The 474,794-nt window shown below is 43.0% G+C and overlaps 2 protein-coding genes and 2 non-coding genes across 13 annotated transcripts; 3 read left to right on the top strand and 1 right to left on the bottom strand.

The window, feature by feature from the left end:
* Positions 1-26,261: 26,261 nt before the first annotated feature.
* Positions 26,262-88,096, top strand: TLR5 (toll like receptor 5). Of its 5 annotated transcripts, none has more exons than XM_033938351.1 (4): positions 35,544-35,547; positions 47,855-47,860; positions 57,579-57,639; positions 64,889-67,985. In XM_033938351.1, exons 3-4 carry the CDS (start codon positions 57,629-57,631, stop codon positions 67,461-67,463), a joined length of 2,586 nt encoding a protein of 861 aa, XP_033794242.1. In that variant the 5' UTR covers positions 35,544-35,547; positions 47,855-47,860; positions 57,579-57,628; the 3' UTR covers positions 67,464-67,985. The 5 variants fall into 5 exon arrangements, with proteins under 5 accessions (XP_033794240.1, XP_033794239.1, XP_033794242.1 ...); XM_033938352.1 differs by lacking the exons at positions 35,544-35,547; positions 47,855-47,860 and adding exons at positions 50,243-50,336; positions 87,781-88,096 and having other exon boundaries at positions 64,889-67,215; XM_033938349.1 differs by lacking the exons at positions 35,544-35,547; positions 47,855-47,860 and adding an exon at positions 26,262-26,360.
* A 15,964-nt stretch (positions 88,097-104,060) lies between these two features.
* DISP1 (dispatched RND transporter family member 1) lies at positions 104,061-439,586 on the bottom strand. Of its 6 annotated transcripts, XM_033936939.1 has the most exons (12): positions 439,046-439,181; positions 405,847-405,982; positions 390,784-390,829; positions 351,528-351,616; positions 345,876-345,935; positions 250,841-251,369; positions 173,229-173,258; positions 159,620-159,743; positions 151,590-151,717; positions 148,709-148,806; positions 126,621-126,718; positions 104,061-107,704 (listed from the first exon to the last, which is right to left on the bottom strand). In XM_033936939.1, the coding sequence occupies exons 6-12, from the start codon at positions 251,338-251,340 to the stop codon at positions 104,081-104,083; spliced, it is 4,602 nt and encodes a 1,533-aa protein (XP_033792830.1). In that variant the 5' UTR covers positions 251,341-251,369; positions 345,876-345,935; positions 351,528-351,616; positions 390,784-390,829; positions 405,847-405,982; positions 439,046-439,181; the 3' UTR covers positions 104,061-104,080. The 6 variants fall into 6 exon arrangements, with proteins under 6 accessions (XP_033792830.1, XP_033792828.1, XP_033792827.1 ...); XM_033936937.1 differs by lacking the exons at positions 345,876-345,935; positions 439,046-439,181 and adding an exon at positions 439,318-439,586; XM_033936936.1 differs by lacking the exon at positions 345,876-345,935.
* A 24,103-nt stretch (positions 439,587-463,689) lies between these two features.
* TRNAS-GCU lies at positions 463,690-463,771 on the top strand. The gene has a single exon. It is a non-coding gene; the product is annotated as a tRNA-Ser (tRNA).
* Positions 463,772-469,404: 5,633 nt separating this feature from the next.
* TRNAS-GCU lies at positions 469,405-469,486 on the top strand. The gene has a single exon. It is a non-coding gene; the product is annotated as a tRNA-Ser (tRNA).
* The last annotated feature ends 5,308 nt before the right edge of the window (positions 469,487-474,794 follow it).

Here is a 474,794-nt window from a genome sequence, read left to right as displayed (position 1 = left end):
TCTGACCCACCCAGTTTGGGATCAGGCCTGCCCACCCAGCGGCTGCACACTACCAGTGGCTGACCTGGAAGCCATCCTACTGACACGTTTGTGTTTTGTGTCAAAGGGAAGGCTTCCAGGTCAGACACCTGCAGCATGTAGGATCTCTGCTAGTGACCTGAAGAGAAACAGAAATGCTGCAGACTGGGGGAGGTGGGAAGGGAAGGAAAGAGATTGCTGCACAGGCTGAAGGGGAGTGTGAAGGGAGGGAAAGAGAGAGATGCCCACTCACTTTGGGCTCAGGCCCACCAAAAATTGGCTGGCTACGCCACTAGTCTGTCAACTGAAGACTTCCTCCTAAGGCAGCCAGAACTCTTTTGCCATGCTAAGCAGGCAGCAGCAATATCATTCAGCCACCAATACCGGCACCTCATGCATGCTTAGCTGTTGGTGGCTCAAGAATGCTGCTGCTGACTTGAGAGCTTGGTAGACGAGAGCTCTGGACATCTTTGGATGAAGTTCTGAGCTGGTGGTGCTTGGGGATCCCAATGAGCTGCAGCAAGGGTTAGGGCTGGTGTTAGATATAAGAACATAAGAACATAAGAAATGCCTCTGCTGGGTCAGACCCGAGGTCCATCGTGCCCAGCAGTCCGCTCACGCGGCGGCCCAACAGGTCCAGGACCTGTGCAGTAATCTTCTATCTATACCCCTCTATCCCCATTTCCAGTAGGAATTTGTCCAATCCTTTCTTGAACCCCAGTACCGTACTCTGCCTTATAACGGCCTAGGTGAGAAAATAAGGGAGAGGTCTCCCAATATCCTCTCTTCCCTGCCTCCCCCCTAATGTCCCAATTGCCAATACTATCATACTGACAGACTCTCACTAAATACAGCACAACAGATCACAAATTAGAAATAAAAATATGTAGACAAAAATTGAACTGGGAACCCCAAGAAGTTAAACTCAGCATGTTCTTCAGCACCTGCAAAAGAGAAACATTTTTTTTTCTAGTGAATACAATACAAAGACATCCCAAAGCTGCAGGGGAAGGCAAGGAGAGTCAGGGTAGAAGCAGGGCGGCGATCGTGGCTGAGAGCAGGAAAGTCGGGGCAAAGAACAGGAGACTCAGGGCAGAAGTGGGGTGGCGATCAGGGCTAAGAGCAGGAGAATCAGGGCAGAGAACAGGAGACTTGGGGCTGAAGCAGGGCAGCAATTGGGGCAGAGAAGCAGGATCGGGGCAGAGAGCAGAGAAGTAGGGCAGAGAGCAGGACAGCAGAAGGCAGGGCAGTTGGAAAGGACCTGAGCGATTGGTCCTCAGCAGTCGCTTATTTTTGGATCCCAGTCGGTGTCCCTCTTTTCTTTTTTAGTGAATCGCTGCCTGCCTACATTTAAATGCCGTCCCCCCTCATTTGCATGATCGAATCGGAGGATGATCGGGACAGAGGTTACTGAATCGAGTTGGAGGGAAATCGGGTCATAAAGGGGTCACTAAGTGGTCAGGACTTGATCGGTGGGCTTAGTGAATCTAGCCCTAACAGACCAGCAATTAGAAATCCAAATTGAATGGCTATATTCGAATGATGCACAGGAGAAAAATGAAGTCAGGCTATGCCCCACAATAGGACACTATGGTATGAAAATTGTCAACAGGACAGACATGTTGGAGAGACCAAATAAAACGAGAGCCGATTTTAAAAAATTGGAAATACACTCTTACACCATGAAAATTTGTACATCCAAGATTCAGGGACCTTTTGGAAGCTGAAGCAATGACTGTCATCAAAACAGGAAAGAGATTTAGGGTCATAATTAATTTTGATTACCTCAAAGTAATCAGTAATATGTTTGTGTGTGTGTGTGTATCTGTACGTCTATCTGTGTTACCCCTATGAATGTGTCTCTGGTTTTGTTTCTGACTTAAGAAGAGAGGAGTAATTCTAAAACATTCCATTGGTTTGAAAAGAATAATAAAATGAAATCAATTGTGATAATATATTTAACCACTAGGGGGTATCTTGTAAAGAATTTTTTCATATGTAAAGATCTTTTATAAGGTTACATAAAAGTATGTGTGGCAATAAATAGGCATGTACTTTTTGTGCCCTGAGTTTAGGCATAATCAGAGGCAAGTTTTGGGCAGAGCCATTATTAACAAATGCAATTTAAACAATACACATGTTCATACCTGAGCAGGCATAAATGCCCACAACTTAAATTTAGGCATGATTTCTGCCATTTGCCCCTCATATTTTATAAGACACATAGGCATATATATGTCTTTATATAGGTGCCTACTCAACATGCTTATATGTATAATTACTCTCCACATGTTCCTGTCAACAGATTTCAAAGGATGTAATTTACAGTTTAGCCAAGGGTGGCACTATCCCAAAGCAACAGGTGTTGTACTTCTCTACTGCTAGGAAGTAGAACTGCTACTACTATTTATTATTTCTAAAGCGCTGAAAGGCATACACAGCGCTGTACATTTTAACATACAATAGATGGTCCCTGCTCAAAAGAGCTTACAATCTAATTTAGACAGAACATTTCAGGGTTGTGGAGATTATGGTAGAGGAAATAATACAATGGGTTGACAGCAGTGAGTGGGAGTTAGGCTTTGAAAACAGATTCAAAAAAGTGGGCTTTTAGCTTGGATTTGAATACTGCTAGGGAGGGAGCACGACGTATTGATTCAAGCAGCCTGTTCGAGGCAAGAAAGAAGGGACAGAGTCTGGAGTTGGCAGTGGAAGAGAAGGGTACAGATAAGAGGGGCTAGCCCAATGAATGGAGATCATGGGGAGGAGCATAGGGGGAGATAAGTGAAGAGAGATATTGGGGGGCTTCAGAGCGAATGCACTTGTAAGTCAGCAAGATGAGTTTTAATTGTATTTGGAGATGGACAGGGAGCCAATGAAGCGACTTGAGGAGAGGGGTAATGTGAGAATAGCGGCTCTCACAGAATATGAGTCGCGCAGCAGAATTCTGAACTGATTGAAGAGGCGAGAGATGTGCCCACTGGAGGCCTGAGAGAAGTGCGTTGCAGTAGTCTAAGCGCAAGGTGATGAGAGCATGGACAAGGGTTTTGGTTGTGTGCTCAGAGTAAAGAGGAAGGATTTTGGTAATATTATAGAGGAGGAAGCGACAGGATTTGGCGGTTTGTTGGATCTAAGCAGAGAAGGAGAGAGGATTCAAAGATCATCCCAAGGTTGCAAGCCAACGAGACAGGGAGGAGGATAGTGTTAGCCACTGAAATAGAGAATGCCGGATAACACAAGATAAACGGTAGTAAACTGCACAGTTCAATCTCTAGCCTCCTAATCCTATAATGCTGGACACCCAACTTTACGCTTACCACTCAAAGTGACATATGCAATTTCGAGACAATCTCTACCTCATAGCATCACTGAATGTACCTTCTTTAGCATCCATATATAACACTAATCTGTATCTCTTTAGAAATTGCACTGTAGGGAAATCTCTACCTCGTAGTGTCCCTTTCAAACAGTACTAACTCTCCTGTTGTATTATTAACCCCTCAAAACTGTATTGTCACGTGCCACTAGGAGCTTCCTGTGCTGTACTAAACTGCAGTTTGCTGATTCCTACTAACATCCTCAATTAGTAATACCTAGAAAACAGCATGCAGAAAGTTATCAGGTGGCTGGTTTTTCACATTTAGAGCTCCCTTCACTAAGGTGCGCTAGGGCTTTAACGCACGGAATAGCGTGTGCTACATTGCCATGCGCGCTAGACCTTAACGCCAGCATTGAGCTGGCGTTAGTTCTAGAAGCGCAGCCCGCGGTAATTTCCTGCGTGCGCTAAAAACGCCAGCGCACTTTAGTAAAAGGAGCCCTTAGTCCCAAACACAAAAACCTATTTTTAACACTGCAGATTGAACATTATGCCTTACGTAGGTCTGGTAATGCATCTTCAGTAGTTGGCAGAGGGTAGCGACCTCCTTTGGGTCCCTGTTCAGAAGTTTGGATCTCTACAGATTGTGTTTTCTAGAAACTTTCCTTGCTACTACGGTTAGTAATCCAATCGGGCTTGTTTCAACAGGTGGGATGGTGTTATTTTGCTGGAGGGTTCCGAGGCTTTTTAATGAGGGCTTGTAAAATTCTGTGTTTAGCCAGTCATACCAGTTGTGCCTGTGGATCCAGTTCCAAGGACAGAGTGCCATAGAACACATCTCTGTAATCTGATAGAATGGAAGCTATACTCTGATTAATTTTATGGCCCGTGCAGCCCAGATACCTGGCAGTGGGTGAGTAACTGCTGCCAATTACTATTCTAACCAGTACTATTACATGGGTTTCTTGCAGACCGGCTGCACTTCCCACATGAGCTCACAGCTCTCTTGCATTATCAGAAACTTATGACACTATTTGAAGGTGATGTAACTTGGACGTTTCATCAGAATGATACTGCAGGTGGCGTCACAATGGACCTGGTGTTTTATTAGTCTGCTTTCGAGCATCATTGCTATGAGTACATTTGAATCATCATTTTCCTTCTTCTGTAATGTATGTATTTCCCGATGCCAAACAAAAACTTGAAAAAGAGGAAATGGGGGGGTATAATCAGTCTAAATACCATTTGCACAGTCTCCCCAAAAGAGAATTGAACAACCAGCAACAAGCACTGAACTCTGATACCATATGAAAACCAACGAAAGAAAAAGTCTGTTATACAGGAGGGGGAACAAACCACCCAACCTTCCATCCATCATAGGCAGAAAAAACTTTCTTGGCTACTATATATATCTAGAGAAGTGCAAAAACGAAAAACATGAGAATCGATCATATTTCTATTTCCACTGTGCAAAACTGTGCTAACAGCAACTACAAACAAACTGCAAGTTTAGGAAAAACTGTGTACAGCCAGCCTACAATCTTTTTGTGGCTGACATGCCACTTCTTCAGGGCTGCATAGGCTCACATAGCAGGCATTTCAGGCATTAAAGAAAATACTTGAAAATTACCTCAATAATTAAAAAAAAAAAAAAAACAACCCACACAAAAAACAAGATACATAATGACTAGAATATCATGTACCACAAGCTGTTTTGGAGAGATTTTGCAAACAGTATTTAGATCAGAGGTGTCCAACCTTTTGGCTTCCCTGTGCCAAAAAAATTTTTCCTGGTGCTGCGCAAACACTGCAGCAAGACAGAGGAGGAAGCCGGCAAGACGATAAACACCCGAGGACTGCAGAGGAAAACACTACATCGACCTCGACCGGGGCCGCACAAAATACTTCACAGGGCCACAGGTTAGACACCCCTGATTTAGATTGTATTCCCTGATGTGCATTTCTCAACTGTACCTACAAGGTTTCCTCCTCATGATTCAAATGTGTTTGTACAGTATATTACTAAATCAATTTCAAAATCTGAGTGGTTTCTGGTGATTCCTCTTTTTTGCAGTTCTTGAATCCTTCCTGTCAGCTGGGCATTTCTTCTTTCTCTGGAGCTGATACATTACTATGCTGTTTTAATATGGGAAGGCTCGGTATATACTAAAGCTCACAGACAGTATGACTCCTAAGGCAGGCGGGGTGCTGTCGAAACATGGCTCCGCGTTGCATCTTTTATTTGAGCTTCCCACGAATAAATATTGTGATTGCAATTTACCTCTGGAACTCAGTTTCTCCTTTTTTGGACGTCCATTGTTTCATCTCTACTTTCTGTGATTAATGTACAAAGCCTAACGGTGCAATTACCACAGGGGATAAGAACATAAGAATTGCTGCTGCTGTTGGCACTCATTTTTGTACGGGGCATGTGTACGTTATTGCTATTACCTCCCGTCTGTCTTTTAAAGTTGCAGATACTTAAGGACATATGATTTGCCCCTGCTGGGTCAGACCAGTGGTCCATCGTGCCCAGCAGTCCGCTCACGCGGCGGCCCCCCCGGTCAAAGACCCCAGCTGCACAATGGAGGGAGGAGTTGAGTGCAGCAGTTGACCTGCGCAAAAGACGTAGCTGCACACTGCATTAAAATGAACGATAATGAGGCCCTAAAAGTATTCTTTCACAATGAACAGAAGGAAAATGTAGATTTTGGTGCATGCACATCATGAGAATTTTTTTTTTTTTTGCCAGGTCCAGGGCAGTATAGAAGGGTTGTTTGCACTATTTAATAAGAGGTGCAAACAACCCTTCTCCCCTGCCCTGGACCTGGGAAAAATCTGTTTTCTTCCTTTAATTTTCCTTTGAAATAGATTTCTGTTATTAAATAGTGTACCTCTTCTTTTAATGAGGGCTAGATGGAATTTCAAATTTTGTAATGATAATAATTATGTAAAATGATTTGTTATGTTTCCATATCCTGTTATGTTTCTTTGTAAACATTATTTGAAATTTCAAAATTAAAAAAAAAAAGAAGGGTTGTTTGAGAGGATTTCATGCCCTTTTTTTGTGATTATGTCTTTTTACTGCAGCCAGAACCAGGCTGTTATAGGGGAAAGCACCCTTCAGGGATTCAAGACAAGGTTGGATAAGTTCCTACTGGAACAGAACATACGCAAGTAAGGCTAGATTCAAATAGGGCACTGGTCTTTGACCTAAGGGCCGCCACGTGAGCGGACTGCTGGGCACGATGGTCCACTGGTCTGACCCAGCAGGGGCAAATCTTATGTCCTTATGTATCTGCAACTTTAAAAGACAGACGGGAGGTAATAGCAATAACGTGCACATACCCCGTACAAAAATGAGTGCCAACACATGTCTGTGGCTGTTCTAAACATAAATAGTAGTCTAGCAAAAAAAATGACATTTTATGTAGAGAACAAGAACTGCAGATGTGTGTGGACACTCTCGAGACTACAACGGGAGCTCACAGCATCCATTTCCTACGAGTGATCTGCACGGGGCAGGAGCGTAGGAAGATCGCTCCTGCCCCGAAAGCCCCCTAGACTACCAGGTACAGCTCCAAGGAGTCTCAGAGGGCTTAAGGTAAGGTCTGGGAGTCGCGTTTTTTTAATATTCGCAGGCTGGCTCTGTCCCTAACTCCCACGAATATTGAGGGAGAAGTGTAGTACTATGTCCTTTTTCATGTACGGCGACCAGTGTTGGACGCAGTACTCCAGGTGAGGGCACACTATGGCCTGGTACAGTGGCATGATAACCTTCTCTGATCTGTTTGTGATCCCCTTCTTAATCATTCCTAGCATTCTGTTCGTCCTTCTCACCGCCACTGCGCATTGACATTTGTTTGTTCACTTTCCAAAAATACTAGGACTAGGGGGCATGCAATGAAGCTACTAAGAAGTAGATTTAAAACAAACCAGAAAAAATATTATTATTTATTGACTTGATATACTGCCCTGCACCATTTAAGGATCTAGGAGGTGAACATATTGAAACAATCAGAAAAGAAAAGAACACCAAAATGTATGAAGGAAAGAGATGCCATGCACACAAGCACATGCATGCTATTAAAATAAAAAACTATAATTTATCTGCTCATTGTCCTCTGGGTCACTTGCCCACCTGTACCATCACCCAATACTGCTGAGCCAGCATGAAAAAAATGGGTCTTGAGTAGGGTTACCATATTGCTTTCAGCAGAAGTAAACCCCAGATGTCTCAATCCGTCCTCCTTTTTCTCGAGTCATAGAAACATAGAAATAGACAGCAGATAAGGGCCACGGCCCATCTAGTCTGCCCACCCCAATGACCCTCCCCTACCTTTCTCTGTGAATAGATCCCACGTGTCTATCCCATTTGGCCTTAAAACCAGGCACGCTGCTGGCCTCAATAACCTGAAGTGGAAGACTATTCCAGCGATCAACCACCCTTTCAGTGAAAAATAATTTCCTGGTGTCCCCATGCAGTTTCCCGCCCCTGATTTTCCACGGATGCCCCCTTGTTGCCGCGGGACCCTTGAAAAAGAAGATATCTTCTTCCACCTCGATGCGGCCCGTGAGATACTTGAATGTCTTTATCATGTCACCCCTCTCTCTGCGTTCCTCGAGTGAGTACAGCTGCAACTTATCCAGCCGTTCCTCGTATGGGAGATCCTTGAGTCCCGAGACCATCCGGGTGGCCATTCTCTGGACCGACTCCAGTCTCAGCACATCCTTACGGTAATGCAGCCTCCAGAATTGCACACAGTATTCCAGGTGGGGCCTCACCATGGATCTATACAATGGCATAATGACTTCAGGCTTACGGCTGACAAAATTCCTGCGTATGCAACCTATGATTTGCCTTGCCTTGGATGAAGCTTGCTCCACTTGATTGGCAGTCTTCATGTTCTCACTGACGATCACCCCTAAGTCTCGTTCTGCTTCAGTTCTTGTTAGGATCTCGCCATTAAGGGTGTAAATCTTGCATGGATTTTGGCTGCCCAGGTGCATGACTTTGCATTTTTTGGCACTGAAGCTGAGTTGCCAGGACCTAGACCAGCGCTCCAGTAGGAGTAGGTCGTGCATCATGTTGTCGGACATTGAATTTATGTCTGTTGTGCTTTTGCCCACTACATTGCTTAGTTTGGCGTCATTGGCGAATAATGTTATTTTACCTCGCAGCCCTTCTGCCAAGTCTCTTATAAAGATGTTGAATAGGATCGGGCCCAGGACCGAGCCCTGCGGCACTCCACTGATTACCTCCGTCATTTTGGAGGGGGTGCCGTTCACCACTACCCTCTGAAGCCTACCTCCAAGCCAGTTCCCAACCCATTTCGTCAATGTTCCGCCCAATCCTATAGAACTCATCTTGCTCAGCAACCTGCGGTGTGGTACACTATCGAATGCTTTACTGAAGTCCAGGTATACGATGTCCAGGGACTCCCCAACATCCAGATTCCTCGTCACCCAGTCAAAGAAGCTGATCAGGTTGGATTGGCAGGATCTCCCCTTAGTAAATCCATGTTGACGGGGATCCCGTAGATTCTCCTAGTTCTTGAATAATGACTTGAAACAAGGGAAGAATTCTTCTGATCGTTATGAAATCAGGGAGAGAGTTTCAGAGGGAAGGTGCCAGAAAACAAAAAGATATATTTCTACTTGATTCAATTGTGGACCTGGTAAAAAAACATTCTGTTTGGGTTTAACAATCGTAAGGCGCAAGATGAAGTATAGGAAATATTGGAAGATGAAAGATAAGGAGTACCTGTGTGCAAAGCTTTGTGTACATATATAAGAATTTTGAATTTAATTTGGAACATGCGCAGATAACCAATGTAAGCAATGTAAAAGTGGAGAGACATGAAAGAGCAAACGTGCTGTGTAAATTTGTAATGTTTGAAGTCATTTGAATTGGCAAAATAGTAAAATGGAATATTCGTAGTTAGCCAGCTAAACACTATCTTACCCAGCCAGGAGCTGTTCCTGGCTGGTTGAATAGTGCTGAATATAGGGTGGAATCTGTATAAGAAAAGATGGACACATTCTGCAGAGAACAGGGACAGCGGAATCATAACGAGACTGGGAAGTGGCTCCCCTAACAGAATGAAATGACACATGGCGTCAGCAAGAAATCTTTGAGAAAACCCTAGATGAGACAGAGAGAACAAGAAATAAAAACAAGAGAAAAAGAAAACCGAAATGGTTCTCTAAACGTGTTGCGGAGAAAATAAAGGCAAAAGAGCTGGCGTTCGAGAAATATAAAAATACCCAAGAAGAGGAGTACTGAAAAGACTACCAGGTGACATTGAAAGAAGCCAAGAAAGAGAGACATCTGGCGAAAGCGCAAGCTGAAGAGCAAGTGGCTAGGAATGTAAAAAAGGGAGACAACATTTTTTCAGATATATTAGTGAAAGGAAGAAGATGAAAAATAGAATTGCGAGACTAAAAGATGATATGTATCAATATGTGGAGTAATGAGGAAAAAGCAAACGTGTTAAGCAAATACTTCTGGGTTCATAGACAACGGCACGAAAGACAAAAGCACGCGCCGACAACTGAGCGCAGCGCGCACCGCCGCGCCGCTCTAAATTACAGTTTTTAGGGGCTCCGACGGGGGGTTTTGTTGGGGAACCCCCCCAGTTTAATTAATAGAGATCGCACCGACGTTATGGGGGGTTTGGGGGGTTGTAACCCTCCACATTTTACTGTAAACTGAACTTTTTCCCTAAAAACAGGGAAAAAGTGAAGTTTTCAGTAAAATGTGGGGGGTTACGGCCCCCCACACCCCCCACAACGCCCCCACAACACGGCGCGATGTCTATTAAGTAAAGTGGGGTGGGTTCCCCCCCACGCCCCCCCGTTGGAGCCCTAAAAACAGTAATTTAGAGCGGCGCAGCAGCGCGCACTACGCTCAATTGTCTGGGCGCGCCTTTGTCCTGGCGCCTTTTGACCTGACACCATACTTCTGTGTTCACGGAAGAAGATCCTGGAGAAGGACTGGGATTGTCTGGCAAAGTTACACATGAGAATGGAGTAGATACCGTGCCGTTCACGGAAGAAAGTTTATGAGCAACTTGAAAAATTGAAGGTGGACAAAATGATGGGACCGGACGGGATCCATCCCAGGAGCTCAGAGAGGTTCTGGCGGGTCCTATTAAAGATTTGTTCAACAAATCTTTGGAGATGGGAGTGGTTCCTGGGGACTGGAGAAGAGCGGATGTGGTCCCTATTGATAAAAGTGGTCACAGAGATGAAGTGGGAAACTACAGGCCGGTTAGCCTCATTTTGGTTATTGGAAAAATAATGGAAGCATTGCTGAAAGAAAGGATAGTGAAATTCCTAGAATCAAATGGGTTACAGGATCCGAGGCAATATGGTTTTACTAAAGGTAAATTGTGCCAAACGAATCTGATTGAATTTTTTGATTGGGTGACCGGAGAACTGAATCAAGGGCATATGCTAGATGTAATTTATTTAGATTTCAGCAAAGCCTTTAACACGGTTCCTCATAGAAGGCTCTTCAACAAACCTGACGGGCTGGAGTTAGGACCCAAAGTGGTGACCTGGATTAGAAACTGGTTGACGGACAGACGCCAGAGGGTGGTGGTTAATGGGATTCGCTCGGAGGAGGGAAAGGTGAGTAGTGGAGTCCCTCAGGGATCGGTGCTGGCACCGATCCTGTTCAATATGTTTGTGAGCGACATTGCCGAAGGGTTAGAAGGAAAAGTTTATCTTTTTGCGGATGATACCAAGATTTGTAACAGAGTAGACACCGAGGAAGGAGTGGAAAACATGAAAAAGGATCTGCAAAAGTTAGAGGAATGGTCTAATATCTGGCAACTAAAATTCAATGCAAAGAAGTGCAGAGTAATGCAATTGGGGATTAGAAATCAGAAAGAGCCATATGTGCTGGGAGGTGAGAGGCTGATAATCACGGATGGGGAGAGGGACCTTGGGGTGATAGTGTCTGAAGATCTAAAGGCAAAGAAACAGTGTGACAAGGCAGTGGCTGTTACCAGAAGGATGCTAGGCTGTATAGAGAGATGCGTGACAGGTAGAAGAAAGGTCGATGGTGAGGCCCCACTTGGAGTATTGTGTTCAATTTTGGAGACCGTATCTAGCAAAGGACATAAAAAGACTTGAAGTGGTCCAGAGGAAGGTGACAAAAATGGTAGGAGGTTTGCGCCAGAAGACGTATGAGGAGAGACTGGAAGCCCTGAATATGTATACCCTAGAGCAGGGGTAGGCAGTTCCGGTCCTTGAGAGCCGGAGCCAGGTCAGGTTTTCAGGATATCCATAATAAATATGCATGAGATAGATTTGCATCTCAAGGAGGCAGTGCATGCAAATCCATCTCATACATATTCATTGTGGATATCCTGAAAACCTGACCTGCCTCTGGCTCTCGAGGACCAGAATTGCCTACCCCTGCCCTAGAGGAAAGGAGGGACAGGGGAGATATGTATGTATGTATGTCTCAAACCGTCAGATTTGTAGATGTGCGGTATACTGTATAAGAAATTTTGAAGTAAATAAATTTTTACTTCCCTGTGGGCAGTAGATATTATGAAATCATTGCAATGCTGATACCAAGGAACACTAAAGCAGCTTCTGGAAGCTTTCAATAGCAGTTGTGACCTATAATAAAATGAGACGGTACAGAGATATCAGTTTTTAATTTGTATTCAAAAGAGAGGGGAAAGCATAGATGCCTGTATTGGTGCACTAAAACCCCTGGCATAGACATGCAGTTTTGGAAACCTAAAGGACCCCTAATTTGGCGCACTGAACTCTGACTTGTGGGAGTGACTGCTGAGAGAAGTAGATCCCATCCTAGGGTTGTGCTACTAAATTGTCCTTTATTATGACTTCTGCCTCTGCCTTGAAACCTCAAAACTGGGAAAATGTCTTGTGGGGAGAGAATTGCTACATAGCAAAGAGACAAAGATGTTTTCAGGAACTAAAAGAACATTGCTCAACAGACAAGTTTCAGTTTAGATATTTTGATGCTTTGCACAATAGTATTTCAGTAAATTTTGAGGGTAAAGCAAGGATTGGGTGGTGAGGTTTTTGGGGGGAACAAGTTCCCCTTTTTCCTCCATGTCTCTGAGCATAACCCTCTAATTAGACAATTGTTATAGTTGAATTGTTGATTGACTTCTATTCCAATAACAAAGTGCTTTTGAAAAACGTGTTTATGTAATGCATGCATTCATCTTTGTCAACAATATTCAGGGAAAAAGGTATAAAAAAAATACCTCAATTATAAAAATGAAAAAATAGGGAGTGAAAAAATTTGTGTAATCCAAAAAACACGTCCCTGGATATGCAATAGTAATGATTTGACAATGCTATACATATGTAAAAATCAGCTCAGAGATATGGAGGGGCTTTTACAGAAGGCAACCCCCCCCTTATACCACCTCACCACCCAATCACTGCTGTATCTTCCATACTTTGAAGCATAAATAGTGCCACTTTCTGGCAAATTAATATCAAATCAGTGTGCACAAATCAAAAAATTAAAGTTGCTTAACTTAAAGCTTGGTTTCTTGGTTTCAACGTGCACATGTGTCGTGCTCCTGCTTCAGGAAACCAAACAGCTTAGAATTCAGCCGCACTCATCAGAATGGCAAATCTAAATGTGAAACAACAATATATTACTTCTAAGTCAATATAAGCAAAAACCTTACATAATAGTACTTATGTTGTAAACACTTCCTTTTTTTAAAATTTTTTTTATTGTTTTACAAACAAAAACAGTGTATTATATTTAGTTGAATACAAAAATATTAGAGTACACTATTTTTATACAATTAGTATATAGTACCATAATTTCACCACCCCCACCCTTCTATCAATTATTAATAATGGTTCATAGACATAATTGCGGAAGACAAAGGCGCGCGCCGACAACTGAGTGCAAGACGGAGGCGCACGCCGAAGAAAATGACTGTTTCAGGGGCTCCGACGGGGGGTTTTGTTGGGGAGCCCCCCCACTTTACTTAATACAGATCATGGCGGCGTTGTGGGGGGTTTGGGGGGTTGTAACCCCCTACATTTTACTGGAAACTTTACTTTTTCCCTAAAAACAGGGAAAAAGTGAAGTTTTCAGTAAAATGTGGGGGGTTACAACCCCCCAAACCCCCCACAACGTGGCGCGATCTGTATTAAGTAAAGTGGGGGGTTCCCCCCACGCCCCCCCATCGGAGCCCCTAAAAACAGTAATTTTCTTCGGCGTGCGCCTCCGTGCTGCGCTCAATTGTGTGCGCGCGCCTTTGTCCCGGCGCGCTTTTGACCTGACACCTTAATAATATAAGGCAACTTTAGTGATCACATTATTATGAAGAATTAGTATCAATTTCCTAAGGATAACTTAGAAGAAGGATATGTAAACCATTAATGCGAAGCAGCAAAGTCAATGGAGCCCACACTTTGTTAAATTAAACACTGGACCCCAAACATTCTGCGTTCATTCTCTCATATTTGTATGTGGTACAAACATTCGTCCACCAAAATGTATAGTTTAACCTACCATGGCTTTTCCAATTTTGTGTAATCAATTGAACAGCTATTCTGGTCAAAACCAGGAAAAGACGGCTTTTATATTTGTCAATGTTGTAAACACTTCCAATTAAAAAGGCATTTCAAAACCCTGGTTACCTTCAATGCAGCTTGAATGTTCAAAAAGACACTCCCACAGGTTTCTTAACAGCATATCCAAGGAAGTGTTTTTTTAATTATACATTCATCTTTAACATTAACTTTTAACATTCAACTTTCTTCCATTTTTCTGCTTTCTTCTCAAAACCTATCTACTTTTCCATATCTTCCCTTTCCATTTGTGCATGTGTACCATCTCCTCCCTCTTTCTTCTCCCCTATTCCCATCTATCCATAAAAAGCATTTCTTCTTATCTCTTCCCTGCCACACCCATTGCTGTGCACCATCTCCTCCATTCCTGACCACCATCTCATCCCTCTCCCATGGTCAGACAACTCTATCTTCCCCCTTCCCCCCTCATATGGTCTGGCATTTCTCTCTCCTTCCCTCCCTCTTCCAGAGGTCTAATATCTCTCTCCTTTTCTCCTCTCCTTTCTGCAGTCTGGCATCTCTCTCTCCCCTCTTTCCCTTCCATTCTGTGGTCTGACATTGCTCTCTCTCTCCTTCCCATTCCAGTGGTCTGACATCTCTTTCTTCCCTCCTTCCATCAGCATTCTCCAGAATCTGACATCTCTCCTCCCTCAGAGTCTAACATTTTTCACGCCCTCCTCTCCACCACTATCATATCCAACAATTCTCCCTCTTCCCCATGTATACCATCTCTCTTTCCCTCCCACTCCACATACCTCTGTCTAAGAATTTTCTTTTTCTTTTCTCTCACCCACCGGCAGCATCTTTCCCATCCTAACCCCCAGCCTTTGCAGCATTTGTCCTTCTTGCTTTCCCAACCCCCCTCCCCCCACAGCCCATGCAGCATGCCCTTCCCTCATTCCCAACCCCAGCCCTCCACTCTCAGCTGGATCCTATGGTACGACAGTCCTCAGTTCCCAACTCCCCCACCTACCACCTCTCCACCGCTGAAATGTAAAATCAACGGGCAGCCGATGCAAAGCCAGCCTCCCACCGTTGGCCTGTCCCAGAAGTGTTCTCTCTGCAGCACTTCTCGCATAGGCAGGACACTGCAGAAAGAATACTTCCAGGGCAGGCCGACAGAGGGAGGCTGGCTTCGCGTCGGCTGCCTGAAGATTTTAAATTTCAGCAGCGGCGAGGTGGTAGGTGGGAGAGTCGGGACTCAAGGAGGTTCCTGGAGAGTGTACTGTCAGGCGCAGAGTCACTGCGGGCCGCATAAAATGGCCAGGCGGACCGGATTCGGCACGCGGGCCTTGTGTTTGACACATGTGTCTTAAAGAGAGGAAGGGATAATGGTTACTGTGGATGGGCAGACTGGATGGGTCAGTTGGCCTTTACCTGCCATCATGTTTCTATGCAAATATCCATGCTGGGTTAGATCATCTAGTCCTGTATCCTTTTTCCAACAATGGTCAATCTAGGTCACGAGTACCTGGCAGAAACCCAGATAGTAATAACATTCCGAGGGCAAGGAGTGTCTTTCCCCATGTCTGTCTCAGTGCTATTCACATAGGGGTAGATTCAATAAATGGCTCTCAAAGATAGACACTGGGAGGATCCACCCCAAGCTAGTATTCTGTAAAGGATGTTCTGTGCAAAATATGTAGCAGAATTAGAAAAGGTTCAAAGAAGAGCAGCCAAATGGTGAAGGAGATAGACCTCTCGTAGCATGTTCACTGTCTCTGCCACCTGCTTCTCATTACACCTAAAACCTCTACATAGATAAGAAGATTGCTACTTATCTATATTGCATGGTGTCAAAAATTCAGCTCAGCAACTGCTCCGGGTACATTCTTAAATTCTAAACTGCTGTCATACTCTCTCTTCTTATCTATGCAGAGTTTGTAGGTGTAATGGGAAGCAGGTGGCAGAGACAGTGAACATGCTATGATGGTCTCATTTGCAACTGGCTCTGTGAAAAATCACTAGAGTTCAGGTTGTGGGTCTGAGCGTTCACTTAATAGCACTTTTTGAAGCCAGTTTGATAGTGTAATTTTACTATATATGTTATATTTATTATTATCTATTTAAGGTGATCGGTGATAGTGCTATACAGTTATGAAATGTAAATAAAAAAGAGGTAATTTCTGAATCTGACGGTGAGTCTGGAGGATAAGCGCTGGTTTCAAAGCCAGTATCCATTTTGCTGGGCAGCTAAAGACATTAAGTACCTGGGGATCCGCCTTTCTGCTAATTTTGATAAGTTGTATCACTTAAATTATCCTCCAGTACTGAGGGAACTGTGGCAAACTCTAGATAACTGGGAACACCAACAAATATCCTGGCTGGCTATTGCCCAAGCTTTTATATCTTTTTACTGCATTGTCTCTTTCCCTATCTAGTGGTTTCTTTGATACATTGCACAAGTTTCAAGTTTCAAGTTCAAGTTTCAAGTTTATTGATTTTTGATATCCCGATCATAAAACAAATATCTGACCGGTTAACAATTTAAAAAAAAGAATTTCAAATAAGAGAGTAAGAACTAGTTATTGGAGTGTTGGAAAAATTAACGAAAACATATTAGACATATACTGACAAACATGACCGTGAGGAAAATTTGGAAGGAGGGAAAAAGTTACATAATATTAGAGGAAATGAGATAGAGGGAAGGGATAGAACATGAAGGACAAGGGTGCAAGGTATAAATGATATGCGCTGAAATGAAAGAGATCTTTTGTGAAAAGGATGAGTAAGTGAGTGGATATAAAAGATTAGGATTTGTTAAAGGCATCCTTGAATAGAAAAGTTTTAAGATTAGTTTTAAATTTAGGTAAATGAATTTCATCCCGAAGAAATTGGGGGAGAGAATTCCATAATGTAGGGGCTGTTATAGCAAAATTTGTTTTCCTTGTATAGTAAGATTCTTTTAAGGAGGGAATGAAAAGGAGTTTTTGGTCAGTAGATCGTAAGGTACGTGAAGAACTTTGGGGTATTAGTAATTTGTCCAAAAATAGGGGCAGATGTGAAAGTTTGATTTTAAAAGAGAGCAGTATAATTTTATAAGTTATACGGTGTGTAACCGGGAGCCAATGAGCCTCCTTAAGGAGCGGGGTAACGTGTTCGAATTTACCTGATTGGTAAATGAGTTTAATTGCGGTATTTTGTATAATCTGCAAACGGCGAATTTCTTTTTGGGGTAGTCCATTTAATAATGAATTGCAGTAGTCTAGATGAGAGATAACTAAAGAATGAATGAGAATAGTGATCGAATCGGTATTTAGGGTGGAAGTAAGTGAACGAATGATACGAAGTTTAAAGAAACAAGTTTTTACAACTGTACTTATGTGATCATGGAAAGTGAGATCTCTATCTAGAGTAACCCCCAGTAATTTTATTTTAGTGTCCATAAGTAAGGGTGTGGATTTGATGTAGATTGTTCCTGGTAATGTTTCGGATTTTTTAATGGGAAGGAGTAAGCCACAAGATTTGGCTATATTAAGTGAAAGTTTATTGGAAAACAACCAATCACTTAGGATATCTAATTTAGTGTTAAGATCATTAATATCCGAAGAGTTTGAAGTATTGATGGGATAAAGAAGCTGAATATCATCGGCGTAGGCGAAAATTGAAAATCCTAGCGATTGTGCCAAAGACAGAAGAGGGGATAGGAAAATGTTAAATAGAAGTGGGGATAGGATAGAGCCCCGAGGAACTCCGAAAGTTTGAGTTACTGGAGTAGAAGTTTGGTTATTTATATGGACTTTAAAGTAGCGTTGATGAAAGTAAGATATAAACCAGTTAAGAGCGGGACCTGTGATGTTGCAGTCAGTTAATCTAGATAGGAGTAAAGAGTGGTCAATGGTGTCAAAAGCTGCAGATAGGTCAAGGGAGATTAGTATAACCGATTTTAGATGGTCGTGAAAGTATTGAATAGTAGAAATGAGACCTAGTAATGATAATTCAGTAGAATGAGAAGTTCGAAAGCCAGTCTGATAAGGATGTAAGGCATGAGTTTGATCAAAGAAATCTGATAGTTGAGAGTGAATCACTTTTTCGATAAGTTTAGAAATAAAAGGCAGATTGGCAATGGGACGATAATTGTTAGGTAAAGAAGGATCAGTGTTGTATTGTTTTAGTTTTGGAAAAACTAGAGCTGATTTCCATGCGGTAGGGACACAACAGTCAGAAAAGGATTTGGAAATCAATTCCCTTATATACGGTCCAAAGAAAGAGAAAAATCTTTTGATAAGATGAGGAGGGAAACTTTCATTAATGTTATTAGGTAATTTTATGGATTGTAAAATAGTAGTTAGTTGAGTTAGTGATGGTACTTTGAAATTAGAGAAAGAACTGAGAGGTAGAAAAGTTAGATCATTATTAGTAGGAACGGTAAAAGCAGGAGGGGAAGGTCCAAGATTGGTACGAATAGTGGTGACTTTGTTGTTAAAGAATAAGGAAAGTTCGTTAGCAGATGGTATATTTGAAGCAGGGGGAGGAAGTTTTTTTTAGAATACTTTGATAGAGATTGGGCAATACTGAAAAGAGTGGATGAATTGCTAGAGGTAGAGATAAGTTTTGAGTAGTAGTCCTTTTTAGTCTGTTGAATAGTATTTTTATAGTGAGAAGCTTTTTCTTTATAGGAAAGAAGGTGACTGTTAGAACGAGATTTACGCCATTTGTTTTCTGCAGTCCGGACCTGTCGACAAGAGGATCTTTCATTATATGTGGAAGGGTAAGCCCCCAAGAGTGAAGAGGGTGGTGATGATTCAACCACTTGAGCGGGGAGGCATGGGTGTCCCCAACTTTCGTCTGCATTATATGGTGGCCCAGCTTCGCATTCTGCTCGCCTGACGTGGCATTGAACATGTCATGGGTGGATATGGAAATTTGGTATATGGGGAATATCTCTCTTACTCTACTCTATTGTTGAAAAGGATTAAAACCATAGAGATGGTGAATAACAATCTATCTGCAACGGTAGCAGGTGGAGAAAAAAGCCTCAGAATAAAGCAACAGTCATAAATATAGTTAATATAGTGCTGTTATACAGGTTGGAGGTTTTTTTTTTATGCCAATGACTGATTTTATGACAGCACTATATTACCTATGTTTATGACTTTTGCTTTATTCTGAGGCTTTTTTCTCCACCTGCTGCTGTTGCAGATAGATTATTTACCATCTCTGTGGTTTTAATCCTTTTCAACAGTAAAGCAGAGTTAGTACGGATATCCCTCTTCGCCATCTCCCTTGGCTTCCTATGAAGGATCTCTGGGTAGCGGAGGGACGGACTCATCCATTCATTCCGCAGGCACTGCAGCTATGGGTTAGAATTAGATTTCTGGTATGTAAGCACCACTCTTACTTTAAGCAAATTCCCTCGGTGGTGGTGGAAAGCTTTACTCCAGGTGGGGCTGATGAGAGATATAAGAAATGGGCAAAGGGAGGGCTAATCACTTTGGGGCAATTCCTAGTGGAGAGCGGGGTTCTCCCCTTGTCAGAGCTCATGAGAACCTATGACTTCACACAGATGGACCAGTTCCAATACTGTCAGGTCTACGTCTTTATCTACAAACGGGCATCTTCAGACCTGTGGTGTGAGGACCCCATGTGGGACAGGGCATAGGAGAACCCCTCTGAAAGGGGTAGTATCTCTCACATTTATGAGGCACTAATGTGCCAAGAGGACCCCCCTGACATGTATATGAATAAGTGGGAGTCCTTATTGAGTCACCATCTAGACCAGTGGTCTCAAACTCACGGCCCGGGGGGCCACATGCAGCCCGCCTGGTACTATTTGCGGCCCGCGGTCTTTACTAGTACTGCCCACTCTTTGCAGTGTCCTCCGGTTCCCCCCTGGTCTCCTGCTCTTACCTTCAGATAATTACCGCAGCCTGCAGAGAGGATCACTGGTGCTGTAGCATTCCTTGCAGGCTGCCGTCGTCCTCAGCAGCATATTCCCTCTGCCGCGATCCTGCCCCTGACGTCAGAGGAGGGGCAGAACCACGGAAGACGGAACATGCTGTGGAGGCCGATGGCAGCCTGCAAGGAATGCTACAGCACCAGTGATCCTCTCTACAGGCTGTAGTAATTAGTTGAAACTAAGACCGGGAGGCCAGGGAGGAAGCTGGAGGATGCTGCAAAGAAGGGGGGGACATGCAGGCCTTCGGTGGGGGGAAGATTTATAAACTATAAAGAGTTTCACCTCATGCAAAATTGTCATTTCTTTAATAAGACATTAACTTTTTTTTTTTTTGCGGCCCTCTAAGTACCTACAAATTCAAAATGTGGCCCTGCAAAGGGTTTGAATTTGAGACCACTGATCTAGACCAAGCCCAAAAGTGACGGATTTTCCGCTTGCTTCTTAGAGTATTCATACCGAGTAATTTGGTAGAGAATGGATTTAAACAATTATATCAGTGGTATTTAACCCCAGTGAGACTTCATCACATCAAAGCAGATATTTCAGAGCTTCGCTGGCGGGGCTGTGGGGAGCGAGGGACCTTTCATCATATTTGGTGGCAATGCCCTAAGTCTAGAACGTACTGGACTATGATTTTCGCCTGGTTGACTGAAATATGTAGGGTCTCGATTATGAAAGATTTGGGATGTGGCCTCTTGAACTGTACTATAGGGCAAGAGAACAGATTAACCACTATTAACAAGATCCCCAAAAGGTTAATCTACCGAAAACTATAGACCATTGAATATAATGGTAGTTTTATAAATGAAGGAAAGATCTCAGAGTTGCCACTCCCAGGATAATATTGTTATTGTCCAGAAGGGAATTGTGGCTTGTGGTATCTTTCATTGATCAACCTTCATTGTTAATTTGTAGTAATATAATTATTCTTTAAATCTACTTTTAAAATTATTAAATGTTACCACTCTAAACTATTTTCTTTAGGGAGTATTTATCCTATATATTTTTTCTTAGTTCTTTTCTTATTTTTTGTGCAAAAATGCAAATATTTCCTAAAGTGACTAGTGCAAATCTAGCTTATTTATCTAATTATGCTGTGCAAAATAGCAAAATAGCAAAGATAAAGCATCATGAGAGAGGCCTAAAACTGGCACTTATCTGTTAAACATGATGTATCAGAAAAACAGCACATTCATCTGGCCGTAAGAAACCCGTGTATCCCAACCTAGGTTTATAAACCTACCATTATATTCAATGGTCTATAGTTTTCGGTAGATTAACCTCTTGAACTGTACACCAGTGGGCGTTCTGGCTTGTCGCTCTTATTGTAACGGCGGCCATACTATCTTTGGCAGCCACCTGGAATGCCCACTAGACAGAAAATGAGGCTTAAAGTGGACTATGTAGAATGTCAAGACTTACTACGCTGCGCTCTAACAGACTTCAGCACTTCTTAAGGACCTGGAATCCTTATATACAATGGTACACCCATTTGGGTTGAGACTTCAGAATCCTATATAATAAAAGGTTAGTGGCGCATGCGCTTTTAAAAAAGCGTGATTACTGCGGCCGTGGTGTGTGATCCATGGCCGTGTTCCATTTCAGAACCCGGCCAATGATCACTCTGGCCACTCCTTTCCTCCCGCCCTCACCAACCCGAAGAAAGCTCAACAGACCTCCCGCCCTCACCTCACCAACCCGAAGCAAGCTGGACCATACCTCCCGCCCTCGCTCACCGCTGCTGTCGCTGCCGCTGATCCTCCTCTTCGGGGCAGCCTGCGATCGTGGCCGGCTTTGGCGGGCCTCGCGGGCCACTATCCGGCCTCGGTGGCACGTTCCCTCTGACGCACGGGATCGCGTTGGGAGGGAGCGTGCTTCCGGGTTGGGCCTGCAAAGTTCGCTGGGGCCGGCCACCACGATCGCGGCCTGCTTTGAAGAGGAGCAGGCCAGAAGACACCGGGATGGAGGGAGGGTAAGCAGGGGGATTAATTCAGGGGGCCAGAGGGAAAGGGGCCATGGAGAGATAGGGAGAGGGAAAGGGGGCTGCTTTGGGGAGGAGGTGTGCTGGGGACAGTTTTACTCTGGGGGGAAGACAGAAGGGGCCATGGAGAGACAGGGAGAAGGAAAGGGGGCTGCTTTGGGGGAGGGGTGTGCTGGGGGAGACCGAAGGGGCCATGGAGAGATAGGGAGAGGGAAAAGGGACTGCTTTGGGGGGGAGGTGTGCTGGGGACAGACAGTTTTACTCTGGGGGGAAGACAGAAGGAGCCATGAAGAGACAGGGAGAAGGAAAGGGGGCTGCTTTGGGGGAGGGGTGTCTGGGGGGAGACAGAAGGGGCCATGGAGAGATAGGGAGAGGGAAAAAGGGCTGCTTTGGGGGGGCGGTGTGCTGGGAACAGATAGTTTTACTCTGGGGGGAAGACAGAAGGGGCCATGGAGAGACAGGGAGAAGGAAAGAGGGCTGCTTTGGGGGAGGGGTGTGCTGGGGGGAGAGCTTTGCTCGGGGGGGGGGGAGACAGAAGGACACAGACAGCGGCCAACGAGAGAGAGATAAAGAAACACAGACAGACAGACACTCTATTCTAGCACCCGTTAATGTAACGGGCTTAAAGACTAGTGCAACTATAAGAGGATATCCTGTTCATTGTTCTCCATGTTTGGGAAGGGAAGTACTGTAGTTGTCTCTGTTGCTTTGTAGAGCAGGCTCCTACAATTATAGAATTGCCTCCTTAGCACTTTGATGCTGTTTGGCACATGTGCAATACTGTTTTTATTTTCTTGCCCTCCCCTTCTAGCCCAAATATTTCAAAGGAGATGAGCCTGTGTTCTCGCTGTTGGTGCTGTGTGACTCACAAAGTAAACAGGGAGACAGTGCTAACTTACTAGCAATAGGAGCAACAGAAAGCACCAAAAAAATAAACTAGACCAAATTGAATTCTAAGGTTTATTAAGTGGTGTCAGTCCACTCTTAAAGGTAATAAACAGAAATAAAACAAAACTTTGAAAGAAAATACACTTATTAAATAGCTTTCAAATGCAATACCTTCTTTTCAGAAATAAGCAAATGTCGACAAATATCAGAATATTTAAGTGAGACATAAAAGCATGGAAGGGATAAACACAAATTACTGTAAATACTCAAATATAAACCTAAATTTTTGCATAAAAAATGGCCCAAAATGGGGGTCTCGGTTTATATTCAAGTCTTACTACTTAGAATTTCTATAGTGCTGCTAGACATACACAGCACTGTACATTAAACATGTAAAAGACTTTCCCTGCTTAATAGAGCTTATAATCTAATTAAGACAGACAAACAGAACAAATAGAAGTTAGGGAAATTCTCACAGAGGGAATGATAAAACAGACATGAACTCATCTCAGTCCTCTCCCCAGGCCTACCTTAAACTCTGCTGGTCCAATGGTGAGCAGGGCAAGAGCAATCCTCCTATGCTCCTGCTCCGTGCAGTCTCACTACTCAAAATGGCTGCCACAAGTTTCCACAGTAACCTTGTGAGACTACCCTGAGTTTGGTTTATATCAGAGTCAACCTTTTTTCCCCTCTTTTGGGGGGGGGAAGCTTACCTCGGTTTATATTCAGATAGGTTTATATTTGAGTATGTACTGTAGTTTACTCTTCCCAAAAATATAAAAGCTAAGGGATATAAGAACATGCCTTACTGGCCTAGACCAATGGTCCATCAGCCCAGTAGCCCGTTCCCACAGTGGCCAATCCAGGTCCCTAGTTCCTGGCCAAAACCCAAGGAGTAGTAACGTTCCATGCTACCGATCCAGGGAGAGAGACAAACAGAAAGAATGACAGACAGGGGTTCAGAGAGACAGACAGCTAGCGGCCAAGGAGAGAGAGAGAGACAAAGAAAAAAAAACAGGCAGACAGCGACCAAGGAGAGAGAGACAAAGAAAAAAAACAAACCAGACAGACAGACAGCAGCAAAGGAAAGAGAGAAAAAAAAGACAAGACAGCTCACACGGTAAGTTTTCATTAAATTTTGTGATCTGTTAAGTCTACACATCTATTCTAGCACCTGTTAATCTAATGGGCTTAAACACTAGTTTAAAATAATTCATAAACTGGGGGGGAAAAAAATAATCAAATAAGTCTGACAGATGTCCAATTTCCTGAATCAGCTCTGTTGCCTCATCATATTTTAAATAATCCCAACGATCAAAGTCCAGACGGGACAGATATCAGCTCGGGCTTTCCAGCTGCTGCAGCCCTGACTCATTGCTTCCAGGCAGAAGATGCACAGAGAAAGAACAATCCAGTGCCGGGCCGCACTGCTCTCGCGGATGCTCATGGGCAGCTCCTGAAGAATACAGCACTCTGCCTCCATCAGTGAACAACCGGGAGGAGAAGTCCACGGCACGGCCCCGCTCCACAGATCCAGAGACAGCACCAGCTCCTCCCCAACGAGAGATCAGATGTCGCCCCATCCTAGGCAACAACCAGCAGCGATCATCCATGCCTCCACTGGTCCCGCCTCCATCAACGATCTTCCTGCAGCGATCTCCAATCACCACACGCAGGTAGGAAGGGCCTATGCTGAAAATTAACTGTTCCAGGCCTTTAGGTTAGTAGACAGTTAGACTGTGATTCTATAACTGTCAAACTCCTCCTATCCAAGATGTTTTCTGACTCGCCCAAGTGAAAAATGTTTTTTTAAAAAAGTACAGAACCCTGTAAAACTATGAATAAGGTAGATGAAAGGAACAAAATAAAGTAGAAACCAACAAAATAAAACTAAATATAACTAACAACTTAAAAATATAAGAGAGAGAGACACTGAAACCCAGGAGTGGGTGAAAGATATGTAGAAACAGCTTTATAAAATTACCCCTAAACAGGAATTTTTCACTCATAAGAACATAAGAAGCGCCATCTCCAGATCAGACCTTCAGTCCATCAAGTCCGGTGATCCGCACACGCGGAGGCCCTGCCCGGTGTATACCTGGCGTAATTTTAGTCACCCATATCCCTCTATGCCTCTCGTAAGGAGATGTGCATCTAGTTTGCTTCTGAATCCTAGGACGGTCGATTCCGCAATAACCTCCTCTGGGAGGGCATTCCAGGTGTCAACCACTCTCTACGTGAAGCAGAATTTCCTGATATTTGTCCTGAACCTGTCCCCCCTTAGCTTCATTCCGTGTCCTCTTGTCCTTGTCAAGTTGGACAATGTAAATAATTTTTTCTGCTCTATTTTGTCGATTCCTTTCAATATTTTTGAAGGTCTCGATCATATCCCCTCGTAGTCTCCTTTTCTCAAGGGAGAACAATCCCAGTCTCTTCAGTCGCTCCTCGTATTCCAGTTTCTCCATACCCTTTACTATCTTCGTTGCTCGTCTCTGCACCCTCTCCAGCAGTTTTATATCCTTCTTTAGGTTGGGAGACCAATGTTGGACGCAGCATTCCAAGTGGGGTCTGACCATTGCTCTATAAAGCGGCATTATGACCCTCTCTGATCTACTCGTGATTCCCTTCTTTATCATGCCCAACATTCTATTTGCTTTCTTTGCCGCCACCACCGCACATTGTGCTGACGGTTTCAGGAAAAATAAATTCATGTAACTGGGTTTGAAAAAAAGGTCTGGACAAATTCCTGGAGGAAACATCCATAGTCTACTATTAACCAGCTAGATTTCACCAGAGGGGGAAGTAGCATACAACCTATCTACTTTAGCCTTTGGGATACTGGCCAGTTCTTGTGACCTGGATTAGCTACTTTTTGAAGAGGATATTAGGTTTAATGGACCTTTAGTCTGACCCTATATGGATTTCCACTCCAGGGGCAGCAGAATATGTTTTTGGTTGGACTGTAGTTGCTGATGATGAACTGAACAAAATTGGTGGACCTATGGACCCTGTAGCCTACCCCTTTCCACTGCGTTATGTCAGGCTCACGTGCTCAGCGCTACCTCAAGTTCTGGGTGGTGGGAGAGAAGGTCGACTGGGGGGGGGGGGGGGCACATGCAAGACAGAGCCTGCAAGAAAGAAATTCCTCCACTGTGTGACTGAACACCGCTGGGACAGTGGCTATGAAAGGTCACTTGGACACACAAACTAATACATGCAAAAACTACTTCTCATTTGTTACTTCTATAACTTTTCTACAATTATTATTGGTCCTAAGCCAGCACTTATGATAGGTTCAGGGCTACAACTTATAGTCCTATAGGAAACTAGCTCATTTCTCTGCTTATCTAAATCTTACAGGTCTAAATGTTACATGTACAGGAGGGTAGGGTACATCATGGCTCAAACTCTTATCTATTTAGCTTGAAATGTGGGACACACGTTTTAGGCAGATGAGGTCAGCAGATTGTACACTGTTTTCAGCTATGTAGGCCAGAGCAATATTTTAAACAACAGTTAACCATTTCATGACCCTACAGCTAGAGACAGGAAAAGAATTGTGTACTACTACTCACGCCACTGTTTGCAAGAAGGGAAGGAGGAGGAGGAGCAGCTGCAGAGTGCACGCCGGCTGAGGGCAGCTGGTACCTGTGATTGGGCGCGTGGTAGGTTGTGGTAAAGTACTGTATACGGGTTTTGCAGCCCAGAAAGCTAAACTTGTCGGTCAGTGAGCGGCGCTCGCGCCCACCTCTGGCGGATTCCCCGAGCGCGGGTAGCAGCTGGAGAAACGTGTCTCGCGCACACTGGCCCGGGGGAAACTCCGCCGAGGGGAACGTTGTGTGCGTCCTTCTGTCGCCGGCCAAAATGAATAAATCAGAGGAAGGGTAGGTTTCTGCCTCCGATAAATTGCGGAGTGCGGCCATCAGCAATAGCTCGCGAAAATATTGCGGCGCGGTGGTTTTGATTGACCATATATAATGGTACATGCCCACTCGGGTCAGTCTGAGGGAATGTAACTTCCACTGCCTGGTCTGAAGCAACAATGCCTCCTAGTCAGTCGCCTACAGTACCCAGACCGTTCTGTGCCTGTTCACTTGTAGCTATGGGAACCAGCTCAGTGGGTGCTGCGCAAGCTCCTTTGTAGGGTCCAGGGAAGATTTGTGTGGCACCTTCATGGCTTGTGGAAAGTTTTAAAAAAAACAACCTAGAAACAGGGAGCATGTACCCCATTACTGGAGTAAATACTTTTCTGACTTGCCTCAGGTATTTATTTACCTCCCTTTATTGAGTCTGTGCAGGAAATTCCTGGAAAGCGAAACTAATTAACAAGACTATCGCCTGTCTTACATAAAGGTAACGTAGCTGTAAGGCAGAGGAAGATTTAGAAGGTGGATTAATTTTTGAAGCACATCTGACAAGTGTAAAAGGAAAAAAAAACCCCCAAACAATCATGCATTTTGCTTCCACGGACTTAAATTGGCCTAGGAGAATCTGCCCCAAAAGGGTGGGGACAGCACGTCTGGAGAAGTAATTTCCCAGTTGTTCCCAATGAAGGAAATGCTTAAATTTCCTCTTAGATTGAAGGCTACTCTTATTAGCTCTGTAGAGGCTGTGTTTACCATTTCTTACTTCTAATCTAATGTAATGGTTTTATGCCTATCATGGCAACTTACAAATCAAAGTTTACTTTACATTTAGGCGTTACAACAATGAAATATAAAGTAAGCAGTACACTATTGTAAATCTACTGGAATAGCCCAGTCATCTTTTCTGCATCCTATTCACTAAATTGTAATTCTCCAATCTTCTTGTAATTCTCCTGGAAATGTCCAGCTGTTTCTTTTGTAATCCGCCCAGAACTGCAAGGTACAGGCGGAATAGAAGCCAGTAATGTAATGTAACTATGAGGTAGTTCCAGAGCTTGGAGATGCAGTACTGGTAATCATTCAACAGAGGGAAACCTTGAGCTATTATTAAAATTACAGCACAGCAGTTGAATTACATACAAGTAGATTTATTTATTTAGGTTTCTATACTGTTCTCCTAGGGGAACTCAGAACGGTTTACATGAAGTTGTTCAGGTACTTAAGCAATTTTCCCTGTTTGTCCCAGTGGGCTCGCAGTCTAATATACCTGAGGCAATGGGGGAACCAAGTGACCTGCCCAAGGTCACAAGGAGCAGCCGTGGGCCTGAACCCACAACCCCAGGGTGCTGAGGCTGCAGCTATAACCCCTGCGCCATATTCTCAGTGTGGTAGGAGATAGCCTGGCAGATATTGTCTAATGGAGATGGATTTGGGGAGGTTTTTGGAAGGGTGAAATTCTATGTAGGCTGCTTTGGAAGAGCATACTTGTTAAGTAGTAACGGAGTATATGTTCTCAAAAAGAAAAGTCTTCTATTTCTTTCAAAATTTGTGGCTCACTGGTAGAGCTGCTGCCTCTGCACCCAGAGGTGGTGAGATCAAATCCCAGTGTTGCTCCTTGTGATCCCGGGCAAGTTACTTAATCCTTCAGTGCCCTCCGCTTTGAATGTCAGCTTTTGAAATGCCAAAGCCACAAAAAGGCAGTATACAAGTCCCTTTTCCCTTTCAGTTTCTTTCAAAATCTGGGGTAGTTAAGGGTCTGTCTTGATAATTATTGGAAGATTGTTCCATGTCTTGGTGCTGAGGTAGGCGAGTATTTCTGGGGTTAAGCACAAGGGAAAGGATTTTCCAAGCATGCTCTTATTTTAATTTTCAGCAAGCAAGAGACGGGTATGAGTTTAAAAGGAGCCCTTTGTCATACTCTCCCTTCCATCAGTGGTCTGTGCTTCTCCTGGCATCTTCCTGTTAATTTTTAAAGCTGGCTGGAGGGAGTAGGCATCCTGCTGGCCATCCATCTGAAAATAAGGTAAGGGGGAGAGGGTGGGGGTTGTCGTAGATACAGGGGATAGGGTTGTGTGGTGGCTGGAGAGCATGGGCAACTCTCCCACTGCTGGGGGGAGTATTGGTTGGTGGCGGGAGAGATTGGTCATCTCTCCCACTGCGAGGGAGGGGGTGTTGGGCAGGAGAGATTGGGCATCTCCCCTGTTGGGGGATCCCTGTCAGTTGGGTGGGAGAGATTGGGCATCTTTTCCACTGCAGAGGGGAGTGTTGGTTGGCGGCAGGAGATGTTGAGCATTTCTCCCGCTACCGGGGAGGGGAGGGTGTTGGTTGGCAACGGGAGAGATTGGACATCTCTCCCGCTGTTGTGGGGTGTGTTTTTTTTGTTTTTGTTTTTTTCATTTATTTTGCGCATGTGCCCATCACCATAAACAGCGATGGACACATGCAAATTTAGTGAGTCTTTGCTACTCTCCGCCAACCTAATTTAATGAGCGTTTTTTGAAGAATAACTTGCTTTTTTAAAATCGCTACTATAATGGCTGCGATAGCAGACCGTCGGTTTTTAAACGTTTTTGTGTTGTTGTTTTTTTAGAAAATCTAGCCCTCGGTCCCTATTTCTTAGGGAGCGGAGGAGATTGTGGAAGTGCAGATGGGCCATTTGGCCTTTATCTGCTGCAAAGTTTCTATGTTTTGGTGCTCCGTTTGATAGCTAAAACTCCGTCCCCCTTCAGAGGCTGTGACCACTAACTCTGTAGAATTCCTGGCCAGGCCCAGGAATTGAATCCAGGTTTTTTTCTCTCAGTTCTTGAAGGACTATGTCTCTGCACAGTGACATCAGGGTTTTGAGTTTGCAGCCTTCCTCTTTTGGCTACCCAGACTGGATTTTAGAATTGTTTTCTTAAAGGATTTATAAGTGTATGTTTAAGATCTGCTTGAGATTATTGCATTCTTTTGCTGATAAGACGCTGGGATTTTTTTCTGTGCACTTATGGCTCAGGGTACTTCAGTTCTAGCATTTTGTTTTCTTGTTTGTTTACCTGCTACAGCTGCCAGCAGTGTCTCCTGTACCCCCTGCACAAGCTTCCTTAGTTTGTCACAACCTTAAAAAGAAAATCTTTTTAAACTAATTTTCTTTTTTCAACCAGCTGTGCTGGTGGAAAGAGTCTTTCTAGATAGAAGGCTTTGTTGTGTTTAATTTTTGCAAGCATCATACCCACACTTCCTGGTTGAAATGTTATGATAAGCCTGTTGTTAGTCTAAGCAAAGCCTAAAAGTTCTCATATGCCAGGAGAAAATGTGCTCCCTAAGCATTTTTAGTGCTCAAATTCACTTTAAGAGTTCCAGTATATTAATTTATTTTCTTGAAAATTGCTATAAAAGCGATTTGGACATTGTAGAATTTAAGCTCTAGAGACCACTCAAACTTTTTTTTTCCAGATGTTTTGAAGAAGGGATCTAGTGTCTTAAATTCATGCACAAAATATTTTATTCTTGTTTAAAATATGCAACCTGTTTAATTCCGGAACTGGGTCTTCTGTACCTTCGGTTGTCTGGATTCCGCTGTGGAATTAAAATTCAGTTCACAGCCTCTGGGCAGGAGAGAGTTGTAATCTAAACTAAACCTTGGATTTATAGACCATAAGAACATAAGAATTTCCACTGCTGGGTCAGACCTGTGGTCCGTCGTGCCCAAGAGTCTGCTCACATGGCGGCGGCCCCTAGGTCAAAGACCAGTGCTCTAAATGAGCCCAGCCTCACCTGTGTACTTTCCAGTTGAGCAGGAACTTGTCCAACTTTGTCTTGAATCTCTGAAGGGAGTTTTCCCCTATGACAGACTCCAGAAGAGCGTTCCAGTTTTCTACCACTCTCTGGGTGAAGAAGAACTTCCTTACGTTCGTACGGAATCTATCCCCTTTCTATCCCCGTCTCGTTCTCCCTTCCTTAGAGAGGGTGAACAACCTGACTTTATCTACTAAGTCTATTCCCTTCAGTATCTTGAATGTTTCGATCATGTCCTCTCTCAATCTCCTCTTTTCGAGGGAGAAGAGGCCCAGTTTCTCTAATCTCTTGCTGTATGGCAATTCCTCCAGCCCCTTAACCATTTTAGTCGCTCTTCTCTGGACCCTTTCGAGTAGTACTGTGACCTTCTTCATGTACAGTAACCAGTGCTGGACACAGTATTCTGTTCGCCCTTTTTGCTGCCGCCGCGCATTGCATGGATGGCTTCATCGACTTGTCGATCAAAACTCCCAAGTCTCTTTCCTGGGAGGTGTCTCCAAGTACTATTCTGGACATCCTGTATTCTTGCATTAAATTTTTGTTACCGACATGCATCACTTTACACTTATCCACGTTGAACCTCATCTGCCATGTCGATGCCTATTTCTCGAGTTTGATTATGTCACATTGCAGATCTTCACGATCCCCCTGTGTCTTCACTACTCTGAATAACTTCGTATCATCCGCAAATTTAATCACCTCACTTGTTGTACCAATGTCCAGATCGTTTATAAAGATGTTGAAGCGTACAGGTCCAAGCACTGAGCCCTGCGGCACCCCACTGGTGATGCTCTTCCAATCCGAGTATTGTCCATTTACCCCCACTCTCTGTTTCCTATGCTCCAGCCAGTTTTTAATCCACATGAGTATTTCACCCTTGATTCCATGGCTCGCAATTTTCTGAAGTAGTCGTTCATGTGGAACCTTGTCGAACGTCTTCTGAAAATCCAGATATACAATGTTGACCGGGTCGCCCTTGTCCATCTGCCTGTTTACTCCCTCAAAGAAGTGCAGCAAGTTCGTCAAACAAGATCTGCCTTTGCTGAAACCGTGCTTGCTGGTCCTCATCAGCACGTGTCCATCAAGGTGATCAATGATGCAGTCCTTTATCAGTGCCTCTACCATCTTTCCCAGTACTGAGGTCAGACTCGACGGTCTGTAGTTTCCCGGGTCCCCCCTCGAACCTTTTTTGAAGATCAGCGTAACATTCGCCACCTTCCAGTCCTCCGGAATTTTTACCAATTTGATCGACAGTTTGGCTACTAGCTGAAGCAGTTCAGTTTTATAGTCTCTTTCAATTCTTTGATGACCCTCGGATGAATGCCACCTGGTCCCGGAGATTTATCGCTCTTAAGCCTATCTATCTGCCTGCATACCTCTTCTAGACTGACCATCAATCCTGTCAGTTTCCAGTCTTCGTTTCAAGCATATAGCCTGATGGGTTCTGGTATGCTGTGTATATCCTCTTCGGTAAATACAGACACAAAAAATGTGTTCAGTTTGTTGGTAATTGCTTTGTCCTCCTTTAGCACTCCCTTCATTCTACGGTCTAATCTAATCTAAGGCTTGGCTTTATATACTGAGACATCAGTCCAAGAAAGCTCGACTCGGTTTACAATAGTTAACTTAACAAATAAAAACCATGAGGAATGAGACTAAGTTTCGGGAGATTAATTTTCAAAGTGTTTAGCAAATAAAATGGTTTTTACAGATTTACAAAAAAGTTGAAGTAAACCGGAACTCCTTAAAAGGAGTGGGAGATCATTCCAAAGTTGAGAAAACTTAAAAATCAAAGATTGAGTGAAAATCAATGGTCCCACCGCTTCCTTTGCGGGTCATTTCCTCTTAATATATCGAAAGAACGGCTTGAAGTTTTTCGGCTCCTTGGCTGTTTTTTTTCCTCGTAGTCTCTTTTGGCCCCTTTTACCGCCTTATGGCACCTGCATTGATATTGTTTGTTATTATTCCAGTTTTCGTCCGTTTTTGACCTTTTCCATTCCTCTACAGTGAGCCACGCCGGTTCTTTGTTCTTTTTCCTCTTGGATCCCTTGTTGATACGCGGTATATATAGATTTTGCGCCTCAGTGACCGTGTCCTTAAAAATGGACCAAGCTTGCTCTAGCGTTTTTACCAGGTCATCACCACAAACAGGAGCTCAACTCAGTTTACAATAAATAAAAATACATTAAAAAAGAATAAGAAGAAAGCGACACTATACAAGTAAAAGGGTCCTAGGAAGCTTAATGAGAATGATTTCCAAAAAAATTTGCAAACAAAGATGTTTTCAGATTTTGCGAAATAATTGAAGAGAGCCAGGACCCCTAATAATAGACAGCATGCCAATCCAAATTTCAGTCAATTTAAAGGAGAGAGATTGGTTCAATTTACCGACAGATTTAATTCCCTTAAAAGAGGGAAATGAAAATTTAAATCTTTGGGTACTTCTCGCAAGACAAGATCTCTGAACGTTCCAAAATAAATCAATAGTGACAGCTGGTGGCCAGATTTAAAGCAGATGATACTGTACTGGGTTCACAAAAGAGCCATGGATATTATCAACAAGCACAATGCTACAATGACAATATTAGGAGCAGTAGGAGGATAGGCCTATTTAAAAAGGAAAGAGAATGGGACTTTATAAAAAGGGAAGAATTCCAGGGTAGTTATGAATGACAGCTCATGGTACCAGAAGCCCAGTGCAAGTTTTGATTAAGCTGGCAGAAAAAGCTGAAGGGAGGAACTTGGAGGCCAAAAATAGAATATCCAACATGAGTATAGGATTATATGCTGTGATATATTATGTATCTAGAGATGCAATTTTAAAGAATTGCTCATTTGATATATCGGTAGATCTTGATGCAGTAAAAAATCGATCCACTTGTACCCGTTCTATACCACTCAGGATTTTGTAGACTTCAGTCATATCTTCCCTCAACCGTCTCTTTTCCAAGCTGAAGAGCCCTAACCTCTTTAGTCTTTCCTCATATAAGAGGAGTTCCATCTCCTTATCTTGGTCACTCTTCTTTGTTTTTTACTGGATCAAGATTTACAAAGACTAGAGGACACTCGATGAAGTTACAGAGTAATACATTTAAAACTAATAGAAGTATTCTTTTGACTCGGAGAATAGTTAAGCTCTGGAATACATTGCCAGAAAATATGGTGAGAGCTGTTAATGTAGCTAGTTTTAAAAAAAGGTTTGGACAAGTTCCTGGAGGAAAAGTCCTTAGTCTGCTGTTGAGACAAACATGGGGGAAGCTACTGCTTGCCCTGGATCTGTGGCATGGAATGCTGCTACTATTTGGTTTTTTTGCCAGGTACTTGTGACTTGGATTGGCCTCCGTGAAGTCGGGATTCTGGTCTAGATGGACCATTGGTCTGATCCAGTAAGTCTATTCTTATGTTCTTATGTAGAAACACATACAGCACATTGCAGATTGAGTTGTCATTCCCAGAACAAGTTTTGGGGAGAAGTTTGCACTTATTGAAAATTCAAAACATTATTTGTGTGTGCTTATTTTACACACAAAATCTAGCTACATGCTTCTTACTTAATGTCCACCAACTGAATCTTTTTTGTTTGTTTGTTTGTTTTACTGAAAACATGTAACTTGATCAATTGTGGAACATGATCAATTGTGGAACATGGCTGACAAACATGAGTGCCCTTATTACCACCCATTATGTAGGGGGTAAGGGCTCATGTGCTAATCATGCACTAATGACAATGTGGCTGCATTAACCAATTAGTGCCGAACATGCCCACTTTCTGTCCCCCTCCAGATATGCTTATTGTATGGGTAGCATGCACTCATGGCAGTAGGTGCCCTACCACGCCTAACTTAATTGGTTTAATGGGCAATAAATGATGTGGTAATTGACTGGGTGGTTTAAAACCAATTAAAACTAATAAAAAAATATGTAGGCACCTGCAGATGCCTACAGAACAGGCTGCTGATGTCTCGTCCACAGAGGAGCTTATGGTCATAGGGCTAGATTCACTAAGCAAACCGATCGTGTACTGATCGGTTTGCGAGCCCTTAGCGACCAGATTTCCCTCCTGCAGTATTCACTAACCTGTGTAGCGATCCTTTTCCTGTGCGCACATGCAAATGAGAGGAACTGCATGCAAATAATATAATAATAATAATAATAACTTTATTCTTATATACCGCCAACAATCTTGCGACTTCTAGGCGGTTTACAATGAAGAGAAACTGTACAGACAGCGAATTACAGAGTATAGCATTGAACATCAAGTGATAGTAACAGGAGAGTTACAGGGCTGTGTATTACATGGTTTCACAATGAGTACCATTATACAGTCGACGATATTCAGAGCATAAGTAGGAGAAGAGAAAGGAGATTGCGCTTTGAGTTACAAAGGTGCAAGGCTGCGAAGGTGAAAAAAATAACATAAGATGTTGATGAGAAGTAAGTTGTTAACTTGGTACATTTGAATGAAGGACGGGCACCAGTGGGAAAAACTGGTAACTGAAAAGGATTTAGGTCCCAATTCCTGCCCCATACTTTCTCTGTCTCTGTCATTTGGAAGTCAGGTACCTGGGGACACATCTTAAAGACCAGAAATCGTCTTCCAAAACATGTCCAAAGTTTATTATGAGTTTCACATCTTTTATATGAATCAGGTTTGCCAGCATGTGTCAGCATGTGACGTAAATGCAAACCATATATGGACACATGTCACATGAAACTTCAAACACATCAGCATTTTTCCTATCTGGAGATTGAAGTCCACAGAGGGTCAGAAAAAGCCTTAACCAGCAGAGACCCTAATCTAAATCTGTCTGTAAATACGGCTTAACAAAACAATTGAATTCACTTCACAACATCTCTGTTTAAACATTCCTGTCCTTGTAGTATTCTCTTCAAGGAAGGAAAGACAAACAGGGCCTGGTTTTCTTACAACTTTAAACAACAAATGCCTAAGGAAAATTACTAAAGTTCTGATACGTGTCCCTTCAAATCCCCTCTTACGTCATGAAAATGACGTCATAAATACACAGCATGAGCTGGAAGGGAGTGATACTCTAGATATGTCTCTCAAGGAGGGGTTTTTTAGGAGCTGTAATACGAATAACACAGTACATGAGCAGTCAAGACAAGAGTGCAAATAATAAGAGATTATAACAATTACCCAACCCTGCATTCAACTAAAGTGCTGATCCCAAGAATTAGATAAATCAGAGTTACATTTGAACTCAGCAAAGAGGTCTGCTAATTTCTGAATGTCCATAGTAGGACCTATATTGTCAGAAAGAACAGTACAACAGCATAAAATACTGAGGAGAATTTAACAGAATTCTCAGCTAGAATCATATCTAGGGCCATATGATTTTGAGAACCATCTGACAAGTGGAGCCTAATTGATCAGTAATACCTTGCAAGGCGTCCCTAGAATAGTTCACAAAGCGTTGCTGATTATAATAATTTTTAACTAATCCGATCAACATTCTTATTAATAGTAATAAAGGGAATAAGGAACTCAAACCCAGCCTTAACCTGAGCTCGGGCCTTAAATTCATCTGGGACCCCTCTTGGGACCCCTATAGCATCTATGTATACATGTGATCAGATTTATATCAAGACAAATAAAAGGAAAAACCATGTGAATAGGAAGGATGCCTTTCAGAAAAAATATGCAGAAGCATAGTAACCTTAACTAAAGTGCACTGGCCTATCCACTGGCTGGGTAGCTTAACAGGGAGCCAAAAGTCTCCATAAAGCCAGTAAATATCAAATCTGATGCAGCAACAATGGGGCATACCTATGAGCCAAGACAGAACAATAACCTGGGGGTAAATTACCTACAAAACTACCCTGTGTCAGATTAGAAACATGACATGTGAAATTGCCCTTATAGATGGTAACGGCAATATCAAGCTTTTGCTGTCCTGGCAACAAAGGGTATTTAGAACACTACAGTGCACAAAGGGGATAGGTAAAATTAGAGGAGATATTGGTAAATAACCCAAAAAAGCATGGTTGGATACCAGGAGGGAGGTCCAGAGGTACGGTTCCTAGATGGGGTCTAGCTTGAGCACATATGTAACAATTACTCTTATTATGTTGATCAGCAGTGAATTTCATCCATTCTAACCAAAGGTTACGTTCTGAAAACCCTACCTCAACAGCCACAATATCTTCAAAAGTGGGATTGGCAATAGCCATCATGTCAGTAAGTTTATTGAATGTAGGGGCCAGTGGGTTAGTATTTTTTGGGGCCCCCACAAAATGGCGGGAGAAGATGAGTGGAGGTAGATAGATCCCGTAAGAAAACTGATGGGTCGGATAGCTAGACCCACCCTTAAACCTCATGTCCATAATGTACATACCATCATCAGTAGGTCTAGGGTTGTCAATAGTAAGAGAAAGCTTAATAATTTGTGCAGGAACACTTTTCCTATAACAGTGTCCAACCTTATGAAGGGTCATACAAGTAAGCAGTGATTTACCATTTTGGTCCACTGTTTTTCAGAGTATTTTCTAGTTTATAAGCCCAGTCAGTATCAATATTCCACCCTACCACTCCCCAGAATGCACACTTAACCCCCCAACGTGAGTCAGTAACATATATATATATATGTCTTTAGTTTTAGGAATCTCTGAGGACCAATGGCACAGCCTTGGGATATCAATTGATGAACAGTCCACAATGTCACAATACTCAAAGGAGAAGGTGGCAATTTGCACACTGCTGGAAATGTACCAAAGGGTAGCATACTATCAGTCTTTTCTGGATTCCAATTGAAGGACAGCTTTTGCGAGGGAGTAGTCCAGCTTGACGTCGTGTTCGCAAAGAGGTGTTGGGGGTGCTGTTTACAGCAGGAGTGTCATTTACAAATGGGTATGGGCAGAAAGTGTCGTGGACCCAGAACACATCATCCCTGTAGACCCAGTTAGAAATGATCCATACAGGGAGAAAAACTAGCAGCAGCGGTGCCAGTAAGAGAATGATAAAGTTGGTAGAATGCTGCAATGAAATCATCATGTTGTTACACTGGAGGAGGTGAAATCTGCGCAGGGAAGACTTGCTTCTGGGGTTTTAGGTTAACCCTCTTCAAGCGACTTGTGTGGATAAACTCCTCAGTGAGTGCAGCGGGCCTGGTCACAGCGATCACAGTAGTGGGAAGGCCAAAGGGGAAATCCGTCTGCTTCCGAACCTTGGAAAGCTGCTGGATAATCACCAGGCTGGAAAAAATGGGTAGGAATCTGTGGAGAGAAAGGATAAGTGCAAGACACGTTTCTTTGAACAAGCCCTAATATTTCAATTAGCTTTTAGACGTATTCCTCCTGTATCAAGGGAAAATCTACCCATGGGGCGGGGAAAGGTCATCCCGTGAGAATCTCAAAGGGAGAGCAGCCAGATGTCTGTGCATACAGAAAGAGATACTTGAAAAGAGATGCTTGGAAAGCATTCCAAATATCATTCAGCAGCTGTACTCCAATGTGATCCAAATAAGAGATAGAAAACAAGAGAAACCATGTTGCCTGTACTGAATGTGGCAACATGTAACAATACCAATTCATGTACTTGATATAGCTATGGCAAAAGAGAGACAATACTCACTTACTTAAGGTTCTTAATTGAACAATCCAAAAAGATATGTTTTTTCGTGCTGCATATAACTATTATGCACCTCAGAGAGACCATACTGATGTACTGAATGTATTCAGAAATGTATACTGAATGGATCATATGTAGGGAACACCACGAAATAAACGCTGTATAAAGTAAAACTTTTTCTTAAACATATAACCCTTAACTAAACTATATTCAGAATATAAAAGCTATAAGTAAAAGAACATTGCGCAGTTAGGCTAGTAAGAAGTGGGAAAAGAGCTCTAGAAGTGGCCAATAATATGTATCCTGGGGTACCCACTAAACTAAAACAAGTAGACATGACACAGACAAAACATAAAGTTTTAAGCGTGGAGCTATTTCTCCATCTGTCAAGTGTGCAGGGCTGAATTTAACTCTGCAAATAAACACATTGATATAAAAAAACCAAACTACAAATAATGTATATCATAACCATCTCATATTTGGAAAAAGGCATAAAGCTAATGTCTCTTTGGAGCGTCTCTATCTCTGCAGTGATAAAGAGGACCCATGGAAAACATTAGAAATATCTGTGCCAAAACTGATCTGGGATGGTTATCGAACTATATATCTCTGTATCAAGGAGCAAAAGGTCAAGAATGAAAATATCACTAGCAAGAAGTTAAAATGTCGAGCGAGCACTACGATAACCAATACCATGATATTGGGCAATGAATAAGGGAGAGCTAGCAGCTGGTATCCAGGGTTTCCCCTCTTTGCACCAAAGTCCGTCTAAAAGGGCGGCTTTGGGCACCTGCCAAACGCCAGGCATCAAATTCAGAGGAAGCTGTGAAAAAAGAGAGGAAGAGAATCCTGTTCACCCGTGAGACCCAAAAGCCCATTTAAAAGAAGGGCTTGTACATCATGAAAAGTATGAAGGGTAATGGGGTGACCTAGGGTCAGAGAAGTAACCATCTCTACCACCATAGCACAAGCAGCCCGGGCTTTCTTGAACAGGAGTGACTATAAAAAAAGGCAACAGAGCGTAACTTACCGCCATGTTCTCCCTTCATGGTGTTACAATAGTCCCAAACAAAGAGATAAAACATGTGGGCATAAGCAGGAAAACCCAAACTTGAGCTAGAAACCAAAGCACATCTTAAATGTCCAACATTTCATAAGTCCATCTGATAAGAGCAGTCATTTCAGAAACCAGGGTCTGTCTCAAAATCTGGTCATAGAAGGAACAAGCAGAGATCCATTGGCGGCAGTGACCAATCATAGCAAGAAAAGTAAGCATGTCTTTCTTGGTAGCTGGGCGGGGCAGACCCAGAACAACAGCAATGCAGAAAGTGCAGATTTTCCTCTGACCATGAGACAGGACAAAACCCAGGTATTTCACTTCAGATGTACACCAGTGCAGTTTATTTCATGACACCTTGTGACCACACACAGACAACCATTATAAAAGGTGCAAACTATCAGCCTGACAGGTCTCCTGAATTATGGAACACAAAAAGTTGTACAAAATGAGAATAGGACCATGAGGGGCAGTGCATGACTTGTAGAATAGCCCCAAGGACATTCCACACTAGGTATACTGTTGCTTAAAGGTGAAGGCAAAAAAAGAGCTGAAAAGTCTCACCAACAGGGACTAAAATAAAACATTCTTTAGGACAATGACAGAAAAAAAATAATTGGCTGCCGGTGGAATGGTGGAAGAAACATAAGTGCAATGAGAATTACCAAAACACTAACAGCCCTAAAATCTAGGACGAAACGAGGAATGCCATCAGCTTTGACAACAAGAGCGATGGGCGTATTATAAGAAGAGATGGTGGTTTTGATAATGCCGGAGAAAAGTCAAGAGACAAGCAGTGGAATCTCACCTTACTGCTTGATAAAACCAAGAATGAATAACTTCAAAGAAGCACTATAGGGGGTCAGTGGAAGCCCAAACAGAGAAGTCTGGGGGAAGGGACAAAAACATTCATGCACAGACCCTGATAATGAAAGCAAAGAACAGATTAGCTTTGCTCTGCACAAGAAAGAAAACCTTTAAAACGGAATTTTTTCTTTTTCTTGTTTCTTTTTTTTTATGATCCAGCACAGAACACAAAGGAAGCAGCCGTAGAAGAAACGCACAAAATTAGTCAGGATCAAAAGGAAGACAAGAAATAGTGCTTGTGTACAAACTACAAGGGAAAGATCTTAGACTGATTCAAACAGCGCTTTCAATTCATTCCACATAACAGCATGTCCTACCTCAGTATTAAACATTGTTAATGTGAGCTGAAGGAAAAATGTCATACATACACACAGCCGTACAAGTCTCATTTGTCTAGGAGTAACCTAAGTGCCTTATGACTCATTACAAAGCCCAATATAACAATGCAAAAATATTCGCTTATCTTACCTTATAAGCGAGGTACAGTAATAAGAGACAATAAAATCTTATACTCTATAAAAGTTTTAACCTTACAAATGACAGAGTGGGCAGGGGGGTTCTATAAATAATTTCATTCTTCCCGAAAGAATGGCAGCTGCTTATATATACGAGGGGCGCTTACCGAAAGTACCCCGAGATTTTTCCCAAAAAAACTCCATAATAGAACCCAAAGCTTGAACTTAAAATAAAGGGATGGGTACAGGTCACCACTACCCAGTGAGTATTAAAGAACAGAAAAAAGTCAGAAATACTCACAAAATATTGGTGATATCATCTGCCCATCGCGGACGTGCCCCCAACTGAAAAGGATTTAGGTCCCAATTCCTGCCCCATACTTTCTCTGTCTCTGTCATTTGGAAGTCAGGTACCTGGGGACACATCTTAAAGACCAGAAATCGTCTTCCAAAACATGTCCAAAGTTTATTATGAGTTTCACATCTTTTATATGAATCAGGTTTGCCAGCATGTGTCAGCATGTGACGTAAATGCAAACCATATATGGACACAGGTCACATGAAACTTCAAACACATCAGCATTTTTCCTATCTGGAGATTGAAGTCCACAGAGGGTCAGAAAAAGCCTTAACCAGCAGAGACCCTAATCTAAATCTGTCTGTAAATACGGCTTAACAAAACAATTGAATTCACTTCACAACATCTCTGTTTAAACATTCCTGTCCTTGTAGTATTCTCTTCAAGGAAGGAAAGACAAACAGGGCCTGGTTTTCTTACAACTTTAAACAACAAATGCCTAAGGAAAATTACTAAAGTTCTGATACGTGTCCCTTCAGTAACAATTAAAGATAGAAATTTTGGCAGAAGAGGGTAGACGGACTCCTTGGGATGTGAGGAGGCTCCGATTTTAGGGGAGAAGTTTGGTTAGATTATAAATTTCTTAAACAATGTGGTTTTTAGTTCTTTCCTAAAGATACTATATGATTCTCTGGCGACATAAGTGAAGTAGCCTGTCCAAGTTTGCAGTCTACCTGCTTGGAATTTGAATGTTCTATCAAAGAAGGTGCGATATCTACAGCCTATGATATTTGGGTAGGTAAAGAGGTTACGGTTTCTGGTAGGCCTAATAGAGGAGTGGAATTCGAAGTGAGGTAGTAAGTAGCTGGGGACCAGTCCCCAGATTAGTTTATAGCAGAGGCAGGAGAATTTGAATAGAATTCGTGCTTCAATTGGTAACCAATGAAGGAGTTTGTAGAATGGACTAACATGATCGCTCTTCTTTAGTCCGAATATTAGACGGATGGCCGTATTTTGAACTATTCTCAGTTTTCTCACATTTTTTTTAGATATTCCCAAGTAGACAATGTTACAGTAGTCCAGGGTGGATAAAATCAGTGATTGTACCAATATTCTGAAGGATAGCGGGTCGAAGTATTTTTTTTATGGTTTTCAGTTTCCAAAGGATGAAGAAGCATTTTTTAGTCACCGAGTTTATGTGCTCAGTCAGGGACAGGTGGGTATCCAGGGTGACTCCCAGTATTTTTATGGTTTTTAGTATTGGGTGATCATGGCCGTTTACATATATTGTAGTTGCGGAGATTTTCTCGTTTGGGCTAGCAAGGAAAATCTTTGTCTTTTCTGAGTTTAATTTCAGTTTGAAGTTTAAAGTCCATTTTTCTATTTCGAGCATGATGGAGGAGATATGTTTTGAGTTGGTTGAGGTCACATTTGTTATTGGTATTAATATGGAGATGTCGTCTGCGTATATATAATAAGTTAGGTTAAGCTTTTGTAAAAGGTGGCCTAGAGAAGAGATGTATATATTGAACAAGGTGGGAGATAGGGGGGATCCTTGTGGGACTCCCGAGGGGCTTTTCCAGGGTTCAGAGTAATTTCCTTCATGGACCACTTGATAAGATCGTTTGGTTAGGAAACCTTGGAACCAGGTCCACACTCTTCCTGATATTCCCATTTCGTCGAGGCACCTAAGCATAGTTTCGTGGTCCACGAGATCGAAGGCACTGCTGAAGTCTAACTGTAGGATCAAGGCGCTGGAACCTTGATTGAAAAGGTCGTATAGGTGGTTAAGGAGAGAGCCTAGGACTGTCTCGGTGCTGAATCCTTTTCTGAATCCAGATTGGTGGTCATTTAGGAGAGAGTACTTATCTAAGTGATTTACTAATTCCAAATTGACCAGCCCTTCCAGCATTTTGGTGAAAAAGGGGGTGCTCGCTATGGGTCTGTAGTTGGACGCCAGTGTGAGCGAGATCTTCTGGTCTTTGGGTATGGGTGTGATTAGGATGTGTCCCATATTTTCCAGGTAGGTTCCATTTTTGAGAGAGTAAGTTGCCCAGTTAAATAGGTCCCTCTTAAATTCTGGTATTGCATCTTGCATGATCTTAGATGGACATTCATCTAGTAGACAATTTGATTTGGAGTATTTGTTGAAAAGTGCAAGGAAGTTATTCCAATCTGGGGGCTCGAAGTGGTTCCAGCTCATATCGCCTTTGGATTCACTACTCTGCGTTTTGAGGTTGAATTCAAGATTGGGTGGAGGAGGGGGTATTGAGGCTCTGAGGTCGGTGATTTTTTTCCTAAAGTGGTTGGCTAGGGTGGAGACCTCTGGGATTTGATCGTGATAGTTCTGTAGTATCTGTGTGGTGTCTGTTATTTTGCTTACTAGTTTGAATAGTTCTCTACTGTTTGTATTGGCTGTTCCTATTTTCTGTGCATAACAGTTATAACGCTTTTCTTTGATCCGATTCTTGTAATTTTTCATTTTTTGTTTCCATTTAATTTTATCTTCCACTTTGTCTGTTTTTTGCCATACTCTTTCCAGTTTTCTGAGATCTTGTTTGAGGGCTAATAATTCGGCGTCATACCATTCTTTTGATGCCCTTGTGTTCTTTTTGTATGATTGAACAGGAGCTATTTGATTTAGTGTGTCTTTTGTGAATTTGTCCCATCTAGTGGGGAAGTCTTGCTCTTCCTCTATTTTGGGGTGTAGTTCATAATGGGTCCAGAATTCTGTTGGATTGGTGATGTTTCTGCAGGTGACTGGTTTTTTTTTTTCAAACTGGTTTTGTTTATATGTTTTGCTGTTGAGTGTTTCTTTTCCCAACATAATTCAAAATTGAAAGTATAGTGATCTGACCATATGTTCCTGCATGGTATTGTATTTTTTTTGTGTCGGGGTCTTTGTGGGAAAAAGTGACGATGTCCAGTTGGTGTCCCTTTTCATGTGTTTCCTCTTTGTCAGGAATTTCAAAGCCCAGGGTATTTAGGAACAAGTCGATTTCTGTCACTTCCGGTTTTTCCTTTTTCTCTAGGTGAACATTTATGTCTCCCAGAAGTAAGTTGTATGGGCCTTTTATGGTATTGGATGAAAGGTATTCAAATAATTCTTCTTTTGCACTTGACCATTTATTGGGGGGGATGTAGAATAGTGTGGCTATTAGAGATTCTTCCAGTTCGGGGTTGGTGATCTTGCAGGTGATGATTTCCAGATCTTCTGTGATTTTTGAGTCCATTCTGGTGACGTCAAAGTAGCATTTAAGGATTATCGCTAGGCCCCCTCCTCTTTTCCAGCTTCTAGTTATTGGGACGATTTTATAGCCCTGCGGTAACATTTCCTTCATAATGACATCTGTGTCTGAGATCATCCATGTTTCGGTTAGGAATATAATGTCCGGGTTTTTGTGTTCTATCCAGTCATGTATGATGTGTGCCTTATTTCTCACCGACCGGGCGTTGAGATAGTATCCTTTGAAGTTCCTGTATTGTTTGGGGGTGGGGGTTTCAATATGTTTCAGTTGTTTTAAGTTTTTTTTTGTTTTTGGTCTTGTTTCTGTGTTGTTTGGATGCTTTATATTTAGGGTTTACTGCGGGTATTTGAAAAGGACCGAGTTCTGAGCAGTTAAAAAGGGTTTGAGGAGAGGGAGTTGGTTTTGTCTGTTTGAGTGGCCTTTGCCAGGAGATGTGGATTGGGATTTGTTCAGGGGGTCTTTCGTCGTTACACTGGCATCTATAGTAAGTTAGGTAGATGATGCATAATACTATCTGTGTGGTATTTGATGCCCTCATTTTGGCTGTGGGTGAAACAGATATGGCCTTGGTGATAGTAGAGACGCAGTACAAATATGAATATGAGGCTGATTATAAAACTTTACAATAATAATAATGATAAAACTTCACAATATTCATGCAACTTCACGGTATTCATGCAGTGACAAGCAGGATCGCAATATCGTGTATGTTCGTGTAGTCTTGTGCTCTCACCTAGTCAGGCAGTGCAGTTATAGACTTCACAGTATTTAGGCAATTATTAAACTTCACAATATTCAGGCAAAAATCATGCAGGTTCGTAGTAGCATGGAGGTTTGTGTAGTCATGCAGTTAAACCTAGCCAAGCAATGTCATGTATGGTCATGTTAAGTCAGTATAAATTATTGAGGTTAATAGTTATTTAGTTATACTTATCGCTAGGAGACTTTTGAGGCTGTTGGGAGTCCTGCTGAGACTGGTTACTGTGGTGGAGATTCACTAGTCACCCTGTGCAGCGTTGGGGCGCTTCCCGTGTCGGCGCTTCACGAAGGCGCACACGCCGAACGGCTGCACGCCGTTAGGGAGTCCTTTTTCAAGGCTCCCGAAGACTGGTTTTGGTCCGGGGGAGGGGCGGAGCAAGGGCTCCCAAGCTCCTCTCCTGGGAGCTGGGCAGCTGAAAAAGGCTGCACTTCGTTGGGGAGTCCTTTTTCAAGGCTCCCGAAGACTGGTTTCGGTCCGGGGGAGGGGCGGAGCAAGGGCTCCCACTCTCCTCTCCTGGGTGCTGGGCAGCTGAAAAAGGCTGTACTTCGTTGGGGAGTCCTTTTTCAAGGCTCCCGAAGACTGGTTTCGGTCCGGGGGAGGGGCGGAGCAAGGGCTCCCACGCTCCTCTCCTGGGTGCTGGGCAGCTGAAAAAAAAAAGTAGGCAGGGATGCGATTCACTTAATTTTTTTTTCGCTCTGACTGGGTTTGCAAAAAGCGACTGCTCGGGACCAGTCGCTGAAGCCCTTTGCGACTGCCCTGCCTTCTGCTGCCCTGCTTTCTAACCTGTTGCACCCATCTCCTGCCTGCCCCGAACAAGCCTGCCTGCCTGCCCCAATCTCTCCTGCCTGCTTGCCCCGACTCTCCTGCTCTCTGCCGCCCTTCCCCACAGTGCAAGCCCATGGTTTTAAAGCGGAGCTGCACGCCGTAGTGCAGCACCAGCTTTAAACCTGCAGGCTCGCACTGAAGGGAAGGAGGGAAGAGGCTGCTGCCGCCGCATAGGAACAGGAGAGTTGGGCCCCAAACATGCTTGCCCCGACTGCCTGTGCAAGTCCGTGGTTTTAACCCAAAGCGGGTTAAGAGCTCGCAAAAGTTTAAAGTTTTTAAAAAAAAAAGTCGTGGCTAGGACTGGTCTGCGCATGTGCAATCGGTGCAGATAGATGGGGGTGTTCCTCCGATCGCCCCCATCTGCATATTTTAGGTTAGTGAATTCGTCGGACCTGCCTGAATCGGAAACGGATTGTTCCGATTCGGGCAGGTTAGTGAATCTAGCCCAAAGTTAGCTTGGCTTGTGCTGGAAGCGAGCAAACAACAAAACAAAAACTGCAGACAAATATGTACAAGATGCAGGCAATGTTTATTATACCAATAATTAAATGCAGTAAAAATACCACCTTATTACCAACCAAGGGACCCGACACAGGCCGGGTTGGGTCCATGTGCCTAAGGCCCCGCCCATGGGAGGGGCCTAAGGCTCCTGGGCCTATTCTGGTTGGCCCAGGTGCCTCAGGCCTCACCTGTGGGCGGAGTTTGTGCCGCCTGGGCCAATACGGCCCCATTCCTGGGATGGCTGGCTTGTCACCCGTCCGTCCGGCCAACGATTTCAAGGTACGGGGGGTGGGATTGGGAGTGGGGGGGTTGTGGGGTTGGCAGGGGGGCCGATCGGGGGTTTGGGGGCGGTCGTGGGGGGGGGTTGCGTCGAGGGCAGGAGGGCCTGGGATCCCTCCTGCCCATATTTTAGTGGGGGATAGGGGTTAGAGGGTGTCCCCGGGCCAGGAGGGCTTGGGCTCCCTCCTGGCCGGATCGTGTGGGGGGAGGGGAGTTGGGGGATCGTGGGGCAAGAGGGCTTGGGCTCCCTCTTGCCCTGATGTCGTCGGGGGGGGGGGTTGGGGATCGCGGGGCAAGAGGGCTTGGGCTCCCTCTTGCCCCGATATCATCGGGGGGGTCGCGGTTCGACAGGGCAGGAGGGCTTGGGCTCCCTCTTGCCTGGATCGTTGGGGGGGGTGGATTCTGTAACCGGTGTTGTTTTTTGACAGACACCGATTACAGAATCCAGCTTTTAGGCGAAAGACTGGCTCCTCCTTCGCCTAAAAGCCCTTGTTTTGGACGTTTGGGGCTTAAGCTTTTTTTAGGTTGATTATATGGTATAAGTTTAGACGTAGTGGTGATCTGGGTGTTTAAACAGCTGAACGTAGAGGCAGGCCATTATCAAAAAATCCTCCTTTTGGATGTTTTTTTAAATAATGGACGTTTTCCCTGCTTCTACTTTCAACGTTTAAGACCTTAGGCCAAAAGGGGACTTAGATGGGGTTTTTTTTATTATGCCCCTCTATTTGTTTTCACCAAAGTATCAGCTAGACCAGTGTTTTTCAACCGCTGTTCCGCGGCACACTAGTGTGCCGCGAGATGTTGCCTGGTGTGCCGTACGGTGCAGACACTGATTAGGCCTCAGGCCGGGTCCCGCACGTGCTCCCATGAGACTCCCCTGGTCCCCGCTGCTGTTCAGTTTCGATCTTCTGCTCTGACGCAACCGGAAACAGGAAGTTGCAGCAGAGCAGAAGATTGAACACTGTGCAGCCGCGCGTGCATGTCGCCGAAAAACAAAACCTACAAACTAAGGTGAGGCGAAGGGAGAGAGCTGGCTAAACAGTAGGATCAATTGGGCAGGCGAGTGGTGGCTGCGGGGACCGTGCGATCGCTTGTGTTCCCGGCTCAAATTGGAAGGAGGGAGTGAAAGGGAAAAGGATTCTGGGCCAAGGGGATGAAGACGGAAAGAAAAACCCACAGCAGGAAAGAAAGGGAAGGACAGGCAGGTGAGCCAGATGCTAGAAGCAGGGAGGGGAAGAAAGAGGGAAAAAAGCTAGATGGGGTTGAAAAGAAGAGACACACTGGTATGGAAGAGGAAGATAGGGGAAATCTGGACACAGGAAGGTAACAGAAAGAGGGGAAATTATGTGCATGGGGCATAGGGACAGAGACATAAAGGGGACATGCCATGGGGATGGTATATGGACACAGGGGGGGGCAATGACAGATACATAGGGGAGATATTAGAAATGGAGAAAATAGGAGCACAGAAGCGAGATGGTTTGTGGGGATGGGACAGGGACTGAGCTCGCAGGCTCCAGTGGCTTGCACAAATTACATTGTAACGTGCCATGAAAATAAGAGGGAGGAAGGTAGATAGATAAGCCACGTGAGAGGAGCTGAAGGGTAGTAGAAAGGAACAGATGGTAAAGGAGGGAGGGAAGGGTGGTGGTGGAAAGGAATAGGACAGACATTGAAGGAGGGTGGAGAGGAACAGACCCTGAAGGGAAATGTGGAAGACAGAGTGGGAAGAAGACAGATGCCAGACTATGGGGGAGTGGAGGGAAGAAAATGGGTGCTAGATCAATTGGGGGGGGGGGTGAAGGGAGAGGCACAGTAACAGCAAATGGAAGACGTAGAGAGAAGACACACAGTGGATGGCAGGAATTGAATGAGAAGATGTGGAAAGCAGAAACCAGACAACAAAGGTAGAAAAAAAAATTATATTTATTTATTTATTTTTTGCTTTAGGATAAAGTAGTATATTAGTTGTGTTGATAAAAATTTATAAACAAAGCCCTGCCAGCTGAACATCTCTTTCTCTAGTTCAGCAGCAGGAACTTTGATTTATAAGAAAGGAATAAGCTAAATATTACAGTACTAAGGCTTATATGGATGCAGCGGGGACGGTGACGGGGCAGTGAATGGGATGGCAGTGGCGGTGACGGGGCGGTGAAGGGAACTGCTGTTGACGAAGAGCTACGTGTGTGTCTTTCTTCGATTCCAGCCAGAATATCAGCTTTGTGTTCAGCCAAACAGGCCCAGGTTTCGCACTGAATAAAGTATTTTATAATTTTTCACTATTCTGTTTACTTAATATTTCATAATAAAGTAATTATAAAATACTTTCTTTGTGTTTATTTGATTCCTATTCAAGAAAATTACTTTATATATAGTCAATATAGGCACAGAGTTAAATTTTTTAACATTTTCTAATGGTGGTGTGCCTCGTGATTTTTTTCATGAAACAAGTGTGCCTTTGCCCAAAAAAGGTTGATAAACACTGAGCTAGACAGATATTCCCTCCTGCCTTTATCACAGTATTGATTCTTACACTACAGGAAAAAAAATAAAACAGCCACGCCAATTTGCTTGTCAGAGGAGATTTCATTATGTAGGACTTAAACTGCTATCAGTAATCTTAACAGATTCAGAGAAGTTGTACCAGAGATAATAATTGTTAAGAATCAGGTAAAATTTAATGATTATAACTGGAAGCCAAAACAGCTTTTGATAAAATCTCACAGAGCTATAGGTTATAAATGTATATGGAACAGAAGGAAATATGACTTGATTGTACTTAAAGGAATAATCATTCCTTTATGGGGAACCTGCTCAGTTGGTGGGCTATATATTTTAAAATACTCTTAAATGTATGTGGTGGTGTCCCTTGTCTCCATTATCGTTCATTTAGACCTTGGACTCTGTTGTTTAGCAGGTTAAGAAAATATTTGTGGAATGAGAACAATTTTAACAGAAACCAAGTCTGTTTGCAGAAAATGTATTAGTAAGAGGAGCCGATACACAGGATTCTTATAAGAGGGAATTATGTGAAGCCTTTGAAACTTTGGCACAATGTCATGTTTTTAAACATTAGAAAATAAACCCAAATAAGTCAGAAGCATTGCAGAAATCTGATTGCTTTTTAAAACAATTTATTAAATTTGAACAACCCAAGACAAATATTATAATGACAGTACTCGTACAGTGCACGATACTAAACATAAGGCACCATATACAGAATTTGGGGGTACAGTTTATGGGGGTATACTGTCATGTCATACTAGGTTAGCCACGCTACATTTGCATATATAATACTATGGGGTCTTTTTACAAAGGCGCGGTAGCGGTTTAACGCGCGGAATATCACGTGTTAAACCGCCTGCCGCGCTAGTACCTAACGCCTCCATTGACGAGGCGTGAGGATTTTAGGCTGCTGCGGGGGTTAGCGTGTGATGAAATGTCCAACGCGCTAACCCCCGAAGCGCGCCTTGATAAAAGGAGCCCTATGTTTACCATGCTTTGTCATGCTAGGACTATATTATATAATACTAGTCTTATAGCTCATTACATTAAAGGGCTATAAGACTAGCATGTGTGTGTCTGTCTTTATTTCTTTCTCTCTCTCCTTAGCCACTTTCTGTATTTCTGTTTTTCTTTCTGTCTTTCTTTTTCCTTGGCAGTCCATCCATTCTCCCTTCCTTTTACCTTCCCTGTGTCCACCACCACCACTTCACTGCTCCCCTTATCCAGCAGCAGCCCTTCTCTCTTTTTTTTATCTCCCCCCTGTCCAGCAGCACCTCTTTCCTGCTCCCCCGTCCAGCAATAGGCCTCCCTTCCTTTTTCTTCCCCCCAGCACCTCTTTCCTGCTCCCCCATCCAGCAGTAGGCCTCCCTTCCTTTTTCTCCCCACCATCTCTTCCCCTGTCCAGCAGCACCCCTTACCTCGCGTCTGTCCTCCACCGACAGCCGCCTCAAGCCGCCGCGGCCTGCAGCCGCCAAGAGCTGCCGCAGCCGACACCCTCCGCGCCGCCTGAAGCCGACATCCGCCTTGGGAGAGAGAGAGAGAGAGATGCGTGGAAGCGCGCATGCGCACTCCTACCTGTGGGGACCTACAGCGAACGGAAAACGGGAACACGCTGGTAAGAGTGCACATGCGCGCTTAGGCTTTTATTATATTAGATACTATTATATTAGATGTCTACAAACAAAAGCAGGATACCCAAATATGTTCGGGAATAATTAATTACCCCGGGTGCATTGAACTCGAAACAGATATGTGAATATGTACACACAGGTATAATTAGTGACACAAACTTAGTGACACTACTTAGTGCTCAGAGAACCGTTATTTGCTTACGAGACCGATGGGTAAGCACAATTTAGCCCACTACTCACACGGCTCAAAATCTCAATCATTGCACTACGGTCTATATGCTAAACCTTTTGATAAATTTCAGACTTTAAATTAATTCACTTACTTTATATAACATTAAATCTTCAAATAGTTAAGTAAACAGACTTAGCTTTTAAATGAAGGGGTTCAACGGGTTCTGACACGTTTTGCCATGCTGCCTCAGAGAACCCGCATTAACACAGGCATAACTCTGCCCCCACCATGTCTGTTTTTACTTGGCTGCTAATGGTGCGCCCTCACCTGGAGTACTTCGTCCAGCACTGGTCGCCATACATAAAGATGGACACGGTATTACTCGAAAGGGTCCAGAGAAGAGCGACTAAAATGGTAAAGGGGCTGGAGGAGTTGCTGTACAGTGAGAGATTAGAGAAACTGGGCCTCTTTTCCCTTGAAAAGAAGAGACTGAGAGGGGACATGATCAAAACATTCAAGGTACTGAAGGGGATAGACTTAGTAGATAAGGACAGGTTGTTCACCCTCTCTAATGTAGAGAGAATGAGAGGGCACTCTCTAAAGTTAAAAGGGGATAGATTCCGTACAAACCTAAGGAAGTTCTTCTTCACCCAGCGAGTGGTAGAAAACTGGAACGCTTTTCCGGAGTCTGTTATAGGGGAAAACACCCTCCAGGGATTCAAGACAAAGTTGGAGAAGTTCCTGCTAAACTGGAACGTACGCAGGTGAGACTGGACTCATTTAGAGCACTGGACTTTGACCTAAGGGCCGCCGAGTGAGTAGACTGCTGGGCAAGATGGACCACTGGTCTGACCCAGTAGCGGCAATTCTTATGATGATTTAAAAGCCAAGTCTGTTTACTTAACTATTTGAAGATTTAATGTTATTTAAAGTAGGTGAATTAATTTAAAATCTAAAATTTATCAAAAGGTTTAGCATATAGACGACTGTAGTGCAATGATTGAGATTTTGAGCCGTGTGAGTAGTGGGCTAAATTGTGCTTACCCATCGGTCTCGTAAGCAAATAACGGTTCTCTGAGCACTAAGTAGTGTCACTAAGTTTGTGGCACTAATTATACCCGTGTGTGCATAGTCACATATCCGGTACAGACAAAAACAGCCAGCCAACCAATCCACAGTAAGATAATGCAAGCAGAAAACCAAAGAAAAGAAGTTACTGCGGAGTAGATGTTCGTGATGCCGGATCTGTTGAATTGCACAACAATTTGTAGTGCTCTGTACTGTACACTATATCCACATGGTTTGAAGAGTTTAAAGGGGAACAGACCCAAATACAATGTCTGCCATGCTATGTTTGCCATGCTTGTAATACGATGCTTATTATGATGCTGAATATGTATACCCTAGAGGAAAGGAGAGACAGGGGAGATATGATTCAGACGTTCAAATACTTAAAGGGTATTAACATAGAACAAAATCTTTTCCAGAGAAAGGAAAATGGTAAAACCAGAGGACATAATTTGAGGTTGAGGGGTGGTAGATTCAGGGGCAATGTTAGGAAATTCTACTTTACGGAGAGGGTGGTGGATGCCTGGAATGCGCTCCCGAGAGAGGTGGTGGAGAGTAAAACTGTGACTGAGTTCAAAGAAGCGTGGGATGAACACAGAAGATTTAGAATCAGAAAATAATATTAAAGATTGAACTAGGCCAGTTACTGGGCAGACTTGCACGGTCTGTGTCTGTGTATGGCCGTTTGGAGGAGGATGGGCATGGGAGGGCTTCAATGGCTGGGAGGGTGTAGATGGGCTGGAGTAAGTCTTAACAGAGATTTCGGCAGTTGGAACCCAAGCACAGTACCGGGTAAAGCTTTGGATTCTCGCCCAGAAATAGCTAAGAAGAAAAAAAAAAAAAATTTTAATTGAATCAGGTTGGGCAGACTGGATGGACCATTCGGGTCTTTATCTGCCGTCATCTACTATGTTACTATGCAGTGCTATGCTTGTATATATGACTATGTTTGCCATGCTAATTTGCCATGCAATGCTGCTTGTCAGACTGTCACATTGTGCCACGTTGTATTGTACCAGGCTTTATTATGTATGTAAACTTGTAACCCGGTCTGAGTTCTCCTGTGAGGATTTTATTTTTTTATTTATTCAATTTTCTACACCGTTCTCCCAAGGGAGCTCAGAACGGTTTACATTAATTTATTCAGGTACTCAAGCATTTTTCCCCTCTCTGTCCCAGTGGACTCACAATCTATCAAATGTACCTGGGGCAATGGGGGGATTAAGTGACTTGCCCAGGGTCACAAGGAGCAGCGTGGGTTTGAACCCACAACCCCACGGTACTGAGGCTGTAGCTTTAACCACTGCACCACAGGATGGGATATAAAACCAGCCAAATAAATATATGGTACTTAAACATTTATGTATACCAAATGGAGGATTTAGTCATTATGATTTATAGATATCGATGAGTAATTCATTTATTTATATTAGTTCTTAGCTTTTAAAACTACATTTGTTCTTTTTGTGTGTTCATTGGGAGTCCTTTTATGTGCCGATGCAGCTCTTACAAGGGCAAAATATGACCGAGCCAGGCTTTTAGTATTATATGTTGTGCTGAATAAATCTTGGTGATGGATGTTCTACATTTGGTCTGCTATTTATTGCTACAATGGAAGTAGAGCATGCAAATTTATCTCGTGCATATTCATTGTGGGTCAGCTGACTGGCTAAGTGTGTCCTGAGGACTGGGGGTTATTTTGTGGTGAAATGATTCACTTCAGAACCTGTAAATCGTTCTGAGCTCTTGGGAAGAACGGGATAGAAAATGAATTAAATAAATAAATAAATAGTGCATTACTGTGTTCCCTGAAAATAAGACCTACCCCAAAAATAAGTCCTACCCTCAAAAATAAGCCCTAATCGCCGGCTGCTTCGCTTCACCCGCTGACCCTTCCATCTCTCTCTCCCTCCCATCGAAACCCTTACCACGAGACCGAAATACCTGGTACCAAATGGCAGCGTCGGCAGCACAGGCTGCATCGGGGCCTGCCCTTCTCACGCCCGGTCATTCCATGCCGCATTGCTGATGACATCATCAGTGATGCGGCAGAGGAACGCCCGGACGTGGGAAGGGCAGGCCGCGATGCAGCCTGTGCTGCCGACACTGCTGTTTGTTGCCAGGTATTTCAGCTCGCGGTTAGGGTTCATATGGGAGGGAGAGATGAAAGGGTCAGCGGCGGGGGGGGGGGGGGCAGGGTGCGCAGCAGCGGCGGTAGCAGGGGGTGATGGGAAGAAGGGAGGGATAGAAGCTTCAAGGGTTCTGCTGCACAAGGGGAGGGATAGAAGCTGCACAGAGGGAAGGGAAGGATAGAAAGATGCTGCACAAGGGGATGAGTGAGAGGGGAGGAAAGATGCTGCACATGTGGGGAAGAGGAAGGAAATAGGAAGAATTGGGGTGGAGGAGAGGAAGGGAGAGATGATCATTGTACATGAAAAAAAATAAAGCCCTACCCGAAAATAAAACCTAGTGCTTTTTTGGGGCCCAAAATTAATATAAGACAGTGTTTTATTTTCGGGGAAACACGGTAGGTATGTATCCTCCACTGACACAGAAGGATGGTGGCAATTCCTGCTCTGCTTGTTTGTCTGGTAGTGTCTAGTTAATAATGAACTAAACAGTTTCTCTCTGTATTAGCTAAGACTATGAGTTTTGAGTCCATAGCCCAAATAAACATTGGTGCAAGTCTTCATGCTGCTTGCAAAAAAAAAAAAAAAAAAAAAGAGAGAGAGAAAGGGAACTTGGCATGCATGCAGCATTATTGCCTTGACTTTCTATATACAAATAAGCTTGGGACTTGATGCCCTTTCTCGTCCTCTTCCTCTCTAGTGATTAATATAAACCAGGGCATGTGACACCTGGGGCTGATCATTTTTTAACTCCCCCTCCCCCCAAATATAAAAAAATATTTTTAGTAATTTTATTTATTTATTTTTATAGCCTATCCTCCCCAGAGAGCTCAGAATGGGTTACAGTTTAACATTCTCAGTGTTGCACTATAACATTGCATAGGGTTACAAGTAACCTCTCCATCCTCACGCCGGTGCCATGATGTAAACAGAAAATACTTTTCCTCTCTCTGTTAGGTCCTAGTTCACGCTTGCTGTCGGGTCTGGCAGAATATGCATTTCAAATTTGACATATTGTAATCACAAAATAGAAAATAAAATTTTTTTTTACCGTTTGTTGTCTGGTTATTTTATTATTCAAATCACGTTGGTCCCAGGCTCTGGTTTCTGTTTGTCTTCTGTTAACTTACCAGAGTCTCCTGCCCATTTGACATTTTCTTCTTTCTCTTCCATCTTCCATATTTGTACTTTCCCTTACACTTCCATATCCAACATTTCTGTTTCTTTTCTACTGTCTACCATCTCTCTCTTTTCCAGTGTCAGGTCAAAAACGCGCCGGGACAAAGGCGCGCGCAGACAATTGAGCGCAAAATGGAGGTGCGCACCGAAGAAAATTACTGTTTTTAGGGGCTCCGATGGGTGTGTGTGTGGGGGAACCCCCCCCCACTTTACTTAATACAGATCGCGCCGCGTTGTGGGGGGTTTGGGGGGTTGTAACCCCCCACATTTTACTGAAAACTTCACTTTTTTCCTGTTTTTAGGGAAAAAGTTAAGTTTCCAGTAAAATGTGGGGGGTTATAACACCCCAAACCCCCCACAACGCCGCCGCGATCTGTATTAAGTAAAGTGGAGGGGCTCCCCAACAAAAACCCCCGTCGGAGCCCCTAAAAACTAATTTTCTTCGGCGCGCGCCTCCGTCTTGCACTCAGTTGTCGGCGCGCGCCTTTGTCTTCCGCGATTATGTCTATGAACCCTCTTTTCCTGTCTTGTGCCCTGGGTCAAACCTCTCTATTCCCCTCCATGCAGCATCTCTCCCTTCCTCCCCTCCATTATCATGTGCAACATTTCTTTCTCTTTCCCCATGCACCATCCTCCCTGCCCTCAACCCTATGTCCAACATTTCTCTCTCTTTCTCTCTCTCTTCTCCATGCATGTATCCCTCCCCTCCACCATATGCAGAATATCTCCCTCTCGCCCCTTTCTTCCTCTTTGTTGCATCTTCTTTCCTCTTCTCCAACCCATGTCCAACAATTTTTCCTTGCTCTCCCCATGTGCAGCAGCTTTCCATTCCTTCCTCCCTATCCCCCTTTGTACTAGTTTTCCATCCCTTCCATCCCCCTATACAGCACCTCTGGACCTGACTGACACTCCTCCCCACACGTGACCTTTGACATTCCTTTGAGCCTCCAAGTGCAGCAGCAGCTGTGGCGGTGGCCGACCATTAGAAGCAGCGCCAAATGGGCTGTTTGCAGCCTGCTCCACTAGGACTTCTTTCTGCTGCGTCATCAGTGACATGACAGAAGGAAGGCCACAAGAAGCCTGTACAGAGCACTGCTGCCAACAGCCAGCCACCACTGCTACTGCTTTAGAAGGCAGTCTGGAGGTATACGAGTTCTCTCTTTGTCGGCAGCATTAACTCGCTGCTCTGTCAGTGTCAGGCTTTCCTCCTCTTTCTGTGAAGGCAGGACCCGGCAGAGAGGAAGTGCCGACACTGGCAGAGCAGCGAAGTTCCCGGACCATGAAGCTAACCCCGGTTGCACCCCATCATTGCCTGCACCTGGGGCAGACCTCCCCCCCCACCTTGGTATGCCACTGCTATAAACTAAGTGCTGAATAGGGTAAACGGAAGCAGTTAACTGAGAAATGGAACTATAAAATCGGTAATTTGTCCTGTTTGTCTATTTTAATTAGATTGTAAGCTCTATTGAGCAGGGATTGTCTCTTACATGTTTAATGTACAGCACTGCGTATGTCTAGCAGCATTATAGAAATGATTAGTAGTAGTAGTAATTTATGATCAAGAAAAAAACAGTAAAAGGTGACAGAGTGGGATTTCACACACAAGATTAGCACAAAGTGTGTGTGGGGGGAACAGTAGGGATATGTGTAGAAGATGGGTAAGGGTAATAGGAGGGTGAAAAACAATTGAGAATGATGGTGGATATGTACAGCAGAGAGATTACAGTAGACTTTATTATCTAACACTTGTGGGGATCGGTAGATCTAATCTAATCCTTAGGTTTGTATACCGCATCATCTCCACGTTCGTAGAGCTCGACGCGGTTTACAGTAGGAGAAATAGGAAGGAACTACAACGGAGGGTTAGAGGTAGAAGTGTGAAGAAAATTTAGAGGACTTGGGATGCCAAGATATAAGAGTTTCCTTGATTCCTAAGTTGGAGGGAGACTTACATTTTTTGAGAAAAGCCAGGTTTTCAGATTTTTGCGGAAAACTTGGAGAGAGCTCAAGTTCCGAAGAGGGGAGGTAAGGTTGTTCCAGAGCTCAGTGATTTTGAAGTGAAGGGAGGTCCCTAGCTTTCCTGTGTTGAAATATTGAAATTGCATCATTATTGCCTCATTTGGGTGGGTGGGAGCAATGGGCAAGATGTCATATTGGGAGCAGGAAGAGAAACAACTAATTCAGCATTTGCAACATGGAGGGGGGAGGAAATGGGGGTTGCTGCTGCATTACAAAAGAAAACAAAGGTTTTAACAGGAGAAGCAGAAATTAAAGGCAAGCACAGCATATTTTTCAGCACAATTGCACAAAAACTTATGCAATTAAATTTTTATCTGTAGTTTTTGTTCTTACTGTAGCCAGTTTTTGGTGACGGTATAAGTTCACAATCATACTTTCATGTTTTGGTACTTTTAAACTAAATAAAACCTTGCTTTTAATTTTAAATACGTTCACAGACTATAGCAACGAGTTGCATTTAATTTGTTTTTCACGACTAGCAGAAAGTATTGCTGAAAAGTTCTTGAATTTTGGCAGCAAATCAGCTTATGAAATCGCACCAAGGGCACTCATGCATGTTTCAAGATTGTTTGGATAGTAACTGATGGCTTGTGAAATTCAGGACTGTGTTAAGTTTTTATGGTTGATCATGTTCCAACTTTTATGTATTATTTCTGCAGGAGGTTCTACGGTGATCCATGTTTTATTTAACATTGAAAACCAAGATGAAATGAAAATGAGGTAAAACGTCACCCTCTTGTACTTTGTGCTTTTTCTTCATTACTTTTTCAAAATACCATAATGTTACTGTCCAAACCTTTAGTACTGGAAAAAGTAAGCGATACTTTGGAAAGTAGAAACAGTAAAGTGTATTAAAAAAAAATAAAAAATGAATAACACATTTATTAATCGAGCTGAAGTCAAATTTATACTGGAATGCTTATCAAAATATAGATTTATTTTTAAAAAAAGTTATAGTCCACCAATCCAAAACAGTTTTTTGACGCAGTACAGGTTATTACACTTGATCTTACCAGTGGCGTAGCAAGGGTGAGAGGTGCCTGGGGTGAAGGCACACCCCCCCTTTGCCCTCTTCTATGCCCCTTTCCCACACCTTCTTGCCACACATGCTCCCCTTCCCCCGTACCTGTTTAACGTCCTCGGCACAAGCAGCATTTCTAATGCGCTGCTATCATCTGCTTTCCTAGTTGCGGGACCCGGAAGTAATATCGGAGGGGAGTGCTGAGGCCAGTGTGAGCAGCAGGTTGGAGCTAGAGATATGGTGATGGGAAATTGAGGACACTATTGAAGAGGAGAGGGAAAGAGCAGGGGTGGGTGGGTGGAGAGGCGGAGAGGTGCTGGTGCCCTCACCAAGATGGCACCCAGGGCAGACTTCCTCCCCCCCACTTACTATACCACTGAGTCAGGCCTGCTATTTGTCCCCAGACTCTTGGAGACCTGAGAGCCTTAGAGAACACCTGGGTGCTGAGGAAAGCAAGTGCTAGAAGATGCTCTTTTCTCTGTACAAAACCCAGTAATTCCAGCATGATGCTGGAGACTGCATGCCACTGAGATGCTGAAAGCACAGGTCTATCATATTCCCATGGCCGCTGAAATAGCAGAGGGCTAGCAAATTTTTTTGAAAAATTTAAATGAGTGGCAGCTCGGTCAGATTAAGATTCTCCTTTTTCACATTTTAGGTTAATTTCATTCCCGAGGCCATACTTTATAGCTTTATTAAGCCTTTCAAAGCTCCTGCTTTATATCTGCTTTCATAATTTTATTTGGCCACAGAGCTCTGAAGAATTGACCCAGGAGAGGATAGACCTCGCCAAAATATCTACACAGATGTGATTTATTAAGGATGAGAAGACATATAAAAAAAAAGAAAGTGTAACAATGGTAGGTCAGCTCTGATCCCCAAGTACCCCAAATCAGTGTTTCCTCTAGCTGAGTGGGAATCTTCCACCTACAGTCCAGCCAATAGGGGGTGCTGTTTGACTATCAAATTTTCAATAGTGAGGGACAGGCAAGTTCTGCAAGATGCCAGGGAACCTGCCTATAACTAGTGATTTGAAAATACAATTGAAGCACCACTACTTACTGGCAGCAATTTAAAGGGAACAGTGCCTAACCCACCCCCAAGACGGCTTAAGCCGCCTCTGTGCTGGACGACTAGGCTTTCCTATGCCAGGCTGCCAGGTGATGATGGTCTGGAGGCTGAATTTTAAAGGTGTGATTATGATTTTTATGGGGCGGGGTTGGTGATCACTGGGGTAGTGTGTGTGGGTCTGTATTATGTGTTTGCAGTGCTTATTTGGTGACTTTAGGTAGGCTTTTGTGATTTAGACCATATTTTAAATGGTCTAAGTCACAACGTCCAAGTTCTGTCAATCCTGGGCTGTATAACTTTCAGTTATACATGCTGTATGACTAAGTCTAAGCTGGCCCACATCCCGCTCAACTCCCGCCCTCGACACTCCTCCTGAACCATCCCATTTAGCGAAGGTCATTCAGCGGCACTATGGAGGCCTAGGTCATTTAGAAATACGTCCAAAACCTATTTTTATTATCGGCACTTGGACGTCTTCGTTTATGATCGTCCAGGTACCAACTTAGGCCGGTTTTGGGATGTTTTTCTCTTTCGATTATGAGCCCCAAGCATTTACAAGGATATCATAACTTAGAAAAATCAGAGAATATAGAAATCTTACTGTCTCCCCCCCCCAAAAAAAATTTGTTTCTTTCATTTAAAAAAAAAAAAAAAGTCTCATAAGTGCGTAATTTATCTTGTTGAAATATAGCAATGTAGATCTGAGTATAACTCCATCTGCAGAGGACTCCAAGATTTTAGTAAGGTTCAAACTGCCAGCTGTTACATCCACCACAGAGTCATCAACCTTGGGACTAGAACATTTAATAGGGTTTGGTAGGGAAATATACCTTCTGAAGAGGTAGAAGACCCTTTTCTGAATATTTAAACACCTCTTTCAAAAATCTATAAAATAAGTCCTGAGGAGAAGAGGTGAGAAGTTTGGGAAAATGTAAAAGTCTGAGATTCAATTGTCGAGTAAAGCTCTCAAAAATCTCACTGCCCCGGGTGCCTCCCACTCTCGCTACGCCACTGTGTCCCATCAAAGGTGCCATCAAAGGTGTCCCATCAAAGGTGCCACCTAGTGGCGCCTAAATCAACTTACCTTAGGTGCCAGAGTATTAAACCAGGATTTTCTTGGCCTAATTTACTGGCACCTACCGCTGCTTAACTCAATCCATGCCCAAAACTTTACCCCTAACCGTGCCTACTTTCTGTTTAAGCACCTCGGTGTAGGCACCCTACCGCAAGGTGGCAGGTGTCTATCAGCTAAATAAACTTTCAATTATTGGCGCCAATTTTAAAAATTAAAGTTAGGAGCCTTGATCGGTAGGCTCCCTTTATAGAATCAGGGTCTAAGTGCTTCTGTGTTGATATGATTGTTAACACATGACCAACAATAAAAATTTGTGTGAATGCTCCTTCTTCATGCAGCCTTAGGGCTCCTTTTACTAAGGTGCACTAGCGTTTTTAGCATGCACTAAAGATTAGCATGCACAAACCATGCGCTAAACAAAAAATACTAATGCAAGCTCTATGGAGGCATTAGCATCTAGCGCGCGGGGCATTGTAGCGTGCGCTAAAACCGCTAGCACACCTTAGTAAAAGGAGCCCTTAGGGCTCCTTTTACAAAGCGCTAGGGCTTTTAACACACGGAATAGCGCGCGCTAATTTGCTGCGTGCGCTAGCCGCTACCGCCTCCTTTTGAACAGGCGGTAGATTTTCGGCTAGCGCGCACTAATCCAGTGCATGCGTTAAATTCGCTGACTTTGACTGTAACCTCTTCGCTGATTGTCCAGCGCTTCTTGCTGTGAACCACCTCGAACTTCTATGGCTTTGGCAGTATATAAGAATAAAATTATTATTATTATTAGTGCGGCTTAGTAAAAGGAGCCCTTAGTTTTTGGCTTTTGACTCATTAAAATTCTGTGTTGGAGCATGTTAAGGTCAAAAGTTGACACATTTTAATAGAAGGTCCCCTTTGTATATTTGTACAGAAGAACAAATGTGGAACCAGATCCTGGACTTGCAAGAGTTTAAAACTGTAAAGTTTATTGGTGTATAAAACAAACAAAATATCACAATATACTGAAAGTCAAACTCATTCCACCAGTATAAAAACAATGATTGCACTGGTCATCATTTGTTCTTCTGTACAACCTGGTTTCTGTGGTACCTAGGTACATTCCTGTGGTTGGTTGGACCATCCTGGTGACGTAGACCACCCCACAGTGTTTTTCTGTATTTGGAGGGCCCTTCGTATATTTGCCATGTTTTCATGTGCAATTTAAATGTTTTTAACAAGCACAGGACTATGGGCTACTTTTACTAAGGTGCGCTAGCGCATGCAGCAGATTAGCTTGCGCTAACCCTGCGCTACGCAGCTAGAACTAACGTCAACTCGCGCTATTCCGTGCGTTAATGCCCTAACGCAGCTTAGTAAAAGGAGCCCTATATGTATGCAACATTAATTATGTAACATAGGTAATATAGTACAAAATTATGCAAAGCAACTCACCTTATTTCAGATAGATAAATTTCAAGTGAAGAAATGCATAAAATCACATTCTTTTTGTGAAAGCTGACAGCTGAACATGCCTTAAAGAGGTATAATCAAAGATAAAAATCCACAATTTTGCATATCTTTTATTGTACAAAAACTCTCTGCAAATCTTATTTCCATGCTATTTGAATGTGGTGCATTCATGAGAAAAAATCGTCGGGAGGGTCTGCAGGAGGGGTTGGGCACCCTCATGCCAGTGATCTTAGGGGGGAGCCGTTAGGGGGGTCGGCAGGAGGGGTTGGGCCCCCTCCTGCCGCGATCGCTGGGGGGAGGGGAGACTTTTGTGGCCTTAGCCGCGGTCGTTATACTAATCACGGCAGGGAGATCCTTGCCGCGATTAGGTACAGCGACCGCGTCTACTTACCATGTAGGTCAGCATTTTGCTAGCCTACATTGTAAGCGTCTCCCGTTCTGCTAGGGAGACGCGTAGGGCCGCCTAGGTTCTCTTAAGGCTACCGCCTAGCCTTAGGCAAGCTTAGGCGGATTGCGGGCCTCTCTAGGCTCCCTGGAGGCGCCTTCAATATAGGCGGCCTGCCTGGGGAGCATTTTTTTTTTTTTTTAGAAAAAGTGCCTCCTGAATGGCTGATTAGACAGCTGTAGGATGCCTACCGCTGCCTACAATCAGAGCACTTTGCAGAATCAGGGCCAGAATGTCTTATAGGAGTGGCCTAGTGGTTAGAGCTACCTCCTCGTCATCCTCAGGTTGTGTGTTTGATCTCAGCCTGCTCCCTGTAGCTATAGGCAAGTCTGTTGCCCCAGGTACCACAACTATTTATTTAGGGCTCCTTTTACAAAGCCGTGCTAGGGCCTTAACGTGTGGAATAGCGCGCGCTAGCCACTACTGCCTCGTTTTGAGCAGGCGTTTGATTTTCGGCTAGCACACACTAATCTGGTGCATGCGCTAAAACCGCTAGTGCACCTTTGTAAAAGGAGCTCTTAATGTTTATTTATTTCTAGTCTGCCTTTATCCAAAGTGGATCATGAAACGAACGTACATAATAAAAACATTTAGGGCTCCTTTTACAAAGGTGTGTTAGGGTCTCAACGCGCGGAATAGCGCGTGCTAGACCTTAACGCCAGCATTGAGCTGGTGTTATTCTAGAAGCTTACTGTGCGGTAATTTTGTGCGTGCGCTAAAAACGCTAGCACAGCTTAGTAAAAGGAGCCCTTGAAATACATACTAGATAATACTAAACAATTAAACAAAAAAAAAATCTGCTGATCCACACGACTCAACACAATCCCAGATAGTAGAGCTGTTTTCTATCCCACCCCAAAGTGCTCAGAACGGGTTACAGGCTAACATACATAATATACAGTTAACAGGTTATAATTTCCCATAGTTATAATACAAGCGTTTTTGGGAGGGGTTGGGGGGGTAGATTACTATTCAATGCATTGTAAACCACTTTGGGTGAATCTCTTCATCAAAAAGGCAGTTAATAAATCCAAATAAAGGGTAATTTTGTTATCTTTGCCAGTAGGCTTGGTCTGTGTAAGGTAGTTGTTATCTCACCATGCTGGAAAGTGAGGAGGTAATTCTCTAACCGGGCGCCTTGAATTAGGCAGCACAATGGGGAACGATGAGCACCAGTTCTATAATTATAGAATGCTAGCATAAACCTGCTTTGTTGTGCCAAAAATATAGGTGTGATCAATTGTGCCAGGTTAGTAGCAGATGTACAATAAGTGCACAACTGTTAGAATTTTCTAAGTTGTATATGTTGCTTGGTGCCATACCCATGGACTGCCCATGCTTGCCCCCTTGCAGTCATATGCCATAGCACTTACACACTACCTTTACAGAATAGTGCAGTACTTCTCAACCCAGTCTTTGAGGCATACCTAGCCTCATCAGGTTTTCAGGATGTCCACAAAGAATATGCACGAGAGAGATTTGCCTCCTTGGTATGTAAATCTAACTCGTGCATGTTCGTTATGGACATCCTGAAAACCTGACGGGGTGAGCGTGTGCCTCAAGGAATGGATTGAGAAGCACCGGGAAAGCACACAACTGCACACATTCATTATCTAATAGCCTCCCGAGTACTTAAGACAGTAAGATAGGAGGTTGCTGACCTGACTTCAGCTCCATGCCTTGTACTTAACAAAATCCCTGAGCTGTGCAAACAGCAAATAGACCAGGAATCTCAAAGTCCCTCCTTGAGGGCCGCAATCCAGTCGGGTTTTCAGGATTTCCCCAATGAATACGCATGAGATCTATGTGCATGCACTGTTTTCAATGCATATTCATTGGGGAAATCCTGAAAACCCGACTGGATTGCGGCCCTCAAGGAGGGACTTTGAGATCCCTGAAATAGACAGATATGTGGAGACAGAGCTTTAAGAGCTGCCAAATTAAGCCAGCAGCAAGAAGATTTCTGTTGATTCCATCCTGATGAATTATGAAACCTATAACATTGATTTGAATGAGTATGATTAGCAAATAGAAAAAGAATTATTGCTTTGGGATCAAGGTTCAGTACTAGGAGATGCCAAAAGTCTTTCTTCATGAACTGGATAACTTGGCTTGTACTATTTTTCAGGGTAATAAAAAGTGCAGTCAACTCCATCTTGAGATTTATTTTTCCCCCTATGCATAATTTTAGCATACTTCCAGTAGTTGTAATCTAAGAACAGTACCAGGCAGAGCTTTGGATTCTTGCCCAGAAATAGCTAAGAAGAAGAATGAAAAAAAACCCAACAAATTTTTAGATTGAACCAGATTGGGCAGACTAGATGGACCATTTGGGTCTTTATTTGCCGTCATCTACTATGTTGCTTTGTTTTACGCAATTTAGAGCATCGTGATCAAACTCTAAAAGCGTAAATTTGCTGTTGGTCCATTTCTGTATGAATTCTTTTTATAAGTTCTCTACTCTTAGCCATCAAAAATGTTTTAGTCTGGCATTAATATTAGGGGTGTGCACAGTCTGTTTTTTTCATTTTGTGTTTGATTTCATTTGTTTTCATGTGTTTCAAATTAAAAAGAATGAAAAACAAGAACAAAATATGAGCCACACTGCTTTTCCTCTCAATAGACCCTCGCCACTGTGAAAACATGTAAAATAAATGTTTCCAGGCCCTCTCCTCCTTGCTTTACAAAACTCTCCAGGGCTATCTTACCGAGTCTATTGTGTAAAAATGGACACAGTGATTCCCAGTTGTTCCCATCCCTCTGGTGCCCATTCCAAAATTAACACTGGTTGACCCGAGGCTAGAAATATGCTGTACTACTGTACAAGTTCATTGAAATGTCCTGTATTGCTTTAATTGAAACTAGATCCCTATTCAATATTTTCTTTTTTTTTCTTTCTCTCTCTCCTGTCTTTTAGGACCACAGTGTTACATTATCTCGCATTTCTCCTAGAAGGATGTCTTCTAATTGCCAGTGCAAGAAACTGCAGAACAGAATACAGATTTGCAAATTTTGACTTCTGTAACCTTACACAAATCCCTCCTGTGCCTGGTGACACGTTTAAATTCATATTAAATTTCAACTACATCAGGGAAGTGAACGCCACCTCCTTTACCCGACTGGAGGCCCTGGTCGAGCTGCAACTTGGTTCTCAGTTCACTAAGTATTTAATCATACGGAAAGATGCTTTTGTGAACCTGCCAGAACTTATTAATTTAGACCTGGCTAAGAATGAAATGCTGGTTCTGGATCCCCAGGCCTTTGCAGGTTTGTCAAATTTAAGAAACCTCTGGCTGTATTACAACAGCCTCAATGAGTCAGTACTGGAACAAGACTATTTTCAACATTTTTTGTCCTTGGAGTTTGTAGACCTGTCATTCAATCACATAAGTCGCCTTAGACCTCATTCATTATTTTATGGTCTTCACTCCCTGAACACTTTAATCCTGAAGATGAATAGAATTGTTGTCATCTGTGAAGGTGACCTTCATAGTCTCCAAGGAAAAAGCAATATGTTTCTTGATCTCTCCAATAACCTGTTCTATAAATCTGAAATTCACTACTGTGGTAATCCTTTTAGAGGCATTACCTTTGACACCCTGAAGTTTCAAGGTAATGGAATTAGCAGTGATAAAATGCTACACTTTTGCAATTCTGTGATGGGGACCAGCTTTTTACAGCTGAATTTTGGTTCACATATCATGGGTCCAGGCTTTGGGTTTAATAACACCAGAGACCCAGTCAGAGAAACATTTGCAGGCCTTGCAGAGAGTTCTCTCAAAATTCTAGATTTGTCGGTAGGTGGCATTTTTTCTCTCAATCCACATTTATTTGCAAATCTTTCAGACTTGGTGATACTGCAGCTCAGTAGGAATAAGATAAATCAAATACAGAAAGAGGCATTTGCTGGTCTTCAGAGCCTTACAAACCTCAACCTGTCGAACAACATTTTGGGTGAAATTTATGTTTATACTTTTGAAGAACTTTCAAACATTATAGTAATTGACCTGCAACAAAATAATATTGGGTCTATTCAGAACAATGCCTTCAGTGGCCTAGAAAAATTAGAACAATTGTATCTCCAAGACAACGCCATTAAAACGGTTTATTTTTTCCAAACTCTGCCATTCACATTCTTTATTAATTTAAGTGAAAATAAACTGGATTACCTAAACACCCCAATAAAGGCTACTTACCTTGATTTTACAGAAAATAGATTGAAAGATTTAGGTAGCCTCCATAAAATTTTGCAGGTTCAATCAGTCCAGTTTGTCATCTTGAGGAAAAATCGTTTGTCTACATGCATAGCTTCGGGCAACATTTCAGAAGACAACCAACTGCTATACCTTGACCTTGCGGAGAATATGTTGCAGATTATTTGGGAATCTGAATTTTGTTTGGATATATTCAGCAAGCTCTCCAAGCTTCAGGTTCTCCATTTAGATCAGAACCACCTTAAGTTTCTTCCAAAACATGTTTTTCATGGTCTAATATCATTAAGAAAACTGAACCTATCCTCAAATCTGCTGAGCTATCTTTTCCCTGGAGTTTTTCCTAGCAACCTCACAACACTTGACTTGTCAAAAAACCAGCTTCTGTCTCCTAGCCCTGAGATCTTTACCTCATTGAGTCAACTGGACATAACACACAACATGTTCATCTGTGGTTGTGAACTGAGTAGCCTAATATTATGGTTAATCCAAACCAATGTGACATTGATTGGGTCACAACATGACATCTACTGTGTATTTCCAGATGCCTTCTTTGGGGTACCACTCAGTAATATTACAGTTGATGATTGTGATGAAGAAACCACCCTGAAGTCTCTAAGAGTTTACCTTTTTATTTTTAGCTCAGTGACTATCGTGCTTTTCATAATTTTAGTTGTGATTTATACACGTTTTCGAGGATTCTGTTTTACCTTGTACAAGAGGATCATACGCATTACAATTGATGACCAGATGCTAGCGATGGATGCCAGTGCATGTAAATATGATGCCTATATATGCTACAGTGGCAAGGACTTTGAATGGGTTCAGAATGCATTACTAAGCCAGTTGGACTCTCAGTATTGCACTAAGAACAGATTTAATTTGTGCATTGAAGAAAGAGACTTTATTCCAGGTGAGGACCACATTAATAATGTTTGTGAAGCAATTAAAAACAGCAAGAAGACCATCTGTATTGTGACAGAGCAGTTCCTGAAGGACGGATGGTGCATAGAAGCTTTTAATTTTGCCCAAAGTAGGTACTTTACTGAACTCAAAAATGTCCTCATTATGGTGGTGGTGGGGTCACTTTCACAGTATCAGCTAATGAGGTACAGTCACATAAGGACATTTGTGCAAAGGCGACAATATTTTAGATGGCCAGAAGACCTTCAAGATGTTGACTGGTTTCTTAGTAGACTTTCTCACAAAATACTGAAAGAGGAAAAGGTAGAAAGAAAAAGCAATTCTCTCCAATTACAAACCATTGCTACTGTATCATGAATTGAAGAGGATTGCTCCAGTTTTATATTTTATACCTTGGCTTTTCCACTTTGGTGTAGTTTATCACTAAAAAGGAAGGAAGAAGCCGATTATATATTGTCATGAGCTAGGCCTCTGATACGGGCAGTGGGCAACCCTGGCTGCGATGAACATTGGTCTAGGTGTGTTTTCCTATGACCAGAAAAAACCTTCAGGTAGGTTAACCCTAGGCAACTGCCCAGGATGCGTGTGAACAAGGTTCAGTGTCCCTGATCCAAAGAGGAACACAAATAGAACGAAAGTTTCCAAGTTTATTCTGACCTCAGGACGACCAGTAGTCAGGATACCGAATTCCATAAGGCACAAGCACCAAAAGAGAAGGAAAAAACCAACAAAAACACATTGTCCTTTAATGACCACCTTCAATCCTTGGTAAAAAAATGCTTTTTCAGCCTTCACAATCCTTGGTAAAAAAAAATGCTTTTTCAGCCTTCACATGATGAGGAAAGTTAGATCCTGCTTCCATCAAAACATTTTACTCTCCTTGTCCAATCCATCATCCTTTCCAGATTGGACTATTGCAACTCTATCTACTGAAGCCTAACTAAGAAAAACCTCCACAGACTCCAACAGATTCAGAATGCCGCGGCCAAGCTCATCTTCGCTAAAAATAAATTTGACCATGTCTCCCCACTCCTGGCCAAGCTCCACTGGCTTCCGATAATCGCCAGGGTCCACTATAAATGCGCCTGTTTAGCTTTCAAAATCCTACACGGTATCCTCCCTCCCTTTATCCCTCTTTCTTGGAATTCCTCAAACCCTAATACCACCAGATCCTCCCACAAATTAAAACTATCCTTCCCCTCGCTAAAAGGCATTTCCCACACAGGAAAGCTAGGGACCTCCATCCACTTCAAAATCACTGAGCTCTGGAACAACCTTACCTCCCCTTTTCGGAACTTGAGCTCTCTCCAAGTTTTCCGCAAGCATCTGAAAACCTGGCTTTTCTCAAAAATGTAAGTCTCCCTCCAAATTAGGAATCAAGGAAACTCTTTTATCTTGGCATCCTAAGTCTTCTAAATTTTCTTCACACTTCTACCTCTAACCCTCTGTTGTAGTTCCTTCCTATTTCTTCTCTGTAAACCGCGCCGAGCTCTACAAACGTGGAGATGATGCGGTATACAAACCTAAGAATTAGATTAGATTAGATTAGATTAGATTAGACTTTCTTCCTAACAATTCCAGTAATACTCAGTGTCCTGATAAATGCTGCTGGACTTTAGGCTATAACAAATGAGTCCTCTTCACCAGAGAATGTTAATTCTTGCCCCCCTTTCAGTCCATGTTTTGTACTCTTCACAAAAAAAAAAAAACAGAGAACAAAAAAAAATACCATCCAACAAGTAGTAGCTTCCACCTCTGCAATCATAAGTAAAGCGCTGCCTATTCTGCTGGTGGCACTGAGCATATTCATTGGGGAAATTCTGAAAACGTGACTAGGCGAAGGCCAAGGTTGGATACCCCTGAAAGATTTTTCCTGTTTTCCCAATCTCTTGAACTTCCTGAACTGGTGATAGTAATTTGTTATCAGTTCCTTTTACTATATCGTAGTGTTATTCAATACAAGTCCTGCAGGACAATGGTGGCCCTCTGGGATCTCTTTGGCAGCCCCCACCTTCATTTTTGGGTTGTTTTTTTTCCTTTTGTGGCTGGATGTGGAATGTCCAGATGTATTGAAGAACATTGCATTATGCCTTTAAAGTTCTCTCCTTCCATTGTTAAGGCATGGTGCTGGAGCTGTAGGCCTGGCTCCTCCTCTGCTTTGCCTGTATAAAATAAATGAATAAGCTCAAGAGGATGCACATGTGCTGCATAGCTGCAGCTGCCTTTTTCCTTGGAGCACTTGAACTGTATAGAAAGTGAGCCCAGGTTGGAACTATGCTGCCTGATTGTTGCTGCCCTGCCCAGAGTCATATTGTTCTTTCCTACTGGAGTTTTGGGCTTCCCTTTTCCTCAGTTTTGTTAGAGGTTGAACATAAGAAATGCCTCTGCTGGGTCAGACCCTAGGTCCATCGTGCCCAGCAGTCCGCTCACGCGGTGGCCCAGCAGGTCCAGGGCCTGTGCAGTAATCTATCTATACCCCTCTATCCTCTTTTCCAGTAGGAATTTGTCTAATCCTTTCTTGAACCCCAGTACCGTACTCTGCCCAATCACGTCCTCTGGAAGCGCATTCCAGGTGTCCACCACACGTTGGGTAAAAAAGAACTTCCTAGTATTTGTTTTGAATCTGTCTCCTATCAACTTTTCCGAGTGCCCTCTTGTTCTTTTATTATTCGAAAGTTTGAAGAATCTGTCCCTCTCTACTCTCTCTATGCCCTTCATGATCTTATAAGTCTCTATCATATCCCCTCTAAGTCTCCTCTTCTCCAGGGAAAAGAGACCCAGCTTCTCCAATCTCTCAGCATATGACAGGTTTTCCATCCCTTTTATCAGACGCGTCGCTCTCCTCTGAACCCTCTCGACTAACGCCATATCCTTCTTAAGGTACGGCGACCAATATTGGACGCAGTACTCCAAATGCGGGCGCACCATTGCCCGATACAACGGCAGGATAACCTCTTTCGTTCTGGCTGTAATACCCTTTTTGATTATACCAAGCATTCTATTCGCTCTCTTAGCGGCCGCTGCACACTGTGCCGTCGGCTTCATTGTCATGTCCACCAATACCCCCAAGTCCCTTTCCTGGGTACTCTTATTCAATAATATCCCTCCCATTGTATAGTTGTACCTTGAGTTTCTGCTCCCCACATGTAATACCTTACATTTATCAACGTTGAACTTCATCTGCCATCTCGTCGCCCAATCTTCTAGTTTGTTCAAGTCCCTTTGCAATTCTTCATGTTATGTATGTTAATATTTTTCTTTTGCAAGACATTTGCTCGCTGCATCCACTCCCCTGTATTTTTACTCCATTTATAAAATTATCCTTCAATCTGCATATTGCTGCTATATCATGGGTATGAGCTGATTGATTGTCTGTTGGAACCCTATTACAGGGCTTCAAAGCAGATTTGGATAGGTTCCTAGAGGATAAGGGGATTGAGGGGTACAGATAGGAGTTGAGGTAGGTTATAGGAATAGTCAGGGACCATTGCACAGGTGACGGGCCTGGAGGGCCGCCGCGGGAGCGGACCGCTGGGCGGGATGGACCTCTGGTCTGACCCAGCGGAGGCTAATTCTTATGTTCTTAAAGTGTTAAAAGTATTAAAATATTGGAATTCTGTTTGCAGAACAAGATATATATATATTCAAATTATGTTATTAACTTGTTGTTTTGTTGCTATGATTCATAAATGTCTCTTAATTTGTCTTGTATATCAGTGTATATGTTTTAAAACTTGTGTTATCGCATCCATATTGAAGAAAACTATGTATTTTTCCCCTCCTGCTTACAAAATTAACAGTATTAATAGATTTATCAGTTTTCTCCAAGTCTGTAGGAGCAGAAATTGAGAGGTCCAGGTTTAGCGCATTCATGCTAATTGTAACCAGGTTTACATGCACTAGTGCAGTTTCAGCATATTTACAGCAGACATCCAGGCACGCTCTGAATAATTGCCACACAGCTTATTGCAATGTTATTTTTGCTGGTAGGTATGCTAAGTCTGAAAATTTAGCTTACTGTAGTTAAAGGACTCCTTAGATAAGTATTTCTCAGCTCTGTAAAATTTTAATTTAAATGTGCAAGGAATATGTACATCTAAATGCATTCTGATAGGGAAGCAATTTTCAAAGCCATTTCTGTTGGTAAGAGTCCCTTATCAATGGAAATAGGCATTTAAAAATTGTCTACCCTATATATTTTTAACATTATATACATAGCCCCACCACTTGTAAGCTTACCTGGGGGAAGAGAATGTCTGGTTCTAGATGCTGAAAATAAAGATGATTTTTTTTTTTTTTTCAGAAGTCTAGACATTTTATTGAAAATAATATAACAATAAACTTTATTCTTGTATAACACCATACCATTTAGTTCTAGGCGGTTCACATTCAAAAGAGACTGAACAGTTCAGTGACAATACATTCTAGAGAATAGAGTATAATTGATGTTTAATTTACACATTTTTCAAAAAGATATGTTTTCATAGATTTTAGAAAGGTGTAATAGGACTGAGTCTGGGAAATTATTGTACCTAACCAATTGTTCAATTTGCCTGCCCAAAATGCAAACGTTTTATCAATAAATCTTTTATAACGGCAATGTTTTAGTGTAGGATAGGCAAAGAAATTGGTTCTTTGAGCAGACTTTTTTTTTTTTTTATCCCATATAGTTCAAACCGTGAAGATAGATAAGCTGGAGCCAATCCGAACAATGTTTTGAAGCAAATACAAGCAAATTTTAAAATAAGCCAGATGTCTATGGATCTGCTTACAGTTGTCTGACATTTTGAACACTAGAGACTACTGTTAAGGGGTCGGGGTGCCAAGATAGGAGCAGCTGGGGATCTCTCCTGTCTCTCATTAGACATCCAGGAGAACCCCAGTAAAAGCCAAAGGGGTAAGGGGCATAAGAGGTTTAAGGTTTATTGCATTTTATATATGGTACTGCCCTTTCTGCAAACATTAAAAGGGCAGTTTACAAGCAATCAATAATAATGAGAAAAAGGGAGAAAAGAACACCAATTAAATAGGTTAAAAGGATAGCGTAAATGACAGTTAAGGATGCCCGTCTACTCTGTGCTGTCCACTTCAGTCCCATCTAATCACCGTAAGCCATGTGCAATAAATAGATATTTAACACTTTTTAAATTTTGGAAAAGATGTTATCCCAGGACAAGCAGGCAGCCTATTCTCACATGTGGGTGATGTCATCCACGGAGCCCCGATGCGGACAGCCTCGCAAGCAGACTTACTTGTAGAAACTCAGAAGTTTTGAGCCTGCTGCACCACGCATGCGCGAGTGCCTTCCCCCACCCCCAGCACAGGGCGCATCTCTTCAGTTCTCAGTTTTCCGTGGAGCTTTAGTTGCTGATCCACCTTTCACAGTTTTCCATCATGACAAGGTGGTCCTCCATACTCATCCTAAATTCTTACCTAAGTGGTTTCAGAATTTCATCTCAACCAATCTATTGTACTTCCAGTGTTTTTTCCAAAGCCTCATTCTCATCCTGGGGCATCAGCTCTTCATACTCTGGACTGTAAACGTGCTTTGGCCTACAACCCTCACAGATCTGCTCCTCAACTTTTTGTTTCCTTCGATTCGAACAAGTTGGGCCATCCAATTTCTAATCATACCATCTCCAACTGGATGGCGGCTTGTATCTTTCTGCTATGCCCAGGTTGGACTGCATCTACAGAGTCGAGTCACAGCCCACAAAGTCAGAGCCATGGCGGCTTCAGTAGCTTTCCTCAGATCCACTCCTATTGAGGAAATTTGTAAAGCTGCCATCTGGCTCTCAGTTCCTACTTTCACCTCTTATTATTGTCTAGATGTTTTCTCCAGACGGAATGGCCATTTTGGCCAGAGAGTGTTACAAAATTTATTCTCCTAAGTTGCCAACACTCCCACCATTCCATTATGGTTAGCTTGTCCTGGGATAAAGCACGGTTATTTACCGTAATAGTTGTTATCCAGGGACATCAGGCAGTTATTCTCACAACCCACACACCTCCCCTGGTTGGCTTCTCTGCTAGCTATCTGAACTGAGGAGACGTGCCGTGTGCTGGGCAGGAAGGCACTTGTGCATGCGTGCTGCGGCAGACTCGAAACTTCTGAGTTTCTACAAGCAGGTCTGCTTGTGAGTCTGTCCGCATCAGGGCTCTGTGGATGACATCACCCACATATGAGAATAGCTGCCTGCTGTCCCTGGATAACAACTGTTACGGTAAGTAACTGTGCTTTCTGTACACAAAAATGAAAGCAGAGTTCCATAGAAGAGGGGCAAACCCCTGCCTAACCCTCCCCTAAAAAAAAGTTTTATGACAAGTGGAATTTAGATACACAGCATAAGGATAAGATAAATGTAGTCAGTCATCATTTAAAGAATGTAAAGCCCAAAGGTGCCGCGGCAGAATGAATTCACAGGCGGACAAGGCCGAAGCAGCCTGTTTAGCATGCTGCCAGCCCGACGCTATTTAAGGAGGTAAGTAGAGCTCGCAGCTGGGTTCTGATGAGAGGGAGGGAAAGATGGGGATTCGGCTTCGGGTGCTGGGGGGGGTGGTGGTGCTGCTCAATGGTTCTGCTGCACAAGGGATGGGAGGGGAGGGAAGCTGGGCAAGGGTCTTGCTGCATGAGGGAACATAGGATAGAAGCTGGGCAAGGGTCCTGCTGCACAAGGGATGGGAGGGAGGGAAGGGAAGCTGGGCAAGGGCCCTGCTGCACGAGGGAGGGGAGGAAAGATGCTGCACATGTGGGGGAGAGAAAGGAAAGAGGAAGAATTGGGGTGAAGGAGAGAAAGGGAGAGATGATCATGTACATACCCCGAAAATAAAACCTAGTGCCTTTTTTGGGCCCCAAGTAAATATAAGACACTGTCTTATTTTGGGGGGAAACATGGTAGTAAATGCTTAATGAAGTATTAGAGAAGTCCAATGTAGATGGAGTTAAACAAATCTCGACATGAGGCTAATAAGGCATATAAAGTGCAGCATGTGAGGATTCATCAAAATAACCATGGACACTAAAAAAAAACCCAATCCCCCTGAAGCAGTTCTTAACTAACCTCAATACCTGGGTCTTGGAACTCAGATGTTGATCGATTATACCTGCCAACACTCATTTTGTTGCCTCAAATGTTAGACCTGTGTCTGGGTATATTTGACTTGCTGATTCCAAAAATGACACCAGTTTTCTATCAGCTCTAGTTTTTGAGATACAGAACATGTATAATATACCACTCTTCACTCTGCTCGCCCTTTAAAAAATCTGGATATTTTAATGTAGTGTTTAAATTAATATCTTTTAAGCATGAAGGAAACATATTAAAAGAAAAGTGTACAACATGAAAATCTATTCATTTCATACCTAAAGCACTAGTTTATGATACAAACTTTCCAGTTATTCGACACACAAGAAGCTCCTTTTGTAAGACTTCCCACATAAAATTCCAACAATAGTCTGCCATCATGTGTGCATCGTATCTTCCTTGGTATCTGGCTTCTATTGTTTTTATGTCTTGGTGAAATCTTTCACCTTGCTCTTCGCTTAAGTCACCAAGGTTCTCTGTAAAGTAATCTAAGTAACTGTGCCGATAATGGACTTTAACACTCATGTTACATCCAAGCCTGTTGAAGTGAAAGAGCATATCCTCTACTAATTGTGTGTAGTTGTCTGCCTTCTTGTTGTCAAGAACGTTTTTCACAACAAAAACAAATGAAGACCAGGCACTTGATTTGATTTCATTCATTGATACTATGAAATGTGGGTCTTTTATAAGTTGTCTGATCTGTGGACCATCGAAAATTCCTGCCTTCAGGTAACATTTGCGCTATGTATTCAATGCACGAACTGTCTTTATTCAAAGCCTTTACAAATTGTTTCATCAGGCCTAACTTTATAGGTATTGGTGGCAGTATGATTCTATCTTGTGCTACCAAAGGTTCATTGATTACATTTTGTCATCCAACCACTATATATTCCCTTGGAGTAGAGAATGACACGGTGACAAAATTCATCACCGTTCCCGTCCCCGCGGATAACCGCGGGAAATAATCCCATGTCATTTTCTAGTGTCTATTTCAACCTCAGTCCTTCTATACCAGCATTCTTCAAAGCAAAGCTTGAGGGTCAGTGGTTGTGGCCATTCATACTCTGATTCTTCCCTCTCTCCTTAAAGAATGACATGAAGATGGTTTACTGCGGTTATCCGCAGGGACGGGAACGGTGATGAATTTTGTCACCGTGTCATTCTCTACCTTGGAGGCCAATCTTTTTTATTTGCCCAATGTTCATGTTTGGCTCTACTATCCCAAAGGCATAAATTCAACCTTATCTAAGAAACTAGGGCTGATGTGGTCTATCCAATGCAATTTTCTGAATTAGTGCCCCAAATAACCACAGGAACAGGTAAAAAAAAACAAAAACCAAGGCACCAAGAACATTTTTTTTTTCAATACGGTGACAAGGGAAATTTTTGTATTGGCTTTAGTTGGAAACAAGGAAGAAGAGAAAAATTGGCCAGTTACCCAAAGAGCCACACTTTTATCAGAACTAAGAATCAAATGATTAGAAAATAATCAATTTGTTGTCATGTCCAAACATTGTTGAATCCAAGTAAGACTTTGTGCAAAAGGTCTAAATCAATTAGCAAGATCTCATTAGTGTAAAAGAAAACCTTAATACTATCACCCTCTTCTTTAAAACTGCGCTAGTAGGAACTCAATGATCATTGGAAGCAGCAAGGGCCCTTCAGCACGGCTCTCTCTGCACTAAAAACCGCTAGCGCGGTTTCGTAGAAGAGGGAAGTATATGTTCAGGAAAATACTAAATAGCAGTAGGGCCCAAAAAAAAAAAACCAACCCCTGTGGAATGCCAAACGAGAGAGAATGGGAGTTGGAGACCAATAATGAATTGGAAAATAAATGTCCTTAACTAGATTGTATGCTCTGTAGAACAGGGACTGGCTTAAGACAAGTGGCACTTTCCTTTGTGCCAGTAGCAGAAAACTTTGGTCAAGATGTAACTGCCAACTTCCTCTGGAGCAGGGGTAGGGAACTCCGGTCCTCCAGAGCCGTATTCCAGTTGGGTTTTCAGGATTTCCCCAATGAAAATGCATGAGATCTATTTGCATGCACTGCTTTCAATGCATATTCATTGGGGAAATCCTAAAAATCCGACTTGGAATACGGCTCTCGAGGACCGGAGTTCACTATCCCTGCTCTGGAGAAATTCTGCTTTGCTTAGTAACACTTAACCTCCTCTGCACTCGTATGGCCATCTGCTAGAAATATAGCTCACCTCCCAAAGTAAGCGAATGCATATCGATGGCAGTAGCAGTCCAGCTTTCACATCGTACAAATACTGAATACTATGTCATATAGCTCCTTTCAAACCACCTCTCTTCTCCCAGTGACAGACAGACACAGAGTCAACACATATACAATCCCCCTCCTCATACATACACACATAAAATTGACATAGGCAGAGGAATTGGGAAATAGAGCAATTCTATGAGACTTGTTCCACATGCCTTATCCACCACAATCCTTTACCTCTTGGGCTGGTTCTCAGTGATTCAGATATGTTTTTAATTTTCTATGTTGTAAATTCTACGGTGAAAAATAGCAACTGCACGGTGTAGCTTTCTTATTGATTGCAATGTACCGTGATATTTAGTAACCAAACCATGTAGTTTGCTATTGGTTGTTATGTGTATGGTGTGATCAATATATTACCACACTCTGTTTCATTTTATTATTCTTTTCAGACTAATGCAAATTTTGGTGGCAGACCCATTCAAATCCCCCCACTCCTCTCCCAGATCATAGACGAGACACACACAGAGTGGCTAGAAAGAATTATGTGAGCTACGTTACATGTGGTGCAAATGCAGCAACTTCAAGAGTCATAGTAAAAAAAAAAAAATCCTCTTGGAAACAGCACCAGTGAGACAATAATTTTATTTTTGAAACTAAGAATGCACCTAGGTCCACCCCCCCCCCCTCATTTCCAGAGGACTTTATGATATAGTCTCCAGAGGGAGCACAAAGTGTAGGAATTTATGTTGAGTGTGCTAGGCACTGAGTATTTCTTATGAGAAATACTACCGCGCTGTATAGGAACACAATGTTCTGATTTAGATCTAAGTGTTTGATTAATGATAGTCAAAAGCTGTAGACTTGGGGCTATATGAGTACAGTGTCCATGGCAACTAACAAAACATCATCTGGGACAAGAGAGCAATTTTCTATGTTGTTCAGCCAATGAACAGAGTTCCTGGCAAATGATGCTACTACCAGTACAAATAGTTTTTTTTAAAAACCCAAAAAACCCTTCCAAGAAAATAGGACAGAGAGTGGCTCAAGGACATAAGACTTCCCTGACATGGCTAAGAAGCTAGGGAAGAATCTGTGAATTTTGAGATGGATATAACTGACCTCTAAAAAAAAAAAAAAAAAAAAAGGCCAGTAGAAAAAAGGAGGTATTGATGCCCCTGTATAAAATTCTGGTGAGACCTCATGTAGAATATTGTGTAGAATTCTGGAGGCTGCACCTTCAAAAAGATATAAAAAGGATGGAGTCGGTCCGGAGGAAGGCGACTAAAATGATGTATATACTTTGGAGGAAATGATGATGAGGGTTGATATGATAGAGTCATTTAAATACCTACATAATGTAAATGCGCATGAGTCAAGTCTCTTTCATTTGAAAGGAAACTCTGCAATGGGAGGCCATAGGATGAAGTTAAGAGGTGAGAGGCTCCGGAGTAATCTGAGGAAATACTTTTTTACGGAAAGGGTGGTAGATGCGTGGAAGAAGTCTCCCAGAAGAGGTGGTGGAAACAGAGACTGTGTCTGAATTCAAAAGGGCCTGGGATAGGCACGTGGGATCTCTCGGAAAGAGAAAGAGATAATGGTTACTGCGAATAGGTAGACTGGATGGGCCATTTGGACTTTATCTGCCATGTTGTTTCTATGTTTTGATTGAAAAATGGATGCTATTCTGGATTCTTTAACTGGGATCAGTTGATAGTAACTTATAAGCAGAAATATCTGCCTGTTGATGTTGTATAAATCTTTTTTTTTTTGTTTCATGTCTGTTATTCTTTTATATTCTGTGAAACATTTGATCATGGCAGATCACAATCAATCATAATTAAGTATACATATGTACATACCTGAAGACTTCAAGGCCCTGGGGGAGAAGCTGAGGAGGATGGATGCGCAGGTGGTCTTCTCCTCGATTCTCCCAGTGAGGGGCAAGGGCAGAGCCTGAGAGGATCGAATACAGAGGGCGAACGACTGGCTGCGAGGATGGTGCAAGGAGATGAACTTTGGGTTTCTGCACCATGGAGAAGCTTTGCAAGGCCTACAGGGACACGACGGACTACACCTGACCAGAAGAGGGAAGAATGTCCTTGGACACCGTCTAGCCCGCCTACTCCACAGGGCTTTAAACTAGGTAAGTCGGGGGAGGGTACATGCACAAACAACATACCTGGCGAACTAAACTGCCAAAACTTTTTTGAGGCTAAGGTAAGTAGTCACCGAAAATCTGGGTCAGGGGCGAGTACACACACTTTTGAGTCGGGGGGTGGTTCACATCATATTTATGGGTCACATTGTAATTCCGGGTCTAGGGGAAGTACACATTGTAATTCTGGGTATATGGGGAGTGCACATTGTAGTTCTGGGTCTAAGGAGAGCACAAATAATGCTAAAGGTGTTCAAGTAGCTCAAGCAGGAATATCCCCATTGAGACGTAACAAAAATACAACATGGAGGGCCATGTACGTCAACGCACACAGTTTAGGAAACAAGATCCTGGAATTGGAAATAGAAATAAGGAATGCCGACCTGGATGTGGTCGCGATAACTGAGACCTGGCTCACAGACTCCCACGGGTGGGACATGGTCATACCGGGTTACAACTTGCTTTGTCGAGACAGGGAAGGCAGAATGGGAGGAGGTATAGCATTATATACTAAAGATGACATTAAGGTCACAAGAATCTCAGATGTCCAGTACACTGGGGAATCCCTTTGGGTTAATTTGGCCAGAGGGAAGGACAAATGCTTGTATCTTGGCGTAATCTATAGACCCCCAAGACAACAGGATGACCTGGATATGGAAATAATCGGAGATATAGAAAATATCACCTTGCGTGGGGACACAGTATTGCTAGGAGACTTCAACATGCCTGATGTGGATTGGGATACACTTACCTCTGCTTCCGGCAGCAGCAGGAGGCTCTTAAACTCTATGAAGGGAGCTGGTCTCAAGCAACTGGTATTAGTCCCAACAAGGGATCAGGCAATACTGGACCTACTACTTACCAATGGAGAAAGTGTCACAGAGGTCTCGGTGGGCGAGACATTGGCCTCCAGTGACCACAACATGGTATGGTTCAATCTTGGGAAAGGTTTTACTAAATCTACCACACTGACCAGGGTCCTCAAATTCAAGGACACAAACTTCCAAGACATGGGTTCCTTTGTTCACCAGGCGCTACAAAGCCAAGCAGAAACCAATAGCGTGGAAGGAATTGGTCGTCTCTGAAAGCCACCATATAGGAAGCAACAAACCGCTATGTTAAATCAGTAAGTAAAAGGCGAAGGATCAACAAGCCGCAGTGGTTTACTGAGGAGATCTCGGACCTCATCAAGGAGAAAAAAAAAGCATTCATCTTTTACAAACAATCGGGGAAACAGGACTCTAGAGCAGACTACCTGACCAAGTCAAAAGCCGTCAAAACAGCAGTCAGGGAGGCTAAATTCCACATGGAGGAGTCTCTAGCAAAGAACATCCAGAAGGGAGATAAATCCTTCTTCAGGCATATCAGTGACAGAAGTAAAAACTCAGGCGGGATAGTACGTCTCAGGAATCCACTAGGATGTGGAAAAGGATTCGGAAAAAGCCCAACTATTAAATGAATACTTCTGCTCAGTATTTACCCGAGAAGCGCCGGGACTTGGTCCTCAGCTACAGATAAGGGTTGGCTCAGTTGACCCGTTTAGAAACTTTGAGTTTACGCCCAGCAATGTCTATGATGAGCTGTCAAGGCTTAAGGTTAACAAAGCAATGGGGCCTGGGTGCTTAGGGAGCTGAGTGATGTCTTGGCAGAGCCACTGTCTGAGCTCTTCAAACTCTCCCTTAGTACAGGCACCGTCCCGTTAGACTGGAGGACGGCTAACGTCATTCCACTCCACAAGAAAGGCTCAAAGCTGGAGACAGCAAACTACAGACCAGTGAGTCTAACATCGATAGTGAGCAAACTGATGGAAACCCTAATCAAACGCCAATTGGATAAGATCCTGGATGAGGAGAATCTACGGGATCCCCGTAAACATGGATTTACTAAGGGGAGATCATGCCAATCCAACCTGATCAGCTTCTTTGACTGGGTGACGGGGAAGCTGGATATTGGGGAGTCCCTGGACATCGTGTACCTGGACTTTAGCAAAGCATTTGATAGTGTACCACACCGCAGGTTGCTGAACAAGATGAGTTCTATAGGATTAGGTGACACATTGACGAAATGGGTTGGGAACTGGCTTGGAGGTAGGCTTCAAAGGGTGGTGGTAAACGGCACCTCCTCCGAAATGACGGAGGTGATCAGTGGAGTGCCATAGGGCTCAGTCTTGGGCTCGATCCTGTTCAATATGTATGTAAGTGACATTGCTGAAGGGTTAGAAGGAAAAGTGTGCCTTTTTGCAGATGATACCAAGATTTGTAACAGAGTAGACACCGAAGAGGGAGTGGAAAATATGAAAAAGGATCTGCAAAAGTTAGAGGAATGGTCTAATGCCTGGCAACTAAAATTCAATGCAAAGAAATGCAGAGTAATGCATTTGGGGATTAATAATAGGAAGGAACCGTATATGCTGGGAGGAGAGAAGCTGATATGCACGGACGGGGAGAGGGACCTTGGGGTGATAGTGTCCGAAGATCTAAAGGCGAAAAAACAGTGTGACAAGGCAGTGGCTGCTGCCAGAAGGATTCTGGGCTGTATAAAGAGAGGCGTAGTCAGTAGAAGGAAGAAGGTGTTGATGCCCCTGTATAGGTCATTGGTGAGGCCCCACTTGGAGTATTGTGTTCAGTTTTGGAGACCGTATCTGGCGAAAGACGTAAGAAGACTTGAGGCGGTCCAGAGGAGGGCGACGAAAATGATAGGAGGCTTGCGCCAGAAGACGTATGAGGAGAGACTGGAAGCCCTGAATATGTATACCCTAGAGGAAAGGAGAGACAGGGGAGATATGATTCAGACGTTCAAATACTTAAAGGGTATTAACGTAGAACAAAATCTTTTCCAGAGAAAGGAAAATGGTAAAACCAGAGGACATAATTTGAGGTTGAGGGGTGGTAGATTCAGGGGCAATGTTAGGAAATTCTACTTTATGGAGAGGGTGGTGGATGCCTGGAATGCGCTCCCGAGAGAGGTGGTGGAGAGTAAAACTGTGACTGAGTTCAAAGAAGCGTGGGATGAACACAGAAGATTTAGAATCAGAAAATAATATTAAAGATTGAACTAGGCCAGTTACTGGGCAGACTTGTACGGTCTGTGTCTGTGCATGGCCGTTTGGAGGAGGATGGGCAGGGGAGGACTTCAATGGCTGGGAGGGTGTAGATGGGCTGGAGTAAGTCTTAACAGAGATTTCGGCAGTTGGAACCCAAGCACAGTACCGGGTAAAGCTTTGGATTCTCGCCCAGAAATAGCTAAGAAAAAAAAAAAAAAAAAAAAAATTATAATTTAAATTGAATCAGTTTGGGCAGACTGGATGGACCATTCGGGTCTTTATCTGCCGTCATCTACTATGTTACTATGTAACATCTTTATAAGGGACCTGGCAGAAGGGCTTTGAGGTAAGATAACATTATTCGCCGATGACGCCAAACTAAGTAATGTAGTGGGCAAATGCACAACGGACGAAGATTCAATGCCCGACAACATGATGCACGACCTACTCCTACTGGAGCGCTGGTCTAGGACCTGGCAACTCAACTTCAATGCCAAAAAATGCAAAGTTATGCACCTGGGCAGCCAAAATCCATGCAAGTCCTATACCCTTAATGGCGAGATCCTAGCAAAAACGGTAGCAGAACGAGACTTGGGAGTAATCGTCAGTGGGGACATAAAGTCTGCCAATCAAGTGGAGCAAGCTTCATCCAAGGCAAGACAAATCATGGGTTGCATACGAAGGGGTTTTGTCAGCCGTAAGGCAGAAGTCATTATGCCATTGTATAGATCCATGGTGAGGCCCCACCTGGAATACTGTGTGCAATTCTGGAGGCCGCATTATCGAAAGGATGTGCTGAGGTTGGAGTCAGTGAAGAGAATGGTCACCCGGATGGTCTCGGGACTCAAGGATCTCCCATACGAAGAAAGGCTTGACAAATTGCAGCTTTACTCGCTCGAGGAGCGCAGGAAGAAGGGGGACATGATCGAGACGTTCAAGTATCTTACGGGCCGTATCGAGGCGGAGGAAGATATCTTCTTTTTCAGGGGCCCCACGACAACAAGAGGGCATCCGTGGAAAATCAGGGGCGGGAAGCTACGAGGTGACACCAGGAAATTCTTTTTCACTGAAAGGGTGGTTGATCGCTGGAATAGTCTTCCACTGCAGGTGATTGAGGCCAGCAGCGTGCCTGATTTTAAGGCCAAATGGGATCGGCACATGGTAGGGGCAAAGGTAGGGGAGGGACATTAGGGTGGGCAGACTGGATGGGCCGTGGCCCTTATCTGCCGTCTATTTCTATGTTTCTATGTTACACTGTAATCCAAAGAAGAGAAACAATATATTTATTTATTTTATAGATGTATCACTCACTTTCTAATCATTGTAAACCACATAGAACTTCACGGTCCTGCGGTATAGAAACTGTTGTTATTATTATTATTAAAACCTAAGCGAATTACATAAAAAACATGCATAAAATCAATGCCAAACACAAGACATCACATTCTAAAAGAGGAAATATAGAACTAATCTACATATCATTTCTTGTTTCCTCATATTCATACATTCCTCCTCAGTGTCAGCAATAAATTGACACACAAACGCCTGCACAAATAAATGTTTTAAAGTGACTTACGAAACTGGTCATAATTCTTATGTAACTGCATGTTGCCTGGCAGTTTATTCCACATTTATGCTGCTGCAATTGAAAAAGCAGATTGTGCTGTTTGACACGTATGTAGCATCTTCAACCGCTAACTGCATTGATGACTCAGATCTTACATTTCTTCTAGGAATAAACACAGCCAAAACCTGCTTCAAATACCAATGTGCTTGATCATAAAGAACATGATGCATAGTCGTCAACACCTTAAACTGAACTCTCCAAACAACTGGCAGCCAGTGCCGTTGTTTCCATACTGGTGCCATCGAAACATACTGATTTACTCCCATTACTATTTATTTGCAATGCTTGCATTTTACATTTTGATAATCCCAAATGTAATACCTTGCAATAATTGATCTTACAGAGTACCAAGCTTTGCAAAAACATCTGGAGAATTCAAATGTATTTATGTGATTTTAAAAATTTTGTATGGGATTTTCTCCCCTTTAATTCCTGTCCTTTTCAATTCTTGTTTGCCATCTTATTCAAAAATATACTCAGAAATATAAATTTGGCTTTCCATCAGTTAAGAGGATAAAAACTATATCCAATTTTCGCAAATCTTTTACTTTTCTATCTGCAAAAATGTGGAATGAGCTTCCTTCGGGCAGAGGGGAGAGTGTGACGCAGTGGTTAAAGCTACAGCCTCAGCACCCTGGGGTTGTGGGTTCAAACCCACGCTGCACCTTCTGACCCTGGGCAAGTCACTTAATCCCCTCATGGCCCCAGGTACATTAGATAGATTGTGAGCCCATCGGGACCGACAGGGAAAAATGCTTGAGTACCTGAATAAACCCATGTAAACCGTTCTGAGCTCTCCTGGGAGAACGGTATAGAAAATTGAATGAATAAATCGGGTTACTTCCTCACTTAACAACTTTTCGGAAAATGTTAAAAACTTATCTATTTCAAAAATCTCTGGTTGATTCTTCTGTTCTAAGATCGTTTGGAGTAGAATTATCTCATTCCATAACTAAACTTAGGAAATTCTGTTAACCAAGTCGAGCCCTTTTTGTAAGGGATGAATCAGTATATAAAGCCAAGGATTGGATAGGATTGGAAAATCCTTCATCGTTAACAATGGTTTTAATCTCTTTGGTAAATGCAACTGGAAAAAAAAAAAGCTGCCTGCACAGCTTGCACTATTTGCTCTTTCATTGATAATTGCCAATCCACTATCACTCCCAATAAATGCATTTTTACAGGAATCATATGATTTTTAATTGTAAGTCCCTAGGCCAGTCTATCCCTTATTCCTTTCTATAACCACAGGCTCTGTTTTTGCTATATTTAACACTATGCTGTTTTCTTTCATCTGTATTTCAGTGGCATCCATGTATGAGCCAAGCTAAAGCCCTGACCCCATGATGTTACTGGGGAGAAGAACTGCACATCGATAATGCACTTTTAGTTCCTCAAAAACTTTCTAGAGGGGCCATAAAAATATTAAAAACTGTGTTAGCATTTTTAGCGCTGGTTGCCATGGTAACAGCTCCAATGTCATGCTGAGAGGGTAGAACCTTGTGGTACCCCATTCCTTATATCAACCTTTGTAGACCCTTTTCCTCCACTCATAACTTGCAAAGACCTTTTTGTCAAATAAGACTGAAAGCAATTGTAAACTGTTTCTTTTAATCCCAAGGATCTTAATCTGTACAATAGAATGCTAAAATCAATTGAATCAAACGCGCTCGACACATCTAGTGAGACTCAGCAAAAATCCTGTTTATTATCCAAACCCCGTCTGGTCTGATCAACTGTTGATAACAAAATTTCAACCCCATGTGCAACTCTAAAGCCAAAGTGAAAATTAACCAACCCATTTACTTGATTGACATATTTTTCCAATTGTCTCAGTGCCGCCTTTTCAATCACTTTTCCAACTGTGGGCAACACAGAAATCAGGTGATAATTATTCATTACCTTATGATCAAGTTTTTTATTCTTCAACACTGGCCTCACAGTTGCACATTTTGCCATATCTGGAAAAATCCCAGATGTTGAGGAGTTATTCACTAGAGATGTTAAAGAAGGTGCAAGTTATTCACTTACGTTCCCCCCCCCCCCCTTTTAGAAAACTGTAGCATGGTTTTTAGCACTCACTGTGGCAGTAACAGCTCCGACTCATAGGAATTCTATGAACATTGGAACTGTTACCATGGCAACCAGCATGACATTGGAGCTGTTACCATGGCAACCAGCGCTAAACATGCTAACACAGTTTTGTAAAAGGGGGAGAGGGAGCTAATATTCTGAGTACAATCAGTAGTGTAGCAAGGGCGAGAGGTGCCCCTCCCCCACCCTTTTCTCCGGCCCCTCCTCCGCCCCTTCCTGCCCCTTTCCGTACCTTGTACCTCTTTAATGCTCCTGGTATGAGCAGCATCACCACTAACTTGCTGCCTGTGTCAGCTCTCCCTCTGATGTCACTTCCTAGGAGTAGGTCCAGGAAGTGATGTCAGTGGAAGAGCCAACAATTGCGCAACAGTAGGTTGGAGGTTGCTGCTCATGCCAGGAACGTTACAAAGATACAGGGGAAGGGAAGCAATGCTTACGGCAGTAGGGGATGATGAAGGAGTGGGGGGGGGGCAGAGAGGAGGATGAGTGTTGGTGCCCCCACCAAGACAGTGCCCAGGGTGAACCGCCCCCTCCCCTTACTGTGTCCATACTCCATACCTCCTCTGTCCTATAATTACTGGAATAAATCCCATCAACCAAATTGTGCTCTACACAAAACTAAAATAACTGCCTTACAACTTCCACCTTCACTTACCAGTATCTCAACCATCTCTGGAACAGCTACCAAGTCAGGTTTTCAAGGTTACTGCAAGGAAATAGAATATATGCCATTGTATCACATGAATATTCATTGTGATAATGAAAACTCAACTAGCTATGTGTGCCTCCTGCAGAGAGTTGAGAAGTTCTGCCTTAACAATATAAAAAAGAGATTGAGTTATTTCAAAGCCCATCCCCCCCAACCTCCAGACAGAATACTCATGCTGGTCACATCCAGCAGCTTTTACCTAGTAGCAAAAATGGGAGGAAAATCATGGGAGGGAAATCATACCTTATGCTTTTAATCTGAAAGGTCTACATGTACATACTATAAGTATGATTGCAAATATGCTAAGGTACATTATACCAGTTATCTGCAACCCCCCAAGATTATCAAAGGAAGCAAATCAAAACATTGGCATAGTGAGGGGGGGGGGCAGACCACCCTGTGCACCATTTTGGTGGGGGCACTGGCACCTCTCCTGCTCTCTGCCCACCTACCTATTTCTTCAGATGATCACTGGCAGCCAGCAGTATCTCAAACTTTCTGCTCATGCTGGCCTTGGCCCTCCTCTGACATCACTTCCTGGTTGCAGGACCAGGAAGTGATGTCAGAAAGAGTGCTAAAGCTGGCATAAGCAAGTTAGGGATTTTGCTTGTTGCTGGCAATCAACTGAAGAGGTGCACTAGGAGGGGTAGCCATGGTAGGAAAGAGTGCTGGGGGCTACCGCCCTTGCCGCCTCCTTCCCTTGCTACGCTGCTGAACCATAATAAAGTTAGGCTGATCTGGTCATTAAAGTATTGTTTGCTATTCCTATATTGTGGATTCAGCTTCCTAATGGACATCAAGTTACTGGCAGATATTGAGCTGTTTAAGAGGTATATAAACATGGTTATTTGATCTAAATTATATTGCTGAAATAATAGAGTTACCAGGCGTCTGGATTTCCCCAGACATTTCCTCCTTTTGATGGCTTTTCAAAACCCGGCACTTTGTCTGAGTTTTGAAAAGTTTTGAAGAAATCAGTGTTGGGCAGGAGGGCATCCGCGCATGCGTGGATGTCCTCCTGCCCAACAAGAACAGGCAGCTGGGAGCGGGGCTAGGGTGGGGTTGGGGGGCAGGTTTGGGGCATTACAGGGTAGGGATGGGTGGAACTAGGTGGGCCTGGGGGAGGGTCTTTGGGGGTCTGGATTTTCTGATTGGAACATCTGGCAACCCTATGAAATAAGATAGTGGCATTTATAAGTTTTTGATGCTTTAGGGATTGATTTATGTTTAGTAGGGAAAAAACCTTTTAAACTGAGAATTTAGTATTATCATTTTCTTTCAGGCATGTTTTGTTGTTGCATTAGTGGGAGATTATGTATTTATTCTGCTTTCAATTGTCAATTATGTTGTTGAAATGTCCTATTTGAATACTTGTGCAAACAATTCTTAAGAACTATTTGCAAACTCTAGAAGCAAAGTTCTGTTTGTAGCTCACACAAGTCAAGTCATCTGGCACTCAAAAATCTCCATGCTTTCCTAGACCTCCACCAATTTATACAGAATTCCAGATGTCTCTTGTATCAGCATTTCTGAGATGCTGATACAGGGGAGAGACTTAGCAGATATGAATTATTGGGGTGGTGCTGAAGCACTCACAGCATCTACAGAGCTGGCATTTGCACAGCTGATCTGGAACTTGTACAGGCAGTCACTCTTTCTAAAGACTGATGTATTGTAGTCATGCTCCCCCACCCATTCTGATCTAAATCATTATGTTCTCTGGCTTTTCAGGATGCTGCAACAGTGGGCAGCACTGCACAGAGTGGTGAAAGGGAGAGCTGCCTCATCCTGGGTGCCATGTAAAGCCATACATCTCAAACAGCCTAGGGCTAGCCCCAAGAGCCACAGTCTGCCATTCATCCTGAATTTCCTCATCAGGCTCATTCAATTAAAAAAAAAAAAGAATCCAGTCTGAGCTATGAAGACTGGGACGCTTTGACATTTGGACACAAGAGGGCAGGACATCCTTGTTTATCTGCCTGACATTTATCCTGGATTACTGGTAAAATCATCCCCTCCCCCTCCACCCCCCCCCCCCCCCCCCCCCCCCCCCGTCTCTTTCCTGGTCTTCTACTTTCTCTTGACTTTCTTCCTTTCTAATTCGCCCTGCTGTGTTTTGTGCTTATGAAAGGGAATAAATCCTGAGAAATTCCAAAAATTTTGACTGCCCTTTTCTTTCTAGGCTCCTTGTTAACTGCTTTCTCTGTTGATGCCCTTCTGCCTGCAACTTCAAAGTTTCTACATTGTAATAATGAGCCAATACAGCAAAGTGTGCTAGACTTGGCACACCAGCTGTCTTGGGGGACTAGGTAAAATGAGGATCCCGTGAACTCCATGGACCTTGTGGATCCCTACCACATATCCTTACAAATCTACTTACTTCAGGGGTGACTGAGATTTGTAGGGTCCGCGGGTGTTAAAACGAGGGGACCTGTAGGCCCCACACCACAACTGCTTTCTGTGTAAGGCTGTGTGCTTTAGCTCTGCAGAATCTGTGGGGCCCTCAGGTAGAAGGCATTTGGGGCAATGGGGAGCTGACAGACATGAGCCTATTTAAATCTATGCTAATAAAGCTATTACCTGTGCAGTTGCAGAGACGCGTGCAGAGGACAAGAAGGGCTGAGCGCAATGCTGGGGTTTTAACACGAGATCTGAGGAGAAAAAAGTTATCTTCTTTTGGGAACATGGTAAAAACCAGGATTTCCAGGGTCTCCAGGATCCTCATTGACTTGTATTAAGATCCTGGTAAAAAAGCAGGATTTGCAGGATTTTCCAGGCCCCTTTTGGGAACATGGTAAAACCAGAATCTCCAGGATCCTCATTGATTTGTATTAAGATCCTGGTAAAAAAGCAGGATTTGCAGGATTTTCCAGGATCCTGGACCACCTTAACAGCAGACCTCTTCTTTTTTTATGTGGAAATATATTTAAATGAGCTCATCATGAAAGCATAGCAAACATACAAAATGAGAAGCACACAAGCTCAAATTTTGAAAATGCAACCCCCCCCCACACTCCCCCTCCAAGGAACCCCCCCACCCCCCAAACAATCCCCCCCCCAGGTCCTCCTTCCAAGTACAACAACAAAGGCAAAGAGATAAAACAAAAGGAAACAAGCAAGCATACCAACTGGAACATAGTGATACAGAAAAACATGGAATCAACAGTTAAGCAAACGGCTGCGAGCCAAGGGAGTCATAGTAGTCCAAAAGGGTTCCCAAGTGCGTTGGAAGACGCGTCCTGGGAGAGAGGAAAAGTCCGTCTCATCCCTCCGTTCCCACATCAGGAGGGTAATCATCTTACATCGCCAAATAGAGTATTCCGTCGCTTCACCCTCAAGCCATTTCAGCAAGATACAAGGCAATAAGGACAGTCCACTTAAGGAAAGCAGCAGCCCCCTTTTGACGAGGGTAATAATGGGGAACAGCTCCAAATAAGAACAAAGGGGAACGTTGAATTTTAATGTTCCATAAGCACTCTACAAAAAGAAAAATTGCATTCCAAAAATGTTGAATATTAGGACAAGTCTAGAACATATGTACTAATCCTGCTTCAGGGGCCTGGCATCTAAGACAGGCAGCTGTTTCACAGAACCCAGAAAGGTGAGCCCTCCTAGGAGAAATGTACAAACAGAAGACTAATTTATAATGTTGCTCCCAATAGGTGGTATATTTGCTAAGGACAGGCTCTTCTTTTTTTTTATTGCCACAGCTGCTGCTATGCATTTACTGGAGTCCCCTGCAACTTGTCTTCTCCTCCTCTGCCAGTTCCGCCCCTTATGATGTCCTCTTCTCTTCCTGTGTGGGTGGACCAGCAGAGAAGGAGAAGATGTCAGCGCGAGGACTCCCGGCAGAATGACAGAGGGGCAGTAAAAATAGGCTATAGCTTATCACGCAGAGGAAAAAAAAACCCAGCAATACTTTGGATTTAGAATTTTAGTAACCTGGTCAATCTTATTGAAACTAATTATTCAGATTTATTTATTCAGTTTTTTTATACTGTTCACCCTGGGGAGCTCTGAATGGTTTACATGAATTTATTCAGGTACTCAAGCATTTTTTCCTGCATGTTCTAGTGGGGCTCACAATCAATCTAATGTACCTGTGGCAATGGGGGGGGGTGTTAAGAGACTAGCCCAGGGTCACAAGCAGCAGCCTGGGTTTGTACCCACAACCTCAGCGTGCTGAGGCTCTAATTTTATGTTCAAATGATTTTATTATTTCAACAATAACAAGCAAATACAATGAGCATAGTCATCCAGGAAATAACATTGCAAGCACACACCCTCCCCCCCTCCCTTTCCCATCCCTTCCCACCCCAAGAGTCCAATGCCACAGTTGAGGGTAAACCTATTGATTCAAGAGTCTACTGCGAGCATACGGTGTGAGGTCCTGCCAGAAACATTCCCAGGTCTGACAAAATCTACGACCCGTCCCGTGATCCAAGTCTCCCACCAGTCTCCGCTCCAGCATAGCATGAATTATCATCAAGGCTCTCCATTGAGCATAGGAAGGGGGATCTCGGGACAACCAGTTAGTGAGAATTGCTTTCTTCCCCATCAAGAGCACTCTAGTGACAAAAGCTGTCATTCCCTTGGGTTTAGGCGTGGCTATATTATAATATCCAAATAATGCTCTCGGTTGCGGGAGCCAACGCCTCCCCCAAAGCATCGAAATATAATGCCCGAGATGGCTCCAAAACTGTTTAATTTTGGGACAAGTCCAAAGCATATGCCCCAAGGAAGCGTGAGCTTTAGCGCATTTCGGGCAAGAATGAGATGCAGTAATCCCCATCTGGGCTGCACGTTCCGGTGGAATATAGAGTCTTAGAACAATTTTCAACTGCATTTCCCAATGGGTAATATTAGGAGACACCTTCTGAATATTCTTCACTACCCGCTGGAACTGCTGGGCCGTTAGCGTACATTGCAAGTCCTCAGCCCATGTTGTCGCTAAAATGTCCAATTTGGGGCCAGAGTGACCGTCCCGGATCCCCACTATATGAAACCGGAGAGGAATCTGAGGCTGTAGCTTTAACCACAGTGCCACAGTCTCCCCTAGGCAAGTTAATGTTACTGTCTTTTAAACAGTGCAGCAGGATGTAGCTGCTCCTCCTTCCATTAATATTTCTAAATCTGTAGTAGGAGATCAACACCTTCTGGATGGACTAATGCAGGGATCTCAAAGTCCCTCCTTGAGGGCTGCAATCCAGTCGGGTTTTCAGGATTTCCCCAATGAATATGCATTGAAAGCAGTGCATGCACATAGATCTCATGCATATTCATTGGGGAAATCCTGAAAACTCGACTGGATTGCAGCCCTCAAGGAGGGAATGTGAGACCCCTGGCCTAATGTGTGAGACTGTTGAAAAGGAGGAATCTGTCTTCTACCAGAAAATGTTTGTGTTCAAAAGTTACATGACTCCAAGGTGCACTATAGATTATTGCCCTCTCCTCATGTTTCTTGGACATGAGTTTTTCAACTTTAACCCAGAGTGTAAATTAACTTTAGACATCCTGTAAAAGAAGTGCAAAACGCTTCTGCCTGCAGTTACACCAGCTGTTTTGCTTTTTGTGTGGCTTTGAGGGATACCTGAGTGTAGGGTTACCAGACGTCCGGATTCCCCCAGAAATGTCCTCCTTTTGAGGACATGTCTGGAGATACGGACGGCTTTCGAAAATCCGGCAGGCAGCAGGGGGCAGGATTAGGGCGGGATTGGCGGCGGGACTGGGGCATGATGGGGCGGGGATGGGTGGAACTGGGCGGGTCTAGGTGTCCGGATTTCCAAACGGGTAATTTGGTAACCCTACCTGAGTACACCCCAGCCCCCTCATTCTGGCTCTAGCAGTGCCACTTGGCCTCCTTTATATAGCTTCAAGAATTGGTTGACAGAACTCCCTGTGAATAAGGGCAGACATAGAGGGCTAGGGCAGGGAGCACAATACTCCGTACCAGCATCCTGCAATTCTGACCCCAGGAAGGGCTGTATCTATCTGGATTCAATACCCTATAAGGCAGGAAACATCCATTCCCTACACTCCTTCCCCATCAAAAGCACAGGATTTACCAGGATCCTGCAAATCTGACACCAGGAAGGGCTGTATCTATCTGGATAAAGCACCCTTCACCACCTAAAAGGCTTCTGATGGGGAAGGAGTGCAGGGAATGGATGTTTCTTGCCTTAAAGGTGGTGAAGGGTCCTGAATCCAGGGGGATACAGCCCTTCCCGGGGTCAGAATTGCAGGATCCTGGTATCTAAAGAAGGATATGGCGATACTCAAGAGGGTTCAGAAAAGAGCGACACGCTTGATAAAAGGTATGGAAAACCTTTCATACGCTGAAAGATTGGAGAAACTGGGGCTCTTTTCCCTGGAGAAGCGGAGACTTAGAGGGGACATGATAGAGACTTACAAGATCATGAAGGGCATAGAGAAAGTGGAGAGGGACAGATTCGTCAAACTTTCGAAAACTACTAGAACGAGACGGCATTCGGAAAAATTAAAAGAGGACAGATTCAGAACCAATGCTAGGAAGTTCTTCTTCACCCAGAGGGTGGTGGACACCTGGAATGCGCTTCCAGAGGGTGTGATTGGACAGAGTACGGTTTTGGGGTTCAAAGAGGATAGAAGGGTATAGGTAAAGGATTACTATACAGGTCCTGGACCTGATGGGCCGCCGCGTGAGTGGGCTGCTGGGCATGATGGACCTCTGGTCTGACCCAGCAGAGGCATTACTTATGTTCTTATGATTCTGCACATCCTTCAGGATCCTGGCAGGTCCTCTGCTTTTGATAGGGAAGGAGTGCACGGATTGGATGTTTCCTCACTTATAGATTGTGAAAGATGCAGAATTCAGGTGTATACAGCCCTTTTTGAGGTCAGAATTGCAGGATCCTGGGAAATCCTGCTGGATACGGGCAGATCCAGTGCTTTTGATGGGGAAGGAGTACAGAATATGGATATTTCCTGCCACTGTCCCTCCCTCACCCCTTCACTTTGTCTACTATTTATTTTGTTTCTCTCTGGAACATATTGATTGTATTTTATGCCTCTTTCAGTCCCCCAAAATCACTCCCTGCAGCTTCCACTATCTTGCCTACCATTTAGGTCTATTACTTGCACCAACTGTTTTGACTCATTTTCTGTCATTCTGCAGGAAGTCCCCTCCCCTTATGCTGACATTATTGGTCCTTCTCTGCCAATACCATAGGGGGCGGGACTTTAGAGAAGTAAAAGAGCATGAGGATTCCCTACTGAGAGACAGCCTGCTGCTGTCATAAAAGAGCATTCCATTCTTAAGGTGGTCTGCCCTAGATCCTGGAGATCCTGAGAATCCTGGAAATCCTGGTTTTACCTCGACCCCATATTAGCATGTGCACACATACAAACCTACTTGTGCATACATGCAGTACAAACAAACACACAGACATACCTGCCCACAGGGATAAATATAATTCTGGTGCACAGGGCATACGAGTGGGTTAACTCCTTTAATCGGGAGCTGTGTAGAAGGCATCACCTACAATTTCTTCAGTTCCGCCTCCTTCCTTGGTGGGCTGTACTGACTCTTCAATTTTTCCTTCTGTAAGTTAAGGTGTCTTTCTGATCTGCTTAATGTATTTTATTATTTTCAGGGTTTTTAATCCGAATTTGGAGGCTATTGGTGCTCAAGAGGACCCCAGTAGCCTAGGGCATCTTTGCCTGGGGAAAAAACACAGACTCAGCAGCAGTCTGCAGCTAACAGGTCATCCCTTCAGGGAACCTAGCCTGCATTTCCATTTGTGGAGCTTGGGTTCCATTCCCCTGGAAGCTAGGCTTGTCCCTGATTGATCAGGCGCTAGAGCACAAACTATTTGGCTCATGGCTGTCTGGGACGGGCTTTAGCATGTGCTGGCTGTGTTCCCTTCCTCGTTGCAACAAGTGGATCTGTGGAGGTCTGAGGTCTCAGTCTGACTTTGGTCCAACTGGCAGCCCACAGATCGCAGTGTTGTGGACCCTTTTATATGCTTGTTTGAGGCTGTGGTTTTCTCCAGATTCTAGCTGCAGTGTGAGCTGAAGTAGGCAATAAGCACCAGAACAGCACAGTGAGCACTGTATTTTCCCATATATAGTCCACGGCCTATATATGGGTTTTGCAAGCCGGCACAGTGGGTGTGTCATGCAAAACTGGGGCAACCTATATAGTTTTTAAAAATCATCTCCCCATCTTACCTCCTTCACTGGCTGAACTGGAATCGCTGCTCTTCAAATCGCATCCAGTGGTGCAGGGCAAGAAAGATCTTTTCAATCTCCAGACCAGCCCCGTGCTGCTTCCTGCATGCCTTTACCATCAGTTCTCATGGGACTCGTGAGTCTCACGAGTCCCGATGGCAAAGACATGCAGGAAGCAGTGCTGGGCTGGCAATCGAAAATATCTCTCCTGCCCTGCACCGCTTGCCACGATTTGAGGAGCAGCGATTCCAGTTCATCCAGAGAGGGAGGTGAAGGGGGGGCTTTAAAAACTGTATAGGCCACCCTAGTTACTGGTAGATAAGCCACGGCTAATACAATGGGGCGGCTTATCTACCAGTTTTAAAACTTATATAGGCATTTTTTGCGGTCTATATGTGGAGAAATAAAGTACAGGTTTTTTTTAGCCTATGAGAGAATTGGGGGGGAGGGGAAGGGGGTGTTCTCAAAACCAATATTTTGGTGAATTCTGGGGCTTTGAGAGCACATTCCACAAGAAGAAAGGCTTCTTCATGGGCGGAGGCCCTGGCAATCCCGCCCAAGGAGATTTGTAGGGCAGCTTCATGATCCACACTTCATACATTTACAAGGTTTTATAGAGTTGATGTAGCAGCGCAAAAGGACACTGCTTTTTCAGGTCCTTAGGATTAAGGGCAGGTTCATCTGATTCAAGGAACTGCTTTAATATCTCCCACTAATCAAGACTCGTATGCCCTGTGCATGAGAAGGGAAGATTAGGTTCTTACCTCAATAATCTTTCTGGTAACAGGGCATACAAATCCTGACACCCCTCCCTGTCACCTTACTGTCTATAAGTTACACATGTATGTCTATAAGCCTATAAGTTACACATGTAACTTACATGTGCAAGTTACACCTAAGCCTATAAGTTACACATGTAACATATATGTGCAAGTTATATGTGCAAGTTACATGTGTAACTTATAGGCTTATAGACATGTGTAACTTATAGACAGTAAGGTGACAGGGAGGGGTGTCAGGATTTGTATGTCTTGTTACCAGAAAGATTTGTATCTGTGGTATTTAGGTGCTAACACACTGGCTCTGGGTCTGACGCCTAACATTTAAGCACATATTTAAGCTGTTACGCTAGTATCCTGTAAAAGTAGGTGCCTACCTTCCTTTACAGAATAGACTCCAATCAGGTGCCCAGTTATAGAATTGCCTTTCATGTGTCTTAGTTATTTTTTGCTCTCTGATAATAGTTATTTTGAGTCTCAAGGCAACTTTTTTTATAAAGTAATATTTTAGTTCAGAACCCCATTTCTGTCCTGGACTGAGTTATTAAGTACTGAAGTGTGGATTCATTTATCAAGTTCCCCCTGTGCAATTATACTAGTCCTGACTGGCATGAAAAGATTTCAAGTTCTGAACAGACATACTTGTCTGAGACAGTAAGGTGAGTAATTACATTGACAGGGAGGGGTGTCAGGATTTGTATGTCCTGTTACCAGAAAGATTATTGAGGTAAGAACCTAATCTTCCCTTCTGATGCACAGGGCATACGAGTCCTAATGAGTGGGAGGCATCAAAGCAGTTCCTTGAATCTAGGGTGATACAGATGAACCTGCCCTTAATACTAAGGACATGAAAAGCAGTGTTCTTTTGCACTGCTACATCCACTCTATAAAACCTTGTAAATGTATCAAGTTTTCAAGTTTTATTAGGATTTTATATACCGCCTATCAAGGTTATGTAAGCGGTTTTTACAATCAGGTACTCAAGCATTTATCCCTCTCTATCCCGGTGGGCTCACAATCTATCTAACGTACCTGGGGCTATGGAGGATTAAGTGACTTGCCCAGGGTCACAAAGAGCAGCGCGGGGTTTGAACCCACAACCCCAGGATGCTGAGGCTGTAGATCCAACCACTGCGCCACACACTCCTCCTCCATGTATGAAGCGTGGACCCTGAAGCCGCCCTACAAATCTCCTTGGGAGGGATTGCCAGGGCCTCTGCCCATGAAGAAGCCTTTCTTCTTGTGGAATATGCTCTCAAAGCCCCAGAATCCATGCTGGCTCGATTTTAGTTGTCCATTTTTTTCTATGTGCTCATAGATGCTGTCTTTTATCAGTGCCTCTACCATCTTGCCTGGAACTGAGGTCAAGCTTACCGGCCTGTAGTTCCCCGGTTCACCCCTTGATCCCTTCTTAAATATAGGTGTGACATTTGCTATTTTCCAGTCCTCCGGGATCACCCCAGTTTTCAAAGAGAGGTTACAAATTTGTCGGAGTGCTTCTGCTATTTCGTTTCTTAGTTCTTTTAGTACTCTTGGGTGGATTCCGTCCAGGCCTGGTGATTTGTCGCTTTTGAAGCTATCTATCTGTTGGAGGACATCCTCGTGGCTTACCTCTATGTGCGACAGCTTTTCTTCTTGATCTCCACTTATGATCTCTTCGGGTTCTGGTACATTGGATGTGTCGTTTGTGAAGACTGACGAGAACTTGTTTAACCTGTCAGCTACCTCTTTTTCCTCCTTTACCGTCTCCATCATCCAACGGTCCTACTTCCTCCCTCGCCGATTGCTTCCCTTTAACATATCTGAAGAACGTTTTGCAGTTTCTTGCTTCCCCAGCCAGCCTCTCTTCGTATTCTCTTTTTGCTTTCCTAACCACTTGGTGACATTCTTTTTGGTGTTTTTTGTGTTCCTTCCAGTTCTCCCCGGTTTGGTCCTTTTTCCATTTTCGGAACGACTTTCTCTTGTCACCTATCGCTTTCTTCACTTCATTTGTTATCCATCCTGGGTGTTTTGTTCGATTCTTTTTGCACCCTTTGCTAAACCTGGGGATGTACAGGTTTTGTGCTTCCTGCACCGTGTCCTTGAATAGGGCCCAGGCTTTCTCTACGGTCTCCATCCTTTTTGAGCTGTTTTTGAGTTTCTTTCTCACCATTGCTCTCATAGCATCGTAGTGGGGACTTAAGTTGCTAATGCATAATTATTCTGTCTTATACACATCTGGAAAGAAAATAACTTATTCTCTCCCATCCTAAATACAAATGAACTCAATGAGGCTGCCTTTAAACAATATAATATACATTATTGATTTTCATATTATCATGTAGTTATAATGTACTTTTAATCTTTTTATCTATACTTATTTTAGCTTATATTATGGTTTTTTTTATTCATTAGTTCTAATGCTTGTATTAGTTACTTAGAATTTTATTATGTATGATATTATTATCTTGTATGCTGAGTACCTATTGTGTAAACCGCTATGAACTGCTGGTTAGGCGGTATATAAAAATAAATTATTATTATTATTAATCAATTATTGCTCTAGCACAGTTCTAGGCTTATATATCTGAAGTCACAAGGGACTGACCGAATGCAGGAAAAAAATTACTAAAGAACAGGCAAAGAACTGGAAATGATACAAAAATAGAGATAGTGACTGGAAATGGCAGGCAAGGCCATGATTTCCAACCCAGCACTGGACCACAAACTTTGTAGTTTAGAAATAAAGCATCTTAAAGCTGAAGGACCAAAGAGTTTATCACCAATGCAGGAGAGTCTGGGGGTTTTAGCACATCTAAAGGAATCCAAATCCGAGTCACCATGCCAGAGTCACTGTGATAACTGATAACAGCACTGATATTCTGCTAGAGAGAACTGTTACTCCTATCTACATTCTGCTAAGGAGAACCATGTTTAACCCTGGCTACCCCAGGGGTAGTACAGTGGAGTTTATAGCAGCACAACACTACCTAAATTTACAAGTGAATTTCTGGAGAGATGTTGATGCCTTACCTCAGCTGAAGTTAATTGACTCTAAAGATATTAGTAAAATTCTGCTTCAGAACAAGCTTGCTAAGTTGACTGAGCTATTGAGTGTGGAGAGTTATAAAAGCCTGAATTTATTTGACCTACTGGCCTAAACCAGTCCGCCTAGGTCCTACTAGATCAGGGGTCAGCAACCATTGTAAAGCAAAGAGCAATTTTATCCTAAATGTCAAGTACTTACAGAAAATAAAGAAAAAGAATTTTATGAGACTTTTGACACTGTATTTTCACACACAGTTGTTTCATGTTTGGTGAGTAGTTGGAAGTCTACAATTTTAAACAGGATTCCAAACTTACATCATTAAGTTGACTTCTTAGCTTGCTTTTGATATCATTTATGTTGGAGAACATCTGCTCACAATAATAAGTGGACCTAAAAATCATCAGATTTCCAAACACTACTATTTTGGATCAACAATAATAGTCTGAAAGGTTGTTCCATATTTTGAAAATGAGTTGGCTCTCCTTTCGACAGTTGGGAAAGTTTTGTCCATTTGTGATTCATGGCTAAAATCACCTTTTTCCTTTCTAGATTTTCTAATTCCACTTTTAAAGGCATGTCCATTTCTCCCTCTCTCAGCACTCTCATCCCTCCTGCAACATATTTCCTTCCCCCCAACCTCACTCACAAATATCATGCTCTTTCTTGCTTCATCGGGTCAGCGGCAATTCCTACAACAGCCTGCCGCTAATCCAGAAGCCTCTCCTCTGTCGTGTCCTGTCCAGGCAGAAACAGGAAGTTCTGACAAAGAGCAGCATGTGGCAGAGGCTTCCAGGTTAGTGGCAGGCAGCTATAGGAGTCACTGCTGCTAACCCACTGAAGCATGAGAAGTGCGGGAGATACAGCAACCATGGCAGCTCAATGCAGTAGATAAAATAATTGGCAGGGGCAACGGCGATGGTGGCTCTATGAATGAGTTGAATGCATCTATCATTCTGCAAAGAGCCGCAGCCACATGGTCAGAGTTGCATGTTGCTGACCCTTGCACTAGATCAATAATGTTGGCTGTGTACTTAGTTCCCACTCAATAGGGCAAATATTAGGCAGCTGTCTAAGAAGGACACAAACCTGGGATTACACAAGAAAACTAAATGAAGCAATTGCAAGAGTCAGCAATTTGCATGAGGTTCTCCCTTGTTTCAGGTTGAGTCTAGGGTGATTCAACTTTTAGGGGATAGTTATCAAGATGCATTATGGCCAAAATCCATGCTATTTGCTCCTTAACACATGTTAAATGGCATTAACATGCATTATGTTACCATAATGCATGTTATGTTGCTGTGGGTTACACACAGCAACGAGATGCAAAGCATGCAAATATATACATAACAGCTCATTGCTATGTAAATTTAACATGGTTTGTCCATGTTTATCCTGGAAACCTGCAGCCATCAAAAGCTAGTAATATTTTCCTGAGCTGTAGGCTGCAAAGCCACGGTCTGATGTCTCTTAGGCAGCACCTTAAACTAGTTGGATGTACACCTCAAGTGGTCACACCTCTCCAACTATACCCCTTTATGACCCCCACTACTCCATGTAGGCCCCCCAGGACCTACTTAAATGGTTCTCGAGACTACAACGGGAACTCACAGCAGCCATTTTGATGATGGCTCTGCACGGGGCAGGAGCATAGGACGATTGATCTTGCCCCGCGTCGTTGCTAGACCACCAGGTAAGGTCCGGGATGCAGCATTTCTTTAAAAAAAAAAAATAAAAAATCATGAATAACCGAATACGTGGGTACTGAAACCATGGATTCGGAGGGGGTACTGTACTACAAAATGGTAACCAACATTATATATCAAATGTACACTATTAGATCAGGGATTGTATTGGAAAACTTGAAACTGAAATTAAATACAAATACTGTGAACCATGAGATCCTACTATCTAAATTGTCTGAAGTTGATTTAGCTGGTTCAGTACTGACTTGGCTTTACTTTTTCTTGAAGGATAGGCAATATTTGGTCTTGAAGGATGTCTCTTACTCTCCATACTGGGTACCCCCTGTGAAATTCCACAGGGTTCCCCCACCTCTCCTCTTCTTTATAATCCTTATATGAGCTTATTAGTTCAACTTACACTAAGTGTTGGGGGAGAAGCTTTTCTCTTACACCGATATTTTTTTTTGTTAGTACCGGTCCTGATTTTGAAAACACTAGAAGGATCATTACTAATGGAATCCTAAAAATTAAAAACTGGTCTACTTTGGTCTGTTTAGAACATAATACTGCTAAAACTAAGATCTTATGGTTTGGTGTGAATTCCAGCAATATTCCTAGCTCATTTTTGAGTGTGAATGGTATCCATTTTAAAACTAAGAAGACATCTAAAGTACTGGGAATGCTCCTTGACTCATCTTTGTCAATGGAGCCTCAGGTAAATGATCTGGTTCGCAGAACATTTTTTCAAGCTGAAACAATTGCACTTATTGCGCTCTTAGTTTCTTTCTGATTATTACAGGGTAATAGTTTGGCTTTCTATTAATGAAACATTCTGTATCTAGGAATAGCTTCTAAAATAGACAAGATTCAGCTGCTTCCAAGTACAGCTGCCAGATTGATATTTTTGCAAATCTCGCTTTGATTCAGTCACTCCTTTATTGGCTACTTTACACTGGCTTCCAGTAAGATCGCATATAAAATTTAAAACAGCCTGTTTGATATTTAAGACTATTAGTGGCTTTTATCCAGAGAGTCTGGTTTCTCTGGTAAGCTTATTGAGGTCATATTTTGTTTCTAGACGTATTTATTTGCTTTTGGAATTACCTTCATCTAGGAATATTAGGTTCAAAGCTTATACGTTTCTTGTTGCACAACCATGGAACAGCTTACCTGTGGCAATACGTGCTTTAAGTTACTTTGAGGTAGATGCACTAAACTCTCCAATCATTAATAAACCGGTTTGACTGGTTTAGCGACCAACTAATTTGCCGATCCCCATGTTCAGAAAACGTTTGAAGATTTAATTTAAAATTGTTGATGTGGTGAAATATTTTGAACCAATTTTTGTTATTTCTTCTTTATAGTTCTATATATTCAACCTTGAACCTAATTTAGGGAGTTGGCAGATTATAAATCCTATATAACATGCCCTAGTACTAGTTACCCACCTAGGATGGCACAACTTCAGGGGAGAGGGGTAGCATTGGTGCAGCTGAACACAACACTAATAGCCAGGACTGGAGTACAGTGCTGAATCCTGCTCTACACCCCCATGGCTGCGGTTCAGAGCGTTGCTAGTTCCTTTCACTTTTGCATCTAGTATTCACAACTGAGCGTCAGCCGCAAAGGAGCGTTTACGGATTTATTTCAACATCGTTGTATTCCATACGGTTCTCAACTAGTGAAGCATAGGACAACTCGGACCCCTGACGAAGGAGTGTTTCTCCGAAACATGGACAGTGTTGGGTCCAATCCCCTTGCATACAAGAGCCAACTTTTAATAAAGTTCCTGCAACTTGTACATTCCTCTCTGCAGCTAGTACCAGCATCACCTCTGCTGAGCTCCCCTCTGCCCCTGTTTAGGAAATATTTTTACATGCAGCCGCCATGCTAATAGAAAGCAACAGCTAGTAAGTGTCAGCCTGGGAACAGAACTACAGCATTGTGGTCTTCAAATAATTCTGCTCCCAGCCGTATACCATTCCCAGAAGAGAAAGGCAGATGACAGTGCAGGTAGAGAAAAGGCACAACGCCTACTACAACCCACCACCTCCAAGTCCGAGAAGCACAGTTAAGACTGAATAGGTGGAAAAATTAAAACAGGACCCCTTTAACACCATTCCTCCTGAATAAAGCAAACATATCCCAGACCTACACAGAAAACCTCTTACAATAAAAGAAACAAACTGAAATTCATATTTCCCAAAGTTCACTTACAATTTATGTGCCTCTGTCCCCATCTCCCCTCCAAGTCCTTACCTTTCCACTATATTCAACAGCTCTCTCCTCTATATCCCTTTCTTATTCAGCATCTTCTCTCCCTATCCCTATGCTCTCCCCATGCCCAGCATCTGTTCTCTGTGTTCCTGTCCCATCTCATGTCCAGCTTCTCCTGTCTCTTCCCTTCCTCCTACATCCCTACCCTGGGGCACAACATCTCTCCCTCCAGCCCCTCCCCTCACCCCAGGGCTAGCATGTGTCTTTTTCTCACTCTGGTTTTCCTCCCACTGTGGTCTGGAATCTCTTCCTCCTTCCATTGGCCCAGCCATCTGTTCCCCTCTTTTCCCCTCATCCAGTCTCTCTTTCTCTTCCCTCTGCTCCACCCCCCAGGTCCAGAATCTCTCCTTCTCTTTTCTAGCCCAGGCCATATCTCTTCTGAGGGCTGGGGTTCCATGAGCTGGGGCTAGATAACCAACTATTAAAGGCAATTGCTGAGCTCAGTTGAGCCCAGTCCACAACGATCCAAGAGAAAGCCATCCTACTGGCCCTGAAAAGAAAGGACCTATTGGCCCGAGCTAGGCCTGGTTCTAAAAAGACTGCTGCATACATTCTTCCCTACCCTCCAGAAAGCTTGTGTGGTGCAGTGGTTACAGTCATAGCCTCAGTACCTTGAGGTTATGGGTTCAACTCCCACACTGCTCCTTGTGACCCTGGGCAAGTCATTAAATCCCCTGTTGCCCCAGGTACATTAGATGGAGTGTGAGCCTGCTAGGACAAATAGGGAAAATGCTTGAGTACCTGAATGTACACCACTTAGGTTATAAGTGGTATATAAAAACCAAAACAAATAAATAAATCTCTTCATCTCCCCCCCTTCTATAATGGATCTGGTATCTCTCCCTCCCTCCAGAACAGCCCAGAGACTCTCTCTAGCCCCCACCCCGCAGTCTTTCCAATGTGCTGGCGGCAGCAGCAGCAGCAATGTGAACAGGTAGCTTCCAGAACCCCCACCAGCTCCTTTTCTCTGCTATGTCCCAGAGACTTAACCCGATGAGAATAAAAATAAAAGCAGGCACTCTCAATTGCTCGGAAGGAAGGTTCTTTAACCATCTGTGGCAGATTCAGAATATGCTAGATGTTTAAAGGAGAAGGAAGACCAGGCAACCCTCCCTCCCCAAAAGCCCTAATACTAATTGACAGTTTGGACACAAAGTAGCAGATGAGAAATCTATATTTCCTCTGAGGGATGATAAACATTTGACGTTACTTTTGGTTTACATAAGGCACTTCTGGCGTTTAATTCCTCTTATTCATTAAGGCTATTCACATGAAAATAAAACTAATATGAAATCTGGTTAAAAGAACAAAGGCCCAGCGTATTCCTTTTTATAGAAATTATTCCTGCTAAAATATTTATGTTCCAAAGTACTTATAATTCATAAGCTAAATCTAAATTTAAAATATGCTAGTGCCATTCTTATAAGACAAATCTGTCACCTAGGACAAAAGATTGCAGAGGGCAAAGGTTATTGCAGGACCATCAGAAGCTGATTCCAAGACACAGGATCTTGTTTCTTACAAAAGCTGGACTCAATAAAGAAGATTAAAAGCAAACAGCACACGTATACCAAACTGAATTGCGCTAAAATATATCGTCTTGAGGTTTTCCTACAGTTTTTTTTATCGCCAATTAAAGTTTAGAAGTTGAGGTCTGGCCTAGTGGTTAGGGCAGCAGTCTCGTCACCCTGAGGTTGCAGGTTTAAGCCCAGAGCTGCTCCTTGTGACCCTGGGCAAGTCACTTAACACTCCATCGCTTCAGGTACATTAGTCCGATTGTGAGCCCACCGGGACAGATACTTGAATTCTTGAATGTAAACCACTTGGGCTTTAAGAGGTATATAAATACTAAAAATAAATAAATACATTTACAAAGGAATAGCACATGCATGAGTCAGGTATATGTCATAAAGTAATATTACTGTAAGTTGAAAACATTTGACTACTTGGCAACAATGTTTTGAAAACACAGATTAAAAACCAAGAAAATTATAGTAACAGCATAATTAAGCTGAGACAAAATCTTTAAACATAAGATTGATTATACAGTGTTTTTATTAACATAAACTTTCAGTGGAAAGCTCTGATTGGGTTAATACAGCAGGCACAATGGCTTCAATGTTTGGCATTGGACAGTCAACAGAATTACATTTAACCATTACAGTTCTGTCACAACATTTTGAATTTTCTGGGCATAGCCCCTGCTCAGTCTTTCTGACCATATTGTTCATTATTAATTTCAGATCATTTTGGTTTACATAAGGGGCGTTCATGGCAAGATCAGTCTGTGATGTGCACTGGTCTATCTTGTCACCATTTTCCTTTTGTGTCAACATGGAAGTATTGTTTGTTTCATTTCCATTAATTCCCTTATTACCCATACCATTTTTTTCTCTATTTATACAAAGTCCCCTTTGGTTTGGTGGCTGTACAATATTCTCAGAACCAATTACAAAAGAACATGGTTTCATTAAACAACCAGCACTTTTGGTTGCATTTGGGAAAGTTCTCACATTCTCTTCTATGCTATGAGGCCTGTGTGCATCAGTCTTACTCATTCTTTCATGAGTCTGAATTTGATGCATTGAATGGAGAAAAAAGTCTCTAGGCAAAGAATTCTGCATGATGGGTTTTTTCATTCTTCCTGGTGGACAGCTACAGTGTTGAATGTGTTGGGCTGGATGCAAGATGCTTTCAGTGGCTTGTTGTAAAACATTTATGGGACTTATTGAGTTTTGCATCTGTACCATGTTTCCAGGTGAAGGAGTACACTTGTAGCATAAAGTTTCACTCAGTTGTTGACATGAGTGAGGGCTCCATTTCAAGCCCCCCTGTTTGCATGTACCTGAATAGAGGCAACATCTGTTTGGCGACAACAGCTGGCATGTATTAGACTGATCCACAGATGCCTGCAACACTGGTGAACTTATGTCATTCTTGAGGCTTTCATTGAGTTCTACTTTGTTGTATTGTGAATGTAGGGGTATACACGCATTCTGGGCTGTGCCGTTAAAGCACTCTGAACAGATGTGCGTTTCTTCATAGCCCGTATTTTCTGATGCATTGCAGTTACGTGATGCAAGAGGTTCTAACTCATAATGTTCATGCTCTATTTCCAGTTTCTGTCCACGGGGCTCTAACTGATATTTATTGGTAGGGTGCATTTTGTTCTGGCTTCTGTCTCCATTGTTTGCAGATAAAGCCTGGGAGAAGGCTTTAAACTGCAGTTTCTTTGGCAGAGGTATCTGGCCGCAGGTGCCCTGGGGGCCAAGGCAGCGACACATGCACTGGAAAAAGAAAGTTGCAAAAGCCCAGCTGATGCACATTATAAGCATCATGAAGGTACCAAGTTGAGTATAAGCTAAAACAGTGGAAGGCATCATCATTGCTCCAGCAACAAATGTGGTCAGTGCAGCCATTGCAATTGCGGAGCCCATGCGACTTAGAGAAAAGACAACTTTACCCTCTCTATCAGGATCTGGAGCTAAGCGGTACGCAACTCCATAATGGACAGCAAAATCAACAGATAAGCCAACGGCTACAGAAATCGTGACGGATTCTAAGACATTCAGCTCCCACCCAAGAAGAACCAGAGAACCCACGGTAACAAATATAGTGCCAGCTATTGAGACTATTGCATAAAGACTTATGATAATGTTCCAAGTAGTAAGTAACATGACACTAAATGCAACAGCCACTGACAGTCCCATAGCAATTAGAGTACCATCTGATAAGCTATCCTGAAGGTCATAGAATTCCAAGTTGCTCACAAACCAGCCATTACTAAGACCCCCAGGGGCGGATGCAAGCTCCTCAGAAATCCACGAGTCAACCACTTTATAGAAACGATGCATTTTTTCATAAGCCAATGTGAAGAGGTAGGTACTTTGGAACTCTAGTACCACAGCTCTGATAGTATCATTTATGTCAAACCTTGGCCCTGGAGTTTTGCTGTCTAAATGGTATCCAGTGCTTCTTTCCAGTTCCATGATTGCTCGTTTGATACACAACTCAAAAACCTCTTGCTTATATGGAAAGCTTGACTGGCTGCAACAGGGGGAAAGAGTTGGCTCATCACAATCTCGATTTTCCATCCACTGTTTGAATGTTTCAATGAAGCAACTGGTGAAGTCTTGCTCATCAGTTTGGTAATAAAACGTTTGGTTTTTCAACTTTTGGCAGAAATGTAAAATCCAACTTTGTGAAGCAGGGCTTGCAATATTAAAACTGTTATCTAATTTCAACTTTCCTTTACTTTTGGGGTTTAAGGGATCCCCATTGTCTTCTGGGGAGACACCCCAGATTATGGTGATGGGCATATGAAGCTCTTCCCCATGGTGGACTCGTTCAAACATGAAAAGCTTTTTGTATTCTGCATCATAACGTTCAAAAGGATGAGAAGACCTAAATACTTGAAACTCAGAAAGTTCTAGTGAGGGTAGTTTCATCTTTGGATTAATGCACACTATATATGCCCCACCAATAGTCAAGGCAAGGAACCAGAACAACCAAATATACCGAAACCTGATAACAATGCAAGGCAACACTTTCTCAAAAAATATTCGAGATACTTCTGAAATTGCAAATAGAAGCTTGTCAAGTTTTTGCCACATAAGTGTCCAAAAATGTTTGTTGTTATATACTTGCTGAGATTTCTTGAAGCAACTAAATATGTTGAGAAGATATCGTTCATGTAATACAACTACGGCGGGCAACCAAGTTACCATTAGAATATAGTTCACCAGTATGGCGGTGCCAGCATAGACACCAAAACATCTGATTGCAGTGATATTGCTGACGTAGTTGGCATAAAAGGCAGCTGCGGTGGTAAAGCTGGTGACAAACATGGAAAGAGCAGCATGTTGCAAAGTGATACTTATGGTTTCTGATGTTTCAGCATGAGGTTTGTCAAACTTTGTATAGTTCCAGACATCACATAGGACAAACGCATCATCTGCTCCAATTCCAACAAGAATAATTAATGCGGTGAGGTTCATGAAAGGAAAGAACTCAAAGTTGAATACTACTCGATAGAGAAAGTAAGAGACAATTAGAGAACTAATTATTGCAAACATGGTCATCAGCGTGATAAAGATTGACTTAGTATATATGCACATGACCAGCAGGACAAGGACAATAGCTATGGCTGGATACACAGTATCCATTAAAAGGTAATCCTGGAACAAACTATGTTTGATTCCAAACTCAATTCCAGTAATAGTAGTTATTCCATCAGAACAATTCCATTTCTCAAAATTGTCCAGGTAAATATTCATCATGGTCTCCCCTTTCTCAGTTGGAGAGAAAAGCATGCTATACTTTAAAGCTGGTATTACATAATCAACAGTCTTTGAGCTTAAAAAGTCCTTATCCACCAAGTAATGAAGGATCTGGTAAACAGCGTTGTACTTTGTACATTTCCGAGGCACATTTGTACACTTCAACTGGTCCTTTCTCCTGGCTGCCATATCCCAGCAGTCTGGTCCTAAGGTTCCATTGTAGTAATATTTGGCACACGTGCGAAGCAGCTTCAGGGTATGAGAAATATCTCTTTCTACTATTTTTTGACAAGATGATCTATTATTAAGAATGGCAATGTAGTTGCCCAATGTCCAGCTGGGACAGCAGGAATCAGCAGTAGTCCGCTGGCAGAGTTCACCAAATTGTGGATGAGATCTTATCTGTAGAGACAAAAAAAAAGATTATAACATCAGATTTTGGGAAGAATGTATTTAGAAAAAAACCCTTGCATATTAAAGAAAGAAAAATAATTTTTTTTTAATCAAACTCTACTTTAGAATGGAAGTACCAAAGGCTATGATTTTTTTTCTTCTGGAATTGTGCCTTGTTTTCCCCTCTTTGTTGAGGACTTGAGAGAGATTTGTATAAGTAATTTCTATTTTCTTTCTCTAATTTGAAGGATAAATACTTTTTCCATTATATTCATTTCATTTTAAACATGTAATTAACTCCTTCAAGAAATCTATTGTTCATTTCAACCTTTGCTATTCAACAGTTGTCTTGTAAAATATATTAATATTCCTTAAAAAAAAAAGAGAAAGAAAGACAAATGAAACTAATTTTCATTCATTCAAATGTTATTTTATGTTATGACTATTTCAAGTAACATTTTGATCACAGGAAATGCATCGCCAAACTTGCTATAAAATTTTCAGGAATTTACTCTTTCCAACTTGTCTTAGGAGTAAAGGTGATAACTTCAAATACTGTAGTCTATTTTATACTTATTCAAAGCCTGATATTGCGCCATATCTAGACTAGAATGCGATAAGAGGGTAAACCTCAAATGCAGTTCATCTTAGAGATTTACTATAATTTAGAATTGTATCCATTCTGGATATTTTAGAATAACCAGAATGGATAAAATATTCATCAAAGATGTAGATTTAAGAGAAGTATTATGTTGTCTACATTTAGGGCTCCTTTTACAAAGGTGCGCTAGCATTTTTAGCATACGCACAGGATTAGCGAAAAATTACCGCCTGCTTAAAAGGAAGTGGTAGCGGCTAGCACGCGCTATTCCGTGCGTTAAGGCCCTAACGCACCTTTGTAAAAGGAGCCCTTAATGATCTCCATTGTTTCAATACTGCTGTTATATCTGATAAATGTGCTTTGAGTTTTATGATCAAGAAGAAATATAAAATTTACAATTAAAGTTTTTATAAATCAAACAAATTAAAAATCTAGTTAGAAAATTAAGTTGGGTTAAGTAGCATGGTATCTAGCTATTTTTTTTTTTTGGATCCCGGCAGGTGCTTATGACCTGGATTGGATATTGGACAGGTGAACCTTTGGTTCGACCCGGTATGGAAATTCTTATGTTGAAATGGCGGTACCTCAGCTGGCCTGAGTAAAATTGATCCTCTTTCAGTTTCAAGTACAGAAGTGAAAGAAAACGTTTGTCTAGCAGGAAATATTCCAAATATAGATTTGCAGCAGTCACACCACCAAAGCATTAGCTCTTGGTTCTCATTTTACTGCTTAAACAACTGGTTTCAAAAGTAAAAATAAGATTGAGACTGTATCCAAAACAATCTTGTAATATGGATTTCACATTTTTGTAAAGTCTTTAAGTAATAAGTTAACATTCCATGAAAACAGGGTAATTCATATTTGATTGTTTCCAGAGAAAAACACTCACAGATGCGACTCAGGAAAAACTGAGCAACATAATAAATGAGAGGAAGCCTTGGAAGAGAGGATTTGTATTTGTCATGGCAGATCTCCAGAGCCATCGAAGGGGAATTTATGAGGGGCCGGTCTGATGGTTCTATGGAAATATTGTGCAGGGGATTGGGGGTCTGATTTCTCAGTCTGACTTCTGCTACTTGGGCTGCCTGAAGATGGCAGCAATTCACAGGCAAGCTGGAAGTGGGAGTGCATATATACTGGAATCCAGAGGGCACTTTGATCTATGACCCCTGGATGAGGGATTGTCACACCAAGGAATTAATACATTGTTTTTTTATTCTGTGACACTTGGAGCATTTGATTATATAGGCAAAACAGAAATGTAATCAATGAAATAAGAGAGTATTACCAGATCGAAAGGGGGGGGGGGGTGTTACAATAAGAAGAAAAATACAAAGTCTTTTAATGGGCTAATGGAGAGCTCTTGGTGCCTCAACCCCAGTAGAGCATGCAAGAAACATATGGGCTCAAACAAAAGATAAGAATCCAAGACATACTCTTGAGTCAGAAGGGTCTCCTGGAAGGCGCACCCTGCACTGCCAGCTGAAGAATTCAGAGGTTCACTCCAGCAGTCTAGCCAGATATCAGATTTTGGGTGAGTGTACAGAAAAAGTGGATAGGCAATGCAGATAGTGTAATAACAATACACAATAGCACCCAATAGCATGCAGTCAAAATTTGGTGCAAACCCAACACGGGATGTGTTTCGGCTATAATCGTCTTCCTCGGAGCTCCAAACTGAAAGCACCAAAGTCTTGATTATACATAGGATGTATCTGAATATGTGATAATTGGGCCAGAATGCACTGACCACGCAATTTTCTTGCAAATCCTTTCCATTCTCTGACCCTTATCCTAGTGTCCATCCCATCCCACCTCCAGTCAACTTAAAAAATACATAGCTTACGGGGTAAAGACCTCCCCTTGATGGTACCCAGAACTCGGCAGTCCAGCTTGGCAGTACTTCCATGAGTCAGTAATGCCGGCATTGGCATATGCTCAAGCTTTTGGCACCATGTTGTTGCCAACTGCCAAGCTGGGCTGATGAGTTATTGGTCCCACTGGGAAAGGTATTCAGCTGTGGGGCTTGGGAATCCCACCTGCTACTGCAAGGATGTGCCGCTGCTGGGTGGGGGTGGGTCTGTGCGCAAAGGGGGTGGCCTCTCCCCATCAGGCCCACCTTGGGCTATTCCACTCTTCTAAACAATCAATGGTCTCATGTCAGCTATGCAACAGTACTGCCAAGTCTATGTCTGTGCACATCAACACTGTGTAGTAGATAAAACAGAGGCATGCATGCAAAAATCTTCAAGGAGAAATGCCTTCAAGGCATTTGGAGGGGGATTTCAAAAGGAGATTACAGGCTGCCACTAGAGCCCAAGAAGGAAGCTTCCTTTAACATGAGGAAGCAGGCTTGTCAGGATGGGGGAAGGTAGGGGGCCCACCATATCATCAGAGATTTTTGTGTTGATGGGGGCTAGGAGGAAGGGTTCAATAGAAGACTACCAGGTATTTTTAAGCTACCAGGTATTTTTTTAAGCTTTACTGTGGGGGAATGTGGGGTTACAATCTGGTTGGGTCAGGAAGAGGGAGGGAGGCTGCTAGACTACCAAGGATTGGGGGGCCCTGCAGTTAGATTTTTTTATTCAATAACACTCTTCCTGTCAGTGCTTAGACCAATCAATTATCATTCAGACATCAACAGGAAAAGTGATATTTAGCAATGAGCAGTGGATTACTGCCATGTTTTTACGTGGCAGCGATTTGCAAGCTCATTGATTATTGCAAGCTGCGGTATATTTTTGTTTGGCAATTTTGCAGTAGAGAGCGCCATTAAAAACCAATTAAAAATAATAATTTGCCAGTAGGTGCCTACCACTTCGATGCAGGCATCTACACAGAGGCGCCTACCGGCAAGTAGGCTTTATTAGGGGCAGATTCAGGTCAGATTTTGGGTGTGGATTGACTTAGGCACTGGTAGTTTAGACCAAGAAAATCCAGAGCCTAAGGTGCTTAAGTCAATTTAATGCCACTAGGTATGAGTCTACAAATGGCGCCTAACTTTGATTGACATGCGGTAGGTGATGCTTTTCTAGGCACCTTCCGAGTTATAAGAACATAAGAATTGCCGCTGCTGGGTCAGACCAGTGGTCCATCGTGCCCAGCAGTCTGCTGTGACCAACCCAGCAACAGTGCTGGCTTACTCCCAAGAAAAGGCAGCATTAGAAACTTACGATCCCTTACCAAAAGAGCTGACCAGGTCAGTAGCCATAGTCAGGAGGTAGCTGGCTACTCCCCAGGCAGTGAAGCTGAGCAAGTCAGGGACTGGTTACCTAGCCACACACAAAGGAGACCTCAGGAAAGGTTTATTTCTGAGCCAAGAAGGTTTACTGTTTTTAAAGAGAAGCCTGTTATTTTGAGACAGTCCCTTAAAAAGCAGTATGGAGGAAGCCAAGCTCCTCAGCTTAGAGAATCGATTCCCCTCCTCCGCTCCAGGTGCAGCAGGCGTGGCTCTTTCAAGCACAAAATGCAGGGCTTTGAACAGCTAGAGGAGGAGCTGTTGGACCTGCTTGAGGAGGGACTGGCTTCACCCCAAACCTCCAGGGAACAACCAGGTTGGCAAGCTATGGATACCACCTGCGGGCCAGAGGAGGACAGCTACCTTCCTGAAGTTATGGAGGTGGGTCCCTGAAAGTTTAACCTCTGAACTGTTTGGATTGGTTTTTTTTTCCTTCTTTGCCTGTTTTGTTTAAACTGGGGCTGGGAAGCAGAAGCTTCTATAGGATGAAGCAGGAAGCTGACTTTGGGGAGTTTTGTTTCTTTTCCTGCATTTCTTTTTGGCTGTGAAGTTTTTTTTTCCTTACTGCTCAGTTTGACAGGAATTGCAGCCAGATGTGGACTATTGGGAATGTGTACCTGGGGAGAAGGCTCAAGAACCCTAGAAGTCAGACCAAGAGGATTGGCATTTATTTTGAGGTTTTTAAAAAATATATAAATGCTAATATGTAAACTTTTTCTCATTTGTGCAAGCCAGACCACACTTACCACTCCAACCAGGAAGAAAAGGAACAACCTTCCTTTCTTTGAAGCATTTACCAACATAAAGCCATTACAGGACCTGATTAAACCTGTGAGAGCCGCTGCAGTTTATGTTGTATCATCTGTCTGTTTGGCATTGCATGTTTCTCTGTAAAATTTTCTTTTTGATTTTCATGAAAACTGTGGTGTGGATTGCCTTTGTGATTTACAATTGCCAGCCTGACTATTTTGCTTTAAGCCCAGTGAAAGGGCTAAATAAAGACTACTTTTCCTTTTCACTTCTTGTTTTGTATGGTGGTGATTTTGGCTACTACAGCCAGCATACTGGCTGGTCCTGGGCAAGCCCCTAGGCCAGTGCTGACTCCTAAAGGTTATCCTAGTTCCAGGGGAACACGCCAGGGATCCGAATCTAGTCCCCACCAGCGCCCTCTACTGTCCTGACTAGAGGCCTGGTGGGCGACACTGCTCACGTGGCGGCCCTCTGGTCAAAGACCAGCGCCCTAACTGAGACTAGCCCTACCTGCGTATGTTCTGGCTCAGCAGGAACTTGTCTAACTTTGTCTTGAATCCCTGGAGGTGTCATTTATAGAATCTGGCCCAAAGTGTCCTACTCCAACCTTGACACCTTCACAAAGTCTTTGACGCCACTGAGCTGTTATCTCAATGAATTCTGAGGCTTCATTAATTAAGAGAGAACCTATTTTGCGAGCTCCATGCACTGGAGTTCCATCCTGTTGAAAAGTAAAATACTGAGAAATGTCTCAAATTTCAGGCAGAAGTTTCTACTGCAGTAGGATGTTTTTGAGCTATTTAAAAAAATGTTGGGAGGTCCCCTTTTTTTCCTGGACACTGTGGGGGAAATAATAAAAAATAAAAAAAAAGTCTAAAAATTGTCCTAAATGACTACTTGGACGATCAAAAAGCTTGATCGTCCAAGTACCCATAACCAAAGCTGGTTTTTAGACGTATCTAAAAATAGCTTAGGCCTTTCCCCTGCCTCTAGACGCACAGAGAGAAAAGAGGCGTGTTTAGAGGAGGGGTAAAGGCGGGCAGTGGGCGGGAGGTGGGCCGACCTACACCTAGGCGTACAACAGGTATAACCAAAACATTTACAGGTTGCCTAGTCGGCACTTAGACCTTTTTGACTTAGACGTAGTCAAACCAGGTCTAAGTGCCGAAAAAGGGGCCGCTGAGCTGATGGCCGCTGGCGCCATCAGTTCAGCGGCCCGACAACCTACCCACCGCAAGCATCACGGCAGGAGAGATGCGATGCCATCACTCCTCTACCCGAACTGCTGCGACCCGCGGCAGGAGAGATGCCCTATCTCTCCTGCCGCAGGTCGAGGGAGTTCCGGTAGAGGAGTGATGGCATCGCGGTAGGGGAGATGAGACATCTCTCCTGCCGCGATCCATCACCCCCCTTCGCAATTAACATCGGGCCAGGAGAGAGCCCAAGTTATCCTGGCCCCGGCGACCCCCCACCCCCGCTACTCGTTCGGGCCAGGAGGGAGCCCAAACCCTCCTGGCCCCGGCGACTCCCCCGCCGCTACTCGTTCGGGCCAGGAGGGAGCCCAAACCCTCCTGGCCCCGGCGACCCACTACCCCCACCCCGCACTACATTACGGGCAGGAGGGATCCCAGGCCCTCCTGCCCTCGACGCAACCCCCCTCCCCCCAACGACTGGCCCCCCCAGAACCCCCGATCGCACCCCCGGCCGACCCCCACCCCCCTTCGCAGTACCTTGTTTCAAGTTGGCTGGACAGACGGGTGCCAAACCCGTCTGTCCGGCAGGCAGTCAACAGCAGAATGGGTCCGAATTGGCCCAGCCATCCCAAAGCCCCGCCCACAGGCGGGGCCTAAGGCGCCTGGGCCAATCAGAATAGGTCCGGGAGCCTTAGGCCCCTCCTGGGGGAGGGGCCTGAGGCACATGGGCGGGGCTTTGGGACAGCTGGGCCAATCTGGCCCCATTCTGCCGTTGGCTGCCTGCCGGACAGGCGGGTTTGGCACCCGTCTGTCCGGCCAACTTGAAACAAGGTACGGGGAAGGGGGGTGGGGATGGGGGGGGTTGGCCGGGGGGGTCGCGGGTCAGCTGGGGGGGCGATCGGGGATTCTGGGGGAGGCGATTGTTGGGGGAGGGGGGTTGCGTCGAGGGCAGAAGGGCCTGGGATCCCTCCTGCCCGTAATGTAGTGTGGGGTGGGGGTAGGGGGTCACCGGGGCCAGGAGGGTTTGGGCTCCCTCCTGGCCCGAACGAGTAGCGGCGGGGGGGGTCGCCGGGGCCAGGAGGGTTTGGGCTCTCTCCTGGCCCGAACGAGTAGCGGCGGGGGGGTCGCCGGGGCCAGGAGAGCTTGGGCTCTTTCCTGGCACAATGTTAATCGGCGGGGCAAGAGGGCTTGGGCTTCCTCTTGCCCCGATATGTCGGGGGTGCCGCGATTGGCCGGGACAAGAGGGCTTGAGCTCCCTCTTGCCCCGATGTTGTCGGGGGGGGAGGGGTGTGGTCGCGGTTCGACATGGCAGGAGGGCTTGGGCCCCCCTCTGCCTGGATCGTTGTATGTGTGGTGGGGTTTTTGTAACCGGTGTTGTTTTTGACAGACACCGGTTACAGAATCCAGCTTTTAGGTGAAGGACTGGCTCCTCCTTCGCCTAAAAGCCCTTTTGTTGGACGTTTGTGGCTTAGGCGTTTTTTGTTTCATTATGGCTGAAAAGTGTAGACGTGGTGTGGGTGTATTTTTAGACGTAGTGGTGATTGGACGTTTAGGCAGAGGAAGGCCATAATCAAAACAAGGACGTTTGGTTTGGTTATGGACACTTTCTCTGCTTCTGCGTTGAACGTTTAAGGACTTAGGCCAAAAGGGGACTTAGACGCTTTTTTTGATTATGCCCCTCCACGTATTTTTCTCTCAGCAGTCATTCTATTTTCCATTTTGATTTGTAAAGAGCAAAACAGGCAAATGATATTTATATAAGTCTGCTGTGGCCCCGAAAATACTCATATCATCCATTAAATAGAGTTGAAGCAACCTTGGGCCCAGGAGTAGGATTCATATTCTTTACTCGGTCCATTAACAAAATAGCATACTGTTTTAATGATTAAGCAGTTGAGTGCTTTCTGCTCTGCCAATATTTTTATTGAGATGAATTCCTCACTATAAGACAACTAATATAGTTGGCTAAATAACTGAATCAATTCTATCTTGAGTGTAAACCAAAGGAAGCCAGAAACCTAACAATGATCAATATGCGCTTCTGCTGCCTGGGTCCTGCAAGCACACTTTATAATATCAGCACTTCAGAGGCTGTCATGCAGTGTGCAAGGCTATGCATCACTGAGGTGTTTGCGTATGTTATTAAGCTGAGAAGAAAGAAAGAATAATATTATTCTTACTGCTCCATTACATTTGAATACACTGAAGCAAAGTAATTTATCTAAGCTCCTGGAGGCAGGACTGGAGGCTGGACGTCCCCAGGAGCTCTCCTGACTCCAGCACAGACTTTTAACCACTAATCTACTCTCCATGCTGCCCAAGGGTATAGTTTAGGCCATGTCAATTGTGGCTGATGGAGTTCATTGAATTGAATTAAATTAAAAAAAAAAAAAAATCTAAGGAATCAGCATGAACTGGGATACAGAACATGTCTTAAGTTCATTCCCACAGTTCAACCTCCACCCTCTCCCCCTCCTCACATATCCGGAGTCTGAATCACTAGCCAAAAATAAAGATATGCAGTTGACTAATCTCTGTTGTGCACAGTTCAAGTCACAGGCTCTGCTGGGCTCCTCTTTGTTGGTTGCTCATCCCTAGGTCAAAGCTTCCTCCTGTCTTTCCAGTGAAGCTCTGACTGATGACACAACGACTTAAGAAATCATTTTTAATGAGTCCCCTTTGCCCTTACCCCAACGGAATAAGGGAGGAGGAGAAAGACCAAGACTCCGGCTGGAAGATCAGTAGCTGAAGGATTAAAGGAGGCTGGGCACAAGAAGAAAATTAAGCAGGACAGCGTTTACATCTCCTGTGGGAAGCAAAGCCCAGTCACCATGCCACAGTGACCCCTAAATGTTGAGATTTAACACCCTTGATTCCAAGACTCTGGGAGGAGCTTGGTTGTGCGGCTCCCAGCAATGACTGAGCTAGGAGAGTTGGGTGAAAAGATTCCCTTGCTTGTGGTGCCAGATCCCTGCGCCAGTTCCACAGGAGGAGGAGAAAACTACCAGGCACTCTTCAATCATAATTAAACAAAACCTCAATATCAATAGTCTTTCATCTAAACTGGGCTGTATGCACTCTGCCTTTGAAATTGTCTTGGATTCTGAACTTTTGGGGAAACAGAAAGGAATTGGTTGAGGGCTTTGCTGGAGGATGAATTCAGATCTTTATTTAAATCATTCCTTGCCCATTTAATTAATAATCGTTTGGCTCTCACTGAAGTCTAAAAGCCCTGTCTTGTTGCTAGTAGATGCAGCTGTGCTGAGCCCCTAGAAGTGAGTGAAGAGCTGCTCGAGCTCAGACAGTGACTACATTCATCTTTCAGCACTTTCTTGGCTCCAGCTCGCTCTACACACACTGACCCCTTGTTCCATTTTTAGGAAAAGGTTAACCAAACAGGACTTCTTCCTGCTCTACACGCATCCTCTTTCCTTGTCAGAAGAATCAACAATATTACCCAACAGCACACGTACTAGTTCATTTTTAACCCAAAGAATACAGGAGTGTAAGACCACAGGGTGAGGCAGACAGGGGAGTAGGAAAAAGCTACTTTACTAGGAAAATCATAAAAAATATAGTTTGTGGTGTTTTTAACCTGGTAGTAGGATATGTTTACTGCACATACAATGCAACGTTTACAGCTGCTGAAACTATGACAGATGAAATAAAAGAAAATTTCCTTTACTTTTGATAATATATTAAGAAACATTAAAATAGGGGTAATATTAAATCTGCAGCAGTCAGCGTTTTTTGAATGCTGCCTGCTGCAGGTTTTTCCACACCCAGATATGAAGTGACAGGCCCGTACCTGGATACTGGCATTGGATATCCCAGTATTTAGGGGCTTAAGAAGATATATCCAGTTTTAAGCAATGGTACCCAAATGGCTAGTTAGGACTGCTAGTTCTCTGATTTAATTTGCCTGGATAATTATCTGGTACTGAATATTGGCGATGGCACCTGCTCAGCCTTACCTCTGCCCTAGAACTACTGGCAAATAGACTGCAACGATAAGTCCCTCACTTGGCGAAAGTTGATCAGGCTGGATTTATAAGAGGGAGCCGTACCATTGATAATATTAGTAGAGTATGTCATTTATTATGGAAAGTTCAACATTCAGGTGAGTCAGCCCTAAACTTAGGAATAGATGCCGAAAAGGCTTTTGACAGGGTCTATTGGCCTTGTCTATTTAAACTACTCAAAAAAAAATGGGCTTTATGGAGACCTTTATGATATGGGTTTAAGCACTTTACTTATCTCCCCTTCCTTGTTTAAGGATAAATGGAACATACATACTCAGATAGTTTTCAACTAGGACGAGGAACCCGCCAAGGCTGTGCTTTATCTCCTATACTCTTTGTTTTAGCCATGGAATCATTGGCTCAATTGATTTGTCATCATCCAGATATACATGGTATAAATTATGGTAAGGTAGAACAAAAATATTATTATTTGCAGATGATATAGTCTTTACTTTGACCAATCCTATTAAGTCTCTCTCAGTAGTACTGCAGTTGCTGGAACAATTCTGTCAGGTTTCAGGATTTAAAATTAACGCAAATAAATCTGAGATACTGGATCTCTCTTTAAATGAGAAGGAAAGAATCTATATAAAAGTTCCCATTTAAATGGGCAAAACAATATTTGCGATATCTGGGGGTGAATGTAACTAGAACAATATCTGAACTATATTTAGCTAACTATCCAGATTTACTTAATAAAATCATGCATGATCTGAATAGATGGAAACATTTAAATATATCATGGTTGGAAAGAGTAATCATTCCATCAAAATGATTGTACTCCCCAAGCTTTTGTATTTGTTCTCTGCAATTCCTGTACCAATACCATCTTTCTTTTTTAAAGGATTGGAGAAAACTCTTTACCTATATTTGGAATAATAGACAGCCAAGGGTGCAACGTAATATGCTATACCAGCCAAAAAAACTAGGTGGAATGGCAGTTCCACATTTTCGGTTATACTACCAGGCAGCACAGTTGCAATATCTGATCAGTTGGAAATGTGAACCTCAAAAGAGCTGGGCAATCATGGAACAAAACTTAATTGAGAGAACTCCTTTATGAGTGATTCCATGGCTACCTAATGAGAATCTGAGAAAATTAGCTCTTAATACTAATCCTATTATACAACATATTCTGACATTATGGATTAAGATACAAACTAAATTGATGGATTCTCAAAAAAATTTTTATGAATCAGCAATAAGATATGCACCATTCTTTGCCCCTGGGAAAATTGATAAGGCTTTTTATTATTGGGAAAAACAAGGTTTAAGATCTTTAGGCCAACTAATAAAGGATGGAAAACTAATTTAATTTGATTGTCTGAAATCAGAATATGGACTGGAGGATCGAGAACTGTTTTATTATAGGCAAATAAATGATTTCTACCACAAATGAGTATTGCAAGAACTAACTCAACCACCTACATTAGTTGAGAAGGCATTTTTATATGGAATAAGTAGGGGGAGCATTTTGCGACTGTATAATGCTATTATTCAAATTATATCATCACCTTCTAGATTTACGTTAGCTTGGGAAGAGATACAGTGGTACCTTGGATTACAAGCATAATCCGTTCCAGGAGCATGCTCGTAATCCAAAATGCTCGTTTATCAAAGCGAGTTTCCCCATAGGAAATAATGGAAACTCACTTTGATACGTTCCCCCCCATCCCCCCTCCATGAGAACCGGCATTGCTCCCCCCGAAGGCCCCCCCTGCGATCCAGCACCCCCCCCCCCCCCGCGATTAGGAGATCTCGGAGAGAACGTGAACTCGCAGGCCTTGAGCATGCGCAGATGCTCAAGGCCCAGCAAGAAGAGGAGGCCGATCTTCGGGTACCGGCACCAACGCATAGGACATGCCGATGCCGGTGCCCAGATGACAGTAAGAAGTGGCAGGGGGGTGCCCAATCGCAGTGGGAGGGGTGCCCAATCACGGCGAGGGGTGCCCAATCGCGGGGGGGGGGGGGGGGGCGGATCGCAAATCGAGGCACGCTCGGTTTCCAAGGCGCCGATTTTGCGAATGTTTTGTTCGTCTTGCAAAACACTTGCAAACCGGTGCACTCGTAAACCGAGGTACCACTGTACTTGGAAAAACCTATGAACAAAATATTTGGAATAAACACTTAGGTTCTTTGTTATGTATATCTATCTCGAGTAATATGGTGGAGAGTGGATATAAAATGCTATATCAATGGTATTATACTCCTGTACATTTAAAAGCTATGTTTGGTAAAGGTTCGGATGATTGTTGGAGAATGTGTGGAGCTCAAGGCTCTTTTATCCATATTTGGTGGAATTGCCCCAAGGTGCAAATTTTAAAGGATCAGGTAATGAGTTTTATATCAGTGGTGTTGGGCTACCAGGTGTATAAAACTAAAGAATGTTGTCTTTTAAATATGGTGTCTTTGGAAATATTCGATCATCATAGGAAATGGATTGGGTTAGCTATGACATCAGCACAAATGGTATTAGCTGCATATTGGGAAAAAAGTGTGTGGCGCAGTGGTTAGAGCTACAGCCTTAGTATCCTGAGGTTGTGGGTTCAAATCCCTCACTACTCCTTGTGACCCTGGTAAAGTCACTTAATCCCCTCGTTGCCCCAGGTACACTAGATAAGAGTTTGAGCCCACCGGGACAGATAGGGAAATATGATAAAGTACCTGAATGTAAACCACGTGGGATATAAGTGGCATATAAATAATTAAATAAAAAAATAAAATTAATTAATATATTACAATGCAAGCTAAAAATTGTCTATATGTCTAGATTAACTGCAATGAGAATCAGATATCTTCTTTTCAAAAAGTATGGTCAAAATATAAAACCTGGGAAAATTCTGTTATACTAGAATAAACCACAAGGGCTTGAAGCTATAATAGCTGTGTTGTCTTCTGGCCTCGTGGGTGGGGGTGGGGGGGGTGGTCTGGGGGTTAGGGGGAGAGGGATGGGAAGCTTGGATAATTATGCTAGGAATGAATGTGAATTTCATTAGCTATATTCTTGGGGGGGGGGGTTTCCATTTCATTATCTTTATTGCTTGATATTATAATAGTGTATTTGCTGAAAGGCTTGGAAGAAAGGAAATTGTTAATTATTAGTATTATAATAATGTATATAATGGTTTTGAAACAGGATTTTAAAGTTTTATATTTTGAAATACTTCAATAAAGAAATTAAAAAAAAGACATGATGATGTCATGCACATGTGTGTGACATCACCAGCCGACATCCGCACATGCTCAGAGGCCCCAAAGACGCAGCCCCGAGTTTAGCGTGCCACGGCGATAAAAGTTTGTGAGACACTGTTCTAGAGACTATATAAGTAACTTAAAATGGATCATTGCCTTAACTGGTACCCAATGAAGTTCTACCAGCAGAGGACTGGCCCGATTGCAACAACTGCCTCATAGCAGAACATCTGCCCCTCCAAACTTCAAGTTGTACAAGCAACAAATCAATATTATACAGCAGAGATAAGACAATAGTAATGTAGACTCCCACTTGCTACTGTTCTTTTAAATTATATTTGTCACCTTTTATGTACTAATCCAAAGCCAGTGGTTTTCAGACATCTGGATCTCATCAAAGTATAGCATAGCAGTTACTTCTAACGTGTAAAAGCAGCAACTGCACTCCCTTGAAATTTAGCACTACTGTTGCCTTCATTCTCACTGAGGGTTTTCAGAAGATTAGGCCGGAGAGGAAATGTCTTCTTTCATCCCCTTGTGCTTCTAGGACCAGATTTAGATCTCAGCCTGATGAAATCTGGATTGGATTACTTTTCCCATCTATGCCAACACTGTATTTATGGCCTTTGATGTTCTTGCTCCCAGTCTCTTTCTTCTCCAGATTTTCTTCATGGGTCACTGACCTTAATGACCTTATTGACTGTAGGGGGTGTAGAGGGGCGCAGGCCTATAGACAGAGCAGAAACGAGATGCTGACATACTGCCTTGAGGGGAAAAATTAGGAGACAACAAGAGAGGAAAATTTCTCTCTTTCAAATAAAGAAGAATGCGTGCTATAAGCTGGTTATAGAAAAGGACATGGTTTTTTGTGAACATCAAGAAAACCTGAACGTAATACCTTTGCTTACGAGGATTAAAGCAGCTAGAAATATAGCATGGCACAGGGTTTCTCAAACCCAGCACAATCTTACATATATCCTCCTCCATCACCACAATCTCTAACTGTTCTGTCTCTGCCTCTACCTTACTGACTACCTATATTCCAATTCCAACTATAAAAATTATCCGAGCTGATATTTCCAGGGACATAATTCTGTAAATCTGATGTTGACCCTTGAAAGAAACATCTTCAACTCATACACTAGGCCAGAAGCTAGGTGATAAAACAAAGGGAAGCCCAATTAAGCAAACTGAACCATTTGGGGTATTTTTTTTTTTTTATAGGAGAGTGACAATGTAAAAGGTACAAAAAAAAAAAAAAAGCCCTATTTGCAAATACAACATAGGTGTTTCTCTGTCTTTATAAGCCAGAACCATTCCCAAAACACACAAATTCATACCTGCTGTGAAAGTGGTGTAAATATATGTATTTTATCAAAACGCAAGGACAAAATACATTTGTAACTGTGAGCAATTGAACATCTCTCTTTTCCACACAGTCCCCATGCAAGACGACACATTTGTTGAATCCTGCAGTCCTGCAGAGAAGTTTCTTGGCTGCTCCCTTTACTTCATCATGCTTTCTCTTTTACTCGCTGAGTCGTAGTGATGCACCCATGTCTCGTCACCAGTGACAATTCTCTCCAGAATACTCGGATCTTCTTCATACCATCTCAGGAACTGGGTTGCAGCCTCCACACGCTGTTGCTTGTGCAGATCAGTAAACTCTGAGAACCCATCGTGCGCAGACTTTCCTGTATCCCAAGTCATCATGCATTTCGACAAATGCAAATCCATGGCCGATATCTAAATCTGCAGCCATTGAGACACCGTTATCCGACAGCCTTCTCTAATCAAGGCATCCGCCCTGTCAATGTGCTCTTGTATGCGCAGTGTTGATGGGTGACAAGAACAACCTTCGTAAGTTACACCTGTTCTTCCCACTTTAAACCTTTTTACCCACTCATAAACCTTTTGTTGATTCATGATGCTATGTCTATACCGAGCCAATATCCAATGGTGAATGTCCACAGGTTTCACGTCCTCGGCCCAAAGAAAACACAATACTGCACATTGTTCTTTGATGGTGCAATCTTGCAATAGAGTGTCCATGTTTCTGACCTTCTGACAGTCACACAACAAAAGTCCGACTGCTGCACTAAGCGTGGATGAACTATCCAACAGGCAATGTATGAGTGCATATTTCGCTAGCTCTGTTCCGGTTATCGCATAATTTAACAATTGCTTTAATTTTTGATTCATCCTCATATATTGTAACTCTGCTCCTGGTAATGTCTACAAGTAGGCACGCTCTTTCCTTGCACTTATACCTGAAAATCTTACTTATGCTTTTAAAATATGCTCTAGATATGGAAAATCCTTTATAAAATTATCCCCCCAAATCATAAAGCAACATCCACACATAGAAAGCCAGAAGGCATTATTCTTACAGGCACAATTGCCTTCCCTTCCCTTATTTTTTTTTAAAAATTCTTTATTCATTTTCAAACTTACAATAAGTGTGATAAAATGTCCAAACAAATTAACAATATCTATATCATTTAATAATCATCAATGGTAACAGTGATAAATACTTAACTCCCACCCTTTCCCCCCATTACCTATCAAATAATCAATACTTATACAATACATAACTATAAAATTCCCCCCCCTTCCCTCACAATTGAACTTGTAAATTTAAGGGAAAAGAAAATTTCATCTAATCAGTGCAACACTTTGTTAATGGCTCCCAAACATCTTGAAATTTCTTGAAACTACCCCGCTGTATTGCCAGAAATCTCTCCATTTTATATATATGACATAAGGAATTCCACCAAAAATTATAATTTAATCTACTCCAGTTTTTCCAATTATACGTAATTTGTTGAATGGCAACACCAGTCATTATGAGTAATAATTTGTTATTGTATGTAGAAATCTGACTTTTTGCTCTCATTGCCATAGCACAGTATCATATGGTAATGCCACTGGGTTATCTAATAAACAATTAATTTGGTCCCAAATTGATTTCCAGAAATTCATAATAAATGGACAATAGAATAATAAATGATCTAAAGTCCCTGCTTCGAGATGACAGTGCAAACATCTATTAGACTTAGAGCTATCCAATTTTTGTAACCGAACAGGGGTCCATAATGCTCTATGTAACAGAAAAAACCAAGTTTGTCTCATAGATGCCGACACTGTACATCTCATCCTCCAAGACCAAATTCGTAGCCATTGAGACGCAGTAATTTGATGCTTGATCTCAATGCTCCAAATGTCTCTTAGACCAGTGTTTAATTTCTTTTTAATAAGTCCATTTAATAATTTATACCACTGGGCAGCCTGGTGACCCAAGAAGTCTGCCTGAAAACATAGGAACTCCATACTATAATGATTATTAAGGTTTTTCCAGTCAGGGAACCCCACCTTCCCTTCTACCAAAATTTTCTCCTCCTGAATCTGCATGTTGTTTAATTATAATGCATTGCAACCTAGTTATTGTAAAGCTCTTTAGACACAGATCTCTTTGAAACACAATAAAATTGTAAGCTTCACAGCATCCACAATGTTGGTAGGATAGCACTCCTCCTGATTTATCACTAGACTTGTCCTCCATTTCTGATCTGCTGGCCCAGTGGCGTATTAAAGGGAGGGGGGGTGTTTGTCCCAGGCACCGTTTTGATTTGGGGTGCCAGCAACCATCCTCCTCTCCGCCCTCGCCACTCCTTCCCCGTACCCCACTACTGCTTCCCTTCCCCGTACTCTTTAAAATTCACAGCGTGAGCAGCTACCCCAACCTGTTGCTTGCGCCAGCATTGGCTCATCCTCTGACATCACTTCCTGACATCAGCGCCTAGGAAGTGATGTCAGAGGAAGAGGGTTGCTGCTTGCACTGTGAACGTTAAAGAAGTATGGGAGAAAGGAAGCAGTACGTGCGGCTGGAGGGGGCGGAGAAGGAGCGGACGGGGATTGGGGAGCAGAGAAGAGGGAAGAGAGGCGTGGGGGCGCCACTAACTTAGGTGCCTCGCATCCTTGCTACACCACTGTGCTGGTCCATAAACTTTTGTTTGTTAGGCTAAAGAAAATTAGACCTAGTTTCAAGTTTTTATTGATATTTGATGAATCGCTTATTCAATTTGCTAAGCGATGTACAATTTTCTAAAAAACATGGTTGTAAAAACCAACAAAATAACGTCAGACTTACAAGTAAAACAAACATGAGTAAGGGAGGAGAGGAGGGAAAAGTTACAATTCTTTCAAAGAGAGAATAAACAAAAAGGGGAAGGATGAAAGGGAGGGTAAAGAGTTAAAGATCTAAAGTAATTAGTCGTATGACTAAAATTTAACTGTTGAAAGCGTCTTTGAAAAGATAGGTGTACCGTTGATCGTCTTATATTTTGTCTAACCATTTTTTCTCTTGGACTCCTCTTTTTCTGACCAGATCCAGTTGTCCCATGGGGTGCTGCTGTACTCGGGGCTGGTCCATCTCCTTATAATTTTAGTGCAGGATCTTGGTGTTGGTGCTTTCTTCTCTGAGGTAATGGGGATAGGGTGGGTGCGGGGAAATGGGATTTGACATACTGCCTTGCCATGGTTACAGTTAAAGTGGTTTACATACTATATGCAGGTACTTATTTTGGTCCTGGGGCAATGAAGAGTTAAGTGACTTGCCCAGGAGCTGCAGTGGGCATCTCAACCCATCCTGACCCTCAGTCACTCTGTAGCTGTGAAGATCCCTATTGCTGTAATTGACTCTTAAACATCTTGGGGTTATAATCCTTTAACCTATAGGTCTCAGCTCTTGGGAAGCATAATTTCTGGGCCCTGCACCAGTTTTGTTCAGTGAACTCCTTCCTTGATAAAGATGATTTTGTAATCTCGAATCTTGCCTACCGCAATCTGATCAATACGGGAAATCACCGGTCCTTAGCTAAACCTCTGCAAGCCATTGAAAAGATCAGGATTCCTGTGCTGTACAAGGAGGTAATGATCGCACTGAACTCCTATTTGGGGCTTACGAGTATTAGCGATCCATAAGAATTGATGTAAGCTAATGTAACCTATGTTATTATACCTCTTCTTTTTTTTTTAACTACCACTGGTTCCCAGTTCACTACAGAATACAGTTTAAGATACTGACCCTGGCCTATAGGGCTTTATACTTAGATATTCTGCTCTATCTTGCTTCTTTTATCACATCTTACACCCTGTTCACACTTTCCTTTCTATAAAGGATTATAGGTTAGCTATTCCCCCAGTTTTGTGAGCATGCCTTGAGTCAGAGACATTCCATCATGTTGGAATGCACTTCCCAAATAATAGAACCATTCGGACCCTGTTGCCAATAGTGTCCAAGCTATAATCCAAATAGGAATTGGCCAACGCTCTTGTTCTCCTGGGGGAAATGTTTGAAATAAAAAGGCTTTAAATAATGGACATCAGTATGAGCCCTTCAGATTGCACACGAGGGATTATTGGCTCAGGCAGTAACTCATTGGTGACCAGCACCAGACCCAAAGTCTAAATAAGAACGGCTTCATATATCACTTTGTCCTATTTTGTGTAAAATCAAAAAAGAATGTATACTTTGAATCACTTCCTACAGCTCTGTAGGTGCAGCCTTGAAAACTCACCATTTTACTCAAGCGTAAGGAGCCTGGGAAGGGAGAGGTTTTGAATCATTTACTATTTTACATGTAATTGCAGTCTGTTGACTGCTTTTTTTGTGATGCTATTTTTGCCTTTTCTTGTTCTTTTGCGTGCATTACTTATCTTCATAACCCCTATTCTAGCTGTTTTGTCACCTCATTATTCTGTCGAAACAGTGGAGCTCCCTCCCACTTTCTCCTTTTTTTAGTCTACAAGCTGCCTTAATTTGCCTGGCTTGAAAAGCAGTATAATATGCAGGAATAAATGTATGTAAACATACAATAATTGTCATCTAAATAGTCAAAAATGGATCACTTTATTTTCTTGTACGTACCATTAAGCTATCCATATTGCACATTGACTTAATTGCTTGCAGATTCCACAAACTCTCTCCTTCTGTGGAAGTAAACACTACTCGGGAATAGTGGTCACCTAAGGATCAGAGGGGGATAAATTAAAGATTCATTCATTCTTGAGATGCACTTTTCCTACATATTATAGTGCGGTGTTTCTCCACCGTCTTCTGGAGGCACACCTAGTCAGGTTTTCAGGGATACCAAAATGAATATATGCCAGTTTATCTCAAGCCTATTAACCGTGGTATTCTTGAAACTGATTGGCCAGGTATGCCTAGGAGAGGTTTGAGAAGCTCTTTTAATGTGTATTACAGTGTCTCTCAAACTGGTGTGCCCCAAAGAGATTCCAGAATTTGACTTTATTTTTTAAAATTCCCTTCATAAGTATATACTAGAATAGATGACATATACATCACGTACACAAGAGTGTGTCAGTGTTATGAGCATCAGTGTGTGTAAGGATATAACTGCCTAGACAAGTGCATTCAAAAACAAGCACATCCATTGCATTGATTAGCAATTCTATTCTACCTACTTTAATTTCACCATTGTTACAATTACCCAAACATAGCTTAAAGAACTTTAAATAAATAACTCTTTTTTGTTGGTTTTGCAATTTTATAATTTCAATTATAACGTGCCATGAAAAACATTTGCTCTGTTTAGTGTGCCAGAGCTAAAAAAGTTTGAGAGACACTGGTGTATTAGAAACATAAGAAAAAACACAACGAAAGGGAAATTTTTAAAACAGGCCACTTAGGGGCCTTTTTATTAAGGGCGTTAAACCTTTAATGTGCGGTTAGGGTGCGCAAACAGGCTACTACAGAAACATGTTAAAGCATTTTGCAGTAAACAAATATAGGCACCTTTGTGTCTTTATAAAATAGTCTCAGAAAACCTGTTCAAATCATGGCTAAAATGCAGCCACGTATTTTTACACTAGCTTGGGAGCAGGTTGAAGTACATGGGTAGGTGGGTGTTTTACCACCCGTGCACGTACTTTATGACGGTGCCTGCATTCTGCCTAAACATACTACGTGTCTTGTTGGCATCACCTCCCCTCATCCCACCCACCCCTAGTCTCACATTACATATATAGATTCACCCACCAATCACCCTGCCAAATCCAACCTACACAGATAACAAAATTAACAATGTAATTCAACAACCCAAATGCTATACCTTAAACTTATAATAATCTTACCCATCATGTGCTTTCCTATCCCAGTCATCATCAACCAGGGCAGATATGCTGACTCAAAAAACACAACCCCCACAACTTAAGAGAAATCCCTATTTTCTCATACACCCTCATAAATGCCAGATCAGTAAATAACAAAGGCATCATACTAAATGACCCCACAGTTAAAAACTAGGTCATATTCCTAATTACTAAAACCTGGCTTAAAGTCAATCCGTTTCCGATTCAGGCAGGTCCGATGAATTCACTAACCTAAAATACACAGATGGGGGCGATCGGAGGAACCCCCCCCATCTGCCTGCACGGATCGCGCATGCGCAAACCCGTCTGAGCCGTGACTTTTTTTTTAACTTATAAACTTTTGTGAGCCCGTGGGTTTAACCCACTTTGGGTTAAAACCACAGGCTTGCACAGGCAGTCGGGGCAAGCATGTTCGGCGACTCTCCTGCTTCTATGCAGCGGTGGCGACAGCCTCTTTCCTCCTTCCTTTCAGTGTGAGCCCGCGGGTTTAAAGCTGGTGCTGCACTGCGGCGTGCAGCCCCGCTTTAAACCCAAGGGCTTGCACTGCGGGAAAGGGCGGCAGAGAGCTGGAGAGTTGGGGTGAGCAGACAGGAGAGATCAGGGCAGGCGGGCGTGTTCGGGGCTGCAGGAGATGGGGCTGACAGGTTAGAAAGCAGGGCGGCAGGAGGCAGGGCAGTCGCAAAGGGCTTCAGCGACTGGTCTTCGGCAGTCACTTTTTGTGAGCCCAGTCGGATTGAAAAAAAGTTTAGTGAATTGCGTCCCTGCCTACTTTGCATGCGGTTTACCTCATTTGCATGCGCATCGGAATCGGATCGCTACACAGGTTAGTGAATACTGCAGGAGGGAAATCTGGTCGCAATGGGCTCACAAACCGATCGGTTTGCTTAGTGAATCTAGCCCAATGATGGAGTTACACTAGGTATATGACCCTTAGGCTATCAAGCTTTAGCAGGCTCCCGTACACACAAAAGAGGAGAAGTAACAGCCATTACCTACCCATGACCAATCAATTACAGAGAAATGTATATTGGTACTAGATCCCAATGTGTCACATTAGGATAAAAACTTGGTTTGAAAAAACATGCACTGTTAAGGATAACTATGGCAAATTGTATCCAGGAAACTCTATATTTGTCAGTATTAGATCCCTAGTTTGTATCAAGCTAAGATACAACCTTGTATTGTAAACTTGTTCTGTAATTATGTCAAATTGTAATCTGTTAACTATATAATATGTAAGTTTAAACTGTAACCTGTTCTGAGCTCTTTGGGGGCAACAGGAGAAAAACGAAATAAATAAGTTTTATAAGATGCCCCCAGGGCATTTAACCTGACAGAAATGTTCCTCTCAGCCTTGGAAAGCCATGTGGATATATGGCGAGTTTACTGCCTGTTACAAAGTGCAACAACAATTTCTCGCTGAGAAGCTCTTCGAGAATGTAATAAACTTTTTCTATCCACCATGGAATTTTATTTAGCTAGGAATGTCTGGGAACTCCTGACTTATGTGAAAATAGCCAAAATGAGGTTTCCTGCCTGGCCTTTCTTAAAGATGACCCCAAGCAGGAGGTCGTGGCGCTGCACTCTATTATCAGAGGCCCTTCTGTACAGTCTCACAGCAGCACCGGGCTCTTCCACAACAAAGCGCTAACTCTCTGTAATTGCTTTGTTGTGGCAAACAGTGCTGGGGCCTTAGACAAGACAGAAGCTTTTAAAATGCTGCTTCTTTGAACAGGGGCTAAAGGTCTGAAGAGAACTTTGGTTTGCAAAAACAGTTCCTGGCTGCAGATCAGCATGTTCTTTCCTTCACCAGTGAAAACAAGTGGCTAAATACAGATTTCGGATACTTGTACCTCACTTTTACATGTATTAAGCAATACATTATGCGGTTGATATTCAAAAGGGTTTAATAGGGCAGAAGAGGCTCCTCCCTGGTTAACTCCCTTCTCCCCAGAGCAAGCCGACACCCAGCATCCAGTGGCAATTAACCAGTCAGTGGAGTGGAGGAGTGGCCTAATGGTTAGAGTAGCTTGTGACTTAAATTCCCACTGCAGCTCTTTGTGACTCTGGGGAAGTCATTTAACACTTCATTGTCTCAGGTACAAAATAAGTACCTGTCTAAAATATGTAAACTGCTTTGATTGCATAAACCCCCCTGAAAAATGCCTCTACTATGGTGTTGGATTTTTCAGGAGGTCATAGAGTTTCAGGAGGTCATAGTGTGTGGTTAGAGAGAATAGTGGGAGGAGTAGGAGGTGCCTTTTCCTAAGGGGAGGGGGAGGTCTTAAAAGAAGATTGTGAGCTAAATTCTAGGCTTTTGGTTGTCCTGTTTCTCCCGCCAAGGCCATGGTACAGAGGGAGACTCCTAAATGGTTCCTGGGAGAGGACAGAGAATAATAGATCAAGAGAGTCTGACTGAAAATACAGGCTTTAGTTTCTCCTGCCAAGGTTATGGCGAGAGGACAAAGTAGAGGATTTGAAAAATAGAACAAAAGAGAAGGAATGACTGTCTAGTAACTTTCAGTGTTTGAACCTGTTGACTGCCAGAACTAAAGGGAATTGTAAATAGTTGAATAAAACGTTCCAGTTTGTTTCAGTTACACATTGGCCTCTGCTTGCTTCTTGTCAAACCAGTTGTCTATGTTTATTAAAAACTTTATATACCACATAACAGCCTAAAAAGGATCCAAGTGGTTTACAATGTATAGTTCACATTCAGTTGTGGATGAGGCTGAGTGCTGTGAGTGAGACCCTAGAATTTGAAACCCTCCGGCCTACCGGATTGATCCAGCCCCGGCCTACGACCAAGATTGTCACCTGTAAGATTTGTTCATCTCATTTGTTTGTGAGCCGTGGTTGTGGGTCTCCAACCTGATGAACTGGTCGGAGCCCAGGGAGTGGCCTTGTACCCTTTGCTGCTGAATATCATCACTAACTCACCATTCCCTAGCTGAATAGGTAGGGGTGGGCCACGGTGTAATGGCAAAATAGCTGGATAGTGGCAATTTTCAGTCTACTAATCCACTAAGTAACAGTGTAAAGTTGGACATTGAAAAAGTTGTCCTAACTTTATGCAGCAAGTTGACCGGGCACTGGTATGAATGTTGGTTAGTGTTTGGTTAACTTCCTGCTTGGTGATATAACCAGATGTTCAATACCAGGAGCTGCACATGGCCCGGCATTGAATATTGGGGTTAGTTCAGCCTATGGCAAGTAGCAGCTTACCACTTACTGCCACAAGCTAAATATTGACCCACAGAAATTAAATAAAAAAGCTGACAGAAGGGGAATATTTATATAACAACACTAAAATAAAATTATACTGCACAGAGAAGCCAATGAACGAGGACAACTTCCAGATTTTGGTGCTGGTCCGTAGTGTTCCTGGTCAGGTTATATTTCTTACTTTGTGGCAGGATAGATACAATCATATTTTGCTGCTATGATGTTTCTCTTCCTTCGTCCACCCTCTCCCCTCTTGGGTTATACTGAGTTTTCCTGCTTTGAATATATATTCCCAACTATTCATATGATTTATACATTTTATACAGCACTGCCTGCCAGATATCTAATGGATTTCATTTAAATATTAATGATTACATAGAGAGTCTTTTATACTCACATTTTTCCTTACTAGCTTATTAATTCCATATGCTTCCATTCGCTTACTATGATCATTACAAAAAAACTTGTTCATGGTGCCCTCTCAAACCACAGTGCAATTGAACACAACTACAGCTACAGCTACAGCCTCAGCACCCTGGGGTTGTGGGTTCAAACCCACGCTGCTCCTTGTGACCCTGGGCAAGTCACTTAATTCCCCCATTTCCCCAGGTACATTAGGTAGATTGTTAGCCCACCGGGACAGGCAGGGAAAAATGCTTGAGTACCTGAATAAATTCATGTAAACCGTTGAACTCCCCGGGGAGAACGGTATAGAAAAATTGAATAAATTAAAAAAAAACAACTATACAACTAGGGATTCCACATTTGGGGCATAGCTCCATGTCTCTCGAATAATCTACCCATTGGTCTATGATTGGAATGTTCCCTACACAAAAGGTTAAAACTGGTCTGAAAACTTATTACTCTGGCTAAGTGATTGAGACATAATGCTTCAATTATGTTGCCAAATAAAAACAAAAAAGTGTTGATGCCTTTTTGTTAGATTAACTTGGTACAGTATGGGGCTCATAATCGAAACAGAAAAACGTCTAAAAACTGCCGCACAGTTTGGTAAAATTTGCAGACGATACCAAACTGTGCGGCAGAGTTAGGAGGAGTGTGAGGACCTGCAAAAGGACCTGGACAAGCTGGAAGACTGGGCAAACAAATGGCAAATGCGCTTTAACGTGGAAAAATGCAAGGTCATGCATATAGGGAAAAATAACCCGTTGTTCAACTACAAATTGGGGGGGGGGGGGCATTGTTGGGAGACAGCAGACTTGAGAGACTTGGGTGTGCTGGTGGATGCATCACTGAAGCCATCTGCACAGTGCGCAGCAGCCTCGAAAAAAGCCAACAGGATGCTGGGCATCATAAAGAGGGGCATAACAACCAGGACGCGGGAAGTCATCATGCCATTGTATCGAGCGATGGTGCGTCCACATCTGGAATACTGCGTTCAGTATTGGTCGCCGCACCTCAAGAAGGACATGGCGGTACTTGAGAGAGTCCAAAGGAGAGCAACGAAACTGGTAAAAGGGCTGGAACACTGTCCATACGCCGAGAGGTTGGATAGACTGGGGCTCTTCTCTCTGGAAAAGAGGAGGCTCAGGGGAGATATGATAGAGACCTTCAAGATCATGAGGGGCATAGAGAGGGTGGATAGGGACAGATTCTTCAGACTGAAGGGGACAACAGGTACGAGGGGGCATTCGGAGAAACTGAAGGGAGATAGGTTCAAAACAAATGCAAGGAAGTTTTTTTTCACCCAAAGGGTCGTGGACACTTGGAATGCGCTACCGGAGGAAGTGATCAGGCAGAGTACAGTACAGGGATTCAAACAGGGATTGGACGGTTTCCTGAGGGATAAAGGGATCGTGGGATACTGAGGGAGGAGCTGGGATGTAACACAAGTATAGAAAGCTAACCAGGTAATAAGTATAGAAACCCAACAGGTCGTGCATGTGCAAGACCGGAGGGTTAGGACTACGATGGGAAGATAGGACTTCAATGAGAAACCAAGGTGGCAAGGGAGCCCCTTCTGGTGATTCAGACAGGTCGTGACCTGTTTGGGCCGCCGCGGGAGCGGACTGCCGGGCAGGATGGACCTATGGTCTGACCCGGCGGAGGCACTGCTTATGTTCTTAACTGGCCTAAATTGGCACTTAGACGATCAGTAACAAAAAATGTCCAAGTGCCGATAATCGAACAGGGTTTTAGACGTATTTAAAAATGACTTAGGCCTTCACAGTGCTGCTGAACGACCAGAGTTAAAAGGGGCGTTTTAGGAGGAGTGGTGAGGGCGGGATTTGGGCGGGATGTGAGCCATCCTAGACTTAGTCGTACTGCATGTATAACTGAAGGTTTTACAACACTGCCTAGACGGAACTTGGCCGTTGTGACTTAGGCCATCTAAAATCAGGTCTAAGTCCACAAAAGGTATCCAAAGCACTGCAGACACAAAGTACAGACCCCCACACACAGCCCCAGTGATCACTGACCCCCCCTCCCAGCCCCATAAAAAACATAACAACAATTTTACATATCTGCTCCAGAACATCAGCACCTGGCAGCCTGGCATAGGAAAGCCTAGTAGAGTTGCACAGAGGTGGCTTAAGTGGTCTTTGGGGGTGGGTTAGTGAACCATGGAGAGGAGGACCCAGGCCCATAAGCCACTCTAATCACTGCATTCATGGTAAAACATGTGCATCCCCCAAAAAAACCCCAAACCCTTTTGTACTGCCATAGAAGTGGCTCCTGCAGCCATAAGGGCTATTGGGGTGGTAGATAGGTGGGTCTAGTAGATTCTGGGGATGTTTTGGGGGGGTTCACCATGACCTATAAGGGAGCTGTTGTGAAATGTTTATGTGGCACCCTTTTTGTGAAGTTCACAGCAGTGCCCTGTAAGGTGCCCCAGTACTCTGTTGCCATGCCTGGGTGCCCAGTCCCTTACTTTTCTGGCCCCTCCCACATTCAAAAGGTCTTTTTCTAGACGTTTTTGACTTGGACAAATTTTTGGACGAAAATGGGGTATAAAGATGGACGACTTAGTGGTCTGGACGATCCGACGGCTGGACGTACAGTTGGACAATTTTCAAAAAAAAAAAAAAAATATGCTGGATGTATTTTTTGAAAATGGATCTTTTCTCGTGTCCGACTTTGGACGACTTGTGAATTAGGCCAAAACGGGCTTAGACGTTTCTTTTGATTATGCCCCTCCATATGTATTTTTGATTATGTTTCAGAGGTGCAAGCCTTCTTTCTCAGGTCAAGACAGGAAGGTGGTTTTGGCCTTCAAAAATTATTAGCCTGGGCTACTATCACGACGGGCTATTTTAGCATAGGGTCCCATTTTATGCAATAGCATGACTTGTAGTAAAATAACCCATCTTAATGGTAGCCCAGGTTGATAGTTTTCACCAAATCCACTAAAAACCCTTTCTATTTTTTTGTTTTTGGTTATTAACCTTTAAAATGAATTAACATGACTACCACACTGCTTTAATTATGTTGGGAACTGTTTTTCCCTTTTTATGCTGAAGTATTACTGACAGGAAACAAGAAGAGAGTGAGACGGGACAATGGACCTTCAACCAGTGGATCAAAGCCAACGGACCAGACAGAGCCACCACGATGCAGTAAAATGTTTAATGACGTCCAAGTTAAACTTAACTTGGACAAACTTGGGCGTCAATAAACAACTTTACTGCATCTTGGTGGCTCTGTCTGGTCCGTTGGCTTTGATCCACTGATTGAAGATTCATTGTCCTGTCCCACTCTCTTCTTGTTTCCTGTTTTGCCTATGTGGGTTGGCACTCTGCTAGACTCTTGGTGGTTCTTTGAAGTATTACTGACCCCAGGAGCTTGGACTGAATTAGGAACCAATTTTTTTAAGCCAGTGTTATATTATAGTACAGTATTATATATTACTATTATGTATCATGTTTGATTTTAATTTAAATGCTAATTAAACTTGGTTTATACATAACTAACTTTTTGTTATGTTTTCAACTTTTATGTAGTTTTATTTTTTGCGTTTTTGTAACTATTGTTAGCTTATACTAGGTCTCTATTATTTATATGCTAAATTATGTTTTATGTTGCATTGATCTTGTATTAGGTTTGCTATTATTTTGTGTTAATTTCTATGTTTACAATACAAATATTTTATTTAGTTGAATTTATATACTTTGTAAAGCATCCTACATCAAAATGGAAATTTGAAATGTGATTGTTTACTCTTTGGGCCTCCATTTACTAAAAAAAGAAAAGAGGAGAAGACAAATATACGTTCATAAAGTTTTAGTGATCCAGTGGGAGATACACGGGACGCGTCGAGGTGGAAGATGATATCTTTCTTCTCAAAGGACCCTCAACCACAAGAGGGCAACCGCTCAAACTCAGGGGAGGGAAGTTTCGTGGAGACGCCAGGAAGTATTTCTTCACGGAAAGAGTGATTGAGCATTGGAACAAGCTTCCATTGCAGGTGATCGAGGCCAGCAGCATCCCAGACTTTAAGAATAAATGGGATACCTATGTGGGATCCCTATGAGGGCCAAGTCAAGGAATAGGGTCACTAGGGTATAGACTTGAAGGAGCGGGTCAGTAGAGTGGCAGTATAATTAAGGGGGTCAGTAGACTTAAAGGGGAGGGTCAACAGAGTGGGCAGACTTGATGGGCTATAGCCCTTATCTGCCGTCATCTTTCTATGTTTCTACATGTGGTAAACAATGGATGAAGATGTTCATTGTTATTGAAAATTCAATAAAAATACTCATAATTGTGCAGGCATGAGTAGAATGTCTGCAGAAGTCTTTTGTTGTTTCTGTTTAATTAATAGTTTTGTTTGTTTGGCTACCAATAAAATCTAGATTAAAAATTTGTACTAAGTTGTGCAATAGCTAAGTCAGTTGGCCAATGACACTGCTGCACAATGCCTTATGAAGAAACTGGCTTTGATTCCTGGCCTACGGCCTTCCTCCCCAGGCAAGCCAAAACTGAGGATGCTTTGGCATCAGAAAGAGGGGAGCGAAGCAGTCAAGAGAGGGAAGGAGGGGGGGGGGGGTCACTTACATTAATGATAATACTTAGTACCACAAAAATACTTCAAAAATGCTACAAGACTGTTGCTTAAAGGGACACAGGTTGTGAGCAGAAGAAACTCACAAAATCACCATAATGTAAATAATATATTTTTAATTTTATAATTTATAATGTGGGGTCCTCAGTGTGAGGTATTAAGATTACAAAGCACCTGCTCGACTGCTTAAAGCCAAAGGCAGAAACCCTCTGGGTTCCTGCCGCACACCATCACAGGCACCCCAAATGTGTGCTAATATAGTGACTTAAAACGTGCAGTGAGTGATTAAATAAACTGAACACGACAAAAGCAATGAAAAAGAGTTTCTCTGCCCCCAACCTGTGAGCCAACGGAAAAAACACAAATGGCGAGATGAATTTGTTCAGCAAGCAGTAAATTATTACTTAACTGAAAACACTGGAACCGCTGCCCAATTAGTAGCCAGACAGAGGTCATGTTAAGCATTCCCTCAGCCAAACATTATCTCTCCAAGCCTGTGTGGGCCTTCTTATCTTCTTCCTATGCCATCCCATTGAATTCATTCTTTGCATCACCTAATCCAGGATCCACTCTCTCCCTCCATCCAATAATTAGTCCTTTTATCTCTCCGCTCATCCTTGTATTTTCTCCCTCAGAGGGAGATGCAATAAGTTTTGCATTGGAGCTGTAGCTCTACTGCAAAATACCACAGCATGCAAATCATCACTGCATTAAAGTCATGGCAGCAACGCACAGCTCATTGATTAATGTCTTTCCTGTCATTGTCCAAGCAATGTCAGGTACTGACAGGAAGGGTGACATTTAAAAACAAACAAACTCCCAAACATACCAGCATCTCCATCTCTCTCTCCTTCCCAAACACACTTGTGGCTAGTGGCCACCCCTTCCTTTCCCCCACTGCACCCAAATCTCTTTCATTAAATATAAAACCTCCCCACTAACTCACCCCACCATACCATAGAGGAGAGGAAGGATGCACCATGCAGGGCAGGGCATCAACATTTTTTAAGATAGTGGTGCTAGAGACAGTTATAACTATAATGGGGTGGGCTGGGGGAAGAGCTGGGAGTGTGGACTAGACAAAAATGAATTACGTTTTGTTTTATTTAGGGAAAGTAGTTAGGTGTGTGGGGGGGGGGGTTTGAGGAGGAAGGCATGGACCGCTAGACTAGGGCTGCCCAAGTCCGGTCCTCGAGATCTACTGGCAGGCCAGGTTTTCAGGATATCCACAATGAATATGCATGAGAGAGATTTGCATGCCAAGAAGGCAGTGTAGGCAAATCTTTTGCATGCATATTCATTGTGGATATCCTGAAAACCTGGCCTGCCAGTAGATCTCGAGGACCGGACTTGAGCAGCCCTGCACTAAACTATCAAGGAAAATTTTTAAATTGTGGGTGAGAGGGGGCAGGCCAAAAGACTACTAGGAATTGTTCAGGGGACACGAGTGAGGAGGGGGGGAGGGGGCGTACCAACTTCCTTAGCTATACCACTGGTAGCTTGGTTGGGGGGGAGGAGAGAGAGGGTGCCAATAGACACCCACTCCTATCCTGACAGTCTCACCCCTGTAATTGCTGCTTCCACCAAGTACTGACTCGGGCGGATAGTTATCCAATTGTTGTACCACAGTTTTGACATTTAAATATAATGCTTTGTTTCATAGTTGTTGTTGTAACTCTTTATTTAACCACTGCGTTACAATCACTACTGGTACACCTGTACATCAAAACCATACATTCATGAATACAGTGTATACATTAGATTCCCCTTGTCCCATTCCCAACCCACCCCTCCCCTTCCCCCCCCAACCCCCCCCTGACCCTCTAAATTACCCATCTCCCGATAACATCTAGTTCCCCCCCCCCCCCCCATGAAACATCCAAAAGGAAGAAGTAACATAACATAATCCTAATATGTAAGAGATGCAATGGTGGTCCCCCTTCAGGGATGCACCATCTAAGCATGTACTACAAATTACTCAGAGTTTCCCTCCATCTCTAGGAACCTTCCCCATAGGTCCTCAAACTGTCGCCTTTGGCGGGTAAGTAGAGCCGACAGCCTAAATTTCTCACATACCCATCCTAATTTCACTCGCATCATCGCTACCGTAGGTATCGTGGGGCTCTTCCATAGTGATGCCAGCACCAGTCTAGCAGCTGTAAAAGCCAATCTAACTAACTTGTCCTGCGTAGCCTCCACTGTCCCTGGGAGTACCCCCAGCAAAGCCGCCTCCGCTCCAAATGGCAATCGACATTGCAAGAGGCACCCCACATAGCGGAACACCTGAGTCCAATAATCCACAAGACGGGGACACTCCCACCACATATGAATGAATGTACCCCTCAGGCCACACCCTCTCCAGCACTCCCCTGCACATGAGGTACCCATCTTTGCAAGCACCACAGGAGTAACATACCATCTCACAAGGAGTTTAAGAGCGTTTTCTACCAATTGTGGAGCCACCGCCACATGATGTATTCTTAATGCTATTTGTTCCCATTCCTCAATCGTATAGGTGTGCCCTAAGTCTACCTCCCACGCCCTCATATATGTGGTCTTCCGATCAGGGTCGGCAAGCAGTAAGCGATATAATTGTGAGATGCAACCCCGACGCACTGTGTCCCCCAACATTAACTCAAACCTCGAGCACTTATATGCTGTAGGGTCCCCCGCTTTAATGCGCATAATATAATCCTTCACCTGTAGATAGGGGAATATATCACGCTGCTCCAAATGGAAAGAGGCTTGGACTTCAGGAAACCCACGAATTCGCTCCCCCTCCAACAGTTGGCCAAACCATCTCAGCCCACCTCGCTCCCATCTACAAAAGACTCCACCCTCCCTACCCGGAACAAAATCCTCTGCATACCTAATAGGCAAAAAATGTAGACCCTGCATCCTACCCACCAGTTTTCTACCCGCCCCCTTCCAGACCCGTAGCGTCCATCTTATAAAAGGATTAGCAATAGAAGCAATATCCGTCTCCCTCAGGCCCACCCACGGTAGATAAGACAGAGCCGGTATGCCCCTAGGATCTCCCAAGAGACCCTGTTCCACCCGAACCCACAATTTAGCTGGATCCGCATGCCAATCCACAACCGCCCTAAGCTGCGCCGCCCTGTAGTATATTTCCAGATTGGGTAACCCCAGTCCTCCCTCCTCCTTAAATTTGAACATGGCATATCTCGCCACCCGAGGACGCCTACCCTTCCATATAAATTGCAAAAGGGACCTATGCCAGCGCGTAAAGTAAGCTTTAGGGACCTCAACCGGAAGCACTTGAAAGAGATAAAGAAATCTGGGCAGGACCATCATACGTACCACCTCCATTCTGCCCATCCAGGAAAGGTACAGAGGGTCCCATCTACCAAGATCCCTTCGCATTGTCTCTCCCAAAGGGAGATAATTAAGGCGGAACAGGGTATCCCACTCCACCCCAAGCCATATCCCCAGGTATTTAATAGGGCCCGTCACCCAACGGAAGGGTACCCCCTTTTGCAGTTCCAGGGCCTCCGCCGCTGGTACCGAAATATTCAAGATCTCCGTCTTAGACAAATTAGCTGTAAAGCCCGAAATCCGCCCATAATCCCGCATCAAATCCCGCAAAGCCAACAGTGACCTCTCCGACCCCTCCACAATGGCCAAGATATCATCCGCAAAAAGGGACAGTTTATGTTCACCCCCCTGCACCTGCACCCCCTTCACAAGCCGAGACAGACGGATGCTTTGAGCCAAAGGCTCAATCACCAAAGCAAACAGCAGGGGAGAGAGCGGGCACCCCTGTCTCGTCCCTCGATGTAGTTCAAAGGGCTTGGAATAGACCCCATTAACTTTGACACAAGCCATCGGGTTATGGTATAGCGTAAGGATCCAAGAAATGAATCGCGACCCATATCCCATCTGGTGTAGCACCGCCTCCATAAACGTCCAATCCACCCGGTCGAACGCCTTTTCGGCATCCACCGCAACCGCCACCCAAGGGGACCCTGATCTACGGGCCTCCCACACCAAGTTCAACACCCGCCTAATACCATCCGCCGCCTGCCGCCCCCCAATGAACCCCACCTGATCCGGGTGGATCAGGTCCGGCATATGGGTCGCCATCCTATCGGCCAGAATACGGGCCAGGATTTTGGTATCAATTCCTAAGAGAGAGATAGGTCGATAGCTACCACACACAGACAGATCTTTCCCTGGCTTAGGGAGTATCGTAATCCCTGCCAAGCGCATATAGAATGGCAAGCGCTCTCCCTCTTTCAGGGAATTAAATAGTCTAGTCAATAAAGGTGCAACCAAGGGAGAAAGTTTCTTATAAAACAGCCCAGTAAACCCGTCGAGTCCGGGTGACTTACCCGGCTTCAAATGTCTAATAACGTGCAACACCTCCTCCACCGTGATATCCCCCTCCAGCCCCAGTGCATCCGAGCTAGATAGGGAAGGCAACCCTAAATCCCTCAAATAGGCTTGGCTCTCCACCTCCGAGCCCTTAAGCTCTGGTGTATAAAGCTCCTGGTAAAATTCCCGAAACCGCCTTTGTATTCCTACCTCGTCCGTAAGTACCGTGCCATCTCGCTCCTTAATAGCCAAAATATTACTTCTAGACTGCTGCAATTTGACCCTATGAGCCAAAAGCTTACTAGCCCGATTTCCCGATTCAAAATATTTAAGCTTCAACTTCTCAAGATTAAACTTAATCACCTCATCTTCCAACTTCCCAAGGGCCATTCGGGTTTCCTGAAGCCGAAGCCTCACCTGCGGGCCTCCCTGTCCCCTCTTATGTTGATCCACCAGAGTGCGGAGCGTCTCCCGGAGCTGCAGTTCCTCCTGCTGCCGGGACTTTTTCTTATAGGCTGCTATAGAGATCAATTCCCCCCTTAACACCCCTTTTAAACTTTCCCAGATCGTCATGGGGGAGAACTGATCCACCTTATTAAACTCTAGGAAATCATAAATCCCCGTTTCCAGCTTTTGTACTATTTTCGGATCTCCCAGCAGGGTATCGTTCAATCTCCAATACGTATCTCCCCCCCTAGGTCCTCCCCATTTCAGATCCACCCAGAGCGGGGCATGGTCTGACCATCCAATGGTATCAATCTCGGTATCTATCACTTTACCCCCCCACCCTTTATCCACACATACCATATCAATGCGAGTGTATACCTCATGTACAGGGGAATAGAAAGTGTAGTCCCGACCCATCCAATGTTGAACCCGCCACCCATCCTCCACATTAAGGACTTCCAGAAATCTCTCCAAACATTTTCTATCCTTCTTAAGTCTATCACCCCCCTTGCCCGTGGAATCCCATTCTGGATTAAGAACCAAATTAAAATCCCCCCCCACCACCACCGGCCCCACCTTAACCGACAAGATCTTAGACAGGAGGAGGTCAAAAAAGGGACCCTGTTGAGAGTTAGGTGCATACAAATTAACCAACGTTACCCGAGTCCCATCAACAGTACCAGTCCAGATAAGCCACATCCCTCCTTCATCCCTCCATTCCTTATCTGGGACCACCCGCAACTTGTGGGAGAACAAAATCCCCACCCCCGCCTTTTTCCGCTCCACCCTATTAGAAGCCCAAACCCTCACGGGATACTCCCGAAACTGTACAAGCTTTTCCCCAGCTTTTACAAAATGAGTTTCTTGAACAAAACAGATATCAAAACGTAGGCGCTTAACTTCTTTCAACAATAGTTGCCGCTTACGTGGCATGTTAAGCCCCTTAACATTCAAACTGCCCAATCTGAGTACATTATCCCCCCCCATCCCCGGCTATAGACATCACCCCCATCACCTCTGCACCTCCCCCCACCTTCTCCCTTCGTAACCTAGTCCCCCCCCCCTCCCCGTCCCTCCCTCCCTCCCTCCTCCCCTCTCCTCCCTCCCCCCCCCCCCTCCCCACCTAACCCACACTCCCATTCTCCCCACTCCCTCCAAGACTTCAAGTGACTTCACCACCCCCCCATGTCACCTTTGTGATACCTCCCGTCCCCACATCCACACCTCATATGCACCATGACCCCCCATCAATCATTCCCCAGACCCTCACCCATACATGCCCAGTCACACTCCCAAAGTCAACACTAGATCAGCATCAAGGTCCAGGACCCAGCAGCGGGTAGTCTCGACCGCCCACAGCCAGCCACTCAAGTGTCCGGGGCCGCAGCTGCACTCAGCTCGGCTGCCTCTCCGTCCTGTCGAGCGCTCTGCCGTCCTCTCCGTCTCTGGGGCACCGCTTTCCACTGATACCGCTCCAACTTCTGCGCCGTCACTTTGCTCAGAACAGAATCTCCCATTTTCACCAGACCCTCCTTCAGAAGTACCGCCTGCAGCTCCGCCACGGTCGTCACCCGCTTATGCACTCCATTAAAAGTAACCAGTAGACCAAACGGGAACAGCCAGCGATATCTCAAGTTGTTCTGCTTCAACACCTCCAGCAATGGGCGAAACTCCCTCCTCTTCTGCAAAGTGATGCTCGAGAGATCTTGAAATATCTCCACTTTCAAATTCTTCCAATTGATAACGCCCAGGTCTCTAGCCTTCTTCACCAGACGATCCTTATCAGGAAAATGGTGAATGCAAGCAATAATATCTCTCGGGTAATCCCCATTCTTCGGACCCAGGGTTCGGTGCGCCCTATCCACTCTCAGGCCCCCAGAAGTGTTATCAGGGGCTCCCCCATCAGCCAGCAGGAACCGGCTGAGCTCTTGCACCACAGCCACAGCGTCCCCATACTCAGCTGTTTCCGGAACTCCCCGGATCCGAACATTGTTCCGTCGGGACCTATTTTCCAGGTCCTCCACCTGGGCACAGCAATCCAGAAGATCTTTCTGGACTGCCTTCACCTGAGTTGTGAGTCCCTGAACCGACTCTTCTTGCTCTCCCAAGCGCTTTTCAGTGTCCTCCACTCTGCCCAGCAAGTCTGCAAAGTCCTGCCTTATCTCTTTTACGGCCTCTTTTATTTTGCCTTTCACAGCCGCCACCTCCTCTTTTATTTCCGTAGCCCACAGTTTCAGGTCGGCTTTCGTAACTGCCGCCGCCGCCCCTGCTCGCCGTAGCCTCGGGGAAGCACCGCGCTCCGATTCTTCTTCCGACGCGCTGTCTCCCGACTCGCGCGCGGACAAGCCCGAGGTCCCGCGCACGTGGCGGAGGCCTCCCTGCTCACCTCCACGCTCCGACAATCTGCCGGGCTCCACTCGTTTTTTTGATGGCATCCCGCAAGCGCCCCGAGCTTCCCCCACACTCTTCCGACCTCGGGCACTCTGAATTCGGCGTCCCGCAACGGGAAAGTAATGCGCTCTGGAGGGGAGAGTCAGAGCAAAGTCTCTAACCCTCCATCTTGGATCGTGACGTCCGCTTTGTTTCATAGTAAAGCATTTTTTCCGCTGAAAGATCTAATCTGTAGTGTGTACAGCAGGAACAAAAAGTCATAATTTAAATGCATGCTACTCTGACACAATAAATGTGAAAAAACATTCAAGGGGGTACAGATTTTCTAGATAGCCACTGTACATATGTCTATTTATAGATACATACAAGAGCAATGATTACTGTATTATTCTGATATGTGTATAACTTAAAATTATTTATGGTTTCAAGTTATAATCCTCTAGGTGCCAAAGCCCTGGAAACAAAACCAACGTAATAATATATAAACACACATCTCTGGCACATCCTCTCACTAGGACATGTTAGGAAAGCTAAGGCTGCTTTTTAAATCCCCCCCCCCCCAAACTGACGTGGACTATTATTAATGGATTTCTACCTCCTATTCCTGATTTTCTTTTTGTTTAGTAAACTAGAAGTTCGTTAATTTCCTTTTTTCAAAGTTGTTTCTTCTGAATATAACTAACAGTTAAACTAAAAATTAAACAAAAACCTCCAAGTAGTTCACTGTATAAAAAGTATTCAGCACAAGGGGCCTTTATTACAATGGATTCCCTTTTCTTGTGCATTGATTACCTGTTGCCAAAGTGAATTTGGATTTTAGATTAAAGTACTCATTATTTCTGAAACCAAGCTTATGAGCTAAGTGCATATGTGAGGCAAGGGGAGGGTGATGTGACTGTGAGAGAAGCAGGATTTGAACCTTGATTTCCCCGATTCTCAACCTGCTGCTACAACGTTTAGACTACGCCTCTAGTTTACAAAAATCTGCATCTGTCATATTTATCTACTATGATTTTGAAAACAATTTTACACCGAATACAGTGGCATCGCCAAAGGTGGGCCTGAGTCTGGGCCCAAGTCCATCCAGCAGTTTTACACATGACTACTGTACATGGCATTGATCAACATGCCAGCCAGCTGAAGAGTCCTCTCTCTGAAGGCCCCCCCGCTGAGCAGTGGCATAGCGAAGAAGGTTGGTGCCCGGGGCAGTGGTGAGAATGACATGGTGACAAAATTCATCACCGTTCCTGTCCCCGCGGATAACCGCGGGAAGAATCAGAGTATGAATGGCCACAACCACTGACCCGCAAGCTTTGCTTTGAAGAATGCTGGTGTAGAAGGACTGAGGTTGAAACAGACACTACAGAATGACAGTCTCTGGTATCCAGAGCAGATATTGTGATGTCATAATGCCTCATTCCACCAGTGCCAAGAGCCAATCACATCAGTGATGTCACAATGGCTTCATTATCCTTGGCTCACATAAGAATCAGAGTATGAATGGCCACAACCACTGACCCGCAAGCTTTGCTTTGAAGAATGCTGGTGTAGAAGGACCGAGGTTGAAATAGACACTAGAAAATGACATGGGATTATTTCCCGCGGTTATCCGCGGGGACGGGAACGGTGATGAATTTTATCACCGTGTCATTCTCTGGTGCCTAGCATTGCCATGATTTGCACCTCCCTCCTTCTCTGCTGCTTGAGCATCCTCCTCACCCCACGCACCTCTTGAAATGTTTACCAGCACAAGCAGCCAAAGCAGGCATGAGCAGTACGTGGAAGATTCTGCTCACACCGGCAAACATTTAAAGAGGTACACGGAGAGGCGCTGGCGTCCCCTGCAAAGATGGTGCCTGGGGTGGTCTGCCCCCCCCCCCCCTTACTATGCCCGAGGTGACTCAACTCTGGGGCAGTCAGAACCATTTTGATCTTAGACTATGCTTCTCTGAAAGGGAGCAGTAATTTTTGGACCCGGGCCTCTGCTTTTCGAGTGAGGGAATCATTTTTGACCTGAGATGCTACAGTGCTGGTTCAAGCACTGGATGAAGTTAAAGGAAATGCTAAAGAAAGTGAACATTAACGATGTTCTGAGCTGAGACTTTGCTTTTATAGCATGGCAGAGCCTGCTTTTCCTGCCAGGCATTTTTTGATCTGAGACCGTGCTTCTGCAGCAAGGGAATCATGGTAAGATTCTTGTGCACAATAAGTTTGATGTACACCAGTTCCTATTCAGCTGCATTAAAGCGCTTTCTTTATTCTTTCTCTCATTCTTAAATCTGTTTTGCCTGTGAACTTGGAGTGCGGAGGGTTTCCAGTTTCATTTCTGCTGTCTTGATGTCTGCTTCACTCTGTTATTGACTGGAGAAGACAAAGCAGCTTGAGAAACGGGGCTCCAATCATGCTCTGTGCAATTACGGTTTTACATTTTGGAATGTCCTGCTCAGATCTGCTGTACAGTAGAATCTCAGTTAACCAGTATTCAACCAACTGGCACTCTCATCCAACCAGCCCAAAAATTGCTGGGGAAAAAAAGAGTTTCCCAAAGCACCAGTGTCAGTGGTCCTGAGCCGTGAACCCACCTTCCTCAAGTCCCGAAGCAATGACAGTCCTGAGCTGCAAACCCAGCCCCCTTTCTGCCCCAAAGCACCAGCACGGTGGTCTTCTTGAGCCGTAACCACCCTCCCTCTCTCCAGCCCCAAAGCAGCAGAAGCAGGCAGCAGTCCTGAGTTGAGAACTCCCTCCCCTCCCTTACCTAAAGCAGCAGCCAGTCAACAGGAGGCAACTCATGGCCAGGGACACATCAGAGGAAAGGCCCTGCTGGGGCTGGCCATGAGTAGCCTGTTTTGAGTGCCGCTTCGGGTAAGTAAGGAAGGAAGGGAGGAAGAGAGGGGGTTCGTAGAGCAGGATCGCCGCTTGCTTCTGCTGCTTCGAGACTGGAGGGAGTGAGGGAGGGGGGTTTGTGGCTCAGGACCACTGCCAAGATGGTGCTTTGGGGCGAGGGGGAGAACTGAGATCTGGGTTAGACAAGGTTTCTAATACAGTACTCTCAAGCAACCAGAAAAACAGTTATCCAGCACCCACCAATCCCAATAACTGTATATTTCTGTTCACATTGCCTGCTGTAGAACACAACTCAAGTGGGCTGATCACAATTCCGTTGCTTGATCCTGTATTTCTGTTCACAATGTTGCTGATTAGCGTTAATAGACAATATTTTAAATACAGATACTCCATGCATGTTCTATATGCATAAAGTATGTTTTTTGTGCATTTTTAACCCTTTATCTGGCATGCTGCGTCTATGGCTCTAATGGGAGATCTGCATCTCCAAATGCCTGTTACCTTGGCACTGTTGCTCTCGTTCAACATCATGCTATATAAAGTAGGCATTTCACCATCTGCCTATTAAAGGGTTATGGGGCTACCATTGTTTTCTGTATTATCCAACTTTTCACTCATCGAACAACAGGTCAGTCCCATTTACTTGGGATAATTGAGACTGTACTGTATAGATGATTCAAATCACAAACATACTAATCTTTATTCCCAATAAGTAAATAAATGTATAGTGTCCAGTCTCATCTCATGTACTAGTATTTTTCTCAATCCAATGTGTTTTGGTGTCTTGCCTGTATCAGGGGCTAGCTTCATAAACATTGTAAAGTGCCACTGGTAATCTGGTCATGCTTAAAACATAAATCCAAAAGGTTCATAAAAGGGATCACAACTTATCTTCCTTTCTAAATAATTCAGCAGCATAAAATGTTCACTGCCAGCATCTGAAGCAAAATGAGAAAGAGCTACAAGACTTCAGACAGGACATCATCATTTTATTTAACACTGTTCTGGGAGTTCAGATTATGTGTATTACAGTGAAATGCATTCTAATATACAGTGGTGCCTCGCATAACGGACGCCTCGCACAGCGAACGCTGCGCACAACGAACTTTATGTCGTGATTCGTACAACGGACTTCGTTTCACACAACGAAGTCGCCCGAGCTGCATCCTTCCGGGGTTCCTTCTCCTTACCTGCCCTGTCGCAGCACACAGCCGAACGGAAATCTTCCCGATGTCAGCGCTGACGTCGGAGGGAGGGCTTAAGCAAAGCCCTCCCTTCCTCCGACGTCAGCGCTGACATCAGGAAGACTTCATCTCTCGAGGAACCTACAGTTAGAGCGAAACGGAGACGCTCCGTTGAGCGTTTAATCATCAGTTGCCCTGGGCCCCGGATAAAAGCTAAGTACTAATAGCCAAATACTTTTTTGCTTTATAAGAATTGAGAAGTGTCTACGAGTAGGAAGAAGGCAATGGCGAACGAAAGAGGGGGGAGGGGGCGGTCCGCCTCGAAGAATGTGCACAGCTGGTCAGGTCCCCCGATCGACCGACAACAGGCCCGGCCGACAAACCTCCCTGCCCTGTAGCCGCGAATCTAAATTACCTCTTACAGCAGCTTCAATAATCCAGCTGCTGTAAGAAGGTAATTTAGATTCGCGGCTACAGGACAGGGAGATTTGTCCGACCGGGCCTGTTCTGTTGTCGGTCGGGTGCAAAAGCGCCACAAAGGTGGAGGCAGGGAGGGAGGAAAGGTGGAGTGGAGAAGAAAAGACGCTTAAGGGGGGAGAAGGCCGCTGAAAGCACATGTTGGAGCAGGGGATGAGAGGGAGGGAGAGAAGGGGAAATATTGGACAAGGGCAGAAGGGATGCTAAATCATAGGGTGACAGGCAGAGAGAACAACAGGAAAAAGAGTGGAAGCAATCTTGAACCCTGAGGGTGAGGGCAGAGAGAGGTGGTGAGATGATTGATCATGGGGAGAGGGACAAAAGGGAATAGAGATGGGATAGGAAGATAGTGGAAGTAAAAGGACAGGGAGATGTATGTTTTTAGATGTATCTAAATAAAAATAATAACAAAAAATTTATCTTTTTTATGTCATCTTAGCATATTTTATGCTGCAGAACGAATTATTTTTTTTTACATGTATTCCTATGGGAAAACGCGTTTCACATAACGAACGTTTCACATAACAAACTTGCTCCTGGAACCAATTAAGTTCGTTGTGTGAGGCACCACTGTAGTTTAGGTCAGGGGTAGGCAATTCCGGTCCTCGAGAGCTGGAGCCAGGTCAGGTTTTCAGGATATCCACAATAAAGATGCATGAGATAGATTTGCATCTCAAGGAGGCAGTGCGTGCAAATCCATCTCTTACATATTCATGGTGAAGATCCTGAAAACCTGACCTGGCTCTGGCTCTCAAGGGCTGGAATTGCCTACCCCTGGCTTAGGTAATGCCTGAACCTAAAGTACAAATGGATTAATGCCAAAGGAATATTTAAAAGGGGGTTATGATAAAAAGGAGCCTTAGTGAAACATGGTGGCAGCATACAATGGAAAAAATTGGAAACCTCGATAACACGACTTACTTGGAATGTCACAGAAGAAACTGTCCTTATGGAAATTCCAATCTGCTTCTCTCTTCTCTCGTTCATAGTGGTCATCAGACCATCTGTCATCTCGGTGGCTAAAATTAAGAAAGAACATTTTAATACAGCATAATTGGTTTTCTCTGATGACAGCAACACATTGAACCAAAGCAGGTGGGAATTTTTTTTTTTTTTTTTAACTCTATCTCAAAGTTAGGCTCCCCTATATCAAGCCACGTTAGGTTTTTTTTTCACCAGCTGCTGTGGTAAAAGCTCCGATGCTCATAGGAATTCTATGAGCGTCGGAGCTTTTACTGCAGCGCCGGCGATAATAAAACCATAACATGGCTTGATAAAAGAGGGCCTTAGGGCTCCTTTTACATAGGTGCACTAGCGTTTTTAGCGCACGCACCGGTGAGACCTCATTTGGAGTATTGTGTTCAATTCTGGAGACCACACTACCAGAAAGATGTGCTGAGAGTTGAGTCGGTCCAGCGAATGGCCACCAGGATGGTCTTGGGGCTCAAGGATCTCACATATGAGGAGCGGCTAAATAATTTGCAGCTGTACTCACTTGAGGAACGAAGAGAGAGGGGAGACATGATTGAGACGTTTAAGTATATCACGGGCCGTATCGAGGTAGAAGATGATGTTTTCAGTCTTATGGGACCCTCGACCACCAGAGGGCATCCGCTGAAAATCAGGGGAGGGAAGTTTCATGGTGATTCCAGAAAGTACTTCTTCACTGAAAGAGTGGTCGATCATTGGAACGAACTTCCTTTGCAGGCGATTGGGGCCAACAGCGTGTTAGACTTTAAAAGAAAATGGGACATTCACGTGGGATCTCTAGGGGAGTAAAGTCAGGGGGGTGGGTCATTAGAGTGGGCAGACTTGATGGGCCATGGCCCTTTTCTGCCGTCATTTTCTATGTTTCTATGTTACCTGAAAAACTACTGCCTGCTCAAGAGGAGGCGGTAGAGGCTAGCACGCGGGGCAATTTAGCACTCGTTATTCCACACGTTAAGGCCCTAACGCACCTTTGTAAAAGGAGCCTCTAGTTTTGAAAATATTTTATGTATGTAAAATGTGTGCCATAACATCTGATCTGATGGTTATTAAGCTTTTTACAAAGATGTATTTTAAAGAATGAGGAATACCTATTATTCTAGTTATATGAGTGGGAATTTAGCCGGCAAAGTCAGTCTATTTAAATTTTTATTAGGTTTATTTTGTAACTACATACTGAATTGTTCTTTTAAAAATTTGCTTTGTATTGTATTTGCATGAATTCAAGTCGTTGTAGGCAATTGTTTGGAAATGAAAAAGCAGAATATAAGTTTAAAACAGAAAAAAATAAAAATGATAAATAATAATTCAAAGAAAAGAGGCATTGAAATTCTCTATAGCTTGCAGTGAATGCTGGTCATCATAGCCATGACTAAATCCAAATACACTCCCCCCTCCGTATTTGCAGTGGTTAGGGGCAGAGCCGGCCTGTGAATATTGATAATTTGCAAATAACTTTTGGGCCGGCTCTGACCACCCCCACATCCCTCCTGGACCTTACCTGGTGGTCTAGCGGTGACGTGGGGCAGGAGCGATCTTCCTACACTCCTGCCCCATGCAGACCCATCTTCAAAAATGGCTGCTGTGAGTTCCCGCTGTAGTCTCATGAGACCACAGGAACTCGCAGGAGCCATTTTTGATGATGGTTCTGTACAAGGCAGGAGTGTAGGAAGATCGCTCCCGCCCTGCGACACCGCTAGACCACCAGGTAAAGTTGATTCACTGGGGGTGGGGGTGTCCCGGCACAAAAAACCACGAATAGGTGACACCACAGGTCCTGAAACTGTGAATAAGCAGGGAGGAGTGTAGATCAATATCAATGCACATCCTTCTGCTGGAAATGGATAGAAAAACCAGCAGATACCTGCTCATTTAAGAGACACCTCTTAACGAGATCTTTAACACTCTGGAACTATGGTGCCACATCATCAGTGAATAGGGTGGACCTGAGCCCTGAATAGGCAGGCACAGAATTTGTGTCTCCCCTGTTACTGGTCCTGCTCCGTTCTCTACCCCCTGCCTTACCCACAGCTTCATTCTACCTCTCCTCCCCCGTCTGCCTGTCCACAAATTTGTTTTGAGCTAACACCACCGCTTGCAGGCTACATATGCTCAGTGCTTGTGCATGTGCAAAAACTGAGCATGTGCAGAGGGGTTGGCATTAGCCCAAGGCCAATGCTGTCAGATGCCATTTGGAAGTGTGCTAGCTGCCTGAGAATAAAGTCTTAAGCTGGTGGGGTTTAGGGATCCCTTCCAGCCACAGAAAGAGTACCACAATTTTCCATGGCCTGGGTCCAAATTGGATGGGTCCCGGCCTACCTGTGGTTACACCACTAGTATGGACCTTCACAGTGACTTACGCTTAGTCAGCAGGGAATCTATGGTTCAGTGAATGTTCACAGGCCCTGAGCCTGTAAGACTGGAATTCTGTAGAAAGTACTGGGGTCTGTGAGCTGACTCCTGCACACTTATTGACACTAATGGGAATACTACCTTCATCCTTTAAATAGTGGGGGAAGGAGCGGAGAGGGGATATTTGCTATTTTGTTTTAATCATCATCTAGGGCAGGGGTAGGGAATTCCAGTCGGGTTTTCAGGATTTCCCCAATGAATATGCATTGAATGCAGTGCATGCAAATAGATCTCATGCATATTCATTGGGGAAATCCTGAAAACCAGACTGGAATACGGCTCTCAAGGACCGGAGTTCCCTACCCCTGATCTAGGGTCATGATAATTTTTGTGTGTTTGAAATAGGATCATATAGGATAAATGTTTGGGATGCCCAATAAATACTATACAAAGAATCCATTACCTTTTTGCCTGCTCATCGGCATACTTAAATGGATAGTTTGCTAAAGTTGCTTTGTAGCCAGTATTTTTCACCATATTACTCCACGTAACCAGTCTCTGACCTATGGCTGTCCCTCTTGGTTCAAAACCCTGTAGAAGAGCATAAGAGGAGGCTATTAATCTCATTTCTCATTGTGGCACTTTAATAAAGAACAGAGACAAGCTGAATGACAAGGTGATGCACAGCCCTTATTAAGTGGCAGGCTAATTTTAGCTGTGCATCTTAAAGATGAAGTGATTCTTACCAGGGGCACAGAATAATGATGGGCCATGCAAAGATGTCAGGGCTATTATGGGTTCCTGGATATTTCATGTCTCAAGTCGAAAACTCTAATCAAAGACAATTGCTTCCGATCTTGCAAGGCAAAAAAGTAGGCTAAACTGGCTGCAATTATCCCAGGAGACTTAGGACACAAAACTGCTGTCAAAATATGGGATCAATTACTAGTGTTAGGTCTCCCTTTTGTTCTCCGTTTACCCATGATAAGTTTATTGGAAGCTTTCCAACCAACTCTTTTGATACTGTTTCTACAAACACTGCAGTGCATCACCAGAGTCATTAAAAAAGACAGCATGGCTTCTTATTAAAAGTTTTACTGCTCTTTGGAGTTCACCCCTAGGCTCCAAATAAAATCACACATCTAGTATTGCTATCAGAAAACAAAACAACAACATTATGCCCACCCCCATTTTACGAAGTCGTTAGGCTTTCTTATCACCGGCCGCGGCAGTATTAGCTCCGATGCTCCTAGAATTCCTATGAGCATCAAAGCTAATACTGCCATGGCCAGTGATATAAAAGCCTAATGTGGCTTCGTAAAAGAGGAGTGGGTGTGTTTATCAATTAATATTTGACACCCTCTTGAGCAGGGATCTCAAAGTCCCTCCTTGAGAGCCGCAATCCAGTCGGGTTTTCAGGATTTCCCCAATGAATATACATGAGATCTATGTGCATGCACTGCTTTCAATGCATATTCATTGGGGAAATCCTGAAAACCCGATTGGATTGCGGCCCTCAAGGAGGGGCTTTGAGATCCCTGCTCTTGAGGGTTTCTTTAGATAAATTAACAGCAGTGTGGTGTTATAAATTGGGCTGCAGAGTAGGAGGAGCTCTTGGCGAGTAGTTACTGAAGAAAATATATTTTAATTAGGCAGATCCAGTAAAGCTTTGAGGCCCTACTGTGACTACAGTTTTTACAGAGCTTTGCTTATTCCTTTCTGGTTCATCTTTAAATCACTCAGTTCCAATTTAAAAAGAATGGCCATTCTCCTTGATGCTCATGTTGTTGCTTAACCACGTGGAGGGTCATTTTATAACAAGTGTTATAATGTGTATATGTACTCTAATATAAGAGGCTTCCAGAATAAACCCAAGAAACTCACAAAGGGCCTCTTTAGGATGCCGATCGTGCCAATTACACATCAGTGTCCTAAAGAGCATCGCGTCTGCATCACTGAACAGACGACTTAAATGTACCTACAGAGACATGTAAGGTCGCTTAAGCATGCCCAAGGTCACTTTGAGTGAAATCACACCCATGCCCCTCCTTAGGCGTGTTTAAGTGTCCCTACATGTCTCAGTAGACACGCAACACATGCCTACAGTGTAGGCGTCCTTCCCCCCTTTAAAAAAAACCCCAAAACCAAAAGGTGCGTCCCGATTAGCTGAGATGGCAGTAGGACGCCTACCGCTGCCTATCATCGGGATGTGCGTTGGCAGAATCAGGCCCAAAAGGTCTTGCACAAAGTTCCACTTACTCCAAGGCAGGTGCAACTTTCTGCATGTATTCTGTGCACATACCCATGTACCCTACAGTCCTATCTCTGCTCTATCAAAACACCTCTACTCACCATCATGTACTGTATTTATATTGTTTCTGTATCTGTACAGCTTTAACCTATGTGTAAATAAATCAATAGTTGGCTAACCTAAATAAATTCTTGAAGGGACTGTTTAATCTTGTAAGAGCCAATGTAAGAAAAATAGATATCTAAACTTACTATCAAAGGGCCTCAGTATGAGCTCTTAAGGAATAAACGAGGGGTAGTGACTTATGGATGACCAGCATCAGACAAAGTCTAAATAAGCACTACCTCATACATCATTTGGTCCATTATTGTGTCAATCACACTGAAAAGAAAAATGTTAAACGGGTCACCTTAAACAGTCCCTTTAAGAAATAAATATAATAATAATTGAAAGGTTTAATGAAAATTCCCAAGATACTGCCTAGTGTCTGAAATAAAGTGCTGGTGCTAAATAACTATAATAGACTAAACAAGTGAGTATATAAAGTGAAAAAATATATAAGCAATGTAGAATATAAATTCACAACGAGCCCCCTCAGCTGATGGTTATACTCCAATGAATAAATAAATAAATTAGATAAATACTATGGTCTAAAGTGCAATAGTGAATATATGAAAAAATATCTAAGTATCTAAACGTGTTAAATAGCAAAAAGCTAAAAAATATTAACATGCATCGCTAACAAATAAACAGGTCATAAAATCGTTGCATAGAATCTAAATAAGTTCATAGAGTCACTTCATCAAATCAAATATGTTCAAAAACATCCCAAAAATTCAAAAATGCACTGTTAGAGAAACCAAACCATGAAATTCTCGAGGGGTACTTGATAATCCGAATGATGCAGAAAGTACTGACGCTATCCACTCCTGATGAAGAGAACGAAACGGAGCTCTGTCGAGTGGTAGTACTTTCTGCATCATTCGGATTATCAAGTACCCCTCGAGAATTTCATGGTTTGGTTTCTCTAAAAGAGAAAGAAAGGAACAAGAGACAGGAAAGTCAGGGAAAAGGAGTTGAACAGATGTGGGGAAGAGGAGACAGGAGAAAATGCAGAATTGTGAACATCAAATGTTAGCAGAATTTAAAAGATTTGAAGACTGTCAGAAGTGGAAGAACATAAAGGTACACAGAGGAAAAAGCATTAAGAGAAGGGCAAAAGAATAGAACAAAGTGCAAAATGGGGAGGGCAAAGACTTTTTCATGGATTAAACTGTATGTGACTACGGTTGATTAATTGATTGAAAATATTTATTATCGGCCCTATTCATGGATCTAGGCAGGGTACAATCAAAAATATACATAAAAATTAGTAAAAAAAAAAAACCCCAACAAAAAAACAAAACATAAATTAAAAACATACACTTAGGGCTCCTTTTACTAAGCTGCGTTAGGGCATTAACGCGTGGAATAGCGCGCGCAGAATTGCTAGAAGTGCTAGACCTTAACGCCAGCATTGAGCTGGTGTTAGTTCTAGCCGTGTAGCGCGCGGTAATATCCTACGTGCACTAAAAATGCTAGCGCACCTTAGTAAAAGGAGCCCTTAATAAAGTGCAAACATAATTTAATGAAACATTTAGAATGGATTTGGTACTAACTCAAAAGGACAATCCACCATGCCAGCCTCCTAAAATAAACACCTTGATATAACTCTCTAAGAGAGGATCTGCCTGGGAATATCAGAAAGAGAAAAAAGGGAAAGGGATTGGAACTTGTATACCGTCTTTTTGTACTTCTACAACCACACTCAAAGAGATTTACATACAGGTACTTCAAGCATTTTCCCTATCTGTTCTGGTAGGCTCACAATCTATCCAATGCACTTGGGGCAGTAGAGAATTAAGTGACTTGCCCAGGGTCACAAGGAGAAGTGTGGAGTTCGAGCCCACTTTTCAGGGTGCTAAGGCTGTAGCTCTAACCACTACGCCACACCTTCCTCCACCAACTTTTTAATTAGAATGATGTACTTTGCTGCTGCACTTCTAGACCCAACAGAATTAAAAGAAACAAAAAGCTGACAGGCTTGTCTCTGTCTTGAGTCCATTTCAGATAGGGCTGTCCTTATAGGGGCAAATCAGCTCTCCAGCACTATAATTTCTTGCTGCCACAAGGATACAGCCTTACATATCAACATTCCAAGATTCCAGAAGCTGATCTGCCCTGAGCCCTGTACACCTCAAAGGTCAGCCCTTATTCCTAGTTGAAAATAACAGCTCACTTGCAATTTCAGGAATGAAGGACCTTTTCACCTCTACAGAGATGTAGCCTTAGGAAAACTGTTAGAAGAGTGCTTGACTGATTAAGGTAGGAATCTGACACCTAGGCAGGACTTTGGAATGAATGTAAAGCAGCTTCCCATTAGGCTGAAATCTGGTATACTGTACGGTGGATAAGGAAACAGAAACTAACAAAACCAATGAAAGAGGGTCGAGGAGGTAGGAACATGGAACTACTAGAACATAGGTTCCCAACCTTTTTTGAATCAGAGCCCACTTTTTCAATGAATGATTCGATAGTGCCCCCCTTGGGTAAACCTTATTGTACATACTTCCCTCTCTCTCCCCTCCACACTTCCCTTCAGTGTCTGTTACCCTTCCCCCCTTCCCTCCACTTCCCCCACTCAACCTTTTCCCCTCATCGGGCCACCTATCTCCCTTCCCCTCACCTTTGCGGGCACTCTTCATAGTTTTCTATTTCTGAGGTGTCCAGATGCAGCAACGTTCTCACCAAATCCCGTGTGACTGCCCTAAAGCTTCTCTTCTGACGCACTTCCTGTTTCCGCCTGGGCGACTTGCATCAGAGGAGAAGCTTTGGGGCAGTGCTGCCATCAGTGGCCATTGGATTTGCCAATTGCTCAAGGGGGCAGCGGCTGGTCCTCAATGTCCCCTTAATATGACTTGGACACAAAATGCCTCCCTTAGACTTCTCATTGCCCACTGGTGGGCGGTAGCGCCCCTGTTGGGAACCACTGTACTAGAAGAATCACCCATACAGTCTCATAGGAAAAGGATCCTTATTGTGGAAGTGCTTCTCATAAGAACATAAGAATTGCCACTGATGGGTCAGACCAATGGTCCATCCTGCCCAGCAGTCCGCTCACACGGCAGCCCCAAGGTCAAGACCAGTGCTCCAAATGAGTCCAGTCTCACCAGTTTAGCATGAACTTGTCCAACTTTGTCTTGAAACCCTGAAGGGTGTTTTCCCCTAAAACAGACTCCGGAAGAGCATTCCAGTTTTCTACCACTCTCTGGGTGAAGAAGAATTTTTTTATATTTGTATGAAGTCTATCCCCTTTCAAATTTAGAGAGTGCCCTCTCGTTCTCCCTCCCTTGGAGAGGGTGAACAGTCTGTCTTTCTCTACTAAGTCTATTCCCTTCAGTATTTTGAATGTTTCGATCATGTCCCCTCGCAGTCTCCTCTTTTCAAGGGAGAGGAGGCCCAGCTTCTCCAATCTCTCATTGTACGGCAACTCCTCCATTCCCTTAACCATTTTAATGGCTCTTCTCTGGACCCTTTCGAGTAGTACCGTGTCCTTCTTCATGTACGGCGACCAGTGCTGGTGAGGGTGCACCATGGCCCGGTACAGTGGCATGATAACCTTCTCTGATCTGTTCGTGATTCCCTTCTTGATCATTCCTAGCATTCTGTTCGCCCTTTTCGCCGCCACAGCACATTGTGCAGATGGCTTCATCGACTTGTCGATCAGGAAACTTTGACCCTGAGCAGATTCTGAGCTTTACAAGCAGTGAGAGATTTCTCTTGACCACTGATGCTCTCTCACAAGAAAAGAAAAGGTCAAGGGTCTCTTGTGCCTCTTTGTATGCTCCACAAACCTTGGGCTGAGCTTTCAACAGTATCTTTGAAGAGCTGGACGTTAGTTCTCGATCAAAGAAGCTGAAAGCCCATCCTTCCAGAATTACTCTGGATGGTATCTTTGCACAAATGTCCCAGCCAGAGGCCTTGTGACCATGTCCCAGCCACTTGTAGTAAAATACGGGCTACATTACTAAATTATTTTACCAAGTTGGCACATGTTAATGCTGTTATCACACAATGTTAATGCATAAAATGAGACCTGCTCTAAATAACATGCACCTGTGTTCACATGCAATACCACTATGGCACTTTTTAGTAAATCTACCCCTATGTGATAATTAGCAATGGACATCTTATGTGCACCAACTCTTCATGCAGGAACACAGAAGAAAGATCCTTTCCAAGACCTGACAGAAAAAGATAAACTGAGGGGGCCTGAGAGGTCATTGCAACACAGGGTAACTACTGCACAGGGCAGTGAAAGACTTCTACCGTTTCCAGCAAACTCTGGAAAAATCCATCCATTAATCATCGAGGTTACATGAGAAATGTGTGTGACTCAGTAACCTGCTGGTCTTCTAGAAATAGTCTGGCTGTAGGAAGCCATCAACAGTATTTGTTGATTAATGTATGTTGCATTGACATGGTAAGTAGCACACTGTTATAAAGTATATAAAATTTTTTTTTTACTGGTTTAATTGTTTATTATCTATGCCTGAGTTATACTTGCTTCAAAGAAGTAACAAATAAATCCAAATAAAACAAGCATTTTCCAAGTTAGGTAACTTTGGTGCTCATTTTCAAAGCACATAAACATCTCAAAATGCCTGAAAAACCATCTGCTAAAAGTATCCAAACAGAAATTTTGGAATGAAAGAAAAAAAAAGAAAAACACTGTAGTTCGTCTAAATAGTGAGGGGCCATGTTGGGGTGAATTAGACTACTGTAATTCTCTTTTAATTAACATAACCCAGAAAGAAAGGAGACGACTTCAAATTATCCAAAACACCGCAATTAAATTAATTCACAAAGCAAAAAAATACGACCATGTTACCCCTTTATTTATCAAATCTCACTGGCTTCCAATCTCGCACCGAATCACTTTCAAAACCTTATTTTTAGTTTATAAAACATTAATCTCTAATGAACCCCAATTTATATCAAAAATGATTGTCCCATACAACCCTTCTCGATCTCTAAGATCATCCTCATCTAATCAGCTTTCAGTCCCTTCATTAAGAATAATCGGCACTAGACGTAATGATATGTTCTCAGTGGTGGCCCCTTCACTGTGGAACTCTCTTCCAAATTTTATTAAAAATGAAAAAGATCTTATCTCTTTTAAAAAATTGCTAAAAACTTATTTATTTCAAGATGCATTTGATTTATGATATGACCTACTTTAGATTTTTATATTTTTCTAATATTTTCTTCTTGGCTCATCCCATTTATACCTATTGTATTTTCCATTTTATGTAAATTATAACAAACAAGGCAATTGTAACTTTCCCCTTCCTTCCTACCTATTCATGTTTGTCCAAATTGTTTTGTCAATTGTATAACTTAGATAAACTATATGTATTACCACAATCTGCTGGTTTTTAAATTGTACATCGCTTAGATATTGTAATAAGCGATACATCAAATGTAAATAAACTTGTAAACTTGTTATATGTATTTTGGGCAGGACTAGGGAGAGCCCAAAAACAGGATGTCCAACAGGAAAAAAATGTCCAAGTCATAGATTTAGGATGTTCTAAATTAGACCTATTTTAATCTGACTGAGTAGCCGACGACTTCAGGGATTAAGGCATGACCCCTCCATAATTCCCTGATGGTTACTTTTCCCCCTTTCCTCTCTGTCACCCGTGAAAGTGAAACCAGAAAGAAATACCTGGCTCTATAACAAACCTCAGATACTACATGCATTCTTTGCTGTTCATAAGTTGGACATTACAGAATGACACAAAAACAAAATTTTCCCCGTCCCCGCGAGTTCTTTTCGGATCCATGTCCCACTCCGGCAAGCTCTGTCCACAACTGTACAAGACTCAAACACTTTCAAATCACAAGTGTTTGAGGCTTGTATGGTTAAGGCAGAGCTTGTAGGAATGGGACAGGGGCAGCGACAAAACCTGCGGGGACGGCGATAAATTTGACCCCCGCGTCATTCTCTATTGGACATTTCATTTTGGATGTTCTCAGCAGAAAAACATCCAACTCACAGCCACTTTCAAACAGAAAAACTGGACGTTTCTCTTGTTTGAAATGAGATGTGGGGCTTTATTGGACATTATGAGCAGGATGTCGTAATTCTGACCGAGATGACTTTTCAAAAATGCCCCTCATGGGTTGCAGCCACTTACCAGTAGTGGATTGGAGAAGTCCGGAAGCTCTGGCACTAAAATTCCCACCAGGGCACAGATGACTATTAACACTGTGCACATGCCCAGAACCACCACAGGCCAGTCAGCTATCAGCGCTGCATAGCTACAAAGAGAAGGGGAAAAAAAGTGATGTTTTGGAAACAAACCCATTATTCACTTAACAGAAGCTAAATTAACCAAAAGACGCCAGGAAACACAGCCTTTTGTTTCCGCTTGTGTTTGGCTAGTACATGTGATCTTCCCCGTCCCTCCCCCACGTAAGACTTTGGACACAACACCCTGCAGCCCTGTTCTCTAAATTAAATCTTTATTGTTTTTGGAATAGCTGCCAAATTCTGCAACAAGTCATCCTTCTTTTAGCAAATTAATTGTATCCTAACCTGCCAAATGTGCCAGTGGAAAACTAAAGACTTATTGTCTTTGCGGGTGTTTATTTGGATTTTGGATTTCTTCGCAGTGAAAGGCCTTCTCATGCTGAAATTTTTTCTTCTGTGCTACATTTTTTTTCCCTAAGGCTTTCACCTGTCAAGTTTCAATACCTGTAGCTCAAAAGCCAAGATAAATGAGTTACTTTACAGGAAAATTAGTGGGCATAAAGTAAATTAGTTGCTCTTATCAAGAGGGAATATATTCATGGAGTAGTTTCTGGAATTGCCCTGTATTCTCTGACCCCTCTCCCTCTCACCAGTTTTTGCTATCCTCCCTCACAAAGTGAATTCTCACCATTTTGCCATTTTGTTCCATCTGTTCGTCTCCACTGCCTCTTTCCCTCAGCTGAATTCACTGTCCAAAATGCAATTTCTTGATTTCAAGGGGACTAGGACTGACAACTTTTTGAAACAGCATAACCCACTTGTTGCTGTCTGTGCACCATTCCTTTCCCCTCTCCCCCCCCCCAAAAAAAAAGTCCAGTGACAGCAGCGCTACAGGCCATATCAGGGGAGGAGAGTACAAGACGACTACACTTTTCAGCCCCCATTGAACCAGTCCCCTCCCTCAGTCCCTCAACATGCTGTACACATGCTCCCTTTGCCCAGTCTCTCTCCCAAAAATGAGCTCGGACATTTCCCCATAGATCTTACTATATCAAAAACGATTCAGTAACATAGTAAATGACAGCAGGAAAGAAGTTATAGCAACATAAATCCCCTCAGTACCAGATATTTTGTGAAATAACACAAAACTCTACAAAAAAAGTCACTCAGGGGCAGGACTAGAATAAATTTATCATGTCAACATTTAACTTCCAGATCTCACACAACAAGGGCCTATGAAAAGGCAGCACCCTAAATACTACAGTGGGCCCTAGAATATTAACACACCCATTGGGAAAACCAAACAAGCCAGATTACTACAGATTGCTGCATAGGAAATTCATGCTAACAAAATGCCTGGCCTCAGGTAAAACACACAGATGAAAGACAGATCCTTATCAAGTACAGAATAAGCGATATATATCAAAAATAGTAATACTGTTTGTAGATAAAAATTAAGCTGAAACCCCAACAAGACAGATGCCACATGCAATGCAGCACCAGAGAAATAGAAATAGATGAATTTTCCCCTGTAGAGTGCAAATTATAAGATAGCAGATGGCAGGACTGGCATGGGGGTGTGAAACCAGGACAATTGCACCCTGGGCTTTCAGGCCAGAGAGAAATTCCAAATCTGCCTAAAGCTGTAAAAGGCCTGATAGTGGGCTTTGGGGTTCCCTCCCAAATTTCTGCCCTAGGACACAGCCATGTTTAACACCAGCCCTGACAGATATACATTCCAAAAACTGCCACAGTCCAGTCACTAAATTGAAAATATATATTTTTTAATCTCTTAGTTGCCTGAAATTCTAGTTTTCTAATTCTGTTTATTCCAGGCTCTGGTTTCTGTTTTCTTCTGTCTTTTCTTAACTCTGTTTCCATACTTGCTTGCCAATTCTTTCTCCTCCTGGCTCCACTTTCTCAATCTCTAATGCACTGAGCTATTCTGTTCAGCTTTAATTCCATATATTTATCTGCTTTTCTATTCAAATTTCATACCTCCTTCATACCAGCCAGTCCTTAATCTCTCTCTTCTTACTCCATTTATCTATAGTTTTTCCCCTTCACCCCAGCCATTACATTCCCCATCATTCTCCTCTCTTCTCTAACTCCTCTAGTCCAGCATCCCTCTCTCCCTCCAACATCCTCTATCTCCCTAGTCTCGCAACTCCACCATCTGTATTCCTATTACTCCTTCCATTGCTCTATTATGTTCAGCATGTTCCCTCCAACTTCTTCACCTCCTCACTCTGTACCCTCTCCACCATTTCCATTTTCTTCACTTGAAGCAGTGTAAGTCCACACCTGCAAATACAAGAGCCGGGACAGAAGTAAGATATGCCTTCTGCACAAGCATGTGTGGAGGGATGCTGGTGCTGCCCCCACAGATACAAACAACCTATGTCAAAGGAGGAAGAGAGGGAGGGGTCTCGAATCTCTTCAGTGGACTTGTGTAGAAAGCAAATACTTCTATCTTGGATCTCCAATGGACAGGAAAGAAAGATTAAAAGAGCAACTGCAGCAGAGTTTGGTGGTGGTCATCATAAACCAGCCCCAGTGTTTGGTGGTGGTCATCATAAACCAGTCCTTACATTAGGCAGTTTTCTGTCTTGTCAACCACAGGCTTCTCATTTTGAAAAACACGTGGGCTGGTCAAATACCAGCTAGTTGGGGATCAGAAAGGGGAGGAAAAGGAGAACAATAGTGTTGGTAGAGGGACAAAATAGGAAACTGGCAGGGTTATCAGGAACAGGATGAGCCAGTTTTGGCTTTAATTCCACTGCATTCAACTGGAGTAAAACCAGGACTGGGCTCAATCTATTCCCTAAGACCTTGTCATCTGGATAGCTGTTTTGGCTCCTGCATCAGATACACCCTAGATACAGAATCAGCCCTTCCTACTTTCTGACATTTCCCTTTTTTTAGTTCCCTCCCCTCCCTCTCCAGGTCCAGCATCTTCCTTTTCTCATCCTTCCCCTCCATACCACTCACCTGTCCAGCATCACCCCCTCTCTTCCCATCCAGCATCACCATGCCTTTCACTCTTCTCCCTCCCCTGTTCTAGTGTTCTAGTAGCACCCTTTCTCTCACTCCACCTTCTACCCACTCATTCAGAATCGACCCCTCTCTTTCGCCTTCCCCCCAGTCCAGCATTGCCCATTTTGTCTTTCCTTCCCTCTCACCCCCTAACATTTCAGACATTGCCTCCTTAATCCAGCATTTTCCCTTAAACTTCTCCTTTCTGTTGTATCTCTGGGCAGTAGCAGCAATCAATCAAAGAAGCAGCTGTAATAAGCACTGGGAGACATTAAGTCCACACTTGTTTGTGAAGGTCTTGTCGGTCCTGTCCCTTATGACCTATATAGAATGCACCAAAGGGAGTGGGGTCTGTTTGTCTCCCTGTGCTTATTACTGCTGCCACTTTTTGGAGGCAAAGCAGTGGCAGCAAGGAAGTCCTAGAACGAAGGGTAACAGAATTAAGAGTGAAAGAGGGTAGACATTGGAATAATCTAAAGAAATGTTTCTTTATGAAAAAAGGTGGCAGATAAATGGAATGGTTTTCCGGTGCAGGTGGCAGGGATGAGGACTATATCTGAGTTCAAGAAAGCATGGGAAAAGCAAAGAAGATCTCTGAGGGAAAAGAAGGCATTGCAGGGCTTAGTAGCTGGTATAGATGGGCAGGTAGGATAGGTAGAAAAGAATAGCCTTACTGGGTCAGACCAATGGTCCATCAAACCCAGTAGCCCGTTCTCACGGTGGCCAATCCAGGTCACTAGTACCTGGCCAAAACCCAAAGAGTAGCAACATTCTATGCTACTGATCCAGGGCAAGCAGAGGTTTCCCCCATGTCTTAATAATTTCTCCAGGAATTTGTCCACACCTTTATTTAAACCAGCTACACTATCTGTTTTTACCACAACCTCTGGCAATGCGTTCCAGAGCTTAACTATTGTCTGAGTGAAAAAAAATATTTCCTCCTATTGGTTTTAAAAGTATTTCCCTGCAGTACAGTCTTTTTCTGCCATCTTGTTCTTCATTTAAAGCATCTCCTTCTCCAATAATTACCTTTATTGTGACAAACAAGAGACATGCAGCAAAATTGATGTTTCATATTTTTAAAGCAAACCTGTGGTGAAAGACAACAATAACTTAACCAACATATGTCCTGTTTTCAGACTGATATGCAAAATTTAGTACCCAAATTAGCCAACGTTTACAAGTGATGCGACTGATGACACCCACTGGATCTCACCTCAGTGTAAGAGCACACAAATAAGCATCTTTTCATGTGCATCACTGCCCCATATTTACTGTGTAAAGGAACAGGCAGAAATGCATTTACAGTGCTTTAGACATTTGTGAGACATCATGCATTTTACCGATGACAATGCTAGTGAGCTACATAACATTGTAAAGTGTTGAATAAAATTCTGAAAAGGGATTATTTAAAATTGATTGAAGAGTTCAGTTGCCATTTTGAAAGCCAAACTAACAGCATTCTTTAAAATAGTGTATCGGAAACTGTGTGCCGCCCGAGATTCCAGGTGTGCCACAAGACAACGGGGAGGAGGAGAGGAACCAGCGCCAGCTGACTGCCTGCTGCCTCAAAGCTACAGGGAAATACTTTTAAAACCAATAGGAGGAAATATTTTTTCACTCAGAGAAGAGTTAAGCTTTGGGACGCGTTGCCAGAGGATGTGGTAAGAGCAGATAGCGTAGCTGGTTTTAAGAAAGGTTTGGACAAATTCCTGGAGGAAAAGTCCATAGTCTGTTATTGAAAAAGACATGGGTGAAGCTTGCCCTGGATCGGTAGCATGCAATGTTGCGACACTTTGGGGGTTTTGCCAGCTACTGGTGACCTGGATTGGCCACCAAGAGAACGGGCTATCGGGCTTGATGGACCATTGGTCTGACCCAGTAAGGTTATTCTTATGTTCTTATAAGCCATTTTCTCCTCCTTGTGAGAGATGGTCAGTTCCACAGCAAATGAACTCTTTTTCACTACGCACAGCATGTGGGTTGATCGCAGAGTAATGCTAGCTATGTGTGCTGGAAAACTGAGATCCCTCTTTTAAGCCATTGCAATTGCAAGAATTTCCTGTGGGACATCTGACTTCCTCCTTGCCTGATCCCCTTTCCGCTTGTTATGAACCTCTTTCCCCTCTACTCCACATCATCTTCGTGGTGGAACTGATCCAACAGCAATCGCACAGGCCCTTGTAGTTTCTATAACTTGCTGTCAGGAGATGGAGCTATCAAACCCATTCGCGTCTCTTCCACATTCCAGTCACAGTCTTTTAACAATATTTGGTCAGCAGCTCATCGCGTGCACATGACACCACTGCCTGTCCATGCTAGAACGTGAATTCCTAGTCTGTCTTTCTTGCTTGTAGCTTGTTTTACTATCCCAGTGATTCCTATGCTTTCTCTGCCACTTAAATTTGACCAGTTACTTTCAACAGCTTCTATAACACATTTAACACTGTATTTCAATACAGCCAGCCATAAGATTATGCATGTTAAAATGCTAGCAGTGCAGGTATACTATTATAATATAGAAAAGAACCCCCCCCAAACAAGCTATTGTCTCGGATTTATTTGCTACAATGCACAAAAGTTGTTCCCTAACTTTCTGCTGAGCTCTATAATTCTCTATAATAGGGGTGGGAGGTGTCTCCGATCAGCTTGCATGAAAGAATTTTGAACACAAGAAAAATACACAAAGGACGCAATTCTAAGAATGAGCAAATACTTTAACCCTTTATTTGGCATTGTTGCTTAGAAGCAACAAGTGTTTCTCTAATGGGAGATCTGCATTTCCAAACGCCTGTTACTTGGCACCGGTGCTCTTGTTCAACATCAAGTTACATACAGAAGTCGTTTTCACCATCTCCCAATTAAAGGGTTAAAGGACACAGCCTTCTGGGGTATTTTAATCATGATGTGTGGATGTGATAACAGGTGTGGGTAAATAGAAATAGAGAAAAAAACGACCCATCCAATCTGCCCATCCATATCATCTGCAATCTCTTCCATCCTCTGAGCCATCCCAAATTCCTGCCTCATGCTTTCTTGAATTCAGATACAGTCTTTGTCTCTACCACCTCTACTGGGAGGTTGTTCCACCAACCTTTCCATAAAGAAGTATTTCTTTAGATCACTTTGAGTCTATCCCCCTTGAACTTCATCATATGTCCTTTCGTTCCTCAGGTGAGAGAGACCTGTCACCTGTGCATATGCATATATGCCATGGAGATATTTTAATGACCCCCTTACAGAATACCAACTAGTTGAAAACCACATGCCAAGGCATGATGAGGTAGAGTCTGGGAGGATCATGAGTGAATTGCACACTAGATATGTAAGATTATAAAATACTGTACTATAATTTATATATATCTACATGACAAAAGCAGGTGCGGACATTTACACCTGCCTTATGCGATTGCAACTTATAATAGCACGTCTATAAAGAAAAAGAGACGCTAAGTCGGTACCTTCTTACCCTCTTATCTTAAGCTCCCTGTTACAAAACATGCCTCAAAATACATAAAATATTGCAAAGGCTATTCGCTCCAAATTGCTTGTAATTCTACGACAGCAGACGTAAGTAGCAGCTGATGCCTTTTATAATTCTCTAATTTTCCTTTGTCAGTATGTATTTTCAAATAATGTGTGAAAAAGCAGATAGTACAGTGGAACCTTGGTTTACGAGCATAATTCGTTCCAGAAGTATGCTCGTAAACCAAATTGCTTGTATATCAAAACAAGTTTCCTCATAGGAAGTAAGGGAAACTCGCTTGATACGGTCCACCTCCTCCTCCCCCCCCCCGAGGCTACCGGCGCTGCTCCATTCCCCTCCCTTGAGGCCACCGGCCCTGCTCCATACCCCCCCCCCCGCGATCTGGCATCCCCCCCTGCGAACCGGCATCCTCAAGGCCCAGTCCAGCCCAGCACAGGCAAGAGGGAGGATCTTCAGGCACCGGCACTGGCATGTCCTGTGTGTTGGTGCTGGTGCCGGTGCCAAATCGAGGTAAGGGATGTTATTTCAGTGCTCGGGGGGGGATGTAGGATCACGGGGGGGGGGGGAGGGGACAATGACGTGAGCGGGGGGGGGGGGGGGTGGAGATGCCGGATCGCTGGGGGAGGGATGCCGGATCGCTGGAGGTGGCACTCGTAAATTGAGTCAAACTCGGTTTCCGAGGCACCGATTTTGCGAATGTTTTGCTCGTCTTACAAAACACTCGCAAACCGGTGCACTCGTAAACCAAGGTTTGACTGTATTAGTAATTCCTCAGAAGAGAGAAGAAATATTGCTTAGAGTAGGACTGGCCTCCCACTTTTCCATTCATGGCCTAGGGTAAGATACTTCGCCCTTCATTGTCTCAGGTACAATGTCAACAGTAAGCCCTCTTGGCAGGGAAATAACTACAGTACCTAAATTGTAACGCTTTGTACCTGGGATTTGGAAAAGAGGGCATAATTACATCTCAGTTAGGTATGATACATCCTTGCTCAAGAGGTTACAATCCAAGGTCCTGATTCTATAAATGGTGCCTAGCAGCACTGTTTGGTGCAGTTGTCAATCAACAGCTAAGCATCTTTTATAGAATCACACCTAGATGCACTTAACTTAGGTGCCAGTTGGTGTCACAGTGTTAGGCCAAGGACGATTGAAGGAATGAGGTGAAGAGGGCTACCTGAAATCAGATGGGTGGACATGTTGAAAACAAACTATGGGGATGATGCTGGAGGACCTCTCCGGACTAACACAAAACCTATTTCTTTTTAGATCTGTAATTCATCAAGTCGCTAGAACTCAAACATAAGTCAATAGCACCTAACACAGACGCCTACCGATATCTATGTAATTCCCCGCCCCCTAACCATTTCTTGCAAATTTTTTCAGGAAGTTGCCAGTAGGCACCTCACCAAGTTCTGCATGGAACTTTATCATTTAAATTGGCTTTTAATGGCATTTTCAATTACCACGTCAATTAAGCCAATTAAAAATTTTTTAATTCCACATGGAACTCGGCTAGACACTGTTTGTAGAATCAGGGCCTAAGTGGGTACATAAGGCAGTGATAGATTAAGATACTCATTTTCAAAGTATATGGATGTCTCAAAAAGCTGAAATGGATGTCCATGTGCTTGGAATTTTCAAATCTCAATTTTGCAAAGGAAGAATAGGGACGTTTAACACTATAGTATGTCCAAATAGCAAAAAAAAAAAAAAAAAAAAAAAGGGGGGGGGGGGTTCTGTGCATGTTTTGGATGTCCTAAAGCGATCACTGAAGGGGAAGAAACATCCATGTCTAAAAAGAAGGCCATCTTTATTTAGATCTGTTTCACGAATATCCAGGTTACAGAAAATTGCTCTGACTGAACAGCTGTCCACTGGAGGAATTAAGGCATAACACCTCCTTAATCCCCCAGTGGTTGCTGTCTCCCTTCCTCTCCCCTGAAAGTGAAACTAGAAGGGGATACCAGGCTCTGACTTCTTCAGGCATTCTTAACAGAACACGAAGCAGATCTGAAGAGTAGCCTAGTGGTTAGTGCGGTGGACTATAAACCAAGGTATGCAGGCTAAAATCCCTCTTCAACTTTTTTTTTTTAATTATTGCGAACCCTCCAGGAAAAGAAAAATACCTATGGTACCTAAATATATGACACCTGCAAACCTAAAGGCTATGTGAGTACATTCAGATACCATAGGTATTTTCAGCTCCTGGAGGGCTCACATTTTCTAAGACTGCTGCTGTTTAGACATTCAGCACATGGATATTCCTCTCTTCAGCTTGGAAAAGAGACAGTTGAGAGGAAATATGATTGAAGTCTACAAAATCCTGAGTGGTATAGAATGGGTACAAGTGGATTGATTGTTTTTACTCCGTCAAAAATTACAAAGAGAAGGGGACACTCAAAGTTACAGGGAAATACCTTTAAAACCAATAGGAGAAAATATTTTTCACTCGGAGAATAGATAAGCTCTGAAACACATTGCCAGAGGATGTGGTAAGAGTAGTTAACATAGCTGGTTTTAAGAAAGGTTTGGACAATTTCCTGGAGGAAAAGTCCATAGTCGCTTGCTATGAGTTTATCTTGGGCAGATTGGATGGTCTGTACAGGTCTTTATCTGCCATCATCTAATATGTTAATTCATCAGTCAGTTGGGTTCTAACCAATTGACATTAATTGGAGTTAATTTGGATTTCTATGTACATTTGGACAATTTCCTAGAGGAAAAGCCCATAGTTATTGAGACAGATCTGGGATAAGCCACTGTTTGCCCTGGATCGGTAGCATGGAATGTTGCTACTATTTGGGTTTTTGCCAGATTTATTTATTTGTTAAAAAATTTATATACCACATACAACTATGCGGTCTCCATACCATAGCACATACATAAAATCTTGTTTCTCTATGATTACCACATATAACATAGACATGTCTAAACAACATCATGATCGTCCCTGTTGTGAACAGAGATAGAATGCAAAGTCAATCCATTCAGAAATATAAGCAAGCTTTACATCATACATTGCTGTCAAAAAAATTCTAAAAGGCGATTGTCAACTGAAATATACCTTAGCATAGGAAGGCATTGGCAAATAATTGAGTTTTCAACATTTTTTTTTTAAATTCACCCTCCTCATACAGAACCACAAGATACCAGGCAAGGCATTCCATAATTCTACTACATATATCATTGATGCTCCAATCCTAGCATGGATAGTCGACATTCTACCCTCCAAACTTAATTTCATCCCATTTACATCTCTAAGCTCTGTTCTCGGTCTATAGATCTCAAAGAATTCTTGTAAGAGCTTTGGGGAAGCATGATACAGTGTCTGATGTATAATCGCAAAAGTCTTAAACTGCACTCTTTGTTGCAAAGGCAACCAGTGCAGTTTCTTCAACACAGGAGTTATATGAGTACTCCTTGGAACCCACTGAGAAGAAGGACTACTGGGCTAGAGGGACCTTTGGTCTGACCCAGTAAAGCATGTTTTTACGAGATGGGCATTCTTTCAGAATGCGCCCCCACACAAGTTGCACAAGATCACAAGTATTGTCAAGTGAGGGGGCTGGAAGGGGGAATTTGAACACTGGTTCTCATCTCATTGCTCTAACCACTAGGCCATTCCTCCTTTTGGAAGACAACAGTGCTGTGAAACTTTAAGGAAATATCTTCCAAATCATTTTATCATTCATAAACTGCCACACAAATTGATTTTGTAGCTTTTTTTCCTCTCCCATTTCATGTTTGCTGGAAACATAACCATCGTTTCAGTCCTAACCCCTTTCCCTCTATTCTCAGAGTAGACTAACTGGAGAAAAATAAACCAGCCGGCAACAACCTCGCTTTGTAAAACCTCACAAAATGTCTTCCTTAACATTACTTACTACCGTATTTTCGCGGATATAACGCACACCCGTGTAAAACGCGCACACGGGTATAGCGCGCAGAAATCACGATGATATGTACAAAAACTTTTGTATACCGCGCTCACGGGTATACCGCGCATGATGCCCGACGCTCCTTTCACCCGCCCTGACTTTCCGTGCGCTGTCCCGACTCTCCGTTCACCCCCCCTGACTTCCGTGCACTGCCCTGACTTTCCGTGCACTGTCCCGACTCTCCGTTCACCCCCCCTGACTTCCGTGCACTGCCCTGACTTTCCGTGCGCTGTCCCGACTCTCCGTTCACCCCCCCTGACTTTCCGTGCACTGTCCCCCCTTGAAGTCCTGTCCCCCCTTGAAGGTCTGTCCCCATCCTGAAAGCCTGATGCCCCCCCCCCCGACGTCCGATACATCCCCCCCCCCGGCAGGACCACTCGCACCCCCACCCCGAAGGACCGCCGACTCCCCAACAATATCGGGCCAGGAGGGAGCCCAAACCCTCCTGGACACGGCGACCCCCTAACCCCACCCCGCACTACATTACGGGCAGGAGGGATCCCAGGCCCTCCTGCCCTCGACGCAAACCCCCCCCCCCCCCCAACGACCGCCCCCCCCAAGAACCTCCGACCGCCCCCCCAGCCGACCCGCGACCCCCACGACCCCCCCACCCCCCTTCCCCGTACCTTTGGTAGTTGGCCGGACAGACGGGAGCCAAACCCGCCTGTCCGGCAGGCAGCCAACGAAGGAATGAGGCCGGATTGGCCCATCCGTCCTAAAGCTCCGCCTACTGGTGGGGCCTAAGGCGCGTGGGCCAATCAGAATAGGCCCTGGAGCCTTAGGTCCCACCTGGGGGCGCGGCCTGAGGCACATGGTCGGGTTGGGCCCATGTGCCTCAGGCCGCGCCCCCAGGTGGGACCTAAGGCTCCAGGGCCTATTCTGATTGGCCCACGCGCCTTAGGCCCCACCAGTAGGCGGAGCTTTAGGACGGATGGGCCAATCCGGCCTCATTCCTTCGTTGGCTGCCTGCCGGACAGGCGGGTTTGGCTCCCGTCTGTCCGGCCAACTACCAAAGGTACGGGGAAGGGGGGTGGGGGGGTCGTGGGGGTCGGCCAGGGGGGTCGCGGGTCGGCTGGGGGGGCGGTCGGAGGTTCTTGGGGGGGGCGGTCGTTGGGGGAGGGGGGTTTGCGTCGAGGGCAGGAGGGCCTGGGATCCCTCCTGCCCGTAATGTAGTGCGGGGTGGGGTTAGGGGGTCGCCGTGGCCAGGAGGGTTTGGGCTCCCTTCTGGCCCGATATTGTCGGGAAGTCGGCGGTCCTTCGGGGTGGGGGTGCGAGTGGTCCTGCCGGGGGGGGGATGTATCGGACGTCGGGGAGTCGGCCGGGCAAGAGGGCTTGGGCTCCCTCTTGCTCCGATCGTGGATGCGGGTGCGGGTGGGAGCGCGTGCGAGCGGTCGTTCGGGGTGGGGGTGCGAGCGGTCCTGCTGGGGGGGTGAATCGGGCGTCGGGCGGGGTGGGAACTATGTTTAAAAACTTTTGTATACCGCGCTCAGGCATATAACGCGCGAGGGGTATGCGCGGTAGGTAAAAACGCGTATAACGCGCGCGTTATATCCGCGAAAATACGGTAACTACTGTATAAACCACACACACATGTCAATATCATTTCAATAAAGGAAACTCATGTATGTTCCATAAAAATGTTTTGTTCAAGTCCGGGGTATGATTAAATTCAACACATTCTTCAAAGTGAACAGCAAGTTGATTTGCAGATCCCAGCAACATTTTTGGGATGTAACAACTTTTCACCAGATTTATTTGGACACTACTAGACAGTCCTGCTTCAGTGTGTCAGCATCAACTCTCTGGAACAGTCTTCCGTTATAAGTAAGATCTAAATCCTTCCAAAACAAATTTATATCTTCACTTAAAGCATTCTTTTTTCAATGGCGTTTTCAGAATCCCTTTAAATTCGCTCCTCCTTTTCTCCTGCCTTCTTGTTTTTAGCATGTGGCCCAGGAAAATTTCATTAATTAATTAATTTTCTTAGATACTGCCTGAAAGTCCAAAGCTATTGAGGCAATGTACATTCAGGTACTATAAGATATTTTGCTGTCTCTGGAAAGCTTACAGTCTAAATGTACCTGAGGTAATGCAGGGTTAAAGTGACTTGTCCAAGATCACGGGGAGCTGAAGTAGGAGTTGAACTGGGCCCATGGTTCTCAACTCAGTACTCTAACCCAGTGTATTGCAAACTGTGTGCTGGTGCCACAAGACGCTGGGGAGGAAGAAAAGCACCAGTGCCGGCTGACAGATGAGAGGCACATCCTGTAGGCAGTCAGCTGCTACCAGTGCCTCTCATAAGAACATAAGCAGTGCCTCTGCTGTGTCAGACCAGAGGTCCATCATGCCCAACAGTCCGCTCACGAGGTGGCCCATCAAGTCCAGGACCTGTATAGTAATCCTCTATCTATACCCTTCTATCCTCTTTTCCTTCAGGAAATCATCCAATCCCTTCTTGAACCCCCAATACCGTACTCTGTCCTATCACACCCTCTGGAAGCGCATTCCAGATGTCTACCACCCTTTGGGTGAAGAAGAACTTCCTTCTCCTCCTCCCTGCGCTTCTTTTTCAGCATCCCCCCACTGGCAGTTCAGGGCCCCTGCGCATGGGTGGATGTGATGTCATGCATGCACATGACACCATCACGGGGATGTACGAAAACTTCCGGGTGCCCTCAAGCCATAGCCACCAGTTTAGTGTGCCGTGGCTCGTAAAATTTGCAAGACACTGCTCTAACCTTCAGGCTACTCCTCCATTCACGGATGGAGCCTGGACTTCTATGCTCCTATTGTGTTTTCTTCCCTTTTGTAATGCTGTATCAGTTTTTCTTGAACTTCCCTTAATCACTGACCCTGTATTGGATACGAATGTCCTGTATATAATCCCCTTTAGCTTCTCCATTTTTAATGATATTTACTTTATTTATAGGCAGTATATCAAATAAAACGTGAAAAAAATCAGAATCATACTGCTGCAAAGAGGCTAAAAATGTGAGCTTTGTATATTTCTTGTTTCAGGCGGAAAGCAGATTTTAAGCAGCGGCATTTACAACAGGATTCAGTGGGATTAAGTGATACACAGCCCTTACCTTTTGGGCAACTTGAAAGGTCTTGCTGGTCTGGGGAAAAATAAAAATGCAGATTAATACTACAGAAATATGAGACATATCTTCCAAGGCATATATTTTCTCATGAATAAATATAATGGTAAAGATTAATGATAAACATTTTCTTGTGAAATCTTCCAATCAATCCAGTGTTACTTTTCTAAATATCCTGTAGACCTCATATCAAACGTGGTCATGAGCACATTACATATATTGTGTATATGAATTAATTAAAAAAGAAAAAGAAAAGGGGGTGCAATCTTTGATGGCATTATATCAAATCAGATGCTTTAAAACAGTGGTTCTTAACCTGGGTTCGACCGAACCCCAGGGGTTCGGTGAGTCAGTCTCGCGGGTTTGGCAGAGGTCAAAACACACCTCCGACTCATATAGCGCTTCGGTCACGTTCAATCATCTATCAGTTATTCAGTGATTTTGATCAAGACTGATCGTGTACTCGGTTTCTTGATCTATCAATCTGTAACTAACGCCTTATATACATCAATCAATTCCTGATCAAAATTTGTGATTTAACTGATAGATGATTGAACGTGACCGAAGCGCTTATGATTCATGATGATACGCCTCGCAACAACAGAAGTCACACTGATCTGCAGTAAATTTCATTATTATGTTATTATTATTTGAAATATAGGAGAACTTTTTTGTTTTCAAAATTGATATTATTTTTTCCCTCACTGTATACCTATGTTTTGAATTTGTAAAAATCATATTTTATTTTTCCAATAAAGAAGGGTTCGGTGAACACGCATATGAAACTGGTGGGGTTCAGTACCTCCAACAAGGTTAAGAACCACTGCTTTAAAAGATGTCACCCAGCTTTCACGATCGAACTGTTGTATGGGATCTAGTTTACCTTAAAGCAGTGATCCTAACTAGAGTCTTCAAAGTATCAATTTGGAGAATCCTAGCTCTCGCACTTCCACTTTTGGATTTCTTTCTAAATTTCGTAACAGGTCTTAAAATATTTCTGTCTCTTTAATTTATTTACTTGCAAAAATGTACATGCCTTCACTTTGTTTCTTCATCTTATTCTTTAAGCTCCGCTTCATCCTTTTATGCTACATTCGTGCCTTACATTTATCCGTGTGATGTTTGCATAGCATTCTGATCAGGATCAGCATGACCGTAACTTCTTTACTCTTATAAAATAAAGTCAAACTGATGGCAAATGATGATCTCGGAAGTCCATCCACTGTCCTATTTCCCTTAACTTTTGATCTTTGGCTTTGCTCTTCTCTGTCCTTTCCAAGCCCATATAAATTCTAATTCCATCTTTGCTTCTACCATTGAGTGATTTTTCCATATATCTACCATGAAACATAACAAGAACAGCTGTTTAATATGAGCTTTCATTTTATGACGATAAAAAGTTTGATTGACCACACCTGCTATGCGAATCTTGCACAACACTGGCATGGTATTTATTCACGCTAAAATCTTTTTCAGCAGACAGCAACAATGGCTCGTTTCCAAGATTTCAAACTTCTCTCTGTTGAGTACTACATGTTTCAAACTTCCAAAATTTTAGTATTATTTAACATACTACCTATTAGAGGACTAGGCGGTGTACATCAAGACATTAGGCCCTAATTCTATAAAAGACGCTTAAAGTTAGGTGCCTAGATTGGTAAGCCTAACCAATCTAATGCCTAATTTCAGTGGCATAACGAGGGTATGTGGCACCCCTGTGCCCTCATGCCCCCACACTCATACCCCTCCCTTATCCCCATACTTCTTTACATCTCTGCCAGCACAAGCAGCTTCTCTGGCCTGCTGCTTATGCCAGCATTGGCTTTCCCTCCGACATCACTTCCTGGCCCTGTGACCGAATTTTTGCCCCTGCCATATCCACCGTTTTCTTATAGACCTACATGCGCTATGAGTTGTTTCTTTTCTTACTTTTAGGAATTATTTCCCACTCTTCCTTGCAGAACTCTTTTAGTTCAGAAATGTTAATAGGTCTCCTTGCATACCTTGTATGCTTCAGATCTCGGCACGGATTTTCAATATATAAATCTGGGAGCTATGAAGACAATTTCAAAGCATTCATCTTTCTTGAAAGAATTTTATGGTCGATTTGGGGGCACTTTTCAGATCATTGTCTTACTGAAATAGCCAACCTTTTATCAGCTTCAGGTTCTTTACTACTATTAGCTTCTAGGACATATTGATATTTAATTCACTCTTTTTTATTTTTTTACCTAGTGTTTCCTAATCTAAAGCACAACAGATCTATCTTTCCACTTAACAGTTGGTATTCTTTTCCTCTGTTTCAGCCTTTTCCTTCCAAAGGTTTTTTGTGTGCTTCTAGCCAAACAGTTCCATTTTCATTATTCCTAAATGTTTGGGGTTTATTACAATTTCTTATGCATAATTTTGAAAATATGACCAGTTTTCAGGCAGTTCTATCAGGTTTTTTCCTGGATTTCCAAATCTTACTCTGACTTCAACTGTTCCATGTAACTTCTATTTCTTTCTAATGTTTCTGACAGCTGAAACGGTTAGCTGGAGAAATTTAGAAATTTCTTTTTAATAGTCTTTTACTTTTATAAGTGAATTATCTTCATTTTCAAGAGCTCTGACAGCTGCTTAGAGAAGGCAGTGGTTTTTTTTGAAAGTAGATGAAACAATCACAACCGATAGGTTAGAAGGGTAAGAGTTACTTGTTCTAATTCTAATGTAGAATTGTCTTCATCTCAGTGTCTCTCAAACTTTTTTACCTCTAGCACACTAACCCCCCTTTTAACAAAACCATAATGTGCTTTTTAGCGCCAGCTGTGGCAGTAACAGCTCCGACACTCACAGGAATTCTATGGGCGTTGGAGCTGTTACCGCTGCGGTCGGTGCTAAAAATCATGCTACGGTTTTGTAAAAGGGGGGGGGGGGGTAAATGGAGCAAATGTTTTAATACAATGGATGTGCTTGTTTTTGAGTGCTAATCAACTCAAGACGCGGCTCCAAGTTGACAAAAACACATTTCATCATCCACCATCTGCAGTCATTCTCTTTTGATTTAATTTCTGTGAGCGCTGAAAATCCAAGTTTGCAAAGATAAGAAGATCCAAATGGTAACAAAACCTTGATTGCTTTGTGGCTCAAGTTAGAATAACTACTGCATAAAAAATAAAATTAGAACTAAAATTACTTGCCGTTAGTTTTCAAGGACCAATCACATCAAAGAATGATGTTTGTCTGGGTGGATCCTTACACACACAGACGCTCATAAAAATGGCGGATTCTTATGTACCTGTTATCGATTCTAGTGTTTCCCAGCAAAGCCTTGTCCATGTAATTAGCACCCTAACCTGTAATTTTCATGGAAATGTCCAGTTATCCACTTTTTGTAATCCGCCTTGAACTGCAAGGTATGGGCAGAATAGAAGTCAGTAATGTAATGTAATGTATACTTATGAAGGGAATTTTAAAAAATAAAGTAAAATTCTGGGATTTCTTGTGGCACACCACTGTGCTGGGACACAGTTTGAGAGACACTGATCCAACTGAAGGCTTAATGAGTCAGTCAACTTTTTAGACCTTATTTGTTTTTTGTTCATTAGTGTGATAGAATAAAAACTTAAAATAATATAAAATATTTTTATTTAAATTGTGTATGTATATGATGAGATCCCCTTGATCTAAGTAGAATGCAAATTAATAGACCTGTTTATCCAATATTCTGTCTTCTTACAATGCTCAGACAATTCAGGAAAGAGAGGCCATGTTCCATATTCACACATCAACACTATCCAGATGCCAACATCTAAGACTGGAACCTCTTTAGTCTCCTTGAGATGATGTGGGAAAAAGAAAGCAGCTTTGTTTTTCTTGGTTGCCTTTGGGCAATCAAGATTAGTAGAACCATACTTTCACTAATGCACTGAGCAAACATGATGTCAGGATCAATGTGGGAAATATTAATGTGAAACAGCTTTGCTTTAAAGACATTCTAACATTCTGAAGCTATAAAATTCAGAAAATACAACCCAGAAATTATTTGGCTTCAATAATGCTCTCTTCATGAATCAATACAGCAGTACAGATTAGCTGTGCACATTGCTTGCTGTGATAACTTAAACTGGTATATAGGCTACTGAATAAAGTGTCATCTGATAAACTGCGATCCCACCCTATAGAACTTCAAAATTCTATAAAGTATTTAGGAGTCAATTTAGACTTTTCATTCTCAGTTGGTCTCAGTTGTTAGATCTTGTTTCTATTCTCTGTGTATGAGACATTCTCTACGACTGTATATACCAGTAGATACTTCCTGCTGCAAATCTCTCATTTATGCGCTGGTTACATCAAAATTGGACTATTGTAATACTATTTATATGGGACTTCCACAGGCTTCTCTTAAGAAATTACAGACAGTTCAAAACACTGCCATTAGAGTTATAACAAACGCTAAGAGGTATGACCATGTCACTCCGTTGTTTAGGGAATATCATTAGCTTCTGATAAAATTTAGGCTGATGCATAAAGCACTAACTTTGGCTTTCGAGGTAATGACCGGGCAGCCTGATTATCTCGCAAAATTACTTATTCCATATAAACCACCTTATTCATGTTGGTCGTCAACATTAAATAGATTGACACTTCCATCTACACATTTGGTTAGGTTGAAATCTACTCAAAACTCTACTTTTTTTGCATTGGTGCCATATTTATGGAATTCTTTTCCTCATGAACTTCGCTATGAGCCTACCTATACTAAATGTAAGCTTCTATTTATTTGCATGGGCATTTCCTTCCTAGCTTTATTTTTTGTTATATAGTTTCAATTTTTAGTTGGGCATTGGACCATACAGCAACTAAATGATTTATTTTTTTTAAATATATTTTCCTATATACTTATACTATATTGGCGTTCTTTTCCTTTTAATTGATTACACCGCACTGATGCTGTAACAAAGAGCGGTATATAAATATTAATAAACATAGATGAGATGAATGCCTCATTAAAGCACCCTAAGGGAATAACTGTTCATTGATCAATATACAATGGTTTTTGCTCATTAATATGAAATTTGGAATTTTAATATTTACTGATCATATTGTTCTATGATCTATATTAAGTTTAATAAACAGATTTAAACATAAAGCATCTTAAGGATTGTTTTCGGCAGTGACATCTCTGTGGGCGTAGGCTTATCTTCTGTGGTTGAGCAGGAGTAGAAACTATAAAAGATGCTTATACATTCTCTGGCAACAAGTTCCAGTACTTGACTATTCTTTCAGTAAAAAATATTTCATCCTATTTTTTTTTTTTTTTTTTAGATATTTCCATTTAATTTCATTGAGTGTCCCCTGGTTTTTGCACTTTTTGAAAGGGAGGAAAATCAATTAACTCTTACCCATTCTATAGAAATATAGAAACAGAGAAACATGATGGCAGATAAAGGCCAAATGGCCCATCCAGTCTGCCCATCCGCAGTAACTATTACCTCATCCTCTTTCTAAGAGATCCCATTTGCCTATCCCAGGCTTTCTTGAATTCAGACACAGTCTTTGTCTCCACCACTTCTTCCAGGAAACAGTTCCACACATCTACCTCCCTTTCTGTAAAAGAGTATTTCCTTAAGATTAGTCTGGAGCCTATCACCTCTTAACTTCTTCATATGCCCTCTCATAGAAACATAGAAAAATGACGGCAGATAAGGGCCATAGCCCATCAACTCTGCCCACTCCACAGACCCACCCCCTAAGTCTGCTCTAGAGACCCCGCTCCAAATGACCCATTCTTAACTCCACCCTCTCAGAGATCCCACATGGGCATCCCATTTACCCTCATTTACTCTCATTCCAGAGCTTCCTTTCAAATGAAAGAGACTCAACTCATGTGCATTTACGCCACATAGGTATTTAAACTGCTTTCCAGACATTGCCCCCTTTTCCCATCCATGTAGAGGTATTCAGTGATTTACTTACCTGAGGGCTTATACTCATCCAGGGACATTGATTACCCTGCCCCACCACTTCTAGTTTAAAGCCCTCTTCAGTAAATTAGCCAGCCTGCCACCGAGGAGGTATGATAGAGATGTTTAAATAGCTACTTGGCATACATGCATATGAGGCAAGTCTCTTTCATTTGAAAGGAAGTTCTGGAATGAGAGGGCATGGGATGAGGTTAAGAGCTGATAGGCTCAGGAATAATCTAAGGAAATACTTTTTTTATAGAAAGGGTGGTAGATATGTGGAAGTCTCTCGGTAGAGATGGTGGAGACAAACTGTCTGAATTCAAGAAAGCGTGGGACAAGCACGTGGGATTTCTTAGGAAGAGGAGGAGATAATGGATGCTGCAGATGGGCAAACTGGATGAGTCATTTTGTGTTTATGTGCCATCATATTTTTCTATTTCTAGGGAGGAGAAGCACAGAGTACAGTGCAAAACTGTGTTGTGTGAAGGCGGAAAGTTAGAAGAAAAAGCAAGGGAGTGATGCATTGGAGGAGGGGGCACAGAGATGATGAACAAGGAGATTGTTCACGTCTGAGAATTTCATAGGGGGGGAGGGGTAAAGAAAGGGAAAATATGTGCAGACCAGAACCTTCCACTCCCACTCTAGCCTCCTCAAACATGTGAGTCACCAGCATCCATGAAGATCATTTGCTGGGAAAAGGAGAATATAATAGCAAAGATCAAACAGAGTCTATGATACTCCTGCAGGAAGAAAAAAGCTGATCAGATGGGCCTTGCTGTCTTTATCTGCCCTCACATTCCAGTTTTCTCTGAGCATTACATACAGTCTGAAAGAGTGCTTGGTGTTCTTTTCAGCTTTGCCAGTGCCATGAATTTAAGACAGAGTAACTTATCTAGTTCTTTCTTTTTTCCCACCTAACCAGGAAAATAAGTTAGATTTCTTCCATTGGTAAACATTGTTTAAAATATTCCCTCATCGCCACACTTATTTCTAAAACGACATTGTAAAATGCAGCCGATCGATGTTAAGCCACAATCCTCTCTTGTAACCCAAACGGGACTGCAGGCAAGGCAGACAAACAAGCAGCAATTCTGATATATCATCAATGTGGCAAGCCTGTAATGCAACCAGAGTGACTGCTTAATTTACTAGTGCAATGTTAAAAGCAATCAAAAAAATTATAGGGTTGATTAAGAGACTGAATTTTACTGTTAAACAACAAAGACAAAGTCAAGGTTTGTGCTATTCTTCCAGGGTTTTAATCATTATGCAATTATGTTCAAATAATTTTTATTGATGTCAACATAACAAAGGCAATACAAATGCTTAGAAATTTCAAAATAGAATACAATTCTACCCCACCAAAGAAAGCCGCCCCGAAGCCCTACCCCCCTCCCCTCCCGAAGTTGTTCTCTCCACAGCAAAACAAGAAACTAACAATTTGGATATAGCCAAACACAAACAGCAGAAAATATCAAGAATTCAAAAGACGACTCTGCGCCAAAGGAGTCATAGTATTCCAAAAAGGTTCCCAAGCCTGTTGAAATAAGCGCTCTCGAGGGGAGGAGATCTGCCCAATGTCTCTGCGTTCCCATATCAGAAAAGTAATCACTCGAGTCCTCCAATGGGAAAGATCAGGCGCCTCCACATCTAACCACTTCAGAAGAATGCACTTCAGAGCTATCGCTATTGTCCATTTAAGAAAGGTGGACATTCTTTGCTGTTGGGGATGGTAGCTGGGAAAAACACCAAAAAGTAGTAAGGGAGAATGGCTTATCTTTATTTTCCAGATGGTTTCAATAAAAGAGAAGACCCGGTCCCAAAAGGCTGCAACCATGTGGCCCAAATTCGCCTCTGGGCAAGAGCATCAAGAGCACTGAGCAGAGGCCCGAAAGCGAGCCAAATATACTCTCTTAGGAGAAATATATAGACGCAACACTAATTTATAATGCTCCCAAAAAGTCATATATTTCCGATAAACACTCAACCTCTTAAAAGCCGTTGAGACCATGCCTTCAGGCAATACAATTTGTAAATCCTTGGCCTAAGCATCCCGGAGTTTATGATGGTCAGCAAAGGGGATTCATCCTTCAGGTAGCAGTAGTGAAATTTAAGTGGAACCAACTGCTGAGATTCAATAGTATAGGCCTCAGGCAACAATTCGTGGCGACAAGCAGCTAAGTCTCCCGAAGGTAGAGATTGTATATAATGTCGAATTTGGAAATATGCAAACCCATCAGTAGAGGGGAGTCATTATGCAATTAAAAAACAGTAAAAATATTTTAAGATGATGCCAAATCATCTACCTTAGCAATTTAAAAACAGAATTGGGTACAAAGCAGACACTTGTGCAGAGAATGCTGCATGTGTTAACAGATAAGTGCAGCATGCAATGAGACTCTTTGTGCAATATTAATCTGGGCCTAAACAGAGGTCAATTAATAAATCAATCTGCATGCAGAAAAATGTAGCCTTTGGAAATTTTCTCAGGCTGAAGAGCCGCACAATAAATAGAAATCTTCAACTAGTTAAACATTTTGGGTTTAAATTGCAATTACTTCTAAGAAGAACACAGACAGTGTTAAATTAAAGCCCAGAATATTGAAAATAAATATAAACCACAATATATTACATATTTCATACTTAATGGCCATAGCAATGAGAGGGAATGCAGGTCTTCATTATTAAAAAAAAGCCTAAGATGCTTCTTGGGACAGCTATAAATTCCTAAAAGAACTGAACAGACACTGACACGTCAAACAGATGTTCCACAGCCTCTGGCTTTAGATAACTATAGGGCTAGATTCACAAACCGGACCGATCCGGGCAGGTCCGATGTATTATATAACCTCTAATATGCAGATGAGGGTGATTGGAGGAATGCCCCCATCTGCCGGCACAGATCGCTAGTGTGCGATCCCGATGCATGCACGGACCATCTGTAGATGGTCTGCGCATGCGTCTAACCCGTCCGAGCTGCTTTTTAAAAAAAACTTTTTAGCCCAGCAAGCCTGTGGTTTTAACCCGCTTTAAACCCTTGGGTTAAAACCACAGGCTCGCAGTGTGGGGAAGGGCAGGAGAGAGCCGGGGACGAGCAGGGCGGCGATTCGGAGCAGACAGGCAGGAGAGATCGGGGAAGAGCAGGCAGGAGAGAGATCCGGGGAAGAGTATCGGGGCGGCAGGCAGGAGAGATTCGGGGCAGCAGAGAGCGAGGCATGCAGAGAGCAGGGAAGAGAGCAGGGCTTCAATGGAGCTGGAGAGTCAGAAAGATGATGTTTTTGACTAGTCCCCAGCAGTCGCTTCTTGGGTTGATTGGCCAGCCCAGTCGGTTTCAAAATTTTTGTTGGTGAATCGCGTCTCTGTCTACTTTGCATGCATTGCCCCTCATTTGCATGCACTGATTAGAAGCAGATCATAGGAGAGGTTAGTGAATCGGGCTGAAGAGAAATCTGGTCGCAAAGCAAATGGTACACGATCGGTTTGCTTTGTGAATCTAGTCCTATGAGCAGTGAGTGCTGCATTAAACTACGCCTTTTACCTTTACATAACTGCTCAATTTTGCACCTGGGAGTACAAATAAAACACCACCCACAAAACCAGTCCTTATGTGTATTTTAAGAAGTTCACTAGTGCCTCTAAATCAGTGGTCTCAAACTTGCGGCCCGCCAGGTACTATTTTGAGGCCCTCTGTATGTTTATCATAATCACAAAAGTAAAATAAAGCAGTTTCTTGATCCTATTCTCTTTAGCTATAAATTACAATATTATTATTAAGACTTATCCAAAAAGAAAGATTTATAAACTATAAAGAGTTTTTACCTCATGCCAATTATCATTTCTTTAATGAGACATTAACTATTTTTTTCTGAGGCCCTCCCAAGTACCTACAAATACAAAATGTGGCCCTGCAAAGCGTTTGAGTTTGAGACCACTGCTCTAAAGGTTACATAGTGTGAAGAGCTGTTTCCCAGCTGGTACTACATTTAACAACTTTTCCAACTAACTCTTATGGAACCTAAGAGCACTTCTGAGAAGACCATGAAACTCATGCTAAATCAGTGACGGATTTGTTTCAGTCTACTGAACAGCATGGAGTACTTCTGTGAAAAAAACACCTAAATCTAATTCAATTCAATCTAAAGGGATGTCAACTCAACCAATTAGTCAAAAGGAGGTCCTCATCCATACATGGGCAATTTAAAGCAGTTTCAGATTTGTAGCTGTAGTTTTCAAGATCTGGTGCAGTGTAAAATTTCTGTATCATATTTTTTACAAAACATGATTGTTCTTCTGTTAAGTTTAATGCTTAAATAAGAAAAGTGGAGACAATAATTCCAGTACAGTATTCTTCAACCTTTTTACACCTATGGACCAGCGGAAAAACAAAAAAATTATTTTGTGCACAGGCAAACTACTAGGACTGAAATTTAAAAACCCCGTTTCTGCCCCGTCTCCAATGAGCTCGGTCCTCGCAAACCATCTGATCCCATCCGCACAAGCCTCAGTTATGATTTTATACTGAATGTATTTTATTAAAGTATACAAAGAAACAATATTCTATACAATTGTCATTTTATAAATACAAATAATACAGAGCAAGGATCAACAAACCCCTGTCTCCCCTCCCCTTCACATATATCCCCTATACTATCAAGAAAACTGAATAAGCCAAATTATTACAGAATGCTACACAGAAATATCATGCTAACAGACTACCGCAGTCACACATAGCAGGAATAGGGTTAGGGGAGTGCAACTAAGGGCAACTGCCCCCCTGGTCAGAGAGAGCCCTAAGCCACTGCCTGGACTTTGCAGTCCCCAGTTATGTCTAACAGCTTTAGCAGGATATATATTTCAAATCTGATATATTCTAATCACAAAATAGAAATAAAATTATTTGTTTCTACCTTTTGTTGTCTCTGGTTTCTGCTTTCATCTTCTTTTCACTCTCTTCCTTCCAGCGTCTGCCCTCTCTGTCTCTTCAATCCAGCATATACCACTTCCATCCACTGTCTGCCCTCTCCCCCTTCCATACAGTATCTGTCTTCTTTCTATGCCCCTCTCCCCTTTCCATCCAGCCTATGCCCCTCTCTCCTTTTCACATGATTCATTCCAGCTTCACTGCTCTCTTCATTTTTATCTCTCCTACACCAGATCTAGCATCTTTGTCCCTCTCAATTTCTCTGCTGACCCCCTTCCCATCTCATTTCTGTCTCTCCCCTTCCCCTCCTATAATCTCCCTGCCAGCTGTTTCCTTCCTTTTTTCTTCTCCCTTCATTCCTCCCCCTGTCCAGCAGTAACTCTCTTCCCTTCCCTTTCCCTCCTTCTCTCTCAGCAGCATCTCTCCTTCTCCCTCCCTCCAGGTCCAGTAGCAGCTGTCCCTTTTTCCCCTTGCCCAGCAGCTTCCCAGACTCCTTTCCCTCCTCCCCTCCCAGCAGCATCTCTCCTTATCCTTCTCTAGGTCCAGTAGCAGCTGTCCCTTTTTTTTTTTTACCATGCCCAGCAGCTTCCCAGCCTCTAACAATGGCTTTCTCCCCTCCCAGCAACTTCTGACGTAGGAAAACAAGGCATTTCTCCTCATTCCATCCAGCCTGAGCCCCATCTCTCCTTGATCCAGCATTTCCCTTCTGTGTCTGTCAGAATTACCATTCCACCTATTTTCCAGCATCACCCTTCTTTGTGTCCATCTCACCACTTTTTCAGAATCTTCATTTGTCTCTGTCCTTGTCTTTACCCCATGTTCACCATTTGCCCTTTCAATGTCTTTATCTCCCCCCCCACACACTTTTTCAGCATTACTTCTATGTCTCTATTTCACCTCCTCTTCATGTCCCCTCTGTATCTCTATCCTTATTCAGTAGGTCCTGCTTACCCTTTCTCTTCTTTGTGTCACTATCTCCATTTTCAGCTTCCCCCCCTTTTCCTTTGTTACTGCACCTTGTAGCCAGAATCTTTCCACCCTCCCTCCACTCCGGCCCAGCCCAGTATGAAATATTTCCTTTTGTTTCCCTCCCCTCTCTCTTTCTTCTCCTCCCTCACCCACAAGTCCTGCATCTGGCCCTCTCCCTTCTACCTGCACCTGGCAACACCCACCTTCTCCGCAGCTCTCTTCAGCAACTCGTCAGCAGCGGTGATCAAGACAAGCTGCCGACATCGAGGCCTTCCCTAGAGTCCTGCCTTTGTGGAAAAAGGAAGTTGAAACAAGCGGGACTCGCAGAGGTTAGGCCCCGACGTCAGAAGCTTGTGTCGATCGCTGCTGCTGAGTTGCCGAAGAGAGCCGCGGAGCAGGGGGTGTGGCCGGAAGCAGGTAGAAGGGAGAGGGAGATAGGAAGGCTGTAGAAGCTCCGGAGCATGACACCGACCCCAGCCAGGATGATTTCTTTTTCAGGCTGCTGCTGCTGCTGCCACGCTCCCCCCCCCCCCCTGAAATGACAAAAAACAGCCTAATGCCCGGCGTCGGCGTCTTTGACGTCGGGGAGAGGAAGGCTGATAGGCCCAGTAGATCAGGACGGCAACACGAGTCTATCACGGAGCCCGGGATGGGCTCTGCGATCAACTCACGTTGCCTTCCTGAGCTACCGGTCGATCGCGATCGACGTGTTGGGCACCCCTGCTCTATATCATATCTCCCCTCTCCCGCCTTTCCTCCAAAGTATACAGATTGAGATCTTTAAGACTGTCCCCATATGCCTTATGACGAAGACCACACACCATTTTAGTAGCCTTCCTTACATATGGTCATTTTATCATTGTTTTGCTGTTAATGAGAGTTGTTTATGTCAAACTATACCTGTTGCACACTACCTTGGGTGCATCTCTAAATAGAGGTAGTTAACAAATCCCAGTAAAGGCATAAAGGACAACACCTGTCTTCATGTCTATTTTCCTTTCACCTGATCTCAGAGTTCTGCCATTAATTCTCTTCATTTTGAAGCTTTAACCACTGTAGGGGGTAAAACTCTTATAAAGTAGATGCCAATATTTACATGTGTGTAAATGTTTAGAATACTAGCACATGTGGTGAGAATTTGGAATGGACTTCAAGATTCTCTAAGACTGGTAGATCAATTATTTCAATTTTGAAAAAGTTTAAAAACCTGGTTGTTTTCACAATAGTTAATTTGATTTTAGCTGTCGTATAGTAATTTTAAGCAACTCAACATACTTTTTCTAACTTTTTTCACCTAATCTAACCAATTTCTGTTTTTATCCCACAGTTTTTACTTGATATGTTTCATTTTTTAATGAACTGTAAACCGAGTCATGCTCCTTAGGGAGTAGATTCAGTATATGAAATGAAGATTAGATTAGATGTGTACATCCATGCTGGATATACACCTAAGCACTAATTCTATAATTATGCATATATCTCTCATAGTGCACAGTTTGCAGGTGGGCATTTACGTGGGCAGAAGGTGGGCAGGGTATGAAGCTATGCAACTCACATGCTAGATTTCATACCGCGAATAGAAATTGTCCCACTAATGTAAAAAGTCTGTGCCATATTGTTAAAAGTGCCTTACCAATCATCTTGTTGCTGAAACAAGTCCAACACATATGTTTGACTTTCATACTATGTACAGAAATTGTCTTATTATTATTTGAAGAATGTGCTCATATAGTTAAAATTGTCTCATCTTTAATTAAAACCCTTACTCCAACTATCTTGTTGCTAATTTATATTATGTATGTAAACTTGTAACCCGTTCTGGGCTCTTTTGGGAGGATGAAAATGTGCTGTCCTAACTCGTTATTTTCCTGTTGACTACTGTAGTAATGTTGGAAATAGGCCGATTACTGTGACTGAAAGGGAAGCTGAAGCAGGACATTAGATACTCCCTGTTCATTTTAACCAGTACTGGGCTCCATCATCAGCACGTCTCCCCAAAGCTGCAACGATGAATGAAACTCTGATGCAGAGCAGACAAGCTAAGTCTGGCTTCTGATCCATCTTCCATAGATCATGTTCATATGTTTATATCTTTTGTCAGCTTTTACAGAGAATAAACGATTAACTTATAACTACTGCTACTATAAACCTTTTTTTTCTTGAAGAAAGTACACAGTCAGCAAAGTGCCAGTCATTCCTGCACTGAGAGCAAGCAAAGACATGGGAATATCCTTTTAACTTTTCACCTTTTGTGTCACTTGGAAATTAATCATTTTAGAGCCTGAGGAGTATGCTAACATTAGGGGTCAATGACGTTTTTGTTACCAATAATATTCTATCAGAGTTTATTATATAAACTGTTAATTACCGTAAGCCCCTCAGTCACCAAGTGCACATGGAACATTTTACTTAAAATAAAACTTGTAATTTGTAAAAAATTGTAATTAAAAAACAACAAAACAAAGACTATAAAACGGATTTGATTGTATCAATTCTGAAAATAATCAATCATAGTTCGTGACTTGTAAATTCTTCACTTGCTTTTATACAGTTGTTGTTATTAAGAGAAGATACACAGTCTGAGCTCTTATTGTCAGGTTTCTAGCCTGTAGGCCTCTTCCAGAGTGTGGAGGATTAAAGATAGTTTTGAGCCTCTCACAATTCAAAGCCAGCTAAAGGCTAGTGTGAGTAGTATGATGCAGCACACAAATTTGGAAAAAAAACCAATCCAGATGAAAGTATAGAGCAGGGGTCTGCAACCTTTAAGACATAAAGAGCCACTTGGACCCGTTTTCGAAAAGAAAAAAAAACTTGGAGCCGCAAAACCATTATAAAACAAATCTAACACTGCATATATTGTTTCTTATCTTAATGCTATATACAGGATCACTAAATTGAAAATAAAATCATTTTTCCTACCTTTGCTATTTGGTGATTTCATGAGTCTCTGGTTGCACTTTCTTCTTCTGACTGTGCATCCAATCTTTCTTCCTTTCTTTCAGCCTCCTGTATGTTTCCTCTCCTCCAGACCTCATTCTCTCCCCCAACTTTTTCTTTCTGTCTCCCTGTTCCCCCTTCTTTCTGTCTCCGTGCCGTCCCCCAAGCCACTCGGTTTGCTGCCACCGCAATCGGGGAACAGCCCCCAAGCCACCGCCATCCCAAGCTTTCCCTGCAGAAGTGTTGCGCTGACCAGCATTCCGCTCCCTGACGTCAATTCTGACGTAGGAGAGGAAGTTCCGGGCCAACAAGGCATTTCTCCTCATTCCATCCAGCCTGAGCCCCATCTCTCCTTGATCCAGCATTTCCCTTCTGTGTCTGTCAGAATTACCATTCCACCTATTTTCCAGCATCACCCTTCTTTGTGTCCATCTCACCTATATCCCTATCTCACCACTTTTTCAGAATCTTCATTTGTCTCTGTCCTTGTCTTTACCCCATGTTCACCATTTGCCCTTTCAATGTCTTTATCCCCCCCCCACACTTTTTCAGCATTACTTCTATGTCTCTATTTCACCTCCTCTTCATGTCCCCTCTGTATCTCTATCCTTATTCAGTAGGTCCTGCTTACTCTTTCTCTTCTTTGTGTCACTATCTCCATTTTCAGCTTTCCCCCCTTTTCCTTTGTTAATGCATCCTGTAGCCAGAATCTTTCCATCCTCCCTCCACTCCGGCCCAGCATGAAATATTTCCCTCCCCTCTCTCTTTCTCTCTCTCTTCTGCTCCCTCACCCACGAGTCCTGCATCTGGCCCTCTCCCTTCTACCTGCACCTGGCAAAACCCCCCTGCTCTGCGGCTCTCTTCAGCAACTTGTCAGCAGCGGTGATCAAGACAAGCTACCGACATCGAGGCCTTCCCTCTACGAGTCCCGCCTTTGTGGAAAAAGGAAGTTGAAACAAGCGGGACTCGCAGAGGGTAGGCCCCGACGTCAGAAGCTTGTGTCGATCGCTGCTGCTGAGTTGCCGAAGAGAGCCGCGGAGCAGGGGATGTGGCCGGAAGCAGGTAGAAGGGAGAGGGAGATAGGAAGGCTGTAGATCTCCAGAGCATGACACCGACCCCGGCCAGGATGATTTCTTTTTCAGGCGTGCACCTTACAAGTCCAGCGTCGTGGCGGGAAATAGCCATGCTGAGCAGTGAGCTCAGCACTACACAGATGAAAGCCTTGCTTGCTGATTGGTCCGGCGGCACGGCGGGGCGGGGCCGCCGGACCAATCAGCAAGCAAGGCTTTCATCTGTGTATGTGCTGAGCTCACTGCTCAGCATGGCTATTTCCCGCCGCGACGCCGGACTTGTAAGCTGCATGCCTGCGTGACACACTACCGGAGCCGCAGCAAAGGTGGAAAAGAGCCGCATGTGGCTCTGGAGCCGCAGGTTGCCGACCCCCGGTATAGAGAAACAAAAGTGTCACTTCAGTTTCTAAAAAGATGACCACCTCTAGATCAAGGTAAGGGTGGGGTTCCAAGCTTAGGCACAGATGGCCTTCAAACTGCCATGAAAAGCTTCCCGTCTCCCAGAAAATCTTGTTCAAAGTCAAAGGCTTAATCATGTTCCTTGGAGGATATGGCCATTGGCATGAAGCTCATTCTCTTAACTATTTTGTTTTTCCCCAAGTTAAAGTTTTAGCCTGGTGGACAGAGAACTGGTATGCTTCTCGTAGCAATTCCTGGTTCAAACCTATCTGTTGCCAATCCTGACACCTACTGCTGTACACCTAAAACCCAACAACTGTGTATAACAAAAAAAGTATATGGCATATCTAGGAATTATCTAAGCCAAATGTAGAGACTCAGGGAGGTTTCAATAAAAGCTCCAGGTTTCTAGAAACACTTGGGAAATTTTTGTGTATTTGCCTTTCCCTTGAGTTCTTAGCAAAGAAGGTGGAGAAACAAAAGAAGGCATGAGCCTGGATGTGAGAGAACAGCTCTTCCTTATCCTGCTATGGTCAAGTACACATTCCATCCCTTCTCCCTCACTTCCTAGTTCTTTACATGGTAGGAGAGTGCAAAGGCTGGATTAAGGAGCAGAGTAACTTTTCCTTGCTCTGTATGCTCCAGCCTGTCTCATATTTTCACCCTTTGAACTTCCTTAGCGGAGTAGGGATGGAGCTGGAAACGGAGATCTGTTCTCTGCTGAATGAGAATGGTTGCCCTAACCTTGTGCGCCTATGCTTACAGAGGATATGGGGAGTTGGGGGTCAGAGAAGAGGCAAATGCTGAGATCAAGCTTGAGGATAAGGGGGGGAGGGAGAGAATGTTGAAACACTGCTCTCTATTTCTGCTAATACAAACCAAACATTATTGAAATCATAGCGTAACAGTTCTCAGGCATGGTCAGTGGTGGCTTCTTGCTGAGCATGCCTGCAGGAGGTAAAGGGTAAAGCGGTGGCATACAGAAAGGCATGAAGGTGAAATGGGAGAAACAGAGCAGAGAGGTTGATGCGAGGGAGAGGGGCAAAGATCAATGTTTCCTATAGGGTGCATGACCACTTTTTCTATACCACTTGTGCTCTAGCCATTCCACAGATTCAAGGGAGAGATGCTCTCATCTGTATTGATTGGATACTCATCTTACAACCTACATACTTCCCAGATGATTCTGTTCTTATCATTACCTAGCAGGAGATGAACTATATCGGCATAGTTGACATCGGTTTACAGTTTTTAAAAGTTAATGGAGTTAAGAATGAGCAGCCAAACACCTTTCCTTTTATTTTGCAGATTCTTAAATTACAAATTAACACCCCCCCCCCCCGCCCTTTTCCAAAACCATAGCATGGTTTTTAGCATCAGCCATAGCATCAGCCGGTAATAGCTCAGACACTCATAGGTGAGCGTCAGAGCAGTTATTCAGATATGTAGCACTGATATCTGGATGATCAGCCAGCACTGAATATTCGTACATAGTGGTGAACACCGTTGTTATCAAGTTAGCGGCGATATTCAGTCCACATATCAGCCAGTTCAATGATTAAAGTTAGGACTATCTTAGGGCTAAAAGTAGCCTTAACGCGACCTTGAGTGGGTTGATCCTGTGCGCTGAGGCAATTTTTGAAACAGCCATAAAATGGCCAATTTTCCTCTTTTTGTATTAATGTCTATGCACTAATGCAGATATCAAAACTCCTGTTGCATGTTTGAAAGGAAATGTGCAACAGGAGTTTTGATATTATTTTTGAGTTTGCTCTTGAGGGGATTTTTTTCTCTTATGTGCTAATGTTACCGTTAGCATGCGACCATTAATTAGTGCATCAGCACTTAACTGACCCCCATTTTGTAGGCGGTAACAGCTCATGGGTAACCCTGTGCTAGCCAGTTTGCATACAGAAATGCCCCGATACTCCCCCTCCCAAAAAGAATAGAAAAAATGGCATTTACTGCAGGATGCTCGAGTATCCCATGGTATGCCATTTTAAGCTGTATCAGGTGCACCTTAGCTTATTAAAAGGCCCATTAACTGGTTAGCTATCCAGGTATCGGACTGAATATCATACCATACTACCCAAAGAGTGTCATGTGCTCTGAATCTAGGCATCTGTTTGAGTTACCAAATTGGGATGAAATGATTTTTTAGAAGGTTGGATCCTCTCTCTCAAGACCGGAGACACTACAACATTGCTGTTTTAATACCGGGGTTATATGTTAATATCGAGATATCCCAGACATATGGTGGTGTGTAGGATAAACTATTCATGCCTCTTGGAATTTAGAATAATCCTAAGTACAAATAAGCTTAACAAGTAGGTTGTTTTTTTTAAAGCTATCATTGTGTCATTTTAATTTTATGAATGTTTGCTGCTTGGAAACCACTTAGAGTTTAGGTGGTATACAAATTTTTTAAATAAATAAGTCAGTTTCCTGCTCACTTTTTCTCTGTAAGTTGGTAACTGAAGGATGTCGATGATTAAGTCCTCCACTTTGAGAAGGTTAAAGGTCGCACCTGTTATTGTTACTTTTTTTTTTTTGCTTCAAAAAGCGTTCATAATAAATTGGTGTACAAAAGGAATTCCAACAGTGTAACCAATATCTTGCAGCTGTTATTATGATGACTTCATTATAAACGGACATTAAGGAATGCTATCCCATGAAAACATCTACTGAAAATTCTTTAGTTATGCTCTTGGATAAAGAAATGCATAGCAAAAATGATCTTTTCCGCTCAATTCAATCAAAAAGTTGTCGTTCCTCACTTTTAAAACATTTTGTATGCCTTTTAAGTGTATTTGCATTACCTCAATGCTCAACTTTGAAGGTCTGATGTAGGAAAAAATACCAATCAATTTTCTTGAAATTAAACTATAATTTTAGTATTAACGCCTCCCTACATTCATTTTCTCAGCTGCACAGATATTCTTCGGGCATATGGAACTCCAGATTTCTCAAAAACCAAATCATCTGCATTACACAGAATAAAAATTAGATGAATTTAAAGCTCAGGAAGGCCTACACAACAATTCTGCTGCTCCTTAAGAGTTTGGCTATTTTGGATTGAAAGTATTGCTAATGCATCTTTAGTTCCTTGGTTTTGATTCAGTATTTCAACTGTTGCAACAGATTTCCTGTTCTGTGCACTACATGGTAGGATCATATTAGGGTGTAAGGAAGTGCCAGGAAGTACACCTTGCAATTAACATCCATTACTGACACCTGCGCTAACTGCTAATCAGGCAGAACATAAAGAACAGTTAAACTATGTTTCCAGAAGTGTAAACTGCATTCTGCTTTAGCTGCCATGCCATCAGCACTCATTTAAAAGGGCAATTCATTAAACTGGGTGCTTGCATTTGTGTGCACATTTTACATGTAAATGTTAAGAATATTATCACTTAAAACCTGGATTCTGTAATTGGAGCCATTGTTGGCGGCCACGATCATATATCAATCATGTGACGGCGCCGGATACAGAATCACACCTCTGGCAAAGGTAGTCCCTGGAAATGTAGGCCAAGGTTTTCTTGGCCTACATTTCCGGTACCTACCTATGATGTGAATTACGTCTCCGTAGGCACTTTAGGCCGCCTAATGTCACTTCCGTCATTAGCCACACCCACACTGGCGTTAGGCAGCCTAAAGTACCTACGGAGGCGCAATTCTGGTACCGATTTTTTAGGCGCCTTGAAACTCAGTTAAAAACATTGTTTCAATGGCTTTTGGGTTTTGTTTTGGTTTTTTTTTACTGAGTTTGAGCACCTATTAGCATCTAAAAAAATCGGCGCCAGATAGAGAATCCAAGCCTACGTGCATATGTGTACACATGCCTGTTTTAACTTCTGCCCTATTCTGCAAATACCTGCTTAAACTTTCCCAGCATGCATTTGCAAGGGGGTATACGCAGGGGTGGAGTATAAGACAAAGATGGGGGTTCCCACTTATGTGGGTAACTTAAAGAATACTGTAACGTATGCACATACTTGCTGAATTAAGGTACCTGCACTTACACCAGTTTTATGGCTGGCGTTAATTCCAGACGCATGCTAAGCGTGGCGATACTGGGTTATGCTAGTGTTCTGTAACAGATCCTAGGTTTCACTATAGAATAAGCTTCTACCTAAATGGAGGCACCTATTTATAGCACTGCCCCATTAATGACCAGTAACCTATATTAGTGGCACAGCTGACTTCCCCCCCAAGAGAAAAGAATGCCACATTAACTGTAAATAAATTTTTATGTTTAATGTATATTAACTGTGGAATCTTAACATACTTTATTAAATAGGGGTCTACATATATATTTGCATTAACACAGGTTAGCCAATGAGATTCTAACTTTATACCTACAGCAATAAAGGGTTAAGTGACTTGCCCAAGGTCATAAGAAACATGACTGGGATTTGAGCCCTAGGTTTTCTCAGCATGCTGCTTTTAATACTAGGCTATTTCGCTCTCCAGGACATACTTAGTGGTGGAAACACCCTAAACACTTCTTTCACCTTTTTTTTAATTATTATAAGCTCTGAGTTACTCTGGTATAAACCAGAAATTTATTATGTTTATTAAACATCTCTGTTTGCTGACTGACAAAAAAGGTCCTAGTGTTCTTTCCCTAGCATCTGCCAAATTATATCAAACAGCAGCTAACTACAAGAATAAAACAGAGCAGAACAAATGACAGGTGTGATGTGTAATTAAAGGCCTCAAATATGTTACAATCCTTGTGCCTTAAAGTATCAGTGATTTAATAAGTTAATAATTTATACTAGAATGAATAAAAATCAATGATATAAAAAATATTTTAAAAATTTAAAAACTAAATTTTTAAAATTTAAATTGGACCTTTTGGGTTTTGTTTTTAAAAGAAAATGCTTTTTTGAGGAAAAATCTACCTAAAGATCCTATTATATAAAGAGAACACGCTCTGACTGATCTTGAAAACAGCTCTAAGGATTTTGATGAAATTGGGTCAATCTACAGTTTTTCAGTGCGAGAAAGTAATTTAGCTAGATCTGGAATTCAGCAAAACTCATTTAGGGAGGTAAAACAGGGGATTTTTCAGATGTTCCCACCTCCCCCTGCAGCCCATTAGTCAGACAAGGAAGCTTAGCCAGCCAATAGGCTGCAGGGAAAAACAAGACTGAAGGTTGCTAAGGCACAGTCTTGTACAGTGGTCTCAAACGCAAACCCTTTCCAGGGCCACATTTTAGATTTGTAAGTACTTGGAGGGCCTCAGAAAAAATAGTTAATGTCTTATTAAAGAAATGACAATTTTGCATGAGGTAAAACTCTTTATAGTTTATAAATCTTTCCTTTTGGCTAAGTCTTAATAATAATTTATAGCTAAAGAGACATATGATCAAGAAACTGTTTTGTTTTACTTTTGTGATTATCATAAACAAACCGAGGGCCTCAAAACAGTACCTGGCGGGCCACATGTGGCCCCCAAGCCGCGAGTTTGAGACCACTGGTCTTGTACGTACTGTTCTCGCCTCCTTCTGCAGCCCGTTGGTCAGACATTCCTAAGGAAGCTTAGTCAGCCAATAGGCCATACAGAAAACCAGGACTGAAGGATGATATATCAAAACCTATTGGTCCTGTCTCCTCTGCATCTTATTGACTGGCTAAGGAAGAAAACCTGAAGTATAGCTAAGATGTTCCGAGGGAAAGATAGGCTGAGGCATGATATGGAATGTAAAAGGGAGAAAACAGCTGAAGTTAATGCAAGCTGGGAGAGGCTTGAAAAGTGAAACAAAGATAACTGCAGCACATTGGATAGACATTCCTAAGGAAGCTTAGCCAGCCAATAGGATGCACAGAAAAAACAGATTTTCAAAGCAAGTTGTTGAGGCACTCTCTCTGTAGCTACTGCTCCTGCCTCTCCCTACAGCCCACTGGTCAGACATTCCTAAGGAAGCTTACTCAGCCAATAGGCTGCAGGGAAAAACAAGACTGAAGGTTGCTAAGCAGACTGCTAAGCCACTGTCTCTGTAGGTACTGCTCCTGCCTTCCCCCTGTAGCCCACTGGTCACCCATTTCTAATGAAGCTTAGCCAGCCAACAGGCTGCAGGCAAAAGCAGAACTGAAGGATGATGTATCATAACCTATTGGTCATGTCTCCTCTGTAGCTGATTGGCTGGCTAAGGAAGAAAACCTGCAATGTAGCTAAGGGGCTAAGCGTCCTGAGGGAAACAGAGGCCAAGGGAACAGATATGGAATGTAAAAGGGAAAACACAAGCTGACGTTAATGCAAGCTGGGAGAGGAATGGAAACTGATACGAAGATAATTGTAGCACATGGGTCAGACATTCCTAAGGAAGCTTAGCCAGCCAATAGGCTGCAGGAAACCCCCCCCCCAAAAAAAAAAACAACAAGTCAAAGTTACTAAGGCACCCTCTCTGTAGCTACTGCTCCCACCTCTCCCTCCCCTGCAGCCCATTGATCAGACATTCCTAAGGAAGTTTAGCCAATAGGCTACAGGGAAAACTGGGACTAAAGATTGATGTCTCATAACTCAAACAACCACTCCATCATAATCATACAGCCAACTTTCCTGAATGTTTTCTATTTAAGTCCATAAGTTATTCATCATGAAATAAGGATTAGTTTTTAATTATGTAGCAAGAGGCTGTATATCACACATGTCAAACACAAGGTCTGCCTGGTCGTTTTATGTGGCCCGCGGTGACTGTGCACAGCATAGGGCCAGCATTAGGGGGAGCAAACAGGGCAGCTACCCTGAGCCCCAAGGGGCCCTTAGTGGGTCAGCATGTCCACCCCCTTCTATCCATGCCAGTCTGATGTCTTCCCCTCCTGGTCTTGCAGACACATCCATTTTTGTTTCAGGAGACTGCTGTGATTGTCCCTGGAATCGATTCTCAATCGCTACTTGCGGCCCCTCTCTGTGCTTTCCTTTTGCCATGGTTCATCCAGGTGAAAACAGGAAGTTGTGTAATTGGGGCCTGACCGCAGCAGAAGGATAGCACAGAAAGGGGCCGCATTGCTGCCAAGGCTGGCGGTTCCCTGCAAAAAAAATTGACATTGGAACAGCACAGATAGAAAGGTGAGGAAATAATAATAACTTTATTCTTGTATACCGCTACACCACATAGTTCTAGGCGGTTCACATCAAAGAAGACTGTACAATTAGTGAACATAGAGATATCAGAGAAATACAGCAAAAGACTATAATCAGGTTACAAATTTATTGAACAAGTAGGTTTTCAACAACTTTCTAAAAGAATAGTAAGACTGAGTTTGAGGAATAAAAGTACTCAACCAGGAATTCATTTTTCCTGCCTGAAATGCAAATGTTTTTTCCAAAAATCTCTTATAACAACAAGCTTTTGGTGCCAGGAACATAAACAAGTTAGTTTTTTGTGTGATCATATTAGATTTATACAATTAAAAATGAGAGGAAAGGTAAGCTGGAGCCAAACCAAACAATGTTTTAAAGCAAATACAACCAAATTTAAACAAAACTCTTGCCTCGAACAGCAACCAGTGAAGCTATTGATAGTAAGGGCTAACATTTTTTCTCAAACCGAAAAACAAACCAACCACTGTGTTTTGTATTATTCTTAATCTATTAGAGATTTTTTTTGTGAGATCCTAAGAAAACTATATTATAGTAGTCAAGGGCAGACAGGATTGAAGACTATACCTAGCCTAATGCCAGGAAGCCCCCTGGACCAGCTTCTTAAGTAGAATGGGGGAGGCTGGGGTGGGAGAGAGGGGAAGGGGAAGAACTTATGACACTGGCAACAGAAGGGAGAGAAAGAAAGATATGGGCAACGGTGCAGAGCAGGGATGGAAGGGGAGGAGGCGAGAGAGATAGCAGACCACATGATGGGGGGAAGGGAAGGAGGGACATGCACCACGGGAAGGGGAGAGGAGGGAAGGGAAGAATGTGAGAGATGCCAGACTGCGGGAAGGAGAAGAGAGTGATACCAGATCAAGGGAAAGGGGGATGGTAGGAAAGAGATGTCAGACCACAAGAAGAGGGAGGGAAGGAGAGAGAGATGACAGACCACGAGGTAAAAGAAGGAAGGGATAAAGATGCCAAACTGTGTGAAGGAGAGAAAAAATATGCCAGACCATAGGAAGGGGGAAAACAGAGATATCAGAACACAGGAGGGGGAGAGAGAGGGAGGAGATGGTGAGATAGTGCACAGGGATGGGAGGAGTGGGGAAGGGAAAAGAGATGAAAGAAAAGCTGTTTAGGATTGATGGGAATAGGGGAAAAGGAGGGAGGAGATGGTGCACATGTATGGAGAGGAGGGGAAGACATGGAAAAATAGATTGAGAAGGAAGCAGAAAAATGGAAGAAAGTTGAATGTTAAAGGTTAATGCCAAAGATGGATGTAGGGCTGAAAGTGAAGGAGAGAAAATAAGCAAATTGATAAGAAGATCTTGGAAACAGAGTTAAGAACACAGACAAAAGGAAGTGCAGCCAGAGACTGGGAAAAGATGATTAAAAAATAAAATCACCAGACAGCAAAGGTAGGAAAATGATTTTATTTTCAATTCAGTGATTAGTTTTGAAAATTTACATCTGCTGTCTATATTTTGCATTGTTTAGGAAGAAACTCATTTGTTTCTATTTCTCTGATGTTGTACTGCATGCACTAGATGTGGTGTATTTAGATTTTAGCAAAGCCTTTGACAGTTTTCCACACAGACATCTAATAAATAAACCGAATGCCCTTGGGAGGGGCCCCAAAGTGACAGACTGTGTTAGGAACTGGTTGAGTGGAAGATGACAGAGGGTCAATGGAGATTGCTCTGAGGAATATGAGAATGTAAGAAGAGCCATACTGGGTCAGACCAATGGTCCATCTAACCCAGAATCCTGCTAAGACTAAGTACCTTAATAAAATAATTTGGCCTGCGACTTAGCCTATGTTTTAGATTTTGGCCCCTTATGCGATTGCTGTATAGTCATGCAATACTTAAATTTAAAGGAATTGCTCAAAATGAAATCAAACATTTACAGATTATTCAGAATGCCTCTATTAAACTTATATCAAAAGCCAGGAAGTTTGATCACGTAATACCTCTCCTTAAGAAAGCACACTGGCTTCCGGTAGCTTACCGGATAACATATAAATTATGTTTGCTTACATTCAAATCCTTACTTTATAAAACTCCTGCTTTCATTTAAAACTATTAATTCCCTATACTTTAAATAGAACACTGAGATCGAATGAACGGCACTTACTGACGATTCCTTCTCTTAAAATTATTAATACAAGACGGCAATTTATTTTTTCTATCACAGCCCCTCAAACATGGAATTTGCTCCCTAGCTACTTGAGGGAAGAAAGCAACTTGGAAAAATTTAAGAGCAAATTAAAAAGCTTCCTTTTTAAGGATGCCTTTGATAATTAGCAAGCCAGTCCCTGGCCTGATTTTAACTTTACTGTATAGCTTCACTTAAGTATACAGACTTCTCCTTTCCTCATGTATTTCCCTTGAATGTCTTACTAATTATCAAATAACTTGTAGTTATTTTCCCTTCCTTTCCCTGTGTTTATGGGTTTGTTAAGTTTGTCATTAGTCATGCAAAACTCAGTTCTTGTTATGTGTTGTATTGTTCCCTAAAGCTCAGTTGTGGTGATGTGATGTGTGTATACTGTATGTATTTGTATTGCAAGACATTGCTTGTATATCAAGTTAAAATTTAATAGAATGTTTTGCTTGTCTTGCAAAACACTTGCAAACCAAGTTACTTGCAATCCAAGGTTTTACTGTATTGTTTTCAACATAGGGATATTTAGAATATATACTCCTACATTTATATTGTAAATGTGTAATCCATTCTGAGCTCTTCTGGAAGGACGGGATATAAATCCAAATAAATAAATAAATAAAGCAATAGTGAATTCCAAAAGTAAAGACCGGCACATCAAAAAACCTTACTTGTAGAAGTTAAAAACAAAATGTAACGAAGGAAGCTGAATCAAATGTTTTGGAGAGGAACATAAGGCAAATTAATATTTTGGAGTCACCATATAAAAAACTTTGTAAACAAGACAAGGCAATGTAGATGAGATTTATTCTGTGACTAGTAGCTAATGCAATTCCATTAAAACAGGTATAATATGATCGTATGTTTTCTTTCCTATTACCAGTCTGGCTGCTGTATTCTGAACTGAAGTTTTTTCAGATTAGGTTTGTTTTTTTTTTTTGGGGGGGGGGTTGTCCCTGGTATAGTGAATTATAATAGTCCAGAGAACTTGTAACTAAAGCATGAACTATTTTTGCCAGATTGGATTTAGTAAGAAAAGGACTCAGTTAGCAAATTAATCTCTGAACCCCCCCCCCCCCCCAAAGATTTTACAACAGCACTTATCTGTACAACACAAAAAAAGATGCCGCGGTCATCTTTGGTAGAAAGAAAACTACTGGGGGAATGAACCGGAGCGACATGATTAGGCAAACAAGAAGCAGCAATGTTTGTTGAAGCTTTAACTGTGGTTTATTTCAGATATTATTAGAAGACTAAATATTGATTTTGGTTACAGGGGACATCCTTGATACAGCCAATAAAGGCAAAACATGTCAGATTAACTACTCCCCAGCCGACAATCAAGCTCACACTCAGATAAGTGCAGTGCAAGATTCCAGTTGGTATAATAATTAACCACCTGGAAAGCACATTCTGAAGATATAGCTTAAAAATTTAATATACAGCTTCAAATTTGTAATTAGAGGGTACATCAACACATATGTGGATTGGTTTGTGGATAATAACCCAAGAATTTAGCCATTATATTAGCAGTGAAAGGAAAGGTGAAACCATATCTCCATTGTGACAAGATAGCAATAGGAAATTTGACCAAGGAACTGGTAGAACAAAGATGTTTGCCAATCTCAAAACTGGAAACCATTTGAAAATTTTTCTAAGAATTATCAAAGAGCCTTCATTAACTAGCCTAATTTCTGACTGGTTTCTATTACAGCTGACTGAAGACTTGATGGGTTCAGAATTAGATTTTACCAAAGATCCTTCTGAGGAGAATAATGAAAATGGCGAGTTGAGGAAAGCTTAATTTTCTTTTAGCGGTTGCATGAATGATCTCAGATTTATACTGTTTGCTACTTTACCCCCCCCCACCCCCCTCTTTATCAAGCTGCGTTAGAGGTTTTTATTGCGCGATGGTAAGGTATGTGCTTTGACGCTCATAGCAATTCTATGAGCGCCAGAGCATTTACCGCGCCAGCTTGTGCTAAAAACCTCTAGCACAGCGTGATAAAAGGGGCCCTTAATGACTCAGTAGAAACACAAATGTAATATTGGAAGAGACTCCTCTTGGTGCAAGCATTTATGGGGCAATTCTGTAAACTGATGCCTAGAAGTTCTTGCCACTTCTATATGACAAAGGTGCCAGTATTTAACAGTTGGGTACTATGTGTACTAGGGGGTCCTTTTATCAAGCTGCAGTAGGGGTTTAACACGCGTTAAACCGCCTGCCGCGCTAGCCGCTAACGCCTGCATTGAGCAGGCGTTAGTTTTTTAGCCGGCCATGGGGGTTAGTGCGTGATGAAATGTCCGACGAGCTAACCCGGCTTGATAAAAGGACCCCTAGGTGTTAGTCTATAAAGGTAGCACTTAAGTGCTATAGTATTTAATTGCAAGGAGAGGGTACACATCTGTGGAGCAAAGAGCATGTCCTCCAGTTATGGAATACTGTAAATTATGTACATCACTAGCACGAACAGACAGGCCAACTTATGTCTACCACTGAGATATTACACTGATAAACACAGAAATGTGTATAAACTTTGGTTCCCACACACACTTTTGTGTTTATCGTTGTAGTATGTGACTTTGCATATATAAGGGATGTTGCTTTTAAATATTCTCGCCTGCCCGTAAATCTCTTGGGAATCGGCCACCCTTACAACCAAAGACAAAGTACACAGCCTAGTTGTGATCCTTGATGGCGACCTTTCGCTCTCTGACCATATCTCCCAAGAAGTATCCACCTTGTTCTACTACCTATGGCAACTATGGAAAATCAATACTTCTTGGAACCGGACTTCTCTTAGCTACTCTACACCTTCGTGCTCTCCCATATGGACTCACTGCAAAAAATCTTCATCAACTATAAGTACAAAATGATGCCATCTGACTCTTTAAGCATCTCCACGTATGAGACCCGATCATCCTGGCGCTGCCCGCTGCCTGCCAATTGACAGATGATGTATATTCAAAGGACCAGTACTGGTCTCCAAACTCTTCCATGACATGGTACTGGCCTATATGGCCTACAAACGTCCACCTTATGCCCCAAATCGATCTGAGCATGTAGCGCCCCGGGCTGCGGTAGAAACCTCTACCGTGGATTACTAAAGAGGGGCCATATTTTGGAAGGGGTGTGTAATGGTTGCAGAATGGGAATGGAAGAATTAACTAGTTCGTGTGTTTGGATTACTGAACACTGGTTAACACAGAGTTAATGCTGGAGCACTTACTGCCTCTCAAATAAGAGGTGGTATGTGATCCTGTGTTAACTTTTTACAGGTACCATATGCTAATGCGAGCATTAGCATGCAACCCGAAAATCAACAAATAGAAAATACCCTCTAAAAGTGCTGCAGTAAATCTGGGTTTAGCTATGGAAAAGTTCCACGTTGGCATGCAATAAGGCCAGATATTTGGGGATAATGAATCAATTGAAAGGCTGCTAAAATTTTTGCATTTGCCAAATCTGTTAAAATCCGCAATTACTAACCAGCTGAGAAAGCTTCTGCCCAGTTAAATTGCTCCATGTCGGTCGCTGATATTCCACTGCACCTAACCAAAGAATGTCGCTGAACATCATTGCAGACCACCACAGCATTCTCCGTTTAGTTCTAAGGTGGACTTGGGAAGTGCCGGTGCCTAGATAACCGTCCAGCCATATAGGACTGCACAAATAGCTCCTAACTACAGCTGGCAGTTATCTAAGTGCCAGCACTGAATACTAGCCAGCACCCAGATAACGCCAGTGGTCACACAAAACCCAGATGTTCAGTCACAGTACTTCAATATGGTCCAACACTGAATATCTGGGTCTAAATTAGCCTGCGGGCAGAATATGAAAATTCGCAGAGGTAGTGTCTGTTTCTGTTCACTTAGAGCAGGGGTGTCCAACCCGCGGCCCACAGGCTGCATGTGGCCCCATGAAGTATTTTGTGCGGTCCCACTCACACTCGAGAGTGATGCGGTGTTTTCTGTCTTGCCGGCGCCCTCCTCCATCTTCCTGCAGCGTTTGCTGAAAGCTGCGGGCGGCGGATCCTATGTACCTCTTGCGGCTGACCCAGAAGTGTTCCCTCTGACGTTGCGACCTAGTTGATTTCTGAAGTTCCCTTCCCTTTATCACCAATAAGGATCCTCTGTGCTTACATGATGCTTTCTTGACTGAATTCTGTGGCTGCTTTTTTTTTAAGATTGTGAAGTATAAAATCAATAAAATGCATAAGACAATAAAATAAATCGGTCAATAAAAATCTGGATCAGAAAATGACCTACAATATATCAAATTGTACAAAAAACTCCGACTTCCTTTGGAAGGCCATTCCATGCATCAACCATACTTTCAGAGAGAGAGAGAAAATAAAAAATCCCGTTTATTAATATTACTCCTGTCTTCTTCTTGGCAACTCATATCATGTCTTCTTGTAGTAGCACTTTCTTTCTTTTTCACATAAAAGGCTATCCAACATCTACTTGAAACTGCTCTACCCATTTCTCTTGATAATGCATCATTTTTTTTAAGAGTGCCAGATGCTTTGATGCCCTGTCTCTCTGTTTCTAATACAGTCTAAAATTCTTGTCTTGGTCCAAAATATCTCATTACAATGTGTGTCAAACAAATATATTTTCAAACACATTCCCCTGTTTAGAGATCCTGAAATGTTTAACCCTGACACTATTTTGCCCGAGGGAGGTATCTCTCCTTTATCTATAAGCCTAGTTGTAAACAGAGATAAAAATGCTGTCATGACAATGAAGAATAAGCTCAATTGCTTCAGGCTAGAACTGGATATGCACTGTAAGACTTCCATTAGAGATCGGAACATCTTTCAAGCAAGAAACCTTGGTTATAAAAACAAAGGTAGAAAATTACATTACATTAGTGATTTCTATTCTGCCATTACCTTGCAGATCAAGGCGGATTACATAAGGAGTTATTTCATATAGAAAAAGAGCTCTTAGGGCTCCTTTTACTAAGCTACGATAGCGTTTTTAGCGCACGCAGAATATTAGCATGCGCTAACCCCATGCTACGCGGCTAGAACTAACGCCAGCTCAAAGGTGGCATTAGTGTCTAGCGTGCACGGCAATTCTGCGCGCTAAAACCACTATCGCAGGTTAGTAAAAGGAGCCCTTAGATGCAAAACAGTTGCAGGGGTTTTAAAAATATATATACAGTGGTACCTCGGTTTACGAGTGCACTGGTTTGCGAGTGTTTTGCAAGACGAGCAAAACATTTGCAAAATCGGCTCGATTTACGAGCGCCCCCCCCCCCCACAATCCGGCACCCTATCCCCCACGATCCGGCACTCCCCCCCCCCCCGCGATCAGGCACACACACCCCCCGATGCGATCCGGCACCCCCCCAACGCGATTGGGCACCCCCTCCGCCGCTTCTTACCCTCACCTGGGTACCGGCACTGGCATGTCCTGTGCTTGGTGCCGGTGCCCAAAGATCGGCCTCCTCTTCTGCTGGGCCTTGAGCATCTGAGCATGACGTGAACTCGCAGGCCTTGAACATGCGCAGGTGCTCAAGGCCCAGCAGAAGAGGAGGACGATCTTCGGGCATCGGCACCAAGCACAGGACATGCCGGTGCCAGAGCCCAGATGAGGGTAAGAAGCAGCGGGGGATGCCCAATTGCATCGGGGGGTGCCGGATTGTGGTGGGGGGTGCCAAATCGCGTCGGGGCTGTGCCGGATCGTGGCGGGAGGGTGCCCAATCGCGGGGGGGGGGGTGTTCCGGATCGCCTTCGGGGGGAGCAATGCCGGTTCTCGTGGGGAGGGGGAACGCATCAAAGTGAGTTTCCATTATTTCCTATGGGGAAACTGACTTTGATAAACGAGCATTTTAGATTACGAGCATGCTCCTGGAACGGATTATGCTCGTAATCCAAGGTACCACTGTATATGTTTATTAACAGTGAGGTAACACAGTCAACCAGGAATCAACAATACAGGAACACACAAGCAAATACTGCAAGGTATACAAGAGCATCTGACATAGTCTAAGCAAATCAGAATACGAGAACCAACGGTACAGGCCATCAGCTTGCAGGGGGTTTTTGATTAAAGATAATACCAATTTAAGAAGGAAGATGGAAAATCTAGAAAATAATTTTCGTTCTTTTTTACAAAATTTTTTTTATTCATCTTTAAACTTTCAACAAGTGATTTATAATACAATCATATACACTCTAATATCACTTTTTAATCACACATATATTGAATCATAATATAATTCCTTTCTTCCCCCTCCCTCCTTCCAATATAACATTATAATTTAAAATAATTTAAAATTAAAACCAACTCTCCCTCACCCTATAGATGATAATATTTATGGCAGCCTTTTGATTTTTGTCTGTGTCTGCTTTCACTTTAATTTTAGCCTTTTTTTCTCTATCTTTAAGTTTGTGCAATGCTGGCTTGCAGCAGAGCCCTATGGGCTTCTATAGGTTTTGGCAACACTGATTTGATAAACTGTTTGTATTTTTTGTCGTCTCTCACTTTAGTACTAGTGCGTGATATACTTAAGACACATCCATTTATTCCTGCCACTGACCTGTGAGGTCACGCTTTAATTTAGGTGCACCAATTTGGGTTTATGTGAGTATTCCATAATGGAATTGGTATGCCAAGAAGCCGTTATAGAAAAGGTGCTCCCTTGATACACTAGGGCAGGGGTAGGCAATTCCGGTCCTCGAGAGCCGGAGCCAGGTCAGGTTTTAAGGATATCCACAATAAATATGCATGAGATAGATTTGCATCTCATACATATTCATTGTGGATATCCTGAAAACTTGACCTGGCTCCGGCTCGCGAAGACTGGAAATTGCCTACCCCTGCACTAGGGCACCTAAAAGGATGATGGGAATTGATATACCACTTTTTCTATGTGGTTTATACTATAAAGCAGTTTATTTATTTATTTTTTGACAGGTATTTATTTTGTACCTAGGGCAATGAAGTCTTAATTGACTTGCCAAGAATCACAACAGGGCACCATGAATTGCCCCCCAGAATGCAGAGCGTTATATAAATATGTTCTATTACTTTTTATTTCACCGACTTGGTAAAAGAACTGTAAGATGCCAATGTGCTACCATACGAAAACATAGTAAATGACGGCAGATAAAAGCCTGAACAATCCATCCAGTCTGCCCATTAGTTATTCTCATTAAGAATACATGATTAAATTATCTTGTCTTGTCTTTGATATTTCTGGGCTATAGACTAAAGTTCATATGGTATTGTCCTAGGTTCCAAATGCTAAAGTTACCATCTAAGCTCACTCCAGCCTATCCAACCATCCCAAGGAGATAAAAAAAATATGTCAGGATAGTTTTGTGCATCTGTAGCAGACCAATAACCTATAGGACAGTGGTTCCCAACCCTGTCCTGGAGGAACACCAGGCCAATTGGGTTTTCAGGCTAGCCCTAATGAATATGCATGAAGCAAATTTGCATGCCTATCACTTCCATCATATGCAAATCTCTCTCATGCATATTCATTAGGGCTAGCCTGAAAACCCAATTGGCCTGGTGTTCCTCCAGGACAGGGTTGGGAATCACTGCTATAGGAGATCAAGCAGTTTAGCATATCGGCCTCTTGGGGTCTGATTTATCAAGGTTTTTTTTTTACCCATACTCTCTCACTAAAATCAAGCCTACTGAAAAATGAAATGGCAGAAATATGTTTGATGACTGCCTGTCCCTTCCTCCCCCAGATGATCTGAAGTTAATTTCTGTTAATATCATCTAGAAAAGTCTAGCCAACCAATACTTTTTATGTACCCCCTTATCCATTTGCTAACATTCTTAGTCGACTGTCCTTCCTACACTGTTTTAACCATCATGCAAGCTCATTTCCTCTGAAGTACTGGAATAATGGACTCTGTTGAATTCATTAATTCAGAGAATTCCAAGCTTTACATTTTAAACATATGCCTTTCATAAACTTATTTTTTCATGCCAACAGCAAGTAATGATTCCTCCCCCTGAAAAACAAGAGGCTCACTTACAAACCTCCCCCCACCCCCCCTAAAAAAAAAAAACAACCCCAAAAAACAGCAAAAGAAAAGATTCCCCAGCAGAACAAAACTCATCTTAGCTGAAATGTTTCATGCTTATTACATGGATATTTAAAGTTGAGAACGTACATTTCCAAAAGATTTGACCAACTGGTTTCATAGTGTAATAATCATGTGAAATGTTCAAAAATTAGAAAGAAAAAAAAGAGAGAACATGCAAGTCTCTCCCAAAATACAAAAAAGTAGACCCAGCCTAGTGGTCTAGTCACAGAACTCTTTTACTTCATGGGCTTTGTGGACTCAATTCCCAGCCTGGGCTTCTGCCAATTGGTGTTAAGGCACTTCAGAAAGCAGACTCCCACTGTGGGGTGAATTACATTAAAGCATAGACATAAAAGTCAAAGGTCTAGCCATATACAAAATCAACACAAAATATGAGTCTTTTTCCCTACTGTGGTGCAAAAATCTAGCTTTATTACTCATAAAAATGACAAGAGCTGTAAGCAGGTCAGGTGTCTCTTGGTCTCTTAACTGTTTCTCTAACGCAGATGTAGGGGCCTCATCTCTATGTCTGCAATAAAACTTGTAGCTGTGGTTTTCAGTAGTTAATAAAACCATGATCTACTCTTTGGTAATGAATAGGGTTACCAGACATCCAGGAAACCTTGGACATGTCCTCTTTTTTAGAGGACTGTTTGGGTGCATGGATAGACTTTCCAAAACCCGGTAATTTGTCCGGGTTTTGGAAAGCCCTGACCTCCTGGCCACGTCTGGAGGGCCTCTGAGCATGCACCCGGCCTGGAGGTTGAAAGACAAGGCCTTGCGGGGACGGGGCTAGAGGCGGAATGGGGCGAGATAGAGGCAGAACGGAGCATGGCTGGAAGCAGAACGGGACAGGGCCATGTGTCCGGGTTTCTCTGGACAAAAATCCGATAACCCTAGTAATGAACAGGGATCTGGACCAGTGGCATAGCAACAGGTAGGCCTGGGTGAGGACAGGCCCACCTAGTGACACACTCTTTTCTCTCACAGCAGAAGTGATTCATATTCACTGCCTTCACTTGCCCCATGGGCTTTCCTCTGCTGCGTCCTGCCCTTACTGGCATCATTTCTGGTTTCCTCACTGGCAGGATGCAGCAGAGGGAATCCCTTAGAACTTGTACAGGTAGTGAATATGAATCGCAATTCCTCAGAGGTACACCTGGGAAGGATAGGGGGTGGCATTCAGAGAGATAGAGAAAAGGAGATGTCAGTCTGCCGGTGGAAAGGAGGGAGATGCAGACATGTTTATTTCAGTTAAAAATCTTATATTCCGCAATATCCCATAGTTCTGTGCAGTTTACAAAAAACACATAGTAAATGAAGACATACCTAATACAATCTTATTTTGCTAACAAAAAGGATATCGATCCCCTCCTCCTATATCACAAAACACATAAATAAATGAAACACCATAAAAGATTAAAACGAACACTCTCTCTTCAAAATCACATCATCACATGCCAACTGTGAAATTAACCTATGCCCATTAATTGGAAAAAATGGAAAAGTCTGCCATTTTCCAGCTGCAACACAAGTGGCCATAGCACACGGGAAAAACACACATAAGTTGTGTGCTGAGGCCACTTTTGCAGCAGCTTTAGTAAAAGGACTCCTTAGATTATAAGCCCTCTGGGGGACAAGAAAATACCTGAATGTAACTCACCGAGTTATCACTGTAAAATAAAAAGCATCCCAAATCCCTTCTGTTCTCTATCAACTCATAAACCTCACTCTTATGGTTATTCCTACACAACCTAAAAGATGCAAGATCAACACGGCACCAAACATTTTGACTTTCTGGTTTCACAGTATTATCCAAATATAAAAATACTGCAGAATGCATGTAGAATTTATCAGAATGAATAACATCTGTGCAGATGAGAAATAACTGTACTATTGTGTAGCTGTTTTCCTTTTGAGAAGGGGCTTGGATATGGTGGCACAATGGTATTAGAGTCAAATTAAAATAGGGGGTAGTGATATGGCAAAGAAAATATTTCCATAGGCAAAACCAAACTTTTACAAAGTTTATGATTAACAATTTTCAAAAGATTGTTGCAGGTTTCCGGGTCTCGCAAAGACGCAGCGAGACCCGGAAACCTGCAACAAGCACAATGCCGGCTGCGGAAACCCTGAGAGAACAATTTTCCAAAAATTGTTAAAGACTTTAGTTTTAAAATGTAGAGAATGATTGACTGGCAGAAAAACACGTTAACCTTTTTTATATGCCATATTTACGTCGTCTTTAATCACCGTGATTTTTCTGACATAGAATTTCAGAAAAGAAACACAGTACATATCAAGAGACGTCTCCCTGAATGATTTCATTAAAAGAGAGTACCGTATTTTCACTCATATGCCGCGCACCCGTGTAAAACGCGCACACGGGTATAGCGCGCGGGAAACTGTAATTTATGTAAATAAATTTTTATATACTGCGCACACCCGTATACCGCCCCCGACTCTCCCGTCGCCGCCCGACTCTCCTTTCGCCCGCCCCGACTCTCCTCTGGCCACTCCGACTCTCCTTTTGCCCGCCCCGACTCTCCTCTCCCCCTTGAAGTCCTGTCCCCACCCTGAAAGTCTGATGCCCCCCCCCCGAATGTCCGATTCACCCCCCGCAGGACCGCTCGCATCCCCACCCCGAAGGACCACTCGCACCCGCACTCCGAAGGACCGCTCGCACCCCCACAGCCTCCTGACCCCCCCCATCATGTAGAAGCTCCTACCGTTGTCCTGCTGCTTCCTCTTGGCGGTCCCGGCCCTTCTGTGAGCCCTGCGTCTGCGCTGCTTCCTCTTCTGGCGGTCCCGCCCTTTCTCTGATGTCAGAGAAAGGGCGGGATCGCCGGAAGAGGAAGCAACGCAGACGCAGGGCTCACAGAAGGGCCGGGACCACCCTGAGGAAGCAGCAGGACAACGGTAGGAGCTTCTACATGATGGGGTCGGGAGGCTGTGGGGGTGCGAGCGGTCCTTCGGGGTGGGGGTGCGGATGCGAGTACGTGCGAGCGGTCCTTCGGGGTGGGGGTGCGAGCGGTCCTGCGGGGGGGGGTGAATCGGACGTCAGGGGGGGGAACTATGTAAAAAAAAGTTGTAAAATGCGCTCACACATATAACACGCATGGTTATGCACGGTTTGTAAAATCGTGTATAACGCACGCGTTATATGCGTGAAAATACGGTACTTGCTGTACAGGACCTGAAAAGGTTCAGGATAATATTCAGAGAGATGTCTAGGTTTAACCTCTGCTGCTAAATGTACATGTTCCTATGTGAATTTTCAACAGCACTATACAGAGGGTGTTGCAGAGATTTTCAGTGTATAAATTGTGCTGGGGGTGGAGTAAATGCATCCTGCCTAAATCTACGTACGTTTGATGTTTTATTTAAAAGCTTGATATACCACCCAGCCTCATCGGATCAAATTTAAAAGAAGTAAAGGAACTCCATTAAGATAATAGTAAAGACCTAACCACATCCAAAAGAAAGACATTCAACCAGAAATCCATTCATATTCCTATTATTTATCAACACTCTTAAGGTATAACTGGATTATAGTACAATGTTTCCCCTCTTTTCTTGGAGATTTCTGCTGACCTCCCTTTCAATCATCCTTCAATCTATAAATGCCATGTTAAAAAAGAATGGTTTTAATAGTCTTAAAATTTGTATAATTTACTTCTGCTCTAATTTCCTTGGGTAGTGCGTTCCAAGCGTTTAGTGCTAACCAGAAAAATGCCATCTCCCTCTTAGTGGCCCAATGGGCCATTTTAAAGTGTGGCGTTGCAAGCCTAAAATCTTGCAAGGATCTTAGACATTTCACAGGTGTATACAAAGTCATCCATCTGTTCAGAAAGTCTGGTTCGTGTTCCCATAACGCTTTGTGGACCAGACATAATTTAAATTTACATCTAAACTGAACAGAAAACCAATGGAATTTCTTAAATAGAGGTGTAACATGATCGTATAATCTGGCATTCCCCAGAAGTCTATCTAATGCCAGCATTTTTAAGTGTTTGCAATTTTGTTTTGTAAGTTATAGGTTAAACCCAGGTAAACCATGTTTGTGTAATCTAGTTTAGACACTAATAATGCATGCAATAGAGTTTGCAATGCGGCTGTTTTAATATATTTTTTTAATGAAGTGTGCTTGTCTGAAAATATAAAAGCCTCTTAACTACTACTGTTACCTGATTTGCAAAGATTAAGGATGACACACGGAGTAGTAATTCTATCCCCCCTTACTCTTCTCTTCTATATATAAGTTCATGTAAACCTTTTTTTTCTTCTCTTCCTATATTTTAAGTTCTTGTAAACCGTGCCGAGCTCCACATCCGTGGAGATGATGCGGTATGTAAACTTAAGGTTTAGTTTAGTTTAGTCAAATATTTAAAGCTGGTGACTAACTGAAGAGGCTCTCCTAATAATATAGGTGCTAAATTCGGGCAACCATTAGATCCAGAGAACCAACACGCTATTGATTTAGTATTAAGAATTAAATTATGGTTTGAGATCCATGTCAAGGTCATCTGAAGTGCCTTTTGGAAGTCTGTTAGATCTAGAGTCAAGGGAGAAATTCTTGCTATGATTAGAATATCGTCTGCGTAGCAATAGACATTTAAGCCCTGTTCTTTTTATTATTATTATTATTAATAAATTTTAATAACAATTCTTATTTGAATAGTATGGGGCCCATAATCGAAAGAGAAAAACGTCCAAAAACCGGCCTAAGTCGGCACTTGGACAATCATCAGTCAAAAATGTCCACGTGCCGATAATAAAAACGGGTTTTGGACGTATTTATAAACGACCTAGGCCTTCATAGTGCCGCTGAACGACCATAGCTAAACGGGGCGTGTCAGGAGGAGTGTCGAGGGCAGGATTTGGGCAAGACGTGGGCAGGCTTAGACTTAGTCGTACAGTATGTATAACCGAAAGTTATACAGCACAGGACTGACGGAACTTGGACATTGTAACTTAGACCATTTAAAACATGGTCTAAGTCACAAAAACCCACCTAAAGTGACCAGATAAGCACTGCAAACACATAATACAGACCCCCCCCACCCCATAAAAATATTAATCACAACTTGAAAATTGTGCCTCCAGAACATCATCACCTGGCAGCCTGGCATAGGAAAGACTAGTCGTGCTGCACAGAGGCGTCTTAAAACGTCTTGGGGGTGGGTTAGGAACCCATGGAAAGGAGGACCCATGCCCATAAACCCCTATAATCACTGCATTGATATTGAAACAAAAGCCTTTTTTTACTGGCATATAAGTAAAAAAAGCCTTTTTTACTGGCATATAAGTGACTCCTGCAGCCATAAGGGCTATTGGGTCTAGGGGATTGTTAAGGTGGTTTGGGGGGCTCACCATGACCTATACAGGAGCTGTAGTGAGATGAAGATATGGCACCCTTTTTGTGAAGTTCGCAGCAGTTCCCTGTAAGGTACCCCACTATTTAGGTACCATGTCTTGCTGTTCAGTTCATCACTTTGCAGACCCCTCCCACGTCCAACAGGGTTTGTTCGAGGCATTTTTGACTTGGATGAAAATGTGGTATAAAGATGGACGATTTAGCGACTTGGACGATCAGATCGGCAGGACGTATACTTAGCCGAAAGGAAAAAAAAATTTGGATGTATTTTTCGAAAATGTGTCCTAAGCTGTTTTTTACTTTGGACGATTTGCGACTTAGATGAAAACGGACTTAGACGGTTCCTTTCGATTATGCCCCTCAACAGTACAGGAATAGGATAAATGAACTTTTACAGAAACTTCAAAAGTTTAACAATAACATAATATCCCTGAAAGATTAGAGAAACTGGGGCTCTTTTCCCTGGAAAAGCGGAGACTTAGAGGGGACATGATAGAGACTTACAAGATCATGAAGGGCATAGAGAAAGTGGAGAGGGACAGATTCTTTAAACTTTCAAAAACTACAAGAACGAGAGGACATTCGGAAAAATTAAGAGGGGACAGATTCAGAACCAATGCTAGGAAGTTCTTCTTCACCCAAAGAGTGGTGGACACCTGGAATGCGCTTCCAGAGAGTGTGATAGGACAGAGTATGGTATTGGGGTTCAAGAAGGGATTAGATAATTTCCTGAAGAAAAGGGGATAGAAGGGTATAGATAGAGGATTACTATACAGGTCATGGACCTGATGGGCCGCCGTGTGAGCAGACTGCTGGGCATGATGGACCTCTGGTCTGACCCAGCAGAGGCACTGCTTATGTTCTTATGTCCCTCTAGTCCACATTACGAGAAGAGAACTCTTAATCAGAAGAAAAGAATTAAAGAAATATTGGAGTTCTTAATATTTAAGAAATATCAAAAGAAAAGATTAAATTCAAAATTTTAATTTTTTTTAACTTTAAGACTCCAGCACAATTTGGTGAAAATTTTTTTAAACTTCTCAAATAGGTCAGTTAATTCAAATCTAGTGTTGCTCATGCAAACTTAAAAATTATTCCAACTGTAAATTATCCCAAAATATATATTCTTTTTCTTGGAGTCTAATTATGCACTTGCAGGGAAATTTTAAATAAAAAATAGCTCCTAATGCCATCACTCTCGGTTTGAATGAAAGAAAAGTCTAGGTCTGTTGATACCAATTGATCCAACCCTTGTTCAGGACTTTTTTTCTTTTTCTGTGGGAAATAACAGTTTGAAATAATTAAGGTTTCTGCGTTTGGAAACTCCAATATCTCCTTAAAATACTTCCTTAGGAGTATTTCAGATGTTAGCAGATGAGTTTTTGGGAAGTTAACCAAACCCAGATTTCTAGATCGATGCAAATTTTCCATAGTTTCAAGCTTTAAATTTCTACATGTGAATCTTTAACTGCAGATGTAGAAATCTGCTGTAATGTAGAAACATGTGTTTCAGTGTCAATCTCTCATCTATAATCTTTAAGTTAGAATCGATATTTTCAAGTTTGTATACAGCTTTATTGGAAAAATCAACGTTTTGTTTAATAACAGACCTTAACAGCCCCTCAACTCTAGAATTTAAAGTCCATAAATCTTTCAATGTAATGTCCTGTGAGCTCTCTAAGGGTGATTGTTGTAATAAAATATTTTTAGGCATATCCCCATAGGTTATTTTCAGGTTCCTCTGAGGAATTACATCACCCATGAGCAATTTGGGAGCCACTTTGGCACCAATATCACTGGATCCATTTGGAGGGGGAGGAGGAGTTCTATCTAAGGGACTTAGTGAAGCTCTCGAGATAGATCCAGTTTCCTTATTTAATGGCATAACCTCAGTTACTAGCAGAAGGAGTCAAACTAGATGGTTTTATCTTCTGCTTACCCATAATTTTCATGGAAACAATAATCAAATTTAAAACGACAAAATCTCACCATCTGTTAGTAGTCTTTTAGCTCACTGTGGCTCGTCGTGGCTCCAAGGGGAGCCCCTTTGGCCACGCCCTGTGGCCGTGCCCACAGTCACAGCAGGTTTTTAGATAGTTCCTGGAGGACCTCTGTGATGTCACCGGTCTGTCTGTGATAGTGCCCGGTGGAAAACCTGCGCCCAGCAATAGTGCAGGAAGAAAAAGACACCACTCCGCTCTCAGAGGCTAGACCAGAGTATTCCTTGTAGGCACCAAAGGCAAGAGTTTCAAGGGGCTCAGGAAGATATGGAAAAGAACTGGCGATAGCATTGAACCCTATAGGACAATGAATAGGCATGAGAGAGATTTGCTTGCAAATCTCTCATGCATATGCATTGTGGATAATCTGAAAACTAGGCCTGCCTGTGGACCTCGAGGATCGGAATTGAGTAGCCCTGACATATTGTATTCAATTCAGATATAGGTTTTTTTGGCTCCAGTATATCCAGTGGGAGGCTACTCCTTAGCCACCACCCTTCCTATGAAAGACATATTTCCTTACATTACTTGCTTCATCGATCCAAGGAGCAGGTGCTATCAAGCTGGTGTGTCTATCCCCTGTCCACGTCATACTGCAACCTCTTGTTCTTAACTTCCTTTCTGCTGAAAAATGACTACATCTTGCACACTTTATCTTTATGGAGTATTTGATTGGCTTTGTCACATCTAGTCTCTCTCCTTCTAGGACAGTGTCCTGCAAACTTTTCAGCATCTCAGCACACTGAACCCGGTTCCCCCAGCCGGAAGGCCTCCGGAAGTGTGCGGACATTGACACAGTGATGTTACATGCATGCATGATATCATCATGTTGACATCCCTCCAGCCGCCACCCTGAACCTGTCACTTCACTAGTGGGAGATCCTGGAGGAGGGAAGGAGGAGGAGTGATGCCGGTGAGGAGGGGAGTCATAGGTACTGGCTGACTGCCTACAGGACATGCCTCTCGCCTTGAGAGGCATGTCCTGTAAGCAGTCAGCCTGCGCTGGGGTCTCGGGGCACACCTGGAGTCTGCTGCATCACACAGTTTGTGATACATTATTCTAGGATATACATATTTAGGGGGAAGTTTTCAACATGGGTTACCATGAAGAAGGGTTATTTTATTGTTAACCCCAGTTATTAATAACTAGGTCTCACTGCATAAATGGGACCTTGGATAAAATGGCATGAGTTAACAGTAAGATAACCTTAGAGCTGTACTGAATAACATATTTTATTATTCAGCCAAATATGAATACCGAATAAAAATAATGGGCATTAAGCTTTAACATAACATAGAAACATGATGGCAGATAAAGGCCAAATGGCCCATCCAGTCTGCCCATCCGCAGTAACCATTATCTCTTCTTCTCTCTAAGAGATCCCACGTGTCTATCCCAGTGTGCAAGAGTCAGGGGTAGGCAAGGGCTTGTTCTTGGCTGCTTGCCCACGGCACTAAAGTGCTTAGTTCTGTTCTTGCCATTCAGAGTGCTCTCACTCTCTCAGACGATCATTTCTAGAGCATCTTTTTTATTATCCCAGAATGACACAGTATTCTAAGTTGCACACGGACTTATTCCTCTGCTCTTTTACAGCAGGCACTCTGTCTAATTAGCTGTCAGAGCTTAAACATCAACTCCTTAATCATTAGCTATCAGAAGATGAAGCCATTGAAAGACTGATGTTGCGGCGAAGCAACAGCAAGAGACGTGGCGAGAAGGGTGGAGGGAAATGTCAGTGACGGAAAAAGACACTGTTTCTGCCTCAGAATTCTTCCAAGTGTTACCCTGAGCACTAGGCTTACAATTTATGACAGTTGCCAAATAGCTTGAGTGTCTGACTTTGTATTGCCCCTCCCCCTTTATAATCAGATTGAATAACCTTGAACAATTGAGACAGAACATATGTTTAATGTAAATCAAAGGCCACAGCTTTATTGAATCAACAAATGTACCCAGCTGAAACCCAACCCAATGTCTGTTACCCTGGGAAGTATCTTCACACTCCCTGAAAGACATCCAATCCTCGGGTCCTCTGGCCTGCAGATTACCTCACAGATGCCTAAAAAACCTGAGCCACATCCCAGCAAGCAGCTCAGCAGCCTAATGTGATAGAGCCCTATCAAACTCATCACAATCCAAACCACCATGCTCTCTAACCAGCCTGCCACTCCCAATTCAGATAAACTAATGTGACAATCCCAAGATAGGTTGCTCAACAACTGCTAGAAAGGGTGCTTACAACCAACAGCAGAGAGCTAAATACCCAAGGAGTGGGGGGGGGGGGGGGCTCACACCGTATCTGTGCTCCTCTGTCCAATTTACCAGGTGCCTACATGAGGTCGATGATATCTTAACTGCAGAGAAACACATGTTCCTCCTGCACCCAGAGCCCTAATGGTTGCCACGCTCTCAAGCTCTTTGGTTGCCAATGGAGGCGCGGGTGAAGTTCAAGTTTGGCTGCCTGTTTCCAGGCTCTGTTTGGCTTATCTCCCAAATATATAATTGAGCTCTTTTCTTTTACAACCAATAGACATCAGGAACTTCGCATTTGAATTTTGGTTTACACCTGTTAGAGGCTGTAAATTTAAAAAACATCATCAATATCTTTTTTCATATCAAGCAACATTATGGGGTAAGGATTTGGAACACCTACTTATGCTTTCTGATTCCTATGTGGAATTTAGGAGACATTTAAAGACATCTGTTCACAAAGTACTTAGGTAGTTAACAGGCAAGGACTCTGTAATGGACCATCTAGATCAATGGTCTCAAACTCGCGGCCCGCCAGGTACTATTTTGAGGCCCTCGGTATATTTATCATAATCACAAAAGTAAAATAAAACAGTTTCTTGATCATATGTCTCTTTAGCTATAAATGACAATATTATTATTAAGACTTAGCCAAAAGGAAAGATTATTATTAAGACTTAGCCAAAAGGAAAGATTTATAAACTATAAAGAGTTTTTACCTCATGCAAAATTGTCATTTCTTTAATAAGACATCAATCATTTTTTTTCTGAGGCCCTCCAAGTACCGACAAATTCAAAATGTGGCCCTGCAAAGGGTTTGAGTTTGAGACCACTAGATTATCAAAGTATTACTTTAAATTACCTGCTTATCTAACTTTTCTAATCTTATCTAACTTCTTTAAATTGTATTTTTTTAATTTTGTAAACTGCATAGAACTTCACAGCCCTGCGGTATATACATTGATTATTATTATTCCACTCCTTGCAGTGAGTGAAATCTACGCTAGGACAGCAGGTTTTTCAGTCTTTACTGCAGGTGTATGGAATGTGTTGCCAAATAAGATAGATTTTATTTTATTACTGATTTGATGATGTTTTGAAGATGTATAAAGACTCTTGTTTATTCAGGCCTTTAGTGAGACTTTTTTATACTGAATTTTGTACTATAAACAGTAAAAATAAAAAATTATTATTATGCTTATTCATGTGGAAGTTGCTCAGGAATTGGTAAGTGGACAATATAATAATTTTTCTAAATAAATAAAATCATGGACAGTCAAGGACTTGGATCTGTAGTGCTCTCACTAAATAATGTTTCATATTAAAAAATAAAAAATAAAAAAAACCACCCACACTGCCTAAAGTCATTAACGCTGGCTTTTACAAAGCTGCGGTAGATGTTTCTACAGCAGGCCGGCGAGGTAAATGATCCAACGCTCATAGAATTCCTATAAGCGCTGGAGCATTTACCTTGCCGGCCCGCAGTAGAAACCTCTACCACAACTTTATAAAAAGATCCCTAACATATTACTTTGTAAACAACATGTTTTGATACATCTGCTAGTCTCATAAATACAATGTCTTTCTTGTAACTTCTAAGATGTGTTTCCTTGTTTTGTGGGATATATGTCTAAGTGCACCATGTAATGCATGTATCATGAACAAAGGTAGGAAATGTGGCCATGTTCATCCCACATGTACTTGCAGTTATAGGCTATAGCAGGGTTCTTTAATCCTTTTCACACCTATGGACCGGCAGAAATAAAATAATTATTTTGTGGACTGGCATTGATCTGTGGTTGAAGAACACTGGGCTAAGTCGTGGGACAGACCCCGCCCATCTCTATCCAATCTCCACCCCTGCCCCCATAATAGCACTAATTGTAACACTATTTTTTCCATTCATTTTTCATGGATACACAACATAATCTTATTAACAACACATAATGGTTTAGCACAAAATTAAACTACACAAAGCACACTGACAGCAAATGTAAATTCTCAAATTCAATCACTAAATTAAAAAATAAAATCATTCCCCCTACCTTTGTTGTCTCCCTCCCTCCATGCTATGCCTTACCCTCTGACCTGCTCCCACCTGGCCATTTTATGCCACCCCCGGTATTATCTTCAGGCCAGCTCCTTCTTCATCACTGATGCAGTGCCCAAACTGCGAGCAGCAGCTCTTTGCGCGTCCCGTGCCTCATCTGGAAGCCTTCCCTCTGACGTTGCAACGTCAGAGAGAAGGTTTCTGGTTCAGGCGCAGGACGCGCGAAGGAGGTGCTGCCCGTGGCTTTGTGCACTGAATCAATAAGGAAGAGGGAGCTGACTCGAAGATAATGCCGCATCGATCGCACCGTGGACTGGCGGTTGAAGAACACTGTTTTGGGCTTGATGCATGTGCTGGCCCTGTGGACCGGCAGGAAATTCCTGTGGACCGGCACTGGTCCACGGACCGGTGGTTGAAGAACACTGGGCTAAAGCACTTACATACTCTCTTACAGAATAAAGTGAAGTGCACTTACGCATAGACGCAACACTGTTCTGTCCACTTTAGAACCTAACGGATGTAGCGGTATATAAGAAATAAATTACATTACATACATTACATTACATTTAGGTTCACAAAGTACATGTAACTGTACGTACCCAGATACAAAACTGCTTTTTGCATGTATATCCAGCGCTGTTGATTCTTATTATTTATTAAGTTTTATTAGCTGCCTTTATGAGGAAATTCACCCAAGGTGGCTTTCATGCTTAACAAATATGTCTATTAATTTAATCATCAGCAATGCTGGCTGAATTTTCACCCTAATATTTTTTCCCATTTATATTTGTCTGCATTTTCTTTCTTTAACCTATTTATATACTTGTATTTTCCACCGGATCTATGGCCTGTGGGATTGCTTCCAGGGCTGCCCAGATAGGCAGTTCTGAAAGCAACTACTCTTTGAGTGGGGGTAAGAGTACTCTAGGGCAGTGTTCTTCAACTTTTTTACACCTATGGACCGGCGGAAATAAAAGAATTATTTTGTGGACCGGCACCGGTCCGTGGACCAGCGGTTGAAGAACACTGGGCTACGTCATAAGAACATAAGAATTGCCACTGTTGGGTCAGACCAATGGTCCATCATGCCCACCAGTCTGCTCACGTGGCGGCTCTTAGGTCAAAGACCAGTGCCCTAACTGAGACTAGCCTTACCTGCGTACATTCTGGTTCAGCAGGAACTTATCTAACTTTGTCTTAAATCCCTAGAGGGTGCTTTCCCCTATAACAGCCTCCGGAAGGGCGTTCCAGTTTTCTACCACTCTCTGGGTGAAGAAGAGGCCCAGTTTCTCCAATCTCTCACTGTACAGCAACTCCTCCAGCCCCTTGACCATTTTAGTCGCTCTTCTCTGGACCCTTTCTTCATGTACAGTGACCAGTGCTGGACACAGTACTCTAGGTGAGGGCGCACCATGGCCTGGTACAGCGGCATGATAACCTTCTCTGATCTGTTCGTGATTCCCTTCTTTATCATTCCTAGCATTCTGTTCACCCTTTTTGTCGCCGCAGCACATTGAGCAGACGGCTTTGTGCAGACGCATTGTGCAGACTTGTCGATCAGAACTCCCAAGTTTCTTTCCTGGGAGGTCTCTAAAGTGCTGCCCCGGACATCTTGTATTCATGCATGAAATTTTTGTTATCGACATGCATCACTTTGCACTTTGAACCTCATTTGCCATGTCGCTGCCCATTTCTCGAGCTTGAATATGTCACTTTGTAGATCTTCGCAATCCCCCTATGTCTTCACTACTCTGAATAACTTCGTATCATCCGCAAACTTAATCACCTCACTTGTCGTACCAATGTCCAAATCGTTTATAAAGATGTTGAAGAGCACGGGTCCAAGCATTGCGCCCTGCGGCACCCCGCTGGTGACACTCGACTGGGTCGCTCTTGTCTATCTGCCTGTTTACTCTCTCAAAGAAGTGCAGCAAGTTTGTCAGGCAAGATCTACCTTTGCTGAAACTGTGCATATAGCCTGTCGGCTTCCGGTATGTTGTCTATATCCTCTTCGGTAAATACAGAGCAAAAAATGTGTTCAGTTTGTCAGTGATGGCTTTGTCCTTTAGCACTCCTTTTATTCCATGGTCATCCAACAGCCTCACCGCTTCCTTCGCGGGTCGTTTCCCCTTAATATATTGAAAGAACAGCTTGAAGTTTTTTGCCGACTTGGCTATTTTTTCCTCATAGTCTCTTTTGGCCCCTCTTACCGCCTTATGGCATCTACTTTGATATTGTTTGTGCTTTTTCCAGTTTTTGTCCATTTTTGACCTTTTCCATTCCTTAAATGAAGTCTTCTTGTCTCTGATTGCTTCCTTCACCGCTACAGTAAGCCATGCCGGTTCATTGTTCTTTTTCCTCTTGGATCCCTTGTTGATATGCGGTATATATAGATTTTGTACCTCAGTGACTGTGTCCTTAAAAAGGGACCATGCTTGCTCTAGCGTTTTTACAGTGCTTATCCTCTTCTTAATCTTCTTCCCCACCATGAGTCTCATCCCTTTGTAATTCCTTTTTTGGAAGTTCAGTGCCATGGCTGTCGTTCTGGATTGATGTTTTACCCCTATGTCCAGGTTGAAGTGGATCATATTGTGATCACTGCTTCCCAGTGTTCCTTCTACTTCTACACCTTGGCTGGTCCTCGTAGTCCATTTAGAATTATGTCCAGAATTGCATTTCCTCCTGTATTTTCCTTGACAAGTTGCTCCAGGAAACAATCACCTACAGCATCTAGGAACTTGGTCTTCCTACTGCAGCTGGAGGTGCCTAGGTTCCAGTATATCCCTGGATAATTGAAGTCACCCATAATAACTGCATTGCCTCCCTTGCAGTTGTATTTAATCTCATCTGTCATTTCTCCATCAATTTCTTCAGACTGCCCTGGGGATCGGTAGTAGATGCCGACCTTCGTTTCCATTCCATTTGTTCCCGTAATTTTGACCCATAGAGACTCTACCTTATTTTTCATTTCCGGCGTGTTCTCTCCGGTAGACTCAATTCCCTCTTTGACATATAGGGCAATACCCCCATCTTTTTGACCCACTCTGTCTCTGTGGTATAGCTTGTATCCCAGTAGCAGAGTGTCCCAGACGTTTTCCTCATTCTACCATGTTTCTGTGATGCCAATGATGTCAAGGTTATCTTTTTGTGCCATAGCTTCCAATTCTCCCATCTTATTCCTTAGGCTCCTTGTGTTCATATACATACACTTGAATTTGCGGCCTCTTAGTTTCTTGCATCTCCTTCCCTCTTGTGTCCCTTTCGATCAGTCAGGATTTCTGTCTTGCCTATGATCCGGTGAGTCTGCCCCACTATCTTCCTGCACGGTATGGTTCCCGAACCATTGATTCTTGGTCGACTGTCGGCTTTCCCCTTCTTCCTAGTTTAAAAACTTCTCAATTTCTCTCTTGATGTTGCTTGCAAGTAGCCTTGTTCCATCTCCGCTTGCTCTTCCCCCAGAACGTCGTCCAGTTGTGCACAAAGTGGAATCCTTCTTCCTCACACCAGCGCCTCATCTTTGCATTGACTGCTTGCAGCTCCGTCTGCCTCTTCTCGTTGGCTCTGAGCTCCGGCAGGATCTTTGAGAACGCTACCCTTGGCGTTCTGGTCTTCAGCTTCCTTCCTAGCATCTGGAACTGGTCCTTCGGCCCTTCCCCGCCATCTCTACCCCAGACCCCACCCCATAATAGTACTAATTGTACCATTTTTTCCCATTCATTTTTCATATATTAACAACACATAATGGTTAACCACAAAATTAAACTACACAAAGCATATTGTATGCTTCTAAACATTCATTCCTACCAGAATACAGATAACTCCTATGCAAATACGGGACCAAAAACTAAAAGTACTACTATATACAAGCTCTAAGATGCAAGACTCTGCATGCAGTACAACCCCAGAGAAAAAGAAACAAATGCATTTCTTCCTGAATAGTGCAAAATATAGACAGCAGATGTAAATTCTCAAAATTGACACAATTCAATCACTAAATTCAAAAATAAAATCATTCGCCCTACCTTTGTTGTCTCCCTCCCTCCATGCTGTGCTTTACCTTCTGGCCTGCTCCCGCCTGGCCATTTTATGCCGCCCCCCCAGTGTTATCTTTGGGCGGTCTCCCTCTTCCTCACTGACTCAGTGCACAAAGCCGCGGGCAGCGGCTCATCTGGAAGCCTTCCCTCTGACATTGACGTCAGAGAGAAGGCTCCCTGTTCAGGCGCAGGACGTGCGTAGGAGCTACTGCCCGCAGCTTTGTGAATTGCGTTAGTGAGGAAGCCGGCCAGAAGATAACGCTGCATCGATCTCACTGCGGATCGGCGGTTGAAGAATATTGTCTCGGGCCCGAATTGTCTCGGGCCCGTTGCACATACCGGCCCTGTGGACCGGCAGGAAATTTCTGTGGACCAGCACCGGTCCGCAGACTGGCGTTTGAAGAACACTGCTCTAGGGCACCTGGGCTATGCCTCTCAATGAAAGAGAGGCCCAACAGATCCCCTTTTGCTATGTTCCCTGTCAATCATATCTGCCAGTGTTGCGCTTCCCTCTGACTTTATAACACAGTCTGCAAATTTTATTTTAAAGCTCATTTGTTTGCTTGTGGGTTTTCTTAGATTGTTGAGTCTATTTCATAATTGTGTAGGTTTTAATACTGTATCCCATCTAGCATGGAAAGATAAAGCCCACACTAACGGCCTCTTTTACAAAGCTGCGCTAGCGGCTGCCGCACGGCAACAGCCCCGAAGCCCTTTAAATCTCTATGGGCTTTGGGGCCGTTACGCAGCGCAGCAGTTAACGCAGCTTTGTAAAAGAGGCCGTAAGTATTTTTAATAAATAAATCTGTATTAAAAAGCTTATTTCCCTCTAGGGCAGGGGTGTCCAACCTTTTGGCTTCACTGGGCCGCATTGGCCGAAAAAAATGTTTCTGGGGCCGCACAACCGTGCAAACGCTGCAGTAAGACACAGGAGGGAGCCGGCAAGATGGTAAACACCCAGGGGCAGCAAAGGAAAACACTGCATCGCCCTCAACCGGGGCCACACAAAATACTTCACTGGGCCGCAGGTTGGACACCCCTGCTCTAGGGGGTAAAGATTTAGCACTTAACAGGACATTAAAAAAAAAAAAAAAAAAGTATACACTACAATCTGAAGCAATTCTAGACATCAGAAATTATATTAATGAACAAAAATGTCTACTAGACTCAAAATAAACCACTTTGATTTTCAAAGAGGCCAAGGTAATAAACTGTACTGCCTTTAGCAATTTCACCAGCAGGAAGCAAGCCTTTAAGAAACAGTCTCTTCAATTTCCCTACTATTCTACATCCCCTCTCAAGAGAGCAAATAACCCTACTACTATTTATCATTTCTACATTGTGAACTGAAACCCCCCCCCACCAAATGTTTGTCATTTTCCACAGAACTTGGCCGATTCTTATGAAATTCTTGTAAATATTTCCCACCGCACCCCCCCCCCCCCACAACACTATCTTGTGAAAATGAATTGTTACTATGGGATACACGCAGAAGCAGACGATAGTTTGCAGTCTCTGTATCAAAACGGTTTTCAATGCAGAAGACCAAATTGTGATAAAGAATTTGGTACTGCTAAAAGGTTACAGTAGTTGACAATTGTTGAAAGAGTTCCCACAGGAGGGTAGGAATAAAAACGGCCTTGATGTGCTACTATGCAAGATCTGAGCAACGAGCATTGTGGATCATAAGCCAGGCAGCGGACAACCGCTCTTGATTCGCACACAAGAGCACATTGATGTTGTACATGATCTTGTACTGAGCCAGGACATGCCACAAACACACTAAACAACTCGCCAAATAGCAAGAGAAGCAGGAATAAACCGGACAACTGTAGTTAGGATAATTCACGACAATCTGAAATTAAAGTGTCTTAAAAAGCGTCCTGCCCAATGCAACAAAGACACACACCTGAATGGTGCAAGCAGCTTTTGACCAAGTATTCGGAGTACACCATCAACTCATCTGGTTTACAGATAAAAAGATATTTACAGTAACTCCACCGATTAAGTTTCAAGTTTATTTCAAAGTTTAATTAAATCGCAAAATCACAATTCAAGTACTGTATATACTAGTGCTGCCCGATTCGATTCGGTTCACCAATTCACTTCGGGTGAATCAATTCGAATCAATTTAAAACAAAAGAAAAAAAATATCAGCCTCCCGATTCGGTAACTGACCTCCCCCCTCGCCCCCTAAAGCAAGAGTGGCAGCGCTGCCTCTTGCTGGCCGGCCGTTGCTGCACCTGCTTTAGAAAGTGAGGGAGGAGGGTCAGTCGGGAAGTGCTGGTGTCCGGCTTTCCCTCTGGCCTCCAGTTGGTGTCCAGCTCCCCCCTGGCCTCCCGCGCATGGAAATAGCATAACTTCTGTTAGATGTGTTAAGTGCTAGTTTATTATCATGTAACCATTTGGAAATTTTCAATAATTTCTCATTGACTGAAGAGATTTCTTCGAATGAACATGAATCTAGGGGGATACAGAAGTTGAACGTCATCAGCATATGCAAAAGGTGTAAATCCGATTGATTGACTAAGAGTAACAGGGGAGCCAAAAATATATTAAACAGAATGATCACCTGTGCGTACCCTCAACAACACGGAAGCATGGGGTTAATGCCAAATGCCTACTACAGACTCGCCCGGCCTTCAGCCAATTAATCATTGTCTCAGTCGCAATCTTGACACTCGGATTCACAGATCTGTTCTTCATCGATCCTGGGGTTAAGATCAACAGCACATACTACCAGGACGTCCTCTTGATGCTGGAGCTTTTGCCAGCGATCCGTTGAAAGTCAGGAAACTACTTTATCTTCCAACAGTACAATGCCCTAGGACATTGGACAAATGACACCTTAGAACTGCTACATCGGGAGACCCCAGACTTCATTGGTTCAGACCTCTGGCCTGCGACTTCACCAGACCTAAACCCAGTTGACTAGCAGATCTGGAGGCTGATACAGGAACGTGTCTACCAGACAGTGATATCTGACAATGAAGACCTTAAACAGTGCCTCATCTCTTTTTTTGGGCTGAGCTGAAGCAAACTGTCATTGACATAGATCAGTGGCAGCCAAGGCTGAGGGCGGGCCTTCGTGCTAAGGGAGCACACTTTGAACATCTGCTTAATTGAAACATTACTTTTTGACTACATTTTTCTGCAAGATAGGCCATAAATTGTTTTGATGTGTTTTTAATTGGTTCACAATTCATTTTCATAAGGTAGTGTTGTGTTGCGATGGGAAATATTTACAAATTTTACATCAACTTAATTTAGGATACGACACTAAATTTCATAAGAATCAGCTGAGTTCTGTGGAAGATACGACAAAAACCATTTTGATGGGGGATTTTTTTGGTTCATAGTGTATAGTGCTACTAAACATACACAGTGCTACACATTAAGGGCAATATTCTATACATGCCCCCCCCCCCCCCAAATCAGCGTCAACTAGATCAGCACTTAGCATGATTCTAAAAAAATATGTGTACCTAATAGAATCGTGCTAAGCATCAGAGCATCACATAAGGAAAACCAGGCCTACATATCTACACCAAAATTGTGGGCACATCAATAATAATAATAATAATAATTTATTTAGGTGTATTCTATAGCAGTGCGCTTAAATTTTTAGGAATGCACATTCTCTTCCACACCCCCTTTTCAGATTTGCACACAGCACTTTACAGAATACTCCAAGTTGTGCATGAATCTTTTAATTAGTGTCAATTAGGGCTAATTATGAGGTACTAATTGCCAATTTTCAGTGCCAATTAGGCTTGTTAAACAATTAAGTTGTGTGTGTAAATTTGAGATCTGCGCACTGATTTGAGAACACAACGGAAGGCACCATATACAAAATTTAGGGGTAAACATGCTTGACAGAGTTTACTATCTATCCAAGACAGACAAATAGGACAAATAAGGGGAAATGTAATTACTTTAATGATTATAACAGACATGGGAACTGAACAGGTGAACAGGAGTAGAAAACTTTCTAGCCCATGGGACTGTTATCGCAAATATACGAGAATAACTTTAGCAATACTGGTAAATCACAGTCTGGCTCATCTTATAATAAGGGACGCACTGCTAAATATACAGTACTTTTCTGGTCCTATTACTGAACTAGAAAGGGGGGCTTAGTTTCTCTCTTTTCCTCTATTATCTATTAATTATCTCTTCTAAAGACCATAGGTCAAAGGTCCAGAGGATCACTGGTTAAAAGCTAGCTACTTTGCCTTGGGGAAAGGTGAGGGGAGCAGAGCATGGGAACTTCATTTACAAACACAGGCTGTCCCTGCCACTTACTATGCCAGGTTCTGAAAGGTCAGAAGAGCTGAACTTTTAAGAAGTATGCAATAGATGAACCAATACATGCGTCTCAGGAATTCTTTTAACCATGGAAAATAAACTTAGCTTACACAAAGCAGAATTCTAAGGGAGAGCAATTGGGAAAATATTAAAAATAATTCAACAGATTGTGTATAATCCTTTCTCACCAATGGTACTGACTACACACAATGCATTGCAAGCTCAACAAAAATCACATTTGTACTGTATTAAGGAGGTCTAAAATGCCTACACTATTTAACCAATCTATTTCATGGTTTTCTTGTATTTCAAAAGGCATTTGTATTTCTAAAGTGCAGGACAGAGAGCAAATTGACACACTGGAGAAATTAACCTTAATACTGAGGCAGGCCAGGAATAGGATGAGACTGCCAACAAAATGGGAAAAGACCGCATGGGGAATGGAGAGAGCAGGGATAGGCACAGCCAGTCCTAGAGTGCTGCAAACTGGTCACAAGGAGTATGCAGGTGATGCATTTGAATAGTTTATTAAAATTTTGATTAAACGCTTATCATAGCATTCAAAGCGTTGTACAATTAAAAGCTAAAAATATAAAATGGGGGAACAAACAACAGATAATACAACAGACAGACTTGATTGGGAAAGGGCAATTGTAAACTGGAGGAAAAAAGGGAGAATACAGTAGACTCTCTGTTAATCAGAACTCAATTAACCAGAACTCTCAAGCAACCAGAAAAAAAAAATCTAAGAAATATTGTAGTACTTTGAATAAAAATGAAAATATCAATTTCTGCTGGAAATTTACCGTAAGTGTAAACTTGGACGGCCACACCTGAGTATGCCCATGCTTTGCCTACTATATGTCCTGTAGTTTTTCTGGAACAGTTTATGGCAGGGGTGTCCAACCTTTTGGCTTCCCTGGGAAGCATTGGCTGAAAAAAATGTTTCTGGGGCCGCACAAATGCGCAAACGCTGCAGCAAGACAGAGGAGGGAGCCAGCAAGACGGTAAACACCCGGGTGCAGCACAGGAAAACACTGCATCACCCTCAACCGGGGCCACACATAATACTTCACGGGGCCGCAGGTTGGACACCCCTGGTTTATGGTATGGTATACTATGGGATATAATATTAGTTAGGCCTTAATTTTAATAGTAACTCTCAAGCAACCAGAAACTACATTTATCCGGCATCTATCAATCCCCATGGGTACCAGTTAACTGAGAGTCTACAGTACAATGGATGCTGTGCATGCCATTTATTTATTTCAATTGATGAGTCATTTATTTCCCAAATAGCTTTCAGCAGCATTTAGTAATCAACAACAAACAAAATAAAAATACAGTTATAAAATAAGTTGAAAACTGCATACTTATAGGATGACAAAATTATGTTTTGTGTGCATGGTAAAGCTGTATGATGTGTGTAGGCTAGAGGTATCACGTATATATTTGCATCTGTCTTAGAAATGTAGGTGGTGTGTGCATGCGCTTGTATGCCTGCATGTGTGCTGGCCTACATATGGGTTGGTATGAGGTGTGCATGCGTGCCTGGGTGGGTTGGGGCATTCAAGTCCCTTCCCCTCCCATTCACACTCCCCTGACTTCCCACCCCACTATACTCTCATTTCTGCCATCCCCCTCCCCTGCAAATATTTTTCTCATTTACTCATGTATTGTTAACACCATTATTGAAGCTCTGGTATTGTAACATCATTATAGAAACTCAAACTATACCTCAGGCATACTACCACCATTACTGAAGCTCATGTATCGTTAACACTGTTATAGAAGCTAATGTAAACCGCTCTGAACTGACTACCGTCATTAGTAGAAGCTTTCAATAAACAATTCTTTCTATTCTCACACGCCTTCCCTCTCAACCCTTCCCCTCCATCCCCTCCTCACTTTCTCTTCCCTTCTCCCTTACACTCTTGTTCTCCTCCCCCTCCCTCTTTGCCTTTCCCCTTACACTGCCTTTCACAGTTACTTTCCTTCAGGGCTCTCTGCCCCACCTGCAGCATTTTTTCTACTTCTGCCGGTGGTGGCTAAGCTCCCTTGCCAGTACTTTGATGTACATGATAGGTCCTCCTTTCTTTTGTGCCCTGGAAGTTAGACTTCTCCAGGCTACCTTTATTAGGATGCATTTGGACCAACAGACAGACATTACATTACACCTCTTAGATTCTACTTGTACCATAAAGTTCAAAGTGGATTACACACAAGAGAGCTAGGACATATCCTTGGAACTAACAGGTAATAAAACACAGTTATTTAGATAAGACCTATTAATGGAACAAGATAATTTTTACAGATTTAGTTATGAATAAAGCTTATCTTTGTTGGCAATAAATTCTGAGCTTTTGTCGCTTGATAAGGAAAAGATGAGGTAAAGTCTAATAGACTTGATACCTCTAGGATTCAAAAAAGTTAAACTCATTGGATCATGCATGAGAATAAGGAACGCAAATTATCTATACATATAACAAGGTGCTATTCCATGAACAATCTTAAATATCAGAATTCTAGCTTTAATGTAATTGGATATATAACAGGGTCACCCTATCATATTTACTGAGAGAGTAAACTAAACATATACAGTTTGAGGTCTCCATGATAAATATTTCAAGTAGCCCTAATAAACAATGTTACAATAATCCAATTTAGATAATAGCAAAGTTTGTGCAACTAATTTAATGAACTCACAGGAAGCATTAGCTATACGCACAGTCAGTGTTGGTAATATGAAAACTTGACTAATCCGTGACACCTGATGATCAGAGATGTTTATCTCTCTGGTATAGAGAGAAATAAGACTGAAGGTAAGTTGGGAGCTTGTGGCGAGACAGGAAGCTCAGTTCCAGAAGTTTTTAGAGGAAATTGAGCATTAATTGACACTAGTGCAATCCGTGGATCCGAAGTGTAACACAAATAAGTTCATATTTATTTATTTGATTAATCACACCTACAAAAAAAAAATATCTACAGACTGATGGAGGCATTATGTTCCATTTCACTGGAAGGTAGTATGAAAATAGAAAGACCAAGAGGGGGAGTCTAAAAAAAAATAAAATAAAAAAATCAAGCTGTTAAAATTGCTAAAGTCTGAATGAGCTACAAGATAAGACACTGAACAATCAGATAAAAGGGCTATTAAGAAAAAAGATCGGGACAATAAGGAATGATTCACAAAGTAAGAAGGGACTTGTCCAGCGGGTTCAGTAAGCACTGCCATGCAGGGGACCTGAGTTTGATTTCTAGGTCTGGTTGAGTGGGACTGGAGATGCTGCAGAGGCAGAAATCATACTCCTTGAGGGAGGAAGGCTCAGCCCTAACTAAAATAGTGACATCTTGTCGTTGGAATTGGGGCTCATAATTATAGAGTTTTGGAAGGATCCCAGCCATTTGCTGTATCTCCGCTCCCCCCCACCTCTTCACCAAGCTGTAGACTGCTGCAGTGAAGATTGGATTAGGTGAGCTGGGAAGGGATATAAAAGTGAAGGCTCGATGCATCAGATTCCAGTACAGCTTCAACAAAGCTGGAAGTCCAAAGGAGCAAGGGAAATTGTTGTCCTAACCTCCCCCCCCCCCCAAAAAAAAAAGGTGATATAAGAAATCCCAAACACAAAACATTCCCCTCTTTAAAAGGCATATCCCATACAGGAAAACTTGGAACATCCTTCCTCTTCAAGATCACCGAGCTGTGGAACAGCCACTCTTCGGAATGCGACCTCCCTCCAACGCTTCAGAAAACATTTGAAAACTTGGCTTTTCTCTAAAATGTAACCACTCCCTCCCTCTCCTCTTTACTAAATCCCCTCTTTCTTTCCTTTTTACCAAGCCCTTCTTCTTCCCATTGGAGTTCCTTTCTTTAGTAATTCCTGTAAACCGTGTCGAGCTCTACTTCTGTGGAGATGATGCGGTATACAAACTTAAAGTTTAGTTTAGTTTAGTTTAACTAAAAGACTCTGGCCAGTAAGTAGATGGAGAGAAGCTACTTAATAATTGGTCGAGTCAGATGGTAGGGGATCAAGAGTTTACTGATCAGTGGTGTCAAAAGTCACAGCCAAGGTCAGCAAAGACTTAAAGACCACTAAGAAAGTGGACTGCAAAGGATACACAGAGCTGTAGAAGTTCTTTTCTATGTGAATTTTCGTTTAGAACAATGTCGGCCAATGGTGTGAAATATGGGAAACCATCAGTAAGACACGTTGGAGGGTAATTCTATAAGAAGCCAGATAGTATTTACATGCATTCTATTCATTTAAGAATCTCATCAATAGCCACACTCTTGTGTCATGAAAATTATAATTAGTTTTTTCTCTCACTTGTATAATATAATACACTTATCTCAATTCAACTGTGACCTCAGCGGCTACACTCTAACATCATATTTCACATCATATTTCATGTAAAGTTTGAGTATCCTATAGCCAGCCCATATTATATGATAATCTCATCAGTAGCCACACTCTTATGTGATGAAAATTATAATTAGTTTTTTCTCTCACTTGTATAATATAATACACTTATCTCAATTCAACTGCGACCTCAGTAGCTACACTCGAACATCATATTTACCCAAACTCAACAGATCAATGTTTGGAGAGGATGTGGAGTGGTGGGAACATTTGGGCAATTTAGTGGGCCTGTCCAAAATAGTGGCTTTTTTGGCAATGGATGGGGAGGGGAATTCAAAAGTTATAGGAACGTAATGAGAGTAGAGCCTAAAATCTGCCCTCTGGATTTGTTACCACAGAATTTAGATAAAGCAAGGAAGAGACTGATGAAATAGGGAAGGCCTTCTCAACCCTGTCCTCTGGCCACACCAAACCCTTCAAGTTTTCTGGATATCCACAATGAATATGCATGAGCTAGATTTGTATATAAAGGAGGAAGTGCATGCCAGAGGGAGAAGGAAAGAGAAGGGTGGCAAGAGACTGATAGGGGGGGACTAGGTTGGAGGCTCTCAAGTTTTTGCACTTCTGTTAAATACAGCATGTAGCAATGAAAAAATAGTTGTTAATAGTTTGTTGTGGTTAAATATTAACAAAAATCTTAACAAAAACATAAAAATTCCAAAAAACGGAAGTGCTTACTTTTCTTTCAAGGATAGATTTCCAATGGGTGCTTTCCTATGTTCTAGGCACCTCTCCTATAAACAAAATTACCCTCATTACTGCTGTTTCTGGCTTCTAGTATTCCAGCAAAGTTCTGCTTAGTGACCCGAGCATAACACCACACTCTTAACATATGTTTTGCAGAAGCAATAGACATGAGATCAAAGGATGATTTACTCGCATTAACTCAGCTGTGAACATACATGAATCAAGGGTATAGACAGAAAAGAGCAAGGGCTGAGCTTTGCTTAGATTTTAACATTCCTTAATGTGAAGTTTTATCCCATTTATCCCTCTGGAAAAAAAAATCCCTGAAATGTTAGGCATCAGCTATGGGAAAACACTTTCAGAAGGAGGTCAAGTTAAAATCAATGCAAAGCAAAATTCAAAGCTATATAATAATGAAGTTTAATCTGTAACATGCAAACCTTAAGAAAATCTGTTTAAATCTCGTGCTCCTGCATTTTATTTCCAGTGTAACTTCAAGATGAACAAATTAGTTAACATATTTTTTTTTTTTTTTAAGTTTGCAGCCCTATTTAGTGTGGATATAAATACCCAGTGGAAGGTTATTGTTAGGTGCCATCGACTTGTGCTTAAATCCCAGCGATTTGATGAATTGCGGATCTAAAAAGAATCAGTTTTCAATGTGTCCAGTCATCTGATCGCAGGTCGCCCTCTTCGCCTGGTTCCTTTGATCTTCCCAAACATGATATCCTTCTCCAGTGATCTCTCTCTTCTGATGGTGTGACCAAAATAAGACAGATGCAACTTCATCATTTGGGCTTCGAGTGACATGGCTGGTTGATCTCTTCCAGAATCGTTTTGTTAGTTCTTCTGGCAGTCCACAGCATGCCTAAAATCCTTCTCCAGCACCAAAGCTCAAATAAGTCAATCTTCTTTTTGTCTTGTTTCCGTAGTATCCAGCTTTCGCATATGTAGCTGACCACTGAGAAAATGAGTGCATGGACAAGTCCGATCTTCTTTGAAGTGTTATCATTTTGCCTTTGAATACTTTTCCCAGAGTCTTCATTGAAGAGCAAATTAAGTGCTATTCTATGGAGTATTTCCTCCCTGCTAGTTGCTTCTTTGTTTACAAAAGAGCTCAGGAGATTGAAATCCTTTACAACTTCTCTTAAATCAAGGTAACAATGGAAGGTAATGGTGACTTAAAAGTTTGCATTTACATCAAATGGTCTTTACTGTGTATTTCTAATTATTGTAAACCGCATAGAACTTCACGGTCCTGCGGTATATAAACTTGTTATTATTATTTGTACTTAGAAGTACTTGATCTTATGGTATGCAGACTGCTACTGTCTTGAATCCTTGGAGGGTGTTTTCCCCTATAACAGCCTCCAGAAGAGCGTTCCAGTTTTCTATCACTCTCTGGGTGAAGAAGAACTTCCTTACGTTTGTACGGAATCTATCCCCTTTTAACTTTAGAGCATGCCCTCTCGTTCTCTGTACCTTGGAGAGGGTGAACAACCTGCCTCTATCTACTAAGTCTATTCCCTTCATTATTTTGAATGTTTTGATCATACCCCCTCTCAGTCTCCTCTTTTCAAGGGAAAAGAGGTCCAGTTTCTCTAACCTCTCACTGTACGGCAACGCCTCCAGCCCCTTAACCATTTTAGTCGCTCTTCTCTGGACCCTTTCGAGTAGTATGGGATAAAAAATTTAGTGCTTTAAGGTGAATTATAAGTTTGGGCCAGAGGCACAATTTGTGCTACACCACATTACCTAACTGTTGGGAGTGTTCCATCTTTGGGACACTGGACAAAGCAAAATCAGAAGACTTGATGTTGAATATATAAATCAGTGCAGCAATAGTGATACAAAGCTACAGATATAACAATTATTAACTTAGAAAATGATTAAAAAACCCAAACTAGGAGTTTCTAAAAAGGAGGGTTGAGGAGAAGGATAGAAGAGAGGTGGTAACCTAGGAAAATAAACACCTCCGAGGATCAAAAATGAAGCATGTCTTTAGATTCCATGGAATTTAAAGGGTCGCTGAGGTAGCCCTGTGTAAGACTGCAGATGTAGAAAACCCATATATGCTTATTGTCATGCTCTAGAAAATGTTCTAGCAACTTAGAGATCTTTGTATACCACTTCTGGGGGAAGGCAACCTAGAAAAGGACTTGGGGGTTTTGGTAGATAGAACAATTAAACCGGCGGCACAGTGCGCAGCAGCCTCAAAAAAGGCAAACAGAATGTTGGGCATTATCAAAAAAGGTATCACTACCAGAACCAAAGAAGTTATCCTCCCGCTGTATAGGGCGATGGTGCGACCGCATCTGGAGTACTGCGATCAGTACTGGTCGCCGTACCTTAAGAAGGATATGGCGATTCTTGAGAGGGTCCAGAGAAGAGCGACAAAAATTATAAAGGGCATGGAAAACCTCTCATATGCTGAGAGGCTGGAGAAGCTGGGGCTCTTTTCCCTGGAAAAGCGGAGACTTAGAGGGGATATGATAGAAACTCATAAGATCATGAAGGGTATAGTGAAGGTAGAGAGGGACAGATTCTTCAGACTAGCAGGGGCAACAAAAACTAGAGGGCACTCAAAAAAATTGAAGGGAGATAGGTTCAGATCAAATGCTAGGAAGTTCTTCTTCACGCAGAAGGTGGTGAACACCTGGGATACGCTTCCAGAGGAGGTGGTAGAGCAGAGTACGACTTTGGGATTCAAAAGGGGATTGGACGAGTTCATGAAGGAAAAGGGGATCCAGGGGTACAATTAAAGGGTTACTATACAGTACAGAAGGCTGTAAAGTAATAGATTAGTAGAGTAATAGATCACTACAGGTCATTGACCTGGGGGGGCCACCGCAGGAGCGGACTGCTGGGCGTGATGGGCCTATGGTCTGACTCAGCAGAGGCAATGCTTATGTGCTTATGTACTTCTCTGATCCTGGCTTTGTCAGATGGCATCATCAAATGCAAGGATCATATATCCTGCCTGCTCTAAGAGAACTTTCAGTCTGATAAGGAATTGATTTTGAAAACTTGACATTTCAGCTAAAAGGAAAACTGTTTTTAGGAGTATCTATACAAAAGTTCTTACATGTGTCTAAATTTACTCATGCCTGTAGAAAGAAGTTTTAAAGCTAGGACTGTTGGCCCTCACCCACAGTACCAAAACAAAAAAGGGACTAAAGAATGGTCCCAGTTTGTTTGAGGCCCCTGGTGCTTTTTTGTTTACTTTGACCCCCCTCTGTTATTCCTCAACCACACTGCAACATTTCCTTTGATATTTCCTGCTAAATCCTAACCATACAAAGGTTCAGATAAGTTGATCTTGAGCAGAGCAAATGAAGATAGAGTCACAACAGATAGAATCATCACATGCTACTGATGTGAAATTATATACCGTATTTTCACGCATATAACGCGCGCGTTATACGCGTTTTTACCTACCGCGCATACCCCTCGCGCGTTATATGCGTGAGCGCGGTATACGAAAGTTTTCAAACATAGTTCCCACCCCGCCCGACGCCCGATTCACCCCCCCAGCAGGACCACTCGCACCCCCACCCCGAACGACCACTCGCACGCGCTCCCACCCGCACCCGCATCCACGATCGGAGCAAGAGGGAGCCCAAGCCCTCTTGCCCGGCCGACTCCCCGACGTCCGATACATCCCCCCCCCCCGGCAGGACCACTCGCACCCCCACCCCGAAGGACCGCCGACTTCCCGACAATATCGGGCCAGAAGGGAGCCCAAACCCTCCTGGCCACGGCGACCCCCTAACCCCACCCCGCACTACATTACGGGCAGGAGGGATCCCAGGCCCTCCTGCCCTCGACGCAAACCCCCCTCCCCCCCAACGACCGTCCCCCCCCAAGAACCTCCGACCGCCCCCCCAGCCGACCCGCGACCCCCCTGGCCGACCCCCACGACCCCCCCACCCCCCTTCCCCGTACCTTTGGAAGTTGGCCGGACAGACGGGAGCCAAACCCGCCTGTCCGGCAGGCAGCCAACGAAGGAATGAGGCCGGATTGGCCCATCCGTCCTAAAGCTCCGCCTACTGGTGGGGCCTAAGGCGCGTGGGCCAATCAGAATAGGCCCTGGAGCCTTAGGTCCCACCTGGGGGCGCGGCCTGAGGCACATGGTCGGGTTGGGCCCATGTGCCTCAGGCCGCGCCCCCAGGTGGGACCTAAGGCTCCAGGGCCTATTCTGATTGGCCCACGCGCCTTAGGCCCCACCAGTAGGCGGAGCTTTAGGACGGATGGGCCAATCCGGCCTCATTCCTTCGTTGGCTGCCTGCCGGACAGGCGGGTTTGGCTCCCGTCTGTCCGGCCAACTTCCAAAGGTACGGGGAAGGGGGGTGGGGGGGTCGTGGGGGCCGCCAGGGGGGTCGCGGGTCGGCTGGGGGAGCGGGCGGAGGTTCTTGGGGGGGGCGGTCGGTGGGGGGGAGGGGGGTTTGCGTCGAGGGCAGGAGGGCCTGGGATCCCTCCTGCCCGTAATGTAGTGCGGGGTGGGGTTAGGGGGTCGCCGTGGCCAGGAGGGTTTGGGCTCCCTTCTGGCCCAACTACCAAAGGTACGGGGAAGGGGGGTGGGGGGGTCGTGGGGGTCGCCAGGGGGGGTCGCGGGTCGGCTGGGGGAGCGGTCGGAGGTTCTTGGGGGGGGCGGTCGTTGGGGGGGAGGGGGGTTTGCGTCGAGGGCAGGAGGGCCTGGGATCCCTCCTGCCCGTAATGTAGTGCGGGGTGGGGGGGTCGCCGTGGCCAGGAGGGTTTGGGCTCCCTCCTGGCCCGATATTGTCGGGGAGTCGGCGGTCCTTCGGGGTGGGGGTGCGAATGGTCCTGCCGGGGGGGGGGGGATGAATCGGACGTCGGGGGGGGGTGAACGGAGAGTCGGGACAGCGCACGGAGAGGCGGGGCAGTGCACGGAAGTCAGGGGGGTGAACGGAGAGTCGGGACAGCGCACGGAGAGTCGGGACAGCGCACGGAAAGTCAGGGCAGTGCACGGAAGTCAGGGGGGGTGAACGGAGAGTCGGGACAGCGCACGGAAAGTCAGGGCAGTGCATGGAAGTCAGGGGGGGGTGAACGGAGAGTCGGGACAGCGCACGGAGAGGCGGGGCAGTGCACGGAAGTCAGGGGGGTGAACGGAGAGTCGGGACAGCGCACGGAGAGGCGGGGCAGTGCACGGAAGTCAGGGGGGTGAACGGAGAGTCGGGCAGCATGCGCGGTATAATCGTGAGCGCGTTATACCAAAGTTTTTGTGCTTATCATAGTGATTTCTGCGCGCTATACACGTGTGCGCGTTTTATACGGGTGCGTGTTATTTGCGTGAAAATACGGTACTGTAGTTTATTTCTAAAGGTAAGTTTAATACTATCAGCATTACTTGGAATCTCCGTTATAGCCACGCATTAACCTCATCATGTTTAGCTGCCTATTTGATGATGACTTCACAACCAGCATTTAAACATGGGCGACTGGAACCTGCAGAGTGGCAGATGCAGCTCTGGCCACCTTTGGGGAACTGGATGGACCATGAGGGACTTTTTCTACAGTCATTTACTGTTTTACTGGTGTAAATGCTAGTGCACAACTAATAGCAGTTGGCCCATAAATAGCCCTATTCTATAACACTCTGCTTACTTTTTGGGAAAGTCCTCGATACACCCATACTCCCTTTTGAGTTGCACAGGAGACAATTTAGGCCCACAGGGCTGGATTCTACAACTGGTGCCGGTTGCAGAATCGCAGCCACGTGTAAAGCAGATGCCGGAAATATAGGCCAAGCTTTTACTGGTCTACATTTCTGGCACCTACTTAAGTGAGAATCACATCCACAGGGGCAGTGCCTACGGTCACTTCTGGTGCAAGCCATGCCCACTTTGACCGTAGGCACCAGTGGGTTCCTCAGTGGATGAGACAATCGGTGGCATGTTCTGTGGGCGCCTGCAGGTGCTACATTTAAAAAAAAAATAGTTTTAAATGCCGGTCAATTACTGCGTTATCGCCAATTAAACCAATTAAGTTAGGCAGCGGTAAGATGCCTTCTGCCACCTAACTTTTGGCGTCCCTATGAGAATCAGGGCCACAGTGTTATAGAATAGCACAGTGGTCTCAAACTTACGGCCCGCCAGGTACTATTTTGAGGCCCTCGGTCTGTTTATCATAATCACAAAAGTAAAATGAACCAGTTTCTTGATCATATGTCTCTGTAGCTATAAATTACAATATTATTATTAAGACTTAACCAAAAGGAAAGATTTATAAACTATAAAGAGTTTTACCTCATGCAAAATTGTCATTTCTTTAATGAGACATTAACTATTTTTTCTGAGGCCCTCCAAGTACCTACAAATCCAAAATGTGGCCCTGCCAAGGCTTTGAGTTGGAGACCACTGGAATAGCACATAGGTAGATAATAATAATAAAACGTTCAGCAAGTTACAGTATGCAGGTGATCAGAGGAAATACAGAGTGCAGAAATAATCCGTTTTGATAATCCACCGCTAAAATGCGTGCAGGCTAAACCGCCAGAAAACAGTTTAGCAACGGCGTTAAAGTTTTGAGAATCTTGACCTAAGACACCACATTTTGTTTGTTCCACACCTGTAGATCTGCATGTACCTCCTAATTAGTGCCTCTTAACGTCAATAATTGATTTTTAACAGGTCATTAACTAATTAGTTTGGTTACAGATTTGGAATCTGTGCCCAAATTTGAGTGCCCTTTATAGAATATTTAAAGCCATACAGTTTAACCCCAACGTTAGCACCTGAACTAATTATACTCTAAAATATTCTGAATGCCAAGAAAAAGAAGATATTAAAAAAAAAAACAGCTCCAAAACTAGACACACTGGAATAAATCCATTACAGAACAGATGGTTTTGGAATTTGTAAAGTACAAGGTAGGTTATTACATGGATACTTCTATAAGAAGCCATAAAAGAACAATTAATCTACTCACTATTCTGTATGTATGTGCCAGTTTTCGCTGGTGACCATTCACATGGGTAGAGTGTGGGTAAGGCCCACATTTAAGCAAAGGTTATAGAATACTACTTCCCAAACTTGGCATAAATTACAGCTCCACTGGGGTTAAACTGTCTAGCTGTCATCTTCATCCAGGGCCAATTTGTCAAAGAGTTACTCTCTCATGCCCAATTCTGCTGCCTTTTAGCCTCTTCAGGTTGGTCAGGTGGTCTCCCAGCCTCTTGATGAGCTTCACCTCTTTCTCCAAGACATAGTCTCTTATTTCAAAACATATACTCTTCCTTGTAAACATCCATCTTTTCATTTAATCCAACTCATTCAACAAGGATACTAGGTTCATGAACCCTTCACTATACCTATTTCTTTGAAATGATTCTTCTGAGACAAACCAGATACTTGATGCTAATTGGATTGGGTTCCGCTGTTTTCACAGTACAGAGACATTGGTGTTGGCTTTGAAGGATAATATTCACTGTATGCTGGATAGGGGCCAGGACAGGGATTTGTTGGTGCAGGTTACCGCTGCGTTTGATATGTTAATCTAAGGAAATACTTCTTTAGGAAAGAGTGGTTGATGCACGAATAGCCTCCCAATGGCGGTGGTGGATATGAGGACTATATCCGAATTAAAAAAAACGTATGGGACAGACAGAGGGTCTTTAAAGAGAAGGAAAAGATAGTAGAGATTAGTAGTTGGTATGACTGAGCAAACTGGATAGTCCATACGATCTTTATCTGCCCTAATTTTTATGTCTCTGTGTCCCAAGGATGATGCTTCAGGAATCTTGCTAAGATTTGGGTGTTTGGCTCAACTCAAACTTGTGGATGAAGAATTATATTGCAAGTATAGTGCAGGAATAATTTCTTATCTTATGTTTCATATTCATTTCCTCTGTCCTTATTTGCCAAAGGAGAATATGATCCATGTTAAAAGGGCATTGGTGTTACTCTGGTTGGATTGAAGTAACACAGTGTTGGTAGATCTCCCACACAAAGAGGTTCAATGTCTGCAGTAAGGGGGAAATTCCATATGGACGCCGGTTTCTACAGCCGCCTAAAAAGTGGCTGAGAATCGCACATCAGCATCCTATACAGAACCATTTCTGCCCTAAAGGACAGATGCCCAACCCCACCTAACTGACCCAGTTCTCTAACCGGTGCCTATGTCACAGGTGCTGGTTAAAGAACTGCACCTGATCCCTTACCATCAGCTGATCGCAGCAAGGGAGTCTCACCACGATCAGCTAAGCAGCTGCAGCAGGAACCCCCCACATGAACTCAGCCAGCATTTTGCTGGCCTACATTTCAGACATCTGTTGTGGCTCTAGGGAGATGCCTAGGGCTGCTTAAACTCTCCCAAGGCCACTTCCGGGAGAATCCATGCCCAGCTTTGGGCGAAAACGCCTATAGTGTGGGTCGCCTGGCTCGGGTAGTTTTTTTCTAAAAACATGTGTCCCGATTGACTGCCAGACAGCAGTAGGATGACTACTAGTGCTGTCCGATTCACGATTCGAATCGATTCACTGATTCATTTCGGGTGAATTGGTTCGAATTGATTCAAAATCAAACAAACCAAAAAAAATCGGCCTCCCGATTTGGCGACTGACCCTCCCCCCTCGCCCCCTAAAGCAAGATTGGCAGTGCTGCATCTTGCTGGCCAGCTATTGCCGCTCCTGTTTTAGAGGGCGAGTGGGGAGTGTCAGTCAGGAAGTGCTTCTGTCCGGCTTCCCCCCTGGTCTCCCGACATCAATTTACCTAATTTCAGCAGCCTGGATAAGATCGTTAGTGCTTGTGATCTTTGCAAGCTGCCATCAGGTCTTTAAAGTTGCCTTCTGTCTGCCGCGGTCCCGCCCCTCTTCTGCCGTGTTTATTTAAATTATAGAGTTTCAGTTAAAATTTGCACAGGTATACATATAAATAAAATAAACATGGCAGGCATGTAAAGCCCTTTGTAATAGAGCATATACTGGACTTCAACACGGTCCGTGTTTCGGCCACAGGGGCCTTCCTCAGGGGTATAAAGTAGCTGATACCGGAAAAATGCTGCGATAGTCTGGAACCACTGCTGTGCAAATTTTAATTGAAAAACTATAATTTAAATAAACACATTTGTTCACACAGTGGTCTGACCAGTGTCCCTTTCCCACTTCCTTTTCTGTTTTTATAGTTTGCCCGTGGGGTTGTTTTTCCTTTGTTTTGTTTGATGTACTGTTAAGCTATACCATATTATACACATCATAAATTGAAAAGTTTTGTTTTGGATTTGAGACCTAGGACGATATGAGGTGAGATAAGTCAAAGTGGAAAAAAGTGGAGAAAAAAGCTCCACTATTATACCAAAAATCTTGTTGACTGTGTTGCCCTTTTGATGATCCATTTACTACTATTAATTATTTCTATAGCACTGCATAGAGTAGCAAATAATAAGAAAACGGTCCCTGCTCGAAAGAGCTTACAATCTAAACAAGCAAGACAGACAATCAGGATGTCATGGATACAGTTAAAGGGAATGGTTAATCAGTGGGCTGGGATGGAGGACAGAGGGGAGTCCAGGACAATCAAGCCACTGTGACATCACTGAGGAGGTTGGCTCTTATTCAAACCAGTAAAAACAATAAAGTTCAGAATTCCACAATCAAAAGTTGCAAAAATTTGAAGGGACAAAAAATGAAATTCAACTCAATATCATGTTATATTATTTGGTCATCTGACATATGTAAACACTACCGTCTTAACGTATTCACAATAAGTGGAAAGGAGAAAAGACTTCAGACAATTTGTTCATGTTACATGGCTGGTATGTAACATGAATAAATTGTCTGAGGTCTTTTCTCCTTTCCACTTATTGTGAATAATACATCAATTGAAACATGTTGAGACAGTAGTGTTTATATAGTCAGATGACCAAATAATATAACACGATACTGAGTTGAATTTCATTTTTTGTCCCTTCAAATTAGTCACACAAATAGGTAGACAGTGGTTCAAACCACATTCAATTGCAAAATCAAGTTTCAAGTTGAATGGTTATTTGATATATCGCGTATCGTACATACTGGAATCATATTTATGTCCCGGGGATTTCATCTGAAATAGAGTCCAGTTATCAAAAACTAAAAGTAGTACTTATCACAATTCTAAACGGCTTTAAATTAGGACGGCCACTGGAATGGGAACCCGTGAAGGAAAGCTTTTGGTAAACAGCCAAAGAAACCCTCTTAAAATGCTCTCATTTCTTAACTTTTTAATTTAAATTGCAGGCAGCCTTAAGAGAACACATTAGACGGCAATTATCCTTTCTTTGGAATGGAGGACGGAACTGTTCCATAACAAAGCTTTATTATTAAGCTTGCTATTTGGCAAAACTTGCTTTAAGCAACTCTTTCTTTTTCCCTACTGTTCTTTAAACAACAGCTTCTTATTTCTGTCTGCTATAAGATGCCTGCCAAATGACTAACAGTAAAGCTGCAAAAAAATAATAAATAAGAGGCAGATAAAGATTTTCCATTTTTGTTTTGTTTTTGTACTGTTCAGCTTCTCAACAGCTCGAGTTTAAGAGGGTTTCTGCTTGGTGAGCAGGACAACTGCATTCCAGCATTTGGAAAATGCACTTTTAGACCTTGTGTATGGCAGCGTGCCGCAAAAGATACAGCAGGCCCAAGAACCTCCCATTTCAAGCATGCAACGCTAAGTAATCACTCGGGCTGATCAAAGAAATCCTTTTAAACTAAAAACTGCACCAGTGGTTCCAAACCTGTCTTATTTGAGCCTGCAGCCTTCAATTTCTTAGGTTATCCACAACAAACTTGCATGTTTGCATCTACTGGGTCATGGCTTTGTAGTGTCGCCTCGTATATATTTGGCAATTTAAGTTATTACAGCTTTTTCTTTGAGCTGAATTAGGCACACTTGAAGAATTTCTTTACCAACAAAAGTAAGGCTTAGAGATTCTTACCTATGGGTGTGGTTGATTAAATACACAATCAAAGAAGGATGACTCACACTGCTCAGCAATAAAAGTTGTAAAATATTACTTGGTTGGCTAATTCATATACCTACGAATTACTGACTTCAGAAATTAGTATTATTATCATTTTTATAGTGCTACTGGACATATGAAGCACTGAACAATGTTGATAAATACTTGGGTACAAGAAGTCCCTATGACACAGAGCTTATAATCTAAGTGAAAATGGGATGGCTATTTAGTTTTTGAACCGAGCTCACCTTTTTTAGCATTAGCTTAAAATTTAGACGAAGAAAAAAAAAAAATGGTTACCAGTTTGCCATTTTATATGCTAATAAATGCAAACAAATCAACAACAGAATAAAATACACTTTATTTATGGTCCTTGTCAGTAATGACTTTCCAAGAAATACAGAATAGAAGAGACCCTTATAAAACAGAATGCTGTACTGCAGTGGTCTTCATTTCAAGGTTTGCAAGCTGATGACGGCCCTCCAAGACCTCTGGGGCAGCCAGCAAAGCCTGTCCAAAGCCCCCCTAGCAGGTTCTGGCACTTTTTTTTTTATACCCTTACCCTTTTTTTTCTAGCACTGCATTCTTCGGGCCACAGGCAGCATGAATGAAGTAAACCTGCTGCTTTCAGCGGCCCTGGAAGTTTTCCCTTTACAACAGCTTCCTGTCCCCCCAGTAGGAATCTATAGCAAAGGGAAAGCTTCCAGGGCCACTGAAGACTGTGTGTTTACTTCATTCATGCTACCTGTGGCCCGAAGAGTGCAGAGGTACGAAAAAAAAAAAGGGTAGGAAAAAAATCTCGGATTCCACTAGGGAGAGGGTACTACAGAGATGCTGGACTGTGGAGATGGGAAGGAAAGGGTAAGAAGATATCAGACCTCTTTGGGGAAGAAAGAGAAGGGAAACAACCCCTGGAGAAAAAAAATAGAGGCAGGAGGGATGCCCACTCCCTCCTGCCACCAGATGCCCTGGCCCCCACGGGAGGGGTCTTAAGCATCTGAGCCAATCGGGGCCTTAGGTCCCTCCCTATGTATCCCAGGATGCACCAGGAAGGGGAAAACCTACCATTTTGGAGGGGTGGGCCTGCAAGCAGGAGGGAATTGGTATCCCTCCTGCTGTCTTCTTTCTGTACAGGTACGGGGGTGGTTTGGGGGGGTAGTTTGGGGAGGCCGGTGGGGGAGGGGGGTCCTGCAAGGGGAGGGGGATCGGTCAGTTCAGGGGGGAGGTTTGTGGAGGCAGGAGGGAGTGGACATCCCTCATGCCAAACTTTATTTAAGTCCATGTGGTGACTCACTGGGGGGAGGGTTTGCGGAGGCAAGAGGGAGTAGTCATCCCTCCTACCTCTTTTTTTTTTCTGGGGTTCAGGGAGGGGGGTGTAAAATCGGTGGTGGGGGGGGCACCACGTCTCAACTCACTGCACTTTTTTTTATGGGGCAGATATTGTGCATGTGTAACATACGCATGTGTAACACCCTCTCCAATGTGAAGAGAATGAGAAGGCATTCACTAAAGTTAGAAGGGAAAAGATTCCGTATAAAGGTAAGGAAGTTCTTCTTCACCCAGAGAGTGGTAGAAATCTGGAACGCTCTTCCGGAGGCTGTTATAGGGGAAAGCACCCTTCAAGGATTCAAGAAAAGGTTGGACAAGCTCCTTTTGGAACAGAAGATATGCAGGTAAGGCTAGACTCAAATAGGGCACTGGTCTTTGACCTAAAGGCCGCCTTGTGAGCAGACTGCTGGGCACGATGGACCACTGGTCTGACCCAGCAGCGGCAAATCTTATGTTCTTATCTGTATCATTAAGAAAAATACTGCTGCTTTGGGGCTTCCCCTGCTGCTCAGCTGTTCGGGCTTCCCAAACCAGTGTGAAAGCTGGTTTCTAATCAAGTGATCGGATAGGATTACAACTGCCCTCCACAAAACTCATTTGGGTAGCCATTTGAACATCAATCCGATTGTTTAGAAATTGGTCAAAAAAATTTGCCCACAATGACCTGCACAGTCTTAGTGACTGTGTTTTGTGCATCTAGCCCCAAGACTTTCTTAGAGCAGGCAGTATCGATGTAGCACTTTTCTCTGCCTTCTGTGCAGTCTGAGGCCAGATTGTCATGCTTTGAACTGCAAAGAGGCACACTTCAAAATGTTACACAGGAGTTTACCTATGGTATTGCTCTTTGATGCTCGGTTTTCCACAGGCCACGGTACTATTTTTACAGTTTTTTTGTTTGCGGTTTTATTTGATACCTTACCAACCTGGGACCCCTGAAGAAGGCGTGTTAACCGAAACATGTACCGTGTCGGGTCCCTAGGTTTGTTTTTAAGGTGGTATTATTAACCGCACTCAATTAATTGTTAGAAATAAATTCAGCCTGCATCATTGTACGGGTTTCTGCAGTTTTTCCTTGTTTTTGTTTCGTGTTTTTTACTGCATACTTTGTTGGTTTTTCCCTTTGTTTGTTCTGGAAACCCCAGGTTGGTGAAGAAGGGGGTAGTAAAGAGAGGTTGATATGGGTGCAAGTGGGGGGGGGGGGGTTCAGTGGTCATGTATATAAAATATGGAATGGACGGTGGATGCATGTGTTTAAAGAAGGGAATCAGAAGCAGCTATGACTGAGGTAACTAGAGGAGTATGATATGTCTGAATGAGCGAGAGAAGGGATTAGGAGCAAAGATGTGGAGTGGTTCCATCATCCCTCCCTCTAATTCACAATTTTTCCTACCAACAGTGGCGTACCTAGGGGGGAGGGTGTGGGGGGGAGGTCTGCCCCGGGTGCACGGGCCTAAGGGGGTGCACAGCTGGCCTGCCACAGGGGAAAGGCTGCCATTGCCGCGAAAGAAGCCGGCGCCAGTTTTCCCTCCCTCCGAATTCGCCCTGCTTCTTTTCCCACGGGTCGACCAACTTTAGCCGTCTGACATCAATTCTGACGTCGGAGAGGACGTTCTGGGCCAGCCAATCGCTGCCTGGCTGGCCCGGAATGTCCTCCCCGACGTTAGAATTGACGTCGGACAGCCAGAGTTGGTCGGCCCGAGGGAAACAAGCAGGGCGAATTCGGCGCTGGCCTGTTTCCGATGGCCAGTGGCAGCCTTTCCCCGGCGGTGGTGGCAGCATGTGGCGGCGGTGGCATGGGGGAGGGCAGGGAGAAAGAAAGAAAGGGGGGGGAGACAGAGAGCCAGAAAGAAAGAAAGGGGGCAGGGTGAAAGAAAGGGGGCATGGAGCGAGAAAGAAAGAAGGGGACAAGATGAAACAAAGAAAAAGTTGGGGGAGGGAATGAGGTCTGGAGGAGAGGAAGCATACAGGAGGCTGAAAGAAGGGAAGAAATATTGGATGCACAGTCAGAAGAATAAAGTGCAACCAGAGACTGATGAAATTACCAAACAAAGGTAGGAAAAATGATTTTATTTTCAATTTAGTGATCAAAATGTGTCCGTTTTGAGAATTTATATCTGCTGTCTATATTTTGCACTATGGCCCCCTTTTACTAAACCGCAATAGCGGTTTTTAGCGCAGGGAGCCTATGAGCTTCGAGAGCAGCGTGGAGCATTCAGCGCAGCTCCCTGCGCTAAAAAACGCTATCGCGGTTTAGTAAAAAGGGAGGGAGTATATTTGTCTATTTTTGTATAGTTGTTACTGAGGTGACATTGCATAAAGTCATCTGCCTTGACCTCTTTGAAAACCCGCGAAATATAAATGATAATTAACATTTTCTCTGCGGACAGTGTGCTTTGTGTTTTTAAAATTTTATTGTTGGTAGATCATTTTGACTTGGCCACAAAGGTAAGGGGGAGGGAGGGAGGGAGGGGAGCAGCTGAAAGACATCTAGTAATCCTTGCAGTCTTGACTGTGCAGGGAATTATTTTTGTAAAATCATGTTTTGTTATGTGACTAGCATTATTTAGACTTTAATTTCTATGAATGAATAGAATGAAAATGATATAAAATTACTTGCTTGTTTTTATGTGCGTGCGCTGAAGGAAAGTGGAGAGAGAGTGGGCTGAGGACGCTGAAAGGAAATGAGAAACAGAGAGTGGGGAAAAGACGCTGATTTATAAATTGACAATTGTACAGAATATTGTTTCTTTTTATATTTTAATATAATAAGTTCAATATAATATAATAAGTTCAATAAGTTTTAATATAATAAGTTCAAAAACAATTCAAGGCATGTGTGGATGGAATCAGGTGGTTTGTGGGGATGAGGACCGAGCTTACGGGGATTAGTCCAATAAAATGGTATTTTCTTATTTCTCATTATTTGTTTTGTTTTTATTTGTTAATTTGTAAAGTGGTGATTGTTATGTATCAGTTTTTTCAAATTTACATCTACTGTCTTTATATTTTGCACAGTATTAGAGGACATGTATTACTGTTTTTGTGGTGTTGCATTGTATGCAGAGTCTGGTTTTTGACTAAAGCATTTTCTGACTTTCCCTAGTTTTTACTAGTATTACCCCCGTGATATCAGAAGGAATCTGGTTTCTTGGCAGTTCAGTTTAACTTTTGTCTACATATTTCTATTTTTTTAGTTTGTGATTATTCCATATTGGGCAAGGGTGTATCTGTCTGTGTGTATGACAGGGACATGGCTTTCTGATAGCATCGACTGTACAGGATCAATTGACTGTGCAGGATCTGGTTTGTTTAGTTTTACAATGTATGTGTTGGTGTTCTAGTGCTCACTGCAGTGTTTAAGATGCTGCCTTTTCCTAGGTACACTCTTGTTGTGCGATATGTAGATTGTTACTAAAAATCATATTTTTCATATAGATGGGGGGGGGGGGGGGTGTCAAAAAATGATGGGCCCCGGGTGTCACACATGCTAGGTACGCCACTGCCTACCAATAAGCCCCCTTTTTCTAGAGTAGGACCCTAAGCAAAAAAATGCATTGAGCAACCCATCATAACATAGATGGTAGCTCCTCCCTAACATAATGGCCTTTGACACATGTCTCTCCTCATTGTCTGCTTACCTTTTTCTCCCTCTGCTCATGATTCTCTCTGTATTTTGCATCCTTCCCCCTGAGATTCTTCTCCATATCCCTCCCCATTCACCAGCTTTTTCCTCCCTTCACAGTAATGATCACTCAGATCTCTTAAAAAAGAAGAATAAAATAAGTTCCTGGTATCCCTTGTATCCAAACAATTTTGTAACACAAATTTATAGGATGTAATCTGTGCAAATGTTTACATATAACTGCTGCAAAATTTCTGAAATTTTGCCAAGGAATTTACTAATTTTGCTCCAGAAAACTGGGAGCTGTGATCATATGGTATGCTAAGACGTTTATTTGCTCATTTACCCATCCTGCATATACTCTTTTCCCTTTCCTATCTCGTTCTCATCGGATTCTACTAAAAGTTTTTCTTCTTCACGCATTCTCTCTGAAATGTTGGCTAAATGCCGCATGAAGCTCCCATGCCAGAGCAAGGATTCCGTTCATGTCAGAAACTTGAAAAAGAAACATTGGGCTTGCCTTCCTCCCTGAGGGCCTGGAAGAACTCCTTGAACAGCACTCCTAGTTCTGACCACCTCAAGGAGCAAAAGCCTGGGCTAGAAAGACAACTTGGGCACCCTTCTGGGCTAACTGCTAAGGAGCAATTGTTGACACTTTCATCACAGCTAGTCTCTGCTTGCAAAATAAGCCTACAGTTTTCAACAAATAGAAGGCTCAAAACAGATTACCTCAGAACGCTATGACTGAATGTTTAACCCTTTCAGGACCAAGGGACATATTTGTCCCATAACTTTAAAATCCTATAAATTTTGATTGGGATAGTCTACAGTTCTAAATTTGATATGTACGGATTCCATATGATACTGCCTTTATGTAAACAAACTGGTTCCGACATTCATTCATTAGCGTCGTTGCTAGATTGACGAGAAGATTCACTTGCCACACTGTCCATAAGCCAGAAGTGTGATTTTTTAAAATAAAAATAATGATATTTCACAAAAAAAATCAATTTTTTGGCATCTGCAAGCCCTTTTTACCATAAAAATGTCGTCAAAACCACAAAAATTGGCCTACGATCCTTATGGTCCTGAAAGGGTTAAATTGTTATATCTGGACCTATTTTAAGAACAGAACAAATGCTTAACCTGCATGCATGAGTGGAATCCAAGCCATTAAGATCGAAAGTATGCCATTTTCATCAAGTACATACAGTTTGCTTGCATACTGAAGCCCTATCATTCATCTTCCAGCCACTTCTCCCACACAGACAGAGAACGTACCAAAGGGAAAGAATACATTTAATTAGCAACATGCTGCTAACATCATTGTTTTGGGACCCTGTCAAAAATGTGCTGGCTTAATTTTCAAACATATAAAACTAAAATGAAAACACTTTTGTGGCAATTCAAACAAAACCAATGTTGCCCAATTTAGGGTGCTCAAAGATGCACTGGATGATTTCCTTCCCTGGCAATTTTCAACTGCATATTTCAGTAGTTTGGAAACAGTGGAAGAAAAACATTTCATTCCCAAGACCAGAATAAGACCATTCTCAAACTTAAGTTTTCAGAAAATAATGATGGAGGGCAATAATTGCCAACTATAATCAAGCAACTTCAAGTAATAAACACCGATGCTACTTAGACACAGTATGAAATAAATCCAATAAAATATTTACACTCAGGGCCTGATTTTGTAACACAATACCTACGAGAGGCGTTCCATAATTTATCTACCTCAGTAGGAAACAAAATTTTTGTTTTATTTTTTTCAATATAGACCCCCTAATAGCTCAATATATTTCATCCACTTTGCCTGCAATGACTTTAACCCCTTTGAAAAGAATTCTTCTGTTTGATCTTCATACCAGGATGTCACAGCTTCCTTGACATCTTGACAGGATGCTGGGAATTATTAAAAAAGGGATGGTTAACAAGATTAAGAATGTTATAATGCCCCTGTATCGCTTCATGGTGTGACCTCATCTGGAGTATTGCGTTCAATTCTGGTCTCCTTATCTCAAGAAAGATTTAGTGGCGCTACAAAAGGTTCAAAGAAGAGCAACCAAGATGGTAAAGGGGATGGAGCTCCTCTCGTATGAGGAAAGATTAAAACGGTTAGGGCTCTTCAGCTTGGAAAAGAAACAGCTGAGGGGAGATTTGATTGAAGTCTACAAAATCCTGAGTGGAGTAGAACGGATTCAAGTGGATAAATTTTTCACTCCGTCAAAAATTACAAAGACTAGGGGACACTCGATAAAGTTACAGGGAAATACTTTTAAAACCAATAGGAGGAAATTTTTTTCACTCAGAGAATAGTTAAGCTCTGGAATGTGTTGCCAGAGGATGTGGTAAGAGCAGATAGCGTAGCTGGTTTTAAGAAAGGTTTGGACAATTTCCACATTAAGAGGTAAATAATAAGGGTTAGTGTCCTAATGCAACTTGATAACCATCCCCCTTAATCTATTACAGCTTTCATGACAAATCATTTGAGAAGACAATGCATAATCTAATAAGTTCTAACTTAATTCGATCTGGAATCACCAGATAACTAAATCCATAATTTGCATAGACTTATTTCTATTTCATTAAATCTGATGATCATCAATTCTTCATTTTTAAATTGCATGACGTGCATAGTCTAATGCCCTTTAAAAGGCACTAAACAGACACGGTTACATAGATGGGACTACAAATTCTACACAAAAATGCCTCCTGCCTTTCATTGTTGAAAAAAAAAAATCCCAGGATATTTTATTACGCCGATGAATAACAGAGCCCTGAGTTATCAGAAATCTATGTTGTCAGTTTACTAAACTTCCCAATAGACCAAATTTATATATTTAAAATAAACCTCACTGGCTATAAAATGATTGGAAAATTGTCACAAGACCAAATTTTATAACTAATATTTAAATTTATATAGATTTTTTTTTAAATACATGGGATTCCACAAGCATTTCCTACTATATGTGCAGAATTAATTTACTCACCTTACACTGGCCATATGCTGTTGTACGGGTTGATGCTGAAAATGATCAGGCCACTGATGAAGACAGAATGATGGGGAGGATTGAAGACAGCAGACAGTCTGATACATGGGTGAATGGATTTGGCAAACAGATGCTGAGTATTCAGTATGTGGCTGCTGGCAGCAGGAGGTCAATGGAGAAGGTGCAGTATTGCTAGCCAGCAAATGACTCTCTCGATTATTATGGTTAGTTAAAGGGTGATGGTATGAGCAAGGATGACAACACTGTGACCTCAGAGGGGCAGTTCTTTGGTTGTTTAAAGGCAAGGGAGATGGTTTGATTGTGCCATTGAGTTGCAGGTGTCCATTTGGACTCACTTTTGTACTTGGTGCTTCTTTGGTTGAGAGCTGCTGGACTGCAGTGTCACCATCACCGCCTGCAGAGTGACTGGAAGTGCTAGTATTGGATGGGATGCTGCCATTGCTCAGTACCGCAAAATCATTCCTGTTGTTCATAGCCATGCTCCAGCTCCTTACAAACTCTGGTTTCCCTGCATAAAACAAAAGACAATATAAAAAAAGAAGACTTACACATTAATACGTTCCAGTTACCCATTTCACATATACTTTAGGACTGTAAGTAATATTTATGCTACTTATTTTCAAGAGCTCTCTTATTCAGGTGATGTGAAAATGTTGCATTAGCGTATAAGAATCTTCCTTGGCTTTCACCTGGGAGGCGAATTAAGTTTCATCGTATATTACAGACTGACTCTTCAGATAATCTGATTTTGCTTTTTTCTCATTTGCATTATTCTTTCACCAGATTATGTAATATTTTATTATTACATTTTCCACAGATTAGAGGGCCGAAGTCGAATGACCCTCCCTCTTAAAGTTCTCAGTGCATAACCTTCCTCCACAAGATTTAACCAGCAAGAATCCAGCCACTGTGAAAAACTACCACATATTGTACGTTACAAATGTAAAATGAAATGCCAGAGAATTTCAAATATGTTTAGCTGGAAGCCAGACTCAGAGATAAACATCCATAAAACACTTAAAAGCTGTTTGACTTCCAAAAATACTGTTTTAATAAATTGCTGGACATCGTCTCCCACAAAAGACAGTATCAGACACCAGGCGCCACCTGTTATTTTGTGCATGATTAGGTGGATGGGGAGAGAAGAGGACCTCTCATAGAACTGAATATACTCTGGAAAAACTACAGTGATAAGGTATGCTTGGATTTCTCTCTCAATAGTTTTAGTGATTAAGTTTCAAGTTTTATTAAACTTTGATATTCCACTTATCAAGCTTCTAAGCGGTATACATAAAAATATAAAAATCAGAGATACATGGATTTTGATGCACAGACTTATTGGAGCAGAAGGGAGGGGGGAAGAATTACATTTCTAAATATGATAGGGAGCCAATTAAGGGTAGTACAGTAGGAGGGGACCCGTCTGTAAATAAAGGGATGAAGAACCGTTAATTAAAGATCAAAGGCATCTTGAAATAAAAATGGTTTTAGTTTCGAGATATTATTTTAGAGTCAAAAGAAAAGGAAGATTTGGGTGCATTTGGGTGCAGTACAAATTAAGGAAGCTGTCAAAATAGTGATTATGGGGTCCTTTTACTAACCGTTATATCTTATGGACGCGTTAGCATTTAGCACGTGCAAAAATGGCTAGCGCGCCTATATTATTTACTGGAAATCTTTTTTTTTATTAGAAACGGTATAAAACAAGAATCAAGCAACCAATAACAATTACATACAATGAGGACAAACATGACCATAATTATATATTAATACCATGCAAAATGTTGCAGAATTTATTCCTTGCCCCTCTCATTATGTGCAAATCATAACCAGCATAAATGATATTGTATCATGTATATACAATAGTCTTACATCAAATGAAAATAATTATCAATATAAAATATAATATCTACAAGTGTATGAATAATCTGCCATACCCCTCCCTCCCCTCCTTAAGCTTTTTATGCTGAAAGCCTTGAGGTGTAACGTGTACTAGCAACAAACACAACCACCCAAAGGGAGCAACTGGCTAGAGGGCTGAGCTCTTATACCCCCTTGCCAATCGAAGGCTTAAAGATACAAGCCACCAAATGACTCCGAAAATAAAAGTTTTGATACAATGCAGTCAGAGAGTTGAATACTAAACTAGAGGTACTCGTCGACTTATGACCGTTATTGGTTCCGACTGACAGGTCGTAAGTTGATCAGGACACAAGTTAGCCTATGTTAAGACTAAGGTAAGAATACTGTATTAGACTGGGTAATGATAATGTAATCATCTTAAAGTAATATTTCATCAACATTTTCTAAGTCAAGCACAGCACAATCCCTTTGTGGTGAACATTCGTTGTGGCGCCTCCTCCTCTTTATATTATTACTGCTGCATAGCGAGACTTGGGATTGCGGGAGACTGGGACTGCTAACAGCTGGCAGGGGAAACTGTATTAAACGTGTTGTAAACGCGAACAGTCGTAACTTGAATAGATCGTAAGTCGACGAGTACCTCTATGAGCTTTTGCTGAAAGAGACTGACTATAAGAGCCAATTTCTTCAGAAAATGTTTCTGATGATGATGATGACATCATCATAAGAACATAAGACTTTCCTTACAGGGACAAGCCGTCAAGCCCAGCATCCTGTTTCCAACAGTAGCTAACCCAGGTCCCAAGTACCTAGCTAGATCCCAAGCAGTAAAACAGATTTTATGCTGCTTATCCTACGAATAGGCAGTGGATTTCCCCAAGCCATCTCAATAATGGTCTATGGACTTCCCTTTCAGAAATTTAACTGCTAAGCTAATTGATTTCACTACATTCTCCAGCAACAAATTCCAGAGTTTAATTACTCTAAACTAAACTAAACCTTAAGTTTGTATACCGCATCATCTCCATAAAGATAGAGCTCGGCACAGTTTACAGGTAAATTCAATAAATGAGGGAAGGACATAATAAGAAATTAGAGGTTATGAAGAGGATAGCTAGCTTTACATTTTAAATAGATAGCTTTATGTTTTGGAGAAAAGCCAGGTTTTCAGATGCTTTCGGAATAATTGGAATGAGCCTAGGTTCAGCAGCGGGGCAGGGAGGTTATTCCAAATCTCAGTGAATTTGAAGAAAAGGGAGTTCCCTAATTTATCTGCATACATGACGCCTTTTAACGAGGGGAAAGATAGCTTGAGTTTGTGGGCGGATATGGTAGTGTCAGGTCTCGAAGAATTCCAGGATAGTGTTCCAGGATGAATTACTCCATTGTAGGAAGAAATATTTTCTCTGGTTTGTTTTAAATGTACTAACATAAGAATATAAGAATAGCCTTACTGGGTCAGACCAATGGTTCATCAAGCCCAGTAGCCTGTTCTCACGGTGGCCAATCCAAGTCACTAATGCCTGACCAAAACCTAAGGAATAGCAACATTCCATGCTACAAATCCAGGGCAAGCAGTGGCTTCCCCCATGTCTTTCTCAATAACAGACTATGTACTTTTCCTCCAGGAAATTGTCCAAATCTTTCTTAAAACCAACTACGCTATCTGCTCTTACCACAACCTCTAGCAATGCGTTCCAGAGCTTAACTATTCTGAGTGAAAAAAATTTTCTCCTATTGGTTTTAAAAGTATTTCCCTGTAACTTCATAGAGTGTCATATGAACATATGAATTGCCACTGCTTGGTCAGAACCGTGGTCCATTACGCCCAGCAGTCCGCTCACGCGGCAGCCCTTTGGTCAAAGACCAGCGCCCTAACTGAGACTAGCCCTACCAGCATATGTCCTTGTTCAGCAGGAACCTGTCTAACTTTGTCTTGAATCCCTGGAGGGTGTTTCCCCCTATAACAGACTCCGGAGAAGCGTTCCAGTTTTCTACCACTCGCCGGGTGAAGAAGAACTTCCTTACGTTTGCACTGAATCTATCCCCTTTCAACTTTAGAGAGTGCTCTCTCATTCTCCCTACCTTGGAGAGGGTGAACAACCTGTCCTTATCTACTAAGTCTATCCCCTTCAGTACCTTGAATATTTCAATCATGTCCCCTCTCAATCTTCTCTGTTCGAGGGAGAAGAGGCCCAGTTTCTCTAATCTTTCACTGTACGGCAGCTCCTCCAACCCCTTAACCATCTTAGTCGCTCTTTTATGGACCCTTTCGAGTAATACTGTGTCCTTCTTCATGTACGGCAACCAGTGCTGGACGCAGTACTCCAAGTGAGGGTGCACCATGGCCTGGTACAGCGGCATGATAACTTTCTCTGATCTGTTCGTGATCCCCTTCTTTATCATTCCTAGCATTCTGTTCGTCCTTTTTACCGCCGCCGCTGCACATTGTGTGGATGGCTTCATCGACTTGTCAATCGGAACTCCCAAGTCCCTTTCCTGGGAGGTCTCTCCAAGTACCGCCCTGGACATCCTGTATTCGTGCATGAGATTTTTGTTACCGACATTCATCACTTTACACTTATCCACGTTGAACCTCATCTGCCATGTCGATGCCCATTCCTCGAACCTGATTATGTCACGTTGCAGATCTTCGCAATCCCCCTGCGTCTTCACTACTCTGAATAACTTTGTATCGTCCGTAAATTTAATCACCTCGCTTGTTGGATCATTTATAAATATATTGAAGAGCACGGGTCCAAGCACTGAGCTCTGCGGCACCCCACTGGTGACGCTCTTTCAGTCCAAGTTGCTCTTTCAGTCCAAGTATTGTCCATTTACCCCCACTCTCTGTTTCCTATGCTCCAGCCAGTTTTTAATCTACGTATTTCACCCTCGATTCCATGGCTCGCAATTTTCCGAAGTAGTCGTTCATGCGGAACCTTGTCGAATGCCTTTCTTAAAGTCCAGATATACAATGTCGACCGGGTCGCCCTTGTCTATCTGCCTGTTTACTCCCTTGAAGAAGTGCAGCAAGTTTGTCAAACAAGATCTGCCTTTGCTCAAACCGTGCTGACTGGTCCTCATCAGACCATGTCCGTCAAGGTGATCAATGATGCGGTCCTTTATCAGCGCCTCTACCATCTTTCCCGGTTCCAAGGTCTGTAGTTTCCCATGTCTCCCCTTGAACCTTTTTTTGAAGATCGGCATAATATTTGCCACCTTCCAGTCCTCCGGAATCTTTCCTGTTTTGATCGACAGATTGGCTATTAGTTTAAGCAGTTCAGCTATGGTCCCTTTCAGTTCCTTGATGACACTCGGATGGATGACATTCGATCCTGGGGATTTATCACTCTTAAGCCTATCAATCTGCCTGCATACCTCTTCTAGACTGACTGTTAACCCTGTCAGTTTCCCGTTTTCACTTCCAGCATATAGCCTGATGGGTTCCGATATGCTGTGTATATCCTCTTCGGTAAATACAGATTCAAAAAAATGTGTTCAGTCTATCGGCGATTGCTTTATCCTCCTTTAGATCTCCCTTTATTCCTTGGTCATCCAACGGTCCAATGCGGGTCGTTTCCCTTTAATATATTGAAAGAACGGCTTGAAGCTTTTTGCCTCCTTAGCTATTTTTTCCTCGTAGTCTCTTTTGGCCCCTTTTACCGCCTTATGGTACCTGCGATGATGTTGTTTGTGCATATTCCAGTTTTCGTCCGTTTTTGATTAGAGTGGAAAATCGATCCACTTGTACCCGTTCTACTCTAGTCAAGATTTTGTAGACTTCAATCATATCTTCCCTCAGCCGTCTCTTTTCCAAGCTGAAGAGTCCTAACCTTTTTAGTCTTTCCTCATACGAGAGGAGTTCAATCCCCCTTATCATCTTGTTCGCTCTTCTTTGAACCTTTTCTAGTGCTGCTATATCTTTCTTGAGATAAGGAGACCAGAATTGATTACAATACTCCAGATGATGTCGCACCATGGAGCGATACAAGGGCATTATAACATTCTTAGTCTTGTTAATCATCCCTTTTTTAAAAAATAATTTCTAGCATCCTGTTTGCTTTTTTTGGCCGCCACCACACATTGGGCGGAAGTTTCATCATATTGTCTACGATGACACCCAGATCCTTTTCTTGGGTGCTAACTCCCAAGGTGGACCCTAGCATCCAGTAACTGTGATTCAGGTTATTCTTCCCAATGTGCATCACTTTGCATTTGTCCACATTAAATTTCATGTGCCACTTGGATGCCCAGTCTTCCAATTTCCTAAGGTCTGCCTGCAATTTTTCACAATCCGCATGCATTTTAACAACTTTGAACAGTTCAGTGTCATCTGCATATTTAATCACCTCACTCGTCGTTTCAATTTCCAAATCATTTATAAATAAGTTAAATAGCATCGGTCCCAGAATGGACCCCTGCATCACGCCACCGTTTACTCTCCTCCATTGAGAAACATGACAATTTAACCCTACTCTCTGTTTTCTATCCAATAATCAATTCTATTCCACAACTGAACTTTGCCACCTATCCCATGACTCTTTAATTTTCTCAGGAGTCTGTCATGAGGAACTTTGTCAAAAGCTTTCTGAAAATCTAGATACACTACATCAACTGGCTCATCTTTATTCACACCTTCACAGAAGTCAAGCACATTGGTGAGGCAAGATCTCCCTCAGATGAACTCATGCTGACTCCGTCTCATTAAATCATGTCTGTCTACGTGTTCCACAATTTTTTTTTTTTATAATTGTTTCTACCATTTTGCCCGGCACTGAAGCGAGGCTTACCGGTCTGTAATTTCCCAGATCTCCCCTGGAGCCCTTTTTAAAAATCAGCATAACAATGGCCACTCTCCAATCTTCAGGTACTACAGACGATTTTAGCAGATCACTAACAGCAGGTCAGCAATTTCATGTTTGAGTTCTTTTAGTACCCTGGGATGTATACCATCCAGTCCAGGCAATTTATCACTTTTTAACTTGTTGATTTGGCTTAGTACATCTTCCAGATTCACCGAGATTTCTTTTAGTTCCTCTGCATCATCACCCTTGAAAATCATTTTTGGTTCAGGTAGATCTCTTACATCTTCTTCTGTAAAGACCAAACCAAAAAATTTATTCAGTCTCTCCGCTATGGCTTTATCCTCCCTGAACATCCCTTTTGCTCCTTGATCATCCAATGGTCTCACAGATTCCCTCACAGGTTTTCTGCTTCTGATGTACCTAAAAAAATTGCTATGAGCTTTTGTCTCTTTTGCAAGTTTCTCTTCTTATTCTTTCTTAGCTGTCTTTATATCTAATTTGCCAGTGCTTGTGTTTCTTCTTATTTTCTTCATTCGGATCCTTTTTCCATTCTTTAAATGATTTTTTTGGCTCCAATAGCCACTTTCATTTCACATTTTAACCACACCGGCTCTCGTTTCCTCTTTTTTCTACCTTTGATGATACTTGGAATACATCTGGTCTAGGCTCCCATGATGGCATTTTTAAATAACATCCACGCCTGGTTTACAGTTCTAACTTCTGCACCTGATCCCCGTTTGCACTTAATCAAATTTGCCATATGTTTCCTGCTTTTATTTCCATGCAAAAACAATTCATATTTATAGTAAGCTTGAGATTTAAATTGCCCTCTGGTAAATAAGCTCATTTGATGCTGCCTGTAATGCCAAGAGCTTTTTGGGATGCAGGGATCGGCTCCAAATGCCGTTTGAACAAATGAAAAATCCTATTCTGCAGTTTTCACTTTCTAGCCTCATAAGCTATGATTTCCACATGGATTTTGGCCTTAGCCATATCCCAATATAAAATTGGTTGCCGGACATGCAATGTGTTATTAAATTTGAACTCCAACCATTTTTGCAAAAGATATTCCTTAAATCTCTGATCCCAATAAGCCTCCAAAGAAAATCTCCCTTTTGAACTATGCCACAAATTTAACGGTATCCAGATAATTGTATAACCAGATACTCCATAAGGACCAAGCTCCGCAGACGTTAAATAAGAAAGCAATTGTCTAGACTCAACAAATAATCAATACAAGATTGGGCGGAATGAGCTAAAGAAAGGTGGGTATAATCTCGATCTCCAGGGTGCAAAATTTGCCATCAGATCTAATGTACTGCAGAGTTAAGAGCAAACTCTCAAAAGGCTAAGTCTCTCATGAGGGACAGGGTGAGATTTATCCAGGGTTGGATCATAAGCCATATTAAAATCACCACCTATAATAAGAAACTACAGGCTGGTGAGCTTGACCTCGGTCCCGGGAAAGATGATGGAAGCGCTGATTAAAGACAGCATCTGGGAACACATCGAAAACAATGGGCAGCTAAAGTCGAGCCAGCATGGCTTCTGCAAGGGCAGGTCATGCCTCACGAACTTATTATACTTCTTTGAGGGGGTAAACAGCCAGGTGGATAAAGGGGAATCCATAGACATCATTTACCTTGACTTCCAAAAAGCCTTCGACAAGGTACCACACGAAAGACTGCTAAGGAACCACGGGGTGCAAGGGGTGGTCCACCGATGGATCAAAAACTGGCTGGCGGACAGGAAACAGAGGGTTGGAGTAAAGGGCCATTACTCAGATTGGCAATGGGTCACGAGCGGAGTTCCACAGGGGTCGGTGCTGGGACCGCTCCTGTTCAATATATTTATTAACAACCTGGAGGCGGGAACAAAATGTGAGGTTATTAAATTTGCGGATGACACTAAACTATACAGCAGGGTCAAAACCATGGAGGACTGCGAAGACCTCCAAAAAGATCTGACAACGCTGGAAGAGTGGGCCAAAAAGTGGCAAATGAGCTTCAACATAGGGAAATGCAAGGTCATGCATGTTGGGAAAAAGAACCCGATGTTCACTTACAAGATGGGGTGATCACCGCTAGGGGTGAGCAACCTTGAAAGAGATCTGGGAGTGATGGTAGACACAACATTGAAGGCATCGGCGCAGTGCGCCACAGCCTCAAGGAAAGCGAACAAAATGTTGGGTATCATTAAGAAAGGTATCACGACCAGGACGAAGGAAGTCATTCTGCCACTGTATCGTGCAATGGTGCGCCCACACCTGGAGTACTGTGTCCAGTACTGGTCGCTGTACCTCAAGAAGGACATGGCGGTACTTGAGAGAGTCCAGAGAAGAGCAACTAAGCTAATAAAGGGTATGGGGGACCTCTCATATACTGACAGACTGAAAAAGCTGGGGCTTTTCTCCCTGGAAAAGCGACGACTTAGAGGAGACATGATAGAAACCTTCAAGATCATGAAGGGCATAGAAAAAGTGGACAGGGACAGATTTTTCAAACTATGGGGAACCACAAGTACAAGGGGGCACTCAGAGAAATTGAAAGGGGAAAGGTTTAGAACAAACGCCAGGAAGTTCTTTTTCACCCAGAGGGTGGTGGATACATGGAACGCACTACCAGAGGATGTGATAAGCAGAAGCACGCTACAGGGCTTCAAAGAAGGTCTGAACAGGTACCTGGAGGACAAAGGGATTGAGGGGTACAGATAGGAGCAGAGGTAAGGTTATAGGGATAGGATTAGAGGTAATTTATAAAATTAGTCAGAGACCACTGTTCAGGCAGTGGGCCTGATGGGCCGCCGCGGGAGCGGACCGCTGGGTGAGATGGACCTCTGGTCTGCCTCAGCGGAGGCAACTTCTTATGTTCTTATGATTATTCCCAACAAAAGAAGCTAACTGAGCTATTAAGCCTCTATATAATTATCTAGAACATTAGGTGCATATACATTACATAGAGTTAAAGGCTGTCTGTCCAAGGTCACATTTGCAATCACATACCTATCCCTCTGGTCCTTGAATAAGAAAATGAATTTGCAGATGTATATTCTTTTGGAATAAAACCAGCACACCAGCTTTACGATAAATTGCAGGTGCCTCTATGATATGCCCCACCTATTTACAAAATTTTGCATGCTTAGTGGATGATATATGCGTTTCTTGTAGCTACATCGGCCTTATAATGATACAAAGTTTATAATATATTTGTCTCTTTATTGGTAACTCCTCCCAGATTCTAGGAAATAATTTTAAGTGATCCCATCCTCCATCATACCAGAATATAGGATGAGATTAAAAAAACAATCATAGTAATTAGTAAGAGGACCTGACCCAGTCTATAGGCCCTCACCCTCCCTATCCAAATCAATAAAAAAATAAAATAAAATAAAATAAAATGAACTTCAAAGAATACCCAAATTACGGTAGTTAATGAAATTCACCATAGCATATAATTTCCGCCCTGCCCACCCCTCTCAATATTCCCATCCAATTTATTGGAAAACTTGTGTCCCTTTTTTTTTTTTTGGGGTGGGAGAGATTTATCTCATGCTATACTTGGATACATTTATGTTTGAATATATATGGTGTCCAGTCACAGATAAACCAGTCAGAAGGCATGAGACTCTCAACCCACTATATTTTACCGAGAATTACCTAAGATAAAAGATGTTTTCATACTTTGTTACATTGCATCAGTCTTATTATAGACATTTTTTTTTTAAATCAGCTGAAAACTACTGTATGTAAATTAACACATGTAAATAGCAAATAAAAAATTAAACACATTGTGGAAATGCCCATAGAGTTGCTGCTTACTATCTGCCATTGCATGAGGTTGCCTGTGAAAATCAGCTGAAATGCTAGCAAATAAAATGAGTGTTGAATAAACTTCACAAGCTAATATGCTAATATGAAAAAAATGAGTTTCAGAAGTAATTAGCCTTCCACAGCAAAACAGTATGTAGCATTACCACTGTAATTAGATTATATACATGTAAAAGTACAGTCAAACCTCGGTTTGCGAGTAACCCGGTTTGTGAGTGTTTTGCAAGAGGAGCAAAACATTCTCGCAAAACGTGTCTCGCAAACCGAGTGTTGACTTGATTTGCGAGCACCCCCCCCCCCGATAACCAGCATCGCTCCCCCCGCTCGCAAATGCCCCCCTTCCCGCCGCTCAAACCGGCACCCCCCCCCCCCCCCCCCCGCACGAACCGGCACTCCTCCGCCCGAACAACTTAAACTTACCACCCCCCCGTCTGGCACCGGCACGCAGCCCACAGGACGTGCCGGTGCCGCTAGAAGATCTTTGCGAGTGGGGGGGGGGGGGGGGGTGGAGCAGCGCCGCTGGCCTCTGGGGGGTGGGTGGAAACATATCAAAGCGAGTTTCCATTATTTCCTATGGGGAAACTCGCTTTGATATACGAGTATTTTGGTTTATGAGCATGCTTCTGGAACAAATTATGCTCGTAAACCAAGGTTCCACTGTACTTGGAATTCTGAAAATGATGAGGCCTATTAATTGAAAAGCTTACCTACACAAATTTGTTCAAGACTCTCAAAATAGTTTGATAAGAGAACAAGAAGCGTCAATAAATTTGACAGAATGAGCTTTGACTATTTAGTGCCTTAGAAGTGGTTACAGAAATTTACTTCCAATTAACATACTTATCATCTGGCCTTATTTCCTGTCTATGAATGTAACTTAGGGACCAACTATTGTTTAGGATTAATATCTGCTTTGTCAGGCTTTAGTTGTCATATTTTCAGATGCCTAATTCATGCTACTGGTATTGTATTCTGCCATCTGGTCATATTTGTTTTACCAGAAATAATCGGCTCCTAAGTTACAAAGAATTTCAACACTGAGCAACTGCTGAAGATTTTCTCGATATACCTAATATAGTTGTTTTAGCGCATGCTAAATGCTAATGTGTCCATTATAGTCTATGGACGCGTTAGCGTTTAGCGCACGCTAAAACGGCTATCGCGCCTTAGTAAAAGGACCCCATTGTGACAGTATATGAAAGCTTAAGCTATTTAACTCTGCTGTGCTGTAACAGGTCTTAAATCAGGGCAATCATAACTAAGGATCCACAATCCATTGTGTAATTTTCATAATTAATCCTGTTTTGCTTTTATTCCTGGAGGGGATCACAGCAAAAATGCAAGCATTTATTTCATGAACAAAAGTGGTTTAAATAATATTTCTTTTCCTTTTCCTACAGAGCCAACTTCATAAATGTCTCTTGATATCCTACTTTATTTAATGGTAAACACAAAATTAGTATTCAATGTGTCAATCATGAAAGGGGGGGGGGACGAGAAAGTGTTAAAGACCAACATAGTATTAATCCTCAGAATTGGACACATGTATAGAATATATTAACATACTGATACTTTCATTTACTAATTATGAAGTGATAAACCACTTTGCAGTACTGTTTAGGTCAAAATTTCATGCTGCGCATTCACATATGACCCATTGTCCCCTCCTTGTGAACCAGTGTGCTCCATAATTTTCTGTTTCCCCCTATCTTTCCCTGTCTTTAATTCCCCCGTCATCACTTTTCTTAATGCCCCTCCCCCCCAGCAGAGGGAGAAGAATGCAGATCAACAGTATGCACTACAGACACACTCAAAGGGCATATGCTCACTGGCCCTGGGGCTGTCTTGTCATCTCCTACAAGCTGTCACAAGTGATGTGAGAGATACAGGTGGCAGGACTGTGACGAGAACAGAGAGCATGCATGTGCTCTTTCAAGATCTCCATAGTACATGTCCTTGGACCCCAGTTAGAGGGTTTTGGTCACCTTTGATGCCTGCTTTCTATATAGTATCCAAAAATACAAACAGGCAATCAATAAATGTAAATGGCGGTAACAATTTACAATCTTGTTAAATGGAAAGTGCAAAAAAAAAATTGATTTCTAAAACATTTTCTGCTCTTCCCCAAAATGAAAATAAATAAAAACAAAGCTTCTGCGAATGATCTGGTTAACATGCCATCTCTCCTAGACTTTAGAGACTGTGATTTCATTTCCTGACTGTACAGCTGTGTCAAACTGCAGTTCCTGTAATAGTGAGTTTCCAGATGTCCATATACTAGGCCAGTGGTAGGCAAACTCATTAGTCAAAAGAGCCAAAGATCAGCAGTACAACGATTAAGATTTCTTTTGAGAACAAAATTTCTTTTCAAGAACCATGTTTTTAGGAGTCGGTTTAAACTAGCTATTAACACTAAATAAAACCAGATATCATAATAATAATAATTTTATCGACAAAAAAATCATTTTCTACCTTTTGTCATTTCTGCTTTAATCATCTTGTCTTCACTCACTTCTTTCTAGCCAGCATCTGTCCTCTCTCTGTCTTCCATGCAGCATCAGCCCCTTCCATGTCTGCCCTCTCTCTCTTTGCCCTCTCCCGGTTCCATATGGCATCTTCCTTCTTTCTATGCTCCTTCTATAAACTATCTTGCGCCCCTTCTCTCCTTTGTACATAATTCATTTCAGCTCTGCCACCTCTCCATTTTTCTCTGTCACCCCCCCCCCCTCTTCTCCTTTCCTTCCCACCCCACGGTCTGGCATCTGTCTCCTTCCCTTCCCTGCTTCCCTGGCATCTCTCTCCTTTCTTTTCATCTCTCCCTCCCCTTCCATGCTCTGACATCTCCTCTTTCCTTTTCCCTTGGTCTGGCATACCTTCCGCCTTCCCTCCATGTCTTGTCATATCTCCCTCTCTTCCCTCTATTCCCTGGCATCTCTTCCCTCCATGCCCTGGCATCTCTTCCTCCCTCCCTCCCTCTCTTCCCTCCATGCCCTGGCATCTCTTCCTCCCTTTCTTCCCTCCATGCCCTGGCATCTCTTCCTCTCTCTCTCCCCTCCATGACCTGGCATCTCTTCCTCCCTCTCTCCCCTCCATGACCTGGCATCTCTTCCTCCCTCCCTCTCTTCCCTCCATGACCTGGCATCTCTTTCTCCCTCCCTTCCAAGCCCTGGCATCTCCTTTCATTCCTTCCTTTCCCTCCAGTTGAGTGCAGCAATTCTCTCCCCCTCTGCTCCCTTTCCTTCTTCTGTCACCCCGTCCCCGGTCGGCAGTGCAGCCCCTAAGCGGGTGCTCCAAGGCCTGGCGTCATGAACTTCTTCAGGCAGCAGCAGCATTCCCAATTTGCTTCAGCCCTTCTTCTCTGTTGGGTCCTGCCTTAATGAAAACAGGAAGTAGGCAGGACTCAGCAGAGAGGAAGGCCCGAAGCCGGCAACAGCAGCTAATTGTAAATGCTGTTGCTGCCCGCAGTTAAAGATGCCAGGCCTTGGAGCACCCAGGGCAGACCACTTCTCTCCCTGTAGCTGGGGCCCCTCTGAAAAGGAACATTTAGTCTCCCTCCCATGCGAACCCCGCCGACCCACCGTGAGACGACTGACAAGCCTCCTTCCAACATTCGTTGGCAGCCACAGCACTCTAAACAGGCTGCTTCGCAGTTCGCAGCCTTCTGCAGGTGATTCCCGTGATGTCATCAGTGACGTAACAGAGGGAATCATCAGCAGAAGGCCGCGAACTGCGAAGCAGCCTGTTTAGAATGCTACGGCTGCCGACGAGTGCTGGAGGGAGGTTTGTCGGTCTTCTCGCGGTGGGAGGGTCGACAGGTGGGGGGAAGGGGGTGATGACGCTAGGGAGGGGGCCAGGCAGTAACTCTGCTGCGAATCCAGCGAAGGTGAGGGAGATGCCCAAACGGCCCTATCCTTTAATCCGGCTCTGATGGATTAAACTGCCAGCGGCTGCCCCAAAGATTTTCCTCTGCGGCGATCTGCCCTGTCAGAAACGGGATGTTGTGGCAGAGGGAAAACTTCAGGGCAGCCGCCGGCAGCTTGTGAGTACAGCTGTTGTGTCGGGGCCCTTTTGTGCAGGAAAATTTTGGCTACTGGCAGAGCCACATTCAAGTGGCTAAAGAGCCGTGGTTTGCCGTCCACTGTGCTAGGCTCACAAAATGAATTTCACTAGGTTGTAGCCACATAGCACAATCAACACTGTGCTGAGAGACGGATGCTTACAAAGAGGCTGACAAACTTACCCAGCAGTCAAGAACAGATAAATGAAATATAATTTGCAAAAACTTAAGCAAACATTTTGAAAATATTGAAGGTTTCACAGTTGGTCACACTGCCCAGTATATTCAGATATAGAAAGGATTGATAGCAATGTGGACTGAAAGCCTAAGGGAGAAGGGAATATGTAGCCTCCTCCAGCCCGCCTCTGCCCCCCCTCCCCCACACAAATGGACTTCTGGCTACGCCCCCTGAATCAAGCAATTGGTTTTTTCACACCTATCCCACTTTTCGGTCCTCACCAACTTGTGCAATGAGTTGCCAAACATGGCCCTGTTTTCCTGCAGCTACCCTGCTTGCCCGATTCTTGACTTTTCTGCCTCCTCTTTTGGTCTTATCTGCAAGGTTTGTTTCTTTTGTTGTTGTTTTACGCACCATTACCCCTTATTTTTTTTTTAAAAAGTTCCTTTCTTAAGTCTACTCAAGTCGCAGCTTTAGGAATAATACTTATTATCTTGATACAATTAGTGGGTATAGACATAGCTGTGCAATGGTAATAAGTATACAGATACAACAAATACTTCCCCCAAAGAGCTTATAACTACATGCAAAACCCTTAAGTGCTGTTTACATGTATAATAAGCAGATTTATATCTGCACATCGGCATACATGCATAAGTGGCAATTTTAGAAAAGGTGCTGCTTATAGAGAAATGAAGGACATGTCCGAACCCAGCAAAGGAGATGGGTTTGGATAGGCTAGAGCGAGCGTCAACGGCAACTCCAGTAATTGGAACCTAAGAACAGTCCCGGGTAGACTTCTAAGGTATATGGCTCAGACATAACAAAGAAAAAAAGACATTTTAATTTAATCATGAAATTTTAATGCTTGGGTTTACAGGGCAGACTGGATGGACCATTCAGGTCTCTTTACCAGTCGTCATTTACTGTTTCCTTGCTGAGCCTTCCACAAGTTATGTGTGTTCCATGTTTTATAACTGCAATACTCATATACTGTATATTGGATATTGCATATACTGTATATTGCAAAAACTTAAGCAAACATTTTGAAAATATTGAAGGTTTCATAGTTGGTCACACTGCCCAGTATATTCAGATATAGAAAGGATTGATAGCAATGTGGACTGAAAGCCTAACGCTTAAATGGAATGATTCGTGGCATAATAAGCAAACAAGCAGACTTAACAATTTGATATAAATTAACTACAAAAAAATGAGTATTAAAACTATAAGTTATCTGTATACATAATGAAAATTATGAACTGTCAAACATGTCAGACTTCAGTAAAGAAGTCTTACTGAGTAGCATTTATTATCTCTCAAAGTTACATATAACCTCACAAATGTGTTTTTCAGATCTAGGGCTTGGAAGACTGCTCGACAGCAGTTTGGCACTGTCCTCTGCTCCGAGAAAGAAATCCATCAGCCCCTGTGACAAAGAAAGACTTCTAGAAAAAGGTTCTTTAATTAGCAGCTCTTCTGCTTGCACCTTTACAAAATGTATCACTTATACATATAAAAGGCATTGCACACAAATGTCACAGCTGCTTAGAAAACTGCACAGCACACAGTGCCACTTACAGGTGTACTGTATACTCTCACCGAGATATTACTCTTTTGATTATTTGACCTATGTATATTTTTTAATTACTGTAGCTCACTCTTGTGCATGGTACCATTTCTATATGTATTTTCAGCTTTGCTATATGCATTTTATCAAAGGCTCAGTGCTCAATTTGTTATAAAATACTTGCTTTCTTTTACACTGGTGGATTACGATGTCTGTTTAAACACTTAGTTATGAACTGAGTTATGAAGGGATACTACAGTCTATGAGAGGAAGGGGGATCATGGAAAAAGAGCTAGATAGAACAGTGATCCCCAACCCTGTCCTGGAGGCCCACCAAACCAATCGGGTTTTCTGGATAGCCCTAATGGATATGCATGGAGATTTGCATGCCTGTCACTTCCATTATATGCAAATCTCTCTCATGCATATTCATTAGGGCTAGAATGAAAACCCGATTGGCCTGGTGGTCCTCCAGGACAGGGTTGGGAACCATTGGGATAGAAAACTACAGGGTGAGGGCAGGAATGATAAAACCCAGAAGAGGTCCACAGAGGAGATGGAGGGAGGGGGTGGGAGAAGAATTGGAAAGAAGCCACTGGAAGATGATGTGAAAGAGGAGGAGGGAGACGATGCAGGATTGTAGCCCCCTCACAAATTATTGCCCTGGTCTGAAGCCAACCATGGTTTTCATTATACTGTATTTTACTTTGCCTAATGAAATGTTCATCTGCCCCTCAGCAGTGAGAGAAAGAGGGGGACCAAACACAGTTAAGGAAAAGCTGCCTTAATGTTTCTTTCTTATACCAACAGATGTGCACTGGCTGTCCTCCCACCTCTCAAAGTGGTAGCATGGGAGTAGCAACCAGCAAGCAGCCTGTCTCTTTTTTGCCCTGCAACTGTCTCCTGCTCCTTTTACCTGCTAGCTCGGTCACAATGGACCTCCACTAGGTAATGGTACAGTGAAAACTTCAACTACCCAGGTATTTTACCAATTTTATCTTCTCAATCTAGGCCAGCTATCACAGCAAAAGTTAATTTGTTATATCTTGGCCACTGATTCAGTATAGTGACTGACTGCATACATCCTGGCTACAGTATTAAGCCTGATACTTATTATTCATTCATTCGTTATGTTTTTTTAGCCCATCCTCCCAAAGGAGCTCAGAATAGATTAAAAATCAGATACTCAAGCATTTTCCCTATTTGTCCCGATGGGCTTTCAATCTATTTAATGTACCTGGGGCAATGTAGGATTAAGTAACTTGTCCAGGGTCACAAGGAACAACATGGGGTCTGAACCCACATCTACGGGGTGGCTGAGGCCGTAGCTCTAACCACTGCACCACACTCTCCTCGCGATACATGGAGATTGCTCTCGGACATGAGGAAGCATTCTCAACCACTGTGCAACAATGGCACCTAGTGACTGGACTTAACACGTACTGAGCCACATTCTTCAGCTCCAGAATGCACTGCCTGCGCCCCCTGAATCTGTTCAATAGGTATGACTGTTGTACAACAGCTAAAGCTCAATACCGCTCTCCTTTTCCACCGGGGCTGCAAACCATGTCTATTAGGGTTCATAGACAACTCGGCGAAAGACAAAGGCACGCGCTGACAACTGAGCGCAAGATGGAGGCGCGCGCCAAAGAAAATTACAGTTTTTAGGGGCGCCGATGGGGGGTTTTGTTGGGGAGCCCCCCCCGTTTACTTAATAGAGATCGCGCCGGCGTTGTGGGGGGTTTGGGGGGTTGTAACCCTTCACATTTTACTGTAAACTTAACTTTTTCCCTAAAAACAGAGAAAAAGTAAAGTTTTCAGTAAAATGTGGGGGGTTACAACCCCCCACACCGCCCCCACAACGCGGCGCGATCTCTATTAAGTAAAGTGGGGGGGTTCCCCCCCACGCCCCCCCCCCCCATCGGAGCCGGAAAAACAGTAATTTTCTGCGGCGTGCGCCTCCGCGCTGCGCTCAATTATCTGCGCGCGCCTTTGTCCTGGCGCGCTTTTGACCTGACACCGTCTATTAGCATGTTTCTGATGGTGATCCCCACATATCAGCTTTAGTCCTGTGGCTAGGATACACCTCTGTGGTCAACCAGTGACCCAAGAGTAGATACTTAACCATATCCAATTAACTATAACAATCACTCTGCTTGCTGCTCTCTCCTAGGAAAACCCAGAGTAAGCAAGAGGTCTTTAGCCACAGTATTTCCAACTCACAGTCAGAACACGAACAATCCTGAAGATCATCACTACGGAACAAGTACAGTCATCCCTATGGACATTTATTTTCCACGTTCCAAGCACCATTTGCATGTTCATTTTTGCATCTGCTAGAATGACAAAGTAGAAGCAGCACCCTCCCTGTTTTGTTTTTGTCTGGCAAGCCTCCTAAACAGACAAAAAGCTGCCGTGGCCAGGTGGCAGCCCCTACTTTGGTCCCAGTCCCAGCTAGGGTGCCTTGCAAGAAGCGAATGAAAATAATGATGCAGTGAGAAAAAGAGAAACTGGATACATGGAGCCAAGCTGGGGCGTGCTCGGGGATTTAGAAGAGGTGAAAAGGGTATGGCTTGAATTCAGAATGGAAAGTTAGAATGGAGGATGTAACACATGGATTTCAGAGGGTAGTTTATTCCACAGTGAAGTGACTTGTATTGCAAATGAATCTAGATACCTCTGCTGTCTAATCTAAGGTACATAATGTAATCTATAGTTTACTGTTGAGACGGGGCTCCTGCAGCTTTCAGTACATAGCTCCTTTGACTGTTTCTTGCACATTTGATCAAATGAGTAATTCAAAGATTGTGCTTAACTAGCTAGGGGCTCTCTAGAGCAGTGATTCCCAACCCTGTCCTGGAGGAACACCAGGCCAATTGGGTTTTCAGGCTAGCCCTAATGAATATGCATGAGAGAGATTTGCATATGATGGAAGTGATAGGCATGCAAATTTGCTTCATGCATATTCATTAGGGCTAGCCTGAAAACCCAATTGGCCTGGTGTTCCTCCAGGACAGGGTTGGGAACCACTGCTCTAGAGCATGTTAGTAGAAACTTTAATTTTACATAGAACTTCTAAAATTGCATTGGTTTCCTCTATAAGTGCATAATTCAAGAGGAACATTATATTTCTTAATAACTTTCCAATGCCGTACTTAGAAAGCACTCCAGTTTTCTTAATTCCTCTTTCTTAAATATAGGAAAGTGTACAATAAAAATGTGAATTCATGCAATTATCACAATTCTGATGCACTGTTTTGTTTTTACAGGGGACTTTTTTTGTCCCCTGAGAATTGTGTTGTCTCAGATTACGTGATATGTGAAATGCTTTTTGAAGTGTTTTTCTCCTGTTCTCAAATTGGTCCTTGATCCAGTATCATTATACTGTCAGATTACATGGCATAAAATGTACAGAATATACATTACACAGAAAACAGATGAGTGAGTGCAAAAAAAGGATTCCTATAGAGACCTAGAAACTTGCTCATTTGCCTTCGGGGAGCTTTTGGCAGAAAACTAAACCACTTTTACAAATTATTTTTATAAAAATCTGACAAAGTTTTAAATTGAAATTTTTTTTAAATGACTGGGTTTTTGTGTTTTCTTTTTATAATAAATCCCTCAGTTATAGTTTAATTTAAATATGACCCTTCCAATTCATTACCTTCCCATTTAAAACCAATCATTTTAATAGGTTTTGTTCATGAAAATGTGGACTTTAAGGTACTTTGATTCACTCATTCTTCTCTTTCACAGTATTTAATACAACCACCTATTTAAACAAAGAAATGTAGCAATCTACACAACCAACATTTCTTATGATTAACTGCTTTGCAATCTTAGTACAATCCAAAGATAAGTAACCAGTAAATACACCATACATATGCTAAAAATAATTTTCATGAATGATAAAATCAGATACAAAAATCAGTTGCTTAACAGTACAGAATGTGTCTACAATTAACCTTTTATGTAATTTCAGCAACAAAGAAAGCTGTTCTTTACAAATCTCTTCCTTAAAATCTCTGTGGCGCAGAATGATTTAAAAGTGTCAGTGCAGTAACCAGCAGAAACTCCGATATCATCCCAGCTCCTGCCCAGGCTACCAGAAGATTAAATACAGAAAAGTGACTTACAAGACACAAGGCTCCCGTTCCTCCTGTTACCAACAAGATCAGCTAGCCTTAAATGCACAAATTTTAAAACCGAGATCAGTTTACACATCTTAAAAATATATCATGCCACCCAATATGTCACGCCGAATCCACCCTTCACATTTTCAGCTACATAAAGCAGATGTGGAGCTTGATTTTAGATACTGTTTGGTAAAAGACTCCAGCAACATGCAAACAGAAAACAGAAGGGAGTAAAGGCTACCTTGCAATAGAACGAAGCAGCTCTAAGGCATGAATCCTCTCTGCAATCCTCCTGAGGCTCGCTTAGATTTTCAAAAGCCCCAAGAGACAGCATCCACAGGACACGAGAACAAACAAGTCGGTGGACGAGCCGAGTGCTTGCCGAGGGGAGCCTGAATGACAAGCACATGCTGGCTGCCTTGAATTGGGCATGCAGGGGGTGGGGACTTGCCGTTTGCCCTCCCATAGGACAGCCGGATTTCGCTTTTTTTACTTAACACGCAGGGGCCAAGTTCTTAACGGTAACAGCTGGGATGGCGAGGGCTTGATCTGAGCCCAAGGTCAGCGAGCCAGGATATGAAGGTGACATGTCATTTCTAGCCTTTTCCTGCTTCTACTGGAAAAGTTTCACAGAGTGCTGTTTTGAGTTATTAGCGTCTTTGATCTCTTCTCTGCTTTAGGTAGGCTAAAAGATTAAAGCCCAATTAGTGACTTGACTGAATTCCATCTTAACAGATTCCGACTCCTGCTACATCACTTCCAGGACACTCTGTTACAAACAGAATTATGCTACAAATATCACTAAGCTTCTTCCTTTTCAAGCTACTTCATCCCTGCATTTGCTTTATGACTAATTTATCTTCCTTGAAATAAAACCAGATATTGCTTACAAAATACAACTAGACTATAATTTAAAAAGCACATAATAAAACACCTGAAAACGTATAAAGCACACATAAATCGCTTTTATCCTCAAACCTGATATACCAATAAATGCTTTCATTAATACTCTCATCTCTCTCTCCCTACTCCCCCCGAGATCACAGCAGCGAGGCTCTGTAGGTTGGTCTTTCTCAACCTCTGGTATGCGGGCTGGCCACCTCCTGGGATCTCACCCTGCCTGCCCTCCTCCCTGCTGAAGCCACCGCCGATTCCTCTCTGCCCCACCCCTGAAGCCAACCCTGCCACCCATATTCCATTCCCACTCACCCCTGCGCTGCCACAGCAACAGAGACGGGCCAGGCACGTGTAGCAACTGCATGCGGCCAGCTCACAAGCCTTCCCCCGACATCAATTCTGACGTCGGAGAGAAGATTCCAGGCCAGTCAATCACTGCCTGGCTGGCCTGGAACCTTCTTTCCGACGTCAGAATTGACATTGGGGAAAAGCTTGTGTGCTGGCAGCGTGCAGTTGCTACACGTGCCTGGCCTGTCCCTGTTGCTGTGGCAGCGGTGCAGGGGTGGGAATGTAGTGTGTTGTGTGGCAGGGTCGGCTTTGTGGGTGGGGCAGGGAGGAATCGGTGGTGGTGGCTTCAGAGGGGGGCAGGTAGGGAAATTGGAAGAAACAGTTGGGGGGAATGGAATGTGTCAGGTGTTAGGGTCGGCTTAGGGGATGGGGTGGGGAGTCACGGAGAAATCAGCAGCGGTGGCTTCAGTGGGGGGGGGGCAGGCAGGGAGAGAGAGAGAAAAAAAAAAAAGTTGGACTCATGGAGGAACAGAGAGGGATGTTGGTTGGGGAATGGAATGAGGTCTGGAGAAGAAGCATGCAGGAGGCAGAAAGAAATATTGGATGCACAGTCAGAAGGAAGTGCAACCACATCATCTTGGAAATATATCCATTCCCTTCTTTTTAAGCTGGATATCTATGTGACTTCTCTATTCTCTAGACCAGTGGTAGGGAATTCCGGTCCTCGAGAGCCAGAGCCAGGTCAGGTTTTCAGGATATCCACAATAAATATGCATGTGATAGATTCGCATCTCAAGGAGGCAGTGCATGCAAATCCATCTCATACATATTCATTGTGGATATCCTGAAAACCTAACCTGGCTCCGGCTCTCAAGGACCGGAATTACCTACCCCTGCTCTAGACCATGTGATCTAAAACCATAAACTTTCCTGAGCAGAGATCAGTTTTAAAAAGGTTCCTTTGCACTGTTTGATGTGTAGTTTTGCAGATGATACAGATGCTGCCATTAATCCCAGAATGTCAATACACTGATCTATTGTAGTTGTAAGACATTATATCAATTTTCTGACCTCTGTTACCATGCACATTTTTTCTTTCTTGAGGCAAACAGATCTTTGCTTCCCCTGTTAATAGTCTGTCTCACTCCCAGGTGTAATAAATCTTGAGATGATTCTAATAAGCTTTCTTACTTGTGAATCATGTTTATTATTTATATACTGCTCTTCGTTTCAACATCAATGCGGTTTACAAAAACAAAGTGAGAAAGGAATGCCAATATTATGAGATCAGAAAAGCAAAAAAAGAAGAAAAGTCTATTAGTTACTGTGTGGTAATTTTCCACTTCAAAATTACAAGCTTAAAATACAAATACAAAAGTAAAAGATTCAGTAAAAAAAATTCTAAACATAAAAATAAACTAAAGGTCATATTTCTTTTTTTAAAAAAAATAAAAATCTAAGAAAATGCCAATCCAAAAAGGTCTTCACTAAGGCCCTAAACTTAGAACAAGAAAGCTCACAGCATAACTCATTTGGAAGTGAGTTCCACAAGGTTGGAACAAAAGCAAAAAAGGTCAAATTACGAGTTGATACCAACCTAACCAGATGAATTGAAGGGAGAACAAGTTGATGAGAAGTCAATGAATACAAATTACAGGACAGTTTATAAAGCACAAGTTTAGCCAAGTATTTAGGCAGACACAAAAAATGACAGGGATAAGGTTATGCATTAAGTGAAATTTTACAGGAAGCCAATAAAAAAACTCTTTTAAAAGAGAAGAAATATGGTCATACCTATGAGCACTAGTAAGAATTCTAATAGCAGTGTTTTGTACAGTCTGGAATTTCTTAATAGATACCTATGTAAAGGACAATATTACAATAATCCAACTTTGAGGTAGCCAACGCATAAATGAGAGATTCACAACAAGGTATATCAATATAGGGACAAACTGAACAGATCTTACGCAAATAATAAAAACAAGGTCTGGATGAAATGTAAGTATAGAGAAAGACATGGTGACTGTTACCCGTAGCTAGCCCTCAGGAATTGGGCAAAACAAAAGATTGGCAGCTGCAGGTATGGGCCATCCTGTGGAGTGGTGAATGGCCTTGTCCCCGCAGTGAAGTATCTGCCATGCATTTCCTCCCTTCCCACCCATCCTGGTCAGCAGCCTTCCTCGCAATCACGTGGTCCAGCAGCCACCTCCCTCCTCCCTCCCGATTGCCACGGTCTGGCCATTTCCTTTCCCTTCACCTTCACTTTTCAGAGTTTTCTCTCTCCGAGTGGCCTCGACGCCACAGTCTTCTCACAGGTCGTGCACAATTGCTCTGAAACTTCTCCTCTGACGTGAGCCACCCATGCAGAAACAGGAAGTTACGTGCAACCTGTAAGAAAGCTGTGGCATCCGGGCCTCTCGGAGCGAAAATCTTGATTCTAAAAAGTGTCCGCGAAGGTGACAGGAAGAGAGGGAGATGGCTGACAAGGGGAAGAGGTCGAGTGGTACCGAAGGGGAGGGGAGAAAGGAACAGATGCCAAAGGGAAATGAAGAGGAGAGAGAAGGGAGCAGATGCCACATGGAAGTGGGGAGGGAGAGGTGAGCAGAAGCCACATGGAAGTGGGGAGGAGAGAGAGAGGGAACGGACGTTGGAAGGAAGTGGAGAGGAGAGAGAGGGGAGAAGATGCCAAAGGGTAGTGGAGAGAGAGGGAGGAGCAGATGCTGGATGGAAGCAGAGAGAGAGAGGGGAAGGGGAAGGGGAGAGAGGAACAGATGTCAAAGGGAAATGGGGAGGAGAGAGGGGGGAGCAGACCCTGCTTATTGTCTGGCAGCTCCCTGTCTCCTCCTCCTCTCTCTCCCCTCTCCCCCAAAAAGTGCAGCTTCAGTGTTCAGCAGGACAGCCGACTCAAGAAACCCAACCCAGTGCCAGAAGAGACAGGTACAAACAGATCAAAGGGCCTTTTTTCTCTAACCAAGAGCTTATTTCAACTGCATCAGGGAACACCCCCCAACCGATTCATGAGGTAGACTCAGAAGCCCTGTCTTCCTTCTTCCAGGACAAGATCAATAACATTCATAAGAATCTAGACAAGTAGATAATCACATCTGGAAGGAAAATACCTGAGTTGACACCCTGCATAAAAACTCCTTCCACAACCCTTGATCATATCAGTGAAATCTCGTAAGATGAACTAGAAACAGCACTAGACACACTCTACCCCATTACATCTGCCTTCAAAACTTGCCCTCTCTCTCTCTAAAAATTTGTGAAAGATTCTTTCCTAAACTCAATTCTACCTCTAATTAATGCCTCACTGCGAAATCCTGGAAATCATCAGCGATTAAACCCCTACTGAAGAAACCATCCTTATCCAAGCTCTTAGAGAAAGTAGTCTTAAAACAGCTAGCTTAATTCATTGATCAAAATTGAAATCAAAATCATACTGAGCTAATCTTTATTAACTATAAGAAAGTGGTTTTGAATGTCCCTCCTAAATCTACTGGAGGCCATCAAAAAGTATATATTATAGGGTTTTGGAAAGCATGATGCTATTTCCTTCTTTGTATTTTTTTTTCCTCCTAATTTTTGGGAGACTTTTTCTTTGTATCGGAAGCACATTTCTGTACAAGCATGATTGCTTGGCTACTGTGAAAAATGCATAAGGATAGAGAAATTTCCCATCTCCACTGGGCTAAGCTACAAGACAAAACTGAACAAGAAATACTCTCTCCTAAAATAAAACCAAGAAAATCCATCCCAAAACAATGTAATACATCAGAAGATCCACTTTGCCTTTCAATTTGCTCGCCAGCAAGATCTACAAGTTTGGTCTTGGGTCAGTATGGTGAATTAGATGTGTGTCAGATGAATTAAAACCTGAATTAACACTGACTGATCACCTTAACACCAAATCAGGTTTCACGAGATTCCATAGTACTGAAATAGTTCTACTTGATATAATCAATGACTGCTGGAATTACATGCACAGAGACAGGTCTGGAGGTGCCAGTAGCATTAAAAAAAAAAAAAAGCACTGAACAGCAGCTTTTTTTTTAATGGACATAGATGATATGCATGTGTTACACATACACAATCTGTTCCCATTAAAACTTTAAAAAAGTCATGCTGTTCGGGCTTCCCCTGACAGCTCTGCGCATGTGTCAGTCGCTTTTCCAGTGACAGATGGGATTGGGGAAGATCTCCATGAAACTCATTTGCATGTAAAATTGTTTCAACATTGATCATAGTTTTGAAATTGGACAATTTGCTAGCACTACAGCGACCCAATGGATTTTACCAGTGATATTAGAAAATCTGGCCCAGATTACCTTAAGTAATGGACTTCTTGTTCTCCCAGCTATCCTTAAACTGTCCAGTACTGCTTATACTTGATTAAGGTGGGTCCTCCAATCCTTGCTGTAAATTATGATCTAGTATGTGGTCTTCTAACCACCATGCAGTTATAGCAGTAAAATGTTGCTGGAGCCCCATGATGGCCATTGACCAGGCACTAAAATGTTGCAGGCAGTATAGTGAACTGGGCATCAAAAAGACCGTCTTCTCTTTGGCAACTGGAGTGAGGGTTACCTGCAGTACACTTTAGTTAGATCTAGTGTTGAGATGAACTGGGCTCCTCCTCCTCCCAGCCTTTCTATAAGTTCATTGATCCTTTATATTGGGTATGCTTCCGATTGGAAATGACTCTCTCCTTTGGAAACCGATGCAAAATCAGCTGATCTCATCCAGTTTAGGCACCAGCACAAGGAGGGGAAGAGGTGAACAATTACTGGTAGAATTCTTCAACAACCCTCAGGTTTCAGCATCTTAGATATCTTCTTCACTACAGCCTGCTGAGGGTCCTCTAGAACTTGGTATATGCTGGACCACCATTCTGGGATCAGTGATATCATCATAAGTTTCAAGATGGGTCTGGCCTAGCACACTGCACAACATGTCCTGGTGGACCAACTGTTCCAGGTGTTAGGCCAATGACATACCTCCCAGCTGCTCTTGACACACTACTGGTTAAGAACTGCTGGACTAAAGAGAGCCACACACTATCTGGGGCATACAAAACTTTTGGAAAAACTTACAGACAAACACAACGATGGTTATGAAGCAAGCGGGGAGAATGGGCAGGTTGAACAGATTGCTAGGAACGGAGGAATAGATTACTTCTACTTCATGCAACCCTTATGTTTTTCAGTTCACACAAAATGGCATTGTGGAAAGCAGCTGTATATTTCAACAACATAATGGTAACCACAACTGCAAAACACCTCCTCTTTTTCTACACTATAGTACAGAATTCCATTTGGCACATATATTGTTCAACATATCCTTGAAATGAGAGAGGTATTTGTGTTATTTCATATAAGCTAAAGGCAGGACAGCCTGTTATAATAAAAAAAAAATAGTGCTATTGTAAGAAAACCAAACATTATGTCTTATTGTAAAAGGGTGCACTCAGCCCAAGAATAGAAAGCAGGAAAAGCTGCACAGCATTGCCTTTATTTAAATTGCTGCAATATAATACCGAGAACACAAACATAATGCTGTGGGGGGGGGAGGGGAAAGAGTCCCTGTCATCTTGCTTTAATTTTAGGCTTCATTTCAAGCAGTGGTTTTCTTTAATGGCTTAAAACCTCATTCATCAACAGCCGTTACGGGATGACAAAAATCTGTATTCAACTGAGCCTTAGACAAATGGAAAAATAAGGTCAATCTTTCATTGGGGGGCATGGGCATAAACTTCTGCCCTCTTTCTGTGCATGTTCCACTACTGTAGCCGTGGAGGGGCATAATCGAAAGGGACGACTAAGTCCGTTTTCATCTAAGTTGCAAGTCGTCCAAAGTAAAAAAAAAACAGTATAGGACACATTTTCGAAAAATACGTCCAAAAATACATCCTGCCGATCTGATCGTCCAAGTCGCTAAATCGTCCATCTTTATACCACCTTTTCGTCCAAGTCAAAAACGCCTAGAACAAGCCCTGTTGGACGTGGGAGGGGTCTGCAAAGTGATAGACTGAACACCCAGACATGGCGTCTAAATCAGTGTTTTTCAACCTTTTTTGGGCAAATGCACACTTGTTTCATGAAAAAAATCACGAGGCACACCGCCATTAGAAAATGTTAAAAAATTTAACTCTCTGCTTATATTGACTATATATAAAGTAATTCTCTTGAATAGGAATCAAATAAACACAAAGAAAGTATTTTATAATTACTTTATTACGAAATAAAAATTATAAAAATTATAAAATACTTTATTCAGTGCGAAACCTGGGCCTGTTTGGCTGAACACAAAGCTGATATTCTGGCTGGAATCGAAGAAAGACACACACGTAGCTCTTCGTCAACAGCTCTCAGTCTCTCTCTGTATTTGGTTTTTATAGCATACAAAAATAGACAAATATACCCTCCATCCTTTTTATTAAACCACAATAGCAGTTTTTAGCGCAGGGAGCTCGCTGAATGTCCAGCGCTGCTCTTGACGCTCATAGGATCCCTGTGCTAAAAACCACTATTGCGGTTTAGTAAAAGGGGACCATATTGTAAAATATAGACAGCAGATATAAATTCAGAACTGTGCATAGTAAGTGAAGGGAAGTTTTCATCTCTGGGAATTTACCCAGTTAACTATTAAGTTATTTGGGCAAATTCCTTTGAAAACTGTGGTAATACTGCCTCCACTTTGCTAAATTTAAAATAAAATCATTTTTCCTACCTTGTCTGGTGATTTCTGGTTGCACTTTCTTCTTCTGACTGTGCATCCAATCTTTCTTCCCTTCTATCAGCCTGTATGCTTTCTCTCCTCCACACCTCATTCCCTCCCCCAACTTTTTCTTCCTCTCTCCCTGACCTTTCTTTCTTTTTTTCTGTTTCTCTTCTTTCCTTCCGTTTCCCTGCCTGCCCCCTTTCTTTCTTTCTCCCTGCCGTTCCCCAAGCCACTGTCACTGCCGCTGCCATCGGGGAACAGGACCCACCAATGGATAACAGGCCTCAAAGCCGACGCGGACGCATGCTCTCCCTGACGTCAATTGTGCAATCGGAGAGGAAGTTCCGCCCAGCCAGGCAGCGATTGGCTGGCCCGAACTTCCTCTCCAACTACAGAATTGACGTCGGGGAGAAGAAGACTTGTCGGCTCGATAGATTAGATCGCCAAGACAAAGTGAGTCCTGGGTGATTGACTCACTTTGCCTTGGCGAGCTACTGGCGCCCCTGCCTCGGGCCCCCTGTCAGCTCCGGGCCCGGCGGCCCTGCGGCACACCATGCAACATCTCGCGGCACACTAGTGTGCCGTGGAACAGCGGTTGAAAAACACTGGTCTAAATAGTGGGGTACCTTACAGGGCACTGCTGTGAACTTCACAAAAAGGGTGCCATGTCTTCTCCTCACTACAGCTCCCTTATAGGTCATAGTGAGCCCCCCCCAACCACCTCCAGAATCCCCTAGATCCACTTATCTACCATCCCAATAGCCCTTTTGCCTGCAGGAGCCACTTATAAGCCAGTAAAAAAGGGTTTTGGGGTGTATAGGGGGAGTGCACATGTTTAAGTATCAATGCAGTGATTACAGGGGCTTATGGGCATGGGTACTACTCTCTATGGGTCTCTAACCCACCCCCAAGATGACTTAAGCTGCCTCTGGCCTGGACGACTAGGCTTTCCTGTGCCTGGCTGCCAGGTGATGATGGTCTGGAGGCTGAATTTTAAAGGTATGATTATGATTTTTAGGGGGGGGGGTTGGTGATCACTGGGGTAGTGTGTGGGGGTCTGTTTTATGTGTTTGCAGTGCTTATCTGGTGACTTTAGGTGGGTTTTTGTGACTTAGACCATGTTTTACATGGTCTAAGTCACAACATCCAAGTTCCATCGATCCTGGGCTGTATAACTTTTGGTTATACATGCTGTACGACTAAGTCTAAACCTGCCCACGTCCCGCCCAACTCCCACCCTCGACACTCCTCCTGAAACGCCCTGTTTAGCTTTGGTCATTCAGCGGTACTATGATGGCCTAGGTCGTTTAGAAATACATCCAAAACCCGTTTTTAGTATCGGCACTTGGACGTATTTGGACAATGTTCGTCCAAGTGCCGACTTAGGCCGGTTTTTGGACGTTTTTCTCTTTCGATTGTGAGCCCCATAGTGTGTATTCTTAGGGCTCCTTTTACAAAGCCACGCTAGCGGGGTTAACCCGTGCGACTTTTCATCATGCGCTAACCCCTGCGCTGGCCAAAAACTACCGCCTGCTCAAGAGGAGGCGGTAGCGGCTTGCTCGTCTGGCGGTTTAGCGCGTGCTATTACACGCGTTTAACCGCTAGCGCGCCTTTGTAAAAGGAGCCCTTAATGTAGAAAAGTTACACAATTTTCATTTGATGAATGAACATTGCTTATTCAATTTTATATGTAACAGAACACAAATGTGCAGCTATGCAAGCCCAGATCACATTTTACACTTAGATATTACCTTCCTTCAGAATGATCAGCTCAATGCAGTTTATATCAAAAATAAAAGTACAGTTGGAGCCAAGCTGGCAAAAACTATGCTTACCGTATTTTCACATAGATAACGCGCACCCGTGTAAAACGCACACACGGGTATAGCGCGCGAAAAACACAACTTTATGTACAGAAATTTTTATATACCGCGCACACACGTATACCGCGCATGCTGCCCAACTCTCCTTTCACCCGCCCCGACTCTCCTCTGGCCACCCCGACTCTCCTTTCACCCGCCCCGACTCTCCTCTCCCCCTTGAAGTCCTGTCCCCACCCTGAAAACCTGATGCCCTCCCCCCCGACGTTCGATTCACCACCCCCCCTCGCAGGACCGCTCGCACCCCCACCCCGAACGACCGCTCGCACGCGCTCCCACCCGCACCCGCATCCACGATCGGAGCAAGAGGGAGCCCAAGCCCTCTTGCCCGGCCGACTCCCCAACTCCCCGACAATATCGGGCCAGGAGGGAGCCCAAACCCTCCTGGCCACGGCGACCCCCTACCCCCACCCCGCACTACATTACGGGCAGGAGGGATCCCAGGCCCTCCTGCCCTCGACGCAAACCCCCCTCCCTCCAACGACCGCCCCCCCCAAGAACCTCCGACCGCCCCCCCAGCCGACCCGCGACCCCCCTGGCCGACCCCCATGACACCCCCACCCCCCTTCCCCATACCTTTGGAAGTTGGCCGGACAGACGGGAGCCAAACCCGCCTGTCCGGCAGGCAGCCAACAACGGAATGAGGCCGGATTGGCCCATCCGTCCCAAAGCTCCGCCTACTGGTGGGGCCTAAGGCGCGTGGGCCAATCAGAATAGGCCCTGGAGCCTTAGGTCCCACCTGGGGGCGCTGCCTGAGGCACATGGTCGGGTTGGGCCCATGTGCCTCAGGCCACGCCCCCAGGTGGGACCTAAGGCTCCAGGGCCTATTCTGATTGGCCCACGCGCCTTAGGCCCCACCAGTAGGCGGAGCTTTGGGACGGATGGGCCAATCCGGCCTCATTCCGTCGTTGGCTGCCTGCCGGACAGGCGGGTTTGGCTCCCGTCTGTCCGGCCAACTTCCAAAGGTACGGGGAAGGGGGGTGGGGGTGTCGTGGGGGTCGGCCAGGGGGATCGCGGGTCGGCTGGGGGGGCGGTCAGAGGTTCTTGGGGGGGGCGGTCGTTGGAGGGAGGGGGGTTTGCGTCGAGTGCAGGAGGGCCTGGGATCCCTCCTGCCCGTAATGTAGTGCGGGGTGGGGGTAGGGGGTCGCCGTGGCCAGGAGGGTTTGGGCTCCCTCCTGGCCCGATATTGTCGGGGAGTGGGGAGTCGGCCGGGCAAGAGGGCTTGGGCTCCCTCTTGCTCCGATCGTGGATGCGGGTGCGGGCGCGTGCGAGCGGTCGTTCGGGGTGGGGGTGTGAGCGGTCCTGATGGGGGGGGTGAATCGGGCGTCGGGCGGGGTGGGAACTATGTAGAAAAACTTTTGTATACCGCGCTCACGCGTATAACGCGCGAGGGGTATGCGCGGTAGGTAAAAACGCGTATAACGCGCGCGTTATATGCGTGAAAATACGGTACTTTTTCTTGAGTTTACAATGATTAAGAGGAAGAAGGGTCATCTGCAGCTTTTCTCTCTGAGCCCTGGTAGCCTCTGTGTGAGGGACCCATGGAGTCACGTCAGAAGCAAAGATGAGAGCTCCATTTATAGCCTGGATATTTCAATAATGGGACCAGGTCTTGTGCTGATTTTTGGGCCTGAAACATCTTTGCCCCCCACTCAGAAGTTCTTGCGAGACCTCTTGCAGATTTGTTTAATAAATCCTGGGAGATGGGAGAGTGTTATAAGAACGCTGAAAGGACATGGGGTAAACGGGAGGAAGGGGGGGGGGAAGGACCCTGAAAGCACTGGGGAAGACAGAGGGGGGAGAAGGCCGCTGAAAGGACATGGGGAAGGCAGAGGGGGGAGAAGGACACTGAAAGGAAATGGGGAAGAGGGAATGGGAAGAAGACGCTGGCAGGGAAGAAGACAGAGGTGCCAGACTATGGGGGGAGCGGAGGGAAAAAGATGGGTGCCAGACCAATTTGGGAGAGGGGAGAAAGGGAGAGGCACAGTAACAGAGCAAATGGAAGACACAGAGAGAAGAGAGGCAGTGGATGGAAGGAATTGAATGAGAACATGAAGAAAGCAGAAACCAGGCAATAAAGGTAGGAAAAAAATTCTTTTTTTTTTTTTTTGCTTAAGGATAAAGTAGTATATTGTGTTGATAAAAATTTATAAACATTAGAGGCTCTGGTAGAAACCCGTTTACAAAGTATGTATTCTTCCCAATTAATATTTCCAAATTAATAAAGTCTTTTTGCTTATTTTTAAATGGGTTTCTACCAGAGCCTTTAATTCAGTAGCATAATTAAATGAAATAACTATTTCTGTAGTTTATAGGGACAGGCGGGGACGTAGGGGATTCCTTGCAGGGACGGGCGGGGACGGAGGGGATTCCTCGCGGGGACGGGTGGGGACGGAGGGATTCCTCGCGGGGACGGGTGGGGACGGGTGGGAGTCTTCACGGGGACGGGTGGGGACGGGTGGGACTTTGGCGGGGACGGGTGGGGACGGGTGGGATTTCTGTCCCCGCACAACTCTCTACTCCAAATGGCTCCACTGCATTGATAGTGACTGAATTTTAAACTCTAATAGAGATTGGTTATTGCATTTGGGTTTGTTTTTCAAACATCCTGATGTTCCCTTTATGAATAAAGTTAACAGAATTCTTCCAGATGTTTCCAAGCAAACTAAGAGGAGGCAGATTCTATTGTTACACCCTGGGGTTTTACAGCTGGGGACTTTTTTCTTCAATATCCATGTAAATGTGTTATTAGTTATCGATCTGTGAAGTATGTCTTTTATGACCCTGCTCAGCTAATCTTTATTAACTATAAGAAAGTGGTTTTGAATGTCCCTCCTAAATCTACTGGAGGCCATCAAAAAGTATATATTATAGGGTTTTGGAAAGCATGATGCTATTTCCTTCTTTGTATTTTTTTTTCCTCCTAATTTTTGGGAGACTTTTTCTTTGTATCGGAAGCACATTTCTGTACAAGCATGATTGCTTGGCTACTGTGAAAAATGCATAAGGATAGAGAAATTTCCCATCTCCACTGGGCTAAGCTACAAGACAAAACTGAACAAGAAATACTCTCTCCTAAAATAAAACCAAGAAAATCCATCCCAAAACAATGTAATACATCAGAAGATCCACTTTGCCTTTCAATTTGCTCGCCAGCAAGATCTATAAGTTTGGTCTTCGGTCAGTATGGTGAATTAGATGTGTGTCAGATGAATTAAAACCTGAATTAACACTGACTGATCACCTTAACTGTGCCCTTGATCAGCCAGTCAGCCATAAACAGAAACATACACAAACGCACACCCATCCTGCATAAGTATACCAGAACATACTGCTATCTTCCTTCCTTTCTATCCTTTCCCCATCATTTCTAACTCCAGCTCTCTCTGTTCTCTCCTGTCCCTGTGAACCATCTTGGTGATGCAAATTTAGATTTATAATGACGCTGATATACAACTTAAAGAGATCTGTCTGGCACTAAATTACATGTATATTTGAATTTAGAAAAAAAAAAATACTCTCAAACAAGAAAGGATGTCAATATATACTCTCCTAAATTACATCCAAATATCTACCCAGTACTATAGATAAATATGCTTTAAAAAAATGGAGAAAAGACCTCAGTATCTAATAGGGGTGCCAAACATAGACAAACTGCTCTCAAAATATCAACTTTGATACAAGCAGATACATCAATGTTCAAAAACTCTAAGATAAGTGGAAAAAAACCTTAAACGCTATCATAAGCTGTTATATTATATCCAAAAAAATCACACTTATCTTTATAAATGTAGAATTCTCAATGATCTTCGTAGTAGTACTGGGATGTAGAAGCAGGACCAAACCCGCACAGTGGATCGTGAACCAACTACACAGCGGCTACACACTCTTCGCCGCTGGAACAGGGTTCCCTGTTTCGCAACAAAGCTTCATCAGAGAAAGTAAGTAAACCCGCTTCATCTCATATTGCCTATCTCCATTTTTTTAAAGAATATTTATCTGTAGATATTTGGATGTAATTTAGGAGTGTATATATTTTAATTTAGAGACATTTCATCCACAGGCAAAATATGCCAAACAGGATATGTCACATTATTTCTAAGTTGTTAACAGTTAAATGTATGCATGACTTTTAAAAAGTATACATTTACTGGAAGCCAGTGAACATTCAAGTTCACTATCAGATCATTCATTCCGTGTCAAGTGGTCTAGGGCTTCCCACCTCGCCATCACGGATTTTGATTAAACTTTGTGTGCTGAATCTTATATGACCCTACCAAATTCTCGTAAAGTTTAAGATCCACCAGTGGAATACTTGTGGAAATATAGTTCTTTGTTTAGAAACATAGAAACATAGAAAAAAGCAGCAGAAAAGCGCTATAGCCCACCAAGTCTGCCCATTCCAAGTATCCCCTCCCCTGAATTTACTCCCTTAAAGATCCCATGTGAGTATCCCATTTTCTCTTAAAATCCGTCATGCTGCTGGCCTTTATCACCTGTAGTGGGAGTCTGTTCCAATGATCCACTACTCTTTCGGTAAAGAAGTACTTCCTGGAGTCGCCATGAAACTTCCCTCCCCTGATTTTCAGCAGATGCCCTCTGGTGGTCGAGGGTCCCATGAGCCAGAAGATGATATCTTCAGACTCGATGCGTCCCGTGATGTACTTATATGTTTCAATCATATCTCCCCGTTCTCTTCTTTCCTCAAGTGAGTACAGCCGCAATTTTTTTAATCTTTCTTCATACGCGAGATCCTTGAGCCCCAAGACCATCCTGGTGGCCGTTCGCTGAACCGACTCAATCCTCAGCACGTCCTTTCGGTAGTGTGGTCTCCAAAACTGAACACAGTACTCCAAGTGAGGCCTCACCATGGCTCTGTACAACAGCATCATAACTTCAGGTCTCCTGCTGACGAAACCTCTGCGGATACACCCCATCATTTGTCTTGCCCTGGAGGAAGCCTTCTCCACTTGATTGGCAACCTTCATGTCCTCACTAATGATCACCCCTAGGTCGCGTTCCGCCGTGGTCCTAACCAAGGTCTCACCATTTAGTACATAAGTTCTACGTGGGTTTCTCTTACCCAGGTGCATTATCTTGCATTTTTTAGCATTGAAGCCTAGCTGCCAAGTAGTTGACCATTGTTCCAGCAACAGTAGGTCGTGTGTCATATTATCAGGTAATAAGCTTTTGCCTACTATGTTGCAAAGTTTGGCGTCATCGGCGAATAGTGATACCCTTCCTCTAAGTCCTTGCGTCATATCTCTTATGAATAAGTTAAATAGAATCGGGCCCAGGACCGAGCCCTGCGGCACTCCACTGATCACGTCCGATGCTTCAGATGGGGTACCGTTCACCACCACCTTCTGAAGTCTACCGCTCAGCCAATCCCCAACCCATGTAGTTAGAGTGTCTCCTAATCCTATCGATTTCAGCTTGTTCAGTAATCTTCGATGAGGGACGCTCTCAAACGCTTTACTGAAGTCCAAATATACCACGTCCAGTGACTCTCCGGCATCCAGTTGTCTAGTAACCCAGTCAAAAAAGCTAATCAGATTAGATTGGACACCATACCACGACCATGTACAGTATCCCTGCAAAATATTTGCAACATTGAGGCAAAATATTTCCCTTGGTGATAAAAGCAAAACTAATGAAACTTAGGGCTCCTTTTACGAAGGCGCGTTAGGGCCTTAACGCGTGGAATAGCGTGCGCTAAAATGCCATGTGCGCTAGCCACTACCGCCTCCTCTTGAGCAGGTGGTAGTTTTTTGGCTAGCGTGCACTAATCTGGTGCTGCGCTAAAAACGCTAGCGCACCTTCGTAAAAGGAGCCCTTGGTGATCTTATACAACTTTTTAATGATCTATTCAATGGAACAAATGTGGATTTTCATTTTTTTAAACTAGTGTATGTAAAAACTCTCCAAAGTGGGCCGAGAAAATGGACACACTAAAATATTTCAAAGTTTAGCCTTCTGTGGCTCCTTAATAATGAAGCTATATCACCATAAAATTTGCTGATTTTGTGACATGACTTTGTTCTCAAATATACAATTTCAACTTATAAGTTAACCGTGTTACTTTACAATTTCACTTTAAATTTTGTGATTTTTCAAAAAAAGTCAAAAATAGGGTATTTTCAACCAATGCATGAAAGAGTCATCTAGAAAAAATTTTGAACCAACTCTATTAGAAAGAGCATGTTTCAAAGTCAAACCCAATGAAAAAGATGGTTTTGTTTTTCAACGCCAGTAAATAATGCCAAAAAAATAAGGATCAAAGTTTAACAAGCCACTGTAAACTTTTAGCATATCTTTCAATGTTTATGATGCCTATATAAATGTATGGGGGGGCACAAAAATGATCAATTACAGGAATTTATACAGGAATTGAATGAGTGTGATCCCAATATTAAATTTACATATTGTTATGACTCTCACAAAATATATTTTTTGGACAGAGATTCATATGTCAGAAAATCAATTTAACATGATACTTTATAGGAATACTTCAGATAGAAACACATTATTACAATATCAGAGCTACCATCCCAGAGTGTTGCGAGATAGTATACCCATAGGTCAATTCATGAGAATTAGGAGACTGTGTTCTGATGATCATGAGTTTCAGTATCAGGCACAGATATTACCGTATATAGCAAGTTTCTCTAGCAGGGTTACCCAGAGAAGGTAGTTAAAAGGGCTTGGAAATGGGCCAAATATTGTCAAAGGGAATGGTTGTTAAACTCCACTTCACGACAGAGGGAAAATCTTTTAGTCTGTGTCTTGCCATATTCAGTGCAAAGTTGTAAATTGTGAGATGTCATCAGGAAATTTGGCCTATATTAGGTGTTCATTCTCATTTAAGGCAGACTCCGAAGTTTGCGTTTCATCAGGGTAGAAATCTGGGTGAGATGCTGAAATATAGGGGATCCCATCAGTTCTCTCTTCCTAGGGAACCGCATCACCCATGTGGCAAATGTGTATACCGTAAACAAGTGTTGATTCAGGATTACCGGTATATATTCTTCCAGTGCTTTGAGGTGTGTGTGTATATATATATATATATATATATATATATATATATATAGTACTGGGATGTAGAAGCATATGTAGAAGTATATACCGTGTTTCCCCGATGGTAAGACACTGTCTTATTTTTTTTGGAAGGCCAAAATATGCTCTAGGGCTTATTTTCGGGGGGATGCCTTATTTACCCTTTCATGTCCCCTCTGTATCTCTATCCTTATTCAGTAGGTCCTGCTTACCCTTTCTCTTCTTTGTGTCACTATCTCCATTTTCAGCTTTCCCCCCCTTTTCCTTTGTTACTGCACCCTGTAGCTAGAATCTTTCCACCCTCCCTCCACTCCGGCCCAGCCCAGTATGAAATATTTCCTTTTGTTTCCCTCCCCTCTCTCTTTCTCTCTCTCTTCTCCTCCCTCACCCACGAGTCCTGCATCTGGCCCTCCCCCTTCTACCTGCACCTGGCAACACCCCCCTGCTCCGCGGCTCTCTTCAGCAACTTGTCAGCAGCGGTGATCAAGACAAGCTACCGACATCGAGGCCTTCCCTCTACGAGTCCCGCCTTTGTGGAAAAAGGAAGTTGAAACAAGCGGGACTCGCAGAGGGTAGGCCCCGACGTCAGAAGCTTGTGTCGATCGCTGCTGCTGAGTTGCCGAAGAGAGCCGCGGAGCAGGGGATGTGGCCGGAAGCAGGTAGAAGGGAGAGGGAGATAGGAAGGCTGTAGATCTCCGGAGCATGACACCGACCCCGGCCAGGATGATTTCTTTTTCAGGCGTGCACCTTACAAGTCCGGCGTCGCGGCGGGAAATAGCCATGCTGAGCAGTGAGCTCAGCACTACACAGATGAAAGTCTTGCTTGCTGATTGGTCCGGCGGCACGGCACGGCCGCCGGACCAATCAGCAAGCAAGGCTTTCATCTGTGTACGTGCTGAGCTCACTGCTCAGCATGGCTATTTCCCGCCGCGACGCCGGACTTGTAAGTTGCATGCCTGCGTGACACACTACCGGAGCAAAGGTGGAAAAGAGCCGCATGCGGCTCTGGAGCCGCGGGTTGCCGACCCCCGCGGTAGACGGAGGGACCACACGGAGTCACCCACCGTACCACCCGATTCGGGTAAGCGCAGGTATCGGTGGGTGGCTTATTTGCGGGGGGGGGGGGGTGCCTTATTTTACAATTTTTTCTAAAAAGGGGGGGCTGTCTTATTTGAAGGCCCTGCCTTATCATCGGGGAAACACGGTATATATAATGTATATATGATATATACATATAAATATATATATATATGATGTACATATATACATCATATATATATACATACATATATATATGATGTGTATATATATACATATATATATGATGTATATATATATAATAATAATAATAATAATAGCAGCTTATATACCGCAATACCGTGAAGTTCTATGCGGTTTACAGAAGATTAAGCAAAGGTAACAAATTGAATTGACTTTAAGAGGGGAGGAAGAAAGAGAATTAATAGGACAGGAAATTCATTGTTGAGGAGAGAGTGATCAAAAGGACAAGTTAATCGCTATAGAGGGGAGAGAGAAGAGAGGATCAGTTGTCTAGATGCTTTAGGAACAAGTGTGTTTTTAGACGTTTCCTAAATTCCCCATAAGTAGTGGGTGAAAGCAATTGTTCTAGGTCTTTACCCCATGAACCTGCTTGGTGTGAGAGAAGGTGTTCATGGTGTTTTTTCAGTTTACAACCTCGAACTGGGGGGAAAACGAAATTGGAATGTGAGCTTCTCTTGTGTCTGTTGGCTGAAAAGAAGAAAAGGTCAGTTATGTATTTAGGGGCAAGTCTGTGTAGTGCTTTAAAGCAGAAGCAGGCAAATTTAAACTTTACGCTTGCCGCCATTGGCAGCCAATGCAGCTGCCGGTAGTAGGGTGTCACGTGGTCAAACTTCCTCAGCATCAATTGTAAACGTTGCATATTCTTTTGGGAAATTGCTAAATAAGCGATGTTACAGTAGTCAAGTAGACTTAGTACGAGGGATTTGACTAGGGTTCTGAATGCCGATGTATCGAAGTAAGCTTTAATGGATCTGAGTTTCCAGAGAGTAAAGAATCCCTTTCTGATTAAGGAGTCTACCTGGTCTTTCATATATATATATATATATATATATATATATATATATATATACACACACACACCTCAAAGCACTGGAAGAATATATTATTTGAGGACTAGTACAAACTAACTCTGCAGTGGTGGTATATTGTAATCTATTCATGTAATAAATATTACATAGGTTACACTAAGAGAGCAGTTAAATTACAAATTGTGGAACATTTGAGTAATATCCGGAGAGAGAGACTGCAGGCTCCACTAGTGGCTCACTGACAGGAATTGAGACACACGGAGAAAGATGTAAAATATACAGTACTTATCCAGATTAAAAATCTATCAGATGGTGATATGTGCCAACAATTGCTAGTGAGGGAACAAAAATTTATATTTGAATGGCAGACTTTGATTCCATATGGACTTAATGCTGAAATCAATTGGTTTCAACTTTAAAATGTCAGGGGTGATAGGAGTATAACATACATACTAGGCAGTTTGTCCAATCGCCTTTCAGTTTCAGTGATGATGCCAGTGCACAGGCAGTTTATGAGTGAGGGTAAGTTTGTAAGAAACAGGCAGTGGTTTTCTAGTCCTCCAGGAAATGAAGCTGAATAAAGTATTAAATTTATTTAAATGGTTGCGTGTTTGTTTAAAAGTGTGGATGAATGTGTTAGAGTGAATGTGGATGGCAGTGGTTTTAACAAGCTTGAGTATGTGGTGATTTTATACACATATTATATTCTTTTCAGCGTCCCCTCTTGACGAAGCATGATAGCAAAATTCGAGATGAGGAGCCTGCTAAATGGGACAAGCTTCGGGAGTGGATGTATAACCTGTTCAGGCAAAGGGGAGCCAAAACTGCCAGGTGAAGAGTCTTGAAAGATAAGTGTTTTAAGATACTTTTATAAGATTGTTTAAAGGACGAAAAAATGCTATTTGGCGGATTGGGAAAGTGAGAGCGCTATGACGGTCCCTATGGCACCCTTTGCTTTGAACATATGAGCACTTCGGTTGGTGGGCTGAGCACTTCACATCACATTATTTAATTATTTAAATTTTTTTACATTATAAATATTTTTTGTCCTGTGACTAGTTTAATAATATAGTGCACACAGGTTTATTACATTTAAATGGATTCCCTGATTATATAAGTTAATTTGGTAACTAATCAAATAGTACCATGGCTGTCTATCCGTCAATGCCACAGACTGTTTTGCCTCTTCGTCTCCTCTGCTGTTTTTTGTTTGTATGGGAACTCATTTAGCCACACTTACTATGTGTATTGTTTTGTGTTGTATGAAGCTGGAAACAATCTAGTCTCAGCTCAGTCATGCTGTGAGAAGAAAGCAGACAGGCACAGGCGCATCTGTATGACATCACAGAGGAGTGTTGGAAAATAAAGATACATGAATGGACCTCTGACTCTGTTACTACCTGCTGGCTGAGGGGTGGGACGAGGACAGGAGTGAGATGCTGGTTGGTTGGGGGACAGGGGTGAGAGAGATGCTGGCTGGGTGGGAGACAGGGGTGAGAACGATGCTGGCTGGGTGGGAGACAGGGGTGAGAACGATGCTGGCTGGGTGGGGGACAGGGGTGAGAACGATGCTGGCTGGGTGGGAGACAGGGGTGAGAACGATGGTGGCTGGGTGGGGGACAGGGGTGAGAACGATGCTGGCTGGGTGGGAGACAGGGGTGAGAACGATGCTGGCTGGGTGGGGGACAGGGGTGAGAACGATGCTGGCTGGGTGGGGGACAGGGGTGAGAACGATGCTGGCTGGGTGGGGGACAGGGGTGAGAACGATGCTGGCTGGGTGGGGGACAGGGGTGAGAACGATGCTGGGTGGGTGGGGGACAGGGGTGAGAACGATGCTGGCTGGGTGGGGGACAGGGGTGAGAACGATGCTGGCTGGGTGGGGGACAGGGGTGAGAACGATGCTGGCTGGGTGGGAGACAGGGGTGAGAACGATGCTGGCTGGGTGGGGGACAGGGGTGAGAACGATGCTGGCTGGGTGGGGGACAGGGGTGAGAACGATGCTGGCTGGGTGGGGGACAGGGGTGAGAACGATGCTGGCTGGGTGGGAGACAGGGGTGAGAACGATGCTGGCTGGGTGGGGGACAGGGGTGAGAACGATGCTGGCTGGGTGGGAGACAGGGGTGAGAACGATGCTGGCTGGGTGGGGGACAGGGGTGAGAATGATGCTGGCTGGGTGGGAGACAGGGGTGAGAACGATGCTGGCTGGGTGGGGGACAGGGGTGAGAATGATGCTGGCTGGGTGGGAGACAGGGGTGAGAACGATGCTGGCTGGGTGGGGGACAGGGGTGAGAATGATGCTGGCTGGGAGGGAGACAGGGGTGAGAATGATGCTGGCTGGGTGGGGCACAGGGGTGAGAACGATGCTGGCTGGCGGGACTTGTATCTGTGGTTTATTTTGATTCACAATGTAGCCTGGGCTTCATTTGTATAAATGCTGTCTCGAACTCCAGAGATGCAGAGTTTTTCACTGTTCAATTTGATACCTTCTGAAAGAAGAAAGCCACTAAGCAAGAAACAATTGAAGGCTCTTTGTTTTCTCTTGTATAATTTAATGAAAATACTTGAGTATTTTATATATTTTTTTAATTTCTTTATACTACAATGAAAATATTGAATTGTACTAAAATTCTGGAGAATTAGTAAAAAAAAATTATTTAAATGTTGTCAAATAAACTTCCAGAATTTGAAATTTTATTTGCACAGATTTTTGAAATTTTTTGTGCAGAATTCTGCCCAAAAATAGCTCCTCATACATGAGTTGAGCTAATGGCAGATCAGGCACTGACATAATGATCTTAATCCTCCTGGTTATTTAGGGCTCCTTTTATAAAGGTGCGCTAGCGGTTTTAGTGAACGCTAAAATGCTGTACGCGCTAACCGCTACCGCCTCCTTTTAAGCTAGCGCATCTTCATAAAAGGAGACCTTAGTGTTTACTAGCTCACGTCATGATAGTAAGGTGGTGGTATTGTTTTATTATGCAAGGATTCATTTAGGTTTACATAAATTGATGTAACCACTGTTAGTGGGAAAGAGGTATTAGTCTTGTCTTCCTCAGTTTTAAATGTTTTATTGTGTTACTATTCGCCTGGTATATTAGCAAAAGATTTTACTCCATTAGTGGATATTCTTTTAGAGAAGATGATTAATCCATTGAAAACAATTGGATTGTTGTACTGAATTGTAATGCTTCCCAAATAATCACATTTTGTGTCAGCCAATGCAAATACATTTAAATAGCTATGCTACACCTTGTACTTTGCTGCACCAAATCCTGAGGGTTATCAGAGGTGAAGTGTGAAGCTTTACCTCGGTTGGCCTGAGATCCCTGATGGTCTAATGAACTGGCCCTCTCTTCCCTCCCCCCCCCCGTCCTCGACTGGCAATAGTCTATTGGGCTACTCTTTCATCAGCCCCCCCCTCCCACCGTCTCCGACATAAAAATTAAATCCCTGGTAGTGGACCCCCTCTCTTCCCCAAAGTCCCCAGGCTCACCTCAAAAAGATGAAAGGCAGGAGCAATACCCATGTGCTCCTTTGGCACTGATGTCCAGCAGTGCAGCACAATGAACCTCTAGGGGTCAGTCTACCAATTAAGGCAATGTCATATTTTGTATACACTCCACTAGGGGTCAGGTACCATTATTTTCATCTTTTTGAGCTGGGTATGGAGAGTCCATGGAGGTGATCCACTGGCCACCAGAGAATTATTGTTTATGTCTGAGCAGGGGGGGTTGGGTTGGGGGCAGGAGAGACCATTAGACTGCTAGGACTTTTTATGTATAGAGAGTAGGGAATTCAGGTCAGGTTGGAGGAAGGGAAAGGGGATCTACTAGTGCAGTGTTTCCAAAGTTAGTCAAGTTTTCAGGATATCCACAATGAATATGCATGAGATAGTCTGTCTTCATTGTATGCACATTTATACATATTTATTGTAGATATCCTGAAAACCTGACTGACAAGGGGGTACTTCAGGACAGACTTGGGAAACACCGCACTAGAGCAGTGCTTCTCAACCCAGTCCATGAATCATAGCTAGCCAGTTCAGTTTTCAGGATATCTACAATGGATCTAACACAGATTTTAGAATGGAAGCACCATTTTAGAATGGAAGTACCAATTTTCAGAACATTCTTACTGTATATACAATGATGTGAAAGAAGCTTTGTCTATGAGAACTTAACTCAGCCCTACTTATTCATTTCCCATCAACAAGACACTTTAGTCCCACCATCCAAGTTTCCAAGTTTATTTATAATTTGGTATACTGACCATCGACAAGTATCTGGCCGGTTTACAATACTAAAATATATAAAATATAAAAAATAAAAAAATAAAATAGGGCAGATTGTAGGTTGGACAAGGACGAAGATGTAGACCAGTTGAATACGACAGGAACTGGGGGTAGAGGAGGATTTTAAATTACATCAAAAAATAAAAGGGAAGGAAGAAACAAAATATTTAAAGAACTGGTTTGTTTGTTTGTTTGTTTGGGGGGGAGGGTTCTTCAGTTATATAATTATAATTGCAGTTATTTAATTTCTCCTGTGGCTTTATTATCATTGATGTTGAGATAATTGAACTTCATGATTACTATGATAAATATCTGCAATTGCTGTTTAATGTTCTTACTATGTGAGATGATTTAGTCAGTAAACTACAGACTTTTTTTCTTTTTGTCCTGATGCATGTAGTTACTTGTTTCCAGCAACCCCATAATAGATCAGTCTGAAGGGAAGCTGAGGCCTGGGTTGGGAAATTTATGGATACTGTCTGACCCTCTTAGACAAGGCCTCCCTCTTTCTCATGTCTCCACCTGGGTTAGTAAACCAGGGAAAGGGGAAGGGAGGAAGTAAATATAGCATTTCTTCAGCTAGCTATCTCCTTCCTTGGGAGTGGATATTTCCCTTTCTGAAAAACCTATCTAGTGCAACTGTCAGAGATAGATAGTTTTCTATCTGAGAGGCATGGACCATAATTCCCATACAATCTGGGACTTGTGAACCCCAAGCTAGCAAGTGGATCTCCTCCTGTCCACAGACTGTAGATTCTACTTATGGTACTTCAGGTCCCGGCTGACATGAGTAGAAACCTAGTTTGGCAACTGAACCTAAGGTTCCATACAGGAAGGTGTTACCATTAAACTATCAGGCCAGTTGAAAAACTTGTTAATGAAAATTACCACTGACATGATTCCTTGCATTTTCATTATATTCAGTGCAGTTTAAGTTTGTTCTGATCTTTAAAATGTAGTGACCCCAAACGAATGACTATTACTGCTAAGAAATATTACTGTAGAACTATTATTGACTACCACTGAAGAGATTCTGTGGAGCTGTTTGCTCCTCTCTCTCACTCCCTTGGCACTTATCTTAACTCATATTGACTACTGTATCATATTGACTACTGAAATTCCCTATATGCTGGCTTCCCATTGTACTCTCTCAAATGTCTACAGCTCATCCAATCAATTGCAGTTAAATGTCTTCATAACTTCCAATATTTTGTCCACCCAACTCCTCTCCACTCCATTCCAAGTACTGGCTTCCAGTCTTTTCCTGTATTAAATTCAAGGTTCTTTTCCAGGCTTACAAAGGTTGTTACCCTCTGCTCCATTTTATATAAATAATCTGCTTATTCTGTATACCCCCTTTTACTCCCTTTGCTTAACTTCCAACAATCTCTCTCTACCCTCCCTTCACTCTCGGCCCTGCACTTGACCATCTCACATGAAACTGCATTTAGGTAGGGCTAGTCTCAGTTAGGGCGCTGGTCTTTAACCAGAGGGCCGCCACGTGAAAGGACTGCTGGGCACGATGGACCACTGGTCTGACCCAGCAGCGGCAATTCTTATGTTCTTAGCTATACTGTATAGGACCTAAACTCTAGAACACATTTCACACACACATTAAGAATCCACCCTCTGTCCATCTCTTCAAGAAGCTACTCAAAACTCATTTCTTCTCTGAAGCCTCTGGAACCTCCTTACCATACACCCTCCTTTTCAGAGATGATTCGATAAATGAAACTCATTCATCTTCTTTAGGTACCAAACAGCATCCTGCAGATATTACCGTATTTTCACGCAAATAACACGCACCCGTATAAAACGCGCACACGTGTATAGCGCGCAGAAATCACTATGATAAGCACAAAAACTTTGGTATAACGCGCTCACGATTATACCGCGCATGCTGCCCGACTCTCCGTTCACCCCCCTGACTTCCGTGCACTGCCCCGCCTCTCCGTGCGCTGTCCCGACTCTCCGTTCACCCCCCTGACTTCCGTGCACTGCCCCGCCTCTCCGTGCGCTGTCCCGACTCTCCGTTCACCCCCCCCTGACTTCCATGCACTGCCCTGACTTTCCGTGCGCTGTCCCGACTCTCCGTTCACCCCCCCTGACTTCCGTGCACTGCCCTGACTTTCCGTGCGCTGTCCCGACTCTCCGTGCGCTGTCCCGACTCTCCGTTCACCCCCCTGACTTCCGTGCACTGCCCCGCCTCTCCGTGCGCTGTCCCGACTCTCCGTTCACCCCCCCCCGACGTCCGATTCATCCCCCCCCCCCGGCAGGACCATTCGCACCCCCACCCCGAAGGACCGCCGACTCCCCGACAATATCGGGCCAGGAGGGAGCCCAAACCCTCCTGGCCACGGCGACCCCCTACCCCCACCCCGCACTACATTACGGGCAGGAGGGATCCCAGGCCCTCCTGCCCTCGACGCAAACCCCCCTCCCCCCCAACGACCGCCCCCCCCAAGAACCTCCGACCGCTCCCCCAGCCGACCCGCGACCCCCCCTGGCGACCCCCACGACCCCCCCACCCCCCTTCCCCGTACCTTTGGTAGTTGGGCCAGAAGGGAGCCCAAACCCTCCTGGCCACGGCGACCCCCTAACCCCACCCCGCACTACATTACGGGCAGGAGGGATCCCAGGCCCTCCTGCCCTCGACGCAAACCCCCCTCCCCCCCAACGACCGCCCCCCCAAGAACCTCCGACCGCTCCCCCAGCCGACCCGCGACCCCCCTGGCGACCCCCACGACCCCCCCACCCCCCTTCCCCGTACCTTTGGAAGTTGGCCGGACAGACGGGAGCCAAACCCGCCTGTCCGGCAGGCAGCCAACGAAGGAATGAGGCCGGATTGGCCCATCCGTCCTAAAGCTCCGCCTACTGGTGGGGCCTAAGGCGCGTGGGCCAATCAGAATAGGCCCTGGAGCCTTAGGTCCCACCTGGGGGCGCGGCCTGAGGCACATGGGCCCAACCCGACCATGTGCCTCAGGCCGCGCCCCCAGGTGGGACCTAAGGCTCCAGGGCCTATTCTGATTGGCCCACGCGCCTTAGGCCCCACCAGTAGGCGGAGCTTTAGGACGGATGGGCCAATCCGGCCTCATTCCTTCGTTGGCTGCCTGCCGGACAGGCGGGTTTGGCTCCCGTCTGTCCGGCCAACTTCCAAAGGTACGGGGAAGGGGGGTGGGGGGGTCGTGGGGGTCGGCCAGGGGGGTCGCGGGTCGGCTGGGGGGGCGGTCGGAGGTTCTTGGGGGGGGACGGTCGTTGGGGGGGAGGGGGGTTTGCGTCGAGGGCAGGAGGGCCTGGGATCCCTCCTGCCCGTAATGTAGTGCGGGGTGGGGTTAGGGGGTCGCCGTGGCCAGGAGGGTTTGGGCTCCCTTCTGGCCCGATATTGTCGGGAAGTCGGCGGTCCTTCGGGGTGGGGGTGCGAGTGGTCCTGCCGGGGGGGGGGGATGTATCGGACGTCGGGGAGTCGGCCGGGCAAGAGGGCTTGGGCTCCCTCTTGCTCCGATCGTGGATGCGGGTGCGGGTGGGAGCGCGTGCGAGTGGTCGTTCGGGGTGGGGGTGCGAGTGGTCCTGCTGGGGGGGTGAATCGGGCGTCGGGCGGGGTGGGAACTATGTTTGAAAACTTTCGTATACCGCGCTCACGCATATAACGCGCGAGGGGTATGCGCGGTAGGTAAAAACGCGTATAACGCGCGCGTTATATGCGTGAAAATACGGTAAGCCTGTGGAGCTTCTAGTTCTCAAGAGAAGAACCCCTTGCCACAAAGGAGGGCAAGCCCATCTCCTGATTCACATGGAGTGGCAGAAAATATGGAATTATATGCAAGGACACCAAATCCTCTGCAAAGGACAGATAGTGTTCCTAACACTATAGGGTCTGAATTTCTGAGACACTCCAAGTAAGGGTGATTGCTACCAGAAACACCATCTTAACTATGAGGTCCTTGATGGAAGCTGAGCACAAGGGTTTGAATAACATAACATCAAATCAAATTTCTATACCGCATAACCATGGAGTTCAATGCGGTTTACAAAAGATTAATTAATTAAATAAAATATGTAGGATCAAGAAATTAATTGATTATAAATTTTGAAAAGAGATGAGTTTTTAATTGTCTTCTGAAATGAAAATAAGAATGTGACATAAGGAGAAGATGATGAAAGACTGTCATAGAAGGCTGCTTGAAAGGAAAGTGTACGATCATATCTCTTACTTTTAGAACCCTTGACAGGTGGAAAAGCAAAAAAAGGGGTGAGATCGTCTGTTATTTCTTTTTCATGGGTTTTCCCCTCCCCTTTCAGCTCATCAGCAAGGCGTTTATTGCAGCTTGTATGACCTGATAACATCAAATCAGAAAGAAGTCAAACAAACAATTGGTAAAATGAAAGAAAAATATTTGGAAAGAGTGAGAAATTCTGTTGGCTGAGACTTAATGCAGGGATGTGGGGAAAGCTGCTGCTTTCTGGGTTTTGTCTTTGGATAAACCTCAGATAAAAATACTATCCCATGGAACCCCAAAACAATGCCTGTTGAATCAAACTGAAGTCCTACAAAGAAAAGGAAGGATAAAGTGGAGGGCACAAGTACACCACTCCCTTCAAGAATTGAGCCACTTCCCTATGCAGACCCAGAGAGGTGCCTTTCACATGCTTCCGAAAGCCGGATAGTGCCACCAACTAGATCTTCAGGGATCTCAAGATGAGCCCCTGCTCCAGGCCCTGCTACAAAGACTCCAAAATATTGGGATCCTGAGCCTCCAGGAGGATAGGGCCTGGATGACACCCTGCGTTCATGTGCCCGATCCTCCAAACGTCTCTGGCTTTAATCCCAAGCGCACTCCAACTTCATACACTTCAAATTCATGCTGACATTACTCATGTCTGCCCTCTCACTAGCAAAACAAGAATATTATACCCACTTAACCATTTCTTTTAGCTCCAGCCCTCACCGTCTCTTTACCACACTTAACTCCCTACTCAAAGCACCCTCACCCTCCTATTCCCCCTCAATTTCTCCCTAAACTATGGCAGAGTTCTTCTACAATAAGATCATGAAGAGTCACTTTGAGAACTCAACCAGGCTGCCTCACCTCCCCCTGTCCCTTCTAACCTCCCCTCAAAACCTACCACCCTCTCCTAGCTTCTGCTGCTGAGTCTGCCCGAATCAGCCAGTCATCTAGGTACGGGTCAACCCAAACCCCTTGGAAGATGTGTGTGATGCCAGGCCAAAGGGCAAAGCCCAAAATTGAAAAAGCTTGCCCAGCACACAGAAGCAAAGATATCTCTCCTGTGATTATCCACAGTAGATAAATTGGATAAGCCTTTATGAGGTCCAGAGAAGTCAGGTACTCCTCCAGCTGCACCAAGCTATCATTAAGCACAATATCTCCATCTGAAAGTGCTGGACCCTGAGATAAGAGTTGACCCCTTTGAGGACCAAGATGGGATAGAGGGAGACACTCTTCTTCAGTTCCACAAAATATATGGCGTATCGTCACAGGTCGTGCTCTGCCTGAGATACAGGTGTCACCAAGTCGAGAGCACACAGGTGTTGCAGGGTGGAAGTGACAGCCTGTTTCAGAGTTGAGCCACAGAGGGAGACCATGAAGGTGTTGGACACCAGACAGGCAAACACCAGAGAATACCCCCTGCCAACAACCTCTAGGACCCACTAATCCAAGGTGATATGGGCCCACTCATCCCAGAAGAAAGACAGCCTGCCTCTCATCAGCACCAATGAAGGGAAGAATGGGGGACCACAGCTCCAAAGGAGGCATCAATAGGATCAGCTTTTTTGGGGTCTTGAGAGGAATCCTGCTTGAAGGACCTCTTCTAGTCATCCCTAGTAAAAAGAGAAGCAGGTAGACCATAACTGCCCTGACCGTCTAGTGTGCCCCTTGGAAGCAGAGAAATGCCGAGAGTCTTTCTGCTGTTGCTCAGGAAGCTGGAGAGGCCATGCCTTCCTCATATCTTTAACCTTGCCAAAAAGCAACCACTCCCTAAAGAGCAACAGACTCAAAAGCTTCTTCAAAGCCGCATCCATTATCCACTGGAGGGAGATAATCACCGGCGTCCAACCACTTAATTAGCCACTGAGCAGGAAGTCAAGCAGAACAGATCATACAGAACATCCGCTAAAAAGACTGTCCCTGACTCCAGGTGAGTCACCTCTAGGGACTTTGGGAACTGCTGCACCATCCCAGCATGGCCCTAGCCCAGGGTTGGACAAACTTTTTGACTCGTGGGCCACAATGGGTTCTTAAATTTACCAGAGGGGCCGGGCGACTGGGGGTGGAGGGGTCTGATGAGCCGCAGAATGATGGTAAGAGAAAGGGCTAAGGCAGAAAGAAAGAAAGAACCCCCCCCCAAAGGGCAGACTGTTGTCTCTGGTTTCTGCTTCTTTTCACTCTCTTCAATCCAGCATCTGCCCTCTCCCCCTTCCATATGGTATCTGCCTTCTTTCTGTGCCCCTCTTCCTTTTCCATCCAGCCTATGCCCCCCTCTCTTCTTTTTACATGATTCATTCCAGTTTCATTGCTCTCTTCATTTTTATCTCTTCTACACCAGATCTAACATCTTTGTCCCTCTCTCCTTATTTCTTTGCTGACCCCCTTCCCAGCATCAATCTCTCTCTACTTTTTCATTCCTCTGTGTCTCCCCTTTCCCTCATCTGATCTCTCCATTCCACCCTGACCCCTTCCCCTCCTCTAATTTCCCTGCCAGCTGTTTCCTTCCTTTTTTCCTCTTCCCCTGTCCAGCAGTACCCCTTCTCCCTTCCCTCCTCCTATCCAACAGTAACACGGGGTGGGGTGGGGTCTGATGCTGAAGGAGAAAACAGCTGGCTGATGCTTGGGGGGGGGGGATCTGATGCTGCAGGAGGAAACAGCAGTCCCACGGAGTTGTGCGCATTCACCACATAGAAATGCAGAGGCAACCAATAAAGTGCTCACTCCCGCCCCCAGCGCTCTGGGACCCACCGTGAAGGTGGCCGGGAGTGGGACGGCCTGGGCCTGCATGGCGCCGTGCACCTGTGCTAGCTCCCACATCCGCGCACAAGCCGCCACTTGCAGCACGGACCAACCCCCATACATGTCACGCCTGGGCCGTGTTTCCCCAAGATGTGCCATAGGCAAGCGCGCACCCTGTCGCAGCAGCCCCGTCAACTGGGTCGAACAGCATTCCTCCGCCAGGACTGGGAAGCCCAGGGCCACCAGAGAACCACACCAGCAATCTGACAACACCCCAGCCTTCTTGTCATGGACTCCTTCAGAGAAGAGTCCCCATGGATGTCAAAGCAGTCACTTTAGTGACCCTGACCAAAGCAAACACCTTAGGAAAGGACCAATACCATTTTACCTACTCCAGAGCTTATTTAGAAAGGTAATCCTTCCTAGCACTGAAATCAGAAACAGCCCATCGCACTTTGTGCACACAGAAATGGCAGCTGTGCCAAGCTGCCGGTTCCTGCACATAGAGCAGCACTTCCCGGAGAGCATCCCCGGTCACATGCCAGGCAGGTACGGGCCTAATAGATTGTCTGAACCTGCCTCAGCCCAGGCATCTGGCTCCTGTGCTGTCTCTGGGGGTACAAATAAAGGGAAATCTCCTTAATTACAGGGAAATCCCTTAACCATGGGGTAGGGAATTTCCCTGTTCAGGGCTGCTTTTTTTTTTTTTTTTTTTTTTTTTTTTTTCGGAAATTGACAGAAATAGCAAAAAGCCTTATTCCCTAAAGTAGGGAAAAAGGCTGCCCAGAGTGAATTTAGGCACCTGTGAGTTGCAGAGGGAGTTTGTGAGGAATACACCTTATCAGGGTAAATAGGTAAAAGGGGTGGGGAGATGGGGACCTGCACTCCCTCAGGCGAGGTCTCTTGAGACCAAGAGAAAGCTTTGCCATGTGGCACTAAGGCGTACTATTGGTGGATGTGGCGCCAAGCTCCAAACTCAACTAGGTATGGTCCAGAGATCTGGGAGCAGCTGTTAAGCTCAACCATACTATGTGACCATAGGCAGAAGAGCGAGAAACTAGGCCAGAGACAGAGTACCACAACACAATCTACCACTGCTGAAAGGTATAGAAATATACTGGTTTGTTTCCGAGAGCACCACAGATTATAACAAATGATGTCACTGGTAGAATTTAGTTTTTTCTATCTCCATCTGCTGGTGGAAAGGGATAACACCTGCTGGTTCAGAATAGTACTGTATAAGCTGACGCAAAGTTCATGTTATCAACCTCTCTTGCTCAGAATTCTCTGCAAAAATGTGGCATATAAATCCACAGCGCTGTGCAATTCCTGCCAATGAGGCCTAACAGATATTAAATAGAACAATATGGCACACTACAAGTCAAAGTAACAATTTGAATTTTCATTTCCCCATGAAATGGACTGTAATCTATATGAGAGGAAAGAGAAAATGTATTTCAGAATAGAGAATGACATGGGGACAAATTTTTCCCCATCCCTGCAGGAACTCAATTTCCCCATCCATGCAAGTTTTGTCACTGTCTTTGTCCCTGCTCCATTTCTATAAGCTCTGCCTTAACCGCACAAGCCTCAAACACTTATGATTTTAAAGCGTTTAAGGCTTGTGCAGATGAGGACTGAGCTTTCGGGAATGGGGCAGGGACAAGAAAAGAATTTGCAGGGACGGGATGGGAAAATGAGTTCCCGCAGGGACGGGAAAAATTTGTCCCCGTGTCATTCTCTAATTCAGAACTTTACCACACAATCTTTGGTTCCTCAAACATTCTATCAATAGATCATGATGAAGGATACTTAACTCTGCTGATAAATCCAGTTGAATCAACAGTAGAGTGCTCCTTTATCTGCCTCCATTCGTATCTCATCAATTAGATCTAACAATACTGTCTCTGTATTGTGTCCCTCCTAGAACCTAAGTTGGTTAAAATAAAACATCTCACTTAGAAGCTGATCATACACTGTATGTTCGATCACTTTTGTCAGGAAAGGCAATTTGAGACCAGACAATACTGTAATTCTACAGTGTCCGACTATTCAACCCTCTTTCTTTAAAAGTGCAATTTGCCTTGATTCAAAGCAAAGAAGGGTTAATCTGAGACAAAAAGGGACAAGATGGGCTGTTTCAAAGCTATTGCCCATTCAGAAGGGGCTGGATACAATCGGAATGGCATTATATGCATCTTAGACAAGAACCTCGACTCGATCTCAGATTTAACCATTCTAAGATTTTGAAACATATAGCTCAGGCTATGCCCAGCCCAAACATAGTTCCTCTCTAAGTTCATAGAAAATAACATATCAATCACCAAATCTATACTATCCACAACCATCATTTTCACTTGATCCAACACCCAAATCCTGTCCTTGGGAAGGTCCCAAACTATATTGAAAAACCTTAATTTTTCCTCAAAGATATGCAAAATCCTTACTACTCAATACAATTAGCTTTTTTAGGATGCTTCTTGTGTTAAGCTAGCTGGTTCCTATTAAATACTTCAGTCCACAGTGCAGTCTGTCCGCAAGCTGAATTAGAAACAGATATTCAGTGCTGGGCCATTTCCGGCTACCGGCAATAAATATCTATGTCACTGGCAGTTTCTGGAAGTTAACCAGAAACCACTAATATCTAGTGCCAATACCCGAATAACTAATCATGTGGTCCTACTTGCCCAGTTAATTGCCCTGGCACTGAATATCAGCAGTGCCCAAATAACTTCTGGGTCTGTCCCAACCATAGGCTAGATATTGTCACTACTTAGACATAATACTGTATTTAGCGGCACTATCTGGTTAAGTGCAGATCCAATCAGTGCAATTTAACCAGGTTGGAGCCTCTCCTACCCAGGTATAGAGTGCTAAATATCTACCCCTTTATTTTTGCATCTCTCGAATAATCATCCTTAATGATTTGAAGACACAATCCACTGAAGGATTTTTTTCTTCAGCAGGATTCCAGCTGTTAAAAAAGAATGTTGATTTAAAAGCCTTAGACTAGCATGAAATCTTAATTGATGTTTTCCTATCTGGAACTTAGCCACTTTGGCTACAATTAGATGATCATCAACATCCTGTTCCAGTACTCTTATTGTGGAGTCAAAAGACAGCCCCTCGTACACTGGAACTAGGTTAGCCACAGTCAGCTCCAGTTCCTCTAAAACAGTGTCTCTCAAACTTTTTTAGCTCTGGCACCCTAAACGGAGAAAATGTTTTTTGCAGCACATTATAATTGAAGTGATAAAATTGCAAAATCAACAAAAAATTAGAGAGTTATTTAAAGTTCTTTAAACTATGTATGGGTAATTGTAACAATGGTGAAACTAAAGTAGATACAACTGCTAATCAATGCGATGGATGTGCTTGTTTTTGAGTGCAAATTAACTCAAAATGCAGCTTGATAGTCAACAAGCAAACACGCATTTCATCATTCGCCATCTGCAGTTCTCTTTTTTTCAATTTAATTTCTGTCAGAGCTGAAAATCCAAGTTCGCAAGATAAGATGATCCAAACGGTAACAAAGCCTTTTCATTGCTTTGTTGCTCAAGTTAGGATAACTACTGCATAAACAGTAAAAATAAAACTAAAATTACTTGTCGTTAGTTTTCAAGGACCAATCACATCAAAGTTGTATCCTTACGCACATTGACAGACTCTTGTGTACGTAACGTACATGTCATCTATTCTAGTGTATACTTATGAAGGGAACTTTTAAAAAATTAAGTAAAATTCTGGAAATCTCTTGTGGCACACCCGGAATCTCTTAGGGGCATACCACTTAATATTCCTTAAATTCCCATTAACTGCCCCCTTACTACTCTTCTCTCCTGTAAATAAAAGTGTTCTGACCAGGCTAGTGGGATAATGCAATAATAGGCTGATATTCAACGGTGAATATCAGTGCATTTTCAGAAAACTTAGAAGGATGATATCAGGCTGTTTACATCACTAAACAGCTCAATACCAACCATGTATTTGTAGCCTGAGTTTTTGGATGCTGATAAGCAAAAATTAAGCTTTCTTTGAGCATTGAAAATTCAATTATTTTTAAAATAAGTATTATGGTTAAAATAAGTACTATGGTTCATATTTCTTATACTTCACTCGTGCAATATTAATATAAAATCTGAATGGAGTTCTTTATGACCAAGGATTCTTAGGTTTCCCCACCAGTAATAAAGTACAGTTACTGAGGTCTTCAACTTCCATTTTACAAACTTACAAGTTTAAGTATCGTCAATTAAGTAGGAAGGTCACAATTTTAAATAGGTTTCATTTTGCAGACAGAAATAAATTGCATGGAATTAAAAAGAATGACTCCCCTAAATCCCCTCATGATAAGCCGAAATGAACATTTTTGTAAAATCTTTGCATGCTTTTCAGCTGATGTAAAAATTTTCCTTCACATACATGTATTCCTTTTATAAAATGAGGTATACATATGTAGGGGCAGATATTCACCAGTGGCAGTCACCGGCATTATCACTGGATATTCAAATGCTAGGCCATATCCAATCACAGGCACTGAATATTCAGGTTTATGTGGCCAGCTATCTCTTGTGCGATATTTGGCACTTGGCTGCCTAAAGTGAACCATATAAAGATAGGACTATGCTTTATACAGTTAACCGCATAAGTGCTGACTCTGCTTCCAAACTACCCCATGATAGCCATCTTTCAGTTTGGCTGTTACTGCTGATATTCAGCAACACTGACCAGTTAAGTGCCGCCGAGTACCAGCAGTTAGCCCCACCCAAACAATTTAATCAAGCAGAAGCTTCTCCTGGCAGGTTAAGAGAGATTGTGTACTTATTCTGGTAAGCTCTTTTCCAGTAGATAGGGAAGACATTCTAGACCAGGGGTAGGCAATTCCGGTCCTTGAGAGCCACAGGCAGGCCAGGTTTTCAGGATATCCACAATGAATATGTATGAGATGGATGTGCTTGCACTGCCTCCTTGAGATGCAAATATATCTCATGCATATTTATTGTGGATATCCTGAAAACCTGACCTGCCCGTGGCTCTCGAGGACCGGAATTGCCTACCCCTGTTTTAGACAATTGGTTAGTATCCCAATGGCTGCATGCCATCTGCAGAAGGAATCCAATCTGGATTTTCTCTCTGTGACTCTGCTCTACTTCAGTGTGCTCTCTAGCTCCACCTACAGTTAATACCCAAACACTGAAAGCCATTTTATAAATGTGAAGTAGAGACACCCATGGCAATGAAGACCACAAACAAGTGTTCTGCTCAAGAATAAACATGAAAACAACAAATGCATCAAAGAAGCTCAGAATCGACCCCCCTGCATAAAACAGTGACATATAGACAGAGGCTTCCCAGCTCAAAGGCTGAATAACATCCAAGAATCAACTTGGAGACAGTAGGCAGGCAAAGGAAGGACAGGGCAAGAGTCTAAAATGTCTCTTCTATCTACTGGAAATCAGCTTACCAGGGTAATTACATAATCTCTTTTTCCAGTGCAATAGGGGAGACATTCTAGACAAGTGAGATGTACGAAAGCAGTCCTTAAATGCCAGGGCGGACTAACTGCGCTAACCTGAGATGATGGAAGAATGCGGTTCTGAGGCTGCGGAGGGTCCTCAGCCTTGTGCATGGAACCATCAGCATACCAGGCCCCATAAACAAAATAGGCCTCAGGCTAGCCAAGTGTTTAGTCACCTGCTGAATCAGGGGAGAGGCTAAGCCTTGCGCACCCACCACTCCAGGCTCTGCAACGTGGCACAAAAATGTTCCAAAAGCGCCCAAGTTGCGCAATCTTGTCAAGAATCTACATTACGAGAGCCCAAGGACTCCATCCTAACAAGTTTGGAGGCAAAAATTGTAGTTTTGGAGAAGCAAGGAACTTTTGAAGATCACTAAAAATCCAAGATGACCACAGCTAAGAAATTTGCACCAAAATCGCAATATTTTTCATTTATACAAACATTAAAAAAACATCGATTTTAGGATTTTGTAGGTGGAAGAACACAGGGGGACATGCAGAGACCTTCAAAACTATGAAAGTCAGACACCTCCCTCCCCTCCGATTCACCTCACAGGCTGTGACAGCTTTTACTCACTGTGATCTGTGCTAAAATATTGTTGATCCTTGCACTGTATCATTTGTATTTATAAAACTAGTCTTATAGCCCGTTACATTAACGGGTGCTAGAATATATGTGTGTGTGTCTGTCTTTATTTCTTTATCTCTCCCTATCCTTAGCCGCTTTCTGTATTTCTGTCTTTCTTTTACCTCAGCTGTCCACCCATTCTCCCTTCCTTTTACCTTCCCTGTGTCCACCACCACCCCTTCACTGCTCCTCTTATCCAGCAGCAGCCCTTCTCCCTTTTTTTAATCTCCCCCCTGTCCAGCAGCACCTCTTTCCTGTCCAGCAGTAAGCCTCCCTTCCTTTTTCTCCCCCCGTCTCTTCCCCTGTCCATCAGCACCTCTTTCCTGCTCCCGCGTCAAGCAGTAGGCCTCCCTTCCTTTTTCTTCCCCCATAGCACCTCTTTCCTGCTCCCCTGTCCAGCAGTAGGCCTCCCTTCCAAAAAAAGCCTCCCCCGACAAATCGCTTCCTCCCTTCCCCTCTCCCTGAACCCCAAAAAATGGCAGAAGGAATGCCGACTCCCTCCTACCATCAGCGCTCCCCCTCCACAGCGCTCTAAAATATGGTAGGAGGGATGCCGACTTCCTCCTGCCATCGGGCCAACTCCTTTCCTCACCCGCCAAAAAAAAAAATCAACACAGGAGGGATGCCCACTCCTTCCTGCCACTGGACGCGGACCCCTGCTTCCCCTTCCCTTCCCCTCCCCTCTAAAAGTGGGTAGCAGGAGGAGTGCTCAGTCCCTCTTGCTCCTCTGATGAACTGCGGGCCTTAGGCCCCGCCCCAGTTCATCATGTGCTTTCTGCCCTCCGCTGACAGCCGCCGCGGCCTGCAGGCGCCGAAAGCCGCCGCGGCTTGCAGATGCCGACAGCCGCCAGGCAGACAGCCTCCACGCCGCCTAAAGCCAATAAAACCCTAAGCTGCACATGCGCACTCCTACCTGCAGGGACCTACATCGCACAGGAAACGGGAGCACGCAGTTAAGAGTGCGCATGTGCGGCTTAGGCTTTTATTATATTAGATGTCAATTGTACAAAATATTGTTTATTTTTATACTTTATTAAAATACATTCAATATAAAATCATAACTGAGGTTTGTGCGGATGGGATCAGATAGTTTGCGGGGACCGAGCTCGCGAAGACGGGGCAGAAACTGGTTTTTTAATTTCAGTCCTAGTAGTTTGCCAGTCCACAAAATAATTATTTTATTTCCGCCGGTCCATAGATGTAAAGGTTGAAGAACACTGCTCTAATCCATTGCCACAATCAATTCAAATGTCAACATAAATACAGTCAAACCTCAATTTGAGAGTAACAGGGTTTGCAAGTGTTTTGCAAGACAAGCAAAACACTCGAGGAAACTTTAACTCGCAAAACGAGCGTTGACTCAATAAACAAGCACTGCCATCACCCCGCTCCGGGAACCAGCTTCTCTCCCCCTGCTGCTCACCTCCAAACCCTTACCTCCAGCAGATACTGGCAAACAGCAGGCACCAACCCATGCCAGCACCACCGCCTTGCCCATGCCGCATCCAGCTCCGCCAAAAACAGGAAGTGGCATCAAAAGGGGGGTGGAGCTTGGCCAAGGAAATGCTACGATGCCGGCGGGAGCCAATTCATCTGACCATGGCTGTTAAGGCAGGCTCGAAGGCGATCACCGAGGAGAGAAAGAAAAAGGGATGGGGAAAGCGAAGAGAGAAAGATGATGGATGGGGAATAAGAAAAAGGAAAGATGGTCTGTGGGGATGGAAAGAGAGGGGAGTGTAAATGCTGGAGCTATTGGAGAGGGGAGGGGAGAAGAGGGAGAAATGCTGAAACAGGGAGTGGGAGAAGTGTTGGACCACAAGAAAACAGAGAAAAGAAGGGATATGGGTCGGGGGGGAGAGATGTATTAAGTCATCCGAGTTTCCATTACTTCCTATGGGGAAATTTGCTTTGATATACGAGTGCTTTGGATTACGAGTACGCTTCTGGAAAGAATTATGCTCGCAAACCAAGGTACCACTGTATTTTATAAAGACCATACCAAGGAATAACTTGGAGCCAAGTGAGTACATAAAAAATATTTTCACTAGAGAAAAAAAGAAAAATTTCTAAATGTCCCCCAAAACTCCCCACCTTTTCAACAGAATACAAGCAGCAATGCACATTACTGTACATGTTTCAAAGGTTAGGAATTCACACATTCTTGGTTTTATAACCTAGGGCACCTCATTATTTAGTGCCAAACCTGATGTGGAAATTGCTTAGACACACAAAGCCTAGACTCTGAAGAGGAATAAAGAGAGCAATGAGCCTGTGCTAAGAGGAGTATACCGATGTTATCTTTAACAATCTTTCCAAACAATAGTTGATGGTAAAAATCTGAGGTTCTTTTCCTGGGGCTACTCCACCAACAAACTGAAGTACATGCAAAAGATAAACCTTAGACATAATACGGCATTTCTCCTAAGTCTATGAATTACACATCAAATCAAATGTATTTACTTAAGGTAACCCTGAGACAACCTAAAGGCAAAACTCACTGTTCTAGTTAGCAGACACAGCTACCATGATGAGAACAGCAAACATGGCTTCTGGCAGGGGATCAAGTACTGCAGAGTATATGATACTAAGGCTTGACTGTATGTTGTCACATTCAGCAATCTGAGCACAATCAGCATTTCTACATTTATAAAGTTTGGGGCAATGAACTGACAAAATTAGTGGAATGAGTTTTTGTATGCAAACCATTAGAAACAATACAAAAACAGCACTAGATATTGTGCCAGCTTCATCCAGACTAGTTCTAAATTTAGCTATCTCAGTCCAAGAATAGAAATCCTGCTGTATCCAAGGAAGGAACAAAATGGACAAAAGCCTGTAAATCTGGAGCTATAACATATGCAATGCCTAACCTCTCTTAAGTAGCTCTTCTACATGGAGCACTTTACAGATGAATGGGGAAATTCTATAACCAAGGTGCAGTAGCTTAGCGAGGGGTGAGAGACACCCGGGTCGGTGGCGCCCCCCTCGCACTCTTTTTCACCCCCCACTCCTGCCCCCCTGCTGCACATGCTCCCCTTCCCTGCCTCCGTACCTATTTAGCTTTCCGGGTGCGAGAAGCATCTCTAACTTGCTTTCCGCGCTGGCATCGGCTCTCCTTCCGACACCATTCTAATCCCCTTAAACGACATCACAAATGAAATTGTAGAAAACCTCTCAAACATAATGACAGAAATCGAAAAATGGACCATCAATTTCAAACTGAAACTAAACGCAGAGAAAACAAAAGTCTTTCTGGCAAGCCCCAATGACAAAATTACGAGAACATCAATAAAAATAAACAATCACAAATACCCAATATCCAAAACCATAAAAATACTCGGTATCACTCTTGATACACACCTAACCATGACTGACCACACAAACTCACTAGTGAAAAAATGTTTCTTCACGCTATGGAAACTAAGGACCATTAAAAAATACTTCGACCCAACATCCTTCAGGTTGCTGGTGCAATCGCTGATCCTATCCATTCTTGACTACTGCATCATCATCTACTTGGGTATCCCACAAAAAAACAGTAAAAAAACTACGATTAGTACAAAACACCGCCGTTCACCTAATCTTTGGACTGAGAAAAAATGACCACATTAGCCCCTACTATAAAAAACTGCACTGGCTACCAATAGAAGCGCGAATACTATTCCAATTTGCTTGCATCTGTTTCAAACAAGTCTGGGAACTAGCACCTAACTACCTGCAAACTCACTTCATTCTACACAACCCCACACGAACAACCAGAAACAAAAACATCTTTGCATACCCAAAGATCACGAGCTGTAGATACAAATCCTTCCTGGATAGAACCTTTAAGTTCCAAGCGAACAGACAGCAAGTCTGGCTGAAAAACTACATAAATGAACCCAATCTGACTTACAGTGCATTCCGAAAATCAATTAAAACCGCCCTATTCAACAAATTCATTGACTAAATCTGTCCTCTCCCTCTCACTAGGATTTCCCCCTCTGTAAATGCCTTTTCTTTCTCTCAAGAAGCGCCTTTCATGTATTCTTTACCCATGGAACTCCAATTAGTATGTAAGCTTTCTATTTAGAATTATTGTATTGTATTTAGACTTATTGTTATTTGCTGACTGTCCAGCCTTCTTTCAATGTGAACCGCCTAGAAGACGCCTAACTATGGCGGTATAGAAAAAATAAAGTTATTATAATAATAATAATTATTATTATTATTAGTTATCACTTCCTAGTTGCGGGACCTGGAAGTGACATCAGAAGGGAGCGCTGAGGCCGATGCGAGGGCAGATTAGAGATGTTTCTCGCACCCTGAAGAGATAAAGGTAAAGTGTGGGGGGGGGGGAGCAGAGAGGAGGAGAGGTGCCAGCATCCCTGACAGACTACCCCCTCCCCCCTTACTACGCTACTGCCAAGGTGATATCATTTAGGCACTCATTACCCTCAGATTCTATATATGGTGCTCACAATTGCACATGCACCCAAATTCCACACACAATGTGAATAAGAAACTAATTAGTGCTGATAACTGGATGCTAATAAACAATTATCAGAGCTAATTTCCAACTATTAGAATAAGAACATAAGAATAACCATACTGGCTCAGACCAATGATCCATCTAGCCCAGTATCCTGTTTCCACAGTGGCCAATCCAGGTCACAAGTACCTGTTAAAAACCCACATAGTAGCAACATTACATGCTACTGATCCCAGGGCAAGCAGTGGCTTCCTCTATGTTTCAAGTTTCAAGTTTATTAGGATTTTATATACCGCCTATCAAGGTTATCTAAGCGGGTTTTTTTTTACAATCAGGTACTCAAGCAATTTTCCCTCTCTGTCCCGGTGGGCTCACAATCTATCTAACGTACCTGGGGCTAAGGAGAATTAAGTGACTTGCCCAGGGTCACAAGGAGCAGTGCGGGGTTTGAACCCACAACCCCAGGGTGCTGAGGCTGTAGAGCCAACCACTGCGCCACACACTCCTCCCTGTCTCAGTAGCAGACTATGGACTTTTCCTCCAGGAACTTGTCTAAACCTCTTTTAAAACCAGCTATGTTAATCATTGTTACCACATCCTCTGGCAGGAATTCCAGAGCGTAACTATTATCTGAGTGAGAAAATAATTCCTCCTATCGGTTTTAAAAGTATTTCCCTGTAACTTCATTGAGTGTCCCCTAGTGTTTGCAATTTTTGATAGAGTAAAAAATCGATTCATTTGTACCAATTCTACACCACTCAGGATTTTGTAGACTTCATTCATATCTCCCTTCAGCCATCTCTTTGCCAAGCTGAAGAACCCTAACCTCTATAGTCTTCTTCCTACAAGAGGAGTTCCATCCCCTTTAGCATCTTGGTTGCTCTTCTTTGAACCTTTTCTAATTCCACTATATCTTTTTTGGAAATAGTTACCTGAACTGAATGCATTACTCAAGGTGAAATCGAACGATGCAGCAATACAGAAGCATGATAGCATTCTTCGTCTTATTTACCATCCCTTTTCTAATAATTCCTAACATCCTGTTTGCTTTTATGGCCACCACTACGCATTGGGCAGAAGGTTTCATTGTTATTGTCTACAATGACATTTAGATCTTTATCTTGGGTGCAGACCCCTAAGATGGACTCTTAGCATCTGATTTGGCTTGTTCTTCCTAAGTCAGATCATGTAAGTCCGTTCTACAGAAAACTTCACTGGTTGCCAATGGAGGCAAGGGTCATCTTCAAGTTCACCTGCCTTTGCTTCAAAACCTTAATGGGTTCATCCCAGATTTACCTGTTGCGCCACTTTGTTTCCAGGTACCACTTGCACATGTAGTGCCTATCTGTTTGCCTTCCCCTCCCTGAAGGGCTGTGTCTACAAGAGATTCCTTGATAGAACACTGTCATTCCAAACTGGCAAATGGAATAAATGTCTAACCACTCTCATTTCAAGTGCACCCTCCTACCAATCCTTCAGGAAATCAATTAAAACCTATCTCTTTGATAAATTTCTCTGACTCCTTCCTACCTTGTTATATCACTGAAATACCTGCTATATCTCTGACATATTTCTGATAATATCCAACCTCTCTCGGCTCACTAATGTAATTGAAATTTGTTACCAATGTACTTGACTATATTTTCTGTAACATCGCTTTGTATGTACAGTCTCTTCCTCTGTAAAGCTCTCTGAACTGCTTGTGGTATTGCGGTATACAAAATAAAGTTATTATTATTAATGTGCATCACTTTGCATTTGTCCACATTAAATTTCATTAAATTATACATGCATCTTGCTAAGCGTGTTCTATTAAGAAGAGCACATAAATCATACTGCACATATCTGAAAAGGGATGTAGCCATGAGACAAATAAGGGTATTCTAAGAATTTGTACGCGCTGTTATAAAATATGCCCAATTCACACCTAATATAAGTGCAAGGATTACATCTCTTCCATGTACACTTCACATTCCCCACTCCTATCTCAATGGAGTCATGTCTAGTATCTAATTATCCAATACCATTACCCCTCTCCCCCGCTCTCTGGAGTACAGAATAATTTTTACCGACCACCCTAACAGATGTTACACAATCAATACACACACACACACACTATGTACATGAGTGCCCTTCCTCACAGAAAGCTTCCAGTCCTGGCCATGAATCTGCTATCCAGCCTTTAGATGTACTCCCTGGAATATGGAGCTCCATTCCAGGTTGGTGGCACCATCATATCTATGTTATTTAAATGTTCTAATTACATTACATTAGGGATTTCTATTCCGCCTGTGCCTTGCGGTTCTATGTGTGCTTATTGGGTGTTTCATTGGTATCATGATGATATTGTATTATATCTTTATTTGAATATTCTTCCATGCTGTTCATTATAATATTGTTTGTATTGTACTGACATGTACAGTATATATAAAGTTGTAATCTGCCATGAACTGTGAAATGTGTGGAAGAGAAAAATTTTAAATAAATTATATCATATTTCTGTGATACGATTGTTCTACAGTACTTTTAAATGTGCATATTGCTATTTCATGGTAGTCCTATTACTAGGTTTCAATTTGCTGTTTCCAAGTTTACCTCATTGATTGTATTTTTATGTTATTATGTTAAACTGTACCTGCTGTACACTGCCTTGGATGAATCTCTTCATAAAGGTGATTAATAAAGCCCCATGAATAAACAAATAAATAAATGTGCTCTTTGGTATGAGTATTCCAGTCAGCTGTCCCATTTTAGAACAACTATTTTACACATGTAAAACACAGTTTACTTTCAAAAAGATGCTTTATAAAATTCTCGTACCTCCTTAAATGGCAAGTTCAAAATTTCATAAATACTTCTTCAAAATTCTACCAGCACCAAGAGCAGATGTAGGTGTGCCAACCTTCAAAGCAATCGGACATTTACACTTTTGGTTTGAAATTGGTACAAACCTATTTGGTAAGAATGTGCAGCTTTTGCCTCAAGGTGAAAAGTTTGAAAATTGCTCCCTAAATAAGAACATAAGAATTGCCATACTGGGACAGACCAAAGGTCCATCAAGTCCAGCATCCTGTTTTCAACAGTGGCCAACCCCAAGTACCTAGCTAGATCTCAAGTACCCTGCTAGATCTCAAGTAGTAAAAACAGATTTTATGATGCTTATCCTAGGAATAAGCAGTGGATTTCCCCAAACCATCTCAACAATGGCCTATGGACTTCTCTTTTAGGAAAGTATCCAAGCCTTTTTTAAACCCCACTAAGTTAACTCATTTCACCACATTCTCCGGCAACAAATTCCAGAAATTAATTACACACTGTGTGAAGAAATATTTTCTCTGGTTTGTTTTAAATCTACTACTTATTAGCTTGATCGCATGTCCCCCTAGTCCTAGTATTTTTGGAAAGAATGAACAAGTGATTCACATCTACCCTTTTTATAGACCTCTATCATATCACCTCTGATCCTTCTCTTCTCCAACCTGAAAAGCCACTTTAGTCTCTCCTCATAGGGAAGTCATGCCAAACCTTTTATCATTTTTGTCACCCTTATCTGTATCTTTTCTAATTCTGCTATATCTTTTTTGAGATATAGCAACCAGAACTGCATACAGTATGCAAGTTGCGGCTGTACCATAGAGCAATATAAGGGCATTATAACATTTTCTTCTTTGTTTTCCATTCCTTTCCTGATAATTTCTAACATTCTATTTGCTTTCTTAGCTGCCGGAGGACATTGAGCTGAGGATTTCAACATATCCTCAAAAATGGGTAAGATTTCTAACATAGAACCCAGCATCATGTAGCTATAGTTCGGGTTCCTCTTTCCCAAATGCATCACTTTGCACTTGCTCACATTCAACATCATCTGTCATTTTGATGCCCAGTCTTCCAGTCTCACAAGGTCCTCTTCAATTTTTCAAATCCTCTTGCAATTTAACAACTTTGTGTCATCAGCAAATTTAATTATCTCACTAGTTATTCCCATTTCTAGATCATTGATAGATATGTTAAAAAGCAGGGATCCCAGCACAGAACCCTGGGGAACCCCACTATTTACCTTTCTCCAATCAGAATATTGACCATTTAAACCTACTCTCTGTTTTCTGTCTTTCAACCAGTTCTTAATCCATAATAGGACATTACCTCCTATCCCATGACTTTCTAATTTCCTCAGATGTTCCATGAGGTACTTTAACAAATGTTTGTACATCTTTTGCTCATTTTCATTTCACTAGCTAACAAGAAATCTCTGAATTCAAAGGGCAATTCTACAACAGGAATCCTCCATTTAGGAGCCTCTGTAATGTAGATGAGAGCCTATTCTATGAGGGTGAATAAAAAATTAAAGGCAATTGTTAAATTACACGATAACCTGAACTAGTGAAATGCTACATATATACTCATATATTGCCTCTGGACAGTTCGTCCATGCACAGTGCAGCGCTCAGCCTTTAATCGTAAGACAGCCATGAGGTCAGAAACATGGACGTTCCATTGGAAGATTGCACCACGGAACAATAACGTGCAATAGTGCGCTTTCTTTGAGCAGAGGAAGTGAAACCTGTGAAAATTCACCACCGAATATTGACTCATCATGGTCATAGCACCATGAATCAATGAAAGGTTTATGAGTGGGTAAAAAGATTTAAAGCGGGAAGAACAGGTGTAACCGACAAAAGGTCACCCACCAACATCACGCACACAAGAGCACATTGATAGGGCGGATGCCTTGATTAGAGAAGACCAGTGGATAACGGTGTCTCAATTGGCTGCAAATTTGGATATTGGCTATGTATCTGCATTTGACATAATGTATGATGACTTGAGATACAAGAAAGTCTGCACACAATGGGGTTCCTAAACAGCTTACTGATCTGCACAAGCAACAGCGTGTGGAGACTACAACCCAGTTCCTGAGATGGTATGAAGAAGATCCAAGTATTCTGGAGAGAATTGACACTGGCGATAAAATATGGGTTCATCACTGTGACCCGGAGAGCAAAAGACAAAGCAGGAATGCAGAAGCTAGTTGAATGATACAACAAATGCATTGTCTTGCATGGGAACTATGTGAAAAAAAGTGATATGTTCAATTGCTCACAGTTACTTCTAGCCATTACCGTATTTTTTGCTCCATAAGATGCACCTGCCCATAAGACGCACCCTAGATTTAGAGGAGGAAAACAAGAAAAAAAATCACTCTAAACCCAAGCTATGCACCCAGCCCCCCTCACTCCTTGCCAGGCTCTACACCCTGTTCCCCCTCCCTGCCAGGCTCTACACCCAACCCCACACTCCTTGCCAGGCTCTGCATCCTGTCCCTCCCAGTACTTTTTTTAATCCCCCCATACCTTTTAAAAACACCCCCTGCCCCCCATACCTTTTATGTATAAATCATTTTTATTGATGAGAGTGAATACAATAATAGGTAACAAGCAACAATTGAACAAAGAAATGAGCAATAGCTGTGAACAAAGAAAATCATCTTCATCATCAAATATTACATTACACCTCCCCCTTTGGTGCCTTCCCTCCCAACAACCCCAAACAGTACCTGCAGAAAGGAACTAACCAATAGCCCAAGGCCCTTGTGTCTGATAGGCCCAGAAAGAAAAGGGAATAAAGCACAACCACCTAGTATCCTCCTACTGTCAACCTAGCAAGCAAACTGCAGCTAATAAACCCCCCACACCAACCACTCACCCAAAACCAAAGCCTAGAAAAAGAGGAAGAAGAGAGAAAGAGAAGAAAGAAGAGAGAAAGAGAAGAAAGAAGAGAGAGAGAGAGAGAAAATGTTTTGTTTGAACTAGGGGGAAGCAACCAGGCTGTCAAAGAACCCCTCCCAACTCACCAAGGAGGAAAACCCCAAACCAGAGGGATGTTAGACCCCCCGTATCTTTTATAAACACCCCGCCCGTCCCGTCATGCCTTTCAAAAACACTTTCATAGCCTGGTGGTCCAGTGTGTATCGGCATGAGCAGGAACCTGCTTTCCGTGTTACTGCTTGGACCCACCCTGCTTCCTGAATGGCTGCCGTCAGTTCTCGCAAGTCCCGCAAGAACTGATGGCAGCCATTCAGGAAGCAGGGCGGGCCCAGGCAGCAACGCGGAAAGCTGGCTCCTGCCCATGCCGATACACGCTGGACCACCAAGCTATGAGTGTTTTTAAAAGGTATGACGGGGCAGGGGGTGTTTTTAAAGGTACGGTAGGGGGCGGGGGTGTTTTTAAAAGGTACGGGGGTTGGTAAAAATTTGTATCTTTGATGTATAAGACGCACCAACATTTCCACCCAATTTTGGGTGGAAAAAAGTACATCTTATGGAGCGAAAAATACGGTAAATGCATTTGCCTTTACTTTTTGATTTACCCTCTTATATAGACACTTGTATACATTTGGGTGCCTAATATTAAGAGTACCTTTAGGACAGCGTTCATGTATGTTACACACTGAACTCTACAACTCATAGCTAAAGAAAATAACTAAATATTTCATTGCTGACAGTTATGTTTACTGTACATTTGCCTACCACTCAATCCCATACCAAAAAAAATCCCAGATTTCTCATTTGTCATACAAAACAAATATCAAACTCTTGTCAGCTCAGTAACAGCAACACAAAATCCTTCCATTGACAGAAGCGAACACACAACAAAAAGAGGCAATGGAGATGGCAAAATCAACTGAATTGTCACGTGTCCTTTAATGAAATTAAAATATCTAAAATGAAATTGAAAATGAAATTAAAATATCTAAAAAGTATCAGATAAAGTATCTGATACTTTTTAGATATTTTAATTTCATTAAAGGACACTTGACCATCAGTTGATTTTGACATCTCCATTGCCTCTTTTCATTGTGTGTTCGATTTTAGTTCGAGGCTCGGTTCTTTCTTTCCTTTTTTCCCCAGATACTGTGAAGCAACACAAAACCCTGTAAATATGCTACAGAACCTATAGCAAATATGCTACAGAACCTATAGCAAAGAGAACCTATAGATCAGTGTTCTTCAACCACCGGTCCATGGACCAGTGCCGGTCCACAGGGCCAGAACGTGCATCAGGCCCAAAACAGTGTTCTTCAACCGCCGGTCCACGGTTCAATTGATGCGGCGTTATCTTCGAACCAGCTCCCTCTTCCTGATTCAGTGCACAAAGCCATGGGCAGTGGCTCCTATGGGCATCCTGCTCCTGAACCGGAAGCCTTCTCTCTGACATTGCAACGTCAGAGGGAAGGCTTCCAGATGAGGCAAGGGACGTGCAAGGTGCAATTAGTACTATTATGGGGGCGGGGTCTGGGGTGGACATTGGGTAGAGATGGGCGGGGTCTGGCTCACGACTTAGTCCAGTGCTCTTCAACCACCGGTCCACGGACCGATGCGGTCCACAGAATAATTGTTTTATTTCTGCTGGTCCATAGGTGTAAAAAGGTTGAAAAAACACTGCTCTAAATGTAACAGTTTGTAACAGTTTCAGTTAGAGATTGTGGCAGCAATTACACTTCTCCCTCGTTATTTGTGGGGGATAGGGGCAGAGCCGGACCGCGAATGGCGAAAAACCATGAATATCCAGCTCTGACCCACCCCCGCCTCCCTTCCGCCTTCCCCTGGCATCCCGGCCTTACCTGGTGGTCTAGCTGGTTTTTGGGGCAGGAGCGATCTTCCTACGCTCCTGCCCCGTGCAGATAGCCATACACCTAGCACAAATGAGGGTATCTAAATGTAGCAGGCACACGGGCAACTTGCAATATTGTGTTAAGTTACCTGCCCTGCCTATGACCCACCCATGTTCTTCCATTGTGAATGCCCCCTCCCCTTTACAAATACACACAATGCCATTTGAGTGCCTGTTTGTAGGATACCACTTAGGCGCCCAAATGACATTTTTGCAGCTAAGCGTATACGAAGGTGCCCAAATGTCTGTCCTCTGTACATTTAGGTTCATTATTGGCCTGCATGTGTAAAGCAACTTGGGGCTAGATTGACTAACCTCATAGACCCGATCCGATCAGTGGGCGATCCGATCCATGAGGTGGCCAGGCGACTGATTCATGGCACGTCCTGATGCAAATGATGCCGATCGGAGGCACGCCCCAAATCGACCACACAGATCGCTGAAAAGCGATCCTGACGCATGCGCAGACCATCATCTTTGCCTGTAGATGATCTGCGCATGCGCTCCGTGCTTGTTTGCAAATTTTTTATTTTTTAGTTACTTTTTTACTCGGGAGCCCATGGTTTTAACCCGCGGGTTTAAAGTGGGGCTGCACTGCAGTGTGTTCTGGAACAGAACACGCCGTAGTACTGCCCCGCTTTAAACCTGTGGGTTAAAACCATGGGCTCGCACTGCTAAAGACTAGTCTTAGGGGTTACTTGCCCAGCAAGGTAAGCCCCAAAGCAGCGGATTCTGAGCTTCCCCTGTAAAGAGCTTCCCCTGTAAAGAGCTCCTGGTACTCAATCGGCCAGGCATGGCAGACGGGCCTAGATGCAAAGCTCCGGCACCACGGTAAAAATTACTATGGTGGCAACTCGTTAATCACAGAAAGGTAATAATTTTAGAGATTGGGTGTGATAATAGTCTGTCTCGCCAGAGCGGAGGACCTGGCTCACCTTCCCCCGACACATTCGAACTGCTCAAAGGCAAGAGGATCCAGGAGAATCTAAAGGATTTTGCAAATCCATCCATTTTTATCTTTTGCTTCTTCCTTATTCTGTTCTCCTCTACTCGCTTCCCCACGGGCTCACACTGCTAAAGAATAGTCTTGGGTACTTCCCCGCTTTGCCTTCTAGCCTTAGAGAATCGATCTCCCTCCTCCCCTCGTGTCTGGATGCATATTCTAGCACAGTGTTTCTCATCTTCAAGCCAAGTACACCCCGAGTCAGGGCTGCAGGGCAGAGAGCAGGGCGGTATATGTTGAGGAAGTCAGGGCTGCAGGGCTGGGATTCCAGGGCGGCAGAGAGCAGGAGAGTCGGCAGGGATGTGAGCGACTGGTCCTCAGCGGTTGCTTGTTTTTGGATCGGCCAGCCCAATCCGGGTTCCTTCTTTAGTTTAGTGAATCACGACCCTCCTACTTTGCTTGCCGTTTCCCCTCATTTGCATGCGCGGATCAGATCGGGTGCGGATTGGATAGGGAGGAAGATTAGTGAATCGGGTCAGGATCGCAAACCAATCAGGACACAATCGGTAAGCTTAGTGAATCTAGTCCTTAGTATGGAATTGTTCTTTTGCTATTTTATGCACTTGCAACAGTTCTATCTTTTAACAGTGCTAAACAAGACTAAAACAATATAGCTAGGCTCCGTTTCATATTTTAGTTGTCAGTAAATTCCTGAAACTCCAAAACTTCAATCACTGGGATTTACCAAAACCACAAAGCCTGGACTTGTGCCGAGAATGAAGCCTCTTTCTTTCCCTCCCCTCAACTGAGCCCCACCCACCCCCAACCCCATTTTTTTTTTTGTATTTTCCTCTTGATGGAGATAAAACACTGAAGGCTGTCAAGGTACAATTAGGGACAATTAAGCAACTTGGGCAGCTCACACAAACATTTCTTTTTTTGACAGAACATTTCAGACTTCAACCTGGGGGGTTGCTGCTTAGACCAGAGGAAGAAAACGCAATGCTAAGCATGCTAATCACCTTTGTTTCTTCAAGGGATTTCCCAAAGTAGCGTTCCAAATTTGTGATTAATGCACATAAGAGCATTCTTCTGCTTTTGTCTGGCACCTATACCCCCACCTTTCCTGCTTAGGGAAATGAAATAAGCAACAGACTCCCTTTCTCTTTCACAAAAGAGCTCTGAGTGGTCTGAGCAAATGGTCACTGCTATGGCTGGTAGAGGACATTTTATTTGATCTCAGCTTTGCTGACACACTAATGAAGGCTGAAGCACACAAGGCAAGAGAAAATCTTATTTGAGCACAAATTTAACATTTATTCACTAGGTTGCTTTCTTTTGAGGGACTGGCCAAACACAGCTCTTGCAATGCAGTCAATCTTTTCTCACTGTCTTTCAGCAAACACATGAGAGCCTGGGAATTTCTCCTGCATTCAGATAAATCAAGCGCTGGACCTTTCAGAGTACTAACCGCCGGCATCTTTAGAAGGAGATGTCAAATTTCTCTGGGACACTCAGATTTTGCACAGTATAAGCTAAGCCACGGCCATTTTCTTACTCAGTTCTAACAGGTTCCTGAAAAGAGAGAGAACTACGACTAAAGGTTCAGCAAAAATCAATAAACCAAATGTAAAACTTCTTCTGGACTGGCACTCTGCATCGTTAAATGAACAAGTTTTAGAAAACTATTTTCATTCTGCTTCTGTGGTATGAAAGGAAAATTTCACCACTGAAAGTCCAGAAGAGACCATTAAGCTGGCTGATTATTGAGTATTAGAGCAAAGAGGCTTGCATATGGAACTAAATAGACAACTTCCAACAGCAGCAGTGTGGCAGCAGCAGAACAGTGGGTGTGCAACATGAGTTCATCTCCCTTGGATGATAGATATTTTTAGGATAAGGGCCACATAAAACATTTCAAACCACTGACTGGACTTGGAGAACCCAGGAACCAATTCAGTGGCTGTCTGAGTTCATGGGTCCCTAGTAAAAGTTCATGGGTCCCTAGTAAAAGTAAATACTTCAGCAAATGAACACCAAATAGGATTTGGATTTCAGAATTAATTTCCCACCTTGACAGGTTCAAGCAAATCAAGTTACAATCAGGCATACAGTGGTAGATAGTTTCCTGCTCCAGACAACTTTGCATTAGAAAAATCACATTTATTCATACTAATCATCAAAACTTCAGTCCAATGATATTAGTGAATTCAATAGTACTGGTAATTTTCTTTCTGATACTGTGGCTGGGAATTTCACACATTCCCAACTCTAACAACATGTGATAGCAAGCCTCAGCTTGTATCCTTTACAACAGTGTTCTTCAACCACCAGTCCATGGACCAGTGCCGGTCCACAGAAATTTCCTGCTGGTCCACAGGGCCAGCATGTGCATCAGGTCCAAAACAGTGTTCTTCAACCGTCGGTCCATGGTGCGATCGATGCGGCGTTATCTTCGAGCCAGCTCCCTCTTCTTAACTGATTCAGTGCACAAAGCCACAGGCAGTGGCTCCTTCGGGCATCCTGTGCCTGAACCGGAAGCCTTCTCTCTGATGTTGCAAAGTCAGAGAGAAGACTTCCAGATGAGGCACGGGACATGCAAGGTGCAATTAGTACTATTATGGGGGCGGGGTCTGGGGTGGAGATTGGGTAGAGATTGGCAGGGTCTGGTCCACAACTTAGCCCAGGGTTCTTCAACTGCCAGACCACAGAATAATTTTTTTATTTCTGCCGGTCCATAGGTGTAAAAAGGGTGTAAAACATTGCTTTACAAGATCAGTCTGTTTAAAATAGAAGACCCCATCACCTCCCTGGGGCCAATTCCCTGATGAGTTAATAGTGAAGCGAATTACCCCCTCCCTTTCCCTGCACCCTCACCCACAGCCTTCACGCTCTTCCCACTCCCTTCCCAGTCCCCTTGTGCAACTATTTGGGCCTCTCTAATGATCCAGGGGGAGGGTGGAAGGTGGGCAGGCATTAAGCACAACATCTAGTAATAGTACCAACAGAACAGGAGCAAGTGCATGTATTTTGGCGTAGTATACAGACCCCCAAGACATCAAGAAGACCTAGATATGGAATTAATCGGAGATATAGAGAATATCACCTTGCGGGGGGACACAGTATTGGTAGGTGACTTCAACATGCCCGATGTGGATTGGGTCACGCTTTCCTCTGCTTCCGGCAGCAGCAGGAAGCTATTAAACTCTTTGCATGGAGCAGGACTCAGGCAACTGGTATTTGAGCCAACAAGGGATCAGGCAATTTTGGACCTGGTACTTACCAATGAAGAAAGTATCACAGAGGTCTCGGTGGGTGAAACTTTGGCCTCCAGTGACCACAATATGATATGGTTCAATCTCAGGAAAGGTTTCACGAAATCTACCACACTGACCAAGGTTCTCAAGTTCAAGGACACAAACTTCCAAGACATGGGAGACTTCGTTCACCAGGCGCTACAAATCCAAGCAGACACCAACAGCGTGGAGGAAATGTGGTCAACTTTGAAAACCACCATACAGGAAGCAACCAACCGCTATGTTAAATCAGTAAGCAAACGGAGTAGGAACAACAAGCCACAGTGGTTCTCTACGGAGATCTCGGACCTCATCAAAGAGAAGAAAAAAGCATTCATCTCTTACAAACAATCAGGGACACAGGACTCCAGAGAAAATTATCTGACCAAGTCAAGAGCCATCAAAGCATTCCGCATGGAGGAGTCTCTAGCAAAGAACATCCAGAAGGGAGATAAATCTTTCTTCAGGTATATCAGTGACAGGAAAAAGAACTCGGGCGGGATAGTACGACTCAGAAAACCAGACGGAGACTATGTAGAAACGGACTCGGAAAAAGCCCAACTGTTAAATGAATACTTCTGTTCAGTCTTCACCCGCGAGGCGCCGGGAATCGGCCCTCAACCACAGACAAGGATTAAATCAGTAGACCCGTTTAGTAATTTCAAATTTACACCCAGCAGCGTCTACTGCGAGCTGTCAAAAATCAAGGTCAACAAGGCAATGGGGCCTGACAACCTACACCCTAGGGTACTCAGGGAGTTGGGTGATGTCTTGGCGGAACCGCTATCCGCGCTCTTCAATCTCTCCCTTAGTACAGGTAACGTCCCGATGGACTGGAAGATGGCTAACGTCATTCCACTACACAAGAAAGGCTCCAGGATAGAGATGGCAAACTACAGACCAGTGAGTCTCACTTCAATAGTGAGCAAACTAATGGAAACCCTAATCAAACGCCAATTGGATAGGATCATGGACGAGGAGAATCTACAGGATCCCCGCCAACATGGATTCACTAAGGGGAGATCCTGCCAATCCAATCTGATCAGCTTCTTTGACTGGGTGACGAGGAAGCTGGATGTTGGTGAGTCCCTGGACATCGTCTACCTGGATTTCAGCAAAGCATTTGATAGCGTGCCACACCGCAGGTTGCTGAGCAAGATGAGTTCTTTAGGTTTGGGCGACACATTAACCAAATGGGTTGGGAACTGGCTTGGGGGTAGGCTTCAGAGGGTGGTGGTGAATGGCACCCCCTCCGAAATGTCGGAGGTGATAAGTGGAGTGCCACAGGGCTCCGTCCTGGGCCCGATCTTGTTCAACATCTATATAAGAGACTTGACAGAAGGGCTCCGAGGTAGAATAACATTATTCGCCGATGATGCCAAACTGAGCAATGTGGTGAGCAAAAGCACAACAGACAAAAAAGCAATGGCAGACGATATGGTGCATGACTTACTTCTGCTGGAGCACTGGTCTAGGTCCTGGCAACTCAGCTTCAATGCCAAAAAATGCAAAGTCATGCACCTGGGAAGCCAAAATCCATGCAAGATTACACCCTAAATGGCGAGATTCTGACAAGAACTGAAGCAGAAAGAGACTTAGGGGTGATTGTCAGGGAAGACATGAAGTCTGCAAACCAAGTGGAGCAAGCTTCATCCAAAGCAAGGCAAATCATAGGTTGCATACGCAGGAGTTTCGTCAGCCGTAAACCTGAAGTCATTATGCCACTGTATAGATCCATGGTGAGGCCGCACCTGGAGTACTGTGTGCAATTCTGGAGGCCGCATTACCGCAAGGATGTGCTGAGACTGGAATCGGTCCAGAGAATGGCCACCAGGATGATCTCGGGACTCAAAGAGCTCCCATACGAGGAGCGGTTAGGGAAATTGCAGCTCTACTCACTCGAGGAACGTCGAGAGAGGGGAGATATGATCGAGACATTCAAGTATCTCACGGGCCGCATCGAGGTGGAAGAAGACATCTTCTTCTTCAAGGGTCCAGCGGCAACAAGGGGGCATTCGTGGAAAATCAGGGGCGGGAAACTGCACAGTGACACTAGGAAGTTCTTCTTCACTGAAAGGGTGGTTGATCGCTGGAATAGTCTTCCACTTCAGGTTATTGAGGCCAGCAGTGTGCCAGATTTTAAGGCCAGATGGGATAGACATGTGGGATCTATCCGCAAAGATAGATAGGGAGGGTCATTGGAGTGGGCAGACTTGATGGGCCGTGGCCCTTATCTACCGTCTATTTCTATGTTTCTAAGTGGCACCATTTTCTACGTCATCCCTGTAGGACTTTTCTACGTACCCTGGAGTGGGACTTTTCGACGTCTCCTTTATGTACCTCTCTGTCTCCCTTAGCTCCTCCAAGCCTGCTACTTTAGCCTCAAGAGATTGAACCCATTCCCTGAGTGCCAGAAGCTCTTTACACCGAGCACACAAATAAGATCTCTCACCAATGGGAAGATAATCCAACATGTACCTAGCCCCCTCCCACACTCTCACTTGTGCCCTGCTAGGCTCTGCACCCTATCCCCTCTTCCTCCCTGCCCTGCCAATCTCTGCAACCTATCTCCCCTCCCCAGTTCTGAACCCTGTCCTCCCTTCCTTCCGATACCTTACAGGCATCCACTGGACTTGACCTAAGCCTTGGTGGTCCAGCAGTGGGCTGGGACAGGAAGGAGCCCTCCTGTCTCCTGTCCCAGCCTCTTCTAACAACTCTCTCCCGCCTCCCTGATTAGTAAAAAGTGTATCCTTAAAATCCCTAGTGGTCCAGCAGTGAACTGGGGCAGGAGTGATCTTCCTACACTCCTGCCCCATACAGAACTGCTATCTGAATGGCTGCTGTGAGTACAGGATACTGGGTAAGATGGATCATTGGTCTGATCTGGTATGAGAGCAAAAAAAAGAAAAGAAGTTAGCCTTCATAAATTATAAGACTCCCACAGAAAGAGGAAGTCAGGTAACAATATTTGGAAAAGCTAAAGGAAACTGGAAAAGTAGTCAGGAAAACAAAGATGCAAATGGAGGAAAAAATAGCCAATTAGCCAAAATTAGGGGACAAGGCATTTTTAGATATGTATGTGATAGAAGGAAGTGCCAAAGTGCCACTGTAAAATCAAGGATGAAGGGAAGGAATATGTAAAAGCTGATAAAAATAAAGCCAAAATGCTTAACAAATATTTCTGTTCTGTGTTTAAGGATGAAAGGCCAGGAGTAGGACCACATGAAACAAACACTAATGGTAGACCTGGACTGATTCTCAGAAGACTGCATTCAAGAGGCACTAGCTAAACTGCGGCCTGATGGGATACATCCAAAGGTACTGTCTGACCTTTACAAAGCTTATTTTGAGTCTGGAATGGTCCCAGAAGACTAGAGAAGGGCAGATGTGGTTCCTCTCCACAAAAGGATAAGTAAGGAGGAGATAAGGAATTATAGGCCTGTTAGTCTGACCTCTGTGATGAGTAAATTAATGGAAGCACTTCTAAAGCAGAGGACTGTAAGGTTTTTAGAATTGAGTGGACTGCAGGATATGAGGTAGCATGATTTTATTAGAGGCAGGTTTTATCGGATAAATCTGCACAATTTCTTTGACTGGGTAACCATAAAGTTTGATTTACGGGGAGCACTTTATGTGGTGTACATAGATTTTAGCAAAGCTTTTGACATGGTTCCATATATGTGACTGATAAATAAATTGGGCACTTTCAGTTGCAAGTTATTCCATACTTTTCTTGACACTTTTCATTTCAACGTGAAATGAAAAAGGTGTTAAGAAAAGTGTGGAACATGTAAGTTTCATGGCTCCATATCATTCTCTTCTTGGTTGGGCTGAGAACTTTCCAAGAGCCCCTCATAATGGACCTTCATTCTGTCCCAGTATAACAATGCTTATATTCTTATATCATGTTCTTATGATATCGGATTTGAGTGCGATTGTTAGCCGAATACAGAGATAGTGCAGTAGTGTAGGATCACTAAGTGTTCATCCACTTCTTCATATGGGTTAAAACAGTAACTTAAATTAAGCATCTTCTCCTCCCCAACATGGTAAGTGAGAAGGGGGAGATTTAAAATTTACAGGATAGCCCTGAATGTAGCTGGTGGAACCATTGGTTCCCCGGGTAGAGATATGCTGTGGTTGAAGTATAGAGGGAGGGGGAAGAGACAAAAGCTGCTCTGTTTATTGTGTTTTGAAGGCTAAGGTGAGGAACTGGAGTAGGATTGGGAAAAGGGTTTTCAACAAGTTATTCATCATATATGATGTGTGATGCAAATACAATGCATAGCTTTACAATTAGGTACTCTACGGGAAATTTTTGTGGCTGGGAGATGAGAAGTGTGGATGGGTTACATGATATAAGGGGAAAGAACAATAGGGGATGTATGTTGCGTAGATGAAAGGCTCCGATATGGACGTGAAGAATGGGGGATGGGAGAAGAGATCAAGAGAAACATGGATTTTTCTTAAAATCATGATTATGGGCAATCGCCTTCATCTTGTAAACTCCGTTATCTATGAAAACTGACTCTCCTTTGCAGAAATCCTAAGACAAACAAAATGCTTCTTTTGAAGCGACCTCCCCAACCTAACTGTACTTCCCTTTCCCATTTTCCTCTTTTTATTTTTATCTCGATGTATTTATTAATCTCTCCTTCCCATTCTCTCCTAATGTATCATGTACGTCTATGCGTAAATGTTCCCCATTTTCTTAGTTTAGATAAAGTTTTTATTTTTTTTTATATACATTCCATTTTATTGTAAACCATTTTATGGTAAATATACCATTTATCATACAGGTATTTAGATACCTGTATGATAAATGGTATATCAAAAATAAAGAAACTTGAAGCTTTGAATTGCATCGTAGAATATTTCTGATTTGATATCACCTTTTAAGAGTACAAAAATTATACAGGTTCTCCATTAGAAGGATGTTTAAAATAGTATGCTTGCAGAAAATACACCTTAGTAACCAACAGCATGTTAAGTTAAATCAAGAGTCCTACATATTCCACTCCTCTTCTGGGAATAAAAAGGTAGGAGCAGCAATTTTGGTTCATAAATCAGTGCATTTTGGGTTTTATTAGGGAATAATTTATGCCCCTAATGAGCATGGTCATTCTTTTTCAGAAACTTTCCATTGTTAGGACCTGATCCTCCTACTTCACAATTAGAAATAAATACTATTACTTTCCAAATAGAATCTTCGCTGAAAATATTAAGGATCATTCTAAACTGTGATGTATCACTGAAGGATTAAGTTAATATGCTAATAAAGAAGAATTTTTCAAACTCAGGAAATTACATTGGTTATGGTGATTTTTTTTTGGGGTTTGGTCATTGCAATAATACAAGAAGAATCTTGTGTGTGAGAACAGTTTCCAAAGGTTGTTTACCAATTCCTTCATGCAGGTAGAGATCCAGGTTAGATGGCAGAGAACACTTTGAAGGCTATTACTATTAATGTGAGACTCCGGAGCTCTGTCTGTCCTTTTGGGACCTGCGCATGAAACAGGGAGCACTTCTGAAAATGCTACCCTGGAGGTTCTAGATTTTAACTTCCTACCTAAGAGCCTAAATTTGACTTCCAGAACTGCCCTACTGCATTTTTCTTATGTCATTGGTACCGACAGAAACCAAGACAGCAGGTTCCTCCCCAGCATTGTCTAAAATCTTATCTAAGTTACGCGTGAGGTCCGCTATCTTTAAGAGGTAGATTTACTGAAAGAAGCATATTCCTCTCAGCATCAATTTGCTGGGTCTAGGAGACTCATTTGAGGGTGGTGGGTAAGAAACTCCTGTGATTGGCTAAATATTGCCTTAATTTACTAGCTGAGATTATATTTTCCAGAGATCTACATTGGTGGGGGAGAGGGCATTCCAGAAGACAAGCATCCCATGTATGGTCGAATCTAATTATATGGCATGAGGGAACATTGAGTAGATTATGCTGAGAAGAACAAAGGGAACAAGAAGGAGTACAGGGAATCAAAAGATAAGAGAGAAATGAAGGGGCACTGAGTAGTAGGCATAGACATCAATGGTAAGGATTTTAAAAGGAATTCTGTAAGTTACAGGCAGTCAATGTTTAGACTCCAGAAAAGGAATGTGATATGATCATACAGTATCTACCTTTATTGAAAAGTAACCAAATAGAGGGTTTTTTTTATGAATACCATAGTTTAAAGTTCATGAAACTGATAAAGAAAATCCTGATACAAAGAATTGCCAATAGTCAAGCCTGGAGATTACAAGTGGAAGAACAACAATTTGCAAAGAGGAGGTATCCAAAACAGAACATGGATTTGTTTCAAGATGTAAAAACACTTTTGTACTATACAGGAAAGATCCTTTTCCAGTATGATTCCTAATACCATTATTCAGTCCTTCAGAAGAAGAGAGGATCCATTACTAGAAAATGAGAAGAGATTCCAATTTACCAGTATTTAACTTCAGACATTTGAGAATTAACCACTCAGAAATTTGATCAGACATGGATTTTGAAGAATACTGATCAAGTAGGTGAATCTACCAGCCCTGCTCTCCTCCCCAAGTAAAGCATCTCCTGTTCTCTGCCCCGCTCTCTGCTGTCATTCTTCTATAAAAGCTCTCTGCTCCCTGCCGTGATTTTCCTGCAGAAGCTCTCTGCTGCGATTCTGCTTACCACCTTGCACTCTCTGCCCCAACTCTTGCTGGCTGCCCCAACTCTTCTCGGCCCTTCTCTCTGCCCCAATTATCTGCCCTTCCCTGTAGCGCGAGCCTGTGGTTTTAACCCACTTTAAGCCCGTGAGTTAAAACCACGGGCTCATGAGTAAAAAAGTAAAATAAAAAACACAGACATCAAGACGCATGCACAGACCATCTACAGGCAAAGTAATGGTCTGCGTATGCGTTGGGATCGCGATCCGTGTAGTCGGTGGGGGGCATGCCTATGATCGCCCCCATTTGTGAATCTGTTGGCCTGCCTCGGATCGTCCACGGAGCAGACAGGATCAGGCAGGTTAGTGAATCTAGGCCTAAGTACATTTGTGACAAGCTTCTGAGAACTTTGCTCCCTGATGTACAGAGAGAAGCATGATTCTTTAATAGAATTTGACTTCTATGAATTATTAAATGTCATAGCTTTATTCTCCTATAAGACGCATGCATATTTGTGTAATGTGTTTTACTTTCATGTACAACCTTAAAGCACATGCTTCTCAAAACAAGATCCCACCAAACATTCATTTCCTCCTCATCTTGCCATTGTTGCAGAGTTCTAAATATTTACCCTTCCCAGATTACTAAACTGATGGGGTCCCTTTGTAGTGCAGATTTACACAGCCCTCCGGTAAAGCAAGCATGTTCTCACGCCTTCAGGGAGAAAAACTGGATTTAAAAGATGGTTTGCTGTCAGGATGTCAGTGTGGAATGATCACGTAGAGCAAGGTGTAACTGATGTAAAAGGCAACAAGGGCATTCCTTTTTAACATTTAAAGAAACTTGCTATGGTCTTAAAAGGATGTATATTTTCTTATTTGCTCCTTTCCAATTTTTATAAAGAAAGTCTTTAATTTCTACCCAAAACAAGCCCTTTGTTTACGGGTTGCTGCTGAGGATGTGAGCAACAAAAGAATCTCTGTGTGAATTCTCTCCACATTAAGAGTTGGCATTTTTCTTGTGAATTCAATTTAACACAGCCCTCCCGCATCAAGCCTTATCTGACTGTAACAGCGTGACAGCCCTTAAAACCAGAAGATGATGGCAAAGGCCCCCATTCACTTTTAGAAAGGTCAAGACAGCTTGGACTTGGAATACCCCAGAAAAAATTATAAAAATGTCAAAGAACAGTTCATGGGTGAATATATATACTGGTAAGTGGTAACTATGAAGAGTTTCCTATAAGTGAAATTTTAAACTGATACTACATACAACTTTTTACATTTTTTCGTGGGTGGAGGGGGGAAGCACTAATAAAAACAAAAAGCCCAAACTATTGTGTTCTATGGTTATGTATAGTAGCATCAAAGCACATGGAGATGAAAGTGGAAATGCAGTTCTCTTCAAGCATAACAGCTTGGTATGTATAGGATGAACTCTCGAGAAACACAGAGAGACATGATAGAGACGTTCAAATATGTTACAGGCTGTACTGAGGTGGAAGAAGACATCTTTTTCCTCACAGGACCTACGGTAACAAGAGGGCATCCGTTAAAAATCAAGGGTGGGAGATTTCATGGTGATATTAGGAAGTATTTCTTCATTGAAAGGGTGGTTGATCTTCCACTTCAGGTAGTTGAGGCCAGCAAAGTGCTTGATTTTAAGAAAAGATGGGATAAACATGTGCTTAAGGGGGAGGGTTCTTGAGTGGGCAGACTTGTTGGGCCGATGGCCCTTTTCTGCTGTCATATTCTATGTTTCTATGAACTAGGTTCCTAGTAGTATGAAAAGAGACTAGAACAGCAGCTCCCAAACTGTGTAATGCAGTGTCCCAGTGCTCTGCAGCGAACTCATAGGGAAACCGCAACATATTTTAAGACACCTGTGGCATGGCTAGCGGGGATGCCCAAAGCCCTGTCAACTAAAGTGATCTGATGCTCGCACTAGAGAATGACACAGGGAAAAATTTATCACCGTTCCCGCCCCGTCCTCGCGAGCTCAGTCCCCACCTCGCAAGCTCGGTCCCCGTCCCTGCCCTGCAAACTGTCAGATCCTACCCGCACAAGCTTCGAATAGTTATGATTTTATACTGAACTTATTTTATTAAAGCATAAAAAGAAACAATTTTATAAACACAAATAATACAGAGCAAGGATCAACAAAACCTCTGTCTCTAATCTAATCTAATCTAAACCTTAAGTTTATATACCGCATCATCTCCATGAGAATGGAGCTCGACACGGTCTCCCCTCCCTTTCACAAATATCACCTCCACTGTTGTGAAAACTGAACAAACCAAATTACTACAAAATGCTACATAGAAAAATCAAGCTAACGGAATACTTCAGTCACACATGGCAGGAATAATGTTAGGGGAGTGCAACTAGAACAACTCTGCCCACTGGTCAGAGAGAGAGCCCTAAGCCAGCTGGAAGCTAAAGAAGCACAGCCTGGGCTTTGCGGTCCCTAGTTATGTTTAATACCAGCTCTAGCAGCATACATATTTCAAATCTGAAATATTCTAATCACAAAACATAAAATAAATTTATTTTTTCTACCTTTTGTTGTCTGGTAATTTTATTCTTCAAATCACATTAGTCTCAGGCTTTGGGTTCCTTCTGTCTTCATCGTGGCATGGTTGGCTCTTGAAGGTAAAATAGGCCCAAGAGGAGCTGGGGAGGAGATGTCAAGTCTGACACGGGCACAATTTTTTTACCATAGGAGCAAGACTTTTCACCGCTTCCACGGGGGGTGAAAGGTCTTGTCCCCAATTCCTGCGGTAAACCAGTTGCAAATGTCCCCATTACTGCGGATTTACTGTGGTGACCACAGTTTACCGCAGTAAACGGTCCCCGTGTCATTCTCTAGCTTGCACCCTGAGCTCCATGCTGCCTGAAGAAGTTGGCAATATGCTTGAGCCGCCGATGCCAGCACTCCTGCAAATTTTGGTAGCCCTTCTCTGTACCTTTTCTAATTTTGCTGTATTGTTTTGAGAAACAGCAATCAGAACCTAATATTGGATGTGAATATAGGTAGGTCAATTGATTTGATATGAACATATGCATATAAGTAGGACGCCCGATATGCCAGTAACATAAGTACTATGATTGATTAAGCAATAATTATGCCGGTATTAATAACTCTGTATTGTAACACCACTACAGAAGTCCCTATAAGTTTGTACACTTCTCCCTCCGTATTCGCTGTGATAGGGGATTAACAGAACCGCAAATACTGAAAAGCCGCAATTAACTTTTTAATATGTTATTTGCTGTTTTCTATTAAAAACCATTGTGAATATGATGAAACCACGAATAACATGGTGGGAGACCTGGCCTGTTTCTGAAGGAGAGGCAAAACACGGTGAACAAAGTGCTGGGAATCAGCTATTTTCTATGTAAACGCTTGGAATCAGCGATTTCTCCATGCAAACTGATGTAATTTGGGGGGAGGAGCCAGCAAGCTAAAAACTGTGAATAATCAAAACCGCAAATGCTGAAACCACGAATACGGAGGGAGAAGTGTATAGAGCCTATGTATTGTAATACCTTGCAGAAGCACTTTGTAACTGTATTGTAACACCTCTACAGAAACTCGTGTAAACTGCACTGAATTGAATCCCCAGTCATTAGTAGCAGTATAGAAGCTCACGATATAAACAATAAACTGCATACAGTACTCAAGCGCCACAGGCATTATGAAAGTCTCAGTTTTATTCTCCATTCCTCTTCTAACAAGTCCTAATCTTATATTGGCCGTTTGCACTAAATTAATGATTAGCCGACTGTTAACTGCTTAAAAATGCAGCAATTAGCTCAATTTTTTGGTTTATCAAAATTTAATTCAATGCAAGCTGTTTTAAATTGCATTGGGTTCTTTTGGCAGATGATGTATGGTTTAAATTACGTATCATGGTTTGTTTGTTTTAATTTTGGCAAGTGAAGCTCCTTCATATTTCCCAGACACGGTAGTCTTATGGCAGGGTTCCTCTATCAGATACAACATCAGGCATTTATGGTTTCTGAAGTTTCCTGGGTTTAAGAATTTAAAATCGATTAAGCAGCTTTCTTTTTCCATTCAATATAATATGGTTGAGTTACTGAATCATCTTCCAATTACTATAAGATCTTGTAATAATTATTTTAGATTCCAATGGATGTTGAAACTTGCTTATTTTGTAATCTTAATAGCTGATGTTTAATTTGCAATGTAGTTATTATAATGAATTGTTTCAGCTCTTATTCTGTGGAAACCGTCTTAGAACTGACAAGATATAGGCAGAATACAAATTCTGGCATAATATAACATTTTGTTTGCTTTTTCGGCTGCCTCCACATGCCAAGCAGAGAATTTTAATATATTACCATGATGTATAGATCCTTTTTCTGGATGGTGACCCTTAATGTGAAACCTAGAACTGTGTAACTACATTCTGGGTTATTGTTCCCTATGTGCATTACTTTGCAGTTGTGCATCGGCTTCTCTGTGGCAGCACACAGAGGGATTTATCTCCTAACAGTTAGCTTGGATTTCAATTAAGGCCCCGAGACAGTGGCGATTTAGCCACAAAACAATCGTCGGCCTTTTCAGTATGCTCTTTTGTATCTTAAACTATTTTTGCTTACTAGTGTTTTTCTAAAGTTCTCATTAGCTACAGTTAACCACATACAAGTTGTTGTTTTTTTGCCTATGATGCTTGGGTGTTAGAGTGTGGGTTCACCTCTCCTTTTGTCTGAGGCATTTTTCTTTTGTGGTCAATTTCATTTTGATGCCTGGTGGTGTCTCTTTAATGGAATGAGTTTTTGCATTTTGTTCACTTTGCACTTGTCCACATTCAGGGGCCTGTTTTCTACAGTATGGTACAATATCTAATTATCAAGTGAATTAACACATGCTAATAGTTATTACACAGCCATAGCACTTAGAGCATTCTAATTTGTGCAGTAACTGCTTGCAGTGGCAGGGGACAGAAAAGACATACGATAATTATGGATGTGGCCAGCATTTTCAGTTAGTGCACAGTTAAGTTACTGTGTACTGTTTGGATGTAGATGGTATGGATGTGCCCACTAAGATTCAACATTCCATTTAGACTTCAAACCCCTCTGACATGCCCCAAACAACAATTAAAGAACCCCCTACACCCATATCTACTCCTAACATTAAAGAACTCCCAATTTCCTCAACTTTTATCTGCGGGCCTTGGTAGCTGAGGGGTGAGAGGACAGTAAACAGGTACAATTCCCACTGCTCCACTAGCAGTCCAGGTTCAAAATGGCTGCCCTGAACCCTAGTGGTAGTATTACAAGACTACTTCTCAGAGCCCCTGGTTTGAACCCAGCCCACTGAAAGAGCAGCAGGGATACCAGAGATCCCCACCCCAGTAAGAGCCGGGGAGTACTGACACGGGTGATGATGGTGGGTTCCTTGAGAAATGTTGGAGGGGATAGGAAAATACTATTTTGCATCTATGACCCCTTTAATGCACTGTCAATAGCACAGATGCTCTAAAGTCTGCCTTATGTGGCAGCTGCATTGGTAGGTGCTGGCCACACCCCTAACAATTCCGGCATAGAACTTTGCAGTTACTTTTTTGAACTAATGCATGATAACTGCCAAACTTGACTGCACTTTAGCAAACAGGCCTCTTAGTTTAGCTTCTGTTTTCTCATTGTTGAAAGTTATGTTGTAAATGCTAGTATATTCATTTCCCTTAATGTCTTCTCATCAAATATTAAAATCAACCTCACCTGCATTATGATTGCTATTGCACGTGGCCCCACTTCTGTTGTTTCTTGTACCAAATCTTGTTACCTTATTAAGACTAGGTCTATAGTGGCTCCCTCTCTCATTGAATCCTTGCCTAGATGCTCCATGAAGCATTTATTTATTTTATCTATAAAAAAAAACAACCTTCCCTTCCCTAGCATGTCCACCCTAGTCATCATCCATTCATTCTAGCCAATGTGTCAGATGTTGATTGCCACTATTATTCTTTTCCTCATCGCAAATTGAATTTCTATCCATATAGATTCCACAGTGCATTTTTTCTGCATAACCTATATCCTGTTTGACTCAATGCCATCCTTAATATATAACACCACCCCTTCCACCATATCAATGCAATATAATTTGTACCCTCGTATCAAAGTGTCCTACTGTGTATTCTCCTTTCTTCAGGCCTCTGAGATGTCATTTATGAATATTTATTCATTCAGTGCTATACATTTCAATACTCCCATCTTTTTCTAGCATTTTCTAACAAATATCCATTTAAACTTGGGGGGGGAGGGAGGTGCCTGTTTTTCTGTGCTTAAATCTCAGCATTTCAAAAATTTTAAGTGCAAACAATTTTTGAAAGGCTTATATTTATGTTTAAGTCTTTTTACTGAAGATTTCCATAACACAACCAAACAAGAAACATAGTATGAATAATCCATAGAATATGCTGTATTATAATAAACCAGCTATCATTCTGACATCCCCCCAAACCCACCCACCGATACACAGAATATGATGTTGAAATGTAAGTATAATTTGAAGATCATAGCTCTCTGTAACACACAATTGACAAAATAAAAGTCAGCCTTGAGAGTCTCTAAATCTACTCCCAGTGTAGTCTGTTTTTCTATCCTGTACTTGGGTGATGTTTTTCTCAAGTTAACAGACCAAGACCCTCTCTTTTGCCCCTTTCCAAAAATATTATCTCTATAGGAAAAATGACATATATGAAACAGAAATTATAAACCTCAGGACAACAAGGTAACCAACAAATACAAAGCAGGCTGATTAATAGGAGTGGAAAGACTTGTCTTTTATATCCCTGTCTTGATGGCCTGAAAGCAAAGAAAGGAGGACAGAACCACCCCCCCCCCAAAAAAAAAAAAAAAAAGTCTTGCTTCCTGTCTTTTCTGGATAGCTCTGTATATTCAAGGACTTATCTTTCTTATCAGTTAGAGAGAGTTAAGTATTAAACTTTTAGCTCTGGGTAAAAGATTGAATATAGGCCTCCCATATTGAGGAAAAAAATTATTTTGTCTTTTAGAAGGCCCGGCTCCATTCCTTTATATAAGACATTAAATTATGTAGTCTATTACACCATTTCCAAAATGAGGATTTGTACTGACCCCCACACTAAAAATTACTTTTTTTAAACAATCAGTCTAGACTTTCTTATAAATTGACAGTCTCCCCTGCTCTGTACCTACCACCTACCTAGCAATTGACAGGAATGATTGTGATCTTTCAACTTTGTCTGCTCTTTACTTAAAAGCATAAGGGCTACATTTGACTTTATTGGGACTCTTTAACTTCCCTATTTTGTTAGTATCCTTCAAAGATACCTCACTCTGAATTAATGGCTACTAAGTGACCATCCTCTTTCCCTTGTGCACTAATTTAAAATCTGCTTTCTCTCCTTTTCAAATGTTGGTGTCAGCAGCCAGGTTTCACTCTGGTTAAGTGGATTCTGTCCTTTTCAATTAGGTTCCGGTTTCCTCAAAATGCTGATCTGTTCCTAACAAATCTAAAAACCCTTTCTCTGTACCATCATCTCATCCAGACATTAAAACTGCAGGCCTTGTCTCCCTCTGGAATCCTGCATGAGGAACATAGAGCATTTCTCAGAGTGCTGTCCTGGAAGTTTGAATTTCATGTTTTAATCTAAAGTCAAATTTTGGTTTCCAGACACATGCCCTCCTATATCATTGGTACTCGCATGTACCACAGTAGCCAACTCTTGCCCAGCACTATCTAAAATCCTATCAAGATTATGGGCAAGTTACTTCAGGCCCACTAGTCACCCATTTATTTACATTCCTAATAATATGGACCCTAGCATCCAGTAACTGTGATTTGGGTTATTCTTACCAATGTGTATCACTTTGCATTTGTCCACATTAGGGGCTCCTTTTATGAAGCCGTGTTAGTGGCTTCTGCGTGCGTGACTTTTCATCACGCGCTAGCCGAAAAACTACCACCTGCTCAAGAGGCGGCGGTAGCGGCTAGCACAGCCAGTGGTTTAGCAAGTGCTATTACGTGCGTTAAACCGCTAGTGTGCCTTCGTAAAAGGAGCCCTAAATTTCATCTGCCACTTGGACACCCAGTCTTCCAATTTCCTAAGGTCTGCCTAGTGTAATATAATTGGGGGTTTTTTTTAGTCAGAACAATTAGAACAGTTGCTGTTAGATAAGGAAGGGAAATTATTCATTTGTGGTAGGGTATCATTAAATTAGATCAATGTTCTTCAACCACCGGTCCGTAGACCGGTGCCGGTCCACAGAAATTTCCTGCCGGTCCACAGGGCCACCACATGCATCAGGCCCAAAACAGTGTTCTTCAACCGCCAGTCCATGGTGCGATCGATGCGGCGTTATCTTCAAGCCAACTCCCTCTTCCTCACTGATTCAGTGCACAAAGCCACGGGCAGTGGCTCCTACGCACGTCCTGCGCCTGAACTGGAAGCCTTCTCTCTGACGCTGCAACGTCAGAGGGAAGGCTTCTAGATGAGGCACGGGACACGCAAGGAGCTGCTGCCCGCAGCTTTGTGTACTGCATCAGTGAGGAAGAGGGAGCCGGCCTGAAGATAACACCGGGGGCGGCATAAAATGGCCAGGCGAGAGCAGGCCAGAGGGTAAGGCATAGCATGGAGGGAGGGAGACAACAAAGGAGGGGGGAATGATTTTATTTTTGAATTTAGTGATTGAATTATGTCAATTCTGAGACTTTACATCTGCTGTCAGTGTGCTTTGTGTAGTCTAATTTTGTGGTTAACCATTATGTGTTAAAAAGATTATATTGTGTATCTGTGAAAAATGAATGGAAAAAATAGTGTTACAATTAGTACTATTATGGGGCGGGGTATGGGGTGGCGATTGGGTAGAGATGGGCAGGGTCTGGCCCACGACTTAGCCCAGTGTTCTTCAACCGCCGGTCCACAGAATAATTCTTTTATTTCTGCCGGTCCATAGGTGTAAAAAGGTTGAAAAACACTGGATTAGATCACCTTATTGAGTACCAGGATGTTAATGGATATATTAACTGGTTTATTTGTAAGTTTTCTTCCATGATGTGGGCTGTCTTGTTTTCTTTTGTACCCATGTTGTTAAAATTAAATAATAGAAAAAACGAAATTGGTTCACCTCCTTTATAAATGGGATGAGAGAGAGGCAATTTGAAAAGAAAAAATTGAATTGTGGTTTTCTAGAATCCCAACTCATCAGTGACTAATTGTGAGCTTAAGGAAAGAGCAATTGAGTTCAGCTTTCTTTAATAAGACATAGGCTTTAATGTGGGCTCAAAAATACAAACATTTCTGCAACATCTTCTTTAGGAGTGATCGCTGCTCCATTCGTTATTAAGTGGAGCTATAAACTATTAAAGCTTATAATTAACAGCAGAGCAAACCAATTAATTACAGTCAGCTTCCAGGGAACTAAACTTATAAATAAATATTAATCATTAAGACTAGATTTACCAACCTGCAAAATGACAGTTTAATGCATGTAATTGCTTTTTAACAAATACAATATGTTTAAGTTTATTAGAATTTACGATACTGTCTTTCATGTGGGCATAACAAAGTAGTTTAAAAATGATAATGGGTTGAAAGGGTTAAAGGAGAACTATGAAGTACAAGAGGAGAGGAATAGTAAGGTTAAGTAAAAGAAGATACAAATGGGGGACTCTGAAGCTGTCACACTTTATAAGTGCCTAAAGACCATCAAACGCTTGAGTAAATAGATGTTTTTTTTAAGGAGGCTCTAAACCTTGAGGTCTTGAGATGGAAAACAGACAGCAGATAGAAGTACGGTATGTTCCAGAACATTGTACGGTATGTTCCAGAACATTGGAGCCATGTGGAAAAAGGAACTGTGCTTGATATAATCCAAGCATGTACACAAAACAGATGGAATTGCTAGCCTATAATCCTTTAAGGAGCAGAGTGTGTGGGAAGGATCTTAAGGAGTAAACAGAAATCCCAGGTAGGGAGAATTATCCATATGCAAGGCTCTGCGAGTTAATGGAACAATCCAAATGAAAACTCCTGCTATGCTACACAGGAGTTCTCATTTGGATTGTCCCCTGATGGTTGCTATTTCACAGGCTCCGGCCTTGTGTTTCTGATCTCCACGGACTGTTCCCATTTTTTTTGCTATTTTATCAGGCTACGGGTTATTTTTACAGGTTTCTTGTTTGCGGTTTTATTTGATCCCTTATTGAACTGGGACCCCTGATGAAGGCGTGTTAAACCGAAACACGGACTGTATCGGGTCCCTAGGTTTGTTTTTAAGGTGGTATTATTAACCGCACTCAATTATTTTATACAAATAAATTTAGCCTGCATCATTGTGCGTGTTTCTGCAGTTCTGTTTGTTTTTGTTCCATAATCTTTGATAGAGCACTTACACACTTACACACAGAACGCCAACGCCATTTTGCCTCGTTAAATCGAGTCAAAACACAAGTAAGTCAGAAGTACTCTGTTCACTTTTTAATGTATTATTATGACCTATGCACAATATATCCTTCCTTTTAAATGGGTTTAAGATGGTTTTTAACGCATGTTTTTTCATATTTATCTATTTTAGAATACTGACCCCTGAAGAAGTCAAGTTAGGGTGAAACGGGTCCCCGTAGGGTTGTATTAACTCCACTAAGATAAGTGTGATTTATTTATTTATAACACTTATTTTGAGCACTTTAGAGCACTTTATGCATTTTCATTCTGTACTCAATGATTGATATCTCAACCTGCGATCTTGGTTTTTGAGATCTTTGATGATTTACCAAGCAGGTATCTGAGAGTACAGTTTGATCATACCTCTTGAATCTTATACTTTACCAGTCTGTTTCTTTTTGATTTAAGGCCTTTAACCCATCTGTTAGATATCTCATTCCTTAAAACACTTATTCATGTATTTGTGATCTCGCATTTAAATTACTCTAATGTGTGAGCACTTTAGCATTCAGCAAAGTTTTCCTACTATTGAAAAACCAGCACAAGTGACTTTAGATTCATTGTGGGATTTGATTGTAAATTTCACCAAGACTATTAGTCCCAATTTCCAACATGTTGAAAGGAAATTGATTCAACATTCTAGAGAGCTTAAAGATTTGTCAACGGAAGTGACTATTTCAAAGACTACTACTCAAAAGCGTGATCAAGAAATATCTATGATTAAACAAGTTCAGCAGTTCCTAATTAAAGACATCAATTTACGGAAGAAAATTGAGACACTTGAAAATAATTCTAGGAATAATAATTTAAGATTAATTAATTTCCCTAGATTGCCTTCGGTTACTCCTAGGGAAATGCTTAGGAGATATCTGATAGAAATTTTGCAAGTTTCAGAAGAAACTTTACCACCATTTGTTCAAGTGTATTACTTGCCAAATAAAGAAGGGGCTCAAACACAAGTTAATGTATCAAATCAAGCACCATTGAATGTATCTGAATTGTTAGAAACTTCAGAAATAGAAATAGTAGTACCCTCAACAATGATCTTGACCGTAGCTCTCGCTTTGGATAAGACATGGTTGTTGAGACTTTTCTTTAAAAAAGACAGAAAGAGTTCCTCGGTTGTAAAATACAAATGTTTCCTGACCTTTCCAGAGAAACTCAAAGACGACAAAGAGAATTTTTATTGTTGAAACCTGGAGTCACTTCACTGGGAGCAACGTTTTATTTGCGACATCCTTGCAAGTGTATAATTTGCTACCGTTCACTCAAATATGTTTTCTTTGAACCACAACAGTTAACAGCTTTTCTGGCTATGTCCAGACTAGATAAAGAGAAACCATCAGCTCCATAATTAATATATCTGCCCTATCTCAGTTTGTCTGTAATTTACCTTCTAATAATATTTCTTTAGCTCGCTTTAAGAAATCTTGGATCAACATTTTTAGGACTTGAGTTGAGTTGGTTGGAAGACTTTTCCTGTTTTAATTTTATTTGGTTAGTTTATGATTTATATTGTTATAGGTCATATCTCTACTAACTTACTTTCTGTACAAATGATTACTTGTTATGTCATTTGAAAATTAATAAATAATTATTACATAAATTTACTCTAATATGGTTTATACAGGAATACCTCAGGCAGAATTTAAAAAGACTGTAAATTTTACACAATACAGCTGCAAGGTTTCTCTGTGGAGCAGGTCGATTTGATCATTGTACTCCTCTGTTTAAATCCCTCCATTGGTTTCCAAATATCCTTTCATATACAGTTTAAACTACTTTGCTCTACTCATAAAGCACTTCCTTTAGGGATTCACTCTTATCTTTCAGATTTGATATCTGCCTTCACTCAATCTAGGTCACTTCGTTCCATAGTTACACATTGGTTTATCTTATTTCATTATTTCTATTTCTTTGATTTTTGATCTTAGAAATGTATTACATATTTTTATTTTAATCAGGTACTTTAGCTAGATTGCGAGCCTTCGGGACAAATAGGGTAGTTTTTCTCAAGTACCTAATTTCATTTTAGTTTGATACATTGTAAACCGCATAGGTCAGTAAAATGCAGGAGCGGTATATCAAATCTTAAATAAACATACCTCCCCCCCCCGATCCCGTATTACCAATCCACCAGAAATTCAGCTTTTTTTGTGTATGTCCTAGGCTTTGGTATGAGTTACCACAATCAACTAGAGAGCTAATAACATTCCCAGCTTTTAAAGTAGCTATTAAGACACTTTTTTTTTTCTAATGCGTACAGCTCATTCGATTGAGGACACTTCTGTTGGGAACTAATGATTATTTTTATAATTTTTAACATTTTTATGTGCTCTTTGTGTAGTGGTTGAGACTCTACGGTTGACTGTATTCTTTTATTTACAATTTGGAGTTCTTTTCTTTTTTACGTATTTGTCTGTACACCACTTTGACCTTTGTAAAAGCGGAATACTAAGATTTAAATAAGCTATAAACATTAAAGATAAGATGGTGATCATGTACCCAATACAGAAGTTGAAACACTTAAGATCCAAGCAACTGAGTTCTGTGGGGACTAACAAAAGTTATGTCATCAGCAAAATAGAAGATACTGATGCCCAGATCTTGGACTAAGGTAGCCTCAAGCCCTAAGAATATACTGAAGAAGCAAAGTGGTGAGAACCAAGCCCTATGGAACACCATAGGGAAACTGATGTAAGAATAAGATGCTGATGAAGTAGAAAAAGGTCTGCCAGATAGGAATGAAGCAAATCATCAGACGATCTGATCAATGAGACTGATCTCAGTAAGCATGTCTAATCCTGCCACCATCAATACTACTGTGGCATGCTTTTTGAAGATAAGCATAAACTTTATTTTCACATCTAATTGTTACAATTCACAACTCATTGATACATTTTGGACATATGGCACTTTAGTGATTTCAGTGACTATTTCAATTTAAGTCTCCATTTTAATTTAATTTAATTTATGTATATGCATGCACACACACATTGTGGCCAGATATGATGTGAGGGGTGCCTATGTTGGGTGCACACTTTGTAGGAAATAGCCTTGGTGTACTTTTCTTGGTACTTGATAAGGTCACCCAATAACTGACAAACATCCATACTGTGCATGTGCAGTGGAATATACGTACACATTATTGAGAGTTATAGTATAGTTCCATTATATATTGATGAGACATAGGGCAGGTTTTTTTTGTTTAGTTCACTTATTAAAGCCATCGGGATTTATCTTCATGCCCATGACCAGAGCAGAAATCAGACTGGAAAGGATATTATTAAAAAAGTCCCACCAACTATAATGGAAGATTAGGTTTATATCCCTGAAGGATTCCATACGCTAGGTGTTCAATTCCAACCCGCAGACTGGATGTTGCAGAAATCTACATTTTTTCAGAACACATGGTCTACCCCCCTAGTGTGAGACACAGTAAACAACCTTAGGGCCAGATTCACTAAAGATAGTGATTCAATTGCTGTTGGCTGATTCCTGATCGATTTTGAAACAGCCAATTGTTTGGCCATTCAGGGACTTCCTTAGGCTCAGCCCTAAGGAAGTCCCTGATTGGCTCAAGCGCCTCAGGCCCCTCCCAAGGGAGAAGCCTGAGGTGCCTGAGCCAATCAGGGCCTTAGGCCCCTCCTCATGTATCACATGATGCACCGGGCAGGACCTAAGGCCCGCATTCGCATCGCGGCTGGGTGGAGGAGCAGGAGGAATTTGCGGTTCCTCCTGCTCCCATCACTGGAAATCACTTTTAAAGGTACAGGGGAGGTGGTTAGGGCACCGGTCGATGGCGGTGGGGGGTTCCAACGGCAGGAGGAATTTGGCATCCCTCCTACTATATTCACGCAGGAGGGGGAGCAGCATCGGGTAAGTTCAGGGGGGTCCCGAAAGCAGGAGGGAGTTTGCATCCCTTCCATATTCGTGCGGGAGGGGAGGGCAACGTCGGGTGGAGCAGTTGGTGGTAGGAGGGAGTGGGCATCCCTCCTGCCATTTGTGGGTCTCATTTGTTGGGGGAAGGGGTGGTGGTTTTTTGACAGGTCTGCCTGTATTTTCATATTTTTTTTATGGGGCCAATATTTTGTGTGTGCAGTCCAGCACCGCAGGATTATGATTTTTTTCTCCGACAGCGGACCACTGGGGAGGGGTCTCAATGCACTGAAGCCACCAAGAAACGAACTTTAAGTGAAAAAATAAGAAACGAAAGCAGAGCACAAGGAAAAGACTTCTGCTCAGACTGCTTGCAGAAATTAAAACTAAGTTTGTTTTCTGTCTTTCACACTAGGGATGTAGAGCATGTGTTCAGAAAAGATGTAGATTTCTGCAACACCCGGACTACGGGTTGGGATTGAACACCTAGCATATAGAATCTGGAAGGGGCGTAACAGAATGACACAAAACATTGGCCATCAATGGATGGATACAATATGCTCCCTAGCAGATAAGTTTCCCTATATAGAACGTTTTTGGAAAATATTTAAAAAATCATACTTTTTTTTTAGGAAAAGAAAAAAGAATGAGATTAAATAATATTTATATTGCAATTCATTAATTCTTAAGGAGGTTATTTTATGCCAATGATTGAACATGAAGGCACAAAAGTGAGAGAGCCTAATCTTAATTCCGAGGCTTTTTCCTCCTTTGGAACATCAGTTTTCCTTTGAGTAACAATTTGCTTAATTTGGAGATTTAATATTGTACTTTTTTTATATAAGAACAGAAGATCATAAGAACTGCCATATTGAGACATACCAAAGGTCCACCAAGCCCAGTATCCTGTTTCCAACAGTAGCCAACACAGGTCCCAAGTACCTAGCAATATAAGTTAAAGAAAGATTAGTCGATGTCAAATTTGGAGATAAGTGAATGTGGGCAAAGCCTAGGGCTCACCATTATCCCCAATTTTATCCAATATGGTTTTTTACAGCTATTCAGAGGCCTAATTAAGAAACAAGGAGTAAAATACTTCCTATCTACTAATATATTCTTTTTCAGGTGGATAATACTATTGGTTCTGTAGTGCTTATTGTGAAAAGGACTGGCTGATGACTAAATGGCTTTTAAAAACTTATTTTAGATAAGACTGAATTGTTATATGTAAAAAAGAGTCAATGATCATGGAATTAATATACCTTTCTAGAAACAACTAAAGCAGTGTACAGGCAGTCCTTGTTTTACAAACATCCAACTTACATCGAACTCATACTTACGAATGGGGGTCCTGCTCTACCTTCGGTGTCCTAACGTGCTCCTCTCCCTCCCTCGTCTCAAAGCGCCCCTCTCCCTCTCTCCCGAGTCAAACGCGCCCCTCTCCCTCTCTCTCCTGAGTCAAACGCACCCCTCTCCCGAGTTCCAACACACCCTTCTCTCTCTCTCCCTCCATTCTGTGCCCCAAGTACATGTCTCCCTCCAGCGGGCGTTTACCTTCTGGCCAGCTCCCTCCCCCTTCCAGCTGCAGTTGTTTCTCTGCACAAAGCCGCAGGCAGCGGTTCCTATGCACGTCCTGCAGCTGAGCTGGAAGCCTTCCTTGTTAAGTGGGAGGAGCTTCCACCGACATCAGAGGGAAGACTTCCACTCAGCCTTGGAACGTACATAGGAGCCGCTGCCAGCAGCTTTGTGCAGAGAAATGACTGCGGCTGGAAGGAGGAGGGAGCCGGTGAGAAGGTAAACACCCACTGGAGGGAGGCACGTACTTGGGGCACAGAATGGAGGAAGGGAGAGAGAGGAGCACGTGGGCTCACAACCTGAATTTTTGTACCTGGGGTAATGTAAGAGCCGGTTGGCATACAAGTTGTTTATAGTGGGTGGAGTAAAACGTGTTTGTCCACCAAAGCAAAAATTGGGGAGTTATTCTAGGCTCCACTTTAGTGTTAACAGAATTGATTTGATCTTCTTTTTAAAATTTAGGATAATATACTTCTATATTATGGACTATACCAAGCCACAGTAAAGAGGAGATAGATTAGGGTTACTACATGTCATCCTTTTCAGGCAACTGACCGGTGATTTTGATGATTTTCCCCTTTTGTCCAAGTTTCCACCAGATGGGCTGCACGCTTGTGTCTACCTGCACCTTTGAAAGCGCTGCCATGGAGAAAACAGGTTGGGTTCCTGTGGTACTCTCTTCGATGGATCAGCAGCAGGCCAGCAGCAATTCTCACACGCTGCCTGCTGCTAACCTGGAAGGCCCCCCTCTGCCGCACAGAGAAATAGGAAATTGCCAGGGAGGAGCGGGACATGAAAGAGGATGGGCTTCCAGGTTAGTGGTAGGCTTGGAATACACTGAGAGAGGCAATTGGAGCACCAGAATAATGCTTGGAATGCCTAGAGAGGCAGCTAGAATATCAGACTGAGGCTTGGAACACTCATTGGTTGAATAGTAAGTAGCATCCAACAAAACCACTGTAGACTTCCGGGGTTAGGAGGAAACAGAGAGCTGTGAACAAGTAAATAATACTCCTATGGGTATGAGTGGGGATGGAATGGATCTTAGTAGTTATGCGTTAGATTCCACTGGGGATGAGTGAAATTTCTGTCCCTGTGTGGAAGTGAATCCCAGAAAGGAGAGACTGAGTTGATTTAGGTTTCCTCTGGTACAAAGAAAACCCTTTACCCCAGAAGACATTGAAAGAGATCAAAGACACAGATAAAAGGAAGAATGTGGAGTAATACTGTTTATTATAACCTCAAAACATAAAGACTGACTAAAAGCAGTAATTGTTCTGCATGCAGACTCGGTAAAGAGAATTGGAGCTCACCATATTTATCTGAAAGTTTTTTGAAGCGACCTCTTTGTCGGGGACATGAAGGGAAATCCCCTCCCCACCTAGAGAGTACCTATTTCCTTAGATAAGAGTGTGCATGTACTGAGAGAAAAGGGGAGAGAAAAGAGTAAATAATTGTTTGATGGATCACCCTGCACCCAGGGCACCTGCCCCCCTTACAGTTACATCCATCAAATTACTATGTGAATCAGCATATTGAGTTAAAGACTATTCTACCAGCAATAGTTCTCTCCAAATTTAAATTATTGCAGTGCTGTTTATAAGCGGGTTACAAATAATTCCCACAAGAGTCATTTTTGTTCTTCTGTTACCAATGTTCTCTGTACTATCCCCATGATCTTCATGGGTTCCTAATAGTATAAACCACCTTGATCCTCTTTAGGTATAGAGCGATCCACAAATTGCAGATTAGACTAGATTAGATGTTTTTCTTACTATGAGATGCTTTTTAAGTTTTACTTTTTGATTTACATTTTTTTAGTTAGTAGGAGTTTTATTAATTTTACTTTTCACTGTATATATTTTATTGTAGTTATTTGGTTTTATTTAATATGCTATACACCATTTCAAAATGCAATAATAGGGTACAAGCAGTATAATAAGTGTCTAATTAAATCTAACCAGGACCTCATGGAGACCCCTAAAGCACAGCGAAAGAGTTAACACAATTCAGATCCATCTTACTTGCTCTAGTCAAAACACAAAACGTTTGAAAAGCAAGAATAAAAGAGTTTATCATAGATTTTTGGATCAGAAAAGTTTGTTTGACATTTTCCAAAGTTCTAAGAGGAAAGAATTTGTTGATGCTCACATAGCAGTCACTTAAGTGATGCCTCAGGTGCAGAAAAGGCTTAGTAGTGAAACAGGAAGCTCTCTCAAAATCACATTCACCACAATATTATTCTTCTCTCATTTGCTGTAGCTGTACAGGACCTTAAAAGTCACAATTAAATCATCGGTGCTAGGATTTTACATTTCTGCTATAAATCAAAATCATCCACACCTTTTTGTAAGGTTCAAACAAAGTTTAAAATTATATCTTAAGTTTTCTGTGCCAGAAAAGGAATTCTAACATGGCACCAAAGAGGCTACTATGGGCAAATGGAGACTGGCTTAAAAATAAAATAAGAAGAGAGCATCAGTGGTGCTTCCAAATCATTATATTTAAATTTAAATTGCTAAAGGGAGGAATCACAAAATCACCACATGAGGCAACAGTTCAAAATCAAAACTGCACAATTCTGCAACAGAACTCTACATTAGCTGTCTTACTAGCAGTAGAAAGATGGGAGAGTTTCTCTTGCCGTCATAACAGCTTACAAGTGAAGCACAGTGTACAAATAGAACACCATATAACCTCAGCTGGACCAATTTTTCTTGCACATGACTGTTTCCCAAAACAGACTGGCTACTTGGTATGCCTTGGGTAGGGAATATTGGCCATCGCCCTCCTTCAGTCAACTGGTCACTTCCTAGGCTTCCCTGTTAGGGAGAATTTCTCATGGGGGAGGAGTTGTCTGATGGTTTTATCCAAGCCTTTCGCATCACTCCCAATGTGGGACTTCATAAAATTCAATTTAAGGTGCTGCATCAAGCCTACATCACTAAGTGTAGGGGCAAAGAGATGGGACTTTGAGAGGATGACCTCTGCAACCGCTGTAAGAGTGCTCTGGGCACCCTCATTCATCATTTTGTTAAATGCCCTAAGCTTCGACATTTCTGGCTCAAGTGGTTATATAAGGTGCTACTGCTGGGCTCACTGGGAGATTTAGTTGCCCAGGGGCTTACTGATTATCACACTCATTTTATTTTGTTGGCAGTGATCCTGGCAAAGAAGTCAATCAGCACTGGGTGGGGGAACATCCACCCTCTCTGACACATTGGCAAAGCCTCATGCTCCAGATGGCTGAGTGGGAGCTGGAGTGTTTCTCCCACAGTGGGAGGCCCACAGTTTACAGTGCTCTGTGGTCGACAATCCTATCTCTGCACTCTAGAACACAGGGATAGGGGTAGGGGGGTGATGAAGTGGTGTGGGATGGAGACTGGGGGTGGGGGGGGTCTTGTGTGTTTTGTTTTGTTGTGGGAATAAAATGATGAAATGCCATGACATTCAGGATGTGTCTCTTTGTTAGCATATGGTTCATATTACTGTACTGTACATAATGCAGACAATATAGTTGCTTTTCTTTCTTGGCTGTGTTTAGTGTTTGCTGTTTTTTTGCTGTTTGATTTTGTATATCTTTGGAGTATTTCCTATGTTTTTACCTGTGGTTCAGGTGGTATACTTTATGATGCATTTTGTTTGCCAATAAACAGATTTTTTTTAAACCCATACCATGTAACAAGGATACGCATACAGCAAACATTTTCAATTGATTTGGTCTTTTCTACCAATTTTCAGATCATTCTAATCTCTATTTCAATAAAAGATTTAATACATTATAACCTCTTAATGCACGTTAATTTATAGGTTAATGCGTGTTATATCAATTTAGAGTGCCCTACAGTTTTTAAGGTGCACTAAAACAAATGCATGCTGGCAAATGAACATAAGTATCATCATATTGGATCATACCAATGATTCATCTGGTGCAGTATTCTGTTTCCAACAGTAGCCATTCCAGCTCACAAGTACCTGGCAGAAACTCAAATAATAGCAATATTCCATGCTACCAATTCCAGGTCAAGCGGTGGCTTCTCCCCTCTCTATATCAATAGCAGACTAAGGACTTTTCCTCCATGAACTTGTCCAAACCTTTTTTAAACCCAGATATGCTAACCACTGTTACCACATCCTCTGGCAATGAGTTCCAGAACTTAACTATTTGCTCAGTTAAAAAATATTTGTTTCAAAGGTATTCCCATGTAACTTCATTGAGTGCCTTACGATTAATTAGACTGTGGAGGATGGTTTTCACAATGTGAAAGGAAGTACAGTGGTGCCTCGTATAACGGACGCCTCGTACAGCGAACGCTGCGCATAACAAACTTTTTGTCTTGCTCCCTATAACGAACTTCGTTTCACACAACGAAGTCGCCCGAGGGGCCCGGGGGGGGGCGGAACTACTCTCGCCGCTTTCTAATGTGAGCCGGGAACAGCAGCACCCTCCTGTCTGAATGCAGTGTTCCATCATCTCCCTCCACCTTACCTTAAAAACCGAGTTTTCCGGCTTTCTTTTTCGGCCAGCCACACACTTTCAAAAGAGCAGCACATGCGCGCATGCTCTGTTGTTCAATCTTCTCCTCTGACGCAACCGGAAACCGGAAGTTGCAGGAGAGAGAACATTGATCAACTCCAGCAGCTGCGCGTGCACAGCTTTTTGAGATCGTGCGGCTGGGTGAGGGAGAAGGCTGGCAGGCTCTGCATGTGAGGTGAGGTGGAGGGAGGGAAATGTAGGGCTGCAGAACGAATTATTTTGTTTTACAGGTATTCTTATGGGAAAACGCGTTTCACACAACGAACGTTTCACATAACAAACTTGCTCCTGGAACGGATTAAGTTCGTTGTGTGAGGCACCACTGTAATTAGGAAACAAAACTATGGTGCAAATTTATTTTATTTAACTGGCATACTGTTCAATAGTGCAGATGTGTTAGTTGGATGTATGTCTGCACTTACCGCTCAGGTTGTTCTGAGGTAATACCAAATCAATACGACTTACGGGTTCCACATTATGGAGAGAAGTGAAGAATAACCTGCATCCAAACCTGTTTAAATAAAGTGACAGGCATTAATAGTTGCCTTTCCAGGTTTAATTTTATTCTGCTAAGCTATCATTTAATGTTCTTGAGGAGGAGGAATGTGAATTCCAGAACTCCCCTTTACTACAGATTCTGTACATCAGTGTACTCCAATCTTTTCAGGCCAAAGGCAATCTTACGTTTTCAAAAATGTTGTGTGGCACAGCATCCTTAATGGAGCAGGCAGTGTGGATATGGGAGAGAGTTAATTTATTAAAAAGAAAAAACTTATCGAAGCACTGAAGAGCCCCAGTGGCAGCGATGAGAATGCAAAGAAGAGTGTTCAAGAGGAGGAAGTTCTGAATGCAACTTAACAGGACACAGATCTCTTTGCCCTACATGCTTTTAATTCCCACACTCATTGGCTCATGACATGCCTATGACTTGTACGTATTAAGCACATAGAAGCACCCAAATGATGGTGTGTAGCTGGCTGGAGTAGCATTGTCTGCTCTGCTGTTTGCCAGCTCTGCTTTTTTGAGCAACTCTTAAGAGCTTTCAAACTCACGCTGAGGATGCTCCTTCATTTAAATTGATTTCAGTTTTGAAGCATGGAGGCCGGGAAATCAGATTGTTAGTAATGTCCCAGGGAATACCCTACCTGTAATATTGTGTCTTTTAAGTACCTGACTAGTTCCTTTTGGGGGGGGTATTTTTGTAAGAAATAGAAAGGCCTGAAAGGCCCATTTGACTACACATTCTCAGGAAACAGTTCCTGTTGGTGTCTTTTGCTGCTGCAAAGGTGCCGAGAACAGACCCCATGTGGGGTCTGGACCTGAACCACAGGTAATGAACTCTCTTTTCTATGATATACCTGATTAGGTCTAAGAACACAGCAATTTGCAATGAAGCACTCACTGAGAAAAACAGCTCTAACATAACTGGGGTAGACACTTTATTTGCCTACTTTAGAAAACCAGAGATCAAAATTTATGAGAAGGAAGTCAGAAAAATGGCACAATGTATACAAACAGACTGAAGTCAGTCTGTTTGTATACTTTATTTGCCTATGCTTTAGTTTACAAAACTGCAAGTGGCTAAGAACATCCATGTTATACCTCTCCTCTAAAAATTCAAATACTGCCTTGTGACCAAAAATCCCAAAAGTGTTTGCACATACATTTTTGGAGAACGCTCCTTTTCTCCACAGTACTTCCTACATAATATATGGTGAACTGAGCCTTACAAGATACAATGGAAGATTAGGTTTTTACCTGGATAATCTTCTTTCTGTTAATACACATAGGAGTCTGTAATCTAGGCGAATATCCTCTAGTTGCGAACTGTTGCAAATGGATGTCAATCACATCTTTCAGCTCCTCCTCCTTCATGTGTAGTGCACTCTTCAGTTTGAACCAAAGCAATCAATATCCACTATAACAGAAGAAAGCAGAATGGGAACTTCTCTGAAACAATAGCACATTTGTGTTAAGCTCTGTAATTCTTGAAAAAGAATAATTAGCAAGAACTAACAACATAGATGACCCAATGAACCACCCTGCTGTGTGTAACTAACACAAATGGAGCTTGGGAACTCAATAAACTCATTGCTTTATTAGTCATATATGATAACATGTAGTTCCAACTGACATGAGAAAAACTTCAGTTATGGACTATAAATTTATCCAAGGGAGAAAGCAGGAACATTGAAAACTGACAAGGCAGGCCATACAGACTCCTGGCTCTCAGCACTTCATCTGTGAGCACAGAATGGAAATATTTGTTAAGTAATTCAACCTTATCTTTATCAGCTTCTACATATTTCTCCCTTTCACCTTTGAGTCTCACAATGTCATTTTTGAACTTCTTCCTATCACTAATTTATCTAAAAAATGGCTTGCCCCCTGTTTTACAGTATCAGTTATTTTTTCTCGTGTAAATTCAAATCTGCAAATCAGCTTTGAAATATGAAAAATCTTCTTTCCACCATTAACGGTATTAGTTGTATAATTGGTTCTTTCTTATTCCTGCATATATTATTGGAGAACTCCACTATTTACCCTTTTCCATTAAGAATTTTGACTATTTAAACCTACTCTCTGTTTTCAACCAGTTCTTAATCCAATTTAGAAAAGAAGTAAAGACTGTTATTTGAACGCACTTTTGGTACCAGCTGTGTGTATGCATGAGATTCTGCCTTTTTGTGTTAGGCTGCGGGTTGTACTAGCTTTGAACTGTCTTTTTGAAGATATATTTTATGACTGTGCAAAGATGTTTAGATGTTTTATGATTTTTTTTTTATGTGTTTTACTATTGTACTTTGTTTTTTTGTCACTGGCAGATTTTGTATGTTTCTATTGTTCCCCACCCAGATTTGTAGATGGGTGGGCTATAAATAATTTTCAATAAATAAAATAGGACATTACCTCCTATCTCATGACTTTCTAATTTCCTCAGAATTCATGAGGTGCTTTGTCAAATGCCTTTCGAAAATCCTAATATACAATATCAACCGGCTCATCTTTATCCACTTGTTCATTCACCAGAACAGTTTTATAGAATACTTGTTAACAGCTATGACATCCTCAACTTGGTCCTGGAGTACCCTTTTGCCAGTCAGGTTTTCAGGATATCCACAATGAATATGCATGAAAGAAATTTGCATATAATGGAGACAGTGTATGCAAATCAAATTTATGCATATTCATTGTGGATATCCTGAAAACCTGACTGGCAAGGGGGTACTCCAGGACTGAGTTGAGAAACACTGTCCTAGAGGTTCCCTATAGCAGGCCTTCTCAACCCAGTCCTCGAGGTATACCAAGTCCTACATGGTTTTCTGGATATCCATAATGAATATGCATGAGATAGATTTGCATACCAAGGAGGACATGCATATACCAATCTATCTCCCCAATGGTTTCCAAACTTACATCACCTGTGCCAAAATACTGCATCAAAATCGGCTTTCAATCTCTAGGACAGGGCTGGGCAAACTTTTTGACTCATGTGCCACAATAGGTTCTTAAATTTGACAGAGGGGCTGGACCCGTTCCATCCCATTCCCATGAGCTCAGTCCCCTTCCCCATCCCGTCCCCGCAAACAATCTGATCCCATCCACACAAACCTCAAATAGTTTTATACTGAACTTATTTTATTAAAGTATAAAAAGAAACAATATTCTGTACAATTGTCATTTCATAAATCAAAGTTCTGGCTGCTGAACTAGAGAAAGAGATGTTCAGCCGGCAGAACTTTGTTTATAAATGTTTATCAACACAACTAATATACTACTTTATCGTAAAGCAAAAAAAATAGAAATAGAATTTTTTTTTCTACCTTTGTTGTCTGGTTTCTGCTTTCCTCATCTTCTCCTCATTCAATTCTTTCCACCCACTGTCTGCCTTCTCTCTGCCTCTTCCATATGCTCTGTTACTGTGCCTCTCCCTCCACCCCAATCCCACTGGTCTGGTGCCCATCTTCTTCCCTCCACTCCCCCCATAATCTGGCATCTCTCTCTTCCCCATTTCCCTTCAGCGTCTTCTCTCCTCTCTCTCTTCCCCAGTTCCCTTCAGCAGCGTCTTCTCTCCTCTCTCTCTTCAGCAACGCCTTCTCCCCACTCTCTCTTCCCCAGTTCTCTTCAGCAGCGTCTTCTCCTCACTCTCTCTTCCCCAGTTCCCTTCAGTAGCGTCTTCTCTCCTCTCTCTCTTCAGCAGCGCCTTCTCCCCACTCTCTCTTTCCCAGTTCTCTTCAGCAGCGTCTTCTCCCCTCTCTTTCTTCCCCAATTCCCTTCAGCAGCATCTTCTCCCCAATCTCTCTTCCCCCGTTCCCTTCAGTGTCTGTTCCTCTCCTCCAGCCCTCCCCTCCAGCACCCTTTGTGATTCCTGCCCCAAATCGCGGAACCTAGATACATCAGTCAGGCAGCCAACTGAGGCAGCCAAGCCACCAGCCGTATGTTGTGTGCGAAAAAGGTGGATGAGGCGGATCTTCAGGGAACCGTTCCTGCAGCAGCTCCCAGCACCCGCATGACTTGGTCTGCTGCTGCACAACTCTTGCTCCATGTCCCTATCAGTTACGGTCACCGTGACTGATAGGGACGTGGAGTGAGGGTTGTGCAGCGACAGACCAAGTCGTGCCGGTGCTGGGAGCTGCAATGTCTCGGGCAGCTGCGGTCGGGCTCCCCCCAGTGGCTCCAGGTTGTTCAGATCTTCCTCCGAGCAGCTGGTGTTCTCCAGGCTCTCTGCCTCCGACTCAGGCCCTTCCAACACCAGCAACAGAAACGGGCAGCGGGTCCTTTGTGCTCCATAGCTCCAGGGCCCCCAACTGCAGTTTTCGGCTGGGTCCATGGGTTGCATCAGCTTGTCCACACACTTGCCTCTCCCTGGTTGTTCGCTCCTTGTGCGCAATGGTAAGGCAGCAGCAGCGCAAATCTGCCCAGTTTTCAATCTGCTGGTTCTTCTGCTACCTCCAACCAGCTCCAGCCAAGGCTTCATGGAAGGGAGGGAGGGAGGAAAGTAAACCGCCATGGGCAGATTAAAACACTGAATGGGCCGGATATGGCCCGCGGGCTGTAGTTTGCCCATGTCTGCTCTAGGATAAGCTAAGACATTGAAAGACAATAATATGTAGCTAAATGAAATAATCTAACAGCTAAAACTAAAAAAAAGTCAACCTTTCTATGAATAAGATAAAATTCCTTTATCATGTTTGCACAGGTTGAAATAATTATTCAATCTTTTGAATTACCTTTACTTGTATTTGATTTAAGTGTACAGAATTAAGTCAAGGTTAATGCATACAATTAAACAAAATAATTATCTCCTGAGTCACATCTGTTTAGGGAGAAAGAAAACCGACATATATGAACATAACTCAAAGTAAACAATTATCCAGCTGAGCTGGCTGGCAACAGCCTTGTCTACACAGATTTAAAGATGATGCCTACCATATTTCCTGTGTGACAAAGCAAACATGATTTTATTATTATAGGTTTTGTTTAGGTGTCTTTTATTCTGTTTGTTATGTTTGTACCATAATCCTAGGAAAGTCTTACAAAGAAGAGAAAGCAGGCTTTGAAGTGCAAAAAGAGATCTTAAACAAAAAAATGTATAGTCAAGATATGTTTTATGCAAGATCCCTTTTTTAGATATAGTCTGAACTACAAAATAATAGCTCTCATTGTTCTCAAAATAAAACATTTGCTTCTGATCACACACACAGCACCAAGTTCCACTAAAACCTATTCAATGTAGTTCAAGGTTTTGGTGACACTGTCATTTGATTTTTCGTTGCTTACAATGGCTCTTAAATGTTTTACCTTACATAGTCGGAGATGACAGCATATTGAATAAATGCTGGTATCTCAACTGTTTTAGCCACATAGTTATTTTCTTTTTAGCACTGTACACAGTTTGAAGGCTGGATTCTAGACAATCTGTTAAGTACATTAAGGGCTCCTTTTACGAAGCCGCTTTAGCGGTTTAACGTGCGTAATAGCGTGCGCTAATTTTCCAGCCGCAATAGCCGCTTGAGCAGGCAGTAGTTTTTCGGCTAGCATAGGAGTTAGCATGCACTAAAAAGGTGCGTGCGATAAAGCCGCTAATGCAGCTTCGTAAAAGGAGCCCTAAGTAACTGGTGCATAGCCAACATTGATTAGAATAGAAATGCACAGTTATAAAACATATTTTGAGATGTTACCTAGAAACATACAACACAATGGCTGATACAACCCATCCACACCAAGTGATCATATCTACAATCCCCTTCTCTCTCTCTAACATCCACTGTGTTTGTCCCATGCTTTCATGGATTCAAAGACTGTCCTTATCTCCATCACCTATTTCACACATCCACTACCCTTTCTGTAAAGAAATGGAAAGATTAGGTTCTTGCCTTGATAACCTCCTTTCTAGCAAATAGGCATGTTATTCTTGAGCCTGTGGGTTTTGTATCTTGGATCGCGAGATCTGGTGTAGAGAGATATGATCACCCTGGGTCCTTTTTGTACACTGGTATCACTTGCTTGGGTTTCTGCAAGCCAAACGTATCACCTTGCATTTTTGTTCTTTCCAACCCAAGTTTGAAACTCTCAGGAAAAGACTTCCTACCTTGGCAATCTTCTTTTTCTAGCAAAATACAAAGATCTCTGTTTTCAAGTATTGTGTAGTCACAAAATCTTTAACTAAAGCTATAACATACGCTCAGAGATGTGTAATCTTGGTAAGGACCGAAGTCCCTACAGCCCAGGGGTAGGGAACTCCAGTCCTCGAGAGCCGTATTCCAGTCAGGTTTTCAGGATTTCCCCAATGAATATGAATGAGATCTATTTGCTTTCAATACATATTCATTGGGGAAATCCTGAAAACCCAACTGGAATACGGCTCTCGAGGACCAGAGTTCCCTACCCCTGCTATAGCCAGACCCACCACCCAATCATCGCAAATGAGTGACAGTGCTAATGAATATTGCAAATCGCGAAACTCTTAATATTCAAACAACTTATTAGAGCAAATGATGTATACTTAGCTCTCACAGATTCTAGGCCAATGACCACTCTCTGCTTCTAGAATCTACATTTGATTTCTTGCCACATGCTCATCCTGAGCTCTGGAAGCCCAGCAAGGATCACAGTTTGAAACCTCAGAGATTACATGTTGAGTGGGAAAACATATTCCTGCAGCCCAGGGCATAACAATATGCACTCATACTAAGCCACTATGTTTGGGCTACCTACATGATATTGCTCCAGTGGCCAAGGAAAAACCATCCAACTCAGGGAGCTGAGATAAGATTTGGGAGATGGCTGCAGTTTTATTAAATGACAAGAACAAGGATTTAGCAATTAAACATGAGGAATGCCAGGGAGCCAAAACAAGAAACCCAGAGTGAGAGACAATACGTCCCTTCTCCCCCCCCTCTCTCCAACTTTACAATGATCTCCCGATACCTCTTCCGACTGCTGTTGCTGCTGTGCTACTTTTTGAGGCTCACATAACCCAGTGCTCATTTCTAACTCCTGGTGGATATAATAGGGAATAATATTTTTAATTTTTGTAAGGAATTGGAACAGTACTCTCTCCATTCTCCTTAAGTTCACTCCCTGACTATAGTCCTTCTCAATACCAGAGTTGCCAAGAAAAAGTAAGTTTTAAAAGGGAGATTTCCAGTTCCATTTTCCCATCCTTCTAATGAAATATCTTATTTATTTCTGTGACTTCAAGGATGGAAGAAAAACAGCATATACCTAAAACTGATCCACCTCAATTAGCAATATAATACATTCCTACTCAGTGATTCTTGGGCTCTCTCAGTTGAGGGGAGCAGCTGACGGATCAAACCACACCTTCAAAAATTTGAAAATGATCTTTTCTTGTTGATTTTTTTTCTTCCTAGTTTCATCTCTCCTGCCACTTATATCCCTCCAACCTGATACTCTCTCTTCTCAGAATCTTTTTCTCAGCACCCTGCTCATTGAACCACACAGTTCCTCTCCCAGTCTTCATCTTGTTTTTCCTTCCGCCTATACCTCATCCTATCTGCGTATCACAGTTCATGCCCCCTTCAGCTTGCATTCACTTCAACTCTGTTCTCCCTTTCAAAGTCCATATGTCTTCCCTCAGCCTCTCTTCCCCTCACAATCCATCACTTCTAGCTCAGTGCCTGTGTTACTCTTTGCTTATTCATTCCTTTCCTAGAGCCTCCCTCAGCTCTTCTCTATGGTACACCTAAGGAAGGAAGCCTGTCTGACCTATACTGCAGCTCTTCTCTGTTCCCTGCTATTAGTCCATTGGTCAGATATTCCTTAGTCAGCCAACAAAAGCAGGACCAGTAGCTTAGGAGATATCATCCTTCCATCCTGCTTTTCTCTGCGGCCTAGTGGCTAGCTAATGTCTGACCAATGGTGTCTCCTAAGCTACTGATCCTATTGCCTTTGCAGCTTATTGGCTAGCTAAAGAATGTCTGACCAATAGACTTCAGAGAGAGGAAGGAGTAGTAGCTACAGAGAAACTGCTTTTCTTCCTGCTTTCCCCTCCAGGTCTACATTGGGAAGATTTCAAGTCTGATGTCTGGGCAGTGCTGGTAAGACTATTGGGGGAAGAGGGGAGGCCCTAGCACATACAGAGCTGGCACCTATGGCAAGAATCCTGCTTCCCCGTCAGTGGTGTAGCGAGGAAGGTTGGCACCCAGAGCGGTGGCATGTGACATCACCCAGCTCCCCACACTCTTCCCTGCCGCTTGGGTGCCTTATGCTAAACTCTTGAAATATTCGCTGGTACAAGCAGCATCTTCCACTTGCTGCTTGCAGCAGCTTTGGGTAGCTTCTGACGTCACGTCCTGGGAAGTGATGTCAGAAGGGAGCTAAGGCCGGCACGAGCAGCAAGTGGAAGATGCTGCTTGCACCAGCGAACATTTCAAGAGGCACAGTGGAGAAGGGGAAAGCAGAGAGAATGAGAGGTGCTGGCACTCTCCACCTAGATGGCACCCAGGGCGATCCGTCCCCTTACTACGCCACTGTTTCCCACCTCTGCTAGTTTGAGCCAAGCTGTGCCATAAGTTTGAATTGACCTCACAGTTTCAAGTCTCGTGAGAGTTGAAACCTTGAGACCAACGTGAAATTCTAGCACCATGCAGCTCAGACTGGCAGAGAGCCGAGTCATGCTGGAGAAGCAGGAAGCAACAAAAGCCAGGTAAGAGGAAAAAGACTGGGTAAAACCTGGGGAGGTACATGAGAACAAGTAGACTGGATGAATGGTGCAGGTAGATGAGACACAGAAAGAGAAAAAAAACAGTTGGGAGGGGACGACACACTGTTGTATTGCAAAATATAATGGTGCGTGTTTTCGCCCTCTGAATGTTACAAAATATAAAATGTGGACCCCGATAGAAAAAGATTAGACAAGACTGCATTAGATAAATAGAGTACAGCATATACTGTATTAGAAATGGAATAATTAACACATCTAAATTGATATCACCTCCTTTTGGCAATTTGGTCCCCACCTTCCTGGATTATAACTGCATCTGTGCAGCTAATATGATACCGACCATAAATATATTGTTTTGAATATTAATGGATGTATCTTGATCAATAGTGATAGAAGAAAAGAAATCACATTATAACTGTCATAAAAGGCTGTGAACCTGTATGAGATAAGTTTCTCATTTAACTAGCTCATATTCTTATACCATAGATCTTTTCATTTAAAAAATATAATGAAAAAATTGGTTTCTATATAATTACTTTTACCTGATAGGCAAAATCAAATTCTATATATCCCTTTTTTCTTTTTCAGTGAGCAGATGCATTCCTAAGGGCTTTCACTTTTTTGCTTCAGTTTTTAAAATTAACCCAGAAAATCTGTTCATCCCACAAGCATATGTAAAGGAAAGCAACCAGCTCTTTAGGAGGAATTTTTAAAGTATAGTATATACTTTCCTTTTGAGAAATCAGCAAAGTCTATAAAAAGGAAAGTATATGAATGCTTTTTTTGCCAGTGCACAGTTATAAAATTACTCCAGCATTTGGTAAGATGGTTAAAACCTCATCTGGCATATTACATACAGTTCTAGAGGTTGAATCTCTTGAAGGATATAAACCAGATCTATACCAAAATCGCTCTGAGGTTATATATAAAGATAAATATGTACTACTGTATGAGCACGAAGGAAAAAGAAGATGTGACAGAGTGTTAAAGTACAAGTATAAATTATGTGCAACAGTACCATTTTTCATAGAAAAAAATTATAGATTAAGACAGCATGGTCCAAAGCCATAAATGGACAAATATGAGAGGGTGCTGAAAAGTTCTTAACCCAACCAAGAAGGGAATGACATGAGCCATGAACATACTTGGCAGATTGTATCTGAAGTTTCTGTAACCCTTCAAAAAAAATACCCCGATGTCTGCTCACTGAAATACTGCTCTGCTGCAGCAATCACATCCGAATCACTTGAAAATTGTTGCCCTTTCAAACTCTAAGTTTTGGAAACAGAAAATAGTCAGATGGAGCAAGATCTAGCGAGTATGGTGGATGGTCTATGCAGCACAGAAATCCGAACTGCATCAAAGCATTCATCATTTTGCCAGCATTGTGAGCAGGTACATTGTCTTACAAAAAGAGAACTCCTTTCTGGGACTTCCCTCTCCTTTTTTCTTTCAATGCCTCCTTTAATTGGCACAGCAAGTTACAGAAGTGTGTTGAATTAACTATTTGGCCCCTTGGAAGATAGTCAATCATTACAACAACTTTCTGATCCCAAAACACTATGGCCAAGACCTTTCCTGCTGACTTTTGGGTCTTGAATTTCCTTGGTTTTGGAAAACCTGAGTGACGCCATTGAACAGATTTTTTTTTCTCAGGATCATAGTGGTGTAATCATATTTCATCAATAGTAACTTGTCATTCCAAAATGTTGGCACCAGCTCACTGAAAATGCTGCAAAATCAACTTGGAAATGTCCACTCAATGTTGTTTGAATTCCGATAAGAAACATTTGGGCACCCACTTGGCTGACTGTTTCTGCATACCCAACTGATCCTGGATCATGTTCCCTGGATATCTGTAGTGTCTCAACAATTGTTTTAGCCAATATTCACTAATCTGTCAAAATCAGGTCATGGACATGGTCAACAATTTCAGGATTTGACACCGTTTGAGGCCTCCCAAACCTTGCTGTATCTTCAGTCTTCCAATATCCATGCTGAAAGTTTGCACACCATTCTTCACTGTGGATTATGATGGGCATTTGTCACTCAATGTATGCATCATTCATTCATTAATTTCCTTTGGAGTTTTCTTCTGCAGAAATAGGAACTTCATGACAGCTCAGAGTTCCACACTTGAAAATTCCACACTCTTCACTGACATAGTTCAATCAATGATCTGAAACAATGTCAAAACATAGCATCATGATTCTGCAAATTGGCACTTTGCAAAATAAAAAAAAACACTCTTCAGCTATAGTGGCAAAATAACACTCAGAATTTAAAAAGTTGGTTGGGCTGAGAACTTTCAGCACCCCCTTGTATGTTGTTTGCATAGATGAGTCAAAAATTAAAATCTTCAGTCAAAAACAAATATACTTCCTTCCAAAATGAGAATCTCATCCCACTTATCAAGCATGGTGTTTAAGAGGTATCATAGCATGGGGCTACTTTCCTGCATCAGGATCAGTATGATTATCTTCATTGATGGAGCTATGGCATCAGGAATCACTGGAACTTGACTGATCATCATCTCCACATAAGCATTTTTATTTTACTAGACAACTGCCTTGAGTTATGGAACACTAATGTTACAGAACTCATTGCCTTTGGAACTGAAGACTTTGCTGTCTTTATAAGCCATCTATGTCCAACATGCAACAAGACAGTTGCAGTGGTGAAGGGGATGGAATTGGCTTTTTATTATGCATGTTGGTGCAGATGGTACAGATTATTTTACCATTGGGGTAATTTGATTTCATTGTTTGAATTTCTTTATTTGGTAATTGTTTTGATACACTTTATGATATAAATTACTTTGGTGTTCAACTGAAAAGTGGTATCGAAAATGGATTAAACTAAACAACTAGAATCAGGAATCACTACAACAAGAAGAAACTGGAATCAGAAGCAAAGGCCAAATGATAATTATATCCACAAGTGAACCCACTAGAACAATTGGACAAGCAATATTTTGTCTTCCTCTCCTTGCTTTAATCTGGCTTCTAATCAAGACGAAAGAATAGTGTCTATTCTTCATTGCTAGGATGCTAACTATTCACTGGCTTCTTTCATGACTATGAAGTTATCTTGGCTTCAGCTGTAATTCTCCAGCCTCCGCTTCCAAAGGTCACAGGTTTGATTCCTGATGAGCCTGATAAATTTATACCTTTGAAGTATTTGAATCTAATCTAATCAGAATTCCTGAATTGTACTTATCCAGGGCCTGTTCTGCACCGAAATGGGACACATTGCCTTATCCCCTCTTCTGAAAAAACCCGATCTTGACCCTTCCTCACCATCGAACTATCGCCCCATAGCAAACATCCCTCTTTTAACAAAACTTCTAGAGACCATAGTCGCCACTCAGCTCTCCTCTTACCTAGAGAGATTCTCCATTCTCCAACACTACCAATACGGATTTAGGCCCAATTTCAGCACCAAGTCCCTCCTAGTTTCCCTAATCTCAAAGATGCAACAACTACACGCCCGAAACAAATTTGCTGTTCTCCTACAGTTTGATCTCACCGCGGCTTTCGACGTTGTGCATCACGACATACTAATTTACCAACTTTCCGAGATTGGGATAGACTCTTCTGTCCTAAAGTGGTTCTCAAACTTCCTTCGCGATCGTTCCTACATTGTCAACACAAACGGCTCCAAATCCGCTTCATGGACACCATCCTGTGGTGTTCCACAGGGCTCTCCCCTATCCCCTATTCTCTTCAACATATATATGACCTCCCTGAAGCTCCTTAAACTATCCCCCCTTGAAACAATTTACACATATGCAGACGATATCCTCATCCTCCTCGAAACAGATCCAAACCTTACAAACCTCCAAGAGAACATCACATCATGCATAATGAGACTTCACGCCTGGTCCCTCTCAGTACAGATGAAATTAAATGAATCAAAAACAAAATTACTCTGGCTCGGCCCAAAATTAGCTCACCTGCCCGCCCTCTTCACCCTACCCACAGGCCTTGCTCTACACCTTGAGTTCTCAAGCAAGGTCCTTGGCATCACTATCGACTCCTCCCTTTCCTTCAACGATCACCTGAATTCCCTGGCAAAATCTTGTTTTTTCAGCCTCCACATGCTGAGGAAAGTTAGATCCTATTTTCACCAAAAGCATTTCACCGTCCTTGTACAATCCATCATCCTATCCAAACTCGATTATTGTAACGCCATCTACTTAGGCCTAACGAAAAAAAGTCTTCGCAGACTCCAGCTTATCCAGAACACTGCAACTAAGCTGATTTTTGCTAAACGCAAATATGACCATGTCTCCCCTCTACTTACCAATCTTCACTGGCTCCCAGTACTTTCCAGAATTCATTTCAAATGCTCCTGCCTGGCTTTCAAGATCATTCACGGCATCCCTCCGCCCCTAATCCCTCTATCATTCCTCGCCCCGACACCAACTACCACCAGATCTGCCCACAGACATAAAGCACAGTTACTTACCGTAACAGGTGTTATCCAGGGACAGCAGGCAGATATTCTTAACGCATGGGTGACGTCACCGACGGAGCCCCGGTACGGACATTTTTCACTAGAAAGTTCTAGTTGGCCGCACCGCGCATGCGCGAGTGCCTTCCCGCCCGACGGAGGAGTGCGTGGTCCCCAGTTAAGATAAGCCAGCTAAGAAGCCAACCCGGGGAGGTGGGTGGGTCGTAAGAATATCTGCCTGCTGTCCCTGGATAACACCTGTTACAGTAAGTAACTGTGCTTTATCCCAGGATAAGCAGGCAGCATATTCTTAACGCATGGGTGACCTCCAAGCTAACAGAGAGGGAGGAGGGATGGTTGGCCATTAGGAAAATAAATTGTGTAACACAGATTGGCCGAAGTGCCCATCCCGTCTGGAGAAGATATCCAGACAGTAGTGAGTAGTGAATGTGTGAACTGAGGACCAAGTGGCAGCCTTGCAGATTTCCTCAATGGGCGTGGAACGGAGGAAAGCCACAGAAGCAGCCATAGCTCTGACCCTGTGGGCCGTGACAGCACCTTCCAGTGAGAGACCGGCCCGAGCATAACAGAACGCAATGCAGGCAGCAAGCCAGTTGGAAAGCGTCCGTTTGGAGACAAGACGACCTAGACGGTTAGGGTCGAAGGACAAAAGGAGCTGAGGAGATGAGCGGTGAGCCCTGGTACGGTCAAGGTAGTAAGCAAGGGCATGCTTACAGTCCAGCGTGTGCAATGCCTGTTCCCCAGGATGAGAATGGGGCTTAGGGAAAAAGACAGGCAACACAATGGACTGGTTGAGGTGAAATTCCGAGACCACCTTGGGAAGGAATTTAGGATGGGTCCACAGAACCACCTTGTCATGGTGAAAAACAGTGAAGGGGGGGGGTCGGCAACCAGTGCATGCAGTTCACTAACCCTCCTGGCAGAGGTGATGGCAATGAGGAAAAGCACCTTCCATGTAAGAAATTTGAGTGAAGTTGTGGCAAGAGGCTCAAACGGAGGTTTCATGAGTGCTGATAAAACCACATTCAGGTCCCAGACGACTGGAGGAGGCTTCAGAGGTGGTTTGACATTGAAGAGGCCTCTCATGAAACGGGAAATCAGGGGATGAGCCGTAAGAGGTTTTCCGAGGATAGGCTCATGGAACGCAGTGATGGCACTGAGGTGGACTCTGATTGAGGTCGACTTGAGGCCAGCGTCGGAGAGAAAGAGCAAATAGTCCAGTACGGTTTCCACCGCCAATGAGGTGGGATCGTGATGATGAAGCAGACACCAAGAGGAGAACCGGGTCCACTTCTGCTGGTAACATTGGAGAGTGGCCGGTTTCCTGGAGGCATCCAGAATACGACGGACAGGCTGAGATATATTCTCTGGGGAGGTCGGCCCGAGAGAAACCAAGCTGTCAGGTGGAGCGAGGACAGATTGGGATGTAGTAGAGACTGATGCTGCTGTGTAAGTAGAGTAGGAAACACAGGAAGAGGAATGGGCTCCCTGGAGCTGAGCTGGAGCAGGAGGGAGAACCAGTGTTGGCGAGGCCATCGAGGGGCGATGAGAATCATGGTGGCCTTGTCCCTGCGGAGTTTGAATAACGTCCGCAACATCAGAGGTAGAGGAGGAAAGGCATAGAGGAACCGATCCGTCCAGTTGAGCAGGAATGCATCAGGGGCCAGACGATGAGGAGAGAAGAGTCTGGAACAGAAAAGAGGTAGCTGATGGTTGTGAGGAGCTGCAAAGAGGTCCACCTGAGGAGTGCCCCACCGAGCAAAGATGGAGCGGAGTGTGGGAGGATCCAGAGTCCACTCGTGAGGTTGAAGGATGCGGCTGAGATTGTCGGCCAGGGAGTTCTGTTCGCCCTGGATATAGACAGCCTTGAGGAAGAGACTGCGGGCCGTGGCCCAGGTCCAGATGCGGATGGCCTCCTGACAGAGGAGGGGAGATCCGGTGCCGCCTTGCTTGTTTATGTAGTACATGGCGACTTGGTTGTCCGTGCACAGGAGAAGAACCTGAGGGTAGAGAAGGTGCTGGAAGGTCTTGAGGGCATAGAACATGGCCCTGAGTTCCAGGAAATTGATGTGATGTTGACGCTCCTGAGGGGTCCAGAGTCCCTGAGTGCGAAGTTCTCCCAGGTGAGCTCCCCATGCATAGGGGGATGCATCTGTGGTTATGATCATGGAGTGAGGGGGAAGATGAAAGAGTAGACCCCTGGAAAGATTGGATGAGTTCAACCACCATTGAAGAGATTGCTGAAGAGACGATGTCACAGAGATGGGATGAGAAAGAGGATCCGTGGTCTGTGACCATTGGTTGGCTAGAGTCCATTGAGGTGTCCTGAGGTGGAGTCACGCCAGAGGAAGCACATGGACCGTCGAGGCCATTTGGCCCAAGAGGACCATCATCTGCCGAGCTGGAATGGAGTGATGAAGGAGCACCTGACGGCAGAGGTGGAGTAGGGTCCGTTGGCGGTCGGAGGGGAGAAACGCCCTCATGAGAGTGGTGTCGAGAACGGCTCCAATGAACTGAAGTCGCTGTGTGGGAAGTAGATGCGACTTGGGGTAGTTGATCTCGAACCCCAGGAGATGGAGGAAGGAGATGGTGTACTGAGTGGCTTGTAGCACAAGTGGAGACGTAGGTGCTTTTACCAACCAATCGTCCAAGTAGGGGAACACCTGGAGGTTGTGAGACCTGAGAAAGGCCGCCACTACAATAAGGCACTTGTTGAACACCCTGGGCGATGATGCGAGGCCAAAGGGTAGCACTTTGTACTGATAGTGGCGGTGCTGAATCTGAAATCGGAGGTAGCGACGGGAATGCAGATGGATTGGAATGTGAGTGTAGGCCTCTTTGAGGTCCAGGGAACATAGCCAGTCGTGTTGAGAGAGAAGAGGATAAAGCATGGCCAGGGAGAGCATTCTGAACTTTTCCTTGACCAGACACTTGTTGAGGTCCCGGAGATCGAGGATGGGACGAAGGTCTCCTGTCTTCTTGGGAACCAGGAAGTAGCGGGAGTAGAATCTGTGGGAACCTCTTCGATGGCATTGAGAAGAAGGAGGGATTGGACCTACCTTAGGAGGAGAAGGGACTGGGAGGAGTGAGACGCAGACTCTATTGGAGGGTTGTCTGGTGGAAGAGTCTGGAAGTTGAGAGAGTAGCCGTGGCGGATGATGTTGAGGACCCACAGGTCTGATGTGATGACCTCCCAATGGTTGAGGAAGAGTTGGAGACATCCTCCGATTGGCTGAGGAAGAGGTAATGATGGTGGAAGACTGGCTATGCCCTGGAGAAAGGAGTCAAAAGGGCTGAGATGGTTTTGACGGAGGAAGAGGCTTGGCAGGTTGGTGAGATTGAGAGCGAGCCTGAGTGTGTTGTTGTTGACGAGGTCTGCGAGGCTGCTGTTGGGGCGGGTTGAGAGGCCTGGCCGAGAACCTGCGCTGGTAAGAGGACTGTGGTCTATAAGGACGAGCAGGTGGAGCCTTCTTTTTAGGTTTTACCAGAGTGTCCCATCTGGTCTCATGTGCTGAGAGCTTCTGGGTGGTTGAATCCAGGTACTCCCCAAAAAGTTCATCCCCAAGACAGGGTGCGTTAGCTAGGCGGTCTTGGTGGTTGATGTCAAGATCAGATACCCTCAACCAGGCCAGACGCCGCATGGCAACAGCTATGGCAGACGCTCGGGAGGTCAGCTCAAATGAATCATAAATAGAGCGCACCATGAATTTCCGCAGTTGAAGGAGGCTGGAAATTTGTTGTTGAAAGAGTGGAACTTTGCGTTTAGGGATGTATTTTTGTAGGGCGGATAGTTGTTGTACGAGATGCTTCATATAAAATGAGAAGTGAAATGTGTAATTATTCGCCCTGTTGGTTAGCATTGCATTTTGATAAAGGCGTTTGCCAAACTTATCCATCGTTTTGCCTTCTCTGCCAGGAGGGGTGGAGGCATAAACACTGGAGCCCTGAGTTTTCTTTAATGTAGACTCAACTAGGAGAGACTCATGGGGCAATTGAGGTTTGTCAAAACCCGGAATTGGGATGACCATGTATAGGCTGTCAAGTTTACGAGGAGCTCCGGGGACAGTGAGTGGATTTTCCCAATTTTTATAAAAAGTTTCCCGCAGTATGTCATGGACGGGTAACTTGAGGAACTCTTTGGGAGGTTGTTCAAAGTCTAAGGCATCCAGAAAGGCCTGGGACTTTTTGGAGTCAGACTCTAAAGGAATAGAAAGAGCCGCCGACATCTCCCTGAGGAATTTGGTGAAAGAGGATTGCTCTGGCTTGGAAGCGGTATCGGTCACTGAGGGTTCCTTGTCTGTGGACGATGCGTCCTCCTCGGTACCGGGAGGGAATTCTTCCCATAAGTCCGGGTCCCTGATGTCAGTGTGCGCACGCAGAGATGTCAGGGTGGAAGGCTCGGTGTGGTGGGTCTTAGAAATAGACTTGCCAGAGCGCATTGAGACGGTACCGGGAGAGGAAGACCGGTGCTGATCCCGGTCCCGGGAAGAGCGATGTCGTTCTCGGTCCCGGGGAGACCGGTGCCCTTCCTGGTCCCGAGGAGGATCGGCCTCAGAGCGGATCTGTACCACAGGACGAGAACGGAGTGGTTCAGCCGAGAGGACTGGCATGGAAGTGTTGAGTGGCACCGAGGGGGTGGATACCGGTGGGATGGTGCGAGGCTCGGGCCGATCTGGTACCGAAAGAAGTGGTGCCAATAGGGTCGGTAACAGGTGCTGGAGTTGTTGCTGTAGCTGTTCCTGCAATTTGTCTAGGAGTATGGCCGCGATGCGGTCATCCAGGTGTGGCACCGGTACCGCTTTTTTCTTTTTCGGTTCCATAGGTGCTGCTCCACGCCCCGGCGATGAGGAGGCCGATGACGAGGCAATCACCGAGATCGGGGCGGAGCGTTTGCGGGGTCGGCATGAGGCCGGGAGGACCGGCATCGCCACTGTGGCAGGTGGGCGCTCAAGGGAGGTGGAAGGCTTCTTAGCCGGCTTACCTGGTGCCAGCGAACCCGAGGAAGGATCGGGCGTCGTCGAAGTGGTCGGTGCCGTCTTTTGCGGTACCGTCAACGTCGCGGCAGGTTCTATAGCAGATCCGGTACCGAAAAGGATGTTCTGCTGGATCTGTCGATTTTTTAAGGTGCGTTTCTTAAGAGTGGCACAGCGGATGCAGGTGTCAGCCCGATGCTCTGGACCCAAACACTGTAGGCACCAATTGTGTGGGTCAGTGAGGGAGATCGGGCGTGCACACCGCTGGCACTTCTTAAAGCCCGGTTGAGGGGGCATGAAGGGAAACACGGCCTCCGCAAAATCAAAACCGGAGGCCTGTATGGTGACAACAGGCCCCGCTGGGGCCGGTTTCTAAAATAGAGAAAATCGAGAGATTTTTTTTTTTTTTTTTTTTTGAATTGAATAAAAAAGAGAACCCGAAGTGGGAAAAAGAGAAAAAATGAGAAAAAAGCGCGAGCGGGAAGGCAAAAAGGATGTTTTCAACGGCCGTTGAAACCACATGCGTCTTCTTCGCTCCGCGGAAACGAAGAAACTGGGGACCACGCACTCCTCCGTCGGGCGGGAAGGCACTCGCGCATGCGCGGTGCGGCCAACTAGAACTTTCTAGTGAAAAATGTCCGTACCGGGGCTCCATCGGTGACGTCACCCATGCGTTAAGAATATGCTGCCTGCTTGTCCTGGGATAAACTATCCTTCCCCTCTCTACACGGCATCCTCCACGCAGGTAAACTGGGTAGATCCCTCCTCTCCAAAATCACCGGCCTCTGGAATGACCTCACTGTCCCGCTGCGGAACCTGGACTCCCTCCAACTATTCCGAAAACAACTGAAAACCTGGCTTTTCTCTAGCATATAATAATCTCTTCTCCTGATTACATCCCCTCTTTTTATGCTTTGTAAACTCTTTCTCTTCCCTTATTTTTTAAACTCTGTAAACCGTGTCGAGCTCCACTTCAGTGGAGAAGATGCGGTATATAAACCTAAGGCTTAGTTTAGTTTAGGTTCAAGGCGATTTACAAGACAAGAGGCCCATGCAGGGACATAGGGAAGTTACATTACATCACAGGTTACTTTGCTGCAAGATACTGTCCAGAGAGTGCAAGACAGATTTGCTGCTTTGGGGCTAGATAGGGCAAGGGATGAGGAGATACATTGTCAAAGAGAAGACTGGGTACAGTTGCAGGGAGCAGTTTGTTACAGGCTTACCATTATATACATCCCCCTTCTCTTACAGAGAAGTATTTAGGCCCTTAGGGCCATATTCTATATATGATACCCAAAAAATCTGGTACCAAAAAGGATGGTGCTTTCTATAAAACACTTCTGAAGTTAGACAGAGTTTATAGAATCAAGCTTAGCACACATGCCCATGATTAACATTTAGGTGCAACCATTTATGCCAAAGAAAACCAGGTCTAAATATCTGCTCCTCAATTGTGTGCCAATTGGCATATTCTGTAAATGTGGCCTAACTTTTAGGAATGGCCATGACTCATCCATGCTCATCCCCTGGTCACTTACCCGTAACAGGTGTTATCCAGGGACAGCAGATGGGTGATGTCATCCACGGAGCCCTGGTATGGACAGTGCAAAAGTGTACTGTCCCTTTAAATTTCTTCAAAGGTTTCCAGATTGCCTGTACTGTTCATGCGCCAGTGCTTTTCCATCCGATGTCGGCTTGCAGGACCATCAGTTCAGGAAAAGCCCTAAGAAGCCAACTAGGGGAGGTGGAGGGTTGTGAGAATATCTGCCTGCTATAGGTAACTTTGCTTTATCCCAGGACAAGCAAGTAGCATATTCTCACACATGGGACTCCCTAGCTAGTATGGAAGGAATGGAGGAAGCTGGTATCTAAACAGAGAATACATTTTGTAGAACTGCTAGGCCAAACTAACTATCCCATCTAGAATGATTCTCCAGACAGTAGCTGGACGTGAAAGTATGAATTGAGAACCAAGCTGCTACTTTACAAATGCCCTCAATGGAGTTGAACGTAGATAAGCTGCTGAAATTGCCACTGTTCTAATTTCATGTGCTCTGACATGACCTTCCAGCAGCAGCCTAGCCTGAGCACAGCAGCAGGAGATGCAGTCCGCTAACCACGTAGAGTTTGATCTCTTGGTTTCTGGAGCTCCCAGCCTATTCGGATCAAAGGACAGAAATTGTTAAGGGTTTTTTTTTTTCTTAACCTAATATCTTTTTAATTTATCCTGCTCATTTCTCTTTTCTTTTCTCTCCTTCTTTACCTTCTTTTTTTTTCTCTTCTTTTAAACTCCTACCCTATCATACTTTCCATACGTTACTCTTTTGAACTTTAAAAAACTAAATTGTAGTTCCTCCCCCTCTACCCTTCTATATTAGTCGGTTTGTATGTCAATTTCTTTGCCCTATTTTATATTTAGTTCTTAAATTTTAATAGTATATATTTTTTCTTTTTTGTGTGTGTTTTAATGACTTTTATGATTGTATTTCACTTAGTAAAACAAAATAAGCGATTAAATCAAATTTTAATAAAAACTTGAATTCTATGAGGCTTGGTCAGATCCAGGTAGTAAACCAAAGCAATTTACAGTCCAATGTGTGGACTGCAGCTTCATCAGGATGAGAATGTGGTCTTGGGAAAAAGACAGGTAGAACTATAGACTGGTTGAGATGACATTCTGAGACTACTTTTGGTAGGAATTTGGGATAAGTGTAAAGGATAACTATCATGGTAGAATGGGTGTATCGTAAAGTATAGTCTAGTGTATTAGGGCAAAGTTGGTGAACAATATGACAAGGTGTGGAAGAACATTGAGAGAGAAACATGGTATAGTCTCACATGGGTTGAAGCACATAGCATTTGAGACTCGCGAGTTGGGCACTTTGTCAGCAAGTTAGGAGAATTTGGATCAGCATACTCTAATAGAGGATATGGGGAAAAGGTGAGTTTTAATTGCCTTCCTGAAACTCAGTAGACCTTCTAATGATCTTATGTGGATGGGTAGTTTGTTCCAGAGGTGTGGTAGGTAGGCGTTCTCAAGGTGAAGGGTTAACTTCGAGGGCACACATAATTGCTTTTAATCTTGTGAGCGGCACGGTCAATTCTGGGCATAGGTTGGAAGTTTGAAGGCCATATAGGCCGGTACCATGTCTTAGAAGAGTTTGAAGGCCATTACTAGGTCTTTGAAAATACATCATTTGTTGATCAGCAGCCAATGGGCAGCTGCAACACCAGGGTGATTGGGTCTCATATGTGGAGATTCTTCAGGAGTTGGATGGCGGCATTTTGTACTCTAAGTTGATGGATGTGTTTTGCCATAAGCCTGTTTAGGAGCACATTGCAATAATCCATACAGGAGAGAACAAAGCCATAGAGTAGCTGAGAGAAGTCCTGTTCTGAGAAATAACATCTGATTTTCCGTAGCTGCCGGAGGTAATAGAACATGGCAGATACTACTTAGGAGATATGGTCAGAGAGCGAAAGGTTGCGGTCAAGTATCACACCTAGGCGTCTTTGACCATCACAGTGGTCAATTACCAAGAGATCAACGGGTGGGCGAGTTCAGGGTCACCTCTCTGTATCCAAAGGAGTTTGGTTTTTACCAAATTTAGCTGTAGCTTGTTTTGGGACATCCAGGTTTTTATTTCTGAGAGGCACTTGTGAAGTTTGGAGATTTGGGCTTCTTGGTTTGCACCTAGCAGTAGGTACAGTTGTATGTCATCAGCAAATGAGTGGATGTTTATGTGGTGTTTTAAGGCAATGGTCTGTGACCGGTCTGATATAAAAGTTGAAGAGCAGAAAGGATAGGAGAGCGCTCTGAAGTACTTCATATTTTATTGGTTTGGGTTCTGATAGAGTAAATCTTAGTAAGACGCTTTGGGTCCTAGTCAAGAATGACAAGAACCACCGGAATGCTTGATTGTCGATTCCATTATTTGTAAGTCTGGCGAGGAGGTAGAGGTGATCGATGGTATCAAAGTGGCACTGAGATTTAGAAGGACTGGTAATCCATTGTTTTCTTTATCTAGTATGTTCCAGCAGTCATAGATAATGTCTGCTAGGGCTGTTTCTGTGCTATGGAATTTTCTAAAGCCAGATGGTATGGGGAGAAGGCATTCCATCTGTCGATAAAGGCGAGCCGCTTGATGTAGTGTATCTAGATTTTCAGCAAGCTTTTGACAAAGCTCCTCATGAGAGGCTTCTGAGAAAATTAAAGAGTCATGGGTTAGGAGTCAAGTTCAATTGTGGATTTAAGAATTGGTTATTGGATAGAAAACAAAGGGTAGGGTTAAATGGCCACTTTTGTCAATGGAGGAAGATAAACTGTGGTGTGCCGCAGGGATCTGTACTGGAAACTGGAACTATGAGCGAGGTGATTAAATTTGCAGATGACACTAAATTGCAGGAAGACCGTAGGAAATTGGAAGACTGGGCATCCAAATGGCAGATGAAATTTAATGTGGACAAATACAAAGTGATGCACATTGGGAAGAATAATCCAAATCATAGTTACTGGATGCTAGGGTCCACCATGGGGATCAGCACTAAAAAAAAAAAAATGGGTGTAATCGTAGACAATACGCTGAAACCTTCCACCCAATGTGTGGCAGCGGCCAAAAAAGCAAACAAGATGCTAGGAATTATTAGAAAAGGGAAGGTAAATAAGACTAAGAATGTTATAATGCCTCTGTATCGCTCCATGGTGCAACCTCACCTTGAGCACTGCATTCAGTTCCGGTCTCCATATCTAAAAAAAAAAAATAAAAAAAATAGCAGCACTAGAAAAGGTTCAAAGAAGGGTGACCAAGATGATAAAGGGAATGGAACTCCTCTTGCATGAGGAAAGACTAAAGAAGTTAGGGCTCATCAGCTTGGAAAAGAGAAGGATGAGGGGAGATATGATTAAAGTCTACAAAATGGGTACAAGTGGATCAATTTATTACTAATCTAATAATCCTTAGTCTTATACACCGAATTATCTCCTAAAAATAGAAGTTCAATTCGGTTTACATTATTAGATCACAAAGAAAAATCCATTAACATTCATTGGAGCTATAGTCTAAAAAGTGATGAAATATAGTAGGTTTTAAGGTTTTGTGAAAGATCTGAAGAGATAAGCACAATCTAATTTGAGGAAGTAGTCCATTCCATATTGCAGTTAGTAAGTATGAAAAGGTGTGTGAAATTTTACTAATGTACTTGATTCCTCTTAATGATGGAAAAGAGAACTTATACATATTAGTTGTTCTCGTACTGAAAGATCTCATAGTGTTTATTACTGTATCAAGATTTACAAAGACTAGGTGACACTCGAAATTACAGAATAATACTTTTAAAACCAATAGGAGGAAATATTTTTTCACTCAGAATAGTTAAGCTGTGGAAAGTGTTGCCACAGGATGTAGTAAGAGTGATTAATGTAGCTGGTTTTTAAAAAGGCTTGGACAAGTTCCTATAGGAAATGTCCATATTCTGCTGTTGAGACAGTCATGGGGGTAACCATTGGTTGCCCTGGATCAGTGGCATGGAATATTGCTGCTATTTGGGATTTTGCTAGGTACTTGTGACTTGGATGGTCTACGTGAAGACAGGATACTGGGATAGATGGACCACTGGTCTGACCCAGTAAGGCTATTCTTAAGGCTTGAAGTTGTTATAGTACAGTCTTTTCAAGGATCTTGGAGATAGGTTTGTAGTTGTTGGGTTTGTTCAGATCCAGGATCGGTTTTTTTTAATCATCAACCTGACGATTGCTGATTTCCAGCTTTGTGATATCACTCCTGATTGCACGGAATTTATTAGAAGTAGGATCGATTTGACGGCCACCAGGAAATTCCTTTCCTTCTCTCTCTTTCCACTGGTAAACTGTCTTTTCTCTCTCATTCATTATAATACTTGATGTATCTTTATAAATCTTGCTTTTCTGTAATATTAATCCCATTTCTGCACAATATATATTCTTCATGCAGTCACTCTTAGCTGTCCTTGTCAGTAATTTTACTTCCTACTGAATCTTCAACAAGGGTACTGAACCCGGGACCTGGTGGATTGTAAGGCCGCTTCAACATTACCCCTCCAAAACCTTACATTTAGGGGGCTAAACCTTACAGTTTCGGCTATTTTCAAGATGTCTAATGATAGTTTTTCTAGGTTGATAAAGATAGGGTTGAGTATCAAACAAAAAACAGAGGAAATAAGGTAACATCTTTTTTATTGGACTAACAATGCATTTTATGATGAGATTTGGAAGGTAAACTTTCTTCTTCAGATCAGAAAATCTGAAGAAGGGTTACCTTCCAAAGCTCATAAAATGCATCGAGTTAGTCCAACAACAGAAAGGTATTACCTTATTTCCTCCGTTTTTTGTTTTATTTCTTTATATTACCTATAATCAAATGTAAATCGCATAGATGTTTTGCCAATATATCAATATATATATGGTATATCAAATGTTAAATAAACTTGAAAAAATGTACAAAGATTGTCAAGACTTTTACAAAATAGATACAGTAAGATTAATTTTATAGCAAGGTATCTATGTGAGAACGCTTTACAAAATTATTTCTCACCCACTTCTCTCTCCTTCCATTATCTTTATACAATATAAAGATATACAGTACTTATATATAAAGTTATGTAATTTTGAATATCATTATTTCACAGACTATTAAAAAGGGATTTGTTTTTTTGGGAACGCTTGTGTGTAAGAGCTAGAGCTTAGATGGTACCACTATGGCTGGTCGTGGCTTCTTGCACTATGCATCTGTTTCCTCTTTTAGAATCAGACTTCAAAAACAAAGGATTTGTGCAAAACCTTTTATTGGATACATACTTAAGGTTCAAAATTACAGCAAAAAAAAATCCTGTATCAAATGTGCCACTTTTGAGACAAAAAATTTCATAATATTTTAAACAGAACATTTGTGATTTGACTATCAGTAGATCTACATAATGCAGACAGCTTTTTCTCTTTAATTGTTATCTCCTGGAACTAAAAGCTACAAAAAAAAAATCAAATTAATCTGGGCAATCATAAGGGTTTTATTTAAATTGCTAAAACAAACTTCTGATCTCTTGACTGTCTAAAACAACCAAATAAAGATAAAAATTCAGATCTTGTCTAACCCTGTTCAACTACTGAATTTCAGTATTTTTTTTGTCCTAGAAGTTTGGGGGGTTTTTTTGTTTCCTTATTAATTGGATAAGGATAATTCACCATTTTCTCATTCTGCAAACTCTCACTCCAGCAGCAAGTTAACAGACTGTGGCTCCTTTCATAATCCCATACATGTGCTCCTAAAGTCTAGCTGCTAAATTTCACAACTATATATATTTTAAACACTCAAAGGATGTAAACAGAGCCTTCAAAGCTCTGGCCCTCCAAAGAAGCAGGTTCAGGAAAACTAGGCAGTTGTCTAGAGTGGAACCTTTCCTGGGGGTTGCAGCAAAGGGTAGCTGCAATCAAAGCAAGCTAGATTCTGACAACCACACAAACTCAGAGAACCATCAATTTATGCTTTTAATTGTTTAATATTAAAAAGTATATCTAATTATGTGTTTACAGGATTCTCTATGGGAGGGATGATATTCGAATAATCATGATTGTTGAGTCTATTAAATTCTTGTGGGATGGAACTAGTAATCTAAAAGGAATTTTGGGAAAGGGTTTTGCACCAAGGCTGAAGATTTCCCAACGACCCTATAATGCACTTGCAGTAGCCCAGCTTGGGATTATTTATTTAGGTTTCACACCAACCCAAATTTCTACATACTTCTAAGAACTGATAGGCTGTTTTCCCAATAAAACTTATTTGCTTAACTTACAAAGTAAAAGAAAAAATATCTATATAATTAGCTCTACTCATGATACATTTCAGAGTCTCTTCTGGACAAAAAATATCAATATTGTTCAATACCATGTGCAGTCAAATCACATTTAAGACTTTCCCTGTCGAATAGCTACAGCAATGAATTAATTTTTTGACATTTCATTCTGTATTCAGGAAGTTTACAGTATTCTATGGGAAAAGGAATAGGATTGAAAAAAAGAAATAGCACTTAATTGCATTTTATGACTTTAGCAATTTCATTTGCTAAACTGAATGAACCATCAGATCCTCTCTTCTTATACTCCGTTTCATTACAAAGCACAACTCTCAGTCTTACTTTTATCAGTTATTTTCAATGGCAGTGGTCTCCCAAGCACATTTTAGCCGGGCACTCTGCCCGGCTAATTTAGGTGAGCACCTGGCTGTCATCTCAGAAGGTCGCGAATCAACCTGACTGATCGCGAACTTCACTAAGACTCAAAAGAAATGTTTCGGGTTTTGATACCACAGTCCCTCAGCTGCCTTGCTCTGACCAAAGGAAGAGCCAACACTTAGATTGTTCGTTAACTTTCAGCCATGTACCTTTTCTACCAGCCACCACCTCATTTATTGACCAATCGCAGAGTGTCGTGCTGGAAAATTTAGAGAGTTTTGGAACGCAGGTTGTTGGTTTGTTTTTTTTTTTTTGGGGGGGGGGAATCTGCATTCCATGTATGGTTTCTGGAGAAGGCTGGTTTCTCCCCATTGGTCAAGGGTTTGGACGTTGGGCGTGGTCCATGTGGCGGGAACATTTGGATATCGTTGGTTTTTAAAGTTATCAGGGGCCTTGAAGAGTACAGGCGTTTGGGTGTTGGTTAGTGACTTGCGCATCTCGTGCCAGATTAAGTACGCGCTCTGAGCAAGACTATTTCAACAAGGGAAGATGGAGTCGCGTCATCTTTCCTGAGACTTGTCCCCAGCTCCTGGTAGAGAAAATAAGTTAAACCATAAGTGTGCCTTCCAAGTCGGTGGACCATTCAAGGGATGGCTGGATTTTAAGGTACAGGGGGGATTGGGAGGGATTAAGGGGTCGCTGGGGCGGGGTCTCACAGGTCGGCGGGGGGAAGGTCGATCAGGGGTTTGGGGGGGAGATCGTGGGAGAAGGGGGTGCATCGAGGGCATGAGGGCCTGGGATCCCTCCTGCCCGTATTTTAGTGGAGGTTGGGGGTAGGGGATTCGCCTGGGCAGGAGGGGTTGGGCTCCCTCCTGTCTGATCTTGAAGGGGGGGGTCACGTGGCCAGGAGGGCTTGGGCTCCCTCCTGGCTCCATCGTAATCGGCGGGAGGGGGGGTTCGGGATCACTGGGGCAAGAGGGCTTGGGCTCCCTCTTGCCCCAATCATAGTCGGGGGTTCTAGGTGTCGCTGGGGCAAGAGAACTTGGGCTCCCTCTTGCCCCGATCGTAGTTGGGGGTTCGTGGTGTCACCGGGTAGGAGGGCTTGAGCTCTCTCCTGCCCGGATCGAGTCGCGGGGGAGGACTGATCGCTGCAGCAGAGATGGCTCATCTCTCCTGCCGTGATGGTGATCGCCCACCCCCCTCTGAACCGCAGCACTTCGGGGTGAGGATCGCCGACAGGGGAGATGCCCTGCCGCAATGCTCTCCCCAAAGTGCCGCGGTTCAGGGGGGGGCGATCACCATCGCGGCAGGAGAGATGAGCCATCTCTCCTGCTGCGATAGTTTCAGTAGGTGGTAGGCAAGTTGCTGGGGCCACTGAGCAGCGATCAGTTCAGCGGCCCATTTTTCGGCACTTATAACTGTTTTGACTTGGTCTAAGTCAAAACATATAAGTGCCGACTAAGACAACCTGCCTAAACTTTTGGTTATACCTGCTGTATGCCTAGGTGTAGGTCGGCTCACCTCCCACCCTTTCCCCTCCTCTAAAAACGCCTCTTTTCGCTCTATGCGTTTAGAGGCAGGGGAAAGGCCTAAGCTGGTTTTAGATACGTCTAAAACCAGCTTTGATTATGGGTACTTGGACGATCAGGCGTTTTGATCATCCAAGTACTATTTAGGTCACTTTTTAGACTTTTTTTTAATTATGAGCCCCATAGTATTTTTTCCACTGATAACTTTGGTTGTACACTTTATAGTCAATGGGTACATTTAAATACTAGATCTGAAAGACAAAATCTTATCCACATTCCTTTGTATAAATTCTCTAGTCATCTATTCTTTACAAGTAGCATTTGTACTTCCTGAAGACATATTACATATTATCACAAATACTGCATGTATCCATACAAACTATCTACTATATTAAGGCAATCTTCTCAGAAATTTACATTTGTGATGCAGTAGTATTTTCTCAAAAGGTACTTATATAAGGGCATTTGTATACGCATTAAAGTTACTATAACTATTTACTTTGCTAAGAATTTATGGTACAATATCTAATTTTTAAAATTAACTATATTTTTGCTTTAAAATGCTATAATTTTACAATGCAGCAATATTAAAAAAAACATATTAAATCATAAAAAAGGATTTTTACCAGGACATGAATGTTATTATATATAGTTTGTGTTAATTACTCTGTATGGTGTAATTTTCTCCTTGATTCAATGTCAGATGCATTTTCATACATATTTTTGTAAATTTTCCCCAGGCTTTCTTGAAAGACAGCTCTATGGTTCATTCCTTTGTATACAGTAGAATGACAGGATCCATGTTGGCCATTATCCATATGGTGAGACATCTTATGATTGAACACTGGCTTCTGAAGTTCGCTATCAGATAAGGAATCTCTGCATAAATCATCTTTTATCTTCTCTGTATCAGCTGTCCATAAGGTACTCCTGTCAAATATTAACCTTTGTCTAGCACTGTGGGTTCCCAGTAGCTTTTTCACTCTTTCGTGGATTTCATCACCATTAGTTCGCATATTTGGATTATACTTAAACCTTTCTCTAAGAGAAGATCTAGCCAATATAGGACTTGGGGTTTCTTTCTGCACAGATGATGGTGCTGAATGGCTTAATAGTTTTGAAAAATGTTTATCAGCTGGATCTGAGACCAGACACTCATCAAAACTATGATAATCAAAGTTGCTCCTATAAAGAACTGGGATTTTTTTAGCACTCTTTGGCCTATAACTACCAAGAAAAGAACTGGATAAATTCAAGCTCTCTCTTGAAACTTGTTTGGGAGAACAGGAGCAAGGGTAGGAGTTATGCAAGAGGCTTGGCTTCTCAATATGTCTTACTACAAAAGGAGGTTTAATATTCATTTCTTTTTTGAATTCATGAGGTCCCAAATTTAGATGGGCCAACCGTTGCCTGGAATCTTCTGATAATTCACACATTCTCCGTTTGGTATATGGAGATGGAGATCGTGATTTGGAAGCTATTGTGGGTTGCTCATAGCTTCTTCTTGTTATGTGGAGCCTGTTTTTTTCAAATGGACTGAAATCTTTCCTGGGTGACCTGGCCTGTGATTTTTCCACTGATGTCATGGTGAACCTCACTCAAATTATTTTGTTTCTGCAATTTTTTCAAGATTACTGGACACACATTAATGAAGGAGACCGTAGAAAATTCCAATCTGTGAGTAAATTCCTGGAAGAGAAAGAGATTACTTATTAACAGCTCACATCCTAAAGCAAAGGACCAAGGAGTGAGCCTACAACATAAGAACATGAAATTCCTGCAGGTTTACTCTTATGAGAATGTATTTTCCCCAGTACTTATGAGAATGTATTTTCCCCAATACTTTTTTACAGAAAGGGTGGTAGATGCATGGAACAGTCTCCCAGAAGAGGTGGTGGAGACAGAGACTGTGTCTGAATTCAAAAGGGCCTGGGATAGACACATGGGATCTCTCGGAGAGAGATAGAGATAATGGTTACTGCGGATGGGCCGACTAGATAGACCATTTGGCCTTTATCTGTCATCATGTTTCTATAAGGAAAACTATTAGAAGTTTGAAAATATGGGGAAACAAGAACTAAATTCTAAATAGAAGATTGGAAATGGAAAGAACTGGTACAATTATGACCAAGGGCACACAGCAGCCTTGGGCTGTTTTCATTCACTAGTCTCCCTGGAAACAGGATTACCAATGCCTTCATTGATTCAAGTGCCATTCATTAGTTATTGTTACCCTTCAAACAGTTTCTACCCTCTTCTCTGGCTTCATTTAATTTCCAGTGCCACCAGTTAACATCCACGACTCTCTCTCAGTTGTGGGAAGTTATTTTTTAAATAATAATTGCTATCTCCAACTCCATTGTCTTGCCAGAATAGATCATATTACAAATATTTGCCCAACTGCAGTAAATATATTGTTTCACGCGATGTGTAGAGTCATGAATCAAAGAAACATTACTATTAGGAATAGCCTGATTTTATAATGAATTGTAATGAACATATTAACAGTGCTTCATTTAATCCTTCAAAGAGCACGTTCCTTCTGTTCTCAACATATGTCTAACTCCTCATAAACAGACAAATTAAGTTGTCCCCGATGTGCAAACACCCATCTGTATATTATTTACTTATAAATTAATTCTCTTATATTAAAAAAAAAATCAGTTTTCTCAGTATCTCTACTCCATTTGGAAATCAAAATTACCTAGATCAATGGTATTATATATTGCTGAACCAAACTTATTTAATGTTTTGTACAGGGACAATATTTTCAGGAAAACAGTGATGGAGAATGTGAATAGCCTCACTTGCTGTCAATAATAATAATAATAACTTTATTCTTCTATACCGCCGTAGTCGAGAGACTTCTAGGTGGTTTACATTCAAAGAAGGCTGGACAATCAGCGAATTACAGGAGGCAAGAAAGAGGGTTACATAAGAAAATAGAGAGAGGATATTAAATTGCATCGTGAAAGATAGGGAATATATCCTTGAGAGTGGAAAGGCTTCTGTTTAGGAGATGAATTTGTCAAACAGAGCGGTTTTAATTGATTTTCGGAATGCGCCGTAAGTCAGATTGGTTTTATTTATGTAGTTATTCAGCCAGGATTGCTGTCTGCCTGCTTGAAACTTGAAGTCAAGTCTTGTTCTACATTTTACCATTTCATCATTAAGCAAATGATACAATTTTATACCAGAATATTACTTTCATTATATGGCCAGACGTGGTACATAAAAATAGATGAGTTTGGGATGTTACTCGGACAAAAGCATGACAATGATAGGGAAAATTAAAAGAAGCCATCTTAAGTCATCTCAACCAAAAGTAAAGAGAAGAATAGAGATGACGCTACACAAAATATAAACAAGTTAACAAAAAATAGCTGGAAAGAATTCAGTACAAATGCTCAAAGTCTAAGCAACAAACGTCTGGGAAGCTCTAGTGCAATCAGGAGGTGAAGCAGGAGATAGAGTTCTAGTGAAGGGCACAAAAGGTAAGAGGGTCAACAGCAGGCAGCAGTGAGTTGGTTAATTCAGCATCAGACCCTCAGCAGGCCCTATGTACAAGCAGATGCCAGGGCTGCCTTGAATAAAGGCAATGTTTTTCTATTTTTCATTAATTTCTGGTCATCATTCTCACTTTAAAACTTCAACAACTTATCTTTCAGTTTCTTTAAGTCATATGTGGTTGTGGTTCCCACACCATACTCTTCAGTCAGCCATAATCAAGCTTCTTCAATACAACTTTCTGTGCTACTGAGATAAATACTTCCTTTTCTGCTTCTCACTGCTCTGAGTGAAACTTGCAGCTACAGCTATCTTTACCATTTTCCAGTCATCCAACCTGAATTGCAAGAACAGGAGAAACGTATATACCTTTGTTGGTTTCCGTGTGTGTCACGTCAGGAAAATTGACTACTTCTGGTTTGTGTCAAATTTTGGTTTTTGGAATTTCAGATAAAGGTTCTTTATTCTTCTGTATTAGTTTTGAGAAATTACACTGAAAACTAGATAAATCTGCACCAAATGAACAAAAATTACTGAAATGCATTTATTATACTAAGGCCCCTTTTTACTAAACTGTGCTAGCAGTTTTTAGCGCTGGGAGACGCACTGAATGCCCTGCGCAGCTCCCGATGCTCATAGAGTTCCTATGAGCATTCAGTGTGGCTCCCAGGGCTAAGAAACGCTAGCGCGGTTTAGTAAAAGGGGGCCTAAAAGTTCATATTTAAATACTTCAGTTACATTTATAGTATAATATGATCTTAAAACATAATATACTGTCAGACTGAAATTCATATAATATTGCACAACTAACCATATTCAACCTTGATGTAAAGCATTTAAGAAAGGCTTAGAAAACAGATCTGAGCAAAGGTAAAGGCGGGTTGTACTGATGAAAAGTAAACTAAAGAAAAACATTAAACCTTAAATCTGCAACAAAGGATTTGTTTACAGAAGTATACTAAGCGGTTTATGCACAAATTAGCTCATACTACCCTGCTAGCATGACATCATGTGCTAATGTGTGCTTAACATGAAATACAGAAACATGATGGCAGATAAAGGCCAAATGGCCCATCCAGTCTGCCCATTCACTATCTCCTCAGCTCCCTAAGAGATCCCATGTGTCTGTCCCATGCTTTCTTGAATTCATACACAGTCTGTCTCCACCACCTCTACCAGAAGACTATTCCATGCATCTACCATTTTCAGTAAAAAGTATTTCCTTAGATTACCTAACGCCTCTTAATTTTATCCCATGCCCTCTCATTCTGGAGTTTCCTTTCAATTGAAAGAAACTTGTCTCATACATATTTATGGCACACTGGTATTTAAATGTCTCCATCATATCTCTCCTCCCATCTCTCTTCCAAAGTACATATATCGAGATCTTTTACTTTGTTCCTATACGCCTTCTGATGTAGACCACTGACCATTTTAGTAGCCTTTCTCTGGACCAACTCTGTCCTGTTTAGATCTTTTTGAAGGTGCAATCTCCAGAATTGTAACTGCACGCCATGTTAGGAGGTGAGAACTAGGGAGGTTATTGGCAGGGAATGGGTGTGGACTGCACATTGCCATTAGCACACAGTAAGTGCATTCATGCCATTTGAGAATAGACAATGCACAGTAAAGTACTGTACAGTAACTACAAGGTATATGCTTGCAGTACTCCAATATTTAGGAGATAATTCTATAACTGTACGCTAGGGTGGTCCCGAAATATTAAACACATTTCGTTTGTCCACAAAGCTAATTTTATTCCTTTATATAAAAATGAAAAACACACAAAATTTTACTTAAAACAAAGTTTAGGGGATGCCCCCACCTTGCAGTTTTTATCGTTGTATTTTTCAATGAGGCTTATCCTTCATTCTGCTGCATCATGAACAACAGTCAGTTTGGATGCCTGATTCCAAAGTTCCTTGAAAACTGGATTGTCAGTCCACTCTTTAGGATGCTAATATTTTCGATTTTGCTGATCCTCCTTCAATCAAGAGATCAAAACATGACTGTGTTCTCTATGTTACAAGACTTTCAAAGATTATAGGTTCCATTTCATCTGTTCAGCAAGAAAACACCTTCTTCCTTTGCTTCTGTAGAAATTCTACATCGTCTTCATTATTACGTTCAGTCGTAACATCTTTTTTTGAACTATCAAACAACTGTTTGAGTTCACTTTTTAAAGATTTCTTCATTCTGTCTATCACCTTCTCATTCACAAGTTCTGTGTTTCCTTAGGGATAAATACTCTTCATGTACTTTTTTCAACTTCCTAATGAAAGTGTGTCAGGATCCTGGCTTGATACCTGGTGCTGGTTACCTATGAGTTTTCTGCCGGGGCCACGAAAAGTTATCAATGTTCCAAGCTTAGGCCCTTACTGAGGTGTCTCACGCTTATTTATTATTATTCTTTTTTGATTTATTTACAGCCAGTGAATGCTCTCTGAGAGCTAAATATAGGGCACTGCCAATGCTTTTTTGTCTTGTTATATTACAATTTTGGCAGTTTTCTTTAGTTTTTTTGATTGCCTTTTTGATACCATACTGCCATCAATGACTCGCACAGCAACTTATAGCTTTCTGGTAAAGGTTTTCCTTAGTCATAGTGCTAAAAATTGATCAGTCGAAGAATATTCAGTCCACATGGTAGTCTAGCAGTGGACAACTATCAGACTGACTTCCCAAGGAGCAAGTTTTCAGGTGCAAATCGTAAACTAGACAACACCAAACTAATTATGCACAATCACCTACATATATACAACATACAAGCAAACAGTGCATGCTGGGGTGACCTCTAAATATTGTCTAATCAAGCTGAAATCTGAAACATGAGTAAGACATACTGACAAAAATAAGCCTTATGGAGACAAGATTTGACAAGGCTGATTTTCATATATACTAGTGTTTAAGCCCCGTTACATTAATGGGTGCTAGAATATATGTCTGTCTTTCTTTCTTTCTTTCTGTGTCTCTCCCTGTCCCTGTCTCTTTATTCCTTTCTTTCTGTCTCTCTCCCTCTGTCTGTCTTTCTTTCTGTCTCTCTCCCTGCCCACTGTCTTTCTGTGTGTCTGTCTTTCGTTCTCGTGTGCTGCCTGCCTGTCTTTCTGTCTCTCTCCATGGCCCCCTTCTGTCTCCCCCCCAAAGCAAACCAAGATTGCTCCCTGGCCCCCTTTCCCCCCCCCCCCACTTCCCTGTGCAGCAGCAGCATTCCCCCCTTCCCTGTGCAGCAGCAGCATTTCCCCCTTCCGTGTGCAGCAGCAGCATTTCCCCCCACTTCCCTGTGCAGCAGCAGCAGCAGCAGCATTCCCCCCCCCTTTCCCTGTGCAGCAGGGTAGCAGCATTTCTCTTCCTCAAAGCCACCACCACGGATCCTCTCACAATCCATGCCTGCATCGGGAGCCTTCTCTCTGACGTGACATCAGGGAAGCTTCCGACGCAGGTGCAGCTTGTGAGAGGAGCCACCACCGCAGCAATGGACTGAAGAATAACTTCAGTAAGGGAGCTGGCCAGACCGTGGGCCGTAGTTAAGGTGCCTCTGCATGTGCAGTAGAAGGAGCCAGCGTACCACCACTGGCTTCTTCTACTGTGCATGTCTGACACGGAAGCACACATCACAGTGGCAGGGATCACGGCGTTGTAAGTGCGCATGCGCGCTTAGGGTTTTATTATAGAGGATAGATAGATAGATATACACACACACACACACACACACATGTATACACATATATATACATATTATACACCTAGAGAACACCCGATAAGAGCACATTTTATTAAAAAAAAAGTAGACACCTACTCTCCTTTATAGAACACTAGCACACCTAGTACATTCAAGCATAAGAAGTTAGGAATGAGCACTTATGCTAGTCACAGAGCTGGTTTAAATGTGCACCCCTAACTTTCAGAGATAAGTGCACATAATTTATAAAATGCTGTAAATTATGCATAAGTGCCCAAGTATGTGCCTACCTGTCAAATGTGCAGATTTTCAGCATTTGCACACACAAGTGCATAAATATTAGCACAGACTTTAGAAAATTACCACACCAGCACAAAGACTTTACACTTACTGCACATTAATTTTTCAGAAGTGAAAATGTTACCACCTTTTAGTAAATGAGGCCCCAAATATACTGTTAAATGCTTTTACAGAATGGAAAACTAACTGGACAGTGCTACTAATGGAAGTGCAAGAGAATTACAAAACAGTCAACGGTATTTTTTCTTTCTTGGCAACTCTGCTAAAGTCTGTCATTCTTCCATTCCTCGTGCAGCTTCAAGAAGTACTTTACTGGTGACATGGATTAAGAAAGTTGGAGTTATCTAATAGAATTATCCCTACTTGATCGAGATATATGATGGATTAGATTTACCAAAGTAGATTATGTAATTTTTGTAAATCGCATTGAATTTATGGTTATGCAGTATAGAAATACGAAGTTATGTTATGTTATATTACTACGTTTAGCCAACTCAAGGAGTCATGAGGAAAAGATGATAATCAATCAGCCATGGACAACTCAGGATGCACTTTATTGATGGTCGCACTATCCTGAATAGTCCACAGCTGACTGGATTGACATCTTTTCCTAACAACTCCTTAAGTTAGCTTGTTATTTTCATCGTAGAGGACTTTTGGGCTCTATCTCCAGTATACTGCTACGTTTATACATACTAACACAAATTAATGCCCATTATTTATCACATGTTCCATTTCATGTAATGTGACTTCTTTACTAATACCATGAATTACCTGCATTAGGGCATGCAAGCATGGTAGTTCACATTAGTGAATCCAGCTTGAAGAGTTTAAAACCAATATATTTAGAGTTTCTAGATAGGTTCACTAAAAAAAAAAAGATAGATGAAAGCAAATACTGTTAAACCTGAGAGAACAAGAAAATAATATCTGAAACAGGCTAAGATGCTCTATGTCAAAGTTCTCTATTAGATAAGAACTATTCCCACCCTGTTGACTTAAAAAATCTGAGACATTTACATCCTGATAGAATGAGAAAATAATATCTGAAACAGGCTAAGATGCTCTATGTCAATGTTTTCTATTAGATAAGAACTATTCCCACTCGGTTGACTTATAAAACCTGAGACATTTACATCCTTTTAACTTGTAAATGCCATCATAAGCTCTGGTTCAGATCAAACCTTATCTAGAAAAAATCTTAACACTTATCTTCTGAAAAGAAATGGAAAAAAATCTCATTTAGATCTGGACAAATTAAGCTGGAGATGTGCAATTAGAAAATATAATTTTGAACTTAGAAAAGCGAGGAAAACTTATTATGGTTGTAAAATAGCTAAGTCTGATGACCAGAGTAGTATACTTTTTAAACTCTGGCGTTCTTTGACTAACTCTGATTCCAAATCTGACCAATCCTCATCTCCCTCTGCTGATATTCTAGCTTATTTTTTCAAGATAAAATCTCTCTTATCAGGCAATCTTTTCCCGTAGGTGAAATTGGATATCTCCCTACATACTCCAAAAATCCTACAGAGGAGATATCAGCTGATCATTATTAGTGTTCATTTAATCTAGTATCTGAACATCAAGTTTCTAAACTGTGCAAAAAAATGAGAAAGTGTAAATGTTCACTGGACCCTTCTTCATCATATCCATTTCTTAATATTTCGTTTCAAGCCATAATATGGTTGACTACTTTATTGAATTTCTCTTTGGAAAATGATACTTCTCACAATCCATGGGACAAATAACACTTATTCCTCTTCTAAAAAATGTAGATTTAGATCCTACTACCCCTTCTCACTATCAACCAATTGCCAATATACCATTGTTAACAAAAATGTTAGAATCAATTATAGCTGGTCAACTTACTGATTATTTGGAGAAATTCTCATTACTCCAGCAGTTTCAACATGGGTTTTGTTCTAATTTTAGTACTGAAACCTTATTGATCTCTCTTCTTTCAAAAATTCAACAATTACGTCTTCAAAATAAATGTTCTATTTTGCTCCAATTTGATTTATCTGCGGCGTTCGATGTAGTACATCACGACATTTTACTTCATTTACTTTCAGATATAGGTCTCCATCAGGTTGTTCTGGATTGGTTCTCTAAATTTCTATTGTCTCTTTCTTATTCAGTGAATATTGAAGAGAATATCTCCAATCCCTGGCAGCCTCCTTGTGGGGTTCCCCAGGACTCTCTGCGTTCTCTAATTCTATTTAATCTCTATATGACCACACTGAATACTTTTAAACTGTCAGATTGGGAAACGCTGTTCACCTATCTGGATGATATCTTTATACTGATTGGGATCGATTCAGATATTACCAATTTAGTTTCTAAAGTAAATCTTTGCATTTCCAAACTTTAAGCCTGGGCTCTTTCTGTCCGGATGAAGCTTAATACAACTAAAACTAAACTTCTGTGGTTAGGTCCAAAATTGGACTGTCTTCCTCCTACTGTAGTTTTGGAATCTGGGGCCTCTTTGCAGATCGAGTTCTCTTCTAAGATATTGGGAGTCCTTTTTGATTCCTCTCTTACCTTTAAGGACCAAATAAATTCCATGGTCAAGAAATGCTTTTTTAGTTTACGAATGTTGAGGAAGGTTAGACACAAGGTAATGGCAGAATAGAAATCTCTAATGTAAGTAATGTAATGTAATCTTTTTCATCGACATTTCTCTGTCTTGGTCCAATCAATCATATTATCTCAACTAGATTATTGCAACGCTATTTATCTTGGCATCACAAAGATCTGTCTCCAAAGATTACAGTTAATCCAGAATATTGCTACGAAGCTGATTTTTGGAAAAAGTAAATTTGATCATGTGACCCCTCTTCTCCTGAGTCTTCATTGGCTCCCGGTTTATCTTAGAATTCAATTCAAATGTGATTGCATCTCTTTCAAAATTTTATATAGCATTTTTATTCCCGTCATTCCCTTATTATGGAATGCTTACAGATTTTCCTTTGCAAGAGGCATCCAACAATTCAAACTCTCCCTTCCTTCTAGAAAAGGAATTAAAGGAGTTAAGATCTTCAGTCAGTCTTTGGCATTTAAACTTTCTCAACTATGGAATGAACTCCCCCCTAATTCTGAGGAGCCCCAGTTCTTTCCAATCTTTCTGTAAGTTTCTAAAAACTTTTATATTTGCCAAACATTTAGAAAACTAATTTCTTTGAAACCTTTGCTATTACTTTCTTTAGTTTTTATTTAATTATTGTAAACTTTCTTTAGTTTTTATCTAATTGTTGTAAACCGAGTCGAGCTTCCTTAAGTTGATGATCCAGTATATAAAGTTAAGCTTTAATTTAGTTTAAAAATGAAGAGTTTTGTTTTATTATTTGCTTTACTTGAGGTTCATTAATCAAAAACTGTTCTTTTTCATGTCATGTCTATTAGGCTGTTCAATTTCCTAATAGTTAAGAGAGCACAGTTTTATCTCAAACAATATGTACATAGAAATCAGCCCCAGTATAGCTCTTCATATGATCTCATGATATGTGAAAATCTGCTCACTACACTAAGTCAGTACTTTAATGGCATTCTTGATGAAAATTATGATTAGGAGAATATTTTCTTTATTTGTTCTATTTCTGACAAAAAGTAAAATATGTCAATAAAAATTAGAAATCATATCACTGAAAAATTTTTTTGTACTATCTTAGGGTTTTATAATGACAAAATATGCCACATTCAAAAAATGGTAAATGAGGCTAATGTGGTTTGAAATGTAAGTATTCTGCAAAAGGCTGTTTAATTACTTTCCTTTTTGCTTCATTTTGTTTTTAATTAGCAGAAAGACCTTTTACTTACCAGTGAAGAGTGCTTCAACAGTAGGATCTTCCACCTTGACAGCTGCCTGAAATAAAATTTAACACTATTTGTAAGGCCTGTGCTAGAATAATTATAGCAAATATTCAAAATGCAAAACCTACAAGACCATAGAAGTAGTTTGGACAAAAATGAGACATGATCATTAGTGTGTGGCAAGGTCCAGAAATCTGATGCTAAATTATTAGATGTTGCTCTTCTTTGCTGAATGAGCAATTAAGATATTTAAGAGTCATAAAAGCTAAAATATCATAATGGACAAGCTATGGATATAACACACCATAGCTTGTTTTGAAGTGATGAAAGGCTGTGGAAACCCCCCCCCCCCCCAAATATATTTCAACAGTATGTGACAGCTTCTTCCTTTAAGAAAACAGGCAATTTTTACAGTAGAGTACAATTTTGCAAGGTATTATCAATTCTGAGATCCTAATAGGATGTAAGCACCACCTGGGGACTACACTGCCAAAGAAGTATCTTGAGACTCAACACCGAAGGGTTCTCTTAGTAATCACATTACACTTCCCCCTCCTTATTTGTGAATTCCTTATCTACGGATTCGCTTATTCGAGGGTTTAAACCAAAAATTGCATTTTCATTTTTCAGGCTATTTTAAGCCCTGTAAGCCCCCCCCCTCTTAATCCTTACCTGGTGGTCTAGCGAGTTTTAAGGGCAGGAGCGATCTTCCCGCGTTCCTGCCCCGTGTAGATCACTCACAGGAAATGGCTTGAGAGACTACGGGAGCTCAAGGCAGCCATTTCCTGTAAGCGATCATCACAGGGCAGGAGCGTGGGAAGATCGCACCTGCCTGAAAACCCGCTAGACCACCAGGTAAGGCTTAAGGGGGGGGGGGGCTTTCAGGGCTTAAAATAGCAGGGGGAAGCGGGGGTTAGGGGCAGAAACAGCCTGAATATTATTTGTGGTGCCGGCTCTGCCCCTAACCCCCGCGAATACGGAGGGGGAAGTACTTGTAACAACGGGCAAGGGTAATTTATATTTATTTGCATAGTGATAACAAGATCTAATCTAATCCTTATTCTTTTATACCAAATCATCTCCTAAAAATAGGAGCTCAATTCGGTTTACATTAACATTCATTGGAACTATAGTCTAAACTAAAGTGATGAAACATAGTGGTTTTTAAGGTTTTGCAAAAGATATGAAGAGATAAACACAATCTAATTTGAGGAGGTAGTCCATTCCATAACGCAGTTAGTAAGTATGGAAAGGAGTGTGAAATTTTACTAATGGACTTGATTCCTCTTAATGATGGAAAAGAACTTATACATATGAGTTGTTCTCGTGCTTGAAGATCTCATGGTGTTTATTACTGCAGCAAGATTTACAAAGACTAGGTGACACTTGAAATTACAGAGTAATACTTATAAAACCAATAGGAGGAAATATTTTTTCACTCAGAGAAAGTCAAGCTCTGGAATGTGTTGCCAGAGGATATCGTAAGAGTAAGTCAATATAGCTGGTTTAAAAAAAAAGGTTGAAACAGTCATAAATCCACAATGAAGATATTCCATTAATATTTTACATACCATCAGTTATCTCAAATTATTTTATAGTAATCTGATACAGGCAGATATCTCTAAGAAAAATGGGTATTCCAGCCCTAGTTCACTTCCAAAAAATGCATTTAAAAGGGGAACTACTGTGCAAAATGTAAGCTGGTACTGAGGTAAAGTACTTCCCTAATTTGATGGGCAAGAAGTGTCAAACCTATGCAGTTAGAGAAAAGAGGTACTTAGCTATAAAATGACTACTATTAAGAGAAACAGGTTTGTGGTGGGCCAAAGGCCCAAAAACAAAACCTTGGGGAAAAAAATACATTTTTCAAAAGGAAAAAAAAAATTTAACGAAGTTTTTAAAAACTAATGAGGAAAAAAGAACCGAGAAAGCACAAAAATATGAGTTTGACATGCTTTAGGAAGAATTCCAAAAAACACAGCTTCATAGCTCCGTAGAAAACTACGAACTGATGATCCCACAAGCCATCATCAGGCAGGAAGGCACCGGTATATGCGCAGTACAGACAGTCTCAAGACTTGCAAAATGTTTAAAGTGACAGTACACTTTTGCACTGTCTATAACGGGTTCCATGGATGATGTCACCCACGTGAAAATATACTGCCAACTTGTCCTAGGATAATATATGTAACTATCCATTTAGCCAACTGAAGTTGGAGGAAGAGAAAAAAGGAACAGGAAAAATGGAGACGAAAAGAGGAATATCAGATAGTTAATCACAATATGCTGAAGTTAGAGACTGCAAGTTTTCACCAATCCAATGAAAATACTTTTAGGGCTCCTTTTACTAAGGTACGCTAGCGTTTTTAGCGCACGCACGAAATTACCGCACGCTAAACCGCATGGTACGCTTCTAGAATAACGCCAGATCAATGCTGGTGTTACGGTCTAGCATGTGCAGCAATTTAGCACGCGCTATTCCACGCGTTAAGGCCCTAACGGACCTTAGTAAAAGGAGCCCTTAGTGTTGAAAACATTTTTATTGAGAACAACTGCCACAATAAACAAAGGTACAATCAACTTCAATACCAAGTATAAGCCCCCAACAGCCCCCTCCCCCAACACCTTTCCTCCCTCTGACCAGTTGCGCTCCCAAATGATAGAACAATGTGCCATCGAGCCCTACCTAAACATAAAAGGCCAAGAATCTGGTTTCTTCTAACCCCCGGAACCCCAACAACAACAAAAAAAAGACAGGTCATGATTCCATCCTGAACCAAATACACACATCAACAATATAAAAGAAAAGCGCACTAGGCAACAGAAGCATCCCAACCGCAGCTACAGAAAGACCACTGTGTCAAACACAGACATGGTGGATCAGATTTATTGATGTCAATTTTCAAGCCTGAACTGCGTTCTATCAAATCTTACACCTATTACTCAACCACTAAGAATGCATATGTGCTAATCTGCAGTCAGTTATATAATGGGGAACTGGCCCAGAGATTTCCTTTTAAGTTAAATCTCTGATGCATTAGTCTAGCTAAAACAATTTTAACATTTGGTTTTCATTACTGTCATAACTGAAACAAAAACATTTTTAACAGTTGATCCCAGAATATTTTCGTTAATGTGAAACTTTGTTGGGATGAGTTTAAATCGCAGACCAGCTACAAAAAAAATTCCCAAGAGCTGTTAAGTGAGACACTGCGTTTTGAAAATGTAAAAAGTGCTTGACATAAAGTGTCATCCTTCACGAGGAGAAAGGAAGAAGCAAAGCAGAGCAATTAGAACAGAATTCTCTCTAATAGGAGAATGCTTAACTGGCCAAATTACCACGAGCTATATGCTGCTCTTTGGTAGATGTTAGCAAGACAAACAAACATTATTTATGTTAGTCTTGATAAAGAAGAGAAGTCACAGTAGCAACCACTGTCATTTGGTTATCCATGTCTGAGAACACATATGGAAGGGGAATGCCGTTTATTTGCTATACTGAATGGCAAAGTACAAAGTCCTCTTGGAAAACAATATAAACAAACAAAAAAGATTCCCACATTCATCAAGCCTATCCACAGCTCAGTGGCAGGTGTTCGGTCCATGCACGCAAAAAGTGCACCAGAGTGCTGTGGAAGCAGCATTCCCCATTCCTCTCTCTCTCTTCAATTGTGTTTTTCATTACAACCAAGGTAATGAGCAATAGCCTTCCCAAGGAACATCCAGTGCACATATCCTTCCAAGGAAATAAAATAAAAATAATAAGATCAGATGATATTTTATTGGACTAAATATTTATCATTGTCTTAGGTTTTCTGTTTTATTATTTACCTCTACAATGGATCTGCATGGCTTCCACACTATTTTATCTATATCTTTCCAGAAGCAAAGTTAGCAAAAAATGGATAGGCATAAACAAAACCTACTCCTTTTTCTAGTTTTTGATACAGAGAAGTCCTGCAGCCTGGTTAAATGTGATTTCTTTCAGGCATGATGAATAGATTTAAAAAAGATTACACATCATACACTATATCATGTTTCCCTGAAAATAAGACAATGTCTTATATTAATTTTGGGTCCAAAAAACGCACTAGGTCTTATTTTCGGGGTAGGTCTTATTTTTTTCATATATAATGATCTTTTCCTCCACCCCATTTCTTCCTCTTTCCTTTCTCTTCCCCACAAGTGCAACATCTTTCCTCCCCTCTCACCTATCCCTTTGTGCCTTCCCTCTGCAGCATCTTTCTATCCTTCCTCTCCCCCCCCCGTGAAGCAGAACCTTTGAGCAGCATATTTCTCTATCCCTCCCATCCCCCCCTGAGCAACTGAACCCCCACTGACCCTCCTATCTTTTCCGAGCCCTGCCAACCGTGATACCGACATACCTCCCTCCAAATGGCAGCACTCTAAACAGGCTGCTGCGTAGCCTTCTCCGTATGCCACGTTGCCGATGACATCAGTGATGCAGCAGAGGGAGTGCTCCAAAGCAGCCTATTTAGAGTGCTGCCATTTGGAGGGAGGTATGTCCACTATGTCGGTCTCGTGGTCGGCAGGGTTCAGATGGGCAGGAGAGATGAAAAGATGGTAGGGTCAGTGGGGGTTTGGCTGCATGGCGGGGGAAACGCTGCTGCTGGCGAATCCAGGAATATAACTAGGGCTTATTTTGGGGGTACAGCTTATATTAAGATCTACCCCAAAAATCATGCTACAGCTTATTTTTGGGGTAGGTCTTATTTTGGGGTAAACACGGTAGTATGGTTATGCAAATCCAGTCCTTCAGTGCTACAAATAGATATGGATAAGAAAGAGAGTTATGTATTAGTTACCAAAGATTCATTCAGTTTATGATTTGGGGGGGGGGGGGGGAATTTACATGGACCACCGTAGAGAGAAACAAATTTATCTTGGTACCTCTTATTTTTATAGGGGGAATGTGAATGGGGTGCCCTGTCATCTTTGCCACTTCACCTTCCTGTTAGGCCTTCTACACAGTTTAAGTATCATAATAAACTCTGAACATAAAACTAATTTTAATCTTGAATGGATTGCCTGATTATAACCTGTTAAGTATGAAAAGCTTTTGTCTGAATAAACAAACATTTTTATTTTCAAGAAATCTAGTCAACATAAGAACATTCTATTCACTGAATATCATGCACCTTACAAATAAATGCCTTTTAGTGAAAATTTTACACATCCCATGGAAACGAATGTAATCTGTTTCCAGTATAAACTGGTTTTTGGGAAAAATAAAAATGTACAACAGGTTTGGGACCAAACCTCATCAACTGTTAAAAGTTTGTATCCATGGAACTTAGAACATATCCAGTATACTATCCTGCTAAAAACTCCCTTTTCAATATTAACCTTCTTTTTTTTTTCCAGCTTTACATGTTTAAGTTTTCCATTGCAAATAACATCTTACAGTTGTACGCCCTCAACTATGTACCCTTATTAAACTAGATCAAGGACATCTAGCAAGAAGACATATGCTTCCAATTTCATGGCTGGGATGAATAAATTGCATTAAAATGAATATTCCACCTAGGGTATTGTTCTTTTTCCACATGTTCTTGTGAGACATCCCAACCCTCCCCTCCTTATTTTTTCTTTCAAAGTACATATCACAACTGCTTCATATGGGCATAAGATGGCCTAATGTGCTCCTGTTCTTGCCATAGAAGAGGAAGCAAAGGAAGCAAATCCTGTTAGGCGCATAGCCAGAGCTCCTATTTGGGGGGACTCCTGACCCCAAGGTGGGCTGGGGGGGACCACAAAATTCGCCCACAGACCTAAACTGCCAGCGGAAGCTCTGTTTCTCGTGAAGCCAGCACTTTTCAACTAAACCTCAACTAAACTTCAACTACACCTCTCTTTTTCCTTTTCTTTTACCTAATATGTCCCCCCTGAAAAAATTCTAAACAAACAGTATTATGTAATTCACCACTTTATCAAAAAGGACCTTTCTGAATTTCTAAACAAACTGTATATTATAATTGCTGCATTTCTAAGATTCTGTATACTGTAATTTCTCTATCTGCATACTGTAAATCACTGATTGTCCAGCTCTCGTCAATTGTAAACCGCCTAGAAGTCGCAAAATTATGGCGGTATAGAAGAATAAAGTTATTATTATTATTTTCCTGGACTGCTGCCGCTGTGGTGGCTGAACATTCTCCTTGCCGTGTAGAGGCTAGGTATTTTGTAAACATACTCAAGAGAAGCTCTCTCCCTGTGCATGTGCAAAAACAAGCATGCACGCTCAGTTTCACAGAAACCACGTATGCGTGGGGCAGGAGGTCGGCCAGTGTGGCGGTGGTGACCCAGGAAAAATGTGCCGACTACCTGGCTTTGCAGGAGGAAGGCTTCCACTGTGCTGGAATTTCTGGGTCCTGAACCCAAATTAAGGGGGCCAAGGCCCCCCTCGGCTATGCCACTGCTGTTAGAGAAAATAGTTGTTACACACCATATTTGGAGGGAATATGAAACAAGATGGCACTGGACTTCTATAGAACATGAAAATGACTATATTCAACAGTCATCCAAATGTTCCTGAACTTATTAGGGCAAAATGGCAGAATGTAAATAAAGATTTTAAATTTGTGTGCTTTGTATCTTGTAACTGCGGGATATAAAGTATCTTGAATTAACAACAATTAACAATTAACAACAATTAACAACAATTGTAACTTAACGCATTCTTGTTTATATGTACTGCAATGCTACTGGAAATGTCCAGTCTTCTAACTTGTAATCCGCTTAGAACCGCAAGGCACAAGCGGAATAGAAATCACTAATGTAATGTAATGTAATGTAATGTATTGCTGTTTAGCTCATGTTATTTAGATCAAGTAGAACCAAATCAGTTTAAAAATTACCCATTTAAATCAATGATGGATTTAAGCACTTCCCTTTGAGAACTTGTCTTGCATGTGTTGGGGCTGTGGCAGAAAGGGGAGTGAGGCTGAATTTTGGCTAGGAGAATGAGAGAGGACACAACGAGGAAACCAAAATCCTAACGAGAAATCAGGCCAAATCATTCAATCTGTCTAAATAAGTTACCTGAAAAATGCTTTTGGAAAATTGAATAACTTGGAGATCAGCCTCTTACTATCAACTTGCCAGGAATTCTAAACAATCTGAACTCTTAATATGTAGCTAATACTCATTTCAAGTTAATTAACCACCTTTTATACAAAAGCGTAGCATGGTTTTTAGCACCGGACACGGCAGTAACAGCTCCTACACTCATAGGAATTCTATAAGCGTCAGAACCGTTACCATTCCGACCAGTGCTAAAAACTGTGCTATGCTTTTGTAAAAGGGTTGGGGGATGACATACTAAAGAAAGACTAGGAGCTAGATCCATTAAGCAAACCGATTTCCCTCTGACCCGATTCACTAACCTGTATACCGATCCATGCATGCAAATGAGGGAAACGGAATGCAAAGTAGGCAGGGACGCGAATCACTAAACAAAAATATTGAACACCGACTAGGCTGGCCGATCAACAAGAAGCGACTGCTGGGGACCAGTTGCTCACCTCCTTTACGACTGTCCTGCCAGCCCTGCAGCCCTGAAATAAACCCGCTCTCTGCAGCGACCTGCTCTCTGCCCTGCTTCCTGCTCTCTGCCCCCAACCTCAAGCTCTATCTCGCCGCCCTGCTCATCCCCAATTTCCTGCCCTCAGCCCCCAACTTTCAGCTCTGTCTCGCCACCCTGCTCATCCCCGATCTCCTGCCCTCAGCCCCCGACTTCCAGCTCTGCCAGGTACGAAGGGCCAGCGCATGCGCAGACCATCTACAGTCAAGGAAGATGGTCTGCGCATGCTCAAGGATCGCTCTCCAGTGATCCATGCAGTTGGTGGGAGGCGTGCCAATGATCGTCCCCATTTGCATGCAGGCCTTTAGTGAATTCGTCGGCCTGCATGCAATCGGGCACGGAGAGGCAGATTAGTGAATCTAGCCCTAGGTTCTTACCTCAATAATCTTCTCTCTTGTAGATGTGCTTAGTAGTCCTAAATGCTAGGGTCTTGTATCTGAACCAGCAAGTTTCTCACAGAGAAACAGTCAATCATGTTTTCCAACTTCACCTCCTTCCCAGGGAGCTGCTCCAGCCCCCTCAGTTTGTACAATCAAACAAATAGCACTGTAATAAAAGACATAACAGGAAGGAGGAAAATTTTGTTCTGCTCTGTAACAAACACAGGAAATAACATTGTAATGTTTAAACTTGTTCAACCAGCACCAAATATGTATAGAGCTCGTAGTTACTTGCATGACCTGCTAATAAGCAGAGACAAACTAGACTGAATAGCCATGATGATTTACCTATGCATCATATCTCTTTTTTCTCAGCTCCTCTGAGAGACAGAAAATTCTTCTAGTCCAGATTGATCCTCAGGCTGAAGGCAGGCAAAGCTCATACATAGGGCAGGACTTCAGGACCACTAGACATATCCACAAGAAAGAAGATTACCGAGGTAAAAACTTAACCTTTCTTTCTAGTGCAATGTGTCTAGTGGTCCTGAACGCTAGGGACATGCCAAAGTGGTTCCCAGAGTCTATGGTGGGCACACTGTGTCTGCCTTTAAGACAGAGGCCCTGAAAGCAGCATCCCTCCCAGCTGCTACATTCTTATGGAACCTGGTAAAGGTATGAAGGGTAAACCATGTAGCCGCTACAAATCTCCTCAGATGAGATTTGGAGCATGCTTTCGATGCAATCAATGGTTGTTTACAACAGCCCACATATAAGGAGGAAATGGCCACATCAATCCATCTGGTAATCAAGGCTTTAGATGCCAGCCCTACTTTCTTGGCATGACTGGTGAGAACAAAAAAGGTGATCCGAAAGGTGACACTTGTTGGTAAACTGAGGTACTGAAAGCAGCATTCAGTTGACATTCAGTAATTGCAACACTTTATCCTTTTTCTTAGACCACATAGGGCAAAAAGCGGGCAAATAGACTACCTGATTGACATGGAAGGCTGAGACTACCTTCAGTAAGAAAGGCAGGACCGTGCATAAGGAGAGTTCTGCTTCCATGAACCTGCAGGAAAAGAGCTTGTAACTTCAAAACCCGACTCACCACTGTAATCGCCACCAGGAATACTGTCTTGACTATAAAATCCAAGAGGAAGCTTCCCGTAAGTGCTCATACCGAGCAGTACCGAGACCTTGTAACACAATGTTAAGGTTCCAGGAAGGGAAAGAGGAATACACCAGTGGGTGCAACTACAGAGCCCCTTTAATGAACTGGGCGACATCTGGGTGAGAGGCCTGGGAGTCTCGTTCCCCTTGAGCTTAGAAACAGGAAAGCCCTGCTACCTGCACTTTGAGAGTCCTACAAAAATTCCAGGACTACCTTCAAAGCACACCAAGGCTGAAAGGACTTCCAGGTATTAGCTGCCACTGTGGATGGTTTCTTTGCTCTGAGCAATGTGGTAACGATCACATCCAAATAACCCTTGCATGTCAGGACCGCCCACTCAAGAGTTATGCCATAAGCCCAAAGTGTTCCAGATTCTCGATAGAAACCAGAACCTAAGTGAGAAGATCCACTTGGACTGGCAATCTGAGGCCTTCATCCTTCTGGAGATGAGCTAGGTCCGCATACCAAGGTCTGTGAGGCCAATTGGATGCCAGTAGGACAACCAAGACGGGATGTGTACCAATCCTGTGAATGACTCAACCAAGCAGGGGCCACGGAGGAAACATGTACAAGAGCTCGTTCCCCGGCCATGGTTGGACTAATGAGTCCAACCCCTCGCTTCAGAGCTTGGCTTAACTGTAAAAATGAGGCATCCTGGCGTTCAGCACCGAAACCATCACATTCATCTGTGGAGGCCCCCACCGCTGAACTATGGTGTTGAATGCCTTTAGAAGCAGGGACCATTCCTCCAGGCCAAGTCTGCCGACTGCTAACCTGCACATTTCCAACTCCTGCAATGTGCGCGACCGAAACACCCAGCAAGTGAGCCTCTGAAGACTGGAAAAGAAATTGAGCTTCTTTACGTAACGGTGCCACTTTGCCTGTTGGCATATGCTACCACTGTCACATTATTTGAGAAGACTATCTGTCTTGCCCTCCAGACACTTCTTCAGTGCCCAGAGCACTAGACAAACGGTTTCTAGTTCCAGGGGATTTATGGACCACTTCCAATGAGCTGGAGTCCAACATTCCTGGACTGCATGTCTGTGGCAGTGACCCCCCAACCCCCTAACCATATAGGCTGACATCGGTCATCAGTATCTCCCAGGAGGAGATGCGAAGAGGCATGCCTCTAGAAAGGGCAGCTGATCTTAGCCACCATCGCAGGCTGATCTTCGCTGAAGTTAGCCAGTGGAGTGGATATTATAGCGAAACCAACTGAGGGAACCAGCAAGAAAGAACAGAGCCTTGGAGAGGTGTCATGTGCGCTCTGGCCCAAGGAGCCACCTCTATGGTCACTGCTGGAGTATATCCAAAATCTGCTTCTGGAGCTTCAGTCTGTGGGGCTCTGGAAGAAGCACTTGGTCCAAGGTTGTGTCAAACAAGACTCCCAGTTATTCCAGGCGCTGAGTCGGTTCCAGCTAATTCTTCTTGAAGTTGACTATCTAGGATTTGCACCATTCTCAAAACTGTGAGCTTGCCTTCCTACTTGGACGGAGCTCTGATAAGCTAGTCCAAATATGGGCGCAACAGAATCCCAGCTTTGCAGAGCTGCACTGCTACCACCACCATCACCCTGGTATAAGTGTGAGGTGCCATGGCCAGGCCGAAGGGGAATGTGGAAAACTGAAAATGCCGCTCCAGCACATGAAATCACAAGTACCTCCTGTGGGCCAGGAAAATGGGAATGTGAAGATAATCTGATGGAGGCCTGAGGGACGCAAGAAATGCAATATCTTCAGTCTCCATGCAGAAATGCAAACAGTTTCCATGTGGAAATGCAATATCTTCAGAGCCACATTGACCACCGACTTGAGGTCTAGAAATTAGTCTGCATTCATCTGAGCCTTTCTTTAGTACGATGAAGTAAATGGAGTATCTGCCCGAGCCCAAGTCTTCTTTCGGGACCGGCTCTATGGCCAGTAGCCTTTTTACCGTGGCCTGATCTTCAAAGGCTCTCTCTGGCTGGCTAGCCAGATACATTAGAAAGTGTCTGACAGGAGGGCATGAAACTCAATTTTGTACCCTTCCAGGATTATGTCTAGAACCCAGCGGTCTGTGCCAATCTGAGACCAGACTGATCAAAAGGCCAACAGTCTGCCCTCTATCTGGGGGAGCTCGGCCTCTGGCCTGGTGTTATTGTGCTTTCTTAGTGGTGAGAGCCCAAGGCTTGCTGTCTCCTGCTTCCGCTGAATCTATGACACGATCCCTAAAGGGGTCTTTGCATCGATTCGCTACCCAAATATGAACAAAATTTTTGGAAGCCTCAAAAACTGCCCTGACCTGAACTCTGGGCCATGAGAGCTGCTCTCCGGTAAGGACTTGGGGTGACAATCCATCACACTGACCATTAGGTCATTTAAACCCTTGCCAAAAAGTATCTGCCCCTGAAAGAGAAGCCTGCTTAGCATAGCTTTAGCGATAGCATCTCCTGTGCACTGTCTGATCCAGAGCATCTGTTGGGTAGAAACAGCATAGGCCGAGACCTTGCTTATAACTCTGATGAGATCATACAGAGCATCCACAATATAATTCACCCCAGATAGAAGGATTTGGGGGCTCTTCCCCAGCTATCGGGTCTGAGGCCCAAGACAGACGAGTGTGACAAGCACATGCCACAAAGGAAGACACGGCTGCCACCTTAATCCAAGGCTTCAAACTGACACTTGAGAAGCAAGTCTACTTTGTGGTCCTGAGGATCCTTTAACATCATAATAATAATAATAATTTATTTTCTTGTATACCGCCCTACCAGTAGTTCTGGGCAGTTCACAGCAAGAGAAACAGATATTTCAATGAAAAAATACAATACAGAAAACATACTACTACTTTAAATACAACATCAGTAAAAACAATTCAATTAAAATACAAATTCCTAGATAAAATAGACCATCGTTGATATGCTATTAAAAAAGTTAACATTTTTAATTATCAAATAGGTACGTTTTCAATAATTTCCTAAATTTAAGGTAAGAGTGGGTTTGGGCAATCAGAGGGCACATCCAGGAATTCATCTTCCCCGCTTGATATTCTAGTGTCCTGTCCAAAAAGGTTTTATAACGACAGGCCTTTAGAGCAGGGAAGATGAACATACCGGAATTTCTGGTGTGTTTATTCGACTTGAATGATTTCAGGTAAGATACCAGATAAGAAGACAGTAAACCAAAAAGTGCCTTGTAACAAATACATCCCTTCATTAGGAAGGGAGGTTCATTTAGTGACCTGCACCACAAGAGAATCCACTTTCAGCTAAACAAACAGCTGCTGGAAATCTGGTATCATCAGATACAACTTGGCCATAGTCTTAGCCACTTGAAGGGATCTCTCTGATGACTCCCAATGGTCAGTGACAAGTTTAGTGATGTCCAAATGTGAGAGAACAAAAGGCCAGAGCCACAGAACTGCTCGTAACTGAGCACTGAGGAGTAAAAGCTGGCGGGACTTCCAGCTTTAACTCTTGAAACGAAGCATTAATAACACTAAAACGAGGCCCTGAACAACCAGCACACTGAGAGGTCTATCCCTTGACCCAGTGTCACCACCACCTGTTGACTGCTGTCCTCCTGCATGGAAGCAGACTCTGCCATGAAGACTTCATCCTGGTATAAAAGTGGCATTGAATTAGACCTGCTATCCTCCCAGTCCACAACAGACTGATCCTCCTGGGCCAAGACTGTGTCCTCGTCTGGTTGGGGAACCTATCGAGGGCAGAACCCCTGTGCCACCACCACTGGTGTGCTGCTAACAGCTGCTGAAAACCCTCGGCAGTTCAAATAAACATTCCACATAAGGCTCACAAAATTTGGTGTGAAGCCTTGTACTGGGGTCTCTCTGAGCCCAGCAAGGACCCCTGCCGGTCCTCCTGGGCTCCGTAGACCCCCCAAACAACTGCGCTTGGCCAATACAGATTTGGAGGGACCTAGAAGGGGTCTCTTCCCTTAGGAATGCTCCTTCTGTGGATCCCCAGCCCTAGAAGACTCAGAGGAGGCTGAGCCTGAGGCTACTGTTCCTCTCTTGCGTGCTCTGTCACATACAGGACATAGACGCTCCTTAGTCGGCCATCCAGTGCAAACCTGGCATGATATAGGGGTAAAAAAAGCCCAAGGAGGTCATTCCAGGTGATTTTGAGCAAAATCAAAGCAGATGGAGGCAAAAGAAAAAAAAAAAGGTCATTTAATATCCAAGATGGTCACCACCAGAGAAATTGTGCCAAAAATGCCCCATGGAGACCTCCCTGAATGAAAAAAGTCACAGGGAAGGGGATTTTGAGAGGGACCTGGGCTCTGGGGTCCAGAACCCTCAAAATCAACTTTTAGAGAACCCATAAGCTTCAATAGCCTTATTCACTATGTTATGTGGTGCCTGCCTGCTTCAGCATAGGATTTCAGCTGGAATCAAAGGGAGAAGAAATCTGCCTTAGATTCACCGGATGCCAGTCGAACCGAGGTCGGACTGAACCTCAACCCCTGGAAAACTGCGCCACAAAAGGGGGGGAAGGAATGAGCTGGGAAGGAGCCCACACAGCCTACAGTCAAGCTCCTAACTGAATCAGGGATGTGAGCAGCTATGCAGGAGATGACCCCTGAGCTCTAAAAAATATCAGCAGTCTGGCTAGTTAGGTGTCCCTGAAGATCCTGCTAGCAGCAGACTTCCGCTATGTAAGTCTGTGTCTTCTCCCAGGCAGAGGTCCCAACAAGTGGGAACCTCCAGGCACTCAGCCTCCAAAAGACCACTGAGCAAAAATACCTGAAAAAAAATAAAACTGCAGAGCAGATCAAAAATACTTCTGAACAACTTGCTTTCAGAAAAGAAACTGAGGGAGCAGGAGCAGCTCCCTGGGAAGGAGGTGGAATTGGAAAACATTTATTGACAGGTTTTTTGCAAGCAACTTGCTGGTTGAGATACAAGACCCTAGCATTCAGGATCACTAGAAACACTGCACTAGCATACTTGTTAAAAACATCTTCTAAGACAGCCTTCCCCCTATTCAAGATTTTTCCACCACTAAAGATTGACTGCTCCTGTCCCACACTTTTTCTTTATAAACTAATACTACTGTATTTGTGATCTCACCAGCAAACTGTTCCATATATATGCTACACTTTCTGCGAAAACAGTTCAGCCACGTAGGAGAAATAATTTAAATTCTACTGGTAATGTACAGCTCAAAGGTTCATCATCTGATTAGAACACAACGTGCTTAATGAGAGAACAGCTGAGTAGCAGCTCAAGAAGACTGGTGTGAAATATTCATAGTATTTTAAACTGCTCACTAAGGCATCCCAGGTAGGTTACATGTCTTAATGAAAACCAAAAATAAGCATTAATATAAGTTCTATATACACTGTTCAAACTGGCTTAGGTACTTACTCCAAGCATTCATGTACACTTCCCCCTCAATATTCATTGGGGTTAGGGGTAGAGTGTGCCCGCCAATATTGAAAAAATGCAAATAACTTTTAGGACTGACTCTGACCCACCCCTTCCTCCTTCCTGCCTCCCGGACCTCTCCACACCTTACCTGGTGGTCTTGCGGTGAAGCGGCGCAGGAGCGATTATCTTATGCTCCTGCCCCAAGCAGAGCTATCCACAAAAACGGGAACTCACAGCAGTCAATTTTGTGGATGGCTCTGAACGGGGCAGGAGCGCAGGACGATCGCTCCTGCCCCGCTTCACCGCTAGACTATCAGTAAGGTGTGGAGAGGTCCGGGAGACAGGAGGGAGGAGGTTCCGGGTTTAGAAACTCGCAAATAACCGAAGTCACGAATCGTAAACCCACGAATCGGGAGGGAGAACTGTATATGTAAACTGTGTTAAATTAACAATGATTCTTATAAAGTCACATAAGGTAAACTAGTGGTACTATTTGATTAGACACACTCAGGAGCATTCTAGTAGAATTCTGCATTACTTACATCAAAGAAACTGCACTGATCTTGCTCTCAGCTGCAAAACACAGGCAGGTGTCCTGGAACAAAAGGGAACCATCATGCACATCTACTCCTTTTTACAAACGTAAGAAAAGATTTCTTTTCAATTGTCTGCAGAAACCTGTAAAGATGGGAGGAAAAATGCTATGCAATCAAATACAGCAAAAACTGAGAACCTAAAATAGTAAAACACAGTATTACACTGACCAAATCACTTTTTTCCACATATACTATAGATTGAGTGCAATATTAAATACATTTACCTATAAAAGAGAAGGAAGAGGGAAAAGATAATACAATAAATTCAATACTATAGGTGCGTAAAAGGCACAACAGAAGGGAAATACTTCAATATCAAAGAACCCCAAAGAAAAATACTAGAATAAAAGCAGGAAAAAAATAGCAAAATTAAACAAAGCCCAACAAAAAGAAAGCAAAAAGAAAATTTTTAATAAAAATAAACCCCAGTCATTCTCACTACCCTTAGTCTCAGTCAGTCCATTAGTGTACTGTAAACCTTAGTAAAAGGGCCCCTTAGTAAATTGTTGGGTATCAAAAAGCTTTTTGTACTTGTACTCATTAGTGGTTTCTTAGCGGGATAGCTTTCAAATATAACTGAGTAGGTGAGTTAATATAAAGCTTTTTGTACTTGTACTCATTAGTGGTTTCTTAGCGGGATAGCTTTTAAATATAACTGAGTAGGTGAGTTAATATAAAGCTTTTTGTACTTGTACTCATTAGTGGTTTCTTAGCGGGATAGCTTTTAAATATAACTGAGTAGGTGAGTTAATATAAAGCTTTTTGTACTTGTACTCATTAGTGGTTTCTTAGCGTGATAGCTTTCAAATATAACTGAGTAGGTGAGTAGTATTGAATGATTAACTTTTGGTGACGCTAATTGACTAGATGTTCGGCTGAAAATTCCACTTAAATAGCCTGTTATAGGAATAGACTTTTGAAAAGCAGATGTTTAACAGGCTAACTTTCAACTTTTAGATGGTTAAAAGTTGACCCCATAAAGTCTGAATATATAGTTATATTGTGAGCCCGTTGGGACAGAGAGGGAAATTCAAAGCACCTGATTAGATTTTTGGCCATTACTTAAAGTCAATTTAATTGTTTTGTAAATCCTTTGGGAGATTTAGCAGTATAAGTCACCACATTAAATTAAATTAGCATATGCTAAGTGCCATATGGCCCATGGCTATAAAATAGGACATGCAGCATTTAGCTCGCATTAAGCTAAACTTCTTTCTTCCCCATACCAAAACATGACTGCTTTTCAATGATCTCCATATTGTTATGACGACAAGAGACAAAACATGTGCAAACTATTTACAGCTTTAGCTAGTTAATATTGGGAATAAAGCAGTAAACAGGCCTCCTAAGATCTTTTTGTCTCTGAAATCATACCACAAATGAAACACAATAGCTCATTCAGAAACCAAAGAAAAAACTGCCTATTAAATGATTTGGCACTCATTATTGCCTTTAATACTGCACACAAATACATATAATTCAAGTGTCTTTGTTTTACTTAGAGAGGGAAAACAAGAAGGCAAAATTCTAAGTGAACATGAAATTTGCAGGATAGAATTCTTTCGCTAAAAACAGATAAAGCATGCAGCATCTCCATTAATGCATTATAATAACACTAGTGTTTAAGCCCGTTAGATTAACGGGTGCTAGATGACTGCCTCTCCTGCTTTTGAACCTGGGCAGAGGCAGAGCCGGGGCGAGAGGGAGTGACGGTGGGAGAGCAATTTCAAATCCTCGGCAGCGGCTGCTCCTTGACCAATCCGCGCTTACAACGTCCCCACACTCGCGGTCTGGCTGGCTTCCCCACCAAAGCCCTTCGCAGCGGCAGCCCCTCCCGCATCCGTCCCCGCGTCCCATGCCTCTCCGAAGGCCGGCTCCCACGAAAATGGTGCCCCTCTGTCCAAAGCCGCCGCGGCAGCCTCCCTCAAGACACATTTCAAATCTGACATATTGTAATCACAAAACAGAAAATAAAATTATTTTTCTTATCTTTTGTTGTCTGGTCATTATTCATATCATGTAGGGGTCCCAGGCTATGGTTGGCTTTTGATAACTCGCTTGCCAGGGCCCCTTCTTTCTTCTTCCCTCACTCCATCCCTGCAGCTGAAGACAGGCACCTCCCCCCAGTGGTCTGAGACAGGAGGGAGCAGTTAGGAGAGGGTCTGAGGGCAAAGAGGGGCTCAACAGCACACAACCACCTTTCCTTCCCTCCCTCCATCAGGTGCAGTGAATCCACCAATGTTAAAAGGAGTCACGTCGAAATCGGAGGCCTGCCACTGCCGTAGCACTTTCCCCTCTGCCTTGGTCCCGCTCCTTCTCTGACATATGGGACCGCGGCAGAGGGAACGTGTTACGGTGGCGGCAGGGCTCCAATTTCAAAGCAGCTCCTTTTAACATAGGCGGAGCTGAACTGTACCTGATGGAGGAAGGGAAGGAACGGTGGGGCAAATTTCGGCAACGGCAGGAATTGTTTGGCGGGCCAAGCACCGTGAAACTTTGTTTCTTTGGCAGTCCCGGTTGTTTACTTGGATTCAATGTCAGCATTAGGGTTCGCTCGCCGGCCGCCAGCCGTGAGAGCCGGGTGAGGAAGGCCGCCACAGGCTCGCGGCTAGGTAGGGGGACAACAATGGCGCTTATGCTCAAGCCCTCGCCGCAGCTCCTCTCTCGATCCTGGTGCGGTTCGAGAGAGGAGTCGTGGCGGCGGCTTGAGCATAAGCGCGATTGTTGTCCCCCTTCCTAGCCGCTAGGCTGCGGCGGCCTTCTTCACCCAGCTCTCACGGCTGGCGGCCGGCGAACCCTAATGCTGACATTGAATCCAAGTAAACAACCGGGGCTGCCTAAAGAAACATGGTAATCATATTCTGTCCTGAAAGCCCCCGCCGTAGCTCCTCTCTCGATCCTGCTGCAGTTTGAGAGAGGAGCCGTGGCGGCAGCTTGAGCATAGTGCACAGTGAGAGCCAGGGGCGCGCATGCGCAGTCGTGTTTCCGCGACAGATCAGGGAACACGACTTTTGAGTGCGCATGCACGGCCTAGCATTTTATTATATTAGATAACACATATTATTACCGCTTAACAATGAGAGGCTAGAGAAACTGGGCCTCTTCTCCCTTGAAAAGAGGGGACATGATCAAAGCATTCAAGATATTGAAGGGAACTGACTTAGTAGAGAAAGAGAGATTGTTCACCCTCTCCAAGGTGAAGAGAACGAGAGGGCACTTGCTAAAGTTAGAAGGGAAAAGATTCCGTACAAACGTAAGGAAGTTTTTCTTCACCCAGAGAGTGGCAGAAATCTGGAACGCTCTTCCGGAGGCTGTTATAGGGGAAAGCACTCTTCAGGGATTCAAGACAAGGTTGGATAAGTTCCTACTGAAACAGAACATACGCAAGTAAGGCTAGACTCAAAAAGGGCACTGGTCTTTGACCTAAGGGCCGCCGAATGAGCGGACTGCTGGGCACGATGGACCACTGGTCTGACCCAGCAGCAACAAATCTTATGTTCTTATGGTCGTAACATCTTAATGACAATCTCTAGGAGCTTCTCCTGTCCTTTACCTTTGGAGGAAAAAAAAAAAGCAGGTAACTGAGGGTACAACTGAAAGGGAGATTTTAAAAAAAATAATGCTTTCAAAACAATTAAATATATCAATTCCTTGTTCCTCTATTGCTGTGGTCTTCGCTAATTTTTAAGCAAGGGCCTTTTTGGGTCCAAAAGGGCTGAGAGAGAGCAGACAAATATCTTCCTACTTGGGGCCATGATGGCAATATTGCTTTTCGACATTCATTCCTACCAGAACACCTGGCCTTGGTCACACATGCAGAACACAGATAAACCCTATGCAAATACAGGACCACAAATTAAAAGTCCAAACAAAATGCTAAGATGTCAGACTCTGCCTGCAGTACACCACTAAATTGAAATATCATTTTTCCTACTTTTATTGTCTAGTGATTTTGTTTTTCTAATCATTTTTCCCAGTCTCTGGTTGTACTTCTGTCTGTGCTCTTAACTCTACTTCCAGGGCCTTCTTAAGCATTTGCTGTATTTCTCTCCTTTTTCACTTTCTGCCCTACATTCGGCATTAACTTTTAATATTCAACTTTATTCAATTTTTCTGCTTTTTTCTCAAATCTACGTTTTCATTTTTCCCTTCCTCTATCCATGTGCTCCATCTCCTCCCTCTCGCTGCCCTTCCCCTTCCCTCCCTTTCATCCATGTGCACCATCTCCTCCCTCTTTCTACTCTCCTATTCTCAACTTTTCTTAAACATCTCTTCCAACTCTCTTCCCTTCTCCACCCCTCCTATCCCTGTGCATCATCTCTTCTCTCTCTCTCTCCCCTTCCTCCCTATCCTTGTGCAGCATCTCCTCCCCCCCCCCCCACCTCTGGTGGTTTGACATTTTTCTCCTCTCCTTCCCACAGTCTGGCATCTCTCCCCTCCTCCCCCTTTGTGGTATGGCATCTTTCTGTGCTTCCCATCCCCCCTCTCCCCTAGTCTGGAATCTTTTTCTCCTCCTCTTCCCTGGTCTGGCATCTTTCTCTCCTTCCCTTTCCCTCTTCTTATGGTCTGGTATTTCACTCCTCTCCTTCTCTTATCCTCCTCCCTACCGTGGACTGGCATTTTTGTCCTCCCCTTCCCTTCCATGGAATTTGTCACCTCTTTCTCTATTTCCTCCCCATCACTGTGGTCCAGCATCTCTTCAGTAACCCTCCCCCTGCGATTCTCCCCCCACCCCTCCAGTGATCTGGTGCTTGCTTACCCTTTCATTCTCAGCAGCTGCTCTTTCACTTCGAACTGCCAGTAGTGTGAATAAAGTAAACACACTGCCTTCAGTGGTCTGGAAGCTTTCTCTCTGCTACTGCTTCCCACCTATGCAAGGACAAGAAGCAGTAGCAGAAGGAAAGCTTCCAGGCCACCAAAAGTGCATTGGATCCCGCAGGGAGAAAGAGGGAGAACGGGAAGGAAAATTGAGCCCCAGACAGCAGCGCGGACATTGCACTGAAGACCATTAGTCTGTTGGTTTGGGCTGTGATTCCTGGTCCACCTTATAGGTTGTGTGGCAAAGGCTATATCAAGTATCAGGATTCTTCAGCAGATTTGAAAAATAAAAAAAAAAGGAAATATACTTTAAATGCCCTTCCAAGGTGCATTTTTTTTTTAAATAAGTCAGAAAAGGAGAGTTTTGGTGAAGAGAAACTATTCTGAGTAGGGCCAGGCTAGTTGAAACTGGGATAATGCAGCAAGTTTCCATTATACACATATCAAAAACAAGTTTTCCACTACCTTTTATAAAAATTGTTCAAACTCCTTCCATTACTATAATAAATTCCTTTCAAATGTCAACTTGCCTGGCAAGAATATTCTCTTTCCATTAGATTAGTAGTACATTTCTTATGTTTTTACTCTTTTTTGGGTTTGTTTTGAATTTTTTTTAATACGCAAATTTCATTTTTTTATTATAGCTACAGCTAACAGTAATTTTTTTAAAAAGTCTCCTTTTCATTAGGTTAACACTTCAACTGCATGAAAGAATACTACTTTATTACAGAACCCAGTGTGATAACTAGATGGAATTCTGCTCAAGATTAGCACAGCTGCACACAATTTACTTAGGTATGTAGTAGTTGGACTGGTTAATCGAGAGCTTTCTGAATTTCAAGTAAAATGGAATATATATCAGAGCAATAAAAGAGAGATATTAGTCATCTCATTTAGGTGCCAACTGAACAAGACAAATAGCCAACAGTTTTCTCATTGACATAAACTGGAAGAAAACCAGGGCTAACCTAACCATTCGGCAAGACTAGGCCGTGCCGAGAGCAGCAGCTGCAGTCAAGGCAAAACGGTAAATTCTGATAGCCACACAAACTCAAAGAACCATCAATGCCTAATTTTATCTACAAAATAAAGTTTAATTAAAAAATATAGGGCTCCTTTTACTAAGCTGCACTAGTGGTTTTAGCGCACTACATTGCCGTACGCTATACGCTAATGCCTCCATAGAGCTTGCGTTAGTATTTTTTGTGTAGCACGGGGTTAGCGCGCGCTAAAAACGCTAGCGCAACTTAGTAAAAGGAGCCCTTAATATCTAATTATGTGTTTTTATATACTTGTTGTAAAGTGATCATGACTGCAGTTTATCAAAATCATGGAAGCAGAAGTTGATGGACTAAGAACCAGTAAATTAGGGGTTTTTTTTTGGGGGGGGAGGTGGCATAAGGCTCAATGTTCACCTAGGATGCCCAATTTTCTTACACCAGCCTTGAAGAAAACCTTTAAGTACCCAGGCTTCTAAAGAAAGCTACTTCACAATGAAAAGTGAATTTCTGTGATTACATAGTTTTCTAAGAATCTCTGACATCAATACACTACCCAAATTCAGGATTTTGAAAAGTTCTTGGCTCTAAAATCCAATGGGTTCTTTTACTAAACTGTGGTAAATGCTAGTGTACACTTGCTACTGCTTAAAATGCACTCCGGCATCCTCTAGTTCTAGTAAGTTCCAAATATTATTATTTTTCATTGGAGAGGCCATGTCTGGGGGTAGAGAATAGGTGTTCTTTTTTTTTAAGTGTTTTTATTAAAGCAACAAGATCAATGTCACAGAAGAGAAATAATCAACAATAGCAATACCGTGTAATCAAAAGGCTACATAACCAAAAAAATGGAAAGACAGATATCCAAAACAAAGATAATGGAATGTACTCCAACTGCCTCATCGGCATCAAGGAAAATAAACCTATAAAAATGTAACATAGGCAATGCAAAAGGGATCACGTAGGTAACCTGCGACTCTCTTGTCGTCCTTTTTCTATTGTACCTAAAAACAAAAATCACACCCTTACAATCCAAATAGACAATCTCAGCTTTATCTCCCAAACCTTCAAATGGATCAACATACACCCACCATTCACACCTCATGCACTCCCTCCCCCCCCCTCTTTCACCTATCCCAAATCCCCCATTTTGCCCATACTATATTACTCATGCAAAAACAAGAACAAGAGTGGCTCGGTCGCCCCTCATTCATCCCCATGATCTTTTAGAGAATGGAAAATCAACCATTTTCCAGCTGTTGTAAAAATGGTCTTAGCACAACTTTGTTTCAGAATAGCCAATAAGAATCACGGTTATGTTATGGGAGAACCATACTAAGCACAATCCCTGTGGCCAGCATAGAGGAACAGGAAGTGATAAACAAAAATTCACAAACTTCGGTCTACCTACTTTATTGTAAAAATCATGGAGGGACTAGTACATACCCAACTGATGGACTATCTTAATCAGTTCTCTCTTCTACACGAAACCCAATCCGGTTTCAGACCTTTATTCAGTACGGAGACAGTAATTGCACCTATTTTAGACAACCTGCGCCTACTGTTTAGCAGGGGCCTCAATGCATTGGTTATGCAATTCGATACGAGTTCAGCCTTTGACCTGGTAGACCACAGGAAAATGCTACAATGCCTAGACGCCATTGGTATCAAAGTCGAGGTGTTGAACTGGTTTCTTGGCTTCCTTACATCCCGCACCTATCAGGTACACTTCAATTAAGAGCTTTCCGATACCTGGAGCAATCCATCCGGTGTGCCACAAGGGTCACCATTGTCTCCATTGCTATTTAACGTCTACATGTCCTCACTGAGCTTGCAATTAATTCAGCTGGAGATAAAACTACAGTGGTACCTCAGTTTACGAGTGCACTGGTTTGCGAGTGTTTTGCAAGACGAGCAAAACATTTTCAAAATCGGTGCCTCGGAAACCGAGCATGGCTCGATTTACCAGCACCCCCCCCCCCCCCGCAATCCGGCACCCCCCCCCGATCCGGCACCCCCCTGACACGATTGGGCACCCCCCCCACCACGATCCGGCACCCCCCCCGCCGCTTCTTACCCTCATCTGGGCACCCCGAAGATCGGCCACCTCGTCTGCTGGGCCTTGAGCATCTGCGCATGCTCAAGGCCTGCGAGTTCACGTTCAGAACATGAACTCGCAGGCCTTGAGCATGCTCAGATGCTCAAGGCCCAGCAGACGAGGAGGCCGATTTTCGGGGTGCCCGATCGTGGCAGGGGGTGCCCAATCGCGTCGGGGGGGTGCCAGTTCGTGGCGGGGGGGTGCCAGATTGCATCGAGGGGTGTGCCGGATTGCAGGGGGGGCCTTCGAGGGGAGCAATGCTGGTTCTCGGGGGGGGGAGGGAACACATCAAAGCGAGTTTCCATTATTTCCTATGGGGAAACTCGCTTTGATAAACGAGCATTTTGGATTACGAGCATGCTCCTGGAACGGATTATGCTCGCAATCCAAGGTACCACTGTATTCAGTTATGCAGATGACTTCACGATTATAATCCCATTTGCTGACTCTATCTTGGAAACTATTCCCAAGGCTTCAGAAGCCATAAACATGATGGAGCAATGGATGACAAACTTCAAGCTCAAACTTAATTCAGAAAAAACAAAATTCTTCATTGCTTCACCACATCCGTTTGACACCAAAACACCTCTATGCATCAATGAACTTAATCACCCCATCCAGCCCACCATAAATATACTAGGCGTAACTCTAGATCAATGCCTAACCATGAAAGACCAGGTGGACTCCTTAATCAGAAAGGGTTTCTTCACTCTCTGGAAACTCAGATCCATTAAAGCTTATTTCGATACGTCAGCATTCAGAACCCTGGTCCAATCCCTCGTACTAAGTCAACTTGACTACTGTAACATTGCCTACTTAGCTATTTCCCAAAAAAATATGCGACGTGTACAACTAATGCAAAATGCAGCAGTCAGATTAATCTTCGGACTAAAGAAATTCGATCATGTATCACCCTAATACCGGCAGTTACATTGGCTACCGATGGAAGCACGCATAAAGTTTAAATTTGCCTGCTTCTGCTTTAAAGCGCTAAACGGACTTGCCCCTAAATACATAATTGACCTTTTCTCCTTCTCTGCCAATAGACACAAGAGAAGTTCTCATTCCTACTTCGTTTCCCCCCAGTTAGAGGTTGTAAACTGAAAAAACACCATGAACACCTTCTTTCACATCAAGCAGCATTGTGGGGTAAAGACCTAGAACAACTGCTTTCGCCCACTACTTATGAGGAATTCAGAAAACGTCTAAAAACTCAACTGTTCCTAAAGTATCTAGACAACTGACCCATTCATCTTCTTTCTCCTCCATAGTGATTCCTCTGTCCTATTAATCTCTTTCTCCTCAACAACGCATTTCCGGTCCTATTAACTCTCCTCTTCCCCCCTCTTAAATTCAATCAATTTGTACCTCGCTTAATCTATTGTAAACCGCATAGAACTTAACGGTATTGCGGTATATAAACTGTTATTATTATTATTATTACTTCTCTTAAGAACAGTTCTGACTCAGTATCCATCCTAGGTATCCATCCTAGAAATTAACCAACAATCGAAGAATTAAAATATTAGAATAGAATGTCTGCTCTGCAAATCACAAATCATATATGTGGAGGGGCATAATCAAAAAAAACGTCTAAGTCCCTTTTTGGCCTAAGGCCTTAAATGCTGAAAGTAGAAGCAAGGAAAATGTCCATAACCAAAAAAAAGTCCTTTTTTTTGATAATGGCCTGCCTCTACATTCAACTGTTTAAACGCCCAGACCACCACTACGTCTACACTTATCCCCCCACAACATCTACACTTATACCCCATAATGAACCAAAAAAACGCCTAAGCCCCAAACGTCCAACACAAGGGCTTTTAGGCGAAGGAGGAGCCAGTCCTTCGCCTAAAAGCTGGATTCTGTAACCGGTGTCTGTCAAAAACAACACCGGTTACAGAATCCACCCTCCCCCCCACGACATCGGGGCAAGAGGGAGTCCAAGCCCTCTTGCCCCGCGGCACCCCTGACCTCCCCAATGACATTGGGGCAAGAGGGAGCCCAAGCCCTCTTGCCCTGGTGATAGTCGGTACCCCCCCATTCTGTTTGGGCCAGGAGGGAGCCCAAGCCCTCCTGGCCTCTCGCCCCACCCCCTACAATATCAGGCAGGAGGGAGCCCAACCCCTCCTGCCCAGGCAGACTCCCTATCCCCCACCCCCCACTACAATACGGGCAAGAGGGATCCCAGACCCTCCTGCCCTCGACACAACTCACCAAACCCCCAATCGCCCCCCCCCCGCTGACCCGCAACCCTCCCCATCCCACCCCCCATACTTTTGAAATGTTGGTCAGATGGACGGGTGCCAAGCCCGCCCATCCGGCAAGCCAGCCGGCTCCAGAATGGGGCCGGATTGGCCCAGGCAGCTGAAACCCCACCCACAGGTGGGGCCTAAAGCGCCTGGGCCAATCAGAATAGGCCCGGGAGTCTTAGGCCCCTCCTGTGGGCGGGGCCTTAGGCACATGGGCCGGGTTGGGCACAGGAAATGGCTGCCTTGAGCTCCCATAGTCTCTCGAGCCATTTCCTGTGAGCGATCTGCATGGAGAAGGAGTGTGGGAAGATCCTGCCTGAAAACCCGCTAGACCACCAGGTAAGGCTTAAGGGGGGGCTTAAAGGGCTAAAAAAAAAAGCCCAAAAAATTAAATTTATTTTTTGGTCAAAAATCACGAATAACCGAATCCGTAGATACGGAATTCGCAAATACGGAGGGGGAAGTGTACATCAAAATTTTAATAAAACTTGACTATAAGGGTAGAGAAAAAAAGATCCTGAGAATGGTATAACCATGTGGGAAAGGCCAGGAGGGGGAGGAAGGGGTTGTAGGGAAAAGGATGAGAGGATAGTTATTACGGAGGGTAGAAATATGGACATGGGGAGTACGTTGAAGTTGAAAGGGAATGGAGGGCTAAGGAGAGAAAAAGAAAGGGAATGGGAGAGAAGATGGAAATTTGATAGATAGCTAAAAAGTGAAAAAGGGTAAGAAAGAAGCACAAAAGAGCTAAAAAGGAATGATTAATATGTCACAGGAAAGTGTAGTGAGGGAATAGAGAAGAGAAAAGACAAATGGATAGCAACTGCTTGAAGAAGAATTAGCAAACAATAGATAGGAAAGCAGAAAAGAGAAACTGGAAGCAATATGATAGAAAAATAAAACTTCCAGACAAAAGGTAGGGAAAAAAAACCATTTTATTTTTAATGTTTTAAATGGAATATAGATAATTAGCAAAAATATTGTTTAAATTTTGACAAATAAACTTGCAGAATTTTGAATTTTTTTTTTGCACAGCATTCCACCAGGAGTAGTTTTTCCATTTCCTTTATTTCTTCCCACCAAAGGAGTCAGCTTGAACACCCCCAATATTGAACAAATTCCTGTGTCCGAGGAGTGGTAGTTTCCATTGGCTTTAGCACCACCTGTAATTTTGGAAAGTTGGCTCATATGCCTCTCACCTTCTTGCATGTAGCTGTGCTGATTGCTACTACTGTTGCCTTCAACCTCTGGATAAGTGTGGGGGTGGGGGAGGAATGAATGTCAAGAGGAAGGGAGGTCTGCTATTTTGTTTTCATCATCCTCTTGAGTCATGTAAATGTTTAAAACCGTGACCCAATGACTGCAGCCAAATAAAACTGTGAGCCCCAGAGTTACAAAATAATGATTCACCTATGAAGAGCCTATTTGGCATTCTGACCCATGACTAGAGAAGCTCCTGTCCACTTACGGGAAGAGTCAAATCTTAACCATTTTAAAACGAAACTAAAAACATTTCTTTTTCTTGATGCTTTCGAGACATAAATGCCCTTTTTAGGGCTACGTAGTTTTAATCATTTTTTTTTTTAACACACTCCCTTTTGTCCTTTCCCTATATGCTCTCTTTCTTACTTGATAAATTGTAGTTCTGTCCTTCTTCCCTCTTGGTTCTGTTTGTTTTTTGTATTGTTTTTAATGTTTTGAATTATGACTGTTGTTTCAAAGGATGTATAGTTGCCCCATATACGTTTTTAACATAATGTTCACCGCCTAGAACAGTGGTTCCCAAACCTGTCCTGGGGGACCCCAGCCAGTCAGGTTTTCCAGATATCCCTAATGAATATGCATGAGAGAGATTTGCATATAATGGAAGTGACAGGTATGCAAATCTCTCTCGTGCATATTCATTAGGGATATCTGGAAAACCTGACTGGCTGGGGGTCCCCCAGGACAGCTTTGGGAAACACTGTCCTAGAAGGTCAATTGGGCGGTTTTTAAAATTTTTGAATAAACTTGAAAGCTCTGGTTTGAAGTATTAAAATAAAAGTTTAGGAAGCATTTCTCTAAGAAGCCACTTGATCTCTCCCACTCCCCCATCCATCTGCCACATCAGAAATTGCCATCATTCTTAAAATTTATTTTATTTTATGAAACTATACAGACTAAACAGCTTTGAAATAAGAAGTACGGTATATTCTTGATATGTCAGACAAAGCTCGTATCTTGAGTCACTCTTGTTCAATCTGGAAATTCTTCTGTGCAGTCAATGATCTGTTTTGTTCTTATGGGATAAAGGAAGCCTAATAAAAATGAATTTGTTTTTAAAATATCATTTTGGACATTCTGTGTAGGAGGTGAATGGAGTTTCTAATAGCAACAATCTACAAACAAAATTATTAAACAGAAGACATACTTTATTAATGACAGCTCTGTGGTAAAGATAAGAAAATAAAAAAAAACAACCCAGCAAGGCACCATAAAGTTAGCCTGGTTCTAATCTTGAAGAGACAATGCAACTTATTCTTCATGAAACAGTTCAATGTTTCTAGAGACTCAAGAATGGCATGGGCGGGGGAGTTAAGGGAGCAATAATATCAAATTCCACTCTCATGGTTCATCTCCCTTTTGCTTTGTGAAATATATAACAAAGTACACACCATCTCTTTGCTTTTATGAATAAGGACTATACTAAGTGCTCTAGCAACAAAAAAAATAAATGTTTTTTGGTAATACAGAAAAAGCAATGGCATCAGTTGTTCAGGATACAGATTCATGGATTTAAACTCTGAACTACCTTAACTGCACTTCAGTTACACCTACTCCGGATTCTATACTTGTGGAGATTTATCCCTTTCCACAAACTGGCTTGCAGAGAGAGAATACTTACAGCTTTGAGCACCTCCCCTAAAGAGGCGGAGCTCCAAGTCCACAACTCAGTTTTTTCTCTGCAAGTGAACTGTGCAGAGGGGTTCTGATCTGCTTAACCTTTTGTTTTCTTGCGTTTAAAGTTTGTTTTTTATGAGACTTTGGTGCGCCTTGAGACCCCATTCTTGGGGATTCTCTGCTTGGAAAGGACTTGGACCCACTGTGCCGGTATGCAGCTCTGCAGGGCAAGTGGACCTGAAGCACCAGCCTGGTGTGTTTTCTTCTGGGCTCAGAGTCTATTTCCATTGGAGCCAGCTCGCCTTCTGAGTTTTTCAGTGGCTTGAGAGCAGGCTGTGGGCAACCTGAGTAAGAACCTTTGTGGTATCACAGCACCTGGTGAATGTTTATCTACTCCATCGCGTTCTGAGGTTCCTTGAGGGGAGGTTCATTTCAGAAGCTCCAGATACCAGCAGACCGCTGGGTCCCACTTCAACCCATCTTGTAAAAAGACCCAATTATGCTAGACTGCCGGCCCCACTCCCGCATATTGGGGTGTGGTTGTCAGCATTTCTAGGAGTGGGAGAAAACCTCTTCGGTCACAAGATTGAGTTTTATCACCCTCCCATGCATCTGTTCCTCAACTATCTTGCCAGAGGGCCAGAGAAGATCAGGGTCCAAGCCACTTTCCAGAGACTTTTAGACATTTGGGTCATTGAATCTGTCCTTGACTCCAACTGAGGCTCATGCAGACACTCCAGATACTTTATCGTGCCAAAGAAATACAGAGGACTGGATGCCCATTTTGGTTCTCAAGGCAATGAATGCATTTTTGGGTTCCACGTTTCCATATGGAAACAGCCCGTTCGGTCATTGTGGCTGTGGCTCCAGGAGAGTTTCTAACCTCCCCGGACCTCACAGAAGTAAGTCTGCATATTCCCATCTTTCCAGACTACAGAAAATATCTGTGGTTCCACATACTTCAACAGCATTACCAATTTGCAGCTCTCCCGTTTGGACTGGCGACAGCCTCCCACACATTCACCAAGGTAATGGTGGTGGTGGTGGAGGCAGCTCATCTCCGGCACATGGAGATTCAGGTTCATCTCTATATGGACAACTGGCTAAATCAGGGCCCCATCCAGACTGGAGTGCAAGCTGGCGGTGCATCAAGTTGTGGACCAGCTCCAGCATTTGGGCTGGGTTGTTAACTTCATGAAGAGCTATCTGGAACTCACACAGTCTGCAGTATCTGGGCATTCTCTTCGACACAGCTTACGGCTATGTGTTTCTTCCCGAGCCACACAAACAGAAGCTCCAGAGCCAGTTCCAGTCTCTATTAGAAATGTAAGTTCCCAACTGCTTGGCTCCATGGCAGCCACACTGGAGGTTGTCCCCTGGGACAGAGCCCATATGCAACCTCTACAGGACTCTTTTCTGTCCCAGTGGTCTCTGCGGAAGCATCCCCTTCAGTTGCATTTCCCTTGGACTGGTGCTGCGAGGCTCAGCTTCCACTGGTGGCTTCAGAATGTGCCCTTTTTGAAAGGCATGCCTCTTCAGATCTCAGAATTGATTACTCTCTTGACCAATGCCAGCATCTTCGGCTAGGGAGCTTATTGTAAGGATCACTTGGTTCAGGGCCAATGGATTCCTCATGAAAAGAAGTGGTCCATAAATCATCTGCAGCTCAGAGCCATTCATCAAGCTCTGAAGACAGTAGCATATGTGGGGGGCACAAGGAGCGCCTCCTTGCATCTGGAAGCCCAGTTGCTCTTTCAATGGGCAGAAATCCACCTTCAGGCTCTTTCCACAGCCTACATGGCCAGAATGGAAAATGTTCAGGCCAACTTTTGAGTTCCTGGACCCAGGAGAATGGTCACTCTCATGTAGGGCATTTGATCTAATTGTGCGGCGCTGGGGCAGAAAAGTGATGAACTTGATGGCTTTGGCCAAGGAACACAAAGGCCAGGCGCTTCTTCTGTTGAAAAGCAGAACCGAGAAGCTCAGAGTTGGATGCATTGATCCAACCCTAGCTACCAGTTGATCTTCTTTACGTCTTCTCTCTTTGGTCCAAGGTGGGCAGGGTCATCCACTGGATTGCCTCTCATCCAGGCTTTGTGATCCTAGTGGCTTCAGATTGGCCTCACCAGCGGCCATGGTACACCTTCAGAAGGATGAAGGTCTTGGGATGCCTCTTCATCGTGGTCTTCTCAGTCAGGGCCAGTCCCCATGGAAATTCCACAATGCTTTGGTCTTACAGCTTAGCTCTTGAGCGCTCAGAGCTAGTTCATAAGGGATATTCGGACATGGTTATTGCCACACTGTTTCAGGTAAAGAAGCCCTCTATTCTACAGGCATATGAGAAGGTGTGGTAGGCTTTTCAGCAATGGTGTGCTAATGATCAGGTGGAGCCACGTCAGGCTCCCATTTCGGTCATTCTGGCTTTCCTTCAGGCCAGGCTGGAGAAAGGACTGGCTTTAGCTATGGCTTCTCTCAATGTGCAGGTAACTGGTCTCTCTTGCTTCCTGACTCACAATTGCAGGTCTTCTCTGATAGCTCATCCTGATATGACCAAGGAAACCCTCCAGTTAAAGCCTCCTTTGTGACGTCCCTTTCCAATCTGGAACCTTAACATTGTTTTGATGGGTCTTTCTAAGGTTCCATATGAGCCCCTCAAGGATGCACCCCTTTAGGACCTCATAGTTAAGACTGTTTCTGATGACGATTGTTTCAGTGTAGCGAATCTCAGAGCTGCAGGCAATTTCCTGCAGAGAATCTTTCCTCAGAATCATGAATGAGGATGTCACTCTCTGTGCTGTGTCCTCCTTTCTCCCAAATATGGTGTCAAATTTCCAAATCAACCAGGAGGTTCATCTGCCTGCTTTTCAGTCCAAAGGGTCTAACAAACAAAATAGTTTTGAAGAAACTGGATATCCGAAGGGCTTTGCTCCAGTACTTGGAAAAGACAAATGACTTTCACCTTTCTGACCACCTGTTTGTGCTTACCAGCCTCAGCGGCTACACTCGAGTGGGAAGCAGCCACCAGTGCACTTGACCAGGAGCATCACCTCTTCCTCGCAGAGATATGTCCAGCAGCTACTTGGTCTATTTTTTATACCTTTTCCAGATTTTGCAGAGTGGATATAGCGGCTTGGGAGAATGCCGCTTTTGGGTCCTTGGTCTTTTGGGCAAACTCTTATGTCCCTCCCTGGAGATCAGCCACTGCTTTAGTACGTCACCACACATAAGGAATCCAGAATAGATGAAACTGAATGAAAGATTAGGTTCTTACCTGGATAATCTTCTTTCAGTTAATCTACTACAAATTTCATATGGCCCACTCTCTGGCTTTCCTGTATCACCTGTTTTCTGCCTTGGATATTTCTGTGTTCCAAGCCTGGAGATCTTCTCCTGTCAGCCAGATGGCTGAACACCAAAATACCTGGTACATATTAAGTATATACCTCAACTTTTGGCTCCCTTAATGTTAGTGCCAGTTGCAGGTTGATTCTCTTTGGCTGTGTTTCAATTGTTATGATGTTTTCTTCTAATTCTTGTTTCTAGGTTATAGAGCAAACCAGCATTACTTGTTGTTTTGCAGAGAGTTTCCCATTCCCCTCCTCTTTTGTTCCAGTTCAGCTCGATTGCTTTGGGACTAAACTGAGGTATGGTCTGGAGCTTCACCTCTATAGGGAAGGTGCTCAAAGCTGTAAGTATTCTCTCTCTCGCTCTGCAAGCCAGTTCACGGGAAGGGATAAACTACCACACGTATGGAATCTGTAATACTGTAGATTAACTGAAAGAAGATTGAAAGATTAGGTTCTCACCTGGATAATCTATGCGAGACAGAAATCTGTTATGGGCTTATTGTTTATTCAGCAGATTAATTAGATATGCTATACAGTAAAGACGGTCCATGACCAAGATCCTAAACAGAACGCACCAAGGAATTATTTTTTCCTTTTTTTTTTTAATGAAAGCTGGGGTATTTTCAGAAATTAATGAAATTCCCAAATATATTTTATAAATAGAAACAAAAATGCTTGATTTTTTTATGGACAAGCTATTTGGATTGTAGATCTCAAAAGCAAACAATCTGTTTTCTGTTTGTGTTGGCTGTGCAAATGAAGGCACAGAATCATCATTCAAAAACACTGTTTACAAAGAAAGCAATTGTTTCCCAACAAGCAAGTCATCAGAATCAAACATAAAATTGCCCAAGTACGGAACTTAATGATGCCAAACTTCTAGGCCCTACTGGAACTGACAACCACCGTACATTTGGCATCCATTAAAGATTCAATAAGATTCTTTTCCTGGTCATTAGCAGGATGTGTCAAAATTTGTCTTTAAAAGTTTATAAGACCATCATTCACAATGAAATAGAGACAGCCAATGCTATCACATCATCTGGGGCCGAACAGCTTGCGCTCAAGCCCCTGATAAACCAGGGTGCAAGCTAGCTCCAAGGGGAATGGGCGCCAAGTTCCAAAAACTGTTAGTGCAGGCTGGCTACACAGTTACACCTGAGGGTTGCCCTGCTAGCAGCAGACTGTTCCCAAGGAGGCTGCATCTTCTCCCAGGCAGAGTTGCCTCAAAATGAGGACCTCTGAGCACTGCCGCCTCAAAAAGAGAAAGAAAATAAAACCCCAAAATAATAAAATTAAGCAGAAAAGACACCTTCTCAGTTTACTTGCAGATGTTAAAACTGAAAGTGACAGTACATCCCACTGGGAAGGAGGCAGAGTTGAATAATGTAGACTACATCCTTCTGCAATCAATTCATGACCAAGGGTATAAAACCTATCATCTGGAATCCTTTACCCTTTGACTACAGTAACATTTAACAACAAAAAGCATAAAACTATACATCTTACATCAATCAGTAAGAGTGTTAGGAACAAATTTTAAAATTTTATTTTATCATTATGAATTGAGGATAACAAGATTAGAGAGATGGGGAGTGGAACCTTGGGGTGATAGTGTCCGAAGATCTAAAGGCAAAAGTCAGTGCAACAAGGGCGTGGCTACTGCCAGAAGGATGCTGGGCTGTATAAAGAGAGGCATAACCAGTAGAAGAAGGAAGGTGTTGATGCCCCTGTACAGGTCGTTGGTGAGGCCCAACTTGGAGTATTGTGTTCAGTTTTGGAGACCGTATCTGGTAAAGGACACAAAATAGGCTTGAAGCGGTCCAGAGGAGGTGACAAAAATGATAGGAGGTTTGCAACAAAAGACATATGAGGAGAGACTGGAAGCCCTGAATATGTATACCTTAAAGGAGGGACAGGGGGGGGGATATAATTCAGACATTCAAATACAGTGGAACCTTGGTTTACGAGTATAATTCGTTCCAGAAGCATGCTCGTAAACCAAAATACTCGTATATCAAAGCGAGTTTCCCCATAGGAAATAATGGAAACTCGCTTGATACGTTCCCACCCCCACCCCCCACTCCTCCCCCAGGCCAGCAACACTGCTCCCCCCCCCACGTGAACCGGCACCCCCCGCCTGAACAACTTGAAACTTAACCCCCGTCTGGCACCGGCACGCAGCTCACAGGACGTGCCGGTGCTGCTTGAAGAACTTCCTGCCTCTGCCGGGCCTTGAGCATGCATCTGCACATGCTCAAGGCCTTCTAATTCTCCCTCTTGCCGAGATTCTTGGAGATCTCCGAGAATTGAAAGGTATTAACATAGAACAAAATCTTTTCCAGAGAAAGGAAAATGGTAAAACCAGAGGACATAATTTGAGGTTGAGGGGTGGAAGACTCAAGAGCAATGTAAAGAAATTCTTCTTTACAGAGAGGATGGAGGATGCCTGGAATGCGTTCCCGAGATAGGTGGTGGAGAGGAAAACGGTGAATGAGTTCAAAACAGCATGGAATAAGCACATTGGATCTAGAATCAGAAAACAATAGTAAATATTGAAGAACTAAGGCCAGTACTGGGCAGACTTGCACGGTCTGTGTCTGTATATGGTGGTTTGGTTGAGGATGGGCTGGGGAGGGCTTCAATGGCTGGGAGGGTTTCAATGGCTGGGAGGGTGTAGATGGACTGGAGTGAACAGTATCGGGCAGAGCTTTGGATTCTTGCCTAGAAATAGCTATTATGTTACTATGTTAGAGATAGATGCTAACTTTAGAATGGAAGAGAAAAGGAAGTTGTCTCGCACTAAGATGGCTAACAGTCTTGTGCATGGCATACCGTATTTTTCGCTCCATAAGACGCACTTTTTTCCACCCAAAAGTGGGTGGAAATCTCGGTGCATCTTATGGAGCAAAGGTATAATTTTTAACTCCCCCCCCCCATACCGTTTTTTAAAAATCCCCCCCACTGCAAGCCCCTTTTTAAAACTTCAACCCACATGCCTGCCGCCACACCTTTTTAAAACATCCCCCTCCACAAACACCCGCCGCCGTCGTACCTTGTTAAAAACATCCTGAGTGATTCCTCCCTGCTAGACGTCTCCTATTTCCCAGACAGGAGCAGCGGAGGTCAGGCGCGAGCTTTCCGTGCTCCTGCCTGGCCCTGTGCTGCTTTTTGATTGGCATCCCGCAAGAACTGACGGCAGACAATCAGAAAGCAGTGCAGGGCCAGGCAGGAGCATGGAAAGCTCAGTTTATGTCACACTCTTCTATATCTTAATGCTCGTAATATCACTTATTGCTTACAGGAATTTCATAATTGTTTTATCATCTCATAGTAAGACCATTTCAAACTTCTTTCAAAATCTTTACACAGCCTCAGCGGCTACACTCAAGTATCATAGTTCATGTAATACTCGAACCTAAGAGTAGCCAGCCTCCTCATCAGCCTTTAGATAAATTTCTTAGTGTTTAAATATAATTTAAATAAATATGTAGCTTAGAGTCAATAAATAACTTATCTCATCTTATGTAGATACACTGAATGGGGCTCCGACGTGAATTCAGCGTTTCACATTATAAGCTGTTTCAAGAAGTAATTCCCTGCAATGTTAGAACATTATACAGAGGTGGATTAAGGGGGCTGCTCCTAAATGTCAGCTGATAGCTAAAAAGTCTATCCAGGATTCAAATCTATGAACCTCTACCATAAGGCACGACAATGCTTCCTTCAAATGGCTGACTATTGGCTCAATTGCTTACACATCCAGTCAGCCATTTCATGCATCATGTTCAACCAGGCAACACTAGATAGAGCGTTCACATCTGACTAAGACTATGAGCTCAAAAAGGGTTCTCTTCAGTTGACATTGGATGGCCAGGTTTCAGGAGAAATTCTGGCCCTGTATGCCAGGTAGTTTCTATTAGCCAGGATGCTGGCACGGCTCTGGTTGCCCAATCAGCTAGATTCTGGTTTGTTGGCATGTAGTGCCACTGCAATGGTTGTTTTCAAGTTTCAAGTTTTATTAACGTTTGATGAATCGCTTATACAAATTTTCTAAGCGATGTACAATTTAAAAGCCACTAGATAGTGGTCTAACATACAATTGGAAAAATCAATCACAAAACAAACTACATGGATCAGTTAACATGTGTTGACTTTCTTTCCTTTTCTCCTGCCTGTTCAAAGCCGCTAGATAATTAGCTGCCGAAGTTCTCATGGAAGGTCGCTCCTGCCGCAGTTCACCACCGCTTGACCACCAGTGACTTAACAGGTAAACAGAGGGGTGGGAGGGAGATTGAAGTTGTTTAAAGTCGGCCGGGGCAGGAGACAGAAGGGATCTCTCCTGTCCCGGCCTACCGTTGGACCACCAGGGATTTAAAAGGTATGGTTTGCTTTTGTTTTGCGGGGGTAAGGGGTGGTGGGAGGGAGATAAAAGTTGTTTAAAGTTGGCTGAGGCAGGAGATGGAAGATCCCTTCTGTCCTAGATCACCGTTGGACCATCAGGACTTATGGTAGGCCCAGTGGAGGCCGGTAAGACATCGGAAGGTTGGGAGTACAGGGTTCAGAACCTGGTAGGTCAGGAAGGAGGGGGGGCTGGGTACGGAGAGGGGCAGGGGACGGAGGGAGATGGGTGCAGAGCCTAGTAGGGAGGGGGGCTGGATGCAGAGCCCAATAGGGCAAGGCACTGCACTTGAATATTACCCCCCCTCCCAGCTTATATTCAAGTCAACCTTTTTTTTTCCTTTTCTTATCTCACTTTATATTTGAGTATATATAACATAAACATCACAAAGATCCACAATACGAACATATAGTATTAAATCTCAACAAAAATCAAAAAGGCGAAAACTGTACCATATAACTAATACATTTAAGCTGCAGTGATAAATTCCTTTAATATCTAACCCTTCCTAACATAGTAAATGAAAGAAGATAAAGACCTGAACCATCCATCCAGTCTGCCCATGTTATACCCATTAAAAAATACATGATTAGATTAGTTTGTCTCTTCTTTGATATTCCTGGGCCATAGACTGTAAAGTCTGGTATTGTCTTAGGTTCCAAATGCTAAAGTTGCTGTCCAAGCTCACTCCGGCCTAGCCAACCATCCCATTGTTTGCAGGACTTCTACCGTAAAGTCTGGCCAGTAACATCCTCATGTTCCATATTAGTGGAGTTCACATTGATGCCCACCCCAGCCCATCCTACACAGAATCACCATATATGGAGCACAGACTGTGCAGATCTGTCCAATACTGTCCTTACTTCTTTAATTTACATCCTTCGTTTTCTAATTAGAGATCCTCTATTTTTATCCTAGTGATCTTTGTCCCTTCTGTTTCTTATCTAACAAAATTATTTCCAACAGAGATGGATCAAAGAAAACAACATCTTTCTTTTGAAAAGTAGCCATATTTTTGCATGCAATCTTCAAAATAAAATCTGTAAGTATCTGGAGTTTTAAATCAAGATGTAGATTTAGCCACAACAGAGAAAATCTGAAGTTTCTGACCATAATATGAAACATCCCTATTTTTATGATAAGCTTTCAATACAGAAATCTTATCAGTTTCACAAACAAATGTAACTAGAAAAGCTGTATGGTGTTGAAAACCATCTTGAGATGTTGCTAAAAACTTACCCTCCCTTTTTTAAGCCACGCTGCAAAGCATAAGCTAAATGCCAATCCACCCATTCTAATCCTATGGGTGGCTCAGCAGCACGGCTTGATAAAAAAAGGGAGGGTTAATAAGATGAAACTCAGCTCCAGATCCCAACACATCATATGCAGCCTCAGTAGCTGAAAAAAAAATTATAGGCAAATAATTTGCACAATTTCATAGAATCAGAACTGGACATTGATAACACTTCCATTAGATTTTTACAGAACAAGATCTCAGCAGATAGCAAATGAGTACTGTACAAGGAACATTCAGTATTTTGAGGTTCTAAGCCCTATGTAAATTCTCCAAAACCTTGTATTTATTATGCAAGGGTAAGTCACCATTAAAGCCTGAAAAATATTTTCCCTTCAGCATTGGGAAACCAGGAACCTATGTTTACAGACACACAAACTACCAATCCAGAAACTATATTCTGAAGATTCTGAGAAGTTTGTTGGGAATAATTATATTAATTAGGGAAACTTGAGTTCTTCAGCATAGTCTCCACTCTGGTAACTCACTTCCAAATGTCCTCCAATGATAAATCTGAAAGTATCTTTTGTTCAGCTATTTCCAAGTCTAAAACTTGAGCTGGATAGCACACTTAGAGCCAAAAACCAGAGGAATCCCAACTACTCCAGGTAAAGGCTTCATGGGAGGCTCACTCTTACGGCTCCTTTTATCAAGCCGCGCTAGCGGGGTTAACATGCGTGACTTTTCATCACGTGCTAACCCCCGCGCTGGCCAAAAACTACCGCCTGCTCAAGAGGAGGCAGTAGCAGCTAGCACGGCCGGCAGTTTAACCCACGCTATTACGCGCGTTAAACCGCTAGCATGGCTTGATAAAAGGAGCCCTTGGTGTTATCAAAGAAAGCCAATGACAAGGGTGGGGAGAAAAAGTTTGACTTGAATATAAGCTGGGAGGGTTAATATTCAAGTACAGTGCCTTGCCCTTTCAAGTTCTGCTTCCAGCCCCCCCCTCCCTGCTAGGCTCTGTACCCAGCTCCCCCTCCTTCCTGCCCTGCCAGGTTCTGTACCCTGTACCCCGAACCTCCAAACCAAAAGAAGCACCGAGTTAATATGGTTATTGGGGTGGGGTAGTTGTTCCAACAGAACTAGGTAGGATTTGTACAAGCTTATACATCAGCCATTGAGATAACATCTCCACAGAGCTGTTATCTTTACAAGCTTGGTTGTAAACAGAAAAATGTAATTTATCCAAAAACACTTTTGGAATGGATAATGAATAGATTTTGAGATGTCAAGTGTAGTGCCTAAATTGTACTCTAGCCAGGACAACTTTTGCTGGTGTGGCTTGGGGATCATGCAGCTACACAAAGAGAGCATAAATTTGGGTGGACCACCAGGCCCACTTGTGGCTATGCCACTGGTTATTAGCTCAAGATCAGTTAGGCCCAACCTTCTCCTCTCATCTGTGCATAAATTCTCATCCTCTCCCAATTCTATAAAAAGAACCATTCTTATAGAAAGAAAATAAGATTTTTCATTATTCAAAATCTATGAAAATTATTTCTATGAGCAGTATCACTTTTCAGATTCAGTCTAAATAGGAAACTTCTACAAACAGTTCACATTACCAAATAACAAATTTGCAATTGACTTATCAAAACCCTCCCACAATTAAAGTAAGGACAAATCCCAGTTCCCAAATTTATTATTTCTTGATATATGGTTTACAGTCAATAAAAATATTTAAAAGAAAATTCCTCCACATGATAATTAAATGTGGAGGAGGGGGAAGGGTATATATATTACTTGAGACTGACATGAAAGGGGAGGAAGGTATAAGAGGTGGTAAAAAATACATTGAGATAAAAAAAAAATATAAAGGAGGGAGGGGGATGGAAGAAACATTAGGAATTAATTTGTCTCTAAAGAAACATTTGGAGTTGAAAAACCTGAAATGAATGTTATTCCAGGGAAAGAAAAGGGCTCCTGGATTAGGTATTGTAAGCATCATTGAATAAAAAAGTTTTGTCTTGAATAATGGGACAGAAGACTATTGTTTTATGTGCAAGGAGAGTGTTCCAGAGTGAAAGCGCTATGACTGAGAAAATGGATTTTCTGGTGATGTCATAGAAGATTTCTCAGATGGAGGGGACAACAAGCAAATCTTGATAATTTGAGCGTAGTGTACGGGATGAAGCGTAGGGGATTAAATATTTGTTTATAAAGGCAGGAATATGGTGTTTGATTTTATAGGGAAGCTGTAGTATGTTTTGCAGAACAAAAAAAATCAGTGTCATATATGGAAAGGAAGATGTAAAAATGGAAGCAGAATCTGAAGCAACACTTTGCCCTCTTACTATAGTTTTACTGTATAAATTTAACTTTGACTTGGAAAGTGAATATATCACTTATCAAGGGCATTCTGTTTAGGCCAAAGGAAAGATTTACGCTGAGAATTTTAAGACATCAAACAGAAGAAAAAAAGCCAGTCCAAATCTTCTAAAATCTTATATTCTTGAGGATGATAGCTTAAAGAAATGTCTTGTAATCAATCTCAATCATATGTCTTATAACCAGGAACCATCAGAAGCAGCACTCTATTATGTGACTAGCACAGATATTTATAGAGATTTTAAACCGTTATGCTTCTTCATGGGCTCCGGTTTGATCTAAACATTCTTTAAAAAAAAAAAAAATTTTTTTAAGGTTTTTGCAATATTATATCATAAATTTCATATTATCTAATATAATAAAACGCTGGGCCACGCATGCGCACTTCCTATGTGTGCGCCGGTTTTCCGTGAGCTGTAGCGACACATAGGAAGTGCGCATGCGCGGCTTACAGTCTGTCCTGTTGAAAGACGCAGCGTTGGCTATCCGCACGATCCCCGCCTGTGTTCCCTCCCTTCCAGTAACTTTGCCATCGCCGCCTCTGTGCTCTCTCTCTTCCTCCCACCCCCCCCCCGAGACGGATGTCGACCGCGGTGGCCAGAGTCAGATGTCGGCCGCGGCGGCACAAGAATGCAGGGTGGAAGAGGCGCTTGCGTTGGGTAGAAGAGGTGCTCGCGCCGGCGCAAACAGGTGGCTGAGGCCCGCAGCCAGAGAAGAAGATGTGCATGATGAGCTCGCTGGCCAGAGACGAGGCGCCCACTGTCCCCGCAGGAAAGGTTCCTCGGCCAAGAACACAGCAGCCCGGCCCGCCAACAGACCACCACGTGCCTGCATCAAAATCTTCAGCAAGACTGCTGGACGGGGGCGGAGCTCCTCTTTTGAGTCTGCCCTGGCAGGGAGAAGAGGTACTACTACAGGGGATATCAGGTAAGGGGTGCTGCTGGACAGGGGGGATGTAATTCTAGCACCCGTTAATGTAACGGGCTAAAAAACTAGTAATAAATAAATTGTTAGAACTTATCTTTGTAACTCTGGTCGGACAGTTCGCCCTACTTAAACCAGCCGTTACTCTCAATACAAACAAACGCCGCCGACATGCATGTTTTGTTTGCATGTGATTGCATCAACTGCTTCAGGGCGTAATAGTGTTGAATCGTTTTTAGTCAACTATTTCAGTGATTCCCAACCCTGTCCTGGAGGAACACCAGGCCAATCGGGTTTTCAGGCTAGCCCTAATGAATATGCATGAGAGAGATTTGCATATGATGGAAGTGATAGGCATGCAAATTTGCTTCATGCATATTCATTAGGGTTAGCCTGAAAACCCAATTGGCCTGGTGTTCCTCCAGGACAGGGTTGGGAACCACTGAACTATTTAACGTGGTGGACCTTCATGGTCACCTCAACGTTTCTCCGATGCATTTTAAGAAAGCATCCTTGAGCCAATATACTGTATAAATGTCACAGAAAGTCCTCTAAAAAATGCATCCAACAACCTTTAAGACACCAAGACTGATGTGTTCAGAATCAAAGTTTCCTTCTCCAAATGCACATACTCTAAAAGTTCCAATCCATTTGGCAACATTTCTACAGATAATCATTACAACGCATTTGATTAAAATGTGGCTTGCATTAATATATTTCTATCAACTCAATACAGAAACCCGTATTTTTAACAGCATTTGTGGGTACAATAAATAAAGAAAATTATATCTGCTTTTCAAATGGGATTCAACATTTTAACATTTCAAAACTACTGTTGCTATTAAAGTATCAATGAAGGTTGTCTAGGATGTAGTGTTAACTTTAATTGAATCAACACCATTTTATCTGAGACTAAAAAGGCTAAACAACATTTTAAAGCTATTAAATATAGATACTACATTTAAATATATTTCACAACAATGGAAACATGAAGACGTGGGGAAATCAAATATTTAGAAAACCATTCAGAATTTCACTGTTGATCTGTAAGAAACCTATATAGATCCTTAATGACTTTTCTTGAGAAACTGATGGTCTAACAAAGATGTTTTTGTCTATCTGCATCCGAGTCTACCAAACATAACCAACTACCTTTCAAAAAAATGGTATTCAAACCATGTATCCTTTCTGGTAAATGCAAAAAGGCTGTCTTCAAATGTCATTCATTTCAGAAAAGATAATTGAGGACGAACCCAAGTTTAATGCACAATAGAAGATGCGGCCCTCCAAAATTAAGTCTATATAATTGAAAAATGTCCAACACAGCTGTGTTTCAGCCACAAACTGCATCAGGGACAAAGAGCAAAAGGTGCACCAAGGAAACATACAAACTGTTGTTTCCTTTCTACATCTACAGTAGATTTATGGTCTGAACATTTTTTAGATGGCCGCCAGACAATGAAAGCGATCACTGAGACGTGGTTCACAGAGAACCATGATTGGGATGTAGTTATACTGGGCTATTATCTCTTCAGGAAAAACAGGGTAGTAAGATACTGTGGATCAATTTGGAAAGAGGGAATAGTGAATATATTTACATTGGTGTGATGTAAAGGCCTCCTTCACAGACGGAAGAAGTGGACAGGTAATAGTAGACATTCAGAATATATCTAAAAAAGGGAAAATTTTAATAGGTAATTTTAACATGCCGGATGTTGATTGGGGTATCCCTAATGCGGGGTCTTCTAGAAGTAGGGAGATCCTGGTTTCCCTACAAAGAGAACTGTTCCAGCAGTTGGTAATGGAACCCACCTGGGATGGGGTCATAGTGCTTACAAACGGGGAAAGTGTTTCTGATGTTACAATGGGTGATCATCTGGCATCCAGTGATCACTGCATGGTATGGTTTAATATTAAGATGGGTATAGAAAGGGCTAATTCTAAAGCAAAGGTTCTAGACTTAAAAAAAAAAAAAAACTAACTTTGTTCGGATGGGAGTTTACGTCAAGGAATTGTTATCTCGGTGGGAACGTTTGGAAGGAGTGGAAATAAGATGGGCAAAACTGAAAGGAACGATTGTAAGGGCAACAAACCTTTTTGTAAGGCAAGTAAGTAAAAGTAAGAGGAAAAGAAGGCCACTTTGGTTCTCAAAAGTAGTAGCTGAGAAGGTAAGGAATAAGAGGTTAGCTTTCATAAACTACAAAAGATCGCAGAAAGAGGAAGTCAGGCAAAAATATCTGGAAAAGTTAAAACAGGCTGGTCATGTAGTCAGGAAAGCAAATCTGACATGGTAAAACAGGGAGACAAGACTTTATTTTAGATATATTAGTGATAGGAAGAAGTGCAAAAGTGGTATTGTGAGATTCAAAGATGAAGGGGAGGAATATGTAGAAGCTGATAAAGAAAAGGCCAATTGCTTAACAAATATTTCTGTTCTTTGTTCACGGCTGAAGCACCTGGAGTGGAACCCCAGAAGACAAACGTGAATAGGGATGGAGGAGTAATAGACCCTGATTGATTTTCGGAGGGTTGTGTTTGTGATGAGCTAGCTAAAATAAAGGTAGACAAAGCGATGGGGCCGGATGGTGTACATCCAAGGGTGCTGAAGGAACTTAGGGAACTTCTGGTAGCTCCACTGACTGACCTTTTCAATGAGTCTCTAGAGTCGGGAGTGGTACCGGAGGACTAGAGAAGTGCAGATGTGGTCCCTCTCCACAAAAGTGGAAGTAAGGAAGAAGTAGGGAATTATAGGTTGGTAAGTCTTACTTGTCTGGTAAGCAAATTAATGGAAACGCTTTTAAAACAGAGAATGGTCAAGTTTCTGGAATCCTGTGGATTACAGGACCGGAGGCAAGATGGATTCACTAGAGGTAGGTTTTGTCAGACAAATCTAATCAATTTCTTTGACTTGGTGACCAGAGAATTGGATAGAGGATGTGCGCTAGATGTGGTGTATTTAGATTTTAGCAAAGCCTTTGACAGTGTTCCACACAGACGTCTAATAAATAAACAGAGTGCCCTCGGGATGAGTCCTAAAATGACATGCTGGGTCAATAACTAGTTGAGTGGAAAGCGACAGAGGGTAGTGATCAATGGATATCACTCTGAGGAAGGGGATGTTACCAGTGGTGTGCCTCAAGGTTCTGTTCTTGTGCCTGTTCTTTTTAACATTTTTATAAACGATACTGCTGAAGGGCTGTTGGGTAAGATTTGCCTTTTTGCAGATGATGCCAAAATCTGCAAGAGTAGACACCCAGGATGGTGTGAATAAATGAAGAAAGACCTGGCGAAGCTTGAAGAATGGTCTGAAATTTGGCTGTTAAGAAATGCAAAGTCATGAATTTGGGCTGCAAATACCCAAGGGAACAATACAGTTTAAAGGGTGAATAACTTATGCGCACTACGGAAGAGCGGGACTTGGATGCGATTGTATGTGATGATCTTAAGGTAGCCAAACAGGTTGAAAAGGTGACGGCAAAAGCTAGAAGGATGCTAGCTTGCATTGGGAGAGGTATGGCCAGTAGGAAAAGGAGGTATTGATGCCTCTGTACTGGTGAGACCTCATTTAGAATATTGTGCACAATTCTAGAGGCCGCACCTTCAAAAAGATATAAAAAGGATGGAATCGGTCCAGAAGAAAGCTACTAAAATGGTGCGTGGTCTTTCTATGGCATATGGCAGGGGTGTCAAAGTTCCTCCTTGAGGGTCGCAATCCAGTCGGGTTTTCAGGATTTCCCCAATGAATATGCTTGAAATCTATTAGCATACAATGAAAGCATACATATTCATTGGGGAAATCCTGAAAACCTGATTGGATTGTAGCCCTCGAGGAGGGACTTTGACACCCCTGGCATATGGGGACAGACTTAAAGATCAACCTGTTCTTCATACCTATTATTTTTGCTGCTTTTTCTATAATGCTATGGGGCTCATAAGTGAAACAGAAATACATCTAAAAAACCACTGAAATCAGCACTTGGATGATCAAAAAAGACAGTTGTCTTAAGTGCCAATAATCTAAACGGGTTTTTAAATGTATCCAGAGACTTTTTAAGCCTCTGAATCCCTCTGTGCACCCAGAGCAGAAAGGGGCGTTTTTGGAGGAATAGTTAGGGCGGGATGTGGGCTGACCTAGACTTAGGGCTCCTTTTACTAAGCTGCGCTAGCGGTTTTAGTGCACGCTAGACTCTAACGCCTCCACTGAGCTGGTGTTAGTTTTTGGCGTGTATCACAGGGCTAGTGCACGCTAAAAATGCTAGTGCACCTTAGAAAAAGGAGCCCCTAGTCATACTGCAGGGATAATCGAAAGTTTTACAAGGCTGCCTGGATGGAACTTACACGTTATGACTTAGGCGATCTAAAAACAGGTCTAAGTGCCTTGAAGGTATCCAGAGTGACCAGCTAACCACTGCGAGGACAAAGTACAGCCCACCACACACTTCCCCAGTGATCATTTACCCCCCCACACACACACCATCATCATAAAAATCAGACTAAAAACATACATACCTGCCTCCAGAACATCGGCACGTGGCATAGGAAAGCCTAGTACAGCTGCACAGAGGTGGCTTAAGTAGTCCTGGGGGTGGGCCTATAAGCCACTCTAACCACTGCATTCATGGTGGAAAATGTAAGTTCACCAAAACCCCTCCAAAACCCTACTGTACTGCCATATAGGTGGCACCTGGAGCCATAAGGGTTATTGGGGTTGTAGACAGGTGGGTACAGTAGGTTTGAGGTGACCTGCAAGGGACCATGACCTGCAAGGGAGTTGTGGTGAGATGTTTATGTGGCATCCTTTTTGTGAAGTTCACAGCAGTGCCCTGTAAGGTGCCCCACTGCTCTGTTGCCATGTCTGGGTGGCCAGTCCATCACTTTGCTGGCCCCACATACAAAAGGTCTTGTTCTAGGCATTTGGGACTTGGACGATGTTTTGGATGAGAATGTAGTATAAAGATAGACGTACTAGCGGTCTGGACAAACAAACACCTGGACATACAGGTAGACAATTTTTGAAAAAAAAAGTGTACTTTAGACATATTTTTTGAGAATGGACTTTAAACACTGCCGACTTTGGGTGACTAGTGCCCTAGGCCCAAAACGGACTTAGACGTTTGTTTTGATTATGCCCCTCTATCTGTTTTACTATACATTTTTTTCATTTAATGTGGTGTCTTATATACCGCTAAATCTCCCAAAGAATTTGAGTCGGTATACAAAACAACTAAATTGACTTATGTAATGGCCAAAAATCTAATCAGGTACTTTGAATTTCCCTCTCTGTCCCAACGGGCTCACAATCTAACTATAGTACTTACATTTACCTATAAAAAAGAAGGAAGAGGGAAAACATATGTCTTTCATTTTAACTAGGTAAACTGGAATATCAACAGTAGTTAAGGTCCATATATTTCTAAAGGGGCACTTACAACAATTACTGAAGCTCATGTATTTTAACATCTTTACTGAAGCTGGTGAAAACTGCTCTGAATTGACTCCCCAGTCATTAGAAGTTGTATAGAAGCATCCAATAAACACAAACAATCTCATATTTATTTGTTCTAAATAAATCCTAAAATTATATTTGCCTTTTTTGATCACTGCTGTATACTAAGTTGATTCCAGGGTATTGCCCACAATGAGCTAAAATTTTTCTCAAATTGCAAGTACCAACATGAAAACCAGCAATGTGTGCATATTACTGGGATTATTTTTACTCTGAATATACCGTATATACTTGAAGACAAGTCGATCCGAATATAACTTGAGCCCCCATTTTCCCCAAAAAAGGAGAAAAAAAAAATGATTGACTCGAATATAAGATGGGGGCTTAATATTCAAGTGTCATGCCCTGCCAGGATCTGCATCCAGCGTCCCGTCCCCTCCCCTGCCAGGTTCTACATCCAGACCCCTTCCCTCCCTACCCTGCCAGGCTCTGCAGCCAGCCCCCCCTCCCTGCCAGGCTCTGCACCCTGTCCCCCCTCTTGTGGTCTAGTGGTAGGCCAGGACAAGAGGGATCCTTCCCGTCTTGGCCGATTTTAACAATCGTTTTATACACACACGCCCCATGTACCTTTTTTGTCTTTTCTCGAATCCCTGGGGCCCAGAGTTGTATGGGAAGGAGCGAGCTTTCTGCGCTCCTGCCCCGCGCTGAGGCTCTCCCTCCCTGGATGGCTGCCTCAGATCTCGCAGTCGGGGGCACACCCGGCACACCGGAGCTCCCTGAATGGCTGCCACCAGTTCTCACGGGTCTCCCATTTGGCCCAAAAATCTCATCCTATATTCGAGTATATATGGTACTTAACCACAATCAATTTTTGTGTTTCAGATGTTAACCTGTAGCCTGTCCTGAGCTCTTTAGGGACAACGGAATAGAAAACGAATTAAATAAAATAAATATTTTACATAATGTATCCTCTGTAATTTTAATATTTCACTCCCTTTATTAGATCATTAATGAATGCATTAACACTGATTCAAGTACAGATTCCTTGAAGCACTACTTTTGATCGAAAAACATTTTAGCTATGACTATAATTTGCACCTTTTTCTGTAAGGAATTTTATCGAATGTTTGCTAAATATCCAGATGCCCTATATCGATTTGGGACCCCGTTATCCACGTGCTAATAAATTACTAAACTTATTCTTCCAAAGATAGCAAACCTTCTACTACCTTGGTATACCCTCATGCATACATATTCATATAACGTTCTTAAGGATCCTCAGCGGCACCACTTAGGGCTCAATTCAGTCTCATTGCCCTAAGCTTTACGTGTCAAATCTTCATCGGGTCCTATCTTAGCTTAAATGTATCATTTTTGTATGTCATTTTTTACTTTTGTTAAAGTTTTTGTATTAATTTAATTAATTCTATTTTTCAAAAAGCAATACTTAGCTTTTTAACTTGTGGTCTCTGGCCCAGGGATTGTCATACCGACATGTTTCGCTATTAGCTTTATCAAGGAACTTCCCCAGATATTCAATCGCCAGCAGCCCGACCACTCTCTCTAGGTAGAGTGGTCGGGCTGCTGGCGATTGAATATCTGGGGAAGTTCCTTGATAAAGCTAATAGCGAAACATGTCGGTATGACAATCCCTGGGCCAGAGACCACAAGTTAAAAAGCTAAGTATTGCTTTTTGAAAAATAGAATTAATTAAATTAATACAAAAACTTTAACAAAAGTAAAAAATGACATACAAAAATGATACATTTAAGCTAAGATAGGACCCGATGAAGATTTGACACGTAAAGCTTAGGGCAATGAGATTGAATTGAGCCCTAAGTGGTGCCGCTGAGGATCCTTAAGAACGTTATATGAATATGTATGCATGAGGGTATACCAAGGTAGTAGAAGGTTTGCTATCTTTGGAAGAATAAGTCATTGATTTGAGTCCCTTGTGAAAAGTGTGTGTTGTGCTATTGCAAAGAATAAATTACTAAAGACATAACTTCCCGATACTATCGTGTATATATGAACATTAAAATGCACGTACAGTCGTCAGATATATCACACAAGCAAAGCACAGAGCAGCAGCCAGAGACACTTGCACACGTATCCGAGGATCAGGGACTGCTCCTCTACCCTACGCTAGCGGTCCACCATGTCTTCAGCCCTCCCCAGCCATGGCCCTACGCCCTTCCTCCAGACAGCTCCCGGACAACCCCAACAAGGGGGTACATCAACGTCTTCAAGACACGAGAGGCAAGCACTCAGGAGCCCTCTTCGGAAGCAGCCTCTCCATCCCTCGAACCCCAGCCCAGGTGCTCTCCCTCGTTCTCAAGCTCCCTATATCCCTCCTCCTACCTCCAAACTTGTCTCGCGGGTCGCCCGTCTCTGGTCCCGCAGTTTTTCCTTCTCCGGCGTCCCGCCCCCCTCCCTGTGACGCGACTTCCTGTTTCCGGCAGGGCGGGCCGCGGGCGAGGGAAAGGCGTTGCGTCACAGTTGGCGGAATGCAGGAGAAGGAAAATCGCGGGGACGGGTGATTTGAAAAAAAATGAGTTTCGAGGTGGAAGGAGGGGGAGGGGAGGGGACCCGGATCGGTAACCAGGGGCTGGAGAGAAAGGAAAACAACCTACCATGTTACCAAGGGGGTCGCGTGTGGTTTGTTGGGGGGTCTGCTTATCACCACGTTTGGAGACGTTGATGCCTCGGTGTGGCGTTCTTGGAACTTCCTAAGGAGAGAGAACTCCCGTCCCGAGATGTCCAGAGCCGTAGTTTGAGGTCGGCCTGGTGCGTGCGTGTCTAGTAAAGGGCAGCACGAGCCTGCGAAGCGTCTCCTGCATTCTCGCACATAAACCAGTCCGTACTGTACGTTCCCACATTTACCGCCTTTGAATCTGTGATGCAAGACCTTTCTGTGCCTTGTAGCTTTATTTTATTTTTGCGATTCAGAAAAATGATTTTCGATTTTAACTACTTTTGAACATGATTTTCCAAAGCGTGTGTGAGGCATGTTCTATATGTGGAAATGACTTTTATACAATTGTGTGGATATTAGTACACATGCCCACAGGAGTATGTGTAGTTTTAAGAGATCTGCCTGTAAGTAGGTGTTCCTGAGGTCTGCATTTGTGTGGAACTGTTATACATTCGTATACATGTATTTTATTTCTAAATGTATGTGAATTCAATAGAGTTCACATACATACTTGCACTTTCTTTAAGTTAGGTGTAACTTTATGTTTGTGTGCAATTGGGGAGCATTTGTACATTGTTGGGGCTTATTGTAAGCCGGGGGAAGCTAAACATGTCACTTGTCTTTATAAAATGTGTGGTTGATTTGTTTTAAAATAGCCCTTTGTTGTAAAATAATTGTCTATGTATATTTGACTATACATGTTATAAGCCAATAAAAGTTTATCTCAGTCTGTAAAGGGTGTTCTTTCTTGATGACAGGTGTCCCTGTCTAGTGGATCACCTTGGTGAACTAGCCAAGGTAAAGTCCATGAAATGGAATAATTTTACATTTGTTTAATAAAACTAGCTGAAATGTCTCTGAATCCAGAGATATATTTAAAGAAACTTGACATTTTTATTTTATAAAAAAGTACAGGTATTCCTTATCATTGCAGATCAGTCCCTAGCAATGAGTTGTGTGCTTTCCTGGCTTGGAGATGGAGGTACAAAATCTGGACTTTTCCAGTGACATCACCAGTAAGAGGGCTGGTGCCTGCTGGAATCTTTTAGTATTTCTCTACCTCCAACCTACCTGAGTTGGTGCTGTGGGTAGGTGAGATAGGCCTGTCCTACATCCCTGGGGATAGTTTGTGGGCTATTTTGCTCCTGGGATTTTGGACTAAGGTCCTTACCCCTAGAGTACTGAGGTACACCCAGTACTGCTCAGACTCCTGCCCCTCACTCTTTCTTGATTACCCGGTGCGGGAAAGGGGCTCATCAGATCAGTTGTATTGGTGATAGTAGCCTGGAGGTAGCTATGACTCCATAACTGGGCAGTGAATGTAACATCTGAGGTATAGCTCAGTAATTGCCCTGTCGGGATGCCTTCTCTTTGAGAAAGACTTGGAGAAATTGGCAAAAGATCTCGGCAAGGTGAAGCATCGGTATCTTCCAGAAGGCAGACTAAAGACATTGGCTTGTCCTCCATACATGTCGTAGCCTTGAGATTGGGAGAGATTTCATTAGAGTAAGAGGCCAGGCAATATCTCTTCTGCCCCCCAGGGGCATTAAGGGGCAGTCCTTTTCCCACAAAATGTCAAAGCAGCCATTTTCAAACAGCGAACCACTAGACGTCCAAATATATATATATATATATATTTTTTTTTTTTTTTTTTCAAAAATCATCTACGTGGACATCTAGGCTGCTGGAACATCGAGACCACCAAAACATCCAAAGTTATACCTGATTTTCGATCAAAAAAAGTCCAAGTTGGAAATATCCAAATGGTCTGCATTTGGATATAGGAGGGGCCAAACTTGTAATGGACTGGCCACCCAATCATACTAACAGAGCAGTGGGACACTTTAGAGGGAACTGAAGTAAACTTCAGATAAAGTGTATCATGTGCATATCTCAGCATAACATCCTTATAATTTATGGTGATGCCTCCAAAACTCCCTCAAAGCCTACTATACCCACCTGTCTTCCACCCCAATAGCCCTTATGGCTGCAGGTGGCACTTATATGGCAGTATAGTATGATTTTGGTGGGTTCTGAAGGACTCAATCCTAAAAATAAGAATAAAACAGTACATACCTGTCTAGAACAGCAGCACCTGGTATGGGAAAGGATAGCAGAGCATCACACACATGCCTGGTGGATGGGCTAATGAGCCATAGAGAGGAGGACCGAGGCCCATAAGACACTTTAACCACCACATTTATGGTAGAAAGTATGAGTCCACCAAAATCCTATTGTACTGCCCTATAAGTGCCACCTGCAGCCGAAAGGACTATTGGGGTGTTAGACAGGTGGGTCTAGTAGGTTTTGGGGAAGCTTTGGAGGGATCACCATAAATAGGGTTACGGTGAGATGTACATCTGATACCTTTTATGTGAAGTTCACAGCAGTGCCCTCTAAGGTGCCCCACTGCTCTGTTGGCCTATCTGTATGGTCAGTCCATTACAATGTAGGCCCCTCCCATGTCCAAATGGTCTAGATTTGGATGTTTTCAACTTGGGTTTCTGTGGCCTCACACTTTCTACCATAAATGTAGTGGTTAGAGTATCTTATGGGCCTGGGTCCTCTTCTCTATGGCTCAGCCCATCCACCAGGCTACTTAAGACACCTGTTTCAAGTTTTATTTAAGCTTGATATACTGCTTTAATTACCAACGTGGTGAACACTGTACAAAATTTAAAATATAAGTAAAAATGGGGAAATGAGTGACAACACAAATTACAAGATATTACTGACGATACATTCTACAAAAGGGAAATGTTTGGATACATTTCATAAAAATGAGGGGAAATGGCAAGAGCGAAAGGGAAAATGTCTGATATGTGGCCTCTGTCTGAGTCTCATGCATTTGATCCTAGGTATAAATCTCGTAGACATCTTTAAAGAGAGATTTTGAGGCTGGATTTGAACTTACTGGAGTTAGTCTCCTGTCTCAGGGCCAATGGAAGGGCTTTCCACAATATGGGTGCAACCACCAAATAAATAGTCTTGCGTGTTGTATCGTAAAATAATTGTCGAACAAAAGGGACTGTTAGAAGATGTTGTGATGAACAAAGTGATCGCGAAGATTTTTTGGGATCAAAAGCCTGTCGATAAATAAAGGGGTGTGATTAAATTGGACTTTGAAAGCAAGAAAATGAATTTTAAATGTGGGGTAATAGGTTCTGAATGGGCTTTTTTCAAGAGTGGAGTAACATGGTCAAATTTCTTGGCATTAAAGATAATTTTTATTGCAGTGCTTTGGATCCTTTTGAGTAATGCCCTGATAGAGCAAATTACAATAGTCTAAAGTAGAAATTACCAAAGAATGAATGAGAATATTAAGTGACTTTGAATCTAGAAGTGATGCTCTACTAGGCTTTCCCATACCAGATATTGCTGTTCTACAAACAGGTATGTACTATTTTATTCTTATATGGGGGGATGGGAGGGGATTAGTGACCACTGGGAAAGTGTGGGGGGAGGGATCATTACTTAAAACATCCACTGGTCAGTTTGACACTTAGATGCTTCCAAGTCTTAACTTGTAAAAGAGATAGCTAAGGAGAGATATGGCTGAAGTCTGGGGGACGCTTGATGAAGTTACAGGGAAATACCATAAGGTGTACCTGACTGTAAGGCGCACTCACCTGTAGAGGAGGAAAAACCAAGAAAAAAAATTCTGAACCAAATGGTGTGCCCTGTACCATGTCCCCCCTCTGGTGGTCTAGTGGTAGGCTGGGACAGGGTACAGGGCATGTCTAGTGGTAGGTACTTCTAATGGTAAGTATGTGTAGAGGCAGCCAGTGCCAACCAGCCAACCCACCCCAAGACAGCCGGCCAACTAGCCAAGCCCAAGACAGCCAGCCCAAAGGCAGACAGGCACCCGTCCCCCCGTCCCCCACCTCCCGATACCTTTTTTTGCCATCCCAGCAGTCCAGCGCGCTTTCCACACTCTAGCCTTTGTTCCCCTTGATGATTTTTGTTCTGACTCTGATGGTAAACCCACATATAAGCATTACAAAAATCAAAATGAGAAATAAAGCATGCAACACCACATAATTTTTTGATACTCAAGGTTTGAGAAAACATAATATCAAAACCTTGTAAAATATCTTTTTCATCGTCATAGCAATCTGAGCCTCAGTAATAAACATGAATCAGTCATCTAGATTTCTCACAGATTTAGCCACTAGAATAGAGTGACCAACAAGAACAGCTATACCTGGAGCTGAAAAAAAATCACATAATCCTGATTAAAAACATAATTTCATTCTCTCATACATAAACTAAATTTAGTTGCCAACATCTATTGCTCAATTTTACATAAATTCAAATTTAACAAATCTAGGGGTCCTTTTACTAAGGCGCGCTAGTCGATTTAGCGTGCACTAAATGCTAACGCGTCCATTATAGTCTATGGATTATAGAGGGGCTAATGTCTGATTTACTGACACTCTCATTGGGATAACAAATTGAACATTGTCAGCATAAATTTTATAGGACAATTCCAGACCAGCTAATAAACTAAACTAAACCTTAAGCTTATATACCGCATCAAATTTCCAAAGACTGGAAGGTAGCGAATGTTACGCCAATCTTCAAGAACGGTTCGAGGGGAGATCCGGGAAACTACAGACCGGTGAGTCTGTATCGGGAAAGATGGTAGAGTCGGTACCGGGAAAGATGGTAGACTCGCTGATAAAGGGCCACATCATGGATCACCTTGATGGACACGGGCTGATGAGGACCAGTCAGCATGATTTTAGCAAAGGCAGATTGTGTTTGACGAACTTGCTGCACTTCTTTGAGGGAGTAAACAGGCAGATAGACAAGGGCGACCCGGTCGACATTGTATATCTGGATTTTCAGAAGGCGTTTGACAAGGTTCCACATGAACGACTACTTCGGAAAATTGCAAGCCATGGAATCGAGGGTGAAATACTCACGTGGATTAAAAACTGGCTGGAGCATAGGAAACAGAGAGTGGGGATAAATGAATAATATTCTGACTGGAGTGTCACCAGTGGGGTGCCATAGGGCTCAGTGCTTGGACCCGTGCTCTTCAACATCTTTATAAATGATCTGGACATTGGTACAATGAGTGAGGTGATTAAATTTGCAGACGATACGAAGTTATTCAGAGTAGTGAAGACACAGGGGGATTGTGAAGATCTGCAACGTGAGAAATGGGCATTGACATGGCAAATGAGGTTCAACGTGGATAAGTGTAAAGTGATGCATGTTGGTAACAAAAATCTCATGCATGAATACAGGATGTCTGGGGCGGTACTTGGAGAGACCTCCCAGGAAAGAGACTTGGGAGTTCTGATCGACAAGTCGATGAAGCCGTCCGCTCAATACATGGTGGCGGCGAAAAGGGCGAACAGAATGCTAGGAATGATAAAGAAGAGGATCACGAACAGATCGGAGAAGATTATCATGCTGCTGTACCAGGCCATGGTGCGCCCTCACCTGGAGTACTGCATCCAGCACTAGTCGCCGTACATGAAGAAGGACACGGTACATCTCGAAAGGATCCAGAAAAGAGCACTAAAATGGTTAAGGGGCTGGAAGAGTTGCCATACAGTGAAAGATTGGAGAAACTGGGCCTCTTCTCCCTTGAAAAGAGGAGACTGAGAGGGGACATGATTGAAACATTCATGATACTGAAGGGAATAGTAGATAAAGACAGATTGTTCACCCTCTCCAAGGTAGGGAGAACGAGAGGGCATTCTCTAAAGCTAAAAGGGGATAGATTCCGTACAAACGTAAGGAAGTTCTTCACCCAGAGAGTGGTAGACAACTGGAACGCTCTTCTGGAGTCTGTTATAGGGGAAAATACCCTCCAGGGATTCAAGACAAAGTTGGACAAGTTCCTGCTAAATTGGAACATTCGCAGGTGAGGCTGGCCTCATTTAGAGCACTGGTCTTTGACCTAAGGGCCACCGCGTGAGTGGACTGCTGGGCAGGATGGACCACTGGTCTGACCCAGCAGCGGCAATTCTTATGTTCTTATCTTCTCTATAAAGATAGAGCTCGGCACGTTTACAACATAGAGGCTGCCTGTTCTCTATGTACTTCCCGCCCTGTATGACTACATGCATTCTAACCAGCATGACACTGCTTTAAAAGTAAGTGTGCTTATGTGGTAGCAGCATGCACAAATTCACTTGTTAAAAATCGTTATGCACCTTAGTAAAAGTGCCCCTTTGTGAGTGCATACTATTGATAATGAAAGCAAAAAGAATAGCTTTGTATTTATTTTGCTTCTTTCTTTTTTTTATGTTCTTCCTTTATCCACATACTTAGCTGGTTAGCATACTGAATATTGCTGCTAACCAACTAAATTGTAGCTCCACCCAAACTGCCCCTAACCTAGCCAGTTAGAGAATGGCTGTTACAGCCAATATTCAGTGGCACAACCTGGATGTCTGAGTACTTGGTAACAGGAGTCAAACTGCTGTGACTTTGTAAAAGGGTCACTAAGTGTTTCTGAATATCAACAGCTGGCCAGCTCTGCCTCTCCTGCCCAGGGCTGACTTAACCTACTACTATTATTTATCATTTCTGTAGCACTGCTAGATGTAGGCAGCTCTGTAAATTAAAACATTCAAGAGACAGTCCCTCCTCAGTAGAGCTTACAATCTAATCAAACAGGACAAGTAGGAGCCTAGGGAGTTTCTCAGGCATGCATGTTTTACAAGCGAATAGGGTTAGGAGTTAAAAACAACCTCGTAAAAGTGGACTTGTAGCCTGGATCTGAATACTTCTTATAGACCAGGTGAAGCTCTGGTCCAGGGTGCCGGTGAAAAAGTGCGCTAAATACCTTGGTCAGTGACATCACAAGCCCTGTAGGTTAAACCAGCAGTTCTTTCCCTTTCCCTCCTGCTGTGGATCCAGAACCTCTTCCCTTCCTCCTGCCTTGAATCCAGCACCTCTTCTTCAGCATCCCCACACCAAGAAACCTGTTCTTCACCGACGGCAGCAATGGTAACATGCTGTCCAAGTTGAGCCAGCAATTTCCCTCTGCAGTGTCCTGCTCCTGTGACATAACTTCCTGTTTATGCACAGGCGGAATGTTGTAGAGCAGTGGTCTCAAACCCTTTGCAGGGCCACATTTTGGATTTGTAGGTACTTGGAGAGCCGCAGAAAAAATAGTTAATGTCTTATTAAAGAAATGACAATTTTGCATGAGGTAAAACTTGTTATAGTTTATAAATCTTTCATTAATTACTTCTGATATTTTCAGTTATACACAGCTGAAAGCAGTGCAACATGTAGAAAGTGAAGTTTAAATAGTTTTTCACTTTCTGCATGTTGCACCACTTTCAGCTGTGTATAGCTGAAATTATCAGAAGCTATTAAGGAAAGATTTATAAACTATAAAGAGTTTCCTCATGCAAAATTATGGTTTAGATTCTAATCTAAAGTATCAACTGCAAGAGACAATTTTGGTGTAGTCCTCTAGGCTTTTTTGTAGAGGGGAGAATCAATATCTAACTTGTGCCTGGAAAACTTGTGCCTTAAGTATCCAGTGGTTACTTCCACAGCCGCCTTCAGCTCTCACCTCCTCCAGCACCGGACACAACTGCCATCACAAGCTGCACTGCCTCCAATGGTTACCTTACGTTCTGGAACGTTGCCCACCTCACTGCTGTAACCTCATGCAAGCGCTTTCCTGCATCTGTACGTGATTGTCCTCTACACCTCATAATCGCATACAGATGCAGGAAAGCGCTTGCGTGAGGTTACAGCAGTGAGGCGGCAACGTTCCAGAACAATGGTAACATACCGAGGGCCTCAAAATAGTACCTGGCGGGCCGCAAGTTTGAGACCACTGCTGTAGAGAGAAGAAGCTGACTCAACTTGGGCAATGTGTTACCACAGCTGCTGCCAGTGATTAATAGGTTTGCTGGTCCAGGAGTGCTGAGAGAAGCCAAGGAAGAGGCACTGGCAAAGAAAGATTTGCTGGACAAGGTGGGATGAGGGAAGCCGAGGAAGAGGTGCTGGACTCATAGAATGTGGGGGAGGGGGGGCGAGATACTAGACCTGTGTGATGGAGGGGGATAGCAGAGTTGCCAGCCCTTGGATGAGGAAACAGGAAAGGGGGGATGTAAGACCATGGGAGGTGGTGAGAGGGGCTAGGGGTGAAGAGAGGAGGTCTTGTTAGACTGTGGAGGGTATGGAGAGAGGGTCATGTCACATGGTGGAAGGAGAAATGCTGGTCTGCAAGGGAAGGGATATGCAGGTGAGGGCACAAAAACAAAAATTGGGCCCGGGCGCCCTGCTCTTGTCCAGTTAAACCCCTTTGAATATTGAGCCTAATATGTCTAGAATACCTTTACAATTACACAGTACAAGTATTTAGTGAAGTGACACATACAGTACCAATTACACATGCCCAACACTATTGTGGGATTCCACCTCACAGCAGCAGACCAAGTACGCAGTCTTGAAGTAACATTAGATGGCCACTTGTCCTTATCCTCCCACATATCTCAGGTAGTTTCCACCTCCTACTACCTCCGCCAACTGAGAAGGATCAAACCCTACATCTCCAAACCCGACCTAGCCCAACTCCTCTATGCCTATGTTCTCTCCAGGATGGATTACTGCAACTCCCTATTTAATGGCATGGCCAAAAAAGATCTCAGACGCCTCCAGCATGACCAAAACGCAGCAATCTGCCTACTACACAACTTCAACTATCATGATCCCAGCTCTCCGCGCAGAGCACTGGCTGCCGATCAACAAACACTACGTATTCAAGGCCCTAATAGCACATAAAAGAATCTACACCACCATCCCAGCCTACATAGGATCCAAGCTTCCCCTGTACATCCCCACCCGCTGCCTCCGCTCTGAAACAGAGAAGCCTGTGCATCCCCCCAGGAAGGTCTCTCCTGTCAGAAACTGCCCACAAATGCTCCTACATTCACGTCTTCCTTCAACTCTGAAACCAACTCCCCCGCAAATCAGATTACAGAATAGAGAATGACACGGTAGCTGTTACCCGCCAAAACGGGAAGAAAAAAATAAGTGGTTGCTATGGGTACGGGGATAAGGCCATTCACCGCCACGTGGAGCAGTGAATGGCCTTGTCTCCACAGACAGGTGAAGGATCGCACAGTCCAGCAGCCCCCTCCCTTCCGATCACCGACATTCGGACATCTCCCTCCCTTCCCCTCACCTTTGCTGGCAAATTTCATTTTTCTTGTCTCCAAGACGCTGCCTGAGCATTTCAACAAGTTGCTCCTCTCCACACTGCAGTGAGCCGTCTGTGCGGATTGGCTGAAATAAGCCACGCTGTCCCTCCACCCGCTGTGTGCTTGGCTTCTGCCCCCAGAAGTGGAACGTCAGTTTTTGACCAATCAGCTGAGGGTCCTGCCGAGCCTGCTAATAGGCGGCGTCCAAAGGGGCTGAGCTATATACTTGAAATAACGCCAGCGGGTAGCGCAAGGCTCTCCGGGGAACAGGAAAATGAAGGATCCGGGGTTGGGAGGTAAAAGCAAATACAAGGAAGTGGGGAAAGCGTGGGTCTGTGTTCATAGCGAGGGTACTTCCTCTTACTTTTCCTCCTAATGGTTAGCATGGCTATGTTGTAAGTCTTCACATGTCAGTCTTGTATGAGAGTTTGTCCTGCTAAAGGGGTGTTGTGTGCATGGAGGCTTTGTCCTTGGGGGGGGGAAGGGGCATGGTGGTGAAGGGGTGTGTGTGCATGGAAGCTTTGTCCTGTGGGGGGGAGGGCATGGTGGTGAAGGGGTACTTTGTGCATGGAAGCTTTGTCCTCTGGGGGGGGGGGCATGGTGGTGAAGGGGTGCTGTGTGCATGGAGGCTTTGTCTGTCCTGTGGGAGGAGGGCATGGTGGTGAAGGGGTACTTTGTGCATGGAAGCTTTGTCCTGTGGGGGGAAGGGCATGGTGGTAAAGGGGTGCTGTGTGCATGGAGGCTTTGTCTGGGGGGGGAGGGCATGGTGGTGAAGGGGTGCTGTGTGCATGGATACCATATGGAAGAGACAGAGAGAAGACAGACAGTGGATGGAAGGAAGAGAATGACAAGAAGATGAGGAAAGCAGAAACCAGACAACAAAGGTAGAAAAAAAATTTATATTTCTTTTTTTTTTGCTTTAGGATAAAGTAGTATATTAGTTGTGTTGATAAACATTTATAAACAAAGTCCTGCGAGCTGAAGATCTCTCCCTCTAGTTCAGCAACCAGAACATTGATTTATAAAAGGACAATTGTACAGAATATTGTTTTTTTATACTTTAACTAGTGTTTAAGCCCGTTAGATTAACGGGTGCTAGATGACCGCCTCTCCTGCTTTTGACCCTGGGCAGGGGCAGAGGCAGAGCCGGGGCGGGAGGGAGTGACGGTGGGAGAGCAATTTCAAAGCCTCGGCAGCGGCGGCTCCTTGACCAATCCGCGCTTACAACGTCCCCACACTCGCGATCTGGCTGGCTCCCCCACCAAAGCCCATCACAGCGGCAGTCCCTCCCGCATCCGTCCCCGCGTCCCAAGCCTCTCCGAAGGGCAGCTCCCACGAAAATGGTGGCCCTCTGTTCAAAGCCGCCGCGGCAGCCTCCCTCAAGACACATTTCAAATCTGACATATTGTAATCACAAAACAGAAAATAAAATTATTTTTCTTACCTTGTCTGGTCATTATTCATACCATGTAGGGGTCCCAGGCTATGGTTGGCTTTTGATAACTCGCTTGCCAGGGCCCCTTCTTTCTTCTTCCCTCCCTCCATCCCTGCAGCTGAAGACAGGCACCTCCCCCCAGTGGTCTGAGACAGGAGGGAGCAGTTAGGAGAGGGTCTGAGGGCAAAGAGGGGCTCAACAGCGCACAACCACCTTTCCTTCCCTCCCTCCATCAGGTGCAGTGAATCCACCAATGTTAAAAGGAGCCGCGTCGAAATCGGAGGCCTGCCACTGCCGTAGCACTTTCCCCTCTGCCTTGGTCCCGCCCCTTCTCTGACATATGGGACCGCAGCAGAGGGAACGTGTTACGGTGGCGGCAGGGCTCCAATTTCAAAGCAGCTCCTTTTAACATAGGCGGAGCTGAACTGTACCTGTTGGAGGAAGGGAAGGAACGGTGGGGCAAATTTCGGCAACGGCAGGAATTGTTTGGCAGGCCAAGCACCGTGAAACTTTGTTTCTTTAGGCAGCCCCAGTTGTTTACTTGGATTCAATGTGAGCCGGGTGAGGAAGGCCGCCGCAGCCTCGCGGCTAGGTAGGGGGACAACAATGGCGCTTATGCTCAAGCCGCCGCCGCAGCTCCTCTCTCGATCCTGGTGCGGTTCGAGAGAGGAGTGGTGGCGGCGGCTTGAGCATAAGCGCCATTGTTGTTCCCCTACCTAGCTGCGAGGCTGCGGCAGCCTTCCTCACCCGGCTCTCACGACTGGCGGCCGGCAAACCCTAATGCTGACATTGAATCCAAGTAAACAACCGGGGCTGCCTAAAGAAACATGGTAATCATATTCTGTCCTGAAAGCCCCCGCCTTAGCTCCTCTCTCGATCCTGCTGCAGTTTAAGAGAGGAGCCGTGGCGGTAGCTTGAGCATAGTGCACAGTGAGAGCCAGGGGCGCGCATGCGCAGTCATGTTTTCGCGACGGATCAGGGAACACGACTTTTGAGTGCGCATGCGCGGCCTAGCATTTTATTATATTAGATAAAATAAGTTCAGTATAAAGCTATTTGAGGCTTGTGCAGATGGGATCGGATGGTTTGCGGGGACGGGAACTGAGCTTGTGGGGACGGGACAGGGACCAAGCTTGTGGGGACAGGACAGGGGTAGAAACATAGAGTATGACGGCAGAAAAGGGCCGGCAGCCCAACAAGTCTGCCCACTCAAGAACCCTCCCTCAGCAAAATTTGCCCACTCTAGAATCCCCTCTCCCATGAGAATCCATCTTTAAAGCATAACTCTGTAGTAACCCCACTTGTTTGTCCCAACGTCTCTTGAAGTCGAGAACATTACTGGCCTTGACTACTTGGCGTGGAAGACCATTCCATCGATCAATCATCCTTCCAGAAAGCGGTGAAAACCCTCCTCTTCAACTAAAAAGCTGCTGTATAGTCATTATACTATCCTAATGTATAGTCATTGTACTGTCCAAATGTATTCCACTGTGAATGTTGGCTTGTAACTCTTCCTGACCTACTGGGAGGATGGGATAGAAATCGAATTAAATAAATAAATACTGTATTTACAGAACCATAATGTTGATATTACAATATTTTCTTATGCCAGCCGTAATATTGAAAAACTAGCAAAACTGAAGGTTTGGAAATCAATCCATATATGTTAGTGAACAGTGCCATCCAGTGACTAAACCTAGAGTATTATCTCAAACTACAGCAGAAGTGCTGGTCTTTCAGCTTTATTTTGACAGTAGGCACTTAATTTAGCACCTGTTCAAACCCTGCACTAGGATATCTGCCTGATAGCTGGCCTCTGGCCAACATAACTGTCCATCCACTTTCATTTCGTAAATGAGTGCCCATTCCATGCTACCAATCCAGGGCAAGCAGTGACTTCCCCATGTCTTTCTCAATAACAACCCTATGGACTTTTCCTCCTGGAAATTGTCCAGTGTGGCTAGGCATTTTTGTCCATTCATATCCTTTCTGGTATAATGTCGTATTTGAAATCTGAGTACTTGATAAAAGGAGTCAAACTGGGAGTGCATCTTATTACCTGACTGGGACGCAGGAGGAGACTTTGAACGCCGCCCCGTGTTCCCGCAGCAGCGGCAGTGCCTGGAGGAGGAATCGGGCAGGCATAGAGGAAAACGGACCCCTGACATCATCGGGTCCGTCTTTCCTCTTCAGTGCATTTCCTTAAATTCAGAACCGCTGCCACGGTATCTTGGGAGTGCATCTTATTACCTGACTGGGACGCAGGAGGAGACTTTGAACACCGCCCCATGTACCCGCAGCAGTGGCAGGGCCCGGAGGAGGAATCGGGCAGGCATAGAGGAAGACGGACCCCTGACATCATCGGATCCATCTTTCCTGTTCAGTGCATTTCCTTAAATTTGGAACCGCTGCCGCGGTTGCGGCCACAGCTGCGCGGCCAAAGGGCGTGGCCTAAGGGGCAGGTCCTGCCCCTTGGAGCAACGAGGAGCGGGGAGTGGGAGCTCAGGTTGTATAACTTTATTCTGCTACTGTGGGTAAAAGGAAAATTAAGCCTAAAAGTTCAACACCTGCTTTTTCTGGTCCTATGGACAGACATTTGACATTTTTCACAGAAATTACTTCATGACCTTTACCTGATATGAATTCTCCCATATCTGGAGCATCGTTGAGCCCCCTCGAAAGGACATCCCCCCCCCTTCATCCAGTATCTTGTGGCAGCGGGAATACTACGCCCGCAATACCCACTGAACTAGTGGTATCTTCCACTCAGACAAGTAAACTAGACTTCACTTAAATACCTAACCACTTGAATTTTCAGGTGTAGTAGAAGATCAAACACTAGCAGTGGAAAAACAAGATATTACCCTTAAAGATTTATGGTTAGGTATATCTAGAGTTGAAGGGTTTCTCAGAGAGTCAGTGAAACAAACAGTGGACTATTCACATTCTGTGTCTCAAAAGTTTGAGAATGTGGATTATAATTTAAGTTCTTTGGATAAAAGATTAAGTGTGGTTGAAACTCAAAGTAATACATTGCAAGCTGTCTCAGTATCTGCTGTTAAGGATTCTACGGTGTTACATTCTAAACTAGAAATATTAGAAAATATGCATAGAGCGAGGAATCTACGCTTGGTTAATTTCCCAGTGACTCGTTTATTATCTCCTGAAATTTTGTTAAGGAAGTTTTTTAAAGAAATACTGGGATTACCCATCCCGGAGAATTTCCCAATCAATAATTGTTATTATATTCCGCAAAAGAAAATACAATCCGACCAGGAGGTGGACCACATGGTAGCAAGTGAAATAAATCTGACAGAGTTTTTGGAAGATACTCAGGATGTTATTCAGAGTAGGTCCACCATGGTAATATACATGCATGAGTGAGATAGATAAAATGTTGATTATGAAACTTCACTTTAAAAATAGGTTGACAAAATTTTGTGGAGATTTGGTCAGGATTTTTCCTGATGTCTCAAGAGCTACGCAACTAAGAACATAAGCAATGCCTCCGCTGGGTCAGACCTGAGATCCATCGCGCCCAGCAGTCCGCTTTCGCGGCGGCCCAACAGGTCCAGGATCTATGCAGTAAACCTCTATCTATACCCCTCTATCCCCTTTTCCAGCAGGAAATTGTCCTATCCTTTCTTAAACCCCAGTACCGTACTCTGCCCTGTAACGTCCTCTGGAAGCGCATTCCAGGTGTCCACCACACGTTGGGTAAAGAAGAACTTCCTAGCTCTTGAGGCATCTTTTTACCTAAAATTTCCATGCAAATGTCTTGTTAAATTACAACTGTGACAAAACGAGTCTCCCTAGCCCCAAGATGAAAAACTGTGTGCAGGGGAAGAGACTGCCTGCGCAAGCGGTCGGAGTATAAAAATACTCAATTAAAGTAAATAAATAATTTATAATTTATAAGGAGAGCCCTCAGTCGCACAACCAACCTCCGACCTCAGGAGGAAACGGCTGCCACTGGTTTGCACCTAGAAGGTGTCAACTGTGAAACATCCTAGGGCTCTCCTGTGAATTTTAGTGCTAAATAACTCAAACGTGCTGTTTGTGCAAACAAATCAAAAGTGCACTGCGAGCAGTCTCTTCCCTTGAACCAGGGGGACGTTTGGCGACTTTCTGACTGCTCACCAGAGAAGCTAAGTATCTTCCTGTGGCTTCAATAGATTGAATTTGGACACTTGGTTCTTTTGCCCCCCTGGTTCAAGGGAAGAGACTGCTCGCAGTGCACTTTTGATTTGTTTGCACAAACAGCACGTTTGAGTTATTTAGCACTAAAATTCACAGGAGAGCCCTAGGATGTTTCACAGTTGACACCTTCTAGGTGCAAACCAGTGGCAGCCGTTTCCTCCTGAGGTCGGAGGTTGGTTGTGCGACTGAGGGCTCTCCTTATAAATTATAAATTATTTATTTATTTACTTTAATTGAGTATTTTTATACTCCGACCGCTTGCGCAGGCAGTCTCTTCCCCTGCACACAGTTTTTCATCTTGGGGCTAGGGAGACTCGTTTTGTCACAGTTTTGTTTAGCTCCCTATTTTTTCGGGTTCGTTTTTGATTCAGATTTGTTAAATTACAAGACATTGAATATGTATTCTGGGATCCTATTCAATTACAACAGTTTTTGATAGCTCGAGAACAGAAATGATTCCTTATTGGTTTAAATGATTCATTACATTACATTTGTGATTTCTATTCCGCCTGTGCCTTGCGGTTCTAAGCGGATTACAGTTAAAAGAGATCAGGACATTACCGAGAGAATTACATTACAACGATTTAAGTAAATTACATGTTGTGGTATAGAAATACAAGTATAAGATATCTGGATTTATCGATAGAATAACTTGACAGGGTTCAAGTAGTTACAAGGTTCAGTGGGGAAAACAATATAGGCAACTGAAGAAAGATACCTAACTTTGAAGGAATCAGTTAAGTGGATACCTAAGGGAGATGCTTATTTAGGAGAAGGTTAAATGGATACCTAAGGGAGATGCTTATTTAGGAGTTTGGATATTTTTCGTAAATGAGGTTCAAGGGGATGACTAGTGTGTTATTTGCTTGGGAGAGTGCATGTGCGATTGGGGAGGGGAATATTAAGTAAGGACGTGTTTTTTTAAAAGAAATGTTTTGATTTCTTTCCAAAACACTTTGATGTCTGTTGTTTTGATCATCAGTTTGGTGATGGTGGGGGTCAATTTTCGCTGCCTGAGTTGCTAGAAGGCTGTCGTAAAGTTTCTTACGTCGGGTACCATTATGAGGGGGGAAGGTGAAAAGATTCTGAGTTCTTCTTGATCTGGGTAGTCGGTAGCGGCAAAGACGGTTGTTCAGGTAATTGGGGGCCATACCATGGGTTACTTTGAAAAGTAAGCAGTAGAGTTTGAATTGAGTTCTTGCTTTTATCGGAAGCCAGTGAGAGTCTACATAGGCGGGTGTGACGTGGTCGAATTTGCTGAGTGAGTAGATGAGTCTGATAGCTGTGTTCTGAACGGTCTGTAGTTGTTTTATCATAGTATTTGGGCAAGGTAGGTAGAGGCTGTTGCAGTAATCTAAGGAGCTGAGTATGAGGGATTGTACAATGATCTTGAAGTGTTCTTTGGAAAAGAATTTTCTTATTTTTCTTAGGTTTCGCATGGTGAAGAATGCTTTTTTTATGGTTTTGTGTATTTGTGTTTGCATTGTGCAGCCTCTGTCTAGGTGTGTTCCCAGAATTTTGAGAGTATTCTGTATTGGATATTTGATTGTATTTACATCTAGTTCTGTTAGGGATGGTTTTTGTTCCTTCTCTAGTAGTAGGAATTTGGTTTTCTCCGCATTCAGTTTTAACTTGTGGTTCGTCATCCATTTTTCTACAGTTTCCAATGTTGTTTTCAGGCGTCCGTTGGAGGTGGGGTCTTGGATGTCGAAGGGGAGGAGGATGGTTATATCATCCGCGTAGCTGAAGGATGTAATGTTTAGGGTATCTAGGGCTGTGCCTAGGGATGCTATGAAAAGGTTGAAAAGTATGGGCGATAGAGGGGATCCTTGTGGAACTCCGCAGGGGTTTGACCATGAGTCGGATAGAAGATCATTTGACTTGACTCTGTATGATCTTGTTTTGAGGAATCCTTGGAACCAGTTGAGAACATTACCTGATATTCCTATGGCATCTAGTATCTGGAGTAGTATGGAATGGTCAACTAAGTCGAATGCTGCTGAAAGATCGAGTTGGATGATTAGTAACTTATTTCCTTTGCTGAGGTGCTGACGGGCTATGTCTAGTAGGGAAACCAGAAGTGTTTCAGTACTGTGATTGGTTCTGAATCCGGATTGAGTAGGGTGTAGGATGTGGTGGTCTTCTAGGTAATTGGCGAGATATTGTGCTACTAGACCCTCTATGAGTTTGACGTATAGAGGTATAGAAGCGATTGGTCTATAATTTGTTGGGCTGTCTATTGGGCCTTTGGGGTCTTTTAGTATGGGAGTAATTATGATTTCGCCAAGTTCCGGAGGGAACTGACCTTCCCTTAGGGTGGTTTGCAGCCATAGCATGAGACCAGCTGTGAATTTAGTGGACGCTGTAGCTAGTAGATAAGGAGGACAATTGTTCAAATCATGTATTTTTTATTCAGCCGGTCTAGGTCTGACCATTGTGTCGTTGGGAAGTCGGTCCAGATCCTATCTGCTGAGGTGGCTTCATCTTTTGTGGGTTTTGTTAGTATCTCTTCTAAGATGTTTCGAGAGTTGTTGAATGTGGATCTGATTGTGATGATTTTGTGTTTGAAATGGTCCGCTAGTTGGGAGGCTGTTGGAGTTTGGTTTCCTAGGATGGCGAGGTGGGGTTTGGTATCAGTGAGATTTCTGACAAGGTTGAAAAGGTTTTTTGTGTCTGGTTTATCGGTGCCAATGAGTTTGGAGTAGTAGTCTGTTCTTTTTTCCTTCAGTTTGATTTTGTATTGTTTGATTTGGTGTCTCCATTCTGTTTTGATGTGGTCTTGTTTCTGTTTTTTCCATGTCCTTTCTAATTGTCTGCATTGTCTTTTTAGGTGTAGGAGTTCGGCGTCAAACCATTTGTCTGATGGTCTGCATATTTTATTTTTTGTTTTTAGTGGTGCTAGTTTGTTTAAAGCGGATTCACTTGTGGAGCGCCAGGTGTTTATGAATCCTTTGGGATTGTTTAGGTCTATTTCTGGGTCTACTGTGTCCCAGAATGTGGTAGGTTCGATTTTCTTTCTGGACTTGAAGCTTGTTGTGTGTGGCGGGGGTTTGTTGTTATTCTGCACCCAGTTAATTGTGAAGGTGTACTTGTAATGGTCAGACCATAAGGTGAGATGCCATGAGCCGTTGGTGATGTGGATGTTTTGTGTGTTAAGGTTGGGGGAAGTGTAAGCGGCTATATCAAGTTGATGGCCCTTTTCATGCGTGGGTTCGGGATTGAGTATCTGGTAAGATAGGGTGTTGAGGTATGAAAGAATGTCCGCTACTTGTTTGGAGGTGTGGTCTTCTAAGTGGAGATTGATGTCTCCTAGGATTAGGTTATGTGTGGAGGAGAGGGAATGCTGGAGGATAAATTCTTCGAGTTCTTGTTTAGAGGTGTTCCATTTTCCTGGTGTGACATAGCAGAGAAGGCAGTTCAGAGTTCCTGTGAGAGTGTTGTCAGAAAGTTGGCAGGCTAGAAGGTCTAGGTGGGGGGTGGAGTGCATGGCTAGGACTTTAATGTTGAAGTTGTTTTTTGCAATGATTGCTAGACCTCCTCCTCTTCTCTTTTCTCTACATACTAGCTTTAGTTTGTATCCGTTTGGGCAGAATTCAGTAATGCTAGGGTCTGAGTCAGAAGTGAGCCAGGTTTCGGCTAGGAAGAGGCAACCTAGATTATCTTTGATCAGCCAGTCTTTGATTAGTTCTGTCTTTGGGTTGATAGATCGTATATTCATATATGCGTATGCTATTGATGTGAATTTTATGAGAGGGTGAGTAGTTAGTGTATTGATTAGTGTTCTGGAAGGTGTTTGACGTTTTTGTGGTCTTGTCTTAGGTTTTGTTGGGGGTCTTTTTCCCCAGATTGTGAGAATGTTTTCATGATTGGATGATGGACAAGGTGTCAGGGTTCTGGGGGTTTGGACTTTCCTGTTGGGTTGAACCAGTCTGTGTGTTGTTGTGAGGATGGGTATAGAATGTGTGTGGTATCCTGCAGTTTTCCATTTCTCTATGAGTAGGGAGAGCAGTAGTAGGACTAGGATGAGTTTAAATGTGCGTGTTGCCATTTTTGTGTGTAAAAAAGGGGTGTTGGTTCTGGAGTTCTTTGCTCTATTGGTGTTATCTGTCTCTTTGGATTGCCTATGCCTGAGTGGTGAGAGTTGTTCTTAGTGCTCTTAGATGTTTAAACAGGATAGTGTGAGATGAATACAACAATTACAATATTACAAGGTACGACCAACAAAATTAAGTATAGCAATATTACAAGGTAATATTACAAGGTAAAACCAACCGATTAAGTATAGCAAGGTATACCAACTGTTAAGTATAACTAGGTACAGCAGGTTAGTTGAGAATGAAGCTAACTGATAACCTGATCCTGGCGGGGGACAGGTTTTACAAATTAAGTATAACAAGGTTTACCCACGAATTAAGTTTAACAAGGTATTCCAACCTTTGCATATGGTAAGGTATAACAACTAGTTAGTTGTGCTTAAATCTAAGTGATTACCTGATTGGAGCCTGTTATTTTGTTAGCTTCAGAATCCGACTGTCGTCACTGCAGGCGCTTCACAAAGGCGCGCCGAACGGCTGAGCGCCGTTGGCGCTGTGCTCTTTTAAATGTTCCCTTTCGGTCAGGGAGAGGGGCGGAGCAGGGCTCCCACGCTGCCTCTCCTCGGGAACAATCTGGATACGCTGTCTCCCGCTGGTGGCCTGAAAGGGGGCCCGGCTGGCTGCTGTGCTCTTTTAAATGTTCCCTTTCGGTCAGGGAGAGGGGCGGAGCAGGGCTCCCACGCTGCCTCTCTTCGGGAACAATCTGGATACGCTGTCTCCCGCTGGTGGCCTGAAAGGGGGCCCGGCTGGCTGCTGTGCTCTTTTAAATGTTCCCTTTCGGTCAGGGAGAGGGGCGGAGCAGGGCTCCCATGCTGCCTCTCCTCGGGAACAATCTGGATACGCTGTCTCCCGCTGGTGGCCTGAAAGGGGGCCCGGATGGCTGCTGTGCTCTTTTAAATGTTCCCTTTCGGTCAGGGAGAGGGGCGGAGCAGGGCTCCCACGCTGCCTCTCTTCGGGAACAATCTGGATACGCTGTCTCCCGCTGGTGGCCTGAAAGGGGGCCCGGCTGACTGCTGTGCTCTTTTAAATGTTCCCTTTCGGTCAGGGAGAGGGGCGGAGCAGGGCTCCCACGCTGCCTCTCTTCGGGAACAATCTGGATACGCTGTCTCCCGCTGGTGGCCTGAAAGGGGGCCCGGCTGGCTGCTGTGCTCTTTTAAATGTTCCCTTTCGGTCAGGGAGAGGGGCGGAGCAGGGCTCCCACGCTGCCTCTTCTCGGGAACAATCTAGATACGCTGTCTCCCGCTGAGAAATTGGTGGATGTAAGATTCCCAAATAGTATGGATTGGTTAAGATTCATATGAATCGGAACCAATTCTTAGTTTTCTTTATTTTTGTTAATTGGAAAGTTGTATGCCTCTCCATTTTTTGTGGGCTTGAAAAGGAATGTTTGTGTTGTATAAATATTGTTTAATTTGGTGTAAATAACCTTTATCCTTGGTATCTTTTGATATTGTAAACTATTAAATTTATAAATAAATAAAAAAAAAGGAGTCAAACTGGAAAGTTTCCCAGTATCCCAAGAAGACTACATGCTTCCCTAATCAGATTCCCTGAAGAATGCATCCATCATCCAGCAGGTGTGCATTTCCACATACGTAGACCCTTAGAAACTGCTTCAAAATTCAGTCATGCACGAACACCAGCAGCCACGGGTTCAGAAGCCACTGTGAAGCAAATCAGGCCCACAGAGTGTAGATAGTCCAATGAGGGGAAAATTTTCAAAACTTAGGGCTCCTTTTACTAAGGTGGGCTAGACACTAATGCCTCCATAGAGCTTGCATTCGTATTTTTCATTTAGTGTGTGGTTAGCGCGCACTAATCTTGAGCGTGCGCTAAAAATGCTTGCGCACTTTACTAAAAGGAGCCCTTAATGTTGCCTTTAACGCAGTCACTAAACCAATTCCAGACCGTTTACTGTGCATGTATTTTAGCAGTAGATCATCAAAACAGCTAACGGTGGTCTTTTCTGAATTTCCCAGCAGTCTCCGATTCTGCCGTTCAAATGGACTCATCAATATTTAAACGAGTACTCCAGTCGATTCATCACCATCGCCGAGTGATTCTCCAAGTACAGCTTCAGCTTTTGGCAAGTAAAAATCAGCGACTGGCTTTGTTCCAGCACTGTGAAAAGCGCATCCCTGGCGTGTGTTTTGACTATGGCTAATGAAACAAAAAAAAATTTACAAGATTCACATAAATATATACCCCAGGGCTTATGATAAAATTTAATATTAAAAACAAATTACAAGATTTATATGAATTATAGTAGTTGAAAGCTGACATTTGCAAATCCCCCTCCCTTTCCCCTTCATCGTTATTCACATTGTCAAATGAGACTCGGACAAGAGGTCATGGACTGAAGCTGAGGGGCACCAGGCCCAGGACAAATATCAGGAAATTCAGTTTCACACAACGAGTGGTGGATGCTTGGAATGCTCTCCCAGAGGTGGTCGTGATGGAGACCACCATTCTGGGATTCAAGGGCAAGTTGGATGCACACTTTCTCGCAAATCACATTGAGGGATACGAGTAAACAAGGTTTCTCAGCAGGGAACACCTGGCTTGGCCTCTGCGAGTGCTGGTCGCCGGACTGGATGGACCTAGGGTCTGATCCGGCGAAGCCATTTCTTATGTTCTTATCCAATATGCTGTAATAAGGCACACACATGATATGTGTGCTTACAGCGTTGCTTTTCTGAGCACATGCACACATTTACACCTCTTTTGTGGTGTATCCTGCGTATGTGACAGTTGCTATCACCAGTGACTCATCTCAAGTAAATTTAGCAAACCTTCGCTACTCTCTGCCAACCTAATTTGCATGCATGGTTTTATGAGAATGACTCGCTTTTTTTAAAATCGCTACAATAATGGCTGCAACAGCAGCCCTTCGGATTTTACTGCAAAGTTTTGAGAATCTTCCCCTAAGTGTTTGTAAACCTAGGCCATATGTGATATGCTTCCAACAGAGAAGGCACCATCTAAAATTGAAAATGTCTCAAAGTACTACATAATTGTTTAAAGGTAGCATTACAAAACAATACAATATTTGGGAAGGAAGAGGCCTCTAATTTTCTCCAGGTTCAAATAGAGTTCTATAAGCTCCTAGGAACTCTTATAAAGTAATTTGCTTTGTTAGTCCACTTAAATAAACAAAGATATAGAACAGTGTCTCTCAAACTTTTTTTTTTAGCTCTGGCACACTAAACAGAGCAAATATTTTTCACTGTTCATTATAATGTCTCCAGCATGTTCAAAACGCTGAAGAGACTCTAATATGGAAAGGAAATTTGCATGTGATAGGAGTGTGAATATAAAAAATATATATATTAGGTTAAGGTGAAAGAATACGTATATAGCATTTCCTTCACGTACTTGCATGCAATGAATCTCAAGGGAGGGTAGACACTACTATGAAAGAAATCTCACACTCCCATTGGCAATCTAGATTGGTGTGTGTGGGGGGGGGTTCAGATTTCTATATATCATGGAATGGCACATAACAGTACCTCATACTCCACCCGTGCCTCAAATCTCCACAAAATACATGGGCCCTTTTACTAAAGTGTGCTGGAATCTGGGCTTAATGGGACTTTCCTGCACACTTAAGTCCAGACTTAAGATGGTATTTTTTAAGGCTTGTTAAAAAAAAAAAAATCTATTAATTTATTTGGATTTACTTACTGCCTTTTTAAAGAAATTCAAGCAGTATATAGCAAGAATATGTGAAACATACCCCCCATTTTTTTTTTTTTTTTTTTACTAAGCAAGCCACAGAAGAGAATTCCTATGCGTGTCAGAGCAATGTTGAAGCATTTAGCACCACAGGTCAGGGTGGAAACCTCCACTGTAGCATAGTAAAGGGAGGGATAGGCAATAAACAATTACAGTAGTATGAATATTGAAATAACAGTAGAAGGGATGGCATAATATATGCTACATTACAATGTCCTTTTTTTAATTCTTTATTCATTTTCAAACTTACAATAAGTGTGACATATGTTCAAACAAATTAACAATAAATACATCACTTAATAATCATCATTGGTACAAAATATAAACTCTTATCACCCCCCCTTCCCACCCTTTCTTACCATATAATCAAATATCTTATAGAATATGTAATAGTAAAATAACCCCCCTCCCCCCCTCACTATTGAACTTGTAAATTTAAGGGAAACAATTTCATCTAAACAGTACAATATTTTGTTAATGGCTCCCACACATCTTGAAATTGCCTGAAACATCCCCGCTATATTGCAATAAATCTCTCCATTTTATAAACATGACATAAAGAATTCCACCAGAAATTATAATTTAATATACTCCAATCTTTCCAATTATACGTAATTTGTTGAATGGCAACACCAGTCATTACGAGTAATCATTTATTATTGTTTGTAGAAATCTGACTTTTTGCTCTCATTGCCATACCAAATAGCACAGTATCATATGATAATGCCATTGGGTTGTCTAATAAACAATTAATTTGGTCAATAAACAATTACAGTAGTATGAATATTGAAATAACAGAAGAAGGGATGGCATAATATATGCTACATTACAATGTCAACACAATATGCAATAAAACATTTTAACAGCATGAGTTGTAAGCAAAGATGGAACCTATAGATAGCTGCTAAAACAGAGTGATAGGAGTTAGAAATTAACCCACCCCCTTTCTACTAAAGCACGGAAGAGGATTTTAATGCCGGCTGGCACACTGAATGCTCTATGCTGCAATGATGCTCTTATGACGCAGAGCATTCAGCGCTAAAAACCTATTTTGCACTTTTGTAAAAGGGAAAGGGTAAGAGAACTAATTTAAAGTTGCATGTAAAGTCAGAAAGGTGCATGAATATAATATCAGCTAGGGTACGAGTGGATAAACAAGTCCTGCTACAGTATAGGCAGCCAATTTAGTCCTTGTTTGAGTGTGACTAGCAAGCTAGTTGCTTTTTCCATTAAAGCCTGGTTGAAGAATCAAACTTTCATCTGCTTCCTGAAGTAGAGATAGTCTTGCAGGTGGTGTACTAATGTTGCCATTAGTGCACAAGACCTGGACAAACATTAACACAGGAGCACTTCTTCCTATTTAGGAGGAGCTAAGTGCTACCACTTCTAAGTATGTGTTGTCTGTTTAGCATTCACTAATCAGAATGTACTAGCTGGATAGCACAGGAATGCCCATTAGATGTGTTCTCTACAAAAATATCTTTAAAAAGAAATGTGTGCAGGCAAAATATTGCAAAACGCAAATACCATTTAGTAAAAAGTCCCCTTGATAATCAAAATCTAAGTACAAGAAGGAATCAATTTATGTTCTATCGTCAATTTTCCGTTGATGAAAGCAGTATTCTATAAGAACACTGGAGAAGAAAGTTATTTGATAAGACGAGGTGGCCGAGTGGTTAAGGCGATGGACTGCTAATCCATTGTGCTCTGCACGCGTGGGTTCGAATCCCACCCTCGTCGCAATGCTTTTTATTTTTTTGTTTTGTTTTTATGAAAAAGAACTTATGACCAAAAAACCCCAAAACACAGTAAAATCCAAACCCCTCCCATTTAAATCCCGCCCCTCTCACAATGTAACTTGCTACATATGTCGGCAGAGCAGTGCAGAGAGATCACTTTTGCACTATAAACAAATCGGACTGGGTTTTTGTCACCCACGATCTTTCGAAACAAGGCGCATAAGTCAGACAGTACGTTTGGAAGCCCGGGAAAAATATTTGCAAGAAGGACGGGTCTCATCGTGATCTCGGACGATCAAAGCGCGTGATTGGGGTCATATCTAATATCTAAATTTCGGTTTTTCCATTAAATGCACCTGACCGACAACAAGAGAGTAGCTGGAACAGCCAATTCTCTATCTGATTGTAGTCTATCTTACCTCTTGTTGTCTGTTGCTTTGGCTCCAGACAGGGATTGGATATTAAAACTTTTCTTTAAAAATAGATCCAAAGACTTCCTGGGAAGCTTATTCAGATTTTTCCTGATGTCTCTAGAGAGACTCAAAAAAGAAGGAAAGAATTTTTGATTCTAAAACCTGGAGTGACTCAAATAGGGGGTATTTTCTTTTTGAGATATCCATGTAAATGTGTAGTTAGATATTTATCATTGAAGTATATATTTACAGAGCCATCTCAACTGATTAGCTTTCTCTCAATGAAACGTCTAGAAAAAGGAATAACAACAACAACATCCATGGAAAGTTAGCTTCCTGCACTTTAGTCAGATAAGGATTTTTCTTATTTAATTAATTTGAATTATATATGTTCTACTCTTAATTATGGATCCAATAAAATTGAGGACTAGTGTGAGATTAGCTAGATTAGTATTTCCTTGTAGTAATATTAATTTTGCAATTTTAGTTTAATATGTTGTTTGATCTCACTTTACTGTACAAGATGTATACGCTTGAAAATATTGTAAAATTTTATAAATAAATAATAAAAAAAATAAATAAATGCACCTGACCGGGGAAAAGGGCGCTCACGATCTGAAAAAGAGCGGCTTTTTTCCTCTGTGTTACATAAAACCTTCCGGCCAATTCTCATTTATGTTGAAGCTCCTGTGGAAAGATTCTAGTGGCCTGGTACATATTCCCTTTTCCCGAGTTTAGGCGGACGTCAGTAACTTGAGCGTTATAGTAAAGGTCAGGGGGAAACAACTTGAAGGACATTTAAACGCAAGCAGGGTTATTGCAAAGTCGTTTAGGTTTTCAGCCCATTGTGTGAAAAATCCAGGATATTCAAAAGCTAAGCTGCACTAGCCACTTCTTTCTCTTTTCCTGAAAAGATATTTTGCCATAACCAGAGGAATCAATCTGTGTCGCTGCCTGAGCTCTGGGCTGATTTAAACAACTAAGAGCTATCCTGCATTCACTGGCTGTCAGAGAAAAGGAGACTTGTATGTAGCCAGAGAGAGTGTGTTGCCAAACGCAAATTACCCTTTCTAGACACAATGATGGAACTGGCTTCTAAGGCTACCAATCATTTCCTCAGAAACTGCATGGAAAGTAGCCAAAAAAAGGACAACCAGTCTGTGGCATAAAGGATAGAAACTTTACTACTGTAGTGCCTCTCTGCATCCATCAGTGTCCTCCCTCCCCCCTAGAACCAGATTCACACAGGATTAAGAACCTAAGAATTGCCGCTGCTGGGTCAGACCAGGGGTCCATCACGCCCAGCAGTCCGCTCACGCGGCAGCCCTCTGGTCAAAGACCAGCGCCCTAACTGAGACTAGCCCTACCAGTGCCCGTTCTTGTTCAGCAGGAACTTGTCTAACTTTGTCTTGAATCCCTGGAGGGTGTTTCCCCCTATAACAGACTCCGGAGGAGCATTCCAGTTTTCTACCACTCTCTGGGTGAAGAAGAACTTCCTTACGTTTGTACGGAATCTATCCCCTTTCAATTTTAGAGCGTGCCCTCTTGTTCTCCCTATCTTGGAGAGGGTGAATAACCTGTCCTTATCTACTAAGTCTTTCCCCTTCAGTACCTTGAATGTTTCGATCATGTCCCCTCTCAATATCCTCTGTTCGAGGGAGAAGAGGCCCAATTTCTCTAATCTTTCGCTGTACGGCAGCTTCTCCAGACCCTTAACCATCTTAGTCGCTCTTCTCTGGACTCTTCTTCATGTACGGCGACCAGTGCTGGACGCAGTACTCCAGGTGAGGGTGCACCATTAAACTGCTTACATTTAAATCAGGCTTAGTCAACTCACATCTCAAGATGAAGGACCCCAAACTAACAACTACCCAGACCTAAAATTACCACTCAATAGTTCAAATCCCATCTATGTAAAAAAATGGCAGAGCACATCCTACATAATATTGAAATAATATTTAAAAACTTTAAAAAAAAGAATGTTAACACTATACCAGAGCCTATGAAGAAGCATAGCGGTTTTAAATCTCTATAATCATCTGTGCTAGTCACATAATAGAGTACTGCTTCTGATGGTTCCTGGTTATAAGATGCAGGATTGAGATTGATTATAAGATAAATTTCTCTAAAGTTACTGTCCTCAACAATACAAGATATTAGAAGATTTGGTAAGTATACTGTAGTATTTCGCCTCTCCTGTCCCATACCAATGCTCAAACAACCTTGATGTGTTGTGGCACCCCCTGACCTGACTCCTCCTTCCCCCAGCAATCCCTGGTATCTAGGGCACCACCCATCCATCATCCCAGGTTAGTGGCAGACTTCCCTCCCTCCCACCCAATACCCACCCCTGCCCAACCTGTCTCCAAAGTTGAAAAACAAAATTCCCTGATGTCTAGTAGCTTAGCTAGGTGGGTGCAACAGATTTTAAATAAAATGGCACCTGCAGCCTTCTCCCACACCTGTTTTACAAAAGGTCTGCTCCCTCAGATGTCAAAACCTGGCTATGCTTCTGCCCCCCACCTGACCCTAACCCAGCCCCCTCCCCCGCAAACTCCTTAGTGAGGCAAGAGTGATGCTCACTCACTCCTGCCTCCGGCGCCATCATTCTCAAAATGGTGACTTCCTGCCTTACCTGGTGCATGTCGGGATGCATCAGACAAGGCCAGAATGACATATAAGAGGAAAATACAGTAATGCCAACATTCACCATGACCTCACATGCAGCTCCACAATGTCTAGACTTATGAACAGCAGAGAGGAGCTAAAATGACTTCTCTCCAACAAGCAAGTTTTCTGGCTGGGTGGGTCATGTCCAAAAGAGCCATAGTTTCTCTCCTCTGCCCATAACTTTGAAGGTGCAAAGGTATTGTAACATTTAGGGCCAAATTCTATGAACAACATCCCAATTGTAGGTGGCCAACTGCTGCCTAACCAGCCAATCGGGACCTACTGTAGGTACCTCCGGGAGCCTAACCTTAGGTGGGCCTAGGCGTTCGTACGCGCCTCCCTAGGCCCATGGTAGATACGTACAATATAGGCCAGCAAAATGCTGGCCTACATTGTAAGCAGACACAGCCACTGAGCTTATTGCGGCAAGGGATCTCCGTGCTGCGATAAGTTTAGCGGCCGCCCGTCCACCCTGTACATCACCGACAATTGCTGGAAAAAAAAACCCTGCTGGAACTCCCAGCCCCCCTGGAACCCCTCCTACCTTAAAACATTGGCCAATCAGAGGCATCCTTCCTGCCTCCAGCTAGCTGGCCCATCTTCCCCAAAATGGCGGGCCTGACCCTTCCTGATTGGCACCTGGGCCAACCGGAATCTTAGGCCCCATTTGCAGTGCATGCTGGGATGCACTGGGAGTGGCCTAAGATTCTGATAGGCCAGATCCTTTAGGCCACCCAGTGCATCCCAGAATGCACTGTGAATGGGGCCTAAAATTCCAGTTGGCCAAGTGCCTAAGGCCCCTCCTACTGGGAGGGCTTTAAGCATCTGGGCCAATCAGGGCCTAAGGTCCCTCCCTGGTGCATCCCACGATGCATTGGGAAGGGGCAGGCCTGCCATTCATGGGAAGGCAGATCAGCCGGCTGGAGGCAGGAAGGATGCCTCAGGCTGGCCAACATTTTAAGGTGGGGGGCTGGATTGGGGGGGTCCAGTGGGGGGATGCCTGCGGTGTTTGGTGGGTTCCGGCAGAAGGGACTGGGCATCCCTCCTGCCAGTAGTCTTCGGGGGGGGGGGGGGGGGGGGAAACAGGTTGCCGCTAAATAGCATAGCAGGGAGATCCCTTGCTGTGATAAGCTCAGCAGCAACCTGATTCTCTAACCAGCGCCTGTGTCATGGTTGTCGGTTAGAGAATTGGGTTATTAGGCGGGCTTAGGTGTGATCCTCTATAGGACACCCGTGTGTGATTCTCAAAAGCCGCTTAGGCAGCTTCTGAGACTGGGCATCCTATACAGAATCTGGCCTTTAGTATCTGATTGAATCTGGATCCTCAAGATGCTCAAGTGGGGACAAAGAAGTGCACGGGAGTCACCCAGTACTGTTTTCTAAGATGGTTCCAAAAGGGCAGGAGTGAGTGGCGATCTCTCTAGTCCCTTTCAGACACACGGGCCAATGCGTAAAGTATTACTACAGCTTTAACTCAGTTTTACTGCATGTTTTGCTGGCCAAATAATGCTCAAATTGTTTCCTTATGGGTATTAACTTATACAGAAACCATTATCCAGGATTATCCCCAAGTTCCCAGGCTGGTAAGTAGGCAAAGGGTGAAAAGAGAGAGACAAGACTAGAGAGGGAAGGAGAAATGACATTATTTTTAGGTAGATAAAAGGACAAATGAGAAACATGGAGAAATAAATATGAAACAGAAGGATCAACATCAGAGAAAGATGAATTGGAGGAAGGGAAATAGAAAAGTGAAGGAATGGAAAACAGAAATAAGATCCCCCCTCCTTTTGTGTTCTTCCGTTCTTTGTTCTTTTATATCCAAATATTGTAGTTCCTCCCCGTCTCCTTTTGTTCCAGTTTGTCACTGTCTGTCTGTCGGTATTCTGTCTTTTGCTTTTGGTGTTGTTTTGTTGTCCCCTTTTTTAAAAAAATATTAACTTTGTAAAACTGCTTTGATTTCTGATAAGGCGGTATATCAAATTGTAATAAATATGAAACATGATCCTGGAAAAAAAAAAAAGGATTTAGGATAAATTCCACAAACAGGAAGTGATGTGGCTAGAACAAAGCCAACTGGGAAATTAAAATGATCAGATTGGAAAGGAATATAGCTGCACACTCTTCTGTAAGACTGGTCCCAAGAGAAGACTGCAAAAGCAAATGTTGGCTCAGGATGGCAAAACTCCCTAGAGTAGGCCCTGACCTTGCCAAAAAAAAATAAAAATCTGCACATTAACTGTGTCTTTTTTTTTTTTTTTTGCATTATGGCAACTAACTAAATTGAACAAAATTACCTATGCAGTTTAGATGTTTTTATAATGTTCTTGTTAAGAAATCAGGCTTCCTCCTGCTTCCAATTTTCCAGCACAAGAAAACTTCTATGAATCACTAATGAATATAAAATTATTTGCTCTTGAGATAAGTATAACTAACAGTATGATTTGCCTTAAAATAGGAATCTTTATATGTACCTAAACACTTGCAAACATTTAGCAAGGCAAAATACTTAAAATATTTTATAAGGAAATCGGAGAATCAGTGCATTTATTGAGACGAGGTGGCCGAGTGGTTAAGGCGATGGACTGCTAATCCATTGTGCTCTGCACGCGTGGGTTCGAATCCCACCCTCGTCGCAATTTTTTCAGCTTTGTTCCTTTTTTAAGGGAAAAGGAACTTATAATTAAAGACAGTAAAATTCCTACCCCTTCCTTTGCCTTGGATTTAATTGCTTCCTCTTTGCAATAGCTGTGTGTGAAGATCTTCATGATTTAAATCCCGCCCCCTCTCACAACGTAACTTGCTACGTGTCGGCAGAGCAGCTCAGAGAGGTCACTTTTGCGCTATAAACAGGTCGGACTAGTTTGTCACCGCGGCTGTACCCCGTGATCTTCCGAAACCGAAACAAGGCGCATAAGCCTACGAGGCTGCAATGCGATGGATCGGACCACGAGGGGTTTTGTCAGACACAGTACCGTTTGGAGCCCCGGAAAAAACTATTTACTAATTGAGAAGAGCAGGACTGGGCTGGTCGCAACAAAAGAAGCTTAGATAATGAATTCTAATATGCTAATTTGCCGTTTTCCCTCAAGTAAGGTACTAATTAATTACAAAAAGTCTCTCAAACTCATCCATTTAGGAAAGCTTTTTGTTGCTGTCGGCATTACACGATAATCAATGTGTTCTTTTGTTTTTTAATTTCTCAAATCTTTTTCCGCCGAACCCCCCTTTTTTTGTTGAATCTCCAGAAAAGAAGTGAAAAAGTGACAATTATGGAAGCGTCCTGGGTACTATACCCTTCATTTTGAAGTGTTACAGTAATGTTAAAAGACAAACTTGGTTCAGGTTCCAGTCTTATGGAAATCCAGTATATTTACGGGACCCCTTGTTCTATCTAGATTTAAGTTGGTGCAAGTGTCTACTGGGCCCCTGATTATCCCAGCATTTCCAGTGGAGAATGACCCAGGGACAAAATTTTTCCCATCCCGGCAGGAACTCAATTTTCCTGTCCCGTCCCCGCGAGTTATGTCGCTGACCCTGCCCCATTCCTGTAAGCTCTGTCTTTAACCACACTAGCCTCAAACACATGATTTTAACGTGTTTGAAGCTTGTGCAGATGAGGATGGAGCTTGCAGGAATGGGGCAAGGACAGGAAAAGATCTCGCAGGGATGGGACAGAAAAATGAATTCCCGCAGGGATGGGAAAAATTTGGCCCTATATCATTCTCTACCCTGCAGCTCTTGTGTTCCCTTATTTACATCACCTTTCTCCTTGCCTAAAATTATATTTTGTAAATATTTGAAATCAAGCTGCCAATATTTGAAATCAAGTTAATGGTAGGGTGCAGTTCTAGGGTGCATGAAGGAGAGAAGCACAGTCTTAGATCAAAAATGGTTCCCTCACTGCAGAAGCAGGGACCCAGGTCCAAACATTGCTGCACATACAAGAAAAGCAAGGTCTCAGCTTGAAAACATGGCTTCCTGGCAGCATATGAAGCCTGAAAACAGGAAGAGAATGTATACAGTTCTTAATGGCAATGTGGTGACATCACCAGGGGATCTTTTGGATGGCAAAGGTTGGATAATCAAGACTGTACTGTACATAGAAATGCATGTGCTGATGGATTCTCGTTCATGCCTTCTATTTGTCAAAATGTTTTTCCAAGCTTATGGATGGAGATCAATTCTGGATGTTTACTGTCATATTCCAACATTTTTTCAGAGTTACCCAGTTGCATGAAGGAGACTTTTTGCCAGTCTTGGTTTTAAACTTAACATCCCAAAGAAATGGGGTATTTATATTCCCCGATTCTACATATTGGAAATCAATGTTGCAGATCCCATAATATATCAGGATAAGATTGACAGAAATCTAGGACTGGTCTCAGATCTCCCTCCTGGAATTGAGCTTGATGCTTTTAAACAGGAGCAGTGGAACATCTTTTGCTTGGAGGGGCCAAACAAACCACTCTGCTGTCCCCCTACCCAAAGCTTTCTAGTTAATTACAGTATGATCTAGTCAGGGATTCAGTAGCCCTATTCCACTGCCTATGTTAGGTGTACCTGGAGACCTATCATAGCACAGAGCTGCCAAGTTACCCAGTTTCAGAAGGGAGACTCTTTGGCCAATCCAGGTTTTGAAAATGTATCCCAAAGAGTACCTGATTTGACCTGTTGAAATCAATGCTGCAGGTCCCATAATGCTTCAAAACGGCATTATCAGAAATCTAGGACTGGCTTCAAATCTCCCTCGCATGGGAGATGTACCTTATAGTCAGCATAGAGCAGTGGTCTCAAACTCAAACCCTTTGCAGGGCCACATTTTGGATTTGTAGGTACTTGGAGGGCCTCAGAAAAAATAGTTAATGCCTTATTAAAGAAATGACAATTTTGCATGAGGTAAAACTCTTTATAGTTTATAAATCTTTGCTTTTGGCTAAGTCTTAATAATAATATTGTAGTTTATAGCTAAAGAGACATATGATCAAGAAATTGTTTTATTTTACTTTTGTGATTATGATAAACATACCGAGGGCCTCAAAATAGTACCTGGTGGGCCGCATGTGGCCCCCGGGTCGCATGTTTGAGACCACTAGCATAGAGGTAATGAATACAACACAGTTAATAATACCTGAATAGGTATAACTACCTGAATCATGTTATCTGCCAATCAGGTAATGCACGATTGTGATGGGGGTGTATATCCCTTCATAAGAAACACAGAGGAGCAGAAGGAACCCTTTTCTTCCAAACCCTATCGAAAGGCTGTGTGATATAATTGAGGAACTGAGTTTATTTGCATAAAAAAAGAATCAATACAACTAAGGCTGAGGAACACCACCGAATGAGGAAATGAGAGGAAATAACTGACAGGCCAAATGCTGAAACACTAGAACAGGGTGGGTAACTCCGGTCCTTGAGAGCCGTATTCCAGTCGGGTTTTCAGGATTTCCTCAATGAATATGCATGAGATCTATTTGCATGCACTGCTTTCAATGCATATTCATTGGGGAAATCCTGAAAACCCGACGAATATGGCTCTTGAGGACCGGAGTCCCTGCACTAGAAGAAGTGAGATTCTATTGTCCTTCGGAGATAAGAAGGGCAGTGAAGACCCTCACCCTAGTTGAGGAGGATTCCTCTAACAAGACCCCTAATTCCCTTATCAGGAAAAGCTACCAAGCCCAAAGACCAGATTCACCAGTGAGGCCAGACAGAGCAAGACTTAAGGGCCAGAGTGATCATAGCACCAGATGTAACCAGTGGAACCAGCCTGACCAGAAGCATTTTACTTACAATAAAGAACTTTTCTGCTTGTTAACCAAATGGCAAAATATGGAGAGTGTCCCAAAAATTAAAGTGAAGGCTTGCAGTAAATATGCATTAATTTTGGCCATTAATCTAAAATAACTTTAGTAAGTAGGTCCCTAAGGAGGGAAATTATCAAGTTATGCTTGGGGATGAAGTTGTGTTATTTGCTCTGTAATGTGATTTAAAGGGCCCTAACAGAGATTGACTTATTTTAAAGTGGAATATTTACATTGTGCAGGTTACATAGTAATGAGTAAAATATGCAAATACATATAAAGCAGCTCATTACTATGTAAAACCTAGGTGCACACCACAAGCTGCAATTAGAGCCATATATGACAGTAAAATAGCATACATCATATTATCAAAACAGCACAACTACCACTAGTGGTCATGTTTCTGTATAAGGAAACATGACCCCTAATGGTAGTGACATAAAACTACTGTTGGGGGCACCATTTGATGACAGAGCTGGACTGGAAACGTCATCATGGCATCTTCTTGGCACCCCTATACTTGGGTTTTTGGCCATGCAGTTTTATTTATAAGAGCCATTTTTTCTGCATGTCAAACATGCTTCATACATGAACAATGCTATAGAACCCCTTTTAGGGTGTACAGGCAGGTCAGGTACATATGTGCTTATATGTCTTCATCACATTACTCAACAAAAGTTGGTGCAGACATTTACAACAGCCCTGAAGCAGACATACAGTATTTATTTATTGGTTTTCTAGCCCATCCTCCACAGGAGCCCAGAATGGGTTACATAAATACATCTACAATTAGCTAGAAGACAATGAACAAATAGTCATGCGCATTTTATAAAATACACACATAATTGTCAATGCTTCACCTGTTCTCTACCCCTGGGAATGCCTACATGTGTCTCACCTAAAAGTGGGTTTCTTTGTTTCTATGTGCTTACATTTCATGCAACTATATCCACATACAATTTTATAAGAGCTTCTCCAAGAGCTATTTTTTTTTTTAATATGGCTCTGCTTGGGCAAGGAACATTGTTTCCAGAGAACAATGTCAATATGTACTTAAAAATACATTTCAATCCTTGAAGAAGCCCAAAGAGGGTGAAATTGGCCTTGTCAGATAAGATAAATGCATTTACTAATGAATGGATTTGATAAAGAACATTTCATAAGCATAGGTTTCTTACTAAAAATTGCACACAAGTATATTTTGAAAAAATACTTGGGTTTTTTGGACCAATGGATGAAATTGGAACCCTAGAGCTAGCAGATGCAAACGATTATCTGCAGCAAGGATTTCTTAAGTCGTTTTCCCCTTTTTTTAACATACTGTTGAATAGTGGTAGATCTGAGTTGTATTTGGAATATCGTCACATGTCTACATACATCATTTTGATTTGGTAATACGAGATACTATCCTGAAATTAACTCAGGTATGCTCCACTCTTAACTAAATTAAATCTCCCCTGCCCATGATGGCCCTTTAACATATCTTACTTCATTTCAGGATGCATATAAAACCTGAATTCTACCTCCTTTATTTCTGCTGGTACAATGGCCTGATGCTGGGACCAGAACCTGTGATAACTAACTTTCTGTCCATTCCTTCTCTAATTGAATATACTAAATCTGTCTAGAAGTTTTTCTGATTTGGTGGATTATTAGGCCTTAATAAACTGTACACTTGAATGGTAATGTTTATTATCACTGAATAAAGAGAAACAAATATAAAACATTATTTGCATAAATATACATATGGAGTTTGCAGTGAACTTTTCTGTCTTCTGTCTCTATGGGCTTCGGGGTCATTAGTGCAGCGCAGTCGCTAACGTGGCTTTGTAAAAGAGGCCGTTAGTTTATTGTTGATATGAATTATATTTCAAGCAGCAAGGAAAGCTCTTAGAGATGGAGGGTGAGGGAAATTTTTTTGTTTATCTCCTGCAAAACTTGTTTTACAGTCTTAAACTTAATAAATGATGACACTAAGCCCACAAGGTCTGACTTACATAACAGACAAAATATACAATAAACCGCAATAACACAATCCCCTGGCCTAGTACTAATACATAAGCATTCTTCCCCTACCTCTTCCTTCCCTTACATTTAAAATCATTTCTAATTCTATCCTCAAGAAATCGTAACCCCA

The sequence above is a fragment of the Geotrypetes seraphini genome, chromosome 3 (assembly GCF_902459505.1).
Source record: "Geotrypetes seraphini chromosome 3, aGeoSer1.1, whole genome shotgun sequence".
Taxonomy (NCBI): Eukaryota; Metazoa; Chordata; class Amphibia; order Gymnophiona; family Dermophiidae; genus Geotrypetes; species Geotrypetes seraphini.
Note: the sequence above shows the minus strand (reverse complement) of the source record. Positions and strands in the feature narration are given on the sequence as shown.

What these genes read in the sequence shown, in the direction of transcription:
- TLR5 (XM_033938347.1), top strand. Translation starts at nt 50,267, where the DNA reads ATGCGTGGAAGCGCGCATGCGCACTCCTACCTGTGGGGACCTACAGCG. An exon ending in CGGAAAACGGGAACACGCTG is followed by an intron (nt 50,337 to 57,578) that starts GTAAGAGTGCAC and finishes TTATTTCTGCAG; the next exon opens with GAGGTTCTACGGTGATCCAT. An exon ending in CAAGATGAAATGAAAATGAG is followed by an intron (nt 57,640 to 64,888) that starts GTAAAACGTCAC and finishes CCTGTCTTTTAG; the next exon opens with GACCACAGTGTTACATTATC.
- DISP1 (XM_033936937.1), bottom strand. Translation starts at nt 251,340, where the DNA reads ATGGCTATGAACAACAGGAATGATTTTGCGGTACTGAGCAATGGCAGC. An exon ending in CAGCATATGGCCAGTGTAAG is followed by an intron (nt 173,259 to 250,840) that starts GTGAGTAAATTA and finishes ATTTTTCCCCAG; the next exon opens with ACCAGCAAGACCTTTCAAGT. An exon ending in GCCGATGAGCAGGCAAAAAG is followed by an intron (nt 148,807 to 151,589) that starts GTAATGGATTCT and finishes TCTTAATTTTAG; the next exon opens with CCACCGAGATGACAGATGGT.